General features: G+C 42.0%; 2 protein-coding genes and 1 long non-coding RNA gene across 5 annotated transcripts; 1 reads left to right on the top strand and 2 right to left on the bottom strand.

Moving 5' to 3' along the window:
- Positions 1–9,422: 9,422 nt before the first annotated feature.
- LOC139185825 (uncharacterized) lies at positions 9,423–17,792 on the bottom strand. Its single transcript, XR_011569374.1, has 3 exons — positions 17,674–17,792; positions 16,411–16,808; positions 9,423–14,332 (listed from the first exon to the last, which is right to left on the bottom strand). It is a non-coding gene; the product is annotated as an uncharacterized lncRNA (long non-coding RNA).
- Positions 17,793–55,806: 38,014 nt separating this feature from the next.
- Positions 55,807–96,053, bottom strand: DDX1 (DEAD-box helicase 1). 2 transcript variants are annotated; one of them, XM_070799113.1, is made up of 26 exons: positions 95,765–96,053; positions 84,960–85,011; positions 84,586–84,649; positions 83,443–83,472; positions 82,563–82,659; positions 80,610–80,657; positions 78,893–78,976; positions 78,450–78,533; positions 78,000–78,076; positions 77,075–77,147; positions 76,522–76,598; positions 76,291–76,409; positions 75,226–75,360; positions 69,865–69,925; positions 66,965–67,063; positions 66,090–66,179; positions 65,163–65,351; positions 64,197–64,248; positions 62,228–62,374; positions 59,780–59,871; positions 58,432–58,504; positions 58,207–58,279; positions 58,081–58,123; positions 57,189–57,284; positions 56,805–56,925; positions 55,807–56,146 (listed from the first exon to the last, which is right to left on the bottom strand). In XM_070799113.1, the coding sequence occupies exons 1-26, from the start codon at positions 95,805–95,807 to the stop codon at positions 56,016–56,018; spliced, it is 2,250 nt and encodes a 749-aa protein (XP_070655214.1). In that variant the 5' UTR covers positions 95,808–96,053; the 3' UTR covers positions 55,807–56,015. The 2 variants fall into 2 exon arrangements, with proteins under 2 accessions (XP_070655214.1, XP_070655215.1); XM_070799114.1 differs by lacking the exon at positions 95,765–96,053 and adding an exon at positions 87,852–87,977.
- A 22,388-nt stretch (positions 96,054–118,441) lies between these two features.
- Positions 118,442–451,914, top strand: NBAS (NBAS subunit of NRZ tethering complex). 2 transcript variants are annotated; one of them, XM_019970679.2, is made up of 52 exons: positions 118,442–118,616; positions 120,676–120,730; positions 122,651–122,687; positions 125,212–125,289; positions 125,640–125,687; positions 130,381–130,424; positions 152,737–152,870; positions 155,372–155,505; positions 157,323–157,421; positions 179,684–179,822; positions 186,778–186,846; positions 193,118–193,246; positions 203,566–203,629; positions 207,599–207,792; positions 209,058–209,312; positions 210,034–210,159; positions 213,033–213,184; positions 214,131–214,271; positions 214,528–214,606; positions 217,939–218,043; positions 218,417–218,553; positions 242,534–242,617; positions 248,284–248,437; positions 255,629–255,814; positions 256,441–256,614; positions 261,183–261,316; positions 269,520–269,582; positions 271,609–271,731; positions 276,363–276,465; positions 280,301–280,530; positions 284,263–284,375; positions 285,460–285,573; positions 291,332–291,445; positions 294,429–294,586; positions 295,328–295,417; positions 318,378–318,545; positions 321,752–321,865; positions 322,190–322,313; positions 331,324–331,400; positions 331,788–331,925; positions 342,745–342,974; positions 347,984–348,094; positions 359,581–359,831; positions 360,963–361,297; positions 388,275–388,493; positions 392,050–392,252; positions 394,503–394,592; positions 409,449–409,644; positions 428,437–428,576; positions 432,690–432,828; positions 439,133–439,261; positions 451,498–451,914. In XM_019970679.2, exons 1-52 carry the CDS (start codon positions 118,500–118,502, stop codon positions 451,771–451,773), a joined length of 7,116 nt encoding a protein of 2,371 aa, XP_019826238.2. In that variant the 5' UTR covers positions 118,442–118,499; the 3' UTR covers positions 451,774–451,914. The 2 variants fall into 2 exon arrangements, with proteins under 2 accessions (XP_019826238.2, XP_070655216.1); XM_070799115.1 differs by lacking the exons at positions 118,442–118,616; positions 120,676–120,730; positions 122,651–122,687; ... (1 more) ...; positions 125,640–125,687; positions 130,381–130,424 and adding an exon at positions 147,763–147,781.
- Positions 451,915–576,716: the final 124,802 nt, after the last annotated feature.

Here is a 576,716-nt window from a genome sequence, read left to right on the forward strand (position 1 = left end):
GCTCCCTGACTAGGAATGGAACACACACACCTCTGCATTGGAAGGTGAACTCTTAACCACTGGACAACCAGCAAAGTCCTTTGGTTGCGTGTGTGTGTGTGTGTGTGAGTGCATGTGTGTGTGTTAGTCACTCAGTCGTGTCCAACTCTGTGACCCTATGGATTGTAGCCCACCAGGCTCCTCTGCCCATGGGATTCTGCAGGCAAGAATACTGGAGTGAGTTGCCATGCCCTTCTCCAGGGCCTTTGGTTTTAAATAGAGTAAAAAAGGAAAGGGATCTTGCAGGTATTCACCCCCCTGGCCCAGCACCAAAGATCAACTCTGCCAAGCACTCAGCTTTCCAAGCTTTGCTCTCACCATCCCCTCCAGCAGCTGCATCTCCTACATGCAGGGGAGGCTCACGCCAACCCCCATCCCTTCCGACTCTCTTGCCTCTTCCTCTCACTCGACAGAACTCCTCTGAGCCTTCCCTGCTCAAGGGACTGAGATGCCCAGATGAGTCAAACAGAGCTCCTATCACAAAGGAGGTCAATGTCAGGGCTTCTCAGGCTATAATGCAACCTAACGATGAAACCAACTATCCGCCCAGCTTCTCTCCTGACCCTGCTGCCTTCCTGGCATGAACGGTAGAGAGACTGTGCCAGATGACAATGAGAAATGAAAGGAGAGGGAAACCCAACTCAGGTTAGACATCTGCAATTCAGGAAACTGAGGGGGAAGAGGGCATCACAAGAAAATGTACATCTGGAACTAGAATTGCTCTCTAAGAACGAGGAGGGGGACCACCTGGAGAAGCTGCAGGCTCCATGAGGACTTAGGAGGAGTATCAGCTGGGCCCCTTGAAGGCCACCGCCCTGGAGCTGTCCATCTCTAGAAACCATGCTGGCCCATAGTGTCATCAGAGTGAGGCTCTCAGAAGGGAGCCCTCCCACACCATGGATGGGAATGTAAATTGGTGCAACCAGTATGGAGAACAGTATGGAAGCTCCTTAAAGGACTAAAAATAGACTTGCCATGTGAGTCAGTAATCCCATTCCTGGGCATATATCCAGAGAAAGTTCTAATTCAAAAAGATACATGCGCCAGTGTTCAGTGAAGCATTGTTTACAATAGCCAAGACATGGAAGCAATGAAAATGACCATCCACAGATGAATATGGAGTGTGTGTGTATGCCTGGTGTTGTTCAGTTGCTAAGTCACCAAGTCATGTCTGACTCTTGAGACCCCATGGACTGTAGCCCACCAGGCTCCTCTGTCCATGGGATTCCCCAGGCAAGAATACTGGAGTGAGTTGCCACTGCCTTCTCCAGGGGATCTTCCTGACCCAGGGATAGAACCTGAGTCTCCTGCATTGGCAGGCAGAGTCTTCACTGCTGAGCCCCTGAGGGAGCTTATATATACAGTAATGTATAGGAATATTACTCAGCCATAATAAAGAATGAAATAATGTGGTTTGCAGCATCACGGATGGACCTAGAGATTATCATACTAAATGAAGCAAGTCAGAGAAAGACAAATACCATATGGTATCATTTATATGTGGAATCTAAAATATGATACAGATGAACTTATTTACAAAATAGAAAACAGACTCACAGTCATAGAAAACAAACTTCTGGTTACCGAAGGAAAAGGAGGGGGAAAGGATAAATTAGGAGATCAGGATTAGCAGATCAAACTGCTATATGTGAAATAGGTAAACAGTAAGGACCTACTGGATAGCACAGGGAACTTTATTCAGTATCTTGTAATACCTATAATGAGAAAGAACATGAAAAAAAATACATATATACGTATAGCTGGATCATTTTGCTGTACACCGGAAAATAACATGACATTGTAAACCAACTATACTCAACTTAAAAATTAATTAATTTTTTAAAAGTGAGGCTCCCAGATTCCAAACATAGCCAGAAGCTACCGCTCAAGGAGGATATGGCAGCCAGATGGCAAAGAGCCCCACCCACAGACCCAGGCTGTAGGAGGTCCCTCCAGGCCCCCACAGCAGCGCCTTCCTCACTGAGTGTGCTGTCCTCTGGGCCAAGGAAGCTTCATTCACCTGAATCTCTGCCCCAACTCACTGTCCAAATACCTGAGGCCCTGGGCTGCCCTGCTGACCACTTAGCTCGGAGCCTGCTCGCAAGTCCATTCTCCCCAGGACTGACCGGGCCCCTGGAGATTCACCCCAGGTCCTCAGGTATTCAAAGGGTCGGGATGAACAGAGCTTAGACTCGATAGGTGGAATGTTCGATGAGATCCCCTCCCATTGAGAGAGCCAGGGTTGTTGGAAGAGAAGGGAGGCAGGCTTCAGGCCTGGAGTGTTCACTGTACTCTGACCTCAAGCCCCTTAAACAGAAAGGAAAAAAGGAAAAATCAGAGGAAAGACAATTTGCACAGCCTTCCCTGTCCCCCCTCCCCGACTCTCACCCCTCGACACCTCGGGCAGGTACACAGCATGACTGCCGCTTGCCAGCACTTGCTAAGCAACCAGGAGCTATTGGGCTGTTTCTCTCAGTTCCCTCTGGTTGCTATGGAAGCTGTTTGAGAAAACCTCTCCTGCCAACCTCCAAGGTTTTTTCATCAGAGCCTGGTGGAGAGCACCTTGTCAGTCAGGCTGGGCAGCAGAGCTCAGAGGACGGGGTGGAGGGTGGGGCCAGAGGCTACAGGACTGCAGGCAGCCCTGTCAGTCCACCCTGGCCCCAGACCGGGTCCCCAGGCCCTATCTAATGAACACATCCCTCCCCAAAGGGATCCTATCTCGTATGCCATCCTCTTTGCCTTCTGGCTTCTGGCCTGACTGTCTGTCCCTGGTCCCAGTGGCTGTGCCCCGAGGGTGTCAGATCCTCTACCCAGAAATGACGGGGAGATGAGGAAGACCCATCCCCTGTCGAGCCTCAAGATGAAATCCCTACAAACCCTTGTTTCTGTGCTGCTAAAATGAGCAACCTCCCAGCGCATCACTGGGTGAAGGTCGCCTCCATCTCCTCTCCTGTGTTATTCATGAGCCCCTTCTGCCAGCTGAGCTGGGCGAGAGCCAAGGTGTTCATCCCACTGCGGGGCTTCAGGGGACCTGGAGTTCTGGAAGGCATCACCCCCTCTCCTCAAGAGGAAAGCAAGTGCCTGCTGCCAAAGGGACCAGGTATTCCACAAAGGATTGGCCTAGGAGGACAGGGAGGCTGAGAAGTGTGAGCTTCTTCCACCCAGGCTGGGAGGGAGGCGTGGGAGCATGGGATTCAGGGAGGGTCCAGGAGTGCCTGCCCCCAGTTTGAGGAGCAGCTCTACCTGCTGGCTCTGTGATCCCAGGTGAGGGCCTCTGTGTCTCGGAGACTCTGTTTGTTTCGCCTCAAAATGGCAATAACAGTTTCCACCTGGTGTTGCCGTGATGGTGAAATGGAGAGATGTCCCACCAGAGAGGGCACCCCATTAGTGCCGATGCCCGCCCCTTCACGAGCTCTGTACCTCAGGGGTGTCTGCAGTTGTGGATGGTGAGAATCAGAGCAGCCAGTGACCCGGAGTGCGAATCAAGCCTGATCTCTTGATCTGTTCAGTTAGAATGTGTGTTCGCACATAAGCCTGCTCTTTATCTGTTCAGTTAGAGTGTGTGCTCACACAGTCTGTGAGACTTGTTCCCTTCCCACCTAATCTCGCTGCACCAGACAGAGCCTGGGCAAAGTGATGTCCAGTGAGTATTTGTGGTGACGCTAGTGGTAAAGAACCCGCCTACCAAAGCAGGTAGACATAAGAGACCCGGGCTCAATCCCTGGGTCGGGAAAATCCCCTGGAGAAGGAAAAGGCAACCCACTCCAGTTTCTTGCCTGGAGAATCCCATGGACAGAGGAGCCTGGTGGGCTACAGTCCACGGGGTCACACAGAGTCGGACACGACTGAAGCGACTTAGCAAGCATGAAAGTATGTGCACAGAGTGAAGGTCATCTCAGAACCCAGGACAGGAGCCCTTCCACTCTGGGTTTTCATGCTCAGATCCCCAAAGGCAAAGATTCTTGTTATAAAGGATGAAATTTTTTAAAAGACAAGAAATAGTCCTGCGGACCCGTTTCTGAACACAGAATTACTCAAGTGAATAAAACAGCAAACAGGAAATCAAGAATAGAGTCAAAAGAGGCAAAGCCAAGTAATATCAGGCTTTGGGCATCAGTTTGGGGCTCCCTGTCAGCACCCCAAGGGTGGTCCCAGCATGAGGAGAGATGACCCCACATTCATCACACCCTGTCCTCTTCTTGGTTCGTTGTGATCTTGGCCAAAGGCACCTGTTGAGGATCCATTTTTTTCCTTCTCAAAAGAAGAATCAGAATCATCATCTGAGAGAAGGAAAGCATGCTCATTAAAAAAAAATAACTCCAATAAGTGCAAAGTGGCTCGATTAAAAGAACAAAAAGGTGATTGCAACTGATTTCTGGAAAGTCAGAGTTTATTGTTAAAATTTTGCTTTGAATTTGAGACTGAAAAGCTTCAAGGGGAAAAACTATAATGAATACAGGCTTTAAAGGGTTTCTTCATTTTTGAAGAAACAACTCAGCCTCCTTTTCTCAGATCCTAAGAAACACAGTTTGGAAAAAAAAAAAGTTAAGACCCAGCCTCACATTCCCAAGAATCTTAGACTTTCAAAGTTGGAAAAACCTCAAAGTCCAAAACGTCAGCCAATCTTTCAGTTCTCCTTGAAGTGATGAGAACAGGGGCTTTGAATTCAGACAGGACTGGGTTCATATACCCAATTTGGGCTTCCCTGATGGCTCAGATAGTAAAGAATCTGCCAGCAATGCAGGAGATCCTGGTTCAATCGTTGGGTCAAGAAGATCCCCTTGAAAAGGGAATGGCAACCCACTCCAGTATTCTTGCCTGGAGAATCCCCATGAACAGAGGAGCTTGCCAGGCTACAGTCCATGGGGTCGCAAGGAGTCGTTCATGACTGAAGTGACTTAGTACGCACACACAAGGAAAGAACTACCTGGTCCAGGCACTCTCCTGGGTGCTTTCGTATTTGAGCAGCTAAAGAATGTGTCGCATGTCAGGTTAGCAGAGCTGGGATTGCATTTCCCAGAATTCTCCTCCCTACAGGCTTCAGATTTCAGACTGGTTACAGAAAATATTTGCAGGAGACCTGGAAGGCGAGTGTGAACCCCCAGCCATTCTGTGATGCTCTGAAGGCAGTGGGGCCAGACACTGATGCTGCTCCCACGCTTTGTCACTGATCTGCGTGTCCACCTTTGTGGCCTGGGGTGGCAGCAACACCTGCCCTTCCGGCCTCTAGCAGTCCCAGGCCAGATGTACATGCTGTCGTGTGGGGAAGGACACCAACTAACCCTTCAGGTCGCCTGTGTGGCTGAGGACGGAGCGGTGACGGTGAGACGAGGACTCCGCTTTCCTGCTGGTTCCAGTTTGGCCTCATCCTCTCTATGCCATGTCCATCCCTCCTTGCCCTGCTGAGGACAAGACCAGCACACAGAATGCTTGACCAGCTCCCACAGTTATATAAAGTCTAACTCTTACTTTTAAAAATTTCTCATTCTATTTTGCTTACCGTGGTTCTGCTTTTTAAAGGAACTCCTAACGTAATTGATACAGTTAGTACAAGGTTATGCTAAGAAGGTAACTTCTGGAACTTACCACTAAGTGCCTCAGTTTCTTCATCTGTGAAATGGGAGTAAGTACTGACTTCATAATTGTGAGGTTTAAATGACTTAGTATGTGTAAGTCGCTTAGTTAGTGTTTATCACCTCAGTGAGCAGTCTTATTACCATCATTTCATATTGTCTTTACAAATCTACAGTGAGATAAGGAATATTGTTCTACACATGATTCAGACAGAGAGACTCAGAAAGTTTCCATGACTTACCCAAGGTCACTCAGATGGAAAGTGAGAGAGCTGGCATTCCATCTCAGGTCAATTTGTTTCCAGACTATTCTCAGCAGGGGCTTTCCTGGTGGCTCAGAGGTTAAAGCGTCTGCCTGGAATGCGGGAGACCCGGGTTCAATTGCTGGGTTGGGAAGATCCCCTGGAGAAGGAAATGGCAACCCACTCTAGTACTCTTGCCTGGAGAATCCCATGGAGGAGCCTGGTGGGTTACAGTCCATGGGGTCGCAAAGACTCGCAGAGTCGGACATGACTGAGCGACTTCACTTTCACTTCCTATTCTCAGCAGAAGTTTCTCCCTCCTCTCTCCTTTTTCTAATCCATATGGAATGGTGTCTCTTTGGAAAGCTTCCAAGCCTCTCCTCTCATAACAACTCTTAGTCATTTTAATCAAGAATGAAAATACTCTCTCTTTAGACAGATTCAAAGATTTTACGGAAGAGAGAAGTTTCTCCTCAATAATGAATCCTTTTCTGAACACTGTAATCCTTTTCTGTTCTCACATGACTGATTTTGATTTTCAATTAATCCACAAATATGTATCAGCACTATTGTCTGTCCAACATTGTGCTGTTGGAGAAACAGGTGTAGTAGTCTAGTGGGGAACCTACAGGACTTGAAATTGGAAGATCTCTACTTGCCCATTCCCTCTGCAGTTTCCACTCTGAAAACACAGTGATAAGGAAGCAAAGTTATGACCAACCTAGATAGCATATTGAAAAGCAGAGACATTTCTTTGCCAACAAAGGTCCGTCTAGTCAAGGCTATGGTTTTTCCAGTGGTCATGTTTGGATGTAAGAGTTGGACTGTGAAGAAAGCTGAGCGCCGAAGAATTGATGCTTTTGAAGTGTGGTGTTGGAGAAGACTCTTGAGAGTCCCTTGGACTGCAAGGAGATCCAACCAGTCCATTGTGAAGGAGACCAGCCCTGGGATTTCTTTGGAACGAATGATGCTAAAGCTGAAACTCCAGTACTTCGGCCACCTCATGCGAAGAGTTGACTCATTGGAAAAGAGTCTGATGCAGGGAGGGATTGGGGGCAGGAGGAGAAGGGGATGACAGAGGATGAGATGGCTGGATGGCATCACTGACTCGATGGACGTGAGTCTGAGTGAACTCCGGGAGCTGGTGATGGACAGGGAGGCCTGGCGTGCTGCGACTCATGGGGTCACAAAGAGTCGGACAGGACCGAGCGACTGAACTGAACTGAACTGATAAGAGGGAAAAACATCACAGGGCATGGAATCTATTCTCTGGAAGAGACATGAGCACATCGATGGAAGAAAAGTCTGGGTGAGGGTCCAAAAGAGACCATGAGGACGCACTGAAATGATCACAAAGTAAACACCAGGGACTGGTCTGAGTATATCAGCTCCATCCTCATGACAACCCTGTATGGTGCTCTTATTATAAACTCATTTTTAAAATATATTTTATAAAGAAGAAAACCAGGTGCAGCGAAGTTATGTGCCCAAAGCAACACACACTTAATAAGCAGTGAAACCAAGAGTTAACTCCCAGGAGTCTAGGCTCAGAGGGTGTAGTCTTAACTTCGCAGTCACACCTGCCTCTCAATGAGTGGAAATAAACAGGTGAGGCTGGGAGTGCTGGGGGGGAGACACACCCAGCAGGCAGACAGGAAACTGGGCGCCCAAGGGACTTAAAAGGACAAAGTCATGAATGGGACCATGGGAGACAGGGAGCACTGTGTTGAGGGGCTCAATCGCATATGGGTGGCACCACATATTTGTAGAGTTGACAGCTGGGTCAGTCTATCTGAATGAGGTTATTACTTTAAAAAAATTTTTATTGGCGTTTAGTTGCTTTACAATATGTTAGTTTCTGCTGTAGTAACAGAAAAGTTAGTGAATCAGCTATGTGTGGTGCTGTGCTTAGTCACTGAGTCGTGTCCGATTCTTCGTGACCCAATGAACTGCAGCCCACCAAGCTCCTCTGTCCATGGGCATTCTCCAGGCAAGAATACTGGAGTAGGTTGCCATGCCCTCCTCCAGGGGATCTTCCCAACCCAAGAACTGAACCCAGACTCCCACACTGCAGGTACATTCTTTACCGTCTGAGCCACCAGGGAAGCCCATGAATACTGGAGTGAGTAGCCTATCCCTTCTCCAGGGAATCTTTCCAACCCAGGAATCGAACCAGGGTCTCCTGAACTGCAGGTGGATTCTTTACCAGCTGAGATACCAGGGAAGCCCATGAATCAGCTATCAGTTCAGTTCAGTCACTCAGTCATGTCCGACTCTTTGCGACCCCATGGACTGCAGCTTGCCAGGCTTCCCTGTCCATCATCAACTCCCGGAGCTTACTCAAACATCTGATTTCCGTATTGACCATCTGGTGATGTCCATGTGTGGCGTCTTCTCTTGTGTTGTTGGAAGAGGGTGTTTGCTATGAGCAGTGTGTTCTCTTGGCAAAACTCTGGTAGTCTGTGCCCTGCTTCATTCTGTACCCTGAGGCCAATTTTGCCTGTTACTCCAGGTATCTCTTGACTTCCTACTTTTGCATTCTAGTCCCCTATAATGAAAAGGACATCTTTTTTGGGTGTTAGTTCTAGAAGGTCTTGTAGGTCTTCACGGAACTGTTCAACTTCAGCTTCTTTAGCATTACTAGTTGGGGCATAGACTTGGATTATCATGATATTGAATGGCTTGCCTTGGAAATGAACAGAGAATAGGATCAGCTATACGTATACATATATGTCCTCTTTGTTACCACAGAGTATTGAGTAAAGTTACCTGTGCTACACAGTAGGTTCTCGTTAGTTACCTATTTTATACATAGTAGTGTATACATTTCAGTCCCGATCTCCCATTTCACCCCACCCCTCCTTCCCCTTTGGGGTCCATACATTTGTTCTCTACATCTGTGTCTCTATTTCTGCTTCACAATAGATTCATCTGTTGGAATAAAATCATTTTTGAAGCATTGTCAATCAGCTCCATGGTGGTGTGCCAGAGGCCTACAGATCTGCCCCAACCTCCCAACTGTGGAATAATTGCAGTGCTGATGGGTGGAGCACGTGGTCATAGTGGCCGTCAGACTGGAATGTATCTCAGGGCGGAGACTCCTGGTCTAAGAGCTTGGAGTTCTCATATTGGCCCCAGCTGCTTGTGACTGGGGGTGAATGACCTCCTTGCTCTGGGCTATAGCTTCTCCATGAGTAAAACGCATTTGGTCAATAGTGTCCTGCTTTCTTCCCTAGGCTATTCGGAGGCTCAAGGTGACCTGGGTGACAAGTGTTAGATGCATATCGGTAAGGGGTGGTGATGATGATGTTTCCATAGTTGTACAAAAAACCAAAACACTAACATCTTTTGCCAGATAGAATGAAAATGATTGAAAAATTAAACTAGTATTTTTGACAAGCCATACTCCATTGAAAAGAAATTTTAAGAGAAAAGCCTTGAACAACAAAGCCTCCCAGACAAGTCCCAGCTTGGCAGTATGCCAACTCTGAGATCCTAAGACCAGCCTTGGAAGCCGTTAGCAATACTATGTCTGTGCTTATAGTCACAATTGCCCTGCACTGGAGAGTCATTTTTTCCTAAATAATCAAATTGGTGTTTTTATACCACTACCAGATAAAACTGGTATGTGTCTCTTTTCTTTCCTTTCCCCTCACCCTCCATCATCACCATTGCTGAACTGTAGAGACTGAGGTGTCTCACTATAGCCAGAAGAATGACAAAAAGGCAAGGCAAATGGTCCAAAGTTGCACCCAGGGCCAGAGAAAGCCACTAAGGACATAAGGGCCACCATGGATTGAGTTTGACATGTATTAAATTCAACTGAACAAAATTTATGCAGGTCACAACGAAAATGCTGAAGTATCTGATGAGGGCTCTTCCCAAGGCTCACCATCTAGTTGAAAACACAAGATAAACTATTGTTCAGTGGCTAAGTCATGTCTCACTCTGCGACTCCATGGACTGCAGCACGCTAGGCTTCCCTGTCCTTCACTGTCTCCTGGAGGTTACTCAAAGTCATATCCATTGAGTCGGTGATGCCATCTAACCATCTCATCCTCTGTTGCTCCCTTCTCCTCCTGCCCTCAATCTTTCCAAGCATCAGGGTCTTTTTCAATGAGTCAGTTCTTCACATCAGGCAGTCAAAGTATTGGGGATTCAGCTTCAGCATTAGTCCTTACAATGAATAAATGAATAAGATAAACTATGATAACACTATATTTACATTATACTTGCAAAGAATCCTAGGGAAACTGCAGGTGATTCCTACTACACGGAGGTGATTTGGAGGGCTCTTGGAAAAACAACCAAAAGACAGTAACATTGGAGCTGAACTTTAAACATGGACTTCACTGGTGGCTCAGATGGTAAAGAATCTACCTGCAATGCAGGAGACTTGGGTTCAATCCCTGGGTGGGGAAGATCTCCTGGAAAGGGGAATAGCAACCCACTGCAGTATTCTTGCCCAGAGAATTCCATGGACAGAGAAACCAGGGGGGTTACAGTCCCTGCGGCTGCAAAGAGTCAGACATGACTGAGTGACTAACACTTTCACTTTCACACTTAAACATGGAGGCCACATGTATCACTGAAGTAAGGGACAGTTGAGGGGATCCCAGGCTGAGTAAAGAGTATGAGTCAAGGCCTGGAGGCCTGGATGTGCATGAAATGCTTCCGTGAAAGCAAGTGAAATACGTAGATTTGTACAGGGGTGAGAGTGAATGGTATATAAGTTAGGAATGATTATGTTATGCTGCAGTGACAAACATTCCCCAGATCTCAGTTGTTTATAAGATCAAGAATTGGAGAGGCTACATGTCCATCCCTATCTGCTGTAGTTCTCCATGTCATCCTCACTCCAGGACCTTCACAGGAAGCAGAGAAACTGCCTAGAACTGCCTGTCCACTCTAGTAGGAGTAGTCACTTGAGGCTATGTAATTTTCAGTGGACTCAAGGGGCTAGTGGCTACCGTACTGGACAGCATAGATATTACAGAACATTTCCATCATTGCAGAAACTTCTCCTGGATGCCTGGTCTAGAAAAGGGGTTTACAAACTACAGTCCATGAGCCAAACCCAACCTGTTGCTTGTTTTTATAAATAAAGTTTTATTGCAACACAGTCACGCTCATTCACTTGTGGATTACCTATGATTGCCTTCACATGGCAATGGCAGAGCTGAGAAGCACCACAGAGATCGTAGAGCCCGCAAAGCTGAAGGCATTTATAGAAAAAGTTTGTTGACACCTGGTTTAGATCACGCTCCCAGTTGTCATAGCAGAAGGAAAAAGCACTCCAGCCCATATGTACCTCTATTCACAATTTATCCGGAAAAACTAGTCGTTTGCCTCCAGCCAACCACAAGGGAACCGGGAAGTGCAATATTTACCATTTGCCCAGAAGTGAGGAAAAACTAGAAACACTTGGCACATTGTGACAGCCACAGGGGGACAGGGCTGCACATAAGGCAGAAAACAAACTCAGAGTAAAGGGCCCCAAGGTTTGAATGTTACGCTGCGGGCGACGGAGCACTGGCAGGGGAAAGGTCTGGCTCCATGAAGCGAATCAGTGCTGGGGACAGCTGGAAATTGATGGGAGTGATCAATATTGGCACAGAGGACAGCAGGACAGAAACGAGAGGAAGAGCTCAATAGAGACGCGATGACGCCAGCTTTAGACACTCTCACAGGTGACTGGGTCGTAGCCCATTCCCAAGGCAGCAGAATAATGAGAGCAAACATTTATATAATCACTTCCTGTGTGCCAGGCACTATTTTGACCATTTAGTATATTTTGCCACCTTTAAGGGCTTCCCTGGTGGCTCAGACAGTAAAGAATCATCCGCCTGCAATGCAGGAGACCCAGGTTGCATCCTTGGGTTGGGTAGATCCCCTAGAAGAGGAAATGGCAACCCACTCCAGTATCCTTGCCTGAAGAATCCCATGGACAGAGGACCCTGGTGGGCTACAGTCCATGGAGTCGCAAGATTTGGACGCGACTGAGCGACTAACACACTCACCACCTTTAAACCTCTCAACAAGCCTGTGAGGTGGGTAGCGTTCTAGCCCCACTTTCCATACAAGGGAACTGAGGTCCAGAGGCGTAAGTGACCTGGCCAAGGTCACACAGCAAAGGAGCAGCATCTGGCTGCTCAGGGGTCCAGTGCTCAGAACAAAGTCCACCTGCAGCCGTCACAGAACGCTGATCACTAGCCCAGGCATCCTTCGGGTCCCCTGTTCCAGCTCTGTTGACTCTGTAGAAAACTGCCCAAATTTACGGATTATGTGGACTGTTACTTTTTACTCTCCAAAACACATTAAGTGATTTTGTCTGGAAATGTTTTACAAGCCCCAATTATGCCTCCTACATCCCCTCCCCAGCACAGCCCAGGTCCCCAGCCAGGACTGTAAAAGAGCCTTTTCTTCTTTCTAAAGCCTCTTAACTCTCTGCCCCCAGAGAGGGCTGGTTCTCCCCGAGTCTGGGAAAAGCCAAGCTCCCGTTCTGGCCCACGGGGAGGTTTTAGACGGACCGTCATGTCTCAGCTCTGCTCTCCCTCTTTTCACAAGACTCTTTAATTAGGTTCAGAAACATGTTTATGATCCTGAGAACCAGCCCGTGTTATATTAGGCAAGTTCAAAGCTCCATTTCCCCCAACAACTCTCAGAACATTTCAGTAAACTCAGAGGCCTGGCTCTGAGCCAGGCCTGAGCAACATCAGACTGCGGGCGAACAGCGCCTCCAGCACCTCTGCTCTGGGCGGCTTCGGAAAGATTCATGCTTAGATAGAGTTTTTCACCCCGGCCACTCTCTACTGGCCCAGTGACCTCGGATATATCACTTAACATCTCTGAGCCTTGGCAGTCCATCTGCGGCACTATGGACTGTAGCCTGCCAGGCTCCTCTGTCTGTGAGATTTCCCAGTCCAGAATACTCGAGTGGGTAGCCATTTCCTTCTCCAGGGGATCTTCCCGACCCAGGGATCAAACTCGGGTCTTCTGCATTGCAGGCAGATTCTTTACTATCTGAGCCACCAGGGAAGCCCCTAATTTGGGGAAGGTAAGTTTATTTAGAAGTTAGAAAGGTAGTCATCATGGCTATGGAGAGTATGAGAATTAAATGATGGATAAGATTAGTCAATTTCCCTCTACACTCCTGTGCAGGTTCCTGACCTCTCCCCCATCCCCCGCACCCTGGGGACCTGATGGGGCCAGCCTCTCAGGGAGGTGGGCTATCAGTGTGAGTAGAGGCTCATACCCCGCCCCCAGGAGGCTGCACTTATATTCTTTCTTTAGAAAGAAGCTCTTCCCTCCCCCATGAGGAATTTGCTTCAAATACAGGGACCTGGCATGAAAACCTCCAGGGTGCCAGACAGTGGTTTTTGCAGTCACAGAGTAATAACCTACATGCAGCAAAACCCCTGTCACAAAGTCACCATGGACAACATACCGACTTCACAGACAGGTGCCCATGCTATGTCGCTTCAGTTGTGTCCGACTCTGTGCGACCCTATGGATCGTAGCTTGCCAGGCTCTTCTGTCCATGGGATTCTCCAGGCAAGAATTCTGGAGTGGGTTGCCATGCCCTCCCTCCAGGGGATCATCCCAACCCAGGACTGAACCCGCATCTCTTACATCTCCTGCATTGGCAGGCGGGTTCTTTACCACTAGCACCACCTAGGAAGCCCCCACAGACATGGTCTCAGCTAATTGTCACTGCTCAGAGAAATGGGTGCGCGTCTGATGCCTTTTACACCTCATGAGACGCAGATTCAGTGAAGACAGCGAACTGGCCTAAGAGATCACAGTGGGTCAGAGGCAGAACGAAGATAAAGGCCCAGATCAGAGCCAGTCTAACTCCAAGCCACCTCTGGTTGTGGGACTGCACCTCCTCTTCTCTGAGGTGGGAAAGTTAAGCAGAACCACGCAGAACCACTGGCAGGCACCTCCCAAGCAGGCCTAAGGTGACATGCTTCTTGGGCTTTTATCAGCAGCCTCCCTTCCCTGGTCCTGAGGTCTGGAGCATCCTTTAGGAACCGGAGGGCTCACAGAGACCCAGTCTCTTAGACTCCATCTGACCCCTCCATCTGTCCCTTCACCCCGCGAGCTCTCCCTCCGGTCTCCCATGAGCATGGGCCCCCTAGTTCCTTGGCCTGGAGTGTTTGGAGCCCCTCCACCTACCCAGCACAGCCAATCTCCCCTGCCCTCCTTTCCCAGCCCCGTGGTGGCTAAAGGTGGCCATAGAGTGCCATGGACAGAGCACCGAACCGAGAGTCCAGAGGCCTGGTTCTTCACTCCATCACTGCCGCTTTACTGTGTGACCTGGGGCGAAAATCGCCTCCCTTCTCTGGGCTTCACGCGCCACATATTTCAAAGTAGATTCAGCTGAGACATCTCTGAAGAGTCATTAAGCTCACTTGGTAAAGAATCTGCCTGCAATGCCGGAGGCCCGGGTTTGATTCCTGGGTCAGGAAGATCCCCCTGGAGAAGGAAATGGAAACCCCAAGAGTCAGACTCGGCTTAGCGACTAAACAAACCACCACCACCACCACCCCTGCAAACGACACAACAAGGCTTCTTCACCTCCCCCCAGTCTCCATCACCACTGGACCTCGGCCCTAACACCCATCTGTTCTAGAGAATTTAGTGGAAGAAGCTTAGGACCAGCTTTAGGGGTTTTACCGCACTATAGCCAAAAGTCCCTCGGGAGATATGGAGCTTTAAACTAACAGAGTCCACCTGAATTTGGAAGTCATTTCTCCCAGTTTCCCATTGTATGACCCCAGTGCGGTGAACCCGGTGCTGGATGGCGTGGACTGAACTACCAAAAGCTCCAGCACAGGTGGGCCCGCGCCGCGGGGGCGGGGCTAGCATGTGGCCCCGCCCTTTCTTCTGCGATGGGGCCACCAGCAAGTCACCCGGGGCGTCTGGGGCTTGGCCATCTGCTCGGGAAAGTGGGCTTGAGAATTTCCTGGAGTTTTTCCCTTGAACGTGCTGTGTCTGTAAGACATATACATTAAGTGGTGTGTGTTTTTCACTTGAGTCTCTTTCCTTTTTTTTTTTAAATAACAGTTTTATTGAGATGTGATGTACATACCATACCATCTACCCACTTAAAGTACACGATTCAGTGGTTTTCAGTATAGTCGCAGTGCTCTGTGAGCATCCTTGCAATCAATTTTTGAACATTTTCATCACCCCCCAAAGAACCCCACATCTGTTAGCAGTCACTCCCCATCTCGCTCCAAACCCCCTCACCTAGGCTACCACTAGCCTGCTTCCTATCTCTGTGGATTGGCCTCTCTGGACCATTCTGTTTCCTATCAATGAAGTCCGGCCCTATGTGTTCTTTGCCGTCTGGCCTCTTTCATTGAGAATCGTGTGTGTAAGCTTCCTCCAGGCTGTGTCACGTCTCTCACCTCCTCTGCCCCCACCAGTTCCCTGGCTCACCCAGTAGGGCTGCAGCCTTGGCCACGGGCTCACCTCTTTGTCAGGGCTTCCCAAACACCAGGCTCCCCTCCCTCTGGAATGTTCCCTCCACTGTCTGTGCAGGCAATCAGCGCTAGGCCCCCTCAGCCCCCTGCCTCCTGCCCCAGGAAATACATTTCTCAGTTCTTTCCACAATTTGAAAGGTTTTAAGACAAACTGACTTGCTGTTGACAGCACTAATTCCTTTCTTCCTCTCCATTGCTCCTGTCTCTTCTCTCTCTCTTTTTTTTCCCTAAAGGAATTTTTTTTGATGTTGTGTGTATGGGTTTTCTCCCAGCCTCCAGCTGTCACTTTGGTATGGGGATTGATGTCAAGTAGCTCTTATTGGCTCCTGCTCTATTCCAATTGCTTCATATACAGTATCTCGTGTTCTCTCTGTGGGGCAGGCATCGTCATCCCCGTCTTATACATGCAGACGCTGAGGCTCAGGGAGACGGCGGGATTGCCCGAGGTCACCACCAGCAGATAGCAGAGTCAGAATCGGGCCTTTGTCTGTTTTGCTCTTCTGCCTCCCCAGGGACCAGTGCTGGGGACCAGTTGGTGGTGGTTTTGACAATCTTTCCCTTAGATGGGATCGAACCCACTGCAGAATCCTGGAACATCACCACAGGGCACGTTCGTGCACATTGCTCAGAGAAGGTCATCCAAAGTCCTCCTTCCACGAAAGAGCCCACAAAAGCAGCTTTATTGGTGTCAGTTCAGAGGGGGGTGTTTAAAGATCTGTTTCCTAGCACTCTGTTATAATCATCAATGAAATAAACCATTGATCCACTCTTCACTTATCTCTCTGCACTTTCTTCCTAGTTACGAAGGCTGTAATGGCTCTTCATTGCCTACAGAAGCATTTCCAACTTCCTCCGTGTGGCACAAAAGGCCCTTCATGGTCAGGGGAACTGCCTTCTGTGACACAGGGTCCCTAAGATGCCCTCCTGCATTCTCATTTTCCACTTCTCAAAAACTTTCAAAAGAATAACATTAAGCGAAAACATTTATCAACTAAGATTACCTATGTGGGATGCATTGGACTATAAGATGGGGTCTTGGAGGAGCCAGGCCAGGTGACTCCTTACCTGGGAGCCAAGGTCGTATCCTGGAGCAGCAGCCACAGAGGGATTCCACGTTGATCAGTGTGTGGTCAGATCCATGTGCTAGATCTGAAAGTATGAAGTTGTAGCAAAACAGGCAACAAGGTCAATAAAGGCCGTGTAGTCAAAGCTGTTGCTTTTCCAGTAGTCACGTACCAATATGAGAGTTGGACCATAAAGACTGAGCGCCGAAGAACTGATGCTTTCCAACTGTGGTGGTGGAGATGACTCTTGAGAGTCCCTTGGACAGCAGGAGATCAAAGCAGCCCATCCTAAAGGAAGTCAATCCTGAATATTCATTGGAAGGACTGATGCTGAAGCTGAAGCTCCAATACTTTGGCCACCTGATGCAAAGAGCTGACTCATTGGAAAAGACCGTGATGCTGGGAAAGATTGAAGGCAAAATGAGAAGAGGGTGGAAGAGGATAATATGGTTAGATAGCATCACAGACTCAATGGACAGGAATTTGAGCAAACTCCAGGAGATAGTGGAGGACAGAGGAGCCCAGCATGCTGCACTCCATGGAATCACAAAAAGTCAGACACAACTTAGTGACTGAATAACAGCAATGATAAAGTTGACAAGATGCAGAGGAGGTTCACTAGTCAGGCCCTGCTGTAGGTAGGGCTCCATGTTACCTAACATGGTAGGTAACATGTAGGCTCCATGTTACCTGTGAAACAGCTGGTGACATCTTCAAGGAGGATGGAGAATGTAGGTGTGGGTCAGTGACAGGCAGCCCTAGTGACCATGGCTCCAATTCCAGGGAACCCAGATATGGGGGTGTGGGAACCCCAAAACCAGGTCTCCGGCAGGAGGGGCAACATCTCAGTGGCTCCTCTCCAGGGCTGGGGCTCCCACCAAGCAGCCAGGTCAGTCAGCCAGCCCCGAGGAGACCAGGGAAAGCATGAAGTCATCTGTTTACACCATTTCTACTCCTACTTCTGTTTTTCTCCCTCTGTATACAACTCTCTGCAGATGATTCTTGACTGTCATCCCTCAGAAACTTCCGGTTTCAGATCCAGAGTCTCTGGCCAGGCCAGGGAGGAAGGACAGGGAGCCTCAGGGGACTCGGGACCGCAGAACCCACACTTGGGCTAAGATCTTCCTTTCCAGGCGGGGGCCTGGAAATTCCCCGTCCCCCGGAAAAGTCTTCTGCCGGACTTCCAGGCCAGACTTCCGGCCGCCCTGGGTGCCCCTAGCTTTATACACACCCCACCCCACCCCACCCCCGCCTCTAAGCTCACCTCCTGGTTCAGTCCAGGCAGCCCCTTCCTTGAAGAACAGTGGAGAAAAACACAGGCCAGAGTCAGACCAGAGGGTTCAAGTCTCAACCCTACCATTTAGTAGCTATGACTTAGGAAATTAATCTCCCTGAGCCTCAATTTTCTTCTATTTAAAAACAACTGACCTTTTAGAAGTAATAAATAACCCTGACATTCACCAAGCAGCCTCCACAAGTGGAGTGAGATCCGACACCTTGGCCCACCACCTCCGTAGAGTAGCGATCACCTTATTCAGTCGTTCAGTCGTGTCCGACTCTTTGCAATCCTATGGACTGCAGCACGCCAGGCTTCCCTGTTCTTCACTATCTCCTGGAGTTTTCTCAGATTCATGTCCATCAGGTCGGTGATACCATCCAACCATCTCATCCTCTGTCATCCCCTTCTCCTCCTGCCTTCAATCTTTCCCAGCATCAAGGTCTTTTCCGATGAGTCGGCTCTTCGCATCAGGTGGTCAAAGTATTGAAGCTTCAGCATCAGCCTTTCCCAGTGAGTATTCAGCGATCACCTGGGTTAGTTTAAAGACTAAAAACAATGCATGCGCAGGTCAACTCAGGACAAGCAGGGCATGGTTGTCTTCCTATCCTGGCCTCCATTCTTCCACATTTGCCTGCCTTGGGTTGTCACTCCCGGTTGCTCCCAGAACACCAGCTGATTCAATCCCCTCAGTGCCCTGGGGCTTTTCCAGGACAGAGACAGGCTGTAAGTCAGCAACATAGCTCCTTCCCTCACCCCCACTTGTATTTCTTTCTCTTTCCTTCTCTCTGTCTCTCTCTCTCTCTCTCTCTCTCTCTATATATATATATATTCCGCCCCCCCCATAGAAAATAGTGTCTTTAACAGACTTTGCAGGTTTCAGAGCTAGCATTTAGTGAAAAGGTTTGTATCATTCGATTCTCCTACTAGTGTTGTGGGAAGTTTGGGACATCAAGTGTTTGTTGAGTGAATAAATGAGTGAATATAGGTGCCTTCAAAGTCCCTAGAAGAGGATCAGATGGGCTGGCCTGGCACGAGGAGCAGGACACCTGCCAGCTGGGGCCTGTTGGTGGTCTCCCGCGTTGAGTGAAAAGAGCCAGCGAGCCTGTCCTCTGCTCTCCCTCTCTCCCTACCCTACTCCCCACCTCCCCTCCCCACCCCATCTCTGTCTCCCCCACCTCCACACTGGAGCCCCCAGCCATTTCCTACGGGGCCTGAGATCAGTTGACCCCAGGAACAACACAGATGACAGCCCACTCCTCACTTCACAGATAGGTCTCCACCCAGGTCCCCAGCCATACTCAGAAGGTGCTCACGGCTGCTATTACATTTTTAAACGATGCCTTGTCCCCACACGTTAGTTCTAATGATGCTGCTTTGACTAGGTGAAGAATTCTTTTCTTTCTTCCCAGACTGGAATTCGCAACATGTGTTCTCTACCCGCCCCCATCAGACTCGAGGGAAATGAATTCTGGGCATGCCTGCTTCTTCCAGCAAACCTCGCCTGATCCAAGGACGACAGTCATTAACTTATTTTTCTAAGTAATCCTCTGCTGAAAGCTGTGAGCCGCCTGGGGTGGACAAGAGCAGGGTTTGCAAGGAAAGTACTGGACGGGCAGCTCATGCCAGGACAGACAGCTTCCCGGGAGGAAGGGGGCGGGGCACACAGAGACGTGGGCTCGCTCCCAGAATAGGACACAAATAGCCATTTCAAATCAGGCTGCCTTCGCATCCTGGGCTTTTGTCGCTGTCTGGGGAGTATTCCATCAGCCTGCTAATCACTCACATTCAGATCTTTGTTGTCAGCAGAGGCTTCTGCACTTATCAAATCAGATTAATGGTGGAAGCAGCCTCTAACCTATGTTCTAAAACACAACACCCTGCAGAAAATCCTGAAACCTGGTCCAACACCGAGAGTTATTTGATCAAATCCTTTGAGGTCTTCCTCCCCTGGCTCTTCCCTGCCTGTTCTTACTCCAACCACATCCTCCCGCGGATCAGCCCCTAATCCGGTTAGGCTCCTGATAAGCCAAAATACACTTGTACCAAGGGTTTCCCAGGTGATGGAGTTGGTAAAGAACCCGCCTGCCAACGCAGGAGACGGAAGAGACAAGGGTTCGATCCCTGGGTCAGGAAGAGCCCCTGGAGGAGGAAATGGCAACCCACTCCAGTATTCTTGTCTGGAAATGACAGTTTTCTTGAATGGAAATCTCCATGGACAGAGGAGCCTGGCAGGCTACAGTCCATAGGGTTGCAAAGACTCAGACATGACTGAGCACTCACACACACACACACACACAGGCACACACACACACACACACACACACACACACACACACACACACACCTTGCACCAGGTGTTTCTAATCCTCAAGCAGCCTTCCCCAGTTTTCTGACAACAAGTCCTCACCACCTCTCACACATCCTGGCCAGAATTTGCCACTCCTGAACACCTACCTCTGCACCCCCATCTTTGAAGGCTGAAATTATTTATGTTATAGCGGACTCTCCTCTCCTGCAGCCCTTCCTCCCCATGAGACCAGCTCCCTCATCTCTGTTCCCCTAGAGCCTGCACATGGTAGGTCTGGAGCACCTGCTTGTTTGGTCAACAGGAGATGGTGATTAAGTATGTGTCTCCTTGAGCTGGGCACTGGGATAAGACGATGTCACTGACAACAAGCAGAATAAAGGGTGAGTTTCAGGTTTCCCAGGCCTCAAGGAGTATGTGGAGATGTTGAACTTATCAAAATTAAATAAGCATTACCCATAGTGAAAAAGCTGGCTTACAACTCAACATTTACAAAACTAAGATCATGGCATCTGGTCCCATCATTTCACAGCAAATAGATGGGGGAAAGTGGAAAACAGTGACAGATTTTATTTTCTTGGGCTCCAAAATCACTGGGGATGGGGCCTGCAGCCATGAAAGTAAAAGATGCTTGCTCCTTGAAAGGAAAGCTATGACAACTTAGAGTATTAAAAAGCAGAGACATCACTTTGCCAACAAAGGTCCTTCTAGTCAAAGTTGTGGTTTTTCCAGTGGTCATGTACGGATGTGAGAGTTGGACCATCAAGAAGGCTGAGCACTGAAGAATTTTGAATGCTTTTGAAATCATGGTGCTGGAGAAGAGTCTTAGTCCCTTGGACAGCAAGGAGATCAAATCAGTCCATCCTAAAGGAAATCAGTCCTGAATATTCATTGGAAGGACTGATGCTGAAGCTGAAACCCCAGTACTTTGACCTGATGCAAAGAACTGACTCAGTGGAAAAGATCCTGATGCTGGGAGAGATTGAGAGCAGAAGGAGAAGGGAGTGACAGAGGATGAGATGGTTGGATGGCATCACCAACTCAGTGGACATGGGTTTGAGCAAACTCTGTGAGATAGTGAAGGACAGGCAAGCCTGGAGTGCTGCCGTCCATGGAGTCACAGAGTCAAATATGACTTAGCGGCTGAACATCAACAACATAGCCAAAATACCATACAATAAAAAACACAAAGGGATATGGGTCAGGGCTCCAGTCCTGGGTACGGTTTCCAGGAAAGGACTTAGGCATGCATGCAAAGGAGTTCCAATTCACATGGAGTGCGTGCTCCTGGCCAAATGAGCACCCAGATACATGGGAGGAGGCCATCCCTGTGGACCAGGTAGTCAGGGAAGGCTTCCTGGAGGTTGTGGGGCTTGAGCTAGATTTTGAGCAATGGACTTAGAATTAGAAGCACTGCAGGCATAGGGCACAGAATGAGCAGAGCAAACAGTAGGAAAGGGAGTTCAGAAAACTGCCCTCTGAAAAGAAAAATACAGAAAGATTTTACCTAGTAGAGGGTTCTGTGAACTGAGAAGGTGTTGTAAGACTTCACAGAGGTTATATTTTCTTTCTTTTTTAAAAAATTTCAAATGAAGTATGCAGAGCCTCAGGTCCTGATCACAGGTCTCTCCCACCAATCCTCCGCCTGATGGGCTGATGGGGCACCTGTGAAATGCAAGTGGTAAAGCAAATAGTTTTTTAACACTCTTACTTCAATTTAGTTTGAGCTATTTCTACTTCATATTCTTCAGTGTGTGTGTTCGATGCTCAGTTGTGTCTGACTCTTTGCTACCCCAAGGACTACATAGTCCTCTAGGCTCCTCTGTCCATGGGATTTTCCTGGCAAGAATACTGGAGTGGGTTGCCATTTCCTCCTCCAGGATATCTTCCCAACCCAGGGGTCAAACCTGTGTCTCCTGTGTCTCCTGCTTTGGCAGGCAGATTCTCTATCACTAAGTCACCTGGGAAGCCCATAGTCTTCAGTACCCCTTGCTAAAGTGTAGGGCAGTGAAGGGGGGAATGGAAACAACACAAGCCTGGCAGATACAAGTTCAAAACCTGACTCTGCTTTCTTCCAGCCATGAGGCCCTGAGCATCACCATCATCACGGTCATTCTCACCATCATCATTAGGAACATCTACTGACTACTAACTCTGTACCAAACACTGTTCTAAGCCTCTCCAACAATCCTGCAACTGACTATCCCCATTTTACAGATGAGGAAACTGATGCTCAGAGAACAAATAACTTTCCCAAAGTCACCTGTAGTTAACAGTGGCAGAGCTGGGATTTGAACCACGGTCCTCACACTGAAACTTCAGTCACCTCAACTGTAAAATGAGGACAACAGTGGCTAAACACTAGTTGTCGTTATGACGTGACAGGAAGTTATCATCATTCCCTGCATTCCCTGCGTGTTCTTGAGAGTGAAAACAAAAGCCCCTTTAATGTTTTCAGAAGCATCGCCTTCTCCTGCTTCTAAAGGGATGTAGGTCAAGTCTCAGCTGAGCAGATTTTCTGGAGGGAGAAGTCATCCTTTGCACTCATCTTTAACATTTTTCTTTGTTTCTAAGGAGCCGTCGTTCGCATTTACCGACTCCCTGCCACCCACAAATTCTTTTCATCTCCCAACCCTCAATTGTCCTGACTTGCAACCTTTGATAGGCAAACGTGCAAACAGCTGCTTTCTCAGAGAATTCCAGTCCAGAAACCTCAGCGTGCCTTTTCTGATTTCTCCTTTTCCAATGTTAGAAAAGCCTCCTGGAGGAGACAGTGACTGTTTCAGAATAATGAGGCCTGGAGTTTTGCCGTGAGTTTGCCTCACAGAGGAGGTAGTAAGTTCATATTAAGACCACCAAGCCTTTCTCTAGTCTAGATCTTACCTGCCAAGTCCCCCTCCAAAAATATGATAGAGCGGAGTGCGGCAGGCATGGAATCTTTTGCAAGCAAAGACACGTTCCCTCCATGCATGGAATTCGCTGCCTCCAATAGTAACAAGCATGCAGATTGGTAGCATTTTTTCCCCTATTGCCTCCTATGCACCGAGCACTGTTTGAGGTCCTTCCCAGACATTTTAACAGCATGATTATAATCTCTCCATGGATGAAGCGCTCTTCGGAAGCCCGCCCCATCCCCATTTCACAGATGAGGAGATTGGCATCTCCCTTCCCTCAGTGACCCTATAAATAAACAACGCTCAGTGCCTGGTACAGGAAATGCTCTGTGTGTCAGGGAACATCATTCACCAAGGCAAGCGCTGAGGTTACGGGCACCTTGGAGTGGGATATATTATCACCAGCTCAAGCGTGACGACGCTCAGCCACCCCAGGCCACGAAGAGTAAGCACGGGGATGAACAAGTAGTTTTCCCACGCCTCCCTTGCCTGCTCCCAAGAGCTGAGGCTGCTCAGAGGGAAAATTTGACCTCCTCCTCTGCTCCCTAGGGAGAGGTCATGGTATGTCTGCACCTACAAAGCACAAGGAGAATGGGCAGAGGGAGGGCAAGCCTGGAGGCCCAGCAGTGGAGCACGGACTGCAGAGGTTGGTGGGCATGTGGTTTACTGTGGTGGGCTTCCCAGGTGACCCAAGTGGTAAAGAATCCATTTGCCAATGCAGATTAGACATAACAGATGCGGGTTCGGTCCCTGGGTCAGGAAGATCCCCTGCAAGAGGGCACGGCAACCCACTCCAGTATTCTTGCCTGGAGAAGCCCCACGGCACAGAGTTGGACATGACTAAAGTGACTTAACACTCATGCACCGTTTATTGTGGTACTCTCAACCTAGATTCATGCCTGACACACAGCAGCACCCAATAGGTACTTACAGGATGAATGAATGAATGAGTTAAGTAACTTGCTCGTGAGCAGTCAGCGAGCAGAGTTGGCATTTGAACCTCGAGTTACCTCTTGAGGTTTATCAAAGCAGCAGCTTCCCAGAGAGATACAGATGATGCTTAGATGCCTGAAGGCCCTTCACCTGCAAAGGAGAGACGAGCAGATTGGCCTCATAGGAAGCCCAAGGTCTTGTGACCAGAGACCCAGGCCCTGGTTCTGCCACAGCCACCCCTAGCTGTGTGCCACTGGGGAAGTCTCTTCCCCCATCTGGTCTTCACTTTACCTGTAAGTGGGATTCTTAATGCTCGCCTGCCCCCACAGAGAGTCAAAAAATATAAGGTACATAAAGTGCTTTATTAATTGCAAGGGTGATTTAAATATCCATCGAGCGAAGCCCCCATGGGGCTCAGTGTCCCCCATGCTTCACAACTCTAGAGTGATTCCATCACATGGATATAATCTATGTGAATCTCTGCACCCCGCTGGGAATTGGTCAGTGCCCAACCTGTGCAACTGAACCCAGAAGTTCTAGCTTAGGGTCTATTTTTGGTGGGAACATGAACTCAGTACTGTGACCAGCAAGAAGATAGAAAAGCTGCCCCCTGCCCCCAGGAGCTCTCAGAGAGGAGATGCAGATTTCCAGAGATTAGGCCTGGAGAAGTCTCCCTGGACTTAACCTTGCAAGCTGCTTGCAGAATGGTCCACCAGATCAAAGGATGGGAGGGAGATTCTGCCCCAGGAGACAAATTCCAGGATCTACATAACTTCTCCAAAGGCTCAGCAGTAAAGAATCTATCTCCAAGGCAGGAGATCCAGGTTTGATCCCTGGGTCCAGAAGAGCCCCTGCAAGAGGGCACAGCAACCCACTCCAGTATTCTTGCTGGAGAATCCGATGGCAGAGGAGCCTGGTAGGCTACAGTCCAGGGGGTTGCAAAGTCTGACATGACTGAAACGAATGAGCATGCCAACAACTTTTCTCCATCCTCCAAACCCAGAGCTTTGTCTGCTCTTCTTTTCACCAAGGATGGCTGGGTCCTTATCTCAGTGGGAGGGTGTGGGAGAGACTGGGAAGGAGAGAGTCTCACCCTGGCTGCTAATTCCTGCCCACCCCCCACTCGTTCATCCTCTGCCCACAGCCTCACGGTGTGGACAGGGGAGCTCAGAGCAAACAGACCCCGAGAGCATGAGACCTGAGGGGCCCACCCAGGGTTACGGGACTTGCAAGACCAATACTCAGTACCCATCCTGGCTGTCAGCGCTCCCAGTGATGTCTTTCTGCTGCCCCGTAACAGATTCCGGTGACCACTTGACTCCACTGGAACGCCCAGGGAGGAAATGCCACCCCCTGGAATGCCATCAAAATAGTTAAAAATCCTTTCATTGGCCCATGGGGTGAGATGGCTGGAATCTGGGGAAAACACTGCAGAAGGACTTGTTCAGCAACACCGCGATTCACCCTGGAGGTCCCGGCCCCCACATCGTGGCTCCCTGGGGGGGCCTTGGCCCCGACCCAGTATGTCACACCTTCGGCCTCAGTGCTCAGGGCTTTCCACACCTGTTCTGACACCCCTCACTGTGATCGCACCAGCCTGTTGCCACCTCCCGCGTGGCATAGTGCTCTAAGGTCCTGGAGGGAAGGAACCACACTTGTTCAGAACTGACCAGGCAGAGAGGTGAAGGCTCAGCTCTGCCCACCCTGGGTGGCACCCTGCCCATCTGGGCCCGAGTCAGGTGCAAACCTCATATCAACCCATACCCCCCACCTCTTGCCTGGGCCCCCCCGCCCCCCCGGCTGGCACAACATCAAGGTTCCATTCCAAGCAGCCTCGGAGCCCTCGCATGTGGCCCAGGGTCCCAGCCCCTCATTAGGTGGTGGCAGCTCTCACATAAGCCCTTTAATGTGGTGCGATGGCATTTTTCAGGCCTCTTTTCAGAAGGAAAAAAGTTAATAACGTGAAAGCTTTATTACCTCTCCCGTCCCCCCCTGTGAGACATGCCCTTCGGTCGTGCAACGTGGGGCTAGTTAAGGCCACAGCCCGGGATTTCCTCCTCTCTGGGAGTAAGTGTAATTACACACGCGGCCGGGCCAGGCTGTAAAGCGGCAGCACACCCGGCCTCCACCTCGGAGGCTGGAGGAGGCCGGCTAGGTGTCGGCCGCCCGGCCCCAGGTCTGCAAAGCAGAAACATATGGGGAATCCATTACCTGCTCTACAAAGGAGGCGGCCTTGCTAATAAACGTATTTACTGGGTTAAATAAATACGGCGAGGGTTGTTAAAAGCCTGGCCTGTGACTTAAAGTCACCAACATTTTTCACTTGTCAGAAAGGGGCTTTTGGAAGCTTTCAGGCGGCCTGCCTTCCTGCCCATGTTTATGCATCCACCATGCCCCCTCAGCTCCTCCTGATCAGGGGAAAAGAAAGGGTCTTTGTCTAGAGGCGTGGAGACCCTACGGGTGGGCAGGCGGATACACTCAGGCTATGTGTGCCGGGGGGGGGCCTCAGGAGTGGGGCTCCTGCCCCGAGCTGGTACCCGGCAGAGCCCTGCAGCAAGACATCTTCCCAGAGCCATGCATCATCTGAGAAGGCTCAAGCCAGATTTAAAAAACAGCAACGGGACAGAGAAAGACAGATATCATATGACATCACTTACATGTGGAATCTGAAAAAAATGAGACAAATGAACTTATTTACAGACCAGAAAGAGACTCACAGACATAGAAAACAAACGTATGGTTACCAAAGGGGAAAGTGGGGGGAGGGAGGGATAAACTAGGAGGTTGGAAATAACAGATGCAAACCACTATATACATATATAAAAGAGATAAGCAACAAGGTCCTACTGCATAGCACAAGGAGCTATATTCAATGTCTTGTAATTATCTAAAATGGAACAGAATCTGGGAAAGAATAGATATACATACATGTATAGCTGAATCACTTGGCTACACCCCTAGTAGCTCAGATGGTAAAGAATCTGCCTACAATGCAGGAGACCTCGGTTCAATCCCTGGGTTGGGTAGATCCCCGGAGAAGGGAATGGCTACCCACTCCAGTATTCTTGCATGGAGAATTCGATGGACAGAGAATCCTGGTGGGCTACGGTCCATGGCGTCACAAGAGCATCGGACATGACTGAGCAATTAACACATAAATCAACTGTACTTCAATTTTTTTACAGAACAGCATTTGTCAACATGACACGAGGTTATTATATAGGTTTGTTGCTATCTCCTTTTTAAAAAAAAATAATATGGTAAAAGTCACATGACATATAATTTACTTATTTTAGCCATTTTAAGGTGTACAATTCAGTGGCATTTAGTACATTCATAATGTACAACCATCACTACTACTGGTCCAGAACATTCTCATCACCCCGAAAGGAAGTCTTGTACCCATTAAGTAGCTACTCCCCACTTTCCTCTGGGGCTTCCCTCATAGCTCAGTTGGTAAAGAATCCGCCTGCAATGCAGGAGACCCCAATTTGATTCCTGGGTCAGGAAGATCTGCTGGAGAAGGTATAAGCTACCCACTCCAGTATAGTTGGTCTTCCCTTGTGGGTTTTCCTCTCCCTCTCCCAATTCTGACTTTCCACCTTTCCAGTATGGATTTGGCTATTCTGGGGCAATTCACATCAATGGAATCATGTAACATGTGACTTTTCATGCCTTGCGTTTCCACCTAGTGTAATACTGTCGAGGCTCACCCGTCGTAGAGCATGTATTTCATTCTGTTTCATGGCTGAGTAATATTCTATTATATGGCTAGGCCATATTTTGTGTATCCGTTCATCAGTTGGCAAACATATGGGTTGTTTCTATCTTTTGGCCTTCGTGAATAATGCTGCTGTAAACTCGTGCAAGTGTTTGTTGGAATACCTGTTTTCAGTTCTTTTGGTGAGAGACCCAGGAGTGGAGTTGGTGAGTCATATGGTAATTCTATGTTTAACTGACTGAGGAGCTGCCAAAACTGCTTGCACTGTCCTTGGTACCTGGTTAGAAGCGGACAACAAGGAGATAACTTTCCATTCTAAATTTCCAGGTCTGAGAAGACATTGATGACATTTACAAAGGTTACAAAGAAGGCTAATAGCTGATAAGATTGCACTCTGCCCCAGGCACCTAATTCCCACAGGCACCCCCTGCTCAACATAGAGACCCTTATCCTCATCGGACAGACCAGGAGGCCAGGGGATTTATGGTCACCCCAAATATATGCTTCAGGGATTTAACACCTGAATCTTCAGACTGTGGAATAATCTGTACTCTTGTCATCCCCCTCGACATGAGGATGTAGAAGAAATGGCACAGTCCCTAGGGCCCCAAGAAGGCCTGGTGGCTTTTATTAAATGACAACTTGTTAAATGACATCCTAAACAGTGTCACACAGCAGGGCAGCTGAGGGCCTGGTCAGCAGCTGTCTGCTTTGCCTCCCGGGAGCCCATAGGAGAGGATACACCAGGAGACTTCACCGGGCTCCAGGCAGGAAAACACATGGCTTCAGATGTCACGTACCCATGGACACGGGTGAGAGTGTGGATGACGTTGTACTGGCCTACTCACTCTTAGCCAAGAGAGCTTATTTTCCTCCAAAACAGATGTTATAATATTAAGGTCATATTTGTTGGTTCCAGAAAGATGGCAAGTGACACACATCAGCCCTCTTCAGAGCTACTTGTATATCTTTGACCACACGTCTAGACCCTGTCAGTGGGAAAAGGGTCCCAAGGAAGACTGGCATTAGAATCCAGCATTGGGTGGCAGTTCCCATTTCCTATCTGGCCATAGTATTTATTGTACCTTCTCCTCTAGATTTTATTGTCATACCGCCCAGTTACTTCTCTGGGCATATTTTGCTTTTATTTTTGTTTCTCTTTAATCCTTTAGCTTCTTGTATGTCAGCCACGTCCCTCCTGCCCTCATTCCCCTGTTGCTTGTATCTGCCTCTGGTGACCAGCCTTCACCTCTCTGACCACTAACCAGTCCCCACCATCTGGCAGATTCGACAGCAGCAAAAGAAGGCATCTGGATTTTGGTATCATAAGACCTAGACTTGAAGCCCAACAGCAGGACTAGCCATGTCAGCATAGCTGAACAAGCTAAAAGACATAGCCCCTCTGAACCTCTGTTTCCTCACCTGGAATGATAAGCAAATCATGCAGGGCTGTCATGATGATAATTTAATTAAATAGCATCATCCCTAAAAGCCCAATGCCTAGTGCAGCACTTGGCCTGGTGTAAGAAATCAACATCCCATTTACTCCTTTATTCGGAGAGGAGAGGGGGGATTGGGGGGAGAGCAGTGAAGAGAAGAAGGAAACACTTTAAACTGAAATTATGCCATGAAACTCAGAATGTGTTACTCATAGAGATCAACCATTATTTAGATATTCGAACTTCATTCCAACTTCATCCTACTGCATTCCAAATTGTGGATAATCAAAGGCATTGTTACACTTTAAGGGGTGTTGGCAAACTGATAAGCTCTAAAGGGACACAAAATTCGGGGCGCTGCCTCCTGCCCTTTAGGTCCCTGTAGGTGAGAAAGAAAGCCTTCAGCAAGTCCCCAGGCCATTGGAACTGGATACCACTTTCGGGCTCAGATTCACGTTAATTCTACTGCCCTGATTGGAGGGAAAATGAGTGAGTTTTCAAAGGAAAATGCCTTCCTCTGGGAACAGAGAAAGGCCTTTTGAGATAACGAGCAGGAGTTCGCCATCAACTTGATGCATGTCAGAGTCTCCAAAGATGAGCTGTGTGCAGCAAATGCCCGTCTTTCAAGTCCTGTTTATGGTTGGTTAAGTAAGCAATGGAGTGATCTGTCACCTCCGCTCTCCAGCCCGAAAGCCGAGAGAGCAACAAGCCAATCTGATGTGAAATGATTTGGACAGTAAGTAAATAAATCCCACCTTGATAAGCTGGCCCCTGCCGCAGCTCTCCCACGGGCCCTAAACATTTTGATTTAGGACCGATGAGGGCTTCCCAGGGGGAGGCCAAATACTCTTCTCCCCTGGAGGTCCCTGAAAAGAGAACCTCACCTCATCTGTTGGTGATAGTTTAGGTGGAAAAAGGTAAGTAGGGAAAGGGGTGAACCAGGTGGCCTTTCTAGGTCTTCTCCACTAAGGAGTCTTAGTGACAATATCCAATTCCCATCAAAGGCAACTAACTCAGCTTGGGAGTATGGGTCCAGCATAGGACTCGCGCCAAATTTCTGCTCGATTGATTCATGGAGGATTCAAGGCTGCTTTGCCCACGCAATTTTCAAAAATTTTCAAAATGTCTGAATGGCAGATTACTGAAGTAGGGCATATAAACACCAAATCACCACTTTATTGAGTAAGGAGTCTCTCTTCCCGTTTGGGGAATCTCCTGTGCTCTCGGTGGAAACTTTTTTCTTTCCTCAATGAGAGGTGGAAATGTTTTATTTATGTACAGCCTTTCCTAGGTTTACACCTATTTCCTAATCACTAACCATTCTAAAACCCTGCCCCAAACCAAGAAGCCATTTCCTTTAAAATGTCCCCAAACTAACAGCTTGCTTTTTTTCTTTTAGTGTTTTGAACTATTCCATGTTATATCTCATTCAAAGCCTGCCATAGTGGTTATGACTGCATGCAATACCCTAGACAGATTGCCTGGGTTTGAAGCCTGGCTCCATGTTTATCAATGCTGTGACCCTGGGTGGGTTCTTTCACTGCTCTGTGCCACGTTTTCCTCATCTGGACCATGGGAATAAGGACAACTAACGTTCAGGGTTGTCCTGAAGCTTAAATGAGTTCACCTACGTGAAGCACTTACAATAGTCACTTTGCTGTCTTTCTTGCAACTCACAGCAGATCAAAGGTGATAAAGCTGATTCAGCCACTCCCATTTGGCAGACGAAAGAGGCAAGTGATTTTCCAGGTCACGTGGTGAGGGGTCAGCCAGGCTCAGGCTAGAGTCCAGATGTCCCTGGCATCCCAGCGAGCATTCTTCCCAGGCACCAAATTCATGCTCAGCTACTACCTAAATATTACTCCATGTTGAGTGAGCTAATTGTGGTCCAAGGTTATGTGTACCTGAAAATTCCACGAGAGCTTTGCCTGAAAAATGAGAATTTCAGCTGTTGCGCAGGTCCACAAAGATGAGACTCATCCAGCAAAGCTTTGGGGAGCATAGTCATGTCATACTCCCTTCTCTTCCTTTTCTGTTTGGATTTTGAATACAGTGGTACTTTTTGATATCTTTCTTTCTTTTTCTTACTACTAAGAAATTCACTTACTTTTCTTTTTAGCAATATTTCTATCTCTTTAGATTATAATGGAATATAACATTGTGTAGTGTGTGTGTGCTCAGTTGTATCTGACTGTTTGTGACCCCATGGACTGTAACCCACCAGGCTCTTCTGTCCATGGAATTCTCCAGGCAACAGTCCTGGAGACGGCTGCCATTTCCTACTCCAGGGGATCTTCCTGACCCAGGGATCGAACCTGAATCCCTTGCATCTCCTGCATTGGCAGGTGTGTTACTTACCGCTGAGCCACTTGGGAGCATTTATATTTCTTTAGATTATAATGGTAATACATTGTATAGTGTTGCAAATGTGGGAAACTGGTAAAAACCAAAAGAAGAAAAAAATTTAACTGTGCTCAAACCTATTACTCAGAGAAAACCAGTCCTTTAGTATATCCCTTTGTTATCTTTGTTCTATGTACGTGATAAGTATATATAAGTTTTTTTTTCTTTTACATAATTTGGATCTTGGTGGTATGTGGCAGTGAGGGGGTGGTTTATGTAACATATTGCAAGCTTTTTGTTCATTTACCTTTTCATTGCTTTGGGGTTAGAAAGTGAAAGTGAAGTCGCTCAGGCGTGTCCGACTCTCTCCTCCGACCCTGGGATTCTCCAGGCAAGAGTACTGGAGTGGGTTGCCATTTCCTTCTCCAGGGGATCTTCCCAACCCAGGGATCGAACCCAGGGATCGAACCCGGGTCTCCTGTATTGGAGGCAGATGCTTTAACCTCTGAGACACCAGGGAACACTCCATGGGGTTAGCTTTGGGGTTAGTTCTCCAAAATATAGACAAAGTAGCAGAGCACAGGATTAAGAGCAGGGCAGCTTGGGTTTGAGTCCTGTCTCAGGCACCTCTTAGCTGTGTGACCTCAGACAAGTTACTTGAATTTGCTGTGTCTCAGTTTTCTCTGGGTAAGATAGGGATAATAATAATACATGCCTGGGAGTGTTTACCTGCCCATAGAATCGAATGAGTTAGTGTTTGTACTAAAAAAATATTAGAAAGAAGCAACAGAGGTATAAAATTGGAGGTTGATGCTTTTGTTTGTCTGGACTATAGCTATACTCCATATAGAATTTTTGGTTGCAAACAGCAGACATACAACCCAACTGAAACCAAAAAAGAAGCCTTAAAGCATATTAAGTAGGATACCCAGTCTTCCAATGGGAAGGACGTTTGAATAATGACCATAATCATTGCTCAGTTACCTACTGTGTGCCAAACACAGTGGCTGTTTTAGGTATGCTGTCACCATCATTTCATCAAGTTCCTTGTAGGAAATATGAGGATCTTCTTCTACATATTAAGAAAGTGAATCTCAGAGGGATTAAATGACTTGCCCAGGTTCACATAACTGAGGAAGTAGTGGAACCAAGATTCAAACCCAGGTATGATCTACTCCACAGTGGAGCCCATTCATTCATTCATTCAACATTACACCCTGTGCTGGACCGGGCATCTATGTGAGCATACAGGGGTGATCCTCGTTAGCATGGAGCTTACAGTTTAGTAGGGGAGAAAGGTGTTTGTCCAATTATCAGGCAAATAAATGTGACATTGTAGCTGCAATGCAAGCTCCGAAGGAGAGGTCGATGTGCTTTGAGAACCTATATTTGGGGTTTGACCTTGACAAGGAGGCCATGGAAGGTGCCCTTGAGGAAGTAATGCTTGAGGCGAGAATGATTCAGGAAAAGGAAACTGCAAAGTCTCTGCAGAAGAAAAAAGCATGGGGTTGAGAGAGACTGACAGACGCCAAAGGGCATGTCTGAAATGAAGAGTAAGAGGGGAAGGGTGGAGAAAGGGGAGACCAGAGAAAGGAAGGGGCAGCCATGTAAGGGTTCCTAGTGAGTCAAGGACCTTAGACCTTCTCTTAAGGTCAAACAGAAGTCATTAAAGAATTGCAAACAGGGCAGTGACACAGTTAGATTTCATTTCAAAGAGGTTGCTCTGGCTTCCATGAGAAGAAAACATTGTGTGTGGAGGGGGAGCAAAAGTAGATACAGGTTCACTAACCAATACCCCAGGTCAGCAATGCCATTATTCAGGACCAAGGATATGGAAAGAAGTGAACAGACTCTGGAGAGCTTTAGGAGTTAAGATTTCAGAGCTTGGTGATGAATTGGCTCTGGAAATAGAGGGAGGGGGAAGGGTCAAGGGTGATGCCAGGACCTCTGGCTTGTTTAACTGAGATGATGATGGTCTATTCACTGACCTGGTGAGTACTGAGGAAGACCAGATTTGAGAAGGATGATTATTAGCTTAGTTTTAAGGTAAGTCTGAGGTGCCATTAAAATACTCCCCCTAAAGTGCTAAACAGGAAGTAAGAGATAAAGTTCTAGTTATAAGAGATGTTAAGGATGCAATTTTTTAAGTGGGCACCATCTTCTATGGATGAAGGTTAGTGGGCACTTGGTATTCTTCTGGGCTGTCTCCTATCTGAACGCCCTTTGGGAAAGCCCTTGCTTTAGGAGGAAAAGTCCACCTCCCACTGTAGAAGCTAAAAAAGCCTGCTTTGGGGATGACCTGCAGTTTAGATCTAGGACTGTATCTCCCAGAACCTCTGTGGCTCCACAACAGAGTTTGACTTGGCATTGACTGGGCATTGACTTGGCACTCAAGTAACTCCTTCTGCCACACAAAGGCAGGTCTTTGCCTACTTTATAGCTAGCTAAACCAAGGTGTAAATATCAAAAGAGAGGTGGTATATGATTGGCTAAGGAGAATGAGCTGAGTGAGGAGTCAGAAAGACTGGCTCGGCCACAGCTGGCCATGTGACCTTGGATAAGCTCTCCCACTCCTGCCTCAAACACTGCCCCCCACCTTCATGAGCTCATGGACCTTGGGGATCGCCAAGGCCCTTACCACCCCCAGTAGCTGTGTACTTGCCCCTAGCAGCTTAAGGACAACCAACCAAAGCAATCACCTGGTTAATTCAGAGAGAGGGATTATCTTCCTGAAATGAGAAGGCAGATTTTTATTTTTCTGGCCCTGAAGAATCAAGATTATTCATCCCCAAAGCTGTAAATAAGCCACCCAGAATAGCAAAGAGTTGAAAGAAAATGAGCTCATCAGCAGATTTAAAACAAAGTTCTTTTTTTCCTCTTTGACAATAAGATTTTTTTCTTTTATTCTACGCTTTCTTTCAGTATGAACTTCCTCTCATTTTGCTTACTTAAACGAAGGTAATAAAACAGTCCCAGGGGACATATGGTTACCGATAATTGAGACAAAGCAGAAGCAATTTGGGCCCTGAGAGGTTTCGCCTGCGCTGTCCAACAGATTTCTGTGATGATGGACATTCTATCCTGTGCAGCAGTTTAGTAGCTCCTAACAACATGTGGGCAGTGCAATTAAACAACAGGATTTTAAATTTTAATTAATATAAATGTAAACTGAAATAGCCACATGTGGCCACTGGCTCAGGTGCTAGGCACCTATATGTTGACAGCCAAGTGGACCTTACCATGGACCTGTCTTCTGTCTCAATAAGAAGCCTGGGGGAAATGTACATTTCCCGAAGTTAATCATTTGGAATTTGCTTTGGGATGGGGATTGCAGGACAGGGCGGAATTCACTCCAGTGTCATGTGTGGGTTTATTAATTATCTCGTCCTCACGCGTGCTCAGTCATGTCCAACTCTTTGTGATCCCATGGACTGTGTGGCCCACCAGGCTCCTCTGACCATGGGATTTCCCAGGCAAGAATACTGGAATGGGTTGCCATTTCCTCCTCCAGGGATCTTTCCCACCCAGGGATTGAACCCAGGTCTCCTGAGTCTCTGCACCACCTGGGAAGCCCATTGTCTCATGATTGCTTTTGTAAAGGGACTACCTCTCTGAACCCAGAATTAGGAGCTCTGAATTCGAAGGCATTTATTAGGCTTAAATTTATGTGGTGTGAAATCTGTTAGATCATTTGCTCATCAGTGGGTTGTCTAGAAAAAAGGCCCATCTACAAAGGGTTTTCAGGGTGAGGGTCACCGGTGTAATAAGAAACATACCAAGCCTGGCCTCCAGCGAAAGACTGTGGGCTTTCAAGTCAATTTGGAGTTTGCGAAGTGGCCTTTTGAAGACCTTGCCATTGGTAACATTTCCTCTCTTATTAAGAAAAAGAGAGAGAGGCTGAGAGCGCAATTATTTTTCACTCTTGTTCAACTTAACCCAAAGGTAGGAGCCCCTTGTGGTTCACACTTGAAAGCGTGGAGTAGTTACATGGGACAGCCAGGCTGGGAGTAAGCCTTCAAAGCTCATAGGTAGATGCTGAGGTGTGCCTATGAGAAGGTTTGGTTAAAATGTGGACAAATCAGACAGGAGGACTGGTTTTCAACTAACCCCAGCAGTCAAAGGCATGGCTGATACTCACTGCAGTTTATCAGAAGAAATAATCCAGCTTGGTTTAGAAAGCAGCTCGTTCGTTCGACATACACTGGCCATGGGCTACGTGCAGGCTGTGAGCAAGGTTCTAGGGGTGTAAAGCTGCTGGCCCCAGGGTGGGGGTTGGGGTATCCCAGTGCAGAGACCTGGGGATAAATTCGGATGGGAGGAGCGTCACCCCCAGGAGGGAGCACAGACAGCCCAGTGCAGGGGAGGGTGATTTTCGCTTTTTTTTTTTAACTTCATATTTCTGAAAATGTCCACAACATTTCCAGGGAAAGAAAATAGAATAATGAAACTTTGTAGGTGCTCGGGGATGAATTGAATCTGAGAGATTCTGTTATATTCGGGAGGAGGGGACAAGGGAACCTCAGATAGATATATTCTAATACTAATTCCCCTCAGGCCTGGCTCCCTTGACTCTCACCTTCTTCCAGGGCTTCTGCCTGGTTTAGGAAATTGCCACCCCAGGAAAGGGGTGTCCCCCTATCGCTAGCATGAGCCATGGTGTGCGGGGTTGAGGGGGGTGCTCCCCGGCCAGGCAGGAGACATTTGTCTTCCACCGATTGTGTGAGGCGCGGGGAGCACAGATAGTGAACATTTCCGGGGGGCTGGAGGATGACATATGCCAGGGAGAGGGGAGGCTGAATCATCCAGTCATTGGTGACAAGCTGGGGGGTTTGGAGGTCAAGGGCTATCAGGCAGCACCCCCACGGGGAGAGGGACCCCTATGGGAGAGGGACCCCCAACAGGAGAAGGACTCCATGGGAGAAGGACTCCCACGGGAGGGGGACCCCCACAAGAGAGGGACCCCCACGGGAGAGGGATGCGCTCACATTGGGTTGAGGAAGACCACGGTGCCCAACTGGAGGCCACAGGCCCGGTCATGGAGCCTCTAGGACTGTGCACATGAGAACCTTGTCACTTAAGCCAGTGTCTGGCGGACAGCAGGCGGTCAAGACAGGAAGGGTGAAGATCCGCAGGCCGAGGGGCCGTTACAGTTCACACTGGCCCCCTCGCAGCCATCCCCCAGCCCAGCCCCCTCAGCACTGCCTTAATGCTAACCACCTGGCACCTGCCATCGGGGGCCTGACGCTGGCCAGGCCCCCTCGGGCACCTTTCATGTGACACTTCTCCTTCTTCGGCTTTCACAGGACAAGGGGTTACTGCCCATGGCGCTGGGAGACAAGAAGCAGGCCCTGGGGGTGAGGAGGGGTACACTGGGGACCCTGGCTTCCCTGGGGCAGGGGCCACAGCTCCCATCCCCACAGGATCCAGATTGGCAGGGGGGGAGTGAAGGCCAAGGGGGGATTATCTGTGCTGACACCCCTCCACGCCCAACCTGCAGCCACAGAGCATCACCAAAAGGCCCAGAGAAGGTGACAGCCCCCAGGCTTTTCCAAGAGACCCCAACAAGCACTGAAGGTCGTTAGGCCTGGGAGCAATGTCAGATCCCTTCCAAGGACGAGGTTCACTTCCGCAGAACGTGTCTGCAAAACTGCTGGGTCTCCAACCTCAGAACACGGAGAGAATTCAAAGTATTAGGCACCCCAACTGACGCTGTTACTGTAGGGGAATAAAATTGGTCCACCTTTATAGTAATTTTAGGCATAAATCTTTTCCAGCCAAGGCAACCCAGGAAGCAAGGAGGAGAAGAAGGGACTAGGATTCGGCAGTGCCAGGTTCAAGTCCTAAGGCTGACACCTCTAGCCACGGGTGTGAGTGTGTTCAGTAGCTCAGTCATGTCTGACTCTTTGCGACCCCACAGACTACAGCCTGCCAGACTCCTCTGTCCATGGGATTCTCCAGGCAAGAATACTGGAGTGGGTTGTCATTTCCTCCTCCAGAGGATCTTCCTGATCCAGAATCGAACCAGCATCTCCTGCATCTCTTGCATTATCAGGCAGATTCTTTTTACCACTGAGCCACCTGGGAAGCCCCTCTGGTCAAGAGTGGGCGGTGATGTGCTTAGTCACTTAGTCGTGTCCAGCTCTTTGTATCCCTGTGGACTGCAGCCCACCAGGCACTTCTGTCCATGGGGATTCTCTAGGCAAGAATAATGGAATGGGTTTGCTAGGCCCTCCTCCAGGGGATCTTCCCCACCCAGAGATCGAACTCAGGTCTCCTGCATTGCAGGAAGATCCTTTACCATCTGGGCCACCAGGGAAACCCAGACCTCGGCTTAATTATGGAACTTAATTCCTCAAGGGGCAGAGACCACCCTGCCTGTTGCCTGAGGGTTGTGATGTTTCAGTGAGACAATGGCTAGGAAAACCTTCTGCAGAGAGCAGGCATGGGGAAGGGCGCTGGCTTTTCCTAGGTGCCAACTATCCATCAGGGGGTTCCCAGCTCACCCCTACCACAGGTCAATGACCTTCCTCTCCTCCCTGTGTTACAAAGGGTGGTTACTTAACTGGTATTGTGTGGTCTCACTGCACACAGCCAGGAAGTGGCCACAAGTTTTTGAATGTGAGATTGGTCACTCTACACCCTTTCACAGGCCGTGCATGAGTGTTCATCACTGCAGAGCCAGACCCAAAGCGGGGGCCACAGAAGATTCTACACAGGGAGAGGAGGCCTGGGAGGTCTTGATGTCTGGGTTCCCAGGCTGTGCGAGGTGCCCCCACCCTGAGGGGCTGCAGGGAGGACCCGAAGATGGTGTTGGATGTCCATGGGAATCTCCAGGTTCTCCAGTCACTTGGAACTGCCCCGGTGAGCAGTGATTTACGCGTGGCAGTTCTGAGGCCGCCCTGTTTGATCTCTGGCCTTAGCCCTGAGTGGCCATCCCACCCCCGTCCCCTCCTGGAGGGCTCCCATGACCAGCCGGCAGACAAAGAGATGGGGTCTGACTTCGGGCCCAGTGGGCAGGTGGCAGGGCAGAGGTGGGAAGGGAGGGATGTCCTTCAGTGTTATTTCCCAGGAGGCAGAGCAGCGGGGCAGAAAACACACAACAAGCTCTGACTCAGATACCAAGGTTCTAAGCCCAGGCCCATTAACAGAAGGCTCTGGGGCATTTTTTGTACCTTCCCTGAACCTCTGTGGGCTTTCCTGGTGGCTTAGACAGTAAAGAATCCACCTGCAATGTGGGAGACCCAGTGTGCAATCCCTGGGTCGGGAAGATGCCCTGGAGAAGGGCATGGCAACCCACTCCAGCATCCTTGCCTGGAGATTTCCATGGACAGAGAAGCCTGGTGGGCTACAGTCCATGGGGTTGCTGTCTCCTTGTAAAGTGGAGGTGGTCTGGCCTGCTTTGAAGAGACATGGGGTCAATACAAATAGTCTGTCTCTGCTTTAGAGAAGGCCCTCACTCTAAGCTACCCAGCATTGCTGTTATTATTTAGTCAGGAAGCCTACCCCTGAGGCAATAGCCTGATTTCCCTAATCATTGGCCCAGCTTCCCAATTCAGTTCAGTTCAGTCACTCAGTCGGGTCCAACTCTTTGCAACCCCATGGACTGCAGTATGCCAGGCCTCCCTGTCCATCACCAGAGGTGCATGGGGCTTCTTTCCAGTGGCAAATCCCTGAGTCCTTCCTCGGCATCGAGGGCCTACACAGCCCAAGCTGCTTCTGGGCGAACTGACCTCGGGTTCTGATGGCCTCGAACCTGAGCCCTCTGACTCGACCCCCGAGCAGAAGGGTGGGGAGGACGTGGATGAGGCTCCCCCGGCTCAGGTGCAGAGACTCCGCACGTCGGGAGCGTGGCCGCCATCCCTTCACCCGAGAGCCGGCAAGTGGTCAGGGATGCCGTCTGGGGAGGTGGTCGTTTTCTAAAGGGAGCAGGAGCAAAGGCCAAAGACCACCACACCCTCAAATCAGGGCCCCCTGGGGTGGGCTGGGAGACCCATGGGGGCATACTCAGCCTAGGGGGTGAAGGTGGAAAGAAGGGCCCCCCTCGCTGCCACCTCTTGGGCTTGGCACACGTGTCCAGGACACAGCAGCACGCCTGGGCGCACAGTGGTCCCGAGTACCCAGGCGCCGTGGCTTCATTCACAGCCCAGTTTGGTGTCAGTACCCAGGTCTGTCCTTAACTCCCTGCAGAGTGGAGGTGGTGGGGCCGGATGACCCCCTCCAGCCCTTCCCGGTCGGCTATTCCAGCTTCCCCTGCTCCTTCAGGAGCTGCCACTGTGTCCCCTCTCCATGGCAGGTCCTTGGAGATGAAACAGGGAGAGAGAGAAGTCCAGCCCTCCCCTGGAGCACAGATAGGCAGGCTGCCAGGGCTGAAGGGATGCCTGGTGAGTAGATGGGAGCAGGAGAAACATGGGCTGAGCTGGGAGAGACAGAAATGTGTGAGACCTGAATTCACATCCTCCATGGGAGGTCAGGCTCCAGGGGGTGGGCAGGAAGGAAAGAGGAGGTGCCCCAGGCAACTCGGGCAGCCCTGACCTCCCCTCTTTCCTGCTGGAGGCAACCAGGACAGCTCTGCAGCTCAGCAAGGCCACAGTCCACAGGCAACAAGCTGCAGCCTCTCCCAGGAAAGATGAGCTTGAGATCTGATGGTCAGAACAGTTGTCCTTGGGAGTTCCCTGGTGGTCCAGTCGTTAGGACTGTGGGCTTCCACTGCCTTGGCCCAGATTCAATACCTGGTGAGGGAACTGAGATCCTGCGAGCTGTGCAGCCAAAAAATCCTGCAAATCTGTGTGCAGTAACAGATTTGGGCTCGAGATGCTAATTCCTGTTGGAGAAGAGGATGACCCATGGCTGAAATGGTGGAGGATGGGGTTAAAAGGCAGCTGAGCTGCAACTCAGGTTTGACAGCTGCCCACGCTTTAGGCCACCTGAAGCTACATTAATAAAGGCCCAACGTCCAGTTCCGAGGAGGTAAGGACCCTGCTTTGTGCCGCAGCCGTCAGACCCTACTTGGAGCATTGCCTTGGTCCTGGGTTCCATCTCTCATCACGTGAGCATATTCAGAGCAAAGTGATCAGGACGAGGACCTTGAAGTCTCACTAAAGGGACAGAACAGAAGGGGTTCTAGCTCTCTGGTCTGGAGAAAAGCCCAGTGGGATGTATTTTTGAAGGACTTCATGGAGTAAAGAGAGACGTATCCGGTTTGGAGGAGGGGCGATGGTATGAAGAGCAGTGGAGGGAAAGAAAGGAATCCACATTTCAACAGAGTTAGAATTGGCCCAGCAGTGACACCATGGCCTCACACAGAGCGAGCCTCCCATCCCCAGAAGCATGCAACAGAGATGTGCGAAGGTCACGTGGAAGGCTGGAGAGAAAGAGCCTGTGTGATGGAGGGGTGACTCCCTCTTGCGTTTCCTGCATCTTTGAGCTGAGAGTCTCTGGGTCTAGGAACTCTCCCAGTGGTGAACCCATGATGCAAGATGCACCTGTTTGCATGCAGAAAAGCATCGTCTGCCAGGGTCTCCCTGCCGACCACGTGGACCGTGCAAGTTTGCTGAGCGCAAGGAGCTGAGCCTCAGGTCCACACCAGGGGTGATGTCACCGTGGAAGCATAAGCACTCGGGCCCACACCTTTCCAGGTCACTGAGCTGTCCCTGCAGCAGGAAGAAGCATTTCCTGGCCCTGGTCTCCCCTCAGGGGTCCCCGGCCGGGCATCCTGTTTCTGGTGGGGCAGAGCATCCTGTGAGGGGTCCCTGGGGCCTCTGGAGCCTCTTGGGGGGCAGGCAAGCCTGACAAAGCCCTCGGTGCTGGCCACAGACATCACTGCTTGCATCAGCTGGGGAATCAGGCTTCCCAAGGGCAACCCCTGAGGGGAAGGAAACACTATCTTCAGGGAAGACCCTTCTACCATCCTGTCACTGCCCTTGCTCCTCCTCAGCTACTTTTTTTTTTTTTTTGGCTTCTTATGGGATCTTGGTTCCCAGGTCAGGGATTGAACTCATGCCCTTGGCAGTGAGAGCTTCGAGTCCTATCCACTGGACCTCCAGAGAATTCCCTCAGCAAATTCTTTAAAAAAACAAAAAACAAAAACAAACCTATTCTGCAATATGTTCAACGCTGCCCCTAAAAGTCTCACCCAGTGCCTGCCATCTGCCAGCCCATGCAGTCACCAGGAATGCCACTGCAAGGCAGCCTGGGTCTGTCCCTGGGGGTGCTCTGGGTGGAGGGGGCTCTGTGTCCGGTGGGGCCAGGAGTGTTTGTCCCCCAGGAGTCTGAGCACAGCAGCATGAAGCCCAGAGGACTGTGCTGACTGAGCCCTGTCCACACTGGAGCCCCTTCTCGGGGTGGGGAGGGGAGTAGGAAAGCAGAGGGGAGGGTGGTCCATCACCTCTGAGCTTACAGAATTTAGGGAGATCTGAGTATGTGGAGTGTGGCTCGTTTGGCTACAGGTCTTGAACGGACCGAAATCCTAAAAGACAAAAAGCACCCCAGGGAAGTAGCACATACCATCTAGATGATTTTTTTCCAGTGTGCAAATAGGGAAACTGAGGCACTGGGCAGGCTTCCTTTTTCTTCCTCTAGGTTCTAAAGCCCATTCAGTCACTTCCCGGTGGCTGTAGGTCATTCCTGTCCCACAGGACATGTGGGCACACAACCCTGAGGCGTCACCCACCTCCCCATGACAGTAAGCTCATCCTTGACCTCCAATGACAATAAGTTTGTTCTTGACCAGCAAATAACTCAGCTGACTGCAGGCAGGTCAGACCCAAACACGAAGCCGTGGGATTGAATGGGGTCGAAGCTATGGGACTGAACAGGGTCCCGTTGTGGGAGCAGCGACCAACAAAACCCTCGGCTTTCCCATCAGAGAAACCAGGGCTCCAATCACCACTTGCTTCTCACCAGCCGATGGGGCATACGTTATCTAACCTTTTTGAACCTCGTCAATTTCATCTGTGAATGTTCACCCCAGTACCTTCTATACCTACCAGTACCTATCTGTAGTGGATATTTGGTGTTATCATCCAGTCTTCGGGGCTTCCCTGGTGGCTCAGATGGTAAAGAATCTGCCTGTGATGCAGGAGACCTGGGTTTGATCCCTGGGTTGGGAAGATCCCAGGGCATGAAAACTCACTCCAGAATTCTTGCCTGGAGAATCCCATGGACAGAGGAGCCTGGCAGTGAGAGCTCCGAGGCTATGGGGTCACAAAGAAATGGACACGCCTGAATGACTAAGCACAGCATAGCATAGCACCCAGCCTTCACACCCCTTCCTTCTAACCAGCTTCCCTTGAGGAACCATCTTCCCTCACTTCTGGTCGAGCTCTGAGCTCTACAGATATAGTGACCATATCACCTGAACCCAGCCAATCATGCACCAAATACGCCAGCCACAGTGACTAGTCATGAGTTGGGTATATGATCTATATTGTGCAAATCATCACAGTACATCTGGGTCTTACACAAAAGCAGCTCTCTGCTTTGGCTGGACCCAGAGTTTCTGGGCCTGGGATTGTCGGGGTCACCATTCGCAGCCTGAGAATGAAGCCAACCTATAAAACAAGAGAGCCAAGGAGCACAGAGAAATCAAGGCTCTTTGCCATCAGATGCACACCTGGATCAAGTCCGGTCTGCGGCCTCTCTGAGTCTGGGCTTCTTGATTATGTGGACTGGTATATTCCCTTTTAGACGTAAGCCAGTTTGAGTCGCATTTGTTACCACTTGCAACCTGATGCATATGTAAGTCACTCACTTTCTCTTCATGGTGGAGCAGGAATTGCTTAGAGAATATTCCCAAAGACTTTTTGCTGTTGTTGCTGTGGTGCATGCTGGTATAGAGGACTAGTTGGCACACACCTGCTTAAATAAGTCAACATTCCTACCCTGAAGTAGTAACTCCTAATCATTCTTCAAATTTACCACTGTCACCTCTACCTAGAAAGCTTCCCTGAACTCTCCAACTGGGGCCTGGTGCTCTGGGCCCTCCGTGTTCTGCCATCATACTTGCAGATCCTACTTGTATTCTGTCTACTTGTCTATCTCCCACACAGGAGGAAGAAAATATCTAGGTATTAATCATTTATATATAAGCAGATAGACGAAAAGTAAATGGCTGATGAATGACAAAATTGATGGGAAAAATTCACATGCTTGGACACGAGTCACACAGTTTCACTACCAAAAGTATAAAGTGCATGCTGCAGAGGGTGTTAGCTGTCTGCTCAACATTAACTTTTCCATTATCCCAAAATGCCCAGAGAAAGGAAGGAAGGAAGGAAAGAAAGATAAATAAAAAGAAATCTGCATGATCACACACACCATCTCCCTTGCAGAGATGTGACCTCAAGTTCTGGCTGACTAGATTTAAATAGAAGTCATTAGGTCAGATATCTAGGAAAAGTCTTTAAAATCAAGTAGGGAGCTCCTTTTGCCCCTCCGTTTCTTCCCCCTTTTTGCTGTTCTAAGTGCACATGTGATGGCTGGAGCTCCAGCAGCAAGTTCACATCATGAAGAATCTTTGAGGATGGAAGCTATGAATGAAGTATGGCAGAGCAGAAGGAACTTGGATCTCTGATGATGGAGGACCAACTATATCAGCTCCAGACTGCCTGCCTCCACATCTTTTTTATATTTAAAATAAATAAGTAAATAAATATTTTGCATTTTGTTGTTCAGTCGCTAAGTTGTGTCCGACTCCTTGCAACCCCATGCACTACAGCACACCAGGCTTCCTTGTCCTTCACCATCTCTCAGAGTTTGCTCAAACTCACACGCACTGAGTGAATGATGCTACCCAACTATCTCATCTGCTGACACCCTCTTTTCCTCTTGCCCTTAAATTTTGCATTTAGGCCACCATTATTTTGAATATGCTATTGTACATATTTGAGCCTAATCCTAACACAACATAACAAGTTATTTTATTAATACTCATTGATAATAAGTATTTATTTTATTCTAATCATAAAATTAAATTTTAAATCTATGTCCAACATTTGGAATAGTGCCTGTGTGCCAGGTAGTCTGAAGACACAGATATACAGAAGAGGAGAAGGAGACATTTTATAACTGATTAAAATGCAAGTACCAGTTCATCACTTTATCTGGGAAAAAAGAAAAAGGAACTATTTTACTGATTTTACGGTATCGCAATGAGAGATTGTTAATTTTAAAGTTAAAGCTTATATTTCCTTATGTTAATTCCAGTTACCCTTCTTCCCCAGCAACAGCAGGTGGGAGGGCTTTGGGTGGTCAGAGTAATTCCTCCCCGACTTCCTGCCAGGGAGCCTGAGTGGATCAAAAGGCCAAGAGAATGAAGAGACTTTTCTCCTTCAAAATAGCTCCTTGGCCCCTTGAAATGAATGAGCAGCTTCTTTAACAGACTTTCTCCCTTCCTCCGCTCCCCCCGGCCCCCCGGCTCACATTCCCCATGGTTGGTGAGGCAGAAAATTCACAAGAACAAAGCTCTTACCCTAAAAAGATCCTCTTTTCACTCTAGGGTCAGTTCCACACTGGGGGCTTCCAGAGGAGTCACCTTGAAATTAAGAAAAGTAAAAAAGTTGCAGAGATGTCAGGGAGATCACACACACCAAGGTGCCTGGCTTCAGCCCTCCCACCCCGCACCACACACGTGTGCTCCATGGGAACCCATAGATAGAACTCCTCAGGCAGGCTCCCATGACGCAGGGTGTGCAAGGAATCTCCGAACCTGGGAGACCAAGGAATGGATCATCTCCCTGCCTGGTGTGAGTCCTGGGCAACTTCTAGGGACTCCATCTTACCCTTCTAAAAAAAATGGGCCAAGAGCCCGCACCCTGCCTCTCTCACACAGCAGGATGTCTGGCCAAGAGGATGTGCATTTGTGATAGAGTTCTGCCTTCTCCCCGCCCCCCAGGACAGGTGGCCTGTCACTCCAGCCTGATTGCATGGGAGCCTCCTGGCATAGTATCTACCCGGAATCCCCTTCCCCATCCCCAGCCTTTTGGGACACACCAACATGTATTTGGGTTAATTAAAGTCAACATTCTTTACACTTCACCCCTTATAAAATGTCCAAAAGCTAGATTCCACGTGGAGCCCGCTCTGACTCCGCTGGGGTGCCAGTGTGGCACCCTCATTCCTCATCAGTCAGTCTGGGGACAAGATTCAGCATCTGGGGCTTCCTGGGATCAGCCGCCCCCTTGGAGCTGGGCCAGCCCCCACCCGGAGTGGTAACCAGGATGGGCCGAAGGGCGGCCATGCACACACTCCTACTCTGGGCCCTGGGGCCAGGTCAAGGTGATCGAGTTTCCTTCTCCACTCAGAAACCCCATCACCTCTGGCTCCAAAGTAATAAACTCAATCTTGGGGCTTGAACTGTTAACACGGTTCATTTCTGGGCCAAATCCCTGAAGCTGAAGGGTTTATTTTTAAGGACAAGCAGTTTGCTGTTTTCAGCGTTTCTCATCAGAAATAGTGCAATTCAGCCCGATCTGCATTGGAAGCATAATTTATCATCTCACACAGATGGTTGACTAAGGGTGGGGAGGAGGCTTACTTTCCATTTTAGTTCAGCAAACGTTTCCTGAGCTCCTGCGTGTGCCAGGCAGAGAGCAAGGCACTGGGGATGCACTGACCATCAGGCAGGCTCCTGGCTTTGAGATGTTCACAGTCTAGGTGGGAGACAGACCTCTAATCCCAGCTTTGGCAACAGAGGGTCTCAGGGTCTATTGGACAACAGCCATTTACTACTGGGGTCTTGTTGGGAAAATTACCTTACCTCCTTCTAGCTTTTGATGTTGTTCAGTTCTAAGTCATGTTTGACTCTTTTCAACCCCATAAACTGCAGCACAGCAGGCTCCCCTGTCCTTCACTATCTCCTGGAGTTTGCTCAGATTCATGTCTGTTGAGTTGGTGATGCTGTCTAACCATCTCATCCTCTGCTGCCCTCTTCTTTTGCCTTCAATCTTTCCTTGCATCAGGGTCTTTTCTATGAGTTGACTCTTCATATAAGGGTTGTCAACTTTGTTGATCTTTTCAAAAAACCAAACTTATGTTCTGTTAATTTCCCCTGTTGGTTTTCTATTTTGTTTCACTAATTTCTACTCTAATCTTTATTATTATTTCCTTCCTTCTGCTTGCTTTGGGTCTAGTTTACTCTTCTATTTTTTTTCTTCTTCTCAGTGAAGTGGATGATCAGAGTATCTATGTGAAATCTCTCTTCCCTTTGAACACAGTCACTCACAGCTATAAATTTCCCTCCAAGCACTGTTTTACCAATATCCCATACAATTTCCTACAGTATGTTTCCATTTTCATTCATCTCAAAGTATTTTTCTAATTTCTTCTTTGATTTCTTCTCTGACTCATTGGTTGTTTAGTATTGTGCAGTTTAATTTCCACATATTTGTTATTTATTTTGTTGATTTCTAACTTCCTCCCATTGTGACTGAAGAACACATCTTATATAATTTCAGTCTTTTTAAATGTACTGAGGCTTGTTTTATAGCCTAGTATGTGGTCTATCTTGGAGAATATTCCATACACACCTGAGAAGAACATGTGTTCTGTTGTTGCTGGGTGGAGTGTTCTAGCGACATTTGTTATTCCTAGTCAGTTATTTATAGTCTTGTTAAAGTCTTCTATTTCCTTGTTCATCTTCTGTTTGTTTGTTCTACCCATTGTTAAAGGTGAGGGTATTTAAGTTTCCAATTACTGTCGCTGAATTGTTACCTCCCCTCTTGGAGCCTTGTTTCCTTAGAGGAAAATAATTATTCTTGCCTTGAAGAGATGTAGAGACGTCCATTCTGCTACCCGATGGACGTTACTGATGTGTCTCAGAATGACTTAACAGAATAGAGGACAGTGGTGGAAAGGATTTCCTTCTAGAGTAACTGGGAGGTTCTGGGTTAAGCCAGCACAGCTTCAGTATGAAAACCAAAACCCTTCTTAAAGAGAAAGGTGTCAAAAAAAAAAAAGAGAAAGGTGTCTACTTCCATGGCCTTATATTCAGGATATGCACATCCCTTGTACAAAAAAATAAAAACCAAGTAGCTAACAAATCCTAACTTCTCATCTTTCATTTGCTAGCTGAGGTAGAAATTCATAGAAATTTCTTGTGATAGCCTATTTATCCATCCATACATAAATCTTCTCATCATCCATATACCTCTTCCTTCCTTTCTTCCACCTCTACAAATGTTTCTTCCACCTCTACTAAGCCATCTTCTCTGGGTCAGATTCTGATCCAGGGACAGAAGACACTGAAATAGGACCTGCTATAAAGGATCTGTCCCATCTAGGAATCGACCCTGACATGGAAGCAGGTAAATAAAATACATAAATATAAATGTTACACTAAAGGAAGGAACGAAAGGTTTGGAGAGCACCGAAGAGAAAGTGAGCTGCCTGACGGGAGAACGAGGAGAGGAGATCGAGATGACTTCCCAACAAATGTTAACAGAACTGAAGAGAAGTTGTCAACAGAGGCTTGAGTTTCATAACCCTCCCTGCCCCTGCCAATCCTCCCAGGTAAGAGGGGGCCCATGGGAGGAAAAAGGAGGAAAACAAGAGGATGTTACACAAAGTGAGTCATCCAGCCTCAAATAACCGAGAACTGCAAAGGCAGAAAGTTCTTGATTTGGAAGTTTGCCAGCTTCAATGCTATTACAAAAATAACCGTGATGAACTCACATATTTCTCTGCAAGGATGGGTCCACCGTAACACTGAAACCTCAGCCATAGGAAATCAGAGCTTTGGGCCCCATATGTTCAAAATCATGCTCTTATTTTAGTCAAGTTCTCTTGAAGAAGTTAAAAGCTGTATTTTCCTATTGAAAGTGGTCCTGCTCTTCCATTCCTGTCAGGGCCATTCCTGTTCAGGGTTCAGAGTTGCTACATGCCTTTTATTTGGCTCTCCGTCTCCACAGAACTGTTGTTGCTGTCAGGTAAGTGGATAGACTCTCCTCCTTAAAACACGAAAAATAAGCTAATCAATATTTGTCGTATGTCCACTATGTATGCTGTAGGAAGAGGAAAAACCCTTCACTAGAACTACTGGATCCACCTGAAGACACAGAAAGAGGGAAAAGTCATGAAACAGTTTTTTTTTTTTTTTTTTTTAATTAAGAGCTATCTATGCATAAGGGCAAGACCAAGAGTCATGTACTGGAAGGCTTCCTAAAGGCAGAGCACAGAACCAAAAATCATAGATTCCGGAGCCTGACTCAGCCTGCTGGACTTGGAGTTAAACTTTCTGAACCTCGGATTTCTTATCTACAAAAAAAAAAAAAAAAAAAGAGAGGAAAAAACTGGCTCTTACATGAGGCTGAAAATAAAATATCTGGTTTATGGTTAATATTCATAAGTGTGATGTTCTCTTATCTCCACAAAGGAGGTAACAGTGACTCAGATCCCTGAAGCTGGGCGGAATCTGACGGGTGAGTAGAAGGCGGGAAGGCCTCCCAGGAGGCAACAGCAGCCGCACATCCTGGCAGAAAGAACAACAGGGTACCATGGATAAGCACCTGCATCCTAATTCTAGCTCCGCTGTTCACTGGTCAGGTGATCTTGAGTAAACCACTCACCTCTTGATGTCTCAGTTTTCTCATCTGTAAAATGGGAACACTAATAGACCCTATCTTCTGGATTATGAGGGTTCATTGAGTTAAGATGAGTAAGCACTTAGAACAAGACCTGGTACTTAGGGATGGGTCAATTAATGTTATCTGTTGTTATACATGCAAGGGAGTGAGAAGACCAAGTTCAATGTGAATTGGGGAATAAAAGAACTAATAGGAAAACTAGAACCAAATTTTAGAGGACCTTAATTGTCCGATTTTTCTGGATACTTGATTAAGGCAATAAAGGTCCACTTCAGATTCTTGAGTGGGGGCTGATATGAATTAATTATAAATTGAAATACAGCCATGGAAATAAATGGACTCCTATTGCTCTTTTAATTATACCAAAAAAGGCTATTTCTTGAATAATGACTCAAGGCTCCTTCTTCCACCACCTAAGATGGCATTCTTTGGAGAAAAGTAGAAAGCAAAGGATATAGCACATAACTAGGCATTTCTCCACTCAGATCTCTTTTCATCTTCAATTCCATGAAATCACTGGAGAGAATCACTTGGGGTGTCCGCTCATTGTTTTGGCTTTTCCAATAAGGGGGCGCAGACACTTTCTGAAGTCACTAGGCTCATTGGGCTGCCTGGCTAAGCCCACCCATCCTGCCCTCGCTCCCACCCACACCCACCCACAGCCAGGCCAAGTCAATCCGGGGATCATCCCACAAATCTCCACTGTCCTCTCAAAGAGTGATGCCATAATTCCTAGGATCACCGGATAAGTGGCAGGAAGGTGAGTGGCGTGAACGTGATACCCCACCCCACTGCATTCAGATCTGAGCTTTTAGAGACTGTCAGAGTCAAGGAAATGACTGGGGGAAAGCAGCCTGCCTTCTGGAAATGGTGATGAGAACGGCAATTAGCATAAATGCGATTTTGACACACGTGTGGAAGTTCTTTTGTACAGAGAAATCCCAAATGCTGTGTCTAAGAGAAAGGCCGTGCGGTGGTCCTTTAGGTGCTTTGTGGCAGAAGAAACCACTGTAGCACAAACCATATAGAGCCAACTCATGGGGATAAAACCCCTAATTCATGTTATTTTTGGCCTTCATGATCCAGAAAACAAAAAAGACTATGGACTCTGACAAATGTAATGGGAAAAAAATTCCTTTGAATCTGGGATTTGCTTAGCAGGGGAAAAAAAAAAAAGGAAGTCAGGTAATCCTTAAGTGACCCCAAGTGGTAAAAATACCCCAGCAGAAGTGTTTAGGTGTTGGTGGGTATTCTCGGCGTGACACTAGCGCCACCTGCTGCACCTGGCTGGGAACGACAAGCCACAGACCCCAGGGAGCTGATGTAGGGAAAGGTGAGCTTTTGCGTCTTTTCTCAGGGTGCCGGGGGTTGTGAGCCAACAGTGGGGAAATGAATTTAAAAATTTATGGACGGAAGCGTATGAGGACAGAATTTGTTATTACAACCAACACAACTAACACCAAAATTTCAAGTGAACGGTATTTAATGATGTGGATATAATCCAATATAGCTTTTCAGAGCCAAACAAAATACCTCAAGTTTCCAGTCTGGATGGCTACCAGTGAGACAGTTCTCGCCCCAGTATGTCTTCAAAGTCATGGGAGTGCCCGCTAAACCTGACTGCCCTGAGCCTGACCATCACCTTGCTGACCGAGCTTCCACTAGTTACGACTGCCCCAGAGGTTTCCTTGTCCCCTCCCATCATTATGTAACAGTTTCCTACAGGGCAGGGTCCTGACTGGTTCCCTCACCCTTCAGCATCTCTCTGTCCAAACACAGAGCCCTTCTTTCCCTGCACAAGTCATATGAACATTGTTGTTGTCACTCAGTCGCATCCGACTCTTAGTGGCCCCAAGGACTGTACCCTGCCAGGCTCCTCTGTCCATGGGATTTCCCAGGCAAGAATACTGGAGTGGGTTGCCATTTCCTTCTCTAGGGGAATCTTCCTGACACAGGGATCAAACCTGCATCTCCTGAATTGGCAGGCAAGTTCTTTACCACTGAGCCAACGTACCTAATTGCTAACACTTGAGCAACATTGGAGGGTTTCAAGGGAACCGCAATGAAACAAGGAAAGTTTGTTAGCAGACAGACACCTTTGCTCCCAGGAGACTCTATTGATGCCACTCCTATTGGCCGTATCTCCCCACCTCCGAAATGGCAACCCACTGCAGTATTCTTGCCTAGAGAATTCCACGGACAGAGGAGCCTAGAGGGCTGCAGTCCATGGGGTGACAGAGAGTCAGACACGACTGAGTGACTAACACACACACACACCCCACCTCCAAACTCCATGCTGGCAACTCCTGTTCGGATCAGGATTTTCATGCGAGATTCTCTTCCCTGAGACCCTGACCCACCCCCAAAGCAGAACACCCCTGCCATCCAATCATTGCCCTACAAGAGAGCCAACCCCTCACTGTCTCTTCAAATCCTACTTGGCAGTGGCAAGTATTTATCCTTTGGGATTTAAGTTAAGGCAACATACAGCCCAGCAGCCAACCGGAGCCTTCTCTGGTGGACAGGATGCGTTAGCAAGCTGGGAACAAGATTGAAGGTAAAATAATGAGGTGAGCCAAAGACTTCCAGAGGCTCATACTGTGGTTCTGGGTCAGGCAAAGGAAATGTTTCAAATACAAACAAAGTGGCAAAAAGAAAAAAAAAAAGTTAAAAGCCAAATGGGTTTTGAAAAACTGAAGCATTTTCTTAAAAGATTTGTCTGGATCTGCAAAGCAACTATTTCAAAAGGAACCAAATTCATCTGGCTACAAATTTTATTTTTTTAAAATAACCCTATTAGTTTCTCCAAATGGTACCACTTTTATCAAAATTTTTTCTCGACAAAAACCTCTGCTGCATAGTGTAAAGAAGGGTTCCAGCCTGAGTCTAAACTGTATTGAACTTCAAGACACGTACCTGCTGGAGCATGTGCGGAGGTCACACAATGATTTGCAGCAGGACCAAGAAACATCTAGTCAGGTCGTTTAAAGCAGCAGCTCTCAACCTTGGCAGCACATAAGCATCACCTGGGGTACCCGGCTCCACTCCAGAACAAGAAAATCCGAATTTCTGGAGGTGAAGGACAGATACTCGTATTTTTTTTTTTTTTTTGAAAGTTTCCGTAAGGTGGTCCCAATGCACATCCAGGACTGAAAACCACTTAACTACAGAAAGGATCTGCATTAAAGGCAGTAGACTGCCCCGGCAGACAAGCAACTCTGGTACTGCAAGCATCTCTCCCTCAAGTGTCCCTTTCAGTCGTCTCGCTTGAGTCTTGGAGTAAAAGATTGCAGTGAGGGTACTTCCCTGGTGGTCCAGTGATTAAGACTTCACCTTTCAATGCAAGGGGTGCAGGTTCAATTCCTGGTCAGGAAATAGGATCGATCTCACATGCCTCACGGCCAAAAAGTTGAAATATAAAACAGAAGCGATATTGCAACAAATTTTATAAAGACTTGAAAACTGGTCCAAATTTCTAAGAGCCATTTCTCCATAACTGTGTTTCTTGATGTGTGGTTGAAGACTCGTCTGCATCACAATCTTAGGAATTTGTTATAGATTCTGTCCAACTCTTTGTGACCCCATGAACTGTAGCCCACCAGGCTCCTCCATCCACAGGATTTTCCAGGTAAGAATATTGGAATGAGTGGCCATTTCCTTCTCCAGAGGATCTTCAAGACCCAAGGAAAACCAGCATCTCCTGCATTGGCAGGTGGACTCTTTACCACTGTGCCACCTGGGAAGCCCATTTCAGGCCCCACTTTAATCCCAAAGATCTCTTCCTGTGACTTATAACTAGGAATTGGTAGCAGGAATCCTTGCTGGGATCAGGTCCAGGCCTACCTGACACCAGGTTCTTTCCAACTCCCCAACACTTCTGACCAGTAAAAGTAGAATCTCCACGAGAAAAACTAGCATTTTAGATGGTTTTAATGAAAGAAAATTCTTTAAATCCAAAAAATGGAAAACAACAGTAAAAATTCCCCTCCTACTCCTCCCACCAAAGGAATCCTCCATCAATTACTCTGCAGCAGCAAAATATTATCCCTCCCTTTCCTTCCTGTTCCACTACATTTTTTCCCCTCTAACAAATATTCCTTTTCCCCCCAAATAAGGTCACTTGGAAAAAAAAATTCCTGACAGATGTCAACATCATAGGGAAATAATAAAATTATTATATAAGGAAAACTACCCCAGATCTCATTTTATATTCACCTACACATTTTTCAGATTTCAGTCAAGATACAATAAAGTGCATAAGTTGGAAGAATAAGGTGAAAAGTTTGACTACATAGTTTTGCCCATTTAGAATTGACTGGGAACTTTTTTTTTTAATCTGGACCATTTTCGGTCACTGCCACATATTTCTACCTTAAAAAGAAAAGTGAAGCCCTGCACCTTATTTACAGCAAGTCTGGATCTCTGTCGTTTAATGCTGGCAGTGGGCCAGGAGTTGGGGAGCGTGGGGGGTACAGAGTCACGTGCAAAGAGGCTGCAGGTCAGACATAAGAGGACTTCTACTCACCGGCCCCAATTCATACAGCACATGAAGAGAAAGGGTGAAAACAGACTTTCAATGCAACAAGTACTATTTCAGTGTAAAACAAGTTGCCCAGAATTCTTCCCATATTGTTAGTGTGAATGCCAACTGGAACAACCCTTTCAGAAAGCCACCTGAAGATGACCCTGAAAAGTGTACATAAAATTTCTTTGCTTCAATAATCCAGCTTCTAGGAATCCAAGAGAAGGAAAACAGTCCAGAAGACAGAACAAAGATGTTCACGGTTAACACAGGACAACTGTGAACAGTGTGTGCACATGCTGAGCCGCTTCAGTTGTGTGCGACCTTATGGACCACAGCCCGCCAGGCTCCTCCGTCCATGGGGTTCTCCAGGCAAGAATACTGGAGGGGGTTGCCATGCCCTCCTCCAGGGGATCTTTCCAACCCAGGGATCAGACCCAGGTCTTTTCCGTCTCCTGCACTGGCAGGCGAGTTCTTTACCACTCACACCACCAGGGAAGCCCATCAAATGTGGTCCAAGTGCCTCTCATCTGCTGACGTTTTTTTTTTGTTAACATAATCCTGAGTGATGAGAATTACTTTCACCGTTTTTATGAACAAAGAAACAGAAGCATAGAGAGCCTATTCACATCTAGGTCTGACACCTGAGGTTCATAGCCTCCTCAGTTTCCCTCAAAGCTCAGTTACACAGACCACAGCACTTCTAATGGATCATGCAGCCATTAAAGTCTTTATAACAAGAAAATTACTTACACCCAATGAAGATATAAAATTTTAATACTGTAAGAATTAAACTGTATACCAAAACATTTACAAGAAAAAAAATAAATGAACACAAATGTTATCTACGGACTTTCTCTGCAAGTGGGAATATAAGTAAAAAATAGGGAAATATGGGGATTACTCTAACCTCAAGTTCCCGTTTCTGTTTACAATAGGAAAATGTTTATTAAAAACGAGGTACAGAAACAAGTCTTCACATCTGTAGCATTAATCAGAGGCCTGAGCGACGGGCACGTAGAAGCAGGGACCCGGCATAAAAGGAAGGACGGATGGAGATGCGAGTGGGAAATCAGGTCTCCAGGAAACCCCTCCAAAAGTCTGGCTGTATGTTGCTTCCTCTTTTAAAAACTTTTGCCTGAGTAACTGCAGTTGAACAGTAATTTGAAGAGGAAAAACCAAATAGTTCCTTCCACAGTCTACCAGCTCTATCCTACATTCCTCTCTGATCTCCCCATTTGGACCTGCGAATCATCTTCTGAAGGGAGACCCAAGATTAAGAGCTGAAACTAACAAACCCAGGTTCTGGTTCCGGTTCTACACACTGGACCGTGTGAACATGTATTCCTAGAAACAGCTTCTGGCCCTACAAGACAAGAACATGAGCAAGACCAGGAAGCTCCCTTCCAGCTCCAGTGTTAGATGGTCTAGGTCTCAAGTGTCTTCTTCGCCATTTGTCAACTAAAAACTCATCTCTAAAGCATGATTTCTAAGCATGTACACAGCAAGCAGCTGCCACTGCACAGTTCAAGACTGGCTACGGTGGTTGGAGGAAATCCCATGGCAGTGGTCTAGGTACAACTGGAAGAATGGAATCCTCATACTCAACACACATCAAGCGTAACTCAGTATGCTACGTAATGGTTTCCCACTGTTTACATAATGAATTTCACTCAAGAGTTTCTTTGAAGAAAATATTTTGGGGCTAAAATATTTGAAAACCATCATATAAGAAATGACAGTAGTGTGTGCTCCTACGGAATCTCTAGGGCAAGAACAATCCTCCCAAAGAAACTACTTTGGGAGCTAAGAGCGAAAAGGCACAGAAGAACAATTCAATTATGTCTATGTGAATGTTCTCTTTTTCTTCTGGTATTTTAAAAGGTAAGACGGTTTGAGGAAATTTCAAAGAATTGCATTTAAGACCTTGAGGGACATCAGAATAGTTTCATCTTTACAGAAAGTATCATCTGGAAAGAAAGACTCTTAAAAAGAAGATGGGCCTTCAGGGATACCATCATCAGATCAGTCGTCAGTCCTTAAAACGCATAACCTCTTCTAACTCGTGATAAAAACTTCAGGCTTCCAAACTAACCCAGCTGTCCTTCCACCTTGGGATACTCCACTTCTCTTTCATGACTCTTTCCAAGCTTCCCCATACACCGAGGCAACCAGAAGCATCTCGAGGCTGTCTCCATTTAGGACCACTTCTTGCAAAAATCCTCAAGACAATCACTAATGGTTCCACACAGTCCTCTACCAAACACACAAACACACACACACACACACACACACACACACACACACACACTTGATTTCGTAAACCCAGAGCTTTCTTGAAAAAGAAACATTATAAAATAACTGTAAAATAAGACACAAATGTTCATGAAAATACAGTCATCAAATTTATTCTTTTCATTGGGTTTGGCATTCTATGAAGATTTTCTAAGACTGTTGCTTCTTGACATGCAAGAGTTAGCACTCATAGCTTAAGTTACTATAAATACTGCTGCCTGGAAGCAGTACAACTATTTTAGAGTTTTAAGACCACAGACTTTTATTACTCAAATCTTATTCTGTGTATGTTAAAATCAGAAGGTTCTGAACAGCTGGTTAGGAAGGTAGCCAAGATGCAGGAAAGATGTCTGGGCCTCCTTTTCAAGGGCAGCCAACTCTTGGACCGTAGGAGCCAAAACATCCACGTGGCCTTTATAGTTTCCACCTGGATCACACACACGAATCACAAAGAAATGCAAATGACACGCTTGAAATAACTTGTCAGCAATACTTTGAACCAATTATATCAATTTAAACATTGCTCCCAGCAATAAAGATGTACTTACTACTGGGCAAGTTACCTCCCAAACTGTGAGTTTTAAAAATGTTAAATTAAATCGATTAAAATCAATGGTTAGGCCTTACTAACAGCTGTCCCAATATCCAATACCCCTCCCAACCTCTCCCCCATCATCTTCTTGAGTTAGAAACCATCAGTTTAGTTTGAATCTTTAAAAAATTTCAGGAATCAGCTAAGGGCATCATAGGCAAAGGGAATTAAATGGTATCCTGGTTATTACTTGTTCAAAATTATTGTTATTCTCTTGCTTCCTAGTAATTCCATACATTTTTAACTACTCTGATGATATTAACACCTCAACAGAAACAGCTAAGCTTCTGTCCTTCACTCACATACAGATCACAAAATAAAAATGCTGCAAGACAAGTATGAACAAAGTGCTATGAGAGGAACACGAGGGAATGATTAATATGCTAAAAATATACAATTAACAGAAGGAAATGAAACACTTTCTTCTTAAACTAGCACTCAAAAAAGGACACATTCACATGTAAAATAGAATTAAAAGTAATTCACAGCTTACCACCAAGAGTTCTTTTCTGGCCGTAAGTAACTTTCCCATCAAATTCATCTACTGGTACTTTTATATCTGGCTCAACCTGAGAAATGGTACAGTTCAGGTGTTCCTCTATCTCGGACAGCAACTGAGAAAAGGAGAGGAAATTCAAGTATTTTCAGATAAAAATTTCATTTTGACAAACCCAAGCTGCATTTTAATAGCATTAAAACCAGGAAGGCTAAAGGGAAATAAGATTTCTAAAGAGATGAACTCACAAGTCACAATTTATAAACTACAATAACCACCACCCATTATGTCTTGTAACTCACAGACAAGAGCTGATATATAACCTTCATAGATAAATGCAGTCTATTCTTACCAATTTTAGTGACACTTTGTGAGCCTTACCTGCATCTCATTGTACCATATGGTACAGCCACCATCTTCCTTGAGTCTTGTGTTATAACACCCTTTTCCACGGCTGCTACATACATGATACCAAACCTATATTAAAGAAGGAAAAACAGATTAACATGTATGGTGACTGACATACTAGATATCTTTGTTCTCAACTAGTTTTTTTTTTTTTTTTTTTTTAATTTTCTGTCCTCAAAGCGTAAGAAAAATAAGACTGCAGCTATGGTATGTCATCAATCACTACCACCATCAGTAGCTCACTAACTAGGGCTTCTGATAGAGTTCTTTTTGAGAGGAATCCAAAAGATTTTCTAAAACAGACTTCAATTAGATGTCAATAGAAAGGAATTCTCAGATTAAAAAAAATAACAAAAAATGTAAAGTATTAGAGAATGCTATCTCCAGATCAGTATCAAAAATAAAGTTCAAAGGTTTTCCATAAGAATAAAATATAGCAAAAAGCAAAATGCACAATATCTAGTTTGGGCAATGAGTTTGTAGGCGTTTCTGATGCCTGCAAACTATTCTGTCAATCTGAATCAATTTATATCAAAATAATAAGCTAACTCTCTCTCCCATAAAAAGTCTACCATGGCAAAAAAAAAGTCTACCATGGCATGATGCTAAACAGGGTTTAAATACCTTTCAGTGAAAACAATTACATGAAAGCTTTTAGGGAAAATTACATTTTGTATTGTTCCTTTCTGAACTTGATCCTACCAGTTGTCTATTCAATGAATAAACAGAAAAAGATGCCATAAAAAGTTCATTTATATTCCATATGCACCTGAATTCAACATAAATGAAAACTCAAACTGCTTTTATTTCCAGTATCTAAAATGACAATGCAAACAATGAATACAACACAGCACTAAAAGATCACCTTCTCTTTTTCTGTTGCCACCAGGGAAATGGCCAGACCCATCCTGAAAGATTTGAAAAGTCTTCGTTAGACTTTATTCCAGAAGCAAAGAAGCTTAAAAAGGAAAAAACAAAATTACAGCCGTACCTTTCAGCTCTTCCTACTCTGCCAATGCGATGGACATAGTTTTGTTTTTCATCAGGCAAGGTGACATTTATGACTGTAAATAAAAAGTTATTACCAATTGACATAAAGTCCTAAAATTTTCAAACATATCTGATGTTTTTTGTTCTAAATATTTGAATCATATTAAAACAGTTTCCTTTGCATGCCTTAAAATTCAAAATGCAAGCATAAAACATTTCTTCTTACCATAAGGAACACCGTGGATATCAATTCCTCTGGCAGCTACATCTGTGCAAATCAAGAATCTGACATCTCCTTTCTAAAAAGAGCAGACAAGAGAGAGGGGGATTTATTAGTACGTACACTAAAAACCATAAGTGCCATCTTTCCACTGAGCCCTCTAATCACGAATATATTACTATCAGATTAGAAGTCCAGTTGTTCATTATTCACTAGAACAAGTTTTTCATTTTTAAGTTTACAATTTGCCAAAATATGACATTCAAGGTGAATAAATCAATGACTGGATTCATTTCTGCTTTTTTTCACATAAAGGTTATTAAACCACTGCTAAAAACTTGGCTTTATTTTTAGAAATCCTAACTAATAATTTGCAAGATAAGACAGAATAAAATATAAGCATTACCTTTACTCTTGTACTAAAATAATTCAGAATCCTAGGTATTTTACCTTGAGGTTACATTTCTGAGGACAACAGATGAAAATCCCAAAGAGAGTGGGCCCCTGGTACTCTCACCAAGAATATACAAACTGGCCTTCAGATGTTATCTGTGCCACAAGGCACAGCAACTAAGAGACTGGAGTGGGTGAAGAGCACACTGCCTTCCGGCCCAGGACAAGGCCAGGATAGAGCGGTGGCACAGATGCTGAAATAAGGCCAGGTGACCAGTTGTAACATCCACGGCAACCACACTCAGCGTAGAATCATGATCCAAACTCCTAGGCCCAGTACCTTGCCGCTTTTTTCATATTAGGGGTCCGAGAGAAATGAGATCTGTACTATATGCTGGGACAAACACACTGTGATAAATGATGAGAGAGCCTGTGGGTGGAGGTTACTGACCTTGAATTCCAAATGGCTCAAGTCCCACTATCGATACCAAGAGCTATACAACCTGTCATGGGATGCAATCAAATAACTGGGACACTCTTCCGCAAATCATTAAAAATATGTGTAATTCTACAAAACCATATTCTGATACTCGTCTTAAATTAATCTACAAATTAAGTTCCCTCTGGGTATTAGTACAATTAAAAAAAAAAAAAGATCACAGACATGATTTATCTAGTGATGCTTCTCCTAAAAATACCTGTGGAAAAATTTAGCTAAAATTTTCTAAAGTTGAAAATTCTTACCATAGAAGTTCTGTGCCAATAGAGAACATGTAATTTACCATCTGACTGTTAAAAGATGATGAGGCCCTGCCGTGATGAGGATATACCAACAGGGCAGAAGTATTTTGAAATTTCTAGGACAAGAATTGCTTTAAGAATATTAACTGGAATTGATTTAAAACTAGGTACAACTCCCCTCTTAAGTATTAAGGAAATGCAGTCAACTAAATATCAGTACCTTGAATCTTTCCAAGTTTTGCTTCCTCTCATGAGGCTTTCTGTCACCATGAAGACAAACACACGAGAACTGATGTCCCTTTTTATCAGGTCCTAGTGAAAAGCACATTAAAGAGTCAATGCTGGGAAACATTATGCCTAGGAGTATATCAAAAAACCAGTAACATTTAGACTACAATGGTGCCATATAATTCCATGGAAATCTAAACTCCAACTTGTCATAAACCATGGTTGACCAATTTCTGTCCTAGGTGAAATGCCATTAAAATGAACTCCATGAGCATTAAAACTGATTCGCTTTGCTTTGAAAGATATTTTAAGTAACCTCTTCCAATCTGCAGCAGTGGTTCCTGTGTATCCCAGGACCTCACCTCACCTATGTAAAGAACCAAAAAGTAAACAAAAGAGATCCTTCTTGAAAGAAGCAAAACAGTCATTATGAAGGTCATGTCCTTACTAAATGGCCATGCCCACATGCCTGCCTTCCTCAAGGTATTCTAAGCAATTTAGTTATCTGCTTTCCTGACCAAAGCAGATTAGAAGTACCAAAACAGGAGGAAGCAATGGTATTTTAGAGCCAGGTACAGTGGCAGCAAGTCCTTAAAGAGAAACTCTTCAAGTAGACACAGTAACAAAAAGCAGTGCAGTCCAGACCAGACTTTCAATTTCGCAATATGTTTGAAAACATAGTAAGTGTTGGGAAAAGATATAAAATAAAAATTACCATTAACATTTACTATATTTGCTTCACCACATACTTATCCCTCTATCCTTCTATCAACTCACTTTTACATTTTTGATGCATTTCAATGTAAACTGCAGTTATCGGTACACAGTTCAGCACGCATATCATTAACCAGAGCACAATATTCGTTTAGGTTTCTTTGTTTTCTCTTGGAGATTAAAGTTACATGCAAGGAAATGTACAAATCTTAAGTGTACACCTGCTGAGTTCTTGACAAACGTGTAACTTACACGGCCCAAAGCCCTATCAAGGTACAGAACATGAATATCATCCACTAAGAACCTTCTTGCCCTTTCCCACCTATCCACACTCCCACCTTCCTGGGAACAACCACTGTTCTGGACTTTTCCCCACCAGACATTAGTTTTGACTCTTCTAGAAAGTCATACAAATGGAATCACACAGCACAAACTCGTGTTTAGGAACTCTTTTATTCAGCATAATGCTTCTGAGATGCCACCCACAGTTGTCTCTATCCGCAGCCTATGCCACTTCAGCACCGAGTATCAGCTATTTCAGTGAATAAATATTTTGCATTTTGTTTAGCCATTCTCCTATTAATGGCCATTTGGTGTACAGTCTGAGGCCATCATGAATAAAGCTGCTGTGGCCATCTTGCACACATCTTTCGTCAATACATGTTTTCACTTATCTTGGGTCAATATTTAGGAGCTGAACTGAGAGGCCATAAGAAAGCAATGTAAAATTTTATAAAAAACTGTACGACCCTTTACATAGGTGCCTGTACATCAACAGTGTATGAGAATTCCCGTTTCTCCATATCCTCACCCAAATTCGGTGTTTTAAAGTATTTTTAATCTAGTCATTCTAGTAAGTGTACTTATCTAGGCATCCTAATGAGTGTACGGTGGTATTACAGTGTGATTTTATTTTGCATTTCTCTAACGACTGATTATACTGAACATTTTTTCAGGTTGGTTTATATATTTAACATTAATTGTAAGGAGCATAAACTTAGAATCATTATATCTTCATCGTAGAGCAAGTATTTTATTACATAGTGACCTTTTTTATTTCAGTAATTTTTGTCTTAAAGTCTATGGCATCTCTATTAATATTTAAATTCCTGTTTTAGCTGACAGATATATGTTTTTTCATTCCCCTTCCTTCCAATCTTCCTATGTCCTCAGGTTTTAGGTTTGTTTCCTGTAAACAGCATACAGCTATATATTATGCAGTCTAACAATCTATGCTCTTCATCAAAAGACTTCGATCCACTGACAAATACTACAGTTTACTCATATGCTCAGATTTTTTTCACCAATTCTATTACTCTGTAATTTCTAATTGCTCTGCTTTTTCTCATTTCTCCCCCTTCCTTTCTTACCTTTTTTTTAGATTAAGGTTTTTCCTCATTTATTGGTTTAGGAGATATATATCCTATTATATAATGATTACACTTGAAATTTTAACATTAATCAAAACTTCACCATTCCTCTAAATAATATAAGGACCTTAGAATGCTGTGATTCATCTTCACTGCAATGAAACTACCTATGTGGAAAACCATCTCATCGTTTTTCCTGGGGCTGATCATATGGGAAAGTACTGGATAAGCACAGATACTTTCAGTGCAGTCACTGCTTTAGTCCTGGGCATGAGCGCTACACTGCATCAGCGTGGGACTAACAGTCTATTAAGTGAGGAAATGAACACAGTTTATTTCAAGGGAGGAACTACTACCTCCTCCTTGCTGCATAAAATACTGCTCCAAGTTGTCACAGTCGATCTTGGTTCTACAGAAAATAATTGCTTGATCCATCTTGTGTTCCTTGATGGCTCGGACAGCATACTCCCCCTTCAGGATTTTAATAGCTTCAGACCACATCTCTTGAATAACACAACAACAATAACAAAAAAAACACAGAATTTCAATCTGAAATTGTCAGGAACACACATAATCACACAGACTTACAGCTTAACTCACCTAAAAATCTCTATTTTAATGCAACTATTATAGCCAAAAGCAAGCAATAAAAAGATAGGATAAAATGGTGGGAGAATCCACTTGCTCATTTATTTTTCTCTTTTTTATGCCAGTTTATGGGATACCAAAACACCTATAACCATTCATCATATAAAAATGTACATGTACACACACATACACAAATAAACAGAAATACCCACAACAAAGCTTTGTTCTTACAAAGACCAAAGAACTAGTATTCTGCCTTGCATTAGTTTCCCTAAATGCTCAGTAAATGTTTACTCAATTACTTCAACCCCCTTTAAAAACTAATAAATGGTACTTCCTAAATCAATCTAAACAACAGAAAGTTCATTTTTCACTCTATGGAATAAAAATTTTACATCAAATCTAGTTAGTGACTTCTCAGTTGCCACCCTGCAAGTATCTATTTTTCAGTGTGAAGCTGGGCTATAGTTACTCCACAACTGTAACCCAGTGTATTTCTAAGGTGGCTCTGATCATCTCTAATTGTAGTAAAAACTAAGTAAAACTTGTACAAGGAAAAATATATGAAGCAGTAAAAAATTTTATTTTATAAAATGCATTCTCCAACTGTGGGATGTTACATTATTTTGACTATCCGTGTGCTCCTCTCCAACTGTACTAGCTGAGCATACACCTTATAAACTTGGAGCTGCACATAAAAATGAGTTCAAAGGAACCCTCTTTAATCAAAATTTCAGGTAACTGACCGTTTAGATACCTGCCAAAAATCTACCATTGAATCCAATATGAACAAAATGCAATCTAAGCCTTCCTTGCCAATGAGCCACCTGAGACATGGGACACCAGACATGTGGCCTAATGGGTTTCAGATCTCTTCTAGGTTCCGTTCTTGAAGCACTAGCCTTCTATCATCGACTCAGTGGACATGAATTTGAGCAAACTTCAGGAGACAGTGGAGGACAGAAGAGCCTGGTGTGCTGCAGCCCATGGGGCCACAAAGAGTTGGACACAAGTTAGCAACTGAACAACAACAACCATCCTTAGTTTCATGCTGTTATCTTCATGTATCCTTGAATATTATACACCTCTTACAAACTATCTCAATTCTGCATGGAAGTATCTTTATTAAATCAGAATTTAATTTTAGCCTTTTTAAAAATTGATAAATGTTTAATGATATGGAGTTTCAGTATGGGAAGATGAAGTACTGGAGATGGATGGTGGCGATGGTTGCACAGTAGGAATGGACTCAATGCTATTGAACTGTATACTTTAAAATGATGAAAATGGTAAATTTTATGCTATGCCTATTTTACCACACACAGAAAAGAATCAAAAACCCATTTGAGGATCATTTCTGTGTCTTTCACAGGGTCATACCTAACGACGTCACTTTGTTACTCAATTGCCAGACAGGAAGAATCTACGTATAATTCCTCTGGGAATTCAGGACTAAACTACAACCTGTAGCCAGAGAAGTTCACTGGTTTCCTAGAAACATTAGACTTCTATAATCCAAAATATTTGTATTTTATATGCCAGGAGACTAATATCTTAAATTCAGTGATTAATACTTCTACAAATTGACTGGTATGAGCTCTCCCCCATTTTTAAGTTATTTCTGTTTTTTATTTTCGTATCTCCTGTTCCTTCATAAGAGCAGACAGAGCAGAAATTCAGCAAAGCAGATCAATTCAAACCTTTCCCCACACATTTTTATTGATTCTTCTAACTTACCTGGACTGTTAGCACCAGGTCTTGTGTTATCTTTTGCATGAACTTCATCAGTCTATCAAAAGAAAAGGATGAAGGGTTAAGTGATGATTCAGAACAGGCGGCTTTTTTTAAAGGGAGAACTGGATCTAACTTTAGATTCCATCTAAGACATCCATCTTTATCATCTATAGGCAAAACCATTCTTCAGATTCAGAAAAACTCTTATTAATTATAGGTCTGCTACTGCTAAGTCACTTCAGTCATGTCCGACTCTGTGTGACCCCATAGACGGCAGCCCACCAGGCTCCCCCGTCCCTGGGATTCTCCAGGCAAGAACACGGGAGTGGGCTGCCATTTCCTTCTCCAATGCATGAAAGTGAAAAGTGAAAGTGAAGTTGCTCAGTCGTATCTGACTCTTCGCAACCCCATGGACTGCAGCCCACCAGGCTCCTATGTCCATGGGATTTTCCAGGCAAGAGTACTGGAGTGGGGTGCCATCGCCTTCTCCGAATTATAGGTCTAAGGCTAATCAATTTTAAATATAATAATAAAAACACAAAGGTGGTTTTTAGAACACTGTGTATTTACAGTAAGCATACCCATATTATATTAATATAAATCTAACAAGAGTGAAATAAGTGGGAAGATGGACTCAGGAAATTGGTATTTAGGGAAATAAGGCATATCAAGAAGAATAAAAATACTACTAAAAAAGGAAACTATAGTGTAAGAAGTTACACAGGCAACCCTATGTATTTATGAAAATTATAACAAGGAAGATGGCTCACAGAAGTAACTTTATATGTAGAAAAAAGTAAAGCATGAGCCCATCCTTTATTCCATACCTGACAGACCTAAACTTTTCTAGCAATATGCAAACCTCTCAAAGGTCCAATGTCTGGTCGCTTTGAGCATCACAGAGGCTCAGGGTAAACTCGTTCATGAATGCTTTACGCTATACACAGGTGCACCCTGCAGAGCACTTACCCTAATGTGGCTTTTCCCAAGCCTTTCCCAGAGCCTGTCCGTTTTGGGGTTCACTGGGACAACAACGTGGTGGACAGTATCTGGGACGGAATCCTCTCCTTTCAAATCGACCCACGTGGGAAAGTGCATGATCTTCTCAGACAGTTTCTTCACATCAAAAGAATGCAAAGTGGCTGAGCACACAATCACCTAAGAACAGAAAAAACAGTGTTTAGATAAACTTTTACTTTAGAGTGACAATAATGAATCCAGCATATGAATACAGACACGGGGCATGGGGCTGACTAGGCCTGGAACCTAACACGAGTTCAAAACCTGACTCTGCAGCAACAACTAGCGATGTGACTTTGGGCGGGTTAGTCCTGAGCTCCAGCCCCTCACTGCCACGGAAATCACACCACCTAGTCCCCAAGGCCCTACAAAACTCAGATGAGTGAAAAGGTTTTTAAAAACCTAAAATCATAAGGTACTATGTATCTCCTCCCAAAAGTTTTTACCTCTAGAATTCTTCCTAAGAAAACAGAATGAGAAAGAATAATATTTTAAGAAATAATTACTAAGGAAGCAACTGTTTTGCAACAGCTCAAGACATTTTTCCTTCAAAAAGGAAGGAGTGCTCAGAATCTTGAATATAAACCCTACACTCTGTAGAAAAGGGGGAAAAAAAAACAAAAAAGCTAAGAATTTTTTACTTCTAGTCTTCTGTTATACTTAAGTCATGTCCTCAAATTCCATCCACCTTATTTCTAAAAGCAGCTCCTAAGACTGTTCCTTTGTGCGCACTATTTAATCAGGTAAGAAAGAAAACGTTTTATGCAGTAGTTAACTTAACCAGAAGACACTAAAATGTGAATGTAACAAACAAGTTAAGCATTAGTACGTAACAAATGCCTACATGTATTCGAAAATGCGTTAGTTATTGTATACCTGAAGTCTTTTTCCATCAGAGGTAATCTGAGGAATCTGATTGTGAATCCTATTGATAAAGTCAGAGTAACCTTGAGAAAGAAGCCCATCCTATAGCAGAAGCAAAAAAAAAGCATTAGGTTTTAAACCAGTATCTAAATCTCTTCTAAATCAATCGCAAAACAAAAGACATGGAAACTAATTCATACATATCTCCATACTTTCAAAATTATTTTCTATTGGATACTGAAAGAGTTATTAATTCAACTTTAAAGCCCATGTGACTACAATATGAAAAAAACCTCATATTTATAACTTAAAAATCATACTCTGGTATTCTAAAATGAACATGAGAGTTAATAGCTCCCACCACATCTCCTTAAGAATATGACTTTAACATGAAAAAACAAAAAGCTTCAATGTTGAAAAGCTACTTCATCTTGAAAATATATCTCAAGAGCCCAAAACACATAAATGCAATTGGAAATGTTAAAAAAAAAAGTACGTACAAACAAGATAATTATTTGGCGTAGAAAACAAACTTACATATTTAATAACGAGGGTGGTTAAATAAACCATGAAGTATGCATGTAAGAGATCACTAGGCAGCCTTTAAGAACTGTTCATAAATGATGACATGAAATAGTTCTGTACCATATTAAAAAAAAAAAAAAAAGATTTCCCAGATTCCACATAGCCTGACTACAACTGCATAAAATAGTCTTTACTATAAATATAAGGAGTGAATGGAAATACACCAAACTGGTAACAATATTTCTAAATATTAGGATCATGATTGAATTGTATTTTTTCTTTAAGTCACACATTTTATCTCCAAAAACATAAGCAGAAAAAAAAATTTTTTTCTCTGAAAGCATGAGTAGATTTTAACATACAGCTTCATCCAGGACCAGGAATCTAACTTGGGATAAGTTCAGCTTTCCGGTAGACACCAGATCATCCAGTCTTCCTGGAGTGCCAACGACAATATCCACCTAAAAAATACACCAAAACAGCACCTTATGAAACTTAAAGGACCACTGCAATCCCCTTAGAACAGCAACCAACAACGGCCCACTTACAATAAAAACATGATACTGACGTAGTCACAGTCAACTATACATCCGCAAAAATGGGAGTTCTAGATACTGCTGAAATGTTCAATTTGTATCTGGTTTGAAATTAGTGTTGACCACTTTAGCAACTGATTTTAACATTTTTAACTGTTATATACAGTCTAATTATAGCAACTCTGAAATTAAACCAGGATCCAAACCCCAATTCTACTATGATCCACTGCGTAACCTTAACTAACTTCATCTCGTCTAGTTTCCATCTTCTCATTCCCAGGGTGGCTAAGAAATCCACCTGTCAATTCAACTAAGGACAAGTTTCATTTATATTTTTATTAAAAAAATTTTCAAGCATCCACAAAGAGAACAGTATAATGAGCCCCTACACCAGCACACCTGACTAACATTTTAAAATTGCACACACACATACGCACAAACACACCTTTTAATCAAGTCCATGGTACAGTGAACAGAAACATGGGCTTTGAAGTAAGCTCTACCTATAAGTTGTAAGATCTGGGGCAAATTACTTAATATTTGGTGTAAGTTCTTTTCCTAATCTGTAAAAACGGAGAAAAGGACCATCACAAGGTCTGTTGTTGGAACTGCATAAGAAAATGTGTAGAATGCATTTAACAGAGCCTGGCCCATTTCTAGAAAGTACTCAAAAGGGGATAAGTATTTTTTTTTTATGCTTCTATATTCTTTTTTTTAATTTTTTTTTTATTTTTTAAATTTTATTTTATTTTTAAACTTTACATAATTGTATTAGTTTTGCCAAATATGGGGATAAGTATTTTTAAAGTGTGTACAGAATGTATGTGTGTGAACACAATAAGGTATTATATAGAATCATTCAATAAATTAAGACAATTCTAAACTTCTCCTCTTTACCAACAGGGATAAAAAATCACTTCTCTTGTTTTTCACTTGTTTTCTCCACTCCAGATTAAAAACGTAACCATCTCCAAACAAATTTATCACTGTAGTCTCATTACTTCAATATTTCACTCCCTGAAAAACTGAGAGTACTGTCCTGAAAAGACTTTTAATTTGATCCAGTGGAAGGCATTTATAGCCCCATAAAAAATGAAAGATATTGCTGAAGCTACTGTTTCAACTGTGTTGATAACTATAATCAAGTCTCAGTTCAATCTAGAAAATAGTCTGAAAATATGGAGATAAAACCCTTCAACGTATTAAAACAATGTACTATGTGCCAAGTACTGCACTATATACACAGCAGTGAATACAACACCACTCTGCTTCTTTGTGTAATGTCTCTTTACAAAGGATGCTAACCCACCATGCAAGTTTCCTCCCTCCTCATTTCAGTAGGTAGTCGGCATGAAAACAGACACCAGGTTTCTCAGGTTCAAAAAAAAAAAGTCAAATTGGAAAAGCCTGCAAGAAATATTTATATAAATTGGATAACAGCACCAAGCACTTCTTCAAGTCTAACTGCATATGTTGCATAATTCTGCAACTTTAAGAAATTTTATAAACTAAGTAGTTCTATTCTCTGACTCCAGAGCTGACTTCTGGCCCCAGCGTAAGACAGAACACAGGGCTGAGGGAGAGCCAGAGGGCAGTGGGAGATAATAGAGGCCAAGAAGGTAAGATGGAAAGAAGAGCAGACGGAGAATATACTACAAATTCTCTAAGTAGAAAGGACCTGAGTCCTAACAAGAAAGCTGTGGAGTAACATTGCCTTTACTTTGCCATCAGCTGCAGTCAGTACCAAATTTTAGATCTAACTGGCAAAAGCAGATATAATTCTCTAAAAGCTCTGTAGCTGGAAAATATAAGAAAATCACTTATGGGGAAAATAAATTTGGATGTGAGGAACCAAGATAGGGAATGAACATATTAAATCTTTCTTATAACCACTAAAACATGACCCGTCAAGTAAGAACATATCAAAGCAATATTACTATCTTAGAACAATATTAAGTACAGTAATATGATTCCTTGCCTCTAATATGCCATACCAGGTCAAATCAAAACCATTCAGCATAAAATTTCATTTGACAGCAGCACCAAGGAATTAGAGGGAGAGCGTATTTGCTCACCATGACTCAGTATCAGGCTGTTTAAATTAAATGATAAAATATTTAGGAAAGGAATGGAAGAGAACTTTGTAAGGAAAAAGTTACCTCATACATACAGAATATTTTATGAAGTTCTACCTGTATTTGAATGGACGAACAATTCAGTTTCCCAAACATCCTCCCCAGTAAGGAGACTCACGGTCCTGGCTTCGTTCTTGGTAACTGCACAGCCTTTAAGACAGACCTGAATTCGTCTCCCTCCCACTGGAACCACCACCTCACCACCCCTCAGCCTCCAAGGATCACTGCTAATACTTCTACCTTCTCTGCAATCCACCTTATCTCCATTTCTATTTTTCACTCCAGTTTCCTCTTTCTCAGCTACTCCCAGAGGAAATGACTGTTTAATGCATGAAAATGGGAAGGAATTTTCAGGTGCTCAAAAGATAAACCAAAAGAATTCATGTATGCTGGAATTTTGCATGAGGTGTTTGGAAGAGACTGCTGCACTGTATACTTTTGGGGAAAGAAAAGGAATACCTGTAAGATGTTTTTGAACATACATACACTCTTGTGATCTTGTTTTCATTTCAGCCTCATTTTTCTTGAAACACAACAGAACTATATTGTCAAAATGACAACACAAAATGTTACTTTAAAAGTACAACTTACCCCATTATCCAAAACAGAGAGCTGATCCCGTGCTGCGACACCTCCAATTATCAGAAGCTCCCTGAAATGAATGAATACCAGAATAATAATGTAGAGAAAGATGAAAGCCTGCTTTTTTTCCCCCCAATTTTGAGGAGGTACATATTCAAATTGAATAACTGAGAAAGAATCTGTAATAAAAGTCTAGAGAAGGAAAAAAACAAGGCCTTTCATTTTCAGAAGCTAATAAAATGTTAATGAATGGTAAAGTTAGGAGAATGTAAAACCTTAGAAGCCAGAAAACAGCAGTCCTCATCTATGCATCTTCCTATATTAGGATAACTCCAGGTGCCCTGAAATCAGATTTCAATGAACCTTTATAGACACATGTGGTTTTACATGTATAAAATATACACTCATATAGATTCTTAAAAGTTGCCTCCAGGTCAGTAACTAAAAACTGGGGGATGGGGTGAAAAGAGATTTTTCATAGAATATCCTTTTGTATTTGAATTCTTCTCATTCCAGATAATAATACTTCCAAAAATATGTTTAAATTAAAAGACTGTCTTATGCTAAGATTATTAATTCAATGCAGGGAAAGAATAGTCTTTTCAACAAATGGAGCTAGAACGGATATGCAAGAGCAAAAAAATGAAGTTAAATCTCATTCTCAGGCCACACACAAAAATTAATGCAGAATGAATTACAGAGCTAAACACAGATATAAGATCTAAAACTATAAAACTCTTGGGGAAAAAATGCAAATTTTCATGATCTTAGGTTAGGCACAGTCCCTTACAACACCAAAAAAATAAGCAAACAAGCAACAAATGAAAAAATAAACTTGACTTCATCAATATTAAACACTTCTACACTTCAAAGGACACTACCGAGAAAGTGAAAAGGCCCACAGAATGAGAGAAAATACATGCAAATCATATATATCTAACCATACTACTACATATATCTTACAACTCAATAATAAAAAGACAAATAACCCAACTGAAAAATGGGCAAAGGATCTGAACGGACATTACAGATGGCTGGTAAGCCCAAGAAAAGATATTCAACAAGATTAGCTATTAGGGAAATACAAATCAAAACCACGGTTAGGTACCACTGCACACCCATTTGGAGAAGGCAATGGCACTCCCCTCCAGTACTCTTGCCTAGAAAATCCCATGGACATAGGAGCCTGGAAAGCTGCAGTCCATGGGGTCGCTGAGGGTCGTACACGACTGAGCAACTTCACTTTCTCTTTTCACTTTCATGCATTGGAGAAGGAAATGGCAACCCACTCCAGTCTTCTTGCTTGGAGAATCCCAGGGACGGGGAAGCCTGGTGGGCTGCCGTTCATGGGGTCACACAGAGTCGGACACGACTGAAGTGACTTAGCAATAGCAATAGCAATAGCAATAGCACACCCATTAGGAAGGCTATAACTGTAAAGACAGATAATAAGGAGAGGATGTGGAGAAACTGGGACGCTCACACGTTACTAGCAGGAATGCAGAATAGTGCTGTACCTTCGGAAAACAGCCAGGAGCACCTGAAGGTGTTAAACAAGAAGCTACTACATGAGCCAGCAGTTCCACTGCTGGGCATATTCCCAGGAGAAACGGAAATGTGCGTCCACACAAGACTGTACACTAATGCTTACAGCACAGTAAACAATAAGTGGAAACAACACAAACATCCATGAAGCCATGAATGGATTAATTAAAAATGTGGTATATGCATACAATGGAATACATCTTGAAAATAAAAAGGAATTAAGTACTAATACACACTGCAACGCCGATGAACCTTACAGACATTATGATTACGTTAGAGAAGCCAGTCCAAAAAAAGCACATATTATTTGATTCCATTTATATATAATAAGCTGTCCAAAACAGGCAATCGATAGATGGAAATCAGTGGTTGCCCAAGGACAGGAAGGTTAGAGGGAAATGGGAGTGACTGTTAATAGGCAGCATTTCTTTTGAGAGTGATGAAAATGTCCTAAAATTGGCTTTGGTGGTTGCACAACTGTGTGAATATAAGAGAAGTTAAGATAATCTGTACATTTTAAAAAGTGAATTATATGATATGTTAATTTTATCTCATTATGTGCATGCTCAGTAGCTCTGTTGTGTCCAACCCCATAGACTGTAGCCTGCCAGGCTCCTCTGTCCTTGGGATTTCCCAGGGAAGAAAACTCGAGTGTGTTGCTGTTTCCTCCTCCAGGGGATCTTCCCAACCAGGGATGGAACCTGCGTCTCCTGCATTAGCAGGCGATTCTTTACCACTGAGCCACCTGGGAAGCCCATATCTCACCACAGCTATTCCCAAAAAGATTGTCTCTTTTTTATAAATAGCCTACAAAATTACTTCCTAAGGTGGCCAGACAACTTTTAATCATTCATTTTAAAAACAGCAGAAAATACAGAGAAGGTGTCAACACTTAGTCTCATAAATTCTATGACAGATAAAAAAATGGCTTTATGGTTGCCTTCTGCCACCTTAAGCGATTCAGATAGTAAAAATGAAAAACCAAAAAGCCTTCTATTCTGTGCAAGTCTATTACCTTGCCACGTCCCTAACCACCTACCACTCTAGAGCCACTATGTTTCCTAAATCTGGTAACGCCAGATGCGAAACTGGCTACTTAAGAATCACCTGGAAGACAGGCCATTCTTCCTTAAAAAACAAACAAACAAAAGAGCTCTAATTCTTATTTCCAGGAAATCTGATTCTGTATACCCAGAGGAGAGATCAATAAATGTGCAGTTTCAAATAAGGTCCTTAACTTCTGGGTTCAGTAACTACAGTCCTAAATCTATCATTTCTTTTATAAAACTTTACTCTTATCTACCTTTGTAATCAGATATATTTACGTCTACAAATTTAGCAGAACGAAAAACTACACAAACACGTAACAATCTACGCTTGTGAGCAGAGCACTGCAGGGCTGAGGAATGTGAAAGACCAGCCCCTGCCTTAATGAGTGTAAAACTGAGCTGGGACGAGTAAAATTATGCACATTTAAGACCAGGAACGCTAACGTGACGGTGTGTACGGATTACAGGGAGGCAAATGCAGTCAGTCAATCTCTGAGGAGGGAGAAAGGACTGGGCCAGTACCGATACATTAGCTTCCCAGAAAGAACCAGGACTTGAGCTGGGTCTTCAAACAAGGGAAAGGTTCAACAGTACTAAATACTGAAATGAGAACCACTCCACTTGATCATCTTAACAAATAAACTGATCTTATCGTCCATCTTCCCTTCCAGGCTTTGTCCAGATGCACGTTAATCTTTACCCATAATTAGAGCGCAAAAATCAATCTATATGAGCATGTTATGTTCTTCCAAAAACACTCCCCTGTGAAGAGCTCCAAGCCCCTGATACTAGGCAGGCGCTCTGGAAATGTACTCTGTGTGACACCCTCTGTCGTGGCCTCAGGGCGTTTCGTCACATTACTGCTGTGTTGTTTCTCTCCCCACCACTCTTGTCTCCACTTTTGCACACAATTTTATAAAAGCAAAGATGAATTCTCAGTTATACCCTAATCCCTAACCTAAGTCTTCACACCTTAGGTAGGTATTCAGACAGTTACTGAAAGAATGAAGTGCATCAATCCTTAAGACAAAATTACAAATTATTTTACCGAAAAAGTTTTACTAAGTATAAATTTATCCCTGAATTAAGTTTAACTTGTAAGACAGATTAATATTTAAAAGATGCGCCTGCTGCTGCTGCTAAGTTGCTTCAGTCATGTCCGACTTTGTGCAACCCCAAAGACGGCAGCCCACCAGGCTCCCCCATCCCTGGGATTCTCCAAGCAAGAACACTGGAGTGGGTTGCCATTTCCTTCTCCAATGCATGAAAGTGAAAAGTGAAAGTGAAGTCACTCAGTCGTGTCCGACTCTTAGCGACCCCATGGACTGCAGCCCACCAGGCCCCTCTATCCATGCGATTCTCCAGGCAAGAGTACTGGAGTGGGTTGCCATTGCCTTCTCCAAAAGATGCGCCTATGGGACATCAATAATTCAAAGTTTCTGAAGTTAGATCGTGTGGATGGTTGCACAATCTCATAACCATATACTAAAAACCACTGAATTGTATACTTTAAACAGTGAATTTTAACAGTGAATGTGAATTATATTTCAGTAAGAAAAGGTCATTAAAAGCGAAATTAATAAAAATCAACTGACAGATGTTATGTATGGTATGGCTTTCCTGGTATTGAGAAGGTAGAAAAGGCTTTTCTGTAATTGAAAGGGATTGTTACTGAGCCAGAAGCTCCCCAAGCTCACTAGACTTGTGGTCTCCCCACAGTGGCAGAAAGAACCCCCCAACTAGAGCGACCAGCCTGATGCCCACAGGCAAGGTGGTCACCACTGTGAGACAGGCGAGAGTTAACCACCAAGTCAGGTTTACCAACACACGAGACAGAGTGATACATTATCTATGCAAATGAAGTGATGAAGCTAAAATTAATGAAAGGGATCCTTTAATGAATTTTTACTCTGATTCTATTTTGCAAATTATGACTCTTTATGTAAGAGACACAGGAAAATCTCAATTTACTTTTTGGACTCTAAAATCACTGTGGAAGGTGACTGTAGACATGAAATTAAAAGACACCTGCTCCATGGAAGAAAAGCAATGATAAACCTAGACAGCATATTAAAAAGCAGAGACATTACTTTGCCTGCAAAGGCCAGTATGGTCAAAACTATGGTTTTTCCAGTAGTCATGTACAGATGTGAAAGCTGGACAATAAAAAAGGCTAAGCACCGAAGAACTGATGCCTTCGAACTGTGGTGTTGCAGAAGACTCTTGAGAGTCCCTTGGACTGCAAGGAGAACCAACCAGTCAGATCCTAAAGGAAATCAACCCTGAATATTCACTGGAAGGACTGATGCTGAAGCTGAAGCTCCAGTACTCTGGCCACCTGATGTGAAGAACTGACTCACTGGAATAGACCCTGACGCTGAGAAAGACTGAAGGTGGGAGAAGAAGGGGACGACAGAGGATGAGATGGTTGGATGGCATCACCAATTCAACAGACATGAGTTTGAGTAAACTCCGGGAGATGGTGAAGGACAGGGAAGCCTGGCGTGCTGCAGTCCACGGGGTTGCAAAGAGTTGGACATGAATGAGAGACTAACGACACCACCACTTTTTTTTAATTGAACTTTTCTCACTTAAACAGGACTTTTATATGGAAACTAACTGCTACTATATAGCAAAATCAAATATATTTACACACACATCCATGTGCATATGTACACGCCCTGCATTTCTCCCTTGATTTTTCCTACTTTACTCTTCTTCTGAAACGTCTCAGGTCTAAACACAACAGGCGTTTGAATACAAGAGGACTCCTTACCTTAACTTAGGATTATCGATGTATTTCTTAAACTGCTTGACGTTATTCAGAGTTTGTTCAGCCAACTCCCGGGAAGGCTCGACGATGAGAGCTTTTGGAGCATTGGGGAGAAACTTTGTTTGCGCCACCTGTGCACTACCTGAACAGAATGAAGAAGACTGGGGTACACCTCAGGATACTTCTGTTTTTAAGACGACAAGCGCAAATATTCCACCAAAAATCTCAGGAACAATTGTCAAGCAATACAGATGGTAGTCGAACAAAACAAAGATTGCTAAAATGAATACAGCTTCTTTAAAACTAGCTGCAGTCATTTTAATTGATCATACGCTTTGTGATAAATAGGCTTCCCTGGTGGCTCAGACAGTAAAGCATCTGCCTGCAATGTGGGAGACCTGGGTTCGATCCCTGGGTTGGGAAGATCCTCTGGAGAGAGAAATGGCACCCCACTCCAGTACCCTTGCCTGGAAAACCCCATGGACGGAGGAGCCTGGTAGGCTACAGTCCGTGGGGTCGCAAAGAGTCAGACACAACTGAGCGACTTCACTTTCCTTTCCTTTCACTTTCCTTTGTGATAAATGAGCTTTGAGATGTACTGAGCTTAAATAACTGAAGCAAACTAGGCAGCACAATGGTTAGAGTGTGCGCTCTAGAGTCAAACGGCTTGTATTTGAATATAGTTCCACCGCTTACTTATCCTGTGACCTCGGTCAAGTCCCTATTCCTCAAGTTCTTTGTCTGTAAAACCACCTTGCAGGGTTGTTGCGAAGACTAAATAACGCACGTGACACCTAGCACAGCGCCATGGCATTTAATAAGCACACACCCTGTAAACCTGAGACACCATCATCGTCATTATGATCAGTTTCCCCCAAATGCCCGGCCTGAAACTAATACTTGGGAGTTTATGAATTGGGTTCTGACCCTGAATTTTACTGACGTGTTCAATAAACGAGAGAGACTAAACCAGCCGAAGAGAACCTGGACCTCACTGCGAGAAGCCTCGGTCACTGGAGTTCTCACAACACCCGCTTCTTGAAACCCTTACCCCATCGGGTGCAGTACCTACCTGTGTGCTGCGACTTGACAACGAAACTCTCCGGCGCCTTGGAAAGGGCAACGAAACCATCTTTCGGTGGAAACTTGAATTCTTCTTCCCCGAAGTTAAATTTGAGTTCCGCGTTCTAGCATTGAATAAAGGAGAAAATGGTAACTCTGAACCTAAGAGCAAACTAACCAGGATGAAATGATGAAGATCAAATTAGCTTATAGTCACAGCAAGATATCTCTAATTACCTTCAAAACACAGGCAGGGAACAGGGCTTGGTTCTTCATATGTGGTGGTATTTCAAATGCCAGACCAAGATCTTTGCCTTTAAAAAAAAAAGAGAGAGAGATACAGAAAATGAATTGAAACAACCAGAAAAGGACCGCCACATGCTCACACTGTCAAATCTACTGGTTCTGGCATTAACTGTGCTGCCTAATACCACCTTCTCAGAGAAGCCTCCTCTGACCAACCCCAGACCATCACCTTCCATTCCCTCACCCAGACTTACATACCCTTTCAGTGCCCACTGCTCCCTCCTAACATATCACAGATTTGTCTGCTTCCCCCACCAGTAGGTAAATCCCACAGAACTATACATAAATGTGTCTCCTTCCTTTTCTGCTGCATCTCCAGAACCTACCAGCCTGCCTGACACATGGCAAATGTTCAGTAAGCATTTGTCTAAAAGAAAGGTAAGGAGGAAGGGAAAGAGGACTGAAGACAGTGAGGGGATTTTAAAAATCACGAATACTGAATATCATATATATTCTCCAACAAAACAACCCACAGAAAGCTCACCGTTTTTGGAGAATTTGACATGCCCTTTATCTATATCTAGGTAACATCCAATGGTATCATGCATAGTGAATTCCTAGAAAACCAAAAAGTCAGGTACTGTTAATAAAAAGCAAAATTGAAAATAAGGTTAAAAGTTCAAATATAGTTGCATCCAAAGTAAGTGCTGCTGCTAGTATTGAATAATAATTACTTAAAATTCTAATGCAGATGTTAAAAATGGCTACTCCAGCACATCACATATAATACTAGAAGCATCGGACACACTTCTTAGAATTCACATGATATTAAGGCTCATCCACATTACTACAGACACAAGTTACCAGAACAAGTGTATTTAGATGTAACATAATTCAGAAGAAGAAATGAACACCCCAAGTATTAAAGTCAAAGCGAAAATCAAAATGGGGTGAACACAAAGAAACTATGGAGGGGCTAATGAATGGTATAAATGAAAAGTAGTTTTTTTTCATTTTGTATCATTTCTTCACCCCAGTCCAAAATGAACTTTCTGTGGAAAATGTTCAGAAAATTCACTTGAACTTGACAATCGTTTCTATACTCTCAGTCATGTCACGAGTGATCAAGTATGCAGGAAAACATACTAAGCTATGATTGAGTCATTAAAGACAACTTGCTGCTGCTGCTGCTGCTAAGTCGCTTCAGTCGTGTCCGACTCCGTGCGACCCCATAGATGGCAGCCCACCAGGCTCTGCCGTCCCTGGAATTCTCCAGGCAAGAACACCGGAGCGGGTTGCCACTGCCTTCTCCATTGTGTGAAAGTGAAAAGTGAAAGTGAAGTCGCCTAGCTGCATCCGACTCTTAGCAACCCCATGGACTGCAGCCCACCAGGCTCCTCCATCCATGGGATTTTCCAGGCAAGAGTACTGGAGTGGCTTGCCATTGCCTTCTCTGAAAGACAACTTACCTCTCCATAATTGTCAAACTGCTTGTTGTGGGATTTCTTCCCTGTTCCACCAAAGCCAAATCCAAACTTGTCAGTACCTAGATTTTAAAAGTATTTTATAAGTGTAGGAAGAAAAAGTATAAAGTGAAAAGCACCATAAAAGCAGCTTAAAAGCTGAAGATTTGAAACATCTACAAGTATTATGTGGTATGTATTAATGCAAATTAACTTTACTGACTTTACTCTTACCCTCAACATTATTCCTCCTGATTTTATGATATTACCGTATCTATTTTTGGTGGACTTCAAATCTCTCTTGGAATGAGGTAGGGAATAGGTAAATAATATTATTTCTATGTCTCTAAATATAAACTCTGTATGGTTAAGTTTATTATTCACTCCCCACTAAAACAAAACATTAAAAATTCACAAATGGAAATCAATAAACTCAGTTTATTTAGTAACACTTACCAAGATCTAGGGATGCTTGCATGGAAGACCACCCAACTCTGCACAACCCTTGGTCATGACAGGATACCTCATAGTAGTGCTTCCCTACAGGGACAAAATACTTTTGAGATTTACATAAATCGTACACATGATTCATTTACCATGCAGCCACTTTTCCATTTAGACGTGAATCTGAGCAAACTCCGGGAGAGAGTGAAGGGCAGGGGAGACTGGCATACTGCAGTCCATGGGGTCACAGAGACTCAGATGATACTTAGCAGCTGAACAACAACACTTTTCTACTCTTTCTGAATTACATTTTATATGTTCCAGATGAAGACTTGTAGATCTTTCTGCAACATTAAAAATCTTTTCCGATCCTCACTTTAAAGCTACTTTAAAGTAAGTTCATGTACCAATACATCTCCCCAAAAGTTTGTAGGAGCACAAATGTTGTTTAATACCTTTCGTTAGGCCTTTGGTGGCTCTGCATCCATGCCATTCCTTTACTTCTCTGCTCTGACAACAAAGACCATCTGACCCAATTGCTGGATTTGAGAAAAACACAGAAAACCATGTCAATACAGATGATGTAAATCACGCACTCTGAAATAAGCATCATTCAGTCTCACTAATAAGATAAATCTTCACTTGTTGCAATGTTCCAAGGACTAAGAGCTGCTGATTGCTGAAGGACAGCAGCATCCTCTGTGTGAGTAACCGCCCCCATTCAGGCCCTCGAGGGCCATGCCAAAGGTCGGGGACTAGTTTCTTTACTGTGACCTGTTGACCTGGACAGCATTTTACCACAACAAAAAGGAATCAACACAGTACCTAACCTGACTTGCACCGACGCCAGCTGCACCACCAACACTTAGACAACTGTTCTCTAGAGTCCCTTAAAGAATGGATACTAAGGATGACACTGGTTGCTCCGATTTTATGCTGAAATTAGAGTCTGAATGAATGCTACCCTAAAAGGAAAAGAGAAAGTCTCCCTGGCTTGTTCCCTAATCTGCAGATCCAGCAATCACAAAGGGAAAGCAGGAAAAGTCTGAATAAATAACCCTGTGGCTATTATTGCTAACATAGGACTCTCAAACATGAAGTTCTATATTATATATCACAGTCAGTCATAGCGCTAATGGGTGCTTTTCGGCTTTAAGTAAAGCATTTGGCCTTTATCTTTACTAGAAACTGCAACTTTTGTCCTGGCTTGGGCTTGCAAATCATATCTGGCACCTGACTATAGAAGAAACCTTTTGAAAAAGCACCTCATCACACATTTTCCTTTCCTTATCAGAAACTACATTATTTACTCAAAGTATAAATTCTCATGAGTATAATGATATACTCATGTCACGAGTATAAACCTCTGAATTTTTAAAAAGTTCTGTGATAATGGTAAATCCTAAACATTTTTGTATTTAAAATTCTTTATGCATATGTACATAATTACTCTAGATACCACATGGTGAAGAGCAGCATTGGGGTTGCTTGTTTTTGTCATGATTCCTCAGGCCCCCTCTACCTTTCTCTGTATCCTGATTTTCTTCCTCACTGACACCTGGGGAAAATTCCTCCAAGTCAACTCTACAGTTCTGACTTGTTCTTCCTAATGGCTACACAAGAGTCCATGGATACACCCTAATCTTTGTTTACTATTCTGGCAGCAGCATTTACTTTGCTGGTAGTTTTTATCATTAGAAACAACGTTGCATCCAACAGCTCTGAATGTATATCCTTGCAAACGGGAAATTTTTCCCCAATGAGCTTGATCATCCAGGAATATACATTCTTTAAAAACTAAAAGATAATGCGGAACTGCTTCTTAGAGAGGCAGCCAATTTGTACGTTTGTATCACTCTTCTGGATTCTTGCTAATCAGATGGTGTAACACAATCACTGTAACTTTTACATTCCACTTCCCTACTACCTGTAAACTTGACCTTGCATGTTTATTGCCATTTGGATCTGCTCTTCTGTGAACTGCCTATTCACATACTTCGCCCATTTTCCTTATTGGCTGTTTACCTCTTTCTTACTAAAATAAATAACCCTTTATCATCCATCAACACAAGAACCCCTTATAAGTTTATAAGGATTCTTTATCTTTCCTCAGCATTGCATTAAAAACAAGCTTTTGAATTATAAATATGCTGCTAAAGTCTCTCCACTTACCAAAAGCAGATCCTCTGTCATACGGGTTCATTTGCCATTTGTTCAGCACTAAGCAAATTAAAAGAAGAAAAGTTAACCCTAAATAAACATAATTTAAAACATTCTACAGAAAATAAAGCAAATACTTTATATTTTATATCATACCATAACTCCTCTAGATTCAATATAGTTTTACACACTATCTGGAATGTACAATTAAAAGTGTTGCTGTTTTGATTAAAGGCAAAACTGAAACTGAAAACTGAAACATGTCAAAAATAATAGTCACTGACCCACCAAGGGCTAAAACCTTTTCTGCTCTCTTGTTTCAGTGCCTTTTTACAGGATGGCACTGATCTGTGTCCTAACTATGAGAGTATTAATAAAATGAAGTTCTGGCGACTTCAGTCATAGTGAAAACAACCTACCAATGTATCAGAGTCCAATTATCACTTTATCATAACTAAAAGAAAAGCCAGTCCTTTATCTTAAATAATTCAAAAGTCACAAAGTATTTTCCTCCTTACGTCTAGGGAATCAGTATTTTCCTTTTCTAAAGCATCTTAAGAGTCTGGATAACCAAAGAATCGCAATAGCTAAAGAGAACTCGATGTGTTTTCAAGCCCAATTTCAGCCCAAGATAGAAATCTTTTCTGGACTATTTCTGGTCAAAATTTATCTACCATCTGCTTAAACATTCTGAATGTTCTCTGAGCGTCTCCATTCACTGTGGGCTCAAGTGAGCTACTAGGAATTAAGTTAAACAGTACTTTCAAGAACAATATTCTCTCTCCAGATCCCTTCAATGATTTAACAATTACACCATCTCTCTTCTTTGTTTCTCCATGTTTCAGTACCTAGCTTCTTTATCTGTAACAGGACATGGTTTTTAGAACCACAACCATTCAGGTTATCTTCTGTGGAGTGTTCCCTTTCATCATCATCTCTCATAAATGATGGCTGATAGCCGTTACAAGTTCTGAGACTATTTCTAAATAGACTAATAGTCTAGTGTTCACATCCATTATCTCACAATTCATTTACAAATAAGTTCATTCTACAAACTCTCTAACACTGTTACTTTCAAACTCCTGAGAAGAAAACAGTTGATATGCCAGCTCATGCCACTTAAGCTTGCAATTGTGTCACAACCGAGTTTTGTTTCATGAAACAAAAGTGACTTAATAAAATCACAGATTACTCAAGATAGAATGGAATTCAGAAACCATTTAATAAAAGTGACAAAATTTAAAGATGAGAAAATTGATGTAAGATTGTCAATGGCACCAACAGAACCAATCTTCATGGAGACAGGACTGATGAGTTTAAAATGTACACTTTACATTTTAACTTCTTGGGCTCCTTCCTTAAAGGACAACGCATGCCTCTTTCCCTGTAGAAGGCAGTATTTTCTACCACTGTGGGGTTTTACTCTACCAATTATTTGTAAAATCCTTCCTCAATGCCTTTGTAAAACATCGTACCAATTTATCTTCAATGAAAGTGAAAGTCGCTCAGTCGTGTCTCTTTGCAACCCCAAGGACAATCCAGTCCATGGAATTCTCCAGTGGGTAGCCTTTCCCTTCTCCAGGGGATCTTCCCAAGCCAGGGATCAAACCCAGGTCTCCTGAACTGCAGGCAAATTCTTTACCAGCTGAGACACAAGGAAGCCCTTTATCTTCAATATTATGCATAAAAGCTATCAAGTTAAGAAAAACATTAAAATAACTATAATTTCCAAAATGCCAGTATTTTCTCAAAGGAATTAATACTAATGTTAGTATTTTAAAAGGGATCGTCTTTCAATGTTTATGCTCTCACTTTTAGCACTGATGGTTTCCACAACACCAAGTGACAATACCATCCCCCGTGTATCAACAATAAAAGTGCACACTCAAATCTCATGTCTTTAAATATCTAGCATGAGAATTACTAATTTATACAAAAAGAAATTAATAATATGCAAAAAATCACCTGAAGCACCAGTTTTAATTGTCGCTTTTCCTTTTTTGCCTTCTTGTTGGTCTTTCAGAGTTTCATACACTATCTGAATAACCGGAATACTGAAAGCCTAGCGAAGAAACAAGAGTGCTCTATATTAGTAATGAGATATCAGTGACAGTTTAATAATCAATGTAAATTGTGAGAATTATGCATGCACCTTAAATAATACACATATTCCTGATTGCTGCTCTAATTTGCCCAAAGCCAAAATACCAGTAAGATAGTAAGAGTTGACTGAATGAAAGAAATAGGAGCCAGCCAACAGCCCAAAATAATAAGCAATAGGGACCTACAGAATGAACTGAACTGAAAAGGATAAATATTATTCTCTAGTCTAGACCAATAGGAGATCAACCTAATTGCAACCTCTTTATTACTGGAGCCACTACATTAGAATTCAGAAGTGAGTATAAATATTAAAGATATTGTAACTATTTCCAAGACCAGTTTAAAACTATATTCTTAAAGCCATACTCTTGTAAATCTTTTTCAGAATTAGCTGGCATGGCAACAAAAATATCGCTCTCAGTGGCAAGCAACAAATTTTTTACATTTTGGAAGGAGATTATTTGATTAAATATTTCAAAGCAAAAACCAATGTTTAAAGACCCTGATGCTGGGAAAGACTGAAGGCAGGAGAAGGACGACAGAGGATGAGACGGTTGGATGGCATCACCAGCTCAATGGACAAGAGTTTGAGCAGACTTCAGGAGATGGTGAAGGACAGGGAAGCCTGGTGTGCTACAGTCCACAGGGTCACAAAGAGTTGGACACAACTTAGGTGACTGAACAACAAAAGTTGCTTTAAAATCAACTCTTACAAAGTAAGTCAACTTAGAAGTTTACTTACCCCAGTTTTTCCACTTCCTGTTTCTGCAGCCTAAATGAAAAAAATAAATAAAGCTTAAATTGCCAGCTAAAGAAATCAAATTAACGTGATAGCATGTAGAAATCTCTAACGATACACAAGCTAGCCAGATTATTCTGATTTCCTCATTCAATTCTTTTGACTACTGCCAATCTTGCCATTTCTTTTCCATTCCCTCTGCAATCTGTTCGCTTTTCCCATTGCTAACAGTCAAATCTAAATCCTCACTGTTCTAACACCCTAACTGCAGCTCTGGAGAAGGCAATGGCAACCCACTCCAGTACTCTTGCCTGGAAAATCCCACAGACAGAGGAGCCTGGTAGGCTGCAGTCCATGGGGTCGCGAAGAGTAGGACACAACTGAAGTGACTTAGCAGCAGCAGCAACTGCATCTCACCTCTCAGAGCTATACTACAAGCTGCTACCAAATCAGTCTTCATAAAAAAACACACTTCTAACCATGCAAGGCATCTCTAGTTAAACATGTCCAATGATCCCCACTGCCAACAAACACCCAAATTCTTTACCATGACCCTTAAGAAAGGGCTCAGATAATCTGACCCACCATATACTCCCATCTTATCTCAAGTTACGCCTCTCCACCCCCGCACCGCAGACACACGTACGGCATGCTACCACCTGAGTGAACTACTCTGGGATCGTACCCTGCATTCTCCTATTCCCTGTTTTTGCCGATGTGCTCTCTACCTGGAGGGCATTTCTCCTTTATCATCCCTTGTCCAAAATCTAGTTCCTCCAAGCCGAGTCCCTTACAATTCCTCAAGCAGAAGAGTAACTGCATCCCCACTTGAATCTTGTCACACACTGCGTTTCTTGGGCAAATCCTCCCTTGTATGACATTTATCTGTGTACCTGTCTTACTGAGCTACTGGGTTTAAGCTTCTGAAGGGCAAGGACTGCATCGTATCCACCTCTGTGTTCCCCGCAACTCCTACCTACTTATTTTGAATGGAGCATATGGATCTTCAATGTTGGTGAATAAACAAAATTAATCTGGTGAAAATATCATTTTTAAGCCTATGGGGCCTCTTTAAGAGTGCGGTTACAAACAGCCCCAGAATTGTGTTTCCCTGGCTTCCGACTACCCCACCATGTTTAAACATACCATAAGGACATCACCTCCTCCTAGGATGAGGGGGATCGATTCAGCCTGGATATCAGTTGGGAGACTAGAAGAATCATTTTGAAGAATTTTAGTTAGTGAAAAGAAAGAAAAAAAAATCACCTAAGCTCATTAAGTCATGTTAAACAATAAACCTAGATGAGAATTTTATTTGGTAAATACTAACAATCTTTTTTCAGCTAAAAATATATCAACGTTTAAAAAGGAAATTCTACAATTTAAAGAATCACAAGAAAAAAACTGAATTTCACTTACCCAACTGGGCCCAACAATCTTTGATAAAATCACTGTTATTTTAAATTGTAAAACTCTGCTGTCACAGGAACATACAAGTTTTTAAAGACAGAGGTACTTACAGCCAATCCATCTCTTCCACGGCTTGTGCAATCTCAGGCATAACACCCATCTCTGAAAATAAAAATTAATTTTAAAGATTACACATAGTACTAAACAAATTATACTGCTCTTAAAATTACTATTCAGTGGTAAAACAGGTTTGAAGCAACATTCAAATGTCTACTGAGTATAAATTTTGGACAAAGACCTTGAAAGTCAAATTCAAGCTCTCACTACCAATGTGACCTTAAGCAAGCTCCATACCTATTTCCCCACAGAAAATGGAGCTAAAATACTGCCTGCATTGTAGGGATATGGGAAGATTACAGATACTCATATGTAATGCACCTGGAACACAGCTGCCACTTAGGGATGATATACAGCAGCCACCGGTGACAGTTTCCTTCCTACCACTAGTGAGAAATCTGCCAGAACTGGAGAGGTTCCAGACCAGTACCTTGGTGTTTCATCTAGAGATGATGTGGAAATCACGTGTCTTGCCTCTGTGAGGACCATGTGAATACCCTCAGCGATCTGAGACAAATGAACAGGTAAGAAGAGGGAGCCCACATGTACAGGTAGCCATAATCAAAACTATGATGAACTGAAAGGGAGGGGCTGGTGGTGAGAACTTGGGTTAACCAGAAATGTCAGCTGAAGAACTTCTCTGTTCTTACCTGTTCACATGTTTTAAGTAATTTACATCAAAGCGAATCCTAAATAAATAGGCCGGGTTATTTCTCATTGGATTTTGAAATTTCATCACTTCTCAAATGAACTGTAGGGTTGTATGGAATAGTCAGTTGTATTTCTTAAATTTCCTTTCCAAATAAGAAGTGATCTTTCAAGTCTGCATTTTAAAACTGTAGCTTTTATTAGTTATCTATACAACAGTATATATTTCTATTAAAAAACAAACAATACTCAAATACATCTAACCCCAAAGATAAACTATTTGGATATTTTGTATTTCTTATAATCGTTTGTAAAAAGACAAAATAAATCTATAATCCACTGCAAAAGTAGCTCCCACACGCCCCCCTCTACCACATCAAGTGAGAAGACTCATATTAGCAGTCAACAGTAGATACAATACTAACATTTTATATGTGTGCTCAGTAGCGCCCAACTCTTTGTGGCCCAATGGACTGCAGCCAGCCAGGCTCCCTTGCCATGGAATTTTCCAGGCAAGCATACTGGAGTGGGTTGCCATTTCCTTCTCCAGGGATCTTCCTGACCCAGGGATGGAACCTGCACTGGTGGGCAGATTCTTTACCACTAGTACTAGCTGGGAAGCCCCAACATTTTATATAGTGACCTAGTTAATATAAACATTGATGACATAAGAAAGTATAAAAATCTCTTCCAAAAAGGCAGGCTCTTCTACCCCTCAATCTCTTTGACGAAATCCACAGATTGAAAAACTAATCCAGGTCAAAAGTACAGCCAAGCTGACCTTTTTAAAAAGTGACCCCCTGAGAGTCTAGGTGTATTCTCTCTCCTAAAATGCAAACTGCTTGGAAAAAAGGGGGAAGGTCTTCAATAGGCTGCATCTATATTAACTATTACATTGCAAGCACCAACTAAAGACGGCTTTCAGCAAATTCCAGGCAATTTCTTGTTCCACACTGGTCATGCTCTTTGCAGATTTGCTTTGAAACCATGTTTTCTTTAAACAGAACATTTTTAATACTCAAAAGAAAAATAGCAATATTCATGCTCTTTAATTCCACTATTGTCTTTCACATCACAGACTCTTCCAGCCCATTACCCTAATATTGCTGAAATCTGTGCATAACTCTCAAAGTGACCCTACAAAACGACAACCTGGAGCTAGCTGCTCTGCACACCTGAGCTCTGAAATCTTGTTTTAGGAGAGCTGGTCAAAGAAAAGCAGCTCCCAGTTTACGCAGATTTCCTCTCGTCTCCTATGAAACCCAACTAAAACCTCCAGAAATCTTCCTCCCAACTAAAAATCTGGAATTTCTAATGTTCTAATAGTAGAAAAATGAAGAAAGTAACAATACTGGGTTATATGTGAAGTCACCTTAATAGGATAACAAACATTAAAGATGGTTGGCCTAACTGCATACATTTATTGCTAGGTAAATGTACAACTTTCAGTATGGAAGGCTGACTGCAACTTGTGGACGTATAAAGGAAGAATGATAAAGAAAAAGGAAAAAAACAACTGTCCAGTTACGTAAGCCATCTCAAATTCCTTTTCGGAACGAAAGAGGGTATCGCCAGAAAAGAACGATTTTTAAAAGTGTGCGCTGACCTCGTGTTTACGCGGCTGAAAAGGTTTTCCCTATAGCTTATATAGGTATATATATATAGGTATATATAACGTTAGGGTTGATTTAACGGCGCTTAACAACAAAGAAGGATCAGGTTTGTGCCTAGGACTTTTCGTTCTGGAAGGGCCTGGGGAAAACTCTAGATGCAGGATGGTCACTTCCAAGGAAGCCCTCTCCGCGCGCCCCGCTGCCTCCCTGCCCGGCCCGCCCCTCCCCGGGCGCGGGCAGAAGACGGTTCCCTGCACCACCCGCCACGTCAAAGCCCAGGAGGCCTGGGGCTCCGAGCGCAGCTGCAGCATCGCCGCCGCATCGGGCAGGACAGCAGGGTGAAGGGCGGCTGGAAGGAGAGACAGACGGGAGCGAGCACCGGGGAGGCCCGGCCAGCCAGCCGGCATCCAGACAGCAAAAGGCTGTCTCCCTGCAACAGCGAGACGCACCGATCGGGCCTCCCGCGCTGCCACTGGTCCTCCCCGAACCCGCCCCGGGCGCGGGCAAGGAAGAGATTGCCCTAGACAGCTCCCTCCTGAACTGCGCGGCCCCTCTCCGCCCCTCGGCCCAAGCCGAGGCGCCGATCGGGCCGCCCGCTCCGGCCCCCCTGCTCCGCGGACGCACCGGAGAAAGCCGCCATCTTCGCCCCGTCCTCCGCCGCTCAGCTCGCGCTCCCTCCCTCCGCCCGGACACGCTGCGCGCTGGCCGCTGGCGCTTCCGCTCCCTGCCCGGCCCCCGCCCGGGTCTGCTGCTTTCCAAGTCCGGGCAGGCACACAGCCTCGACAGAACGGTTCCGGGCACAGAAAGACCCGCCCCTGGACCTCACAGCGGAGATCCAGTTCAGCTGCGCCTTGGTTTTCCTGAGTGGCCAGTACCCGTCATCATTAGACGAACTCAGAGTTACCTTTTACGTCAAGTATGCTGTGTATCATCAGGACCACTTTCACACGGATAAGGAAGCAGGCCTTTCGTAATGAGGCTCACACAAGGGCCCAGGATGATCCGACAACAAAACTGTGTTATCTCGGCTGCCTCCTTCAGACCCCTCAACTTCTCAAAGATAATAAGCAGGGCTTTCTGGTATGCGAATGACCTGGAGAGAATGTACTGAACTCAATGTCCACCCCGTCCCCCCCCTCCCCCACCAATACTAGGGAGAGAAGAGCCTGGCACCCAATAGCCATTTATTAAATATTTTTGACTGATTCCAGCCTCCCAGCCTCAGTGTTTGATGTAGTATTGAAAATTTCAAATCTGTTTGATGTTCATACAGTTTTGACTCTTCTTTTTGCAGAAAGATAGGAAAAGTAAACGAATATTTAATCCTCCCGTCAGCTCTGCCAAGGAGTATTAACATCTTTAGATGAAGACACTAAGTGTCAAGAAATTAACCCATCTAAAGCCACGTAGAAGAACTATACAAAAAAGATATTCATGACCCAGAGAACCACGGTGGTGTGATCACTCACCTAGACCCAGACATCCTGAATGTGAAGTCAAATGGCCCTTATGAAGCATCACTACAAACAAAGCTAGTGGAAGTGATGGAATTCCACCTGAACTATTTCAAATCCTAAAAGATGATGCTGTGAAAGTGCTGCACTCAATATGCCAGCAAATTTGGAAAACTCAGCAGTGGTCACAGGACTGGAAAAGGTCAGTTTTCATTCCAATCCCAAAGAAAGTCAATGCCAAAGAATGCTCAAACTACCACACAACAGCACTCATCTCACACACTAGCAAAGTAATGCTCAAAATTCTCCAAGCCAGGCTTCAACAATACATGAACTGTGAACTTCCAGATGTTCAAGCTGGTTTTAGGCAGAGGAACCAGAGATCAAATTGGCAACATCTGTTGGATCACTGAAAAAGCAAGAGAGTTCCAAAAAATATCTATTTCTGCTTTATTGACTATGCCAAAGCCTTTGACTGTGTGGATCACAATAAACTGTGGAAAATTCTGAAAGAGATGGGAATACCAGATCACCTGACCTGCCTCCTGAGAAATCTGTATGCAGCTCAGGAAGCAACAGTTAGAACTGGACGTGGAACAACAGACTGGTTCCAAATAGGAAAAGGAGTACATCAAGACTGTATATTGTCACCGTGCTTATTTAACTCATATGCAGAGTACATCATGAGAAACGCTGGGATGGATGAAAGCACAAGCTGAAATCAAGATTGCCAGGAGAAATATCAATAACATCAGATATACAGATGACACCACCCTTATGGTAGAAAATGAAGAACTAAAGAGCCTCTTGATGAAAGTGGAAGAGGAGAGTGAAGAAGTTGGCTTAAAACTCAACATTCAGAAAACTAAGATCATAGCATCTGGTCCCATCACTTCATGGCAAATAGATGGAGAAACAGTGACAGACCTTATTTTATTGGGCTCCAAAATCACTGCAGATGGTGAGTGCAGCCATGAAATTAAAAGACACTTACTCCTTGGAAGAAAAATTATGACCAACCTAGATAGCATATTAAAAAGCAGAGACATATTTTGCCAACAAAGGTCTGTCTAGTCAAGGCTGTGGTTTTTCCAGTAGTTATGTATGGATGTGGGAGTTGGACTATAAACAAAGCTGAGCACCAAAGCACTGATGCTTTTGAACTGTGGTCGTTGGAGAAGACTCTTGAAAGTCCCTTGGACTGCAAGGAGATCCAACCAGTCCATCCTAAAGGAAATCAGTCCTGAGCATTCATTGGAAGGACTGATGCTGAAGCTGAAACTCCAATACTTTGTCCACCTGATGGAAAGAACTGACTCACCGAAAAGACCCTGATGCTGGAAAAGATTGAAGTCAAGAGGAGAAGGGGATGACAGAAGATGAGATGGTGGATGGCATCACTGACTCGATGGTCTTGAGTTTGAGCAAGCTCCCAGAGTTAGTGTTGGACAGGGAGGCCTGGCGTGCTGCAGTCTATGAGGTCGCAAAGAGTCAGACACGACTGAGCGACTGAACTGAACTGAACCGAAAGCCACGTGGCTACTGGACAGCAGTGGTAGCTGAGCCACATCTGCGTAACCTCAGGGTGCTTGCTGTACCATGAGTAGCTAGCCACAGAAGGACAGGAGAAAAGAAAACCTCAGGCAAAATGTTTCAGATGGACTTAGAATGACAGCTTCGGGAGCCATACTCTCTAGGTTTGAATTCTAGCCCTGCCTCTTGCTAGGTGTGCATTAGTGTTAGTCATCAGTCATGTCTGACTCTTTGTGACCCCATAGACTATAGCCTTCCAGGCTCCTCTGTCCATGGAATTATCCAGGAAAGAATACTGGAGTGGGTTGCCATGCCCTTTTCCAGGGGATCTTTCTAACCCAAGGATCAAACCTGAGTCTACCACATTGGCAGGCAAATTTTTTACAGTCTCAGCCACCAGGGAAGCCAACTTTACATAGGGTAGTAATATCAAATCTTGTTTTAATCAACATAAATGTCTATTTTACTTATCCCATTTTGAATAACCATCCAAAGAACTTTTTTAAAATTCATTTGTGGTAATTCCTTTTTTTAAAAGAAAAAGATTTTTACCTCATTAAAACAATAGCTAGATATTTTTTGTGTTTTTTCAAGTTTTTTGCTGATGTTCTTAATTGCTGTTATTAGCATCTGTGACGGAGAAGGCGATGGCACCCCACTCCAGTACTCTTGCCTGGAAAATCCCATGGATGGAGAAGGCTGGTGGGCTGCAGTCCATGGGGTTGCGAAGAGTCCGACACGACTGAGCGACTTCACTTTCACTTCTCACTTTCATGCATTGGAGAATGAAATGGCAGCCCACTCCAGTGTTCTTACCTGGAGAATCCCAGGGACGGGGGAGCCTGGTGGGCTGCTGTCTATGGGGTCCCAGCAGCAGCATCTGTGAAACCATTGAGAAGACCTCAAGGAAGCTTTCTAAACTGGTTTTTCTTGTTTTAAAAAGTTTTTAAGTTAATTTGACTTTTGTTGTATAGATATCAACAAAACAGTTGTTTACAATGATAGCACTCAGCTGTGTAACCTTGAACAAATCTGGGCTTCAGTTCACTCTTTTGTGAAATAACCATGAATAATGTCGACCTTGAAGGATTGGTATGAGGATTGAATAAAATAGGTAAAGCATCTACAACAGTGCACAGCACTGTCTATGTGTGTTCAGTTCAGTTCAGTCGCTCAGTCATGTCTGACTCTTTGTGACCCCATGAATTGCAGCACGCCAGGCCTCCCTGTCCATCACCAACTCCCGGAGTTCACTCAGACTCACGTCCATCGAGTCAGTGATGCCATCCAGCCATCTCATCCTCTGTCGTCCCCTTCTCCTATGTGTGTTACCTCTCTTATTACACTAGGACCTGTAAGAGGATCCACCACCTGAAGTTCCAAAGGTAATAAAATCAGGCCGAGCTGCAGCCTCCCACCTCCAGGGGGCACCATTCACAGTATATTCTATATTCTCATTCTATTTTGTACCAATTTATATAAGTGGTACACCTGAGAGTTATGCAGTGTAGCAGTTCTGAATAGATACCATATACCCCATATTTTTCCTAGCTCAAGGGATGAAGCATTTTCCGGGGGACTACTCAGAACTTTTGATCTCAGGAGTCGGGGAAGCAGAAGGCATACTCTGAGAAGCTGTGACTAGAAGGCACCAAGGCAGCAGGGCAGAAAAAGAGCCGGAGGGAAGAGAAGGCAGCTGTGTAAGCAGACTACAGTTCCAGCAACTGCAGGGGAATATGTGTGACCTTCCCCCTCAGAGCTAACTGCACCTGTGGCCTTGAAGCTCTCTTCAAAGGGAATGTGCCCAAGAGAGCTGCCTAGAGAAGCTAAGGGATGCAGCAGACAGATCCCCAAAGGACCCCATTTTATTCATACTTTTAAACAGATGGGGGCCTCCCTGGTGGCTCTGATGGTAAAGAATCTGCCTGCAATGCAGGAGACGCAGGTTCAATCCCTGGGTCAGGAAGGTCCCATAGAGAAAGCAATGGCTACCCACTCCAGTATTCTTACCTGGAAAATTCCATGGACAGAAGAGCCTGGCAGGCTACAGTCCATGCGGTCGCAAAGAATTGGACCCAGCTGAGGGACTAACACTTTAACCAGAGGACAGACATCACCTGCATCATTTGAGTTGCGTTTGGAGAATACCAGCACAAGAATCTCCCAAGAAACCAACAAAAAGTACCTCTGAGCTAAAAAAAATCAACCTTGGGCATGGTTGAACCCAAGAGCACCAGATTCAGATCACAAAGGGACCCGCCAACCAAAGGTGAGTCTCCTTTCTGCCAGATGTTATCTCTCCCCAAGGGTCAGAAACAATAGCTAATGGGAGACAGGAGAGCAGAAATGAGAGTGACTGCACCCTTCACAGCATTGCTAAGCTGGGGAGAAGGAAGCTGTCCTTTTGGTTCAAGTTGTGAATTTTGATCATAACACTGGCTGCTAAGTCACTTTAGTCGTGTCCGACTCTGTGCGACCCCAGAGAGGGCAGCCCACCAGGCTCCTCCGTCCATGGGGTTTTCCAGGCAAGAGTACTGGAGTGGGGTGCCATTGCCTTCTCCACATAACACTGGACCCAATAATTTAATAACAGAAATGAGACTATAGTTGTGATGAAAATAGCCAGGCAGCTTTTCTTTATCTGTGTGTGCTTAGTCGCTCAGTCGTGTCCAACTCTTTGCAACCCCATGCACTGTAGCCCACCAGGAGCCTCTGTCCGTGCGATTTTACAGACAAGAATACTGGATTGGATTGCCGTTCCCTTCTCCACCTGGTCCCGGAAACTCTACATAAATCATTAGGTGGGAAGACAGCCACCACTAGGTGGCGCCAAATTGTAGCTGAGCTGACGGCACCAAACTGGTAACTGCAGCCATGCTGGATAAACCTGCAAAGGTAATTAAAACTCCCAGCTGGGACTTTTCCACCAACGTTTATTTCCATAACTTCACAATAACCCAGCATTTTATGTAATTGAACGTTTTGGACCCATAGCCAAGAGTGTTTGGTGGAATTTTCCTGCAATATCCGTGCACCCAAAAGAGACTGGGATACGTATTTTCAGGTAAGGTGTAGTATAGGTCACTGCAGACCAGATGGATTTTAACTGCAAAGGCAGCCCTAAAAAATACATCCTTGAGTTACCCAGGCCCTTGAGAGTGTAGAGAGGATGGGCCCCATGAAGGAGTCCATGGACTGGCCACACACATTCCCGCTTCCCCTTGAAAGAGAAGTGAAAGTGTGAGATGCTGAGTCATTTCCGATTCTTTGTGACCCCATGAACAGGAGCCCTCGAGGCTCCTCTGTCCATGCAACGCTCCAGGCAAGAATACTAGAGTGGGTAACCATTCTCTTCTCCAGGAGATCTTCCTGACCCAGGAATTGAACCAGGGTCTCCTGTATTGCAGGTGGATTCTTTACCGTCTGAGCCACCAGCAAAGCCCTCACCCTTTCCCCTTGCCCTTCTCTGTTATGAAAGTGAAAGTGAAGTCACTCAGTCAAGTCCAACTCTTTGCGACCCTGTGGACTGTAGCCCACCAGGCTCCTCTGTCCATGGGATTCTCCAGGCAAGAACACTGGAGTGGGTTGCCATTTCCTTCTCCAGGGGATCTTCCCAACCCAGGGATCCAACCCAGGTCTCCCGCATTGCAGGCGGACACTTTAACCTCTGAGCCACCAGGGAAGCACTATTATACAGCCTGGGAAAAGAAAAAAAGAAAAGGTTGCCTTTCCAGACTCCCTTGTAGAGAGACAGCATGAGATCCACTTCTGCCGAGATGAAAATGAAAGTTCCTTTTTAAAAAGGAAAGATCTGACTGGCAGATACTCTTTGTCTTCTGGACATGCTCCCTGGAAAGGCAGAGATGAGCCACTAAGATGGCTTCATGCTAAGGTTTTTGAAGCAGAAATCAGGAGACTGGATCCTTGATGAATGGTGGTGAGCTACGTTACCAGCCCAGGTCTGTCTGCCGCTAGATGTCTTGTAGCTGGAAAATGTCTTATATATTTGAGCTACTGTTCATACCCTCCGGCTTGCCACCTAACACATTCCTAACAGATATGAAGGAAGGAGATGAAACATTCATCCATAGAGATATTGTGTAATGATCACTCAGATCATTTCTTGAAATGTTCTAGAGTAGAGCAGTAAGAAACTTACTGTGGCTCTAAAGTCATGGCCCCAGTCATGAAGGCACTATCAAAAACAATGCTTGAATATATGTTCATTTCCTCACAACCAAAAATGAAGATGAAATGAATGTGCCATATGCAATGGAGGAAATGACTCTAAATTTCCTGAGCCCTCCTTCCCAGCTTTTAAGGATCTAGCCATCACCAAGAAGGAAACAGCAAGAGAGAATTGTTTTAATGTGAAGGAAGTCAATTAGAAAATGCAATACTTTCATTATATAACCCATCCCCCAAGTCCTTCCTCCCAATACATAACACAAACCCATTCATCATTCCCACCCAGGTAGTGTCTCACTCCTCAAAGCTTCCCCAGGAAGTTTGCCCACAGATCTATGTCTTAGGAGAATAGAGAACTTAGCAGCAATGCTCTGGATCCTGAATCCTGCTGTGAGTTGTTGCTATTGTTGTTTTTCAGTTGCGAAGTTGTGTCCAACTCTGCAACCTCATGACTACAGCAGGCCAGGCTTCCCTGTCCTTTGCTATATCCCGGAATTTGGTCAAACTCCTGTCCATTGAGTTGGTGATGCCAGTCAACTATCTCATCCTCTGTTGCCCACTTTTCCTTCTGCCTTCAATTTTTCCCAGCATCAGGATCTTTTCCAGTGCATCAGCTCTTCATATCAGGTGGCCAAAGTATTGGATCTTCAGCATCGTTCTTTCCAGTGAATATTCAGGATTATTTCCTTTAGGATTGACTAGTTTGATCTCCTTGCAGTCCAAGGGACTCTCAGGAGGCTTCTCCAGCACCACAGTTGTAAAGTAAAGGAAATGTCCCTCAGTCGTGTCCGACTCTTTGCGACCCCATGGACTGTAGCCTACCAGGTTCCTCCGTCCATGGGATTTTCCAGGCAAGAATACTGGAATGGGTTGCCATTTCCTTCTCCAGGAGATCCTCCCAACCCAGGGATCAAACCCAGGTCTCCCGCATTGTAGGCAGACACTTTACCATCTGAGCTACAGGGGAGTTCTTCGGTGTTCAACCTTCTTTATGGTCCCACTCTCACATCCGTATGCTGTGAGTGGATGTGGTCAACCTTCCACCAGGACACCCTCTCCACTTTGAAATCTCTTGGTAGTAGACTCCTGATTCCACCCTCCAGAGGATGGCACACACCAGACCTTCCTATCAGCAGGTACCCTAAGGCCACTGTACCCTTCAACACATCAGACCATGTAGAATTCCTTGCATAGAGCAGATTGCCTCTCTCCACTAAATGTTTGCTTATGCTGTTTCCTCTCCCTACAATAGCCTTCCTCTTTCAGTTTCAGTTATCTATTGCTAAGTAATACCTCCAAACAAGTACAATAGCTGATTTATTGGTCATGATTCTGTGAGCCTGGAATTTAGGCAGGGCTTACCTGACTGGTTCTTCTGTTCGACGCAGTATGAGCTGGGGGTCATTCCCTTGGGTGCATTCAGCTGGTGGGCTGGACTGGACCGTCTGAGAAGGCTTCACTCTCATGCCTGGTACTGCAGGGCTCCCATCCATGGGCTTGCTGTCTCCAGATGTCCATCTTAGGCTTTCCCACAGCAGGATTAATCCAGGGAAGACAGACTTCCTACACGGTAGCTGGGTTTCAAGGGGAGAGGGCCCCAAAATAGAAAGCCAAGGCTGCGTACCTTTTAAGTCAGCTATGGAAGTAGCTCAGTGTCACTTCTGCCAAGTTCCGTTTGTCATTACAGGTCACATGACCAGCACAGCCCAGATTCATGAGGAAGAGAAATAGGCTCCACCTCTAGATGCAAGAAGGCTTCCCAGGTGGCTTTTCTCAGATTCTTTAGTGGTAAAGAATCTGCCTGCCAATGCAGGAGACTCAGGTTCCATCCCTGGGTTGGGACGATCCCTTAGAGAAAGAAATGGTAACCCACTCCAGTACTGTTGCCTGGGAAATCCTATGGACAGAGGAGCCTGGTGGGCTACAGTCCATGGGGTTGCAAAGAGTCGGACACGACTTATCCACTTAACAGCAACAACTTAATGCAAAGAATGGTAGATAGTCTGCAATCATCTGTAGAACACCATGCCTCTCTCCTTGACAAACTCCTAATTATTATTCAGATTTAGCTAAGCTAGCAACTAGCAGCAAATCCTGCTGAATGACAATCCCCAGCTCACAGATATCACTAGTTTACCCCAGCGTTTATTTGTTTTTCCTTAAATTTCTGACAATAAGCCAGATATATGGCTTCCCAGAATAGTGAGTCTCTTCTTAACCCTCCACGGTAGCTGGGTCATATGCTTGTGTTCTGGCCATTGGCATGTAAACAGAAGTGTCATTAATGGAGTTGGTGCATCCTTCTTACTCTTGTTCCTTCCTCTTGCTGGAATAGGGATGCAATGGCTAGGGCTTGAGCAGCTATTTTGGGCCTTGGAATGAGAGCCATATACTGAGGATGGCAGAACAAGAGAGAACTAGCTTGAGTTTCTGGCTCCAAGGAGCACCATACCAGCCAGAACTGACTCTAGATTTCTTACAAGAGAGAGAAATAAACACTTATCTTCTTTGTTTTGGATTTTCTCTTCCAAATGACCAAACCTAATCCTAATGTATATACCCCCATTAGTTATCTAATGGGCTTCCCTGGTAACTCAGACGGTAAAGCGTCTGCCTGCAGCGCAGGAGACCTGGGTTTGATCCCTAGGTCAGGAATATCCCCTGGAGAAGGAAATGGCAGCTCATCCAGTATTTTTGCTTGGAGAATCCTATGGACAGAGGAACCTGGTGGGCTACAGTCCACGGGGTCGCAAAGAGTCAGACACGACAGAGCATCTTCACTTTCTTTTTTTCTTTCTTATTAGTTATCTATTGCTACAAAACAAGTGAACCCAAAATCTAGTGACTTAAAACAAGAACATTTATTATTGCTCACAGCTTCTGGGGAGTAGGAATTCGGGAGCAGCTAGACTGGGGACATCCACACAAAGCCGTTCTTTCTGTTGTGGTAAAGCTGCGGGCCTGGTCTGCAGTCATCTGAAGTCTGGGTGGGGGGGTGGGGGGAGGGCAGGCAGGGATCAGCTTGTAGAGGTCGCCAGCTCTTGGGACTCTAGAGCAGTTGGCAGGAGGCCTCTGTTCTCCACTTGGACCTCTTCCCGGGGGAGCTTGAGGCTCTCATGAGATGGCTGCTGATGTCCCCTAAACTCGTCCCTGCTTGCCACTGAAGCCAGGGATCCTAGAAAGCAAAGCAGAGGGAGTGATAGCTTCTATAGCCTAGCCATCAAAGTCACACTATTACTATTGCCATATCTCATGGCCACAGAGGTCTAGTCAGCTGGAAACATGGGGACCAGTGGACAAGGAAGGATCATTTTGGGACCCAGTTCAGAAGCTGCCTTCCACATCCCCCTGCTTCCCTAACAGACCCCTCGTCTGTTCAAGTAGCAGGTGGCCATCCCTTAACATCAGGGAAAATCCTGTTTGCACAGCATCCTGTGGGATAAATCGTCTTCCTTCTAGACCAGCCTTTGTTGTCATTTGTTGGCTTAGCTTACCCTGTTATTCACAGTTTACCTGACTCAGAAAGCAGTTTGGAGACAGGGAAGGCTCATGTTTAAACATTCTCTTTTTCTCCCTCTGAATTTCCTACGGCTTCTGAGCTAAGCAACAATCATTGAATTTTATGCTTTTGTCAAAATAAGCTGTCAGAAATGGGTCCAGATCTATTAGAAGGCAACATCATTCTTGCTGCCCCAGCATTCACCTTATGATGCCAGGACCAGAGGGGGCCCAGCAAACAGACATAAATCCAGAGATCTATAATTCTGTATCCCCCGAAGAAGTGGCCATAAAGTCCATCACTCCAGATATATGGAAAGGAGAAGACAAAGGGCAACCCGGATGAGTTTCAGAGGGACTGTAAAATAGAAAAACAGATCACGCTAACTGGGTCGGTCTCATTATAAGCAAGGCAGGCAGGGACACGATTTACGCCTGGGTGCTGACTGGCCAGCAGGCATGAGCATCCGCCTCCCTCCCACCCTACCCCAAACCCCTCCTGCACACCTCTACCCCCAGAACCATCACCTGTATTCATCATCTCCTGTCAGGGATGCTGATGGCTCTTGGGGAAATGGTGCCCCACTTAGAGTCTGAGCAAGAGAACACAGCCTGGAAGGTTGTGGGTGTTTAAGAACAGACTGTGCAGCTGACAAATGCTCTGAATCCAGTTGCCCAGGATCTGCCAGGACCTGAGTTTCATTCCCTGCAAAAAACGCCCATGTTGCATCTGCAGCCAGGGGGCAGGCTTGCCTTCTCAGCCCCCCTCCCAGGGTCCTCGCTTTATCTCACATTCTTCCCATCTGTGAAACTGATCACTTGTTAACAAGGTCTGTGATTTTTATTTGAAGCAGACTGAATTAAGACCACTTGCTATTTTTAAAGAGAGAGGGGTTGATAATATGGATGGTCAAGAATTCTTCAAAACGCCTGGAGAAAATAATTTTGAATATGGAAATGTATCCTGCCTGGTCAAAGGTTCCCAAGATGCTGCAATAGTAAGACTGGGAATTCGTGAGGGCTGCTTCAGGTGTCGTTCTGAGTAGTGATGTTCCAGTTACTGTGACTGCATAACAAATTACCCCCAAATGTAGTGGCATAAGAGCTCCATTTATTATGCTTGTAGATTCTATGAGTGAGGAGCCTGCATGGGCACAGAAAGGATGGCTTTTCTCTGTTCCTCAGTAACTAGCACCTCAGGTGAACAACTCCAAGGCTGGGGGTTGGAATCATTTGAAGGTTCGTCCACTCACATGACATACCTGATGCTGGTAGCTTATGATGTTGGATTCGTGATCTCCGAAGAAGATTTAGCTTCAGGACCAGGCACCAGTCTTGCTCACTCAAGAGCTTTTATGTAGCAGAGTTATATTAAAGTAAGAGAAAGGACAAAGAAAGCTTCTGACATAGACATCAGAAGGGGGTCGGAGAGTGCCCCCCTCGCTAGTGTTAGCAAGGGAGTTCTATACTTTAATTAGTTATTACAGTAAGTCAAAAGGATGTCTCAAGGTTGTCTGACCTTGACCAGTCTGACTAGACTCACTCCCATAATTTATATTTCAAGATAACAGGATTAGCCAGAAGGTTTTTCAGGAAGGAGAAACTGTCCTCAAGCAGCATACATTATTTTTATTTAATCCCTAGTATGCAGAGTACATCATGAGAAACGCTGGACTGGAAGAAACACAAGCTGGAATCAAGATTGCCAGGAGAAATATCAATAACCTCAGATATGCAGATGACAGCACCCTTATGGCAGAAAGTGAAGAGGAACTCAAAAGCCTCTTGATGAAACTGAAAGTGGAGAGTGAAAAAGTTGGCTTAAAGCTCAACATTCAGAAAATGAAGATCATGGCATCTTGTCCCATCACTTCATGGAAAATAGATGGGGAAACAGTGGAAACAGTGTCAGACTTTATTTTTCTGGGCTCCAAAATCACTGCAGATGGTGACTGCAGCCATAAAATTAAAAGATGCTTACTCCTTGGAAGGAAAGTTATGACCAACCTAGATAGCATATTCAAAAGCAGAGACATTACTTTGCCAACAAAGGTCTGGCTAGTCAAGGCTATGGTTTTTCCTGTGGTCATGTATGGATGTGAGAGTTGGACTGTGAAGAAGGCTGAGCACTGAAGAATTGATGCTTTTGAACTGTGGTGTTGGAGAAGACTCTGGAGAGTCCCTTGGACTGCAAGGAGATCCAACCAGTCCATTCTGAAGGAGATCAGCCCTGGGATTTCTTTGGAAGGAATGATGCTAAAGCTGAAACTCCAGTACTGTGGCCACCTCATGCAAAGAGTTGACTCATTGGAAAAGACTCTGATGCTGGGAGGGATTGGGGGCAGGAGGAGAAGGGGACGACAGAGGATGAGATGGCTGGATGGCATCACTGACTCGATGGACATGAGTCTGAGTGAACTCCGGGAGTTGGTGATGGACAGGGAGGCCTGGTGTGCTGCGATTCATGGGGTCACAAAGAGTCGGACACGACTGAGCGACTGATATGATCTGACAGAGTTTAAACTGAGTTAGACCTTTCCTGGTGGCTCAGATGGTAAAGTGTCTGCCTACAATGCGGGAGATCCGGGTTCAATCCCTGGGTCGGGAAGATCTCATGCAGAAGGAAATGGCAATGCACTCCAGTATTCTTGCCTGGAAAATCCCATGGATGGAAGAACCTGGTAGGCTATAGTCCACGGGATCACAAAGAGTTGGACGTGACTGAGTGACTTTCTTTCACTTTCTTTCTTTCACAGAGTTTAAATTGAGTTGTGTAATCATCCGTTCCAGGCTTAAAGAAAAAAAAAAACAACACATTTTATGTTAATAAGACCAAGGAATGTAGAGAAAAAAAAAAAATTGTCCTTTCCTCCTCCTTGAGAATTCCACACCCCTATCTCCTCCTCGAGAACCCCAACCCCTCTCTCCTTGGGGACTCCTGGGCTTCTTATCAACCTGCCTAGGAAGCAATGATTATGTCACAATAGCCCCAGCTGGGGCCGTTGGCCAGTGGTGGCCCCTCCACGTGGCCTGGGCTTTCTCACAACATAGTGGTTGTATTCCAAAGGCAGCATCCCATGGACCACGTGGTCTTTATTGACCAAGCTTCAGAGGCTAAGCAGCATCACTTCCTCCTCATTGCACTAACTGAGTCAGTTACAAAGGCCTGCCACGTTCAAGGAAATCATAGACCCCACCCCTTAAAGGGGGAAGGTCAGCATCTCCTTGTAAGCCCAGCACGTGGACAGGCCACGCATTTGTGTGGCCATGTATTAGAGTTCTTCAGAGAAACAGAACCAATAGGAGGTATGTATGTGGGAAAAGAGATTTATTTTAAGACACTCCTCACGCCATTATGCGGGTTGGCAAGGTCAGAATCTACAGGGTGGGCTTTCAGACAGGAGAGTCAGGAGTTGCCAGTAATGCAGTTGAAGTCCAAAGGCTGTCTGCCAGCAGAGTTTCCTCTTGTTTGAGGGAGGTCTGCCTTTTGTTCTATTGAGGCCTTCAACTGCTTGGATGAGTCTCAACTTTATCCAGATGTATTGACACATAGAATTAACCATCACAATTCCATCCTTTGTCAATCTGGCACCCACCCATGTGCGTGCTAAGTCTCTTCAGTTGTGTCCAACTCACCCACAGGCATCTCCCTAAATCACACTTAATCACAAAATAAAGACGACAACAAGGTCACACATCTATGTCACATGATACAACTGTCCTGTGTACAGCTGAAATACTTTCCTCAGGGGATGGTGCAAGGGCCTTGCATGAAGTTTACTCTTCTGGATATCTTGTTACTTGAATACCATGATGTAAAGTTATCAATACTTAAATACTATGACATAAAATAAAAACATCTTACATGATAAAGGGATAAGAAAGGGGATGAAATATAGCGATTTGCTTTGTGTGTGTGTGTGTGTGTGTGTGTAAATATATACATATATATGTATCTTTATGAACCACATATTCATAACAGAATAGGAAAGGAATACTCATGACAATTGTAGTCCACATTTCTGAAAGTGGACACATAACCAAGCAGGACCTGTGAGACCTTCCCTGGAACAAGCTCTTTCCCCAAATTCTGTCTGGTAGCTCCTCTCTGAAATAGCCAGATAATAGTATCTCATGCATGTTTCCTGGGGTTTCCCTGGTGGCTCAGCTGGTAAAGAATCTGCCTGCAGTGCATCATCTTTGACATCATCAATCCTTAGGTGCCAGTAGGTCTGGGGGCAGCATGATCATGACCATCAACTTATTACTTTCTTCCATTTGGTGGGAGCTTTTAGCAGCTGAAAAACTCAGGAAAGTGAAAGTGTTAGTCACTCAGTTCTGTCCCAGCTCTTTGAGACCCCATGAACCACAGCCCACCAGGCTCCTCTGTCCATGGGATTCTCCAGGCAAGCATACTGGAGTGGGTTGCCATTTCCTCCTCCAGGGGATCTTCCTGACCTAGGGATCAAACCCAGGTCTCCTGCGCTGGGAGGGGGATTCTTTACCACTGGGCCAGCTGGGAAGCCCACCCTCACCTGGAGGGCTTGTTAAAATGCAGACATGGGGCGATCCTCCCCACAGTTTCTGATTACTTAGGTCTGGGGTTAAACCTATCTGTTGCATTTCTGATAAGTTCCCAGGCAGATGCTGCTGCTGCTGACTGGGGACCATGGTCTAAGAACCACTGCTGTGGATAAAACAGAGTGATGTGACCAGATTTTTGTGTATCTCTTTCAGTGATTTTGTGAAGTCTAGGTTTGTGTAGGCTCCATTAACAGGCTTTCAGTCATATACATAAAATGTAACTGAAAGTTGAATGAGGACAAAGAAAGTATGTCTGACTAGAAATGACAGGTAAGAGAAGTGTCTTTAAACTCTCCAAGCTTGATGGGGCACTGGATTTGACTGGGGTTTGGGAGGAGGGGAGAGTGGAAGAGGAGTAAATGAGAGAGAGAATTTCTGTGCTTTTTTTTTTTTTTTTAATTTCTGTTTTCCCTGATAGAGAGGAGAAGGGGGCTCTTTTGCAAATGTTTGTCCTGCTGTTGGGGAAATAGAAGGAGGCAGGGAACTTCTTTTGTATTTCCTTCTTCTCAGTTGCTTTTAGCTCAAAATAATCCTTATGCCAAAGTGGCATATTTTGGGGTGGTATATTCTGGTCTCTTGTAAATGCTTGGACAGCTTAGAAGAGGGTGGAATTAGAATCCAGTTTGCAGTAGGTTAAGGGCTAAATGCGGAGAAGGCAATGGCACCCCACTCCTGTACTCTTGCCTGGAAAATCCCATGGAAGAAGGAGCCTGGTAGGCTGCAGTCCATGGGGTCGCTAAGAGTCAGACATGACTGAGAGACTTCACTTTCACTCTTCACTTTCATGCATTGGAGAAGGAAATGGCAACCCACTCCAGTGTTCTTGCCTTGAGAATCCCAGGGATGGGGGAGCCTGGCGGGCTGCTGTCTCTGGGGTTGCACAGATTCGGACACGACTGAAGCGACTTAGCAGCAGCAGCAAGGGCTAAATGGGAAGTGAGAGTTTGCTGTGGGCATAGTGAGAGGCTGCAATGAAGTGAAGTTGAGCAAAAATTAGGTGTGGATGTGGCGTGAAAGAATGACTTAATGTTTTAACCCTAATCATAAAAGAAACCTAAGAACGGTTATAGGCTAAAGAGAAGTAGCCATTAATGAAGGTGTTAGGTAGTTAGAATAGGGAAAAGGAGTCCAAAATGCCAGTGGCTAAAAGACAAGGTAGGGAAAAGCCCGCGAAAATGAAACAGAAGAAGGTTGGAGGACTGGAATGAAGACCTCTGGTAGAACAAACAGCATTCCTGGCTAAGCCCAATTTACATAGGGCAGGCCCAGGGGGAGGAAAAGACATATAAAAGAAGGAGCCAAAGCACTTACTCTCTCTCTCCCGCATGCTGGGGCGCTCTTCTCTTCGCATCTTTGGGTCGACATGCCCTCATGCCTCGAAGATGGATTTTCCTGCTATTATCTAAATAAAATAGAGCTGTAACACGGAGCCATAACATTGATTTGTCTAAGAGCTATAACACGGTCTGTTCGAGACCTGAGAGCTGTGACGTGCCAAGGGCTTTAATGTCCATCACTCCAAATCTTTGCTGTGACGAGACAAAACCGAGGAGCATACACTCGCCTGACAAAGGGAACGAGGAAAGATGAGGGCTTCCCTGAGGATAAAGCGTCTGCCGGCAATGCAGGAGACCTGGGTTCGATCCGTGGGTTGTGAAGATCCCCTGGAGAAGGAAATGGCAATCCACTCTGGTATTCTTGCCTGGAGAATCCCATGGACAGAGGAGCCTGGCAGGCTACAGTACATGGGGTCACAAAGAGTCGGACAGGACTGAGCTACTTCACTTTCACTTTCAGAGAACAAAGAAGGAATTACATTGGATAAAGAGATTTGATCAGGAGAAAGACAAACTTCATCTCTTTGCCATGGAGATTTTCCCCACACACCTTGCAGTCTGCTGTGACAGTGGTGTCCAGATGTAGCCCTTGATCAATTTCACGCTCTGACATCCAGTCCTAGACTGACAGAGACTCGACCTCAGATGAGAGTTCAGGGTGAACAAGCCATTGGCCCAGGCTGACTCAACTTCTTATCTTCAGTAAAGGTTGAAATTTCCTGGTTTTAAAATACAGCATAAATGTGCTGCTGGAAAGTTTCCTCTAAAAGCATGGTGATTTGGGCATAGCTTGTGTGCTCTTTTGACTGAAAAAAATGCACAAGCTAATATTTGAGAATTATGTTTTATTTGGCGGACTAGCTGGAGACTTAAGCCTGGGAGATAGCCTCTCACGTAGCTCTGAGGGACTGCTCTGAAGCATAAAGAAGCCAGGATATACAGGAGTTTTTGCAACAAAATCCTAGAGGTTGGAATACCAAAAGATTAAGGTTAACTAAAGAAAAAGCAAACATTCTCAAGTTAGAGCTTTCTACATATGAGAAAATATTGGAGTCTAGGCTCATTGAAACCACTCCTTTGATATGCACCTTAACTATTTAGGGCCAGTATCCTGTTACTTTTCATCCTGAATCCCCTAAGGGTGCACATTCTGGGACACCTACAGTAGCTGATGACTCAATGGCCACAACATCCTTTGTATACTGATATGGCATCTGACATACTTTGTTCATATTCTCCAAGCCAGGCTTCAACAGTAAGTGAACCATGAACTTCCAGATGTTCAAGCTGGATTTGGAAAAGGCAGAGGAATCAGAGATCAAATCGCCAACATCTACTGGCTCATCGAAAAAGCAAGAGTTCCAAAAAAAATCTACTTCTGCTTTATTGACTATGCCAAAGCCTTTGACTGTGTGGACCACAACAAACTGTGGAAAATTCTTCAAGAGATGGGAATACCAGACCACCTGATCTGCCTCCTGAGAAATCTGTATGCAGGTTAGGAAACAATAGTTAGAACTGGACATGGAACAACAGACTGGTTCCAAATAGGGAAAGGAGTATGTCAAGGCTGTATATTGTCATCCTGCTTGTTTAGCTTATATGCAGAGTACATCATGAGAAACACTGGGCTGGATGAACACAAACTGGAATCAAGATAGCTGGGAGAAATATCAATAATGTCAGATACGCAGATGACACAACCCTTATGGCAGAAAGTGAAGAAGAACTAAAGAGCCTCTTGATGAAAGTGAAAGAGGAGAGTGAAAAAGTTGGCTTAAAGCTCAACATTCAGGAAACTAAGATCATGGCATCTGGTCCCATCACTTCATAGCAAATAGATGGAGAAACAGTGACAGACTTTTGTTTTTTTGGGCTCCCAAATCACTGCAGATGGTGACTGCAGCCATGAAATTAAAAGACGCTTGCTCCTTGGAAGAAAAGTTATGACCAACCTAGACAGCATATTAAAAAGCAGAGATATGACTTTGCCAACAAAGATCTGTCTAATCAAGGCTATGGTTTTTCCAGTAGTCATGTATGGATGTGAGAGTTGGACTATAAACAAAGCTGAGCACCAAAGAATTGATGCTTTTGAACTGTGGTGTTGGAGAAGACTCTTGAGAGTCCCTTGGACTGCAAGGAGATCAAACCAGTCCATCCTAAAGGAAATCAGTCCTGAGCATTCATTGGAAGGACTGATGGTGAAGCTAAAACTCCAATACTTTTGCCACCTCATGCGAAGAACTGACTCACTGGAAAAGACCCTGATGGGAAAGATTGAAGGCAGGAGGAGAAGGGGATGACAGAGGATGAGATGGTTGGATGGCATCACTGACTCGATGGACATGAGTTTGAGTAAACTCTGGGAGTTGGGGATGGACAGGGAGGCCTGGCGTGCTGCAGTCCATGGGGTGGCAAAGAGTTGGACATGACTGAGCAACTGAACCGAACTGATTCTTTGTTCATAACTGTTTCAGCAGCTTGGCATTTTTTTTTTATCATAACTGTGATATTGACATCCAAAGGAAATCAATGTCAAGAGAGGATGATTTAGGTTTTGAACACAATTTCCCAGGTTTGTGCTCTCAGAGGGCCTTCTGGAGGCTGGGCTGCTTCCAGAGGGGGATGTGGAAAGCTTCTGCGTTCCTATGTGATTCCCCTCTCTCATTTCTTGTGTTCTCTGGGGCTTCTCCACTGGACCTCTATCTCTAGCAGGGTCGCTTGGCCTTCATAGCAGCTCAGAAATTCAACAGGGATGAGAGGGAAGCTGCTTGTCCTCATATACAAAGGGAACCACTCACGGGCTTAGCACAGATTGAGAAGGAGGGGGCTTGCTCTATCAAAGCACGTGATTAATTCCTCATCAGATTCATTGAGTCCTTGTTCTCTAGGTTACTGTTTCCACTGTAGATTTTCATCACAGGCAACTCAGGGACAGACTGAAGGACTTGACCATAGTTTCATTACGACTGTAGTAAGGAAAACAATCATAGCTCACAAGTGATCTGTTCATTGAGAGAAATTTTCCCTGAGTCTATATTATTTTGTTGGAGCAAAAGAAATGATTTCTTAAAGTTACAATCTCTCTTTTAAGCAAAAAGGGTTAATCTGTAACAGTTTCAACCTAACCATGAATAATTCATGCAGTCAATAAAAATGTATTCAGAGCTTTCCTTCAAGCTGGGTTCACAGAGATTAAAAAGCCATTGTCCCTGTCCACAAAGAAATACAGCATTTTGGTTTTGAGTTGCCTTTTGAATTTTTGAATTATTGGTGTTATTTGAGATTCCCTAGGCGTCCACAGTCTGTGGGCATGAATGGTAGTCATCGTTGGAACACGGAATGCTGTAATTTCACTGGTTTTGTTCCCAGCTGGTGACATGGGACCCTCCGTCATTTGTAAGCTCCTTACCATACCACTTCTGGGGAGCCCCAGAGGCATCTTCTACATGTTGGCACATGAGTCCTTTACTTTTGGATTCTGCCAGTCACCTCCCCTTGGGGCCATTGTTGATCTGCTGTCTGTGGTCTATGCGCCTGTGAGCTGCACAGGCTGAGTTGTTTTTGGCAAAGCTGGGGAGAATGTCTTCCCCTTTGTGTTTCCCTCTATGGGGTTCAGAGTCTCTCATTTCAGGCAGATTTTTTCAGAGAAGACATCCTGAAAGAATCCCACAAACACCAAGAGCCCTTGCTAAAATATAAAAGCAAATACATAAGGTTTAAAATGGATGGATGAGTTTGTCAGAAAGTACAGGAAAGCCAGAGTCCTGGCAATAGGCAGGAGAATCCACGGAAGAAGCAAGCAGTAAAGTCACCAGCTGCTTTAGGGGTGGAGCTCTGATTTCGAGGCTGACACAGAGATGGTTGGGATGGAGTGGTGGAGCTGGGGTCAAAGCCTTGGGCCTGTGAAAGGAGGGGAGTTGGATCACTGATTCCCTTGCATAAAGGTGGGATCCATGAAGAGCTACACAATTAAAAATACATCTCATAAAACAGAAAAGTGAAAGTTGCTCAGTCATGTCTGTCTCTTTGCGATCCCATGGACTATACAGTCCATTGAATTCTCCAGGCCAGATAACTGGAGTGGGTAGCCTTTCCCTTCTCCAGGGAATCTTCCCAACCTGGGGACTGAACCCAGGTCTTCCACATTGCAGATGGATTCTTTACCAGCTGAGTCACAAGGGAAGAGGCAGACAGCAAATAAACTTGCTTGCCCAACCTGGAATATGAGTAGACATGAAGGTGTCTTTTGAGAAATTGTGACTACAGCCTGACCTTCTTGTAAATTTGGGTCACATTAGTTGTAACATCTGAAACAGAGATTCTTAAACCGAACCCAAATCTCACAGGTGCCTTGTAAAAGTGAGGGCAAGACTTCCCAGAAGGAAGGCACCCTGTAACCCAGGCCTCAAAAAATGCTCATAGGTTATATTCCAAAGCACATGAGTGAACAATCACACTCACATACATACACACACTACATAAAGAAACAAGCCACCATAAGCAAGACTCAGCAGAAAGAAAACATGTTTAAAGACTTCAGGTATTAGAAATACCAGGTATCAGGTAGAGAATTTGAATTATGCTTGATGTATTTCTAAAAGTAGGAATTGAAATATAAATAAGAAATAACCAGCTAACAAAATGACCACCATACTTGGACTCTCCCTCCTATATCCCTTGACTGTGCCATCAAAAATTGTAGATTTACATTTTTCCCCAAAATTTTATTATGAAAGTTTTCACATATAGTCAAGTTGAAAGAATTTTACAGTGAGCACTCATGTAACCACCACCAAGATCCTATCATCAGTATTTCCTTGCTTGTTTTATGACATATCTTTCTACTTATTCATCTAGTGTATCCATTAATTCATCTTACTTTCTGAGGCTTCCAAGCATATTACAGATCATTTACCTTTGTTTTTAAGCCAAATAAAACAAAAGAGCTAGTCTTAGTAATATGTCAATAGTTGATTAATTTACCAATGTATTTTTTTAATCAAATTTTTGCTCATCTCTTGCTGACTGCTCATTTTTGCATTTCTCACTGCGTGTGCCTCTGGTAAGGCTTATTCCCCAGCTTGTTCCCTATGATTTGTGAGTGAGGAAAACTGGGGGAAAGGGCCTGTGTGAATTGTGCAGTGAATTAGAGTAAATGAGCTTTAAGTGAGGGGCTGGCGATTTCTTCTTAGCTAATACCATACTTGAACTTTATGACGTCTATTTGCCTGACAAGAGCCATTATGGCAATCTTAGAATATTTATAGAAGGATTGACTGAGATTCTTCAGGCTTTCTGGAGGAAATAGAATGTCTTGGTTTGCTCTGCATAGTATTTTATCATTATGATTATAATTTACTCTCTTCATAAAAAGCTACTATTTAATACATAAAGAGTTTACTGTTCAATCAAGTACAGATGTATGACATCTATAAGAGGTGGCATTTAAATGTCCAAATTCAATTTTACTGTGCAGTTTCAAAGTTAAATGGAAGCAGTTTCATCTGGTGAACTAACCTCTGAGGTCTCTAATAGGCAGAAGTGTAAAGGGTTAAATGAAGATCATTAATGACTTCTGGCTTCATAGGCTTTTTAGCTGATGGGAGTTAACCTGCTGAGCTCCTACAAAATGAACCTATCACTTAATAATAGCTCTACCTGGAAGAATTAAGAGGAGAAAAATGATTCCTTCATGTGAGATGTTGCTAAGTAATTTTCGTCTGATTCTAAGACAGAAATGTCTCTGGCCATCACAAAAGAAGAGGAGAATATTTTAGTTCAGTTGAGGTGCAGTCAATACACTGTGAGGATGGGATGAAGTGGGGAAAATTTTGTCATTTTTTCCCCTTCTCATCAGAACCTTATAAAAACATCAGTTATTTCTTTTTAAAATGGATATATCACAATACCTTCTCCATTCATAATTTGAATATTAGACAAAAACTGTGTTTCAGTTCTGGCTCCATTACTATCTGTGTGTAACCTTGTTTTGGTGACAATGATTCAGAGCCTGAGTTTCTTCATTCATAGGGATAGTAACCCCTTCCTTGCAGTGCTGTAAAGAGGAACAGTGATAAGGTTTAACAAAGTACCTGTCTCTACAGATTTTTTAAAGGTCTAGATTCACCAAAGATCCATTACTTTCCTAAGTTCTAAATTTACCTCCTTACTCTATTCCTGCTTAAAAGCAAAAGCTGACAGTTTCTGATTCGTAGAAAGATCTAAAGGAAACTCTTTAAGTATTTTTGAAAGAGTTTAAAGATTGCTGTTTGTCTTTATAAGATAATCCAGTAATTATATTGGTGCAGGTAGCGGGGCATCTGTAAAAACTATCATCTCTGCAGATGGCTCTGCCCCCAAATGGAGGGCCATTCAGAAGCATGACCATGGCCACTGACTGGAGGCCTCTGTCATGTCCCATTGCAAGCTGGATTGATTTTGTTTCTTACCTTCAAAATCATCAAAGCCAAGGTCTTAAAACCTCTGAGCATTGAAGCCCCTTCTAGAGTGTTCCTTGTTTGGTAAATATCACATATTGGGAAGTACTACAAAAGTCCTCTTCCAAAGTGTGTTACTATAGACTGCTCTTATGTCTATACTGGACCCAGGGGACCATATTTTTTTTCATATGGGCCCTAAACATGTAAATAATTTTGTAGATGAGAACTTTGTTTTGGAAATTTCCTCATATATTACTTTTATCTGTTTGTATTGCCTGTTTTTTTTTTAAATAAAACTTACATTTTCATGTTTAGCTTAAAAACAAAAAAACAAAAAACAAAGTATCTGTCTCAAGGCTTGGAGCAGAGTAAAAACACACAATATATCCACCATTATTATTATTATGCCATTTTGGAACTGTCTCGATTTTTTTCATTGTTATCTTAAGTAGTTCACAGAATTATCATTTGTGTTGGTTATTTGGAAAACATGATTTTTCCTTCTAGAATAACTTTTTTATGGGCTAAAACATCTTTAAACCAGCTGGAAATTTTGGCTAAATTAAGTTGTTAGATGGCCATGGTAATACATGGCAACCAAACTCTTATGTATGATATAGTTAACACCTTGCCTTGTGGCTCAGATGGTAAAGAATCTGTGTGCAATGTGGGAGACCTGGGTTCGATCCCTGGATTGGGAAGATCCCCTGGAGGAGGGCATGGCAACCCACTCCAGTGTTCTTGCCTGGAGAATGCCATGGACAGAGGAGCCTGGAGGACTATACAGCCCATGGGTTGCAGAGTCCGATATGAATGAACGACTAACACTTCACTTTAAAACACACACACACACACACACACACACACACACACACACACAAGACATTTTAACACGTCACCCCTGATAGAACAGGCTGATAATACTCCTGTCCCACTTGTTGGTACTTCTGGTCATCCAGGACAGTTCATATCCACTTTCCACCACCTAAATGCTTCCTGTGATGTTCTGTGGTGTGAAGAAAAGAATGCATAACCAAGACCTAAACAACTGTGTTTGAATTTTGGCTCTGTTGTGACCTTGAAGTTCTCTGAGTTTTCATCTCAGATGAAATGGGATCTGATTATCTCCCCAGAATTTCTGTTTATCCACATCAGCAGTGGCTGTGAGGATGAAAGGGCTCTGTAAGCCATGAATACTATCAATGTATTCATTGATAACACTATCAATGTACTACTAATTAATAACTCAACTTGGAAGCAACGTTGCAGAGATCTATACATTACAGATTCTAAATTAAGGAAATCTGCAAAATCCACTGCTAGAAATATCAAGAGAGGAGTCGTTTCAAGGCATTTGGAATTCAACTCAAATTAGCGTAAGGGGACTCCACTAGCTTAACTGGGAAGATGGAAGCACACAGATGTCACTTATTTCAGCTATGTTAATATCAAGTGAGGGGCTTCCCAGGTGGCTCAGCGATAAAGAACCCACGTGCCAATGCAGAATATGCAGGAGACCTGGGTTCAACCCCTGGGTCGGGAGGATCCCCTGGAGAAGGAAATGGCAACCCTCTCCAGTATTCTTGCCTGCGATAGAGCATGCATGCAATATCAAGTGAAGTCTTCCTCTCTCCTCTGTTTTGCCTCAACATGTTGGTTTCATTCTCTTATGAACCTTGCAGACAGGCTTCTCCAGCCCCCATTGTGAATACGATGGCTGCCCAGTCTGTTGTTTGAACTTTGTGATCCAAAAAGGAAAGGTGATTTTTTCCTCCACTTAAATCTCTTAAAAAAAAAAAAAAAAATGGAAGGGAAGAATTCTCTGCCCAATGCTTGCAGTCAGGGGATTGGGACTCTTTTGAGTGAGCATACTTGAATTAAAGAGGCAGAGTTTGGGGACTGACAGCCCCATGAGAATTATCTGGCTGAGTGAAGAATAGGCAACGAAGCCGTTCTACTGGCCAGACACAATGACAGCTGTCACCAAGAGCACAAGGGAGGGAGGGAGAAGAGAGTCACAACCAAGTCTCGCTGTCCTTATGAACTGCCCAAGGTCTCTTCATTTAATCAGCCACCCTCCTGTTTACGATCAGTCTGACCATCTACTGTTTGTTCCATCATCTCGGTTTGTTCAGGATAGTCCTGTTTCCTACCTGTTTTCACAGCACAGTTGTTAAAATCATTCCTTTTCATTGTTTAAAGTATCTCAGTTTGGAAACTAATTGTTTGTTGTGTGTGCTAAGTTGCTTCAGTCCTGTCTGACTCTGAGTAGCCCGCCAGGCTTCTCTGTCCAGGGGATTCTCCAGGCAAGAATACTGGAGTGGGTTGCCATGCCCTCCTCCAGGGGATCTTCCCGACCCAGGGACTGAACCCTTGTCTCTTATGTCTCTTGTGTTGGCAGGTGGGTTCTTTACCACTAGTGCCACCTGAGAAGCCCCAAATAGTTGCTGTAAACAAGACCAATCAGTCATTTGGCTTCAGCCACCCAACCCATCTTAAATCATCTTACTCCTTTGACTCAGCTGAACTCTGATTTGGGATTTGACTTCTCTGCCTTTTCTTTCCAACGTCAGGACCCGATGGTCTCTGTCTGGAGCTCTCCTCAGGACCTACATGTTTTTACCACCTTCTTCCTTTCTCTGGTCACCTCACATTCTTCCCTGCCCTGGAATATTCTGGATTTTAAATTGTGGTGACAAAGACTTTATAACTTTCTGCTCCCAGCACCTCTATTAGTAGAATTTTCCTTCCCAGCATTGCTCCAAGTTAAATGTCTAGTTGCTTTCCAAATAATCCTGTTTCTGCTTGTGCTTTTGTTTCTTCAAAATATAAGACCCCCAGAGGTCAGCCAGCTATGGCTCTGTTTCCTGTTCTGGTGTACAAACTATGATAAATGGGTGACCGTGAGGATGGATAAAGCAACAAACACAGTGTGATGATGGTAAAAGAAAATAAATTCTTGGCGATGTATATGTGGCTCTCTCCTTTGAATATCACCTAAGAAGGAGCATCCTTTGCCAGCTTGGTTACCTCTGGGCTGTGGTTGTACTGATCATGTGAAGGTAGTGAAGAACATGAATGAAGTAGAATGCAATCTCATTTTCCACCCGATAAAGGACGAGATAGGGAGGAGTAAGGAGCCAAGGAGACGCAGGGGTGCGGAAGTGGAAGAGGGTGGTACCAGGTCCCAGATGTTCTGGGTCCACCCCCTCACACCGTGTTCCCTCCATGTGGATTGTGTTTCCACCCCTTCACCTTTGGCAGAATGCGAGGTGAGAAGTGCTTGCTGAGGCTCTGCAATTCGCCAGCCTGAGTGAGATGAGGAGAGATGGCTGGTATTTACAGATGACAATCTGATAAAAGACACGGCTGCTGAGAAGAGAAGTACCATGGGAGGAGAGGATTTTGGGGGGGAGTTTCTCATTTCTTCAACAAATAATATGTATTTGTCCTCTGCTCTGTGCCAGGCACTGTTATCCACTCTGGGGATTTGGCAAGGATGTGTGTGTGTGTGTGTGTGTGTGTGTGTGTGTGTGTGTGTGTATATATGTGTGTATATATATATATATAATGTATATATGTATGTATGTATGTATAGCATCTGGGAGATAAAAGGATGGTCTCTGTCCTTGGTTCCTGCCTCAGAGCTTCTAAACCCCTTGTAATTTCTTAAGTAATAAGGATACTAGAAGCATCTCTTGTTCTAATACTGTCTTTGACTACAACCCTCACGCAGGACTCCTAAAACCTGTATAATTTCTTAACTGAGAAGTACAAGGTGCATCGTTTGTTCTAATGAGTTGACTCTGAGTGGGCTCCTGGATGGCAGCTGGTCACCAGAAAGATCAAGTCATGATTCAGTTCAGTTTGGTTCAGTCACTCAGTCACTTTGTAACCCCATGTACTGCAATATGCCAAGCCTCCCTGTCCATGACAAACTCCTGGAGCTTACTCAAACTCATGTCCATTGAGTTGGTGATGCCATCCAACCATCTCATCCTCTGTCATCTCCTTCTCCTCCTGCCCTCAATCTTTCCCAGTGAGTCAGTTCTTCGCATCAGGTGGCCAAAGTATTGGAACCTCAGCTTCAGTATCAGTCCTTCCAATGAATATTCAGGACCGATTTCCTTTAGGATGGACTGGTTGGCTCTCCTTGCTGTCCAAGGAACTATCAAGAGTCTTCTCCAGCAGTACAGTTCAAAAGCATCAATTCTTCAGCACTCAGCTTTCTTTATAGTCCAACTCTCGCATCCATACATGATAACTGGAAAAACCATAGCTTTGACTAGCCTGACCTTTGTTGTCAAAGTAATGTCTCTGCTTTTTAATATGCTGTCTAGGTTGGTCATAACTTTTCTTCCAAGGAGCAAGTGTCTTTTAATTTCTTGGCTGCAGTCACCATCTGTAGTGATTTGGAGCTCAAGAAAATAGTCCCACTGTTTCCCATTTATTTGCCATGAAGTGATGGGACCAGATGCCATGATCTTAGTTTTCTGAATGTTGAGTTTTAAGCCAATGTTTTCACTCCCTTCTTTCACTTTCAGCAAGAGACTCTTTAGTTCTTCTTTGCTTTCTGCCATAAATGTGGTATCATCTTCCTATCTAAGGTTATTGCTTTTCTCCTTGCAATCTTGATTCCAGCTTGTGCTTCATCCAGCCCAGCATTTCTCATGATGTACTCTCAATATAAGTTAAATAGGCAGGGTGACACTATGCAGCCTTGACATACATACCCCTTTCCTGATTTTGAACCAGTTCAGTTCTAACTGTTGCTTCTTGACCTGCATACAGATTCCTCAGGAGGCGGGTCAGGTGGTCTGGTATTCTCATCTCTTGAAGAAAAAGCAAGAGAGTTCCAGAAAAACGTTTACTTCTACTTTATTGACTATGCCAAAGCCTTTGACTGTGTGGAGAACAACCGTGGAAAGTTCTACAAGAAATTCGTCAAGTCATGATTAGAACCTTTAAATTTTAGTTGTCTGCTCCTTGCCATCTTTCAGAGAGAGGAGAGGGGCTGGAAATGGAATTAATCATTGATCACACATATGCGAGGAAGTTTCCATAAAAAATCCCAACAGTAGGGGCTTCTGAGAGCACCAGACTGGTAAAGTCATCCACACTGGGAGACTGACGCACCCCAGCTCCACGGGGACAGAAGATCTGGTGTTAAGGACCCTCCCAGACCTCACCCTATGTATCTCTTCATCAGGCTGTTCACCTGTATCTTTTGTCATAACCTTGAACAGAAAATGTAAGTAACTTTCCCCAAGTTTTGTGAGCCTCCACACCTTTGGTGATGGGAAGTGTCAGAAACAAAGAGCTTTGTGTAAGAAGTGAAGGAAGACGCCTGTGATAAGAAACACATCGTAGCAAAGAACTGAGTTTTCCCTTACACAGGGGAAAGCTGACTTTCTTCCATTTTAGCGTCTACAGGTATACAGTAGAGCGCTGTGTTCTGGCAGAGTCTACATTTTAGTGAAAGGGGGCAGAGAATAAACAAATGTAATAAAATATAAATTATATAGCATTTTGGGTAATGACAAGTGTTATAGAAAAATGTGTAGAGTGGGTAAGGGAGATGTGGAGTGCTGGAGTTCAGGAAAGGTGGTTACAAATTTAAAATGAGCAGTTCGGGTAGGCTTCAGAGAGAAAACGTTTTGAGCAGAAACTTGGGGATGAGGGAGAGAGAGTCAAATATCTTTTAGAAAGACTTCTAGGAAAAGGGAACATCCCTTGCCAAGCCTTTAAAGACAATGTGCATCTGGCGGACTCAGAAGGTGGTGGGGGAGCAGGAGATGAGATGAGAGAGGAAGCGAGACCAGGCAGGTGATACAGGACTTACTTTGAGGTCATCTAACTTTGGGAGAAAAGGAGCCTTAGACTTCCCAGCTGGGCTTTTAATTGCATCTCTGCCTAATATGCATCTTGATGCATATTAGGCAATATAATTCCTATAACAAATCTTCAGTATTTATGTTTGTTTTGAATGTGATACAGTACAAATTCCCTGGTATAGGGAGAGAGCAATTGGCCAGGTGGCAGTCATCAGACTCTCTTGCCCCACTCTACTCATTTCCTACAGCTGGGATTACTTGTGATACCGCGCACGCGCATCCTGGTGGTCCTATATAAGAACCACCTGAAAAAGTTCTTGTAGGAGAGAGTCAAGTAGAGTCGAGTCGTATTGAGTTGCCCAGTCGTTGTTGCTGCCGTGTCAGCCCTTAGAGAGTAAAGCTTGTCTGCCTTGCTGTTGTGGATAAAGAATGTCTGCAGTCCCTATTCGGAGAAGGCAATGGCACCCCACTCCAGTACTCTTGCCTGGAAAATCCCATGGATGGAGGGGCCTGGAAGGCTGCAGTCCATGGGGTCGCTGAGGGTCAGACAAGACTGAGCGACCACATTTTCCCTTTTCACTTTCATACATTGGAGAAGGAAATGGCAACCCACTCCAGTGTTCTTGCGTGGAGAATCCCAGGGACGGGGGAACCTGGTGGGCTGCCGTCTTTGGGGTCGCACAGAGTCGGACACGACTGAAGTGACTTAGCAGCAGCAGCAGCAGCAGCATCCCTATTGTTGTAGCCACGAGTTCCAGAAAACAAACTCATTCAGGGAACAATGCAGATAGTGGAGTGCAGTTTATTACACCAGCGGGCCCAAGGCAGAGTCTCCTCTTAGCCAAGGACCCCGACCAGTTTTTGTGAAAACCTTATATACCCTACTTGTAGGTGCCCAAACCCACCTCCCCAAATTTCCTGAAACTAGTCTGAACAAAGGAAAAAGAAAGATACAATCAAAGTTAACCCATGATTCATTTGCCTTAAGCCTAGGTAGTTAACAGTGGACAATGATCAATAGGCCTGAGGTCATACCGCAATAAGCATAATAGAATGTATGATTCTATTTGGTTACACAGATAATTAGGGTGTTCTTTTAGGTAACAGAGAGTCTAAGTACGAGCCCTGGGGCTCTTCCTTCCAGGGACCTGGCTTTCCAGTTGGTATGTCGTTTCCATAGATACTGGGCAAATAGCTTGAAGTCCAAAGTCCAGCCCAAGATGGAGTCTTGCTTTCAAGATGGACCCTGTTCTATTTCTTCCTTCACTAAGGCTCTTTGCATCTTCTTCCAGTTTCCCTGCTCATGCTCTGCACACTCTGGGCTCAGCGAACAGTGAGATACAGTGAGACACCTGGACACTGTATATTTACACAGGTTGTAGGTCTCTGCTTACAGTGCAGGACTTTTCTCAGAGAGGTACTTGTTGAATGAAGGAATGAATAAATGAATGAACAAATAACCTAGACCTGCAAGTGGGTCCTCAACCTATTATTTCAACTTTTTTGCCCCTACATCCTTTCTTGACTTGGTTTCTACTCAGCTGCTTGCTCTTCCAACTAGATATTTCTGCCTCTGTCCTTACCCAATTTCCCCCTACTTGAAATGCTCTCCCCAAACCCTCTGCTCTTGATTCCAGTTTTATCTGTTAAAGACACCATTTCCTCCAGAAAGCCCCTCTAGACCCTCTGTTTTTTTCTGAACTCTGATAGCATCATTCTCTGATACCTTTCTTTCTTAAAATTTTTAAAATTTTTGGCCACACTGTGCAGCTTGCGGGAACCTAGTTCCACCACCAGGGATTGAACCCTGGGAACCCACAGCAGTGAAAGCCTGAGTCTTAACCACTGGATCACCAAGGAATTCCGGTGACACCTCTCATTCGTTTAATCTGTTGCATAGGATAGCTTTCTAGTGTTTACTAAAAAAAAAAAAACAAAACAGGCAACAAATACATAAATGGCAGAACGCAGGGTGTTAGTCCTCGAAGGTCTTTGTTGGTCTTCACAGACCGTTTCAACTTCAGCTTTTTCCACGTTAGAGGTTGGGGCATAGACTTGGATTCCTGTGATGATGAATGGCTTGCCTTGGGAAGGATCTCAGGGAGATAGTTCTCACCTTTTCGTTTTATAGAAGCTGACGGGGTAAGAGAGGTTGGGATGTGGCTGATCTGATGCAATTAATAAACAGGGAGCGTACCAAGACCAGAATGTAAATTGTACCGCAAGACAAGCGAGAGGTTGTCCCACCTACTGAAAGGAGGGTTTCAACTCAGCATTTCCTTTTCACCTCGGGTTAACTCCACCCCTTTCCCCGGGAATCAGAGGCGGCGTGGCCGCGGAAGCTTGTCCGCCGCAGCTTGCCGTAGTAGCCCTGCCCCAGCACTTGGTGGGGCCAAATATGGCGTCCTCCGAGCCATTGCCGACCGTGAATCCAGGCGCTGCGGAGGGCGAGGAGGAGACGATACTCTATGACTTGTTGGTCAACACCGAGTGGCCCCCGGAGACGGAAGTACAGGTGAACCAGGCCCCTCCGGGGCTGCGGCCAGCTTGGTGCCGGCGCTGCCCCGGCAGAGACACGTAGCCGGAGCCACGTAGGGTGATGGAGCCGGGCTCCACCGCTTGTGCGGTCGTCCTGGCAACGGCACCGCGAGCTAACGGGGGTCCGGGTCCCCCAGGTGGGGTTTTCTGGCATGCCTCCTGGACTCCTAATTCGGTGCTCTGGGTGGGGTGGGGGGCGAAACCTCGGGCCCTGAGGCACGTACTTTACCACCCCGGTCTGTTTCATCGTCCCTACTTGGAGGGCTTAAGGCACAGCGCTGGACTCGGGGGTCCTTCCCTCACCTAGACCCTCGGTGGTCCCTTCCCCTGGCCGGCCCCGGCAGGGCTGCTCCTCACCTGCTGTGGGAGTGTTTTCCAGGACCCTGCAGTTATCTCAGCATCTGCTGGGCTGTCGTGGAGCGCGGCATTTTAAACCTTTGTTCCTAATTGGGCCCGAGTTGTGTCAGTTCTTGTGTTATTTCAGTAATTAATGAGTGTATGTGTATGTCTGTCCGTGTCCCAGATACTGTCAGGCGCTGCGCTTCCGAAGTGACTAAGTTTGGTGGTACTTGCGGTCTTAGAGGGAAGACAGTGTAGTAAACTTTTTCATCACTTGCTGTAATATGCACTTTAATGGCGATGTGAGCAAAATGCCCTGAGGAGTGAAGATTTATGAGGACCCGGGGTTGGGTTTTGTGTTAGAAGAGGGGTCGTAGGTGTTGGTAATCTGGACCTTGGGGTCACTGGTTTCATAGAAAGGACCTCTCAGGCACAAGGTGGAGATAAGAACCAGAAATCCGCATTTATTAAACGTATTTATTGAGTGCCTAACGTGTGCCGGTTGCTGTTTTAAGATCAGAATATGCAGCAAGATGGGAAAGGAGTTTCGTTAAGATCATGGGCTCTAGCCCATACGAATTCTTATTTACAATCTCTTTTCTCAGTTTCTTTCTTTTTGGCTGCTGAGTTTCTTTACTGGAGAAAGTACTGCTTCTCCTGTAAAGTTTACAAGCTTTTCTTTAACCTCCTTCCCACTGCAGTTTCTGCCTTTTGGAATATTTTGTAGGCTAGCAGAGATCCTCATGCATAATTTTTAAAAAGTCTTTATATAGTTTCTGTTTGTGTTGAACAATTGATATTTTGTATCTTAATGCAGCTGGAAAGTTGCTGCTGCCACTAATTGAATGAGATACCTTTCCACACCTTAGCACTCACTGGTTAATTACAATAATGTTATAGAAATGCTTAAGATTATAAATTGGTTAAAGAAATATGCACTGCATCAACTTATATTGAAACCTCATAACACTTTTTTTGTTTGGTTCTATTGATTTTAACTGAACTACAAGCCCTTGAAAGGCAGCTACATTTGACTCATTTTTATATTCCTTCCCCAAACCAAATTTTGTCTTCTGCAAAGTAAATGATCGATTCATGTTTGTTGAATGAAATAACATTTTTGTGCTTTTAAGCCACATCTGTCTGCACTCTGTGACCATTAGGACATCTTCCAGGTTATAGTGCCTAGTATTGTTTAACCTATGTTTGGTCTGTATTTAAGGGACTATTTAATATAGCAGTTATATATCAGTGTGGCTGTTTGTAGTATTTTCTCTATGAATATGCAGCTAATATTCAATATATTTGCTTTGGGGCATGAGTTTATTGATCCATATGATCGCTTTTTCTACAAGCAAAACCCCTTTTAGGCCTCTGTAGCCCACCAAAATAGACTGTGCCAACTGGCAACCAGTGTGGGTCTTAGACCTTGACTTTTTTTGTCTTTGCACTGGTGTTTTGATTTAGAAACATTTTCCAGCCTCAATCCCCTTCCTGTCTTGCAGAATTCATCCTGACAAATGCCTGTATCTCTGCCATGCTCACTTTCCTAGTGCTGCTTCTCCTTGTTTTGTTTCTATCTATAAGTAGTTTTAAAGACACTGATAACTTGTGCCCAGTACTGAGTATTAGCAAAGAAATATAACTGACTATATAAGTATCAGTGGAAAATTCTCAATTTTTTTTTTCATTTGTAGCCTAGAGGCAACCGGAAACATGGTGCATCCTTTATCATCACAAAAGCAATTAGGGGTGAGTATAGCTTATTTTGGCTTCCCTTATAGCTTGGTTGGTAAAGAGTCTGCCTGTGGCACAGGAGTCTATCTGCAGTGCTGGAGAACCAGGTTCGATTCCTGGGTTGGGAAGATCCCCTGGAGAAGGAAATGGCAGCCCACTCCAGTGTTCTTGCCTGGGGCATCCCATGGACAGAGGAGCCTGGTGGGTTACATTCTGTGGGATCACAAGAGTTGGACACAACTTAGTGACTAAACCACCACCATAGCTTATTTATTTATGATATAGTTAGCAGATAATTTTTTCTTTATTTTTTCCTATTCTGTAACTGTGCTCTTTTAAGAAGTTTCAGTTGCGACCCCATGAATCGCAGGGTGCCAGGCCTCCCTGTCCATCACCAACTCCCGGAGTTTACTCAGTCTCACGTCCATCGAGTCAGTGATGCCATCCAGCCATCTCATCCTCTGTCATTCCCTTCTTCTCCTGCCCCCAATCCCTCCCAGCATCAGAGTCTTTTCCAATGAGTCAGCTCTTTGCATGAGGTGGCCAAAGTACTGGAGTTTCAGCTTTAGCATCATTCCCTCCAAAGAAATGCCAGAGCTGATCTCCTTCAGAATGGACTGTAGGATCTCCTTGTAGTCGGGATTTGAAAATGTGTCCTTTTGAGTTTTAATGTAAACTCAGTTGCTAAACTAATCACTATTAATTTTCCTGATTAAAATGAGTATTAATAGCATAAATGTTACCTATTTTATAAAAAATGCATGTGTTTTAACTATATGTCTGTGAGCATGTGTGTATGTATACATATACACATATATGGATGTATTCATATGTTTATACAGATACATTTTTTTACAGTTTATTTTTAATTAAAGGATTATTGCATTATGGTATTGTGTTAGTGTCTGCCATACGTCAATAGGAATCAGCCATAGTTATACATATGTCCCCTGCCTCTTGAACTTCCCTCCCACCTGTCACCCCCTTCTACCTCTCTAGGTTGTCACAGAGCACCAGTTTGAGCTCCCTGAGCCATACAGCAAATTCCTCCTGGCTGTTTTGCATATGGCAGTGAATGTGCTTCCATGCTACTCTCTCCATTCACCCTCCTCTCCTTACCCACTGTGTCCACAGTTCTGTTCTCTGTGTCTTTATTGCTGCCCTGCCATAGGTTCATCAGTACAATATTTCTATATGCATTAATATACCTGTTTGAAAATATAATAATAATTTTATCTTCTGTTACAAGACACACTAGCATATTCAGTTTTCATTATCAAATGTGAAATTTTGAAAATTTAGAAAATATATACAAGTAATGTACTAAGTTTAGGAATATAGAAGACCACAAATTGGGAATAAATAATTCCTCATTTTACCACCTGGAGATAATTTCTTATCCTTCAGACCTTTTGCTTTTGTCACATACATAACCATGTACACAGGTTCACACATATGTGTACATTTTAAATGGAATCATAAAACATTGCTTTTCAATAGTGTGTGAAAGATTTTGTTTCCCATGGACTTCTCCATTTTAGGCATTATTATTTTTAAGTCTTTGCTGTAAAGTGTGAAATGGTATCATAATCTTTATCCAAATACTTTGGTTTTCATGGGTGATTACTATGACTTCTATTCTATGGTTTCATTAAAGCCTTTTAGGCGAAATTTTGCATCTCAAACCACTTTTACTTGTTATACAAAGTTTTGAATAATACAGACTTGAGACATATAAACAAATATATGATCTTGTGAAAGTTATTGTGTATATTAGATTATATTTATCCTCGACAAGAGTTGTATTCTCCATGTTTTGTAATGACTCACTCTGCAGTGTATTTTAGACTTATTGTCAGTAAATCTAAAATAGAAAATGATTCCCAAAGAATAGCTCATTCATATTTGGCTTTTTGCTGTTTCTTTTTATTACAGATCGTTTATTATTTTTAAGCCAATATATCTGGTACAGGTGAGTTGTCAGCGCTTCAGAGAAATGGTATGAACAGCAAGTACAAACAATATTATCCTATTTATTATTGAAGCTTTCAGAACTGAATCCCAGATTGTGATATGGATGCTGACATTCAGGTGAACCCAGTTTATAAAACAGCCCTGTCAAACATTTGGTATACCTTGACAAGATCTTTCGATAAATGTAGGCTGATTTTCGATCCCTTAGTCGTTATTGAGAATATCTCATGACCATCTCTGCATTCTCTGATTGTTTCCTCAGCCTTATCTCGAATGTGTATTCAAGAACAGATGGACCTATTCTTGCATTATCTTTTTAAAAACCTTTTTGTTCTTACGGTTGTATCAACTCTTAGAGTCAGTGTTCAGTTGCTGTGCATCAGAGAAGGTTCTCTTAGGTTTCAGTTCTTGGAAACTTCTTAGTTCTTTTGAGTGTTAAGTATGTTTTTAGGCCTGGTGCTAATTTTAGAAACAAGGAGATGATTAATCTGACCAAAGATACAGTTTTGCTTTTAGGTGCATGTGTAGGAATTGATTTATAGAATTATTTCCCAGAGATTGCTTTTTGCTCGAGGACAGCTAATCTTAAGAGCTCTAGAGATAACAGGGTTCTGTATATAATAAAACAAACCTTTGGCTCTTCCCTGGGGTTACCTCCAGTGCTTTTCTGCTTTTACTGTGTGTGTGTGTGTGTGTGTGTGTATGCAGGCATTGAATTTCTTTCTGAATTTTATCTTATTTTGGGGGATGTGGAATGTGATAGAGAACTGAGTGAGAGAGAGGGTGGTCGTGGGGAGGGGAGTGTAAGAGGTAGGCTGTTTTTCCTGGGCTCACCGGGCTACACTTGGTAGTGTTGAGGACTGTTGGTTAGGGATGGCAGAAAAGATGTCTGTTTAGGGTGCTCCTGAACAGTAAGTTCTTTTGTTGTTTATGGAGGAGGAGGACTTGCAAGAGCTCCCTCTGTTGAAAGCCTTGTCCTGCGTGTAAACGCCTTATGCTCAGGCGTCAGGAGGTGTCTTTCTCATGAGAAGTCCCTTTCCTTGCACTGGCCACATCGATCAGTGTATAGACTGAGTGGACCGTGAGGTGATTATCTAGTTTTCTCCATGATATGTTTCTTTCAAAATGCTTGTAGTTGAGTTGTTTTGCTCTTGAGTTTATGATAATTATACCTAAAAGGTCTTAGAGCCAATATTTGTTTTGAGTGGCCTTTTCAAGTTTTTTTTTTTTTCTGTCAATCATGCAATATTACAAACAGACTGAAAATTGTAGACAGTAATATAATCTGTTACGATTGTATCCACATCTGAATTAAAGCAGTTGTTGCTCTTCTGCCATATGTGCTTCAGATGGCCCTGTTTTTATTTTTATGCAACATGTTAGAGCTCAGGTCCACTCCTCCCCACCCCCACCTTTGCCTGTCTTCTTCCCCTCCGGAGGAAATTTATCATTCTCATGTTGATTGTATCACAGGCATGTTTCATATCTTTTTAATAATATTAAGTACCTCATGGCATTAATTGTTTTGTCTTAAAAAATGAACATAAATATACTGGATGTAAATTAACTAATCTTTTTAAGCCTATGTTGTGTTTTCTAATTTCGTAGTGTTTTTTCTTTTTTCCTGTTTCTCTTCCCCATCGAATTATTTTTTCTTTCCCACCTATTTTCTTGATTTTCTTCACGTGTTACTCCTCTAATTTGTCTGAATACTGATTCACGTGTGGCGGGTCGTGTCCTTGTATCTTTTGTGAGTGATGCTAGTGTGACCTTATGCTTGGGAACCTTGGAGCATGTGAGTAAAGTCAAATCACCGTCCAGTCTTGCATGTCGTAAAGACTTGGGGTTTTGTTTTTTCATTAGGAGGTTTCATTCCCATCCCCCCACAGACCAGAATTCCTTGCAGAGATGAGATTCTTGAAGGTCTCCCTGGGTTCCTGTGACGTTTGGCTTGTTCCCCTTGCTCTGATGGCACAGTCTTTTGAGGGTCCTGGTCTCTGCGGGGGTCTTCACCTCCCACTCCTGTCCTTCCTGTGGCCCCTCGCAGGTGTTTACTCTCCATTTTGAGTTCTGTTCCTCTCTTTGTCCTGTGCCCATTTCTGACTTTGTTCTCTTTGCATTTGTAGTTCTTAGGAGATTTCTGTTCCTCTCTTTGAGTTTAGCTGTGTACTAGAGTTTGTTTTTGTTAGAGTTGGAGCCTGTATTTCTGGATGTGCATTGCAGGAAGAGTTCTTATAAGCTGACTCTGCTGTTACTGGCACCCTCAAATATCTTTTCCTTAGAAAAAACATATCATTGACCACATAACCAGGGTTTTTTTTTGGTAATAGAGAAATGTATGTGGTCAAGTTTCAGATATCGAATTAGTAACTTTCAGTTTTGAGTTTGCCAATATTCTGTTTTTATATTCTAATGGAAAAATCCGTCTTGTTCACTATAGATCTGCTGTTTATAATATTTACCTACTATATGTGGTTTTCATGATTAGATTTTTAAAATTAGCTAATGTGTTGTGGTTTCAGCCCTGCTCCTTTCTTGCTCCCTGATGGACTGGTTCGCTTGGTTAATAAACAGATAAACTGGCATTTGGTACTTGCAAGGTAAGGATGCATAAAATTCACCTAATGTTTCTCTACCTGGATTAGCATTTAAATTCCATTATGGTTATTAATTTTAGGATCCTTATGGCTTGCTCTCTTGGTTTTTTATTGTATGTAAATTCCCTGTGTCGCACATGATTAATATTGTTTAAATATATTAATGCAACTCTACTGAATTATTTTGTATGCCTTTGTACCTATATATGCATCTAATTATAAGGTCAGAAATGGATAATTAAAGATGTGAAAAAATTTGAAAATAATTTTAACGTCTTAAAATGGTTCCATCTATGATAATGAGAGCTATAGATACTCATACAGGGATTTGTTTCTCTTTCTCCCCATGAAAGCAATGGGAAACTCTTGGCTGCAGTTCAAGACCAGTGTGTGGAGATCAGGTAAGTGTCAGTTGTATTCATTCAGCAGTTCCCTACAGAAAAGATTTACTTGATTTATGAGAACTCAGGTTTTTAAAGGGGGTATATTTAAAGGAATTTTGTTATTAACTCATGTAATTTTGTAAGGTATCAAATGCCAACTTATGCTAATTAAAGGATGAAGGCTGTTTTCAGAGTATGCCTTCTACTTCCCTGGATCACTCTGTCTCCTGAGAAATTTTACTTTCTCAGTAGACAAAAGCATATATTCCAGAGCTCTGAAAATCACTCTTCTGTTATTGCTAAGTCAGGTAAGCATATGCTCAGGAAGGTGAAAAAGCAATAGAGACAGCTTTACTCTGTTGGCATAAAGCTGTAGATGGAATATGGGCTTGCAGAACACTAAGGCTTAGTGTTACTAGGGACCACTGATTCTCTGTCCTCCTGAGACAGCAGTGGTATTACATACACATTTAGAAGACTTCTCAGAGCTGGGCTTCTCATGCACTTTATTTTTAAGTAGTATATCAGTTGTGAAAGAAATAGCAACATTGGCAACTAATTTAGGAAAACTAGTTTACGCTCTCAGGAAATTGTCAACAGCAGACTAAACATATTGTACCTCTAAATCTGGGGGCCACTCCTGTCTCCAGGAAAGCCCCAAGTCTTGAGTCTCAAAAAATAAGCAAATGAGGTGGAAATTTCAGGCTGCCTGGATACCAGTCAGAAGTTTTTTCCGATACTTTGTTGTTGACTGAAACTAGTTTTAATAAGCATTCAGTTTTTAGCACACTGTTTCTGTTCACAAAATTTCTTTTTTCATTTATCCAAACAGAACTGGAGTTAGCTTTGGATAACTTTTAGGGGAGTAGATGGAGGGTTAGCTCCCACTGGGGCTCTGACTTTAGGGGAGTAGATGGAGGGTCAGCTCCCGTTGGGGCTCTGACTTCAGATTGAGAGCCTCTGTGATCATTCTTAAAACCATCAGGACAGAGATGATTGGCAATAATGACTGCTTTTCAGAACTTCACTCTTCATTCCACATGGCTTTGATAGGCAGGGCCCTCTTCTCTAACAGCAAGAGTGAGCCTGGGGGCATGGTATTTTAGCTGATAATTGTTAATAGAGATGGGCTGGTACTTCCAACTCCATTTGCTGCAGTGATGTGAAGTGTTTCTCTTGGAGAAATGTGTTCATCGTGTGACTTCTTTATGAACAGCAGATGGTAGTCAAAGTTGCCATCTTCCCTCCCGCCCCTCCCTCACCACCCCCCCCCCCCCCAAATGGGGACCTTAATGGAATGATTTTAGTTGTTAGGACTGGAATACACATGTGGCAAAGGATTGATACTTAGGCTTGTTAAGGAGATTTTTACTAAGGGTTTCTGGAACTTGTTACTAAAAATTGTGATGAAAAGAAAAAAAAGTAATTATTTGCTTTTGTAAGAGGATTTGCTACTGGATTGCTAGCATGTACAATAATATTTATAAAACGTATACATAGGCCAGCTCTGTAGGAGTCCGCTCATGCATTTGAGACTAAGTAGTGAGGGAACATTTCTGGGCAACAGACATGATGGTCATCAAGATCTTCTTCGTCTGGTCTGTAATTTGCAAGAGTTTTGTAACTTGGTCCATTTAAAGCCTTTTGGGGCCAAGAGGCAGCTGTATGAGAAAGCCTTTCAGGGACTTGTTCCCATTGGATCCCCTTCGCCTCATTGGTTAGGTATCGATCCTTGGTGCTCCTATAATAATCAACATATTAATGGTAAGAAGGTAATGCTAACAGTATTGGGCACTGTTGTAGGTGTTTTACAAGTGTTAGCTTAATCCTTGCAGAAGTCCTCTTTCTCTATTTTAGAAATGAGGACTCTGGCACAGTATGGTGAAATAACTTGCCTAGGGATTTGAAATCAGCTCTTCTAGCTTCAGTGTTCATGCTCTTGTCTACACATTTGTACTACCTCTTGATCATGCCTTTTAGCCATCTATGCCAATATGTTTACATGTGGGTTTCCCCCAGTATATTTATGACCTCTGCTTTGCACTACTCCAGGGGGGTGCCATTTGTTTAAAACTCCAGTGCATGGGATCTGAAGTCTGCGGCTCGTTTATACTGTGTGTTCCTTGGAGGCATGGAAACTTTTCTTTTTTTTTTTTCCCTTGCACTTGTATATTTCCTTGGATGTAATAGGTGCTTAGTTTATGTTTTATTGGTCTGGCCTGTCAGCAAGTGGGATGGGGAAGCAGATTCTGGAGAGGATACTATGGGGCAGAGCCCACTCTCTTGTTCACGTTGGCATTCAGTTGCTTTTGTTGCAGATAGACACCCACACTTACTTTGCAGTAACCTGAAAGGAAGTGTCTTTGAGCAAAGTGGGGTGGTCAGCAAAGAAAAAGGGCGAGGTAGATCCCTGAAGTCAACACTGTGACTAGTGGCTGTGCCTGAATTTTTAAGATGTTTATTCTCACTGCTCCATCTGTGTCTTCTCTACCACAGTGAGGAGCACATACAATCCAAGATTGACTCCAGTAGTAATAGTAGTCGGCACTCAGTATTCAGTAAATATTTGTGGATTGAATTAGAATATGAAAGATAATTATAGTGTCTGGGGTTGTTATTTGGTATTAGGAAGCAGTTATTAACAGGAGATAGTTTTAGTGGAAAACAGGCAAAGCTGAAACACTATAGTTGAGGAGACAGCTCTGCTATTTGCAGTGCAGGGTTAGGCTGCTGTCCCTCATCTTCAGTTTTGAAGTGAGTGGCAAAGGCCTCAATCGCATGCTCTACTATGACACCTAACCTGCTTATGTGTGGAGTTCACATGGGTGAAAAACAGTTTGTGAATTGCTACTTGTCATTTGGTGGTTATGGATTATAAGTGGTTAATACATACTTCCTTTTTTCCTAAGTATTGAAGTGATAGTTTCTTATGATTATGGGCTGTTATAAATATGGAAACTGATTAGAAACTTTCATGAAACACAATAAAAAGCATTAGAATAAGGGACTCATAAAAAAGGCAGCCTTGCCTCCCCTCTTCCCAATTTGCTCAAGTATCTTAAGTGAATATATTCTGTGAAGTTCTGACAAAACAAATTTGTCTCCCCTCCCTTCCTCCCCTTTACCAGCAAAAAGAGCAAACTGTGATTTGTGATTATATTACTTCAGTCTGTGTGCTGAGTCACTTCAGTTGTGTCCAGCTCTCTGTGACCCTATAGACTGTATCCCATCAGGCTCCTCTGTCCATGGGATTTCCCAGGCCAGAATACTGGAGTGGGTTGCCATTTCCTTCTCCAGGGGATCTTCCCTATCCGGGGATTAAACCCCTGTTCCTTGTATCTCCTGTACTGGCAGGCAGGTTCTTTACCATTAGCGCCGCCTGGTCTGCTTCATGGTAATTTATATGTGATGTCTCATTTAATCATATCTGAACTCTAAAGTTGTGGTTACTTATCCTGTTAGTGAAAGCGAAAAGGAAATCATGTTGAATATTTTATCCAGGTTACAAGAACTGACATCAAGTCAACTTCACTTGCGAGGTCATGTCTTTTTTGTTCTAGTCCACATGGAGGCTGTATAGTCTTAATTTCTTGAGGAAATTTATTTCCATAATTGTAGCTGGATTTTGTTAATATAATTTAATAAATGACTAAAAATCTTAGTCTTTAAAATTTGTTTTAAAGGTAATGCTTACTTATTTTACAAATGTTAGAAAATAGTTAAATATTTATGAAAGAACAGCAAATTTTACGGTTCAAAAGTTGTCTACTATTAACATTTTGATATATGTTCTTTGAAATTTGTGTGTGTGTATAAACTATGTGTATATTTAGTAGAATGATACTCTATATTCTATTTGATACCTTTTTCTTTAACTTCTGTAAATTAATACATTGTTAGCATCTTTTCATGTTACAATAATTGTATAATATTTCATAGAGTGTAGTAAAATTTAATAATTAATCTCTTTATACTGGCTGTATTTTTCTTTTTCATAAATTAGACTGCATTAATTGCCTTTATCTGTGTATATCTGTAATTATTTCCCAGGGATAGCTTTATAGAAATTAAATTGCTAGATCAAATACAATGGACCTTAAAGTTTTGGATAATTGTTTATAAATTCTTTTCGAGAAGGTTTAACATTTTTCATTTTTGAAGATATAATAATTAGACTACTTTGGTATGTATTTCAAGAACACAGATATTGAGTAGGTCATTTATATATATAAAATATATATGTATATGGTCACTTGTTAAAGCTGTTCAACTTATGAAAACAAGACTTTTTTCCCTGATTAAAATCTGTGATATGATACTCATCAGTGGTTCTTAACCAGGATCCATCTGTGGAACTTTAAAAAAAAAAAATACTTTTGCTTGGGCCCCGTCCCAGATTTACTAAACCAGAGCCTTTGGGGCTAGGGTTCAGGCATCTCTATAGTATTAAAAGGCTGTGCTTAAAATCACTTAATGCTTGTATTGCTGTATTCTTACTGTAGCTATGTACCTAGTGAAATAAGGTTGAAAGAAAACATTGTCACCAATGAAAGGGTCTTATTTGTGGCACAGAACCTATCTGTGTGAGGGAAGGAATGTCATTAAACATTAATGTCTAGAGAAGTTGTCTGGTCTGTGGTGTCTTATAGTAGTACTACACAGTATTGTTATGGCAAAACTGTTGTCTTAATTTTACATATGTCTTTTGCAGGTCTGCAAAAGATGATTTTACATCTATTATTGGAAAATGTCAAGGTAAGAGTTTCCAGAATATTTAAAAAATGAGAAATTCAAATTTACAACAACTAATATTTCTTAAAAATCAGAATAGATGCTATTTATTGGCAAGGATGATTATGAATTTATTAAAATAATTTTAACACGTCTTAACTGATTTCTGTTTTAAGATGTGAATTTTGGAGAGATATGAAATTGACATGTTGTACAAAATTCTTAGCCAGTTTTAATAATGTTCTTGTAAGTGTCTGTACTCTTTTATTTTGAATTGAATGCAGAAAATCATTTGTAGATATGTCAAGAGTTGGTCAGATATAAACTAATAAATAGTCTTGGATTTGATCATTCTTTGATACACGATTCAGCAGAAGTTTACTGAGTATCATTCATGGATATATATGACATTTTGCTGGGTTTGAGGGGTTTGATTATGAGCAAAAATGCATGATCCTTTACCTCACGAGGCATGTGTGTGTGTGCGTTCAATTGTGTCTGACTCTTTTGCGACCCCAGGGACTGTAGCCCTCCAGGCTTCTCTGCCCACGGGATTTTCCAGGCAAGAATACTGTAGCGGGTTGCCATTTCCTTCTCCAGGGGATCTTCCTGACCCAGGGATTGAACCCGTGTCTCTTGCAGCTCCTGTACTGGCAGGTGGATTCTTTACTGCTAGTTCCACTTGGGAAGCCCTTCGCAAGGCATGTAGACACTCAGATATATTCTTACAGATTTTGATAAATCTGAAGGAAAAATACAGAGCAGGGTGAGAGTTTAACCAAGAGTGTGAGAGGAGATTGTTCAGGAAAAGTGACTTTTGGAGAGGAAGCTTAAGAATGACTAGAAGGTAGGAGAAGGCAGGGGGAGTGTTTTGATCTACGAGAGCCATGTATGAAAGGCTGAGGTATGGAGGAAAACAATTAAGGGCATGTGCTGTTACATAAATGCATCTGTTATGTTCTATTTACAGTACCTCCACTTATGTTTGTTTGACCTGTGTTACTTTAACAGTGGAGAGGTTGTCGGAATCGTGATGATGATAATCATGGTCACTGGTGATGACAACCACTTGTGTCCTTATTGTGTGCCAGACACTGTATTTAGTGCTTCACATGCCCTTTTCCCCATGTGCTTGGAAGAACATGGTGTACATATTTTACCTTAAAGCAGCTTTCAGTTCAGTTCAGTCACTCAGTTGTGTCTGACTCTTTGCGACTCCATGGACTGCAGCACGCCAGGCCTCCCTGGCCATCACCAACTCTCGGAGCTTACTCAAACTTATGTCCATTGAGTCGGTGATGCCATCCAACCATCTCATCTTCTGTCGTCCACTTCTCCTTCTGCCTTCAATCTTTCCCAGTATCAGGGTTTTTTCCAGTGAGTCAGCTCTTCACATCAGGTGGCCAGAGTATTGGAGTTTCAGCTTCACCATCAGTCCTTCCAATGAACATTCAGGACTGATTTCCTTTAGGATGGACTGGTTGGATCTCCTTGCATTTCAAGGGACTCTCAAGAGTCTTCTCCAACACCGCAGTTCAAAAGCATAAATTCTTTAGTGCGCTCAGCTTTCTTTAGAGTCCAACTCTCACGTCCATACATGACTACTGGAAAAACCATAGCTTTGACTAGACAGACCTTTGTTGGCAAAGTAATGTCTGCTTTTTAATAATGTTTTTTTAATTTAAAAGCAGCATTAGGTTAAAATAATCAACAGTGAAAGAGCCAGGAGAAGGGAGGCATTGATAGTTTTGAAACCTACGGAATGGTGGGAAGACAGAGGATTCCCCCCGGCTGGTCTTCAGCTCCTGGTCAAATACACCATTGGTGGCCTAGGGCCAGTTTCCTTCTCATTCTCAGATGTTCAGATGTAAAAATCAAATGTTTTAAAAATGTTTGGAGTCCCATGTTAATGGTGATATTAATTATATTAGTATGTTAGAATTATTATTCTTGTACAATTCCGTGTGTGCGTGTGTGTGAGTTGCTTAGTTGTGTTGGACTCTTTGCGACCTGATGGACTGTAGCCCGCCAGGCTCTGTCCGTGGAATCCTGCAGACAAGTAACACCAGAGTGGATTGCCATTCCCTTCTCCAGGTAACCCTCACAACCCAAGGATCGAACCTGGGTTTCCTGCATTGCAGGTGGATTGTTTACCATCTGAACCACCAGGGAAGCCCCAGTTCCATGTCTGTGCTTTGTGTTCAGTCATGTCCAACTCTTTGGACCCCATGGACTGTCTACTAGTGGATCCACTAATAAATAGAGTTCTTATGGAGTTAGTTCACACAGTGTACATTGTCACTTAAGAGCAAATGTGAAACTTCCTGCATATTTATATAAATTCACCTCTGCTTCCTGAAATCTGTTCCTTCCATTCTGTTACTTGGAGTACCCCGTTCCCTCAGTATTCTGGTCAGTGGTACTCTCGTCTGTACCAAGGCAAAAATCCAGGCATTTTCTCTTCTTTTACCTTCCCTCCCTTCTTTCTTTCCTTGACAAATTTTATTTTGTTGCCACCATACCAGGCACTATTATCCTAGGCACTGTGTATACAACAAGGAATAAGATATAGGTTACCTAGATTTAAGGATTTATAGCCCATTGGGGAGGGGGGGAGAGAGAAATAATTCATTGCGCTTATACTGAGTGATGCAATGGAGAAGACTCACCTTAATTTCACCACGTCCCTGGAATCTTGAAATGACGCTTGCTTGCTGCTTGTGCACGTCATCTGTCTCAGCTCTAGTTCAGGCTCATAACGTTTTTTTTTTACTTGGTTTCTTGCAACAGTCTCCTAACAAGGTTTCCTTTTATATGCCCTTCAGTAATCCATACTTTACACTGCTTGTCAAATTGATCATTCTTCAATGAGAATTCTATCAAGGTTCCCTTTAAGTCTGGCTCTGCTGCTTTCTAGATACTAACCTTGGACATGTTATTGATACTTTATGTCTCTGAGCCTCAGTGATCTGTAATACAGGCTTAAACCTGTACAAAGGGTTGTGGGGAAATGATGTGAGCTTATATATATACACACATATATATAAACCTCTTAGAATAATGTCTGACGTACTGAGTACTTAGGAGACATTAAGCTATTATTGTTACTAGTACTGTAAGACGTGCTTAAGATCTCTCACTTGTGCTCCGTTGACTGTGGAATGCAGCTCTTATTTTCTAGTTCAGGAGATAAGACTAGCTCTAGTCTGCCTGTGTCTCCTGTGAGATGCCCCTGCCATGTGTCCCGTGGTCTGGCGTCAAGTAGCTTGCAGTTTCGAGCCCCATCGTGCTTTTTATACCATGGTGCCGATTGTTCCGTTGGTCTAGGTGCATCCACCGTTCTATTTAATTAATTAGCTCTCATGTTTTAGTTCAAACATCAGCTTTTTTGGGCAACCTTTTTTTCCTTGGCCTCTTCCTCATGTTTTGTGCATTTTTTCTTAATGTTTCTGTAGGACTTTTTGTACCTGAATCATTGCACTTAGCCTAATTTCCTTTCCTTTTTCAATTGTTGTTTTGCTTCTGTGATTCCTAATTAGATGGAAATCAGGGCTTCTCTGTTACTGAAAAATTTTTTTTTCATTCTTAGTGCCTAGCATGCTGTCTGACACATAGTAGGCACACAGGTTTTGGCCATATCAAATGGATAATGGTGTTTGGTAACTACTAAAATGATTTTGTAAATGAATCTATGAACATAGTGTATTTCCTTGTTTCTTGTGAGTTAATTTTGTAAGTTCATGTGTGTGTATGTGTGTGTATGTACATACACACATATGTATGTATTTCGTGTATATCATACACATATATAAGTTTGTGGGTAATTGTCATGATACTCGTGTTTTTTATTTCTGTTGTACACAGTGTGTATACATACCACAGTTAGATCTATAAGGCTAGATAAGAAGCCATGTTTGCTTAGTATCTTTTTGAGAATAATAGAAGGCGAATAGTTTTTGTGACTTTCTAAAACTTTGGGGTTCCAGGTTTTTCTCAATTTGCTTTCTATAGGTTTTTCACCAGCACTTACTGAAGTGGACCACGTTTGGAGTAAATAGAGTATAAGGATCAAGAAGTTCCCAGAATAGTTGGGGATATTCAGTTACCTTTTCCCCAGTGATTCCCTCTTGTTGGGTTGGGGCTTGGGGACCATGTGGTGGGCTTCTGAGAAGTGTGCTCAGAATCTAGGAGTGATCCAGACACTCAGGGCCCCTTTGAGCTTTGACATTAGACCCTGCTCTGAGTCCATAAGTAAACCAAGAAATCTGTGAATTAACATGAACATGGGAAGATTAACCCTTCTGTATTTCAGACAATTTGTAACATTTGTTAGAGCTTTTACTGTGTACGGGCGGTTCCTGGTGGCTTAGCTGGTAAAGAATCTGCCTGCAGTGAGGGAGACCTGGGTTCAATCCCTGGGTTGGGAAGATCCCCTGAAGAAGGGAAAGGATATCCACTCCAGTATTCTGGCCTGGAGAATTCCATATAGTCCATGGGATCGCAAAGAGTCGGACATGACTAAGCGACTTTCACTTTTCACTTTACTGCGTACAGTTAATGTGGCAGCATGAATGAGATAATAATGCTTTGAGAACTAATGTTTTATTTTGTTGGCTTCTGAATGTGTGAATTTATGACTTTAATGCTGCATTAATGGCTTCTTTCCATTTCATATAATGTGAGGTAATGATCGTTTGCTTATCATCTAACTCATCTTTATGGGCATAACTCTCATCTGCCAAATGATGTTTCCTGTGTATGCCCGGAGAGAAGGAGCCAGATTGTTGTTACTGCATTTCTGAAACTCATTGTAGAGTCTGCAGACTGAAATAGGAGCTATTTGGTTCCACTTCAATATTTTTCAGTTATTGTTTGATAAAATATATGCAGTTTGAGGATGTTTTAAATGTGGATTGCAACTTGTTTTGGCTATGTTTGCCAGGCCATAAATAGTAATTTCGTCTTCTCTGTCTTGAATAAAGACTTAAAAATAGCACATGGAATTAGACATTTTTAGAGCTTTCCTATGTTAATCAGGAGATTTTTCTCATGTTTCTGAGTTTGAGATACCATAACCCAGAGCTTCCTAATGCTGAGTAGCAGCTTGCCTAGATGTATGTGGGCTGAGGCCCCCAATTGTCCATCAGTTGTCCACCAGGCCATCAATTGTCCAGTGGCCTGGTGGCCCTCTGACAGCGCAAACCCAGGCTGGTTGCCTCCAGTTTTCAGCAGCCTCATCTACTTACCCACAGGTGCCATGCTGTTGTTTAGCTGCTAAGTTGTGTCTGACTCTCTGTGACCCCCATGAACTGTAGCCCTCCAGCTTCTCTGTCCATGGGATTTCCCAGGCAAGAATACTGAAGTGGGTTTGCCATTCCTTCCTCCAGGGGATCTTCCCAACCCAGGGAGCGAATCTGTGCCTCCTGCGTTGCAGGCGGATTCTTTTTACCACTGAGCCACCAGTGCTGTACAGACACGGTAGTGTGTGTGTCTTGATAGGAAAAATTTTGGGAAGCATAGACTGTTTGAAGCGCCCTGGTTTTGAAATGAAACATTTCTCTCTTGAACTGTGTGATTCAGGAGCCTCAGCTTATATAGCTTTTTAAATTTCTTTTCATGAATGTTAATAAATTTTTTCTTGTTGACAAAACAATACACGTTCTCAGTAAAAGTTTCAGAAACTAAGAATGAGCAAAAAGTAAAAAATAAAGATAAGCACATCATCCAGAGATGAGTAAGACTAACATTTCATGATCTGTTCTTTCAGATGTTTTTTTCTCTAAGTATTTTTACTGTAGATATGTTCTATGGAAGTAAAATGTTTTATAATCTACTTTCTTCATTTAAAGATTGTTTAAGTCGTCTAGGTTGAAGTTCAAGAAGAATTTCCTGAAGTATCTTTTTAAATTATTATTTTTTTTTAACTGGATAACTTCCTGTGTTAGGACATAGTTCTCCCAGCTACCCACATTATGCAGAAGTGCCCATGTATTGGGTCTCTGAGCAGTAAGTACCTCAGTGTTGTACTTGATTTCACCAGCAGGGTAGAACATTCAGTAGGCCTCTGTGCAGATAATTGTGTGTAACAGATAGCATATTATTGTTACCTGTCTTTGCCAATGGAGTTATTGGTTTATAGATTTTTATTTTGGTAATGTTTTTCTGGTTTTGCACTGGAGTAGTGCTGGTCTCAAAATATGAGTTGTCAAGTGTTCCCTTTTTTCTGTAAGACTTTGCGTTCAGTTCTGTTCAGTCACTCAGTCGTGTCCGACTCTGCGTCCCCATGGATGGCAGCACACCGGGTTCCCTGTCCATCACCAGCTCCCGGAGTTTACCCAAACTCATGTCCATTGAGTCGGTGATGCCATCCAACCATCTCATCCTCTGTCGTCCCCTTCTCCTCCTGCCTTCAATCTTTACCAGCATCAGGGTCTTTTCCAATGAGTCAGCTCTTCGCATCAGGTAGCCAAAGTATTGGAGCTTCAGCTTCAGCATCAGTCCTTCCAATGAACACCCAGGACTGATCCATCTCCTTTAGGATGGACTGGTTGGATCTCCTCGCAGTCCAAGGGACTCCCAAGAGTCTAGCATTAATTCTTAGGTGCTCAGCTTTCCTTATAGTCCAACTCTCAAATCCATATGTGACTACTGGAAAAAACCATAGCCTTGACGGACCTTTGTTGACAAAATAATGTCTCTGCTTTTTAACATGCTGTTTAGGTTGGTCATAACTTTTCTTCTAAGGAGTAAGCGTCTTTTAATTTCATGGCAGCAATTACCATCTGCAGTGATTTTGGAGCCCCCCAAAATAAAGTCTGACACTGTTTCCACTCTTTCCCCATCTATTTGCCATGAAGTGATGGGACCGGATGCCATGATCTTCGTTTTCTGAATGTTGAGCTTTAAGCCAACTTTTTCACTCTCCTCTTTCACTTTCATCAAAAGGCTCTTCAGTTCTTCTTCACTTGCTGCCATATGGGTGTTGTCATCTGCATATATAAGGTTATTGATATTTCTCCCGGCAGTTCCAGTTTGTGCTTCGTTCAGCCCAGCATTTCTCATGATGTACTCTGCATATAAGTAAAATAAGCAGGGTGACAATAATAGAGCCTTGACGTACTCCTTTTCCTATTTGGAACCAGTCTGTTGTTCCATGTCCAGTTCTAACTGTTTGTTGCTTCTTAACCTGCCTAAAGATTTCTTAGGAGGCAGGTAAGGTGGTCTGGTATTCCTATCTTTTTAACAATTTTCCACAGCTTGTTGTGATCCACACAAAGGATTTGGCATAGTCAATAAAGCAGAAATAGATGTTTTTCTGGAACTGTCTTGCTTTTTCGATGATCCAGTGGATGTTGACAGTTTGATCTCTGGTTCTGCGTTTTCCAAAACCAGCTTGAACATCTGGAAGTTCACAGTTCATGTATTGCTGAAGCTTGGCTTGGAGAATTTTGAGCATTACTTTACTAGCGTGTAGAATTGGAATTAATTTCTTAATGTTTGGTAGAATTCACTAGTGAAACTAGAGTTTTGTGGGTAGGTTTTTATTGATAATTCTTAATTAGAATTTGAAAATAGATATAAGGCTTTTAAAAATTTAAATTTCCTCTTTTTTTTATTCCCATCTTTTATGGAATTTCCCTCTATATTTTACCATATATTGGCATAAAGTTTTAATGTTTCTTTATTACCTTTTATTTTATGTCAGATCTGTAGTGATGTTCCTCTTTTATTCTTGATACTGGTAATTTGTGTTTTCTTTTTTCTTGGTCAGTGAAGCCAGATTTTTATCAGTTTACTAATATTCAATAAAAATAGGTTTATGGTTTAGTTTTCTATTCTCCTGATTTTTGCTCTATTTCCTTTCTTCTGACTGTGAGATTTAATTTGCTCATATTTGTCTAGATGGAAGATGGAAGTTTAGATCATTGACTTCAAATCTTTTTTCTTCTGTAAGCGTTTAAGCTTGTTCTAATATAAACATTTTTATTATTTAATTCTCTTGGGATTGAAGAACATATTTGATATGATTTTAACCTTTTAAATTTATTAAGGTTTGATTTATGCATAGCATATTGTCTGTCTTCAAAATAATTCTGTCTTCAGGATTTGATTATTGCATATGGGGTGCAGATATTGAATATAGTGGTGTATAAGTGTTAATTACATTGAATTGAGTGTCAGAGCTGTTCACACTTTTATATATACTAATTTTCTGTCTAGTTGTTCTATCAGTTCCTGAGAGAAGGTTGACATTTCCAAATATGATTGCATATTTGTTTGTCTTACCTTTAGTTTTATCCATCTTTATGTATTGATATTTAGGGGTTCTAGTTTTTAGGTATCTGCAGGTATTATTTTGTTGTCTTGAGGAAATGGCTCCTTTATTGTGATGGAATGTCCCTTTCTATTTGCAGGAATACTCTTTGTCTAATATTATTCTATTTTGTCTAATATTATTACAGTTGAGTTCTGTTTTGTCTGATATTATAGTTGCTCTTGCTTTTTTATGATCAGCATTTGTATGACATATCTTTATCTCCTCTTTTCCTCATTTATGATTAGCATTTGCATGACATAGCTCTATTACCTCTTTTGCATTTATCTGTGTATTTATTAAATGTACATCTCTTGGTCTTGTAGAAATCATATAACTTGAGTCATGCTTATTTTTTCAGTCTGACAATTTCTGTCATTTAATTGTGATGTTTAGGACATTTACATTTAATGTAGTTACTGAGCTGGTTGGGGTTTACTGTCTTATTTTTCTTTTTTTAATTAATTTTTAAAATATAAATTTATTTATTTTAATTGGAGGCTAATTACTTTACAATATTGTATTGGTTTTGCCACACATCAAGATGAATCCTCCACGGGTGTACACATGTTCCCCATCCTGAACCCCTCTCCCACCTCCCTCCCCATACCATCCCTCTGGGTCATCCCAGTGCATCAGCGCCAAGCATCCTGTATCATGCATCGAACCTGGTCTGGCGATTTGTTTCATATATGATATTATACATGTTTCAATGCCATTCTCCCAAATCATCCCACCCTTGTCCTCTCCCACAGAGTCCAAAAGACTGTTCTGTACATCTGTGTCTCTTTTGCTGTCTCGCATACAGGGTTATCGTTACCATCTTTCTAAATTCTATATACATGCGTTAGTATACTGTATTGGTGTTTTTTTTTCTGGCTTACTTCACTCTGTATAATGGGCTCCAGTTTCATCCACCTCATTAGAACTGATTCAAATGTATTCTTTTCAATGGCTGAGTAATACTCCATTGTGTATATGTATCACAGCTCTCTTATCCTTTCGTCTGCTGATGGACATCTAGGTTGCTTCCATGTCCTGGCTATTATAAACCATGCTGCGATGAACATTGGGGTACACATGTCTCTTTCACTTCTGGTTTCCTTGGTGTGTATGCCCAACAGTGGGATTGCTGGGTCATATGGCAGTTCTATTTACAGTTTTTTAAGGAATCTCCACACTGTTCTCCATAGTGGCTGTACTAGTTTGCATTCCCACCAACAGTGTAAGAGGGTTCCCTTTTCTCAGCACCCTCTCCAGCATTTATTATTTGTAGACTTTTGGATCGCAGCCATTCTGGCTGGCATGAGATGGTACCTCATTGTGGTTTTGATTTGCATTTCTCTGATAATGAGTCATGGTGAGCATCTTTTCATGTGTTAGCCATCTGTATGTCTTCTTTGGAGAAATGTCTGTTTAGTTCTTTGGCCCATTTTTTTGACTGGGTCATTTATTTTTCTGGAATTGAGCTGCAGGAGTTGCTTGTATATTTTTGAGATTAATTCTTTGTTAGTTTCTTCATTTGCTATTATTTTCTCCCATTCTGAAGGCTGTCTTTTCACCTTGCTTATAGTTTCCTTTGTTGTGCAGAAGCTTTTAAGTTTAATTAGGTCCCATTTGTTTAATTTTGCTTTTATTTCCAATATTCTGGGAGGTGGGTCATAGAGGATCCTGCTGTGATGTATGTCGGAGAGTGTTTTGCCTATGTTCTACTCCAGGAGTTGTAGAGTTTCTGGTCTTATGTTTAGATCTTTAATCCATTTTGAGTTTATTTTTGTGTATGGTGTTAGAAAGTGTTCTAGTTTCATTCTTTTACAAGTGGTTGACCAGTTTTCCCAGCACCACTTGTTAAAGAGATTGTCTTTTCTCCATTGTATATTCTTGCCTCCTTTGTCAAAGATAAGGTGGCCATAGGTGCATGCATTTATCTATGGGCTTTGTATTTTGTTCCATTGATCTATATTTCTGTCTTTGTGCCAGTACCACACTGTCTTGATGACTGTGGCTTTGTAGTAGAGCCTGAAGTCAGGCAGGTTGATTCCTCCAGTTCCATTCTTCTTTCTCAAGATTGCTTTGACTATTCAAGGTTTTTTGTATTTCCATACAAATTGTGAAATTTGTTCTAGCTCTGTGAAAAATACCGTTGGTAGCTTGATAGGGATTGCATTGAACCTATAGATTGCTTTGGGTAGTATACTCATTTTCACTATATTGATTCTTCCAATTCATGAACACGGTATATTTCTCCATCTGTTAGTGTCCTCTTTGATTTCTTTCACCAGTGTTTTATAGTTTTCTGTATATAGGTCTTTAGTTTCTTTAGGTAGATATATTCCTAAATATTTTATTCTTTTAATTGCAATGGCGAATGGAATTGTTTCCTTAATTTCTCTTTCTATTTTCTCATTATTAGTGTATAGGAATGCAAGGGATTTCTGTGTGTTGATTTCATATCCTGCCACTTTACTGTATTCATTGATTAGTTCTAATAATTTTCTAGTGGAGTCTTTAGGGTTTTCTATGTAGATGATCATGTCATCTGCAAACAGTGAGAGTTTTACTTCTTGTTTTCCAATTTGGATTCCTTTTATTTCTTTTTCTGCTCTGATTGCTGTGGCCAAAACTTCCACTTTCACTTCCAAAAGTGAATAGTAGTGGTGAGAGTGGGCACCCTTGTCTTGTTCCTGACTTTAGAGGAAATGCTTTCAATTTTTCACCATTGAGGATAATGTTTGCTGTGGGTTTGTCATGTATAGCTTTTATTATGTTGAGGTATGTTCCTTCTATTCCTGCTTTCTGGAGAGTTTTTATCATAAATGTATGTTGAATTTTGTCAAAGGCTTTCTCTGAATCTATTGAGATAATCATATGGCTTTTTTCAATTTGTTAATGTGGTGTATTACATTGATTTATTTGTGGATATTGAAGAATCCTTGCATCCCTGGGATAAACCCCACTTGGTCATGATATATGATCTTTTTAATGTGTTGTTGGATTCTGATTGCTAGTATTTTGTTAAGGATTTTTGCATCTATGTTCATCAGTGATATTGGCCTGTAGTTTTCTTTTTTTGTGGCATCTTTGTCAGGTTTTGTTATTAAGGTAATGGTGGACTCATAGAATGAGTTTGGAAGTTTACCTTCCTCTGCAATTTTCTGGAAGAGTTTGAGTAGGAAAGGTGTTAGCTCTCCCCTAAATTTTTGGTAAAATTCAACTGTGAAGCCGTCTGGACCTGGGCTTTTGTTTGCTGGAAGATTTCTGATTATAGTTTCAATTTCCATGCTTGTGATGGGTCTGTTAAGATTTTCTATTTCTTCCTGGTTCAGTTTTGGAAAGTTGTACTTTTCTAAGAATTTGTCCATTTCTTCCATGTTGTCCATTTTATTGGCATATACTTGCTGATAGTAGTCTCTTATGATCCTTTATATTTCTGTGTTGTCTGTTGTGATCTCTCCATTTTCATTTCGAATTTAATTGATTTGATTTTTCTCCCTTTGTTTCTTGATGAGTCTGGCTAATGGTTTGTCAATTTTATTTATCCTCTCAAAGAACCAGCTTTTGTCTTTGTTGATTTTTGCTATGGTCTCTTTTGTTTCTTTTGCATTTATTTCTGCCCTAATTTTTAAGATTTCTTTCCTTCTACTAACCCTGGGGTTCTTCATTTCTTCCTTTTCTAGTTGCTTTAGGTGTAGCGTTAGGTTATTTATTTGACTTTTTTCTTGTTTCTTGAGGTATGCCTCTATTGCTATGAACCTTCCCCTTAGCACTGCTTTTACAGTGTCCCACAGGTTTTGGGTTGTGTTTTCATTTTCATTCATTTCTATGCATGTTTTGATTTCTTTTTTGATTTCTTCTGTGATTTGTTGGTTATTCAGCAGCGTGTTGTTCAGCCTCCATATGTTGGAATTTTTAATAGTTTTTCTCCTGTAATTGAGATCTAATCTTACTGCATTGTGGTCAGAAAAGATGCTTGGAATGATTTCAATTTTTTTGAATTTACCAAGGCTAGATTTGTGGCCCAGGACGTGATCTGTCCTGGAGAAGGTTCCATGTGCACTTGAGAAAAAGGTGAAATTCATTGTTTGGGATGAAATGTCCTATAGATATCAATTAGGTCTAACTGGTCTATTGTATCATTTAATGTTTATGTTTCCTTGTTAATTTTCTGTTTAGTTGATCTATCCATAGGTGTGAGTCGGGTATTAAAGTCTCCCACTATTATTGTGTTATTGTTAATTTCCCCTTTCATACTTGTTAGCATTTGTCTTACATATTGTGGTGTTCCTATGTTGGGTGCATGTATATTTATAATTGTTATATCTTCTTCTTGGATTGATCCTTTGATCATTATGTAGTGTTTTTCTTTGTCTCTTTTCACAGCCTTTGTTTTAAAGTCTATTTTATCTGATATGAGTATTGCTACTCCTGCTTTCTTTTGGTCCCTATTTGCATGGAATATCTTTTTCCAGCCCTTCACTTTCAGTCTGTATGTGTCCCTTGTTTTGAGGTGGGTCTCTTGTAGACAACATATATAGGGGTCTTGTTTTTGTATTCATTCAGCCAATCTTTGTCTTTTGGTTGGGGCATTCAACCCATTTACGTTTAAGGTAATTATTGATAAGTATGGTCCCTTTGCCATTTACTTTATTGTTTTGGGTTCAAGTTTATACACCCTTTTTGTGTTTCCTGTCTAGAGAAGATCCTTTAGCATTTGTTGGAGAGCTGGTTTGGTGGTGCTGAATTCTCTCAGCTTTTGCTTGTCTATAAAGCTTTTGATTTCTCCTTCATATTTGAATGAGATCCTTGCTGGGTACTGTAATCTGGGCTATAGGTTATTTTCTTTCATCACTTTAAGTATATCCTGCCTTTCCCTCCTGGCCTGAAGAGTTTCTGTTGAAAGATCAGCTGTTATCCTTATGGGAATACCCTTGTGTGTTATTTGTTGTTTTTCCCTTGCTGCTTTTAATATTTGTTCTTTGTGTTTGATCTTTGTTAATTTGATTAATATGTGTCTTGGGGTGTTTCACCTTGGGTTTATCCTGTTTGGGACTCTCTGGGTTTCTTGGACTTGGGTGATTATTTCCTTCCCCGTTTCAGGGAAGTTTTCAACTATTATCTCCTCAAGTATTTTCTTATGGTCTTTCTTTTTGTCTTCTTCTTCTGGGACCCCTATGATTTGAATGTTGGGGCATTTAACATTGTCCCAGAGGTCTCTGAGATTGTCCTCATTCCTTTTAACTTGTTTTTCTTTTTCCTCACTGATTCATTTATTTCTACCATTGTGTCTTCTAATTCACTAATCCTATCTTCTGTCTCCATTATTCTACTATTTGTTCCCTCCAGAGTGTTTTTGATCTCATTTATTGCATTATTCATTATATATTGTGTCTTATTTTTCTATTTGTCCTATCTCTTCTCTGTTCCTTTTAGCATTTGTTCTGGGATTTACAATGTACATTTAAAAATTAATTATACAGTGTGTATCTCTTCCCTCCTACTCCTTTGTACTGTTTTCTAACTTTTTAAATAAATGTTAAACCTACAGTATATTATTAATTTTTTGTCATGTAACTAAGGAATTAAACAAGGATGGATCTCTCATTTTTTCTTCTATTTTCCACCTCTATTATTTTTAACTTTTTCTTTTTGTGAAAGTTTCCATTTGGTAGTGTTTCTCTTCAACTTGAAGACCTTATTTAATATTTCTTGTAATGCAGGTCTGTTGATCTGAGACCATTTTTGATTTTTGCCTTCATTTTTGTAAAATATCTTCTCTGGATATAGAATTCCAGGTTGATTGTTTTTTTTCTTTCAGCTCTTTAAAGAGGTCATTGTATTGTTTTGATGAGACGTTAACAGCCGTTTCTATTACTGTTTTCCTGTAGGTAATGTCTCTCTTTTCCAGCTGCTTCTGAGATTTTCTCTTTATCACTGATTTTAGAAATTTGACTATCATTGTTCCAGGAAGGGGGACCTCTTCCAGGGCCCAAAACTGGGCTCTTGTCGAACACTCGGAAATGAATCGTCCGAGGAGACACATGTGCTGACAAAGCGAGAGATTTTATTGGGAAAGGGCGCCCAGGTGGAGAGCAGGAGGGTAAGGGAACCCAGGAGAACAGCTCTGTCACATGGCTTGCAGTCTCGGGTGTTTTGGTGATGGAATTAGTTTCCGGGTGGTTTTTAGCCAGTCATTCTGACTCAGACTCCTTCCTGGTGGTGCATGCCTTGTTCAGCCAAGATGGATGCCAGAGAGAAGGATTCTGGGACGTGGTTGGACATGTGGTGTCTCATTTTGACCTTTACCAAACTCTTTGGTTGGTGGAGGCTTATTAGTTCCATGTTCCTTACCAGGACCTCCTGTGGTAAAACAACTCCATGCAAATAGTTACTATGGTGTCTGGCCAGGGTGGGTGGTTTCAGTCAGTGTGCTTCCTCTAACAATATGACTTGACTTCATTTTTCTACTTTATCTTCCTGTAGGTCCATTAAGCCTCTAAGATCAGTGGATTTGTAGATTTCATCACATTTACAATTTTATGGATGTTATTTAAAATTCAAATAAAGTTTTCTAACTCAGTCTCTTTCCCCTCTTCTGGCACTTATAGATTGGTTGTGATTATTCCACTGGTTACTGATATTCTATTAATTTTTTCAGTTTTCCCCTCTCTTTTTTAATTTGTGTAGTTTATTTTGTGAAGTTTTCAAGGTATCAGTTTAAACTTTTTTTTTTTCCTCTACAGTGCTTAATGTGCTTTTAAGTCCATCCAATGAATTTTTCATTTCAGGTATTACCTTTTTCATTTCAGTAATTGGGCATTTTATAGTTTCCATCAGATTCTTTTTGATTCCCTATTTATTCGCTTTGTTTATACTTTTTTTTTGTATCCCAAAATATGTTTTAATAGCTATTTTGAAGTCCTTGTCTGCTTATTCCTCGATAAGTTTTATTTCTGGGTATATTTCTATTGACAGGTTTCTTTTTTTTTTCATGATATGCGTTATGCTTTCCTGCTTCACATACTTTGCAACTTTAGATTATATGCTCAACATTATGGGTGCTGTGTTATAGAGTGTCTGGTATTTGTTATCTTTTCTTAAGGGTATTGCATTTTGTTTTGGGAAGTTAATTTCTTTGTGGATTGGCTTAATTTTTTAAGACTTATCAGTGTTGTAGGATATGCTTTACAATAGCTTTTATTTTAGGGTTAGATCAGTTATCAGTTCTACTTTAAGATGAGGCCTGTCCAGGATCTCTTAGAAATGCTCAAAGTGTTCAGTGAAGTCTCTCCACTGTGGCTGCTGCTGCTGCTGATGCTAAGTCGCTTCAGTTGTGTCCGACTCTGCGAGACCCCATAGACGGCAGTGCACCAGGCTCTGCCGTTCCTGGGGTTCTCCAGGCAAGAACACTGGAGTGGGTTGCCATTTCCTTCTCCATCCACTGTGGCTAGCTGGAACTTATTACCATTTCAGATCCTCCCTAAGATCTGCTAGTTGTTCTCCCTCTAATAACTCATCCTCTCCAAGTGTGTACAAAGTTGTGTTTGCCCAGAAACCCAGGGATTCCTCTCTGCATACTTTGAGCGTTCCTTTTCTGCCTTACCCACTTTCGTCTGGAAGGTTGCCTTGCAGATTCTAGTCAGCTTGGTAGCTCCAAACTCTAACCTTCATCGCAGTTCAGTTAGACTTCCATGTCCTGTCTGAGGTCTGTCTTCATACACCTAGTGGAGAAAGTGCTTCCTGGCAGAGAGCGAGGGCGAGCCTGGGGCTCACCTCATCCGTTTCCCTTTCTCCCTGTCATCACATCTTGTTCTGCTTGTAATAAACCATCTGAAAATAGTTCTTTGCCATATTTTATTTTTATACTGGGAGGCCTAATCTGAAACTAGTTACTCTGGTTTTTTTTTTTCCGTTTTAATTACAAAAGCAGTACATAATTGTAGCAAATTCAAATAATGAAATCGAAAAGTAACAAGATTGTATTATCTTAATTTGCATTCTTCATAGAATGTGAACCCCATTTTATTTATCTATTTCCCTATTTGTGGAAATTTACATGGTGTACTGTGGCTTATTTTTTTCTTTCTCTTCTTATCTTTGTCCCCTTCCCCTTGTAACAATGCTGGAAAAGACATCCTGTTTGTCCCTGGGTATAGTATTCAAAGTGTAGCTACTGCCATGTTTCCTTCCTGAAAGTTATACTTTATACAACCAGGTCAAAGGTATGAATGAAGCCATTCTTTTTCCATTATCAGCACCATGAGTGAAAATGAAGTCGCTCAGTCGTCTCTGACTCTTTGCGACCCCATAGACTGTAGCCTACCAGACTTCTCAGTCCATGGGATTTTCCAGACAAGAGTACTGGAGTGGGTTGTCATTTCCTTCTCCAGGGGATCTTCCTGACCAAGGGATCTAACACAGGTCTCCCGCATTGTAGGCAGACGCTTTACCCTCTGAGCCACCAGGGAAGCCTGAGCTTGTTAAGAGTACCTGATAAAAAAGTCCTATCCAGGTTGGAGACAGTCCCTTAAATTATGTCTTTTTCCAGTCCTGGTTGCAGGTCATGAGACATCTGATCTTCATCCAAAGATAGATTACTGAGATAAGCTTCAGAAACAAACTTAGGGTGTTCTTTAAGAATTCAATTAAATTTTACATTAATATCACATAACAGCAAAGAACTATCCACGAAATGAGTCTTACTACCTCCATTGGTAGACCTCCATTAACAAACTGGGATTTAACATTTATTAAAGCATCTTTTTCTCCCTAAAATTACCCTCATTTTAATCAAATATAACCAAATTAAGTGCTTACAAATCAAATAATTATAAATTAAACAATAAATTCCAGGTTCATGTGAACTAGGAAATATTCAGTAATAAATACCTGATATTAATGTTTGTTTGTTGACCTATCTAATATAGAGATGTCTTAGAGTAATTAACAGTAAGTATAATATTTTTACTGTACCTAGGTTTAATATAAGTTAAATATTATACCTGTTACGAGTTTGTCAACAAGGACATTACCTCGAGTGAAGAAACTTCTAAAAAAAAATGTAAATGAGGTGAGCTTTTATATAAACTCGATTAAGAATAATTATTCTTTAGAAATATCTATCTAAAATAGTCTCTCCAGATTGGTGTAACTTAAATTTCTAAGGGTTGTGCCAAGTGTGCTAAGTGTTGGAAGTCTATTGAGGAGTTAGGTCATTTCCAAATAAAATAAGACTTTGAAACATTTACTACTAAACACTAATTTCCTTTTACAGAGAAACTAAAGAAATTTGGGACTATAAATGAAAAATGTTTGGTGCCATCCTAAAACGTTCTAAGAAAGCAAGGGTTTTAGAAATTATCACTGGTATTTATGCTCACCAATCTATAAAATGCTAATATAAAAGTTCTTGGTTGCTAAAGGAAAGTAGGAAGTGTGTTTTCAGTAAAAAAAAAAAAAAAGTATGAAAAAATACTAAAAAGAGTTATGCATGATCAGGATTTTCTAAAATTGGATTACAAACAGACAAAAAAAAAAAAAAAAAAAGGAAAGATCAGTTCTCCCAGCAGAAAAAAGAAAAACAGACAAAAAAACAAAAAAAAGGAAAGATCAGTTCTCCCAGCAGAAAAAAATAAAATTGGATTACAATTAGTTAGATAAATGGATTTTGTTAGAAATGACACAGCCATTAGAAAACTGGTTAGTCGACTAGGTCCAAGATGACAGAGCTGACTTTCACTAGACCTTGAGCCTTGGTATTTACACCTGTTGTGACATATCAGCAAGCAATGATACACGCATCAACATTGACTAAATCTGACCAAATGTTCTAAACCCTTTTAATTGATCTTTTCGATAAAACTTCCTAAATAGAATTCTTTTCAAGTTCTTTTGACCTCTAGCTAACTTTGGGGTGCTTCAGAAGACCCCTGAAACATCCCAAAGGGAGATATTAAACTGTGTTTATTTGGTTGGTTAAATTACATGAAAAAGATTATCAAATGAGTAATAAATCCACTCATGTTATAATGTATGGTAAAATTACTAATACAGATATCCTAGAAATTATATGAAGTTCTTAATATTTTGATATGTCCTGGTATTCTAATGAAAAACCTGATGACTTCACAAAAGTTAACAAAGGACTGAATGAACCAGCAAATATGTTTATAACTTTTATGGTTTCTATCTGAAAAATTACAGGTTTGAATCTTGTGTTTTCTGGGAGTAGGGGAAATCCTTCCTCTCAAACTAATTATGAAAATAATTTGGTAAAATTATATGTTATAAACAAAACAATTATATTTTCTCTCTGACTCCTCCAGAAATTTGAAACTCTTAGGTTTCCAGTAAGTTTATCACATGAGCTAGGAAGGTTATCTCACTAACCGGTTCAAATCAGTACTATAAGGTACCCATTTTCTAAAATATCATCAGGTTAGCAGGGGGGAAAAAAGCATCTCATTTCTAATTTGCATATCTTTATTTATTAAGTAAAACATGTTAAGTGGCTATTTTGTGTGTGTGTGTGTATATGTGAATAGTTAGATCATATCCTTTTGTCTATATTCCTCTTGGATTACTTGACTTTTCTTTATTGACTGTGTCCTTATTTGACTATTCTCTTATTATTTCTATATTATAGTATGAATGTTATCCTTTGTCATTTGTTGCAGATATTTTTCCAAATCCATTTGCCTTTTACATTTGTTATGTCTTATTTTCACAGAGTTTTTTTTTTTTTTTTTGTGGGGAGTGGTAGCCACTCTTGTCATTCTTTTTTTCCTTTATAGCTTCAAACTTTCTTATGCTTTAGAACTTCCTTTTTCTAGGACTGTAGTTTTTCTCATATGTGCGAACATTTAGATAATTAACTCCTCTGCGTGTCTTCTAGTCCTGCTAGTTTGTTCTTGCTCACTGGTTCTTGATGTCAGAGTCAGAGAATGTTTGGGAGACTGTGTTCATTGAACCCTTGGTGATCGCCCCATGGTCACACGCAGCCGTTGGACAGCATCACTGAGAATAAAGCCCAGGGTTCCTTATTTTCAGTTCTTCCCCTTTTCCATTTCTAATTTGGGTACATGAGCACTGGACTGCAGTGTGCTTCTTCAGCCCCGGGGTGCTGTTGTGTACCAGCAGAGTATGAGGCGCTGGTGATAAAGTTATGAACAGAATGGACACAGCATCTAACGTTGTGGAATTAATAGTTTAATGCACAAGGCAGACGGTGAGAAGTAGACATATATACTGATTTGGGATAAGGGCTGTGAAAGACATGAAATCATTGGAATGGAGGAGAACAGTGGAGCCTTGAGGCTGCTGAGACAGGGCAGTTGGAGAACGCTGCCTGAGCAAGTGAGATTTACATGGCGATGTGAAAGATGGAAAGGAGCCCAGGACGGGTTCAGGGGAAGAGAGTTCCAGGCCAAGTGGATGGAAGCTCTGAGGTCGAGGCAAGCTCAGCAGCTGGTTCTGGATGAGAGCAGGTATAAACGGCTTCTCCAGGAATGGGGTAATTGTCAGATTTTTGAATACTTTCAGAAAACTCCATTGACACTGGCTTTGTAAAAATCTGTGCTGTTCATTCATCTCTAAAACCATACAGAATGCTGGCAAAATCTGGTGATACCATCTTCATTTTCATATTGTTAGGTGAAATTTTATCTTGTAGTGAAAACCTATCTTTATTTGGGTGAGAACACATGCTGAGTTTTCTGGAGCGGCTGGTTATAACTGGAAGTGATAGTAAAAACAAATTCCCTTCAGATGGGGCTTATTTCAGACAGATACAGAATATTGTACGTAAATCTGTTTATCTTCCTATAAAAATGAAATAAGAGGAAAGATCTGTTATCACAGGTAAAACAGAAATAATGGAAAATGTTGCGGTGTTTGTTTAGCACATTAATATTTTTCAGACATTAAATTGTCCTCTTGCTCGTGTTCCTATAACATCTGCGAGTATATGGGTCTCGGAGTCTTGTGTTGTTATCATTCTGTGTGTAAATTCACTTACAGGTTTCATAATTTTTTTTTAAAGCTATGTGAGGACAGAGAAGTGACTTTTTTTTTCAGTTTATTGTCATCTTAAAAATTGCTTTTCCAAAGTGTATGCAGTTCTTTGTTAGGCTTAAAATTCACTAGACCCTCCTGTATTCAAGGGCCTCTCTTGGATTTTTTAGTATGCTTTTCACCTTTTGAAAAATAGAATGAAGAAACTCAAGGAAGTCGTGTATATTTTTCCCATGAACAGAACATATTTTACGTATATTGTAGAGATAAGAGGGAGGTTTGAATTCTATAATATTCCTCTTTTAGGTGGAAGAAAGACTTCAGTTATATAATTCATGTTTAATTGTTAGTCCCTAAGGACTGGTAAACCCTTACCATTATTATAGATTTTTCTTGGGCTTTGCTCATTAGTGAAACATCTTGTTCCAGGTCCTGGGATGGCACTGTCGAGTAAGACCTTGTCTCAGAGACTTGTGGGGAAAACACTCATGTAAACACATTGTCTGATGCGATAAACGCTGAGGGACTTTTGTGGAGCATATTTGGGGGCACAGTTTTGATAAGTGTCAAAGAAGGAAGAGGTGACAGTTTGTTACCACAGATGGTTGTCACCAACAAGAAGCCTTTGAATAGCATTGGAGATGAACCTTCTAGGGAGAAACAGCAGTGTGTGTGAAGGTTACAGACTGGAGCCGCATGGTTTGTGCGCCGGTGGTTGTGCTGCTGGTGAGCTCCAAGGTGGATGATGGAGGAAGGGGTGGGAGGTGAATGGGAAAACCCTGAGGGGACCTTTGGTGAAGGGCCATTCACATCTGTGAGGGAGTTTGGACTTGATTTTGTTGGAAATGGACAAGCACCAGGGATTTTAAAGGAGCAGAAGGATGGGCTCTGTTCACCTTTCTTTTTGACAAAGATAACTTGGGATACAGTTGAGGAAAGGTTAGAAGGGAAGAGCCTGAAGTTGGGGAGACCTGTAGGAGGCTGTTACGAGAGTCTAAGCCAGAGATGATGAGCCTGAATTGGGATATTAGCAGAGGAAGAGAGAAAAGGTGAAACATTTCAGAAGCACTTCCGAGGCAGTAATCCTCAGGCTAAATCCAGGCTCTGGCTGAGGGATTGTGAGCTCTAATGAAGCCAACACTGTTGGGGGAGCGGCAAGCTGAGATTCTGGCCTTTGTTTGTATCCTGACTCCTGGCGTCACCTGGAGTCTCCTAATTATTTGGAGTTTTTGTTGGTCAAGGCAAGGCACTGGTCCTTCCTGCTTCTTCAGTTCTGGGATTCTATGGGGAAATGGAAGCAAAGGAAACAGCAGAAACCTCAAACCAACCTAATGCAGTTCAGAGCTGCACTGCCCCTTTTTCTTTTGCAGCTGGTAGCCTTTCTATTATTGTACTGAAAAATTTGAAACAGAAGAAAAAATCAGGTGTTGGATTAGTAAGGTGTTGATTCTCCAAGTTTTATAATTGTGTGATGGAGAACAAACAGTTCTTGATTCCCTTGCCTAATATGTATTTTTTCTCTTTCTAATACTGTGTTGATATAATTTCCCTTTGTTTTTCTTCAGCATCTGTATTTGAAATAACATATTTAAAAGATAAAATACGTATCTAAAAGATTGGCAGTTGAAATTTTCTTTTATTTTTGCTTTTGGAGGAACTTAGCTCCCTGGATTGGAATCATTTTCTGCCCATATTCTATGCTCTTGATCTCTCTTAATTTCATAAGTATTTTGAGGGATATCATTCGTGGGCCTTTACCTGATGAGGACACGCTCAGCATTCAGTAGACCACTGGGTCAGTAGACTTCATTCTCAAGTAAGTGGGGCAAAGCTTGTCATGGTTTACTTTTGCCCCTCTTCCTTGAAGTGGCTTTTTGGGAGCTGTTCTTTTCTCCTGAATGGTTGTGTTAGAGACCTTTAGGAAATGATGTCATACTTGAATATTCTTCTTGCTGCAGAAACTGTATGTTAACTATCTTTATAATGTTAAAAGCACTTCCTTTTTCATTCTAGTTCCAAAAGACCCAAAACCACAGTGGAGGCGTGTGGCTTGGAGTTACGACTGCACCCTGCTGGCCTATGCTGAAAGCATGGGAACTGTGAGGGTGTTTGATCTCATGGGAAGTGAGCTCTTTGTTATTACTCCGGTATGTACATACCCATACCCAAAAAACTGCCTTTTATGTATAGGTACTTGAATGAATGAGTGAATGTGATGAAAGAGGAAATATACATCAGGATAATAAGCTGTGGAGTTAAGATCTTAGATCTAGTTAGAGAGCTGTTCATGAAATATGTCTTCTTTGTATTTTGAAATGCACTATGCAGACATCAGTTCAGTTCAGTCGCTCAGTTGTGTGTGATTCTTTGTAACCCCATGGATTGCAGTATGCCAGGCTTCCCTGTCCATCACCAACTCCCAGAGCTTACTCAAACTAATCTACCATTATTACAAGATGGTAGTAAGTAAGTACTAAATTAGAGGTGTTCAGTTCAGTTGCTCAGTCGTGTCCGACTCTTTGAGACCCCATGAATCGCAGCATGCCAGGCCTCCTTGTCCATCACCAGCTCCCGGAGTTCACTCAAACTCATGTCCATCGAGTCAGTGATGCCATCCAACCGTCTCATCCTCTGTTGTCCCCTTCTCCTGCTGCCCCCAATCCCTCCCAGCATCAGAGTCTTTTCCAATGCGAAGAGTCAACTCTTCGCATGAGGTGGCCAAAGTATTGGAGTTTCAGCTTTAGCATCAGTCCTTCCAATGAACACCCAGGACTGATCTCCTTTAGAATGGATTGGTTGTAGAAAGTGGTAATAAAGTTCCAGTGAAGGAAAGAAGTCAATGGGCCATTGGAACAGAACAGAACCAGCCTGAGAGGAGTTAGAATTTGTTACCATAAAAAGGTAGAAATTGAGATGGAGGGTGAAGAAAAAAAAATTAATGGTGGTAGTAACTTACATTTGTGTAGTGCTTTGTGTTTCATTAAGGACTGATGTATATTCATGTGTAATTTTCACAACACCCTTTGAGTAGACTGGGTGCATAGTATCCTCATTTTACGGTTTAGAGAGCTTAAACTGTGAGGAAGTAAAATGACTTTTCCCCTGGTAATCCAGTTAATTAGTGTCTCTTAGGAATTCAGTGCTTTCTTTTTTTTTTTTTTTAACTTTGTATCCTCCTTCCTCAAGTGAACAGGATACAGGGGCAGGAAGAACGGTGGTCCTAATTCTGGCTGCATTTTAGAATCACCTGTGAAGCTTTATAAAGAACGGAAAATGAAACAAAACAAATTATTGGATTTCCCAGGCTACACCTAGAGAAAGTCTGACTTAATTGATCTGAATGGGACCCTAAAGATAATGTTTCAGGTCTTTCAACTGATTCTAGTGAGCAGCTGGGAGTGAGAACCAAGGATATAGAAAATGGTTTTTGTTAAAAAATGAGTGGAAACACTTGAAAAAGTACACTGTACTCATGTTATAGAAGTTCTGGGGAACCAAGCAAAGAAGGTTGAATTATTATTTTCCAGAGTAGCACTGTTTGTGCTAAGTCACTTCAGTTGTGTCTGACTCTTTGTGACCCTATGGACTGTAGCCTGTCAGACTCTTCTGTCCATATGATTCTCTAGGCAAGAATACTGGAATGGTTTGCCATGCCCTCCTCCAGGGGATCTTCCCGACCCAGAGATTGAACCCACGTCTCTTACATCTCCTGCATTGACATCGGGTTCTTTACCACGAGTGCCACCTGGGAAGCCCTAACACTGTTCAATAGAAATTTAATCTGAGCTGTAAATGTGATCACATGTAATGTAAAATTTTTTAGTAACATTAAGTTCAACAGGTGAAATTAATTTTATTTAACATATCCAAAATGATTGCATGTTGAAATGACTGTAAAAATTATCAGTGGAATATTTCACATTATTTCTTTGGTACTAAGTCTTTGAAATTTGGTGTGTCTTTTTATGTTTTTAGCTTGTCTCTCTTTGTATCTATCAGATGTTCCATAGCCACATGTGGCTACACTGTTGATATTTTATTGAGTGGTTTTAGACAGTGAGGGTCCACTCAGGGTGGTGAATGTGATTCCTGAGGTGCACAAGCCTCCAGATCTTTAGCAAATATAGCCTGATATTTAGCTGATGGAAAAAGGCTGGCATTGAGTGACTGTTTTAAGAGTCCTTCCCTTTAAATTGCTGATTAGACAAATGGAAATAACTGGAGACTGCTTTCCTCTTCTGTCTTTCTTTTTAATGTAACACTGGTTACGACTGGCAGTGGAAATTAACATTTGAGAGCTTATATCTGAATTCCGTATCTTAAAATTCTTTGAGGCTGAATGATAGGATTAGTTTTGTTTTTTTTTTTAATTTGTCTCCCCTTATTTTTCAATGGAAATATAGTCAAAACAGAAATTCAGTTACTAAGTGAACATCTCACCCAAAGAGGATGCTGTGGTTGGGAGGGCTGGTCTAGAGTTGGATGTGTAGTTCTGGGCACTTTGGCTTAGGTGATTCTTCATATACAATCAGTTCTGGGGCTATCTTAAGGTATGCCTTGCAAGGCCAGTGTCTTGAATAGCCTTCCATTATACATGTGGTAACCTATATCTAGTATTTTTTAGTGACTTAATTTCTCTCTTCCATAGGCATCTAGTTTAGCAGGCGATTTGAGCTATGCCATTGCTGGGCTGATATTTTTAGAATATAAAGCAAGTGCACAATGGTCTGCAGAACTCTTGGTCATCAATTACCGAGGAGAACTTAGAAGCTACCTTGTAAGGTAAAAATACACTTTATTTGAGATGCCCTGTTTGAAATAATGTTTACTTCCTTGCTTTAGTGTTAGATTTTGGTGCTTTTTTTTTTTTTCTTTCAGCATTTTATTATGAAAAATTGCAAATAGAAAGGTTGATTTACTATATAGCACAGGGAGCCTTTAGTCAGTGTCTTGTAACACCCTGTGATGGAAAATAATCTGAAAAATAATATATGTGTATTACTGAACTACTTCACTGTGTACCTGAAACATTGTAAGTCAACTATACTTCAGTAAAATATGTATGTTAAGGAAAAAAGGGGAGATAAATTCATTCACACTTAAGAGAAATGCTTTGTTAAATAAACCTGTATATAATTTTAAAAAGGTTGAAAGAATTTTGTAGTAAGCTCTCATATACCTCCACTTAAATTCTGCTTAGCATTTTGCTGTATCTACTGTGTCATATTTCTATCTAGTTCTCTGGCCATTAATCAGTCCTATTTTTTATGTATTTCAGAGTCAGTACTTATTATTTTAGTATAGTGATAGTGAAGTTGCTCAGTCGTGTCTGACTCTTTGTGAACGCGTAGACAGTAGCCTACCAGGCTTCTCCGTCCGTGGGATTTTCCAGGCAAGAATACTGGAGTGGGTTGCCATGCATATTTTAGTATGCATATGATTAATTAAAGTTCAGAATGTACTTAACGGTTTTCTTTCGATCGAGAAAATTTGCATGCAGTGAAATGCGCAGATCTGAACTGTACCAGCCAGTGAATTACGACAAATGCATACACTTGTGCAATTCAAAGCCCTGTCCAGATACAGACACTACCATCAAGCAAGAAAGTTCCCTCATGCCTCTTCTTTTTGTCCATACCCACCCTCAGAGGAACTGCTATTTATAATTTTTCTTCATCATAGATTAGTTTTGCCTGTCCTAGTGATTTACATTAACAGACTCATAGAGTATGTACTCTTTTTGTTAAGGTCTCTTTCATTCAGCGTATCTTGAGACTCGTCCTTATTTGTATACGCATCAGTAGTTTATTCTTTTTATGGCTGCTTAGTACTTCATTGTATGACTATCTAGTCTTAGTTAGGGTTGTTATAACAAAATACCATAACTGGGTGGCTTAGCAATAACAGAAATCTATTTCTGACAGTTCTGGAGGCTGGATGTCTGAGATCAGGGTTCCAGCCTGGTCAGGTTCTGGTGAGAGCTCTTTGTTGGGTGCAGACTGCCCACTTCTCCTTATATCCACACATGATAGAGAGACAGCTAGTTAGCTCTCTAACCTCTTCTTACAAAGACACTAAACCCATTTTGACCTAATAGTTCCCAAAGATCCCATCTCCAGATATCATCACATTGATATTAGGGTCTTAAATGAATTTGAGGGGATACAAGCTTTCAATCTGTGGGGATCACAAATCCTCAGTCCATAGCACTCTTGATCTGTTTATCCCTTCTTCTATTGATGGAGCTCTCAGTTTCCAGTTTTATAAATAAAACAGCTGTGACCACTCTTGTGTAAGTCTTTATGGATAAATGCTTTCATTTCTCTTGGGTTAGTATCTTTGAGTGGAATTCCTGAGTCATAGGGTGGATATAGTTTGTTTTTTGTACGAAATTGCCAGACTTTTTTCAGAGTGGGTATAGCATTCATAGTCCTACTAATAATTTTTCAAAGTTCTGGTGGTTTTACATCCTCAGCAATATTTAAGGATATAAATTTGGTGGTGTCTGTCTTTATAATTATAGACATTTTAATGGGTATTTAGTGGCATTTCATTGTGGTTTAATGGTATTTATTTCTTACTTACCTTCTTGAATTTAGTGTTGGAACACATCAGAGCTATCAGGAGAGCCACTGTTTCAGCTTCAGCAGTCATTATCCTCATGGAATCAACACAGCTATTTACCATCCCAGGCATAGGTAAGCAGCCGTTTGCTCTCATATTTAGTGGAGTATTAAAGTGGATGTAGAAGCCTTGGCGCAGTTTCAGAGGGAAGAAATTGTCCGTTCTGATTTTTATTTTGGCTTCATTTCCTCCTCTTGTGTATAGTTGCCTTAATGTCTGTGGTATTGTTGTAGTCCCCTTCTGAACATTCATGCTCATCTGTCTGGCACGCTGAGCTTCTTGGAGCCAGACTGGGCATTGGGAATATTCACTGAGGAATGTCTTTTCTCTTTGTTCTCTGAGTCTGTTCATATTTGTAAAATGAAGATAATACAGAACATGTTGCATTGTTGAGGCAGTTCAAAAGCAGTGCACATGAAATGCCTTGGCATAGAAGGACCTCAGTAGCTGTTCTTCCCTTCTTCTGTCCTTCTTTGCAAGTTGGGGCTGCACTGATTATTGCATAGTCAATTTCTGCCACTCCAGGCACAACTCCGAGATACTGTGGACTCAGTTCCAGACCTCTGCAATAAAAGGGATATTGTTGCAATAAAGGGAGTCACACACATTTTTGATTTCTTAGTGCCTATAAAAGTACATTTACATTATATTGTAATTTTAAGTGTGCAATAGCATTATGTTTAAAAAATGTGCATACCTTAATAGAAAAGTGCAAAACAGTTAACAGTAGTAACATCAAAGATCACTGATCTCAGATCATCATAATAAATGTATTAATAATGAAAAAGTTTGAAATATTGAGAGAATCACCAAAATGTGACACAGAGACATGCAGTAATTGCTGTTGGAAAACTGACACTTTAGACTTGCTCTTTGTGAGGCCGCCACAGAATTTCAGTTTGTAAAACAAAAAAGCAGTATATGTGAAGTGCAGTAAAGCAAAACAGAGTGAAACAAAGTTGACCTGTGTGTTTGATTCTTCTTGTGTGCCACTTATCCATGTATTTGCCAGCTACGCAGAGGGTCACCTAAAACTTTTGACATTTTCTGCTTCCCATGATTTCTCCCTTTGACTTTGTTATTTGTGAATGAAATTTACATATATTTTATAAATTAGTCAAGCTAACTTTTTGGTTCTCTAAAATGGAGGAATAAATATCAAATTGAGCCAGGCAAACCTTGCTTGAGTTCTGAATTTTGAGACTTACCCTCTTGGCAAGTACTTAAACTCTGATCCTCAAGTGTACTTAAGTATTTTAATTGAAAATGTATGAAAGTTTTCTTTCTGTTCAATCATAGGTCTGTCCTTCTGTTGGTTCAGAATGTTATGATTATGAAGTTTTTATACTAAAGTTTTTATACACACACACACCTGTACAGCTCCAATGATTTCCTGATTATACTTTCTTGATCCTGTCCCCTCCAGTCTCCTGTTGATAACCACTGTCCTAAGTTTTACTTACATCTCTTGCTTTCTTTATAGTTTTACCACTTATTCATATTTAGTTATGAGTGTATTTGTTGCTGTTGTTCACTTGCTAAGTAGCGTCTGACTCTTTACAATCCCCTCGACTGCAGCGTGCCAGGCTTCTCTGTCCTTCAGTATCTCCCGGAGTTTGCTCAGATTTGTTTCCATTGAGTTGATGATGCCATTCAACCATCTCATCCTCTGTCACCGCCTTTTCCTCTTGCCCCCCCTCAATCTTTCCCAGCATCAGGGTCTTTTCCAGTGGGTTGGCTCTTGGCATTAGGTGGCCAAAGTTATTGGAGCTTCAGCATCAGTCATTCCAATGAATATTCAGGGTTGATTTCTTTTAGGATTGACTGGTTTGATCTCCTTAGTGTCCAAGGGACTCTCAAGAGTCTTCTCCATCACCACAGATTGAAAGCATCAATTCTTGGACACTTAGTCTCCTTTATGGTCCAACTCTCACATCATACGTGACTACTGGAAAAAGCATAGCTTTGACTATATGGACCTTTGTCAGCAAAGTGATGTCTCTGCTTTTTACTATGATGTCTAGGTTTGTCATATGAATATGTAAGTGGAGTCACATAGAACAGGGGTCCCCTACCCCAGGGGTGCAGATGGATCACACATCAGGAGGTCAGCAGCAGTCCTGCGAGCTGAACTTCATCTGTCACTCTGCCATAGCTCTCATTACCCCCTCAATCATCCCCCCAACTCTGGCTTTTGCTTTGTTTATTTCATGATGACTCCTGATTGTCTCTCTGTTGTTTTTTTTTTTTCAGGAAGGTAAGTGAGGTTCTCTTGGGATCATAGGTTTGAAATGATCATACACTCAATAGTTATCGCATGATAATAACTTGTCATAAGTGAGACTATATTCATTATTTCTTAAGGCTTTCACTTTGTGGCATAGGATGTAAGTAAGTAAAGGTATTTCTGGAGGAGTGGTCTCGAAATGAAAGTTTTGGAAAGGTGAATTATGAAACCACTGAAGGAGACCCTCTTCTTGGTTTTGCAGTCATATACAATTTGTGACAGCAGTCAACTTGGAGATGGATGGCTGCATTAAAGTTTCTGAATGAGAATTGTTATAAAGCAAGGAATATGTGTAAATGTCTTGTTGTGCATGACAAAAATATTGCTAGTTGTTTATATTTTCCATTATGTGATATTTTTTTAAATGAAAGAACCTGAAATATTCATCACATTTTTTATTTATTTTTGGTTATTTTAGTAATGTGAGCCTGTGGTATTTTTCATCCACAAGGATTCTGTAAATGTGAAATAAATCAGCCAGACTGGAGTTAGGATAAATTGGTAATATACAAACTCAAGGTTTTATGCTGAGAGCACTATTGAAGGAGAGAAATTGAGGTGTAAGTTGGGTAATATGAAAGAAAAATTAGTTGAGAAGCTTTGGGATAAGCTTTGAGGATTTGCTGATTTTGACTGTTTTCTTTCTTGTCTTCTAACTCACAGCCTAAGAATGCATTTTATCCTGTCCAGACTATCTCGTATTCCACTTTTGCTCCCCTCCTACACTTACCCTGACTCTTCCTCTGTTTTCTGTTCTCAGTGTTGCCTTTGTGTGTTAGATTTGGCTTCTATTGTACCCGGATTCCAGCTAGGAGGAATTTCGTACCTCTGCATTTTTAGAAGGGACTACATTAAACTTTAGTACAAGTGGGTTGTGCGCTTGGTGGTGATTAGGTGGTGGTGCCTGCCCTGTAGGAGTGTACAGTCTATTTTAGGAGTCACACATTCACAAATAAGGGCACCCACATAATATGAATAAGTTACAGTACAGTAGTCTGCCCTATCCACAGGGTGTATGTCCCAAGACCATCAGGGCATGCCTGAAACTTCAAATAGTACTGAACCCTGCATATAGTGTTGTTGTTTTTTTTCTCCCACATACATATATACCTGTGGTAAAGTTTAACTTATAAATAAGGCACAGTAAGAGAATATTTGAACTGCCAGCATCATTACTCTTGTGTTTTGGGGCCATTATTAAGTAAAATGAGGCTTACATGAATACAAGCATTGCAGTACCTCACCATCCATCTCTGATAACCTGGATGGCTACTGAGTGCCTGAAGGGTGGGGTGCACTGGCCAATGGCATGTCATCTCTTGGGGCAGGATGGGGCAGGATGGGGCAGGATGGAGCAGGATGGCACGGGAAGGCCCAGGATATCGTTATACTACTCAGAGTGGCGTGCAGTTTAAAACTTGTGAACTGTTTATTTCTGGAATGTTCCATTTCATGTTTTTGGACTGCAGTTGACTCTGGGTAACTGAAGTTGCAAAAGGTGAAACTGTGGGTAGGTGGGACTCCTGTTTATATTTTTAAATGATAGCTTCTGCTTTCAACAGCTTTTTTTGTTGTTGTTGTTTTGAGGTTTTGATCCTAATTTTATTGTAAATTTCTACAAGCAAAACCTGACTTATTCAACTTTGAGCCTCCAACAGTTCTTTGATAACTGCTCAAAGATAATTAGTGTTGGAAGCTAACTTTTTCTAGGTCCTGAATTATATCTCAACAAACACAAAAGGTAGAAAACAAGCCTCTTTTCTTGGTCCTTTGTGAGAAGCCACTCATTCTCGGAATCCTTGATGATGCTTTGGTATTTTAAGTGTATAGTTCAGTGATTTTTAATAAATACGTAGGGTTGTGCAAGCTCTACACCAGTCAGTTCTAGAATATTTCCAGTGCTCCTAAAGATCTCTCATGCCCGTGAGTTTCATGGAATGTAAATCACAACCTCAATAAAACTGTAATAAAGAGTGAATTAGAAAGAAAAAAGATCCTTTAAGCAGGTTTTCATTTGAACACTTTCTTTTTAAGTTTTAAAATTACTTTTAATTCACATATAGTAAAAAGGGTGTATGTTTTTTTAAAAAATTATTGAAGTATAGTTGATTGACAGTATTTTATTTCTTCTTTACTATAAAGTGATTCAGTTGCACACATATATATTCCTTTGCATATTCTTTTCCGTTCTGATTGCTCACAGGATATGGAATATAGTTTCCTGTGCTGTACAGGGGGACCTTGTTGTTTATCAGTCTCCTATATAATAGTTAAGCTCTACTGATCCCAAACTCCCATTCCTTCCGTCCCTTCCCATCCTCCTCCCCCTTGGCAACCGCAAGTCTGTTCTCTTATGTCTGTGAGTCTGTTTTTATAGATACATTGATTTGTATTGTATTGTAGATTCCACATGTAAGTTATATCATGTGATATTTGTCTTTTTCTTTCTGACTTTAATCTCTGGGTCCATCCATGTTGCTGCAGATGGCATGCATATGTTTTGATGACTGAGTAATACATCAGTTGTGTGTGTATGTGTGTGTGTGTGTGTATACACACCGCATCTTCTTATCCATTCATCTGTTGATGGACATTTAGGTTGTTCCCATATCTAGCCAAGTGAATCTAGCCAAGTGATACTCTTGGCTATTATAAACAGCGCTACTATGAATACAATGATGCATGTATCTTTTTGAAGTATAGTTTCGTCTGGGTATATGCCCAGGAGTCGGACTGTGGGATCATAGGGCTACTCGAGTTTTCTGAGGAATCTCTATACTGTTTTCCCTAGTGGTTGAGCCAATTTACATTGCCACCAACTGAACACTTTTGTCTTTATGTTCAGAAAGATACCCAGGTTTATGTTAAGAAAGATACCTATGTTTCATATAGTCTATAGGGAAAAACCATGATTGATTAATAATGTTTCATGGTTGTGTTAAGGATTAATTCAAGCATTTGAGTGATTTTTTTTTTTCCCTTTTAGTCACCTGTGTTAAGCCAGATACAGATTCTACAAAAAAAGTGTGAGACAACATTTACAAGGAGTAATAAGCTAGGTTTTCAGCTTGCCTATGTATAGAGTACAGTTAGGTAGGAGTGAATTGGCTAAAGAGTAGTTGGGTGATTGCATTCTCCTAAATGTGCACTCATAGTATTTGCTACTATTCTGTGCAAGTCTCAGAAGATGGACGAGGAGATAGTCTTTAGAAATCTGTTAATTTTAGGGGATACTGAGGAACACCTTTAAGTAATGGCATACTGCAGTACTAAAGGGCTGTGTCTCCTGATTTGGTCATCTCTTGGTGGGCTTCTGATTTCCCCTAAACAGCACTCAGCATTTTATTTTTTATTATTATTATGTATTTATTTATTATTTATAAGCATTATTTATTTTACTTTTTATAAAATTTATGTTTAATGGAAGGATAATTGCTTTGCAGTATTGCATTGGTTTCTACCAAACATCACCATGAATCAGCCATAGGTTCACCCACGTCCCCTCCCACTTGAATATTCCTCCCTCAGCGTTTTAAATGCAGGCGTCCTTCACACTCATTTACTTGAGATACCCCCTTTATCCCATACGTTGTACTTAGTGGGGGGATCAAAAATGTCTTGTGTGAACGAGCTCTCAGGAGACATAACAACCCAACTGGCACGGGAAAGAAAACAGGCCTGGGCACAGACTGGGAAGGGGTGTGGGTAGAGTACACAGAGGGGCCACCATCTCAGTACATCACCCTCGTCTAGGGAAAGGTCCCACAAATGTTTTAATTTTATCTTGTGGAAGAGATAGTGTTGAGAATACCCTACCTTAAAGGTTTACCCAAGAGCACTAGCACATTTTTCTTCTTTTATAAGCTGTAAGATCCATATAGACCTATGAGATGCTTTGGGGAGGTAATCAGTGAGCCTTTATATCCATTACATTGCTGTAAAATTGCCCGCCTTTCTTTCTGGTTCCTAAGGTCATATATATTCTGTGAGAATCAGGTCAGTGGTGTGTAAAAGATATACTATATTGACAGCTGGAGGAGCAGTTACGTATAAATTGCATTAGGAAATTTCTCATAAGCCCTAGCTAGATAAGATTTAATAATTTTATGAAGGATTGCTTCTAGAAAATGAATGAGTGCCGTAGTCCTGATCCTTGTTGATTATCTTCTACTGCAGCGAGAGAGTGTGTTTGGCCTTTGGTAATGTAGGGGCTATTGACATTTGAGAGATTAATGTGCAGCTTTGTAGCTGGCAAGTGTGAATGTCAGAAATTGAGTATCTTAACTTACATTAAGGAGTTTTTCATGTTGCCTTTCGAATGCTCATTCTTCCAGTGTGAGCAAATTCTTTTTTCCGTGAGTTCAGGTTGGTTTTTAGAAGAGAAACGAAGAGGTCCTGTTGTTAGTAGAGAAAGCTGCGTCGTTGTGGCAGAGAGGAAAGTCCTTAGATGTGAATTAAGGGACTTGCTGAGCTTCATGGACTAACTTTCCTTTTTTTCTTAAACGGATATATGTTTCTGGTGAGGCAGGGGAGTCTTGGCCACATCCTGTGATCTGTTTTTATCTAGAATATATTACAGATAGGGAGACATGCGTGACTCAGAAGCATCTTGGTTCTTAGCAGCCTTTAGCTGTCTTTTAAGTCAGTGACAGTGCTTTATTACTTTTACTTTTCTTTGGCCTACAATTGAAAAAAATTTATTTGGAAATCATTGTTAACTCATCCATCAGTCCTCTACATGGAGAGTCTTTGAGAGAAGAGGCTAGTTCTCATTATGTTATAGTTTTTTGCACTTAAGTGGGCCCTTGTAGGCCTTGATAAAGCTTTGAATTCCTACAGGTGATAAATAACAAGTCTGTGTCTCTCCTCTTTGAGTGTTTTGGTTGTAGTTTAACCTGATATATGATAACTTTGTATGTCAGTGAATTTCAGTAATCTTAAGCAGGGTATTTTGTACTGGGGTTATACTCCCTCCCACCCTGCCCCCGCACCTCCCCCCTCTGCCCCCCGACCCCTAACTTTAAGGACTACTTCCACAATCCTTCTGCAGAATTTATGGAAATAAAATTTTAAGAAGTGACTTGGGCCAGATTGAATTTCTTCTTATACTTGGAGTCATGCTGGCTATTGTGGATCTCTCTTGAAAGTAGAGAGATGAAAGAAGACGATTATCTTTGGTTCTTTTATAGGAATTAAGGAATGATGCTTAATTATGGTTTATATACAAAAAGAAAATTAAAAAAATACATTTGTGATGTGATAGAATGTGTACTGGATTCAGTTTAGTTGCTCACTTGTGTCTGACTCTTTGCGACCCCATGGACTGCAGCATGCCAGGCTTCCCTGTCCATCACCAACTCCCGGAGTTTACTCCTGAGGGTGAAGCTAACACCACAGACCACAGAGAAAAGAGACAGAAACTGGCTCGTTGATGACCACTCATTGTTGAATCACCCAACCCCGAAGTCAGCCCCACCTCTGAGCTTTTGAGTTATATAAGCCAGGAAATTTTCTGCTCACTTAAGCTAATTTAATTGGATTTTCACTTGTGTCTAAAAACATTCTAAAATTAACCTATATTTATATAGGAGTAATTATTATTCCCCATTATGTAGAGGAGAAAACTCAAATCATTTCCCCAAGGTTGAGCTTGATGGGAGCTCAGGAAGGTCTATCCATAAACCTGTCTCTCTATTCATCACCATGCTGCCACTCAAAGAACTTCACAATGTGTCTAAGATTCACCTGGATTTAATTCGATACGATGAGAGGCCGCAGTATTCAGTTCAGTTCAGTTCAGTCACTCAGTCATGTCCGACTCTTTGTGATCCCATGAACTGCAGCACGCCAGGCCTCCCTGTCCATCACCAACTCCTGGAGTCCACCCAAACCCATGTCTGTTGTGTCAGTGATGCCATCCAACCATCTCATCCTCTGTCCTGCCCTCCTCCTCCTCCTGCCCTCAATATTTCCCAGCATCAGGGTCTTTTCAAATGAGTCAGCTCTCCACATCAGGCGGCTAAGTATTGGAGTTTCAGCTTCAACATCAGTCCCTCCAACGAACACCCAGGACTGATCTCCTTTAGGATGGACTGGTTGGATCTCCTTGCAGTCCAAGGAACTCTCAAGAGTCTTCTCCAGCACCACAGTTCAAAAGCATCAATTCTTTGGTGCTCAGCTTGCTTTATAGTCCAACTCTCACATCCATATATGAATACTGGAAAAACCATAACTTTGACTAGATGGACCTTTGTTGGCAAAGTAATATCTCTGCTTTTTAATATGCTGTTTAGGTTGGTCACAGCTTTTCTTCCAAGGAGCAAGCGTCTTTTAATTTCATGGCTGCAGTCACCATCTGCAGTGATTTTGGAGCCCAAGAAAATAAAGTCTGTCACTGTTTGCCATTGTTTTCCCCATCTATTTGCCATGAAGTGATGGGACCAGATGCCATGATCTTAGTTTTCTGAATGTTGAGTTTTTAAGCCAACTTTTTCATTCTCCTCTTTCATTTTCATCAAGAGACTCTTCAATTACTCTTCACTTTCTGCCGTAAGTGTGATGTCATCTGCATATCTGAGGTTACTGATATTTCTTCTGGCAATCTTGATTCCAGCTTGTGCTTCATTCAGCCCAGCATTTCTCATGATGTACTCTGCATATAAGTTAAATAAGCAGGGTGACGATATACAGCCTCGATGTACTCCTTTCCCAACTTAGAACCAGTCCGTTGTTCCATGTCTGATTCTAACTGTTGCTTCTTGACCTGCATATAGGTTTCTGCATATAGGTTTCTCAGGAGGCAGGTAAGGTGGTCTGATATTCCCATGTCTTAAAGAATTTTCCACAGTTTCTTGTGATCCACACAGTCAAAGGCTTTGGCATAATCAATAAGCCAGCAGAAGTAGATGTTTTTCTGGAGCTCTCTTGCTTTTTCGATGATCCAATGGATGTTGGCAATTTGATCTCTGGTTCTTCTGCCTTTTCTAAATCCAGCTTGAACATCTGGAAGTTCATGGTTCATTTACTGTTGAAGCCTGGCTTGGAGAATTTTGAGCATTACTTAGCTGGCGTGTTAGATGAGTACAATTGTGTGGTAGTTTGAGCATTCTTTGGCTTTGCCCTTCTTTGGGATTGGAATGAAAAGTGACCTTTTCCAGTCCTATGGCCACTGCTGAGTTTTCCAAATTTGCTGGCATATTGAGTGCAGCACTTACACAGCATCATCTTTGAGGATTTGAAATAGCTCAACTGGATTCCACCACCTCCACTAGCTTTGTTGGTAGTGATGCTGCCTAAGGCCCACTTGACTTTGCATTCCAGAATGTCGGGCTTTATGTGAGTGATCACACCATCTTGGTTATCTGGGTCATGAAGATCTTTTTTGTATAGTTCTTCTGTGTATTCTTGCCACGTCTTCTTAATACCGTCTGCTTCTGTTAGGTCCATACCATTACTGTCCTTTATTGTACCCATCTTTGCATGAAATTTCTGTCCTTTATTGTACCCATCTTTGCATGAAATGTTCCCTTGGTATCTCTAATTTTCTTGAGATCTCTAGTTTTTCCCATTCTGTTGTTCTCTATTTGCATTGATCACTGAGGAAGGCTTTCTTATCTCTCCTTGCTATTCTTTGGAACTCTGCATTCAATTGGGTATATCTTTCCTTTTTCCTTTGCCTTTAGCTTCTCTTTTCTCAGCTATTTTGTAAGGCCTCCTCAAACAACCATTTTGCCTTTTTGCATTTCTTTTTCTTGGGGATGGTTTTGAATACTGCCTCCTGTAGAATGTCACGAACCTCTGTCCATAGTTCTTTAGGTATTCTGTCTGTCAGATCTAATCCCTTGAATCTATTTGTCACTTCCACTGTATAATCGTAAGAGATTTGATTTGGGTCATACCTGAATGGTCTAGTGGTTTCCCCTAGTTTCTTCAATTTAAGTCTGAATTTGGTAATAAGGAGTTCATGATCTGAGCCACAGGCAGCTCCCTGTCTTGTTTTTGCTAACTGTTTAGACTTCTCCATCTTTGGCTGCAAAGAATATAATTAATCTGATTTTGGAATTGACTATCTGGTGATGTCCATGTGTAGAGTCGTCTCTTGTGTTGTTGGAAGAGGGTGTTTGCTATGACCAGTGCGTTCTCTTGGCAAAACTGTTAGCATTTGCACTGATTCGTTTTGTACTCCAAGGCCAAATTTGCCTGTTACTCCAAGTATCTCTTGACTTCCTACTTTTGCATTCCAGTTCCCTCTGATGAAAAGGGTATCTTTTCATCATTCTGTACTGTACATGTACTGGATTAGGAGACAGGAAATACGTGCTACCTATTTGCTCTGTAACCTCAAGACAAGTCATTCTTTTTGGATGACATTTTCCCGGCACTGCACTGCACACAGACAGTAGATGGTGGTTTTTGCAAGCTGCTTAAGCACAGAGATGTTTAGTGTAGACTACTAAGATGGTGTTTAGCAGAGCAGATGTGTGACAGTGATTTTGATAGCAGACATTATGGAAAGACCCATAGTGAGGGATAGCGGGCAGGCAACAGTTAGTAGGGTTCAGTGGGGGTGGGGTAGTGTTTGAAGACAAGACTTATTTTCCTGAGAGAATTAAGTTTGAGCAATTAAAATAGGTGAGAATTTGATTTCAGGACCCGGACAGTTCTGAAATCAGGATTCAAAGTAGTCATGGAATAGATCTGATAGAGGGATGCTGAACATGTTATATTGTGCCTTGGCAGTGAAGTTGCCTAAATGCATCCTGATGCTTAGGAGGGGGTTAGGTTTTTAGATTATTGACATCAACTGTGGATTGAGTGAAGGCATCTGGGGCAGGGACATCCAAGAATTCTAAGATGAACAGAATTGTCAATAATGAACTGGTAAGATTTTTGTAGTAAGGAATGAAAGTGAAGTGAAAGTGTTAGTTGCTCAGTTGTGTCTGACTCTCTGCGACCCCATGGACTGTAGCCTGCCAGGCTCCTCTGTCCATTTGGTTCTCCAGGCAAGAATACTGGAGCCGGTAGCCATTTCCTTCTCCAGGGGATCTCCCCGACCCAGGAATTGAACCCAAGTCTCCGGCATCGCAGTTGGAATCTTTACCATCTAAGCCACCAGGGAAGCTTGGTAAAGAATAATCAAGATCAAATTAAAATGAATTAAATTGGCAACATTTCTGTGTCCTGAGAGAGGATTGTCTCATGTCTGTGAAGTAGCAGGTAACAGTTTTTGAGCCTTTATTTTGCCAGACATGCTCTTAAGAACTTTCAATATGGTGACATGTAATTATTCTCTCCCACCCGCCCCTTCCTTGCTGGTCTATGCCACAAGCCTGTTGCTGATTGGACAGGGTACATACAAGAATTTCTCACTCTATTATTTCAAAATCATGTACTTGACTTTAAGGAGTTTTAAGCCACTAGATGGCAGATTGTTTCAACAATTACTAGACAGAAGCCCCTTCTTAATAAACCATTTATAATTCTTCTTGGAGTCAATTGTTAGGCTCACATTTAGCTCTCCCAGTGCATTAGAATCCCACCTGGTGTGGTACACGGGGGCACACGGTCCATTCCTCCCTCCCTCCCTTTCCTCGGAGGGGGCTATCTGCCCTCTCCTCACTGCCTCTTGCTCTGCCCTGGCCTCTGCTCATTTAATTCACTCCATGTGTTTTTTGGCTCCATCACTTATAGCTTATTTTTCTTGTCTGATACTGACATCCCTGCTGTGAGTTTTAGTTTCTTAGAATGTCAGAGCTGGCCAAGAGTTTCATCCATCATCTGGCTCAGACCGTTCATTTCTCAGGTGGGAGAACTGAAGCCGCGAGAGGTTAAGCCAAGGACGAGGACCCTGTGTCAGGTTTATCCTCCCGCCCCAGCAGTTCTGTGCGCAGAGAGCCATTTCCTGAACGAAACTGACATGGAAATGCTTTGAAGGATACAGACACAGTCTCTGTGTCTGAGTGGGTTAAGTTCGGTGATGGAGGTGTGATTTCAATAACGGTTACAGTTTAGAAAGTAGACGGTGATACGTGCTCAGGAAAACGAGCAGCATAAACCATCTCATATTGTTAAGGACCGCTTCTAAGTTTCTGCCCTGCTACCCCTGCTTGCCTTCTACAGGCTGGGAGCACTCACTCCCTTTGTGAGCATCCTCCCAGCACACTGTTTACAGACGCAGCTCCGTGCTCCTGTACCTCGTGTTCTCTTGGCTGAGGAGGCTCTTTATCTGATCTCTTTATCTGTCAGGAAATTGTTGAAGGGATAAACCTTTCTCTGGTGTTAACCCTGTGAAGCTTTCCTGGACCTCGTCTCCCATGCAGTTAATTGGTCCTTCAGGCTTGTTTTTGTGTCTAACTCAGGGGTCCCCACAGGCGTGGTTCAGGTGGGCTCGTTCTTTCCCCTGGAGTGGACTGTGCTTGTCGTCATTCTTGTGAATGAGTATATGTCCCCAGCCATCTGAGAAAGGAAGGTGCCCGAGCCTCACCCCACGGTTGGTACTGATGCTTTGGGAGAGCTAAGCTCGCCACTGCAAATTAATCTGAGAATTAGAAGTGGTTTGTTAAAGTGAGCTCTTCATTTGTCTCACACATTCCTGATTGCTTAGCACATGGTTTGCGTTTATAATTTTGATGGCATGAAGGAAACTAATATTACAGTTACTTTGGTGCAAAGATATTTGAACCTAATACATCTGATTCCTTGACCCAAGATTTTCCTATTTTCCACAAAATTTTGAGGTAAAAGATTATTGGGAAAGTTAATTCCTGTCTCCTACTCTCTCGTTTTACTTAATGAGAAGGAGTTTTAACTCTTACACATTGTGTGCTTTAGTCTTCAGATTTAATATGTACTGTAGAAATTCTGTATTGCTTTTCATCTTTATAGAATAATTAAAAAATAAGGGCTTGCTTCAAAATGTGATTCTTAAGGTAAGTACTTCCACTGTATAATCATAAGGGATTTGATTTAGGTCATACCTGAATGGTCTAGTGGCTTTCCCTACTTTCTTAAATTTAAGTCTGAATTTGGCAATAAGGAGTTCATGATCTGGGCCACAGTCAGCTCCTGGTCTTGTTTTTGCTGACTATATAGAGCTTCTCCATCTTTGGCTGCAAAGAATATAATTAATCTGATTTCAGTGTTGACCATCTGGTGATGTCCATGTGTAGAGTCTTCTCTTGTGTTGTTGGAAGAGGGTGTTTGCTATGACCAGTGCATTCTCTTGGAAAAACTCTATTAGCCTTTGCCGTGCTTCATTCTGTACTCCAAGGCCAAATTTGCCTGTTACTCCAGGTGTTTCTTGACTTCCTACTTTTGCATTCCAGTCCCCTATAATGAAAAGGACATCTTTTTTGGGTGTCAGTTCTAAAAGGTCTTGTAGGTCTTCATAGAACCATTCAATTCAGCTTCTTCAGTGTTACTGGTTGGGGCATAGGCTTGGATCACCGTGATATTGAATGGTTTGCTTTGGAAATGAACAGAAATCATTCTCTCGTTTTTGAGATCGCATCCAAGTACTGCATTTTAGACTCTTTCTGTTGACCATGATGGCTACTCCATTTCTTCTAAGGGATTCCTGCCCGCAGTAGTAGATATAATGGTCATCGGAGTTAAATTCACGCATTCCAGTCCATTTTCGTTTGCTGATTCCTAGAATGTCGACGTTCACTCTTGCCATCTCCTGTTTGACCACTTCCAATTTGCCTTGACTCAGGGACCTAACATTCCAGGTTCCTATGCAATATTGCTCTTTACAGCATCAGACCTTGCTTCTATCACTAGTCGTGTCCACAACTGGGTATTGTTTTTGCTTTGGCTCCATCCCTTCATTCTTTCTGGAGTTATTTCTCCATTGATCTCCTGTAGCATATTGGGCACCTACTGACCTGGGGAGTTCCTCTTTCAGTATCCTATCATTTTGCCTTTTCATACTGTTCATGGGGTTCTCAAGGCAAGAATACTGAAGTGGTTTGCCATTCCCTTCTCCAGTGGACCACATTCTGTCAGACCTCTCCACCATGATCCAGCCATCTTGGGTGGCCCCACATGGAATGGCTTAGTTTCATTGAGTTAGACAAGGCTGTGGTCCATGTGATCAGATTGGCTAGTTTTCTGTATTATGGTTTCAGTGTCTCTGCCCTCTGAGCCAGGCTTCAGCAATACATGAATCGTGAACTTCCAGATGTTCAAGCTGGTTTTAGAAAAGGCAGAGGAACCAGAGATCAAATTGCCAACATCCACTGGATCATCGAAAAAGCAAGAGAGTTCCAGAAAAACATCTTTTTTTGCTTTATTGACTATGCCAAAGCCTTTGACTGTGTGGATCACAATAAACTGTGGAAAATTCTGAAAGAGATGGGAATACCAGACCACCTGACCTGCCTCTTGAGAAATCTGTATGCAGGTCAGGAAGCAACAGTTAGAACTGGACATGGACCAACAGACTGGTTCCAAATAGGAAAAGGAGTACATCATGGCTGTATATAGTCACCCTGCTTATTTAACTTATATGCAGAGTACATCATGAGAAACACAGGGCTGGAAGAAGCACAAGCTGGAATCAAGATTGCCGGGAGAAATATCAATCACCTCAGATATGCAGATGACACCACCCTTATAGCAGAAAGTGAGGAGGAACTAAAAAGCCTCTTGATGAAAGTGAAAGAGGAGAGTGAAAAAGTTGGCTTACAGCTCAGTATTCAGAAAACTAAGATTGTGGCATCTGGTCCCATCACTTCATGGGAAATAGATGGGAAACAGTGTCAGACTTTATTTTTTTGGGCTCCAAAATCACTGTAGATGATGATTGCAGCCATGAAATTAAGACTGTTACTCCTTGGAAGGAAAGTTATGACCAACCTAGATAGCATATTAAAAAGCAGAGATATTACTTTGTGAACAAAAGTCTATCTAGTCAAGGCTATGGTTTTTCCAGTGGTCATGTGTGGATGTGAGAGTTGGACTGTGAAGAAATCTGAGTGCCAAAGAATTGATGCTTTTGAACTGTGGTGTTGGAGAAGACTCTTGCGAGTCCCTTGGACTAGAAGCAAATCCAACCAGTCCATCCTAAAGAAGACCAGTCCTGGGTGTTCATTGGAAGGACTGATGATGAGGCTGAAACTCCAGTACTGTGGCCACTTCATGTGAAGAGTTGACTCATTGGAAAAGACCCTGATACTGGGAGGGATTGGGGTAGCAGGAGGAGAAAGGGACGATAGAGGGTGAGATGGCTGGATGTCATCACTGACTCGATGCACGTGAATTTGGGTGAACTCCAGGAGTTGGTGATGGACAGGGAGGCCTGGCATGCTGGGATTCATGGGGTCGCAAAGAGACATGACTTAGTGACTGAATTGAACTGAACTGATTGTAAGTACTTAAGAACCTGATAATGTATATTTAAGGAGGTTGTGGTTGTCACTGCAGGTAAATATTCTGGGTGGAGGAAATTATTGTAACAAAAAATAATATTACTGATATAAATTATTTTCTACAGTGTTGTCTGTGGTCTTAATTTTTGCAAAAATCTAATGACTGTTTCAATAGTAAATCACAGGATGCTTAAGGTATAACTATTAATGTATAAATAGCTTCAGAATGCCACAAAGCAAATGATATGCTAATTTCATTTTCAGTATTTGACAAGACTTGTGGGTTGATGCTAAGTGTGAAAGCCAATTTACTGATTTTTTTTTTCTCTCCGGACTTCATTAATTGGAAGAAAGTTATGTACATAATTTGGAATCCTGTATCTTGACTTTTCTTTTAAGTTAGAAGCAGAGGAAAATACAGGGAATGTTTTAATGCACACCTGAGACCTACTATCCAGAGAAAATAATAGCAAATGAAGCAACTGACAAACAACTAATCTCAAAAATATACAAGCAACTCCTACAGCTCAACTCCAGAAAAATAAATGACCCAATCAAAAAATGGCCCAAAGAACTAAATAGACATTTCTCCAAAGAAGACATACAGATGGCTAACAAACACATGAAAAGATGCTCAACATCACTCATTATCAGAGAAATGCAAATCAAAACCACTATGAGGTACCATTTCACGCCAGTCAGAATGGCTGCGATCCAAAAGTCTACAAGCAGTAAATGCTGGAGAGGGTGTGGAGAAAAGGGAAATCTCTTACACTGTTGGTGGGAATGCAAACTAGTACAGCCACTATGGAGAACAGTGTGGAGATTCCTTAAAAAACTGGAAGTAGAACTGCCTTATGATCCAGCAATCCCACTGCTGGGCATACACACTGAGGAAACCAGAAGGGAAAGAGACACGTGTACCCCAATGTTCATCACAGCACTGTTTATAATAGCCAGGACATGGCAGCAACCTAGATGTCTATCAGCAGATGAATGGATAAGAAAGCTGTGATACATATACACAATGGAGTATTACTCAGCCATTAAAAAGAATACATTTGAATCAGTTCTAATGAGATGGATGAAACTGGAACCTATTATACAGAGTGAAGTAAGCCAGAAAGAAAAACACCAATACAGTATACTAACGCATATATATGGAATTTAGAAAGATGGTAACAATAACCCTGTGTACGAGACAGCAAAAGAGACACTGATGTATAGATCAGTCTTATGGACTCTGTGGGAGAGGGAGAGGGTGGGGAGATTTGGGAGAATGACATTGAAACATGTATAATATCATGTATGAAACGAGTCACCAGTCCAGGTTCGATGCACGATACTGGATGCTTGGGACTGGTGCACTGGGATGACCCAGAGGAAGGGTATAGGGAGGGAGGAGGGAAGAGGGTTCAGGATGGGGAACACAGGTATACCTGTGGCGGATTCATTTCGATATTTGGCAAAACTAATACAATATTGTAAAGTTTAAAAATAAAATAAAATAAAAAATCATAAAAAAAAACAGAATTAACAAATACTAAGATTGTGTTTTTTCCTAAAGGTGTGTGTGTGTGTATGTGTATAGAAAGTGAAAGTGAAGGTCGCTCCGTTGTGTCCGATTCTTTGTGACCTCGTGGACTATGTATATAGTCCATGGAATTCTCAAGGCCAGAATACTGGAGTGGGTAGCCTTTCCGTTCTCCAGGGGATCTTCCCAACCCAGGGATCAAACCCAGGTCTCCCGCATTGCAGGTGAATTCTTCACCAGCTGAGCCACAAGGGAAGCCCATGTATGTGTATCAGTTCAGTTCATTTTAGTTCAGTCGCTCAGCCGTGTCCGACTCTTTGCGACCCCATGAATTGCAGCACGCCGGGCCTCCTTGTCCATCACCAACTCCCTGAGTTCACCCGAACTCACGTCCAATGTGTGTGTATAGATACAGCCAAATACATAAATGAGAGACAGTAGTGCAAACAGATTCCTACTTGTAGAGGCAACCTGCTCTCGTGGTTTTGGTGTGCAACCTTCCTTTATATATATATATATATATATATATATATATATATATATATATATATATATATTTAACATGTTTGGCTGTATCTGTGTTAGTCATGGCATGTAGGATCTTCACTACGTCATGTGGGATCTTTCTTTCTTTGTGGCACATGGACTCTCTAGTTGTGGCATGTGGCTCAGTATTTATGGTGCATGGGTTTAGTTGCTCGGCAGCATATGAGATCTTAGTTCCCTGACCAAGAATCGAACCTGTGTTCCTTGCATTGCAAGGCGGATTCTTTACCCACCGAACCACCAGGGAAATGTCTAGTATATAATTTTATGTTTGTTCTTTTTATACTGTATATGTTTCCCTGAACAATTGACTGAATTTGCATTTATTCATCCCTTTTAAACATTTTAAATATTTCTGATTTTCTGCATTATTAACAGTGCTGTATGAGGTATTCTTTTACCAAGAGATAAATATGCCTGTGTGAGAATTTCTCCAGAGTTATCTTAGAACACAATTTGGAGAATTGTTGGGGGGGGCACACATTTTTTAGATATTGTCATATCCTCCAAAGACTCTGATGCTGGAAGGGATTGGGGGCAGGAGGATAAGGGGACAACGGAGGATGAGATGGCTGGATGGCATCACTGAATCGATGGACGTGAGTCTGAGTGAACTCTGGAAGTTGGTAATAGACAGGGAGGCCTAGCATGCTGTGATTCATGGGGTTGCAAAGAGTCAGACACAACTGAGCGACTGAACTGAACTGATACCCTCCAAAATGATTGCTACAGTCTTACTAGTAGTTTTATAAGAGTTACTGTGTCTCTATAAACATAGAGAGTGGCTGGTATAAATCTTTGTTGCTTTAATATGCATTCTTGGCTTTTGTATTTCTCTTTTTGTGACTTATTCTCTGTGCATTTTTCTTTGTGACTGGTTGTGGGAGATCTTTATGGATTCTGTCTGGTAAAACATATACTCTGTTAGTTTTATGTCTTATAAATAACTTTTCCTGGTGTGTGACTTGTCTGTGCACTTTCGGGAGGGAAATTTTAGGTTTTAATATGGTCAGATTTGAAGGAGAACATTTTAATGACAGCAGGGTGGGAAAGTGTTTGGTGGGTCAGGATGCACCGTGCACAGGCCACGCAGAGAAAGGTTATCAGTGTGAGTGGAGTTGATTCTTTTTACTTTATTTATTTTAGTTAAATTTTTTTTTATGGCCATGCTGCTCAGCGTGTGGGATTTTAGTTCCCCAGGCAAGATTGAGCCCATGCCCCTTGCAGGGAAGCGGAGTCCTAACCTCTGGGCCACCAGGGAAGTCCATAGTTGGCTCTTTTTAGAACTCTACTCTCCCATGTGAATTTTGTTGAATATATTGTTTAGTTCCATTACATGTTTGTTCAGTTCCATAAGAAATTGTTTTTTTTTTAAATTTATTTCTTTCAATTTATAGACTAAGAAGAATTGGCATTTTTAAGGTAGGGGGAGTTTGTCAAAGAACATGGTCAAAGTGCAAGTGTTAGTTGCTCAGTCGAATCTCTGATCCCGTGGACTGTAGCCGGCCAGGTTCCTCTGTCCATGGGATTTCCCAGGCAAAAATACTGGAGTGGGTTGTCATTCCTTTCTCCAGGGGATCTTCCTGACCCAGGAATTGAACTCAGGTTTCCCTCATTGTAGGCAGATTCTTTACCATCTGAGCTACCAGGGAAGCCCAGAGAACATGGCATCACTCTCTTTAATTGTAACTTTGTATCTTTCAGGGAAGATTTTGAAATTTTCTTTCTGTTGTTGTCCTTTACCACATTCTGGCCTTAGTGTTGTCTGCTGCCCTCTCTATCAGTTTATGACTCCTCACCCCTGTTGCCAGGACCCCCATCCCCCACCTCACCTTCCCATATCTTACTGCTGAAATCTAGGAAGAATGAGGAAGGGTGTGGAGAGGAAAGGACTCTCTAGCATCATTTTCTCTGTGCTACTTCAGGAGAAAGTTGGAGCTTTAAATTTACTCACTCCGGCTACATTTATTGCATTTATGGTGCTGGGCCTCAGACTTCTCTCATTTCCATTGACTGTTTTCAGTTAAGTTACATGGTTTCACTTCATTTTGGTTAGTGCTGCCCAGGACACCTCTTCTAAAACTGTAATCATGATGAAGAAGGTTTATTTGCTACCTTAGGCATCAGTACCAATCTACCTCCCCACCCCGTCCCCCGCTGCCCTTAATCACTAAAAGCTGAGCCCTCATCAGCACTGAGTCCTGTAAAACAGTGAAGTGATGGACCAAGTTAACATCTTGACTTGGGGTTGATACCCCTTGGCACATAGAACTGAAGATAAGTCTTCAGTAGATGTCACCTGGGTTATCATCTCCAGATATGGGTGTTACCTTTTGCAGCATTTAATTCTGTGCTCTTAGCTGTTCCTTATTTTCATGTGCCTTTAATTGGAGAGTGAGCTTTTTGAATGCAGGGAGCATACCTTGTTCATCCCTGTATGAACTGTGTATCAGGTAGCTGCTGATTACCCGCTTTGTGACTATGCTGATGAAATCGTCTCAGTCCCCCCTTCCTTTAAACACAAGCAAGCACACTTGTCTGCCTGCATGGGTGAACACACGCACGGTCTTAGAGCTGCAGCATCAGTGTCCCAAAGTTGCCATCCCATCTGGTGGGAACAATACACGATTAGTTCCATCATTCTGTCTCCTTTCCACTTACTCTTCAGTCTGGCATGAATGGCAGAAAGGCTGTTTGGAAGCAGTTATTGAATCTCTTTCATTTTTAATCAAGCTTATCTTATTGTAGCCAATTTGATTATGCGTGACTGTGTTTATCAGAATTCATAGGGAGGAAATGTCTTCTAGAATTAAGATCAGGAGATGCAGAATGAAACTGAAATCTCAGTTAGCTGTCCTTCTGTAGTCAGGTAACGTAAAGTTTTATACATATATTTTAAAATGTAAAAATGAGGTATGATATCTGTTACTTCCATGGCATAGTAGTGCAAACAGAATAATAATGCTTAACCTCTTGAAAAAAGTATTATATGGTGTGTGTATGTGCATATATATATATATGGTCACTATTGCACACTGAGTAGAGAGAAATTATTATCATTATCAGGATCTGTTTTGCCCTGTCCTTTTAGAGGTTTGTTGAATTCTCAGATTGTGTTTTATTTTTGTTATAACAATAGGCTACTAATTTTTAAAGATATGTCTTTGTGAGAATTGCATGTTTCCTGTGTGAAAAAGTGCTGTGACTAGATTCAGAAATGTAAACATTCAGAGCTACCTGTTTTGCTTCTATTTTTTCAGAGAAATTTTTCCTAACAAATTGACTTAAAAATAGAAGTTCCGTATGGAAAATTTGTAGCATGATCATAGAAGACTATATGACTCCCTCGTGCTTGCTATTCAGGTTAACAATGGACTCGTGGCCAGCATCACATCATCTGTGGCCTCAGCCGAGCCTCCACCCCCCGAGCCTAGAGTATCATGAAGTCAATCCTGGACAGTGTAGTGTTTCGTCTGAATGTGCCAGTGTGTATTTCTCAATAATAAGGACTCTTAAAGACGTGAACATGAAACCGTTATCATTTATGAAGACATGGAAAAGGATGTGGCTTCTGTCTTCTTTTACTCCATCGCCTTATTGTTATTGGGGACAACAGTGTTTACCTTAAGACACCAGAAGTTTTATTTGCAAACCTTTTTCTTGTTTTTTGATGCATGATTACAATGTCTTATATAGTGCCCTGCCAGATTTACTGCACATGACTTAACTTTAAAAATCATGACTGTTGGGTTCCATTATTAATTGGCTTAGTTTGTGTGTGGTGGTCTTTTAACTTGTACTGCTTGTTAGACTGCTTTGCCTTGTTGGTGACTGGCCTTTAATTGCAATGAAGTATAGCAAACAGTAAAGTGAACAGGTGATAATGTGGGGCTAAGCTACTGAGCTGTCTTACTTCAGTATAGTTACTAGTGTATAGTTGTGTCCCATCCACAGCATTCCTGGCTGTCATTTTTTTTTTTTTTTCTAGCATCTGTAACTGTGCCCTCATGACCTCCAGTGCACTGCTGTAGTTAATATATACATGTCTGTGAGGTGACATATCCATTTATGTTTATTAATTTATTGAGGTATAGTTGCTTTATAATGTTGTGTTGGTTTCTGCCGACTTTGAAGTGAATCAGATCTATGTATACATCTGTCCCTCCCTCGTGGGCCTCCCTCCCACCACCACCGTCCCGCCAGTCTAGGTCACCATAGAGCACAAGCTGACTGCCTGTGCCACACGCAGGTTCCTGTTGGCTATCTGTTGTACACTTGGTAGGGTAGTTATGTCAGGGATGTATCGGTTTATTTAAGTTTATTGGTGTTGATACAGCTTCTTAGATACTCAGTGACCAACCTGAAAACATTTCTTTTTACATTTCCAAGTTCTCATCTGGGTTTCAGATGTTCCAGTGTGTCAGTGAAGGTGAAATTACTAGTTGAGAATCCGTCTGGTCTATTGGTTGTTCCCCCTAAAATATTTACCTTCTAATTTTATTTCAGTTTTCCTTGTGGAAGTGAGCATTTCCGCTCGCTTTGTTTTGATGTTGTCCTGTTCATATTTGTAATTTATCACTTTATCTTTCTCTGTTTTAGACTTCTGCTGGTTGGCGGATGTGAAACTGCTGAAGTGGGCATATCCAAAGCTGCTAGCTGTGGACTGTCTGCCTGGAGAGTTCTTTCAGGATCACCGTATTATAAGCCCGTTACTCATGGTGGCGACAGGGTCACTGCAGTAAGTCTCATTTATGGTATTTCATTTTGTTCATTTGGACGTTATCTAAAGGTCTTAGATAAGCCCTTTGTAAGATATATGGAGAAAGAAGCAATCTGCCTTAAATGAGGAAAGTGACTTAATACAAGTGAAATTTTAGGATTTCTGTCAAATATCAAATTTATCTAAAGCGTGCTTTATTTAACTTGGTCTCATTTTTAATAAAAATGTTTGCAGATATGAAGAAAAAGGATTTAGCAGTATTGTTACTTGCATTTGCGTTTTTAGACCTTGACATTTATTAAGTCCTTTGATGCTCTGGCAGCAGTTCTGAGCACTCTCACAGATTGTAGCTCATTTAACTCTCAGTAACCCTTTGAGATAGGTATTGTTAGTAGCCCAAGTCTGTTGATGAGGAAGGTGAAATTTAGCTGGGTCAGCCAGCTAGCAAGTGGCAGAATGAGAGTGCAAAATCTGGCAGGAGTTCCCTGTTCAGGTTCTTAACTGCCTTGGTTCTTCCATTTTGTTACATATTGATCGGGACTGTTTATCCACCTGTTCATTTATTCACTCTATTATTGAGCTTCTGTTTTCTATCAGTCACTCCTTTCTGCTGTAGTTAATATAGGCTAGGCTCTGCTGTGATAATAAAAATTAGCCACATAAACAGACAAATGAAAAATCCTTACATTTTTGTCGCTTACCTCGTGAAAGCATATCCCTTATATGTGGCAAAGTCTGCTGTTGATACCAAGACCTCCTGGAAAGCTTGTTCCAAGTGATGATTAAAGGATCCATGGAGGCTGGCACTCTTGAGGGCCCACTGTCTCAGTTTAGGGCATTAGGTGGGGAAGCAGAGGAGTAAAAGGAGGGACTTCTTACTGTCTCACACCAGAGCTGACATCGCTTCCGCTCACAGTTCACTTCCTGTAACTCATCATGTAGCTCCTCATCATGTACCCTCAAAGGGTCTGGGAAGTAGTTTTCTGTGTCCAGAAAGGAGAGAAAAACTAGACGTTAGTGAATATTAATTGTTTCTACCATATTGACCCCTGGTGGCTCAGCTGGTAAAGAATCTGCCAGCAATGCGGGAGACCTGGATTCGACCCCTGGGTTGGGACGATCCCCTGGAGGAGGGAACAGCTACCCACTCCAGTATTCTGGCCTGGAGAATCTCATGGACTGCATAGTCCTTGGGGTTGCAGAGTCAGACACGACTGAGCGACTTTGACTTTCACCATATTGGTCACTCTGATTTGTATTTGTTTTTTTGTATAAACTGTATGATCATAATTATGGACCCTGTGCATAGCATGTTGCCTGATACGTGGTGGGCATTCATATTTTTCTAGTGAGGGAAGAAACCAAGAGACTGAAGTGAAACATGACGTAAGTGATGCTTATTCCTATGAATGTACTCATTCCACTGTTTTTGTCTCAGAATGAGTGTATTTGTTCCATTATTTCTGTCTCAAAATAATGATTTAAAATCTAAAACAATGGTTAAATGTTTCAAGGTTGAAGAGGAGCCGATGAAGAAGTACTTTTGAAGAGAAATCTTTAGCAATCATAGTAGGCCTCCGTTTTTTTGTTTGCTTGTTTAGTTTTTAGCATATGCTGACACATGTGATGGTGAATTTAGCCCAACAAGGTAGTAATTTTTTTTTTTTTTATTATGTCAACTACTGGCTCAGAATGGCACCAGACTCGAAAGCTGTTTGTGTTTGTCGATCAGTTCATATAGAAGTGTGCCTTGTGCTTTTCCTTCCATTCACGATCATTCTGCTTACTCTAGCACCCATTTGTTCTCTCTGCAAGATCCAGTAAGGAGTTCAGTTTGGGTGTTTATTAGCCACATTTCATAGATCAGGAGCCCAAGGCCTGGGAGATGTAGGGCAGCAGGGATGGCACCAGGTCTCGTAGTTCCTGTTCAGCACTTTCCTCACACCCCGTGCGAAATTGCATACCTCTCATTGGCATCATCAAATTTATGCTGTGATGATTCTCCGATAATTTATTTAAAAAAAGAATGAGATAGCAGTTGGATGTCGTATTCCATATTTGTAATAATTTAGTCGTGTTCCTCCCTCTGATTTCACACTCGGCTTGTCGTTTTATATGTGAGATGTTTCATAGCAGATCCGGAAAAGAGTTTTAACAGTTTTATCTCTTGACTGTAAGTCTGCAGCGTATTTTTTTAAAATCTGTATTGAATTTGTTACAGTATTGCTTCTGTTGTACAATTTGGTTTTTGGCTGCAAGGCATGTGGGATCTTAGCCCCCTCAACCAGGGGATTAAACCCCATGCCTTGAAAGGTGAAATCCTAACCACTGGACTGCCAGGGAAGTCCCTGCAGCTTAGTTTTTTTTTTTTTTTTTAACTGACTGTGCCATGAGGCTTCCCGAATTTTAATTTCTAACCAGGGATTGAACCCAGACCACGGCAATGAAAGCACTGAGTTCTAACCACTGGACCACCAGGGGTGTCCCCGAAGCTTATTTTAAAATGGCTCAATCAAAAAATAATTTTTTAAAAAGTGTACATATGCATACAGAAAATGCAATCATGGTGAAATGTTAATTGGTGAACTCAGGTAAAAGGTATATTTGGTATTTCATTGTGTAGTCATTTCAGCTTTTCAGTAACTATAAAATTTGTCAAAATGTTAAAGGTTGAGGTGAAAAAAAGAAAGAATAGGTAAGTGTGGAGGATATAAGATGAGAAAAGTTGGCTGACTTTGAAGGGCTGTTTCAGTGGGGTGTCATCAAGTGTGTTTATGACAGAGTCTGGGACAGGGGAGACATGAAGAACTGTCTGGTACCACGAAGCCTTTTTTCACTGTAGCTTCTTTGAATTCTCTGTGCTTTCACTTTGCTCCTCCCTGAAGTATTGGAATCTGCTCTGCTATGTATGATCCTTCCTTCTCTGGCCTGAAGCTTCAATATTGGAGTCTCTTAAAAGAAAATTGCTTGTGCACTGACAGAAGAAGTGGGGGGAAATATTGAATTGCAAATTGAGGGCTCCGCTGTATGATAAACTTCTTGAAATGCTGCAAGTGTATTTTAATTACGTTAGTGCCTTTTAAATGTGTCCTGCAGCTAAACTCGCAATCATTCTACGTAGCCTTCCCCTCCCTCAAAGTAATTTCAAGCTATAGGATTAGTTCCTCTTGTCAGGTGGCAGATATTGTTCGCATATAACCGCTTATTGTTTATTTAAGGCTGCTATTGTGTTGGAGTGGCTATTGACAGAAAAAGTGCTGCTGACACGTATATTCTCGTCTCTCAAGGCTGTTAGGTTGTAAAAGAGGCTATGCAAAATTCAATAGATGCCTTGACCAACTTTTCCAAATTAATGTCAGTGTCATCTGTGTGAGAGTTTAATTTATTCATTTGTTCAACATCGATTCACTGCTGCAGGTATCAGAACATCAAGGTAGCAGCCCTCAAGGGGTTTGTTTGCTGGACTGGATGATGCAGCTGTGTGCCCAGACGTGGGCAAGAAGCTGTAGCAGATACTGGGGGAGTCCAGTCACTGGGGAGGGGAGGGGGAGCCTGGGCTCAGGAGTCTGAAGGCTGGAGTTGGAATCCTAGCTCAGCACTACTGCTCGTGTCTTATGGCTCTTGTCTGGTTCAAATGAGATGATAAACAATAAAATGTTCTACAGTGTTCATTATTGTCTACTTGTATTTTTAAGGTGGAAATTTTGGAAAAGTGTATAAAAAAGGAACCAAATTATTTTTTTGTAGCTGATGCTGCTGCCTCTTTAGTATGGGATGTTGCTGTGGAAAGAATACAGGCTTTTTGACATCCTGTTTCTCTGAGAAAATAGAAGTAAAAAGAATATTTTCATAAAGAGCCTCCATCAACACTTGAGCTTTGTATTTTTTCTCTTGTTATTACAGATGAGCTGTGCTTGGACCAGCCAAGGCTAGCTGCTCTGTCTGTCCACTGGATCTCACACTCTTTCTTACTGAAGGATATTTTTCCAAATCATGAATCTTGCTGCCAGTTAGGTTTATCAGCAAGCAGTGTGCATTTACTTTTCCCATTGTAAAACTTTTTTAGTTTAGGGCACTTAGACCCTACTAAATCCTGCTGCCAGCCCATTTCTTTTTTTCATGAGTTTTCTATACTTGATCAGTTTCCTCTTTTTCTGTTCTCTCTTGAATTTACCTGGATGGGGCTTTACCTCCATGATGTCACTGAAATTGTGTTACTGGTATCAATACCCTCCAATATTTCACTGCTGCTGCTAAGTCGCTTCAGTCGTGTCTGACTCTGTGCGACCCCATAGACGGCAGCCCACCGGGCTCCCCCGTCCCTGGGATTCTCCAGGCAAGAACACTGGAGTGGGTTGCCATTTCCTTCTCCAATGAATGAAAGTGAAAAGTGGAAGTGAAGTCGCTCAGTCGTGTCTGACTCTTGGTGACCCCATGGACTGCAGCCTACCAGGCTCCTCCATCCATGGGATTTTCTAGGCAAGAGTACTGGAGTGGGCTGCCATTGCCTTTTGATTGGTATTCTTTAGTTCTAATTACTTAATACAAAAATTAGTTATTTGATTTTATTTTCCCCTTCCCCTCTCCTTTCTTCTCCTTTTCCTATTTATTTCTATTTTGTCAAAATACACAGTATTTATACGTTAGCTTCAGCCCTTGTCCTCATTTTTCTTTAGTCATAGGTGTTCATTTATATATTTTAAAATGCTCATTTCCACTTTGGAGTTTTCCTGGTTACCTCTTGGTTGGATGAAATTATCCTTTGCAGATGTTTTGAGAGGGGCTCATAGATGAAGAATTTCTTAGGTTCTTGTGTGTTTGGAATTGTTTTTCATAGCGTGGATATTTGAAGGCAAACTTCCGTGGATATAAGACCTTTGGTTTACTCGTTCTTTCACTGAACTTAATGAAATACTGCTCTATTGTTGGCTTTGCTTTGGGTGCGAAATTTGAAAAGTTGACGTGAGTCAGATTATCTTCCCTTTGTGTATTATTTGGCCATTTTGTTGGGAGGCTTTGAGGATTTCTGTATCTTTGCTTGGTAAAGAATCCACCTGCAATGTAGGAGACCCTGGTTTGATTCCTGGGTTGGGAAGATCCGCTGGAGGAGGGATAGGCTACCCACTCCAATATTCTTGGGCTTCCCTTGTAGCTCAACTGGTAAAGAATCTGCCTGCAGTGCAGGAGACCTGGGTTTGATCCCTGGGTTTGGAAGATCCCTGGAGAAGGGAAAGGCTTCCCACTCCAGTATTCTGGCCTGAATAAATATATTCCATGGACTGTGTAGTCCATGGGGTCACAAAGAATCAGACACGACTGAGCGACTTTCACTTTGAAATCTAATAGACTTCCTGGACTATTTCTTGGAGTTGATTTTTCTGGGTTAATTTTTCAGGTACCTGTTCATGCTTTCAATGTATAGATTAGATGTTTTCATTTCTGGAAGGTTTTCTTGGACCGTGACTTTAGGTGGTGGTTTTAGATAGACCTTAGACCCCTATGCTGGCTTGTCTCATCTGTCCTTCTGCACCCTGCAGTTATTTTTTTCAGTCTGGTTTTGCTTATCACCAAGCTTGATGGTGGGCTTGGGTTGGGGTGGATGGAATGTGGGGGTTGGCAAGAGCAGTGCAGATGACACATTGGGAGTTTTCTCCTTCTGCCTACAATGATTTTTGAAGTTTGGGTTATCTTTTATCTTCTTCAAGTTTAGCTGAAATAAACTTCATCGGGATTTATTTTTCCCTTCTTGCATTTTATTGCTTTTGGAGGAAATGTGGAGCTAGACCACTAGTAATGTCTTTAGTTACTCAAAGGTTCTGGTAGGAACATTTTAACCTCATCTCAAGCATGCTCCCCTGTTTGCCTTTTTCTTTTAAAGTGAAGTTCATGTAACATAAAATTGACCATGAAGTATTTTAAAGTGTACAGTTTAGTGGCATTTAGTGCCTTCAGTGTTGTGTAACCACCACTACTGTCTAGGTCCAGGGCATTTTCATCACCCCAAAGGGCAACGCCAGTTCCATTAAACAATCCCCTCTCCCCAGCTCCTGGCAATCACTGATCTGCTTTCTGTTTCCATGAATTTACCTATTCTGAAAATTTCATACAGAGTTATATAGTAGGAGATTTTATATATGACGTCTTTCATTTAGCAACATAGTTTTGATGTTCATCCAAATTGTGGAATGCATCAATACTTCATTGCTTTTTATGACTGAGTAACACTCTGTTGTATAGATATCCTCCTTTCTTTAGTTCGTGGACATTTGAGTTGTTTGTACATTTTGGCTATTATTAATAGTGTCACTATGAACATTTGTGGCAAGTATTTGAACACCTGTTTTCAGTTTTGGGGGGTATAAACGTAGGATGCAATTGCTGGGTCATATGACAGTTCTGCTTAACCTTTTGAACAACTGCCAGACTCTTCCACAGTGGCTGTGCTGTTTTATGTTCCCACCAGCAGTGTACTGGTGTTTCAAGTTCTCTGTACAACTTCAGTTATACTTATTTTCCATTTCTAAAATATTCTAGCTTTATCTCTTGCTTTTAAATCTAGAGACAAAAATAGTCTGTGTTATATTATTTCAAATACTTGTTTCTAAATGATTTTATTCTGGTATTTTCCAAGAATAGGATCAATTTCTTCATGAATGAAGTTTCTATTGGCAACCTGGGACAGTCTCATTTGAGAAGAGCTGCTCATTAGATTCTAATATGCATAGATTGTATTAGACTTATGTATATATTAAAAAAATTTGATTATGGCTTTATTTTGTAAGATTTGTCACTTGGTCAATTTTTTCCCAAACAAAAACAAAATCTCACCAAGATTTCTGATACTTACTGATTTTCTTAACCATTTCGTAAAATACTAGATATGCTGTAGTTTTCATTGCATAATGAAAGCACTTTATACAATGAGGAAGTGTTCCATTGATCTTTAATTGTATGATGTGTGTTTATTTTTTAGGTACCAAAGACACTGGGATTATTAAGGATGTTAAGTGGCAAGTTTTACAGTCGCCAGGGACAAGAACAGGTAATGCAGATTGGCTTAACTTAGAAAACATTTTCACCAAACTCTACTTAAGGACAAAGTTGAATGAACCTTGAACATGATAGATTTTCACCTGAATTTGCTCTTAATTATACACTATGTGGGTGTATGCATTAATAAGGATTCATGAAGCTGTTCACTGAAGATTTGTGTATTTTACTATGTATGTCATTCTTATCTCAATAAGGAAAATTAAAAGAAAATTTCAAGAATGAACCTAGTCCTCTTGGGTCTGGGAATATAGCCCAAAGAAGTCTCCTGGAAGCATTATATATCTTTGAATCTTCTTATTTTATCTTACTTGGGAGTTTTGTATCCTTGTCCATAACATATACTTTTTATTTGTTGATTTTAAAATATTCCTTCCCTTGCATTACAGTTTTCCAGTTAGCATTCTCTTTGGCCGTTTCATGGAGTTTGTCTTTATCTTGCAGATGAAGAACTATATGAAAGACTAAATGCCTTGGCCTCTGCCATGTGCTTGATTCTTTCTAATGTACTGTGTTGCCTCTGTTGTTCTTTCTGTGACCATATTAGTTCATGAGAGCATTACTTTTTTGAGTCAGACTTCTAAACTACAGTGGGTTCAACTATCTACTGAACTCCTTGAGGGCAGGGATTTATGTTTGTTTTGTTCACTGCAGGTTCCCCAGAGTATAAAACAGTACCTGGCGTGTATTATGTATTACTAAATATGTAATATGCAATAAATGTTGAGTGTTGGAAGAACAGTGCTTACAAATTCACCTTTTATTGAGCTGAGTTTTTTTTTTCTTTAAGCGTATGTAATAATTTAAAACATTTTGAATGCATGTGATAGAATTCAGTCCTTTGCTTTGAATACAGCTTGTCCGTGTGAAAGGTATAATAAAATTGGAAATCACTTGTTTTTGATTGCTCTGTATAGATGATAAACAACTGAAGAAAGTGAGACAATTTAGTCTACATACAAAGATCTGATATTTAACATTGAAAAAAGTCTCTTAGAATGGACAGTTGAAAAGTTTTATTGCAGTGTTTGAGAGAAGACAGTTCCTACTCCAAATATTGCTGGAAGTTGTAGAAGACTTTAATTAGTGTTTTTAATTAACACAAGATCAAATGGACATTTGAGCTAAGGATTTATTGTAAGTGAGAAGTAGAAGTTAAAATAATGTTCACATTATTTCAGTGGCATTTTGTTAGTATCACATTGCTACACAAGAGAATGAGTGAAGTAAGAGGAAAATACCTTTTAAAGAATTTTAGGGAGCAGTTTAAGATGGGAAGGGGTAAATAGGAAAATTGACAGTGAAGTTAATTAAAAGGGCCATAAATGAATTATTAATGTACGAAGACAGTTTACTGTGCAAAAATGTCCTTGTAAATCCTCTTGCGATGCTTCTACCCCTTGATAATCACTTACCGAGTAATTAGTTTGCTAGACCACCTTTGAAGTTAAAGCCTCATGGAGCAAACTGAAGCAGGTGGTAAGTGATAGTCACTGTTTTTCTTTTCCTCACCTTTATTGAGAGGTAATTGACACATGAAATTGTAAGATAGTTAAATTGATGATTTGATACAGGTACATATACATTGTGAGAAGATTTTCTGCCACTGACTTAATACATGTATCACCTCACATATTTACTTTTTGTGTCTCTGTTACACTTAAATCCTACCCTCAACAAATTTCAATTATACAATACAGTGTTATGACCTGTAGCTATCAGTGTTCTACATTAGGTCCTCAGACTTTATTCATCTTATAACTGAAAGATTATACAACTTTATCAACCTCTGCCTTTCCTCCAGTCCCCAGCCCCTGGTAGGCAAACACTATTCTGTTCACTGTATTTACGATTTTGACTTATGATTGTCTTTATAGATTCTGTGTATAAGTGATACAACAAGTATTTGCCTTTTTTTAATCTTGCTTATTTCACTTAGCAAAATGCAGTCCAGTCTCATTCATGTTCTTTTGCAAATGACAGGATTTCCTTCCTTTAAAGAAGATGAATAATATTCCATGTTGAAGAATAAAGATTAATATAATTAATTCTTTATATATTAATTTATATATAAAATAGGGATCTGCTTTCATTCTTTTGCATGTGGCTGTCCAGTTTTTCCAGTATCATATATTGATGAGACTATTTTCCCCATTGTGTATTCTCGGCTACTTTGTTGTAAATTAATGGACCATGTATGCTTGAGTTTAATTCTAGCCTCTCTGTTCTATTCCATTGCCCTGTGTATCTGTTTTTATTCCAGCTTCATATGTGTTTAATTACTATTTTCAGTGTAATTTAAACCTGGATGTATGATGCCTCTGGTTCTTCTTTGTCAGGATTATTTTGACTCCTTGGGTATTTTGTGGTACCATACAAATTTCAGGATTATTTTTTTTATCTCTGTAAATAATGCCTTTGTAATTTTGACAGAGATTGCATTGAATCTATAGATCACTTTGGGTGGTATGGACATTTTAACAATAGTAATTTTTCCAGTCCATGAACATGGAATTTCTTTAATTTGTGCCTTCTTCAGGTTCTTTCATTAATGTTTTATGGCTTTCAGTGTATATGTCTCTCACTTTCTTGTTTAAATTTATTCCTAAATATTTTACTGTTTTTGATATTAATGCAATTGTTTTCTTAATTTCTCTTACTGATAGTTTGCTCTTACTGTCTCTTGCAATTTTATAAATTTATTTATTCTAACAGGTTTTTGGTAGAGTCTTTTCTATATATAATATCATGTGATCTGCAAACCGAGCCAGTTTTATTTCTTCCTTTATGAATTGTATGCCTTTTAATTATTTTTCTTGCCTAATTGCTCTGGCTAGGGCTTTTTTTTTGTACCATGTTGGATAAAAGTGCCAAGTTACATATTAGTGACCAACATTCCAGCTGTTGATGATTAAAATGAAAATGACATTCATAGTTGAGGACTGTGAAAGAATTTCAAAGATATATTTTAACCAGAGTGAAAATTAGTTACATCTAAATTTTGTTACCTTTACAACAACTTAAATTTGATGGAGAAGAGAACAAGATTGTCATTCACATAAGCTGACAAATCTTAATACAATAGGCAGGGTTTGAATGTTTGAGGTTTACTTTTTTTGTGGTGTACAGTGGTGGAAAAGCCATTTCCTCCTATTTCCAGAGCACACACTCCTGAATTCTCTTCTTTGCCAACCAACAGACTTTCCAGTTTCTGAATACTGCAGACTCTGCTCAGGTTTCTGAGTACTGCATACTCTGCTCACAGAATTCAGCATGGATTTTCTGCTTTACATCTTGTGTTGCAGTTACTGACAGGATAATAAATTATTTTCTGGTCCAGAAGTACCCTGCATGCTGTAGACCCTCAGAAAACTTTCTACAAATAAAAAGCAGAGTTTATGCTTTAAAAGGAAATCACCGTGTTTTTAAAGTAATATAGGTGACTTATCTGTCTTTGGCAGGCTACAATTCAGTTCCTACTAATAAACATGTCTTCTTACTGTGCATGTTTATGGAAGTTAAACAGATAACTTGAGACTTGAAAGAAACAAACATTTAATGTGTATTTTATATGTATGGGTGTAATGCCTGAGATTTGCTTTAAAGTCCTCCAGGGGACAGAAGTCCCCAGTGGCATTGTGGTAATTGGGGAATGACACATGAGACAAACTTGAAATGTTGATGTTTGTTTAAGATGGTTGTTGGGCCCATGGGTATTTATTATACTGCAGTTTCAGCTTTTGTGTGTGTGAGTGCAAATTTCTGCAACAAAATGCTTATGAAAGGGAGTGGTACTTTTGCAGTGTGGGTGTCGTGGCATCAAAGGAAACTAAGGGCATCCAGAAAAAAAAGCCAGTGGGGACATTTCAGTGAATATATTTATTGCTTAAGTGTGCAGGAAGGATGGAAGGGCGGGAGGGACGAAAACAAAAGGATGTTTAACGTATTGGTTCATTATTTCCCTGCTTATAATGCTGCTGTTATTCACATTGTTTAGTGTACATTTTTTGGCTTAGTTTTTTTTTTGTGTGTGTGTGTGTGTATGTGTATTTTTATAAACTTTCTACCTGTTTTCAAAGCACTTTTTAAAAATTAATTAATTTATTTTAATTGGAGGTTAATTACTTTACAGTATTGTAGTGGTTTTTGTCATACCTTGACATGAATCAGCCATGGGGGTACATGTGTTCCCCATCCTGAACCCCCCTCCCATCTCTCTCCCTCAAAGCACTTTTAGTGGAGTTGTTTAATGGAGTTCCTGCATGTTCAGCACCTGAGTAATTGTTCAGGTGCTGAAGCAATAAAGTATACTTGATCGTAATTTCTACTGAGGAGCATGCCTTCACTATTAGAAAGGCTGTGGCCTAGGTGAGGGCAGTGATCGTGGTCCCCTCAGGGCACGTGGAGCTGGAGGGGAGTCTTTGCATGTGGTTCAGGTCCTGCTGTTTATATAGAATGATGATCTTGGGCAAGTGTTGTCACACTTCAGGTCTTCAGTTTCTTCATCTGTAGACTCTGAAGAATGGGTAGAAAGTTCTTTTTATTAACACAGATCAGTGCTTCAGAGGCCCGTCTTGTGCAGAACCATGGAGCTAGTTGACATAGAGTTGTGAGAGGAAGATGCCAGGTCCTTCATCTACTTCTTGGGGCTTCCCTGGTGGCTCAGATGGTGAAGAGTCTGCATCCAGTTTGGGAGACCCAAGTTTGATCCCTGGATCGGGAGGAATCCCCTAGACAAGGAAATGGCAACCCATTCCAGTATTCTTGGCTGGAAAATCCCATCTGGCCTCAAAGAGTTGGACACGACTGAGCAACTTCACTTTCACTTTCATCTTCTACTCATTGTTCCATCTCCATCACAGAGGAAGAGATGTGGTATATGCAGGTTTTTGCTTGATGTGCTTTTGCTTGCGTTGCTTCTCCTTCTCAAGCATTTGTATTTTAATCTCTTACATTTCATTATGACAATCTGGAATAGATTTATATCCCATTAAAGTGATCTTGTCTGTTCACTCATCCAGCAGTATCCCTCACTTCCAGAAATTGTTCTCCTTGTTTTTGATGGCCAGTATGCCTAGTTGTTTTATACCCGAGCACTTAAATTCTGTCTGCAGAGGCCAGGTAGATAATAATGGTGAATCAAGTCTGTTGTAAATTCTGTTCTTTTTTGGTATAGTCATTGTTACTTTTCACTTCTGCAGCTTTCAGCCTTAATCTTGGGGCCATAATAGAAAATAATGGGGGTTTTGGCTGGCTGGAAAGCTCATGACCCTTCTAAAAGGATAACTACTACCTAATTCCAGCCGATTATGTCCTTTGGGCCCTGTGTTGCCAGCTTTTCTAAATGTGCAGGAGAAATATCGTTATGGGCTGCCGTTTTCTGGTCTGTTTTATTTTTTGTGGGGAGACTACCTTAGAGCCTGTTCTTAATAAATGGTTGAATGGGAAATAGGTCTTCAGTTAGTATTTCTTCAGTTCTTCCAGCTCTGTTGTAGTTGTTCGGTAGGTAACATCTCTGCTGAGGATGGTTTCTTTGTGGTACCTGAGCAAACCTGGTGTCCTCGTGGGAAAGGACTGAGAGTATGTGGCAGGTAGAACTGGGAAGGCTAGTCTTCCTCTGTGTAGCCCAGGTTTGGCCATGTAAGGTCAGTATATTACGAAGTGTCTCTGTTTTGTGGCAACACTTAGATTCCTTAAATCGAATAATTTGCCAGCAGATATGAAAAATCTTACCCATCTAATGTATTTCTTAAATTAAGGCATGCATTTTCCTCTAGTCGATCTTTTATTCCCTTTGAACCCTTCTCCCCTCCATCTCTTCCTCTGCTTCTCATTCACAGCATGAATTTGTGGCTTGTCCATGGTGTAAAATATTCCAGGCATTGTGTTCATATAGAATCTTGTAAAAATTATGAAATTCAAGAAATGCATAATTTTGTCAACATCAACCCATAAGATACTGAGAACTCATAGTAATATATGTATGATATAAAGGAATGTTTTTATAATGCTCACTTATTTGGATTTTACGTTATATGTAAATCATAACACTATAAAGGAGATTGAAAAAACACCTTTGGGCAGAATTCTTGTTTTTTGTTTTCTGGAGCACCTTTATAATGTTATGAAGCTGTTCTAGTCCTTAATTATGCGAGATTGCTTACGACAAGGCAACCCTGAAGAACGATATTAATTTCTGGAAGTTATTTCTATTGGCTACAAGTCCCTTGCTCTGACATTATTGTAATATAATTGTTGTCTAGGACGGGATCTTCAAAATGAGCCTCTCTCCAGATGGGACCCTCCTTGCAGCCATTCATTTCTCAGGAAAGCTAAGCATCTGGGCCATCCCGTCTCTGAAGCAGCAGGGGGAGTGGACTCAACACGAGCAGGTGTGTCTCTCGATTGTCATTATTCCTAGAATGATTCTCGCGTGAGGGTGAGTACTGACCATACGGATTTCATTTTTGTGATATTTTACGTTTATTTAAAATGTGGCTCACAGCTATTATTTATTCTGATCATTCCTAAGCTGTCCTTTGTTTAAAATATTATCACAGTAGCAGGACAAATGAGGAACAGAGCAGCACTCCTTGCTGATACTGATCTGTAGAACGGGACACTGTATCCTGAGTGTCCTCTGTCCACTGAACTCTGCATGTCCCCTGCCTCCTCATTCCCCACATACAGAATGGAGATGTTAATTTTTCAGCAAAAGTTAGCTAATATCAAAGATTCAAAAGGTCATTTTCTTCAAAAGAGTTCCTCTTCTTTCCAGATCTTGTAGTTCCAGTAATCCTGGGCCTCCTTCAGGTTGAAGGGAGTTCTCTTTACTCCTAAGGTAGTTAGAGAAGATACAGAGAAAGATAGAACTGTTCAGCTTTTTAGTGTCTGGAAATGACAGGGATTGAGAGGTAAACAATTGAGTTGTTTAGGAACAGATAGAATCAACATCTATTGTAATCTAAATCAGCATGGGCAGGTGAGGTCTGCTCGTCTAATGCCATGTGTTGTGATAGAATGAAGATTTAAGAAAGATGCTTTCAGGTGCCTGCAGCTTATGTTATAAACGGTTTAATCCTCTGAGGATCATTTTGTATGTCAGCCCTGTGAGTGTTGATTCTCTTCCCTCGTATCTGCATGCCCCTTTCCTGGAGGAATATCCGGCCATCAGCTTTGGTGATAGTTTTGTGATTCTGGATAGAAATCTATTCCCTGAAAGATATGAATAGATCCATGTCTTTCTGTTAGCATTCTTTTGAATTTTATTTCATCAGAATGCACCATTGAAAGAATTCTTAATGAGCAAACAGCATTTTGTATTTCTCAGACTAGAGGAAAAGAGAAAGGGCCTCTACATTTTTGTACTCTTTCACAGACTTTGTTTTTGCTGTTTTTTTCTCTTAGAAACAATTTTAGGAAGATTTTTTTCCCTCCCTAATTCCTCATTGTGTTGAATTTAATTTGATCTCCACATCTCAGCCACTCTCACTTACTGGATCTAAATTTGCTCTAAAATAGAAGAGATCTTCCTCAGTTTTCAACCTCAATAACCAAATACAGGGACATTCTTTCTGTCTCTTGTGAAATGAGAGCTAAGTTGACTTATATCTTCTCTCTAGAAGTGAAGTGAATCAGCTCCTAAAACTTTGTTTAATATGTTCAGCTGGGCTCATCAGATAATTGATCCAGAAGGTACCATGTATTTTTCATGGTTATCAATGTACAGTGATGAAATATTTACCTTTCATTATTGGAATAGACCCTGATGTTCTATTTTATGTGGGAAATTTTACATTTGGGCAAACTTTTTCTTTAAAGGTGAACACTGATTATTAAAGTCATTTATAAAAGAAACATTGATCGAGTTCTGAAGCACACTTCATATTTCATCTTTTGAGTATCCTGGAATGTCATACATATTGAATAAGCACTATCTTAAAGAAATCCATTAGTATGCTCTTTTTTTTTTTTTTTTTGATTCTGGATACTTTTTATGCTTGCAAAGATCAGTTGCATCTGTTGCAGTCTTTATTGGCACACATTTGAATTTTTAACTGGTTAGACATTTTAATCCTTATTTGCCAATCAATTTCATTATAATTTGTTACACTTTAGCTCATGAATGTTATTCATTAACTTTTTATAATGATTCTCTTAAAAACACAAAAATTGTTTAAGAATCTTAACTCAGGAGTGAATAACTTTGAATATCTCAGTGGTTTGGAATAGGTCATCAGAAAAGTAATGTGAAAAAAACGAAGGGACTTCAGAAATGGCCACAGGGATCCACGGGAGGGGTGAGTTCAGGTCAGGAATTCGCCTGTGGTGTTGTCTTAGGGAGAGTCTTTTGAACAGAAATACCCCGAGAGTTTAGAAGGCAGTTCGTCAGGAATTGCTGAAGCCCGGTGTTTGTGTCGTACCTCTGAGTTTCCGCCTCACCCCTGTAGCTCTGATTAGTGCCCCTCATACAGCCTGTGGACAAGACGGTACGATGATACAGCGCCTCAAGCTAGTTGTACCTTTTATTATAATTTACACATTTTGGGGGCTTATGTATCAGTTTCTTTTTATTTGCTTGGTATAAATTACCTCCTTTGGATGCCTGAGTAAACTGGAAGAAAGAGGATTTAAGACTCACAAAACTGAAAACCACGGACCTTAGTTGCCATCACCAGGGACATTTTCAAGTAGTGGGGTCCTTTGCTGAGGGGTCCGTGGTTTAGTGATGTCCCTGGACCTGATCCTACCTTTGGAGCCTTTCTCACTGCTGCTCAGCACGTCCTCATTCCAGAGTGCAGCCCCTCACAGGCTCGGGGCTGCCAGCGCCCCCCTTGACGGCTGCTGCTCAGCACCTGGAAAGACTCTAGCTGAACAGGACTGAATCTGCCCTCTGAGACCCCTGCCAGTGCTAGCTTCACAATAAATTCTTGTCCAAAGTTGAGAACAGGGAGGGCATTTAACCGTATCCATTCTGAGGTTATGGTTGGAATACTGTAGAGGCTCCTCGTCTGGTCATTATGCTGTTTACACCTGCTCCTTGAACCCTCCTCTCCTGCTCCCTATTTTTGTCTAACCCTTTTCTGTTTTACTTTCTGAAACTTCATTCTATCAATAAACAAGTTGCTAGGAGGCTTCAGCATTTTTACAGAGCATTCTGAAATAAATGTATCAAGTTTACAGAACTCAGTAGGATTGAGGTGCAGGTATGTAATAGTCTTGTAGCTTTTATAAAATTAACTCTAATTATATATATTAAATAATAGCCTCTATTCACTGAGCACTTACTTTGCCTTAGGATTTTCAGCAAGTAGGCAGCAGACCTGAGGTTTGGTTTCATGCCCCTTTGGCTCTGATGTCCATGCTCTTTCCATGACCATGCGAGAAAATAAATATATTTTTAAAAGGTGAGAAAAACCCTATTGGTTAAGCTTTTTATCAGGCTTTATTTATTTGATCTTTAAAAGAAGAGAGACAAATTCTTTTTCTCAGTGCACTTAATACAGCTTTCTTCAGCCTTCTCAGATACATTGAACTCCAGAGCCGTTAATAGTTAGTGTGTACCAGATACCAGAATAAGTAACTGAGAAAGCCTCTCGCTGATAAACCCTTGACTTTACGATGGATATCTACAGTACTTCTGACGTGGTGACATGAGGTGAGGGTGTTAGCTGTTCAACAAAAGGAGTTTGAACAATCATACCGTGTTTGAGTCTTTGACCTGTATCCAGGGGATTAATCGCATTGGGTATTGGACATTTTAGATTTGGACTTGAATGTCTGGGGACAGTGACTAAAATCTAGTGTACCAGTCAGATAACAGAGAACAAGCTAGTGGTTACCAGTAGAGAGAGGGAAGAGGGGAGCAGAAAGACATGGGTAGGGGATTAAGGGGTACAAACTGTTATGTATAAAATAAGCTGCAAGAATATATTGTACAGTATAGGAAATACAGCCAATATTTTATAATAACTATAAATGGAGTCTAACCCATAAAATTTTTGAATCACTGTGTTGTACACCTGTAACTTAATTTAATACTGTACATAAGCAATACTTAAGCAAAAAAAGTCAAATAGTGCAGTCGAGTAAATGTAATAAAACTTTAATGTAACCATGCTGTATAGAGTAGGTTGTCACTTATAATATTGTCATAAAATAATAAAGTTCAAGTATTTGAATCTGTACTGAGTCCTAGAGTAGAAAATGTAATAAAGCACAGTCCCTTGCCCTTAAGACATTCATTGTCTTGCAAGGGAAATTATTAACAAATTAAGAAAATAATGTGTTAGTATTTTGCTTCTGTTGGTGGTGTTGGCGGGGGGGATTGTTGGGAGTAAATGGTGTTTGTATAGTAAAGCTTGGCTGTCAACAGCAGTTTTATTTCTTTTGTTTACTTCACAATCTTATTAATCAGAACATGCTTTTAGCTCATTTTAAGAGATGGGAATAGTGCTGAAGAAAGTTAATTTAGATTGCTAAATGTTAGAATCAATGTTCCACTTTGACTCAGGTCCTCTGACTTAATAGGTCAAGCCTGCCCCCCTGCCACCCCCCAGAGACTCTTCTTACAGCACTTACATGTAGAAATCCTGACTTTAAGTGGGAAAGTTGGGTGCTAGCTAAGATGTTAATGGGAAACAAGGAGAGACAACCCATGTGATTTCTATGAATGGCACCTGGAGTTGTGTGCTTCATCATGTAGAGATAACTGGGAACGTGAAAATACTAATGTACAAGAGGTATAGTGGAACTTCCCTGGTGGCTCAGACAGTAAAGCATCTGCCTGCAATGTAGAAGACCCAGGTTCAGTCCCTGGGTTGGGAAGATCCCTCAGAGAAAGGAATGGCTACCCATTCCAGTATTCTTGCCTGGGGAGTTCTATGGACCGAAGAGCCTGGCAGGCTACAGTCCATGGGGTCGCAAAGAGTTGGCCATGACTGAGCGACTAATACTTTCACTCTTTGACTTTTTCATATTGTCACTTACCAAATATGTGGTGTTATTTTGTATATTCATCCCTGACTGAAAATATTGAAAAATGCTTAAACAACTGAAAAACACTTCCAACAGCTGCTCTTTTTTCATTGTCCAGCAATAGTTGAGTGACCTTGGGCCAGGTTAGGGCAGGCTTTGGATTTCTTTGCGGCTTCTCTGGGAAAGAAATGGACAGCCAATTAGTTTAAACTGGTGCATGTAAGGTATGGAGACTTAGTGTATATAGTATATGGGGACTTATACTAAAGCATAAGACTAGTATACTGTTCACCTACAGTGTACTAAAGTATATATACTTATAAGTACTATATACTTATATATGTACTATATATACACTTATATATGTATTAGTTCAGTTCAGGCACTCAGTCGTGTCCGACTCTTTGCGACCCCATGGACTGCAGCACGCCAGGCTTCCCTGTCCATTACCAACTCCTGGAGCTTGCTCAAACTCATGTCCGACAAGTCGGTGATGCCTTCCAACCATCTCATCCTCTGTCGTCCCCTTCTCCTGCCTTCACTCTTTCCCAGCATCAGGGTCTTTTGCAGTGAGTCATTTCTTTGTATCAGGTGGCCAACGTATACTGTAGTATATAAGACCTTATATACTAAATGGTGTATACGGTATATAGGGACTTAAGGCTTCACCTTCCAATACAGGGAGTGTGGATTCAGTTCTCTGGCTGGGGAGCTAAGATCCCATATGCCTCACAGCCAAAAAACCAGAACGTAAAATAGAAGCAGTATTGTAACAAGTTCAATGAAGACTTTAAAAATGGTCCACATCAAACAATCTTAAATATATAGAGAAAGTATGTGTGTGCTAAGTTGCTTCAGTCGTGTTTGACTCTCACTCTTTGAGACTCCATGGACTGTAGTCCATCAGGCTCCTCTGTCCATGGGAGATTCTCCAGGCAAGAATACTAGAGGGGGTTACCATGCCCTCCTTCAGGGGATCTTCCTGACTCAGGGATTGAACCCGTGTCTCCTGTGTCTCTTGCATTGGCAGGCAGGTCCTTTACCTCTAGCGTCGCCTGGGAATCCCATGTAGTCAGCTTACAGCTTTACCTTGAATGTTGCCTGAGAAAAAAATTAATGTTTCTCTTGCCTGATACGGACTTAAAGTCTTTTACCAAATTGTGAATTCAGCTTGTCTGGGCCTTTATTCAAGCAATACTTTATTAGTTTTCATAATACTATGCTTTATTTGAATGAGTGTTTTCTCTGTAAAATCTAATGATTAAAGATAGTTTGGAAATGTCTATTCTGATTTACTTCTATCCAGTTTTCAGTTGATTAAATACTTTGGCTTTCATTGTCAATATGAAAATCCATCTGGCTAGAAATCTGTATTAAGTTTTGTTCATGTTTGGAATATATAGTAAAATTGCCAAAGTGATTTTCATTTCCAACATTTCCCATATGTTATGTTTATATATTGACATCTCATTTTTGGCCTTAATTTTTCTCTGAAGTTTTATTACTTGTTTGTGCTTCCTTAGATGTAGTAGATATAAGACTTACCATTTCCATTTGATTTTATTTTCTCTTTGACACGTAGTAGGTGCTGGAGTAATTTTGTGAAGGGGATGAATCAGTGAAGGATAAGTGGGAAGATGATAGTTCTTGTGATTAATCGGGATCTTACCCACAGCTGTTTTCACAGCTTCACTAGACTGTCAGTTCTTTGAGAAGAGACACTGAACACACATTTCTTTCCTGAGATCTAACAGAGGGCTTGGCGTGTTAAATACTGATAAATGTTTGTGGAATGAATAAACATTTAAAGGTTACTTTCACGCTATGATGACAGGGTCTTTGTTATGTTTAGCTTCAAGCCATTAAAAAAGAAGTCAACAAATAAAATCCTTAAATCTGAGAAGACAGATTTAAGCCTAATGCATTAGCCACAATAGCCTTTCTGTACGAAATCTATAACTGTGTTCTTGGGGCATCCTCCTAGGCTGTTTTCAGGCATATGGTAGCATGTCATACAGGGAAGAGTGATATGGAGGTTGCTTCTCAGAACATATCAACACAGTACTGGGAGTGAGTGCCAACTCTGTACTTTCGTAGAGGTCTTGGGAGCTTGGTGATCCTGTCCTCAAAACAACAGCCTCCGGAGTTTGTGTCAGATGCTGTAAAGCAGAGCCAGACCATGGTTCTCACAGATAAAGTCCTTGGGGTTCTAGGGTGGTAAGTTTGGGCCAGTTTGAATAGTACGAGGGGAGCAGTGGGAATGTCACCTTAGAAAGTGGTGAGGGACAAGCCATCAGGATAATGGTCTGGCAGGTCACCTCTGCCTGAGGCAGAGTTTAAGTTTGGGATTTTGTTTGCTCTTCTTTCTTAAATATACTGTACAGATAATTCTATCAAACTCCCACATATTGTAAAGTTGAATGCTTAGTTCAGACATGTAGACTGAATTGCTATGTACTCCTAAGATAAAGATACAATTAGATATATACCTCAAATAATTTAAAACAGGTACTCAGACACAGTACATTTTCATACATGTTCACAGCAGCCACAAGCTGGAAATAAGCCAAATGTCTATTAATAGAAGGATGAACAAACAAATTGTGGTATATACATGTGATAGAATATTATGCAACCATATAAAAGGAAAGAATGTGAATTCTTAGGTCAATCTTGGGAACATTATTATAATCAAAAGAAGCCAGACACACAAGGTTACCTATTGTTTGAACCCATTTATACAAAATATCCAGAATAGGTAAATCCGCACAATCAGAGGGTAAAATTGTTGATGGCTGGGGAGAAGGGAAAAGCGAAGCAAAGGTGCAATGACTAAGCGGTTTTATTTTGAAATGATAAAAAGGTTTTGGAACTAGATGGAGGTGGCAGAACACTGTGAATGTACTAAATAGCACTAAATTATTTGTTTAAAAGTGGTTAATTTTATGTTATGTTCGTATCAGCTCAATGAAAAAATGATCTCATTAATCCTCTTCTCCCCACAAACCCCCCAAACAAAAAGAATGCGTAGAATTAGAATAGGATGCCTGTTGTCTTGTACTTTGACCTTTTTTTTTTTTTTTCCTGAATAAGGCTAGTATTTCCCTACCTGTGTCCTCTGCATGCTGTGTTCTGTGACTGGAATGTGTTCCTCCGTCCATTTTCCACATCCAAGTCTTATCCAGCTAGAAATGTATACAGCAGCATCAGGCTTTCTTTGTTCCTCTTCACCTCCCTTTATCTTTCTCAATGTACGTGTGCGTGCTCAGTGGTGTCTGACTCTCTGCGAACTCCTGCCACCCGCCCTCCCCCCATGGACTGTAGTCCACCAGGCTCCTTTGTCCACGGAATTTTACAGGCAAGAATACCGAAGTGGGTTGTCATTTGCTTCTCCAGGGGATCTTCTCAACCCAGGGACTGAATGCGGGTCTTGCCTCTCCCACAGTGGCAGGTGGGTTCTTTACCCTTGCACCGCCTGGGAAGCCCTCATCTTCCTGAAGCCTGTATCCAAAATCGTCTCTTCATCCTTTGAGGACCCCTGGCACTCTTATCTGTAGGTCTTTTTTGGGGCAGTTACCAAATTTGACCTTGGGTTATAGTTATTTATACCCATTTATTAGTTATATCCTTGAGTATGGGGCCTGTAATGTCTGATTTTTTTCTTTTCACAGTGTAAGCACACAGTGTTCATTGGCTAAATATCAGAAGAAACCACACGTTTGAGGAGCCGTGGGAATATTTGTACTATGCCAACTTAATTTTTCTATAACTTAGCCATCCTAGTTAGAACTCAGTGATCCAAAAGATTGATGAGTTCATTCCCTCATTCAGCATTTAGCTGCTGTGACAGGTGGGCCCTGACAGAGGGTGGGAGTACAGGCACCACAGACACAGACCTGGAGGCAGGGGAAGAGATCTTCACCTTGTTTTTAGCGTGGGTTTCACAAGAGGAGACACCTGTTGTTTAAACAGTCTCCATGGAACAGCCTGGTCCCAGAGTGTGGAGCTTGGCTCTTTTGACTCTGTACTACTCGTTCATGGTCCTCTGGCTCATCTCTGAATTCTGAAAGAATTGAAAAATGCTTTGAGTTCTGAAAATATTTCTGCCAACGAGATGGCTTCTTTTCTCACAAGAGTTCTTGTTAAATTTCTCTGTAATCTGTACATCTTTTAATTTACCCAAAGCTGAATCATAATTATTGTTATTTGTGGGGCTTAAAGTTTGGAAGTGTTGCTCCATACTGCCCTTGTGTCCTCTAGAATGTAAGTGGGAGGCTTCCGTGGCATCACATAAACAGATGCTGGCGGGCACCTGTGCTGTCATGGAGGTGCAGCTGCTGATTCGGAGGCATTGAAAGCTTCTAAGGTGCCTTATAAATGGTCAGATAATGATCTTAATTTAGTTGATTATTTTCTGTAGTACATACCTTATTTTAATTTTTTGAAACTTAATCTTTTTTTTTTTTGATTAAGTAATCTAGGACAATCCATTTCTTTCCCTAGTATCAGATCAGATCAGATCAGTCGCTCAGTCATGTCCGACTCTTTGTGACCCCATGAATCGCAGCACGCCAGGCCTCCCTGTCCATCACCAACTCCCGGAGTTCACTCAGACTCACGTCCATCGAGTCGGTGATACCATCCAGCCATCTCATCCTCTGTCGTCCCCTTCTCCTCCTGCCCCCAACCCCTCCCAGCATCAGAGTCTTTTCCAATGAGTCAACTCTTCGCCTTATATGACAACTTTTTTTTTTTCTGATAAGAAGTATATCTTCTGTTCTCAGGGACCACTCATAGTGACTTGTCACAGTAGAGGAGAGCAGAAGGTACTCAGGCTGTGGAAAAGAATGCCGGTCTCAATACTGTAACGTATTAGCCACTGATAATTTGGTAATGAAGCATACAGGCTTATTCTCTTGCATTAGATGAAAAAGCACATATTGACATAAGGAGAGCCTCACTTTTTTTTAGGCTTAAGATTTCAGATAACCCCCAGCTGATATTTTGTTGTCCGCCCCCTCCCCCCATACTATTGTGATTCTGGAGGTTATGGAATTAACAGCGGGCCTGGGAAATGTCAGACAGTGGCTTAATCTCGGTTGTTTTGTTATGTTTGAGAGATAGTGATGTGTCCTGACGTTCACAAAAACGGGCATGACATTGTCTTGCCATGAGATTAGACAATGCATATATTGAATTTGAGGATTGCCTGGTTATATATATATATATATATTTTGATTTAGTAGATATTCAGTCATAGAAAGTTGGAAGTGGGATTAACACGAAAGTTGTGGGGTCCAACCTCAGAGCTATAGGAGCTGAGGCCTGAAGGGTTGCTCAGCTTATGAGCAGGGTAGCATTTCCATCCAGGCCAGTGTTTTATTCACAACAGCATGGCTGTTCTCCTCCCAGTATGCGTGTGTGTGTGTGTCTGCGCGCATGCACAGAATTGTTAGTGTAGTCTCCTTTCATTTGTATGAATTACATTCCTGCTGTCATTGTTCTTGCTATTTTCTTCATTAAATTGAGTCACAGTACTTGCACGTGTGCATCTTCAGTGTACGAACAATTGCTCTTCAAGATCTTGGAAAGATATTTCAACTAGGTGTCACTAAGATCAAAGGAAAGCATCATTTCTCTTTTCTGTTGAAACAGTCCAAAGTTCTTGATGATGTTCTTATAATTTTCTTACCTTGTTGAACAAAGAATTTATGTGCCTGTGTTTCAAATTCAGCCAGGCTATGATGATCTTAATCCTGATTGGAGACTCTCTACTGAGAAGAGAAAAAAAATCAAAGGTGAGTTGTATGATGTATAGTAATTAAAACCTTAAGAGACTCTTCATCTTTAGTAAAGGTACATATGATAAAGAATATGTAGGGGGAAGAAAATTCTTTTTCTTTCTACTACTCTAGGTTCTCTGGCTGGGACCTTATAAAATGGGGTTGACAAAAGATAGATTAATAAGATAAATAAGCAGAAGTTTGTTAGTGTGTACTGTGAGTTGATACATGGAGTAACTCAGAGGGTTGATTGGAAATTGGGCTTATATAGCATCAAAGAAACAGTTTCTAGAGAAGTGTGAAGACAAAGGAAAAGTAGTTGGGATTTCTCAGTTCAGTTCAGTTGCTCAGTCGTGTCCGACTCTTTGTGACCCCATGGATTACAGCACTTCCCTGTCCATCACTAACTCCTGGAGCTTGTTCAAACTCATGTCCATTAAGTCGGTGATGTCATCCAGCCATCTCATCCTCTGTCGTCCCCTTCTCCTCCTGCCTTCAATTTTTCCCAGCATCAGGGTCTTTTCAGATGAGTCTGTTCTTCGCATCAGGTGGCCGAAGTATTGGAGTTTCAACTTCAACATCAGTGCTTCCAATGTACTAACCAGGCCGGACCCTGTTTAGCTTCCAAGAACAGACAAGATCGGGAGTGTTGAGGGTGGTGTGGCTGTAGGCTGGAGTTTCTAGGAGTGGCAAATACGTGGGGAAAGTAATGGGATATAAGCACTAGTTTGTGATGTAGATTCCTTTGGTGCTGTCTCTGGCCTCATAAGAGTTGAAATTTGTCTCCAGTCATGAACTCTTGTTCCTCCTGGCAGAGGGTGAAGAGAACAACTTTGTACATTTATGTCCTTTGTTGCTGGTGTTTAGTTGTGAAGTCGTGTCCAACTGTCACCCCATGGACTGTATCCAGCCAGACTCCTCCATCCATGGGATTTTCCAGGCAAGAATACTGGAGTGGGTTGCCATTTCCTCCTCCAGCGGATCTTCCAGACCCAGGAACTGAACCCACGTCTCCTGCATTGGCAGGCGGATTCTTTTCCACTGAACCATCAGGAAAACCAAAATTTATGTCCTACTTTTAGGCAAATAGAGGACAGAGAACTTTTCTTGTATCTGCTGCTTCTTCCTTGCCTCCAGCCCGAAATAATCCTTACGCCAAAGTGGCATATTTTGGGGTGGCATATTCTGTCACCCTGCATATAAAAGTCTCTAGATAATTCTGCTTCACTTTGGAAGGAACACTTAAGATTTTGTAGAATGGGGACAAGGCAACAGATCCAACTTCCTGCTGCCCAGGTGTTACTATTTCATGTTTTCCCAAGGCCAAGTCAGCTGTGTCAGGCAGCATGGCTCTCCTACCTCAAGCCAGCATAGAGACGGCAAGTTCACAGGTCATACGTGTGGTCCTTTGTAAATAAGTGTGCAGGAGATCGCAGAAAGGGATTTCTCAAAGGGGAAACTGAGCAGTTATTGCTGAGGCCGGGCTGAGCATGTGGTAGGTAGTAAGTAATGAGAGATTGGAGGGATTTTTTTTTTCATATATTTCCCATGTCTAAATTATTATTTTTTAGTAATGAGCAATGTTTTATAAATAAATAAAGCCTGCATTATTTACAGTTAATTAGATGGCAGTGGCACCCTACTCCAGTACTCTTACCTGGAAAATCTCATGGACGGAGGAGCCTGGTGGGCTGCAGTCCATGGGGTCGCCAAGAGTCGGACACGACTGGGTGACTTCATTTTCACTTTTCACTTTCTTGCATTGGAGAAGGAAATGGCAACCCACTCCAGTGTTCTTGCCTGGAGAATCCCAGGGACGGGGGAGCCTGGTGGCTGCCGTCTATGGGGTCACACAGAATCGGACACGACTGAAGTGACTTAGCAGCAGCAGCAGCAGTGATTATTTAATTGGTAGATGAAAACTGAAAACAGAAATTTAAAAATAAAGAGTTTGACTAATCAGTTCTTTTTTTTTTCTGGTGAAACTCCCCTAGTTCAATACTTCTGAATTTTTAAGTGTCTCCTATAAAATGAATCATAGTTACCAGGCTTCAAAATCTTTATTAAATTATGCTTCTAATTATGTTTAAATAGCTTAAAAGTATTGATTCATTTATATCATCTGTCTTGTTCATATATTCACTTTTGTTAAATAATCATCCAAAATACTCATTTAGAAAAACATTTTTGAGAAAACAATTTGTCAAAGCAGAAGATTGACAGTATATTTAAATGATTTGCTCTTTTTCATCCCCCTTTATGTTAAGCTGTAAGCTGAGGAACATTGATTTTCATGTTTTCTTGGAATTCCTTATTTATATAGATTGCTTTAGGCTTAAATAGGAAGAAGATGTTGAGTTATTATAGTCATTATTTTTTAATTAAAATAATGGATTATTCTAATAGAGTTCATTTCCTATTTTATTTTTTACTTGGCCATGCTTCATGACTTCTGGGATCTTTGTTCCCCAGCCAGAGATCAAACCCAGGTCAGGGCAGTGAAGGCACTGGGTTCTAACCACTGGGCCACCAGGGAATTCCACTAACCCATTTTGCTCCAATGTTTACATATATTTTAAAGTTTATGGTTTACTGTTTTATGTATTACCTTTAAACCTCATCAGATTGTCAGTGGAACAAGTAAGGTATGTGAAGGGCAATAAAATCAGAATAAATATCACACTATTTCCTTTTGAATGCCTCAGTTTGGTGAACCACAATTCATTTTTATCTCCCCCCACCCCACCCATTTCTTTACTGGTCTTGAATGTGTTTTCCTCTTTCTGGATAGCTGTGGGTGTGTGTGCTCAGTCGCTCAGTCGTGTCCGACTCTTTGCAGGCCCCATGGACTATAGCCCACCAGGCTCCTTTGCCCGTGGAATTTTCCAGGCATGAATACTGGAGTGGGTTGCTGTGCACTTCTTCAGGGGATCTTCCCGACCCAGGGGTCGAACACTCGTCTCTTATGTCTTTTGCATTGGTAGGCAGATTCTTTACCACTGGTGTCACCTGGGAAGCTCCAGTTGCAAATGTAGGGAGAAAAATTCTTTTTCCTTCTACCCTACTAGATTCTGAAATCAACTAAGACCCAGTAAATTGGAGTAACAAAGAACCGATTAATAAGGAAAAAAGCATGCACTTTTACTTACTATGTTTTAGGGACATGGGCGCCTTCACAAGGAAATGAAGATCTGAGGAAGTTAAACCTGATCAGTGTTATACTAGGTTGGATGAAGAGTGGGAAGGTGTGGAAAACCTTGACAGGACATAGGGTCTGAGCTCAGGATAAGACTTAGCAGCTTGTCTGTCTGTTTTTCCCTGCCTTCCTCTGTCTTTGGAGATAAGGATGCACCTTTTCTCCAGGTGTAGAGAGGGCACCTCCCACATGAAGATCTTAAGACCTGCTCCAGAGGAAGGTCGGCGTCCTTCCTTAAACCTGCCATTTATCAGTTTATCTTTTATTTATCTTTTGTATGTTGAAAATGGTGATATGTCTGTGAATGTTTTTCATTTTTTGAGCAGAAAGGCCTTAATATAAAACTTTGGACTTTGGCAAATCGGTGGCATTCAGATTTTTGTTAAATAAATTACCACTTTGTATCTTATATTGAACTTCCCTGGTGGCTCAGTGGTAAAGATCTGCTGCAGTGCAGGAGACATGGGTTTGATCCCTGGCTTGGGAAGATTCCCCTGCAGGAGGAAATGGTAACCACACCAGTATTCTTGCCTAGAAAATCCCATGGACAGAGGAGCCTGGTGGGCTACAGTTCATGGGGGTCACAAAAGGGTTGGACATGACTAAGAGACTGAACAGCAGTCTTAAATTTGAGTCAAAATCTGAGTGACGACTTACATTTTATTCTTAGTATTTGTCATACCTTTAGGGCTCAAATAGGTTTTTAAAATTGATTATTGGACTAAGTGTGTTGTATGTAACCTGCATTGATTGATGAATTTCTGTTCATTTACTTTTCCCCCCATTAGATAAGGAGTCCTTTTACCCACTGATAGATGTGAATTGGTGGGTGGACAGCGCAGTGATTTTGGCTCGCTGCTCTGGTGCTTTGACTGTTTCATCAGTGAAAACTTTGAAAAATTTACTGGGAAAATCATGTGAATGGTTTGAACCGTCGCCTCAAGTCACCGCTACCCATGATGGGGGGTTTTTAAGTTTGGAGGTAATTCTTTCCTTTTTAAAGCAACAAGTGTGTTTGAGAGTAGTTGGGAAGATCCTCTGGAAAAGGGCGTGGCAACCCACTCTAGTATTCTTGCCTGGAGAATCCCATGGACAGAGAAGCCTGGCGGGCTACAGTCTATGGGATTGCAAAGAGTCAGACGTGACTGAGTGACTAAGCCTACTCACTACTAATGTGTATTACAAAAGAAATTTAAATGTCTGATTTTTAATTTTGAGTATCCCGTTATTTAATCTTATCTTTTAAAACTAAAAGTTCGTTATTGGAATCAGCTTGAGTGCAGTATAAAAAAATCTATTGTTTAGTCAGTTTAAAAAATTACATTTGTATAAGAAAGAAAAACATTTTTAGTCATTTTGTTTTCTACAAAGCACTTTTCCCTAATGGACATGATAGACTCCCCCCCCCCCGCCCACCCAGATTAGTTATTTAAAAACATAAATAATATTACTACCAAAGAAATACAGTCTTTAGCCTATTTCTGTGAAATATGACAACTTAAAACTTTTGGTTCTTCTGTTAAAAAATACTTGTTTATCATGTCAAAAAAATTTGAGATGAGTGTAGTATTTTAAAGTTATGTTTTGGTCATTTAAAACTCTTATTTTATTTCCAAGTTAATGACCTTCAATAGTTTTCACTTCAATGCAATTTGACAATTTTTTTTTTTTACCTGTAAGTTTGGTACTGATTCTCAAGATGTTCTTTAAAGAAAATCATGTTTTAAAATCCAAGTCAACTCTGTTAAGTTTGGAATGAAGGTTATCTTTAGCAGGCAGCCTTCAGACTCAAAACTTTGTGCAGCTTCAGATATTGTTTAAAAGTTGGGCAGAAGGGTAGCTATTCTTGGTAGAGCAAATAAATACCTTCATGTTCATTTGCTAAATGGATTGAAACACATCATCTTTTCACAGCAGGTACAAAAATATCAAAAGAAAGAAATTAACATTCTCCTTTATTTCCCTAAAATAATTACCAAGCATACATTGTACCAGACCATATTAATAACCTGTTAATAAAGCAAGCTTTAGTTTTAGAGATTTGGAACCAGTGACTTGCGCACGTATTTCTGGAGTTGTTGATGTATATAGAGTTTGTTGTTGGGTTCCTTTGAATTCCATGCTTAGTCTTAATCACACCACTGATGTAATGCATCAAACCAGAGTAGAATTAAAATGCTTTTTCTATTAGTTCTAAAATCTTGTCTTTAGTTCCTCACTGTTCATTTAACATCTTTTTCAATTCAGTGCGAGATTAAACTTGCCCCCAAACGATCTCGTTTGGAGACGAGGGCGGGAGAAGATGACGAAGAAGAGGATTCGGATTCTGATCAGGAAATCTCTGCCAAGACTCACTACTTTGGCTATATAAAACAGGGCCTGTACTTAGTGACTGAGATGGAACGGTTTGCACCGCCCCGGAAACGCCCACGAACCATTACTAAAAACTACCGCCTGGTGAGCCTGCGGTCCACGACCCCGGAGGAGCTCTACCAGAGGAAGGTGAGGGTGTCCTGTTACTGTGCATGGTCACAGATTCAGTTACAATTCTGTTGAGAAAAACACTCTTTTTTTAATAAAGGAAGAAATTGAAAGAGGGATTGTTGTATCAGTATGTTGCAAACATCAGTATGATAAAGCTTCTGAAAATGCTGCTGCTCTTTGTGATTGCTCTGTGCCTGAGCGGTCACACAAAAGCGGTGGATGGGAGGTGAGCTCATCTGGACCATTGTCCCCTTGGTGGCTCTGCCCAGGTTTTCACTCCACTTCTTGTGGCCTTTGGCTCTCACCTCCTCTGTGCCGAGGACAGCTGTCTGCTCAGACTGCAGCTGGGGAGGGAAGAACTTGCAGGCTGGATTTCTAGTCGGGGGTTTGCCTGGGAAGCAGATTCGATCAGCACTGAGTACTGCATGTGTCTGTGCTGCAGTGTCAGGAGAGGAGTCCTGGCAAAGGACTCTGGCTGTCGCCCTGTTTGTGCTGGCTTTGCTGTTTTACTCTGTAAGCACGGGCACTTTACCTCTGTTTCTCATTTTTCTGGTAAAGTGCTTAAATAGATGTTGATCTCTCTGGCCCTCATCATGTTTGTGAGCTTCTGGTGCCACAACAGGGCACGTGGGGGTGGTTAAGAGTACGTGACCTCCACTCTTGCCATTCATTCTGCCATCATCGTGACACTGCGACAGCTCAGTAACATCACATTCCTGTTCCATTTCCTTGTCCAAAGATCGAAAGTGAAGAGTATGAGGAAGCCTTGTCCCTGGCTCAGACCTACGGCCTGGACACTGACCTGGTGTACCAGAGGCAGTGGAGGAAGTCAGCGGTCAACATTGCTTCAATTCAGAATTACTTGGTATGTTTACATAGTTTGATAACATGTAGTGAGAGTCATAGTTCTTCCCCTGGTGGCTTAGATGGTAAGGAATCTGCCTGCAATGCAGGAGAACTGGGTTCAATCTCTGGGTTGGGAAGATCCCCTGAAGAAGGTAAGGTTCATACTTAAAGGACTATCTCATGGCTGTAGGGATTCATATTGGAGTACTTTTCACTGATGACTTTTCTTTGTGAAGCGTTTTATTCAACCTGGAAAAATTATCTTGTTTCCAGGTTCTGTTGGCTCTGCAGCTGGATTGTTGGTACCAAAGACCTGTGTATGAATATTCCGTGATAAACCAGCCAAGTACCTGGTCTTGGCCTAACTCTTTCCCTTCATCTACCTCAGTCACCTCAGTTCACTGCCATGAGTCAGGGTCCTGTCAAGAGTCAGGAACCACACAGGAATTTGAAGAGAGACAGTTTTAATACAGAGAATTATTTTCTGGTAACGAGACATTAAGTATATGAGGGCAAAGATAACTCTAAGGAATAACCTGGGGCTGAAGGGAATGTTTCCAAGGAGGTAGAAAACTCAGAGGGGAGGTGGTGATCAGCTGGAGGCTGGTAAGTAGGAAACGCCCCCACTAGCAAGAAGACTGGTAGATAAGGAACCATGGCCAGGATGGAACAGAAAAAAAATTCCCCCTGGAGTACAGGCAAGCCTAGTTTAGGAAGCTTCCCATTCAGGTGTCTGGGAGGTTCACTGGGGAGGAGTCTGTCCATGGGAGTGCAGTCGATGCTAAGTGGGAAGTTGTCCTCTGAAAGACGAAGCTGGCAGAAAGCATCGCAAGATGGTCCCTGCTGGCAGTGCTGGCTACCCAGACACAGGAGAGGTTCTTCCTCTGCAGGGCCCGCCCCCTGCAGCACCCTCTGTTGACAAAGCTTAGTATCATGTCGGCCCCAAATGGGAGATGCTGTTTCTGTCTCTTAGCTAGCTTTGAAGAATGCTTTTGAAGCTGAGAGGCAGCTTTTTGCTTAAATTCTTTTTGCTTAAATTCTACAACTGTATCCTCCTTACTACCACATTACCACAGTTACAGTTGCTATGCAGCTTGTTAATTTGGATCCTTGGTCCGTTTGTAAGAAGTAGTTGAACGCATTCCTATTTTTAGGACTTCTCATTTAGGAAGGAAAATATGTTTACATTTAGAAATATTCTAAGAAATGTTGGGAAATTTTCGTGGTAATTGTTTTCCCTAAATTTATGTACATGAGTAATTAAAAAAAACAATCTGAAAAAGTTGTATGTAAGACATTGATGCTTTAAACCAAACAGAAAGATAAACTGTTAATACAAATATGATATTAGAGATAAGAGAGCATGAAGAATATTGAAATAAAGGGAGAAGACAAAGTTGCTTGTGTTTTCTTTAGAATATCAGAACACCTAACCTATTTTATCTTTCTTCCTTCTTTTGTGACTCAGGACAGTGAGCTCATGAGTTCATGTATATTCACTTAATGGCCTTTCCTGTAACACAATAAAAGGCAGTTTTGGTCTCTGATGGAGTTGACAGATGTTGAAGAGACAAATCATGTACTTTTTTTTTTTTTTTTTTTTTTAATTGGGGGAAATGCTTAATTCAGCAAAATAGATAGGAAGTACAGAGTAGAAGCTCTATGCCAGAGATGGTGAAGGGGTACTGGAGTGGCATAAATATGGCCTTGCTTTTAGGGAGCTTTTAATCTTACTGAGAAGACAAGCTTCATGCCTTATGTACTTTGACCATACAAGTGATTGCAGACAAATGCTATGGGAACCCAGTGAAGGTAGCAATAATGTTAGACTCTGCTATGGAAGTCTTTATATAGGAAGATGTTTGGGGCAGGGATTGGAAAGGATTCAAAGTAGAGTTAGAAGAGATGAAGGCATTGTTAATGGGACCAGTGGTATGAGCAAATTAAGGGAAAATGAGCTTGACTCAGAAGGCTGGTGACTAATCTGTCTTATGCATTGCTGTATTTTCATGGCACGCACAAGGTACTCAGCAAATATTTCTTGGATGAATAAATGGGGTCTGTAAGTAAACCAGTCTGTTGGATGTGATATTCCATGATAGTGGACACTGGGGCCTATGATTAGGTAGATACTGATTTGGGCTCAAGTGGGAAACCTTTCCAGGGTGTTATGTGTTGATGACATGGACTGGTATGGAGGCCACAGACGTGGAGAAGGAGATGTGAATTCAGAGACTCCTGAGGAAAGAATTGATATGAGAGAATGTGTAAAGGAACATAAAGGGTATGAGCCAGATTTTACTCTAAATTTGTATCCACAAAGACTCAAGGAAGAGAGCAAGTCAGGGATTTCAAATGGAGTCAGAGAAAGCTGTTGGGAGGGAAGAATGGCCCTTGGTCTTCCCAGAGAACAGCATGGCATGATTTTTTATGATTGAATCATCGTCTGTGCTTTGGGGTACAGCTCATGGCCAAGTAAATACAGAACTTTGAGGTACTAAACAAAACGTTAGTTTTGTTTCAAGGTTAAACATGTTTGTCACAGTAGGATAAATCTTGTCTTACTTTTTTATTTTCTGTTCTTTCATACAGCCCAAATGCAAACTAAAGAACAACTGAAAAATTTGGAAGATCTATGTTTCCAAAAAAAAGTCATCTGAGTTTTGTGTTTCAGTGTGTTTCATTAGAAGAAGGAAAGCAGGTGGAATCATATTCCCTATATTCAGTTTTAATCACCATTAGGAAAAAAGCTTTTTAATGGTGAGGTGCTCCAGCAGCTGCCTGTGGCCAAGTTCTTAGGTAGCTAGCTGTGATTCTGGAAGGCAGTTCTCAGGTGCTGTCAGATGTCATGGGTTTTTTAATGCCTCTGCTTTTTATTTTCTCTGTGTCCAGAGTAAAATAAAGAAACGATCCTGGGTTCTTCACGAGTGTTTGGAAAGAGTTCCTGAAAATGTGGATGCCGCCAAGGAACTGCTTCAATATGGATTAAAAGGCACAGACCTGGAGGCCCTTTTAGCCATAGGGAAAGGAGCAGATGATGGCAGGTTGGTTACAGAAAGATTTGGATTCAAAAGTGAAGGTGACTTTGTAAAAACTTTTAAAACTGAGACATTAGAAAGGGTCAACTTTTCTTTATTTAGGTTACTGTGCAATGGAGCAGTTGATTTGACTAATGCTTTTTTTAATCTGAGGTCATAGTTTTCTTTCTCCTGAGTGAAATATGTTTACATATGATAGCTTGATGCTGAGAAAAGAGCAAATTCTACATACATTTATTGAATGCTGGCAGCGTCTAAGCTGTGGATTTAAGGTATATCCTGCATACCTGGGCTTGCTTACTGGTCAAATGAACCACCGTAGGCAATCCTGAGTTTCATTCACTTTCTTTATCTGTATCGTTGTATCCTTCCTCAGAGCATTATCTTAATTAAATTATTTATCTTGTGAAACCACCTCATAAACTTTTAAGCACCATACAAATGTCAGTTAATAACAATAATCAAGTTATTTGACAGGGGCTGCTGTTCATCAGGCATTTGGAAGATTATATCCATGGTATATAAATGTGATGGTGTGTTTGATAAGTAATTTAAATGAAACCAGCCTTCATTACCATTTTAAGACCTTAAATAGAAGTGATTCACATTATAAATTCTGGGCAACATTTTCTTCATAGGCTGTTTCACATTGCAATAATGTAACCTCCCATGTTTTCCTAAGCAGCTTTCATTTCCTTGGTATTCAGAGTTTCTACATGTGATGATTACGGATGACTTCTTGCCCACCTCATGGATATAAATGAGAGAATCGCTTTGGTTATAATGTATAGCCAAATCTTTCTTTTAAACGGTTGGTTATTTCTGTTTCTGCAGAAGCCAACTTAATAAAATCAAAGTAGGGAAAAGTACTTCTTCACTATATGAAATATATATATATATATAAAGAAAACACACTCCAAAGAAATTTGAGTTTTCTTTTTTTTCCTCACAGATTTACACTCCCTGGTGAGATGGACATTGACAATATCTCCTATGAGGAGCTTTCCCCACCTGAAGAAGAACCTGCCGAGAAGAAAAAGGAGAAGGAGCTCAAAAAGAGACGAGAACTACTTAAATTAGTGAACTTTTCAAAGTAAATGATATATTACTGTTCATTTGGTAATTTCTTTAAAACAGTGATCTGAGTGTGTTCCTTACTAGTGATAACTGCTCTGCATTATTTCTGCAGCTCAAGTCAAATGCATTTAGTATTGTGCCCTTGTGCTTTTGTGTGTTGTCCCATGAGTTTGGGGCTTAATGGAATATTGATCATTTTTATTCTATTTTAGATCATAGAGAAATGTGCTTCCAGGTAAATATAAGTGACCTAATATAGTTTTTCAAAACAGGTTAACGCTGGAACAAAAGGAACTTTGCCGTTGTAGACTGAAATTATTAACCTACTTAGATCGGCTTGCAACATATGAGGTAAAGGAGTGGTTTTAATCAAAGCAATTATGTTCATTTGATCTGTCATTACACATGCTGTGGCTGCCTATCCTGTGGGATATTCCTGGTCTTTAGAACTATTTATGTGGGAAAAATTTGCACAGAAGCACATTCTCTTGTATATCATTTTTGCTAAAAATTAGGGATTTGTGAGAGGCCAGAAGTTGCTTTGTTAGTCTAGGGAGTAGAAATGTGTGTGTTATTTCAGCATTTGTGTTTCCTAGATTTACAATCCTTTTCATTTATTTTTATTTTACATTTAAACTTTTGGTTATGGTAGATAGCTGTCTATAGTAGCAAATTCAGTATCCACTGGGGTTTAATAATCCTAATATGAATATTCTGACCTGCTTTATTTTAATGATTTATTAATGTCTTGAATTTAGTTGGCTAAACTTCGATCCTAATGACGGCCAAAAATTAGACACTTGAACTTAGAGCAAACTTCAAAATTGTTTCTTCAGGGCAGCAAACACAAATGTCCCATGTTGGACATTTCAGTAGTGCCCTGTCCTGTCAGATTTGTTAGAGGTGTGAGAAGCATTTCACAAAATATACATAGTTTAGATTGCTTTTCATGTGACCCTCATAGTTCACGTTACCCAGGATTTAGTATAAATTTCTCACCTTTTGAAGGGCTTCCCTGGTGACTCAGATGGTAAAGAGTTGACCTTCAGTGCAGGAGACCCAAGTTCGATCCCTGGGTTAGAAAGATCTCCTGGAGAGGGAGTGGCTGCTTGCTCCAGTATTCTTACTTGGAGAATTCCATGGACAGAGGGGCTTGGCAGGTTATAGTCCACACAGGTCGAAAGAGAGTCGACAGGGTTTCACAGTTAATACTTTCACTTACACTTTCTCACCTTTGAAGTTTGACTGCATTTGCAGGTTGCTTCCTCCATCTGTCTGAACCTCCCTTTTAGGGGCATATCTTGACTCTTGGTACAGGCACATAATAGGATCGCAGTACATGCCATGTGTAGTAATGTGATACATGGCCCCAGAACAGTGGAGATACTTAGTACTCCTGATGCCTGTAGGCAAAGAAAAGCACTTGATTCTCCATCAGTAAATAGAATAAATATTTTCAAACAAAATACTAGTGACAAGAGAACTATTTCTATGTCTTTTTGAAAGCATGGTAATTTTATATCATTTATATATCATTTCATACAAACAAGTTACAAAACATTTCTAATAGTTTTATCTTTAGTACAACTAGCTTGACTGTTGGCTGGTCATATTATTTTAAAGCATATTCCTTTATTATTCTGAGTTCTATGATATTTAGAGGTAATATATAAAATTGCTGATGCTGGTACAGCTATAGTTTATTATTTTTTATACTTAGTTTTAGTTTCACTGATGAGATCTTAAAAAAGTTCCATAAAATGTTCAGAGTTTCATTATCCAGTTAATTTTCTGTTATTATTCTTTAGTTATTGAATCACTATTTCCTATTTGACAGTAGTAAGTACATTTATTATTACATGGTAATAGTGACATTTAAAGTATTTGTTGAGCCCACAAAAAGAGAATTAAGCTGAGCTTTTTAAAAGTAGGTGAAGTTGATGAATTTGGCCATTAAAACTTAGAAATGAAGATATTCTAATGTAACAGCTAACCAGCTAGATCATGGTAGAGATAGGTGTTGCATTTTAATCGCAAGGCGTGGCTTATTTTATTACTGTGATAAATGAGATTAAAATGGATTCATTTAAATTTTACAAGAGTGCCTATTTTACACCAGATGTCATGCCAGTGCTGGACATAGAGAGATGAACAAGGGATAATCCTTGTGGAGTCCTCATTATATGGGCAGTAAGTGATGATAATGAAGCTATGAAGAATTGATGGAGCATAATGGAGAAAAACATTAAATTTTCCCTGGGGATGTCTGAGAATATTCTTATGTAGAAAGTGGTATTCAACTAGTCCTTAAAAAAAGGAAGGGTGGCTTAGGGGGCTATAGGACTACCAGGTAGGAGACGCAAGCATGGATGCTCCATAAGGGTAGTGGCCTTGTCTTACTTGCTGCAGTATCCCGCAGTACTCCGTACAAGACCTGGCTTGTTGAGGAGATTAGGAAGAAAGATTTGTTGAGGAAACCAGTAGGTATGAGAATACCTTAAAAATATGAACAGATTTGTTGAGGACTTCTGTTTGTTAGCCAGTGTCTTATGTACTTAATTCAGGTTATTTCTTGACAACCCTTTGAGGAAGGTGATGTATCCTCTCAATTTTATGGATGTGAGGCTTTAAGAAGGTAAGTATTTTGTCTAAATCAGTAGGAAGCAAGAGCCTCCTGTGAACATCCTTTTTCTTCCTTCTTTTCCTATCTCACTAGGTTAATGCAGTTAACAAATATTATTGGTTATTTACTCTGTGAAAGGCAGCATGCTAGGTATCTGGAAAAGTGAAAATGAAAGAAAGTGTTAGTCGCTCAGTTGTGTCCCGACTCTTTTTGACCCCGTGGACTGTAGTCCACCAGGCTCCTCTGTCCATGGAATTCTCCAGGCAAGAATACTGGAGTGGATTGCCATTGCCTTCTCCAGGGGATCTTCCCGACCCAGGGACTTAACCTGGGTCTCCTGCACTGAAGGCAGTCATCTGGGGTTTAGCATTAACACGAGAGACATGAGCCTGAAGTCGTCTGCTGCGGTGGGGAGACCTACGTTGCCGCCGCCGTGGCTGGCTCCTCTCTGTCCTCAGTGTTTCAGCTTCGCTGCCCACAGGGAGGCCTTCCTGTGTGTTGACACCCTTCCTATGTGTTGGGCATTACCTGTTCCTATTGCCGTTTGTCTTCCCGACTCGATTTTAGAGCTCCTAGGAGAGCAGGGAGGGTGTATGGTTCATGGTATCAGCACTGTCTGTCACAGTGCCCCTAGCACATAATTGACACCTAATAACTATCTGATTAAAGAATGAGTCGTTTCATCTGCAATTCACATGGATCACTCCAGCAGTAGTAGAATTAGTCCAGAGTTGCACACAGATGTGGCAGGTGCTCATGGTACACATCCGTGTGTAACTCTTGCTTCCTTGTTTTTACCAGGTGGTGAATTTGGGTTGTCCTCCTATAATTAATTTCATAGCCTGTTTCATTTACTTCTGGATTAAAAAAAAATGAACAGCATTTATAAATACAGCCATTTTCCAAATAAAGGCAGGAGTGCAGATGTAGTACTTGAGTTAACAGTTGAGAGTTTAATTTAGACCGTATTGATTTAGGTAAGCAGAGCTGTAACGGTTTTTAGCATAGTCTTGTCACCCACGTTTAAAAGCCTTTTCATAAAAGCATGGCTTCCCCTCAGGAAATCCTTGGAGTACCTCATGCATCTGGACAGAGATACGATGCTGAATTCTTTAAGAAGTTCAGAAGTCAGAATATTGTTCTCTCAGCAAGAACTTATGCTCGGGTAATTTCTTGTTTGTGAATGAAACAATTATAGTTATTAACACTTTCAAGTCTTTGAGCCATGCTGTTAATGTTACTATGTGTGCGTATATCATTACATTTCCTTTTTAAAAAATTGTAATAGTAATAAATGTAGAGAAAATAGAGTCATGTTAAAAATATTTTTTTCATCATTCAAGACTTTAAAAAATAATTTTTAGAGCACTAGATTGAGAAATGTGATACAGACCTGAAAAATATCAGGAATATTTCAAACCACTTCATATCAGAACTGCATTAAAAAAAGCTAATTGTAAGGTTTTGATGTTGTCATACAAGGTCACTTCTTTATTTCTAAGGTTCAATTTAGAAGTGTACCCTTGCCTTCTGTACAGGAGAGTAATGTGCAGGCCCTGGAAATTCTGTTCACTTACCATGGGTCTGACCTGCTTCCTCACCGCCTGGCGATTCTTTCCAACTTCCCAGAGACCACATCACCACACCAGTATTCTGCTTTGCTGCCTGAAGCTTGGTATGCACTCTGTTCACTTTATTTTTTAAATGAGAATTTTTGTTTTATGCTAAATATTAAAAAACAATTCTAATCTACTTAAACTTTTTTCTAATTATAAAATTATTTCTAAATTATTTTAAAGTGATTCAAATGTGTCAGCGTAACAAGACCACTTTAACTTAAGGAACATGAACTTTACTTTCTTTTTTTCTCCTTGAAAGTCTCCTGCTACTGAAAAAAAAGAGAGGAAGACTCATAGTTTTATTGCTGTATACTCAGTATGTACTGTTTTATGGTTGAGAGTAGTTTTTAGCATAACAGTATCTGTTTAAATTAGTTGTATCTTTTAGAAGTTGAAATGTAGTTCTGACAACATTTAGTAGGTCCAGGGGACCCAGGAATGTTCTGGTGGTCCTGCTTAAGTGCAGCCAGGATTTGAATCTATGTTAGAGTTAGGTCAGTAAGCTCTAAAAAATAGAAGTTATAAACTCCCTATTTTGTGTTTCTATTAGTACTAAAAATGTAATTCTGTATTATGATAAAAGTGAACAGAAAGGAAAACCTTGGGATGTACTATTTATTTTCAAACAATTTCTTTTAGATCTGAATGGTGATAAATAAATGCATTTTATAAATATGTATTTATAAATATTTCAGAATATAATTATTTTTTGCCTATTTGCAAAATAGATCTAATCTGAATGGTAATGACATTTTTCTACTGTAAATTGTTAGTGTAGAGAATGGGTTATTATCTTAAAGTTTTTTCAAAAGGTAATTTCTTCTTAGATTTGAATGCATTTTTTGGCATTGTCTTCTGATGAGTGTTTAGATAAACATTTGATTTTAAACTAAAATTTCAGAATTGGCTTGCAGAATAGTTTTACAATGCCCAGTGTTGCTGCTGCTGCTGCTAAGTCGCTTCAGTTGTCCGACTCTGTGCAACCCCATAGATGGCAGCCCACCAGGCTCCCCCGTCCCTGGGATTCTCCAGGCAAGAACACTGGAGTGGGTTGCCATTTCCTTCTCCAATGCATGAAAGTGAAAAGTGAAAGTGAAGTCGCTCAGTCGTGTCCAATTCAGTAGCGACCCCATGGACTGCAGCCCACCAGGCTCCTCCATCCATGGGATTTTCCAGGCAAGAGTACTGGAGTGGGGTGCCATTGCCTTCTCTGTGCCCAGTGTTATGTATTGTTTTTGAATGCCTATAGTTCCTGCCATAACTGATTTAAATTGTAATAATAGCTTAGGTATATCATTGCAGCAGAGAATAATTAGATATTATTTTGAATCTTTCTTGTGGGATGTGTTGCTTAGACAAACTTTGAAAAGACTGATTTCTTGAGTCCTTAAATTATATTCATTTTAAACATAATGAGAAAATAAAGATTTTGTTGTTGTTGTTAATCTGTTTGTCAAGTCTTTTCACCTTGAGTATATTTTTGCTATAGTTAGAAGGAGGAAGAACAATAGGTTTTAATAGTAATGTTTCTGTCTCCTTATAATTTTATATAACTGCAAAGCAAAATTACAGTTATGTTTGAGGCATAGCTTCTTCTGTGAGGTTTTATTAATTAGTCCTTTCTGTATATTCTCATAATGCTTTTGTCCATTCTTATAGCACTTTTTATGTTGTATTATAACCAGTCATCATTATTACTGCTTTTCTGCCCCCTGTTCTCTTCTTTAATAAACATCCGGCCTTAAACTCACTCTAAGGCAGAGGCCGTGTTTTCCCGAGTTTTCAATTTCCAGGGTCTAGGTGTTTTTCTAGTGGGTTCTCTAAAGTTGTTTGCTCCATTTACAGAAAAGATTAAAGGATGTCCTGAAGGGGTTGCAAGTTTCACCAAGACTCCCAATGCCTTAAAGATTCAATTGCTATTTTAGCCCATAGCTGAAGCTTGCACTCTTTAATCCTAGTTCAAGTTTTACTCTAATGGACATGTGGTGGTGGTGGTTTAGTCGCTAAGTTGTGCCTGACTCTTGCAACCCCATGGACTGTAGCCTGCTAGGCTCCTCTGTCCTTGGGATTCTCCAGGCAAGAATACTGGAATGGGTTGCCATTTCCTTCTCCAGGGAATCTTCCTAACCCAGGGATCGAACTCTGGTCTCCTGCATTGCAGGCAGATTCTTTACCAACTGAGCTAATGGACATGTAGATTCATAAAATGCAAGTTGAGACTTATTTCCCTTTTAGGAAATACATTCTTTGAGGACTTGGTATTCAATACCTTTTCAAATCACTTGGAAGCATTGGGTCAGGTGGACACTAAGTGTCTGTTTGTTGGAATGTTGACTGAGCCCCTTCCACATGCCTGGGGCTGTAGTTGGGGTTTTGAAATGACTGAACACAGTTCGTCTTCAGCAGGAATCATCACATATGCTTTACATCCCATATGCTTTATGCACAAACAGAAGTTCTTGCTAACAGCATCATGCTTTCAAACTGAGGAGGAGATGAGTGGAAAAGACTCTAAATCTGCAGCCTTTTTTCCTTTCTCCTCAGTTAACAATGTTTGCCAGCTTGTGAAATGATCTTGCTACTTTGTTGTTTACTGCCCTGAACAGCTGTAGAACTTTTCTTTGTGCATGCCTTCTTTGTCTTTTAGCGTACGCATTGCTTAGTGGCAGAGCCTGCATTTCATCCTGCTTTATCTTCCCTTGAGCCCCCCAACTTGTATTTTGCAAGTGGTAATGACTCTTTAATTATCCATTGAATTGATTGGAAACCAGTCACTGAGCTCAATATGTATGGCTCCCAAACACAGAGTGGCGGTTCACTCTGGTGCACTGACTGTCTCCTGAACTTGTGAGGCCTGCTCCCTCCTCAGGGTTTTTCAAGGTCATTGTTCCCCTGTGTGGGGTGCCCTTCTCCTGGGTCTCCATATGACTCAGCCTCTTACTTCCTTCTGTCTTTTGTACTCAAAGACTCCCTCTTTAAAACACCTTTCTCAACCCCTCTTTCCCTTTGCCTCCACCTCCTCCTCAGTCTTTGCCCTTAACCGAGTTTTCTTTTCTTCATAGCATTTACACCTAACATCATATTTTATCATTTATTTGTATAGTGAAGTTAGTCAGTCGTGTCCGATTCTTTGTGACCCCATGGACTGTAGCCTACCAGGCTCTTCCATCCATGGGATTTTCCAGGCAAGAATACCAGAGTGGGTTGCCATTTCCTTCTCCAGGGGATCTTCCTGACCCAGGGATCGAACCCTGGTCTTCTGCATTGCAGGCAGATGCTTTATCCTCTGAGCCACCAGGGAAGCCCATAAATATGATAAAATCATATTTTATCATTTATTTGTATAACATATAATTTATTTGTCTTATCTACTTTTATCTCGTCTCCCTTCACTCTTCTATTTACAATTTTACTCTCAATTTAAGTCCTTTTTTCCTGCTTTATTTTCTTCCTAGCATTGATCAGTAACTTAGTTTGTGTTTTACTTATTCACTTGTTGATTATGTTTATCCTTCAAAAATGTCACCTCCTGTAGCACAAGGTTTTTTGTATGTTTCTTCCCTTCCTTAGCCCGTGAACTTAGAATCGTTCATGGCATGTTGTAGGCCCTCAGTAAATACTTATTGAATGAATGGACAAATGAATTAATTAATTAATATAAAATCTGTAAGGAAAGGATTTTGTGTCTTGTTCACTAATGTAATCTCAGTGTTAGAACACCTTGGGATCAAAAGCAGTAACTCAGGAAGTTGTTTTGATGGATGGATGTGAATGGAAGGGCAGGTGGGTTTTACATTTTAGGGTTCAAGCTATTTAGAATATAGATTAATAGTAGTGCACGCGTGCATGCTAAGTTGCTTCAGTCGTTTCCAACACTATGGACTGTAACCCACCAGGCTCCTCTGTCCATGGGGATTCTCCAGGCAAGAATACTAGAGTGGGTTGCCATGCCCTCCTCCAGGGGATCTTCCCAACCCAGGGATCAACCCAAGTCTCTTGTATCTTGTGCATTGACAGGCAGATTCCTTACCACTAGCACCACCTGGGGAAGCCCAAAAAGTAGTAGTAAATTATGCCAAATAGTTGACCTTTTACCTAATCTATTTTGAAATCCATTGACAAAATGTTTGCCTTGGCATTTAACCAAAGTTTGATTAACTAATTTTGATTGAAGCAAATTTTTTAGTTATGACTGCCGTGAAACTTCTTTGGTTTGTGTTACTTTAGTGTTTTATATTGTCACTCTTGCATCATCATGTGTATTTGACATTGGTGAAGAGTCACCAAGTAGTAGAAGACTTTGAAATTACATTTTCTGTCATAGGTGATAAATCCATTTGTTACCTACTGATCCTTGGTTTGTCAGTGCTGTAAGACATTTACATTTTATATTCTATTGGACTGTTTTAGTTTTAAAGACAAAGGCGACATTTCTTACCATCTTTGTTAGCTTTCACAATTTATGGTAATAGGTTTTATTTATTTATTTTTTTTGGTGGAAGAGAACTACATTTTGACTTTGAGTATTTTTGATGCTTATAGCCTGTTTTAGAAAGTCTATTTAGGTTTTTTATTTATGCCTCTTGTTTTATTGTAGAATCTTTCCAGAATGATGAGAGCAGTCTAGTTTAAAAGGTTGTGTTTAAAACAGTTACCTGTTGAAATAGTAAGGCAGACGGATAAGAGTATTGAGTCTAGCTGGAGCCAAGTTGCTTAGATTTCTGATCTTGGACACATTTCCTAACTGCACCTCAGCCTTCATACCTGTAAAATGGGGATGACTATAGCACTTCATAGCATTGTAAGAATGTCTGAGTTAATGTAAGAATGTCTGAGTTAATGTATATAAAACAGTGGGAACAGTGCTTGGCACCAAGTAATTGCTATTTAAAGCTTAAGAATTTAAGCAGACTTAAGTCTGCTTAATGCAGTCTCCCATGCTAAGGCCTTGGCCTTATATATGCCATAAATAATTATTTTAAACTTTTTATTGGAATATTTTTATAGTTACAGAAAAGTTGCAAAAATAATACAGTAAGTTCCCATATACCCTTTACCTGCTTCCTCTTCCTTTTTACATAATCATAGCACATTTTTCAAAACTATGAGATTATTGCTGGAATAATCCTGCATATAACGTAACATACGCATTCCTAAAAATCACTGCACCATGCAAAAAGTGCCATGAGAACCACAGAGCTTAAGGGGAGAGTGGGGTTCATGGAATAAAATTAGGAATGTAATAAAAATTGTGCTATAGTTTTACGTGTATTAAATGATTATGAAACACATAAATACTAAAATATGGCACTGGACAAAGACCTGAAAAAGGCAGCTGTGGAAGTGGGTGTTGGAGCAGTTGCAGTGTTATTGGAAAGTGGTTTGTGTTTTGAAAACATAATGAAACAGACCATATGATAATAATAGTTAAGAAACTAAACTACATATTTATTTGGATTTAACGAGATTTTCTCAAAATATCATTTTTCTGTTGCAGTATCTGATCTAGGATACCACATAGCATTTAAGACTTCATTTACTTTCTCGGAATATATGGAAATAAACTGTCATTTAGTACCTGTCACTCATGATGTTCTTTGACACATATATTTATTAGACAGTGAATATTGATACCAATATTTATATTCCTGGATTGTCTCCAGAATCAGTAAGGAAAGATTGAATTATATTTAGCATATATTGGGATATTGCAATATTCAAAGTATTTTATAATATAAGTGGCAAACCTCTGTTGATGGAAATAGAGTATCCTAAATACCTCATTCTTTTCATCATCCTTGAAAAGCTGTTTCTATAGTAACTTGGCAGTTTGTTTGCTTGTGAATATCTACGTTTAGTCAGATTATTTGATTGAAATTTTGACTGAAAAATCTGCTATAATATGCAGATGGGCTGTGCTGTTCAAACTACGAAAATGTGTTTTAGACATTTCCATTTTCTTTTCAGGGTTTGAGATTACTTGTATTATTTACTGACTTAATTCTGACCGTTCTCTACCTTTCAGTTCCACAGCAATTTATGTGATATATTTCTAAGGCTGAAAGTAAGAAGTGGCTGAGTGAAGAATTTTGTCACCAATTGTTTAGATAGAATAGAATGTTAACCTAATCTTAGGTCTGTATAGACCTAGTCCCATATTTAGAACTGCTCCTTCATTTAGAACAGCCTTGCAAAGCCGTCTTATAAATAGTGTGGCAAACCAGTGCATGGAAGTCTCTTCCTGTGACTTGCAGATCCAGGCCTTTTTATGCTGTGTGTACGTCGGTTTAACTTGTGTATTTGTCCCGGCATTTCATTCACTTGCTAACCCTCAGTCATTTCCTGCTTTTTCTCAGGCCTTAGTCCCCTTGTTGATCTCTACCCTACTTGATAATGCACCAGGAAATCCAAGTCCTCAGAAATTTTCTCATTTTCATTGGGAAATGTTATCTGGTAAATTAAGTTTTGCACCCTTTTCTCATCACTCCCCGCAAACTAGAAAACCTTTGGATGACCAATTTGGAATATATTTTTGTCCTCGGAGGTCGCTAGTATCCTATGGCAAGTTTATTTATTTATTTATTTATTTATTTTTTATGACCAGATTAACAAATATTTCACAATCAAGTGCTTTGAATATAGTGATGGATGCAGTGACTGTCAGATGAATGAATGATGGTTATGTGAAGAAATCTGGAAAACACAAGGGATTGGTGTAGCAAAGTAAATAAAATGTACACAGAAGCGTTCTTTTTTGAACCAATCTGGAAAGGAAACCTGTCTTTGAGTTTGCATACTGCAAGAAAGGTAATCAACTGGTTGGAATTCTATCGTTGTCTTTAGGGTGATTATATGTATATCATTAGTGTATTTGTGGGTCATACTTTTGACGTGTGTATTTTTGACTCTGTGTTAAGCATAGGGGCCATTAGGGCCATTTGACCTTCATATGACTTTTTATTTAATCTTTTCTTTTAAATTGTAAAATATGTACAAAATTTACCATCTTGACCATGTTTCAGGGTATGGTTCAGTAGTGTTAAGTACCTTCACGTTGCTGTGCACCCAGCTTCCAGAATGCTTAATGTCTCGGGAAACAAACTTATTAAATGGCAACTCCCCATTTTTCTCTGAGCCAAGCCACTGACAACCACCATTTTACTGTCTCTTTTATGAATTTGACTATACAGTATTTGTCTTTTTGTGACTGGCATAATGTCCTCAAGGCATAATACACTTTTAGTAAAATTAATATCACAATTAAATAAGATTTAGAGTGACTGGCCACCTGTGGGCCATGTTTCTATTTATGCTGCAAAAGTATTTCTTAAATGAAGGATGAATGTGAGTTCTATTTCAGGGTGGGACGTTAGAGCACCATTATTATCTGACTCCCTGTGGAGAGCCTCTTCTTCATCCTTTGGTGATAAAGAGGGCATCCAAATGAAGAGAACTTCTAATAACTCTCTTCTAATACTCTGTCTTCTAAATCTTGGATTTGAATAGCCAAATATGAAGACTTTCCTGTTCCTCCAACAACATAAAATTTATGTTATAAAAGCAAAAGATCAATATGCATTTCATTAGAATTTTTAGGACAGACTTGATTTAAGTAAAAATAATTTACCTTTTAAATTAAATCATATAAATCAAATAAAGAATTTACCTTTAAAAAATCAGACGACATTATTCCTGTTTTTCACTACTGAAAGGTAGATAAGAGTTTACCTTTTTCCTACACTTGGAGTTTCAAATTAGTAATATTTTATGTTAGCTTGTGATTTCTTCAGAGATGAAATAATTTGAACTGTCTTTTTCATCAAAGTTGCCTCTAAGCAGTTTTTGATTCAGAGGATAAACTAGTGCCTAATGTTTTTTTCTCTCTTTTTTTTCCCCTTGAAAGGCAACAGGAAACAGTACCATAGTCAATTACTATTGCCTTAGTTTCATAGTTTTAAGCATATTCTGGAACTTTTTCTCCTGTAAGAAATATATTACTATAATATTTTTTGTGAAACATATGTTGATTTTTGAATTTTAACTTTTTTTCAGTGAGATTTATAATTAATCATGAGTACATAATGAAACTGATTTTAAAACTGAAGCAGTTCTAAATTTCCTTATATTGTTTTATTTTCATTGAAAGAACAGTTTAAAGAAGGTGAATGAGTCAAATACAATTTTATGTTATTTCAATAAAAATTTAGGGAATACTTACGTACCAAGCAAAGTCATTATATTAGACTAAATAGGTAAACAGATATATGAGTCACATGTGATCACTGTCCGCAAATAAATTAGAATCTAGTAGGGAAGATCAGACAGGTTGAGTATAGAAATAATTACCATAAAGTTAAAATACATGTCATAGGCGTATAGATAGCTGTATAGACGGGAGAGATTACTTTCTGTTACAAAGAAGATAAATCAAGAAAGCCTTGGCAGGGTGAAGTTTGATCTAGGCCTTGAAGGTTGAGTGTGGTTTTTTTTCATGCAGAGAAGTTTGAATAGGAAAGAGTCATTTGAATAAATAGTTTCCCTGAAGTCTTTTCACCTACTTAGTCCTCACATATTCTTGAGTCACAGAGTACAGAAGATGTTCCCAACTAACTTGTTAATTGAAAATCTGTTCAGAGGTTTTCCAGTAAACGATTATGGAACTCTTTTTATTTACATTTTTATGTTGCCCAGTCCTGATCATAATGATTTCTTTTTTCTTCTCTGAAAAGTTTAAAAAGCAGTTTTTATTGGGCATTCTCTTTCCACTATTGTTTTTGGTTTTTTTGGTTGCTGTTGTTGTAAGAGGAAAACAGAGGATGAGCTAGTTGGATAACATTACTGACTCAGTGGACATGAATTTGAGCAAAGTCTAGGAGATAGTGAAGGACAGGGAAGCCTGGCGTGCTGCAGTCCGTGGGGTCACAAAGAGTTGAACACAGCTTAGCAACTGAACAGCAACAAATGAAATGTCATCTAAACTATATCCTGGATGATGAAATAACAGTGGAAAGATTCAGTTCAGTTGCTCAGTCGTGTCCAACTCTTTGCGACCCCATGGACTGCAGCACACCAGGCCTCCCTGTCCGTCACCAACTCCCAGAGCTTGCTCAAACTCATGTCCATCGAGTCGGTGATGGCATCCAACCATCTCATCCTCTGTCGTCCCCTTCTCCTGCCTTCAGTCTTTCGCAGCATCAGTGTCTTTTCCAGTGAGTCAGTTCTTTGCATCTGGTGACCAAAGTATTAGAACTTCAGCTTCAGTATCAGTCCTTTCAAAGAATATTCAGGATTGATTTCCTTGGGGATTGATTGGTTTGATCTCCTTGCAGTCCAAGGGACTCTCAAGAGTCTTCTTCAACACCATGGTTTAAAACATCAATTCTTCGGTGCTTAGTTTTCTTGATGGAAAGATTGAAGCATTGCTATCACTCTTTTGATTATAGAGAGAAACATAAAAGTGTTTCTTTTCCCTTTAAAATTGAGAAATTGATTAGTTACCTAATCAAAATTCGGTTCCCCTATGTGCAGTTTATTTCTGAACTGCTATGAGCAAAGAACAACCAGTTGGTTTATATTCTAGGCTTGAAGTAAGTATGTGGCCGCCTGCAGTGACTGTCAATATAGAGGCATACAGGCAGCATGCTACAGAATGCTGGCAGTTTCTGAATCCCAGAGTAACCTGGTAGTTGGACCAGAAGGAGAGGCCCCAGAGCCTCTCTTGTCTGGGAACTCAGGGTCTGGGGTTGGAGGTGGGAGAATTGGTTTGCATGTTTCCTGGCACTGTGGGCATCTTAGATCTTGACTTGATTAGTTCTTGTCTTTCCATTAATTTAAAGCAACAAAATAGATGTAAGGCAATTTTATTGATTATGAAGGGATAAGCAGACATTTAAAAAAATTTTTTTATGAATCTTGGAAAGTATGTTGATGTTTGTTATATCTTGTTCTTCTGAGAAGTGCTAAAGAAATGAAGGTGTAATGATTTATTAATTTATTTCTTTTTGTATTTGATGAACAGTTCATGATTATGAAATATAAAAAAACTTGCAAGTGAATTTTATAACTTCTATACAATTCTCATAGCTTATCTGTGAGATAAGCAGAAAAGGAATTATTATCCTACTCCCAGGGAAAAATTTTGAGAAGCATTAGGGAAGAAATCAACCCTGAATATACATTGAAAGGACTGATGCTGGAGCTCCAATACTTGGGCCACCTGATTCGAAGAGCCTCATTGCAAGAGACCCTGATGCTGGGAAAGATTGAAGGCAAAATAAGAAGAGAGTGGCATAGGATGAGATAACTAGATAGCATCACTGACTCAATGGATATGAATCTGAGCAAACTCCAGGAAGTAGTGAAGGACAGGGAGGCCTGGCATGCTGCAGTGCATGGGGTTGGATAGCACTTAGTGACTGGACAACAGCAACAAATGAAGAAACATGTCCTGAAGTTGTTTTTAAAAATAATTGTTAAATGCATTATCACTTTAGTGTATATATAACTATTGTCAAGTGTTTTTATTATGGCTTAATACAGCTTAAATATGATTTCCCCAATTTTATTGTGGTATAATTGACGTATAGCACTGTATAATTTAAGGCATATAGCATGATGTAAAGTTTGACTTTATTTGAAATTAAAAATATGTTTGAGAGGGTACTTTTTTTTTTTATTAAAAAAACTACTGCATTCTCCTTACTAGATCCAGCAGTACTTAGAGATACCAAATGATAGTCTTTTCATTGAGTGGGATCTTTCTTTCATTATTCATTTTCTTCCACACTTTAAATACCTTGACCAATCATTTCAGAACATGGGACCTTTAAGTAGATAACATCTTCTGAATGGTGAAATTACCATTCTGGAAATAGTCCCTATAATTCTTTTTGATCACACAATGTCTTTTCTTGTCAAGATTTCATTAATATGTAAATACTTGCCTGTAACAGCAGTGAATCTCTTTATCACATATATTTAATTAACATATAAATAACTCTGGGATGCACTTTTTCTAATTTCTAATATAGGCCATCCTGTTTAAATATTGTATTTATAATAAGTAAAAGTCTGTTAGAGTCACATTGAACGGGACATGTGTATTCCTGTTTGATTCATGTTGATTTTGATAGAAACCAACACAATTCTGTACAGCAGTTATCCTTCAAATAAAAAATAAATTTAAGAGTCACATTGATATTTTGTAGACAAAAGCAAATACATTATTTTAAAAATGTTTTGATCTCAGTATGTTCCACTGTTTAATCTTAAAAGTTTAGGTACTGTATGTAATAGCTATGGAAAAAATCCATGATCTGTATAAATGTTGGGATCACATGCATGGTATTGACACATACTTGTCGTGGAGGAGTGATGGTATGATACACTGGAAGGAGCAAAGGCTTTTAGTCAGAATATGGGTGTTTGTCCTGGTTCTGAACTTCTGAGCTGTGTTACTGTTGGGAAGTCTCTTAACTTCTTTGAACTTGAGTTTTGTCAAGTGTGAAATGGGGAAATTGTAAAGGTATTGTAATGATTCAGTAGCCTAAGAGATGTATTACCTAGCAGAGTTCTTGGCAAATAGCATTCCATGTACGGCAATGGTTGTGTTAATACAAATATGGCTGTAGCAGTAGCAACAGCAGTTTTTGGTACAGGTTGATGAGAAGAATATCATAATATATTTTATTTTCAAGTGCGTTAAGTAGGTTTGCAAAGGACTGATGAATAAGCAAAATATAAAACTGTAATAAGGACTATTCCTCTTTGATGATGCCAATGCTTTGGTTTTTCATCTGGGACAGCACCCCTTAACTGGTTTCGGGTACCTGAGATTTTGGACTATTAATCAAAAAATTGACCATTGTTTCAAACAAAGTTTTTAATTTCACTTTTTATTCACTTTTTATTGACTTTATAGTTTTGATATACATCAAAAACTATATTATTGATATAGGAAAATGAACAAATCATAAATGGGCAATTTGAATTGTTATAAAATGAACACAATCAGGAAACAGACCTAACAAAGCACTCTTGATGCTGTCTCCTTTTACCCTCTCCTGTTCACCTTACCCGTGAGAACCACCCTGACTTCTAACGGGATAGCTCAGTTTTGTCAATTAAACATGTGCAGTGGTTTATGAGGACTATTGTACCTAAACTCTGGAAAAGCATACTATTCTTCTCAACAGAGATCAGATTTCTGATGTTCTTTGAATTAAGTGCCTATCTTATTTTTTCTAATGCTGACTGTACAATGACATTTTGGATTTTTATATTTAAAATGTTTGTTACAGACAGAATATAACTTTGCCCTTTATCTGTCAGTCTCTGCTTTTTAATTGGCATGCTTAGACTATTTGCAGGCAGACCTCATTTTATTGCACTTTGCTTTATTGTGCTTCGCAGATACTGTGTCTTTTACAAATTGAAGATTTGGGCAACCCTGAATCAGGCAGGTTTATTGGTGCCATTTTTTCCAATAGAATTTGCTCACTTTGGTGTTCACAATTTGGTAATTTCTGCAATACTTCACTGCTGCTGCTGCTAAGTCACTTCAGTCATGTCTGACTCTGGGTGACCCCGTAGACAGCAGCCCACCAGGCTCCCCCCGTTCCTGGGATTCTCCAGGCAAGAACACTGGAGTGGGTTGCCATTTCCTTCTCCAATGCATGAAAGTGAAAAGTGAAAGTGAAGTCGCTCAGTCGTGTCCGACCCTCAGCGACCCCATGAACTGCAGCCTACTGGGCTCCTCTGTCCATGGGATTTTCCAGGCAAGAGTACTGGAGTGGGGTGCCATTGCCTTCTCTGCAATACTTCACACTCTTTCATTATTATATTTGTTATATGATCTGTGATCTTTGTTACTATTAAACATGACTTGCTGAAGGTTCTGATGATGGTTAGCATTTTTTTTTAGCTAGAAAGTATTTTAAGACTAAGGTATGTACATTATTTTTTAGATATTTCTATTGATAAGTTGATAGACTACACCATAGTGTAAACATTTATGTTTGTTGTTCAATCTCTCAGTCCTGTCTGACTCTTTGTGACCCCATGGACTGGAGCCTGCTCGGCTCCTCTGTCTATGAGATTTCCCAGGTAAGGATACTGGAGTGGGTTGCCATTTCCTTCTCCAGGGTATCTTTCTGACCCAGGGATTGAACCTACATCTCCTGCTTGGCAGGTGGATTCTTTACCATTTAGCCACCTGGGAAGTCCCAACTTTTATGTTTATGGGAAACCAAAACACTCACGTGGCTTGTTTTTTTTTTTGTGATACTGCTTTATTGCCATGATCTAGAACCAAACCCATGACATCTCCAAGGTCTACATCTCCTTGGGTCTACTGTACTAAACTTAGGAAAGTCAGGTCTGTTATTTTTTCAAGTATTTTTCTTCTTCCTGCTCCTCCCATCCCCAGTATGCATCATCTTTTTTGGGACTCTACTTCCATTTAGGTTAACCACTTGATTTGTCTCACAGTTTTTTGTTTTTGGTTTTTATTTTCCAGTCTTTTTCTCCCCCATGTTTTGTTTTGGATAGTTCCTATTTACTAATTTTTTTAGTAAAAACGTTCACTAATTTTTTTAGTAAAAAAGTTTACAAATTTTTTTTTCATTGTCTCTTATTGATGATATTAGTGTGTTTTTCATCTTAGCTACTGAAGTTTTTATTCCTAGGTATTAGATTTGGGTCTTTTTAAATTTTCTCCCCTCTTACCATGTTATTGATATTTCTTAGAAATTGGTTATTCTCCTGATTATGGGCCATAATTTCTTGCTTTTTTTGCATACCTGCTATTTTTTTTACTGGATGCCAGAGATTTAGGTTTGTTCATCTTGCTGGTAGTGTTCTTATCTCAGTTGTTTTGGAACATGCTTTTTCTTCCCAAATTCTGTTGGTTTATTCAGTCACACTTCTGTGTTTCGCCATGTGCCTTACCATGTGTACTTTGAGGTTAGTTTCTCTGTGCAGTTGATCTAAATAGGTTTCTGAATTTGTAATGGAATAAATTCATCTGTAGGGGTTTTTAAATCTGAACATTATAGAATATGATCTAGCATTGCAGGTACAGAGGTATTTATTTGATATTGTTTTCTTCTTTGTGGATAATTTGGAGTCTTTTTATTCCAGGGTCAGGTCCCTGATCACATTCTATACTTCCTGTCTTTTTGTGAATGAGTATTTATTATGGACTTAAGAATCTATATAAAGCATGACTCATTTCATTCAAATGCTCCAATGTTTTGCTTTCTTTGTCTTCCTGCTGTCTCCAGTTTAACTTTGAACCTCATCAGCAATAGCGATGTGTTAGAATAACTTGCACAGCAGACACCTGTACCACCGTCTTCCCAGTCACAGCCTGTTAGGTTGACACCAGAGCCTGGCTGTCTTCATTTCCGGTATTTTCACTTCTTCAGTTATGATTATTGTCAGTCTGCAGTGTAATTTGGCCTCTACTTAGAAGATTCATGGTGAAAAGGCTGTAAATAGACTTGCACAGCAGCATCTCAGAGCAAACAGTCTTATGCGTCTTTGTTTATGGAAAGTTTAGGACAGCCCACATCTCTGCTTATTTATGCTCCTGCTTTCAGGCCAAGAGCCACCTGCAGTGTACGGTATTGTGATGTTGCTCGTGGCATGGGTATAAGATAGGGAGTGGTATGGTCCATTTTAGAAACCAGAAATGTGTGAATAAACCTCAGGTACATTACCAAAGTTTTCAGCTACAGTCAAAGCTTATTAATTGTGAGATTTAAATACCCCTGTGGTTTTAGGGTAGGATTGTTTTTTCATTTATTTATTCAGATTTATCCATCCATCCGTCAGTCTGTCCATCATCCATCCATCCATTAAATATTTAGTGAGGTTTAAGTGCATGCCAAGTGTTGAACAAAGGATATGAAAATCACCAAAGCTTTGAAGGAGCTTACAATTTAGTAAAGGAGCAGAACATAAATAAAAAGTTGTAATTGAGTGCATTGACAGTGGGAACAGAAGTACATGCAGTGTTTAGTAATATGGAGGAGAGTCTGGTAAGCTGCTTGGTATGGGAACATCAGAGAAGGTTTTAGTTTTTTTTTTTTTTTTCTTTTAATGAATAGTATGTTGACTGACACAGTTAAAGAGAACATTATAAATAGGCATGCCACGAATCATACTACTTTTCTATCCATTTAGATGAGCTTTAAATGCTGTATTATTTTTACATAACTTATATCCACATTTTTTCTTCCTACTTCCATTATACAGCTTGGTTCTGAAATATACATTTTTCTTTCTTAGAAGAGTTTTTCAAGATTTAGAATCACACAATGCTTCCTTTCTTAAAGAAGTTTTCTAATTACCTGATGGAATCATTTTGCTGTGATCCTTCTGTAAGTTTGGGACTGAGGGTGGAAAGTGCTCCTACTCTGAAAGACATGTATGCAGATAATTATAGGAGCAGTGAGGTCAGTGCTCAAAGAGTTAGGTATGCATTCTTAGTTATAGAGCCTTCCTCTTCAATTGACTTTTATATTTTTCATTAATTATTTATTTATATCTTGACTAAATCTTACATTTCTAATTCTTAAACTTTTTTTGGTATTTGTTTGTGAGAGCTCTGCTTTTAGAATTAAAGAGTATCAGTGACTCTGTTTCTGCTGATCATTGAATCATTTATTTGTTCATTCAATCAGTGATGAATATTAAGCTTATAGAGTTTACTTTTCTGCAAATTTATGATCACAGTACACATTGTATATTTGAAGATTAAATGAAATAATGCATTTATATAAATTTAGTTAAAATGATTATATATACTTGCTATGCATGTAATATTGCTGGGAGTTGTGGTAGATGCAAAGGAGTATTTACAAGAAAAGAATATTTACTTCTAGTGGGGATACAAAATTTTTTTATTTTGTTATGACCAACCTAGACAGCATATTAAAAAGCAGAGACATTACTTTGCCAACAAAGGTCTGTCTAGTCAAGGCTATGGTTTTTCCAGTAGTCATATATGGATGTGAGAGTTGGACTATAAAGAAAGCTGAGTGTAGAAGAATTGATGCTTTTGAACTGTGGTGTTGGAGAAGACTCTTGAGAGTCCCTTGGACTGCAAGGAGGTCCAACCAGTACATCCTAAAGGTGAACAGTCATGGATGTTCATTGGAAGGACTAATGTTGAAGCTGAAACTCCAATACTTTGGCCATCTGATGCGAAGAGCTGACTCATTTGAAAAGACCCTCATGCTGGGAAAGATTGAGGGCAGGAAGAGAAGGGGACGACAGAGGATGAGATAGTTGGATGGCATCACTGACTCAATGGACATGGGTTTGGGTAAACTCCGGGAGTTGGTGATGGACAGGGAGGCCTGGCGTGCTATGGTTCACGGAGTCGCAGAGAGTCATACACGACTGAGCGACTGAACTGAAAATATGTATTAAGGAAATTAAAGAACTCTATGGAAACATAAGACAAATGTACCATCTTATGTATATTATCATAAGTTTAAATAGGAGTAAATGCCAGGGGAATTGTTCAGTTATTAGTAGTGAGAATCGAGAACAGGAAGAAAGCAACCTAGAGTGGAATGGTCATAGAAACATCTGAGAAAAGCTGGAATTTAAGCTCGAAGAGGTGGGGTTCAGGTAGGTAGGACATCATAGTAGAGCAGAGACTCTGGAACCAGACTTGCCTGGATTCAAATCCCAGCTGCAGCGTTTTAGTTTTGTGATTTTATGAGTTAGGATGCTGTCTGTCTTTCAAGACTGCTGACTTTGTGTGTTTGTATGATAATATATAATTTTATAGTTGTTCTTACAAACTGTAAGCATTTTCTAAGTGTCAGCTATAGGCCAGATAAGGTTGGATAACTTTATAGATAGTGTGTGAAATGTCCGTTCAGTGCGTGTCTGTAAGCAGGAATATGCAGATATTTTTTTGAAGGGCAGCGACAAGGAAATCAGTCTTGCTATGGCTTAGGATCTGCATGAGCATAATTTGTGCTGTTTTATTTAGTGATACGGATAAAAAGCAGATAAAAATTTCTTTTCCTAATTTTTTGTTCAATCTCTGTTACCACCACAACCTGATAAAGGATCAGGGTTTATAATGTATATTGATACAATTCATGAATATTTTGGTATTTCATTAGTTTTTTAGTTGCTAAGTCCAGATGTCATACACTTTATCTTTGTTGTGCATTTTATTGTCTTGCTATCTGGAAGTAATGTGAGATAAAGGCCTTACACTTATTCTCTGTACTGGTTCTGGTCGGTCTAAGTAACGCAGAACACAGAATGAAATCGATTGGGTTTCTCTCCTATTACCTCCCTTTTGATAGTCGAGGGCATGTAGTTTTGGGCCTCTCCCGTGTGAAAATAGTCCTCATCAATTCTTACTTGACATACACTTTCGATCTTTCAGTGTCATCGCCCTTTCTTCCCTAGTGACTTTCCGGGTAGCAAGGAAAGGTAGTCTTCCTTTTTGTGAGTACCTTCAGTTGTCTTTTCTTCAAAATCAGTCATTTGTTCAAGGGGCAGGTGGGAGTGTTGGTGGTGTAGAGGGGAATTTTCATATCATTAATGTCTCTATTCATCCTTCACCCCTTGTTTGGTTGGCATTAAGTACCTATGTGAGTATCATCCTTTCTCAGTTACTTATAATTAGCTTTTCTGGGAATTTCTTCAGTGATTCTCCATTGGAGTTTGTGGCTTTCCATTAAACTTTAACTATTTAATGACTAGTTCTCCTTAGAAATAATCAAATCATCCTCTGTTCATGGTTAAATATTTATTTTCAAACGATTGCAGTCTTTTGGGAGAGAAATAAGCCTTGTGGCACCTGTTGTTTAGTCGCTAAGTCGTGTCTGACTCTTTGTGACCCTATGAACTGTATCCCACCAGGCTCCTCTGTCCATGGGATTTTCCAGGCAAGAATACTGGAGTGGGTTGCCATTGCCTTCTCCAGTGGATCTTTTAACGCAGGCACTGAACCTGTGTCTCCTGCTTGGCATATGGATTCTTTACCACCAAGCCCCTGGGAAGCCTGTGGTGTTTACTACTACCTTTTAAATCAGCTCCTCAGATTTTTTTGTCACTATTTATTGCAGTGGCCAGGTGCCCACCCAGTGTGATGTCAGCAGAGTTTATTGCCATTGTTAGGCATTTGTAAATACAATCATTCATATGATCATTAATGTGGTGTTTCTATTTATCATATAGTAGATCCTGAAATGGTAACAAGTCACATATATCCTGTATTTCACTACCCATGAAAAACCTTGGTGGTGTTGATAATACTGCTGCTTTTTATGGTGAATGAGTGCTTATTATATATGAAGTACTGTTCAAAAGGCTTTCTGTGTTCTAATTTGATCCTTCGCAAATTCAGATTCTTATTGTCCCTATTTGACTAATGAGGAATCTTGAAGTACATGCAGATTGAGTAACTTGATCAAGATGACATGGCTCTGCAGGGTGGTATCACAGTTCTAACGGAGATTAGACTTCTCAGAGCATGCTCTACCTTTTAGATTAGAATTCAAGAAAACATGGCTCTAGTCTCATCTTTGTTTTGGGCATTAATGAATGCTACAATATTTACTAAATAGATGAGGCGTCTGGGTCCCAGGGATTTAGTGGTGAAGGAGAATTCAAGTCCTAGTGTGGTGGGTTTTTTTTTTTTCCCTCTTGTTTATCTTTGACACATTGCTATCACCTGAGAATACTGTTAAGTTTCGGGATATCTTATTAGCCTAGTCTCTGTTTCATAAGCCAGTTACTAATGAATAAATATAACTTAACATCTTTAAATCAGTGCCTGAAAGGTGGCAATTAGTTGCAATATACTGTTTAGCTTTTTGTTTCCAAAGCATAGAACGTGAATAAAAAAACTTTTTGAAAGTTTATTCATGATAAAATTTCTTTGAAATAAAACATTTATATTTAGTGTGAGAAATAATTGGTGAGAGAATAGTTGACCATAATAGAACTTGTTACAGTCATTCCTTTCCTGCTGACAGATACATGTTACCTTCAGATGAAACCAGCAAAGTTTATTGTTTGAAAGAAAAAAATGAGCAGGGCTCTAACATAAAGAATCCTGAAATTAAGCAGAAGCAGTCATTATTTTGTAAAGGGGTAATTAAAGTGGCAACAAAGGTCCATCTAGTCAAGGCTATGGTTTTTCCAGTAGTCATATATGGATATGACAGTTGGACTATAAAGAAAGCTGAGCATCAAAGAATTGATGCTTTTGAATTGTGGTGTTGGAGAAGGCTCTTGAGAGTCCCTTGGACTACAAGGAGATCCAACCAGTCCATCCTAAAGGAGATCAGTTCTGGGTGTTCATTGGAAGGGCTGATGTTGAAGCTGGAACTCCAGTACTTTGGCCACTTGATGCGAAGAGCTGACTCATTTGAAAAGACCCTGATGCTGGGAAAGACTGAGGGCAGGAGGAGAAGGGGACGACAGGATGAGATGGTTGGATGGCATCACCGACTCAATGGACTTGAGTTTGGGTAAACTCCAGGAGTTGGTGATGGACAGGGAGGCCTGGCATGCTGCAGTCCATGGGGTCACAAAGAGTAGGACATGACTGAGCGACTGAACTGAACTGAATTTAAGTTTATCATGTACTTCATTTTTTTTTTAATTGGGGATGATGCATTTATATTTACAGTCTTCCCTAGCAAAGTGGAAACAATAGAAGAAAAAGATGAAATAAAATGTATGTAAATGTTGTTTTGTGGTTATAGAACTGAGATTCAAATCAGTTTTGCACCTAACAAAGCTTTGTACAGCTTTCTGGAAGGAATAGCTCTGTTTTCTAGTTTTTTTTTTTTTTTTTTTAAACCATGTTTTCACCTAATCCACTTAGTGATCAGTTTACAGGGCTAATATTTTTGTTTTAAACAGAATTAATAAAAAGTTTTTCTCTAAATTTTATTAAGCATTCTGTTTTCTTTGTGAAAGAATAAGCTAAAAGTTGGGCATTTTAAAGATACTAATGATAGAACTGATCAATCATTTAGAACTGTAAAGAATGGTCAGGTTTAGGGAAATACATATTCTGAAATCTTCCCCCCCCCATAAGTATAACATGACATGTTAAATTCTCTGATTGTAGATGTATACAATCACCAGTATAGATTTTGCCCTTTCATGAGGATAATAATCTGTATCAAGAAAGTATTCTTGCTCTCAGATCACAGAACCCATGTAAATATACCTCCTCGATGTATGTGTAATCTTTTTTATTGCTCTATTCCAATTTTGAATTTTTGTGATGCTCATGAGATCACTCTAAAAAACAGTCTTTGTGGTGTCAGTTAATTCATTTGCCATATTATTTTATAGTCTGCTAAATGTCAGGCATCATTTTAGGCTTGAGGATGTGGCAATAGACAAAACAAGGAAAAATGCTGCCCTTTAGGAATTTATATTCTGACTGGGGAAAAACCCTATGTCTTTCTTAAATGTTATTTGATTTACGATAAAGAACTTAACAGTGTTTTTACAGCAAGCATCTTAAACTCCTAAAATTAGTCCAAAAATAATTTGCTTTGTATAAGCATCCTGGAACAAAATCAAAGCACAGAAAGGTTTCTGTTTTTATATAACTGTTGAGGATCAAGCCTAAGATGAAGCCATATTTGGTAGGAGTTAGTTTCTGAAGATGAAGCCATATTTGGTAGGAGTTAGTTTCTGATCCTACTGGTAATGAGATTGGTTTTGTATCTCAGTTTAAATGTGTCCTTTAAATATGCATATAGAAGGTCCTACTGGGGTGTCTGAACTAAAATATGAGAAGGTTCATGTTGCCCTCTGCTCGCGCACAGTCTGACTGGTGCCTCTGTCTAACTTGGTGGCCATCTACTAGCTGGGAGGGTAAGCTTTGGATTCTGTCAGGTTGTGTTTAAATCTGTGGCTTTGTCATTTATTGAATTTATGAGGAGAAACAAGTAGCTTGGGCCTCAGGTTTCTCATTATAGTATCAGGAGGATAATACCACTGCAGTGCTGCTGCTGCTGCTGCTGCTGCTGCTGCTAAGTCACTTCAGTCTTACTCTGTGCAACCCCATAGACGGCAGCCCACCAGGCTCCCCTGTCCCTGGGATTCTCCAGGCAAGAACACTGGAGTGGGTTGCCATTTCCTTCTCCAATGCATGCAAGTGAAAAGTGAAAGTGAAGTCACTCAGTCGTCTCCGACTCTTAGCGACCCCACGGACTGCAGCCCACCAGGCTCCTCCATCCATGGGATTTTCCAGGCAGGAGTACTGGAGTGGGGTGCCATTGCCTAGGTAGGACCAACTTAGGTATTGCATATTAAAAGCAATTTATCGTGTCTGGTCCATAGTGAGAAATCAATAAATATTAAAGGTTATGCTATTGCTGGCCATTCCTAATATATTATTGTTAGTATTCTTACCATTATATCAGTGGTGATCACATTTAGAAACACGTAGAAACATGTAGTTGTGCTGTGCCCTGAAAATGGAGCAAAAATGCTTCATCAATCTAAGGCTCTTTAGGCCTGCTTTTTGGAGTGAGTCTCAGAGCAGAACCTGTCTTTAATGTGTGATTTGATAAAAATAGGCATGTTTTCTTACCCATTTCAGTTTATTGAAGGTTGACAAAGTCTTAAAATTTTCTAGTCTTTTTACCAAATTTTGTAGTCTTTTTACCAAACATTTGCCAAATAAATGTTACTTTGCTCAGAGCCCCACACCATTACTGATCATTTTAGTAGTAATCCTTATATGTAGTATGTATTTTATAGAGAAAATGCAAATCTCAACTTATGATAAATTTTTCTCAGTCTTTTGAAAAACATTTTGTGTAGCTTATGGAACCATGTCTGCTGTAATTAGAAAAGGCGGTAATAGTTTGCTGAATTAATTTTTTCCTTGTTCCTCAATTCATTGCTACAATTTATTCTTATCTTGGAAGAGTGAGCATTATTATCATTGTTGTATCCAAATGTTTTCTTTTCTACCTATTCAGTGATCTGTGATAAAGTATTAGTTACTGATGTGGAAGGAAATAAAATAGTTTTTTACTTGGTGACAAATGAAATACTGTGATTTTGGTATCTATTGTAATTAATCGTCTATATGACTGAAATTTAAAACCATGAAGTCTCATGCCTTCAGAAATGTATTTTTGGTTTGCTAAGACATTGCATGCTAGCTAAAAAGTGGGTAAAATTCTGTTTTAAAAATAATATAATAAATTTCTTATGTATATCTAACAGGGAACTTTAACTTCAGAAAATTTGCAACAATAATAATAACTTCAGCAGTCGTGTCTGACTCTTTGTGACCCATGGAGTGTACAGTTTACGGAATTTTCCAGGCCAGAATACTAGAGTGGGTAGCGTATCCCTTCCCCAGGGGATCTTCCCAACCCAGCGATTGAACCTGGGTCTTCTGCACTGCAGGCAGACTCTTTACCATTTGAGCCACCAGGGAAGCCCATAGATGCTGCTGCTGCTGCTACTGCTAAGTCGCTTTAGTCGTGTCTGACTCTGTGCGACCCCATAGACGGCAGCCCACCAGGCTCCCCTGTCCCTGGGATTCTCCAGGCAAGAACAGTGGAGTGGGTGCTATAGACAGATAAATCAACGCTGCTGATTTCCAGGGCTTCACAGCTTCTCTGTTCCTTGTAACCCCCCAGCAGTTTCCTGCTGCTATCTACATAAAGACTACCTACCTTTTCCCCAAATGCTTATGAAGTATTTTTTGTGTAAGACCTGTTCCATAGCTTAGGAAGATAAGAAACTGCAAAACATAACCTCATACTATACAAAAGTGCAGTCCTTTCTCTGAGGCTATGATAAATTTTAGGAAAGTACTACCATTGATACTCAAATATGAGATAAGATGTTTTATTGAACTATAAAAGCAAGGTGATTGAAATTTGTTTTTAGAATTTTTGTCTTCATTCTTAGTTCAGGATGTTTGTGTTGTTTTCATAGATTTACGGACTATTAGAGCTAAAAGTTACTTTAGTGGTTGGAAGTGCTTCACTTTAGAAAGTCATGTGCCAAGTACTATACAGCTGGTTAAAAGACCGGTGGGTTTATGCTTTCCTTGTCTCTTCCTTCATAGTTTGCTCTGCTGTCTTACATTGCTTCATTCTTCCTTTTTAATTTATTCTTAACGCCGTGCAATCAGGACTTATCTTTGCCTCTTACATTTTCCTTCTATCATTTATTGGTGATATTTTTAACTTGCAGAATTATTTCTTCACTCTGATTATTAGCTGTGTCCTCTCAGCCTGGTCCCTGGTTGCTCAGCTGGTAAAGAATCTGCCCGCAATGGGGGAGACCTGGGTTCAATCCCTGGGTTGGGAAGATCCCCTGGAGAAGGGAAAGGCTACTCACTCAGTATTCTGGCCTGGAGAATTTCATGGACTGTATAGTCCACGGGGTTGCAAAGAGTCAGACATGACTGAGTGACTTTCACTTCACTTCTGGCTGTTAGGCTGTCCAGTATAGGCACCACCAGCCACATGTAGCTATTTAAATTTTAAATAAAATTAATTAAAAAGTATTAAAAGTTTCTTGGTATCAGTGTCACATTTCAAATGATTGATATGAATATATGTAGCTTAGCAGTTACTGTATTGGATAACCCAGTTAGAGAACAGTTCTGTGATCACAGGAAGTCAGGCTGTACAGTTTTTGAGAGCAGGGGACCATTTATGTTAGCATTAAAAATATAAAATATGGAGTTTTGATAAATATTTTAGAATGTTTGAGTGAACTCAGCCATACCACCTTTAGTTTCTCGTTAACTTTTTTGTTTTGAATTTTCCTTTTCTTTTTGAACCATTTTACTATCAAAGAGAAATCAGCAGTTTGGATTTTTTATTTGCCTATTGTATATGATATGTGTCATATACTACTTAAGATACCATAAAAAGAAATCTTGGAGTTTAAGGTTACAGGATTGATTACTTTTGTATTATGTTCCTTATGTTTCCAGTCATTGAGGTAATGTGTCTTTTAAATGTATGTGCTTTTTTTTGAAATGTTAAGTTATGACGGTGATTCCTTGGTGATCGTTCCTTGGCACGAACATAAGCACCGAGATGAAGACTGGTGTGAGGAGCTGGAGTGCAGGTAAGAACGAGCCAGGGGGAGAGCGCTTCATGTCCTTGTAGGATGGATGAATAGCAGGCCCAGTGCAGGTGGTGTGCGGTGGGTGGTTTACTGGATGGTGGTCCCTGCTTGAGAGTTTGAGGGACATTTTTTAACAGCTTGACTGTACTCAAGGTATGTTAAAAAATTTAATGAAAAAATATTGAATGGCTACCAAGGAGTTATTCTACAAGTGGTCCTTATGTAACAGCTCTTCTCATTCTGAGGTATTCCTTTTCGGTCTTTGACATATACAGGTATGATTTTCATAGCTGTTATTGTGGTATGTGTGCAGTTTTGTTCTTGATTCAGTTTTGATTTTCACTTTTATAAGACTTTACCGTGGAAAGCCTCAGAACATTGAGGCATCAAGTTCTGTAGAAGTGGGTGGGTGATGAGGTGTGGGGCTGAAAGCCCGTACAAGGGGCATTTGAATCCCTTTATTGCCTTACTCTTCAAAGTCAGATAAATGCTCATTGCTCATTTTTACATTTGATATGAGTCATCTTATATTTTTACATTTTTTTAAGCTATGTGTATGAACTGTCTGATAAATGATAAATAAAAGCCCTAAGCAGTAGTGTGATCATTGCAAGTGAAATTTGGGACTTTCTTCATGTTGGCACTCCCCCTTCATTCTGTATCTTTCGCTGTTGATATCTAAGTGCATAGCATATCTAACTCCTAGTTAACCTTTTTCACTCTGATGAGTTTGGTTATAATAGCAATCGAATGCCCTGTGTTTTTGCTGTTACATGCTTTAAATTTTTTTTTTTTTATTAAAGTTCTGTGTAGTTGCAAATAGATTAAAAGTTTAAGATTTTCTGCAAATTTTGTTAAAAAAACAACAACCATACTCCTTTGTTCCCCTTTTTTTGTATCCTGCTCTCCTGAAGCAACTACTTTGAATTCTTTTAAAGGAATGTTCTATTATTTACTCCAGTCTCTGAATAACAGAATTGTATAGCTACTTGGAAAACTCAGCAGTGGCCACAGGACTGGAAAAGGTCAGTTTTCATTCCAATCCCAAAGAAAGGCAATGCCAAAGAATGCTCAAACTACCACACAATTGCACTCGTCTCACACGCTAGTAAAGTAATGCTTAAAATTCTCCAAGCCAGGCTTCAGCAATATGTGAACCGTGAACTTCCTGATGTTCAAGCTGGTTTTAGAAAAGGCAGAGGAACCAGAGACCAAATTGCCAATATCCGCTGGATCATGGAAAAAGCAAGAGAGTTCCAGAAAAACATCTATTTCTGCTTTATTGACTATGCCAAAGCCTTTGACTGTGTGGATCACAGTAAACTGTGGAAAATTCTGAAAGAGATGGGAATCCCAAACCACCTGATCTGCCTCTTGAGAAATTTGTATGCAGGTCAGGAAGCAACAGTTAGAACTGGCCATGGAACAACAGACTGCTTCCAAATAGGAAAAGGAGTATGTCAAGGCTGTATATTGTCACCCTGCTTATTTAACTTATATGCACAGTACATCATGAGAAATGCTAGACTGGAAGAAACACAAGCTGGAATCAAGATTACTGGGAGAAATATCAATCACCTCAGATACGCAGATGACACCACCCTTATGGCAGAGAGTGAAGAGGAACTAAAAAAAGCCTCTTGATGAAGGTGAAAGTGGAGAGTGAAAAAGTTGGCTTAAAGCTCAACATTCAGAAAACGAAGATCATGGCATCCGGTCCCATCACTTCATGGGAAATAGATGGGGTAACAGTGGAAACAGGTCAGACTTTATTTTTCTGGGCTCCAAAATCACTGCAGATGGTGACTGCAGCCATGAAATTAAAAGACGCTTACTCCTTGGAAGGAAAGTTATGACCAACCTAGATAGCATATTCAAAAGCAGAGACATTACTTTGCCAACAAAGGTCCGTCTGGTCAAGGCTATGGTTTTTCCTGTGGTCATGTATGGATGTGAGAGTTGGACTGTGAAGAAGGCTGAGAGCCAAAGAATTGATGCTTTTGAAGTGTGGTGTTGGAGAAGACTCTTGAGAGTCCCTTGGACTGCAAGGAGATCCAACCAGTCCATTGTGAAGAAGATCAGCCCTGGGATTGCTTTGGAAGGAATGATGCTAAAGCTGAAACTCCAGTACTTTGGCCACCTCATGCGAAGAGTTGACTCATTGGAAAAGACTCTGATGCTGGGAGGGATTGGGGGCAGGAGGAGAAGGGGACGCCAGAGGATGAGATGGCTGGATGGCATCACTGACTCGACGGACGTGAGTCTGGGTGAACTACGGGAGTTGGTGAAGGACAGGGAGGCCTGGCGTGCTGCGATTCATGGGGTCGCAAAGAGTCAGACACGACTGAGCGACTGAACTGAACTGATAGCTACTTTTTGATGTTTTTAGTCATGGCCATTATCTGTGGACTTGCTTCAGTGGAAGATAGTGGTTTCGTTTCTTTTGCTCCATATACTCCTTTCCTTTTTGAGCATTTACGTGACCCCCCACTCCCCTTTAGTCTTTTACCATCATTTCAGTGTAATTTAAGCTTAATGCATGGTATAGGTCAGCCATATTTAACTAGAAATCCACAGTTGGCATGGGTAATGAGAGATTGAAGACAGAGATAAGTTGAAAAAGGTGGGAGATTGATGGTAGATACAGTAGAAGGAAAGGTGTGTGGTCTTCACTTTAAGACGGTGCTTTTTGAGGAGAGCCCTGTTCCAGTCACGTGATGCTTCCCAATTCTCCTTAGCCTGTGCCTTTTTATGATTCTGAGAAAGAGATAAGAAGGAATAAGGGCATTTCTTCTCAGACAACAGTAAGCTAAATTGTAAGCTAAACTTGCTGTGCTGGGAGTCTTAACAACTGTAAAAATGAAAAGCTAGGAAAAGGCTGACAAAAGAGAAGATGTTTTTGAAGCTGATACAGATTTGCAGGACATTTCTTGTTTAATTCATCTATTTTATTGCCTTTCCCCTACCTCCTAACCATTTCTCCCACCTTGCATCTTCCACCTCTGGTGATTACGTCTGGTGATTCTCTGTATCTGCAAGTGAGGTTATGGGATACCTTGTGGCTTTTTCATTTACAGTTGCTCCTTGAACAACAAAGGGGTTAGTGGGGCCTGACACTCTGTGAAGTCAGAGGTTTGCCTATGACTTATAATCCATCTTCCCTCCATACCCGAGGTTCCCATCTATGGATTTGGCCACCCATGGGTGGCGTAGTACTGTAGTATTTACTGTTGGAAAAAAAACCTGAATGTAAGTGGACCCACACCGTTCAAACTCATGTCGCTCAAGGATCTACTGTAATTCTGTCCTCTGCTTGATTTAAGAATACTGAAGGAAGAAAAACATGCCGTTTCTGTATTCATGAAGTGTATCATCTAGCAGGAAAGATGCTGCTGCAATAAATTACTAATGTGATGAGTGTTATGAAAGTGAAGTACAAGGGCCACTGGGAGACCTAAACTTGGTGGAGGTCAAGGAGAGTTTTCCATAGGAAGTGATGTGAAATCTGAGATTCAAAGGATCGATAAGATTTAGCTCAGTGGACCGGTGAGTTTGGCTTATGAGTGAAGGGAGTGTTTTAAGAGAGGGAAGAACATTTGGGAGGCTCAAGGCAAGGGCCCCTTTAAGGACTGAAAATAAGACCTGTATTGTTGAAGTGTACAGGACAGAAGTGACACTGGCACCAAGATGAGGCTAGAATATTTTAAGGCAGGTGACAGGCTACAAATAGTCATGAGGACGATAGAATCATGTTTCTGTTTTAACAAAGATAACTATTTCCTCGAGATAGCGTGAATTCAGTTTTGACCTTGTTGCATTTGAAATGCCTAAGAGCAAATAGAAGGGCAGTTTTGGTGCTTTCAAGTGAAGTCTGGGTTAGGGGTGAAAATATGTTGGTGAATTTATATTGTAGAGTCTACCAGGAGACCTAGAGACAATATAGTGAGAAGACAGGAGAGCCGGAGAATTTGGAAGAGGTAGTATTTAACAGTCGGCTCTGGGAGGAGAGTCTAGCAAAGATGACTGTGAAAAGGAGCAGCCAGAAAGATGGGACGTGCATGACTTGACAGTATGGCGTAACGGCATGGCATGCTGGAATGGAAGACAAGCATGTTTCTAGGAGGAGAAAATGTTCAAATTCACAGTGCTGAGAGGGCAGTAAGTTAAGGACCGAAAACAAAATATCAAAGGAACTCTTAAGTTGCTTGTGGATATTTTTCCTCTGAAATGGGAAGATTTCAGGAGATTGGGTGTGACTTTTATGCTTCAGAGATGAGGAGAAATCACAGGTCAGATGTTAACGCAAGTTGCGAAACTAGTTAAACGACTACCCAGTTTTAACTACAGTAGGTTGTCTGAGGCATGTGGATAAAACACCCAAATATTTGTGAGCTTTGGGTATGGTGAGATACTAGAACAGCTAATAATTCCAATGAAAAGAATACCTAAGTAAATAAAAGTTAAACACCTGCTCTGTGCCAGACAATATTCTCTGCATATTTTATTTATATTAATTTGAAAATTCTTGCATAGTGTTATTCCCCATTTTTGATATGAATAAAATGAATCTTAGACTAGTTTTAACTAATTTTTGCAAGATTTCACAGCTTTCAGTAATAGAATTGCATTTGAGTGCTGACTCCAATTATATTATATTATATTATATATATATATAATATTATATATTAGTAATATATTAGTAATAATTATACCACTTGTGATTTACTGACTTACTTTAGGGACTTCCCTGGTGGCTCAGTGGTAAAGAATCTGCCTGCAATGTGGGAGACCTTGGTTTGATCCCTGGGTCAGAGAGATCCCCTGGAGAAGGGAATGGCAACTCACCCCAGACTTACTTTAGATGAATGAATATCCCTAATGGAACATGGTCTTTCCCTCTATTTATATCTGAAATATCTTAGTTTAAGTTGTTATTTTTTTCTTTTTTAGTTCTTAACCATTGAAGGGAATTGGCCAGCATCATCCTCGTAAAAATGCCTCATAATTCACGATCCCTGTGATGTTCTCCCTGTGTACCTTCCTTTAATGTTGTTTCTTTTCCCCTCCTGTTGGCAGGTAGTATAGAGTAGTTCCTAATTTTGCAAATATCAGTGCATTACTATGTTGCTGATACCTACTAAAGTTATATTAGCATCATAAATAAGGCATATTTCTTCTTATTTTTATGAAGTTGGGAAACAAGACTTCTTAATTTACATTTGGCTCAGAGTCACCTTGGGGTGTCTTTACTGAACTGGGTCTGGCTGGCCACCACAGTCATTGCGATTTAGTTGGCCTGTGGCAGGTACGCCGCCATGTGCATTTTAAAGCTACCCAGGGTGAGTCTGATTTTATTTAATACTTGATTGATTGGGGGCATAATTTTTTTTTTTATTTACTGTCTATTCTGATTTTTTTTTTAATTGGGAGAGCTAATAGGAAACTAAAGCATTCTGCAAATTTCCCATTTATCTTGTGTATCCGTGCATATAGGAAAACACACACAAACACACCCTCCCCCAAGTGTGTCCATCCATCCATCCATCCATCCTGCCAGTCTCAGTAACTGCTCTCTCCCTATCTCTGTCTTCCTCTCTTTCTCTCTCATAAACTCATTTTCCCCAGCATTTCAGCCAGTTATTAGTTGTTTTTTCTGTGCTCTGCAGAATGGTGGTTGAGCCGAGTCTTCCGGATGAGAGTGAGTTCCTATACACCGCACAGCCCGAGCTGCTGCGGTACCGGAGCTCCCGGCTGGCAGTGGAGGAGGTGATGGACTGGTACGGGAGCAGAGCAGAGGAAATAGAACATTACGCCCGGCAGGTGAGGCTGCAGTGCTGTGGCAGATGCTCCGCATTCAGTGTGTGTTCTGGCTGCAAATAGCAGAAAAGTTGTTCAAAAATCTTTCTTTATAAAGTATAAGCTGCAAAGTATGTACACACTGTTACAGATTTTCCATGTATGCTTGAATAGGCTTCATAACATTTTAATTTAAAAGATTTTTTTATCAACGTTGAAATGCTTGATTTGCCCCCCTGTCATGTTGCAGAAATGTAGTTGATGATTACTTTGCTTTTCAGGAACCCTGTTTGAACTTTGGTTTCTAATGCTTCTCTGAAATCCAAGACATGATTTCTCTCAGTTTCCCATGAAGCTGAGATGTGTCCCAGCTTCATCAGAGAGGGGTGTGGAAGAGACAGATGAGGGTTGTACCAAAGCTTGTGAGTGTGTGAAGATTGTTCAGTCGTGTCTGACTCGTCGCGACCCCGTGGACTGTGGCCTACCAAGCTCCTCTGTTCATGGAATTCTCCAGGCCAGAATACTGGAGTGGGTAGCCGTTCCCTTCTCCAGGGCAATCTTCCCAGCCCAGGGATTAAACCCAGGTCTCCTTCATTGCTGGCGGATTCTTTAACTACTGAGCCACTAGGGAAGTACCGAAGCTTAGGAGATCTAAAAGAGAATCTCTTCCACTCATAGACTGGGTGACTCTGGATCTGCTTGCTGCCTACCTTTCCAGTACCTTGGTTTTTTTTAGGGGCTTAGATCTTACTAGACTCAGTGATAACAAATAAAATCATCCAGGAGAGACCATTAAAAATTCCACTAATTGAATTCTCTGCAAATGGAAGCAAAAGTTGTCTTCATCCTGGTGGATAGAAGTTGATAGTTCGGAGCCTCTTGAAATCTCATCCAGGGTCTGGCTAGTGGGTGTCTTTTTCATTCTACTTATAGTCTTGGCTTTGGACCTCCTGTCCTAACATCAGGTTTTCATTTGAAGGACCATTCCAGAAGGTCTCAAGAGCAGTTGCACTGTAGGAAGGAAGAAACCCCTTCGTTTAAACTTCTAGTTAGTGTATCTGTCGTGGCCCTGTGTCTCCATTTGATAGAGTTCTTGAATTTCTGCTTAGTCTAATTCCTGTTTTTTAGTATTCATAGAATTGAAGATGAATTATTTTGGAGCTGATGGGATTATTACAGATCCAGCTTTTTCGAGGGTGGCCAAAAATATATATGATGGACTTTTTCAGGTTTTTGGAAGACTACTGAGGACATTTGAAAATGTTTAGAATTCTAAGATACCAGAATGAAAAGAATCTCTGGAGGGGTTCTGGTCTGATTTTCTATGTTATAGGTAGACAAACAGATTCACAGAGGAGAAAGTGAACTACTTGCTCAGGGACACACAGTAGCAGAACCAGACGGAATCTAGGTCTCTGCACAATCTTTCTTATGAAGTCCATATAAAAATGGACAGTTGCACAGCTCTCAGTGACTGAAAGCAAGATAAATTAACCTAAAAAAGTGGTTCTCAATTCTCAGATCCATAGTATTTTTTTTCTGTAGCAACTATTTTGTAATACTTCCTTATTATCCTGATGTGAGAATCATGGACATATCTCATTTACATAAACAGTCTCCAAAAAATTAACACAGTGACTTAACGGTGATAAAATCTATAAATGCTTCATCATGAATACACTAAAAAAGAGACTAAAGTCCGTGAGAAATCACTTTGAACAAGACAGCTGACATTTGCCAATAGATTGAGGGGTATTGCTGAATTAAACATCACGAATGGAATGTGATCAACTCATGGTAAATTTTTTTTTTTTTTTCAGGATATTTGAGAAGGTAGGCAGGAATTAGGGCGAGGTGGTTGTGTAGGACTTCCCTGTACACGGTGGGATGTCTGGCATCCTGGCTTCTACCCATTTAATGGTATGAGTTCCACTAATCCTTAGGAAAGGCAGAATTGCCTCTCACTTGATAACTTAGTACTGTCCCCCTGGTGGACAGTACTGCTCCCGTTAAAAACTGTAGTCTTAGACCAATATCCTGCGTCTGTAAATGACCAGATGCAGGATATTGGTAGGGGTCAGGATATTCATAGGGGTCAGGGTAAGCAAAGGCCTTATTACTTTGCTGATTCATGAGAAACTCAACCTGGTAATAATTGATGAAAGTTATCAAGTGAGTTGAAAAGGTGCAATTTTTGTAGTTTGTATAGGCAAATGTAGGTTGTATACCATGTAGATAGATCCCTTTTAAGAACAAAGTCATCATTTGATTTACACTTACAGGAATTTACAAATACCTATAGTTGACTGTTGTCTCTGGCTTACGAGAAAAGGGATCTTGTTTGAACCAGTTTTGTTGGAGCACTTTGTGGTTTTTAGCTGAACTTCTAGATGTAACACTTATTTTTTGCCTTTTTGAAAATGGGCATTGTTTTGAGCATGAGGTGATATCTCACTGTGGTTTTGATTCGCTTTTGCCTAATTTTAATTATTTTCAACATCTTTTCACATGCCTGTTGAGCATCTGTATGTCTTCTTTGGAAAATGTCTGTTCAGCTCCTATACCTGTTTTTTAATTGTGTTTTTGTTTTTTGTGTTGATTTGTATGAGTTCTTTATATATTTTGGATATTAACCCTTTATCAGAAATATGATTTGCAAATATCTTCTCCCATTTGGTAGGTTGTCTTTTCATTTTGCTGATGGTTCTCTTTGCTTGCAGAGCTCTTTAGTTTTGATATAGTTCCACTAATTTGTTTTTTTCTCTTGTTTCCCTTGCCTGAGGATAGATCCAGAAAGATGTTGCTAGACTGATATCAAAGAATGTTCTGCCTCTGTTTTCTTCTAAAGGTCTTAGAGTTTCAGGTCTTACATTCAAGTCTTTAATCCATTTTGAGTTGATTTTTTTGTATGAAGTAATAGTCTTACTTTCATTCTTTCTCATGTGGTTGTCCAGTTTTCCCAACACCATTTATTAAAGAGACTGTCCTCTCTCCATTGTATGTTCTTTGCTCCTTTGCCATAAATTAATTGTTCATGTATATGTGGGTTTATTTCTAGACTCTCAATTCTGTTTTATTGATTTGTATGTCTGTTTTTCTGCCAATACCAATTTTAGTGTTTAATGACTGAAATTAGTGTTGCAAAATATTTATTCAGGGGTTTAAAAAATAGCACTAACAGAGGAAAAGACCTATACTGGAATGCAAAATGAATTATTTTTTACACTTATCTTCTTTATTTGGTTGTTTTATTAATAATTTATTTTTTAGAGATGTTTTTGATTTCTAGAAAAATTGAGTAGAAAGTACAGAGTTGCCATATACTCCCCTCATCCCCCCACTTATTCACTAGTTATCTCTGTTACTAATATCTTTTATTTGAGTGATATGTTACAATTGATGAACCAAGATGTCTTAGTGGGCAGGTGGATAAATACAGTGGTACATCCACACAGTGAAATATTACTCAGCTCTAAAAGAGAGGTGAGCAATCAAGTCATGAAAAGCAGTGGAGAAACCTAAAATGCCTATTCTGAGTTAAAGAAGCCAGTCTGAAAAGGCTGCATACTGCTTGATACCGGTTGTGTGACATTCTGGAAAAGGCAAAATGATGGAGGCAGTAAAAAGTTCAGTGCTTGCCAGAGGTTGGTGGTGGAGGGATGAATAGACAAAACACAGAAGATTTTCAAGGCAGTGAAAATACTCTCTATGTTACTGTAATGATGGGTACCTGTCATACATTTGTCCGAATCCACAGAAAGGAAACACCAAGGGTGAACCCTCATGTAAATGGTGAACACTGAGCGATAACGGTGTGTGAGTATAGGTTCATCGACTGTTACAAAGGCGCTTCCCTGGGGCGGATATTGGTGATGCAGGAGGCTGCGTATGTGTGAGGGCAGGGTTAATGTGGGCTGTCTCTGTACCTCCTGTTCATTTTTGCTGTCAACCTACAACTGCTCTAAAACATGAAGTCTGTTAAAAACAAAAGCGGAAAAAAAAAATAGCAGTTTCTGAAATACAAAATTTTGAAGTCTATAATTTCTAGACCTCTTGATTTCTGTTTTAGTGATTAAGAATAATTGTAAAGAGAAGAAAGTGATTTGGTGATGCTTTATTTAGTTGGCTGTATAGTTTCTTTCATCCTTTTAGTGATTTAGAAATGCTTATAATTGAGATACTGTTCTTTAGCTTTGTTTTATGTATCGATGTTTCACGTGGTTTGTGCTATAATTGAAGTGGTATCTGACACACTTTTATCTTTTTCATTTTTAGAGATTTAATTGATGTAGGACTACTTCTTCCTTTGTGCCTATTTGGCTTTTGAAAACTTGTTTGTTGGTTTACGAAAATGTGTACATTTAGTGGTGACATTTATCTAGTAAGGGCTTGGGGTATGTGGTATAATTAGGTAAGTTGTAGTAGATCCTGCTTTAAGGTGTCAGTAGTTTGATTTTCAGACATTTTTACTTTGGTAAGTATTTTGGAAAGCAACCAATACAGAGTTGATGTTAGAAACCCAGATCTGGATCACAAAATGGGTAGTTTCAGATTGCTGATGTGCTGCATGTTCAAGCACGTCAAAGTTCTGCTTAAACAAAGTTGTATTGTGTGCATCAGGTTTCTTCATACGTTCTGAGATTTTCTGAGTTTTTTGTTTTTTTTTAATTGGTATACAGGTGGATGCGGCCTTTCTCACATTAAATGTACTTTGTTGGGGTATTGCCAGATCCCTTCTCTTTTGCCTCATGCCTTCTCTACTGGTTGTTTTCCCCCTTATGTTTGTTTGCACCACTCTTTTCAATTGAACATGCAGTTCTTCTCTGTTTTTAACTTCCTTATCTGTCAATTCCTGAGTCTTAGAAGGGCTTTGGGTGGATCTGTAATACTGCTTGGAGTTTTTTTCTCTGTACTGTGATTGTTTCCTCTCCCCCGTTTTCACTCTTTTCTCTCCCCAATGCATCCCTCATTATTTTCAGTAATGACTGTGCTTTGTATTTCATGGAGAAAGTTGAGAAATCATTTCCATTTGCCCTACTCTTTCCAGCTTTCTCAGAGGAAGAGGTCCCTCTTCTTTGATTCACTGGAACGTATTTCCTCCCCTGTCCTCTAGGTTCCACACTCCCCACTCGCTGCTCAGGATTGTACCGGCATTCATCTCTCTCTCTGTCCTCTTATCTTCAACCTCTGGTCTATTACCTACTTTCTCCCCCCAACCTTTTTTGAACATAAAGTTCAAGTCATTACTATTTTGTGTGTATATATTCTTCCTGGCTTCTGTTTTAGCTATCTTCTTTCTATCACAGCTCGACTCAGACACAGCCACTCTGCTCCTGGTAATCACTTTCTCAGTGTTTGCTCATTTCCCTGGTGTTGGCTGCTCCTGCCACTCCATGGAAATACCATCAGTAAGGCCCCCTGTTAGCCTTTTAATGGCAGATCCCCCTCATTTGTTGTTCAACAGCATTGTCCTTTGACACCACTGCCCCTTCATCCCTGCATTGTCTTCCCCTTAGGCTTCTGTGATATCATTTCACTCTCTTCTGTGTCTTTGTATGAGCCATTCACAATCCTCTCCTCCATGTGGCCCAGGGTCTTTGACTTGTCCCTTAAATATTGCTGTCCCCTGGGGGCTATTCTTGTCACTAGTGAAGAGTCTTCTGATGCTAGTAATCACTGTTCTCCTAACTAGTTTTCTTATTTCGGTCCAGCCCATTTCTAGTTCATTCATATTTGATTTGTCATTAATTCAATAAACACTTACTGAATATTATTTCCAAAGTATAGGCCTGTTTATGACATGCCTCAGTCAAAAATCCTTCGGATTTGCGTTTCAAGGTAAACTGCAAACTCCTTAACTTAACAAATGATGTTCTTTTTTATCCGACTCTTCCCAGCTACTCTAGCCTTGTTTTTCACCCCTTCACTTCATACCTTTTCTTTTTTGTTTTCAGTTTATGAAAATGACTGTACTTTCACAACACTCACGCATCTCTCCCTTTCATGCTGTTCTCCTGCCCTTCTTCTTTGTTCACTTACTAATATCCACTGATTCTTTAAAACTCATTTTAAGTGGTCTCTCCTCTGGATGGCTTTATGACTCTCAGGTTGGGCTGCATGCCCTCTTCTTTGAGATCCCAGACACCCTTACTCCACTTGAGTCATTAATTTACCAGATTGTGTTTCCCTATGAGATGGAGATATCTTTGAAAGAAGAGATCTCATCTTACTCAGTTTTATGTTCCTAACATTTAGAATGGTACTCAGTTCCTAGTAGGCCCTCAGTAAATAATCATTATCCTAGGAGTCAAGGAGTAAGTAAGGAGCAGTATAAGGCACTGTGGGTTAAGGCAGCATTAGATGACTTTGCTGTCAATGAGCATATGTCATTTTATAAATCGGATTAGGTGATAGGAGTGGAATTGCTGTATGTTGAGCATCTATAGGAAAATTGTTCTTTGTTTTGCTCTAAGAAGGTCTAAATAGTTGTATAGAGTTAGTCATTCATCAAGTATTTATTGAATGTCATATATGGGTGGCATTGTGAAAGAAGAGGTACTGAACAGGAATATGGAAGCAAAACGTTCTTTTGGGGGCAGAATGGTCTAATGAATACAGATTAATTTCACATTATCACGAACTGGTGGTGGTTTAATCACTAAGTTATGTCTGACTCTTGTGACTCTATGGACTGTAGCCTGCCAGGCTCCTCTGTACATGGGATTTCCCAGGCAAGAATACTGGAGTGCATTGTCATTTCCTTCTCCAGGGAGACTTCTCCACCCAGTGGTCAAACTTGCATCTCCTGCAGGCAGATTCTTTACCACTGACCCACCAGGGGAAGCCCATTATCACTTATTGTTAATATCTATGGTCCCCACACCCCATCCCAAGCTTGTTAATGTTTTGAGAACTAAGTAGGCAAATACATGTAAAACAGCTCTGAAAACTGTAATGCTCTATGAATTGAAGATGATTGTCTTTTATTTTTATTTCAGTATTTCTTGCAGATTATTTAATTCTTTTGAGGCAGTTTGGTGCTGGTATATTTTGTAAAGAAGTCTAATGTTTTTGTACTAAATAAGAACATTATTGATAATGTGATTTTATATAAAATGACTGTAAGAGTTAGATTCTATACTGGAGCTTTTACTTTAGAAAATATGCGAAAGAAGACATAAAACTCAGAGACTTACTGTCTCCTTTCCCTTTTAGGTTGACTGTGCATTGTCGCTTATTCGACTTGGAATGGAGAGGAATATTCCTGGCTTGCTGGTTCTCTGTGATAATTTGGTTACTCTGGAAGCATTGGTTTATGAAGCTGGGTGTGATTTAACCCTAACCTTGAAAGAACTGCAGCAGATGAAAGACATTGAAAAACTAAGATTATTGATGAATAGTGTAGGTTTAATTTTAAAAGCTTCTTTTTTAAGTGTTCCCTATGTACTTTGATGAATGTGTATCTCAAAGCCAAAAGATGAAGTAGCCTTCAAACCAGAAAACTTAGTCAATAAAGGAAGGCTTCTTGACTTAAAAAAAAATTAAATTTTATGAATAAATTCCTGAAGGCATCCGAAACCTTTCTGGCTGGTTTTGTACCTTCTTTGCCCTTCATTCATGCTTATCTATGAATGACTGCCCCCACCCCCCCCCCCCCCCCCCCCCCCCCCCCCCCCCCCCGCCGCCTCCCAGCTAGGCATATTTAAATTAGCTGTCATTGTAGTAACCATGTTTCTAAATCTGTCATTATGCTGGGCTGGGGCTGTGAGGGCCCTCTAGTGTGTTCATGGCACTAAGGAGATGAGCTACAGTGTTCTTGCTGTTGGGTCTGCCAGCCCCAGACAGCAGGTGATTCTCCTGCTGCCTCTTGGGTCCTTAGGAGGCATGAACTGGAGTGTCTGTTAGAGAAAGTGTTGACTTTCATTGTTTGTGAGTCTGGTTATCTTTGATCTTTATGACTTGTCTGTTAATACCAGGTGTTAATATTTAACTTAATGTGTGTGTGTTTTGGTGAAATGCATTTTCAGTGTTCTGAGGACAAGTACGTGACAAGTGCCTACCAGTGGATGGTTCCCTTTCTTCATCGCTGTGAAAAGCAGTCTCCTGGAGTGGCTAATGAGCTGCTAAAGGAATATTTAGTAACTCTAGCAAAAGGGGACTTAAAGTTACCCCTGAAGATATTTCAGCATTCCAAGCCTGATGTAAGTAGAAACGTCTTCAAAATCTCTGTACATTTTCCCCTTAAGAATTATGTTTTATTTACAAAATTTGTAATACTCGGCTTTGCAAGTAATTTCTCTTCAAACCAGAAGAAGTGGTTGTCATTTTATTCTTTAAAAATGTTTTATAAATTGAGTCCAAAAATATTTTGAAAGTTCATCAAATGATGTTTATCTTGATTGATATACTCGAAGTGTATTGACTTTCTACTACATTGTGGAAAAGGCAGTACCAAAAAGTCTTAATATTAATAAGTTGAAAGATAATGAATTCTTACCATAGGCAGGCACTTTTCAAGTATTAACTTATTTAATCTTTATAACAATCCTAGGAGGTAGATATGTTTATTATATTAATATTACAGGAAAAGAAAATCATGATATAGACTGGTTAGGCAGTTGCCCAAGGTCAGGGTAAGGAGAGGACCTTAGGTTTGAACATAAATTTTCTAATTTCCCAGCTATGTTCTTAACTATTGTGCTTTACTGTAATACCAATAGAAGAAGAAAAGATTTCTGCCCTTGAAGACCTTCAAAATACTTATTAAGTTCTTTAGGATCTCATAAGGAGATCTTTTGATTATTCTAAATAACTCTTATATTTGCTTAAGATGGATCCACCTGTCTGTCTGTCTGTCTATGTATCTGTCTTTCTATAGGGTTCAGATACTTGTTCAGATTCACTGGTGGTAAGTTGTTTTCTTAAACGAGGCATATTTTTGCAATATAAATAACCTCTTAATTTAGCCATGAATAAAATATGCTGTTTCAGGGGATTAGTGGCTCCCTTTCCATTGGAATGGAAGCAGAATGGCATAGTCCTTTGAGACACTAACTTTGTAGTGAGAGTTAAAGCCTCAGGTTGTGGTTTGAGCAGAAGCCTTTGAAGGCCTCCTCCAGTCCTTAATTCTAATTGGATGTTCTTGTACTGCCTTTGTTAGCAATCTGAAGTCCTCTAAGGTGTATGGTCATAGACCAGTGTAATAAAGACAGAAAGGAAAGCATTGCTTACTTAAGCTCACACAGTTTTAGGTTTCTGGAAGGCCTGTTTGTCAGAAATGTCTCTGTTTATTGATCAAAGTTTTCCGTCTTCTCATAAGCACCTTCCACTTAGTATTCTGATTTTAAGTTTGGGGTGGTGTACTGTGAGCCAAGGGTGGGTTGCTTATGACAGCAGAATGCTATGTGAGAAGCAGGATGGATTGAATATGAATGTTTTATGAGGAAGAAAGAAGTGACTTTAAATTCTTTCCAGTAATCTTGTTTGTGATCCTTCTTCTTTACAGAGTCTTGTAAATCCTTTGTATATAGTCAGCTTTTTGTTGTTTTTACTTGGCAGTTTAGCATGTGCCTTTTGAATAAAACATATAACCATTTGTTTTTGTTGGAATTTGTCAACATCAAAGCAGAGAACAATGGTATTTGCTGGGCTCTTCCTTTCCAATCTGCTGTCTCTGTTTCTATCAGTGTTATCTTTCTACAGTGCAAATTTGATCATATCATGATCTATGCACAATCTCTGGTGACCTACCATTGTCTGCAGGGTAAATGTTGGGCTGTGGTAAGTGGTGTAGAAAGTTCTTTGGGGTCTACTTTTAGTCTGCCTCTTCAGCCTCATTTCCCTCCAGGAAGGCACTCGTTCACTCACACTACTCACCTTTTCACTGTCAGGTTCTTTCATGCCTTTTTATGTTCTTTGAGGATGTTTCCTCTGCTTGGCATAATCAAGCCCCTTTCCATCACTTAGAGCTTCCCCAGTGACTCAGACAGTAAAGAATCCGCCTGCAGTGCAGGAGACCTGGGTACAATCCCTGGGACAGGAAGATCACCTGGAGGAGAGCATGGCAACCCTCTCCAGTATTCTTGCCTGGAGAATCCCATGGACAGGGGAGCCTGGCAGCGGGCTGTAGTCCATGGGGTCACAAAGAGTCAAGCACAACTAAGTGACTAACACTTTCGCTTCTTTTAATTATAAATCCCTACCTATCAGTCAAGATCTGACTGTCATTTATGCAGTGATTCTGATGGAAAATAAGTGTTATGTACAAGTAATTTCCACTCTTGTTTTGCTGTGCCCACCATTCTCACATGGGGATTGCACTATTTCAGGTTTCAAAAAGACTACCGTATTTCCAGTTCTCCAATACTCATAGGGCGTGATCCTTCGGGGTCCAGAGTAGAAGCACTGGATACTTCCTTGGCCCTTCTCCTTGAACATCCGAGACTGTATCCCAGCAATGGGGATATAGGAGATTGTCTGCTTAACGTTGTAAACTCTCAGCTGCAGTTTCCTGCTGGGCTTGGACTCACACTCCTTAGGAAGTTGAAAAGTGCCTCTGGGACTGTGCTGTTCAGTATGGTAGCCACTAGCCATGTGTGGTTATGTAAATTAAAATGGAAAACTCAGTTACTCAGTCCCACTAGTTTTTTATGCTATTCGCAGTATTTTATAATTACAAACTAAGCTACAATGTCCATATTTATTTTGTGTTGTTGGCATATATATATCTTCAGGGTATATTCCTACAAGGGGATCCTGGGCTCTAAGGATTGGGTTGTGTTGGTATTACTGCATTTCTTTACAGATAAGTTGTTCCGATTTACATTTCCACCAGCAGTGTATGAGCATGGCTCTTTCTCTACAACTTTGCAGACGGAATATGTTGTCATATATAAAAATTTTTGCCACCACGATGGGTGAAAAATGGCATTTCAGTGTTGTTTTAATTTGTGCTTCTCTGAATATGTGTGAATTAAACATTTTTTCTTGTGCTTGACAGGCATTGTCATTTTTGTGAATTGTCCATTCCTACTTTTTTTCTGTTGCTCAGTCTTTTTTGCAATTTTCACTTGGATTTTAGTCTCTTTGTGCCTTAACTTTTAGAAATTCATGCGTATTGGTGTAATTAGTTATTTTTCTGTTGTTTCTAGTGTGAATATTTCACCTAGTTGGTAGGTTATCTTTTGACTTTGTTTATGGTATATTATGTCATGCAATTTTTTTACAGTTCCCTTTATGTAAAATAGGAATAACACCAGTATTATTTACAGGATGTTTTGAGGATTTGTGAATTAATGCACATAAGGCACTTAGAAACGTTACCTGGCACACAATAGTGCTTCCCTGGTGGTTCAGATGGTAAAGAATCTGCCCACAACGCAGGAGACCTGGGTTCAATCCCTGGGTTGGGGAGATTCCCTGGAAGAGGGCATGGCAACTCACTCCTGTATTCTGGCCTAGAGAATTCCATGGACAGAGGAGCCTGGTGGGCTACCCCCGACTGAACGACTAAGCATAGCACAGGCACACAATAAGAAAATGAGAAAAGTTAGCTACTTTGGTTAATTTTTACTGACGCTTTTATTGTGCCTGTTTCACCAGTTTGTCACTTTGCAACCTTAGGTAACTTACTCTTTGTCAAATGTTGATGTCAAATTAATGATCTATTTTGTAATACCTTGAATAAGTATATAATATAAATCCTGTAGCCCAACTACTTTAGAAAACTTTACTTCCCTGGTAACCTCATTGTTTCTTCTTTCCATCCTTTTCTTCTATTCATCTGTTGATATGATTTTTCTGCTGAGAAAATACCCTTTTTTGGCAGCTTCTCTTCATCACTTTGCTGGTTTTTTTTTTTTTTTTTTTTGTGAGTTTCTACTAAAATGTTGAAAAGCAGTAGATCTTTATTATGGAAATCATCTTAATCTTATTTTGTTGTTGTAAAGGGTGCTAAGAAAGTACTTTCAGTCTTCTGTTTTGGAGACAATAATATAAGCATTTTACTTTTATTAATTTATTTAATTCTCACACAGTGCTATTAGGAAGATGTTAATATCCCAGTTTTATAGATGAGAAGGGGCTTCCCTGGTAGCTCAGATGGTAAAGAATCTGCCTGCAATACAAAATAAGGCACAAATCTGTTAACTTCTATATCCCAGAAAATACTCTAAGAATGGCTCTTACCCTTTGTGTCTTGCAATGGAAAAGTGACCCTAAATAGCCATCTTTCTGCATCAGAAATATGGAGTATGTTTCAGGATATGAATATTACCACATTCCAATGTGACTTCTTTTGAAAAAAATGTCAGTACTGTTGAATTAAATGACTAATACTTAATGTGTACTGAAAAATAGCAGGTTTGAACATCTCTGAATATTAGTTAAGGAATTTTATATATTTTTTTTAATTGAAACATAAAATTTGGCTTTAGGGTTAGAAATGTTGTTTTTAATGAATTGCCTTTTTAATTCACTATGTTTCTTCTGTCTACTTTATCTTGAATGGGTCATAAATTGAAGAATCTGTTTTCAGCAGATGCAAGGCTTATGGGTACAAATTGTCTTTTCTCGCTGATTCTGTAATTAAAATGCAATTTCATTTAGAATTATTAAAGACCCCAAAAGTCTGTAAGCTAAAAAAAGCCAAGATTTGTTTCTGCAGCTGATTAATTGCACTATTTAATATTCTATTGACAGTGGTACTGGTATATGGCAAAACTGAATGTAAATCTATTGACATGTCACACAGCATGCTTTATTTCTCTAGTTGCAGCAAAAAATCATTCCTGATCAGGACCAACTAATGGCAGTAGCTCTAGAATGCATCTATAGCTGTGAACGAAATGACCAGCTCGCGCTTTGCTATGACATATTAGAATGTCTGCCACAAAGAGGATACGGGTAAGAATCCACAGTGTGCCATTTTTGTGGTTGTGTCTTTTTACACTAACAGTTACAGTGAAAACGTTGCTTCTCTGAATGTTCATTATAGAGAATTTGGGGAATATAAAATAAATAAAGAAGAAAATGAAATCATATGCAAACCTATTGCCTCAAGATAAACACTTTTCTAGTAGTGTTATGAGAAGTCACTATAATTTTGTCAGCCTTGATAATTATCCTTTAAAAAATAAGCAATATCACTATCACCATGACAAGAAGCCCTTTAAGTAGATAGACAATAATGTGTCTTTGTTTTAAATTGTATTTCTAATTAACCTTTTCCCATATTTTTGGGCTAGCTGTATTTCTTCTATGAATTGTTTGTTGTTGGCCCTTGCCTTGAATAAAACTTTTAAGTAATAATGTGTGGATATACATACCTCATTTTCTTTACATCTTATATCTTTATCGAGATATAATTAGCATTCAGCACCATGTAAGTTTGAGGTTTAAGCATAATGACTTACATATGTTGTGAAATGATTACCACGTTTAAAATAAAACTTTTTTCCTTATGGTGAGAACTTTTAGGATTTACTCTGTTAGCACCTTTCCCATACAACATACTTCAGTGTTAACTATAGTCATCATGTTATATGTTACATGCCCAGTGTTTATTTATCTTACAACTGAGAGTTTGTACCTTTTGACCACCTTTATTCACTTCCCCTCTTGTAACCACAAATCTGACCTCTTTTTTGGTTGTGTTTTTTTGGTATGATACCTCCTGTAAGTGGGATCATACAGTATTTGTTTTTCTCTGTCCGACATATTTCACTTTGCATAAAGCCCTCAAGGTCCTTCCATGTAGGCATAAATGGGTGACTTCCTTTTTTTTATGGCTGAATAGTATTCTATCATGTGTGTATATCACATTTTCTTTATTCTTTCCCTTTATCCTTTGATGGGTACTTAGATTGTTTCTGTATCTTGGGAATTGGAAAACATGCCGCAGTGAACATGGGGTACAACTATGTCTTAGATATAGTGATTTGGTTTTACTCAGATACATAACCAGAAGTGGAATTGCTAGATCATATGGTAGTGTTATTTTTAATTTTTTGAGGAATGAATATACATAATTTTTAACTGGGCTTATGTTTAAGTAGGAATTTACATAACATTCTTTTGGATCATTTAGGTGTATGCAAATCCGATTTGTATTTTCTCTTTGAAAGTCACACAACAATCATTCCTTTAACTAAACTTTAAAAATGTAGTATATATTATAAATTTCATATCTGGAGAAGTTAAAAAAGCACATGGAAGAGCACTGAATGAAAAATCAGTGGGCCTGTCTCTATGCCTTTGTGATGACAGCTGAGTCACTGCTGTGGTCATCAGTTTCCTCGTTTGCAGAATCAGCTAATTAGACAAGAAGTCCTCCTCATGCTCTATTTCTTTTTCTTCCTTCTATTTCTTTTTTGCTGTCTTTTCTTTCCAAGGAAATATTTGTGTGTGTGTGTGTGTGTGTGTGTGTGTGTGTGTAATGAATGATAAAAGTCACTGATTTTGCAACCCATTGTGAAATAATTGTTTCATGTAATCTTTCAGTTCAGTTCAGTCACTCAGTCGTGTCTGACTCTTTGCGACCCCATGGATTGCCACATGTCAGGCTTCCCTGTCCATCACCAACTCCTGGAGCCTTCTCAAACTCATGTCCATTGAGTCGGTGATGCCATCCAGCCATCTGATCCTCTATCGTCCCCTTCTCCTGCCCCCAATCCCGCCCAGCATCAGGGTCTTTTCCAATGAGTCGACTCTTCGCATGAGGTGGCCAAAGTATTAGAGTTTCAGCTTCGCATCAGTCCTTCCAATGAATATTCAGGACTGATCTCCTATAGGATTGACTGGTTGGATCTCCTTGCAGTCCAAGGGACTCTCAAGAGTCTTCTCCAACACCACAGTTCAAAAGCATCAATTCTTCGGTGCTCAGCTTTCTTTTTGGTCGAACTCGCACATCCATACATGACTACTGCTGGAAAAACCAGTCTTGACTAGATGGACCTTTGTTAGCAAAGTAACGTCTCTGCTTTTTAATATGCTGTCTAGGTTGATCATAGCTTTTCTTCCAAGGAGTAAGAGTCTTTTAATTTCATGGCTGCAATCACCATCTGCAGTGATTTTGGAGCCCAAAATAAGTTTCTCACTGTTTCCATTGTTTCCCCATCTATTTGCCATGAAGTGATGGGATCTGATGCCATGATCTTTGTTTTCTGAATGTTGAGTTTTAAGCCAACTTTTTCACTCTCCTCTTTCACTTTCATCAAGAGGCTCTTTAGTTCTTCTTCACTTTCTGCCATAAAGCAGAAAGTCTGGTCTCATCTTTAATAGTACTGAAATCACATGAAAAATTGATGGGGAAGGAATACTCACATGGTAACAAAGTATTACCTTTAGCAGATATTTTAAACTTTTTTTTTGTAATTTCATAAGGGAAACATACATTTATAAAGTTCAAGTCTGACTATTGTCACATTTGATCAAGTTATCAGAAATGGCATTACTTAGAGTCAGATAGCCTAGCAGTATGTGCCTCCTCGTGAGAAGCAGTATGAAGTAAAATTATTTACTCTGAATCTAATCAGTACTTTAAGCTGGACTTCTAGTTTATAGTAAATGTAGGGAATAGCAGAACAAGTTAAATAACACCTTGAAGAAAAAACCAGATAAATACAGACAGATATTCTAGAGGTCAGGTTGTCTTCAGTTTGAAAAGTCCGTGTCATGAATAAAAACAGATTGGTGGGGGTGAGGGGGAGCTATTCTGAAATTAAAGTGTCCAAGGGAACATAATCCCCTTCTAATCTTTAACCATAAAATAATGTTATGTACTAGTTAAAATGAGGGTACTGGGAGACTTGTAATAGACAAGCAAGTGTAGGCTTCTCTCCTGCCCCATCCTTGGATACCTGTCTTCATTATAGATCATGTTTTTTTCTCTTCTCAACTTTGTCTGTGTCCTTTAAAATATTATACTCATACTGTTTACTGATTTTTCCAACTTCAGATGATTATTGACTTTGTTTTATGGAAGCCTACCCTGCCCCCATACCTACTTCTCCTAACAATTTTCTCAGTGTAGTTAAAGAGATATTTTTTGTTTTGTTTTGTTTTGCTTTGTTTTTAAAGTGGTATTTTTATCATTGTGATTCTGTATATACTGTTTACACAGAGCTAGTTATGATTGTATTTCCTTTTTATGCATTTTTTTTCTTGTATTGAATAATTTCCTTGTCATTGTTTCCATTTATTTCCCTCACTCTTCTGACAGAAGTGGAAAAATCCTTTTCAAGGTCAAAAATACCTAGTAATCTTTCCTTTCTTTTTTCACACTCTCTCTTACTTCAGAGAAACGTCTTAGAATTGTCTTTTCTCTTCCTCTGATATGGATTAATTCTTTACTCTGCTGTACATTGGTCATCTCTCCTCTGTTGTTATGTTGCATTTCTGGGGTTATTATCTTCTCCTTTCTTTACTCATTCCCTCACTTTGATAGAACGCAGTCTTGAATAGCTTCTTGTCAAATATCACATAGAGGCATTCTTATTTTAAGACTGTTCCATGTCAGAAAAATATCATAGTTGTATCCTTACATTTGGAAGGCTTGTCTTGCATGGAAATCTGGGTTAATGATCCTTTTGCTTATGAGTGTTGGAGGCATCAGTGTTGGTGAGAAGTTCAAGGCCATTATACGGCTTTTTTCTCCTGTTTTTGGAATCCTTCAGTACCTACCCTTCATCGCTAATGTTCTGAAGTATAAGGATGTATTTTATTGTGAATCTAGGTTTATCATTACATAGTGTGTTCCAACCTGGAGACTGATGTCCTTCAGCCTATTCTTTCTTATATTTTCTTCCTGTTATGTTTCTTTGATTAGTTTATTTGCATGCCCTTCTATTTTTCTTTTTTGCACATTTTAAATTTACTGCCTTTTTTGTTATTTTTTCCCTACATTTTGATCTTTCATTATATGGTCTGGGAAATTTCTGCAGTTTTATCTTCTAATCCTTATTTTGAATTTTAAAATTTGTTTTGGCTTTCTTAAATTCAAAGAATTTTTCCTTATTCACTTTAAAACAAAATCGTATCCTACTCTTTTTTTCACAGATGCATAAACCCCCTTCTATACACCCTGCATTACCCTCACCCGACCATGATCTTTGATTTTTCATATTTTGTTTGTTTGCATCTCTGCTTCTACTGTGAGATCCTTTCCTCCATATCTAATGATTCTTGACCATTACTGCTACTGCTAAGTCGCTTCAGTCGTGTCCAACTCAGTGCGACCCCATAGACGGCAGCCCACCAGGCTCCCCATTCCTGGGATTCTCCAAGCAAGGACACTGGAGTGGGTTGCCATTTCCTTTTCCAATGAATGAAAGTGAAAAGTGAAAGTGAAGTTGTGTCTGATTCTTAGCGACCCCATGGATTGTAGCCCGCCAGGCTCCTCCGTCCATGGGATTTTCCAGGCCAAGAGTACTGGGGTGGGGTGCCATTACCTTCTCTTCTTGACCATTAATTTATATCTAATAAGTAATAATTGCTATTTTATTAGATAATATCTGATTGCATGCCTTGTGACAAGCTGAAGGCTTTTCATTATAGGGATCCTTAGAAAATTGCCTTATTTATGAGCAGCTAGATTGTCAGTCTTGTTTTAGTTTTGTTTTCTGGAGGGTAGGGTAATCTTGCATTCTGTCTATTGTGTAACAGAAATGTTGGGTGGTTTGTAGATCCTGATTGTTGATCTCTTTTCATTAAAAGTTGAAGTGCTGACCCCAAGAAGGAATCAAGGCAAATAGCCTTGTTCCTGGTAAAGCTAAATGGTACTAGTGGTTAATACTTCCCTTCCTCAGTCCAGGTTTAGAGAATCTTCATATGGAAAGAATTGGAGAAGAAAATGGCAACCCACTCCAGTGTTCTTGCCTGGAGAATCCCAGGGACGGGGGAGCCTGGTGGGCTGCCGTCTGTGGGGTTGCACAGAGTCAGACACGACTGAAGCGACTTAGCAGCAGCAGCAGCATGTAGAAAGAAAAGGTGTAATTACAGGGGGGACTCAGAATCTGTTTATTACTGAAAACTGTACCGATGGGACCACAGGCTCCTTTACATCTTTGGTGAAGAGAAGCAGGTCTACCTCTGGGAACCAAGGGGGTTCAGTAGGCAGCACAGGGCTGGTAACGTGAATTGTTTTAACAGTTTTTTTAGCAAAATATCATTACCCATCGTTTAAAAACCTCATCCCAGTGGATGTCAGAGTGTCTCAAGTCAAAGTGCTCTTCTCAAAGGGTGTCGAACCCTTTCCTTAACAAGCACCCGGTAGGGCAGAAGTGTTGGGGAGGTTCTTTTTACATGATCTTCAGGAATGACATGATGGTCCCTCCGCCTGCTTGATGCCCCCTTGGTTGTCCTTGAATCATCTAGGTAAAATCATTGACTTCCAACTGACATGTGCAATTTTTAAAAGTAAACATATTAGACTTTGTTCTTCAGTAAGGTCAAAAAGGCATTATCAATTAGAGCTTATCTATCAACTTATAACCAGTAATTTGCCTATTCTGAGGATCGGATTTAGTCATGATATCAATTGAATGATGATATTCAGAGAACATGTTTTTTTTAATGTAGACATTATAATGAGGGGGCTTCCCCTGTGGCTCAGCTAGCTGGAACATGGAAGCAACCTAGATGCCCACTGACACATGAATGGATAAAGAAGTTTTGGTACATATACATAATGGAATATTACTCAGACATAAAAGGGAACACACTTGAGTCAGTTCTGATGAGGTGGATGAACCTAAAACCTGTTATACAGAGTGGAGTGAGTCAAAAAGAGAAAGATAAATGTCGTATTCTATCTAACATATTCGGAATCTAGAAAAATGGTTCTGAAGAATTTATTTACAGGGCAGCAGTGGAGAAACACAGAGAATAGACTTATGGACATGGGGAGAGGGGAGGGGAGGGTGAGATGTATGGAAAGAGTAACATGGAAACTTACATTACTGTATGTAAAATAGATAGCCAACGGGAATTTGCTGTATGGCTCAGGAAACTCAAACAGGGGCTCTGTATCATCCTAGAAGGGTGGGATGGGGACGGAGATGGGAGGGAGGTTCCAAAGGGAGGAGATACATGTATACCTGTGGCTGATTCATGTTGAGGTTTGACAGAAAACAACAAAATTCTATAAAGCAATTATCTTTCAATTAAAAAAAAAAGAATCCACCCACAATGTGCGAGATCTGGGTTTGATCCCTGGGTTGGGAAGATCCCCTGGAGAAGGGAAAGGCTACCCACTCCAGTATTCTGGCCTGGAAAATTCCAGGGACTGTGTGATCCATGGGGTCACAAAGAGTTGAATGCGACTGAGCAACTTTCAGTTTCACTATAATGAGGGGATGAGTATATTTGTTTTCAGAGAGTGTGTAGGCTAAGAAATGCCTTTTGTGTGTGTGTGTGTGTGGCCAAAAGCTTTTTTCCAGCTTCAGATTAATGGTTTCTGATCTAACAGACTTTTAAAATTTTTTTTTGGTAAACAGAAAAAGCACGATACTCTTCTGTTGTTCCATTAATTTCTTAATGATTGTATTTCATTATTATAATTTTCTAAATCATTTCAATTATAAATTAGTCTAGTATTAAAGTATAGGCCTTCAGAATATTTACTCTGGTTCTTTTTGCTCCTCGTGCCAAGTTTGTCAGTTTACATTCTCTTAGTGATTAGTTGTTTATTTTCAGTGATTAAATGGTTTTACATACCAAATGGTTAACCATATATTTATTCACTATTTAGGATATTAGATTCTTGTGTGTCTTACCTAGACTGCACATTCTACCTGGCTGAAAAAATTCTTTAGTCATTATGTTCATGAATGTCATTCACAAAGGAAGAACATTGTATTCTGAAAATCAATGACAAACGTTTATTGTAGAGCTACAAAATGATAATTTAAGAATATTGTTTCCGAATGAGTGTGGTAATTGAAGACAAGTGATCTTTTGTTTTTGGAGGGCTTTAAGTGGAATATACCCTAATTTATCACTCCAGTCCAAGGCTGAAAACTTGGTTTAAAAAGATAGTATAATCTTTGTAAATTGCATGAAGTAATTGCCACATAGATTTATACCAGGAAAAATTGATAGTTTTAAAAATAGTGAGGCTTTGGTGTTCAAGGTAGGTCACTTTTAATTTTCCAAGGCCAGATGAGATTTTTATTTGGTTTTCTTATCAGATCATAAGATCTTGCTGGAATTCAGCCAGATCATTGGTTGGAAGGCATCAGAGTGTGTCGGGTACAGTTGTTCTCAGTTGAGAGCTGTCCCTCCGAGGTTGGGACACAGAGCTGCAGAGGGTGGCTGGTGGCTTTACAGCAGTTGCTTAACTTTTCTGTCGTATTCCTTTCACTTGCACGTGTGTTGTTCTGTACTGAGTCTATCCTACCAGCCATGTTCTTATTAGTTTATGATCTTTTTCATGGTACTGTTTCTCCTAGTCTCCCCTAATTTTTTCCTGAGAGAGAGTTTGCTTGTTATCTCAACTCCCTGGTAGGAATTATCTATATGATGACTATGTACTTCTCCTTCACTTTAAAATACTACAGTGGAGTCAGTGTGAATGATGAGATGTAAAAGACCCTTGAGGATATAGAATCCTAATGGACAAGCCCTACGAGTCACAGGTGGTGTAGACAGACCAGGACAAAGCCACTGTGCAGGGCCTTGGCTCCTAATCTATTTTATTGTTAAAAAAAAAAAAAAAAAAACAGAAATAAATGAGGGCTTTATTCTTTATCACTTCTTTAAAGAAAGACTACAGTTGATTTATAATTTTTTTTGCTTTTCATCAGAACTGAACTAAAAGTCTTTAGGAAAATAGTTGCCCATGTCTCACTAATCTTTAATAAAAAATATCGTTCTGTTCTAGTATTTTTTATCTTAATCTCTTTTGAGTTATGAAAGATGCTGAATGAGTGTAGGAGATGAGACTGACATTTTACTTGGACGGTATGATACCACTTTTATGTATTAATGTCCAAGGGAAACATCAGTTTTTTTTGTTTTGTTTTGTTTTGTTTTTAAACTTGAGTTTGGTATTTTAGTTAAAAAGCTACTACTAAAACCTAATTTTAATTCTTTTTTCTTTATCCTTCAGTCAGAAAACAGAGGTCACCACAGCGCTTCATGACATGGTAGACCAACTGGAGCACATTCTCAGGTGAGAAAACGGAGTCTGGTTCTGTGCTGATTAAAGACATCTTTCCAAGAAATGTTACATTAAATATGCCCAGTGGTCATTTCTACTTTGATCTCATATTTGTTTGATTCTCTTAGGAGTGAATGAATCTAATACTAGCTTATCTCAGCAGAATGCTACAGTAGTGGAAACATGAACTTTGAAGACTGGTAGAAGTGTGTTCAAATCTAGGTGTCGTCACTTACTAGCTGTGTGATCTTTGAGCCTATGGTTTTCTTAGCTGTAATACCTATTATATCTAACTCATAAGATGTGATTTTAATATTATATTAAAGGCTTCCCTTGTGGCTAGGGTGGTAAAGAATCCGCCTGCAATGCGGGAGACCTGGGTCCAATCCCTGGGTTGGGAAGATCTCCTGGAGAAGGGAAAGGCTACCCACTCCAGTATTCTGGCCTGGAGAGTTCCAGTCCATGGGGTTGAAGAGAGTCGGACACAACTCAGTGACTTTCACTTTCACTTTAAGCTTTTAAAGTACCTCACACTTAGTAGGTAAATAAGAAATATTAGTTCCTTCAGTAATTGCTACTTCTACCAGCAAACAGTGTTTATTTTGCCCCTTAGTTTCCTTTTTTTTGGGTATACTACATTTGATTGAATATTTGGATTATAGTTGTAACTAGCAATATTCTTTACTGTGAAAATGAAATATTAAGCTCTTTTGGAGACTGAAAATTTCCAAGTTGCTATTCAGAAAGTGTAATATTGTTTACTAGTGTTCATTTTTATGTTTATATATAATGTGCTTATATGTAAATTTAAAATATTTACATTAAAATTAAACTTTAGGAATAATAAACTTTGCTCTTCCAATATACAATTGTAGAAATTATAAATAATAACATCACTTGATAATGTTAGTATGTAAAGTATAAGTATTTGGAATCTACTAATTTGATGTCTCTCTCCTCCCCACAGCCTCTCTAAAAAATTGAGCATAGTTTGAACAAGACTTAATTTGTTAATATAGATTCATTCCTTACAAATCTACATGGTTTCCTTTATTTCCCTAATGAAGTGGGAAGGAGCTTTCCCAAAGAGATACAGTATAATAAACACAATGTATTTCATAAAAAGTTATTACTGCATGATAAACATTATTTATTTCACCACATGTTCCTGGATGTAACCATGAATTGTGTTCATAGTCAAATTATGCTCTCAGTATCTCAGGCAAACAGTAGGACCCTGTAGGTTTCTGGATGATTCACAAGTCTTTCACTGTTCACCTTAATTTACTAACCTTTTAAAAGGAAAGCTTTTCATTCCTGTTCCTGGTTTACCTCACAGCCATTAATGGTTGATAAATGTTTAGTGTATATAATGTCAGGCAACATGACCCATTAAACTTACCTTTATGCAGAATTACTGAATTTTATCTGACCTTTAATTCATAAATGTGAGATTTGGTGAGAACAACAAGGTGTGTATACAGTGCTGATAATTATGGAATAAGATATCCTAGGAAGATCCATATAAGAACAGGAATCTTATTTGTTTGTTTATAGAATGGATTCCTGAGGAAGATTGAGCCTTATGGTATTTCTGTGGTTTTCCAACTCTAAAATCCTTTGCTTATTGCTTTTCTAGCAGCCTTGCCTATAACAAAATACTCACTAGGGTTGTTAAGAGTTAAAGCTGGGTATTGCAGTGATAGATTTGGCTTATTTTGCTGACTTGATGCTTTTAGAGTACAGCAAAATTGTGAAAAAGATTTTGAGATAAGGATATGCCAGGGTTTTAAAAAAATGTTAACTTATCCCAAGAATATTGTAATAAAAGTCAGTAGGGGAAATAAAATTTGGTATATAGTTATTAGCTTTTCTTTGGCTAAGAATTAATGTAATGTGTAAAATTGGGTCATTCCCTGTGCTACTTTTTTATTTTTGTTTTAAGTACTTAAACCTAAGTGCTACTTGTATGTTTAACGTTCTTAGAGCTGTGTTGTTTGGTATCAAAGCATATTTAAAAGTTCTTTTTTACTTACAGTGTGTCAGAGATTTTGGAGAAACACGGACTTGAGAAACCAATTTCCTATGTTAAAAATACTCAGTCTAGCTCAGAAGAGGCACGCAAGCTGATGGTTAGATTGACTAGGCACACCGGTCGAAAGTGAGTAATAAACACAATTAATTGATAATTGTGCATGATTAGAAACAAGTACTGCGTTTTGTTTTTTTATTCTTTTTCTGAGTTCATTGGGTTATAATTGACCAATAATAAATTGCACATATAAAGTATAGAAACTGATACTTTTGATCCACGTGTGAAGAAAGCTGAGCGCCGAAGAATTGATGCTTTTGAACTGTGGTGTTGGAGAAGACTCTTGCGAGTCCCTTGGACTGCAAGGAGATCCAACCAGTCAATCCTATAGGAGATCAGTCCTGAATATTCATTGGAAGGACTGATGCTGAAGCTGAAACTCTAATACTTTGGCCACCTCATGCGAAGAGTCGACTCATTGGAAAAGACCCTGGTGCTGGGAGGGATTGGGGGCAGGAGGAGAAGGGGACGACAGAGGATCAGATGGCTGGATGGCATCACCGACTCGATGCACATGAGTTTGGGTGAACTCTGGGAGTTGGTGATGGATAGAGAGGCCTGGTGTCCTGCGATTGATGGGGTCGCAAAGAGTCAGACATGATGGAGTGACTGAACTGAAATGAGCTGATGTACCCGTTGAAACCTTCACCTCATCAAAATAACGTACCTAACCATCACCCCTGAAGGCTTTCTTTTGCTCATTTATAATCCCATTCCTCCTCCTGCTTCTCCCCATCATACCCCCATCCCTGGCCCAGGCTATCACTGATATATTTTCTGTCTCTGTATCTTATTTTGCATTTCCTAGAATTTGATGTAAATGGAGTCATAGCAGTATGCTTTTTGTCTGGCTTCTTTCAGTCAGCATAATTATTTTGTGATTCATCCATGTTGTATCATGGATCCATAGTTTATTCCATTTTATTGGCTGACTACTATTCCATTGATGGATTACCTGCACTTTGTGGATCTTTTCTACTTGTTGATGGATATTTGATTTATTTTGAGTTTTAGCTTGTACAAATATAGCTGCTGTGAATACTCATGCACAAGTCTCTGTATGCACATGTGCTTTCATTTCCTTTGGATAAATCCATGAGAGTTGAATGGCAGGATCATATCAGTAGATGGATGATTAACTTTTGGAAAAACTGTCTTCCGAAGTATTTGTAATGTTTTTTTCATTTTGTTATTTAAATCAGTCTTTTAGGTGAAGTCCATCCTTGTCAGTACTTGGTTTGGTCAGTCTTTTTAAGTTTATTTTAATAGGTATTAATATGTTATGGTATCTAATTTTTACTTTAATTGCTTTCTCCAAAGAGTAATAACATTGAGCATCTATTTATGTGATTATTTGCCATCAGTGTATCTTCTTAGATCATTTTAAAACTGAGCTTTTGTTTCTTTACTGATTTTGAGTTTTATTATATACTAGGGATATGAGTTCTTTTTTAGATATATGCTTTTGCAGAGATTTTCTCCTATCTGTCTTATCTTTTCATTCTCATACCTGTATTTTGAAGTGCATATTGTATACATTTTGATAAGTTCCAGTTTATCAGCTTGTTCTTTGTTGATTGTGTTTTTGATGTCATATTATGGAACTTTTGCCACAAAGATTTCCTCCTGCCATTTGTAGTAAAATTTTTAGTTTTTCCTTTTGCAGTCAGATTCATGGCCCATTTGAGAGTTCATTATTGTTTATCATTCACGATTTTTTTTTAATACCTAAATATTCCAGCATCATGTGTTGAAAAGACTATCTATACTGAATTGCTTTTGCATCTTTGTTGACTATCAGTCATCCATGTAATGGGGGCCTATTTTGGAATTCTTTATTTTGATCCATTGATCTATTTGTCTGTCTTCTAATAACCATACTATGTTAATTGTTATAGATCTGTAGTAAGTCTGAAAATTATTGTAAATTTATAGGAAGTCTTAAAACTTTTTCCTCATCTCTTTTTGGACAGTTTATTATAGTTACTGATTTATGTGCCTTATATTTCCCTTGAAATCATCAGCCTATCCAGGGGAAGTGTTATAGTTACCGTACATGTAATTTGGAATCTTACGTATCATTGGCCATCTCTCAGTTTTTAAATGAGTAATTTAGAAGATTCCGATAATTTAAGTCTTAAGATTTCTTTACAGCTGTAAACAGTTGGTCAGTATTTCCCACCATGTTGGCTCTACTCTAGAATCCACTCTTCAATAAGAAAGCGTTGGTGCTGCTGCTAGATTACCTGCTGTCTTTCCATTGAATCTCTCAAATGCTTTTGAAGTCTTTGAAGTTAATTTCTACTTATGGCATTCTACTTACTGAGAATGTGAAAGAGAGCATGGCCTCTTTCTTCAAGGTAGTCAACTTGAAATGAATCTTAATTATTTCACATATGCTACCACAGCTTGACCTTCAGCAACTATAGAATTTTCTTATGCATATTCTGAATGGTGGCAGGTTTCACTGACTGTGTCACCAATGAGGTTTTACCATCTTGAATGCTGTACTGTTTTCTCTCTGGAAAATAACACATGCCATCATTCCAAAGTGGTAACTAATACGTTGTGTTTGTATTCAGGTATCTCTGTCAGTTTTCAAATCTCTTGTTATGGTGCCCCCAAGTTCTACTCTTGGTTCTTATTTACTGCATGTATTCTGAAAAGACCATTGGAAATAATGTCTTATAATTTGTTTTAATTAAAACCTGTACTTACAGCTAGCCATGTGTGAGCAAGCATTAATACCATCTGTCCCGTGTTGCTGGTTTCCAGAAGAACAGCTGGGCATGAGAACTTGAATTCAACTAGACAGTGCCCAGGTCTGGTTTTATGAAGCTTGTGCAAGAGAGACACTTAATTTTTCAAACATTTTGCTACTTTTTTGCCTGTAAGCCAAATTTGAAAGAGCCCTTTAATTTTTTGAAGTCCACCCAAAGAGTTCACATACCAACGTCTAACTAAGGGAAGCACTTCAGGGATTATCCTTAAAGACTTGCAAATATGTCAGCTTGTTTTATGTGTTTGTATGCTGGAAAAGAATGTGTTCTCTTAAGCTTTATTGCATATTGGATAGAAATAATTGTTCATTTTGTGTAACAAATATAAAATGCTGGAAGCAAATTTTGTTTTTAATGCATAAGAAAGAAAACAATGCATGGAAAAGAAACATCCAGTTGGTATTTGACAAACACAAAACAAAACCTGCCCTTTTCAAGCAATGAGATTCATGATTATATAGAACTTCAACACTAGAAAATAAACATAAATGGTGATTACAAACTCATAGATATTCAACAAAGATGAACTTTGAAGAGAGGTGGAGAGAATTATATAGCACATTCGCCCTCCTACCAGGCAATATTCGTGATGGTGTATGTGACGACAGAAAAACAATGTATTTGTAACTTTCACATTCATTCATTCATTCACATCTGTTGAATGCTCTGTTGTGCCAGAAAAATGTGAGGCGTGTCTTTTCATACATTCTACTTTAAAATATTCCTCATAATATTCAAAAAAGGGAACTGAAGTTCAAAGAAATTAGTAAGTTTATTCAGTTCTATACAGGCAGTTGAGCCTGTTTTTACACTTAGGAAAAACCTTGCTTCAATTGTCTGTTTTATCCACATTAATCTCTTCCATTCCTTATCATTGTCTGAGATGGACTTTAAGTTAGAAAACTGAAATTTAGGAGTATTAAATACTCTCAGTCACAGAGCTAGTATGTGAGTCCCTGGGGCATTGTTAACAAAACCTTTTCTGTTGCTGCAGAAGAATCTGAGCCATCAGATATCTAACTCTGTGACTCTGGAAGCTGACATGACACGGTATTTGAACAGCTAGATTGTGTAGGCCTCACTGCTCGAGCCCTGATTGGTAAATTGCTTCTGAGCAGAGAAAACTGTCGATACACTGGGGAACCTGCTAGGGACTTGCTATTTTGAACTTTCCCATGTTTGGTCACTGGCTTATATTTGAGGGGACCCTGAACACTGTGGTTATGGAATTGTTGAAATAGATACCAACTTGTGTGGGGAATGAAGCGTCTTCATAAGCCAGATAGGAACTGCAGCTGCCTTACAGGGCTCTGTCTTGTCCTACGTGGGCTGGCACCTGGGTGGAAGGAAGCCCTGCAACACTGTCCCAGACTCCCTGGACTCTGCCGAGACTCCCACTGAGAGGAAACCCTGAGGCTGCCCTGCTGACCAGCTGCGCTTCCCACCTCAAGGCTCCAGCCGTGTGTGGCCTCTGTGGCCTTCTCCGTCTGCACGTGTGGTTGAAGTTAAGGACGTCCCCTGCTGGCAATTGCAAAGTGATGAAGATGGAATTTTGAAATGCATTCTCCTGTCTCCAAGTGCTTTTTCTGCTGTATTGCAGCTGCATTATCTTAGGCCATGTGTTTTATTTCACCGTAGAAACTCACAGCTTGTATACCTTTGCCGTAGTCAGAGAATGCTATTCCAGTTTTGTGTCTAGGCTACCTGTGGCTGAGATCGCTCTGCCAGCGTCTCTGATGTTGTGTCACTGCCCACCTTTTCCCTCTGTCTTTAATCCAAGCTTTTTTCCCTGGAAATTCAAATGAAATATACTTCTGTTGCTCATCCAGGAGCTGTGTGGCATATAGAATGGTGGTACCGATTTTTTTACTTTCGGTCAATTGACAGCAGCAATTTTCTTTTTTCTTTTTCTCCTCCCAGGCAGCCTCCTGTCAGTGAGTCTCACTGGAGAGTGTTGCTGCAGGACATGTTAACTATGCAGCAGAATGTTTACACGTGTCTAGATTCTGACGCTTGCTATGAGGTAATTTGACAGATTTTAGTGTTTCCTTTTAATTTTTAAATTTTGGTTGTTAGATTTTGTTCATTGAACACAAAGATGATGACCAGAAGCTTCACCGTAAGTAATAGGACTGAATTATTGACAAATAGCTGGTAATTGAGTTTGAGCACTTTCATATCTACGTTTCTGAACTTTCATATCTACGTTTCATTGCCACACATTTATTTAGTGGGTTAATTCTCATCTGGAAAACTCGGAATTGTACATCAAGTACAAGCCTCTCTTCCATAGTTTCGGTGGTCACCAAAAATGACTTCATCATAGTCGGACTTCCCTTTTAGCTCAGATGGTAAAGAATCTGCCTGTAGTGCAGGAGACCCAGGTTCGATCCCTGGGTCGGGAAGATCCCTTGGAGAAGGAAATGGCAACCCACTCCAGTATCCCTGTCTGGAAAAACCCATGGACAGAGGAGCCTGGTGGGCTGCAGTCCATGGGGTCACAAAGAGTTGGGCATGACTGGAGATCAGTCCTGGGTGTTCATTGGAAGGACTCATGCTGAAGCTGAAACTCCAATATTTTGGCCACCTCATGTGAAGGGCTGACTCATTGGAAAAGACCCTGATGCTGGGAGAGATTGGGGGCAGGGGGAGAAGGGGATGACAGAGGATGAGATAGCTGGATGGCATCACCGACTCGATGCACATGAGTTTGGGTAAACTCCGGGAGTTGGTGATGGCCTGGCGTGCTGCGATTCATGGGGTCGCAAAGAGTTGGACACGACTGAGCGACTGAACTGAACTGAACTGAGCGACTAACACAGGTGACTTGTGAAAAATGACTTCATGTACCTGAGAAAAGTCTGTCAAATCTGTCTGTTTTCATCTCTGCTAAGTTGCAATAATCCTGCAAACTTGTTCCACTCCTTCCATGTCTCCTTCTAACTTAACACGGATTGAGAATATTCTTCTAGAACAGACCTTTTCATTACACTCTTTTTCTTAAAATGAGCTGCTTGTTCCCTATCTACAGTCAGAAAGTACCCATATTTCTTACCCTGTCATAGAAAGCCACTGGGGATTCCAGCCACCCTGTGCATTTCTCGCCTCTGACACACTCCACTGTGTCCTCTGGGCTCCAGTGGTGTCTGATCTGTCCTGAGTCCCTCCGCTCACCATGCTGTTCCCTGCTTCTGTGACTCTGCACGTTATTCCTTTTGCCTACCTGGAATATGTTCCTCTTTTTTAAATTTGAAAATTGATGATAACTTGTAGGATTCAGTTCACTAATCATGTCCTCTAGGATGCCTTCCTTTGTCCTTTGATATAGCTCATCTCTTTTGTAGCCTTTCTTTCAAATGTAGTGACTTGCGTGTTTCTATAAGTTTCTTCCTCTTGGTCATTAGCCTATAGGCAGGCATTATTAGATCATGTTCATCTTCAGATCCCCTAGTGCATATTCTAGTATTTGGCGTACAAAGGGTACTTAAAGATGGCTAGTTGTCTCAGATTGTAACCCGGGAGGATTTAATCCTTATTTTGGAAGGTATGTGAATTACCACCAAATTCCTCAGGCTTTGCATGGAAAAATGATCCAGCTAACCCATTTTTAATGAGATACAGTTCAAAAGAGTGTTCCCATTTGAACTTTCCTATCAAATAAGCCAGATCCAAATTGTGTAGGATATTTCTCGTGTTGCTGTGCTCTGACAATCGTGAAGCATAACCTGTTGATAAAATGAGAGTTATAAAATAGGTCTGTGTTTTATGAAATTGGCTGTATTTTAATTCAAGGTGGTTTTAACAAAAGAGCACTGTTGAGAAATGAACATAGGCTGTTGAAAAAGGAATAGTTTTTTGTATTTGAACTTCAGATTTTTATGTGCTTGATGGGTGTAAAGTTTATATTGATGATTACAGTCTCCGACCATGCACAACTGCCAGTAACTTCCCCCTTGTATCTAAAGCAAAACTGGAAATTCAGTTTCAGGAGAAAATAATCTATATGCATATGGGTCCCCAAATCTTAACTGTCCTTAGTATGCTTAAAGTAGTTTTTAAGTGTATGTAGCATTATTTCCTGGTATTTTCTGATTTTGACTGAAAAATTGGTGTTAAATATATTACACTTGAACTCACTTTTGTGTAATCTATCATAACAGCTTGACATATTAAATCGTTTTTGTTATATTTTAACACATTTGTATTAGGCTTTGATATTTTAACAACTTTGTGCTGTTAGTCTTTCTTCTTTGAGAAAACATTTTAAAGCATATTATAACTGTCTTAAACTGATTCTAGAGGATAACCCAGATTTGGCATTTTAAAATATTTTAGTGCTGTTTAAATTATGCTATATTGTCTTACTGACTTGTGGCCATTGTATTCAGTTTACCTGTTCTTGGAAATTAATTTGAAATGTCATTGGCTCAATTTTGATAAAGTGCAAGATTTCTATATAGCCTGTAGAGCAGAAATATGTACTGTTATTTCAGCAAAACCTTTAAAATAATAGGAGTGAATTGTTATTTTCAGTATTGGGCATTGACTCTCTATGGCTTACCTGAATAAATCAAAGGAAAAGAGAAATTGTTACACCTAAGTCCTTTTGGTCACCTGGAGAGAGCCATTTTCACCTGTTGTATAAGTGCTTAGGGTTACTGCCTGATAATTTGCTTTCTGCCACAATATGTATTTTATAGCAGATCCCTTTTTGGAGATTAGTAATTTTATCCTTGCCAGTCATTTTGGTAAAAGCCTGAATAAAACTACCTTTTCCGGAAGCTTAGAATGATTGAGAGTAAGGAGATCCTATCAAAATTGGGTAGCCTTCCTTTTTATAAGGAAACTCTTGCCTGTCCATTAAATCTTCTTTTCAGTTCTTGCTTCTATTTCTGTCCTCTGGCGTGATAGGAAAGAGCAGTCCCTGGGACCTTCTTCCGGGGACGTTCTCCCAGGGAAGTTCTTGTGCTGATTATATATTGATATGATTAGTGTGGACTTAAATGTATCTCTTTAATGAGACTCTTTTGGAATAAGTAAATAACCTCAATTATAGAATAAATTTTATGTTAATTGGTGCTATTAGTTGCCATGTAAAATGCTGTGGTATTTGCACAACTACCTTCCATCAAGTAGCTTCTGTTGTATTTAAATAGTTTTTAATTTGCAGATTGGCAAAAAAAAGGTCACGTGGTGTATTGTCATTCTAGTGGTGAAATGTAAGGAGAACATTTGTAGCTTAGGTATTTAGTGAGACTGAAGGTCCCCTGGAGAAGGAAATGGCAACCCACTCCAGTATTCTTGCCTGGGAAATCCCATGGACAGAGGAGCCTGATGGGCTACAGTCCTTGGGGCTGCAAAGAGTCAGACGTGACTGATAGACTGAGCATTCACGTACACTTCTGAGACTGACTTTATGTGCTTTAAGCAGTCATTAATTATGTGTACCATATTCAAAGATTTTCTTTTAAAAAATGAAAATGTTATAGTTCAACCAGAGTGTGGGACAGTATGTCTAATGGACCTGATTTTAGTGAGTATGAACTTTAGGTATTTTACTTAAGTGTTCATTGTAACACATGAAAGTATGCTTACCATTAGTTTGTTCAGTTAAATTATTTCTTATTGCTAAAAGAGGGAGTTTTTTTTTAATTGAGGTGAAATTCACATAACATAAAATTAAGCATTTTAAAGTATGCTTCATTGTCATTGAGGTACATTCATGGTATTGTGCAACCTCTACTTGTAGAATGGATGTATTTTTAAAATTTATTATACTTGGATATCAGAGCTTCCATTGTGTTGAGAATTGAGCCCTCCCTTTCTAAGCACTAATTCTAGTTTATTCTTTTCCCCAGATATTTACAGAAAGTCTTCTGTGTTCCAGTCGCCTTGAGAACATCCACCTGGCTGGGCAGATGATGCACTGCAGTGCTTGCTCAATAAATCCACCAACTAGTATAGCCCATAAAGGAAAAACCCAATTCAGGGTCAGTTACGAAAAAAGTATTGACTTGGTTCTGGCAGCCAGCAGAGAGTACTTCAATTCTTCTACCAACCTCACTGACACCTGCATGGATCTGGCCAGGTAGAGGAACTCTGTGTTCTCCATAAGAGAGAGTGGGGTCAGAATACACACACTGCATTGTTGGTGTTATTCTCTGACTTACAAAATACGTTATCACAAGTGCAGAGTACTCTTCCATTTGGGGTACAGTTGCTTAGTGCTTGAATATAGAAAGAAAACTTAATTATATCATGAGTGTTCATTAGTTTATGAGCCTTTTTCTCTAGCACACTTTCCCACAGTCATTCTAGCTGATTTTCTGTAAGGTTATACTTTTCTTCTATTGGAAGAAATTCATGTGGTAGCCTGAAAATCCAGGTTCTGGAAAATTTTAGCACATTAGGTCATGTCTGTATCCTTTACATGGCTTCCAGTCTGCTTAGGGACAGGAGACCTGATTAGATAATAAAACCCAAAAGTCCCTTCCAAGTGGAAATTTATGGACTAGGGATTCTATTCTTCTCTTGGCCTGTTGTATAGGAAAGTTAGCATTCCTTTTTCTTGGTATTGATTCTTCAGATCAGATCAGATCAGTCGCCCAGTTGTGTCCGACTCTTTGCGACCCCATGAATCGCAGCACGCCAGGCCTCCTGTCCATCACCAACTCCCGGAGTTCACCCAGACTCACGTCCATCGAGTCAGTGATGCCATCCAGACATCTCATCCTCTGTCGTCCCCTTCTCCTCCTGCCCCCAATCCCTCCCAGCATCAGAGTCTTTTCCAATGAGTCAACTCTTCACATGAGGTGGCCAAAGTACTGGAGTTTCAGCTTTAGCATCATTCCTTCCAAAGAAATCCCAGGGCTGATCTCCTTCACAATGGACTGGTTGGATCTCTTTGCAGTCCAAGGGACTCTCAAGAGTCTTCTCCAACACCACACTTCAAAAGCATCAATTCTTCGGCGCTCAGCCTTCTTCACAGTCCAACTCTCACATCCATACATGACCACAGGAAAAACCATAGCCTTGATTAGATGGACCTTTGTTGGCAAAGTAATGTCTCTGCTTTTGAATATGCTATCTAGGTTGGTCATAACTTTCCTTCCAAGGAGTAAGCATCTTTTAATTTTATGGCTGCAGTCACCATCTGCAGTGATTTTGGAGCCCAGAAAAATAAAGTCTGACACTGTTTCCACTGTTTCCCCATCTATTTCCCATGAAGTGGTGGGACCGGATGCCATCATCTTCGTTCTTAAGAGCTTTTTTTTTTTTTTTTTTGCATGTAGAACTTTAGGCCTTTGCCTCTCTTAATGGCTTAACTATGTTGCCAGCTTTTTATTGTATATAATTTATCTTTCAAATGGCTATTTAGAATTTCTAAAAATTGTAATTGTTATTCTTTTCTCTTACATAAGGTTTCTGTCTTTTGTCTCAGACTTTGAAAGACCTTTAATTCCAAAGATCATTAAAGTCATTTTTCGTATTGTTTTCTTACTACTTCAGTTGTTTTATTTTTGCATTGAAATTTTAGGCTTATTAGGATTATTTTGGTGTAAAGATTGTGGTAGTTATTAAGTTACTTTTCCCCTCAAATGACTAGTAGTTGCTTCAACTCTAGCAAGACTTTTAAAGGTAACTTCCCTGCCCCACCCTCTGCCCTCCCTCCCCACCTCCGCCAGTGAAATCTTATCCAGAGTCATGTTTTCTCAAGGCATGTTATTAAACTTGACAAAGTTGTTTAAAATAGTTAGTAAATTTTTTCTCCTTTCCCAAGGGAAAGTATTTCTATTTCAGATGATGAAAATATCAAATAGAACAGGCTTTGAAACTGGGAGTTGTGTTTGACCTAAATCTTCTTGACAGATGCTCCTGGAGATCATTTTAAAACTATACTTGCAGTATTTTCCTTTCATCCATCTCCTCTCTCCTATGAAAGTGAAGTGAAAGTGTTAGTTGCTCAGCCATGTCCAACTCTTTGCAACCCCTTGGACCATAGCCCGCCAGGCTCTGTTGTCCATGGAATTTCTCCTATAAGGACACACTTTAATTTTAAAAATGTCGTATGTGTATAACGTTGCACCAACTGATTGTGACTTGTGAGCTCAGATATATTTAATTGTTCACAGTTTTATTGAAATAGAAAAAAGCCATCCATTTTTATTGATTAAATTATTATTTATTTACTAATTTTTTTAATTGAAGAAGCAATGCAGCCACGAGATAAAATATTCAAAAATACAGAAAGATAGCTATGGACAATGTCTGTCTCCTCATTATAGTTCCCCTATCTGTAATGCCCTCTATATTTTTAATTTATTTCCTGTGTATCCTTCTGGAATATCTTATTGAATATTACATTCTTCTTTCTTAGGTCACAGGTGCTTACTACTTGTACATACCTTTCTCTGTTTTGTTTTATTCACTCGGTATCTATATATAGGGTTTTTCTGTGTAAGTGCGTATTGGTTTGTTGCATTCTTTTTTGGTGGTTGTAGAATATTCCATTGTTTGACGTTTATATAGTTTATTTAATTAGTTCCTGATTTAGTGTCTTTTATTTCAAAAAAAGCCTATCTGTAGTATAAATTCCTAGAACTGGAATTCCTGTGTTCAAAGGTAAATTCAGTTGGAATTTTGGTAGATACCATAAATAGGTTATATACTGTTTACCCTTGAACCAGTAGTATGTGTTAGTGCTTATCTGATTTAAATGCCTTAATTTTTTCAAGAAGATAGGCCCATATCTGTCAGTTGGTCATGTAGGTAGACACTGGCCTAGACATCTTCCTGTGATGGTCCAGGATCTTAGAATCATTAACTCTCATGGCCTGATCTCTGCCTGTCCTTTCTAGTCTCATGCCCCACTGTTCCTCTGCTGCTGCTGCTGCTAAGTCACTTGAGTCATGTCCAACTCTGTGCGACCCACAGACGGCCTCCCACCAGGCTCTGTCGTCCCTGGGATTCTCCAGGCAAGAACACTGGAGTGGGTTGCCATTTCCTTCTCCAATGCATGAAAGGGAAAAGTGAAAGTGAAGTCGCTTAGTCGTGTCCGACTCTTAGCGACCCCATGGACTGCAGCCTACCAGGCTCCTCCATCCATGGGAGTTTCCAGGCAAGAGTACTAGAGTGGGGTGCCATTGCCTTCTCCGCACTGTTCCTCTATGTGCATCTTTCAGAAAATAGGTTTGTTGTTAACTAAAATTTATCAAGTATGCTTTCTCTGAGTTTGACAAAATTTGCTTAAAATCCTCCATAGGTATCACAAATTCTTAGATTATCAAATCACTGTCACTTACATTTATCTCAGTACTGCGTCAACAACTGATTGTTTCTGATCAGCAAAATGTCTCTTGTGCACTTTGTTAGGTTATTCTTTTTTCCTTTGAGAGACAAAGTTGTGACCGAAATCAAGACATTTCTGCTTTCCTTAGAAGAATAACTGGAAATTATACAAATTCCTTCTTTTTGCTTAATCCTTTTTATATCATCATTATCTCTGGAGTCAACAGTAAACAGAGCACTAAGCCCGGAGCTAACGTACCTTGCTTTATCCTCTGATACCTTACGTGCTGTAACCGGCACAAATCACTCCTCTGAGCTTCAGTTTTGGCTTCCTTGCAAAGCAGGTGGTGATATTTCTCTGTCTCGCAGCCTTGCTGTGAGGATTAAGAAAGAGATCAGAAAGCCTCTAGCAGAATACCTGGAAGGGAGTTGGTGTCTGATAAATGTGTTGGATCTCTGTGTTGTCGATCATAGAAGGGCAGCTTAGCTGAACGTATGCTGCTTTTCCACTTTAAAAATGGTTTTGTCCTAGGTGCTGTTTACAGCTGATAACAGATCGACCTGCCGCCATTCAAGAGGAGCTCGATCTTATCCAGGCCCTGGGGTACCTTGAAGAATTTGGGGTGAAGATCTTGCCTTTGCAAGGTGAGTTTTCTACTTAAGTGTTGCACTTTTATGAACTTATTTTGCATAAATTCACTAGTATTCCTGTTTAGGTGTCTAAATAAAGAGTACTTTTGGTCATTTAATCTGTTAGCAATAGGTTCTGCCCTCTGTCCCATTTTTCAGTGCCGTTATTACAGCAGTGAGGCTGTTGGATAAAAACAAAAAGAGAAATTGGGGATTACAGGTGAGAGTTTCACGTTTACATCAGTTTTCGACTGAAATTTATTCATTTCAGTTGCATAATTTAGAAGTAGCTCTAAATGATAATAGTTTATTTCTTCTTATGCTTACTGTAGAATATTCTTTCATTGAATCCGTATTTTTTTTTAACAGAGGGAATGACAGGAAATTGTTGTTTAGAGTTAAATTACTAACAGTATGTTAGCATTGCTCAAGTTCTTTTACCTAAAGGTGGAAGTCAGATTAGTACCAGCCCAAACAAGTCATCTGTCCTTTTGGGACAGTGGGCGTCTCCCAGTGTCCTGAGCCTCACCTGATAAGCAGGAAGGAGATTTTCTGTTCCTTCAAATCCTGCAACTCAGTGCCCTAAATGAAGTGTGTTTGGTGATTCATGGTATGCTTGGCTAGTTTCCATGTCATCTCTGATCTTTATTCTTGAAAAGATTTTTATGTTTTTTATTGAAGTATAATTGACTGACAGTGTTGTGTTAGTTTCAGGTGTACAGCAGAGGGCTCTTATCTTTATTCTAACTCTGGAAATGTTCAGAATTGGAAGTGGGAGAGGTTTAGCTAAGTTCTTTTCATCTCTGGTTTTTGATAAGTTTTCACTGGAATTGTGTGTCTGGTGTTTTTTTTTTTTTTTTAACTTCTAATATCATTGATCAGTGATAGTCTGTTACAGGTTCCTTGGTGTGTTTTATTGTATATTATCTATTCAGAGTCAACAATAACTTCATTATTTTTTTAAATTGTCTTTTACTTAATTCTTATTGATCTGGGGGTAAACACAGTTTTCACTTGGTTCATTTGCCTTAAATTAGGGAGGTCAGTGTACCTCCGTCGTGTCCCTGGTCACGAATCATTAGTGTGTCTTCCTTTGTAGTGCGATTGTGCTCTGATCGGATCGGCCTCGTCAAGGAGTGTATTTGCCAGTCCCCCACGTGCTACAAGCAGTCCACCAAGCTGCTGGGCCTTGCTGAGCTGCTGAGGGTAGCAGGTAAGTTTTGAAAGCTTAACTGCTGTGCACCATCCTAGGAAAACACTGGAATATGTGCTACTAGGTGTGAGAGGAGCTGCTTTTCAGCAAGGTTTTGTCTTTTCCAGCAAGATTGGCATGTTATTAAGATGTGTTCCATGTTGAGCTGCTTGGACCTCTGTTTTCTAAATGAAGGCAGACTTTTTTGGGGTTCCATGGTCATACAGGGTCAGAAAGAGAAGTCAGAGTTACCATTTATAACCAGAAAACTTAAAAAGTAGGACAAGGCAGCTCAACTAGTTCACCTTCAGTTTCCACATTTGGTGTAATATTTTCTTTTTAATATAAATTTATTTATTTTAATTGGAAGTTAATTACTTTACAATATTATATTGGTTTTGCCATACATCAACATGAATCCGCCACGGATATACACGTGTTCCCCATCCTGAACCCCCCTCCCACCTCCCTCCCCATACCATCCCTCTGGGTCATCCCAATGTACCAGCCCCAAGCATTCTGTATCCTGCATCGAACCTGGACTGGCAATTCATTTCATATATGATATTATACATGTTTCAATGCCATTCTCCCAAATCAACATTTTTGAACCTGAATAATTACTTAGAACAATTTGTGCATTTACTGTTTGGCCAGGTTTTCTCACGCATTGTCTCATTTCATTTTCTGTTAAATGATGTTGATGTTTTCTTCCTGTTTTATGAGGGGAATTGAAGGTCAGAGAAGTTAAGGATCTTGCTCAGCAGGGTTAAGTAACAGAGCATTTCTGAGTCCATACTCCATGTGTCACGCTATTGTGCTTACCAGTCTTTTAACGTTTTTCTTTTGTATTTTTGACTCATCCAATGTGTATCCCACCTGATGGACATCTTCAAGTGAGTCCTCAATCTTCTTAAACAGATTTTAAAGTGTGCAGCTTAAAATTTTCAAATCCAGCACAATTTTGTGACAAATACCTTCCCATTTCAACTAAAAGAATGAAAATGAGCCTGCCCGCTGACTCGAAACACCAGCTGTCTATACTGGACATGTCTGTTGGTTTGCTAAGTGGTCTTTCTTTGGGACCCCGTCCCTCTCCCAGTGGAGACTTGCCAGTCAAGATGCTTTGCCACAGTTGTTGGCACTGTCGTCCTGCCAGTACCTCCTGTCCACCTGCCAGTGCAGAGATGACCGTGCGACTCAAGAAAAACCAATCAAAATCTTTCCTGACGTTTGATATATAAACACAGGAAGACAGAAGCACATTCTTCTTTTCTAAATTAAATTCATAAGGATACAACCTTAGGGATGCTGGCAGTCATTTGTCTGATCAGTTTTCTGAAAATGAATCCATTTGAGAGAAGGAAAACCCCCCAGTGGCAGTCTACATGCCTCAAGATCTAGTCCTGCCTGAAGATGGCTTTTAACCCCAGAAATTGTTTTTAATAAAAATGGGGTTAAATTCCATGTTTAGCTTTAAAAAAGTAAAGAGGATTTTGTTTATATTTTGAGCTTTAAGTAAATATATATATATGTATATGTATATTTGGTAGACACATTTATGTTTTAAAATCTAAATAGGACTCTTCTTCTTAAGGCTTTATAGTTTTAGTATATTTTATTGTGTCAGATGTCCTTTTCTAGCCTATCTGAAAGCGTAACGCTAGCATTTTTACCTCTGGCCTTGGAGATGTGTTCAGATATCCCTTGGGGGCCAGGCAGCCATCGGGAGGTATCCTGGAAGGCGGCAAAGAAGTTGAGCATGGGGTCTGAAGACTGGTCCTGTCCTTACTCTCCTATTCATTTGCTAAATGACTTAAGCTTCAGCTTCTGGAAAATAGGAATGCACCCCCTGCTTTAAGTCTAGGTTATGAGACTCACACGAGTTGATACATACGAAAGCATTTTGTAAACTTGAAAGCACTCTGATCATCAGGGAAGAATTTCTTAAGGATCCAGTCATAGACACTAATGAAGCAGTCAGGGATGCTGTCTACATTTTCCATGTACCTGCCTACTACTGTTAATTTCCATTTTCATCCCTGTGACACTGACCTAAAAATAGGAATATCAGTGATCAAGATAGGCCTGCATTTTTAATGGTATGAACATTACTCTTCAGTCCTGCCGAGTACATTTGTGTGGAACACCTGGTGTTCAAATGGCTTTTCTTTGCTGCAGCTATTTTAGTTCTCCTATTTGGAACCATCTCAACTTGACCACCTCTGTTTCACAAAGTTGAATGTGGAATCTGTGTTATAACTTCAGTCCAGTATCATTAAAGGAGAAGACTAGTATCCATATTTCATTCAACATGGTGCTTTTATTGTGAGCCCCCTGAGTGCACATAATAGCTACTGTGTATCCGTGACTGCTGTGTGCCAGCTCCCTTCTGTGCCCTTTTAACACACTGGCTCTTCTGCTGTTCACTGCAGGCTCTCCTTACCGGCATTTTACAGATGGGGAAATAGAGGCCCCAGAGAGGAAAGTAATACCACTTTGTCAGGTACTTTGGATACAGAGTTCTATTACACACCTGCTGCCCTCTGGGAATTTAGCATCTTGGAGGGCTGCAGAAGCAGAGAACTGTGTTGCATAATGGAGTATGAGGGTAGTCCACGGCTTCTGTAAACAGATGTTAGAGAATCCAAAAGACAATTGTAATATTTAGCTGGGGGCGGAGTGGTGTTAAGAAAGGAATCACAGGCAGGTAACATGTATCTGAAGCTTACAGAATGCTGCGGTTATTTATTGCTGCTTTACAAACCACCCTGAAACCTAGCAGCTTAAAATAACAACAGTCATGTCTTCTTATCTCTCCCGGTTCTGAAGGTTGACTGGGCAGTTCAGGGTCTTTTATGAAACTGCAGTCAGATATAGCAGTTAGGGCTGTGCTTATCTCAAAGACTGCTTTGTTCACATGTCTGGCACCTGGGCTGAGAAGATTGAAAAAGCTGGGGGCTGGAGTAGCTCGGGCTTTCTCTTCTCTATGTGGTTTCTCACTTACCATCTTTCCTTATGTTGTTGTCAGACTACCTGGATTTCTTATGTGGTGGCCTAGGGCTCCCAGAGCCAGTATCCCAAGTTCAGTTCAGTGCAGTTCAGTCACACAGTCGTGTCTGACTCTTTGTGACCCCATGCATTGCAGCACACCAGGCCTCCCTGTCCATCACCAACTCCCAGAGTCTACCCAAACTCATCTCCATTGATTCGGTTATACCATCCAGCTGTCTAATCCACTGTCGTCCCCTTCTTCTCCTGCCCTCAATCCCTCCCAGCATCAGGGTCTTTTCCAATGAGCCAACTCTTCGCATGAGGTGGCCAAAGTATTGGAGTTTCAGCTTCAGCATCAGTCCTTCCAATGAACACCCAGGACTGATCTCCTTTAGGATGGACTGGTTGTATCTCCTTGCAGTCCAAGGGACTCTCAAGAGTCTTCTCCAACACCACACTTCAAAAGCATCAATTCTTCGGCGCTCAGCCTTCTTCACAGTCCAGCTTTCACATCCATACATGACCACAGGAAAAACCATAGCCTTGACTAGACGGACCTTTGTTGGCAAAGTAATGTCTCTGCTTTTGAATATGCTATCTAGGATTGTCATAGTTTTCCTTCCAAGGAGTAAGAGTCTTTTAATTTCATGGCTGCAATCACCATCTACAGTGATTTTGGGGCCCAAAAAAATAAAGTCTGACACTGTTTCCACTGTTTCCCCATCTATTTGCCATGAAGTGGTGGGACTGGATGCCATGATCTTTGTTTTCTGAATGTTGAGCTTTAAGCCAACTTTTTCACTTTCCTCTTTCACTTTCATCAAGAGGCTTTTTAGTTCTTCTTCACTTTCTGCCATAAGGGTGGTATCATCTGCATATCTGAGGTTATTGATATTTCTCCTGGCAGTCTTGATTCCACCTTGTGCTTCTTCCAGCCCAGCGTTTCTCATGATGTACTCTGCATAGATGAGAAACCAACAAAAGTTTCATGTCATTTTGCTGTAATTTAGCTTTGGAATTTGGGCCGCTTCATCTCTAATGTGTCTTATTCACAGAAGCAGTCACACAGGCCCTCCCAAGTTTAAGGGAAATATTTATAGGCTCCACTTGAAGTTGACTGGGCTTGGGTGAGCCTGAGATGGCTTCCACAGCTGTTGGAACAGGCCTGCATTACTCTCTGGCTGGTGGGCAGAAGCCTCAGCCCCTTGCCCTGGGGAGCTCTCCGTGGGGTTTCTCAAGCATCTTCTCAACAAGGCGACTCCTGGCTTTCTCCTGGAGCAATTGATCCAGAGAGCAGGGCAGAGCCTTTAGTGCTTTTTTACAACCTTCTCTTGGAGGTCAGTCACCATCGTTTATAGCTGACTCTGTTAGAAATAAATCACTAGCCATCCCCATTCAAGGGGAGAAGCAGTAAGCTCCATCTTTAGAAGGGAGTACCAAAGAATTTGTGGACATAGTTTAAATTATATTTCATATATTCAAAGTTTTGTCCTGCTACCATTAGTATTTTCTTCAAACTAAACATTTAGACCATTTTCTTTAGTAGATTCCTAGTCTGGTTCTAGTGCTGGCTCTTCTCCCTGTGAACTTGGTTTTCTTTGTAGGACTTTTCTAGAATCATTGTTTTCAAGCTTGTTTTTGGTTATGCTTTTTCTTTTAACCACTTGCTCAGATCACCTGATACACAAACTAACTTTCTCACAATGAAACTATAAAATTTAAATCCATTTTACTTTGTATTTATGGTTTTTATCTTTTTATTTGTCATTATTGATTAGAATTAGGACATTCAAATATGAGAATAAATAGGAAACATGTTTAAATTCCCTGTTTGGAGGAAAACTTTTCCTCTACCTACCTACGTAGGAATGGCTGGTCTGGGGCTGGTATATCTGTATTTTACTGAAGTATCACAGATTTACAGTGTTGTATTAGTGTACAGTGGAGTGATCCAGTTATAAATGTACACATATTCATTCTTTTTTAGATTCTTTTCTCATATAGATTATCACGGAATGTTGAGTAGAGTTTCATTTGCCATAAAGTAGGTCCTAGTTGGTTATGTATCTTATGTATAATAGTGTGTGTGTGTTCATCTCAGGTTTCTCATTTATCCCTCCCTACAGAATTGGTTTTTGTTATCTGTTAGTCTGTTTTTGTTCTGTAATAATTTCATTGCTTTTCTTTTTTAAAAAAAATTGGATTGCATGTCTGCGTGGTATCATAAGATGTTTGTCCTTGTCCTACTTCACTCAGTGTGACGATTTCTAGGTCCATCTGTGTTGCTGCAAATGGCATTATTTCATTCTCTTTTATGGCTGAATAATATTCCCTTGTGTCTGTGTACCTCGTCTTCTTTATCCATTCCTCTGTTGATAGACATTTAGGTTGCTTCCATGGCTTGGCTACAGTGAACATGGGGGTGCAGGCAGCCTTTTGGTTTATGGTTTTCTGTGGATACATGTCCAGCAGTGGGATTGATGGATCATATGATAGTTTTATTTTTACTTTTTTAAGGAACCTCCGTACTGTTCTCCACAACGGTTGTACCAATTTATATTTTGTATGGGGCCGATATTAATCATTGATCACTTTGGAGAGAGAATTTCATGATTAATAACCAGACTGAAAGGTCTAAGTGGCCTTGACCTTTTGTCCTGTTGTCTTATAAAAATCTTTCTAATCTCTGTTTTTCATTTGAGAATTAATTAGAAAGATAGACTTAAGGAACTCCTCTATCCATTGATACTGCCCCAAACAGTAAGTTGTTTGCATGTGTTTTTAGGTGAAGACCCAGAAGAAAGGCGTGGACAGGTTCTCATCCTTCTAGTGGAGCAGGCACTGCGTTTCCATGACTACAAAGCTGCCAATGTGCATTGTCAGGAGCTGATGGCCACAGGTGAAGTAGACACCACTTAACACTTTGCTCATGTTTTTTTTTTTTTTTTTTTGCTCATGTTCTGACTCATGGACGAGATCTCTTTTGAAATCACTTGGTCTAATTGGTAAGCCAGCCACACTGTGTTCATAGGCCTTGGGAGATGTTTTGTGAGCACTGATAAGTAGGTATTCCATGTGCTTGTATATTAATGTAAATACTTTAATGGGCTCAAGGGGTTACGTTTTATCTGGGATATGGTTGCTTTCCATTCCATATTAAAAGTAGGCTCATAATTTTAATAGCAATTTTATGTAAAATATTTTAATTTTAAAATATTACAAAATATGTAAATTTTTTAATGTATTTGACATATAATAGAAAAAATTTCAAATTTGAAATATCTGTAATTTGTGACTACATTGTCTGTATTTCTATTCTTTAATTTCTTTAAAAGATCACAAAATGCTTTTCGAATTTGAGCAGTTGGGAAGTAGCTTGCCACTGATACTGAAATTATAACTCAAGTCTCTGGAGGATAAGCAGGTTGTATTGTGGAATAATTTCTCTATGAAAGAGCACATTCCCCAGAGGAGTAGCCAGGAATGTTGTCTTGTCATAGGCTCTGGGCTAAATGATCTGCTTTTTGCAGTTGTGCCTGAGTATGTGGAAACTCAGGCACACTTAGCTGTTTACCCACTGCCTGTGCATGGCTAATGATGCAATGCTTCACTTTGTGATACCTCCTGGTGTTGCACACTGATGATTTGTATATTTGCTGTATACTGGTAAAATAAATGATTATTCTGACACTTGTTAAAAGGAGTAAGGAAGACTTTATTCAGGACTTTTGTAATGGAAGAGAAATCAGGCTCAACTCCAAATACAGAAAAGACAGCTGGGAATTTATCACCGAGGATCAGGTTAAGGGGATCAACAATGGTTGAAAAATTACAGTGATGAGACATCCGGGATAGGGGCATTTGTACTAAACTGACTTACTGGTGGCACGCCAGGGTGATCAGATACAAAGGGTGGGAGATTCTCTTTAAACTGACTTGGCAGGATTCTTGACTGAAACTGGATTATAACAGGTTCAACAAAGGCTGGGCCAAGGTAGAGGTCTCGTTTAAAAGAGGACTCAGAGAAGCCTGAGTGAAGTTTGGTCAAGGAGAGAGTTTGGTGATACATCTGTGAAAATGTTGAAAACTGGATAAAAGCTTAACACTTTACAACCTCAGCATTGGAAAACTGGTTTCATGGAAAAACTGTCAGATATTAACCTAGTGATTGTGCACCACTAAATCACTGCAGATGGTGACTGCAGCCATGATATTAAAAGACGCTTACTCCTTGGAAGGAAAGTTATGACCAACCTAGATAGCATATTCAAAAGCAGAGACATTACTTTGCCAACAAAGGTCCATCTAGTCAAGGCTATGGTTTTTCCTGTGGTCATGTATGGATGTGAGAGTTGGACTGTGAAGAAGGCTGAGCGCCGAAGAATTGATGCTTTTGAAGTGTGGTGTTGGAGAAGACTCTTGAGAGTCCCTTGGACTGCAAGGAGATCCAACCAGTCCATTGTGAAGGAGATCAGCCCTGGGATTTCTTTGGAAGGAATGATGCTAAAGCTGAAACTCCAGTACTTTGGCTACCTAATGCAAAGAGTTGACTCATTGGAAAAGACTGATGCTGGGAGGGATTGGGGGCAGGAAGAGAAGGGGATGACAGAGGATGAGATGGCTAGATGGTATCACCAACTTGATAGACATGAGTTTGAGTGAACTCCAGGAGTTGGTGATGGACAGGGAGGCCTGGCATGCTGCGATTCATGGGGTCACAAAGAGTCGGACACGACTGAGCGACTGAACTGAACTGAACTGAAGTTCAGAATAGTTATGGTATTCTGGAAAATCATTGTCTTAGTTCACTATCATTTCCTTAGAGAGCTTTGTATTAAGTTTATTCCTATAAGGATAGTACTTGGATTAATTCTGACTTTGTATATTTAGAGAAATTATCCTGGGCCAAGGCCTTTGTACTTAGAAACAAGACCTACTTTCTAACTGGATGTCCTTCAAATAAGAATGAAAATGCGTTTTAAGAGTTTAGAGCATAAACTTGCATAGGGCAAAGCCCTCTGCCGAGAGTCAGACTCTGAGTGTATTTTTGGCACTGTCCCTGGACCTCTGTCTTCATGTGTGACGTGGATGATTCTTTGTAGCTTTCCACAATAATTTATCTTTTTCTAGAACTTTGCAGTGTATAAACTGCTTTTAAGTACAGTTTTTAAAAAAATAAAGATTGTTTAATCTTTACAGTCTTCCCTTAACAACCTTCCTTAGTGGCTCAGATGGTAAAGAATCTGCCTGCAATGAGGGAGACCTGGGTTCAATCCCTGGGTTGGGAAGATCACCTGGAGAAGGGAACAGCTATCCATTCCAGTATTCTGGCTTGGAGAATTACATGGACTGTACAGTCTGTGGGGTTGCGTAGAGTCGGATACAACTGAGCGACTTTGAATTTCACTTTACAACCAAGGGAAAGAGGAATTACTATTATTTCTGTTTTTTTGCGGTGGTGAGGGATGATGATGTTTGGACCTTTCTCAAGCTCACACAGTGCTTGGTCCACACTCAGTTCTTTCTGAATTCAGATACTCAGTCGTTTTTACTCAACATCAAATCTTAGTAAATTATCTGTAGTCATTGTCAGGTTGAAGATAATTTACTATTTGTAGTCATTTTCATCTGAAATTTAACATAGTTTATCAGAAAAACTTGTCTGGAGCGCTGCTGAACTTTCTGGATAATACACTCACCTAATATTTCTTTTCTGTTTTAGATCATTGTGTTTTTCTGCTTATATAATGATACATATCACTATGACTGACTTTGCTTTGGTAACATAAGACCTCAGTAAAAAGCCATTACGTTTTTCAAGTTGGATTGAAAATTTCTTTCTTCTAGTGAAAATCAGTTTGTTTTTCTTGCCCATTTTTCAGGTTACTCTAAAAGCTGGGATGTTTGTAGCCAGTTAGCACAATCAGAAGGTTACCAGGACTTGGCCACTCGGCAAGAGCTCATGGCTTTTGCTCTGACACATTGCCCTCCCAGCAGCATTGAACTTCTTTTAGCTGCCAGCAGCTCTCTGAAGACAGAAGTAAGTCTCCCAATAAAGTAAATCCTGAACTGTATCAAGTGTATTTTGTTGGGTCTGTGGATCTTGGGTTTGTGCTTTTTTTGTTTTACCAATAATATGAAAATTTTAATTTATGGAAAAAATAGTTTGTTACTTACAAATTTGAAGATATTAAGCTATAAAATAGTGTTGTTGGCTTTATTCCAGTAAAGAAAGGCTACAGGTATGAGAAATAAGAGAATAGTATTAGGAAACAATTTATTGAATATAATGGGGAACATTAGTATTGTCAAGAACAAAATATTTAAGAGGAGGTCCTGTGTAGTATACTGGAAACCATGTGAGTTAAAACTGGTGGTGACACCATCCCCTTAGAAGCTCTTTGGAAATAGCAGGGTGTGGGCTTTGGTTGGAGAGAAGCTCAGTTTCCTAAAATTCACAGGCTAGATCTGCATCAGGGGGATGTTAGGCCAGTTGTAAAACGCATGTGAAGAATTCTGGAATTCATATTTTTATCTCCTGGCCATTCATTACATTGTACATCAGGTTTCCCACAGTTAATTCCGCTCCTGAAACGGTGGTTGCATCCTTGGGAAGGTGTTCATGGAGCCCTGAAGTCAGCCTGTTACCACTAGGAGATTGCACTTTTTTGTTTGTTTGTTTTTCCCCCTCGAAAGAATGCTTTTTAAGTTTCAAGTCTACATTGTAAAATGAGGCAAATTTAAAAACAATTCTGTTATAATATACAGTGTTCTTTTTCAGATTCTTTATCAAAGAGTGAATTTTCAAATCCATCCAGAAGGAGGGGAGAGTATCAACATGTCACCATTGATGAGTAAAGCACTGCAAGAGGTGAGTCTGGGTGAGAGGGAGGAGTTTGAAAGGTGCTTGTGAGAGGAATGAAACAGTTATCTCACACTGTATGTGTGGTATGTGTAGACTGTTCTTTTTACCTGTGTGTGTCTGTGTGAAATGTAGCATTCATATCAGTTCAGTTCAGTCGCTCAGTCGTGTCCGACTCTTTACGGCCCCATGGACTGCAGCACGCCAGGCCTCCCTGTCCCTCACCAACTCCTGGATTCGTATAGAAAAATGTATAAAACAAAGATGTCCATCTTAATAAAGTATCATAAAGAAAACATGCACAAACTCATCACACAGATAAATAGCTCATGACAAGCCTTCCCCTGCACACCCTTCTAACTTTTAGCTTTGCTGTCCTTCCAGAGATCCTGACTCATCGTGATAACCAGATCCACGTATGTTCTGTTCTTCTTTTAAAGTAATTTAGAAACCTATAACACCCATCCCAGAGTGGTAGTTTAATTTTAGCTGTTTTTGCACTGTATAGAAATAATTACATTCAGTATTACATTTGTGAGGTTTATCCATGCTATTGTAAGTACTGCAGTTGATCTTATTGTTACTGCGGTATAGAGATTAATTGCTATATGCATACATTCCAGTTTATCCTTTCTAATACTGACTGACACTGGTTTATTTTCCATTTTGGTACTGACATAATGCTGTATCATCACTGTGTAGTGTTCCTGGTGCACATGTACAGACTTGGAGGTGTGTGTTGTCAGATAAGTGTGTTTGTTCAACCCCAGTTGATAGTCCCAATGCCAAAGAATGCTCAAACTACTGCACAATTGCACTCATCTCACATGCTAGTAAAGTAATGCTCAAAATTCTCCAAGCCAGGCTTCAGCAATATGTGAACCGTGAACTTCCTCATGTTCAAGCTGGTTTTAGAAAAGGCAGAGGAATGAGAGATCAAATTGCCAACATCCTCTGGATCATCGAAAAAGCAAGAGAGTTCCAGAAAAACATCTATTTCTGCTTTATTGACTATGCCAAAGCCTTTGACTGTGTGGACCACAATAAACTGTGGAAAATTCTGAAAGAGATGGGAATTCCAGACCATCTGACCTGCCTCTTGAGAAATTTGTATGCAGGTCAGGAAGCAACAGTTAGAACTGGACGTGGAACAACAGACTGGTTCCAAATAGGAAAAGGAGTTCGTCAAGGCTATATATTGTCACCCTGTTTATTTAACTTATATGCAGAGTACATCATGAGAAACGCTGGACTGGGAGAAACACAAGTTGGAATCAAGATTGCCAGGAGAAATATCAATAACCTCAGATATGCAGATGACACCACCCTTATGGCAGAAAGTAAAGAGGAACTCAAAAGCCTCTTGATGAAAGTGAAAGTGGAGAGTGAAAAAGTTGGCTTAAAGCTCAACATTCAGAAAATGAAGATCATGGCATCCGGTCCCATCACTTCATGGGAAGTAGATGGGGAAACAGTGGAAACAGTGTCAGACTTTATTTTCTGGGCTCCAAAATCACTACAGATGGTGACTGCAGCCATGAAATTAAAAGACGCTGACTCCTTGGAAGGAAAATTATGACCAACCTAGATAGCATATTCAAAAGCAGAGACATTACTTTGCTAACAAAGGTTCGTCTAGTCAAGGCTATGGTTTTTCCTGTGGTCATGTATGGATGTGAGAGTTGGACTGTGAAGAAAGCTGAGCACCGAAGAATTGATGCTTTTGAAGTGTGGTGTTGGAGAAGACTGCAAGGAGATCCAGCCAGTCCATTCTGAAGGAGATCAGCCCTGGGATTTCTTTGGAAGGAATGATGCTAAAGCTGAAACTCCAGTACTTTGGCCACCTCATGTGAAGAGTTGATTCATTGGAAAAGACTCTGATGCTGGGAGGGATTGGGGGCAGGAGGAGAAGGGGACGACAGAGGATGAGATGGCTGGATGGCATCACTGACTCGATGGATGTGAGTCTGAATGAACTCCGGGAGTTGGTGATGGACAGGGAGGCCTGGCGTGCTGTGATTCATAGGGTCGCAAAGAGTCGGATACGACTGAGCGACTGATATGATCTGATCTGATGATTCTCTTGAATGGTTTTACCCATTGCACACTCAGCAGCTGAGTTTGGGATTGCCATTTGCTCCCATCCAGGTAGTGCCAACTACTTTGGCATGGGTAGTTGTCAAAACTTTACCTCTTAAGTGTTTTGAGATACCTGTTTATGCTTTTGATTTGCATTTTTTGGTTGCTGGTGAGATGAACTTAACTCAGGGGGGAGCCTCTTTTGTGAGGTTCCTTGTTCAATTCCCTTGTCCATTTTCTGTTGAATTTTAGTCCTTTTTCTCTTTCCTCATTGAAATTCTTAGGAATAAAATTTGTCTGGAGTCATTAAGTATTAATACGTATGAATCTCAGGAGAGCTGGTCCTGGGAAAGGAAGGAGGAGGTGTGTACTCACCAATACCTCTTTAGCTGTTTAACCTTTGCTCCCTGGAGTTTAACTTCTTATGACTATTTCCGGCAATACAGAAGTGGCGTTTTTTTTGTTCGTTTTTTTTTTAGGTCAAAAACAGTAGGTAGTCTAACTAGATAAATTAAGAGATGATAATCGTCTTTTTAGGTTGGTTTCCACAGGATTCCTTTAAATGGTAAGCTTTACTTTTAAAGTGTAAAATGTCATTCATTTTCCTAGCAACTATTTTAGAAGACATCTGTTGTGATAAGTGAGCTATATCTTAGCTCCTTTTTTTGTTTTTATCTATTTTTTTTTGTTTTGTTTGCTTTATGTTTCCATACGTTGATTCTCAATTTTTAAAGATCATACTCTGTTTATAGTTATTGTAATGTTGACTACATTCCTGGTTCTATACAGTCTGTCTTTGTAGCTTATTTATTTTATACCTAATAGTTTTTAATCTCTTAATCCATTACCTCTATTTTGCCCCTCCCACCTTCCCTTTCCTCACTCATAACCCTAATTTGTTCTGTATACTTGTAACTCTGTTTCCTTTTGTTATATTCACTAGTATGTTGTATTTTTTATATTCCGCATATAAGTGATTGCATACAGTATTTGTCTTCCTCTGTGTGACATTTCATTTAACACAGCACCTTCCAAGTTCATCCATGTTATTGCAGATGGCAAAATTTCATTCTTTTTTATGGCTGAATACTCTCCATTGTGTGTGCTTGTGTGTATACACAACATCTTTATAAATGGACTGTAACCATCTTGTCAGATTCATTTGTAGTTGTATACCTTGTAGTTCTTTTAGAAGTCTGGTTCAAAGCTTCATCTGTGGAGTCTGTTGATAAGAGTTAGGGCAAGATTATTTAGATTTTGCCTACAGTTGAATATACACAATTACCTCATCTCCAAAGTTCTTTCTTTTATATTAAACTTCTGCTTGGCAGCCATTTATTGATTACACATGTGTATCCCCAGTTCAGTACCAAGCGATCTCAGGATCTCAAAAAAGTTTATAAAGTGACTTTTGGCCCTTAAGGATGTTTATCCTCTTCCTCCTATAAATGGTTAACTCCAAGACAGCAGTGATCGATAGAATTTTCTACAGTGAGGGGAATATTCTGTATATCTACATTGTCCAGTATAGCAGCAACTAGTCACATAGAGCTGCTGAGTATGTGACATATAGGTAGTGCAACTAAGGAATCAACATTTAAATTTTGCTTAATTTTATTTAAGTTAATTTTACTTAATTAAGGCTGCTGGATACCTGAGTGGACATCACAGTTCTAGAAGGTGAGATACTCAGAAGAGGATGGTGTTCCTCCATCAGTGCTGCAGACAAAGGACTTTGTTTCTATGGTTGGACTCCCTTCGAATTGAAGTCACAGCATTTTCCAGGGGCCTGGAGTGAGGGGGATGCTTTCTTCCTTTGGCATGTTTTGACTTGTATTGATTAGAAACTATTCAGTTTTCCCTTCCTGGATCTGAGAGCACATTAAATTCTATGGTGTTTTCTCTAGGGGATTCAGAACAGATCTTATATTGGAGATTTGGCAGGTTTTACTATTTCTCAAGGTCCAGTAGAAGACTTGCTTTTCACAAGATCTTTATCCCAGTTTTTGTACCTTTTGATCCTCTGATCTCCTCCCATTTGTTCAGCTACATCTCTCACTGTTGCTCCAGCCTCCTCTCTTTTCATGCCTTCCAAACATGTGCTGTGTTCCATTCATGGTGAACTTACCCCATTCTCTGAGTAGGCTCTCTCACAGCTTTGGTGTTATTTAGGGTTCTCTCTCAAGCTCCAGAACTTTGGCCACCTGATGCGAAGAGCCGACTCCTTGGAAAAGACCCTGATGCTGGGAAAGATTGAAGGCGGGAGGAGAATGGGATTACAGAGGATGAAATGGTTGGATGGCGTTACTGAATCAATGGACATGAGTTTGGGCAAAGTTCAGGAGATAGTGAAGGACAGGGAAGCCTGGCGTGGTCCATGAGGTCGCAGGGGGTAGGACACGACTGAGCGACTGAACAACAGCAGCTGTCTGTACTGCCCTTCTTGTATTGTTTCTGATCATCTTGCTGCCCTCTTGATCTCACCTAAGCTGTCGTTGTCTTTATCAAGTTTTCCTTGAGTCCTCGTCGTTCCCTCTTCTGCATCCCCCAAATATCTCATAGCATTGGATCAGCTCATGTGTGGTACGGTTTGGCGTGTATGGCGACTGGAAGTGTGTCACTTACCTTTGGTGCTCTCTCCAGAGAGTGCTTGCCACAGAGTGAGTGCCTGCTGCTGCTGCTAAGTCGCTTCAGTTGTGTCCAACTCTGTGCGATCCCATAGACGGCAGCCCACCAGGCTCCCCCGTCCCTGGGATTCTCCAGGCAAGAACACTGGAGTGGGTTGCCATTTCCTTCTCCAATGCATGAAAGTGAAAAGTGAAAGTGAAGTCGCTCAGTCGTGTCCGACTCTTAGCGACCCCAGGGGCTGCGGCCCACCAGGCTCCTTTGTCCATGGGATTTTCCAGGCAAGAGTACTGGAGTGGGGTGCCATTGCCTTCTCCAGAGTGAGTGCCTAGTGAATGCTTAATACAGATGCATTGGAAGCTCCCACTGCAGAAGGATCAGTGTGTGGTAAAAATGGATTAGAAAGTAAAACTAGAAGGAATTTCCAACTAGACGCATGTGTGTGATCTGGGTGCTGTTGAGGACCTGTTGTGTTCTGGCCGTATAAGGGGAGTATCATTTCTCTATTCAGTACAGAACTGCACCGTGTTTCTGCTGAGTTCAGCTCCATAAGCTTATTCTGAAATGCCCACATCCTTCTTTATAAAATCCACAAGAAGCCTTTTGCGACCTTTGGGTTTTCCATTTCCTGCTCTCTGATGAATTAGAAAGTGTCAGCCGGGCTCCGTGGTGGCCTCTGTGGAGTAGGGCATGCTGTGTCTCCACAGGGCACGTCCTGATCCATTCAGCGTCCTCAGTACCTGTGGGAGACTGCCAGCAGTGCTTCACAGGATCCACTTAGCGAGGAAGAGGAATTCTTCCAGAATGATTCTTGTATTTTTTTTATTTTTTAGCACTCTAAAAGCTTTCCTGTCTTCCTTTCTCCTCTTTCAGCACACTGTAATATTAATAGATCTAGATCTGACAAAGTGCTAATCCAAACCCTCAAACACATCATGTCTTTGATTCATGAGGCACATTTCAGAATATTATAGCTACTATTATTAGATTAAAATACAGTGCTTAGCTATAAGATGCTGTGTGTTACACATTAACAGTAAACGTAATAACCACATTAAATTATAACTTATAAATGAGAGCTGACTGTATATGTAATGTGCTTAATGCCCAAGACTTTCATTACTCAGTTGTGAAAATGATGATTTTACTTATATATCCAAACAAAGTAAAGATGTAACTGCTGTGCAGTTGCATTTGTGTTACTACAAGTGGAGCCTTCAAGTTTGAAGATATTGGCTGTTGTTCTCAGGAACAAGATATTTGTTTTTAAGTAAAATGAATAATTTATGAGTAACTACCAAAATTAGAGTTTCCAGCTTCTTATTAATGTTGGTTATTATGTTTTTTTAGATGTAATAGTATTCCACCACTTAGAGCGTATTAACATTTTGTTTAGCTAGTGTTAGCTATATCAGATAGGCAATAATGTTTTCCCCAGATAAATCTAATTAGAGTTGAAAATGGATTATATACAAGGTTCCCATTAAAAAATCATCTTCACTATGGGAAATCTTGTTATGAACATTTTAAGTGGCTACAAATTTATAAGACTGGACTAATTATTGTTTCGAACTGGGGGCAGGGCTTGGCATAGAGCTGTTTTGAATGTATAAAAGGATTATTTAGAAATATTAAAATAAATTTCTGACAGTTGTATTTCAGTACCACGACAACTCTTTCTTTTCCCCTTCACCAGTTAATGGGCATTTGGGTGGTTTGTACTTTTTAGCTATAATGAATAATGTTGCTATGCTATGAACATTTGTATACAAGTCTTTGTATGAAAAAATGTTTTGATTTGTTGTGGAGGTATCTGGGAGTGGAACTGAAGCATTGTATGATGTATATGCTCTAAATATTGGAAAACATGGCCAAATTGTTTTCCAAAGTGGCTGCACCAGGAGTTTTTAAGTTTCCCCTCTCTTCATATCCTTGCTGATACTTAACTCTTGAATGGCTTTTTGTGAAAGCCATTCTTATGAGTATATGTGGTGTCTCCTTATCGTTTTGGTGTGTGTTTCTAAATAAGTAACGATAATGAGCATCTTTTCATGTGCTTTCTTGCACTTTCTGTACCTTCTTTGATGAAATGGCTACAAATATTTTCCCAGTTTCTTTTTAGCTGTTACGTCAACTCCTTATTAAGTCATAAGAGTTTTTGTTGTTTTTAAACTCTTGAATACAAGTTGTTGTTGGATGTGCGACTTTAAAAGATTTTTCTGTCAGTGTGTGATTTGACTTTTTACTTTCTTAATAGTGCCTTTTGAAGTGCAGAACCTTTTAACGTTGCTCAAGTCCGTTTTATTAACCTTTTCCTTTATTGCTTGCATTTTTGGTGTTGTATCAGAGAAATCTGTGCCTAGCTCAAACCTGTGAAGATTTACTCCTGTGCTTTTTCCTAAGAGTTTTACAGTTTTAGCTTTTATATGTATTGAGAGGTAGTAATGAGCCACTTTTTGTATGAGATAAGTATAAGATTGAGGAAAATCCACATGCAGAAAGATCAGTTTAGAATTTTATCTCCTGTTATATACAGAAATGAACTCTATACGATCAGGTTTGTTTTTTCTTTTATGTGATCTCGTTCTTTCTTAAAGGATTTTAAATCTTACGCTGCACAAAGGCACAAATTAATATTTTAAAGTTTAAAACGATTTCACCTGAAATGGATTTGTGTCATAATTATTGCCTTAGTAATTTTCTTTTTTCGAGATGTTTTGGAATTTTGGTGTTCAAGCTCGTGTTGTGTTTCCTGAACCATCTGCCTTTGTCGTTACATGCAGATCACGTATGGCACAGCATGATACTGGTTGCTGGATGCATGTGCCATGAGTGTTTATCTTTTCCTTTGCTTTGGGTCATTTGGATTGTGCCCAGTCTTCCTGTGTTTTAGACTGAACTTCACTGAGCATTTTATGTACATATCTTTGCATATTCATGCTTGTATTGCCCTGGGATATAATGGAAAATATGGGCCCCTAAGACAGATAATTTCCTGTTTCTTGTGGTCCGTCTTCCATAACGTTAAGTGCTGATTAAAAAATGAAAAAGAAAATAAAAATACACTAAATATACCTCTATTTTTCCTAAATACAGTTCTCTTAATTTGGATTCAAGAATGCTAGAAGATTCAAGAAGAGTTCAGTCCCTAAAGCCCCTGAAATAGTGTGTCAAATCTGGTGTGTCTTGTTTGTGACTTAGTGTGTTCATGTATGTTCACACACATGAGTACATTCAGTTTTCTGGGGAAGGCACTTAGAGCTTGCCTTAGAAATGTGTAGGGGGCCGGGTCTTCTGAAGATAAGAAATTGTAGCCTGGCATTTTAATTACCAGATGAACTGAAGCAGAGTCAGACGTCAGAGTGGTTAGTCCTCATGGGGTTTTCTTCTGAAAAATCATTCCAGAAGCAGCATCACCAGTAATAAGCGTTCCATTCTTAATATTTTGAGTTCAGGATGCAATTTGCTCTAAGTGTGGGGCTTCCCCAGTGGCTCAAGTAGTAAAGAATCTACGTGCAGTGCAGGAGACACAGGAGACATGAGTTCGATCCCTGGGTTAAAAGATACTCTGGAGGAGGAAATGGCAACCCACTCGAGTATTCTTGCCTGGATAATCGCGTGGACAGAGGATACAGTCCATGGGGTTGTAGTGTCAAACACGACTGAGCACATGCATGCCCATGACAGGATGAAGTGTTAGGTGAAGGGAAGTACTTTTGATCATTTAAAGATATGTTGGAAGAGAAAGGGTAGTGGCTTAGCTCAGTTTGAGCTGTTTGTGATCCTTAGTCTCTGTTATGGGTACCACCAGCTCAGTTTGAACTTGACAAAGCAGTTTCTTAGAAATCAGCCCTCAGATTACCAGACACCAGAGGGATAGGGAGTCCTGGCACGCTGTGGTCCATGAGGTCAGAAAGACGTGGACAAGACTTGGCAACTGACTGAACAACAATACCAGACACCAGAGAAAGCAGCTCCTGCATGGGTTTACTATAGTGATTGATGAACAAGAATTGTTTCTGTAAGCCAGACTTGACATGTGGAACTGTTCTTGTTCTTGTGAACCTGTTTGGTAATGTTGTCTATTGTAGGACTTGAAAAATATTACTAGTGCCTATGAAGTTAACCTTTGAGCTATGTAACACTTGATGCTAATGAGATTTCATGTTAAATTTTATGCTGGGAGTTGTTGACTTGGTTTGGGAGATTAATCTATTTCTGCTGTTATACACTCTAAATTAATTAGCAATATGTGACTATGAATATAAAAACTGCCAGTAGTAATCATTTCAGGAGTAAATTTTCCTAACCTCTTTTTTCTTTCCCTATTACATGGAGTTGAAATAAAAGTCTTTTCCTTATTAATGACTCTGGTTACACTCTAATCTGGTAGACTGCTCCCCAGTTAAATGTTTCTTCTCTAGTCTAAACGAGCCTTTTGTTTTGCTTTCTCTATAAGGGAGGAATCTTACAGAAAAGCCTTTTGTCATGTACATTTCTGTGCATTGACATTTCATTTACTTTTCAGTTTCAGATGTTTAAATTTTTTATATTGAGTCAGCCAGTCCATATGAACAGAGTAAAGTTTAGGTTTATTTTATGAAATGGTGTAATTGTCTTATAGCCTATATTTTTTGATATTTTTCAATGAATTTGATTTTCCCCTGAATGAAGTTATTTCATGCTTAAGTGCCATATTTCTTATCATGTTTATATTTTTTAGTTTCTATACTTGGATTAGTTGATAACACTCAGATCACTCCATAACCCTCTTGAGTAGGGAGATTCTAAAGATGAGCCAGAATTGAAAATGTGACATGAAACCTTACCTGAATAACAGTTAGTTGCTGTAAGCATAACATATTAGATTTAGAAAATGTTTCTTCAAGCATAGGTACAGTACAATCAGACTTCCTGTTCATATCTACAGTACAAGCTATCCTTCAGTAACTTTCATACACCCTGAGCATGTAGCAATCAACAGACATCATCTCTGCCCTTGAAAAACTGCTGTCTAGTTGAGAAGACAGACAGAAAAATCATAATTATGGCAAATATATTAAAAGTAGGCATGTAATGTAATGAGTGGGAAGGAGAAGAGTATCTTCTTGACAGGATTTTACTGACAGCAAAAATACCACATTTCAAGGAAGATACAGAATTTCTTTGTGACCTTGGAGCAGGAGAAGACTTCATACAAAAAAAAAAAAAATACTAATTATAAAGTTTAAAAGCTGATAAATTGAACTAATTTAGAAGTTTGAAAACTTCTTTTAATCAAGACATCATTAAGGTAATAAAATATAATCTGCAGAATAATAGAAAATGTCCATAATTCATATATCTAATAAGGGCTATGAATCCAAAATATACAAAGAAAAACCAAAAAACTGCAAATGAATAAGAAAGACAGACAACCAACAGAAGAGTGGGCAGAAAATTTGAACAGGAACTTGAAGATTGTCCACTTTCTTTTTTCTATGGTTGGATCCAGAATCCTTGAATTTCTCTTATCTGACTTATCTCAGTCCCTTTTCGTCTTTAGAAGAAACAAATAAAAGCATTTAAACTTAAAAATGCATTTCAGATTCAAATATACCTTATGGAAACCTCTTCTATTCCCAGTATCACTGCCTTAATTCAGTTCCTGATTATTTTATCTTTTTTTTAATTGTACTTTTTTTTTTTTTTGGCCATGCAAGGCAGCTTGCAGGATCTTAGTTCCCTAACTGATCTTGGGTGGCCTCCGGCTGCAACCACTTGGAACAGGGCTTGGGTTCCCAGCCACAGATGGGCTGGGTCACAGTGGTAAAAGCACCAGGTCCTAGCCACTAGGCCAGTGGTCAGTGTCAAGGGCCCTGACCCTTTGGCTTTGCAGAAAAGAATTGCCACAAAGACAGAAAATAGTGAAGCAAGTAAAGTATTAGGAGTAAAAAGAGTACATTACCTGTGGATAGACACAGGCAGACTCAGAGGGAGAGTCCCTGAGTTGCTGAGTCATGCCTTTGTGGTAATTTGAATTACTTTCATGGGGCATTTCTTCTGGGTTTCCTTTGGCCAGTCATTGTGATTTGCCTGCTTCACAGTCCTTACGTGGTTTATCTCAGGATCCTCCCATGTGGGCACATGCATCTCTTTGCCAAGATGGATTCTACCGCAAAGGCATATGGGTGGAACATCCCATGACATGACTCTCCCTTGGCCTCCAAGGAGCCTTTTCTGCCCATGTGTGGTTAGGGAGGTCTCTGACTTCGGGAACAAGAAATGTGTGGTCTGTGCAGTGTCTAGCCTCCTCCCTTTATTCCCCTGCTATTTTTGTCTTGGAATTTCCATCAACAGAGAATGAATCTCCAATTACTTTACCCTGGGTTTGGGGGCATGGCGGGGGTAGTCCCATCTGCCTCATGACCAAGAATTAAACCCAGGCCCTTGGCAGTGAAAGCACAGAGTCCTAACCTCTGGGCCACTAGGGAATTCCCCGAGTCCCTGATTATTTTAAATTTGGACTAATTCACCTATCTCCTAATGGATTCCTGCTCCTGGAATAAGATTTCTAAAACATAAATCTCGTTATGTTAACTCCTTTTGTTTAAAGCCTCTCGGGGGTGTTGTGTTGTCCAGGTGATGATGGAGGTGCTTTGGTGTCATGTCGGTAGGTCTCTTGCTGGTCTTGCCTCTGCCTGCCTTTGATCTTCATGTGCCCTGACCTTCATCTTTGTGTATTCTTTTCTATACCGTCATTGAATCAACTCAAGTTTCCTCCAATATTCCATGTTGGTTCATGTCTCTTATTTGTATAAGTCTACCAAGAACATCCCCTGGAGGAGGGAAAGGCTACCCATTCCAATATTGTGGCCTGGAGGAGGCCATGGACTGTATAGTCCATGGGGTCGCAAAGAGTAGGACACGACTGAGCGAATTTTACTTTCACTTTTCACCTGAAATGATGGGCGCTTCTCTGGTGGCTCAGTGGTAAATAATCCATATGCCAATGCAGGAGACACAGGTTTGATCCTTGGATTGGGAAGATCCCCCTGCAGAAGAAAATGGCAGCCCACTCCAGTATTCTTGCTTGGGAAATCCCCTGGACAGAGGAGCCTGGCAGGGTACAATCCATGGGGTCCCACAAAGAGTGGGACACGACTTAGTAACTAAACAACCTGAAATCATCACCATTTCTTCTTTGGAAGCCTGAAATTATTTCCTGCTGAAATATTACTTCTTCTGTGAAGCTTTCTATGATGGTGCCTCTAGACAGAGGACATAGTGATTTGTCTGTATCTCTGCCTCCCTTTGTAGTTTCTGGAGCTCAGTGGCTCCCAAGGGCAGAGGCTGTGTCCTTCTTGTTTTTATCACCTAATTGACTAGTACAATATAGTATGACATCAAATAGGAGTCACTCAGTGAGGATTTGCTGAGTAGGGGAATGAATTCTGATTGGTTTCTGTTTTTTTTTCAGGTATAAAATCTAACATAAATTGAGATGCTTACTATACTGTATACTTACATATGTACACACATATTTATATATATATCTGTGTGTGTGTATATATATGCATGCACACATATAGAGAGAGGGAGGGAGAAAGAGAATGTCTAGTTACTGCAAATTCCTTCTGAGATTTATTTCTGACAAAGAGCTTTTTCTGGCAGTGTTATTCAGAGAGGGATTTATATATGTGTGTGTGTGTGTGTGTGCATATATAGTACTAGTTCTGTTCAGTGCAGAGTTACTGGGGGCAAAAGCTTAGAAGCAGAATGAAGCAGAATGTACCTGAATCCAAAGCTTTCAGTAGCCCAATAGATGAACACACTCAATGACGAGCTGTCCAGGTAAGCAGGCCCTGCCCCCACGATGCAGGGAGGGAGTTAGCAGTACCGTCTACACTGCTGCCTAATGGTAGAAGCTTCTTGGCCGGGGTCCTGACCCTGTTAGAAAAGAGGGGCCTCTGGAGTGCAGGAGCCCGATGTGATGAGCTGACTGTGCTACTAAAGTGGAGAAGAAATAAACCTCCTGCCGTCTTCTCAAATAGTGAAGAAATTAAGGAAAGACTTCTCGTAATGCTGCCATTAAAGCAACTGTGTGTGTGTGTCTGTTCCCTCGCAGTGTTTATGCCCAGTATACACATAACGGGCCTTGTAAAGCCCTGACACATACCAAGCTTTCACGACGTGGCAGCTATCGTTATGATTACTCTTGGAGGGAGATTTGTGTTTTTTCCTATGTTGGTCTTTCTACTTGTCTTTTCAGACGTGTTGATAATGAGCTTCGGTCTTCCGTTTTGTCTCCTTAACCCTTCCCTCCGACCCCCACAGGCATGCAGAGGAGAGGGCACATAACCTTCCTAATTGCTGAAATTGAGAGGAAAAACTGAGAATGTAAGGTTTAGCCTCCTTGGATTTCCTCTTGATTTTGCCTGTCAACAGAAAGGGTACAATGCGTGCATGTATGCTAGGTCGCTTCAGTGGCTCAGTCGTGCCTGACTCTTTGGGATCCCATGGCCTGTAGCCCACCAGGCTCCTCTGTTTATGGGATTCTCCAGGCAAGAATACTGGAGTGGGTTGCCACGCCCTTCTCCAGGGAATCTTTCTGACCCAGGGATCGAACCCACATCTCTTACGTCTCCTGCATTGGCAGGTGGGTTCTTTACCACTAGTGTTACCTAGGAAGCCCAGAAAGGGTACATTCAGTTCTAATTTTTGTTCCTTGAGGTTATACACATGTGGGCTAGTTTATTTACTTGTTCATTTAGGCACTTAAGTCTTACAATCCAGTGTATTTTACACTGACAGCACTTCCCTATTTGGAGCAGCTGCATTTCCAGAGTGCAGTTGCCTCGTGTATCTGCTGGCTGCCAAGTTGGACAGCACAGGTTTTGGCAGTTCTGGAAGTTTGTTCTGCTCCATTTTCCACTACTGGGCTGCTATGATTATTTTGCTCAGATGTCTGTTCTGTAGAGTCAACTCCTCCTTGGAAAAGTGACTCCCAAGATGTAGACTTGCAGAAAGATTTTAGCCTTATTATGGCTGGAGATTTAAGCCAAAGTCTTCATCTACTGCAGAATAAAAATGATGTTGTTGTTCTTTCAGATCAAAAATATATTTTCTTGTTTTTTTTTTTTTTTTTAATCAGTGTTCAGCTGTAAGCAATAGAAAACATTCTAGCTTTTATAAGCAGAAGGGGACTTTTTTATTTTAATGAGAATTGGAATCTTACACAATCATTCAAAGGTCTGGAGAAGCAGGCTTTGGTGTATTTTTAGAGTAACTATAAGAAAAATACTGAGGAGGTTATTACCACTGGAGCGGAAATCTGCCACAAGAAGTTGGGGAATTCGAAAGCCCCTCCTCGTCAGCTGCCTGCGGTGCTGCTTTGACCCTGCCAGGATAACAAGCCAGCAGAATGGGTCCACACTGTCCTTTACCCCATGAAGCTAGGGACTGGTCACTGGTACTTGCATCACCAATACTGCAGAAGAGCAACTAGGATGACTAGGAAAAATAGAAAAAGGGAAAAAAAAAAAAGTTTATTTTCTACAGGGAAAGCACAGTAATAGCAAAAGTACAGTCTCTACTGTAGTTTCACTGTGCAAATCTACACAGTGGGTGCATCTGTTTGAGGAAAACTAGGTCATGTGAAGAATGTCAGCCCTAGGGAATCTGGGAAATGTAGTATTTAGCTTTTCAGCTTCTAGCCACGCAGCCTGGGAGCGGTCTAGAACTGAGTTGAGTGAACCAAGCTGCAGTATCTGCTGCAAAATCTGAAACCCAGGAGAAGTGCTGGTCTTTTTTGGGCACCTAAACCCCTAGCAGTTGTTTTTGACATGGTTGCCCTTATATACAATCAGTTTAACATGAGTATTTTCTTCCTTAGCATATCATCTGTGTTGTTTTCATAATTATAATTTATGGTGCATCGAGTTGATAGTTTATACCTTTCCCAAAGTCCAGAAAGCTTACAGGAAACACAGGTTTAAAATTTTTTTTAAGAAATGAAGATATATTTGACATATTACACTGTATAAGTTTAAGGTATATAATATATTGATACATTGATATTATAATATAGTTGCCATTGTAGCGTTAACTGACACCTCTGTTGCATCACATAATTATAATTTCTTCTAGTATTGGGACACAACTGTTTTTTTTTTTTTTTTTTCCCCATTAAAAGAATAGAAAATCTTTTGAGAAAAGTTAACCAACTGCCCAGTGAAGAAATTGTAAGTATCAGTTAATGCAGCTTAAATACATTTCATTTTAGTACTAAGAATAAAATTAAAATGGTTTTCTAGAAATTATAAGTGTACCAACATAATGTAATCATTTTCTTTTACTGCTCTGACATTTAGGAGCTTTGAAACAATGCAGTTCAGTTCAGTTCAGTCACTCAGTCATGTCAAACTCTTTGCAACCCCATGAATGGCAGCACGCCAGGCCTCTCTGTCCATCACCAACTCCCGGAGTTCACCCAGACTCACGTCCATCGAGTCAGTGATGCCATCCAGCCATCTCATCCTCTGTCGTCCCCTTCTCCTCCTGCCCCCAATCCCTCCCAGCATCAGAGTCTTTTCCAATGAGTCAACTCTTCGCATGAGGTGGCCAAAGTACTGGAGTTTCAGCTTTAGCATCATTCCTTCCAAAGAAATCCCAGGGCTGATCTCCTTCACAATGGACTGGTTGGATCTCCTTGCAGTCCAAGGGACTCTCCAGAGTCTTCTCCAACACCACACTTCAAAAGCATCAATTCTTCGGCGCTCAGCCTTCTTCACAGTCCAGCTTTCACATCCATACATGACCACAGGAAAAACCATAGCCTTGACTAGACGAACCTTTGTTGGCAAAGTAATGTCTCTGCTTTTGAATATGCTATCTAGGTTGGTCATAACTTTCCTTCCAAGGAGTAAGCATCTTTTAGTTTCATGGCTGCAGTCACCATCTGCAGTGATTTTGGAGCCCAAAAAAATAAAGTCTGACACTGTTTCCACTGTTTCCCCATCTATTTCCCATGAAGTGTTGGGACTGGATGCCATGATCTTCGTTTTCTGAATGTTGAGCTTTAAGCCAACTTTTTCACTCTCCACTTTCACTTTCATCAAGAGGCTTTTGAGTTCCTCTTCACTTTCTGCCATAAGGGTAGTGTCATCTGCATATCTGAGGTGATTGATATTTCTCCCAGCAATCTTGATTCCAGCTTGTGCTTCTTCCAGTCCAGTGTTTCTCATGATGTACTCTGCATATAAGTTAAGTAAGCAGGGTGACAATATACAGCCTTGACGAACTCCTTTTCCTACTTGGAACCAGTCTGTTGTTCCATGTCCAGTTCTTTTTTTTTTTTTTTTTTTACAGCTTTAATTTTTCAGCACTTTATTTATTTATTTTTTTTATTTGATAAATTTAACGCCTTTTATTGCCATACCTCATTTTACTGTGCTTTGCTTTAGTGAGCTTTATAGATACATGTTTTTTTTTTTTTTTCCTTGTTAATTTTCTGTTTAGTTGATCTATCCATAAGTGTGAGTGGGGTATTAAAGTCTCCCACTATTATTGTGTTATTGTTAATTTCTCCTTTCATACTTGTTAGGATTTGTCTTACATACTGCGGTGCTCCCATGTTGGGTGGATATATATTTATAATTGTTATATCTTCTTCTTGGATTGATCCTTTGATCATTATGTTGTGACCTTCTTTGTCTCTTTTCACAGCCTTTGTTTTAAAGTCTAATTTATCTGATACGAGTATTGTGACTCCTGCTTTCTTTTGGTCCCAATTTGCATGGAAAATCTTTTTCCAGCCCTTCACTTTCAGTCTGTATGTGTCCCCTGTTTTGAGGTGGGTCTCTTGTAGACAACATATGTAGGGGTCTTGTTTTTGTATCCATTCAGCCAGTCTTTGTCTTTTGGTTGGGGCATTCAACCCATTTACGTTTAAGGTAATTACTAATAAGTATGATCCCGTTGCCATTTACATTATTGTTTTGGGTTCGAGTTTATACACCATTTTTGTGTTTCCTGTCTAGAGAATATCCTTTAGTATTTGTTGGAGAGCTGGTTTGGTGGTGCAGAATTCTCTCAGCTTTTGCTTGTCTAAAAAGCTTTTGATTTCTCCTTCATACTTGAATGAGATCCTTGCTGGGTACAATAATCTGGGCTGTAGGTTATTTTCTTTCATCATTTTAAGTATGTCTTGCCATTCCCTCCTGGCTTGAAGAGTTTCTATTGAAAGATCAGCTGTTATCCTTATGGGAATTCCCTTGTGTGTTATTTGTTGTTTTTCCCTTGCTGCTTTTAATATTTGTTCTTTGTGTTTGATCTTTGTTAATTTGATTAATATGTGTCTTGGGGTGTTTCTCCTTGGGTTTATCCTGTTTGGGACTCTCTGGGTTTCTTGGACTTGGGTGATTATTTCCTTCCCCATTTTAGGGAAGTTTTCAACTATTATCTCCTCAAGTATTTTCTCATGGTCTTTCTTTTTGTCTTCTTCTTCTGGAACCCCTATGATTCGAATGTTGTAGCGTTTAATATTATCCTGGAGGTCTCTGAGATTGTCCTCATTTCTTTTAATTCGTTTTTCTTTTATCCTCTCTGATTCATTTATTTCTACCATTCTATCTTCTAATTCACTAATCCTATCTTCTGCCTCTGTTATTCTACTATTTGTTGGCTCCAGAGTGTTTTTAATTTCATTTATTGCATTATTCATTATATATTGACTCTTTTTTATTTCTTCTAGGTCCTTGTTAAACCTTTCTTGCATCTTCTCAATCCTTGTCTCCAGGCTATTTATCTGTGATTCCATTTTAATTTCAAGATTTTGGATCAATTTCACTATCATTATTTGGAATTCTTTATCAGGTAGATTCCCTATCTCTTCCTCTTTTGTTTGGTTTGGTGGGCATTTATCCTGTTCCTTTATCTGCTGGGTATTCCTCTGTCTCTTCATCTTGTTTAAATTGCTGAATTTGGGAGTCCTGTCTGTATTCTGGCAGTTTGTGGAGTTCTCTTTATTGTGGCGTTTCTTCGCTGTGTGTGGGTATGTAGAGGTGGCTTGTCAAGGTTTCCTGGTTAGGGAAGCTTGTGTCGGTGTTCTGGTGGGTGGAGCTGTATTTCTTCTCTTTGTTCAGTCGCGCTATGGGGAGGGAGGGAGGGATGCTGCAAACAAATGACACTGGCGTGCGCTCGCAGTGCCTCAGCCACACTGGGTCTGCCCCCGCTCACGGCGCGTGTAGCCTCCCTGCCCACACTGCTCAGGCTCTAGGTTGTTCCGCCGGGAACAATCCGAGGCTGGCCCTGGGTTGCATGCACCTCCCAGGTCCAAGCCGCTCCGGTTCAGGCACTCAGGTAGTCCTCAGAGGCGCAGACTCAGTTGGGGCTGCGTTTTGTGCTCTTCCCAGGTCCGAGCAGCTCAGGTGATGAGGTGTTTGGCGAGCGCCAGTGCTGCGACTTATCGCCTCCCCGCCACTTGGTTATCTGGGTGTAAAACTGGCGCACCTTCTCAGGCAGATGTTGACCATCCAGACCCCCAATAAGTTTTAGTTAGCAAAGAAGCCAGTTTTATAGATAATGTCTCTCTGGGGCTGTGATTGCCCCCTTCCGGCTCTGGCTGCCTGTCACCGGAGGGGGAAGGTTTGCAGCCGGCTACCTCTGTTTAGTCCTTTGTTCCGTGCGCGGGCTGGCGGTGTCTTAGGTTAGGGCTGGCTTTTCGCATGGTAGATATCCCACAGTCTGGTTTGCTAGCCCAAATTATTTTGCTCAGATAGTGCTCAGGGTATTCAGGCCAAATTCTTACTCTCAGCGATGCAGCCTGCGCCGCGCCTCCCTGCCCAGCCCCCGCTTGCTAATGGCAGATGCAGGCGTCTGCGCTGCTTCTCCGCTGGAGGAGTTACCGTAGGGCTCGCAATCTGCAAGTTTTAATTGTTTATTTATTTTTTCTCCCTGTTATGTTGTCCTCTGTGCTTCCAAAGCTCGGCACGGATTCGGCAGTGAGAAGGTTTCCTGGTGTTTGGAAACCTCTCTCTTTTTAAGACTCCCTTCCTGGGACGGAACTCCGTCCCTCCCTCTTTTGTCTCTTTTATTGTCTTTAATATTTTTTCCTACCTCCTTTCGAGGAGTTGGGTTGCTTTTCTGGGTGCCTGATGTCCTCTGCCGGCATTCAGAAGTTGTTTTGTGGAATCTACTCGACGTTTAAATGCTCTTTTGATGAATTTGTGGGGGAGAAAGTGTTTTCCCCGTCCTACTCCTCCGCCATCTTGGCGCCTTCCCTTTCCATGTCCAGTTCTAACTGTTGCTTCCTGACCTGCATACAGATTTCTCAAGAGGCGGATCAGGTGGTCTGGTATTCCCATCTCTTTCAGAATTTTCCACAGTTTCTTGTGATCCACACAGTCAAAGGCTTTGGCATAGTCAATAAAGCAGAAATAGATGTTTTTCTGGAACTCTCTTGCTTTTTCCATGATCCAGCGGATGTTGGCAATTTGATCTCTGGTTCCTCTGCCTTTTCTAAAACCAGCTTGAACATCTGGAAGTTCATGGTTCACATATTGCTGAAGCCTGGCTTGGAGAATTTTGACCCTTACTTTACTAGAGTGTGAGATGAGTGCAATTGTGCAGTAGTTTGAGTAGTTTGGGATTGGAATGAAAACTGACCTTTTCCAGTCCTGTGGCCACTGCTGAGTTTTCCAAATTTGCTGACATATTGAGTGCAGCACTTTCACAGCATCATCTTTCAGGATTTGGAATAGCTCAACTGGAATTCTATCACCTCCACTAGCTTTGTTTGTAGTGATGCTATCTAAGGCCTACTTGACTTCACATTCCAGGATGTCTGGCTCTAGGTCAGTGATCACACCATCATGATTATCTGGGTCTTGAAGATCTTTTTTGTACAGTTCTTCTGTGTATTCTTGCCATCTCTTCTTAATATCTTCTGCTTCTGTTAGGTCCATACCATTTCTGTCCTTTATCGAGCCCATCTTTGCATGAAATGTTCCCTTGGTATCCTGATTTTCTTGAAGAGATCTCTAGTCCTTCCAGAAGAAAGACTGTTGTTTTCCTCTATTTCTTTGCATTGATTGCTGAGGAAGGCTTTCTTATCTCTTCTTGCTATTCTTTGGAACTCTGCATTCAGATGTTTATATCTTTCCTTTTCTCCTTTGCTTTTCACTTCTCTTCTTTTCACAGCTATTTGTAAGGCCTCCCCAGACAGCCATTTTGCTTTTTTGCATTTCTTTTCCATGGGGATGGTCTTGATCCCTGTCTCCTGTAGAACGTAACGAACCTCATTCCATAGTTCATCAGGCACTCTATCTATCAGATCTAGGCCCTTAAATCTATTTCTCACTTCCACTGTATAATCATAAGGGATTTGATTTAGGTCATACCTGAATGGTCTAGTGGTTTTCCCTACTTTATTCAATTTAAGTCTGAATTTGGCAATAAGGAGTTCCTGGTCTGAGTCACAGTCAGCTCCTGATCTTGTTTTTGTTGACTGTATAGAGTCTCCATCTTTGGCTGCAAAGAATATAATCAATCTGATTTCGGTGTTGACCATCTGGTGATGTCCATGTGTAGAGTCTTCTCTTGTGTTGTTGGAAGAGGGTGTTTGTTATGACCAGTGCATTTTCTTGGCAAAACTCTATCAGTCTTTGCCCTGCTTCATTCCATATTCCAAGGCCAAATTTGCCTGTTACTCCAGGTGTTTCTTGACTTCCTACTTTTGCATTCCAGTCCCCTATACTGAAAAGGACATCTTTTTTGGGTGTTAGTTTTAAAAGGTCTTGTAGGTCTTCATAGAATTGTTCAACTTCAGCTTCTTCAGCATTACTAGTTGGGGCGTAGACTTGGATTACTGTGATATTGAATGGTTTGCCTTGGAAACGAACAGAGATCATTCTGTCGTTTTTGAGATTGCGTCCAAGTACTGCATTTCGGACTCTGTAGTTGACCATGATGGTCACTCCATTTCTTCTGAGGGAGTCCTTTCCGCAGTAGTAGATAATAATGGTCATCTGAGTTAAATTCATCCATTCCAGTCCATTTTAGTTTGCTTATTCCTAGAATGCCGACATTCACTCTTGCCATCTCTTGTTTGACCACTTCCAATTTGCCTTGATTCATGGACCTGACATTCCAGGTTCCTATGCAATATTGCTCTTTACAGCATTGAACCTTGCTTCTATCATCAGTCACATCCACAGCCGGGTATTGTTTTTGCTTTGGCTCCATCCCTTCATTCTTTCTGGAGTTATTTCTCCACTGATCTCCAGCAGCATATTGGGCACCTACTGAACTGGGGAGTTCCTGTTTCAGCATCCTATCATTTTGCCTTTTCATACTGTTCATGGGGTTCTCAAGGCAAGAATACTGAAGTGGTTTGCCATTCCCTTCTCCAGTGGACCACATTCTGTCAGAATGAAACAGTGCAAGTTCTTATAATTCCCATAGGACAGAAATGTGGCAAGCTTGGGTGGGTTTTTGCTTAGGATCTCAGCCAAAGTCAGGGTGCCCACAGGACTGTGTTTTCTGGAGGCTCTGGGGGAGAATTCATTTCCATGCTCATTCATGTTGTTAGTAGTGTTAGTTGCTCAGTTGTGTCTGATTCTTTGTGACCCTATGGCTGTAGCCTGCCGGGCTCCTATGTCTGTGGAATTTTCTAGGCACTGGTGTGGGTTGCCATTCCCTTCTCTAATTCATGTTGTTGACAGAATTTAATTTCTTGTGTTTGCAGGACTGAGGTCCTCATTGCCTTGCTGGGTGTTACCTCCAGTTTCTTTTCACCTTCTCACATTCTTTAACTCTTGGCCACCTCTCTCCATCTCCAAAGCCAGCAATGATGTGCTTCATGTCTCCCCTGCCTCTTCTCCCTGGGTGTGTCTGTGTGACCCTAGCTGGGAAGGGTTCTCTGCTTAAAAGGCTCATGTGATTAGGTTAGTTCCACTCATAATTCAAGATTTATCTCCTCACCTCAAGGTTTGTGTCCTTAATCATATCTGCCAAGGTCTTTTGCCATCTAATGTACTATATTTGCAGGTTCTAGGGATTAGGATGCAGGTATTTTCAGTTCAGTTTATTCAGTTGCTCAGTCATGTCTCACTCTTTGTGACCCCATGAATCGCAGCACGCCAGGTATCCCTGTCCATCACCATCTCCCAGAGTTCACTGAAACTCACGTCCATCGAGTCGGTGATGCCATCCAGCCATCTCACCCTCTATCATCCCCTTTTCCTCCTGCCCGCAATCCCTCCCAGCATCAGAGTCTTTTTGGGGGCCAAAATTCTACCCACCCTATATAGAGGCTTTCAAGTTGGTCTAAAATGGTGAATTTCTCCTACGTGTGTGTTGTGATGATATCTAGGTAATTATTGAGTGATTCCACGATTTATCTTTTTTTATTATTCAAATAATGCATTAATGAATGATGTGATGTAGACCCAAATAGCCGAACTAAACTCTCCTATTAGTGGCAAGAAAGTTGTTCATATTGGAAGACTAGATCTTAATTTTTCTTTCCTTTGACTAGAATACTACAGAAAAAGTAAGTTGAAGTAGACAAATACTAAACCAAAGGCTGGGTTTTCATAGAACAATTTCCCTTTCTTTGATCAAAAAGCAGCTGTGGTCACTGTCATTTCTGTTTAAACAAATGTTGATATATTGGCATTTTTCTCCTCATGAAACCTCTTTGGTTAGTACATGGGGAGTTGGAATTGTAGCTGATTGCTTTGAGATTGGCAGGAGGTTCCACATTAGAAACCTTTTAAATGCTATTAATCATCCACTTGTTTAGATGAAAAACAAAATGCCTTTCAGTATGTAAAGGTGGATCATCAGAATCTTGTACCTTTGTCTAGGTCACAGTAGCATTGTTGAAGTGAATAATTTATTTCTTAATCTAAACCATAAATAGTTTAAAATGTCTTGTTAAAGAAACAAACATGAGTACCTCATTGGAGGATATTAGATTAGTAAAAAAAAAAAAATTAAGAACCCACTCTTTGCTTTATAAATACTTCTGAAAGAGATTCTTTGACTAATGCATTAAGATGTATTTTCCTTTACTGAATGTTCTTTTGTAAATGATTCAAGGAGGTACAGTATGCTAATATCACGTTCACATTTTTTTGGGTTGTTATTGGTAAAGATGAATTTTTAAATCTGTTTAATTTCATGTCTGATAACTCCAAGTTGTCGCATTTCACTCTCTACCCTGTTCTCTTCTTTTTACTCTTGCCATTTTCTCTCTCTCTTTTTTTTTTTTTAAACATAGGATGAAGTAAGTGTCCCAGGCAGCAACTCAGCCGACCTGTTACACTGGACCACTGCTACCACCATGAAAGTCCTCTCCAACACCACCACCACCACCAAGGCGGTGCTGCAGGCCGTCAGCGATGGGCAGTGGTGGAAGAAGTCTTTGACTTACCTACGGCCCCTTCAAGTGAGCGAGGCATTCTGTTTTCTTAAAGCAGTTGGGGTGGTTTATGTCAATTCATTAGCATGCTCTTCAGTTGGTTTCACTATTTAAGTTTATCTTCTTTAGATTATTAATCTCCTAAGAAATCTAGGCCTCCCATCGGATAGGGAATGAGTGATTTTACAGACTGTAATTTGCTACCATACTAGAAGAATACATCGATATAGATTTAAGTAAGGTTGGTTTCTATGTCAGAATTGAAGTTTACTGAGATGAAAAGGAAAATGATGTTTATTAAGGCTTTCTCTCTTTTGCTCTGTTTCTGTAGGGCAGTAGAAAGAAGAGAAGCACTAGGCGCCATCCCGGCGGCTGTCTTAGTTCTCTCCAGCTTCTGTGACAAAAATATTTTAGCCTAGGTGACTTAAACAATGGACAGTTTATTTCTCACAGTGCTGGAAACTGGGAAGTCCAAGGTCAAGGCCCTGGAGAATTTAGTGTTTGATGCAGGCCTGCTTCCTGGTTCATAGAATGCCTTCAGTTTGCTGTGTCCTCACATGGTAGAAGGGGGGTGAGGGACTTTTCTGGAATCTCTTTTCTTATAAAGGCGCTAATCTCATTTTCCAGCTCTGCCATCATGACTTAATCACTTATCAAAGGCCCCACCTCTTAACACTATTACACAGGGGTGAGGATTTCAACATGAGTTTGGGGTGGCGGTGGGGCACAAACATTCAGTCTTCAGTGGGGCCTCTAGGTAAAGGGAATGTTTTAACCGATTCTTTCGTGTTTCTGCAAGTAGAGGTCAGGACAAGCATTGAGGTTGTTTTCTGTGACTTCTTAGCCCACTGTGTCCCTCCTGTCTTCCCTGCATCGTCATGCTGCTTTCCGTCCTTTAGCCACATACTAGGAAACTAACAGGAAAAAGAAGCAGGGGCCTTTTTATAAAGGTACCCCAAACACTTGAGTATCTCATTCATTCATTCTGCAGATACTTACCAGGCATTTTCCATGTGTCAGATGTTGTGCTCATCGTGGGAAATAGAGTGGGGAAACCCTTCAGTCTGATTTCCTTCCTTTGAGTCCCCTGTGTCTCAGTGGGAGCAAAAAAGAAACCAACAGATAAAATATTTGTATGATAATGAGATGGCAGGTGGTGATGAGTACTGTGCAGAGAACTTAAGCAAGGTAGTGGAATAGTGAGTGATACCGGAGGAGCGAGGTTCTGATTGCAGCAGGGGGGTTAGTTTCTCAGAAAAGGAATCACTCTGAGCAGAAAGCTGAGTGAGCCAAGCAGACAAGTACATTTTGAAGAAATAGCCTGATGTTTTTGTAGAAGGGGGCCAAGGTAAGGGAGTGCAGCATGATGAGTGGGAAGATGGTTGGAAATGAATGGTTGGAGAGATGGTGAGGAGACCCACCATGTAAAGCCTTCCATAGATGGTGAAGAGAACTACAGATCTGCTTCTCAGCAACACAGCGTTGTTTGAAAATTCAGACAATGCAGTCATGTGATCCAAGGTTACTTTTAATACATCTGTTTAACTTCTGTGCAGAGAGTCATCAGTAGTGAAGCAAAAAGATGCTTCTCTCTTCCAGGAGTCCAGCTGAGAGATGTTGATGGCTTAGATTAGGGTAGCCATGAGGGACATGAGAAGTCTTTGGTTTGAGGGTGTACTTTGTGGACCTGCTGATGGTCTGAACGTGGGATATGCAGGAGAGAGAATGGAGGATAATCACCCAGAAGAAACCACTTACTGATGGGCTGTGGGCTTGACTTTGGGTGAAGTCTGTGCATCTCATCGCTGCATGCATCACACTGGATTTTGATTAGGGTTATTTTCTGTCTTACCTGTTGGGGCTTTTTGAAAGTCTTAGAGTTGGACCATTAAGTAAAGCAGGCTGAGTGCTGAAGAAGTAATGCTTTTGAACTGTGGTGTTGGAGAAAACTCTTGCGAGTCCCTTGGACTGCAAGGAGACCATACCAGTCAAACCTAAAGGAAATCAGTCCTGAATATTCTTTGGAAGGACTGATGCTGAAGCTCCAATACGTCGGCCACCTGATGTGAAGAGCCGGCTCATTAGAAAAGATCATGATGCTGGAAAAGATTGAAGACAGGAGGAGAAGGAGTCTACAGAGGATGAGATGGTTGAATGGCATCACTGACTTGATGGATATGAGTTTAAGCATGCTCCGGGAGATAGTAAAGGACAGGGAAGCTTGGCATTTTACAGTCCATGGGGTTGCAAAGAGTCGGACATGACTGAGCTAATGAACAACAACAACGTCTTAGATAAAGTGGTTACCACTGTGCCTAGTATATAGTTTTCTCTGAAGAAACTATTTTAACATCATTCGCAGCAGCAGCTTGATTGTTTCCTAGGCTGTGCTTGCCCTAAGTAAGTGCTCCATGAATTGGAGGATTGGGTGAATGTCTTCTTGTTGGCTCTTCCAATAAGGGGCTTTACAGTCTGTTTGAGGAGAGCAAAGCATAAAGATAATTAACCATAGTAGGGATACTAAAATATTGCTAATGAATACTGAAGACCAGTCTAATAAAGATGTTCGTGTGGGTTGTAGTTGTGGGGGCGGTGGGGCTGGTGAAGGGAGCCCAGTCTTACCTTGCCTCCAGCTGCTGTGATTTCAGCAGGTGTGGTCTGTGGCGGGCCTGGGGGCAGAGGTGGGCAGTCAGCATGGACCATTACCCTTGTAACGGGAGGAGGGCACAGAGGCCAGTAGAACAGACAAAGTAGTTGCATGGAGTGTTAGCCTTTAATGGTAATTAGCATTTAGTGAATTTGAATGTTATTTTGTGTAGTTTAGATTTGATACTGCTGACTGCATTATTCAGAGCTACTAAAGGTTTTTTGGAGCAAGGGAACAGCATATATAGAATGATGTTTTAGAAAGGTTATCCGGACTGTTGTATAGAAAACTGGCCATGTGTGTGACACCGATTGCTTCAGTGTTTCTGATTCAGTGATGTCAAAGTGACCAGAAGAATCAAAAAGCACCTCAGGGTGAGGCTGAAGCGCTGCTCAGAACGTGGTGATGATTCTTAATATTCTCCGCTGGGTTTCAGTGTCGCTCTGACACTCTCTCTTCGGCTCGCACAGTACACGTGATCCATTTCTCCTGAAATCTATTTGTTCTTTCTTCCTTCCTTTCCTCCTCCACCTCCTCTCCCAGCTCTCTTTCCTTTATCCACTGATCATCACTTTGTTCTGTTTAGGGTCAAGAATTTGGTGGTGTTTATCAAATTGGAACCAGAGCCAATGAAGGCCTAGAAAAACAAGGCTGTCATCCTTTTTATGAATCTGTCATCTCCAATCCCTTTGTTGTAGAGGTAAGGGCAGTGTGCCTAAGAACATAGATTTAACTATCATGGTGGCTGCGAGCATTTTACTACAAACAAAATATGCGGTTTTTTTGAAGATGTACTTCTTTTGTTCATACTCATGTTTTGCATTGGTTTTATGTGATTTGTTACGTGTTATGAGACTAAAATAAAATCTGTTTTACAATTTTACATCGAATAATATGCTTTAGTAAGTGAGAAGCTATAATTCAAGTTATGAGAAGATAAAAATCCTATCATTATCTTTTCTAAGAATATCTTCATAGAGAAAAAGCCATCCCATCAAATGATGTCACTCCTTCTCTTGTCTAGTCTGAAGTGACCTATGACACCTATCAGCATATCCCGGTAGAAAGCTTTGCAGAAGTGTTACTGAGAACTGGGAAACTGGCAGAAACTAAAACCGAAGGAGAAGAAGTATTTCCAACAACAGAAGGTATGAAAGGTTCTAGTTCCCCAACAATGTGTAACTCAGAATAATAGGTGAGACTGTATGAATGAATGAGAGTTAGGAAAACCAGTAACATTTTCAGTAATTTTGAGTATCTTAACTTGACATCATCATTCATACGTTTATTTATTCATTGATTTAAATCATTTATTGAGTACCTACTATTTTCTGGATACTTGTAATATTGAAGATTTAAAAGGATAAATGAGATAAAATTCCTATTTAGGGTGCTAATCATGTAAAGTGATTCTTACAGGGAATGATACAGAATAATGAGCTCAATAGATACTACTTTCTTTCCTGGTTTTATGGGTTAATCAAGAACTCTTATGTACCTGTTTCATGGACTATAGATGTGAATTTCGTCTTAAGAATTTTCTACATGGTGCCATATCGTTCCATGTGAAATTTTTTGAAAAGAATGAAAATGTATGCAGTTGACCAAAGACCACTTGCCATTTGTACTTTTTTCTTCTTTAACCTCCTTACTTCTTTTCAAGGTTCCAGGGTAATTGCCTTGACTATTTTTATTTTTCAATTTTCCCTCTCTGCTTTGCCAGCCTTAGTAGGTACTTCAGGACTCAAAGACAACTGGAGCTCCAGCTATCTTGTCTATATTCTAGGTATCTGTAAGGAATAAAGAAGGGAAAGACAGTTTTCTTGGCAGTCTTGTCCAGGACTTGCACTTCCATATAGCCTATAACTGCTAATGAGCCTGAATGATGCTGTGTTTTAATGGAACACATTGCAGTGTGAAGTAAAACTTGGAAAAAATGTATGTGGGGAATAGAACTGCCATGTTCCTGGAAACCTGATACTATAACTTATTTTTAGATCATCCTTCTTTCAATCATTATTTATATGCAGTTGTAAAGAGAAGAAGCAAATACTCTGCAGAGCCTGGGATGCTGGAGGTTTTTACCAAGTTACCGTTTTTCTTCAGTTCTGAGATGCATATCATGATCTATAGTTTCTCTGAACTCTTTGCGACCCCTGAACTGCAGCATGCCAGGCTTCCCTGTCCTTCACTATCTCCTGGAGTCTGCTCAAACCCATGTCCATTGAGATGGTGAGGCCATCCAACCATCTCATCCTTTCTTGGCTTCTTTTCCTCCTGCCCTCAATCTTTTCCAGCATTAGGGTCTTTTACAATGAGTCAGCTCTTTGCATCAGGTAGCCTAAGTATTGGAGCTTCAGCATCAGTTCTTCCAGTGAATATTCACAGTTGATTTCCTTTAGGATTGGCTGGTTTGATCTCCTTGCTATTCAGGGGCTCTCAAGAATCTTCTCCAGTGCCACAGTTTGAAAGCATCAGTTCTTCAGCACTCAGCCTTCTTTATGGTCCAACTCTTACATCCGTACATCACTACTGGAAAAACCATAGCTTTGACTAGACAGACCTTTGTCAGCAAAGTGCTATCTCTGCTTTTTAATATGCTGTCTAGGTTTGCCATAGTTTTCCTTCCAAAGAGCAAGCATCTTTTAATTTCATGGCTGCAGTTACCAGCCGCAGAGACTTTGGAGCCCAAGAAAATAAAGTCTGTCACTGTTTCTACTTTTTCCCCTTCTATTTGCCATGAAGTGATGGGACCAGATGCCATGAGCTTAATTTTTTGAATGCTGAGTTTTCAGCCAGCTTTTTTACTTTCCTCTTTCACCTTTATCAAGAGACTCTTTAAGTTCTTCCTTGCTTTTCTGAAATTAGTGTTCAAGTCACAGTTGAACACTAATTCACAGGTACGTTCATGTTTCTTTTTTGCCTCCAAGAAGCTATTGCTAAATCATGACACATCTTATAAGTGATATTGAATTATAAGAGTATAGTTGCATTGCTATTTCCCCTTTTAATTATTTCTTCTTTCTTTTCTTTACAAATATTGTAATACATTACTCATGGATTAAATTATGATTGATTGTTGGAATAGCTTATACAGATAAAATCTAAGACCCTAAGAAAATACTGGTTAGACATGGAAATATCATCTGTTAATTGGTATAGTAAAGGACTGAATTAATAACCAGGATTTGGAAACATTGACTTATGTAATATCTTAACACATTATCGATTAGAGGATTTTTGCAGAACCTAAGGCCTATGACCAGCAATTTGCTGTGTAAGTGAATATGGAAACACTCTGGTCAATAACATTGGGGTAAAGTGAAAGTGAAGTCGCTCAGTCGTGACTGACCCTCAGCAACCCCATGGACCGCAGCTTTCCAGGCTCCTCCGTCCATGGGATTTTCCAGGCAAGAGTACTGGGGTTGGGTGCCATTGCCTTCTCCAACTCTGAAAGTGAAGTGAAAGTGGCTCAATTGTGTCCTACTCTTTACGACCCCATGGACTGTCCGTGGAATTCTCTAGGCCAGAATACTGGAGTGGGTAGCCTTTCCCTTCTCCAAACATTGGGGTTACAAAAGATATATTAATACATCTCCAGTCAAGAATATGTTAATTTATGATTTAGCTTATGACATAGATATGTGTGTGTGTGTATTTGCATACCTCTCTTACAAAAAAAGGCAAGAAAATGGAACCACGTGCTAAAGGTTTGAAAGATGGCTGTGTCCTTGGAGAGACTCTGTCGCACTGATTTCTCAGTTTATTAAAGCTTCTGCTGTTTTCCAGAGCTGTTTTTGGAGGAAGGTGGAGAGTTCTTGAGAATAAGGTCCTGGTGGGGCACAACTTTCTAGATTAAATTTGGCCTCCCCCTTTCATGGTGTTCTTAAAATACCTGACCATCTTTGTGGTAGCTGGTAACTAAATGATGAGGCCTCAGAAAACTGGAAGCATGAAGCAAATAGAGATTTTTGTGGAGGAGCTGTATGGATTGGGGGGTAGCACAGTGATAAGTCGGGGGTTCCCTCCTGTTCCCTTTCTCACCATGTGTACATCATTCACTGAAGCATTGGTCCTTGAGCCACCTACTGTCCTTGTACCTGGAGTATAACATTCAATTATAACTCAAAGTTGGTGATACCTTTTGACTACTTTCATCTAATTCTACCTTCCCCTACCCGCTGCCTCTGGAAACCACAAATCTAATCTCTTTTTCTGTGAGTTTGTTTCTGGAGTGTAATTGACCTACAAAATTGTTAGTTCCTGGTATATAGCATCATGATTTGATATTTCCGTATGTTACAAAATGATCACGTTTGGTTTCTCTTGAGTATGCTAATATATTTGAGACAGATATCATTAGCTATTTTATAGTGTCAAATATTTGTTAGAAACTCAACAGATTTGATGAATGATATACGTTAAATGACCTAAATTAAAAATTACAGAAATGTGACTCCCGACTTTGGTTCAGAAGTAGGTCATGATACAAATTATACTTCCCAACGCGATCTGACTTTTCAGAATTTTTTAATAAAGTTGATGAAAAGGTTTTTTATGGAGACTAGCTGAAGAAAATTGATCATTATTTATTTAGCTAAATGAATGATTTAATGGCTAATGATTTCTAAATCAATAATATGGGCAGCTTTCCTCTGTGAATTCTGTTCTGGAATTAAATTTATCATAGAGTGCTTTCCAGAGGCACTTATTTTGCAGAGAATTAGTGCTTGGAGGCTTAGGCATAGATTTCATCTGATTTCTAGAGAAGTATTACTTGTCTAGAAAATGCAGTGTATTTTCTGCAAGGTTAGAAAATAAGCATTGCAAATTAAATTCATACACAGTGCTAAATGTAGGACAGATCTTTATTATTATATTTTTTAAAATAAATACATGTATTTTAAATGGTAATGAAAAATCACTGCAATATAGTCTACAGCCAGCAAGATATCTGGTGGATCCCATCCGATTGAAACCCTATGGTTTCTGGACTACTTCAGATCCTCCTTGATAATTTTGTCATATGTAGCTTTACATGGCTCACAGATTGAAGGTCTGAGAAGCTTCCTATATGTGGGGGTTTGAACTGCACCTCAGTGAGGGCTGCTGAGAAAGTTGGGATGGGGGCAAGTGTGGGCAGTTATGACGTGTCTCCCCTTTCCCATCCTCCCGTCTCTCCCCTCTCATCTTCCCCCAAGCCCCCCACCAAGTTGGTTTCCTTCAATAATTCAGTTAGTGAGGAGGGGTTCTGGGTCAGCACTTGGGTTGTAGGGATTAATGAGCCGTGATCTGGCTGTGGGAGAAAAAAGATGTCACAGAGTGACTTTGACAGTTGTGTTAAGGTTCAGGGAAGAGACACGATCCCTTTCCTTTCAACCTGGGGACGTAGGAGATGCTGGTGTGCCCGACACCGGTGATGGTGGCCTTCCCCATCTTGGAGCAGCAGGGAGGCCACAGGCTTTGTGTGGCTGGAAACTCAGCTGCCTGAGTGCTAGAGAGGAGGTACATGTATACTTGTCCACACAGAACCCCGTTTGGGAAATAACTGTTGGGGAGCTTGAGCATTTGACCCTGTTTTCAGAAGGATTTTTTCCCCTTTTCTTCTGTAAATATTTTATTAAGGAAATTTTCAAATGCACAGAAAAGTCAAGAAACTTCTACAGTGAACCTCCCATATACTCTCCACCTGGATTTCAACAATTAATATTTTACTACACTTGCTCTAGTCCTCCCACCAAATACAGCTTCTTTCTCTGACACATTTCAGAGTTGTAGGCATCGTTACTCGTTGCCTCTTGACATGCACTGTGCGTATCTTTAACTACAGTCAATATTTCTTACTTTTTTATTTTACAACATTTTATTATTTATTTTTTTTCATGTACAAACAATGAAATGCAAAAACGCTAAGTGTAGACATAAGACTGTGAGTTTTGACAAGCACAGCGCCTGTGTAACCCTGGCTCCTTTCAAGATGCAGAACATTACTGTCACCCCAGAAAGTCGATGCCTCTTTCCTGAAAACACCCACCCCACGCTCCCAATCGGAACTGACAGATGTTCGGTTTTTTCCCTGCTGTAGATGAGTTTTGACTGTTCTAGAATTCATTCAGTGGGATATATTCTTTTATGTGAAATGAGATTTATCTGCTTCTATCAGTAGGTTTTTCTCTATTCTTTCTTTCTTATTTTTTTAATAACTGAAAGGTATTCCACTGTATGAATATACCACAGTTTACCCCTTCTCCTGGTGAGGGACATGGGAGCTTTTTCCAACTGAGGCTTGTTATGAAAAAGCTGCTGTGAACTCAGCAGTTTTTGTGAACCTGTGTTTTTACGGACCTTTGTTTTTATTTCTCTGGGGTAACTATCTAAGGGTGGAGTTGATGAGCCACAGTTTTTTAAGGAACTATCAGACCTCTCTTGTTGGCTGTTGTGGTTTTTCTGGGCTGTGGTTCTTTAAGACTTCAAGTTCTCCATCTGAATTTTACCTGCCTGGCAAGGAGCAGACAGAAGCTTGCCCTCAGGATAGAAGCTGTAAAGATGGGAAACTCACTGGTGTCATTTCATTTTCCAAGTGGCATCTGCCCTCTAGTTTCTGTCTGCTCTGAGTGCCTCACCAGTGCCTTAAGATACCTGTTTTTCATGCTTTATCCAGAGTACATAGTTTTCATCTGCAGGAGGGCTGTACAAGTAAGAGAACCCAATCCCAGAAGATTTTAAATCGGATGTAGTATTCTGGATTTCACTGGAGTTCGTCTGATGAGAGTGGGGCAAAAGTCTGAGTCATCAATTCACTCAGAAACAGATGAAAGAAACAGAAAGATGAAACAGAAAGCCAGGGTACCTTTCTCTTAGGATTAATTCTGAGGAGTCAACTCATATCAATGAAGCTTACCCTGTGGAGAGGACTTTGGACTCACCCTCAACTTAAGCGATCTTCATCTTCTGTGGTTGAAGTAGATGTCAGGAGGCCTCTTGAGAAATGGGCCAAATGGGCATTCAGGTGGGTGAGATATGCCAGCTAAAGGGCAGTCCTGGTGGAGATGCTACAACAAGGACTTGGCTTAAAATGAGATTTGAAAAACACATGGCAATTTGGCGATAGCTATAAAAATTATAGTTGTGGGATTATTTGACCTAGTGATTCCTCTTCTGGGAATTTATTCCATGAATTCTCACACATGGAAAATACGGCACATGTTCATTGCTTGTAATAGCATACGATTGTCGATAGCCTGATACATACCGATGGAGAGAGATATCTTATTTTATATGTCTTGTTTTCTGTCTGCGTTAGTCAGCTTGGGCTGACAGGACAGAATACTATAGACCAGGTGGCTTAAACAGCAAAAATTCCCAGTCTCACAGTTTGGAGACTGGAAATCAGATGCCAGCGTGGTTGGGTTCTGGTGAGCTATCTCTTCCTGGCTAGCACACAGCTGCCTTCTCACTGTGTCTTTACCTCAGGGCAGAGAGAGAGGGAGAGGGAGGCAGAAGGTATGAAGGGGGCAGAGTATGGGTTTTCATGGGAAATAACAGGCGAGGTCTGGTAGGCATGCTTGAGCAAGCTTGAGAGGAAGAGTTTGGGTAACTTTGGTGGACTCTGGGCTGTGGGGTGATCTCTGGCTATCTAGCACTTGGCCCTGGGGTGATCAGGGCAGAGGTGATATTACGCCTGGAATGCAGAAGCCAGAGAAAGGGGCTGGTTCAGAGAATTGGCTCCAAGCTGGTTGGTTTGCACATCAGTGGTGTGCCCGCAGGGAAGCTCTTTGCTTTACTTGGCAACTGACTAGTTTGCCAATAGCCCAGATTGACAAGACTCTTCCCCCTCAAATGTCAGTGCATCATAAATTGCAGGAAAGTTTTAAAATTGATGAATACTGTTGTGAATATGGGGCTTCCCTGGTGGCTCATTCAGTAAAGAATCTGCCTGTGATGCACGAGACCTGCGTTTGATCCCTGGGTTGGGAACATCTCCTGGAGAAGGAAATGGCAACCCACTGCAGCACTCTTTGCTGGAGAATTCCATGGACAGAGGAGCCTGGCAGGCTACAGTCCATGGGGTCACAAGAGTCAGACATAAGAGTTGTTTATATGAAATGAAGCCTTTGTGGTTATTATTCACTTGGAGCAAATATTTGTATTTTAAAATGATTATTTTCACTATATGTAAAAATAACAATGATTCTTTGGACTCCTCTGAGGGTGATTTTTGTCATTACTTTTAGCTCATGGAAATTAATTATTTCTTTTCTCTTTTGCCTGCTAAAAGCTTTGTATTCAATGATATATGTTCAAGAAACACTGGTGACCATCTTTTGAGTTGTATCTGTGAAATAATATTAAATATTTGAAAAATAAACCTATTGAAATTTATATTTTCAGATCTAGTTTTTCCCTCACAAAGGTCTCTCAAGGGAACTCTGCTTTATTCCAGCCACGTCGTCATGACTGTTCTTTGTTGTTTTTGTTTTTTGTTGGGTTGTTTTCCTTTTGGAATTTCCTTCAGGATCTGGAGCATATGCTTAGGAATATCTTCAGAGGTAGCGTATTTTTTCATCCCTTGAAGGTGCTTTGATTTTTGGAAATCTCCAAATGCACATTAAATGGAGTGTAAGATTGAGTTGATGATAGGATTAAAAACAAAAACAAAAAACAAGGAAAGAAAGAAAGGAAAAAAGATCTGACTGGAAGTCAGTAATGGGACTGGATGATTTTCCCAGGCAGGGCTCAGACTAGCCCCAAACACAACTCTGAGAGGGACGGTCCTCCATTAGCTGGGGTATCGGCCATTCACCTGGAATAAGGGCTCCTGAGCCATTCGAGACAGGGCTGGTTTTGATGAATAGGTTTAGATTCTAAAAGCCAGAAAAGGGGTGGTTTGAAAACTGTCCTCTTTTGTACATAAGGAAGGGAAATATCTGAAGGAAGTAAAAATGGAGTGGAGAAAAGCTAGATGAGATTGGAGGTTGCAGTTGTAGAGGAAATGAGTGTCTAGAGAACTCAGATTCTTTTACTAGAGGTGCTGTGCAAGAAGCCTAGTTCCCTTTTAGATGAGTCAGCACAAGACATGAAGTTTTAGGTCACGTCTGACACTCCACTCACTTAGAGCTGGCTCATCTAGGCTCAGCTAGTAAAGAATCCACCTGCAATGCAGGAGACCAGGGTTCTATCCCTGAGTTGGGAAGATCCCCTGGAGAAGGGAAAGGCTACCCACTCCAGTATTCTGGCCTGGAGAACTGTATACTCCATGGGGTTGCAAAGAGTCAGACATGGCTGAGTGACTTGCAGTTTCCTCTAATACACCATAAAATTATATGGTGTATTTACAGAGTGAAATATTACTTACTTTGAATTATTTAGATGCTGTTTACCATCATTAGTGAAGATCAGGAGAGTCTGTTCTCTATAAAAAAAGTTTACACTGTGATGACAGTGACTGTCTGGTATTGGTCACTTAAGGTCCTAAATGAGTGCCTCCTTGTTAATACAAAATGGATATAAACACAGGTGTTATTCTCAGTGTTCTCTCTTTTATTAAATCCATGACATTGATAGGTTGTTGCTTATATACAGAAGTTTTATAAAAGTTGTAACGGTTGGGATATTTTAAGATGTTATATAATCAAAGCATGAAACTTGTTTTCTTTTCATGGAATGTGGTGCAGAGAAAGAACCCAGCCATATTGTCATGACTCTAGTAATCAAGAGAGTTATCCTAAGTCTGCTCTCGAAGATCTGTGTTGTTCTGACCATGAGTGCTCATGTGGTCATCTTCCACAGTAGCTGTCATTGATATCCAGAATTGTATAGCATGGCCTGGGTCTCTAAAACTCGAAGATTAGCTGGAAGTGACATCCTCACTGATCTGTTTGCACTTAGACTTTGTAGCTGCACTAACAGTATTCACATATGTAAGTAGCAAATGGCATAGTGTGTCTGAGTTAAGGCAAGACTACCATTTAACGTAGTTTCATATAATCTGTACTTCAATGGTGCTGAATAGACTTTCTCATAAAGCATCTTAAAAAGTTCTCTGAAGATAATTACAGTTGAAATCGTGAAGGACTAAAATCGTGACACTTAGTAACCATGACTGTCACATGGATCCTCAAAGAAAATAATGAATTTTTTTTTTTCCCCTGCATCCAGTTCTCTTACAGCTAGCAAGTGACGCTTTACCAAATGATATGACCTTGGCTCTTGCTTATCTCCTGGCCTTACCACAGGTAAGTTTGCCCTTAACCAAGAAAAAAAGGACTTAAAAAACGAATAAACTGAAAGTCTCTACTGGGGATTTTCACCAGTGAATTGTTTATTGCATGTTTCATTTCCTTCTGGTTGTGCCTCTGCATAATGGAAGGGCTGTGGTCAGTATCTCAAGAGTAAGTCTACAATGTTAGCTGAAATCTTGATTTTAAAATCTGCTTTCACATGCATAGGATCTGCCTTTATAATATGTCTGAATTTTAATGTAGTCATGTTAAGATGAGCTTGAGTCGATTTGATAGAAACTTTGAACCAAAATTCTACAGTAAGGACTAGAAATGTAATGGTTTATGATGGTTGTGCCAGTTTCCTTTCAGCTGAGCTCTTTCTCTTGTTCTCCCTTGTAGGTGTTAGATGCTAACAAGTGCTTTGAAAAGCAGTCCCACTCTGCTCTCTCTCTCCAATTGGCAGCCTATTATTATAGCCTCCAGATCTATGCCCAGTTGGCTCCATGTTTCAGGGACAAATGCCATCCTCTTTACAGGGTGAGTCCTCACAGTTTCCACTTTATTAATAAGAAATGGTAAAGCTTTTCTAAAATAGTTAAAACACGTATTTACCTCTTCGGAGGGACTGAAGCACTTTGCATTCAGAATGCATTCACAGTGGCTGTGTTAGATGGAGTTGCTTTTCCATGCATTAATAAGAGGCAGAGGTTCTAGTATGTAAGGTGAATGTTGCTGCTGCTGCTGCTAAGTCGCTTCAGTCGTGTCTGACTCTGTGCGACCCCATAGACGGCAGCCCACCAGGCTCCGCTGTCCCTGGGATTCTCCAGGCAAGAACACTGGAGTGGTTGCCATTGCCTTCTCCAATGCAGGAAAGTGAAAAGTGAAAGTGAAGTCGTTCAGTCGTGTCCGACTCTTAGTGACCCCACGGACTGCAGCCTGCCAGGCTTCTCCGTCCATGGGATTTTCCGCAAGAGTACTGGAGTGGGGTGCCATCGCCTTCTCCGAAGATGAATGTTGATTCACCCCTAACTTCTCTGTCATTTATTTCATTTTCTAGCATTCTTAGGAAAGGCTGAAGTAGTAGAGGAGAAACGGATAACTGGCTTTGTAACTACTTTCTCAAGAGGAAGATGGCTCTGATTTAGGACAGTATGCAGTGTTGTTCTTTGAACAGCACTGCACTTTTATGTATTTTTAAGCCAGAGAGGTATGAGAGTAGTAATGGTGCAGGTGAGATGTTGAGACATACTATGCCTACTTACTCGCATGGTTCTGACACCTTATTAAATTCATTGTTAATTTCTGAGTGAGCGCACCTGAGCTTGGCCTCAACTTACATTGCCTTCTTTTCTGGACCCAAAAGTGTTTCAGGTGCTGCTGGAAAATGGAAGGCCTCTAGGTTTACTTGTCTGCACCAGCTTTAAGCATCAGCATTCAGAAATTGTCTCCTTTTTACACTGGGTATTTTAAGAGAATTACCACTTTAAGAATAGATAAGCAAATAGATTAGACTTTCAAATCCACTCTGTGTACAAATTCAAGGCTCAGTGTCTATTGAGGCAGGATTCTTCCCCCTCTGACCCAGAGCAGACTGCAGAGAAAGAATTTGGATGCCTTGGCCATCCAAAACAAACATATCTAAGAGCCTGTAAGTATATGAAAACATTCTGTTCATGGCAAAATCTTTGGCTTTGATTCATCAGTTTTTATTTAGAAAGAGAAAGGGGAATGAGCGAACTCTCTGCCACACAGGTTACTCTCCCAAGGGCATCATCATTACGAGTGGGTATTGTTTTCAGAAATGGGTATATTAGGATGAAGTTTGGGCCAAGGAAAGGACTGTCTTTTTTAGGCTAGTTCATGTATTACTTTATTTGGGAAATTTTGAATTTCTTTTTTTGATTGCTACTGCTGCTTTGTACTACTTTTTCCCCCTATACTCTAGTAATTTTCCTTTGTTTTGCTTTTATATCCCAGGTATGTTTTTGTTTGAGATAAGGAATTGACCTACTATGTTATAAATTGAGGGAAAGAAGTGATTATATATAGGTGCAAGTGAGGCAGGTTAATTTCTGGAACAGTGTACTTACTTAATGGAACAAGCATCGTCTCTTCCTTTCTGTCGCCTCTGCATCTTTTTCCAGGCATCTAGCAGAGCAGCCTTTCCGGAATGGAGGTCTGGGCTTCCTCTCCTTCACTTCAGTGCTTCAGTGGTTTCCCATGGCCCTAGCGAGGTCGTCTGGCCTCTGTTTCCTCACCTTCATTTTCCTTTTGTTCAGCCATACCAAGCTGCTTAAAGTTCTCACACAGCCCGTGTATTCTCTGTTCCTTGTCTTCAGCATGTTGTAATCTTTTGCCCATAATGTTTCACCAGCATGCCTTTGCTTAGTGCTCGGGTCCTGCCGCCTGCCACCATCCTGTCGTGCCCCCAAGCTGTGCTGGACGCTCCTCTGTGTGCCTGTACTGCCCTTTCCTTACCTCGTGACTTCTGTACTGTGTTACTTTGAATTTGCCTATTTTCATCTCACTGGATAACGAGCTGTTTCAGGCCGGTGTCTGTGTTGTATTCATTGGTTTCCTCGTTGCAGGATCTGGAATGTCAAGGGGAGTAAATGGGTGTTCCCTGGGGTAGAATACTGAAAATTAATGAGTCATCCTTCAGTACATAGGAGGCAGTTGGATAATGTGTGTGTGTTTATCAAAAATATTTGTCAGATGACTGCTTGTGCCAGGCAGTGTTCTAGATCCTGGGAAGACAGTAGTGGACAGTGTGTATAAAAACCCTTCCCCTTTTCAGATTTACATTATGTTTGGGGAGGGGCACCATCAACAACAAAAAAAGTAAATATATCTTTTGTTTGATTATGATAAGAGCTTTGCAAACAAAAAGCAAAGAAGAAAGTTAAGCAGTGGAGTTCAGTTTAAAACAGGCTCAGGAAAGGCCTGAGTTAAGAGGGTGACCTTTGACTAAAAAAAAGGATGAGCATAGCACGAGGAAGACTGAGGGGAGGAGAGCATTCTAGATAAAAGGATGGAACCTGTAACAGAGAAGTTGATATGTCCCTGTGCCATCCTATGTACTCTAGTGTTTTTTCACAAGTATTTAAGGAAGTATTGAAAGTATTACTTTATAAAATGTGAGGCACAGAAGTGTTGCCCAACTCCAGAGGGAAAGTATAGCAGTGGAGTCGGTGACTAGACTTCACTGTGACCCATTCGGGTCTCCTCTAGGCCGGGAAGGTGTCAGGAGGGGTCACAGCAGGGGTGTATGTGGGGCTTGTTTAGGGAAGCTCTCTGGGAACGGTAGAAGGATGAGACTCACCTTGGGAAGGCATAGGCTGTCTTAGTACCTTTCACATTCAATCTGCCATTTGATCCATTGAGCAGCCTCATTTTGCAGAAGTGGCAGCCTCTGCAGAAGGTAAGACTCAGAGAAATTGGGTTACTTGTTCAGGGTCGCTCCAGTAGAAAGTGACCTCAGTCACCGGAGCTCCTGATTCCAGTCTTTACCTGCCCATTGTCTGGTCGTGCGGCCACTCCAGCTTTGTTTCAGAAGCAGCGTGTCCCTGTGTTTTGGACCCGAGTGATCTCTGGCTCGCACTCCAGCATGATGTTTCTACCCGCTTTGCAGTGGCTGTTGGCTGAAATCTCTACTCCCGTGTTTGACAGGGAAGCCACTCAGTGAACACTGGTGGCTCTTCCTCACCCCACCAGTCATGATCCTGACACTGGCTCATTTGAAGTTTATGTTCTGACTGTTCAGACTGTATATTTCTCTGATTTTGACATCCTTTCCCATGCCTTGGTGTCTGTGCAGATGTAATTCTCCTGCCTGAAATACCTCTTGCTTCTTCCCACTAGTAGCAGATAAGTCTGAGCTTATAAAAGCCTCCTGTGTGAAACTTTCTCTGCTGCCTGAAATGATTTTTTTTAATTCTCTTTCTTACCTTTCTAATTATTGTAAATACATCTTTTTTTTTTTTTTTTTTTAAGTTGAAAAGTAAAGTTAAAGTCAATCAGTCATATCTGACTCTTTGTGACCCCATGGACTGTAGCCTGCCAGGCTCCTCTGTCCATGGAATTCTCCAGGCCAGAATACTGGAGTGGGTAGCCTTTCCCTTCTCCAGGGAATCTTCCCAACCAGGGATCGAACCCAGGTCTCCCGCATTGCGGGCAGATTCTTTACCAGCTGAGCCACAAATTAATTTCTGTCTCTCCCGGCTCTCTTCCAGACTTCCCCCAGAGTGGATCTTGTAGGCTGTGGTAGCCGGTGCACCTCGTCTTCTTTCCACATATGATCCTGTTGAGGGCAGGAATCCCCGTCTATTCTGAGTCCCCAGGACATCACCTCCTTCTAGTTACTCAGTGATTGTTTGTTGGCATGTGACTCATTTGAGGAATCATTTCAGCTGCTATGGTGAACAGCCATCAGTATTACATTTTGGGAGTCCCGACTTTTCATGGACGGGCCTGTTAGCTGGATGTTTTAAGTATGTTTGCATTGTCCATTGACTACCTAATGGCTCATTATTTGAATCTTTTCAGAATCTCTCCCTGCAAAAAACCACACTGCTGAGTTTGAATTAGACATGACAAACTTCTGATGAATCATCTTGGAAATGGAGATCCAAGTGGTTTCAATTTGTTGCCCACACATAATAACTCTCCATGAAGCTTTGCTTCTCCTCAGTTGTCAGTTCAGCTTGTTTCTATTTGCACAGTCTTTTCACATTTTCTCTTTCCACTCCCTGCAGTTCTGAGCTGTGGGAATGATAACTTAGGTAGATTACTAGGTTTGAATGAAAGTGTTGATATGATTTGTGGTGTCATTTCTGATAAGAACCCTGTGCATCTTGGTGCAAAGCACATCCTGTGTCAGCCGCACAGACCCCCAGGACCTGGCAGCAAACCTGGGTGATCATTGAAGCAGCCCAGCAGGCCTTTTTTCTTTTTAATATTTATTGGTTGACTGATTGATGGATTGATTTAGCTAGGTGCACCAGATCTTAGTTGCAGCATATGGAATCTAGTGTCCCAACCAGGGATTGAACCCAGGCCCCTTGCCCTGGGAGTGTGGAGTCTTAGCCACCTGACCACTGGGGAAGTCCCTCATGTTTCTTTTTAGAGATCTATAATGATGATTGGCAAATGGTCACTTGCAGAGAATTTCCTCTTCTAGTATTTATCCTAATCAACTTTTTATGTTGAAAAAACAATGCACAAACATGGCAAAAAACAGATGAAGAAAATAGGATAAAACAAAAGGTCAGTTTCCTTTTTGTATTCCTCCAGAAATAGTTATGGATGTACATATTTATATAACAACTTTGTAATACAGATATGAGTAAGCTATCGGAGAAGGCAATGGCACCCCACTCCAGTACTCTTGCCTGGAATGGACGGAGAAGCCTGGTAGGCTGCAGTCCATGGGGTCGCTAAGAGATGGGCAGGACTGAGCGACTTCATTTTCACTTTTCGCTTTCATGCATTGGAGAAGGAAATGGCAACCCACTCCAGTGTTCTTGCCTGGAGAATCCCAGGGACGGGGGAGCCTAGTGGGCTTCCGTATACGGGGTTGCACAGAGTCGGACATGACTGAAGCGACTTAGCAGCAGCAGCATGAGTAAGCTATACACATTTCTGTACCTTGTGTATTCGTATCTTTTGTAATTATTGTAACTGCATCTTTTTTACAAATTGAAGTATTTAATTGTAGTTTTTTTTTTTACAAATTGAAGTATTGAAATTTACAAAGTGTTAATTTCTGGTATACAAACAAAGTGCTTCAGTTATACATATAAGCATGCAAGTACACACGTGCAGATATTCTTTTCCATTGTAGGTTATTACAAGATACTGAATATAGTTCCCTGTGCTATACAGTATGACCTCGTTGTTTATTTATTTTATACAGCATACTGTGTATCTGCTAATCTCAAACTCCTAATTTATCTCTCTTCACGTATATGCATCTTGAAGTGTAATTTCTCTAGGTTAAAAAAAAAGTTTAAGAAGATAAAATCATTTAAAAATGGAAATGTGTCTTTTAGTTTTATATGCTAGAGAATCAAACCTAGCAGGGGATGAAATTCAAAACTTTATGGTAGACTATTTCTAAGATGCATTTTTTTAAGCTACTAATTGAAAATACTAAGTAGAAAATTATCTCAAGCAAATAACAACCCTAGAGGGAAAACATACCACCTGTTTAAAACTTTCCAAACAATATTACCAAGAAATGGAGACTATTAAGCCTGAATGGATTTATTACCTCTACTAGTTAGTAGTACTAGATGAAGTCATTCAACATTCTAGTCTCATAAATATTTATGTACATTAAATTTTTTTTTTTTTTTTTAACAGGGACCTGGCCATAGTCTTTAAAGAAAGCATATATTTTTTTCTACACCTTAAAGAAACTGCATTGCCAGATTTGGGGGGAAAATTAGAATAATTTATTCTCTACACTTCTTAAATTTTTTACGCCTTTTTATGTTTTCAGTTTTTGTAGTATCATTTCAATACTGAATATGGGAGATTTCAAAGCTACCCGTAAAGTCCTTCAAAAGTTTCTTAAAGGCTAAAAACTTTTGTACTCATGGATCATGTCATTGAACTTAGGTGGAAAAAGAGGGAGAAAGATTTGAATATACTCTGCTCAAAAATTAGTGACTTGACGTGTAAAACTGGATATAGGACATTCAAGGAGCTCTGCTGGCAGGGTAGGGAGCAGGGCCTGGTACAGTGGAGAGCCCACAAGACAAGAGATCAGGAGGCTTGAGTCTCTTCCTTGCTGTGAGACTCCAGCTCAGGATGCCTAATTGGAGATTGGCATCTATAAAGCAGTTACCAACAGTCTCCTGTGCCCATCACTGGGTTGGTATGAAGGTCAGATCAAAATCATGTGAAAGTGCTTTAGAAACTTTAATGCTGTGCACTTGTGAAGTGAATGAATGAATGTATGAAATGAAGTGTTGGGCTGAGTAGAGGATGCTTTTGGAATATATTGAGAGAAATTGTGATGAGCCCGGGGGAAGAATTGTTACTAGAATTTAAAACTTACATTGGAAGTAATCATGACAGGTAAAGTTTCTGGAGGAAGGGATAGAAAGTAGTAGTGATAATGATTAGAAAATAATTTGCATGGAAAGCTAGAACTTAAAACATGCTCATCCATCTACTCTCTATGAAGCGTCTGTCAAGAACAAAGTATTGGTTGGCCAAAAGATTCGTTCGAATTTTTGCCCCAAATTGCATCTCTAGTAAGCAAAGGATATGGTATATAAACTAGTACTGCTGACGTAAAAGCTGCTGCTGCTCTTTGGTGTGTCCCCCTCTTACTCCACAGCTCTAATGTGCTGTGGGAAAGACACATCCACTAAGTACAGCTGGTTTCTGCCCTCTAGAAACTAATTTAATACTTAAAAGAGAGGCAGTGTAGAGTATGCAATAAAAGTACAATTAAAGTGTAACAGATATATCAGTAATGTGCATGCGTAGTCACTGAGTCATGTCCTACTCTTTGCAACCCTATGTTCTGCAGCCTGCCAGGCTCCTCTGTCCATGGGATTCTCCAGGCAAGAATACTGTAGTGGGTTGCCATTTCCCTCTCCAGCATCTCTTCCTGGTCCAGGGATCAAACCCGTATCTTTTGAGTCTCCTGGATTGGCAGCAGCTTCTTTACCACTGTGCTACCTGGGAGTACCTTTGAGTAAATTCCATAATTGCTTTCATTTTTGGAGCCCCTCCTATGGACCAGGTCTTGGTTTGTGTATTTTATATGTGTGTGTGTGTATATAGTTTCTTAGGCTTTGTGCAACCACGCAAGCTATAGTATATTGCCATTTTATAGATAAGACTATTAAGTTTGTAGTTGTTAAATAGCTTGCACAAGGACATTCAGCTAGTAACTTATGTGTATCCATGTTTATTACACTCTGTCATGCCATTTTCTTCATTGGAAAAAAAGAATAGGTGTTTTTTTGCCACATATGAAAATGAAGGTTGTATGTGGAGACTTGAAACTCTCTGTAAGATAAAGAAAAGCCAATGTAATGTTAGTAGTAGCAATTATGTGCATTATTGCTTTGTGCTATTCAATACTCTTGGAGCTGAACTCTTTAACCTGGTTTGGGAATTTGTTTCATAAATGGTGTTAGAAAGAGAATAGAAATGAGATCAGGTATTTGGTGTACTCTCCCAATACAGGTACCAAATCCGTGAGATGCCAGAAAACAAAGAGTGAGAAAATGAGTGTGGTACAATAACCATAAGAAGTCCTTGGGAGAGAGAAGGTGGTTGGTTCCATGAATAGGGAGTAGGAACCAACAGCCTGGTAGAGCAGGGCATGGAGTCATACAGAGATGGGCTGCCTGGTTGTCGCATCGCCTTCAGAGCACATTGGGCAATTTGAGGCTGGAAGACTTGAGTCTGAAATCAGAGGGTCAGAGTATACATGGAAAAAAGCCTTCACTGTTTTGATCAATGTGAGTTTGCTAGTGGAGTGCAAAACCAGTACAAAGAGCTCCCTGAAAGAACACCTACAGAAGAGCTGTCCTGCTGCCCTAAGACTCCAATTGCTGGATATTTGCTCCTGCTCTCTCTCTTTCTAGACAGAAAAGTGCTTACTGGATGAGGTGCGAGACGAACAGGCAACAACAGGGCACACCAGGATGCAGAGCAGGTGTAGATGGGCTGCTGGCTCCCTGGCAACAACCATATGCCAGACAGCTTCAGAGGGGGCTGTGCCTCTAGGGGTGGTTCAGGGAGGGACCTCATGAGCTTCAGTCTGTAAGCAGAAGGGAGCTGGGTTAAATGACAGATGAAGAGGCACTAAGAGCCTAGGAATGGGATCCGATTTGCCTAAATCCGTTGCCAGATATACCAGTCTTATACAGCTTATTCCCAAATCACTTCTAAATGCAGTTGGATCAGCTTCGTTCACTCCATCTCCCCATCAGGGCTTAGCCATATAGGTTTAGCACATATTCTCGCCTTTACTGGAATTTGTTTCCCTCGTTTTTTTTTTTTTTTAATATATAATAATTTTATTTATTTTTAGCCATGCAGGGTCTTCCTTGCTGCACAGGTGTTTTTCTAACTGCAGCAAGCAGAGACTAGTTGCGGTGCGAGGGATTCTCATCGTGGTGGCTTCTCTTGTTGCAGAGCACAGGCTCTAGGGTGTGGGCTCAGCAGTTGTGGCTCCTGGGCTCTAGAGCACAGGTTTAGTAGTTGTGGCCCATGGGCTTAGTTGCTCCAAAGCATGTGGGATCTTCCCGGACCAGGGATTGAACCCATGTCTCCTGCATTGGCAGGTGAATTCTTTACCAGTGAGCCACCAGGGGAACCCCTGTTTCTTGATGGCCTTTTTACTACTTAATACCTGAATAGTTAGACTAGAAATTAACTCTTCCACAAAGCCCTGCTTGACACATGCCCGAAGCCAACCCCTCTGTATTCATTCCCATAGCACCCTGTGCTTAGTGGTATCAAACCATTTACAGTCGTTGGCTTGATTGTCTTTCCTTATAGACTACATTCCTGGAGGAAAGGGTCACATCTTCTTAGGACATCACCTGGCACATAATAGGTGCACAGAAAGTATTTGTTTAGTGAATGACAGATAATCTTGCAGCTACTTGGGAGCATTGGTTTTCAAAGCCGGGTCTTTTGACTTGAGATAGATATCTGTAGTTTTTGAGGACAGGACTCAGTGTATGCATAGAGATAGGGGAAGCATTCAGTAAGGTTGACCTTTTCTTAAATCTACCTGTTGGAATCCAAGAAGATTTCTTTAATTGGTTTTTATCATCACTCCCAGACTGTTCCTTAATAGGATCAAGAGAGAGAATGTCAGGCTAGGTTTGGCAATATGGACCCAACAATGATAAATCACCTGTGCAGATCAGAATAATGACTTATACATGAGAAATGCTGACAGCTCATTATAATTAGATGTGTTTTAGAGAGCCACAGGTAGATTCGGGAGTGTTTTTTTTTTTTTCTCTAATTTGCTTATATTAAAATATGTACCATGTCTTCCCAGAAGCTGAGAGGGATTGAGTTAATGTTGTTCACATGTTAGGTAACTCTGGAATCATGGTGGAGTTGCTATGGCTTCATTGACACCCAGACCAACTTTAAATAAATGTGGTTATATTATATTTATTTAATATAAATAAATAACCACCTTTCCTGTCAGCCGATCAATTCTGGGCTTTGTTCTATTTGAATAATTGTTTTGTAACATAAGTATCAGTTTAGTTGCTTAGTCGTGTCTGACTTTTTGTGACTCCATGCACACTGCAGCATGCCAGGCCTCCCTGCCCATCACCAATTCCTAGAGTTTACTCAAACTCATGTCCATTGAGTCAGTGATGCCATCCATCTCATCCTCTGTCGTCCCCTTCTCCTCCCACCTTCAGTCTTTCCCAGCATCAGGGTTTTTTCAAATGAGTCAAAGAATTACAGGACAGTATCCCATTGAGCCCCAAATTGAGAAAAGTAAAAATTGGTTGCATACTTTTTTATGAAACTAGAAAAAAATGATGATTGTAGGAACAAGGATGGGTTTTTTTTTCCCCTTACTTATCCCTGGAGAAAATACTCTTCTACTTAACTGTCTAGGCATTTCTAATGGGATTATTGAACTACAGCTTTGTTATTGAGAATACTTAGATGGTCCAAACAATATTTTCCAGGGGCAATGATGACAAAAATTGCTTCCAGGGTGAATTATTATAAATGATCAGATAATTAGGGAAGAGATCTGGAATAGGCTCAGGTATCTAATGCTAGTTGAAAAAGCAAGCATACGTATTTTTTAAGTGGATGGAGAGATTTTTGAGTTGGAAGAACAGAGCAGGCGTCCAGAAATCCATTCCTAGACTCAGTTTCTGTGTCCTGTTCTTATGATCTGCAAAATGGACCACCTCTGCATCAGACCGGAGAAGGCAATGGCAGCCCACTGCAGTACTCTTGCCTGGAAAATCCCATGGATAGAGGAGCCTGGTAGGCTGCAGTCCATGGGGTCGCTAAGAGTCGGACTGACTGAGCGACTTCACTTTCACTTTTCACTTTCATGCATTGGAGAAGGAAATGGCAACCCACTCCAGTATTGTTGCCTGGAGAATCCCAGGAACCCGGGAGCCCGTTGGGCTGCCGTCTATGGGGTCGCACAGAGTCGGACACGACTGAAGCGACTTAGCAGCAGCAGCAGCTGCATCAGACTCCCCAGGGTGGTTGTAAACCTTGATTAAATAGCGGCCGTGTGAAGGGCCAGACAGACGTGCAGTTGACGTGACCTTCTTCCCATTGTTACTTTTTTTTTTCTAATTAGTCCTTTTGTTGTTCACAGGCTGATCCCAAAGAACTGATCAAGATGGTCAGCAGGCACGTGACTCTGTACGGACACGAGGCCTGGCCCGAGGAGCTCGCAGCACTGACCAAGCAGTTGCACTACTACAACGAACGCCTGCTGGACTTCACTCAGGCTCAGATCCTCCAGGGCCTGCGGAAGGGTGTGGACGTGCAGCGGTTCACGGCCGACGACCAGTACAAAAGGGAAACCATCCTTGGCCTGGCCGAGTAAGAGATACCTTTGTCTCATAAAGGGATGGGATAAAACACACAAGGACAAGCTGAGTTATCAGGACTATGAGTCACAGTCCCTTGAAGATGTACATTCATGGTTACCGTGAGCAGGGTTTCCCCTACTTCTTCCGATCCCGTGAGGGACGTGTGAGTCTTCACAAATGGATTGTTGGTGGGATCATGGTTAACATAGCTGCCTTCTAAATGATCAGTAAATGCAGACTGTATTTTAGGCTTGCAGATTTAAAATAGTAAGGATGATAATTATAAGAAAATTTCCCTATGATTTTGGTATCCTGACCCCAGTACCATGTTAGAGGTGATGCAGTATGATTGGGGTTAAAAGTATGAAGCTTACCGTGTGCATGCTAAGCCACTTCAGTTGTGTCCTATTCTTGGCAACCCATGGACTGTAACCTGCCAGGCTCCTCTGTCCATGGCGTTCTCCTGGCAGAAATACTGGAGTGGGTTGCCTTGCCTCCTCCAGGGGATCGTCCTAACCCAGTGATTGAACCTAGGTGTCTTATGTCTCCTGCATTGGCAGACAGGTTCTTTACTACGAATGCCACCTGGGAAGCCCATGAGGCTTACTTTAGAAATTTAAAAACAAGATTCCCTTTGATTCCTGGCTGGAATCTCGCTTTTCTGCTACATGGCTGTTTAATTTCCTCACTGTGTTAAAAATAGATACAGTCGACTTAATCCAAGAGGAAGGACCACGTGTTGTGGGTCCAGGGCACTTTCATCTGTCCTGGGTTCCTAGAGAAAGCAGATCTTTCACTCTGGCAGTTTCTCTTGTTCGAAGCCTATAGCAGCTTCCTTTTTTTCCTTTGTCCCTTAGCTCGTTCCAGAAAAAAGTTAGCCCTTGTGTGAGATGGCAGTACACTTCAAGGCCTATGGGAATATGTTCTCGTTTAGGTATGGAGTTCCCCTTGGTTTTAATACTGGTCCTCATTTTTTGTTTTCAATCAAATGAGTTCTGATCAAATGAGAATTACATGTCAGGTGTTAGGGAAGTTAAACAAGATATTTTTATAAAGTGGGCTCACTCACAATGGTTATTAAGTTAGAGGTATGTTTTGTTTTTAACACCCCGATTTGTGGAGTGCTTCTTATGGGCCTAGAATGGTGTTAGATGCTCTATAAACTTTATTTTGAAAACATCTTTTAATCCTTAAAGGTAACCCTCTGGTATAAAATGTTATCCCCATGTTATAGCTGAATAACTTAAAAGTGTTTGTCACTCAGTTGTGTCTGACTCTGTGCAACCCCATGGACTGTAGCCCACCAGCCTCCTCTGTCCATGGGATTCTCCAGGCAAGAAGGCTGGAGTGGGTTGCCATTTCCTTTTCCAAAGAACTTAAAGCTTATTAAGTAATTGGCCCAAGTTTCCATAGATGGTAATGCTCACAGCTGTGATTTCCTGCTACCTACCAAAGGCATCACATCTTCAGCACCACGCACCCTGCCCACACTGCCTGATTGAATTTTCCCAGAAGCATTGGTATGCAGTTCTGTCTAGGTTTCCAGCCTTTGAAACAAGGGTAGATTGTGCCTACATTTTACAGTTATTAATCTCTCCTGATAAGTACCTTAAAATCAGTGGTAAAGAATCTGCCTGCAATGCAGGAGCCGTAGGAAATGCGGGTTTGATCCCTGGGTCAGGAAGATCCCCTGGAGGAGGGCATGGCAACCCACTCTAGTATTCTTGCCTGGAGAATCACATGGACAGAGAAGCCTGATGGGCTATAGTCCATGGGGTCACAAAGAGTCAGACATGACTGAAGTGACTTAGCATGCACTCATGAGAAGTACCTTAAAATAGCAAAGACGGTCTTGATTATGGCAGTGGCCGTTGCTATTTTTCATCATTATTCTTAAATCTTAAAGCAGCAAAATAACTTCAGTACTCTAATAGTACTTTATATTATCCTGGGCTTTTTTCCTATGAGAAGACACTCAAATTCTTTTTAGAGTGAGGCAGGGAAAATGGAGATCAAAGAAAGATAGTAGGGACAGCCTATGGGAGAATTCAGTTAAGAGAAATGTACAAATTTTTTTTTTCTCTTCCCCTCTCTTCTCCTGGAGGTTCATAATTTCTTAGGTTCGTTTAATGTCCAATTTGAAAGTGACTAAAGAGATAATATCATCCAATCTCCTTACTTTTGGAAGAGGAATGTGAGAAGCACAGAGCCTTAAAGCATTGTTCAAGGTCGCAGAGCCAGGAGTTGAGCCTGGGCTTCCTATTGCCGAGTCCAGTGGGCTTTTCTTTGGGCATTTGGTAATCCTGAGTGAGATTGTTTATGGTTTCTTAGAAGAGGGTTATTATGCAGATACAAGTTGACAAGATAAGGCATGCCTTACATCATCAATTACATTTTGCTAGGGCTTTGTCTTGTCTTTTTTTTTAAGCATCCAGCTAGCACATGCTATTTGAAGCGTATCCTAGAGGACAAATATATGCTTTTGATAAATAAATAATAGAATCTTCTCCACAATCTATTGTTTATAAATATACACAGCAGTCTTTAGATGGCTCGTTCAAAATATCTCAAACTATCTATGAGTTTTCTGAGTTAGCACTTCTGGTTTGGAGACAGCATTTTCGCATCTCACACAAAAGAATCCTTGAAGAACCTGCTTCCTTCTGTTTTGCAGCTCCACCTTCAAACATGTCCATTCTTTATTTTCTTACTAATTGTATGTCCATTTTAATGGCCGTTGTTTTCTGTGCATACGTTATAGTTGTCCTTTTTTGTCTGTATTAGTTATTACTATCTCAGTGGCTAGGGTGACTTTGAGGAAAACAGAATATAGTTTGGTTTCTTCCCACTTTTATCATATAATAAAGATGTGAATACTTAGTACACACCTCGTGTCAGATGCTGTGGCAGACTCTCATAATAGGAAGGGTGAACTGCTAATGGTCCCTGTTCTCCACAAACTCTCATTTTATCCTGTGGATGTCAGGATAAAATGAGAGTTTTATCAATAAATCCTTTAAGAAATAATTTTTAATGACAGTTACCTAATAATCCAGGTATTGACAGACTTAATTCAGTCCTTGGTCTCTTTCTATAGTCTATGAGCATTGAATGGCTTTACATTTTTAAAAATGGCTTACATTTTAAAAAATAGCTTACATGTTTAAAGGTTTGTGGAAAGGCAGGAGTAAAAAGCAATAGAAGAATATGCTACTGAGACCGTATGGTGGTAAAGCCTGAAAGATTTACTATTTGGAAAAAAAAAAAAAAGATTTACTATTTGGCTTTGAACGGAAATCATTTGCCAGCTCCTGGGTGATCCAGCTTACAAATATTGGTTTCCTTAGTGAGGCTAAGTGTAGTCTTAGCAGTATTACTTGATGGTAATAGGTATTTCATTCCTGTTTCTGTGGTTTTTGTCCACCATCCTTCCTTTTTTTTTTAATTTATTCATTTTAATTGGAGGCTAATTACTTTACAGTATTGTAGTGGTTTTGCCATGCATTGACATGAATCAGCCACAGGTGTACATGTGTTCCCCATCCTGAACCCCCCTCCCACCTCCCTCCCCATACCATTCCTCTGGGTCATCCCAGTGCACCAGCCCCGAGCACCCTGTCCTATGCATCAAACCTGGACTGGCGATCCATTTCACATATGATAATATACACGTTTCAATGCCATTCTCCCAAATCATCCCACCCTTGCCCTCTCCCACAGAGTCCAAAAGACTGTTCTATTAATCTGTGTCTCTTTTGCTGTCTCGCATACAGAGTTATCGTTACCATCTTTCTAAATTCCATATATATGCATTAGTATACTGTATTGATGTTTTCTTTCTGGCTTACTTCACTCTGTATAATAGGCTCCAGTTTCATCCACCTCATTAGAACTGATTCAAATGTATTCTTTTAATGGCTAATATTCCATTGTGTATATGTACCACAGCTTTCTTATCCATTCGTCTGCTGATAGACAACCATCCTCCCAATGAAGAATTCCATCCTTATGTTTCCTTTGCTTCAGGAAAGTTGGGGTTTTATGACAGTTTCTCCAATATAGACTTTATGTGAGTGCTCTGGACCAGAATTGTTTACATACCTAGAGATTCTCAAGTCTGATGACACCATTCCCTGATTTGAACTTTCCATTGAGTCTCCATTGCCTGTAGGATAAGGTATAGATCCTTCAGTAGACCTGAGGACCCAGCGCATTCATGGTTGTGAAACCCCGTCTATCAAAAGCCCGTTTGTCTCTTCTCCCTCTTTATCGCCTCTGCTTAGTTAATCCCTGTTCACTCTCTCATCTGTATCCTCACAGTGTTTTGTAGTCTTTTGACATTACCCCTTTCTGTTTGATGCCTGGTTCACACTTCATACACTCCATTAGGCTGTGAGTTCCTCAAGAAGTATCTTGTTGTTTTTATATCTTAAGCAGCTGGCATAATAGCTGGCCCAGTGTAGAAAATGAGAACGTATTGAGTGACTGACTGTGTTTTTCTCGGAGATTTACCTGTGGGGCAGGGATCCATTTCTTTGTATTTCTTTTTCACTGTAGGCTCTGGTACCTAGACCATCGTTTTTTTATCTCAGTACATTTTGGACTGGGTCATTCTTTGTTGCAGGAAGGCTGTTCTGTGCATTGTAGGTTGGTCCGCAGCCTCCCTGACTTCTGCCCACTAGATGCCAACTGCTTTCTCCTTTTCCTCGCCCACCATGACAATCAAAAATGTCTCCAGACAAAATTGTCAAATGTTCCCTGAGTAGGGCTAAATCACCCTCGTTTGAGGTCCATTGATCTAGACGATTCCTTGGTCATTTGCAGCGCACCACAGTGAAGAAGGAGCATTAAAATCCCTTGGGTGTACTTTACCTGAATTACTGTGACACGTCTTATGAGGGACTGTGCTGGCTGCGCCCCCTTTAGCATGAGAGCAGTCGTAATGCACGCTTTCTCTGCTGATTAAGGTCATGTGTTTCTCTTCTTTCCTTGCCCTGTGGTTGATGCACGTTTGTGAAGGACGCTGGAGGAAAACGTCTACAGCATCGCTCTTTCTCTGGCCCAGCGCTACAGCGTCTCCCGTTGGGAGGTTTTTATGACCCATTTGGAGTTCCTGTTCACCGACAGTGGGTAAGCACACGACTCGTGTAAGTTCATGTCCGAGTCTTTTTTCAGAGGCTGTTTTAGAGGAATCTTGAAGTTGTGTTGTTCAGTTTCACTTTTCCTTTTGAGCGGTTGTCGACTGGTCTCTTTGTACAATCTCTCTTCATGCATCTCTTTAGGCACCAATACGCTAACGATTGTCTTAGTTTTTGTTTTCAGTAATAATCCTGAATTTGAGACTTTTTATTCATTGATTCAAAGACATTTACTGAGAATCTCTTGTGTACTAGGAATAGTGTTAGGTCCTAGGGTTACGGTCGTGAACAAAAGCAGACATTTGAATTGTCCTGGAACTTTTAGTCTAGGGTAGAAGACAGATAATAATTGAATAATGACATAGGCAAATGTGAAATTAAAACTCTGACAGGCCCTGTATAAGAGAGCCCAACTAGGGGATTTGGCATAGTTAGGGAGGACTTTCCTGAAGAAATAACTCTTGAGCTGAGACATAACTATTGACTCAAAATTAAGTATTGAATATACTAGAAACGTTTTCTAGGAAGGCAGGACAGTTTACTACAAAAAGCCCCTGGACAGGATGGAACATGATTTCTGCAGGCCTAATAGATGGTGATATGGTGAGGCCCCCAGAGTCAGTGGAGCATGATGGGAGATGGGGGGAAACCAGACCTTGTAACAAGACCATGTGGGCCCTATCTAGGGCTGTGGGCTCTTTCCTGAGAGTGCTTGGAAGGTGCCTAAGGATTCTGATAAGAGAGAGAGGTAATATGATCAGGTTTTCATTTTGATGAGATCATTGCGGCCACCATGTTGAGGAGGGATTTTAGGGAGGCCACTGCAGACATACATGGACTGTTTAGCAAACTATGAGAGTGATAGACTATAGGACGGATGACCATAGCCTGGAGTAGGGTTTTGACAGTATAGCAGTAATGAGAATGGGCTTCAGAGATACCTGCAAAGTGAAATGGATGGCACTAAATAAGTCAAATGATAAGGATAAACTAGCTATGGAGGTGAGTGAAAGCAGGAGGGTTACAAATTACGTCCAGGACTTTACTTGGTCCATTGGATGATGCCATCATTTGAGACAGAAAATACTAGTTAGGGGCACAAGGTTAGGGAAGGGTGAGGAAAAGGCAAAGGAATAGAAGTGTTATACTTGTGGCAGTTCCCAAGAGGAAAGATCAAGTGGACAGTGTGTCTTACAGATTTGGGATTCATAAGGAAAGGTGGAGTTTGGAGATAGTAATTTGGGAGTCATAGGCACATAGATAATAAATAAGTCATGTTGCTGGTGTTCTTTGGGAGTGAATGTAGAATGAGAGAAGAGAAATACTTAGCACAAACTTTGAGGACCTTCCACAATTAGTGGGAGAGGAAGAGCTGCCAGCAAAAGGGACAAAATCAGCAATTGAGAGGGAGCAATATTGTTCTAGGGAAGCTATGGGACAAAAGGGTTTAAAGAAGAGGGGTAGTGTTGAATGGTCAGTTCAGTTCAGCTGCTCAGTCGTGTCCAACTCTTTGTGACCCTACGGACTGCAGCATGCCAGGCTTCCCTGTCCATCACCAACTCCCGGAACTTACTCAAACTCATGTCCGTGGAGTCGGTGATTTCATCCAACCATCTCATTCTCTGTTGTCCCCTTCTCCTCCTGCTTTCAGTCTTTACCAGCATCCCGGTTGAATGGTCAAGACCTGTTATAACTTATCGACTTTAATTTTATTAATATTTCTGGAATTCTACCATCTACATCTTAAATATTTATGAAATTGTTACATGGGTGACAGTATTAATCTGTGATAAATATTGTAGTAACTTCACCATTTTGGAGACATAGACATGTTCAAATAAATGTTTATTATAAAATGCATATTGGCTTAAAAAATTTTGGCATTTTATTAAATGTCTCTCTTCATTGACTGTTACATAAAAGGTTGTCATATCTGTCCAAACAGGATGCTCCATTGGTCTCTGAATATATTATAAATTATCAGGCAATCTAGTAACGTGCATGACTGTTCGCAGCATATCATTACAGCAGATCGCAGTGTGATTATGCAGATGCACAGCAGTTACAAAAAGGAAATCATTATCTGCTGATGCCATTACTTACGAGCAACAAAACACCTAATGTTGATTTAGCAAGTTCTGTTTGGTGCTCCCTGTTCTTTACTTAAGACTGTTATTTGCCATACTGTTCAGTCCAGCTTAGTCACATGAGTATTAAAGATCAGCTGTTAATACAGTAGAAATTGCCCAGTATTTACTTGCTGAATCAATGCCAATAAGATGTCAATAGATCGCAGTTACAAGAAAAAGACATTCTTTATTTTAGGGTTTTTGTGTTACTCTTTCTTTAAAAAAGTCATCTTCGCCTCTGAAGTTGATTTTTCTATAATTTTGCCTTCTCCTTCCTCTTGGTTGAATTTGGAGGTATTTCCTCATTTCAGCCAATGTACAGAGAAGCAGGCACACGGGCTGGATGAGGGAGCCTTGTGCACTAACGCAGACGCTTCCGATCAAGAAACCGTGAGTACATCCTGATAGTCTCTCCAGCCGTGTGTCCCTGCATGGGAGAAATCAGTTCTCAGAAACTCATTCTCCTATATTCTTAAGTCATAAATGATTTCATGGTGAAATGTCAAACCTACAGAACCTGACACATGATCGGTCCTTAATGAATGGTAGTGATTACTGGAATTTCACTCCTGTAAGAAAGAGAGAATTGTCATAAACACCCAAACTTGAGTTCCTGGTCTCCTTTCCCCCTTATTTTTTCTCATTTTCTTTCTTTTTCTTGGTAGTTTTCAACATCAGAGATGGCTTTGTGGGTCCGTGTGCCTGTAGTCAGCTCCAGCTGGCGGACCCTGGCTCTTCTGAGTGTGTTCAGCTCCCTGAGCTCAGAGTTGATTCTTGCTCACCGCAGCCTCCACAGCCCTCTTCACCTCTGGGCTGTTCTAGGCACTTTGGTGCATCTTAGAGATGACATCTGGTGTGAGGGCATGGGTTTTGGAGTCAGGCCACATTTCAAGATCCAGCTCTGCTCCCCATAACCCCAACTGTGTAGCCTTGAGCAAGTCTCCTGATCCTCTTGCATTGCTGTTTTCTCAGTTATGAGGACCATGATCCCCACCTGGTTATGGTTATAAAGATTAGAGAAAATCTGTGGTGTGTGTGTAGCCAGGTGGCTCTTCAATCTGTCAAGATTATTCCTGTTACTGCCCTTGTCAGTTCTGCTGATTCCATCAACGTCTTTAAGTTTTGAATATGGGATCATTTTGAAATGGCAGAGGATGCTTCTAGCTGGTGGAATAGTGCATTTGTTTATTCATGAAGTATTATTATCATCTTTTTTACTAGAACCTTTGTGTTTTGAGCACAGTTTTAAATGTTAAACAAAATGGGCTCCTCCTTACCCTTATGGAGTGTATATTCTAACTGGGGAGACCCGCACCACACACACACACAGTTAAGAACAACTAAAAATAAATTGCTAGTCATAATAAGTACCATAAAGGAAACCCACAAGGAGCAGATAGGAAAGACCTCTCTTAGGACATACAAAAAGATCACTCTTGGAAAAAGGAAGAAAAGGCATTTGCAGAGGGACCCCATTCTGGGACAGTGGATTCTTGGCATTTTTGAGTAAAGGAACAGCCTTGGTGGCTGGAGCGAGTGGAGCCCACTGAGCAAAGGAGGACTACACAGGGGCCAGAGATACTTTTAACTGTCAGTTTTGAGAACAGCCTCAGTCTGTTCCTTCTTATTTAAGCTGCAGACCCGAAGGCCACACATCCTACACTTTTATTTCATTCTGATATGTGCTTTTCCATCACGCAGGGGATTGATTATCTGCATGATCTTGCTTGGGTGGTGGAGATCAAGTGAGATACCTCTTCATCTCAGCTGGTCAGTTTAGTGCCACCTCTTTAGACGTTGGGAAGGGACTCTGCCTGTGCTGTGCTGCTTTGCACAATCAGTTGTATATTGTCTAGTAGGACTCTGTGGTCTCACATATAAGGATGGGCAAGAGCATGTTACAGCTATGAGGAAGTCAATGAACTATAATGTATCTACCTTCTCCTGTGTTGAAACAGAAGCTGAGGGTTGCTGTTGTTCATAGGCTGATGTCCAGAGTGCCATGTTATAGAGAATTCTCAGTTCTGGCTTTCTCCTCTTGGCTTAGTTGAAGAGTTAGTGTGAGAATAATTAGTGTGTAGAAAGGGGGATTTAAGGCAGCTTAGCTTTTTGAAAGTATATTATAACATTGAAAAATAAGGTAAATAAAAATTCAAGTCCAGGAAGAATCCATATTGGAGTCGAAGGCTTGACTATAGAAATTCAGGTCATAGGTCTTACCCATTTTTTAAAATTGAGCTATGCATTAACTTTTGATCTTTCTTTGGCCCAAAGGGTCATGATGCTGATCACGACTGTGATTTGCATTGTACATAAGAAAAAATCTACCAATCCTAAAAATGGAAAAACTAAATGCTACCATTACCCAAATGGAGGTAGTTCTTTTCATACATCAGCTACCTCCCTTTCTGTGTTATGATACTTAGGGCTACTTTTCCCCCAAATAGTAAAGAAAAAAATTCCTTATACTGGCACAAAATGTAGTAAGAAAAAGATGCATTTGGGGCCTGTTCTCATCTTGTGAAAAGTGCTCAGTACTTGAATCCTACAGGTCTGGATTCACACCACAGCTCCATGACTTCCCTTCGATGTGGCCTTGGTGAGCAAGTTGTTTCATCCTTCTACTCCTAGAGTTTCCTCCTCTGCAAAATGAGTATTCTCACTCCATCTTGCAAAACTACTGCAAGCTTTGAGACATTTATATAAACACCTGGCATGTACTGTAGTAGATGCTCAGGGGTGAAAAAAAGTAGCTATTTTTAAGTCTGGGCTTCCTTGGTGGCTCAGTGGAGAAGAATCTGCCTGCCAAGCAGGAGATGCAGATTCAGTCCCTGGGTTGGGAAGATCCTCCAGAGAAGGAAATGGCAACCCTCTCCAGTATTCTTGCCTGGGACTTGGGAAATCCCATGGACAGAGGAGCCTGGTGGGCTGACCCCACGGAGTCACAAAAGAGTCAGACATGACTTAACAACTAAACAACAACAGCTATTAATTCTGGAAACAGACCAGATTTACTGAACTCGCCCTCTGACAACTGTCAACCTAAGATTGCAGATCTGATTTTTGAACAGTTATTTTTCAGGTCAATGTGAATATCAATCATAAGATACCTGCTTTGTAAGAATTAAATGAGATAGCATAATACTTGATATCTAAGAAGTGCTTAATCAGATCAGATCAGTCGCTCAGTCGTGTCTGACTGTTTGCCACCCCATGAATTGCAGCACGCCAGGCCTCCCTGTCCATCACCAACTCCTGGAGTTCACTCAGACTCACGTCCATCCAGTCAGTGATGCCATCCAGCCATCTCATCCCCCAATCCCTCCCAGCATCAGAGTCTTTTCCAATGAGTCAACTCTTCACATGAGGTGGCCAAAATACTGGAGTTTCAGCTTTAGCATCATTCCTTCCAAAGAAATCCCAGGGCTGATCTCCTTCACAATGGACTGGTTGGATCTCCTTGCAGTCCAAGGGACTCTCAAGAGTCTTCTCCAACACCGCAGTTCAAAAGCATCAATTCTTTGGCGCTCAGTCTTCTTCACAGTCCAACTCTCACATCCATACATGACCACAGGAAAAACCATAGCCTTGACTAGATGAACCTTTGTTGGCAAAGTAATGTCTCTACTTTTGAATATGCTATCTAGGTTGGTCATAACTTTCCTTCCAAGGAGTAAGCGTCTTTTAATTTCATGGCTGCAGTCACCATATGCAGTGATTTTGGAGCCCCCAAAAATAAAGTCTGACACTGTTTCCACTGTTTCCCCATCTATTTCCCATGAAGTGATGGGACCAGATGCCATGATCTTTATTTTCTAAATGTTGAGCTTTAAGCCAACTTTTTCACTCTCCACTTTCACTTTCATCAAGAGGCTTTTTAGTTCTCCTTCACTTTCTGCCATAAGGGTGGTGTCATCTGCATATCTGAGGTTATTGATATTTCTCCTGGCAATCTTGATTCCAGCTTGTGTTTCTTCCAGTCCAGTGTTTCTCATGATGTACTCTGCATATAAGTTAAATAAACAGGGTGACAATATACAGCCTTGACGAACTCCTTTTCCTATTTGGAACCAGTCTGTTGTTCCATGTCCAGTTCTAACTGTTGCTTCCTGACCTGCATACAGATTTCTCAAGAGGCAGATCAGGTGGTCTGGTATTCCCATCTCTTTCAGAATTTGAAGGATGCCTATTGCTATGCCTGTGCTGTGATATCTTTTAAAATATTTTTGGTAGAGAGATAATAGGAGACTCCATAAACCAGTTGGAGTTGACAGTTTATGAGAAATGAGAAGGCTTAAGGGGTCAGGCTTGTCCTGGAGGAGACGAAGCCTGTTCACATGGCCTTCCTCCCACATAAGCACTCTGTCCATGGAAACCGTTCCGAAGAGGAGCTCGGCAAGTGCTAGTGTGTCAAGAAGTTGACTCCGAGGTCCTCATTACTGAGCTTCTCATGAAGTTCGTAGGTGACCTTGCAGAGTGAAAGTTCATTTTTTGGTTTGCGAAGGCACCTGGCTAACATGCTGGAGAAGCCGAAAAAGGCCACCATTTTTTCACCACATTGCCCCCACTTAATCACATATGCAGCTGTCAGGCAGCACTACAGATCAGGTCTGTGCCATCAGGTTCCTTCGGAGGCATTTGTGTGGTAAATATCTTGAACTGTTTGCCTCACATCGAGGAGGAGTTTCCCTCCTCACATTGGAGGAGTTGCGATTTAAAGGGTAGAATCGTCTCTTTTCCACAGTGGGGAAGGAGTCAGTGGTGGGGGCCTGTTCACCTGTGGTCATGGTCATTCATGTGGGTTTACACATCTTCATACTACTGGGGTTAGTCTTTGGGGGACCCCTAGGCCCGTCCCTTTGCTCCTTCCAGCTTCTCCCAGGAGCCCTCACCTCTCTCCTTCCAACCCCCTTCTGTGTACTCCTTACAGTCAACTCATGAAATGGTGTATTACTCAGTCTCAAATTAAGTAAAGTATAATACATTTGAGTAAATTTTTTTCCCTATACGAACAGAAGTCCTTTCAATTCATGCTGTTCTTGAATCACATTTTTGGGTGATTGACAGCTAGAAGCCATTACAGAACCCCTTAATCATGGGATTAGTACCAAGAATTTATTCCTTGTGCCTTTAGTACAACTAATGCTGGCTTCTTCCCGTAGTTAATCTCTGAAAGTTAATGAGCTGCCTTACAGCTAAAACTTAGAAAAAGCACTTAAACAGTTTTTAAGGGCAACCACTGATTTGATTAGTGAAAAGTCCACATGGTATTTCTTCCTACTCTTCAATGTGGGTTCTTTGGAATTGTTTTCTAAGTAGAGATTTCATTTCTTGTTCCAAAGGGAAGATAACAGCTTCTTTCGATGGAACTATTAAAATGGATTATCAATTACTGGCATCTATAAAAGATCTTAGTACCTTGTCATTTACTGAAGAGGGAATTTTTCGTATTTATCGTGTGTCAGTAAAGATATTCCAGTATCTCTCTTGACAAGATAATTAGGGAAAATTGCACATTGAGCAAACTGAATTGTAGGCACAGAAGAGTAGGTGGGTGGGAAGGGGGAAGGTAATGTTGACTGAAAGAGACTGTTTTCAGAATCAAGTCAAACATAGAGGAGCTAAAGCTATTATGATTTAGTCATTGTCCATTTTGTAAATGAGTCTGTCTTAGATACTCTGTTTATCAGGTGATAGGAATGAAGTATGACAGGAGAACTCTTAGATTTTTGCCACTGGGAGAGAGAACTAATGTCTGTGTTAGAGAAGGAATCCTGTTTTTGAAATGGTTATCAGTACAGGTGCTGGAGCCCATGGATTGGTGGCTGCTTTGTGACAAGGTGAGCAGACCCATCCACACAGAGTCCCGACAGATCTGGATACTTGGTCTTAGGCAGGTCACTTGTCTCTAATGACAGTTCTCATCTGGAAGTTGGTAATTGGGCTTGCTTGGTGGCTCAGATGGTAAAGAATCTGCCTGCAGCGCAGGAGATCTGGGTTCAATCCCTGGGTCGGGAAGATCTCCTAGAGAAGGAAATGGCAACCCACTCCAGTAGTCTTGCCTGGAGAATCCCACAGACAAAGGAACCTGACAGGCTACAGTCCATGGGGTCACAAAGAGTTGGACACGACAGAGTACACGACAGAGTGACTAATACTTTCACTCTCAAGTTGGTAATTACCCAGATTCCACTTGTCTGGCACAGTTATCAGTGTAACAGGTACAAGGTTTTTTTTTCTTTTTTCCTTCCATCGAGTGTGTTCTGCTTGCAAATCTTTGTGAGTATGAATCATCTTAACAGGATGACACAGCTTCTTATTTACTTCTTCACTGCATTGTTTTCAGACTTCACTTAGCAAATTACAAAGGAACATCAGAAATTCTTTGACTTTCATACACCACTGGGTGTATAGTACAGGCGTACCTTGGAGATATTGCAGTTGTGTTTACAGATCACTGCAATAAAGCCAATATCACAATACAGCTAGTCCATGAATTTTTGTTTCGCAGTGCATATAAAAGTTACTTTTACACTGTATTGTAGTCTGTAAGTGTGCAAAAATAATTACATCTAAAAAACGTGCAGACCTTAATTAAAAGATATTTCATTGCTTAAAAATTCCAAAATAATTGCAATAGTCAACATCAAAGATCACTGATCACAGATCACCATAACAAATATAATAATAATGACAAAGTTTGAAATATTGCGAGAATTACCAAAATGTGACACAGAGACACGAAATTAGCAAATGCTCTTGGGAAAATGACACCAGTCGTCTTGTATGATGCAGGGCTGCCACCAAGCTTTGATTTGTCTTAAAAAAAAAAAAAAAAAAAAAAACCAAGTATCTGTGAAGTATAGTAAAGCAAAGCACAGTAAAACGAGGCCTGCCTGTGTATTTCAGAGATGGCCTTGCACACTTTGAATAGTTGTAGGATCCAGAAGAGTTTCGGACTAGCCATCCATTTATACTCTTTCCTATACAGACCTTGTGCTCTCTTGTCTTGATAACTTTCGTTCATATTATTTCTGCTTCATTCCTTTCTACAATACCAACTTCAAGCACTTCTTTGAATAAACCTGTTGTCATTGATATCTACCTCCTCTGAAATTATAGCTTTAGTGGCCTTACCCTTTTATTTATTTTTTTTAATTGAAGGATAATTGCTTTTCAGTGTTGTGTTGGTTTCTGCCATACATCACTGTGAATTAATCGTAAGTATACATATGTCGCCTCCCAACCACCCCCTCGGTTGTCACAGAGCACCAGGTTCAGCTCCTTGTGTTATATGGCAGTTTCCCACTAGCTATCTATTTTACAAGTGGTATATATATATTTCAGTGCTACTCTTTCAATTCATCCCACCCTTTCCTTCCCCTGCTCTGTCTACCATTCTGTTCTCTATGTCTACAAGTGGTTCTCATCTTGATTGGGATATAATTGCATGTCCTTTGTTAGCCCACACCATTATTGTGCATTGTTGTTTAATTATTTAGAATGCAACTGGATTTTCACACTGCTAGCTGAGAGCTCTGTGTTGTAAATCTTGATACCCTCCCTGGTGCTGAGCACAGGTCTCTTATCTGTAGAGGACACCTAAGTTTTTGTTCATCCTCCCATCTATTTGGCATTCAAGGCACATGTCGAGTGTTTCCTTCGTACCACACGCTGGTGCTTGGTACTGAGAAACTAAAGCTAAAGAAGATGTGGTGTCATTTTTGCCATCAAGTGGTACATAGTCTATGTGGGACAGGCAGACTAGTAAATAGTTAAAGCATGTTATGAATAGAAGGAAACTGTGGGGCATTTTTATAGAGAGGGATATTTTTGCAAATGTTTGAATTGTATCTTAATAGAAAAATAGGATTTCTCTTGAACTGAAAGTTAAAAACGCGTTTTGGAATTGCTTGATATTTTGACTTTATAGATCGCTGCCATTATCCCAAGTATTATCACACCCTCGTACAGATGTTAAAGTATATTGTGTGTTAACTTTATTTACATAAAACAAAAACATGTCTTGGCACTTGCTAAAAGAGGGAATTCCAATGAATAGAATGTTGTATTTCAGAGGAGTTGCTTTTAAACTATATAAAGCCTAACTTTTATCCTGCTTGAGGTCTCGCTTCATGCTCCAGGTCTCATTCTCTGCTCCCAGGTTCTTTTTCTGCTGCTACTATGAACTCTGGAAGCTGGGTGTTTCCATTAGAGCCCAGGGCTGCCTGGAGACCTCTTACAGTTAGCAAGCTTGAAGCTCTTCCTTTGTGAGGTGTCAGGATTAAACTGGGCAGGAGGCACTGTGTTCTGTCCAGAGGAAAGTGTGATACCAAATTCAGCCCTCTCCATCACCCACTTAACACAAACTGATTAACCAAACAAAACCCCTTAAAATTGTTTTCAACAGTTTAACATTAAATGACTTTTAATAAATTACATTACAAAAACATTTAAGTCAAGATTGAAACATTAAGATATGTGCTTTATTCAAGTGGCTTCTTTACTACAGACAATTCAAGTGCAAGTATCTCTTCTTTCCTATTTTTATTCTGTTTGAACACAGTATCAAGGTTATGTCTTCTGAATATCAGTTCTAGCCCTCTTGAATATAAAATTTATGCCAGAAAGTTGGGCGTTTTTCTTCACCTCGCTTTTTCCTAAATTCCTGAAATAATAAGTTTGTTTACATTTCTATAATGAAGCTCAAGTTTTACCTTTTTTCTTATGACATGAATAAATAATGCATAGTGGAAGGTGACAGATCTGGGTTCATTTCCTAGCTAGTAAACACTGGGCTGCTCTCTGCTGCAGAATGTGAAATAATATCTCTTTCTAGGGTTACTTTAGACCCACATGAGATAATGTGAAAATCCTGTAGTACCATTTGAAGTGGAAGTGACCTGCACCTGTACCAGAAACAAGTGCTACTACTGTATTTGATTAGGCAGCAAGAAGGAATTCGTGAGAAGTAGTCTTTCTTCCTGGAGAAGGCAATGGCGCCCCACTCCAGTACTCTTGCCTGGAAAATCCCGTGGACAGAGGAGCCTGGTGGGCTGCAGTCCATGGGGTCGCTAAGAGTTGGACACGACTGAGTGACTTCACTTTCACTTTTCACTTTCATGCATTGGAGAAGGACATGGCAACCCACTCCAGTGTTCTTGCCTGGAGTATCCCAGGGACGGGGGAGCCTGGTGGGCTGCCGTGTATGGGGTCGCACAGAGTCAGACACAAATGAAGTAACTTAGCAGCAGCAGCCTTTCTTCCTAGGTTTCCAAAAAAAGGGCACTTAAAAAAAAAATGTAACCAAATCTTACCAATCTTAACACAATTTGTCTCTTAATATCAGTTTGTCCACAGGAGAAATTGAAAACCGCGCCCAGTCCCTTCATCTCTTTGAGACATTGAAGACCGACCCTGAAGGCTTTCACAAACACATGGTCAAGTATATTTACCCTACGATCGGTGGTTTTGATCATGAAAGGCTGCTGTACTATTTCACTCTGCTGGAGAGCTGTGGCTCTGCGGATTTCGGGAAGTACGCCATTAAACCGGAAACCCATGTTCGGCTACTGAAGAAATTTAAGGTAGTGGCATCAGGTAAGATGATCATCTTCCTGCCTGAATTCATTCTTTAAATTCAGTCTCGGACTTCGTGTTTGATACATGATCGTGTTCTTGCACTGTGGCTGGCATGACTGTGAAACCTCAGTATTTTGATGCTAATTGACTTTAGTTATCTCCCTAGCTCCTTTACTTACTGTTGAGAGACTTAAATATTAGAGAAAGTTAGGTCACACAGTGACTTACAGAAGGCCTGGTATTCAAATCCAAAGTTCTTGAGGTCTTTTTTCCCCTACTCCCATTGTTTATATTTTATCTATATAAATGACAAGGTTGAGACACTTTAAAATAGGCCGTTTAGCAGAATTTTACTTCAGTGGAACCTATGTGTTTAAGGAATGTATGAAGCCTTTAAAATAAGAGCTTTAGAATCTTTAATGAATTGTGGAAATCTGTAGAATGGTGTCTATTTGTCTTTATGCTCATAACTAAGAGGTTAACCAGAAGGTATGCAATTAAAGATAGGGAGAGAAAAAGAGGAAAAAAAGAAAAGAAATTAACTACATTAAAATCTCTCAAATCCGTATGAAATTTTATAATTTACTGAACCCAGGTCTCCTGCATTGCAGGCAGATTCTTTACCATCTGAGCCACCTGGGGAGCCTTTATAATTTATAAGGTACTTTCATCTGCTATTCATAACGATTGTGAGAATTTACTTCAGTTTATCAGTGGTTTACTGAGTAACTGAATTCGACCCTGGACCAGACACAGAGGAAAAGGAGTGAGGTTCAATCCCTGCCTTTAGGTAGTTGATGAGATGTCCGCTGGATGACAGATGAACCTGGTGCAGTTTGGTGAGAGAGCTGTTGGAAGAGCATGTAGGTGCTGTGGGGCACTGAGGAAGAGAGGAGATGTTGCCAGGTCCAGGGTACGCGTGAGGATGCTGGGACTCACAGAGTGACCTGCTGAGGGCTGCACAGTTGGCCAAGCTGCAGGCAGGGATTGGAACTCAGATTTTCAGTTTTATCTCAGTGACAAACGAAGCTGTCTGATGGAACTGAATCTTTTCATTCAACCATGCAGAGAGGCCCTGTGTGGGTTTGAAAGTTCCTGTATGTTTATGTTGGAATGAACTACTCTCTCTTTTTCTTGCCTTTCCAATAGGTCTTGATTACAAAAAGCTGACTGATGAAAACATGAATCCCCTTGAGGCATTGGAGCCAATCCTTTCAAGTCAGAATATCTTATCCATTTCCAAACTTGTTCCCAAAATCCCTGGAAAGGATGGCCGCATGCTTTCCCCAAGCTCTCTGTACACCATTTGGTTACAGAAGCTGTTCTGGACTGGAGACCCTCACCTCGTTAAACAAGTCCCGGCGTCCCCCCAAGAGTGGCTGCACGCCTATGATGTCTGCATGAAGTACTTCGATCGCCTCCTCCCAGGCGACCTCATCACTGTGGTGGACGCAGTGACCTTTTCTCCAAAAGCTGTGACCAAGGTAACCAAAGATAGCTTCACGTAGACTGGCCATTTTAGAAGAAATGGAAATTGCCCTTCCAGTCTGTCAATTTGTTTTTGTTTCCTTTCTTGAAAAGAGGAATACTTATGTGGTTGGTGGTTTCGTTTTCTGCTGAGCATGACGTATGTTCATTGGGAGGTCATTTTCCTCTATCATAATTGTACAGGTAGTCTAAATCAGGATTGACGGTTGTAATTTGCACATCCATTTTGTTCATATTATAGTTGTTCTCATAATATGTCATTTTATACTAAATGCTCCATCCTCTTCTTTCCAACTGACAAGTGGAAAGAACCTCCAGGGCCAAGCCCATGTTTCCTGCATTCAGAGCCAGGCTAATAACTTGCTGCATTGAAAATCAAGATCTTAAAAAATTTTCGCATTAATAACACTTAGGACGTGACCGGCTGGTAGAATTGCCTGGAGTCTGTGTGGCATTTTCCAATGTCTGTTCTGTGTCTACGTGAGCAATTTTAACTGGATTCTAAGTCCTGCTGTCGCTCCTTCAACAATGTAGACTTTCACAGAAATAGACAGTGTAGGTCCTTCCCCTCCCCTCTTGCCCCTCTCACCCAGACTCCCCTGCTTACCACAAATGTGAATTTCTCATTGCTTGGACATGGGGCATTGTCTCTCCTAGAAAATCTGACTGTTGGTCTCAGATCTAAACAGCATCATCTTTGGGACTTCCTTTCACTTTCTCTCCCGTCTTTGCTGCTACCTTCTCTTTTTACCAAGTTGCCCAGTCTGCCCAGGACCCTACCTCGTGTATTTTTACTGTAGTTCATGTTATCCTGAAAACTGAGCGTAGAGTCTAAGAATCCAAGTCATTCATTTGGAGATTGGCACAGGTGGAGGTTCAAACATCTACTAGAAATGCTAGTTTTAGCTGCTTTGCTAGATTAATAGTTGTGGGTAACCAAGGACTCCATTTCCTTATTATAACTCAATTAATTCAGTTAATAACTTGGTTTGAAATTTTATAACCAATACGGTGAAAAGGAGATAATCATTTTTGTTGTTGTTAAGAAAAAAGCAAGGATGGTTATAAAAGGATTTAACATGATATATCTGAAAAGAGCACACGTGTAGAGTTACAAGGCTTTGAACTTTGGACCTGCCACTTCTCAGCTCCTTGGTTTAGCCTCAGGAATCTCTGTTAGACTTTTGCCTCCTTAGGGCAAAGGCTGTAATTGGAATTTATGAAATAGATAATAGCATTACCCTGATTTGAATAGGTGAGGAAATGAAATTGAGGTTTAACAAGGTTAATATGGTAATAGAGGAGCTATGATTTGAACTCAGGGAGGCTTGTTGCAGGCTCTTTGCTCTTAAGTACTGAAGTAGACTATTTCTAAGAAGTAGAACAAATAGCTAGAGTCAAGGGACCCGGGGCCTTTGTAGCAACTGTGGGGGAAAAGTAGGGCCAGAGAGCCCCAGGCATTTTCAGTCGAAGCGGAGCAGCCTGTCATGGAATGGATTTTTCCAGAGCAGGGCTAAGTAAATGAGGAAGGCCGGGCCGGAGCCTCGCAATGTCTGGGAAAAGACGAGAGTCCAGCAAATAGTGGATAAATCTCCAAGGGTGAGAAGAAGTTGGAGTCTAATTACGTACTAGCAATGCTGGAAGTGTGTTTTGGAGGGAAAGGGCTGAGAAAGGAAAATGGCTCCAGAGCTGGGTGGGACCTGTGAACCAGCTGAAGGAGCTCTACAAGTGAACAGACTGGCCAGGAAGATGGAGTGGCCCAGGCTGAAGAAGGTTTTATGTATTTTGTCTAAGGGCAGAGACAAAGCCTAGCATAGCCAGCCAAGGCCATGTTCTAATTGTGAGCACGGGTGTAGGGGTGGATAAACAGCCTAGACTTTCCAACAGCGGTTATTTGCTCATGGTTAAGCAAACCTACCCACTCCAGTGTTCTTGCCTGGAGAATCCCAGGGACAGGGGAGCCTCATGGGCTGCTGTCTATGGGGTCACATAGAGTCGGACACGATTGAAGCGACTTAGCAACAGCAAGCAAACCTAGGATTTAGATGCAGAGTCTACTCAGATTGTTATTTATGTTTAAGTCAGACGATTTTAAGTTACAGCACATTCTCATCGCCTTAGTTTCTTAAAGATACCCTCCAACCACGAGAAAATATATGACCCAGTTGTCTGTGGGCATATGTGCACTTTTTCCGAGGAAAAGATGCATAGCTAACCCAGTTGGGATCGAGTCAGTTAATTGTGGTGTTGTTTTCTCTTAGCCCAGATGGTGTTAATTCTCAGCAAGATATTTTGCTGTAGAATGTGTCAAGAGGTGGTTTCCTACTAAGTCAAGCTATAGAAAAGTAAGACAGCCACATTAATTTGCTGTCTTTAGCTTTATGTCTATTCTTGGTTTATTAATTGGCAAGCTCTAAGTTTTCCATTCAGAGAGGGCAAATACAAAGTTTAGGTGCAGTGCATCTTTGATATCACACAATGCTGTCCTAGAGAGAGAGGGTATAAAATTCATGTTGAAATACAACCCTCACACGTCAGAGGACACATTTGGAAAAGGAAATGTGGCTGGATGTGGCCAAGTTTGCAAAACACCAGATGTTGCCACAGCTTGTACATGATGTAAAAAATGTAAAATAAGTGTATGTTACTCATATATAGTGTGCAGTTTTCAAATGTGCACCCACGTTTAATTCAGAGCCAAACTTTTGGAAAGAACTGGTGAACTCCTGCTAGAGGGCCTAACATGTATTCAGATACTGGAATTCACTGAGGAATATCCCCAAAGCCTGAATTTCATACCCATTCTGTGATGAAATAAGCCTGCTAAGGCACTTTGCCTTCATAATAATAGTCGCTTGCGCTAGCAGAATTCATAGACATTCTGGGGAAAATATTCACAGAACAACATTATGTCATGTAGGCTAAGATTGAATTTGCATGACATTCGAGGTGATGAATATGCAGAAGGGAAAAGAATACAAATATTTCAAGTGCATTGGCTCTAGTTCTCAATTGCCGCTTTCCAGTTGAGTCAGGTTAGGGTTGCTCTCATATTGCTTTTCCAAATCAGTAATTAGAAACATTTTTATAGAAGGGCCAGAGAACGAGTTAGTGGGTTAGAAATCCAGGAAAATGGTCAGCAAAGCTGAAAAGCAGGTCAGAACACCATTTGCTTGGTTCAGACATGATGTGATTATAGAAGGGGGCTGCTGCTGCTGCTAAGTCGCTTCAGTCGTGTCCGACTCTGTGCGACCCCATAGATGGCAGCCCACCAGGCTCCTCTGTCCCTGGGATTCTCCAGGCAAGAACACTGGAGTGGTTTGCCATTTCCTTCTCCAATGCGTGAAAGTGAAAAGTGACAGTGAAGTCACTCAGTCATGTCTGACTCTTCACGACCCTATGGACTGCAGCCCACCAGGCTCCTGCGTCCATGGGATTTTCCAGGCAAGAGTACTGGAGTGGGGTGCCATTGCCTCCTCTAATAAAAGGGAGCACTTGCATGTAATTCCAGCCTTTGTGTTCTGTGCTCAGTGCTCACTCTCGTTTGCTGGTAGAGCTACATCCAAAAATAAGGATGTGGAAAATACTCCTCCTATTTAGGAAGTGCTCCTCTGGAGTTTGCCTGAATCCTTCTTTTAAAGCTCGGTAATCACAGAATTAAAAGTGCCTTCTAGTGTCCTGCCCACTGCTTCTCAGACTGGATTGGGTAGGCGTTTACCACCCGCTCCCCACCCGTGTGCTCCCGAGGTTTCAGCTTCTACCAGTTTGTTCATTTGGGAAATGTATCTCCTTTGGGTTAGAGCAGAAAAATTCTTGAGAACCTCTTTAGTCTGACCTCTTACCTTGAGCATCGTTTCTATTGTTAATTAAGCCACTACCTCTGCTTCTATATTTATTTACACACACACACACACACACACACACACTCACATACACATAAGGAATCTTTCTTTCTCTTCTTACATTGCCCACTTTCTGGTTCTGCCTTCTGAAGCTGTGGAAACGGCATGAGGCCATCTCTTGTTCGTAAGACTATTTAGATTCTTGAACTAAGCTACTATTTCCTCCCATTGTCTAGACTAATTGCTGTAAAAATCTAGAAAAATAGATTTATCTTAAAAACCATGATATGATCTAAAAATAAATTTTACTTCAGAAGTTTAAGTCACAAGCAAAAGGCTGCATTGTAGCTATCACTTCAGGATCTTTCCAGGGCGAATGCCGTCTGTTAACTAAGAATGGGAGTGCATTTTTCACCATAATGAAAATTGGTGTCAGAAATCTGTGTAAAAATGTTTAGGTAATGCATATTTCCTGATTGCATGGCATGATAGATGACTTTCTGATGCATCAGTCAAATGCATGCTATACAGATTTATTAAGTATTTAGGCATTATTGTGTGCCGTATACTCTATTAGTTGCCATTGGAGACATCAAGACATAAAAGACATGCCTATAAGAAACTTAAAATTAAGAGTTTTTTTCTTTACAGTAAAATTATAGCAATTGAGAATTACTCTCCCTATGAAATTAGAAATTCGTTGACGGGAACGATGTTGCCTTTTATCTCCAAAGCTCCAGGTATCTAGCACAGTATAAAAACAGATACTCCTTAAAGTGGTTGTTAAAATAGTTATAATCATAGATGGACAGTTTTTACATCTTTTAATTTGTGAACGCCTTATTATTCTTAGCAGTTATTGAAGATCCTAAACAACCTTTGTTTATGTAATATCTGTTGATATTTATCATATTAGAAATTAAAACCAACATATTTTAAAAATATATGTTTAATTCACTTAAGACTACCAATAATAGATCCATTTATAGGTTGATGGTAATAGCATCTCTTAATGGAAAATAGAAAGAGAGTATTTCACACACACACAAAATGAAAGCGTGACATCATTTTACAGTTGCATGTCTGGCTTAATGTTAACAGAACACAGCTAGGTTCTCATGTTTGCTTCTGTGTTCAGCTTTTGTTGTTTGGGTTGAAGAAGATGAAGTTTTCAGCCTTACACAGATACAAGGTTAGAAAAGGGAGGTGTGCTTTAATGGCCTGTGGTCTAATTTTGAGTGTTCTTGCCACAATAAACTCATGATAGATTCTTACAGGCTAGTTGTAGTGTAGAATCAGAACCCCTATCCTTGATATCTCTGTGCTCCGTTATACTAAGACTGTTGTTCTAGATCGCACTTTGAATGGCTCTTTTACCCGTGTATGATTTGGAATATAATGCATTAAGCATTTGGAAAATTGGCTCACTGAGTTATGCAAATCATCCAAATGTTGATACAGAGCCTTATATATCATCAACAAAATCACATGGATTATTCTGAACACTCATCTCATCCAGTGAGTCTTTAAGCATTGGGAAGCTGTCACGCTCACAGTTGTGGGTACATGTTTTCCAAAATTCCGATTTTTGCTTGAAAGCTTAAGTTGTGTCATTGGCAACAAATACTGTGAGTTATTTTTCTTGAAGTGACAGGCTCACTTTGTTCACGTTGGAGAAAATGTTTGCCAAATATTCAAGTCTGAATAGCCATAATTTGTCTATTCGTTCTTTCAAGCACAAATGGTAATGTATGCCAAAGCAGCTACTTCACCTCTTCATGACTGAGAGAGTCATTCAAACACTTTTTCTTTATTATATTTCAGTACACAGTGAGGCATTTTATGTGTATCTCTCAGTCCTTCAAAGATAATGCATTCAGTGGTTGAGATTTAATGAATTATTTTTACTCCTTCATCAAGAACATTCTCAAATGAAAATACCAGTAGAGAGCCCAGTGACTCTTAGGACAGCTTGGTGCCACTCCCTTGATTGTGCTAAGTCCCCACAGTTTTATCCACCATTGCTTTTTTACCATCATCTAAGTGTCAACATGGCGAAAAAGGTAAATAATGTTTTCATGTCATTATCAAAATAATTTTGACCTTGTTCACAAGGTCACTCTTGAAAGAGTCATAGACCTTTGTGGTTTGTGGCCCACACTTTGAGAACCAGTTATAAGTTATTCTTTTCAAAACCACAGCCATCCGGTGCCCATATGAAAGAGCATTTCAACTTCCTAAATATGTGTAATACAAAAAATAATGAAGATATGTCTGGTCAGTGCCTAAAGGATTGTCTTATAGTTCAGTTCCTCAAAATAGTGTAATTCCTAATCAGCTTTCCAAATGTAGAGGTGTCAGAAAGAACTTGAAAATGTAAAGGGAACGTGTGCGTGGTAATGTCATGATAACACTCTATGAATTTTTGAGCTTGCAATATATCTTTTCCTTCTACAAAGTTTAGCTTTTATAATTTTTTTAGCAAACATATACATTTTTTAATATTAATCAAGCTTAGCAGAGAGTTCTCTGGGAGAGGCATACATTCACCTCTTTCTCAGTTTCATTCCCAGGCCAGGATTTCGCTTTAGAGAAGAGGTGATTGATTTTTCCAGGACTTGAATGCAGTAGTTTGAGGGTCATGATTAAAAATGGCTCCACTCTTTCTTTACTCACACCCCCTTTTAGAATTCAGGAGAATGAAAATGACTATCAACAATAAATAAATACTGTTGGAAGAGCTGGAATTGGGGAACATGGCCTGGATCTGCAGCCCAGTAGACTGTCTTTCATGAAAGTTCACACTTGTTTGAACCTTGGCTTGTTAAGAACGGCTGCAGAAAGTCATTCTAGAAGGAAGCTAAGGATGGGTGTGCCCTGACAGGCAGGGCAGACTGGGGTTGGGACATTAACCTGTGGCTCTGAAGTCTGCTCTCATCCAGTGGGGAGGAGTCAGGAGAGGGGGAGAGGGATGCGCATGGTGCGCTTGCTATAGTTTTGGTTAGAGTGGAAATTTTCTCCTCATAATGGAAAGATGAGGAGAGGACAGGGGACTTTTGGCTTGCTTAATTAATTCGGCTTGATAATGAAACCTCTTGCCAGTGAGGGGAGAAAGGAGTCCAGAGTCTGTGGGGACCTGGTGCTGTTACCCGCCCTGCCACGCCCACTCCCTGAGGCCACTCCTCCCGTCCCTGTGAGTCCTGTGGTGCATCCTCCTGGGACCAGTCGTGGCAGTGCAACCTGTTGTAGAAAACTCCAGCCTAGGTCAGAAGAGACCCTCCTCCACCTTCCTGTGGACGAGGCTAAAAATTCACTCTCTGTTCTGTTTCCCATCTCAGATTTTTGCCTAACTGAACTGAAGATTAAAACTCATCACAAGTTTTAAGTTAAGCCACGAGCTTAAATGAGAGTAGAAATAGGCCAAGTGTTACAGGTCAGCAACTTTAAAATGACCCAAATTTAAATTCCCGTGATTAAATTCCCAGGGAGAAATTGACATCCTTAAAATCAAATCCACTTGCCCTTTTAGTTCAAGTTCAATTCCATCGAAATCCAAAATTCGTAAATTCAACAAAAGTAAAGTTCAGAGATGGTTTTCCTGGTTTCTGCTTAGTCTTACAGAGAGGGCTACGTCAAGTGTCTGGGTGATAAATCAGGTTCTTTCAGCAGAATATACCTTCTTTCACTCTAGGAGTAGCTTCTTCAGCAAATCTGAAGTTAAATTAATCCTGCCCCAAGTTTTCCATGCATTGCATTTTAAAAACTCTAAAAGAAAAAGAGAAAAAAATTAAAACAGTATCAACCTCAACTCCATGACCTTGTAATTTAGAAAACTCAAGCAAATCACCAGCTCTGAAAGAGCCAAGCAAAATCTTGTTCCGAGTTCAATCCAGACACACATTCCTAGAAGGCTGGAGAGCATGGAAGAGGCCTGGTGGGGTGAGAGCAAAGGGGAGTCGACAGAAAAACCCCCACTGGGTTTAACTTTGCCAGCATATCAGGCTTATCCAGAGATTGGTTGGGTAGGTCTCCCATCAAGAGGTTAACTGTGGTGTGTGTTCTCCATGGAGGAAAGAAAAAGCATCCACCTTATCTCCTCTCTGAGGCTGATGTATTTCACACGGCCCCGTCTGCGGTCACTCTGCCTACCTAATTTCCATTTCCCCACTTAAGCTCTGCGCTCCTCTCACTTGCGTCCCAGTGGCTGCTGTTGCTGTCTTTTATTCTATGAAATCCCACTTGTCTCAGAGGCCTTTCTCTAGGGGGCTTTGCCACTCATGCCGTGTTCGTTTCTGCTGAAAATCACCCTCAGTAGATCTCTCAACTGAAATCAGCATAAATGGTTTTGAATTCTGTGCCCCTGAGGACCACGAGAAGACTGTTACCTTTGCTTTGTGCTTGTCTGAATTGAAGTATTTCCATCATATATTTGGGGCTTGATGGGGAAAGAGCAGTAAATAGTGTCTCGTCTTCCAAAGTTACGGTCAGTTAAGAGTCAGAGGGATCAGCCAGATGAAGATCAGGTACTTTATTGTTGGGAGGGTTGGAGTAGCAAGCATGGTTGATTTTATACATTCAGCCTTCCTCGTACTTGCTCCCTGCCCAGATCTTTAGACATCCCTGCCAAACACGAGGATATTTTATTTGGAGAGCATGAGTGCGTCCTCAAGAGTGCTGCCTCCCACCTTGATTCCCACCCATGGGACCCCAAGTGGTGGCCTCTGGGTTAGTGCTGCCCAGTAGAATGGTGATGTGAACCACCTGTGGAATGTGAGAAGTTCTAGTAGTCACATTTAAAAGAGGTGACACAAAATAGGTGAAATTGTCCTAAATGTTACCATTTCAACCCAGGTCTCCTGCATTGCAATCAGATTCTTTACCATCCGAGCTACCAGGGAAGCCCATAAAAATATGAGCGAGATATTTCCACATTTTTGTTTTTGCTGTTTTGTTTTTATTTTTGCATGCTCTTTACCATCTGTTGCGGACTTGTTAATAAAGATGAGTCGCATTTCAAATGTTCAGTAGTCACATGAATGTATTGGACACATAATGCCTCACTTGAACCAAAGTCCACACTTATCCCACAGATGTCGGCCACCGGGAGGACAAGAGCAGGAGAAAAGTCACAGGCACATCTCAGAAAGAAAGGGAAAGGACTAGCCACCCAGCGTCAGTGTCTCCCCCTTGTGTCATCAGCTGTCCCTCCTCCTCCCCCGAAAGTGAAAGGCGAAGAGAGCAGCAGTACTTTCCTTCTCAGGACCAATCGGGGAACGTCCTCCTCTGCAGGTCTGGGTAGTAACTGTGCAAAGGACAGGAAAATGGTTCCTGCCACACATACTAAATGAAGGTCAAGCTAACAATAAATTATAAGACCTCAGGCGTTACCTGTCATCTACAGAGATCACTGCACGTGCTGTGTAATAACAGTGGTAATAGCTCCCATTTATTGTTCACTTATTATGTACCAGAAGCTGGCTCTCCACTTGACCTTCTCTCTAGTTATCATCACAGTGACCCTGCAAGGTTGATATTACATCTCGGTTTGAAATGAGCACACTGAAGGTTAGAGGTTAAGTAATTTGTTCAAGGTCAGAAGCAGCTTAGTAGCTGAGTCAGAATTCCAATCCTAGTCTTATCTATTTAGTGTTAGAGGTCTTCAGCCAATGATAATCTTTTTTCCTCAGGGAGGCACCCACTATTTTCTGAAGCAGATTGGATCCATTGATGTTATTTCTTATATGGAGTCCACATCTGCCCCTTATCTGGTCTCTTTTTTGTAACAAGAAATAGAACCACTTCCTTCCTTGCTCTTTGAGAAATGGAATAAAAATACCATATATCCCCCAAGACTTTCATGCCCCATTTCTTCTTTATTCCTCAAATAGCCTGGATTTCATGTGTTTCAGTTATAATCACTTTTTCCTTGACACAATTTATATGTGTTTCTCCTTTTTTTTTTTTTAAAAAAAGGAGAAGAAACGAAAAAGTAATAAAAAAAATCGCCTCCATGTATTACTTTTCCTAGTGCTACTGTAACTGATTACCACACCCCTCAGTGCTGAAATAATATCATTAATTGTCTTTAATTTTGTAGGTGAGAGGTTGGGCAGGGGTCTCTGGGCTGAAATGCAGGTTTAGGAAGGGCTCCACTGTTGCTGGAGGTTCCAGGGGAGAATCCAGTGGTGAGTGAAGGAAGTGAAACTCCCTTCTTTGGCTCGTGGCCCCTCTCCTCCATCTTCAAAGCCGACAACACTGCCTCCCTCCGATTCTCTGTCTTCACATACTTCTCTCCAACCAAAGCCAGTAAAGGGTCTCACTTTCAAGGACTGATGTGAAAAGATGGGAGCCTGCGTGGAAAGCCTTGGATAATCTCCCCATTGCAGGGACTGGACCATTAATCACATCAGCAAAGTCCCTTTGCCGTTACCATAGCATGTTCGCAGATCCAAGGATTAGGATATACCTCTTTGGGGACTGTGATTCTGCCACCCTTTACTTTTATATGTAATAAGGTTTTAGATACTTCAGTTCAGTCGCTCATTTGTGTCCCACTCTTTGTGACTCCCTGGACTGCAGCATGCCAGTCCTCCCTGTCAATCACCAACTCCCAGAGTTTACTCAAACTCATGTCCATTGAGTCGGTGATGCCATCCAACCATCTCATCCTCTGTCGTCCCCTTCTCCTCCTGCCTTCAATCTTTCCCAGCATCAGGGTCTTTTCTAATGAGTCAGCTCTTTGCACCAGGTGGACAAAGTATTGGAGTATCAGTTTCAACATCACTCCCTCCAATAAAAACTCAGGACTGATTTCCTTTAGGATGGACTGCTTGAATTTCGTTACAGTCCAAGGGACTCTGAAGAGTCTTCTCCAACACTCCAGTTCAGAAGCATCAATTCTTTGGTGCTCAGCTTTCTTTATGGTCCAATTCTCACATCCATACATGACTACTGGAAAAACCATAGCTTTGACTAGACGACCTTTGTTGGTAAAGTAATGTCTCTGCTTTTTAATATGCTATCTAGGTTGGTCATAATTTTGCTTCCAGGGAGCAAGCATCTTTTAATTTCATGGCTGCAGTCACCATCTGCAGTGATTTTGGAGCCCCTAAAATAAAGTCTGATACTGTTTCCACTGTTTCCCCATCTATTTGCCATGAAGTGATGGAACCAGATGCCATGATCTTAGTTTTCTGAATGTTGAGCTTTAAGCCAACTTTTTCACTCTCCACTTTCACTTTCATCAAGAAGCTCTTTAGTTCTTCTTCACTTTCTGACACAAGGGTGCTGTCATTTGCATATCTAAGGTTATTGATATTTCTCCTGGCAGTCTTGATTCCAGCTTGTGCTTCATCAGGCCCAGCGTTTCTCATAATGTACTCTGCCTATAAGTTAAATAAGCAGGGTGACAGTATCCAGCCTTGATGTACTCCTTTTCCTATTTGGAATCAGTCCGTTGTTCCATGTCCAGTTCTAACTGTTGCTTCCTGACCTGCATACAGGTTTCTCAAGAGGCAGCTCAGGTGGTCTGGGATTCCCATCTCTTGAAGAATTTTCCACAGTTTATTGTGATCCACACAGTCGAAGGCTTTGGCATAGTCAATAAAGCAGAAATAGATGTTTTTCTGGAACTCTCTTGCTTTTTCGATGATCCAGCAGATGTTGGCAATTTGATCTCTGGTTCCTCTGCCTTTTCTAAAACCAGCTTGAACATCTGGAAGTTCACCGTTCACGTATTGCTGAAGCCTGGCTTGGAGAATTTTAAGCATTACTAGTATGTGAGATGAGTGCAATTGTGCAGTAGTTTGAGCATTCTTTGGCATTACTTTTCTTTGGGATTGGAATGAAAACTGACCTTTTCCAGTCCTGTGGGCACTGCTGAATTTTCCAAATTTGCTGACATATTGAGTGCAGCACATTCACAGCATCATTTTTCAGGATTTGAAATAGCTCAACTGGAATTCATCGCCTCCACTAGTTTTGTTCGTAGAGATGCTTCCTAAGGCCCACTTGACTTCACATTCCAGGATGTCTGGCTCTAGGTGTCTGGCTCTAGGTGAGTGATGACACCATCGTGATTATCTGGGTCGTGAAGATCTTTTTTTGTACAGTTCTTCTGTGTATTCTTGCCACCTCTTCTTAATATCTTCTGCTTCTGTTAGGTCCATGCCATTTAGTTTCTTTGACTTTAAAGTTAGTATGTTTGATCTTAAATCAACTAAGATCCACTGTCTTACGTATAAGAAAGTATGTATTCATTATGGCACTACATCAGCTTTTTTTTTTTTTTAATACCAAAATGGAAAAATGGTAAAAAGTATTGGAAAAAAAACCAAACCCTTAAAGCTGATGTAGTTCCATAATGCATACATACTTTCTTACATGTAAGTCAGTGGATCTTAGTTTATTTAAGATCAAACATACTAACTTTAAAGTCAAAGAAACTACATGCATGTCTTTCTAATTACTGGTGTGTGTGTGTGTGTATATGGAGAAGGCAATGGCACCCCACTCCAGTACTCTTGCCTGGAAACTCCCATGGATGGAGGAGCCTGGTGGGCTGCAGTCCATGGGGTCGCTAGGAGTCAGACACGACTGAGCAACTTCACTCTCACTTTTCACTTTCAAGCATTGGAGAAGGAAATGGCAACCCACTCCAGTATTCTTGCCTGGAGAATCCCAGGGACGGGGGAGCCTGTTGAGCTGCCGTCTATGGGGTCTCACAGAGTCGGACACGACTGAAGCGACTTAGCAGCAGCAGTGTGTGTGTATGTCCACATTGATCTTTGTGTATACATTACAACAGTGAATGAAGATCTTTTGATCTTCATAATTTTTTTAAATTGAAAGGATGCATGTCAAATGCATGTTTGTCTCAGAAGACACTGTTTCTGACCATCCTTTTCTGAATGAAAAGTTCCTTTCTCATATTTTTTAGGACTATTTTTTAGAGCAGTTTTGGTTCACAACAAAATTAAGAGGAAGGTACAGAGGTTTCCTAGTTGTTCCTGCCCCTATATATGTATAATCTCCCCCACTTTCAAGATCCCTCATTAGGAGATACTTTTTTTTTAATTGATAAACCTACATTGACACATCATCGTCACCCAAAGCCCATAGTTCACCTTACTGTTCACCTTAGTGTTGTTCTTTCTGTAGGTGCGGACAGATGCATAGTGACATTATTATCTAACCACATTGAATATCAGAGTATTTTCACTGCCCTAAAAATCCTCTGTGTTCTCCCTATTCATGACCCCCGCCCAAACCCCTGGCAACCATTGATCTTTTTACCGTGTCCATATTTTTGCTATGCTTTTATATAGACTATAGCTACATATAGTCATAAGCTCCATAGCCTTTTCAGAATGGCTTCTTTCACTTAGTAATACGCATTTGAGATTCTCTGTTTCTTTTCATGGCATGATAGTTTATTTCTTTTTAATGCTGAATAATATCCCATTGTGTGGATATACTGGTTTATTTATCCGATCACCTACCACAGGACATGTGGTCATTTCTTAAGTTTTGGCAATTATGATTAGAGCTCTTGTAAACATTAATGTGTAGGTTTTTATGTGGATGTAAGTTTTCTGCTCCTTTGGATAAATACCAAGGAGTACAATTATATGGTAAGAGTGTGTTTAATTTTGTAAGAAACTTCCAAACTGTCTTCCAAAGTGACTGTACCATTTTGCATTCCCACCAGCAATGAATGAGAGTTCTTGTTTCTCCACATCCTAGCCAGCATTTGATGGTGTCAGAGTTCTAGATTTTGGCCATTCTGATCTGTGTGTAGTGGTATCTCACTGGTGTTTTAATTTACATTTCCCTGAGGATATATGATATCCAGTATCTTCTTACATGTTTATTTGCCATCTGTATATATTCTTTGGTGAGATGTGTTTTAAAGTCCTTGGCCCATTTTTTAACTGGCTTGTTTTCTTATTGTTGTTTTAAGAGTTCTTTGTATATTTTATCTAACAGTAGTTTATCAGATGTGTCTTTTGCACATATTTTCTTCCCATCTGTAGCATGTCTCTCACTTTCTCAACATTGTTATTTCTCAGAGCAAAAGTTTTTAATTTTAGTAAAGTCTAGTTATCAACTATTTCTATGGATTATGTCTTTGGTATTATATCTGAAAACTCATATCCCTACTCAGGTCATCTAGATTTTCTCCTATGTGATCTCTTAAAAGTTTTTAGTTGTGTGTTTTACGCTTAAGTATAAGGTCCATTTGTAGTTAATTTTTGTGAAAGATGTAGGTCCGGGTTTAGATTGATTTTTTTCCTTCCTTTTTTTGGCATGTGCATGTCCAGTGGTTCCAGCACCATTTGTTGAAAAAACTGTCTTTGCTCCATTGTATTGCCTTTGTTTCTTTGTCGAAGATCAGTCAGCTGTACGCATCAGGCATACGCATATGCTGTCCATTTCCCCCCTAAATTTTAATGGTGTTTGTTGTTGCTATTTTATAATCATACTGAACTTGACTATTGGAGAACAAAATGGCAGCCCACTCCAGTGTTCCTGTCTGGAGAATCCCATGGATTGAGAAGCCTTGTGGGCCACAGTCCATGGGGTCGCAGAGTTGGACACGAGTGAAGTGACTTAGCAAACTTGACTGTAAAGCATTACGTTTACTCACTTTTACAGGGTGACTGAATGTTAACTCATACTTTTTCCTCCTATAATCTCATCAGTATTTTGCCTATTTATCTTTGGTTTTGATGTAGTCAGCATTTGACTTATTTGATTTCAAACTGAGTGACTTTATCCATTCCAGATACATTCAGAAACTGTTTATGTGAGCACATTTTCAGTACCGTTGTTCTAGGTGCTGTAAACAGGTTTAAATAAAGACTGCCAAGCTCCTTGCCCTTTTGAAGCTCACAGTTGATTGGGATAAATGTATGAATACATATCAAATGAATTTATAATTTAATATAAGAAGTATCATTAAGGATATTAATAAGTGCCATGTGTTCAAAGGAAGAGATAATCAGTAAATGTTTATTGAATGCCTTCTATATTCCAGGCATGTATTTGTTACTAATGCTACATAGTAGTGATTATCTCAGGGTTTTTAAATGTGCAATATATATTGCTCTCATCTGACCTTCAGCTAGATTGTATGTATTATTACAGTTGTAAACATTATCCTTCCATTCCTGTTCTTAAATGCCTTTTCATTTAAGGCACCATTTTCTTCTATTTTCCAAGGTGAGAGTTTTGTTTGATAAGCATATCCTATCTTGACGAAAATGCAGAAAGCCAGGAGCTTAGGAGATAAGCAAAAAGGAGCAAATCTTAAAAAAAATTGTTTCCCATGTGATTGTCAAAGGCACAGAATAAAGGGAGCAGGTAGAATACTCAAAGGATAGACAATAGTTTTTGAAGCATAATATGATGTAATATAACTTATTCATAAATAAAACATAGACAGTCCTATGAAAAATGACCTGTTACAAGACTCTAAGGAAAAGAAAGGCTGGCCTGGTAAAAGTCTTATGTCGTCTTTACGCTTCCAAAGTTGATTAGTTGCCCACTTGCGCTTTTTCCATTTATGAAAAGTGAAAAATCCACAAAGTTCCCTAGAAGTCGGTCTGGTTTTCCTATTTGGCACAGGATCTCTTCAAGTAGGCATCATTGGCTACTTTGTTCATTCATTGACCAGATGTTTTTTGAGTCAGTGAATAGGCTGGGAAAGACAGCCTGTGCGATGACCCTTCATGAGCTTGACCTTCCAGTGTTGAATCCCCTGTGTGATCTCCTCCCTTTGAGTGTGGACTGGACTGACTTAATTCACTTTTAACAAGCAGAATATGTACAGCAAAAGTGACAGGATGCCCTTTACAAAGTGAGTTCTGAGAAGACCGTGGCTTCCTTCTTGGGTGCCGTCCCCCCTCCTTGGGTCATGCGCTCTTGGGGAATCGACGCACCTTGTTGTGAAGAGCCCCAGATGGCGAGGCCAAGCATGCCAGTCACCATGGAGTAACTGTGGTTATGCATCTCCTGCCACCCAACCAAGCGACCTGATGAAACCGCAGGACTGACCAGTGGTTCATTTCTAGCCTCGTGAAAGATCTTAATCCAGAGAGGCACCTAGCTAAACCATACCAGATTCATGAATCACAGGAACTGTGAGATAATCAATGTTTTAAGCTTCTAAATTTGGGTTATTTGTTATCCAAGACTGAAAAAACACCATCAGTGCCTCCTGTGTATCAGAAATTGTTCTCAGTGCTAGGAATATAGCTGTGGTCAGATTCAGAAGAGTTTTGTTGCCAAGCAGACAGCCTATGTTTAACAGGCCCGTTTGGCTGCTTCCTCAAGGAGGGATTGTGGGTATGGCATCCACTCTGTGTATTGTGACCTGTAGAAGAAGCAGCCTGAGAATTGGCCCTTAGAGTGTCTGTCAATATCACCCTGTAACAATAAGAGGGACTAATGTTTTCTTCCAAAAGTCTTTCATAGTCATCTAGGCTAACAACGGATGTGGATTAACCGTTTTCCTCTTCACCTCCAGCCCTCAAATAAGATACTATAAGAAGGGGAAGGTGGTATTTATTGTAATGTTACTCTGTGAATTGTCCTGCCACCTCTGTGAAATAAATACTTTTATCATCATTTTAAGAGATAAGAAAATTAAAGCTAAAGGATGTTAAATGACTGCTCCATGAGACTGCTCATGAGACTATGTCTCATGAGCTAGATGTGACCAAGTCAGGATTCGTCGATAGGCCTGCTCCCCAAATCTTGCTTCCCACGGCCTCCCTCGACTGAGAAATTTGGCTGCAAAAGCCCATCTTGGGTACTCGTGATTATTGGCTTGACTGGCAAGCTGAAAACTCATTCTCTGTTTGTGCTTGGAAATTATTTCAAATTGGCTATGGTAATAATTTAGTAAGATTGAAAATTGGCTGAAAGACCATGTTCGCCATCCAATCATAAATGATGATGCCTCTGTTGCTGAGGAGGAGTCTGGCAGGCACTCAGCTGCTGTGTTTCCGCAGCCCTTGCAGGCTTCTCCATGAATAAAGCACAAGAAAGAGTACACACTCCTTCCTGGGAGGCTTGTGGGCTCTAAATTCACAGGGGGTGGACGTCTTGGGGAAGACAGAAGAATAAATCAGCAATCTTAGAATAATGTACAGCAAATACCAAAGTGTATTTTAACATTTAGGAAAAAAAAGAAAGGCAAAAAATCCAAAAATTACCTCCCTGCTGAAATGTTATTCTCTGCCTGGCTGACTTCAGGGTTCTGAATTTTTCGTTGTTCAACCATAAATCTTCAGTGATGTGGGTCCCCCTCTCCTCCTCCATTCTTTGTTCATCCTATGATCCCTTCTCTCATTTATTAAGTACCTTTTAAACTTATAAGCAGATTTATCTTCTAATTGCCATTTTATGAATACTTTCTCTTGCCTGGGCAGTAAAGGGATTTATAATGGAAAGTCATGCCCTCTCCACTTGGCTGGTGCCAAAAGCTTTTCAAGTAATGGTACCCAAAGGAAGATCCCTGTCTAATTGCATCCATCTCAGGATGCTGGTTCTTTCTGCCTACCATCAGGGGGAACTTTTCACAGATGGAGATGGTAAACAAATATAGTAGTGAAGGATTCAGAATTGATATGATTGATGACTTGTAATGTGGTAGCAGTGAGTTCAAAATGGTTAACAGTTAGTTGATGGGACCACCCAGGAAAGGCCTCATAGTAGATGAGGTATTTGAGTCCAGTCTTAATAAATGAGGGTGTTGGTCATGCAGGGAAAAATTAAAAGAGGAGGGGCATTCCAGGTAGATGTGGCAGTTTGGTACAGGCATGGGATAATCTAGTGCCTTCAGTTGACTACAAGACATATGATATAGATAGAAGTATCTTGATGAGGCTACAGAGAGAAGAAAGAGCCTGGTAATGAATGAATGCTTACCTGGCTAAAGGTTTTAGACTATCCTGAGAATGGACCTATTAGACGTAAATTTTAGGCTGGATAGTGACATCCTCAGATTCTTGCTTTAGAAAGATCACCTTGGTGATGATCAGAGAAAGAAACAGAGGGCACCAGCTTGGACACAGGGAAACTCCAGTGTGAAGGCCAGTGTGGTATTTTATGGGAGAGATGAAGATGGACACGAGAGTGACTCAGTTTGTGCTAATTACTGTAATGCAGGCATGTGTGCTATATCTCTGCTTTCATAATGCATTTCTGTAAACATCCTTTGAGGATGCTATTTAACCTTTTGGTCACTGAATCACATAGCGAGTTCCTTAATCATAGTATAACCAGCTTTCTGCCTAGCGTATGTCATCTGATGAGCGAGTTTTTCATTCCACCCATATGTGGGGAAGACTATGATGAATTGATGCCACTTATCAAATGACAAAATTTCCATGAGGAGAACAGAGTAAAACACTTTTAAATTAACACTGACCCTGGAAAATCTGGAAAATTCCCTCCATTAATATTGTGGCCATCCCTTCATTCTTTCTGGAATTATTTCTCCACTGATCTCCAGTAGCATATTGGGCACCTACTGACCTGGGGAGTTCATCTCTCAATGTCGTATCTTTTTGCCTTTTCATACTGTTCATGGGGTTCTCAAGGCAAGAATACTGAAGTGGTTTGCCATTCCCTGGCCTAACAGAAGCAGAAGATGTTAAGAGGTGGCAAGAATACACAGAAAATCTGTACAAAAAAAGATCTTCATGAGCCAGATAATCATGAAGGTGTAATCACTCCCACTCACCTAGAGCCGGACATCCTGGAATGTGAAGTCAGGTGGGCCTTAGGAAGCATCACTACGAACAAGGCTAGTGGAGGCGATGGAATTCCATTTGAGCTATTTCAGATTCTAAAAGATGATGCTGTGAATGTGCTGCACCCAATATGTCAACAAATTTGGAAATCTCATCAGTGGCCACAGGACTGGAAAATGTCAGTTTTCATTCCAATGCCAAAGAAAGGTAATGCCAAAGAGTGCTCAAACTACCACACAATTGCACTCATCTCACATGCTAGTAAAGTAATGCTCAAAATTCTCCAAGCCAGGCTTCAGCAATACGTGAACTGTGAACTTCCAGATGCTCAAGCTGGTTTTAGAAAAGGCAGAGGAACCAGGGATCAAATTGCCAACATCCTCTGGATCATGGAAAAAGCAAGAGAGTTCCAGAAAAACATCTATTTCTGCTTTATTGACTATGCCAAAGCCTTTGACTGTGTGGATACAATAAACTGTGGAAAATTCTGAAAGAGATGGGAATACCAGAGCACCTGATCTGCCTCTTGAGAAATCTGTATGCAGGTCAGGAAGCAACAGTTAGAACTGGACATGGAACAACAGACTGGATATTGTCACCCTGCTTATTTAACTTATATGCAGAGTACATCATGAGAAACGCTGGACTGGAGGAAGCACAAGCTGGAATCAAGATTGCCAGGAGAAAGATCAATAACCTCAGATATTCAGATGACATCACCCTTATGGCAGAAAGTGAAGAAGAACTAAAGAGCCTCTTGATGAAAGTGAAAGAGGAGAGTGAAAAAGTTGGCTTAAAGCTCAACATACAGAAAACTAAGATCATGGCATCCGGTCCCATCACTTCATGGCAAATAGATGGGGAAACAGTGGAAACAGTGTCAGACTTTATTTTGGGGGCTCCAAAATCACTGTGGATGGTGATTTCAGCCATGAAATTAAAAGATGCTTACTCCTTGGAAGGAAAGATATGACCAACCTAGGCAGCATATTAAAAAGCAGAGACATTACTTTGCCAACAAAGGTCTGTCTAGTCAAGGCTATGGTTTTTCCAGTGTTCATGTATGGATGTGAGAGTTGGACTATAAAGAAAGCTGAGCACTGAAGAATTGATGCTTTTGAAGTGTGGTGTTAGAGAAGACTCTTGAGAGTCCCTTGGACTGCAAGGAAATCCAACCAGTCCATCCTAAAGGAGATCATTCCTGGGTGTTCATTGGAAGGACTGTTGTTGAAGCTGAAACTCCAATACTTTGGCCACCTGATGCAGAGAGCTGACTCATTTGAAAAGACCCTGAAGCTGGGAAAGATTGAGGGCAGGAGGAGAAGGGGACGACAGAGGATGAGATGGTTGGATGGCATCACCGACACAATGGACATGGGTTTGAGTGGATTCCGGGAGTTGGTGATGGCCAGGGAGGTCTGGCGTGCTGCGGTTCATGGGGTTGCAAAGAGTCCGACACGACTGAGCGACTGAAGTGAATTGAACCAAATATTGTGGCCTTTCATCATATCAAATTAAATCCTGGTGAATCTTAGACACGTTGTGAAGTTCTTTGAGTGGCAGCATGGTGATGAATAGAGAGGTTTATAGTTAGACCTTCCTGATTTCTCATCAAGCTCGACCTTGGGGAAATGACTCTTGAGTTTTCTCCTCTACATAATGGGGAATAATAATTGCTCCTATATAAATATAGATTAATTTTAGAATGTTTTTAGACACAAGTGAAAATCCAATTAAATTAGCTTAACTGAGCAGAAAGTTTCCTGGCTTATGTAACTCAAAAGCTCAGAGGTGGGGCTGACTTTGGGGTTGGGTGATTCAACAATGAGTGGTCATCAACAAGCCAGTTTCTCTTTTCTGTGTTGTCTGTGGTGTTAGTTTCACCCTCAGGCTCTTTGCTTCAGTGCACTGAATGATGGAAACAGGCTACATCACTTCCTAATCGATACACAGCAGGTAGAGTAAGAAAGCTCCACGTGTGCATAGAAAAGAAAACCTGAGCCTCTCATTCAGGGGTTACATCACCCCTGAACAGATTCCTGTGGCTTTTGGTCGTCAGTCGGCCCGACCACCTGAACTAACCACTGTGGTGAGAGGTGTGGGATTACCGTGAATGGTCTGACTCCATCAGCACTAACCCTAGGCAGCCCTGAGTCAGTCCCATGGCCATGGCATGGTCAGCATTTACTAGACAAGGTATGAAGTGGACGTAAGGGAGACAAGCACAGTATCTGTAACGGACACCTTGAATAAACACCCTGAAGATTAAATAAAATAGCAAGAATAAAGATCTTGGTGTCAGTAGGTGCTCAGCACAGTCAGTTCCCCTTCTGCTTTTCTTTATCCCTCTTTCTGTTTACTGTCACCTAGAACATCTAAAAATGACATTTGAATTCCTTTCAGCCCAGTTTCAAACATCTAGCAACAGTTCAGTTTGGTTTTGAATGATCCAACATAGTTGTAAGAGTTAGAATAAGATCTAGATTTTCATACTTATTCTTGATTTTGACATAAACTCATTAGATCTACTTAAAATGCTCTTAATAATAACAGTTTGTGTTATGTATCCCATGCATGCATTTGATAGGAAAAGATTTTTAAATGGAAAATGTGAATGAATGCTTTCACAGCCCCAGTGGACAGGAACCTTCACTACTGATTGCAGGAACATCTCGTTTCTAACATTCTTCATGGCCCTCTTCATTAGGATAAAGGTGACCTTCAAGTTGTTGAAGAACTTAGGGATGTATTAGCTATGTCAGTGCTGAAAGTAAACAGTACAAAAGATAGGGCCATTTACACTTTGCTGAAGAATGATAGTATTACTGTGATTATTCCATAAGGGAAAAGGCAAAGAAAAAGTGGCCTCTGTATCCTCCAAGATTCATTTTTATTATATAAGCAATTGACAGTTAAAGCAGAGGAGCAAAATTCTACTGTTGATTTTTTAAAGTATATGATTCATTATGACAAAACCTGCATCCTTATTTTTATGTTTGAATAGCTTGTAAACTCGGAGAAGGCAATGGCACCCCACTGCATACTCTTGCCTGGAAAATCCCATGGACGGAGGAGCCTGGAAGGCTGCAGTCCATGGAGTCACTGAGGGTCGGACACGACTGAGCGACTTCACTTTCACTTTTCACTTTCATGCATTGGAGAAGGAAATGGCAGCCCACTCCAGTGTTCTTGCCTGGAGAATCCCAGGGATGGGGGAGCCTGGAGGGCTGCCATCTGTGGGGTCACACAGAGTCGGACACGACTGAAGCGACTTAGCAGCAGCACAGTAGGGGGTAAATTGTTTCATGAAACTTGGGCTTTTAATACATGCATACATGCCCACGCATATATTCTGACATTGAGATTTGATGCACACAGTGTGCAGGTCTTGGGCAGAAATGTTTGGAAGCTTTGGCCACCTGATGCCAAGAGCTGACTCACCAGAAAAGACTCTGGTGCTGGGAAAGATTGAGGGCAGGAGAATGGGGAACAGAGGATGAGATGGTTGGATGGCCTCATAGAGTCAATGGACATGAGTTTGAGCAAACTCCAGGAGACAGCAAAGGACAGGGAAGCCTGGCGTGCTGCAGTCCATGGGGTCGCAAAGAGTCGAATACGACTTAGTGACTGGACAACAACAAATTCCCCATGTTGCAAGTTCACCTCACCCTCTTCTTCACAGGAATCCTCGCTCATCCTTCGAGTCCTGGCTTAGGTGCCACCTCCTTTGTAAAGACTTTCTTGCCTTTCTAAGACAGATACTTTTTCTTGCACCTGCATAGTTAGTTTATATTTCTGTCACGTTTTATGAATACTTATTTTTGTGTTTGGTTTTTCCATTAGGATGGATGTTCTTTTAAGGTAGAGATTGTGTTTTAATTTCCTTTTGTATCTCCTGTGCCAAAACTAGGCCCAGCACATGGTAAGCCCTGGAGTGTCTGTGCTTGAAAAGGAGATGAAAGAAAAGTGGAGCGAGATTTTACATAGAACCCAGAAAGAACGGATAGCTCTCTATCCTGTATTAGTCAAAGAAAGTTTTTTCAGTCTCTCAAATTAACTGTGATGTTAAAACCAAAGTGTGAGTGAAATAATTCGCTTGTGACTTTTCGATTAGTTAATACAGTTGATGTTAGCAATGTGAATGGTAGATAAAGCCTGGCTTTCCCACCCTGACTCTGTAGGTAGCATCTGGCTTTTCCTAAGGCACCTGTCATTTTATAAATATCCACCTTATCTGAAAGTCACACTATATTCATTTTTAAAAGAGAAAAATAGTATCTGCTTGGTGAGATTTCATCAGCCTTAAGGTCCCTGCACACAAGGGAAGTTGTCTTGGTGAATTTTGAATCAAGCCATTCATGACGCGGCAGCACTGATTGTGTCCTTCTTCTGTGTCAGCTCCTTCCTTGCACGCCTTCCCAGGCACGAGTGTGACAGAGAGCTGCCCTCTTGCCCAGCATACGTGCCCTTTGTGCTGGCCCATTCCTTCTCCCTCTCTCAGGCTCTGATGGGCCTTTATTTGCACTCGGCATCCAGGCCATGTGGCATCCATTTACCCCAGCATCCCCCCAACCCCCTTTAACCTGGAGACCTCTTGAAGTTCTTCCTTTCCCATCTTAATGCCTCCTCACCCCTGAGGACTCCCTTTAGAGATAGCATCCCTCAGCAAACCTTCCTGCCCACTCCCCCGCCCCCCAGCCCTCCCCTTCCTGTCCAGACAGACTGCCCCTCGGAGGTCCTCATCAGCAGGTCGTGTTTACCCTGCTGCACTTGAAGAAGGATCCTGCCTCCTTGCAATGCCATTTCTCTCTCTGTCTTTCCAGCTAGAATGTAGCATCCCCCGGGACAGGGACCTGATCTCATTTTGTCTGTGTCACCAGCACCCAGCCCGGGGCCAGCCTCGCTGCCTAATGTCCAGTGTCTAACGTACTGCTGCCTTTTCCTGCGTGACTTCTGATTGCCACTGACTGGCTTTGTCCCGACAACATACGTCTAGTCCTGAGGTTTTGTTTCAAGTTCTTGAAAATGTCCTTATAAAGTTTAGTCTTTTGAGGCCATCTTATAGGAATAAGACACTAGGGAGCCTTTGGGCGCATTCTGGACCACAAATTTCTTGAGACATGAGACATGTTGAGAACATGCTATTTCATTGGACTTTTAAAGGTTCTTCCCCCACACCCTTATGTTGAGCAGAGTTGTTGAGTAATTTAGCAGCTATTTTCGGTTTGTCTACAATGTGCTAGACATTGTATTAAGGGCTAGGGGTACAGAGATTTTAAAAAGCACATTTTCTTCCCTGAAGGGTCACATTGTTTAGTCAGGGGAAATGTACGAGTAACCAGACAATTTTAACAGTGAGATGGGTTCTTTGATACAGGTGAGCTTTAAAAGGAACACATAAGGGAGGAGATGATGTTAATGACAGCATCTCAAAGGAGTGAACCCTGAACTGATTTGGAAAGGACAGGCAAAGGCAGGCTTGAGAAATGATGACAGTTTTTCTCAGATACTTGTAGTTTCACATTAAAAAATCTACAACGTGTTTTTAAACTAAAAAACCGACTAAAATGTTCCCATGCAATTATCTTCAGAATACCAATTGCCTTTAGTGGCTCCTGAACTCCTGCAGGTCAGATTCTGTAGCTAGCCTGGCAGTCAAGACATTCTCAGTTCATCTTTCCAGCTAAAGTTTTTTAATATTCTAGATTGGGGAGTCAGTCAATCGTAGCCTATAGGTCAAATTCAGCCCACAGCCGGTTTTGTACTGCCCTTAGCTAAGCTAGTTTTTACAGCCCTTAAAGGATTCTGAGAACTAGCCAGCCAACCAAAAGTGTGCACGTCAGAGACCGTAAGTGACCTCCAAAGCCCAGCATTTTCTATCCGGCCCTTTCCACTCCTGCTGTGTCTGAGTGCTCACTAGTGGTTATACACGTGTCATAAGCTTTCCTGCTTCCACAAGTCTGCTTTCACGCTTCTATCATTTTGAAATGTTGTCATTCATCCGTTCATTCCTTTATATGTTCAGTACACTTCTTGTGTGTGCGGCACCGTTCTGAGCTCTGGGGAGACAGCAGTGAAGACCACAGCAAGTAGGAGCACAGCATGCCAGTGGTGAGGAGAAAGCCAGGCAGGATGAGGAGAGGGTGGCCCCGTGAGGACGGAGGGTGTGCCCGCTCTTCCTTGGTGCTCAGGGAGACCGCATGTATAATGTGACCTTTCCACCACGTCCTGAGGAATGAGCGTGAGGATCCCTGGGAGAACATTCCAGACAGAGGGCCCGACAAGCAGAAAGGCTGTGTGGGCCTGCAGGGAGGTCAGTGTCTCAGGAGTAGGCTGAGAGTGGGAGAAAGGAGGACACTGGGTTAGAGAGGTGGGGTGAGCTGGAGGGCAAGTCATACAGGGTCCAGTGGGGCTGTGAAGTCTTGATTTTATTCGCTCACCCAGTCAGATCCTGTGATGAGGCCGACATGACCGAGTGACTGTGGTGGACACTGACGGGGAGCACTGGCTTGGTCACCATGGACCTGAAATCCGACTTTCACTCTCTCACTCGACACGAACCCAAATGTATCAGCTACCTTCCCTGGGGCTCAGTCTTTCCATCCACATCACTGGGGGCGTAGGGAGGTCTGTTGAACTAAACACGGGTTCTAGGATATCTTGTATTTCTCAGTCACAGAAAGGCATTCTCAGATTATTTAGGGGAAGAGACAATACTGTAGCCGATCCTTGCTGGTCACTGGTGGCTTCTGATTTTATGTCATAGGTGCTGGGGTTGCAGAACTTGTTCTGAAGCTGTATTTGCAGACAGTTACAGTGCAGTGAAAACAGTGCCTTCCTAAAGATACCTTTCATCCATATATATAAGAGGCTAAGAAAACGCCAGCCATCTATTATAAAACATTAATTTTATGTGCAGTGACTTGGAGGCAGCTGTTGGGGATTGAGGGTAGGGGAGGTTTGCCTCCTGGTGGGGTTGTTAGTGCTGTGTATTTGACGCCTGTGCCTACCTTTCAGAATAACCAGACACAACATGACTGATTTTAAGAAGTAATAGGAAGGTGAGGTTTGGTCCTAGGATGCTTTGTCTGTTGTTGTTGCTGTTGTTAAATCAACACAGAATCCTCTTACAGCTCTAGTAAAAATGTGCTTGAGCAGTTGACAGGCGACTAAAATCTGGCTCCGGAGCGGCACAAACCAGCAGGGCCTGAAAGGCCCCAGAGTGGCTCCAAAGAATGTGGTGCGCCTATCAAAACGGGTTAAGTTGAGACTTAATTTGTATTCTTGAGGCCAAGTGAACTTAATATTTTAAATATTAAAAAAAATATAAGCATTGCATGCCTATCATAGTGACTGTCACGTATCCGAATTCAGTAAGCAACTGGTGAGTAAATGAGTAAATATAACGTTATTATAGAAAATGTGGAAAGTCAAGAACAGAATTGCTCGTAGCCTCAACACTTCAACAGTGGTCACGACTAGTGTGTGTGTTGTCTTCAGGCACAGGTACATTCACTTTCACTTTCACGTTTGGGCTTCTCTGGTGGCTCAGATGGTAAATAATCTGCCTGCAATGCAGGAGACCTGGGTTCAGTCCCTGGGCTGGGAAGATCCCCTGGAGAAGGGAAAGGCTACCCACTCCAGTATTCTTACCTGGAGAATTCCATGGACTGTATAGTCCATGGGGTGGCAAAGAGTCGGACACGACTGAGCGACTTTCACTTTTCACATGCACAGGTATAGTTCAGATTTTAATGTAAGCATGATACAGTTTTATGATTTCTGATTCCTAAAATTGAGCATTTTATGATAATGATACAATCAAACAGTGATAATGGCTGTACTCTTACTGTAACTCTTACTGACTGCATATACTCTATCGAGTGATTTGTCATACGCTAGTTACCATTTCTCCTACTATCAATTGGATTGCTTTTAAAGTCGTATTTTTATATTCTTATTCCAGTTAAAATCTTCATGCCTATACTATTTTCTTCTTTTGAATTATTTCCTTATAATAAATTATCAGAATTGGTTATAGAAATGACTCCTCATTTTTTCACTGTAACCAGTAATCTATTTGAATATGTTTCACCATGACACCACCTGCTTTGGGTATTAGCATTTTTAAAAAAGCTATATTTATGCATTTAATAGTGCAAATGATACCACCCTATTTTTGTTTTCTTCATGGAAGAAAATCTAGTATAGCAAAAGTCCTATTCATTAAAGTTTATGTATTAAAATTTCACTTTTGTTCTCTCTACCACACAAATACTTTACTAAATCCATCACATGTAATACATAGGGTGATTCTTACCTTTGTTCAGTTCCTCTCTCTCACTGTCTTTTTGTTATTGTTGGTAAAGCTGTCTCTGGAAGCACGTAAAGAAATGACTGGAAAGGCTATTAAGGCAGTCAGACATTTTATTGAAAAGCCAAGAAAAAGAAACTTAGAAGAAGACACTGAGGAGGCTGGTGGGTCTCAGGTGACCTATGCAGATGCCTTGAATCATCTGGAGCAATCACTGGCACACCTGGAAACCCTCAACCACAGCTTCATCATTTCTCTGAAGAACAGTGAGCAGGTAATGAAATGCAGACTTCTTCTGTATGCTCACACACTCGGATAATATCAGTGTGTTCTTTCATTTGTCTTTTAAAGCTATATTCATAGTTGTGATAGGCTTTTCAATCTTGCAGACTTTTTTTTCAGTAACTGTTTTTTAAATTGAAGTATATAGTTAATTTACAGGATTGTGTTTCAGGTGTACAGCAAAGTGATTCAGTCACATGGGCTTCCCTGGTGGCTCAGCTGGTAAAGAGTCCACCTGCAGTATGCGAGACCGGGGTTCAATCCATGGGTTGGGAAGATCCCCTGAAGAAGATCCTCTGAAGGCAATCCACTCCAGTATTCTGGCCTCAAGAATTCCTTGGACAAAGGAGCCTGGAGGGCAACAGTCCATGGGGTCACAAAGAGTCAGACGAGACTGAGCAATCAACACACACACAACATGCTCTATTTCTAGCTGGGAGATGTTTTGCTTTCCAATTGAATGATGATAAATTTTTCTCCTGACTTTCAGAAAAATTCAGAAATAGCCATCCATACCTGCCTCAGAAATTTTTTTTTTTTTTAAAGAATGTGTATTCCCATCCTGTTTTTCTGGTGTATTTTCCAATATAATTTATTCTTGACATGACTTTTTTGGCTGATGAGGTTGTTCCTAGTTCATTCTAGTTGGGACCCTCTGGTCTAGTGGAGTCTCAAAAGGCCCCCTCATGGGAGTCATGAGCCCCTATGAGGTTTGGGGACCAGAGGGTTCGGATTGCATAAGGAAACCCTCTGTAGCCTTGGGAGCTTTTCTTCTGTATTCACCATCATGGGAATTTTAATATTCTTTTCCATAGCTCAGTTGGTAAAGAATCCACCTGCAATGCAGGAAACTCCAGTTCGATTCCTGGGTCTGGAAGATCCACTGGAGAAGGGATAGGCTACCCACTCCAGTATTCTTGGGCTTCCCTGGTGGCTCAGCTGGTAAAGAATCTGCCTGCATTGTGGAAGACCTGGGTTTGATCCCTGGGTTGGGAACATCCCCTGGAGAAGGGAAAGGCTACCCGCTCCAGTATTCTGGCTTGGAGAATTCCCATAGTCCATGGTGTTGCAAAGAGTTGGACACGACTGAGTGACTCACTTTCACTTTCTATAGCTAAAAAATTGACAAATCACTACATAAATGGTTTTCACCCAGGTAAAAACAGTGTTTAGGTATGTAAAAAATAGTCCATTCGCTTTGTAATGCTGTAGTGAATGAACCTATAAGTGGCCACTGATCTGCTTTATTTTTTTTTTAACCTTATGTGTTTAATGAATTGTATTCTTGGCTTGTAAAACAATATATATATTCCTGACTAGAAAAATCAGTCAGTGGAGAGGAGTCCAAATACTAAACAAATGGAATACTTCAAAATACGTATGAGACTCAAAAATGCAAGCCCCTCATCCAGGAGATAATGGGAGGAATCCAAAAGCCTGATTTCAGTTTTATTTCATTTTTGTATTTTTTTTAGTGCCTATTATCCTATCTAATAAATAATATTAAATAATGGTATGAGCAATATAGAAGCCTTCATAGGAAGCAAATTGGCCTTACCAATCTTGATTTTATTCTGCTGATGGTTACAGTTGTATAATCAATAATTACAATTATTGACAATATTAAAAATATTGACAATTAAGGGGCTTCCCTTGTAGCTCAGTTGGTAAAGACTCTGTCTGCAACGCAGGAGACCCGGGTTCAATTCCTGGGTCGGGAAGATCCCTAGAGAAGGAAATGGCAACCCATTCCAGTACTCTTGCCTGGAAAATTTTGTAGACAGAGGAGCCTTATGAGCTGCAGTCCATGGGGTTGAAAAGAGTTGAACACAACTGAGGGACTGAGCACACTTGGAATAGCTGATTGCGAATGTTGTTAGGCCATGGATGGTCCTTAACAGGAGCCTCTTCTGGTCCCTAAATTGACATTATATGATTTTGTTAAGGCACCTTTTAGATCAAATGCTGAAAATAACCTTCAATCTTATATATATTAACCCTTTTAAGTGCAGGCTTTGATTTTAACCTCTTTAATTATATACTCAGTGAAAGACCATATTGTAAACTCAAGAAGGTTAGTGCAACTTCAATCACAGACCATTGGAACCTCAGTTTTCTCTTGTCTCACTGTGGATACTAGTAATTTTGTTGCCTAACTCAAAGGTAGTTTGTTTTTAAATACAGAAAGTATCATAGTGAGAAGAATAGTAAACTGAAAGCTCATATGCTCAACTCCCAGCTTTCACCATTATCAAGACATGACCAATGTATTTCCTTTCTACCCTTACTGCTCTGAGTCATTTTAAAGAAAAACCCAGTCATCTTTTCATTTTATGCACAAATCCTTCCATATCTATTTCTAAAAGATATATTTAAATGTAACTACCACTACCACTACATTACCAATAAAAATGTTAATAGTAAGTCTTTGATATCATCAAATGTCCAGTTAAGGTTTGAAAGACAAAGCAGTTACATTCAGAAGCACTTGTGAAAGTTAGAAAGTGTTGTTACCATCAAGTGATCGCATTTGGTGTGCTGGACGATGGTAGGCCCGTTCTATTTCTGAAATTATTTGTTGTCATGTTAGTTTTTACAATATTTTCAAAAAGGGACTGGCAGTGTGGAGTGGGGGAATGTGGTGGGGAAAGCATAACTTTGGATTCTAATCCCAAGCTCCATTAATGGGGACTGTATGACTTGTGGACATGTTGCATAACACCTTTGGTTTTCAGCTTCCTTTCTGATACAGTGGAGCTCATTAGAGCTCCTTGTGGGATAGTTGAAAGAAAAATGAAAGTGAAAGTTGCTTAGTCACATCTGACTCTTTGCGACCGGACTATACAGTCCATGGAATTCTCCAGGTAAGAATACTGGAGTGGGTAGCCTTTCCCTCCTCCAGGGGATCTTTCCAACTCAGGGATCAAACCCAGGTCTCCTGCATCACAGGTGGATTCTTAACCAGCTGAGCCACAAGGGAAACCTAAGAATACTGGAGTGGGTAGCCTATCCCTTTTCCCTGGATCTTCCTGACCCAGGAATCAAACCGGGGTCTCTTGCGTTGCCGGCAGATTCTTTAGCAACTGAGGTATCAGGATAATTATAAACATTAAATTATATAACATATACAATACCTGGGTTTACATAGTTGATACTTAATAGATTTTAACTTATGTGTTTATAGCACAATAATAATAATAGAGAAATTTAATGAGAATTACTTTGTGCCTGACATTGTGCTAAAGGTCTGATTTTTGTATTATTAAATGTTTACAATACCCTCTGTTCACAAGAACTGATTGTCCTCATTCTCATTTTATAGACACTGGAAATTGAGATCACAGTGGCTTACTACTTAGTACACAGTAAAGCAAGGTTTACAGTCAGGTCTTGGTAGCTCTGGAAACCAAGCTCTTAACTTCCCCTACGTGTTCCTCCGTGTGGTGTTTGTGGTTGTAGTATATTTGGTTTGAGAGTCTTCTGAGTATAGTTCACTCTGTTCATGTAATTTCTAGTTCATAGTTACATGTTGAATTCCATGTTTTTAGGAAATGCTGCAGAAATATGGTTACCTCTATGATCTGTCTCGGTCAGAAAAAGAGAAAGTTTACAATCAAGCCGTGGCCATGTGTTTAGATGGTCAGCCTCTAAGAATGATTCAGCAGCTGCTGGAGGTGGCTGTGGGCCCTCTTGACATCTCGCCCAAGGACATTGTGCAGAGTGCAGTAACAGAAATCGTCTCTGCATTGAGGTAAGCCATAAAATAGTCATCAAGGAAAACCTGAGCTGATATTTTGCCAGTAAAGTGCTTGTTTCACAGTTGTTATGAAGATAAAATATCATGTACATAGGAGCATTGTATAACTATGAAGTACTTTATAAAAGTAAATGATTATGATTAGACTTCTCAGTCTCTTGTCTTCAAATATCTTGAGAGTGGAGAACCATGAAATGCTCCATCATTGGTCCTGAGTGTAACACGTTTCTAATTTCTCGGTTGACCCTCTCCCTCACTCAGATAATTCTTGAAATAAGGGACAAAGGCCAACGTGGCCAGTGAAGCATGTCCCTTCGTGTCAGACCTGTCGTGTAATTTTAGTGTGGATTTTCAGAGCTTGTGTTTTCAGCAGTGGAAAACCAATTCCCAGAAGTTTCTTTTGAAGTATACAAGGCAAGGTTAATCACATACTGAAGAAGTTAGACATCTGTTAAGTATATTAGGATGTTATTTACCTGCAATTAATGGCATAAAGCCGACAATTGAGAAATTCTAGCTTCCTGTCAATAGGCTGGTATCTTTGTAGGAAAGCTTCCAGTGGATTAGGAAAGAGGGGAAAGTTAAGCTAAGAAAATAATGAGGCATCAAGTGCTTTTTGTGAATAATGCAATTAGCCTAAAAGATTTAGTTGTGTTTAATTTATTCTTCTTTTAAGCATTCTTTGTGATTCCGTGTTGCTCTTGAGGAACTTTTTGATTAAAAGCGTGTCAGTTTTCAGCAGCTGCACTGAAATCAAATGAGTCTTTATCAGTTTAATTACCCAGCTTCATCCAGTTTTCACCTTAATGCTCTGAGGTATCTGGTAATTTTCTGTATAAGGAGAGAAATAACGTAGTGTAACATTTTTTAGAAATCACAAATGTGAAATGAATAAACCTTTATTACATAATGAACTTACTATGTTTTGGTGGTGCTGGTGGTTATTAGAGCCACTTTCCACTTTCAAGTGATAACAGATAATTGTTTGCCATCTTTATCTTTTCGATTCTCCTCTGTCCATGGGTTCTGCAGGCAAGAGTCCTGGAATGGGTAGCCATTCCCTTCTCCAAGAGTTCTTCCCAACCCAGGAATCAAATTCAGGTCTCCTGCGTTGCAGGCAGATTTTTACCGTCTGAGCTACCAGGGGAGCTTTTTGATTTTTGTTATCTTGTTATTATTACTTCGAGTTCATATGACTCTCACAAAAACAAAAGTTTGAAAAATTAGTGCTTTGAAGAGAATTTAGTTTCATTTAAAAAATTGTATGTTTTCACATAATTAAAATTTGACATGATATTTTTACATTTATAAAATTCTGACATAAATTATACTCCTCTTTTCTTCCGTGTGCCCAGTTCTAATGAAATCTGAAGATTTCATTCTGGTCTAATAAATGTTATAGTTGGTACACAGAAGACTTTCAATAAAAATGGATTAAATCTTTCAGTAGTGGGAGAAAGGGAACTTTAGTTCATCTGCCTTTTTTCTAAGGAAAGTAAATTGCTATTGACTAGGTCTATGACATTTACCTTGTAGAAGGTTAGTGAATTTAGTAAGCTTAATATGACAAAGGTATGAACATACTGAATCCAGCAGTTGGTTTAAATCATATAACTTAAATTATTCAGAAGACTCATCTAAAACTTCTCTTCCCTCTGCTGCATTTTCAAAATTCCGCAGAATTCCATGCACACACATCTGTAGTGTGGACATCATAGTAGGGCCCGTCTCATGGGTGTTGGATTATTAAATGGCAGGATGTATGTGAATCACTTAGCACTGCCTGGTACCTTGTAAGGGCCATGTGAATATTAATATTGTGGGGAAAAGGCCAACTGGAGGATTTAGAGTATATATATTTAACGCTTAAAATAGCTCATATTTTTAATGCCCATTGGGTATTTCTTTGAATTTTTGAATAACAGAATGCAAATAGATTTTCTTTCTCTTTTTCCTTTTTATTTTTTAAACTTCATTTGTTTTGCTACTCTCTTGGTAGGAAACAAGCCTCTGTTAGATTGTGAGCTCCTCAGGGCAGAGAAGGCTTCCTCTCCACATCCTTAGGACGCACGCAGCACAGGACCTGGTACTTGGCGGGCTGCATATGCCATGAGCGGCTGTGAGCTCGTGGTGTATGCTCTGCTGAGATCCAGCTGGGTTCATCTGAGTGTCAGTGCCCTGCTGGTTCCTGAGCTTGAGCCATCTGTCCTGAATCCCTTCCTCTCTCTTTCTCTCCCTTCACAGTGGAGGCAGTGCTGACCTTGGGGGGCCGGCGGACCCGCTCCACATCCTGGAAGGAGTTGTTGCCGCGGTCCATGCCAGTGTGGACGAAGGGTAAGGCTGGAGCGGTTTGCAGGTCTCACTTAATGGCATTCCTTAGAGTCTTAGAATTACTCTCAATATCTGTGGTTATGAGGCTTCCACCTCTAAGCATCTTTTCTAGGTGGCTCTGAAGGAAGAGCTGAGAACTTTCTGGAGATTTGTTTTCTTAGTCCATCAGCTCCAACAGAACCATCTGCTTCTCAGGCCTTAGAGAGCATGGTCTCTTCTCACTCCTTTCAAAGGCGGCCAAGGAGATGACACCGCGCTGAGCACCTTAGGAGAGGAGGGGTTCATATCTCCAGGGGGTTTACTCTACTGATTAAGTATGGGGATTCCTAGAATGTATATGTTATATTTTGAAAAGCTTTGTATATGTGAGATCTGTCTTGTCTGAGGATTAAGAGTGTACCGGCTTTATAAGCCTAAGAGGTGTGTGTCTCCAATCCACTTTTAGAAAGAATTTTTCACCCAGGTGTGTGTGTGTGCTGTCGCTTCAGTCCTATCTGACTCTTTGCAACCCTACTGACTTTAGCCCACTGGGCTCCTCTATCCATGGGATTTTCCAAGCAAGAATACTGGAGTGGGTTGCCATACCCTCCTCCAGGCGATCTTCCCAATCCAGGATCGAACCCACGTCTCGTATGTTTCCTGCATTGGCAGGTGAGTTCTTTACCACTAGTGCCACCTGGGAAGCCTGTTCAGATGTTAGTAGTAGGAATAACAGCAGCAGCAGCTGAACGACAAGAATATATTTCCTGGAGTTTATGGAGATCTTTCCTGTGTCTTATATCCATGGCAACGCTGTAAGGCTTTACCCCAATTTCCTTTTTTAATGGAAAATATGATATAATAATGATGAAGCATATTTGAGAAACCGCCTCATAGTTCATTCAATGATATTGTTGTTTTTATTTGCGTATTACCTCCCAGTTATTGTTCAGGTACGGATATATTTTTACATAATTTCAATCAAAATGTATGAACACTTCTATATTCTGTTTTAGTTACTTGCTGTTAGAACTCTTTCCATTTATCTTTGTGGATTTAGTGGTTATGATTTTTGACACCTGTGTGTATTGTTGGCGTTTGCAGATAAGGAGAGAAAGGCTGGGAGAGAGGAATTGACTTGTCCAGAGTCAGGGGCCTGGGAAACACAGCCAGGACTCCTGTCTGCCCCTGCAGCATAATTGACTGCTCCATGGCCTTCAGAACATGTCTGCATGTGTAGCTTTGTGCCCACGGTTTGAGTGAAGGGACACAGGGTAAACCATGTGGGTGGGCTGGACCACAGGGCAAGCGGGGCCCTCCACCCACTCTGCCATTTGCTCGGCACAGTTTTTCTAAACTCCTTTGCTTGTGGGTCTTTAAATGGTAAGGAAGCCACAGCCGTGGCACACACGGGCCTCTTATTTTAGAGACAAATGCCATCGCTCTGCATGTTCACTGTGTGTTACACTCTGTTCTCAGTTCCGGTTCTGGGTAAGAGTAACCTCCAGTCTGGAGGAGCTCAGAGTCTTGCAGGGAGACCAGGTTGCTCAGGGCCCTGGTTACCATGCAGTAGCGTAGTCAGTGCTGTGCAGAAAGTGAGGTGAAGGGAGTGGCTTCTTCTGTCCCAGGGAAGTCAGAGCAGGACCCACAAGGGACAGCACTGGACTGGTCTGTGACATCTGAGTCTGTGATAAGGATGGTGGAGGTGGATGACGGTGGTCCAGGCTGAGGACACAGCCTAAACAAGGCAGATGCGGCAGAGAGCAGCGCGGACAGAAATGCTGTGTGTCACTTTCTAGACAGGCCATCGAGCTATCACCATTCCAGTCGCAGTCCATCAGTCAGTTCTCAGCTTGCTACTCCCCTGTGCGTTGCTCTCAAGTACCCAACCCGGACCCTGGCCTCACATGATGGAAGGGATCTTAACAGGTACTACCCGAAGCCCCTTCCAAGGGGAATCCCTCAGTCTGGTCCCACAGGGTTCATCTCGAAAAGATTAGGAGGCAGTGTTTTTCTTAGTGAATTTCCAGCTGGATAAACATATATATGTATACAGGATATACAGAAGAACCCAACTCGAGTCTCTTAAATACAAGACAGTTTTCTTTTTAAGCTTTGATTTCCAAAGAGGAAGAGATTGGGGAATGGAGAGTCACAACAAGATCTTACTTTGCATCCCAGAGACACAAAATAACAGAGGGTCCTTAACAACAACAAAAACAAATTTCAGTGGAAAAAATTTTTTTTCACTTAGGAAAGAAAAAGAAGAAAGACAAGTCCTAACTTTTAAGCCTGGCAAGTGCTTTGTGAATGTGGACAGTTAAACATGATACTCTTGGCTTCAGTTCCCCTCCCTAAGAGCTTTCGGGCAAGAGTCACAGAGGGGAGTCACAGAAGGGAGTCACTCTCTTTTCTAGGTTGTTCCCAGGCGGGTCTTCAGAGCAACCTGGGGATTCAAGCTGTTTTCATGTTAAGGCTCTGGAAATAGCAGATACAAGCTACTATATATAAAATAGGTAAATAACAAGGACCTCCTGAAGCACAGGAAAGTATATTCAATATCTTATAATAAATCACAATGGAAAAGAATATGTGTGTGATATTTATACATACATATATTTGTGTGTGCATGTATTTATAGGGCTTCCCTGATGGCTCAGTGGTAAAGAATCTGCTTGCAGTGCAGGATATGTGGGTACAATCCCTGGGTCAGGAAGATCTCCAGAGAAGGAAATGGCAACACACTCCAGTGTTCTTGCCAGTCAAAAAGGTGGCTTGAAACTCAATATTCAAAAAACTGAGATGCATGACATCTCAGTTTATAAGGGCAAATAGATGGGGAAACAATGGAAACAGTGACAGACTTTGTTTTCTTGTGCTCCAAAATCACTGCAGATGGAGAAAGCAGTCTTGGAATTAAAAAATGCTTGCTCCTTGGAAAAAAAGCTATGACAAATCTAGACAGTGTATTAAAAAGCAAAGACATCACTTTGTTGACAAAAGTCCATATAGTCAAAGCTAAGGTTTTTTCAGTAGTCATGTGTGGATGTGAGAGTTGGACCATAAAGAAGGCTGAGCATTGAAAAATTGATGCTTACGAATTGTGGTGTTGGGGAAGACTGTTGAGAGTCCCCTGGAAGGCAGGGAGATCAAACGAGTCAATTCTGAAGGAAATCACCCTTGAATATTCATTGGAAGGACTGATGATGAAGCTGAAACTCCAATGTCTTGGCCACCTGATGCAAAGAGCCAACTCATTGGAAAAGACTCTGATGCTGGGAAAGATTGAAGGCAAAAGGGAAAAAAGGACAGCAGAGGATGAGATAGTTAGATAGCATCACCAGCTCAGTGGACATGAATTTGAGCAAACTCTAGGAGATAGTGAAGGATAGCAAAGACTGGCATGCTTCATTCCAAGGGCTCGTAGAGTGGGACATGACTCAGTGACTGAAACAAATAATAATTTAGAAGAGTCAGATATAACTTAGCCACTGAACACAACACACATATGAAGGCAAGGCGCATAAAAAGAAATAAGGCCAAGGCACAGAGAAGGAGGTGGAAGAGGTGAGAAAAACAGATAAAAATAATGACATAAGACCTCACAAAGGTCAGTCCACGGACTCAGGGACATTTGGGAGCTGGTTGGAAATGCAGAATTTGGGGCCCTACCCACACCAACCAAGTAACATCTATATTTTAATAAGATCCCTGGGCAATTCCTAAGCACAGTGGTGTTTGAGAAGCACTCCCTTAACTGTCCATTGCAGGCTGTTTAATATCAGAAGAAAACGAGATACTGTGAAAGAAATTCACAACCTGTCCTTACCTGGGCAGCCCCAGACAAACTACAGAGCCTGTCTGACTGTGATTTCCTAATCTGAAAAATGGATATGGTGATACTAATGACAGACCAAGTGATGAGAAATGCAAAAGTGTCTTTATTTTTTTTTTAATTGAAATATAGTTGATTTATAGTGCTGTGTTAGTTTCAGGTGTACAGCAAAGTGATTCAGACACACACACACACACACACACACACACACACACACACACACACAGTTGTTGTTGTTCAGTTGCTAACTTGTGTCGAACTCTTGACGACCCCATGGCCTGCAGCACACCAGGCTCCTCTGTCCTCTGCTATCTCCCAGAATTTGCTCAAATTCATGTCTGTTGAGTCAGTGACACTATCTAATTATCTAATCCTCTACTTCCCCCTTCCTCTTTTGCCTTCAGTCTTTCCCAGCATCAGGGTCTTTTCCAGTGAGTCTGTTCTTCCCATCAAGTAACCAAAATATTGGAGCTTCAGCATCAGTCCTTCCAGTGAATATTCAGGGTTGATTTCCTTTAGGATTGACTATTTTGATCTACTTGCCATGCAAGGGACTGTCTACAGTCTTTTTCTGCACCATAATTCCAAAGTATCAATTCTCCAGCACTCAGCCATTATTGTGATCCAGCTCTCACATCTGAACATGACTACTGGAAAAACCATAGCTTTGACTATATGGACCTTTGTTGGCAAAGTGATGTCTCTGCTTTTAATATGCTGTCTGATTTGTCATAGCTTTTCTTTCAAGGAGCAAGTGTCTTTTAATTTCATGGCTACAGTCAACATCTTCAGTGATTTTGGAGTCCAAGGAAAGAAAATCTGTCACTGCTACCACTTTTTCCTCTTCTCTTTGCCATAAAGTGATGGGACTAGATGCCATGATCTTAGTTTTTTGAATGTTGAGTTTTAAGCCAGCTTTTTCACTCTTCTCTTTGACCTTCATCAAGAGGCTCTTTAGTTCCTCTTTACTTTCTGCCATAGGGGTGGTGTCATCTGCATATCTGAGGTTATTGATGTTTCTTCTGGCAATCAATGTTTCTTTATTCCAGCTTGAGCTTCATCCAGCCCAGCATTTTGCATGATGTACTCTGAATATAAGTTAAATAAGCAGGGTGATAATATACAGCCTTGACGTACTCCTTTCCTGATTTGGAACCAGTCTGTTGTTTCATGTCTGGTTCTAACTGTTGCTTCTTGACCTGCATGCAGGTTTCTCAGGAGGCAGGTCAGGTGGTCTGGTATTCTCATCTCTTTCAGAATTTTCCACAGTTTGTTGTGATCCACATAGTCAAAGGCTTTAGTGTAGTCAGTGAAGCAGAAGTAGATGTTTTTCTGGAATTCTCTTGCTTTTTGGGCAATCCAGCGGATGTTGGCAATTTGATCTCTGGTTCCTCTGACTTTTCTAAATCCAGCTTGTACATCTGGAAGTTCTCGGTTCACATACTGTTGAAGCCTAGCTTGAAGGATTTTGAGTATTACCTTGCTAGCATGTGAAATGAGTGCAGGTGTTTGGTAGTTTGAACATTCTTTGGCAAAGCCCTTCTTTGGGGCTGAAATGAAAATTCCAGTTCTGTGGCTACTGCTGAGTTTTCCAAATTTGCTGTCATATTGAGTACAGCAGTTTATCAGCATCATTTTTGGATTTGAAGTAGCTCAACTGGAATTTCATTACCTCCATTAACTTTGTAGTAATGCTTCATAAGGCCCCCTTGACTTCACACTCCAGGGTGTTTGGCTCTAGGTGAGTGACTACACCATCATGTTTATCTGGGTCTTCATATTATTAAAAAATTTCCTGACAAATAACTCACAGGCATAAACCAGTATATTGTGTGTGTGCTCAGTCGCTCATTTATGTCCAACTCTGCAACCCCATGGACTGTGAGATTATCCTGGCAAGAACACTAGTGGGTTGCCCTTTCCTCCTCCAGAGGATCTTCCCAACCCAGGGATCAAACCCACATCTCTGGTGGCTCCTGCATTGGCAGGAAGATTCTTTACCACCTAGCCACCTGGGAAGCCTGAACCAGTATATTGCTGCTGCTGCTAAGTCACTTCAGTCGTGTCCGACTCTGTGCGACCCCATAGACGGCAGCCCACTAGGCTCCCCCTGTCCCTGGGATTCTCCAGGCAAGAACACTGGAGTGGGTTGCCATTTCCTTCTCCAATGCATGAAAGTGAAAAGTGAAAGGGAAGTCGCTCAGTCGTGTCTGACCCTCAGCGACTCCATGGACTGCAGCCTTCCAGGCTCCTCCATCCATGGGATTTTCCAGGCAAGAGTACTGGAGGGGGTGCCATTGCCTTCTCCAACCAGTATATTAGTGACTCTCAAATGGATATACAGAAATAAATCCACTCAGAAAACAGATAATTAATGAGGAATTCCTCTGTGCACCATTCAAAAAGGAAGAAAGATTTCCTTTAAAGCTAGTGAGTATTTTACTAGTCTTTGTTTGCTTAAATTGCTGCTTAATCACAGTACCCGCTTTAGATGTCTTAAAGTTTGATGTATATCGAGCAATGTCAGATCATTCAGACATCACTAAGCTCTTCCGTGTTGCTTAGGGACTTCACATTGTTTTTCAAGCACACAAAAGACCATAAAAAGCAAAAGAAAAAGAAAGAAACCCACTAGCACGAATTGAATCTGATTTCTTCTCACTCTTCATGCTCCAGGAGGCAAAGTGAATCACCAGACGCTCTCCAAGCACCCACAGTTACGAGGCCTCCAATCTGTAATATGAACCATGGTCACCAACAAGGAGGGTGGATCCACTCTACCACTACAGTGGTTCTCCGGGCCACCTAAGGCCATATTTATGACTTCACAGCTACCATTTCTACCTCGTTCCAGGGGGATGTGCCCATGCTGCTATTGATGAATGAACCTCAAGAAGATACTGTGATTGGCATACATTTGAGAGCAGCCCCAAAGATGCTATTAGTATATTTGTTTATCAAAAGGCAAGGTTTGATACAGAGCCCTGGTTTGAATTCTCTTGAGTCATACATGAAATTAAAAGACTCTTGCTCCTGTAAGAAGAGCTATGACCAACCTAGATAGCATATTAAAAAGCAGAGACATTACTTTGCCAACAAAGGTCCGGCTAGTCAAAGCTATGGTTTTTCCAGTGGTCATGTTTGGATGTGAGAGTTGGACTATAAAGAAAGCTGAGCACCGAAGAATTGATGCTTTTGAACTGTGTGTTGGAGAAGAGTCTTGGGAGTCCCTTGGACTGCAAGGAGATCCAACCAGTCCATCCTAAAGGAAATCAGTCCTGAATATTCATTGGAGGAACTAATGCTGAAGCTCCAATTCCTTGGCCACCTGATGCAAAGAACTGACTCATTTGAAAAGACCCTGATGCTAGAAAGATTGAAGGCGGCAGGAGAAAGGGACAACAGAGGATGAGATAGTTGGATGGCATTACCGACTCGACGGACATGAGTTTGAGTCAAATCTGGGAGTTGGTGATGGACAGGGAAGGTTGGAGTTCTGCCATCCATGGGGTCGCAGAATAGGACACGACTGAGTGACTGAACTGAACTGAGTTGATTATACAGCAAATTCCCATTAGCTTTCTATTGTACATATGGTAGTGTAAAGGTTTCCATGTTACTCTCTCCATTCATCCCACCCTCTCCTTCCTCCCCCACTCCCGTGTCCATCAGTCTGTTCTGTATGTCTGTGTCTGTGTTAGAAAGAAAGTGGAGTCGCTCAGTCGTGTCTGATTCTTTGCAACTCCGTGGACTGTAGCCTACCAGGCTCCTCTGTCCATGGGATTTTCCAGGCAAGAGTACTGGAGTGGGTTGCCATTCCCTTCTCCAGGGGATCTTCCCAACCCAGGGATCGAACCCAGGTCTCCCGCGTTGTAGATGGATGCTTTACCATCTGAGCCATGTCTCTGTTGCTGCCCTGCAAATAGGTTCATGAGTACCATCTTTCTAGAGGTTCAGGAGGGAGGGGACATATGTTTACCTATGACTGATTCATGATGAGGTATGGCAAAAACCAACACAATATTGTAAAGGAATTATCCTTCAATTAAAAATGAATTTATAAAACATTGAGATTTGAGATTGGAATTGTGTGCACACCACAGTTACTGCCTTTGCAGCAATTTTTCCTTCACTGTAACTTGATTATGATAATCATTTGAAAAAAAGCCACACTTTTTACACTACCACAATGGCATTAGCACACGATGCATTCAGTTGGGTTCCGCCCTATTCTTTGCCAGGAGCCCCAGTTGTTTCCGGGGAGCTGATGCATAGAGGACATTGTCCTGGGACAGGTCCAGCTCTGTGCGTAGTGAGGAAAGTGTACACAGTGTGTGGATCAATCCCTTAACTGAGTTGAGACCTTCCTAGTAGGAATATGAGTGTTTATGTCTCTCACTGTTCACTCACTCACATTTACTTGCTGCCCCACCCGACCCTCCTGTCCTGTCTCTCCTTCTCTCTCAGTTTACATATCAGTTCTCAAACTCATTTCCTACTGACACCGGGCAGGGAATGAAAATGAACAAGGTGGAGTGGGCTTCAGGGCAGGGAGGAGGTGGTGGAGTCGGAGAGGAACTTGAGAGCTCAAGAGGCCTTATCTAAGGCAGGCAGCTTCCACTTCGCCCTCATCTTCCAGCGTTTAAAGAAGCGCTAGGTTGTTCAGAGTAGATCATAAGAGATCTCATCACAAGGAAAAAAATCTTCGTTTTTTTTCTTTTTCTTTTTTTTTTTGGTATCTATATGAGATGATAGATTATCAGTAAACTTACTAAGGTAGTCTTCACAATATATGTAAGTCAAACCACTATGCTGTAATCCTTATACTTAGTACTGCATATCAATTATCATCTCAGGAAAATGAGAGAAAAGAAGACCTTCATTGTGTAAAATTTAAAAATTTTGACACATTGGTATCTATACATATCAATACAAAAATTTGGCTGCTGGCTTATGCCTTCAGTATAGAAGATTAGGCAAAGTGACCTTGTGCTCCCTTCAGGCATTCCAAATCTATGACATTTATGTCTACAGGAAATCATAAAGGTTTATGTTTGTCTTGTTTGAATGCAGTCTTGGCTTCCCCCATTCTTAAATATAAGAATAATTTGTGTAGTACATCATGACATATAAAGTGCTTTTCATATTTACTGTCTGTTTTAATGTACCATCACTGTTTAAGTTCAAGGTTGGGTTATCTTCATATGTTTATGCCACGCAAAATCTTCAAGCTCTTTTACAAAAGGTCATCTTATTAATATTCTCAAAATCTGTCTTTTCTCTTTGATTAAATAATTGCCTTTGTTTCGTTGGCATTTCTCTTCCATTCCTTTGTAGTTTTGTGAATATCCTCTCATGCTACTTTACACAATAGAACATCACGTTCGCAAATTAATCATTCACTGAACCTATTTTGGTTGCCATTGTTGCTGCTGCTGTTCTTTTCTGTTAATAGAACATCTTGTATATTTCAGTACACTCCTTATCTTTTGGGCCAGAAGGGATTGTATGAATGTGTGTGTGTTTCCTTTAGTAGTTATTTTTTTAAAAAATAGCATACTAAATTACCCTGTGTAGTATAACTTCTCTCCTGTCCCCAAAATCCTCATGTCAGGGAAAGAGGTAGAAGCAAATGTCTATGTATTTGCAATGAAACTAGGAGAGATTTTTCTCTGTTACTTATTTTATATCTTCTTAAAATCATTTGTATAACTTTTATAATAAAAGTGTTTTGAAATCATGTTCTCTTTTTATTCCTAAGCTCATTAAACCCTCCCCTTGCTTTCATAAACGACTATAAAACTGGAATCATTTTCCTTCCCATTCTCTTTCTTTTTACATTATAAAAGTTATAATTGGTTATTTTCTCACCACCTGCTTATCTTGAAAAATTTCAAACCCACAGAAAAGTTGCAAAGGTTGAAAAATAATGACTATATTCTCTTCCCCTTGATTCACCAATTGTTAACATTTTATCACAATTCTTACATTCTGTTTTTCTGTCTCTGCCTCTGTATATGTGTGTGTGTATTTGTACCATTTCAAGGGTGACTACAAATTTTAAAAACTCACATTTTATTTAAAATTTAGACTATTTTGCAGCTAAAATCTTTAGGAGATAGTATCTAGTTGATGTCCTGGACAGCTTTTCTTACAGAGCTGCCCTTTGGTTCTGTGTAGTCTCATTGAGCACAAATATTTGCAGTATGTGGGCTTCCCAGCTGACACAGTGGTAAAGAATCCATCTGCAGTGCAGGAGATGCAAGAGACATGGGTTTAATCCTTGACTTGGGAAGACCCCCTGAAGTAGAAATGGCAACCCACTCCAGTATTCTTGCCTGGAAAATTCCATGGATAGAGGAACCTGGAGTGCTAAAGTCCACAGGATCACAAGTTGGACATGACTGAGCTACTGATTGCATGCACATGCGTGCACACACCCACACACACACACACATTCACAGTATATAGCCAAGGTCATCTAGAACATGGTACTTCAAGAACATAATATTTCTGTTTTAGGAATGAGTTCTCATAATTTCATTATATATTTGAACTATCAACCAAAATTTAGAGCAGTTTTCTCCAGAATGTCCAATGCTATCAACTGAACTGAACTTACCAAACAGTAAGTTCTTAGGTAAAAGGAATCTAACTCAATTTAATGACTTGGAAAATGCTATGATAATAATCTCTGTGTCACATATTGCCCCCGTGTTCTGGAATTTACCTCCATTTGGTTCCGTAGTATTGCATAGTCATTGATAAGGCGGTAAGATACTCCAGGTTCAAATACTGACTGTACTACTTACTATGTGGGGGCTTCTCTGGCAGCTCAGTGGTAAAAGAATCCACCTACCAATGCAGGAGCTTCAGGTTCAGTCCTTGGGTCTGGAAGATCCCCTGGAGAAGGAATGGCAACCATTTCAGTATTCTTACCTGGGAAATCCCATGATCAGAGGAGTGTGACCAGCTGCAGTCCATAGTGTCAAAAAAGAGTCGGATATGAATTAATGGCTAAAAAACAACTTACTATGTGACCATGAACAAGTTATGAAACCTCTGTGCTTGTCCCTTCATCTGCCAATTGGAGATGATAACAGAATACATGAAAAAAAAAGTAGTGACGATAAAGTGATGTAACTCATGGCACACAATAAGCTTTCATATTATCATTAACAGTTTTCATTCCTGTTCACCACATGCAGATCTTGTATGATTTTTGTAACTTCCATCTGGTCTTCATGACTCCAGCTTCTTCCCATTCTAGCCCATCCTACCTGCCCCTCCACTTGGCCCTTGGGTGACAGGGTCAAAATACCAGCTTCTTACTTATGTGAAATTGGCTTGGATTCAAGGCCAAAAATGTGTTTTAGTCTTCTTTTCTCCCAAGTTAAACTTAATTTGACCCCTGCAGGCTTCACCAAAAAGGCTTGAGCATGCCCCAGTCTGCGCACCTCTGTAAGCCCTAACATGATCACGGTACTTAACTGCTCAGAGACCCTCTGTCATTCCCATTCCACACCAAGACCAGAGTCCTCAGTAACCATCGCTGCCACTAACTGAACTTCTTAGTTACATGCCAGATAATATATTTTCTGCTTTATTATTTCATTTTGTATATTTAATTCTCAAACCACTCCGCTGAGTAAAGGGTTATTATCCATCTGCAATTTACAAATAAGAAACTGAAGAAACCATGAAGCAACTTCTTGGTCAGCATAGCACTGTTGGGAAGCAGTCATTTTGGGCACTGAGTCTGGGCTGACGCCTGCAAAGCCTATCCTTTCGAAGTATGAAGCTGCACCACCTTTTCAGCCTGTGTGTGAGCTCTGGTTATCCAGGTCAGGAGACCTGTCTTCCCTCTGTGCTCTCTTCTGATTTACCCCCAGACAATCTGTGCTTTTATCGGTCCCTGAACATGCTGTGTCCTTTGAAATCTTTGTCTGTTTTTTTTCCCTTGCTGTTCTCTTTACCTGGATTATGTTTCCCCCCTTTTCCATTCATGTACCTTCCATTTGTCCTTTATGATCCTGTTCAGAGGCCATGTCCTCTGCGAAGCCTTCCCTGATTCTACCCACTTTTCTTCCCAAAAAGTTGTTCCAATTTATATTATATTAGTAATTTGTAGAAGAGTCATTTGTGACATCTTTCTGGTTCCTTGTATTATTAGTTCTTTTAAGGACCAGATCATACAGTTTTTCATCCCTGAACATCAGGTACTTTGATGATGCTGATAATAAAATGATGATGATTATTTGGACAATGGTTATTTGTTCATTAAATCTCTCCTTTGGGTCACATACAGTGCTGGGTGCTTCGTATGCATTGTCTTGGTTTCACAGACTCCAAGAGACACACTTTCAGGATCTTTGTCTACTTAGCTATAAAGTGGGAATGAGGACATTCATAATTTTTATTGAGAGTTGTTAGGAAAGGATGGAGCCAGGATTCACAGGTCTGTCAAATTCCAAAAGATACTCTTTTCCACTACACAGTGCTGTCTGCTTTGCACATAGTAGATAGTCAGGAAATACTGGGGGCGTTCTTTTGCACCCCCAGCTTTGCCATTTCTGGTACGTGTTAAGAAGGACAGTCAAAGGCAAAACTAACAAATATCTTTGTACGTGTAGGAAATGCTTAAGCCAGTTTGTCCATGGCATTTTGTAACATATTTTAGTCCAATATACAAATAACCAACTTTGTTTTTTAGCTTAAATTGCCATAAAATTGTATTGGCAAGTATATTATAGAATGCACACTGAGAGAAATATTCAGTGGTATTATAGAATTTTATTCTCAGAAGTTTTTTAAAAATTTCCTGTGGTCTTGTTAGTTCATGGAATTTGGAGCTTGCTGTAGATGATTTATTGCTGGAAGCCTCATAAGGATTTGGTTATTATAAAATCTATATAATTCAGTGCTTTTCCATGGATCTCTAGGGTCTTGTGGGAGTGAGACTTCTATGTGAGCAACTTCTCAAGAGTCATTGGTAGTAATTCATCGACATCATCATCAAATAAGTTGTTTTCCTGAGATGGTCCATTTGGGGATTATAAGCAAAGAGCTTCTAGTACTGGATAGAAAGTTGTTCACATGTCCCCACCTTCTCTGAATCCTTTTAAACTTACTAGTTTTTAATAACCATAGATTTATATTTTATCTTTAGGGTAGTATAAAATTTGATGGCTCTAACCCCTTACTGGGGCTTCCCTCATAGCTCAGTCGGCCCAGAATCTGCCTGCAGTGCAGGAGACCTGGGTTTTATTCCTGGGTCAGGAAGATCTCCTGGAGAAGGCAATGGCACCCCACTCTAGTACTCTTGCCTGGAAAATCCCATGGACAGAGGAGCCTGGTAGGCTGCAGTCCATGAGGTCGCTAAGAGTCGGACACGACTGAGCAACTTCACTTTGACTTTTCACTTTCATGCATTGGAGAAGGAAATGACAACCCACTCAAGTGTTCTTGCCTGGAGAATCCCAGGGATGGGGGAGCCTGGTGGGCTGCCGTCTATGGTCGCACAGAGTTGGACACAACTGAAGCGACTTAACAGCAACAGCAGGAAGATCTCCTGGAGAAGGAAATGGCAATCCACTCCAGTATTCTTGCCTAGAGAATCCTATAGACAGAGGAACCTAGCAGACTACAGACTACAGTCCAGGGGTCACAAGAGTTGGACATGACTTAGTGACTAAACCACCACTAACCCCTTATTGAAACACAGAAAAATAGTAGAAAAGAACATAGACTTTGGAGTCAAATTGTACCAGTATAGATGTTTGTGGGCATATGCTGTCACTTCCATGAAGCCTACTTCCTTATCTATAAAAATGGAATTTCCATGTTTAGCATGAGGGCTATAGTTAACAATATAATGTATATTTGAAAGTTACTAAGAGAGTCAATCTTAAAAGTTACCATCTTAAGAAAAAAAATTATATCTATATCAAGTTATGGATGTTAACTGAGCTTATTGTAATTATTTTGCAGTATATACACATATGAAATCATTCTGTACTACACCTGAAACTAATACAGTGTTTTATACACACACACACACACACACACACACATCAGTTATGTCAATAAAACTGGAAAATTTTTAAATAAAATGGTATTTATAATATTTACTTTGCACAGTTACTGTCAACTAGTAATGTTTTAATATAAAATTACTGAATGATGCCCAGCACTATCAGTATCATTAGTAGAAATAGGTCATACTTCTTTTTTTTCCTTTGAATTAAAGGTTTTAACTAGTTGGTGGGATAAGCCATCCGTGAAAATTGTATTACAAGAGTTATTTTGTTTGCCAAGACTAAAATAATGATATTTCCATCAAAAAAAATTTTTTTTCCAAATGCTGTAAGTGGTTATCCAAGACTCTGGCTGGCACCCTTCCATGTGAACTATTATCAGTTAAGACAGTTACCACTCTAAAGCAGTGCTCTAATGAAAACTGGGGAATCCTTAATTTCCCTTATTGAATTAGTTGTCAATTTACTTCAATAAAAAGAAAGTCTTTTAAGCCTTGGGTACTGGATGGGCACTGGGCATACTTCTACACAGAATTTTACAATAAGCTGTACTTCTTAATGGCTTCCCTGATAACTCAGTTGGTAAAGATCCACCTGCAACGCAGGAGACCCTGGTTCAATTCCTGGGTTGGGAAGATCCGCTGGAGAAGGGATAGGCCACCCACTCCAGCATTCTGACCTGGAGAATTCCGTGGAGTGTATAGGCCATGAGATCGCAGAGTCGGACACAGTTAAGCTTTGCTTAAGAAATGAAGCATCTAAGAACGTATTGATTATTTTTTCTCTGCTCTGTGTAACTCATTTTAATATGATGCTGTTTACAAATCGCATGCATTTTACATCGTTTTTAAATACTTAATATGGTTTGCCTTAAGCCATGTCAAATCTACATTTTTCCTCTCAGTAGGAAAAAAAATAAACCCAACAAAGTGTCTAGATCCAGCACCACGTTTGATTACTGGAATTAGAAACCACTGAGTCTTTTTCAATGTAACCCTTGTTTTGCAGAGAAGAGCTGGTGTCCTCCGAGGACCTGCTGGAGTGGCTGCGGCCTTTCTGCGCCAACGATGCCTGGCCGGTGCGGCCCCGCATCCACGTGCTGCAGATTCTGGGACAGTCGTTTCACCTGACTGAGGAGGATGGCAAGCTCCTCGTGTTCTTTAGAACAGAGGCCATCCTGAAAGCCACCTGGCCCCAGAGACAGGTGAGGGTGCATCTGATGGTCATGTCCTGATTCCCTTAAACCCCCTTCAAGTGAATAATCAGCTTGTTAATGCAGTCTTCCCATTGTGTTCATCAGTACAGCTATGTAGCAGTTAAATGTGTGCAACACAGTTTGTTTTACTTTTCCATGTTTGAATATGCAGAGTAGATGATGCCTCAGTCACCTGACATGTATATATAATTTTTCTCTTCACAGGATACAGTCAGGGTTTTTCATAGTATCAGTTAATTAGGGCAGCTCGCCCTTGCCCTGGAGAGATACAGATCTAAGTGGTAATGCAGTGTGCAGTTTAGCTCATTCATTTTGTCCTGCTCTGCCCAGGCACTCAAATGCCCTCTCTCCTATATGTAGACAGACACAATGCAACAGAGACGTAAGATCTTGGTTTCTTCATTTTAACCTGCAAGGCTCACTCAGTCCATCACCTCTCTGGATCCTTCCCTGACGGTTTCAAATTTAATTGAACTTTGAACTCCACACATTTCATCTATTATTATTATTATTATTACTTCTGCTACTTAAAGTTTTGTCTTCCCGCTACCTGAAAACTCAGAAACCCTGGAGAATATACTTAACATTTTTCAAAGCCCTCTAAGAATGCTGTGCGTACATTCAGAGCTTAAATGCTTGTTGACTAAGTGAAAATGCTAATTCCTAAATCAAAGAAATACGGTGGCTGTTGAATTTTGGCTTAGATTCTAAACTGATGCATCCTGAAGATACTGGATCTAAGAGTCAGCACTTAATCAAGTGCTATAGCTTGCAGACTATAGGCCAATAAAAGTTAGAAAGTAAGACTTGCTTTCTAATCTGCAAAAGAGCTTCCTGGAAGTCTGACTCCAACCCAGTTTACCTTCTCATTTTAAAACTTTGCCTTATAATTTCTGTTAGTATCCTTATTTCACTTAAAGAACAATGAACCTCCTTTTTTAAAAAAAAGAACCAAATATTAAAAATATCTCAAGACTCATCTCAGGACATCTCCTGAATTACCTTCTACATTCTTATTTCCCTCTGTGAGAGAAATAGGTAAATACTATCTATTCTTCAAAGTTAGAGAATTTGAGCTTCAAAAAAGATGGATTTATCGAATATTCTCTAATCCTGCCACATTGCTGAAACAGTATATTAAAGCCACTAATATCTGAATGATACTCTGAAGCATCATGACCATATCAAATTATTTAGTCTTAACATTTTGCTTTGAATTGCATTAAGAGACCACTGACAGGCTTTCTCAAGAGCAGTCTGTGAGCAGAAGTGCACTGGGCTGCGACAGACCCTCCAGGCCCCTGGCACAGTGGGCTTTAGGAGTGTGTGTGTTTTCAGCAGACCCGAAGGTTCTCTTGGCATTCCTGAGGTTAAGCAACAAACTAGGTCACGTTATTTTCACCAAGTGGAACCTTAGGTTCCGTCTCATCCTGAAACAAATGAATGCTCTTACTTTTATGCGTTTTTCTGACAGACCCTCCATTTTTCAAGTTCTCACCCTTTTTTCAGTTTTCTCTTCCTTAATGGCTGGAGCCTGGCAGGTCAATGAAGCCTATTTCTCTCGAGCCTCACTTCATGTCACATCAGATCCATGCGCCAGAAATATTATGAAACAGCGTGGAAACCAGGAAAGGGAGAAAATGCCCATTTCATCTATCATGTTGAAACATTAGAACATGCACTCTAATTTGGCTCTAAACACTTCAGAAGTCATATAAGTATACCCACTGCTTTTATGCTTTCCTCAATGTTCCAGTTATATTCATAGAACAAGTTGTAACTTTTATATGACTTGGTCTCCACCCTCCCTCTACCATTGTTTCCAGTCTTGGAGAAGATTCTTACACTGTGAGCCTTGGCTGCTTGTGTGTGAAATGGAGCCTTGAACCAGAGGAGACAGAGGATGCCTTGCTCACCTCTGTCATGTCTTTGACATGTGTTAAACTGTTGTTTTTGTCCCCATGTCCCAAACACCTAGAAGACCCCAAACTGTTGTTTGCACGGGCTCTCGTTTTCTTAATTTCTCCCTATCTCCGTCTCCATTCTCAAAGGCAATATTAAGGAGAGAGATGGATTCTTACAGAGCAAAGATAAGAACAGATAATGACACTGCAACGTTCAATTACCAGAAACTGTGGGACTGCTACCTTCACCGTGGCTGGTAATCCTCTTAGGCAGACTTTGCGTACATCAAAGAGGGGCTTAATATTTAATTATCCTCGAGGTGCCCAAAGTAGTAGCCCCACAAATCAGCGTGTTGCCAGGAAACCAGCCAGCTCCTGCAAAATTCAGTACACAGTCTGTGTAGCCTGCTATCTCATGGTTCTCAGAGAGACAGCGATTTCTACTTTTCTAATGATTAGTTAACAGAATTAAAAATTCAGAGGCCCTCAATTTTCAACAGCATGAGAGGCCTTCCTTTCCACCCCAGAAATGTGTCCCAGCGTGGAGGGCAACAGGGAGGCAGGAGGAGGGTAGGGAGAAGCTTAACAGGGGGAGGGGGAGAATGGACTGTGTTAATTCTCTTGGTACAAATTGTCTTGAGTTTTTCAGGTTTTGTAATTTTCTAGTTAACTGGTGCATGAAAAATATGGGTCAAAATACTGATGTTTCCTTAAAAAATTCCATATCCCATCACCTCAAATTTTTTTCTGGTTTTATGTAAAAAAAAAAAAAAAAAAATTCACCTAAAAAAAGAACATTGTAAAATTTCAGTCTGAATTTGTGGTTATAAGTAATCAACAGAAAAATGAGTTTAAGACAATTTTCAACCTCATTACAAATTCATGTATACATAGAAGGACATATTAGTCCTTCTGGTCAGAGGCCAACTTGGTGACATTTGCTGAAACATAAACAAAATACTCATTTTTTTGTCAGAACTCAGACAAAGATCAATAGGAAGGAAGAGTTATGTGTGCAAAGGTTTATTTAGTTCCATACAAAAGATTTACTGTAACCTTAAGTGTGTTCAAAGCTAGGACTCATTGTCATAAATAATTCTCTTAATCAAACATAGGCTATTATTTGATGTTAAAAATATGTATTCACATAAGTGTATCTCTAAGAGGTGTGAAATCACAATCCTAGAACTAGAAGACATGTTTGAAACCACCCTTGTTCAAGAGTCATATTTTATAGAGAAGGATGTCCAGAAATGAAGAAGTCACGTCCTCAGATTTTAGCATAAATGTCATCATTTCCAAAATGACTACATCCGGTCACAACCTATTTTGTGAGATTTTTTTTTTTTTCTCTTCTAATCACTTACCACTATCTGCTAACTTCCTCCTGCTTATCTGCCTGTCTATTATGTGATGTCTTTTTTCTTCCATTAGAATACAAATTCCATGTTAACAGGGAACCTACAGACAGTAAACATTTGTTGAATTAATGAATATTAAATCTTGAAAGCCCTGTCCAAGGTCACCTTTAAAGTGGCAAGGCCGGGAATCCTGATATTCAGTCCAGTGTTCTTGCCATGAATGATTAGACCATGCTGCTGCACCCTTATATGCAAATAAAATGATCTGCTTGGAATAATGGAAGTGTTTCCTTGCAGAGTGGCCTGGTGCTTTTAGATGGAAACTATTTTGTATTAATTTGCCATATTTTGCTGACAGTGATTTCTGATCAGCCAGTTGCTTCTCATGTGGAAGCAAACAAATCCTAAGTGTGTCTGTCCAGATATGAGTGAGAGATCGATGTGCCCTTTTCCCTAAAATGACTAAAGTTGAGCAAGCATCCGTGTTACTGGGTTCTGCAGATGTTTGGAGACCTTGAGAAGGTCCCTCCTTACGAATAATGGGTTCTTCCTCTTAATTTTACCCTCTGGTCACTGGCATCCTTGGGGAAGAAGAAGGGACTGTGGAATGTCTCCTAAAGTGCACGTCCCTGCAGCTCAGCTTTAAAACGACCTTGGAAAGTAGTTACCATTTGCTCTGGTTTAGATAAAATCACGTGACTTAGAAGATGAGGTCACATGACCTACCCAGCTTGTGAGCAATAGATCCTTGTGATCCAGAGGCCCTTGTACTGCTCTTCTTCCTATTTGCCAGGGGGATACATTGAGCAGTAACATTCGTGTTGTCTTTGGTTGTTACTGTGTTGTCCCTTTCTCTTCCCACAGTCACTCTGTGTGGATAGAATGTGATTAGGTGTGAAGAACCAGGAGTTTGATTCGGAGCACAGAAAGCATCGCTTCATCTTTTTAGCGTTTTTCGCTCTCTCAGTACACCGCATTGTGTATGTTAACTGCTGCTAGCTAAAATTCTGAAAAATGCCATGACTACTATTGTTTGAACCAGACATCATGTGAAATATTCATTGGAGAGTCTCCAAACATAGATTGTGCACCATTCACTGTGCTATGCTCTGGAGATAGATAAAGCAAGTAGTATGAAAAACATTTAGGCCTTTCACTGTGTAGACCTGCTTTCCAGTCCCAGCTTCATCACTCAGTAGCTCTGTGAAACAGTTACTGACCCTTTTACAACCTCAGTTTCCTCGTGTGTAAAATGGGAATAATAGATAAATGCTGTGAGAGTTAAATGAATCATTCATGCAGAGCTCCTACTCCAGTCCAGGTAGATAGATCCTGTTGGTGTGAGGGCTCCAATCTGGTGGAGAACGTAGATTTGTAAACAAAGCTAATACCCTGAGTGCATGGGTGCTGTGATTGAAGTCTGCACAGTGCGTGGGGCTCGGGAGGGCAGGTCGCCGTCCTGTCTTGGGGCAGGAAGACTGCTCTAAGGAGAGGATTCTTGACCTGAACTCAGCACAGTTGGGTGTATGGTCTGGAGGCAAGAGGTGTGTACTCAGTGACTGCTTGGGTACAGAAGTGAGACACGAGCCCAGTGCCCCTTCAATTTCTGCTGAAGTTACCAGGGAGGAAATGATGCTCTGTAATTAGCTGGGAAACACAGGAGAAATCCTGTGGATTATGGAGCAAGAAAATTATGGAGAACTTATGGAGAAAGACCCCAAGTTCAGGGCTATGTCGGTAGTATGTTTTAATTCTCAACAGCACTTTCTTTTCTGGGGTGGGGTGAGATAGGGCATCCTGTCTATCCTGTCACACAGGCAGACTGTCCTCATAGCCTCGTGTGAGTCTGAGTTCACCAGCAACCACCTCTTGGGAAGTGGACTTGAGTTTAGTAATCACCACTGGATGGGATGGCTTTGATTCCGTCTCAGGGCCTTCTCCTGGGGTCAGCTCAGGTCCCAGTTGGCCTAATTTGTAGTGGGACAGTTTACAGCCAAGTGTCCTTTGCTTAGAGGTGTGATGGCCTGAGTGGTTGTGCTCCTAATGGGTTTTGCCTCTGTTGTCTCTTCATCCTTCCAGTGGGTTAGAAGGAAAAGTGGAGGGAAAAGGCAGGAAAATACAAGTGTTTGAATACTGGAGGGTGGTAGGGATATGAGGTCGCCGAACATAACTTTTGTTATTTTGTTTGACTTTTCATTGACTTACTGAAAAAATTATGTAAATTTTACAAAAAATTTTACATACTTTTCATGCAGCTTCGCCAAATATTACCATCTCAGATGACCACAGCTAACACTGATGCAATACCTTGTTGAATTTACACGTCATTCAGATTTTGTCAGCTGTCCCACTTGGTCCACATCCCGTGCAGGTCACACATTGCACCTAATGCCGTGTCTCCTTACTGTCCTGTAATCTAAAACAGTTTCTCATTCTTTTCTTCCCCCTTTTATGACCTTGAAATTTTTAAAAACACTGGACAATTATTTTGTGAAAGGTCACTAAATTTGACTTTGTCTGAGTTTTGTTCGTGTATGCAAGTTGCGCATTTTTGGTGGGAGTACCGCAGAAGTGACGTTGGCTCCTTCCCAGTACATTATCTTGGGAGACCCACGGTACTTACGTGTTCTTGTACCAGTAGTGTTCATTTGCATCACTTGATTGAGGTGGTGTCAGCCATGTTTCTTCTCTGTGAAATTATCTTTTTCCCTTTGGGGTTAATAAATGTCTTGTGGTGAGGTACTTTGAGATTGTGTAAACACTTTCTCATCACATTTTCACCAGTTAATTTTAGCACACATTGATGATTATTGCCTGAGTTAATGATCACTGTGGTATTCCCCAAATGGTATTTTATTTTTATCATTTGTTCTCTCCTTATATTATTTATTCATTTATTTATTTATATCACTACTCAAGGATTCTCATTTTGTCCTATGGTTGTAATCTATTACTATCACTGTTTTCATTTTTTGCTCCAGTTATCTCAGATTTAGCCACTGGGAACCTTTCGAGTTTTCTCCTGGATCATTTTCACTTGTGCCCATTCCATCACTTTTTGTACACAAATGTTTGAAACCCTCTTACACTTTGCCTACTCACATCCAGGTTAAATCACTGACTTTTTTTTTTTTTTAATAAAGAATGGTATTTCGAAGCCAAGACTGGAGTACTAGGTATAGTGATTGATTTGGTGGTGTGGCTTTTAGATGCTCTAAGGGGACAGAGCACATGTAAGTCTACGTCTCTTTTTATATCTATTTGTATTCACTTTTAAGACCGTGAATTCGTGTTGATACTTCTAGTGCCAATCCAGTTAATTCTAGTCTTTTCTTTTTCCCTGTTTATAAACTCCTTTCTCTGTCAGTGAGAAACTTGACTCTCCTTATCCATAGTGCATTTATTTGTTTAATCCCAGGAACAGATAAAGTAGTAATGGAAATTCCAACCAACTTACTAGATAGAATATTTGTGTAGAGCTCCGTTTGTGTTTAGCCTTAGAGTTAAAAGTACTTACTCTTTTTTCAAGATTATGTCTCTCTCTTTCTCTTTTTCACATACACACACCACCTCCAGAGTGATTAGCTTATTCACTTATAGTACTGATAGATTAATTTTATTTCTGTTTGTATGGTTGTCCCCGTTCTTATTTATTTCAAATATGGATGTACTTTTTGAATATGTGAAACATTTACATGGAATGTGAGAGATCATTCTTCGGAATTTGGTGTTTTTTTTCGTTTTCACTTGTGATATTTTGAAGTTTAGACATTCCCGACCTATAATTATACTGAATATACCGGTTTTATTCTTGTTCTTTTCGTTTTGGAGGATATGCGGGCATTCTACGTATAGAATATCTAGGAGCCCACATAACTCAGTGGCCACCATTTTCTTCTTTGCATAACTCTCTGCATAGTTTCTAGCTGTAATAAAAAATAGATTCAAGATGAAAGCTCTGAATGTTCTAGCAGAAATCTGTTTTTACTTAAGTTGAGAAGATGCTTATGTGCTGTCAGTTTTCATGTTTTATAGGGATGTTTGTGAATTGACCATTAGGCTCTGTATGTGTATTTTATCACTGAAACCTCATAATAACCCTTTGATGGAGGTTTTATTATAATTCCATTCAATGCATGAGCAAATAAGCACAGAGTAGTTAAGGAGTCTTTATAGTATCTTTGCTAAAACATAGCAGAATGATGTATTACTATTTATTTTTATGTATTAGGTATTCATTATTATGAACTACCAATACTGTTGCCACCATAATAGCTCTGTGTTAACTCAGTGTTAGATACCTATTCAGGTGTGTGTGTCTCTATATGTATTGTCCTGTATTACGTTATATATTATGTTATATTATTCTCAAAATACCCTGATAGGTTAGGTATTATTACTTTATTTTTACAAATGAAAACACCAAGGCTTGGTGGGATATTTTCACCTGATCACAGAGCTATTAAGACACAGGGCCAGTATTCCATCTGAGTCTAGTGACAGACTACAGCGAAAGCATATCTGGCTCCATGAATTAGTCTATTACTACTTTATCAGCTTTCACTAAAAAACAAAGTCTGGCCTTAAAAATTTCGCTTGTATAGCAGTTCTTTAAAGTAAGCGTGTACTTCTAGAGGCTCATATTGGAGTGATTGATTATTTGTCCTAAAGAAAAAGTTTATAAGGCAAAATCTTTCTTATTATTTTAAAACAAAGTATTTCCCCTTTCATATATCTCATTTGAAAGATGTTGTTATTAAGTATTATATTTAGCCACCCAAAAATGTGTATTATGTATTGAAGTTACAGCAGCACTCACTTATGGAGAGGGATCATGGAATGCTTTATTGTGTCATTTCTAGTTTTAGAGATACAGTAAAATAAGTAGCTGGAGAACATGGCTCATAAGTGCAGTCGCCAGCTTCTTCTGTATATTTCTGTGTTTGTGCACCCCACATACAACTCCAAGCATCTGGAAAACCCTTGGGAACTTAATTCTGTCATTGGGTTCCCTCTCCATCCTAAGGATGTGTTTGCCACACACTAGCAGGGACTTTTTAATGGCGATTGAGGACCCTTTATTCTTGAGCAGTTCACAAAAAGACACTCATTTCCCTAATATACCTTCGGAGAGAAGCAGAGGCTAAATGTGTGTGCTCAAGAGCAGAGGCAAAGGTAGGAAGTAAATCAGGGTCTCACTTGTTTATTGCTGATTAGGACACCCTTCCTGTGGTAGACACTCTTCCCTCCATGTGGGTTTGGGAACATTGTTTGAACCCTCAGGCTGTCTCAGCAACACATTTTGCCTTTATTACAAACAGTGCAAGATATAGTAGTTACGAAATTCTCTCTATAGCTGCATCTATTCTACAGTTCTCTGCCATAGAAATGAGAGAATTGACTAGAAGATAGCTATCCTACTTTCAGTATTTCAACTTTAGTCTTATTTCCACAATTTCATATTTTCTATTAATAAAACTTCAATACTCAGAAATAGGCATAATCATGATTAATGTGGTTTATATTCTTTTATCTAATAATAAATATCAATTACAGTAATTAATCAGCTTCCCTGGTAGCTCAGATGGTAAAGAATCTGCCCATAGTGCAGGAAACCTGGGTTGGGAAGATCCCCTGGTAGAGTGAACAGCTACCCACTGCAGTATTCTTGCCTGAAGAATCCCATGGACAGAGGAGCCTGGTAGGCTGCAGTCCATGGGGTCGCAAAGAGTCGGACATGACTGAGCGACTTCACTTTCTTTCTTTCTTCATTGAGTACTTACTGTGTACCAGACACTGGCCTAAGTACTGCTTAGATTAGTGTGGGGTAGTCTGACAGTTTATGACTAGTTTCAACAGCTCGTTCAACAGCCTGGGACCTTTTGGTCTTCTGAATATTTGACTTCCCTTCCGCAGAGATGCACATTTGATCCAATGGACACAACAGGTAGTGTTGGCCACCTGGAATCTTACAAAAGGAGTAGTTGTTAATCCCACACTCCTAATTTGGGATTAACATATACACATTACTGTATATAAAGTAGGTAACCAACAAGGACCCATCATATATATAGCACAGGGAACTCTGCTCAGTATTCTGTAATACCCTATGTGGGAACAGAATCTGAAGGAGAATAGATACATGTACATGTACAACTGAATCACTTTGCGGTACACTTGAAACTAACATAGCATTGTAAGTCAACTGTACTTCAATATTGATGAAAAAAAATGGAATAAACTTAAAAACAAGTAGTAGGTGTAACAGACAGGAATCTAGTCTTCTAGAAGTCATTTCTGTCACCTTTTCATATTTCTACATATCTGTTGAAGTAGGGATTTTTTTGTTTATTTGTTTTGTGTTTTGAAGCCCTGTGTACACACCCGGTTCGGTCTGACTTTTCTGTGTTCCTGAGAGGACTTGCACAGAGCCTTGGATGTCATCATATGAGCCTTTTAGAACCAGTCTAGTAGCTCATAAACTCACATGGAAAATAGTATACAGTGATGAATAAGCCTACTATCAATAATAATCCTCTACATGTTGCTGATATTTTCTGTTGATAAAGTACTTTCATAAGCATTAATACCTATTTCGTATTCACAAATATCTGAAGATTAAGCTGCTACCGTTGCCTATAGGAGGGTGCAGATTTCAGGAAAGGTGTCTCAGTTTAAGATAGTCACGTTCATCTTCAAGTAGCCACAGAGAAATTTAAAGTTAAAGCTGTTCTCATCTGAGAATTCGTGGCTCAGTCCACTTTTTCAAGGACAGTGACTCCATGTCTGATAAGGAGCTGCAGCTACTTGACAAATGACTTACCGCAAGGGCTCAAGTCACCCAATTCAATGAAGAGAAAAACATCACTTTCAGAGACAATAGGGAAAGAGGTATTCTTATGTTTGAGTCACACTTGAATTTTACCCTTTAAAATCCTGTGATGTTTGGTTAGTGGTGTCAGTGTGGAGTTGTTACCAGCTCTACAATGCCTGTAAAATTGGGGACATTTTCACCCCCTGCCCAAAAGGGAAGGGACAGAAGTGTTAAAAGAAATATATATCACTTTGGTTTTCACTGGAGAAAAAAGGACAGGATGAAACTAAGTGTAGGAAAAAAATAGCAATTCTCTCAATTTTATTTTTACTTTTCTATGCAAAGCACGCTTAAGAGTCATTCCAAATACATTAACTATTGCACAAATAAGCAAAATTTTAAAAAGAGATAAAAGTTAACCCAAGATTCCATTATCCTAAAATAGCCGTATTTCTTCATGTACTTTTTCTGTCCTGCCTAATCTGTAGGCGTAATTCTTGTTAGAAGAAATCATAGCACACACTTCTGCCTTTTTATATACAGCGTATTATGGAGGTGATAATATGAATAATGCCTGCCGTCTATTGTGTGCCCACCATGTGCCAGCCTCTTGCTGGCTATCTTATCCATACCTTTTATTTAATATTCACAACCGTCATAGACATACATATCTCCATTTTATGGAAGAGGACCTTAAGCCTCAGAAAGGTCCAGGAATGCCTCCAAAATAAACATTTTTCTGTGTTACTTTGACTTTTCCAGCACTATTTTAAAGCTGGTCATTTAGTTGAATTTCCCTTTATTGTTTGTTTTAGAGTCTCCTTATATAGTATGTTATGAAGTCTGTTACGAAGGTCTTATGGAGCATTTGATACCCACCTACAGTTTTTCCTCGCTATTAACATAGGTTCTATAGTCATATCATATTGCAGCTATTTGGTCACTGAAGTCAGTTCTCTGTACTTAGACTTTTATGGAATATATTTAGATACTAGGAATATATATTTCAATACAGACTGAAGTACTTCCCAGAAAAGAGAAAATCTGATTATTTCATAGGTCCACATTCATACTCAGCCAGGAGCCTTGTTTTTAGGGAGTTTTAATCCCCATGATACTGATATAAATTATGTGCTCTCATAGCCACTGCAAGCCTCTGAGATGTGTTTGCTTTAACTTTTGTTGTCTTGGAGCAGTACTTCCTCTCCTGATTTTTACATATTTCTTAAAATACTCTTTCAGCTGTACTTTCTCCCTTTCTTCTGGAATTCTGATGAGAAATGACCTTCCCCGGGATGTCTTCCACTTCTAGGTCAGGACTCAAGAAACATTGGGTCTGAGTGGCTTGCTTCTGTTGTGTCGTTCCTCCAGTCCTGGGGTTCCAAACTAGTTTGCTTTCTTTTTATCATGTATATGAGTTCTCTTTTGGTGTCTCTTTAAGTATTTTCATGGTTATTAGTTGTGCTTAGCAGCGAGGATTAGGGAAAAATGGGTCAAAGCCATTTTGTCCAGGCTGGAAGTTTCTTGCACATTTCTCTTTTATATTTCTTTGTACAAAAATTTATTTTGCATTTTAGTTATAAGAATTTATTTTTAAAGCCTTATTAGGGCATTATGAACAAGATAAACATATTATTTTGGTAAGTTTTGATAAACTTAGGTAGTTTAATATGTGGATACAAATCCTAGATTAATGTATATATCAAAGTATGCCGGGCTGGTTGAATCACAAGCTGGAATAAAGATTGCTGGAAGAAATATCAACAACCTCAGACATGCAGATGATACCACTCTAATGGCCAAAAGCGAAGAGGAACTAAAGACCCTTCTGATGAGGGTGGAAAAGGAGAGTGAAAAAGCTGGCATAAACCCAAGATTCAAAAAATGAAGATCATGGGCATCCGGTCACTTCAGTTCAGTCACTCAGTTGTGTCTGACTCTTTGCGACCCCATGGACTGCAGCATGTCAGGCTTCCCTGTCCGTCACCAACTCTGGAGCTTACTCAAACTCATGTCCATTGAGTCGGTGATGCCATCCAACCATCTCATCCTCTGTCGTCCCCTTCTCCTCCCTCCCTCAGTCTTTCCCAGCATCAGGGCCTTTTCCAGTGAGTCAGCTTTTCACATCAGGTGGTCAAAGTCTTGGAGTTTCAGCTTCAGCATCAGTCCTTCCAATGAATATTCAGGACTGATTTCCTTTAGGATTGTCTGGTTTGATCTCCTTGCAGTCCAAGGGACTCTCAAGAGTCTTCTCCAACACCACAGTTCAGAAGCATCAATTCTTCGGCACTCAGCTTTCTTTAGAAATCTTCCATCCATACATGACTACTGGAAAAACCATAGCTTTGACTAGACAGACCTTTGTTGGCAAAGTAATGTCTCTGCTTTTTTAATATGCTGTCTAGGTTGGTCAGAGCTTTTCTTCAAAGGAGCAAGCATCTTTTAATTTCATGGCTGCAGTTACCAACTGCAGTAATTTTGGAGCCCAAAAAGATAAAGTCTGTCACTGTTTCTACTGTTTTCCCATCTATTGGCCATGAAGTGATGGGACCAGATGCCATGATCTTAGTTTTCTGAATGTTGAATTTTAAGCCAGCTTTTTCACTCTCCTCTTTCACTTTCATCAAGGGGCTTTTTAGTTCTTCTTTACTTTCTGCCGTAAGGGTGGTGTCATCTGCATATCTGAGGTTATTGATATTTCTCCTGGCAATCTTGATTCCAGCTTGTGCTTCTTCCAGTCCAGCGTTTCTCATGATGTACTGTCCATATAAGTTAAATAAGCAGGGTGACAATATACAGCCTTGACGTTTCCCGATTTGGAGCCAGTCTGTTGTTCCATGTCTAGTTCTAACTGTTGCTTCTTGACCTGCATATAGATTTCTCAGGAGGCAGGTCAGGTGGTCTGGTATTCCCATCTCTTTAAGAATTTTCCACAGTTTGTGTAAGATCATGGATTCTGGTCACATCACTTCATGGCTAATTGAAGGGGAAAAAATGAAAACAGTCACAGATTTTATTTTCTTGGGCTCCAAAATCACTGTGGATGGTGACTGCAGCCATGAAATTAAAAGACACTTGCTCCTTGGATGGAAAGCTATGAGAAAGCTAGACAGCGTATTAAAAATCAAAGACATCAATTTGCCAACAGCTATGTTTTTTCCAGTAGTCATGTATGGATGTGAGAGTTGGACCATAAAGAAGGCTGAGCACCAGAGAATTGATGCTTTTGAACTGTAGTGCTGAAGAAGGCTCTTGAGAGTCCCTTGGACTGTACGGAGATAAAACCAGTCAGTCCTAAAGGAAATAAACTGAATATTCATTGGAAGGACTAATGCTGAAGCTCCAATACTTTGGCCACCTGATACAAAGAGCCAACTCATTAGAAAAGACCCTCATCCTGGTTAAGACTGAGGGCAGGAGAAGGGGGTGACAGAGGGATGTGATGGCTGGAGGGCATCAATGGATGTGAGTTTGAGCAAACACCAGAAGATAGTGAAAGACAAGGAAGCCTGGTGTGCTGCCGTCCGTGGGGTTGCTAAGAGTCAGACACAATGTAGCAACTAAACAGTGATTATCCAACAAAGTATGTTATTTATCATATCTTAAGAAAACATGTGTTCCAGTCCAGTTTTAGTCCCATATTATTCTCATATAAGGTAAAGCTTTTGTAGCTACAGTGATTGAATTTAAAACTGCTTTTTAGAGCTAAATAACAATTTGGCATCCTTTATGATAATCAGGGAGTGTGCAAGTGTGTGTACACAAAATGGATTATTTGTTACTGTATTTTTCACATTTATATTTTAGACATGGGTTTCAATGCTCCAAGAAACAAGTTACTAATTGAAATTATTTTACCCTTAAAATGTCTTTACTAATTGAAATTATGTTACCCTTAAAATGTCTGTGTACATGTGAGGAAGGCATTATACAAAGAAACTTATTACCACACACATTTTTAAAAATGGAAACTAATATTTGCACACTAGTATAAAAGCAAACATAGAAAGGTCTAATTTATAGTTTCTTTTCTCTTTCCTTCCTTTATGATACAGTTCATGCTCCAGATATTTATAAGCTATTACAATTTCTAAAAAGAAATCAATCTAAATGATATTGAAAACATGAATCATTTTTTCCTAATCTCTTCATTTTCTTGGTATGACTCTGCATTTATTGTAAAGAACTGTCTTATTATTAATTATACTGCACTTAATTTTAGGAACTGGAATATTGGCACTGTTGGGAGATTTATAATTCAATTGTTTTAAATTTTTTTTAAGCACAAAAGCTTCTCTACAAATAAACCCAGATAATAAATCAGAAGGAAGAGGGCAGCATTTACCGACCCTTTTCCCTGCTGCAGACCTCCAGACATCTACTTAGAACTTCTCAATGGGGATTTTTGGACCCTAGAAACAAAACAAGGGACCTTACAGAAATTACGCGGCTAACCACAAGGCATCATCGGTTGAAACATAATGTCAATAAACATGCCACCTCTGGTATTTTTAATCTTTCCTGGTGGCTCAGATGGTACAGCATCTGCCTGCAATGCAGGAGACCCAGGTTCGATCCGTGGGTTGGGAAGATCCCCTGGAGAAGTCAATGGCAACCCACTCCAGTACTCTTGCCTGGAAAATTTCATGGACTGAGGAGCCTGGTAGGCTACAGTCCATGGGGTCACAAAGAGTCAGACACGACTGAGCAACTTCACTTCACTTCTGGTATTTTTTAGTGATTTCCTTTTTGGTGGGATCTTTTTATTTAAAAAAAAAAAAAAAAAAGAACAGCCGAAAATTTATGATAACTCCATGAATATTTAATATCATTCTATGTTGCAATATTTTATAAATTATAATCATTTATTTGTATGTCTGCTCATTCATTCATTCTCTTAATCAGTTGTTGTTCTTCATTTGGTCACTCAGTCATGTCAGACTCTTTGCAACCCCATTGACTGCAGCATGCCAGCCCCCCTGTCCATCACGATCTCCCTGAGCTTGCTCATACTTATGTCTATCAAGTCAGTGATGCCATCCAACCATCTCATCCTCTGTCGACTCCTTCTCCTCCTGCTTTCAATAATCCCCAGCATCAGGGTCTTTTCTAATAAGTCAGCTCTTTGCATCAGGTGGCCAAAGTATTGGAGCTTTAGCATCAGTCCTTCCAGTGAATAGTCAGGGTTGATTTCCTTTAGGATTGTCTGGTTTGATCTCCTTGCAGTCTAAGGGATTCTCAGAGTCTTATCCAACACCACAGTTCAAAAGCATCAATTCTTCATCTCTCAGCCTCCTTTATGGTCAAACTCTCACATCCATACATGACTACTGGAAAAACCTTAGCTTTGACTAGATGCACCTGTGTTGGCAAAGTAATGTCTCTGGCTTTTAATATGCTGTCTAGGTTGGTCAGAGCTTTTCTGTGAAGGAGCAAGCATCTTTTAATTTCACGGCTGCAGTCACCATCTACAGTGATTTTGGAGCCCAAGAAAATAATCTCTCACTGTTTCCATTGTTTCCCTATCTATTGGCCATGAAGCGATGGGATGGGATACCATGATCTTAGTTTTTTGAATGTTGTTGAGTTTTAAGCCAGCTTTTTACTCTCCTCTTTCTCTTTCATCAAGAGGCTCTTTAGTTCCTCTTTGCTTTCTACCATAAGGGTGGTGTCATCTGCATATCTGAGGTTATTGATATTTCTCCTGGTAATCTTGATTCCAGCTTGGGCTTCATCCAGCCCAGCATTTCACATGATGTACTCTGCATGTAAGTTAAATAAGCAGGGTGACAATATACAACCTTGATGTAGTCCTTTCCTAATTTTTATCCAGTCCATTGTTCCATGTCTGGTTCTAACTGTTGCTACTTGATCTGCATAAAGGTTTCTCAGGAGCCAGATAAGGTGGTCTGGTATTCCCAACTCTTGAAGAATTTTCCACAGTTTGTTGTGATCCACACAATCAAAGGCCTTAGCATAGTCAGTGAAGCAGAAATAGATGTTTTTCTGGAATTCTCTTGCTTTCTCTATGATCCAATGGATGTTGGCAATTTGATCTCTTGTTCTTCTGCCTTTTCTAAATCCAGCTTGAACATCTGGAAGTTCTTGGTTCACATACCATTGAGCTCATTTGGAGAATTTTGAGCATTACTTTGCTAGCATGTGACATGAGTGCAATTGTGCGGTAGTTTGAACATTTACACTGCCTTTCTTTGGGATTGGAATGAAAACTGACCTTTTTCAGTCCTCTGGCCATTGCTGAGTTTTACAAATTTGCTGGCATATTGAGTGCAACACTTTAATAGCATCATTTTTTTAGGATTTTAAATAGCTTAGCTGGAATTCCATCACCTCCACTAGCTTTGTTCGTAGTGATGCTAAGGCCCACTTGACTTCACACTCCAAAATGTCTGGCTCTAGGTGAGTGATCACACTGTATGGTTATCTGGGTCACTTTTTTGTATTGTTCCTTGAATTCTTGCCACCTCTTCTTAGTATCTGCTGCTTCTGTTAGGTCCATACCGTTTCTGTCCTTTATTGTGCCCATCTTTGCATGAAATGTTCCCTTGGTATCTCTGGTTTTCTTGAAGAGATCTGTAGACTTTCCCTTTCTTTTATTTTCCTCTGTTTCTTTGCTTTGATCGCTGAGGAAGGCTTTCTTATCTCCCCTTGTTATTCTTTGGAACTCTGCATTCAAATGGGTATATCTTTCCTTTTCCCCTTTCTTTGCCTTTCACTTAATCACTACTGTTCATTTATTCTCTGTCAGGCATTAAAATTTTAAGTAGTGGGGATAAACCAGCAAACAAATGTTTCTGTTTTCTCAAACAATTACGTTATATGTCACAAACTTATAAGTGCTAAGAAGGAATCTAAAGCGAGGGAGAGAAATGGGGTGGGCGTACTCTAGTTTATCAGGGACAGTTATGCAGTGCATTCCCTGATAAGATGACATTTGAGAGATTTGAAGAAAAGAAATGAGCCATGCAGGTGTTGAAGCAAGAATGTGCCAGGCAGTAGAAGGAGATCAAAGTTCCTGAGGTGGGAGAAGGCACGATGAATACACAGAGCACCCTCGAGGCCCCGAGGCTGGAGAGGAGTTGCAGGTGGCGAGGTCAGGTAATGACAAATGGATGCTTTGACTTTGAGAGGATTTTTTTTTTTAACATTTCTTTATAAATGGGCAAGAAAATGTTGCCAAATTCCCAATTAGACCACTAATTTAAATAATTCAAAGCTTCCTTAGCTTACCGAGTCCTCTAGTTTCAGAACATCTTTATCTGAGCATAATTATATATTGGCTCTGCCACTCGCTAGCCATGTTACCAGGACAGACAAGCCTGCTTCTTCATCTGTAAATCGAGGTTAGTAATACCTGTGTTGTTCTCTATACAAGACTGTTATAAGGATCAACTGACTGACTGTATTTTAAAATTATTTCAAAAACTAGAGGAAGTTTTGGGGTTATTAGTTGTTAACTCCATGCAAGAATGACATGGGGCTTTAAGTTGGGTTTTGAAGGATCTGACTGGTTACTGTGTCAAGGATCTGACTGGTTACTATGTTACTCTCCATAGTAATTAGCAGTAATTACATGGTACATATCAACTTTTGTGAAAACTTAGAATTCATAGTATTAACTTTTTCAGGTAGCTGCTTAGGATCAGAGCTGGGAAGACCATCAAATCAAATATTTTGGGAACATGCGTTAGTACAGACAGTTTAGCAAATACATAGGTAACATCCATTCTCATTATCCTTGCAAGGTATCATCTTGAGTCTAACATACCCAAATACAGAGGATGTGTTTTAAGAGAGGCTAGGAAACAGTAGAACCAGCTTTTGGCTTTCTTTATATTTAAAACTGCTTTCTAGCTTAAAAGAGCAAGTATTTTCTTCTCAGAGGTGTTGGAATACATTACTGCCTTAATGTAAAAGAAGTACTATTAGGTTATTCAGTGGGAGGAAAAAATAGTTTTTAATTGACAGACTTCTTTAGAAATGGAGCTGTGAATAAAAGATACTTTATCAATACTTTGATTTATAGCAAAAAATTTCCTTGTCATATATGCTTTGTGTGTGCTCAGTTGCTCAGTCACGTCACAAGACTTCTCTGTCCATGGGATTTTTTAGGCAAGAATACTGAAGTAGATTGCCATGCCCTCCTGCAGGGGATCTTCCCAACCCAGGGATTGACCCCTGTCTCCTGCGCTTCCCACGTTGCCAGGCGGAGTCTTTACAACTGAACCACCTGGAAAGCCCCAAATGTACTTTAATAAAATCTTGAATTTTCAATTACAGAAATATTCTACACAGTATGAAGCAATGGCAGGATAATTTATTGGCTGACGTTGAGTATGATGAACTGCTGTAATTTCACATGAAACTGAAGTGTATTTTTAAATGAGATACATTGAATGCAAATAAGTCAGTTTTACGAAAACCTACTTTTTTGAATTTAATTTGGTAAAGAATGTGGAGAACCTTCCTATGACTTCATTCTAAGCAACGTTTAACATAAATGTTTGAAATTGGGTAAAACATAGAGCTTTTGAAGGTTTTGGGGGAGTAAAGTTAGGCGTTGTTGACAGTTTGTAAAAATTTCTGAAAGAGCATTTAATCCAATAATCCAATTTGAGTTTTTCTGGAAAGCAATCCAGGAGCCTTCGCCATGGGTTTCAGGTGTGTGTTCCCTTCCCAGGTGGACGTATCTGACGTCGAGGATGAAGAGAAGCGCTGTGAGCTCTTCACGGAGCTGCTGGAGGCCAGTCACCGGGAGGTGGAATTCCAGCACCTGGTTTTGCTCCTGCAGGCTTGGCCGCCTATGAAACGGGAGTACACGTGAGTACTAACATACAGGTAGACTTTGGACACGACTGAGCAACTTCACTTTCACTTTTCCCTTTCATGCATTGGAGAAGGAAATGGCAACGCACTCCAGTGTTCTTGCCTGGAGAATACCAGGGACGGGGGAGCCTGGTGGGCTGCCGTCTGTGGGGTCGCACAGAGTCGGACACGACTGAAGTGACTTAGCAGCAGTAGCAGCAGACTTCTTTTTAAAAATTTTTTATTTGTTTTTCAATTGGTTTCCACCAATTGCAATTTTATGTTGGTTTCTACTGTACAACAACTTGAATCAGTCATAAATATATATATATGTATGTATGTATATCCCTTCCCACCTGCGCCTCCGTCCCCTTCCCCCATCCCACCCTTCTGGGTTATCACAGAGAACCAGGCTGGGCTCCCTGTGTTATTTAGCAAGTTCCCATATAACAATTTTACACATGATAGTGTATATAAGTCAGTGTTGCTTTCTCAATTCATCCCACCCTCACCTTCCCCCGCTGTGTCCACAAATTCATACGCTACTAGATTCATCAATACCATTTTTCTAGATTCCATATATATGTATTAATATATGATATTTGTTTTTCTCTTCATGACTTACTTCACTCTGTATAAGAGACTCTAGGTTCATCTACCTCACCGCAACTGGCTCAGGTTCATTAAAGGTAGACTTCTTTTGTTTAGATTCTAGGTGTAAAAAATCAGTACCTGCAGGAGAGCCAATGAAAGAAGGATATAAAATCAGTATTAGCCTCTAGATGAAATTAGAATTATTTTTCTTGAAATATCACGGTTTCTTTCCATTTCTCCTTAGCCCTAAACACAAATATTTTGTTTAGAAATAGAGACAATGCTTGATAATAACATCTGGTTAAGGATATCAACAAAGGTTCCCGGGTGGCTCAGACAGTAAAGAATCTGCCTGCAATGTGGGAGACCCCAGTTCAATCCCTGGGTTGACAAGATCCCCTGGAGAAGGGAATGGCAACCCATTCCAGTATTCTTGCCTGGAGAATCCTATGGACAGAGTAGCCTGGCAGGCTACAGTCCATAGTATTGAAAAGAGTCACACATGACTGAGTGACTAACACACACACACATTTTTGCCAAAAAATGTTTTGATGTTCTTTTAACACGGCTTACAATGCTAACTTGAAAATCCATGGGGAATAAATCGCTAATTCCCGTTTTTTGACAGCACACAGTGTTATGTGCAGTTGACATATATTATCACTTTACACAGCAAAGCTACTGCAGGAAGGTGATGTTATCTAATTTTACAATGAGAAAATGGAAGCTCAGAAGTTAAATAACGTCAGGCGTCACCTGGCCCCAAGGTGGAGGAGGCTGAGTTCCAACAGCTGCTGGAAGCTTCAGCCCATGCTGTCTCCTTGTGTCACGCTGACATTGGAGCCACATGGAGTAGTCACATAGTCCTTGCGCTACCAGCCACGGGTTTCTGTGGAAGACGTGGCCAGATCTCCTCTGAGCACATATGCTGCCTGTCATGAACCGCTGCTCCTTGCTGGCAGAAATCGAGAGTTTCCGCATCTGATCCAAATGCCTGTGGCAGGCCTCGTCTTTGCGTTCTTCCTGTGTCAGTGAGCACTCTGTACACCCAGGCCAGCACAAGTCGTCCCACTTCAGACATCGCAGAAGGATTCTTTCCTGAAAATAAATTATTCCGTGAGCAGTTTAGGACTGCTAAGGAACATCTAGGCAGGCCTCTCCCCCTCGAATGAGACCGTTAGGAATTTATGAAGCAAACGGAGGAGAGGGTGTTGTGGTTTGCATTTTTAACCAAGTGTTTTCATAAGGGCAGGCAGCAGCTGTTAGATCTCCATCTTCTGTGGCCGCGGTCGCAGGCTGACATGCCGATTTTGAGAGTAGGTTCTTCCCTTCACTCTTTGAAACTCTGCAGTACAAATTCTCATGTCAAAGAAACTTTAGTCTTTTCTTGTGACAGTCCCTTGAAACAGTATTTCCATTCGGTCCCCAATTATCTGGGCAGAGCAGCCTCAGGACCTGAGGGTGCTTGTTAAAAGCAGAGTCCCATGCTTGACTTGCTGAGTCCAACTCACAGGACCTGGGCATAAACTTCTTAGCAGCTCCTAGGAGACGGTAATGGAAAACAGAGGTGGGCCCCACTGGTTTAGACTGTCAGTACAGCTTCACTTTTTCAGAAAATCATTAGGGTTGAATTACTTCATTTCAACATATACTCAAAATGAATCTCTTAGTCCAGAGAGAATTTTTTAAATTCAAAATATGATACTTCTGGTAGATTAGTTAACTTTGGTTCTGCAGTTTCTGTAACTTGGAACACTGACCATCTCAAGTTACTCACCCTCAAGAAGCAAGCTCAGCTTCTCTTAAAACATTTACTGCATTTAAAACATTTAATGAATGCATTTATAAGCAAAAATAGGTTCATTTTCAAGATACAGTCTTACTTTGGTAGTCCTGTGTGAAACTTGTAAATTGCTATCCCGTGTTTGCTAACCTCCTTTATGAAATCATTAGCATTAGAACCAGTCATGAGTATCGTAACCAAGCATTAGTGATCCACCTAATCCTCGTACCACCTGTGTCTCTACCTAGAGATAACAAAGTGATAAATCAAGTCCGTTTCTGCTTCTTTCCTGGCTCATCATACAGTAAGAATGTATGATGGAATACCTGAAACGGGCGCTTTAAAGTACTTTTGAGTACTTTTTTCCCCTAGACAACCCAACGTATGACTCTAGGCTGTAGCACTTTCAAAGCAACCAAATCAGGGGAGTGGAGCGGGAGGGAAGGATTGCGTGGCAGCGGCTGAATGTCGCCAGTCAACACAGTCAAGTTCACAACTGAAGACAGCTTGATCCACGTGACTGCTGATTTATCAGTCCCCACTTTGGGTTTTTAGTTTCAGTCCCTTGTAGACCCTCGATCCATACAAGGAAAGCCTAATAGATTTGCATTCAGGAAGATCCATAGTGTTCCTCCAGAGTGTCACAGCTGGCTGGTGGAAATTCCATTCTGATAGTTGTTGTCAAAACCACTGGATGCGTTGTGTTGAGGAACCAGCATTTTTGCTGCACGGAGGCGGCCTGTTAGGGAAAACCCCTGGGGAGCTGGGTCCAGACTTGAAAGAGGAGAGCAGAGGGCTAGTCCCGAGTGTGTCTGAAGACGACTCCTCTGTCAACCAGACACTCTCCCGGGCTTTGTTTGCACCTGGAAATAAGCGGCATCCTTTGTCCTCACAGGTTGTTAGTTTGGGCTGAGACACGAAGGCTTTGCCAGAGGCTAGTTCTGTGGTATCCCCTCGTTGATGCACTTGCTGTTTTTCTCAGGCACAAGCAATGGAATTCTTTCAAGGGAGGGACCATCCTTGGGTACTCATTGTTTTCGAAGCTATAGCTGTGCTTTAATGAGGCAACAAACTCTTGATAAATAGTAAAATTATTGTACAATGTTGTAAGTAAATCAGTACCCCAGAATGAATGTGCCCTTCAGTTGTTTCTTGAAATATAAATCGTGATGTTTTTTATGAATTCAGAGTAGTGGTAGCCAGAGAAGGGAAACAAAAGACAAACTTTTGTGCTTTTACATCTCAGAAATAAGAATAATAAGATGTGCCTGCTATCGAGAGTGACACTTCACATGACAAGCACCATTCATTAAGTGACGCAAGAAAAACATTAAATCGCTTTTTCACAGTGAAAAGAACCGAGGCCCAGAAAAGTTGGGTGCCCCCCCCATAAGCATATAACCAGGCTGAGAGTGTTTTAGTCATCTCCGTTGAGTCACCCAAGTAGCCAGGGAGCCAGAATGTCAGCCCGAATGGCTGGGCTTCGAACCTCCTGTGCCGGTCAGCGTCTACCCACTGCCCCCATGCTTCTGGGCGCTTGTCTACGCTACAGCAAGCTCTTTTCCCTCTGTTTGATGGGGTCTTTTCTCCAAGAGAGACAGAAAGAAATACATCATCCTGATTATGATTGCAGTTTACCAAAAGCATTTTACTTGAACAAGTGGGATTTCTTTTCTGTTTTTAAATTTCTTACCGCAATCATCCTAAGTCTCATTGTTTCGAATGCCTGCATTTTTCTCCCTTCAAACCAGCGTGACCAATAATCCATGGGTGAGACTGGCCACAGTGATGCTCACCAGATGTACAACGGAGAACAAGGAAGGGCTGGGGAATGAAGTTTTGAAACTCTGCCGCTCTCTGTATAACACCGAGCAGATGCTGCCTGCCGAGGTGAGTGGATGCTTCAAGTGGCTTTGCTGGGGGTCATCCCTTTCCTTCCCCACCTCTTTATTAGAAGCAGTATCAGCGACTGTGCTTGGGTAACGTTTCGCCTAAGTTATTGGTAGGTAAAGCGCGTAATCTGTAACAGATCAAGTGAAGAAGAGCGGTGCTGAAAGGATGCTTTGAGGTCTTTTTCTCTTTGTTGGAGCTCTGAAGCGGTTTTCTTTTCACAAGTCCCTCAGTAGAACCCAGTTTTCTGGGTTTTTTTTTTGGATGCCCTTTTATGTCTAACTCAAGTTTCTGTTGCAAGAGGTCGCGGTAGTTCAAGTGTCGTGTCTGCCTGACCCAGGACAGCTAGTAATGTAGTAGTTACGTTAGTGTTCCTTGGCAGGTAACCAGCCACTCTTGATTTTCATGTACTTTTTGACATCGTTGTAATAACATTGTATAACCACAATATTTATTCTCTGTAAACATGGTAAAAACACATGTTGACCTGTGTTCTCTATTTGGTCCCATAACACAACTGTCCCAGAGATATTTATGTTATGTATCCACATGCGCTGCTGCTGCTCAGTCACGCCAGTTGTGTCCGACTGTGTGACTTTATGGACTGCAGCCTGCCAGGCTCCTCTGTTCATGGAATTCTCCAGGCCAGAATACCAGAGTGGATTGCCATGCCCTTCTCCAGGGAACCTTTCCAACCCAGGGACCAAACCCGGGTCTCCTGTATTGCAGGCAGATTCTTTACCTCTGAGCCACCAGGGAAGCCCTATGCCATTATCCAGATGCTTAAATTTAATTTGTAGATTGCTCAAATAATATATTGCTGAGGCCAGATCCACGGCAGGGGCTGTAGCTAATATGTGCTTATTTTAGAATGTAAAATATATATATATTGGATCTGGCCTTAGCAATATATTATTTGAGCAATCTACAAATTAAATTTAAGCATCTGGATAATAGCATTAAGTTGATTAATTGATTAATTGATATATATAGATATTATTATATATTATAATATTATAATATATATTTTACATTCTAAAATAAGCACATAGCCACAGCCCCTGCCATGGATCTGGCCTCAGCAATATATTATTTCAGCAATCTACAAATTAAATTTAAGCATCTGGATAATGGCATTAAGTTGATTAATTGATTAATTGATATATATATTATAATATTATAATATATATTATAATGTATTATTATATATATAATAATATTATATATTTTACATTCTAAAATAAGCACGTATTAGCTACAGCCCCTGCTGTGGATCTGGCCTCAGCAATATATTATTTGAGCAATCTACAAGTTAAATTTAAGCATCTGGATAATGGCATTAAGTTGATTAATTGATTTTTGAGTTTTTACCACATAGGAGATAAACTTGAAAATGGAATTGTAAATATGATTTTTTGAGTCTTCATTGTAATCACGCAAGGAAAATGTTCTCATTATGAATGCACACTTAATGAATTGTTTTCTGAATGAAGGACTGGCTAAGTGTTTTTTGATTGAATTTAAAATATTGAGTCCGTTTGAAGATGTCTTCACCCACCAGAATGACAAAATTATTCTTTTAAATAATTAAAGTACCAACACCAAAAAGCAGCCCCCCTTACTCCGATAGCCTGTGGTTTCCTTGTGTCCACGCCCTCTTGACTGGTGGTCGGCTCTGCTGTGTTGTGAGCACCTGGAGAGTGGGAACCGTGGCTGCAGCGTCTCTGTTTCCGTCAACGCAGGATTCAGCAGACTGCAGAGTGGGGACTGAACACAGCTGGTTACCCCCACCAGGCTGAGTAAATAACGTGCTTTTCATCTTTGCCTTCACATGAGCTAAGATCGAACTCTGTTAGGTCGACTCCAGACGCCAGAAGTGTCCTGCTGTCAGTGCTACTGAATCTAGGTTAGGGAAGCATTACTTCAGATCACTGGACCTCCATTTTCCCATCTCTGAAACAAGGGGCAGACCCCGTGACGTCAGAGGGGGCTCTTACTCCGCTGCTCTGCCAGGTCTCATCCTGGGCGGAGTGTGAGCCGAGGCTGTCTGTTCTCTTCATCCTCAGCATGCAGTCCCCTGCCTCCCACAGGCCCATCGTTCTTTTGGGGTGAGGAGTGAAGTGCTGTACTGAGCCCCACTTTGAAGCACATCATTATCCCTCCTCTGATGTAATTTGATGAGATGAAACATCATTATCAAGAGTTCTTTTGCCACAGTGCCTTTTTTTTCTTTCATTTTTCTTGTGCTGCTCTATCTTTTAATTGGGTACGTATATAGATTTTTTTCCCCCCTAAGTATGCCATGATTGAAGGAACTTTGCAAATCCTCTGTTTGTATTAATCACTAAATGTGCTGAAATGTGAATTAGAATTGTTACAAAGGAAGGAACAGTCTGATGACAAAATGGAGATGTGTTGTTTATTTTCCCACCTTTGGAAATCACTTAGTCTCATTTCAGACTTCCGTAAGATTTAATGTCACTGTGACAGTAAAAGTATCCATGACTCTTCTTTTACTCCAGTACCTTTGGCTGCTCTGGTGCAGGGTGTGTGAAACGCGATGGCCTAATTATCTCCGACAGGACTTAAAGGGGCTTACTTTTTCCATCATCCCTGTTTCCCATCCCTCCCACCAAGTTCCCATATGTAGAGTTTGTTTTTTTTTTCCTTTATGACTTTCCATGACCGCCTGCTGCTGCTCATGGTACTTGTTTACTTATGGCCCTGGTGGTTGTGCCGATGGCAAATATGACCAGAAAGATAAAAGTCATTGTCTTGCACAGGTCATGAGTCTCCCAGTCTTGAAAGTTAGGCATCCTCCTTCCCGGCTTGTATTCATGGCAATACATGAACCATCCTCAGGAGTGGGGGATCTGTAGAACAGGAAATTGGCAATTTGGCATAAAACAAGCTCTTGGCATTTAGATTTAAAATTCCCCATCACAGCTATTTGTGGCAGCTCCCGAGGGTCCATGTGGAGGCACAGAGAGAAGTAGTGTTGCAGACGCCTTGGCTGGGTGCATGGGCGTCCGCCGCCTGGACGACCCCCCTTCTGCTTCTTAGTGTGATTGTTCACTCTCACGGTTGAGGCACTTCTGATGACGTCAAGAGCTTGATTTTTAGAATCAATGACCCCTATTCCGGCACACTTTGTGTTCCAGGCCCTTGCTGCGGGCCCTGGCACACCTTTAGGTGCTAGATCCACCCCCCGGGCCAGCAGGAGGCAAGGACCTCGGTGGACCAGTCTCGCTCCTCTGACAACCATCAGCCACAGGGCCCAGGGCATCCCCCCGAGTCCCAGTCCACAGTGGGGACTGGCTTGCAGGACTCTGGCCGGGCTTGGGGCCCTGCCCAGCTACTCCTCTTCGTTCAAGGCTTCTCGCTGTTGTTCTGTGTCCTGATGGCCAGACAGCTTGAGCTGTGAAAGTGCCTTGCAAAGGGTTCCGTGGTTCTCTTTGCTCCTTTCACCTTTCCTGTAGCGCTCTAAATCCCTTTGTAAACATCCTAATAAACTGTCCTCTTGTAACACAGGGGAAAATGCCTGATGAGTATAGTATAGTACTTAATTACAAAGTATTTAGCCAGTAACTGTTCACTAAGATTAAAAAAACACTCAGTAGCTCTCATAAAATGAATTCTTCCATTCCTGGGTGTCCTTATCTGACTGTGGGGTACTAGCCATTATGCCTGCACAACAGGATTTAAAGGTGATTGCCATAAAGTTTCCATTGAAGCTTAGATCAGCTTAGTGATATGCTTATTCCGAATATTGCAAGTTCCTGAAAAATAACCTGTTTACCAATTTCTGATAACTTATAAGCAAATATGAGTGTTAAGAGAGGGATGTTATACAGATAATTTGAGGCTTCCCTGGTGGCTCAGATGGTAAAGAATCTGCCTGCAATGCAGGAGACCCAGGTTTGGTCCCTGGGTTGGGAAGATGCCCTGAAGAAGCGACTGGCTACCCACTCCACTAGTCTTGCCTGGAGAATCCATAGACAGAGGAGCCCGGTGGGCTACAGTCAGTGAGGTTGCAAAGAATTGAACACGACTGAGCAACTAACATTTCTTTCAAATAGCAAGCAAGTTTGGAATACAGAGAAGGAAAAACTTTCTTGCCCTCAAATGAGGCAGATAGATGAATGACCACAGTAATACAAGGTGGCAGATAATGTAGGAAATATCTGACGAAGTAGAGCCAGCATGTAGGAATGGCAAACCTGGGCCATCAGAGGTGCTGCCATGGGAAATAGGGTTTTCCTGTGCCTGTGTAAACTGAGACCCAAGGATGAGTTGAGAGTTGATCACACAGAGAGACAGCAGAGGTTGTATCCATCGTGTGCGAACACCCAGAGGTCTGTGAGAGCCCACTGCTCCCTGCTGGTAGCCACAGGCCACATGTGGGTACTAAAATTAAGTTTAAATTTAAAAAATGAAATGAAATTAAAGGTGTAGTTTCTCAGTGGCACTAGCCACATCTCGGATGCTCACAAGCCCCGACATGGTCCTCAGCTGCCCTGTGGGACAGCGCGAATGCAGAGCGTCCCAGGATGGGAGGAAGCCTTCCTGGGCGCTGCCTTTCATGAACTGTGCAGGATGGGGGAAGGGAGCCGTGGTTCCAGGGAGGCGGGCAGAGGAAACAGGTCAGTGCTGTTTGGGCTGGACTGCCACACACCCGAGTTTATGTTTCATCTTCCCGAATGGTTTTTGCAGGTTTTGGCATCCCAGGTTAAACGTCCACGTTTCTCTCTGGCCCAGATGCTGGGTGAGACCCCTGCGTGTGTTGCGTGTGCCATAAGGCACACAGAGCTCTTTTCTGAATTGGAGTCCTTGTTTGAAGCCCGCGTTTGGCAGAACTGTTTCCCTGCCAGTATTAATCTTGTGTGGCACAGTCTTCTAGTCTGGTTTCCAGCAGTGGCCTGCGGGGTGCACACTGAAGAAAGATCGTGAATGGAATTCCAAAGAGACCTTTACCCCAGACTTTAAATAGGAGCTTCGTTATGTCAGCCTTATTTTATCCACTCTTTATAATAACCTAAAATACTTAGGACAATACCATGAATGTAAGTTTTTCTTCTCTGATATGCTACTGTTGGCGCGTAGCACAAGAGTAGCAGGATCATCAGTCCTGCACAGGGCAGTGATTCTGTGTTCTTTCAAAAACAACCCTTGCTTTATGTAACGAGGTCGCACTCATTGTCTGGTCTTGATCCAAGTGTTCCGTTCTTCACAGCTAAAATCAGGACACCAAGGGAACGTGTAACTGGGCAGGGAGGAATAGCTTGAAAATTTATTTTCTATACTTTTATACTTTTGTTGTGAAGCATTATTATATTTATCTTATAGAAAAGGCTGCTCTCTGATGACAGATTCAGCCAGCATGAAAAAGAGCAGTAAACTAAAATTAAATTTCAGCTGTAAAGCTGAAATTAAAGTACATCTGTGGCGATCTGAATACATTTTCATTTTTCTGGACCACAGATAGTTTTCATGAAGAAGGAACATCTTGAGTATGTCAAGCATTCAGTTCACCTTGACATTAACTCTCAGTTCAGTTGCTCAGTCGTTTCTGACTCTTTGCAGGCCCATGGACTGTAGCCCGCCAGGCTCCTCCGTCCATGGGATTTCCCAGCAAGAATACTGGAGTGGTTGCCAGTTTCTACTCCAGGGGGTTTTCCTGACCCAGGGGTTTAACCCGAGTCTCTTGTGTCTCCTGCATTGGCAGGCAGATGTTTTACGACTCATGTCACCTGAGAAGTCTTGACGTTGACCATGAACAGGTTTTAAAATGTTTAAATTGCCGATTTCCTTTGTTATACTAAATTATAACTAGATCTTTGGGATAATATTAACAATCAATAATAGTTTTTGTTGTTAAGCATCTAGTATATGCTGAGCATTGAGCATCATTATTCACTAACACTTATTCTCACACACACGCAAAACACAAAATAGTAGATACAGTTACCTCCATTTTACTTGGGAGGAAACTAGGTCTCTGAGAGTTCAGAAAAATAAATTCCAGCCCTCTAACCATCCAGTGGGATCCTATGCAGCCATTAAAATAGCAGTATTGTAGATGAATATGTGATACCAGAAAGATTTTATCAATTAAGATTGTGAATCGAGTGAAGCAGGTACCAAACCCTACATCAGAGTGGTCCTCTGTGTGTCTTTTGCATAGTCACCCCCCCCCACACTCCCCCCCTCCCCCCCCCCCCCCCCCCCCCGCCTCCAGAATCGTGCCAGGGTTGTGATGCATTCCCTTTCCTTCTCACTCACAAAGTCGCCCTTGTGGTTCCAGGGGGTGAAGGAGCTGTGCTCGCTCCTGCTTGGTCAGGCCCTGCTGCTCCCGTCCCTGAAGCTTCTCCTGGAAAGCCCGGACGAACGTCTGCACACCATGGCCTTGGACCACATCACCGCCATCGCTAAGGTACTCCCCACCGAATTCACTCGTTCTTGCTTTGCAGAGACATGCATTGGTATTGCGGTTCTCATCAGTAACAATGGTGATTTACTCGGGACGGTTTTACTTACACTCTGACCACAATAGCTGTTTGTTTGTCTACAGTAGGTATTTGTGGTTTGCAGTAGATATTTGTTGACAAAACATTTTCTAAGCTCCTCCTGTGCACCACAGAGTGTATCTAGTGCCAAGAATGCAAATTCGGATCAGGATGCATTTTCTCTAGAGAAGCAGAGTATCGAGTCTCTTTAAGAAAATTTCAGAGCTGCCTAGCGCTAGAGGACTAGTCTTGCCACTTGAAATCTGGGACGAGGAGCTCCTGACATCAGGCAGATTCTCTGTGCCTGCATGTGTTTGGTTATGTACTAATTAAAGGGGAGAAGGAGTCCTGTTAATGGCACCAGCGGAAATCTCAAGCTTGAGTTTCCTCCGGCAGCCGACACCGCCACTGAAGCCCATCCTGGCTTGTAGAAATGGGAGCCAGTGCTGAGGCAAGAGAGTTCTCCCTGCAGGCTGGCTGCCTTATTATCGTGAAGATAATGTTTTTCAGGAAGAAACTTGCACTTCCCTTTTTAAATTTTACACATCAGGTGCTCAGAGTTGTGTTTCATTTCATACAATGAATTTGCATTGTATGATCCTTCTATGGGACGCTCACTCTTTCATCTGAAGTGTGTATGTGTGTGCTTTAACGACAGTTTAAGAGGATATCTTCTAGGGACCAGAGAAGGTAGGTGAATCCTAGGGCAAAGGTGCAGTGACGAGATAGATGAAAAGATGTCTTGGATTTATAGCTTTGTTAATGACAGGGGTTGCAGAAAGCAGGACGTAATTGCCTTTGGAAATAGTCATAATGAACAAGATAAGAAAACTGTCGTGCCTTTATTCATATTTTCAAAATAATGTAAAGTTTCTGTATAGATTTTATTTTTTAAAAATGCCTTTCATTATCATTGATAATTGAGCATAATAGGGGCCTTTCTGGAAACTAGGCTGAAGTATGAAATTGAGGGGACTTGTCTAGCAGTGCCTCTCGGTGCTAAAATAAAAGTTGCGTAATACTGGGATTTGCAAGAAACTGAGAGCTGCAGTAAGATTTTTTTTCTTAGCTGATTTTTTATTGGAGATCCAAGACATCAGGAAGAAGGGAGAGCTAGAGAAAATCAACTGCGTGCTGTCAGTGTTTTTCTTCCATCACCACCTTGTACACAGTATTCATATCTCTACTCAAGTATTTCCAATGGAACTTGCCATGGGCACCTTTGAGAATAAAACAGTAATATATTAAACATTGCTGTTCCCTGTTCATGCTGTGTAGAGCGTTCCTGATGCCCTCATGAATTCCCTAGGAGTACAGATCGGTTTTCATTGTAAAGATTCTTGATCACAAATGCATCAGTCAGAACTGCAACTAGAAGGGGAGCTTCCTAACTGAACCAGCCCTGCTGACTGCCTCACCGCCCCCCGACACACACATACTATCAAAATAAGAAACTGACGGGGATGTTGCCAACACCCAAGTCATTTATAAATGGTACTAGTTTGCCTTTGTAACACTTTATCTGCACATTTGATATGCAGTCTTGTGCTAAAACTCTGGATCTTGAATCATTTTGACTGTGGCTGGTTCAGCCAAGGTTGTGATGAAAACATCCGAAACCCCTGTGGCCTTCAGGTACAGAAATCAAAGCCAGAGGTGTAAACTGCTGAGGCGAGTCTGTTTCCTACCACTGAGACCCTTCTGGGAATTCAGTAATGACACTGACTTGTAACTTCTCTGCACTAAGATGAGCACTCATGTTAGGCTGGCCCATCTGTGACCTTCACATGTGTTCACGGAATATTTCGCATCCCCGAGGAACTAAAGTGATTTTTCCAATTTTTAAACGTTTTTTAACTTTTGTTTTGAGATAATTTTAAGCTCACATTCAGTCAGTCAGTTCAGTTGCTCAGTCGTGTCCAACTCTTTGTGACCCCATGAATTGTAGCATGCCAGGCTGTCCATCACCAACTCCCGGAGTTCACTGAGACGCACGTCCATCAAGTCGGTGATGCCATCCAGCCATCTCATCCTCTGTCGTCCCCTTCTCCTCCTGCCCCCAATCCCTCCCAGCATCAGAGTCTTTTCCAATGAGTCAACTCTTCGCATGAGGTGGCCAAAGTACTGGAGCTTCAGCTTTAGCATCATTTCTTCCAAAGAAATCCCAGGGCTGATCTTACATGACTTTAGTATCCTTATAACCAGGACATTAGCAGAGGTACGATCTCTGGACCTTATGCAGATTCCACAGTTTTAAGTGCCCTTGTGTGTGTCTGTGTGTGTCCATGTGTAAAGTTCTGTGCAGTATTGTCACATGGACATTCATGTGACCACAGTGAAGGCTGCTCATCTTTTCTCCATCTCTGTAATTTTGCTGTTTCAAGAATATGATATACATGAAGAGAAATTACTGTGATTTATCATTGCTCTCCCAGCACCATTGAAAAGTCATGTTACCCTTTTCTAAGGGAAGAGTTTCATTGGGCCTTTTTGCAGGGCTCCTGTCAAGCTATTTTACATCATACTTGGTTTTGTAGTGAAAAATACAACGTGAAAGATACTGGTTTTCTTCTTTTGTGTTTATTTTGCTATTCACTCTGCCCATTAGTGGGCGACTCTGAGTTCATCAGTAACTTGTTTCTCCCTTAATGGTTGTTGGCAATAGTTTCTGTTGATACTAAAAGGAAAAAAAAAAAAAAAAAATTGTTTTCAGAGAAACTCCTCTGATGGGTGTCAGTCATTCTTGCACAGTGCATGGATCCAGGAGAAAAAATGTACCCCTCCCCCCACTTGCTGATAGTGTGTATTGGTCATAATATACTGACAGCTTCATAGGGGTTTATGTTTCAAAGGATGATGCTTAAATGCTGATGCCAGAAACGGGGGGGTTTCTCCTCCAATAGCGGTGTTCACTTCCCTAAGCTTTTCTGAAATTGCAAACCTCTGGTGTTTGGCATGTCCTTACCAATGGCCAACAGCCTCTTACCCTGGGCCAGAAATAGAAAGACCTTCTTAGGATTATATCATTGGTGAATAATTAAAACCCTGGTGTGGTCCATACTGTCAAATCACCCACTCCATCAGCCTCAGTGAGATTTAGAGCTTACCTTCAAAACCTTTTTTCTCCAAGAAGGATATGCCGTGATGACGTGTTTAAATCTCCTCTCGGGGATATTTTCTACTGGGTGGAAGTCTCTTGACTCATTTCATCAAAGTAAGCAGGTCTGTGTTTATAATAGCTCCGTGGACTACAACATCTTCCAATTCATAATTCCACACTTACGGTGGCCTTACTGCTTCCTCCTCTTCAGGGCTGCTCGTACCTCTGTCCCCACCTCACATCGCAGGGACTGGCCTGGACCACGTACCTATTAAAAGAATCATTCATGGAAGTGTGTAGGACCTTTGGCACCTAATTAAGTGTTTCTCCCTGATGCTAGTAATAGCTGTCTTCCAGTACCAACTGTGCTGGATGTTATTAAAGGCCCTTCCTCACTTCCCCTTTTTAATAATCCTCTGGGAAGATACCATTCTGGTTTCACAGATGAAAACACTGAAACTCAGGGGTCATACAGCCAGCAAGCAGCCAGAGCTGAAACTGAAGCCTTAAATCCAGCATTCAGCACCTGTGTTTAATCATACTGCTGCTTTTGACCTAACTGGTAGACTCTTGTATTGGAAAAAGGTTATCTCTGTAGAGAAGTGGACTCTCTGAAGCATCTTGAACCATATAATATCAGCACTGAAAACAGTAGTACAGAGCTGGTCTGACAGCTTGCCTGGTACAGCGCTTCCTCTTTCAAATTCCCCAAGTCACTAGGCCCTGATGGAGCCCGACTAGGGTGGGAGCCGACTAGTCCTGGGTGCCCTGTGTCATGTTTAAAACCCTCACAAAAGAGCACCTCCAGAATGAAGGATCCTTTGAGTGCATGGCCCTCAGTCCTGCCCAGTGGAGTTGTTTCCATATCGCAGTCCTTCATGTTTTTAATAAATGTGATTCTTATCCCTGTGATTTTGCTGCGAAGGCACCAGACATCACCCACAGTGACCAGTGTCTCGGTTGGAGGGAGAGCTTTAAAGGTTCTCAGGAAAGCAGGCGTGGGTTAACATATTTACAGTCAGCCCTTGGACAGCACAAGGGTTAATCTAGGTATTAGTTAGACTTGGCCCTCCATCTCCAAGATGCCTCTGCATCCGTGGTTTCCACCATCCAGGGACTGATGTAACATCCAGGCAGTGATGTAATGTTTCCTACTGAAAAAAAAAAAAAATCCCACGTAAGTGGCCCAGGGCCGTTCAAACTCACGTTGTTTAAGGGCCAACTGTGTATAAAACCATGAAGCCTTGCTTTCTTTGTTCCCCCTTTAATTCAATCCAGATTTCCACCAAGGCCCTCCCTGGTGAGCATCCGTGCTACCATCACGCTCCCACGATGTTTCCTTCTCTGCTGAAGTCAGGGGCACACACGGCCCTCCCGACCTCGGCATGCAGTGAGAACAAGGACCTTGGGCTGGGCTCTGGACTACTCTGTTTGGACTTTGGTCCACAAAATCCTTCTTGGGCTTTGGCCCTAACGTCAATGGTCTTCTTCTAAGCATATCCAAACCAAGTTAGGCTGAAGCGATCCAGTCATGTGGAGAAGAATCAAGCAACTGATTTCCTGTATATCTTACAGATGCCAGTTGATGTTAAACCAGTCTCTTTTTACAATCACTGTTCTTTCGCCTCTTTTAGTCTCAGAATTTCGGGCATATATCTACTTATTTCTTACCCGAACATAATCCAAACATGTTACTTTCACCCGTCATCCTTCATTCTCAGCTGGTGGTTAGTCTTCTTGATGAAGGAAGCTCTGCTACTGCGTATCTCCCAGTATTCTCAGCTGGTTGCCTCTAGCGACAGGCAGCTCACTCCCTATGGGTTAACCTGTGAGGTTTCTAGACAGCCCTGAGGGGTGGCTGACCGACTTGGTGCAACCAGACATATAAAGTTCCCATTGTGCACCGCCTGATACAGTGTGCGGGAGTGAGGAATGGGTAGGACATTTGTAAAGATGAAATATCATCCCTCTGTGTAGAGGAATTGTGTCAAGGGGACACTGACATATGAAACAATAACACAAGGAACTAAGGAGGATGAAAAGGGGGCAAGTGTAAAAGTGTCGAACGGGCCAAACTCAGGGCCGCAGAATGGGTCACTGAAGTGTCCAAGCTTGGATCATCCTCAAAGGTTCTCTCCCGCTGTCAGATCCTAAGTCAGAGGACTGTCTGGATTTTGGCTTCAGAAGAGGCACACTGCTCATCCCAGGCCAGGAGTGGGCTGAGGGTATTCCAAGAAACGAAGTCTGAATGGCCTGCAAGTCAATACAGAAAACAAAAATTTATTTGCGGGCATTTTTCTTATTCTAGGAATATACTCGTGTTGCCCTTTTATTTTTCTGTACTTTCAGTTGGTATATTTAATAACTCTTGCTAGTAATAGTGTTCTTTCCTGAAGTAAACAGGGAAATTATATCAAATAATCTTCTTTAAAGTAATTGAAATGAGGTCCTGCATGCATTATGCTACTGGGATTTCAGCTTCCCTCATTACTGTAATTACTCTTAGCTTCGTATAGATCCATAAAATCAAAGATTTAATTCAGAGAAGGTTCATTACCTATTGTTGAAACAGGAATTAAGCAGATAACATTTTAATGGCTTGGAAGACAGTAGTGTTTTATGCTTTAATAGATTTTTTTCCCCCCAAGATCAGCAAAGTTTCTTTTAGTCTCAAAAATTAATCACCAACCAAAAAAAAAAAAAAATTCACTGATAGAGAAGACAAGCCTTTTACTTATTTCGTGAAGTATGTAAGCCCTTCTCCTGTGCTTTATTCCTGACTTGTGTGACTGTAATAACTCCAGCCATTTTCTGAACTTAAACTCTACACCAGGCATTGTGCTAGGCACTTAAACACATAGATTATCTCTACCCCTGTCTGTTGTCTGTATTTCACATGTGGAAACTGGGGCTCTGAGAGATTGTCCTCAACAAGGTCACACATCTACTTAGCTAAAAATCCAGGATTGGAAATTGGTCTCTAACCCAGAAGCCTCTCTGCCTTCTTTTCACAAGACAGCTCCTTCTCACTCCCATTCAAAGCTATTTGATCAGAGGAATTAAATCAGCTAATCCTCCTGGGCTTCTCTCATATTTATTTCAAACATCCAACTGACTCCAGAACTGACAAAATATATTTTCTTCCCCAAGCCCTAAAAGCATCAATCAAGCCAATGTCAGGGATGTGTGATTCTCCCCAGACCATATACCAAAGTGATTCCTGATCAATTAAAAAATTAGATATTTTTTAAATCAGAAAATTTTATATATATATATATATATATAAACACAGACATACACATACACACATACCATATCCTTCCAGGAAGTATAACTTCCAAGCTTTAAACCAATAGGAAAAGAGTCATAAAGGAACACATCCTTTCCTGATAATATACAAGTGTAAAACTCCTACAAGACTACAAATAACCAAATAGAATTGCAAACAGTAGATTAGAATGTCTGTTAAAACTCAAATCAAGGTTAATGTTTAAGTTACAAAAGAATTCTTCACATGTGTACAGTGATGTTGAAATTCCAATAAATGAGTAAAAGATTTGACCTTTCCCATAGGAAAAAATAAAAATGACAGGAAATGTATGGGGAAAATTCATTCTTGCTAATAAACAAATTCAAATGAAAGCATCTTTGAGATACCAATACATATCTCCTAAATTAGCAAAGTAATTTTCTTTTCAAAGTAATAACATCCAGAGCTGGGAAGTTTACAGTGAAGCTGGCACCTCCTCCCCTGATGGCAGCACTGTGTGCTGGACGGTCCACATCACCATGTCACTGCTTTCCTCTTGTACCCGCAGCCAGGAGATGTTGTGGGTGCTTTGCCCCGTGTCATGGTCTGCTTGGGCTGCCATAACAAAGTGCCACAGGGCAGACAACCTTTAAATATTAGAAATGTGTTTTCTCACAATGCTGGAGGCGCAGCGTCCGAGATCTCAGGAGCTGGCGGGATTGATTTATTCTGAGGCCTCTCTCTGTGGCTTGCAGATGCTGCCTTCTCCCTGCGTCCTCACGTGCCTTCCTCTCGGCTTGCGTGTCTGTCCTCTTCTCTTCTTATAAAGATACCAATCAGATTGGACTAGGATTCATCCCCATGATGCAGATGGCTCGTTGACCTTATTTACCTCTGTAAAGGCCTCGTCTCCAAATGCAGTCATGTCCTGATGTCTTGGAGGTTAGGACCGCAACACATGAGTTTGAGGGGATATAGAGATGATTGGATGGCATCACCAACTCAATGGACATGAGTTTGAGCAAACTCCAGGAGACAGTGGAGGACAGGGAAGCCTGGCGTGCTGCAGTTCATGGAGTCACAAAGTTGGGCACAACTTAGTGACTGAACAGCAACAACATGTTCATCCCATAAGACCCCAGCCATACCGCTCCTAATAAAGTATCCTAAGGGGCTTCCTTGACTGCTCAGTCGGTAAAGAATCTTCCTGCAGTCCAGGAGACCCGGTTTCAATCCCTGGATTGGAAAGATCCCCTGAAGACGGAAATGGCAACCCACTCCAGTATTCTTGCCTGGAAGATCCTATGGACAGAGGAGCCTGGTAGGCTACAGTCCAAGGGGTGGCAAAGAGTTGAACATGACTTAGTGACTAAACCACCAAGGAGATAATTCAAATAAAGAGAGTATATGTGCAAAAATCATTCATTTTTAGTGTTTCATAATGTCAGGCAACTAAAGGAAATCAGTCCTGAATACTCATTGGAAGGACTGATGGTGAAGCTGAAGCTCCAATACTTTGGCCACCTGATGCGAAGAACTGACTCCTTGGAAAAGACCCTGATGCTGGGAAAGATTGAAGGTGGGAGGAGAAGGGAACGATAGAGGATGAGATTGTTGGATGGCATCACCGACTCAATGGACATGAGTTTGAGTAAGTTCTGGAAGTTGGTGATGGACAGGGAGGCCTGGCGTGCTGAAGTCCGTGGGGTCTCAAAGAGTCAGACACGACTGGGTGATTGAACTGAACTGATGTATAGTAGGAGAAGCTAAATAACTTGTTCAATAGACTATATTGTAGCCATTAAATTTTTTTAGAATGAAAACTATGAAATATTTTTTAATAATTCTCAACATATGAGAAAAGTAGGATACAAATATCACATGACCTGATTGGACAAATAGATCAGCATGTGGATAATCAGTGGAGAGAAAAGGTAGATAAAGTCGTGTTCTTGAGGTGATCCTGATATAGAAGACTTCTTTTTGTGTTTTAAGACAGTTTCCAGCTTTTTCTTTTCATTTCAAAAAGAAAAATAGGTTAGAAGAGCAGTTCTAACTGGTAAGACAGTACCAGGCTTCTGTGGGTAGGTACCACCAGATTTTTAGTGCCATAAGTTGGAATTTGGTCACAAACAAGGAAAATGAAGACAAGTTAAGGCCTGACAAATTAATGTAGCAGCTCTGACATGTGGCAGTGATGCCGGGAACTCTACAGTACTGAGAGGAAGGAGCCAGGCTGGCCTCGGTGCCCCCAAGGCAGGAGGCTTGGTGTGTGGAGAGGAGCCCGTCTTGACTGCCGGTGACCTTGGGTAACGCTTTCCTTCTCTGCCCCTCAGGCTCCTCTTGTTTAAAATGTGGGTGTTGGAATGGGTCCTTCGAAAAGCCGTCTCTTTCTTTATTCTTTTGTTCTCTGTTTTGGCCCACGTATGTAAATAAACATCTGCGCGGTCTTTTCCTTGCACATGACAATTATCAAGGATACTCTGGCCATGCATACATCCTACAAAGAGCCAGAATCGGGGAGAAAGTCAAAGAAAGGAAATAGCATCAGCCACTTTGTTTCTCCAGCATTTGTTTATGAGAAGCCAAATCAGAATCTCCCCCTCACCTTCCCCTGGCCACCACTCCGGCTCACAGGAGGTCAGTAGTCTCTGCCTCTCTTTAGGGAACCTCTGAGCACGCAAGGGCCAAAGGCGGAACATCCGAGTTCACGGCCATGACTTCAGCCATACGTTTTCTCATCCAGGATTGTAGATAGAGAGCTTTTGGGGTTGGGGAGTGGACACCCACTGTGCCCCAGCTCCCACCCTGCCCTGGGACGGGGCAGCTATCCCCAAGGCACATCAAGTGGGACAGTCTAGTTTTCAGGATGTCCTCATGCTGGAGAGAAGCAGACAGAAGAGAGGGGGTCAGAGGGGCAGCAGCCGCCGGCGTTGACAAAACCCCTGTCTCTCCTTCGAGCTGGAAAAATCCATCATTCCCTTTATAGGAGCCTGAATTTCAGGCCCACAAAGGGAGGGTTCGTGAGTCAACAGAAAGAATAATAAAGGTGTCCTAGCCTTGAAGACTTACTCAGGGCAGCACAGAAAGTATCAGCCTGCACTGTTTGGACTTGAGCCTTTTATCCATGTGTTTTTATCAAAAACATTTGCCTGTAGCATCCTGGCACACGCTGTGCTTCCTCCTGGACGGTTAGGTGGGAGGCTTCTTTATTTTTAAGGGTGAATCAAAATAACAGCACGCACAGTGAGTCAGCTGCCCGCTCACATGTGTGTGTGCGAGTGTGTGCTTGCACGAGTGTGTTTGGAGGCAGCGGAGTGCAATGAAAGCATGTGAGCTTTGGGGTTACTCACCCATTCACACATTCGTTCCACAAATCCTGCTGAGTTCCTGCCACAAGGCCCATGCTGTTCTAGGCGGGGTAGGCGGGGGCTGCGGGGTCCACAGAGGAGACAGCATCCCTGCTCTGGGGGAGCTCGTGGCCTGGGAGGGGGAGGGGGACACACAGTAACCCGTGAACCCATCAGAGAGGAGGGCTTCTGGTCCAGCTCACCACAGACCCACCACATGACACGTGATGCCTGACTGTGACCTCGCTGAGCCCCAGTGTGTGCATCTGTCGGGTGAGATCGGAGCCGTCTTAAAGAGATGTGTGAGGCTTAGACAGAAGGTGCCTCACTCAGCAGCATGTGGAGGGGTCTCAGGATGCAGCTGGCATGGTGATGGGATTCGAGTCCCGATTTCCCACTTATGAAGCAAGAGAGAGAGGGAAAGGAAACACACAGAGCTCATAAACAGCCCTCAGGTGGTGGGTGGAAGCCTCTTGTGCTCCCTTCAGCAGATACACTAGTCTTGTCCCAGCTGCTTTTGCTACCACCTCTGAAAAGACAAACAAACAAAAGATGCAAAATTGAGTTCCCCTTCTGTCTTTCGGAGTCCGAGGTGAGCGAGTGGAGTGTAAGTGTTGATGGAAAGGAGAGGCTGAAGAAGGGAAGCCCAGGCTTTGCCAGACTCTCAGTGCTGAGGCCAGAGTCTCCTCCTGCCGTGTACACGTGCACTTCACAAAAATGTGACAGGCTTCAGTGGCAGGGGCTCGGCCAGCCGTTCAGCACAGGTTGATTACACTGGATGCTGAACTGAAAGACGGGTAAAAGCCTCTGTGCCCTGTAGAAGCTCCCAGTGCAGCAGGGGAGACGGACGGACCGGTCACTATAGCCCAGCCCCAAGAGGGAAGAGGGGTGTGTGCAGCGTCTGGAGTGTGGAGGGAGCGGGGAGCGGCTTGGATCGGATGTAGGGGAGACGTAACCCAGAAGGCGACACTGGAACTGACATTTATATGGGGCTTGGAGAACTCCATGGACTGTATAGTTCATGGGGTCACAAAGAGTCGGACACGACTGAGTGACTTTCACCTTCACTAGAAGGATCACAGGGACTAAGATGGGCGCCATCTGCTAGTGGGCAAACTCTTACTCTCAGGATTTCTGTTACTCTCATCCTTCAGCCAGTAGACACCTCTGACCTCATCTTCAGCAGCCTTGCCTCATTGTCAGGGAGCACGCAGCACAAGTCCATGGTGTTGAGCTACATAAGAGAGTTGGTCTAAACAGGAGAAAACTGGCTTTGAAATGCCACATTATCTCCACAGTTCCTACAACCAAAACTATTAAGAGTACACAGTGACATGAATTTGAAGCTGTCTTTGAAGCTGTTTTTTAAAAATGTTTATTTTGTACTGGAGTATAGCCAGTTAACACTGTTGGTAATAGTTTCAGGTGGGCAGCAGAGGAACTCAGCCACACACACACATGTATCCAGCCGCCCCCAACTCCTCTCCCATCCAAGCTGCCACTTAACACTGAACAGAGTTCCCTGTGTGAAGCTGGTTTTTTTTAGTGTAAATGAGAAGCCCTGAATTTTGATCTTTGATTAGTGTTGACTTGATTCCTTACGAAAACATGGCGGTAATATAAAAGAAAAATATAAGCTAAGTATGAAAGTCATGGAGAGCCATACATAGACCAAGAAGACCAGGGAAAAAAATACAGAGACTATGCTACGAAAAGAGCGCAGAAAATTTGTTTAAAGAAAAAAGAAAGAAAAAGGTGAGTTTGGTTTTAAGCGTCCGAGAGGCTTAAGCAAGAGTAGCTTTTAAATACCTCCTGTCGGTTATCCTATTTAAACCATTGGGGCTGACGGATATACCTTCTCAATGGAGCAGAAAAAGAGGTTTTCCTGGTCTGAAAAGAATTGTTTTCACAGGGATCTACATAAAGGAGAGGGTTGAGGTTAAAGAACATGGACTGTGGTGAGGCACAAATGAAATGGTAAATGTGCTTATTAAAAACTTCAGGCTTTGAAGTCCAGACTGACCTAAATTCAGATTCTCGCTCCGCAGTTTACTGACCACGACATTAAGCAAAATTCTTGTCCATCAATATCCTAATCTGTAAAAAGTGCGCCCTTTACAGGGTTGAGCTCGGGGTGACTCAATGCAGGACGATGTGTCTGGTGTGTGGTACAGTTTCTGACACGCGGCATGGTAGCCGTCAGTGATTCCAGGGGGAGCCGCTCTTGGTTCATGGCCGTGTCTTATGTGAAAAGGAAACCAGGCCTGTCATCTCATGGGTGCGATCTCAGAGATGCTTGTGGCCTGGGTTTCTTTTCAAAGTAGGCCCTTCTCACCAGGGTAGAGCAGACTCTGCTGGCAGAAGCAGAAAGGCAACACATCGCAAACCAGCGGGGAGGGCTTTGTCTGCTGGTGAGGGGGTCAGCCACGCCACTCTGACGTCCACCCGTCTTTTTTCTCGAAGGTGAATGATTCAAACTGTGACCAGGAACTTCTTTCCCTGCTCCTGGACGCCAAGCTCTTGGTGAAGTGCCTCTCCACTCCCTTCTACCCACGTCTCATCAAGCACCTGCTGGCCAGCCCCCAGCACGGGCGCTGGGACCCTGAGGAGCTGGCCCGGCAACTGTGGGAGGCCGGCCATGAGGCTGAAGCCGGCTCACTCCTCCTGGCTGCACGGGGCACCCATCGGGCCCTGAGGACCTTCAGCACGGCCCTGGGTGCAGCTCAGCACTGGGTGTGAGCACGCCTGCCCACGCCCACCTCTGTCACCTCCCTGAGGAGCCTCCGGAGCCCAGTGCTGTCCCCAGAGGCGACACGTGTACTTGTTGATGGTTCTCGGTGGTTCCAAAGAATTGCAAATAAAGCTGTATATAAATGATGAGCAAGTTGCCATTTCTTGAACTGTCTTTTTTCTTTCTTCTTTCTTCTGTTAGTTACCCTGCTTTCTTACTAGGAGAGACTTGACTCTTGACCCTTCTTGTTTTGTTTTTTTTTAACCATCTCTTCTGGTGGTGGTGGTTTAGTCGCTAAGTCATGTCTGACTCTTGCAACCCCATGGACTGTAGCCTGCCAGACTCCTCTGTCCATGGGATTCTCCAGGCGAGACTACTGGAGTGGGGTGCCATTTCCTTCTCCATCTCTTCTGGTAGAGGACAGTGAATGCAATGTCTAAAACTGCAGTCCAGGCAGTTGGCTGTGGTGGTGGTGGAAGCGGAGAGCGTGGGGAGTAGCCAGTGGTTGGAACACGTCCTGGACGGAGGAAGCTTGGACCTAACCTCTCAAGTTAGTTACTCGACTTTGGGCAAAGTCCTCCCTCTCGGAGCTTTAGTCAGTCCTGTGGACAGTGGGGGTCTTGCTGTGTATCTCTCGGGGTTGTTGAGTGTCACGTGGGGCTCTGTCAGATACTTGTCAGGAGCCCAGGAAGCCTTACATCCCCTCTCCCCACTTAGTTGTGTAGATGAGCTGTGACTTGAAGAGCCCAGGCAGATGATCAATACCAGCACCCGAGACCTCCAAACCTATCAATATCACCATAGAAGCTGACAGATCTGCAGGTCTATACAACTTCTGTGACTGGTGGGTGGGCTGATGAAGCCAGTTGTACACTTCCTCCCAGGACTGGCTGTCCACAAGTCACTACCACACAGCCAGCCATAGCAAAGGCGTGGATAGCAACACCCCTGGGAAGACCCATCACAGAAACGGGGTTCCCTGCACAGAACGGTAAGGACCCCAATGCATAACTCACTGGTACTCGCTTCCCTGCAGAAGTGTGTGCCTGAAGGTGAAGGTTCTGGCTGGAAGTCCTGAGCTGAGCTCTTGGGAAAGTCATACCAGATTCCAGCCACAGCGACAACCCAGGCAGCAGTTGGTGAGGAGCAAACTCTGTGACTGAAGGACCATCAGAGCATCTGTCGGATGCACACTGGTCTTTACCTCGACCCCCAGGAAATATTCAGAGGGAGAGAAGGGTGGCTGTGCATTCATGGAATGTTTAGAGAGAGAGAGAATGTCATCTAGGACAATCCTTTATTACAATGAACTTTTTAATTAGTTTAAGGAATGTGGAAAGGCTCCCTCTGGTCAGTTTCCACATTGCCCTGTCAGAGCCAGCAGGTTCTGTGGTTGTGTTATGTGGGTGTGTGTTTCATTGTGCATCATTGACGTGTGGCATATTGGGGCAGCCCACTCTCCACCTTTTTCCCCACACTCTCACCAGTGCCACACACACACCTGGTTGAGTCTACCTTCTGTATAAGAGTAACTTCACTTCACCTTACTTCACATATTGTCCTCATCACCACCACGATCATCATCATTACCATCACCATGATCATCACTACCATCATCATCATTGCCGTCATATCATCATCACCATCACCACCACCACCGTCACCATCCTCATTGGCTTCACCTCATTTCTGCTCCTATGGGTGTAGCTCCAGTCCTCTGATAGGAAAAAGCTCTTGTCATCTTTGAAGACATATTGACATAATAGCTCACTCTGCTGACTTCTGACCAGTTGTCTGTTCCAGGATTGAGTTCCTCGCCTGAACCTTCAGCAGCACCTGGAATTTGGGAGTGGCTTGCACAAGTCTGTTCTTAGAAAAAGGCTGAGCAGAATTCTCCCAGATTAGATAACATCTGTCCAGACTGAACACACAAGGTCACAGAGGTCTTCCTAGAACTGTGATGGCCCTAACTATACAGTTGATGTTAATCAAGCCACTGCTAGGAAGCATACCTACTGGCAGTTTGGGTTTCTTCTAACCTTACAGCTGACTTCCATCATTTCAGGTGATTAAAAATAAAGTGAGCAGTATTCTGAGATAGCATATTAGTCCCTTTTAGTGGAATCCATCCAGAGATGTTTTCCTTCTAATTGCAGGATTAGAGGGAGAAGGCAATGGCAACCCACTCCAGTGCTCTTGCCTGGCAAATCCCATGGATGGAGGAGCCTAGTGGGCTGCAGTCCATGCTAAGGTTTGGACACAACTGAGCGACTTCACTTTCATTTTTCACTTTCATGCATTGGAGAAGGAAATGGCAGCCCACCCCAATGTTCTTGCCTGGAGAATCCCAGGGACGGGAGAGCGTGGTGGGCTGCTGTCTCTGGGGTTGCACAGAGTCGGGCACGACTGAAGCGACTTAGCAGCAGGATTAGAGGGCTTAGATATCAGTATAGCATCCTGACATCATAAATTAATAAGCTGAGGCCCAGCAGGCCCTGGGACAATGGTGAGTGTGGGTCTCAACGTCCCAGCCACCACCCTGAAATACTAATGAGGAAGGGATTCCCTCGAATAAGCTAGGTTGCTCCAATTGACTTATGTCCTCACTTATCAGAAACCAAATTTCCAAGATTTTAGCACTTTCTGTGGGGGAAAAAAAAGCACATCATTCCAGTTTCATGTTAATTGCATAAATACTCTAGAAGACTGAGTTGGCCTCTAGAATGTTCTGTTGGTATTTAGACATTTGCCATAAAGGTTAGATAAAGAAATAAGATAATATGTTGTCTTATTGTAAAGCAGATGCCCCAGACCTTTCTTTTTTAAAACAGCAAGAAAGGGCTTCCCTGGCCCTCCCTCACTCACGCTCAGACTCCAAGGCCTTGCTTCCATGGAAAATGGACGCAAGAGGGAGACGAGTCGGGAAGGAGCCTTTGGTGTCCATGGCCTAGGCGTGGATGCTGTGGTTCTTCAGACAAGCTGCGCACTCTCAGCCTCATTTCCTCGTGCATGAGGAGGGCCGATCATGCCTTTCCCAGTATTTGCAGTTCAGCAAGGCAGTGCCGCTGCAGCACAGCCGCCCAGTGTGCCCATGCCCTGCTGGAGCCCCGCCCACCAAGGGCCTCCTCCTCGATCATGAGAATTTCAGCTGGAGAAATTCTCACACCGACACACACTGCAAGCTTTATGAAGTTCACTCACTCCTTTCATCCTCATGACAGCTGTATAAGGAAACGAGGTCCAGAGAGGGTAAGCGATTTGCCCAAGGACACAAAGCTAATAAGGAATGGAACCACGATGTGATCTTAGGTCATCTGACTCTGAACCCAGCCCTTGGCCACGATGCTGTATTAAGTGTATTAGCACCCGTCCTCACAGCTCTTTGGACTTCCCTGGTGGCTCAGACGGTAAAGCATCTGCCTACAATGTGGGAGACCTGGGTTTGATCCCTGGATCAGGAAGATCCCTTGGAGAAGGAAATAGCACCCCACTCCAGTACTCTTGCCTGGAAAATCCCATGGGCGGAGGATCCTGGTAGGCTGCAGTCCATGGGGTCACAGAGAGTCAGACACGACTGAGCGACTTCACTTCACTTTCTTTCACAGCTGTTTTGGTTCTTGACAGGCGAACCTGGGTGCGTTTCCTGCAGGACGTGATGCTAGGCTGCCTTCTCCACCCTCCCTTCTAATCCTGCACTGCTGATATGGCGGCCCAGGGCTCTGTGAACTATCAAGCCTTCATACACCCAGCCCTCTGAAAGGTGGGACATACTTCTTCCCTCTTCTCGAGAGCCTGAGTCCTAAAATGGAGACTCCCCGCACTTCTCCCAGAAGACCACGGAGGCTTCATTCAAGCCTTCCCTGGTAGTCCAGATTTCCCAGAAGGTGCAGGAGGTTTGACCACCATGAACATTCTCTGTAGACAGCCTGGCATCACCCAACTTAACTGCAGGGAGGACACAGGACACGTCAAGGACTTGTAGTGTTAACACCCAGTGGTTACCAATCAGGACTGCACATTGGAATCACCCGGGGAGAATAAATCAGGCACTGAGTCCCCACCCCTAACCGTGACCAATTATGCTAGAACATCTAAGGGTGAGACCCACATGATGTTAACCACAGCCCATAGAGGGGGCAGGATTTATGTCTTTGGCTTCTCATCTCATTGGCCGTGTCTCTGGCCCCTTTCTCCAGGCCAGCCCCATTCTGGAAGGCTTGGCTGGACGAGAGGAGGAGGAGGCTGGAGTTCTTGGGTTGGGAGTGACCAGTCAAGACTGGTTCTTTTCCACCCGCTCACCTGGTCCTCACCTGCAGGTGAACAGGAGAAATTTAAGAGAGAAGTGAAAAGGCCCATCACTTACTTAACCAGCAGCTAAATTAAGAGCTGGAGTTGAGGTGGTTCCTTGTGTCTGTTCATGACAAGCTCTGCGAGGAGAGACATGCTAGGTTCTAGATGGCAGAGGCACCAGTGAAGCCAGGATTAAACCAAGAAAGAGGCTGAGCTGGTGCACTTGCTGGGCTTAACCCGGGAGTCCCCGCCATGAATGGAATCTGGAAGTCCAACTTACAGGGCAGCAGCTGCCCCAGTTCAAGCATCCTTGGCATACGTGTGGACCATGCCCTCTCCTGGTTTGATTCCTGGTGGAGGACCGCTGCTTTGTAATTCCCGGTTTATTAAATGCCTGGGGTGGGGTGGGACTTAGGCCCTCCTGCTCTTCCTGCCCAAATTCCATCTTCCCTGGACAGCACATCATCTCCTTTCATTCTGAGAACAACTCTGGGGTGGATGGTATTAGCCCCCAAGTGGCAGTTGAGGAAACTGAGGCACAGAGAGGTTAAGACCCCAGCTTGTGAGTGGGAGAGCTCCCCGGAGCCGTGATGTCGCTGGTGAACTTGGCCCTCCAGGGGTGTCAGGGATGTGGACAGGCAACCCCCTGCACCCACCCCAAACCCAACATTCCCCCACCCTGATCCCGGTACCCCTTCTGAACCTCTTCTCAGGGGTGGAGGCATCCAGGCCCCAGGAGCAGTGATGGAAAACCCTGGAGAAAAGGGTGCTGTGGTTGCTGCCACACCAGACCGAGGCCTCCAGTTTCTGACGGCGTGGGACGTGGGGGACACATGCATGCTATTGACAGAGGACAGCTCAGAGCGAGGGGAGGGGCTGTAACCAACCTCAGAAAGGACGGGGTCTGAGGGCCTCTGGGAACTCCGGGGGTCTAGGGACTCAGACACTCCTCGAGTCCCTCCGTCATTTCTTACCAACTGTCCCCTGGGCCCCTGTCTGCTGTTTCACTCCCTGCTCTTACAGATGGGCCTTCTTCACACGGCAGAACTCCTGGGCTTTGTGTCTGGGCCCCCCAAGAGGGAACCTCCCTGCCCCCCACCTCAGGTGGATGGGGACAGGCTCTGGCTGGGTCAGTGCCACGGAGGGGAGGCTCTGATACCAGCAGGAGAGGCGATGGGGACCTCCGGCCTGGAGGCCACCCTCAGATCTTCAGTCAGCCACAGAGAACAGGTCGCTGGAAGCGCCAAGAAGGGGACAGGGAGGTCTGTGCAGCAGAGACCACCTCCTCCAGTTAGGGGTCTGCCACGGGGCAGCCTGTGCAGAGGGAAGGACAGATGGGGGCGCAGCCCCAGCTCCACTGTCTTCTAGCTGGGTCACCTGCTGGGGTCTGGAACTGTGTCTGTTGCTGGCATTAGGTGGCTTCTCTCACCCCGACCCCTTCCTCACTTTTAGACTTGCAGAAAAAGAAGGAAAAACAGCCCCACCCCACCCTCACCCCCCTTGGCCTTGCCATTCCTTTCAGGAGCACCTGCAGGAGTTGCCATGGTGATGAGATCCCACAGCCCTGGTCCTCAGCCCCCCCGGGTGCCGGGGACCAGCCCCGGCTGATCCAGGGTATTCGAAGGAGAGACGGCGTAGGCGAAGATCAGGAAACAATTGCTTAATTAAATGTTAATTAAGGATATAAAGAGTAATAGAATGAGGATAGCTCAGTAAAATTCAGTGAAGAAAAGAGGCTGAAATAAGGATAGCTCAATGAGGAAATTCAGTGGAGAAAAGAGGCTGAATAATTCAGCCAGAAGGTAAGAGAAAGAACGACATGGTGAGACCAAGTTTCGGTGAACAAGGCCCGCACTTTATTTTTCAAAGTAGTTTTTATACCTTAAGTTATGCACAGAGGATAATGGGGGAAGGGGTAGAGTCTTGCAGCAAACCAGGCTTTCTTCCTGCAAACTTATCATATGCAAAAGCTTAGGTGATTTGCATCATCTTCTGGCCCGGAGGCCTGTTAACATTTTAAGACCTTTTCTTCAGAAAACTTATTTTTCTCTAAAGGTGATTGGTCAGGAGCCACCCTCCAAAAGCATTAGATAAAGTTGCATTCCTACAGAGCAAAGGTGTGGTGGGCTACAACAAGAAAAAGAATTAACTCAAGGGTCCCAGGTTACAAACATTAAAGCTACTGTTTACACCAATTATATTAACCAATACACTGCCAGGGACACAGCAGGTAAGGGATATGGAAACTTAGCAGCAAACATTGGCCCAACAAGTGAAAATCCCTTCACCAATACAATTTCTAATCAATCTTTTAACTACTCAAAAGAATCTGTGTTTAGACAGTTTAGAACATCTCCTGCCTCTCACAGTTGGGAGGCTCTGAACAATCACATGAGGCCGGAAAAACCTATTCAGGCAGGCTAGAGGATTTCCAAAGGAGTTTGTAGGTTAAACACTGTCACACCCAGGAATTATTAACTGGAGCTGTAAGCTAACTTTTTTCAGAGAGGTAGTGGGGGACAGCCCCCCGTAAAGTCAGAGGTATAGGTGAAAGCACAAAGCAGAAAGTAGGCAGACTCTGGTTTTGGGGGTAGATTGCTCGAGAATTTCCAGGGAGACTCCTGAGGCTTGATCCCGCCTTTGCGTATGCCGAGCCTCCTTCCTCATGACCTTTGTCATGGGCGGAGTTCCTCACGCTGGCTACCGGCAGTGATAGAATTCCAGTTGAGCTATTCCAGATCCTGAAAAGTGCTGCACTCAATATGCAATATGCACTCAATATGCAATATGCCGGCTCCCGGCACCCGGGGTTATTAGCTCCTGTCCTTCTGTTAACCACAGCACTCTGAGTTGTAGGGGCCAGAGTTTGCCAGAAAAGGGTAATTGCTATAGAAGTTCAGGATTCCCAGTCCCAGAGGCGACTGGAGCTGGTCTGTCCCAGGGGATGGAGGTTACTGGGATCAGCGCTGTTGCTCAGGCCCTCGGCTCACGGGGGATGACCTTGCAGGGTGGATGCAGGAAGGTCCTGACAGACTCCTGGCTTTTCCCCAGGCTCTATTCCGGCCACCTGGGTGTGTAGAGTGACGGGGACTGTGCACCAGGAGGGGGACCATTTCTATTCTTTTTCCTCACAGTTTGCATGGCATATCCTCAGCCTTAGGTTCTCAAAACAACAGTGCAAGGTACGTACTGTTAAGCTCATCTTACAGATGAAGAAACAGGTGAAGACAGGCTAAGTGACATACCCAGGGTCGCCCAGCCTGTGAGCAGCAGAGGCAGGAATGGGACCTGGGTATTTTCCTTCAAGATCCAACCCGCTTTCTACTATGGTCCTCTGCCCTCCCCCTCCCCTAGTCCTTATGATTGCACTTGTGCTTATTTAACGGACACTAGGAGACCAGCTCTTATCTCAAGGGTCAAAAATGGGCTTGATGCAGCTTTCTAGGTGATATTTAGATATTTTGCTTCTAGTGGAAAGAAAGGACACCTGTGTTTCATGGTGCCTGATTAGTATCATCAGACTGGTGGAAGGGGAATCCTGGGTGGTGATGAGGTGGTCCAGGAAGCAGAGGCAGGTGAGAGGTCAGGACATAAGGATGCTCAGAACAGGCACTGTGGGGCTGAGGAGGGCTCGGAGCTTGGGAGCACCTGGATTGGTATGGAGGTGTTCGTCCTGGTTTAGAGGGTTGAGAAGGAGGCTTCTGCTTTAGGAGTGTTATAACTTTACACTCTATGTGGTGGGTAGCATCTTTTTTCAGTTAATAGAATAAGCAAAGTCACCTGTTGGGTCCTGGAGCCAAGGTGATTTGGACTTGGCATTGATCTCTCATTGTCTCTTGGTCCTGGGTTGATGACAGCAAGCCGTGGGACATAACAGAGCTGAACATGGGGTGACCACACCCTCGGATAGCTTTCACTCAAGGAGGAGAGATGCCTTAGGAAGTTTTTTCCTGGGATGGCACACATTGGAGCCAAGCTCTTAAACCCCCCTGCCCTGTTGGAGAGGCCCTACCCCCCAACTGCTATAGGAAGAGACTTGGGAAGGGGGGTTCAGCTGTGCCCGACAGCTACTGTTCTGGATCCAGTGCAAACAATGAGATCTATCCCAGCATCGCTGCCCTCCTCCGGAGAACAGCTTTCTCTTACCTCTTATTGGCTCAGCTCAAGGAAACAAAAAGAACTCAGAAGGCAACATATTTGGGGCTGGAAATGGTTGCTTTTTATGCTTGTCAAGCGTCTAGTGAGATTTAGAATAAAACCTACCACTGTGAAAGAGAGTATGAAATAACAGGAGCTTTTATTACCCCGGGTTCTGCCTTGTTCGAGACACTTACCTTTCCATTGTGAGACATAAACCTTCTGTGTGCCTTGGCACCAAGAAATGCCTGGTGATGAGTAGTTGTTGATTTCTTCTTATAGACCATCTGGGCAACCAGACTGGGATCTGTAGGAACGTTACCTGGTGGAAAGGGAACAGGGAGAAACTTTTTTCAGCCGTCATTTTTATGCATGTATGGCAATTACTTCTGCAGGAAGAAGGAAGATTTACTATGTCTAGGAATGCAGAGCCTTACAAATATCATGCCTGTAAAATGCAGCGAACAGAACACAGCCCAGCTTAGAGGTGGGTAGCCCTGCTTTCTGAAGTCCTGGCAGGACACTGTCAGCTCAAAGGTTCAGAAAAGTCAGTGTGGAGAGGAAGGCGTGCTCAGTACCAGCGTGGTCTTGGGAACCTCCCACCGAGGATTAGGTGAGAACCAGCCTCTCTCACTTCAGTCCTGGACCGTCCTCCTTCCCAGTATGTTACCTGTCAGGCCTTCCAACAGATGAGCCCTTAAACTGTCTTGAAGGAAAATAGAAGCTCTTATCAGAAACGTAGGGGAAAGAAACTAACGAACATTTATTGAGTCCCCAGTATGTGCCAGTCAAGCTTTTGGGGCACTTGACATGCAGATTTTTCTCTAGAACTTAAATTCCTTCTGGGAGATAGAGCATTTCATTCTTATTTATGGATGCAGAATGGAGTAACAGAAACAGTGCTTTTCCAAGGATGCTCAGGTCGTTAAGTGGCAGCGCCCAAACACTAACGCTGTTTGCTATGTAGTATTCCGATATTTTAGAAATTTAACTACTCTGCAAACTTGTAATTCCTTAGGACACTGGAAATGGTCTTAGGAGTCACCCGATTCAACCATCCTTTTATTGTGGGGATCCCTTAATGAAGCAACTTCTCCTGATACATTTCCTGGGCTCCATTCACCAGGTCTGCTACCCTCCCAGGGCCCACAGCTGCAGGGCTGGAACCCGAGGGGACTGGCAGTAATAAATGCAGGGTCAGCTCAGTGCCTCGGCTCTGGGGGCTCTCAGGTCCAGGGGATCCTGTCTGGGGACAAGGCTGGGCCCAGGTCTCATTCCCAGGAGATACGAAACTTTGCTGAGTAGAGTTAGCTGCTCAAAGAATCCTCCCTGGTGGAAACCATACGAGGAAGTGGAGGACACAGCAAATGAGAATGAGATGCAGTCATGCCCTCCAGGCTCCAGGAACGAGCTCCTCCAGCTGGATCTATCTGCAGGACTCTTCAGCCGGCTCCTGGAAGTCCCAGCTGAGAAGCAGCCTCCAAAACACGGCGTCTCTGCAGCCCCTCTGAGGGACAGAGGACAGTGCCCTGTAGAGCTGCAGACATCCTTCTCCCCACAGAGGCCCTGTGAACAGCCCACGACCTCGCTCCAACCCCATCAGTGAGCTGGGGCTCTAAGGCCATGAAACTCATTTCCATCTGTCAATTTCTTTAATTAGGTGGGGAATTTCATTGACCGTCTGTGGACCTAGAGTACCCAATCCATCATTTTCCCAACTCAGAGTAAACCAAAATAAAAATATGCCAACTTGCAAGCTGATACACTAACCCGGCCTCGATGCTTTAAAATAATCATTGCAACTGAATGAAGAGTTTGAGTAATAATCTGTGCGCTATGTGCCAGAGCTGGCACGATATGCTTCACGGCTCTTTATTTCTATCCAGGCTTCAGACTGCCAGCCTCAAATCCTGCAGTCTGCACGAAACGCTACCAGCCTCAAGAGTCCTTTATTTCCAAGCTCCTAAAATCTTAATGATAACACACATTAGTACGGCATCTTTTAGTTTATAAAATGCTTTTATGAACATCATCTCGTGTAATTTATGACTTACAGCCCCTCTGTAACTCATAACCTCTCTATAAAGGTTTATCCTCACTTTATATAGAAGGCCGACAAGAGCCAGAGAGGTAAAGTAAACTTCCCGAGGTCACACAGGTAGCAATTGGCAAGTGAATCCTTGAGTTTGGGTCTTCTCACTCTAGACCCCAACACTATGCTTACCTCTAGAGCAGTGCCGGCAGATCTTAATGTGAATGTTAGTTGATTACCTCTAGTGATAGAGAGCTCACTCTCAGAGTATCTCATTGAGCTGCTGAACAACTCTGATTATTTGAAAGCAGAGACAAAAACCTGCCTCCAAACAACACCCACTCACGGGACCTTGCAAAAAAAGGATTTTATCAAGTGTTTTGCTCATACAAGCTAAACTCTGTCCCTAGCACATTTCTAAGCACCAATTACACATACCATCTGGCTGATCCCCCATTGATAGATTTCTGCCAGCAGCTGACATCAAACTAACTGGGCTGCAGTTTCTAAATTTTTGTCTGCCCTCACTTTTGGAAATTATTTTCTACTTTTTCGAATGGCTTTGAAAGCTCTGGCCATTTCCTTCAGCGTCTTAGAGCGTCACCTTTGTGAGCCTAGAAACCACCTTGAACCATCTGGGGCTCATGGATTCTCGCCTGCCTTACCATGGATCACAAATTTGCCTTCTGTCCATCTACCTTTGCTTCTGTAGAGACAGCTCTCATTGGAGGAGCTGTAAACTGGAGAAATTATTCCTTGAGCCCAGACCTCTCCGACTTGGCTTCCATTGTTCTCACCCTGTAACACCTGCATACCCTCTGAGCTTCTACTTAACAGCTAGCCACTTGCCCCTGGGTGAAGAAAACCTTCACTTTAGAGACAATTGATAAGTCCTGCCCTGGGCCATGAGCTATGAACTTGATGGGCTTTGCTCCCAGGCCCCCTCCAGCAATGCCTGAATAAATAGGCTTGCAAATACAGGGTTAAAGTTTGTGACTCTAACCTTACCATGGGCCCTAAGGGAACAGTGGGGCCCTGCAACTTAGAAAGTTAGGAAGGCTTCCTGGAACAGGTAAGGTTTGGGGCAAGCTGTGTCTTGCTGATGAGGATCCATTCAGGCTAATGACAACCTAGCTATAAACCAAAACACTTGATGCCAGGTATATTATCTGTGCTCAGAAAAACTGAGTTTATGATGGGCAGCAAAGATTTGAGTCTAAGATAGTTTTCTCTTTCTTAAAATGGGAGAATAAGCAATGGAATCTCCCTTAGTCATTGGGTCTGATTTCTAAGAACTTAGGTAAAGAAGTAATGGCAACCCACTCCAGTATTCCTGCCTGGAAAATTCCATGGACAGAGGAGCCTGGTGGGCTACAGTCCATGGGGTCATAAAGAGTCAGACACAACTGAAGCGACTACACACACAAAGAAATCTTTAAGCTGTGAATTTAGATGAAGAAATCTCAAATCCAGTCAACATTGGAGTTAGGGCTGAGCTGAGACCTCAGCCACTCTCCTTTGCAGAACTGCAGGGGCTGGGCTTAGCTTTCAAGTAGGCGACTTGTTGGAGAGGAATTCCTTCTATTTATGTTTCCAGGCTTCCCAGGTGGCCCTCGTGGTAAAGAACCTGCCTGCCAATGCAAGAGGCATAAGAGACTGAAGGTTCGATCCCTGGGTCAGGGTCAGGAAGATCCCCTGGAGAAGGAAATGGCAACCCACTCCAATTTTCTTGCCTGGAGGATCCCCGTGGACAGAGGAGCCTAGCGGGCCATAGTCCATGGGGTCACAGGAGTTGGACACGACTGAGCAACTGAGCACAGCACAGCATGCTGCCAGGCTCAGGGCCCTGGGCTAATCCTGTCTCATTTTCAAGGCTCAGGTTGGGTCCCCTCGCCCAGGAGACCCCAGCTCATGGAAGCCATCCTCATCTGAGCATGCCCCCAGTCCTTTGCCCGAACAGGGGCTGCCCTCGGCCTGGCATGGCCTGCCCTTGCATCCTTGGCTTGTTCTCCAGAACTGAGGTCATGCTTCATCTCCTGGGAGCTTTCCAGACACCCCACCCCTCAGACTGGGTATAGGACCCTGCCCGTCACCTTCCTCCAACCTGCTTCTGTTGCAGGGACCCTGGTGATCACAGACAACCATCTGTCCCCCGACTAGCTGGTGCCTCTTCCGCAGCAGAGCCTGACTGTCCCTGGGTCCCCGGCACACAGAATCACGTGGGGATGGATACCACCCAGTGAGGTCTCAGGCCAGTGATTAACTGCTTTCTGGGCTGTTCCATGTGCCCATCTCCTCCCCAGCTGGATCCCGGAGGCTCAGAGGGCAGTCTGAGCATTCTCAGCCTCCCCCCTGCCCTTGGCCCAGAGCTGGATACCAGGAGGAGCTCAGTTCTCAGGCTAACATTTGGAGCCTGGAAACATGTACCTTCAACTCTGCCTTTTTTAAATTATTATTATTCTGTTTCAAAATCAGTATTAGCCTAGTTCCCTGGGTCCCAGAAAAAAAACCTGCCAGGTTTCTCCTGATTGGAGCCTGCTGTCTTATGTTTAAACTCAACAGGAGACTCGGGAAGTGAATTGTTTACTCCTCATTCACTCATGAAGTGATGCAACCATTACACCTCTCAAGATGCCCAGCCATCTGGGCATATTTGGGGGCTGCAGGAGCCGGGGGCAGTGAGCACAGGTGAGCTCAGAGCTGCCTCTGTTGAATGGGAAAGGGGCAGATATTTTAAATAGGTTCAGTCTGAGGATTTGATCAGTTACAGGGTGGGAGGGGGCCTTGTGATCCAGCCTTCTCTCTCCAAGCAGATTTCCTAGAAAACAGCACAGTCAGCCCCAGGGGGACATCTGTGCAGAGGCTGGCTGCAAAGCCTTCATCTGAGCAATGCCCCCCCCTTTCTGGAGTTCACACCTGCCTCCCAGGGACATCTCCCCATCTGCCGCCTCTGCCCTCCAGGGTGACAGGGAGCAGGTGGTTTCCTTATGCTTGGAGGTCTGGTCATTAGGTCCTCAGACACATTTCCCTGGGAGCCTTCTCAGTTCTAATGCGTTAAACCAGGATGGGACAGACAGACCCTCCCTGGCCTAGAGGAGCCGCAGGGGCAGACACCCAGCTAAGCTGCACACCATGGGGGGAAGCTGGCTCTTGGTTTTTAAGCGATTATCTTTGTAAATGATTCATATCAGGAGTCTGTCTACCTTCTGCCGTATGTCATCACAAAGGTTTCTTACAGAAGATGTGCATCACATTTTCTTCTGAAATCGGACTTACCATGACCTCTATTATTATACTTGATCAGATATTCCATTTAACTCATATTTCAAGTGCTTCCTGTCTTTTAGGTAGGGTTTTAAATAGCCATCTAACCCTCATCACAACTCTGTGAAACAGGCATCATTATTATCCCATTGTACTGATGGGAAAACTGAGGCATGGGGCATTTAAGTAACATAACTCATGTCAGACAGCCTGAGAGCAGTGAGGCTGAGACCCAGACCAGGCAGGCTGTTTCCTGAGTCAGATAGCTTAACTATTACTTTCTATAGGTCCAAAACAACAGGGATGTTTGTCTGTATTAGCCATTCCAGCACCTAAAACTGTATCTAGTTCATCACAGATACTCAATGTGTATTTGTTGAAGGAGCAAATGGATGACTGAATAAATGAAGGAGTTGGAGTGGTGTCTCCAACTTGGGGATTTTCAAAGGAAGTGTTCAGTTTCTCTTTAGATCATTGATTTTTGAACTTCAAGTGCATCAGAATCCCCTGGAGGGCCTGGTGAAAGCCAGGTGGGGGCCTCACCCCTCCCCCAGAACCTCCATCCAGCAGGTCAGCCCTGAGATTTGCCTTTCTAAAAGTTGTCAGGTGCTGCTGATGATACAGGTGGGGATGAGGGGGCAACCACGTTTGGAGAAGCACCGGCCTACAGCAAAATGCCATCACATTTTCGCAGCAGGAATTCTGACTGACAGGAGTCAGAGCTTCAGTAAGAAGGTCGTAGCCAGTTAGCCAGTGCCCTCTGGTCCCCCACAGTCAGGGCTAAGGCTCACCCCAGACTCAGACTTTCCTGTTTGTGTAGCACAAGCCTGGCCGCAGACACGCCTCTTTCCAGCAATCTCAGCTTTTCTGAGTTCTTTCAGCGCCAAGTCTCAACGGGAACACCAGATGCAGAGTAGAGATGAATTCAAAGCAAAAGTCTCCATTTACAAATCACCTACTACATGCTAGTTGTGGACACATACACATACACTCATTTACATACTTGTACACACATACACACATATATTTATGCATTTTTGCTGTGAGAGCATATTTTGATTTTGTTTAGTTGCTAAGTCACATCTGACTCTTTTTAGACCCCATAGACTGTAGCCCTTCAAGCTCCTCTGTTCACGGGATTTCCCAGGCAAGAATATTGGAGTGGGTTGCCATTTCCTTCTCCAGGGGAAATGCACTATCATAGATAGCCCTAAAAGCCCTTGCCGTGCTAAGTCGTTTCAGTCGTGTCTGACTCTGTGCGGTCCTATGAACTGTAGCCTACCAGGCTCCTCTATCCATGGGATTCTCCAGGCAAGAATACTGGAGTGGATTGCCATTCCCTGGGGGATCTTCCTGACCCAGGGATTGGACTGGCATGTCTTGGGTCTAACCTGCATTGGCAGGTGGGTTCTTTACCCCTAGTGCCTCCTGGGAAGCCCCCAAAACCCTTGGGTTCTTCAAAATTGTCTAATAAAAATTATCAGCCTTTTAGGAAAATAAGCTTAAAAGCAGACTACTCAAAATCTACAGTGACTGAAAAGCTGAAGAAACCATAAAAATTAGTAATAAGAGTACCAGCAGAGTATCTCATTTTAAATTCATCGATATTTGTACCAGGAGTGCAGGCGACTCGTTCTTTGCTGCCTTAAACTTGGGGCATGTACGTCTTCCATTGAGATTAGGTTCTGGAGACCATTTTTTATCCAAATTAAAAACCTACTTAAGGTGTAGCCTTCTTTGTTCATCCACTGTTTTAATACAGGGGATCAGCTCCACTTACAGCTTCAACAGGTAGCTTAACCTCTTGGGAAGTGTAGCAATTCTAGTAGCTTCTAAGCCAGCCACTTTGCAGTAAAGAAAGGCACTTCTGCGAACAGTCGGCTTTTATCCGCAGGCTTGCATGTATGCCTGCGGCCTTCTCTTGAATTGTGAGAAAGCTTGCCGCCGCCATTTCAACACCGTGATGCTTGAAAAACATATCTCACAAAGCGATGGGACCTTCTGTCTTGTAAGAGATGGGACCGGTTCCCGGCAAAATCTGATTTGAACCCAGAGCCAGCAAAGTCTGCCCTTTTCCCTTGATTCCACTGCTTTTGTTAGGTGATGAAAACGTAAACGCTGGCCCAGCACTTGTGCTGCTGTGGCCCCAGGGGCACTCCTGCCTTGGAGGGCCCAGCCTGTGTCCTGCCCTGCGGTCCCCCGAGGGCCTCACCCAGCCCGGTGCCCAGTCCAGGTTCTATGAATGGAACCGGTAGTAGCCATACAAGTCAGGCGCAGAGGAGACTCCTTTAGTAACAAATGCCATGTTTTCATCACCCAGGTTAGGGGGTTCTGGGGATTTAGGGGAGAGACATTTTTGACACTGTGTCTGTGACAGGCTTTCTTGGGTCAGCCCGGTCTGGAAATGGCCTCGGATGGCCTCAGGCCCAGGATGGTTTGCCAAGGTGGCTGATTCCCGGGCGATGAGGATTTGGGGTAGAGGGTGCTCCCTAGGCTGCGGCCGTGCTGCAGGGCTCACGGGACATGTGTCATTGTGTGAGGTCGCAGGTGCGTGTGTACAGCGGGGTGGCCGTGAGAGCCCTGGGTCCAGGTCATGGGAGAAATGATAGTCTGACCAAGGGCGTCTGGAGGCAGGTCACACCATGGTCACACTTCTGAGATCCCAGAGGGAGCAACCATGGCCCCAGTGGCCCCAAGGGCAGGATGCCAGCCCTGCCTGGGGTAGAAGGAGTGTCCACGCAATGACCATAACACCCAGTCCTGCCCTTGTTCTGAAGCTTTTTAGGACTTTTCACTCCATTAATCAATGTTGCATTTTCTTTGCCTTGGGATTTGAGACAGTCAGTGATCTGGGCTGAGAGGGAAACCAAGTCCAGCCTCCCAGCTCCCAGTCCCAAATTTGCAGCGTGACCCCAAGTTCCCTGGGCCTCAGAGCTCTTGTTGGTAAAATGAGTGTGATTATTGAGAGTCCCTTTGACTGCAAGGAGATCAAACCAATCCATCCTAAAGGAAATCAGTGCTGAATATTCATTGGAAGGACTGATGCTGAAGCTGAAGCTCTAATACTTTGGCCACCTGATGCAAAGAGCTAACTCATTGGAAAAGACCCTGATGCTGGGAAGGATTGAAGGCAGGAGGAGAAGGGGATGACAGAGGATGAGATGGTTGGATGGCATCACCAAGTCGATGGACAGGAGTTTGAGTAAGCTCTGGGAATTGGTGATGGACAGGGAAGCCTGGCGTAGTGTAGTCCATGGGATTGCAAAGAGTCAGACATGACTGAGTGACTGAACTGAACTGATTGACTTCACAGGGTCTTTGGAGCCTTAGATAAGGAATTCTAGAAGGGTGTTGGGCATGTGGTCCAATCTCATGGGACAACAGAGTTTGATCACAACATCAGGCTCCTGGAAGCTTCTAAGCTATCTGGGTGACAAGAGCCCTTCTGAGAGCAGAAAACCAGCCTGCACACATTTCACAGTTCTGGGGGAACTAGTATCATCTGTGGGTCAGTCGTCTCTTTCCCCGAACTCAGACTCAAAAACTGCTTGATTTTTGGTGCGATGGCAGGGCAGGATGAATACCTGGGTACCCTCCTCTCCACCTCTAGGCATGAAACCTATTAGAAAAATGGAGAAATAATTCTTCTCAAGTTTCAACCTTTTCTTTGTTCTCATCCAGGTGCCAGAAGTAAGTTCAAAAAGTAAAACCAAGATGCTCTTCTGGTCTCTGTAGGGCGGGTGTTTATTTCAGCCCACAGAGCTGTCTCCACGTTCCCCCTTCCTCATCTTCTTTGGACCCTGGCGGATGGAGTTGGAGAGAAAAAAACACAGGGAGCTTTTCCAGCCAGCAGGCTGCGACAAACTCCCCCACCCCCCACCCCCAGAGGATGGGAGATATTTAGCGTTTTTAGACAGGCTGGGCAGGGTGACTGATGGGAAGGGCCCCCACCCCCACCCACAGGACTGGCAGGTGTGTCTTCAGCGTGGAAGGTGGCCAGAGACTCGGCTGTCACATGCTTACCTGTCAGCCCTGCCAAGACGAGCGTATTTAGCTCCTGGATAAAGGGCCCCACTGTGGCAGTACAGCCAAGCACCCCTGACATCATGGGCGGGAGCCTTATTTTGTCTTAATGAGGATGCATTTCTGGCTGAGAAAGGCACACGCCTGTCCCAGAATGCGACATTCACTTTGCTGCCCACACACCGGTGCCTGCAGGCAAAGCCCAGCACGCAGGTGGGGGTTGACAAGCAAGGAGGCTGGGTCCCCCCGGGGGTTCTATTCTCTCTTCTCTGCTGCTGGGTCTCTGTTCCCCCCTGATTTTTAAGCACACCTGCAGGGGTCTAAAGGCTGGGTTGCTGAGGGTGGTCACCCCCAGCCTGCACCTCCCAGCATTTTCTGAATATTATCATTGCTGGAGCCCGACCCCCCACAGGGCTGGAGACGCCTGGCTGCTTCTTATTCAGTGATTGAAGGTGATTTCGGATTTATTCTCTGACATGAATTTAGGGATTGTAAATGTCACAGCCTCACACCGTTTTTAAATATGCTCATGACTTCAGAGTCGATGGGAATTTGAATTTCAAGAGCTCGTTATTTCTCTTTCCAGGAAGAGGAGGAAAAACACTGTACAGATGTGATAACATCTGGGTTTCCATGGTGCCCGACTCGGTCATGTCAGGCGAGGACTCTTCTCTAGCACCCACTCCCCTCTCCTGTTGGAGGAGTGGGTATTACCCGGGGAAACACTAGTGTTGAGGTCTCACTTCTCCACTTGGCCTCAGGATACACATTGTCCCTGTTATAAAAAAAAAAAAAAAAGCTTTGCTGATAATCGACTCTGTTAACATCATACACAAAGTATCTTGGTTCTTTATCCAAATAAGGCCAAGCCTTCATGAAACGAACTTCCAAACACCTTCCCCCACTGCCCTTGGAGGCGTTGATTGAAATTATTTAAAACAGAATGACATCGTACCAAGCCTCTAGAGTACAGAGCAGGAAGCCAATCAAGGGATATGTGCCCTCCACCCCACTATGAATGGAGCAGAAAGAACAGTGAGGTTGGAGGCCTGGGTTTCGGTCGGCTCTATTACTGACGGTAATCCTGGGTGAGACTTTGAATCTCCCTGAACCTCACTCTTCTCATCTGCAAAATGGGAGCAGTGGTCACTACCTCATGAGTCATCAGGATGCAATGAACCAATATGAGGTGTCAAAGTGCTGAGCTCAGGGAAAACACTCCATACGTAGGTGCTGAGTTTGAAGAGGGAAAAGGCCACATAGTAGAGGGTTGTGCCAGTCCAAACTCAGGTACAGAGCGGGGGATGGGAAGGAGAGAGGGAGGAGGGGGAGAGGACAGGAGAGGGGCTGAGAAAAGAGAGAGGGAAAGACAGGGAGAGACAGAGAGAGAGACAGAGACAGGGAAAGACAGAGACAGGGAGAGACAGAGAGACAGAGATAGGGAGAGACAGAGACAGGGAGAGACAGGGAGAGAAAGAGACAGAGAGAGACAGAGACAGGGAGAGACAGAGACAGGGAGAGACAGAGGGGGAGAGACAGAGACGGGGAGAGACAGAGGGGGAGAGGACAGGGAGAGGGGCTAAGAAAAGAGAGAGAGGGAGAGACAGGGAGAGACAGAGAGAGAGAGACAGAGACAGGGAGGGAAAGAGACAGAGACAGGGAGAGACAGAGGGGGAGAGGACAGGGAGAGGGGCTGAGAAAAGAGAGAGGGAGAGACAGAGAGCGAGAGACAGAGATAGGGAAAGACAGAGACAGGGAGAGAGAGAGACAGGGAGAGATCGAGAGAGGGAAAGACAAAGACAGGGAGAGAGAGGGAGAGACAGAGACAGGGAGAGACAGAGGGGGAGAGGACAGGGAGAGGGGCTGAGAAAAGAGACAGGGAGAGACAGAGAGCGAGAGACAGAGATAGGGAGAGACAGAGAGAGGGAGAGACAGAGAGAGACAGAAAAAGAGAGAGCTGATTCATCAGGAAAAAAAAAAAAAAAATCCCGAGAGACATTTGCTCCAAAAGAAATATTCTGCACAGAAACAGACCATTTCAAACTGCACCAGAAGTAAGAGTTTACATTTATTGAGTACTTCCTAAATCCCAGATACTGTGCATTTTTCCTAGGGAAGAATCCCCCTGGTCTCCTACCTGGAAGGTTATAAACCTGACTGTGAGTTAAAATTCCAGAAATGTTTTATTTTCAACTTTAACATGAACATATTATATAGTTGAATGCCCTGAATAATGCTATTTCATAGGACTATAAAATGAAATGCATTTCATATACATTTTCACTTTACTTCTGGATTCTCATGGCTACCTTTTAGGTCACAGTTAACATTAAGGGACAGAGCCATCTGGCCCGAGAACCCCCCATGGCATCACCAGCTAGGATTGTGCAGGATTCCTGCGAATGTGTCACTGGGCCACAGAAGACATTCCTGAAATGGAAAAACAATCATCCTTCCTATTTGAATAGTGTTTATCAGATGTTTTCTGCACAATATTTTATATAACCCTAAACAAGGTCCTGTAAGAGACATGTTCTTGTCATTTACAAATGAGGAGCTGAGTCCCACAGAGGTTACATGACTTGTTTAATGGTAACACCCCATTTGTTGTTGTTAGTCGATAGGTCATGTTCGACCCTTGAGACCCCATGGACTGTAGGCCAGCAGGCTCCTCTGGTCCATGGGGTTTCGCAGGCAAGAATACTGGAGTGAGTTGCCATTCCCTTCTTCAGGGGATCTTCCTGACCAGGGATTGAACCTGAGTCTCTTACCTGTCCTCCACTGGCAGGCAGATTCTTCACCATTAGTGCCATCAGTAGATCCAAAACCAGAAAGATCAGAAAGTAAAAAACTGACCGACATCAAAATCACACTTACTGTCTTATAATCATGCTTAAACAGTGACTAGGCTTCCCTTGTGGCTCATCTGGTAAAGAATCTGCCTGTAATGCAAGAGACCTGGGTTCGATCCTTGGGTTGGGAAGATCCCCTGGAGAAGGGAAAGGCTGCCCACTCCAGTATTGTAGCCTAGAGAATTCCATGGACAGTCCATGGGGTCTCAAGGAGTCAGACATGACTGAGCAACTTTCACTTTCAGCGGTGACTGAACTTGGGTCAAGCTCTGAGCTTCCTGGAAGTCAAAGCAGAGGACCAGGAATGTTTGTGAAATTAGAGATTCTTAGCACTTCTCATCCTTTACCACTCCACATTATTTTTCCAAGCATTGCAGGCAGCCATCTACCCCTGGGCTGTCTGGCAGTTTTAAAAATCTTCTTACTTTTAAAGAAGATGATAATGGCCTATGTTCTTGACATTTCAGAGGAAAAAGTCAGTTGGAGAGGCGCAGCTGGGGTCACTGTCAGGCTGTGGTTGAAGCCTCCTGCGAGCGGCAGAGCATCCCTCCTTTTCTAGCAGCGCACACTGGCCTGTTCTCTGAAGTCCACGCCAGGGCACTTGAGCAGAACCCGTACCCCACCTCCTACCCTCCACGAACTAACAAAATCTCAGTGGAGAATTAAGATGTGAAAAATAAGTTTGACATCTCAAAGGCAAACAGGAGAAAACAAAGCGCTGCCTTCTCTCTCCCTTTTTCCTTCAAGGAAAAGGTAAATTCTTTTGGGTGATTTCTTTGTTTCACGCTGAGTGAAGTCGTCTGGCTTAATTATCCCCCTCTTTCTTCCTCATAGCTTCTAAATGCTCTTTATTATTTGACTGAGTCCATTTCAGCGACTGCACAAAAGTGATACATTCTGAGTCTGGAGAAATTAGCCATGAAATGAGCATCTCCTGAATATCGGTTATTGTCTTTTCCAGCTTTTGGTCTGTGTAGTTCATATCGTGTTGAAGATACAAAAGGTCTGCGGGCTCAGTTCTGATATCTGATCCCAGAGGAGAATCAGGAGCCCGGGTTTCCCTGTCGGGTGTGTGGCCTGGGGGGATCTGCTTCAAGGTCCCTCTCTCTTTGCTATTACACCAGGCTGTTCCCAAGGATGAATGGGGTGGAAAGTGCAGAGCCCAGGTCCTGGTGCAGAGATAAATGCTCTATGGGTTCTAATCTTGACTCTTTTTTCTTTTTCTTTTTTAATGTTGACCATTTTTCAAGTCTTTATTCAATTTGTTACAATATTGTTTTGTTCCACATTTTGATTGTTTGGCCTTGAGGCATGTGGAATCTTAGCTCCCTGACCCTTAGCTCCAGGGGTGTGGATTGAACCCACACCCCTGCCTTGGAAGGCAAAGTCCTAACCACTGGACCACCAGGGAAGTCCCAGCTTAATCACTACTCTTGACAAAGGCAAAACAGATTACATCCCACTTCTGCCTAAAATGCTTCACAGACTCCCTTCCAAACGTCCTAAGTCGACCTTCCCCATCTTTCATCATCTGGACCCTCATTACCTCTCTGGAACCATCCTTGGGCTCCTCCCTCAAATCTCACTGAACCTCTTTCAAATTCTAGAAAGCTCTGGGCTCTTTTTTATCTAAGGGGGAGCAGCAGCAGTTGCTGTTTCCTCTGCCTGAACTTTTCTTTCCTTCTCTCTCCCTTCACCTGACTGCCACCCACCCTCCAATCTCTGCCCGGATGTGACCTCCTCCAGTTCCAAATCTGAGTCAGAGCTCCAGCCTGTGCTCTGCCCCAGGGTCCTGCCCTTCCCTTGCTTGCACTTGTCAAGCTGTGATGCTGGGTTATCATGTGTTGGGGACAGCGTTTTTGGTGGTTGCAGACTTATTCTGGGCCCTAAGAGTTATTCTGGAATCTTGGTGAAAGCTGTGAGCATGTTTCTCCTCTCAGGGGAGAAAAGTTTATTTCCTTGGACAAAGATGATGCTTTTGTTCCTAAAAGAAATCCCCTGAGGCTTGTTAGTTACATAAAGACCCTCCTCCCATTGCTCTCAGAGAAAACTAAAGGAGCCCTGAAACTGGATGTAGATATTTTCTTCAAAGAAGTTTTTCTGCTTGGAATTGTAAATTGCAGGGTATCACTGAGCCAGAGCTATGTTCTAAGAAGTTGTGCATTTGTCTCACACATCTTGGTTCTGCTCAGTATGCAATAGATTTTTTTGCGCAAGAGTTGTTTGGGGAGGTGCAAGTTCTAGTTCACAGGAGTTATTAGCAGGTAATTAGGAGTAAGGTCTTGAGAGGCACAGAAAGACAAGCAGGTGTATCTTATCCCATAAGCAACTTTCTGGATCATGGATGTACTCCACGTAGGTTATTTACGCTTGGGATGTGCAGGGTGGGTCTGCCACAGTCCAGGGGTGGCAGATTGCGGGCCAAATCCAGCCCACCACCTCTTTTTTTTTTTTTTACCACCGCTTTTTATAAACAAAGTTTTCTTGGCATGCAGTCACACTGATGACTTATCATCTGTGGCTGCGTTCATGGTACAAACAGTTAATTGAGCAGCTGCAGCAGAGACCAAATGGCCCAGAAGTCCAAAGCATTGAACGTGTGGCCCTTCCAGTCAGTTTGCCACCCTCAGTCTGTCTGTGTTCTGATGTGACTGTCTTGGGGTTCACGTCTATGGGTGCCTAGGAGGTCCCTCTCAGGGGACAGGACACTCCACCGGCAGCTGCACTCACAGAGGACTGGCTGGCCGGACAGGAGGCCGAGTAAGGCGGCTGCAGGGCAGAGGGAGGTGGGATCTTCCTCACCGTGGACCTAACCCACTGCTCTTAGCCTGTCCGCTTCCCACTTCAGGCTCTTGCTATGGGTCCCAGAAGGGATGGAATTGTTGCTATTTCACCCTGAGAATGGCTGTTTGATTCTGGTGCTTTCTCCCTTGGACCCACACAGTCTATGTGTATGGCCTCTTTACAGAGTCAGTGTTTATCTACCGCCTATCGCAATGGGAGGGGGGTTTTAAAGTCTAAAAGAAGAGTTTCTCCCCACTTGGAGTGAGAGCAGAAATCAGGGAATCCATTACCCAGGATCACAGTGCTTTGATACTTTCTGGATAATTACAGATTTCCTGTTGCTGAAATTCAGCCTCTGTGCATTGGTGCCGGGTTAAATCTCAGAGACAGAATTTTGGGTGATGTAATAGAAAGAAATAGATTTATTACTTTTCCAGGCAAAGGAGGCCATGGCAGGTTAATGCCCTCAAAACTGTGTGTCCCGCCCTAGAGGGGGTAGTGAGGAGTCAGTGTTCACGGAGCAGGGCGTGATCAACTTGTGGACAGTCTTCTGATTGGTTGGTGGTGAGGTAATCAAGAGTCAGCATCATCAACCTTCTGGTTCCAACTGGCCTACGGTCCACGTGCTCGTGGACAGCATACAGTAAACTTATTCCACCTGGTGGGGTTTTCATCTCTGCAAAACAGCTCACAGGACATGGCTCAGAATATTATCTACAGTCCTTGAGGAAGAACTAAAGGTCCTTGATTTTGTTTAATAACTGAACTATGAGTATTTTGTCCTGCTTGACTGTTTTCTTTTCTTTCTGCATTGCCTCATTTCTCTGATTACATTTATTCTTTGACTAAAGTTTTTGCTACAGACAGAAGGCAGGCAGAGGACATGAGTGGGGGTCTACTCTGGAAAGGCCTCGTAGGGTCCTGCTTGGTTATATTTCCTCTACCACCACCCTCCACCCTGGGAAGACTCACATCTCATCACACTCTCCCCCCAAACTGTTCCCTTACTTCTTGCCCCTCTGTATACCCATAAAGAAGGACGGGAAGGACCACTACCACTCAGGCTCCCTGGGGACCCCTAGGACAGCTGCTTCATCACTGCTGAAGGACCAGGTGCCACCAAGGAGCCACCTCAAGCCCAAGGCTGAGTCACAAAAGCAGCTGGCTCACTTGCCTGGAGTACTGTCAGGATCAAGGAGGAGGAGCAATTATTATTAATGTCAAGTGCTCTGCCTCCTGAGGAACAGATAAGCAAAATACAGACAAAATTTAAATCACCCTTAGGGAAACGCAAATCTCACACCAGACTTTCTGAGGCCACTGGAGGAGCAAGCCTCCCTGTCCTTCCTGAACTTGAGAATGTCACCTTAAGGTCTTGATTGCGTAAGAGGTCTTGATGGGGAAATCTTTTATGATGCTACTTTACGCTGACAACAGCTCTAAATTAGAGGGTGCAGCTGACTGAAATGAGCTTAATTTTCCATACAAATGTGGGCTCTTGGAAAGAAATAACTTTTTTTCAGGTCAAAAATCTATTTTATCTCCCCTAATTAGGAGAATATGTAAAGCAAGAAAGGGGAATGGTGTTCAATTTGCCATAAAAAGCAAACCTAGTAGTTTATAAGATCACACTTTCCAAACAAGCTCCGGCCTATTAGAGGGGATCATACATAATTCAGTACCCACTTGCTACCTCATGGATCATGCAAATTCTCTCCAATTACACTTTGAAAAAAATGAGGTTCATCTTCCAGCTTTAAATAGACTATTAGAAAAGGGGTAGATAGAAAAGCCAATGATTTAAAGTGGTGTCACTGTGAATTTGAGATGGAGAGGCTTAAACGGAAGAGAGAAAATGCCTCAGTTCTGAGCCCCATTTTAAGATTGGAACCAGCAGTTCATAGACTGTTCACACCTCCATCTATCTACTTCGCAAAGGTGCCTCTCCATCCAAAGTGAGAACCTTTCCATTAGGGGTGCTTCTTGTTTCTGAAAAAGGGAAAGTGAAAGTCGCTCAGTTGTGTCAGACTCATTGCGACCCCTTGGACTGTACTCCATGGAATTCTCCAGGCCAGAATACTGGAGTGGATCACTTCAAATTGATCCTTCATGAGATTCTCTTCTTGGACCTTAGAGGTGTGTGTGTGCTTGTATGTTTGTGTGATGGGTGAGAGAGGAGGAGAGAGACAGACTTAGGCAGTTGAAGCTGCAATAACAAAGTGTGATACTGGGTGGCTTATACACAACAGACATTTATTTCTGACTTTTCTGGAGGCTGGAAGTCCGTGATCAGGGTAGCAGCATGGCCAGGTTCCGGTGAGGCCCTCTGCCAGGTTGCAGGCTCACATCTCATATCTTTACATGGCAGACAGAGGAGTAATGAGCTGAGGTCCCTTTTATGAAGGCACCGATTTCATGCATAAAGGCTGCACCTCCATGACCTAAATTACCTCCCAAAGTCCCTACCTCCAAATACCATTAGACTGGTGATTTGAGGGTGGGGAGTGGACACATAAACATTTAGTCTATAACTAGAGCTCAGAGGAGGCAGGGTCAGTTTTGCCGGCTGAGATTGGTCCAACCAATTGAGCATAGCCCTGGGGTCATCACGATGAGAAGAAGGAATCTGGGCAGGAAAGGTGCTGTAGAGAAAGTAGGGCTTGAACGAGGCCCTGGAAGACAGGAGATTGGGATGGACACAGGGTAGGCAGCGTGCTGGGGAGGGGGCAACTGCTTGAGACAGACAGACGCAGAGAGAACCGTGTGTCTGGCTAGTGGGAGGGGATGAAATTGCCCTCCGGCGGGGTTGGCACCTGGTTATGGGCGGTGGGGGCCTGGGATGCTGTCCTAACAGAGGACTGTCCTGAGCCCTGTTCTCCACCATGAGGCCACCTGGGCATGAGAAGGAGGAGCATGCTGACCCTTGGCATTTGCTCCTGACCAGTTCTCCGGAGCCGCTCCAGCCGTGGGCTCTGAGGGGGAAACGGCGGGGCTGGGTGATCAATAAGCAGACCAGGCTGTGTGCCACCGGGGAGTTTAAGGGAGGTAATTAAACAGATTTCTCAGGCAAGCGCCCGCACATGGGGATTAGTTGCGGTTTAAATAATGAAGCCTCCACAGATAAGTGAACTACACAAGAAGAGCTTTGCTGAGGGCCTGGCTGAGCAGGGGAGTCACAGCATAAGCACCAGTGGTGATGGCGAATGGCAGGAGATGAGGCCCCACCTTGGGCTCTTTGGGGGGCTCCCGGCTCCTCCAGCTCACGTGGAAGGCTCCTGAGAATGGGGTTCTCCATGTTTCCTGGGCCCCTTTGCCTTCCACCTTCAAGGTCTCACTGCAGCCTTGGCTCCTCCTGACTAAACTCCACCAGCCTCCTCCTTCATCATCTTGTATTTTGGGTCCCTGGAGGGAAGAGGGGGCGCCTGGTCAGTCACCCTATCTGGGCTCTTTCCAGCTTGGCCAGGACTTCTTGAAAAACACTCCCCAGAGGCGTCACCAAGCTTCGCATCAGTGAGGACTCAAGGCATTTCCCTAAGTGACTTTTCTAGCCTATTTCCTGTTCCCCTCAAGGCCTTTGGCTCCCTGATTCCACCTGTCCGCTACAGCTTGGAGCCTCTGTGCCTTTGCACCTCCAGGATGGCTTTGCCTCCCCAGGTTGCCTTCTAGGCCAGTTATATCTCCTCCATGAAAAAGCACCCACCCGGCCTCCCCCAACCAATGAGAATCCCCCCTGCATTGCAGGCTGGTTCTCTGTTGGAGGTCCTGGAGAGGGTTGATGGTTGGTTGACCTCTGAGCTGGACCCGGGCTCCTCACCCCGTCCCAGTCCTTGGAATGTAGTCCTGCCCGTCAGTTGGTCCCAGAGCCATTTTGAAGGACACAAGCTTGAGAGAGCCCTGTGTGGTTGAGACCATCTGGGCTGAAGGTGTGACTGAGCCCAGGGAAGGCCGCTATGTGCACTCAAGATGCTGGCGTCAGCTGCAGAGATCTACTCATCTTGAGGTGCCCAAGACCAGCCTGGTATGTATGTTCTCTTGCTTACTAAACCTGCCACCCACCAGTCCAGGGTGGGTTGCCTGTTTCTTCGGCCTCTCCTTGCCGAGGGGCCAGTTTGGGATTTCAGCCCTGACTCCCCCGGTTTTAAACCAGCAGTGTGTCTCACCCCTTCTTCAGCTTCTTGGATGAGAGGCTGACAGGCTCCACGTCCTACACTGCGAGCATCCTGTGACTGCGATGTTAGGGATGGGACCCTCAGCCAAAACCCCAGGGAAGAAATGTGCTGTGGAATTTAGCATTTTTCAGATTTTGGAAAGATTATGGTGCGTCTATTCTATATCATGTAACAGCTCCAGTAGGTTTGGAATAGTTTCCTGTGGTCAAACGTGTTTATGTTTCTGCTGCGAAAGGGGTAATGTTCGTCTTAAAAGGGATAAAGACAATATTTAGCTTCAGTTAAGTTCGGGTCAGGTTTTGACCGAGTACAGTCGAGAAAAAGTTTTCTGAGCTGAGGTTAAGGACTTGCCGACGTGGAATTCCCTTAGGTGCTCTCCAGGGATGCTGCCAGAGAGGAAGAGTTTGTTTAAACACTTTCCCAGGCAGCCTGGAGAGTGATTCAACCTGTTTGTGTCACATGGAACCGTCCAAGTGGAGAAGATTTAGTTGAATGGGGAGTTGCTTCTTCCATGGTGGCTCAGATGGTAAAGAATCTGCCTGCAAGGCAGGAAACCTGGGTTCAATCCCTGGGTCAGGAAGAGCCCCTGGAGAATTCTGTGGATAGAGGAGCCTAGTGGGCTACGGTCCATAGGGTCACAAAGAGTCGGACATGACTGAGGGACTGAACAACAACAACAGCAAAAGGTGTGTATGGAGCATTGGTGGGCTCATGAAATCCTTCTGGGACCACGTGCATGTAGGTGTGTGGGTGGGGGAGGGGCTTCCAGGTGCCACAGGACAATGGCTGCAGCCCCAGCACGTGACTTGGGGAACCTCAGCATGTGACTTGTCTGGTTTTGGCGTGGTTCCCCTCTGAAACCACAGCTAGGATCACCTGTGTCTGATAACCCAGCCATTGCACTTTAAAGAGCAAAGCCGTCTGGAAAGGTCAGACATAAAAATAGGTGCTTAATCGTTAGTCGTGTCCCAGGGATCGAACCTGGGTCTCCTACATTGCAGATGGATTTTTTTTACTGTCTGAACCACCAGGGAAGCCCATGAGGATAAGTACAGGTGATTAAAAGAAAAAATATAAGTCTCTGGGTGAAACAGTAGAGATATTGAGGTGGGTCTTAAAAGAGGAACAGCATTAATATCTAGGAATCTAGGAATCCTGGCTGGGCCCAGGTAACCTAGATACCACCTCTCAAAGAAAATATAGATCTGCCTCCTTGCTGGGCCTCCATGGCTTTCAAGTCGCAGTTTCTAGGATTTATTGCAGGTCATTAACTGCTGTGCTCTGACACGGGGAAGAAGTGAGAAGATTAAAGTAACAGCCGGGGCTGTTGAGAATAATTTGGCCTGTCTTTGTTGCTGGGAGTGTGCTGTTAAACCATTATCACCTGCTAATTCTCATGTAATTTTGGGGAGGAAAATTATTATCCATGTGGCAGGAATTTTTCAGTTAATTCTGTAGAGTCAGTCAGATTTTAAGTGATTGAGAGTTTGAGAGGCATTTCTTAGGTAAATTAGAATTAGCTAGGCAAGGCCCTGAGTCAGCACCCACTATATAATCTGCCATCTAACGCAGAATGGAAATACAAGACACTTCCTTCAAAAGTTCGTAGGTTTCAAGACGGTGAAATTGCAAAGCTTTGAAACAAGCATTTTGAACCTGGTATCCTGTGTCAACATGTGGGTTACATGTCCATGAAGCCAGCCCTATACCAGGGCCTCTTAGATCTTAGAAAAAGTACAGTTTCATAGAAAAATAAAGGAGCTGTATTCAAATCAGATAAGCCTTGATCAGTTCCTAGTTTTGCATTCTATTGGTTTGATCGCTGAGAGAGACAGAGGCTCCATTTCTTCCTCTGTAAAAAAGAGTTACCAAAATGAGGAGATGTGGGTTTGACCCCTGGCTTGGGAAGATCCCCTAGAGAAGGATACTGCAGCCCATTCCAGTATTCTTGCCTGGAGAATTCCATGGACAGAGGAGCCTGGCGGGCTACAGCCCAGGGGGTTGCAAGAGTCAGACACGGCTTAGTGAGTAAAGTACCACCACTACCACTGTAATGCTGAAAACAAAGCTTGTAGAGCATTTAGCAGAGCACGGGGTATCTAGTAAGAATTCAAGAAACCTTAGCTCTAAGCAGTGGTGCTCATGCCCCAGGGTATCCTCTTGCCCATCTCTCTTTGGCACCTTGCAGCTGCCTTCTAAATGCCAACACTCGCATTCCTAGGCTGGTGTGTCTTTCACCAGCTCCCAGAGCTCCCCAGTGGGATTAAGCCCTGCTCGCTCCAGAGGTAACTGGGTTGATTACACAGTCCTGTTTGGCCACCTTCCCTTCCCTGTCGTCCTCCCCACTCCTCTAGCCTGCACCTGGTCTTAGGGTCGGCTTCTGGGGGAGCCCTGTCCCTGATGAGATCCCCCTTCTTCTCCTCCCCTTAGTGAGGGGTGAAGAAGATGCTAGACAGTGGGGAATAGGGGTGCTGGAGCCCTCAGCTGAGTCAGCGTTGAAAGGCTGTATCTGATCTGATGTAAAAACCAAAGGGGAAACTGGGCAGGCGTGGGCTGACCCAACAGCCACTGTGACTCAGAGTCCGCCGTGTGCTCTCCTCTAGGCTGCCTCAGTGGGGTGCCAGCTCCCGGGGGAAGGTCACTGGGCGACTCCACCTCTGCCATGAACGTCCTGGGCAGGAGCCCAAGAGTGATCCAGAGTCTCAGCACCTGATTCCTTTCTCCATTGCTTCAGGGCATTTGGGTGCTGTCGTTCCACGTAGGATCCAGTGAAGCCCAGACCTCATCCTGGCCTCGGCCTTCGCAGGTTCTGACTGAGGCTGCTGTCCTGTAGCATCCCTGGGTTGGAAGTAGGGCCACTGGGATCCTTGGTGGGGGCCATTCTTCAAGCTTGTCAGTGTTTATCTTGCAGCAGATATTTGAGTGTGGAGGGTTTCAAGATTTGTTGTCAGATTCTTTACTTTAAATCTCTGCTTCACTCAGTCTTATGTGCCATATTCGCGGAACGGTTTTGGAAAGCTCTGTTTCATCTGTCTTGGTCCGCTGGGTTCTTTTGGTGTCATTTCCAGTCCTCACACACTCTTCCTTCTCCTTTCTTTCCTCCTTTTTTCCCTCCTCCTGTTGGGAAGAGGGTATAAGAAACCCCAGTCTTCTCTTACAGCAGCAGATATTAACCATTGTTATGCCATGGATCCTTTAGTGGTCTGATGAAGCCTGAGGATCCCCTCTCAGAGCAAAGATTCTTAATGCACAAAACAAAGCACTAAGGTTACAAAAAGTAAAACATAATTAATGTTTTATTATGCTTAAATATTATATCTATGCACCTATATATTGGACAGAAGAGCCTGGTGTGTTCACAGTCTGTGGGGTCGCAAGAGTCAGACATGACTCGGCGACTGAACCACCACCACCTATACATCTGTGGATATATATATATATATATAATTTTTAAACCCTCAATTTGAGATCTAATACAATATGTGCATTGTTTTCATGAATTTAATAACCCAACATTATATCTGGAATAGATATGATATCTTCCCTAAGTCTGAAGCAGCGGTGGGTGTGCATGATATTTTGATATGTCTGCAACAACTGTAGAATATAAAGATATCTGCATGTCTATGGGAGCCAAAGCTGCACTACTATTTATACCACTCTGGCTTGTTGCTTGCTTTCATAATCGAAAGAAATGCTCAATTTCAACGAGAGATGACTGAAAATGAAGGCATAATTTTTTCCCCATTCATATTCTTAGAACGCCCAAATTCCATCATTGGGCCTTGTTAAATGTTTGTCCCAGGGTCCGAAGTGTACCCCGGCCCTTTCCTTGCTTGTCTGCCCTTGCTCACCGTGATGAGGGGAACCATCTCGGCTTCCCTCCTCACAGAAGAACTGAGGCTGATTTCAGTGCATTGCAGGGCTGTTCTACCTCTGTTAACTGAGGACAAACCAGTACCACTCTTGGTCATGGCAGCTGTGGCAGCTCAGACGTTAGCTACAGAAGGGGTTTAAGGATTTTGGCTAAAATGCATCGAGAGAGAAAAGATGTATTAAACTTGTTCTTTAGGATGTTAAACCAGGTCACGATCCCAGGATGCAATTCCGCTAAAAACAAAGATGGCCCACAAGGAGAACCAAACTCTCACAGTGGGAGACATATGGGCTGGCTGAAAATCGACAAATAATTGTATCTCATCCCCATTTGGCTTTCTTGCAAGACAGAAGATGAATTAGATAGTGAGCAAAATTTTTGGCTGAGAGACACATAGATGTTCTCAAAGCCAGAAAAGAACAAAGAGGTTGAGAGATGCTGTGAATCGGCCATTGGAGAGTGACAAAAGGCATCCTGTTGGGGGAAAGGTCATGTGCAGAAAGAAATACCGTGTGTGGAAGTAAACAAAGCTCCAGGGGTTGGTGGTAGAGAAGAGGGAAGCTTTGCACTGCTAGGATCACTAGCTCACGTTTTCTTAAAAACTGAAGTGATTTACAATATTACATTAGTTTCAAGTGTACAACATGGTAATTTAATATTTTTATAGATTACTCTCCACGTAAACTTATTACAACATATTGGCCGTATTCCTGTGCTGTACAGTATATCCTGATGTCCTGTTTACTTTACACAGAGTAGTTTATACCTCCTAATCCAGAACCCCCAGCCTGTCCCTCCAACTCCCCTCTCCCCACTAGTATCAACTAGTTTGTCTTGATACCTGAAAGTCTGTTTTTGTCTTGTGTATATTTTCGTATGTTTCATTTTTTAGATTTCACATATAAGTGATAATTGCCTTTGACTTGTTTCACTAAGCATAATTCCTTCATAATTCCATTCACAGTGTTGCAAATGGCAGAACTTCATTCATTTCTATGACTAATATTCCATCAGGTAAATATGCCACATTATCTTTATCCATTCATCTGTTGATGAGCGCTTAAGTTGCTTCCGTATCTTGATGACTGTAAATAATGCTACTGTGAAGCTTGGGGTCCATGAATATTTTTGAATTTGCGTTTTTGTTTTCTTTGGGTATGACTGCAAGGAGATCCAACCAGTCCATCCTAAAGGAGATCAGTCCTGAGTGTTCATTGGAAGGACTGATGTTGAAGCTGAAACGCCAATACTTTGGTCACCTGGTCCAGAGAGCTGACTCATTTGAAAAGACTCTGATGCTGGGAAAGACTGAAGGTGGGAGGAGAAGGGGAAGACAGAGGATGAGATGGTTGGATGGCATCACAAACTCAGTGGACATGAGTTTGAGTAAACTCCAGGAGTTGGTGATGGACAGGGAGGCCTGGTGTGCTGCAGTCCATGGGGTCACAAAGAACAAGACATGACTGAGCAACTGAACTGAACTGATACCTAGTAGAGGAATCGCTGGATATGCAGCTCTGCTCTCCTATGTAGGCCACACTGAAGCATAGAAAGTTGAAGTATAGTACCCTAGGGTTCCTGCTCTTGATGGGGATAATGCAAAGGAAACGTTTCGGGTTCAAATCCTAAAACCTTCATGTCACATCCAGGAACTTTCGGGGAGCCATAAACCTCCCTGAGCCTCACTTTCATTACCTGAAAAATAATAATAAGACAATTTTATAATGCAGAGAGTTATGAGGAATTAACCCATCTCTTCTTATCCCTAACACACCCGGAGTGGAAAGAACACAAGTGTGGAGTGGGACAGATGTGGTCATGTTATCTCTCTGAGCATCAGTCTCTTTAGCTGTAAAATGGGGATAAACAAATATTCACGTTGTAGGTGTGCTATGGGTATTAATCATGATAAAGATGGTTACTAACCAACACCCTGGCATGGAACAGGCACTGGATAATAAAGAAGGAATGTGTTCATTGTTAGTGTCTGCTAAGCTGCCTTGATTTCTCTAGTGTAACTGGTACATACAGACTAAAAGAGACCAGTTGGCTGATCCCTTGCCCTCTCACACTTCACCCCCTTGAAGCCGCCACACTTTAAATATTTTGGGTCATCCAAACCTCTAGGAATAGTTGCGTCCCCTCCACCCCTCCCCATGGGTAACCAAGGTAGGCTTGGGAGTCAGGCATCCTGCATTCCTGTCCCAGCTCCCCCTTCCTGGCTGGTGAACTTTTGTTAGTTTTCTCATCTGTAAAAGGGGCAGCGATTTCTATTTGCAGAGGTGTGGGGATGGACAGTGTAAGTGGGACCCAGCAGGGGCTCAATTCCGCAGAGAGCCTGGGGGGGACAGCCTGCATTTGTGACCAAGGACCCTTTGTTTCCTTCACCCTAGTCCTGACCACAGCCAAATGCGCCAACATTGAGTGACTGGCAGCACTTCCAAGCCATATGGAAACGGATTCCTAAAAACACAGTCATTTTAAAGTACTGATTTAGTATTATTTTTATCACCAATAATCATGTCACAGTGGGTAAGAGTACCAACCTCAAAGTGGATTTGAGTACTAGCCCCGAGGGAGGTTAGCTTCAAGACCTTGAGCCAGTTACTTATCCTAAGTTTTAGGTTCCTCATTTGTAAAATATGGATAGTAACAGTCTCTACCTGGGAGGATTATTGTGGAGAAGAAAGGTGAGAAAGCATATGAAATACTTCAACAGACTTGCTCGTGTTCAGTGCTTAATACACTTTGCTGTCTCATGCCTGTCATGTTCTTGTGGATTTGAGACTTCGCAGAGAAGCCAACCATGGTATGTAGCATTATTTTTGAGATGAAAATGACATCGGTGAAAATGCCTTCTAGCTCCCCCACCTTCCATCGAAGTGGGGCTGGAGGTTTGTCCTGGGCTCTCAAACCTCATTTACAGCAAAGACCACCAGGGCCCAACTGTACACTAGCTTCCAGGGGCTGGTGGCATCGTCCACTTTACATTAACAAGCAGGACTGGGATGAGCTTTGTGGAGCAGGGTTCCCCCTGCTTTCGGGCCCCACCCCTCCTTTTTACTGTGAGCCTTTCCCCGGCCTCGGGGCACCCCACACACTGTGCAGGACCCAAGAGGACCCCTGAGGGCAGGAGGATTTGGGGGAAACCTCACCACACCCTCTTCATACTCCCTGGAGGGGTCCCTGTCTCACCCTGATAAAGAGCAAATGCCCCATGGAGGGCTTGGTTCCTGTAGAAAGATGCCACACCTGGAGGCATGTGGACTACAGCAGCTGCCTAGGAATCTCGGCTGTTACCTGCTTAACAAATACAAAACCTTGACTATGCCCAGGCAGTGCTCTGAGTATTTTACAAAAGGTAACTGAACTCATCGTTGAAGCCACAGAGTTCAGAGGTAAGTACTATGATCATCTGCATTGACTGTTGTTCAGTCACTAAGTTGTACGTGTCTGACTCCAACCCCGTGAAATGCAGCATGCCAGGCTTCCCTGTCCTTGACCATCTCCCAGAGCTCAAACTCATGTGCACTGAGTCAGTGATGCCATCCAACCTCTGTCATCCCCTTCTCCTCCTGCCTTCAATCTTTACCAGCCAGCATCAGGGTCTTTTCCCGATCGCATCAGTTCTTCGCATCAGGTGGCCAAAGTATTGGAGTTTCAGTTTCAGCATCAGTCTGTCCAATGAATATTCAGGGTTGAATTCCTTTATGATTGACTAATTGGATCTCCTTGCTGTCCAAGGGACTCTTAAGAGTCTCCTCCAGCACCACAGTTTGAAAGCATCCATCCTTTGGCACTCAGCCTTCTTTATGGTCCAATTCTCACATTGATACATGATTACTGGAAAAACCATAGCTCTGACTATACAAACCTTTGTTGGCAAAGTGTTGTCTGTGCTTTTTAATATGCTGTCTAGGTTTGCCATAGCTTTTCTTCCATTGACTGAGGAGGAAACAAAAGCCCATGGAGGTCAGATAACTGGTGCAGGATTCAGCTGAAGTCAGGGGTGAGTCACATCCACGCCTTGGGAGCTCCTTTAAAGAAAGGGAGGCTGAGTTTCCCATGGGACCTTTGTGGACGTGGAAGCACCTCCCACCCACATCCAGGGGGAAAAGCAGTGAAAAGTGGACTCAGTTCCATCTCCTGGGGATGAGGGGCCAGGTCACATGCCCCCACAGAATCCAGCTGAGGCTCTTGACCAGACCTCTGCCCTGTCAGTATCTGAGCCTCCACGTCTTAAGACAGAAAGGGGCAGTCATATTGCCCACCACGCAGGACTGGTGTGTGGATCAGTGGTGCTGCATGTATGTGGAAGACCTTGGTCCCTGAGACCCTGTGACTGTGCTCGTAGATGATAGGGGTTCCCTGTCAGGCAATCCCAGCTCCACCATAACTCCCCACTCTCAGACCACCTGTGGCTGAATCGGAGCGCCTGCCTCCCTTCTCTTCCTGCTAGGGACCCCAGGTGTGGCCAGAGCAAGAGGACCCCACTTTGCTGAGTCTGAATCCTCTTTGTGATGAGTGACCCTCCAGGTCTGTCACTGGTTCTTCATCCCTCCTTCCGTCTCTAACTGTGCTTCCGTTTTTCTGGAACCCTGACTCCAAACCAGGGTCCCCCACTTCCTCTCTGTTTTAGTTATTCATTGCTGCTTAACAACTTAACAACCCTGGCTCCCCAGGTGGTGCAGTTGGTGAAGAATCTGCCTGCCAGTGTAGGAGATGCAGGTGACCAGGTTCAATCCCTGAGTCAGAAGATCCCCTGGAAGAGGAAATAGTAATTCAATCCAGTATTCTTGCCTGGAAAATTCCATGGACAGAGCAGACTTGTGGGCTACAGTCCACAGGGTCACAAAGAGTTGGACATGACTGAAGCGACTTAGCATGCACACACGCTTAACAAGCTACCCCAGAACATCATGGCTGAAATCAACCATGTTTATGATTTCTGAGGATTCTGAAGTTCAGGAACTTGGACAGAGCATGGTGGGGATAGCACAGTCTGTCCCCTGTGATGTCTGCCAGGAACAGAACAAAGCAAACATCTTCTTTGCTTATCTGGCCCCTTGGTTGGGAAGGCTTGGCTTGGCTGGGGTCATCTCTGCATCCACTCCACGTAGCCTTTCCTGGGCATCCCTCCAATAGGGCAGCAGATATTGTACATGGACCTGGAGGCCCAGGGTCCCCACGTCACAGATCAGAGTCTTCAGGGCTTACTGACACACTGGTCTGGAGCTAGCAGAGTGCCTGACCCACTGTCTTCCATTGGTTAAACCACGTTCCATGCAACTCAGATACGAGGAGGCAGGGAGGGAGGTCTAAGCAAGGTGGTGAGTGGGCACCTGTGGCTCGGGGGTGACTTTGGAGCCCGGCCACCCCTTCTCTGTCTCTTTTAATGATGACGATGATTGAGAACACACCTGCATGCTTGTTTCTACCCTACATGGAAACGTTCCCAAGACTTTCCACAGTGAATTTCACTGATAAACTGGTACTCACCCCAGCTGCTCCTGAAATTCCTGATTTGTGATTATCATTGGTAAGGAGAGTCTTGGTGATCAGTAGCCTTAGCCTCAGCTCAGGCCCTGGAGGTCGCCTCTGCTTTGGTGACAAGGTCAGATAAGCTTCCTGAGAGGCAGCGCCAGGGCAGCAAAGGATTTGGTCAAGTTCATAACAAATTGTTTCTTTTTTTCCCATTAATAAGACCTGTCCTTATAAACTCCGGGGACCGTCTGCTGGCAGAACTCTGTGATCTTGCTTGTTCTCCTGCACAGTCCAGTCCCACCTGCTTGAAAGGCTTCCTGGGTGCCGAGCAGAATATCAAGGCCCACAGGTGCAAGGCCAGTGCACCTGAGCACCTTCTGCCATTTTGAAAGAATAGAGGACTGGGGCAAACCTGGACACAGGTCGAGGGCTGGACCCTCGGGGAAGGGGTGAGGAGTACAAAGCACAGATCATGTTGGCCAGGACAGCATTTCCCAGACTGTGTTCCCAGTGACACCAGCCCTGAGGATGCGAAGTGGTGCTACGCTCCAGAGAGGGTCCCTGACAATGAGTCTGGGAGAAGCACACACGCTACAGGTTTTCTTATGGCAAATCAGCACATCAGTATACCAAAAGCTCTGAGAAGGCCTGCAGTTAGGGAACAGGTCCGATCCTGTCTGAAAAATGTCCCCCCTGACTATGTCAGAGATCCTCTCTCTCAGGGTAAGTTTCAAGACCAGCTTCTGGAAAGCTCACTTTGCAAGGACTTCCTCCAGAAAACCGGGAGGTCCTGATCAGCCCTTAGGTGCAGAGCAAAGAGCTGGGCTGGAGGTGAGAAAAGCTGAGAGTCTGTGCAAGGTAGGGCCTGGAGCCCATGAGTCTGGGCAGGAGGCAGGGCAGATTCCAGAGGCTGACCTCGAATGCCCACGGCTTCATCTCTTGTCTGCCACGGAGAGCAGCCTGGGTTGCAGTGCAGCACTTTTTCGAGTGAGCTCTGTTGCCCCCGTGAGTGTGGTCTCGGGGACCAGACAGATTTCACCCAGACCTCCAAGCCCAAGTAACTGCGTGTGACCCCACCCTACACAGCCCCAGATGACCATGTGTGCCCTGTGAGGGCGGATGAACTAGCAGGGGGCATGACTCCCTGGACTGCATCTAATGATGGAGCATGACATTGAAAATTGGATGCTAGTGTTGGCTAGGCAAGAGAGAAAAAAGAAAGCAGGACAGAGGAAGAGAAAATAATCATTGGACTTTTTCAAATGTCCTTTGCTAGAATGATAGAATGTGTTTCACATTCATATTTAATGTGATTTTTTCTTTTTTTAATAAAAACCCCAACTTATATATATATATTAAAAGTACCTGAAAGATGGCTGGTTTAATTGCATTCTTAAAAAAAAAATATCCTGAGTTTTCATCAGCCAATGTGATGTAGTAATCCTTTTCCTCCATACCTTCTGTTGAGAGGTTAAAAAATAACTGGATGTGACAGTATTTTGTGAACCATAAAATGTTGTATATGTGTTGGTTATCGATATCCTACTGCTACTAATGATGCCCTTTGTCAAGGGCTAAATGTTGATGTCACCCCCAAATTCATATTAGAAGCCCTAATCAATTACCTAATGTGAATATATTTGAAGATGGGACCTCTGAGGAGGTGATAAAAGCTAAATGATGCCATAAGGATGGGGCCCTAGTCTGATAGGGCTGGAAACTTTAGAAGAAGAGGAAGAAACACAGATATCTCTTTCTTTCCATGAACCCTTAGAGGAAAAGCCATATAAGGATGTAGTGGGAAGGCATCTGCACACCTGAAAGAGAGTTCTCCCAGGAACCAAATTGGCCAGCACCTTTATCTTGGACTTCCCAGCTTCCAAAACTGTGAAAAATAAATTTCTGTTGTTTCAGCCATCCTGTCTATGGTATTTTGTTATGACAGCCTGAGCTGACTGATAACCTGTCAAAGAAAATTTCCTTTTGAATCCTTGCTGGTCTCCATACTCTGTCAATTAAGAGCTGAACCATCATCCCAGTGGACTCAAAAAAAAAAAAAAAAAAAAAAGGGCCCAAAGATAGCTGACCACACTTAAGTATCCAGGAGAATTGATCTGATAACTTACCAGCCCATCTTGGCAACTCTCTGTGATGATGACCCTACAGCCTCTGATCATAAAAACTTGGTGTATTTTCTAGATGTGTGATGTTGCATGTGAGAAAATGTTATTTAATCTGCATTTCAACATCACACAGGAGCAAAAATTAGACCCTGGAGTATCTACATGTGGATGGGGACTAAATTAAAAAGCAGCTTTGGCCAAGGTCCTCAACTACTGTTTTACTTAGTGACTCAATGGACATGAGTTTGAACAAACTCCGGGAGATGGTGAAGGACAGGGAAGCCTGGTGTGCTGCAGCCCATGGGGTGGCAGAGTTGGACATGACTTAGCGACTGAACAATGATAACTGAGGCCCTAGGTCGGTAGCTCTATTAATAATTGTTATACAAAAGTTTGTACATCTGTGAGCCTGAAAAAATGTTGGCACACTTTTATATATCCTATCTTAAGTAGTGTAACCAAGTCTTCCCCAACAATACCGTGTGTGTGCTTAATCACTCAGTTGTGTCCGGCTCTTTGCAACCCCATTGACTGTAGCCTTCCAGGCTCCTTTGTCCATGGAGGTTCTCCAGGCGAGAATACTGGAGTGGGTTGCCATGCCCTCCTCCAGGGGATCTTCCCAAGCCAGGGATTGAACCCAGGTCTCCCACATTGCAGGCTGATTCTTTCCCATCTGAGCCACCAGGGAAGCCCATATATGAATACCATATATGAAGTAAATTTGCCTAAGTATGCAAACCTAGGTGTAGATCCAACTATGGTATATTTTAGCATCAAATTTCCCAGGTAAATGTTCCTATGTTGTGTGCATTTTTTTTCCTAGAGATCAAAACCATTTCCCCCAAATCTACAGTGGGAGAACTGGTTTTAGACACTGGCTGTCTCTGATTCTGAAATGAAATCAACTGTTTATTCATTAGAAGTCTATTTTTCATGTATATGTACTAAGTTTTTGGAGGTGGGACAAGCACTGGAGTATATAGTCCACTAAGACAGACCCTAATGGGAATATACACTTTTTAATTAAAAAAATTTAATTTTCATAGTAGTAGACTATGGATAAATATAAAGCCATTAGTACTGTTTGCATTGCATATATATATATATATATATATATATATATATATGTATGTAGTTCCTGCCTCCAATTCTCCCAAAGGCAAATATTTCTAACTCTTTCAGCTACTTCTGGTATTTACTATCGTGTTTCTAAAATACAACATATATATTCCTCAATTTGGTTTTTTTGAGTTTTTTGTTTTGATTTGTTTTCTTCTGACTTTATTGAGACATAGTTGACGTATAGCACTGTCCAGTTTAAGTTGTATAGCATATGACTGGACTTACAAACATCATGAAACAATGACCACTATAATTTTAGTGAACATCCATCATCTCTCATAAGATACAAAATTAAGGAAACAGAAAATAAACTTTTTCTTTGTGATCAGAATTCTTAGGATTTACTCTCAAATTTATATATAGGATACAGCAGTGTTAATTTATATTTATTATTTTGTACATTATATCTCTAATAATTTCTCTATAACTGAAAGTTTGTACTTTTTGATTACCTTCATCCAATTCCCCACCCCCACCTCTGGTAATCACAAATCTAATCTCTTCTTCTATGAATTATTTTTTTTATCTGTTTTTGAAATATGAGTGACAAGAATACACAGAAGAACTGTACAAAAAAGATCTTCACAACCCAGATAATCACGATGGTGTGATCACTGACCTAGAGCCAGACATCCTGGAATGTGAAGTCAAGTGGGCCTTAGAAAGCATCACTACAAACAAAGCTAGTGGAGGTGATGGAATTCCAGTTGAGCTATTTCAAATCCTGAAAGATGATGCTGTGAAAGTGCTGCACTCAATATGCCAGCAAATTTGGAAAACTCAGCAGTGGCCACAGGACTGGAAAAGGTCAGTTTTCATTCCAATCCCAAAGAAAGGCAATGCCAAAGAATGCTCAAACTACCGCACAATTGCACTCATCTCACACGCTAGTAAAGTAATGCTCAAAATTCTCCAAGCCAGGCTTCAGCAATATGTGAACTGTGAACTTCCAGATGTTCAAGCTGGTTTCAGAAAAGGCAGAGGAACCAGAAATCGCCAACATCCGCTGGATCACTGAAAAAGCAAGAGAGTTCCAGAAAAACATCTATTTCTGCTTTATTGACTATGCCAAAGCCTTTGACTGTGTGGATCACAATAAACTGTGGAAAATTCAAGAGATGGGAATACCAGACCACCTGATCTGTCTCTTGAGAAATTTGTATGCAGGTCAGGAAGCAACAGTTAGAACTGGATATGGAACAACAGACTGGTTCCAAATAGGAAAAGGAGTTCGTCAAGGCTGTATATTGTCACCCTGTTTATTTAACTTATATGCAGAGTACATCATGAGAAAGGCTGGACTGGGAGAAACACAAACTGGAATCAAGATTGCCGGGAGATATATCAATAACCTCAGATATGCAGATGACACCACCCTTATGGCAGAAAGTGAAGAGGAACTCAAAAGCCTCTTGATGAAAGTGAAAGAGGAGAGTGAAAAAGTTGGCTTAAAGCTCAACATTCAGAAAACGAAGATCATGACATCCGGTCCCACCACTTCATGGGAAATAGATGGGGAAACAGTGGAAACAGCGTCAGACTTTATTTTTCTGGGCTCCAAAATCACTACAGATGGTGACTGCAGCCATGAAATTAAAAGACGCTTACTCCTTGGAAGGAAAGTTATGACCAACCTAGATAGCATATTCAAAAGCAGAGACATTGCTTTGCCAACAAAGGTTCGTCTAGTCAAGGCTATGGTTTTTCCTGTGGTCATGTATGGATGTGAGAGTTGGACTGTGAAGAAGGCTGAGTGCCGAAGAACTGATGCTTTTGAACTGTGGTGTTGGAGAAGACTCTTGAGAGTCCCTTGGACTGCAAGGAGATCCAACCAGTCCATTCTGAAGGAGATCAGCCCTGGGATTCCTTTGGAAGGAATGATGCTGCAGCTGAAACTCCAGTACTTTGGCCAACTCATGCGAAGAGTTGACTCATTGGAAAAGACTCTGATGCTGGGAGGGATTGGGGGCAGGAGGAGAAGGGGACGACAGAGGATGAGATGGCTGGATGGCATCACTGACTCGATGGACGTGAGTCTGGGTGAACTCTGGGAGTTGGTGATGGACAGGGAGGCCTGGCGTGCTGCGATTCATGGGGTTGCAAAGAGTCAGACACAACTGAGCAACTGATCTGATCTGATGACACTATGCTAATTCTTGGTAGATGAGGATGATTTGATATGTCTGAACATTTCAAAATGATCACCATAGTAAGTCTAGTTACTACCACCTGTCACCATACAGAGATACTACATCACTGTTGACTATATTCCCTACATGTACATTTCATAGCTGTGTCTTATTTATTTTGTAACTGAAAGTTTGTACCTCTTAGTTTCCCTTACCTCCCCATCTTCCTCTCCTCTGGCAACCACCTGTTTATTCTCTGTTTTTATGACTCTGCTTTCATTTAGTTACCTTTGTTAATTTCTGTTTTCGGTTTCACATATATGTGAAATCATACAGCCTTTATCTTTTTCTATCTGATACACCCTCTAGGTCCATCCATGTTGTTGCAGATGGCAAAGTTTCATTCTTTTTATAGCTAATATTCCACTATGCATATATACCAAATCATCTTTATCCATTCATCTATTTCTTCCAAGTCTTAGCTACTATAAATAATGCTGCAATGAACTTAAGGGTACATATATCTTTTCGCAGTAGTGTTTTTATTTTCTTTGGTTAAATACTCAGGAGTGGAATTACTGGATTGTATAATAGTTCTGTTTTTAATTTGTTGAGGAATCTCCATAGTGTATTCCACAGTAGCTGTACCAATTTACATTAGCACTAATAGTGCATATATATTCTACAGAATGTAGTGCAGTTATAATTTTGCATTCCACATTGCCTCATTTTTTATGTGAAACTAGCGTTCTTGAACTCTCAGAAGGAAGGCCAGTTCTGGGAAGTTTTTCTAAGTTTATGGCTAAAGGGTTCCTACTGTTCTTGTGAAAGTACACTTAATACTTTTAAGTGTTAAACATGGCTCACTCTGTTCTCCTTATTCAGTTTTATCTAGACCTCATTTTTTCCTTTCCCTTATTGTCCTTCTCAAGGAGGGCTCTGTTCCCAGCACTTTTCTTCAATGTGGCCTTTTTTTCCCCCCCCGGAATGGATCCTTGACTCTTTAATTCTAAGAATTCACAGGGCACAAATTACTTTATCCCCCTCACAGCATAGAGACGGCACCATGCACTCACTTGCTATTAAACTGTGTGAATCCCTCTCAGTTCTAACTGTCACAACAAATTGGTACCCAAGCTCTCTAGTGACTATTTGTTGGTTATTTTGTATTCCTCAGGTCCACCAACTACTCCACTTCTTCCTTCTGCACAGATGCTGGTAGCAGTCACGTCTTATAAATTGTCTGTGGATTGTCCTCACCCGTAATCCTGAATATTCATTGGAAGCACTGATGCTGAAGCTGAAACTCTAATACTTTGGCCACCTGATGCGAAGAGCTGACTTATTTGAAAAGACCCTGATGCTGGGAAAGATTGACGGCAGGAAGAGAAGGGGATGACAGAGGATGAGATGGTTGGATGGCATAACTGACTCAATGGACATGAGTTTGAGTAAACTCTGGGAGTTGGTGATGAACAGGGAGGCCTGGAGTGCTGCAGTCCTTGGGGTTGCAAAGAGTCAGACACGACTGAGCAACTGAACTGACTGACTGACTGACCCGTAATCTGGAATTCTCAGGGGACCTCATCACCTAGTTTTGTTGTCGAAGTTTTAGTTTTTGCTACCTTAGTTTCTCTATGTGTTTTTAGAGGGATGCTTTGGGAGGGAAAATAACCACACTGATCTCACTGCCATCTTCCCAGAATTCTATACTATATCTCAAGAGTATTTCATGCCACTTTAAGACATTATCCAGGAAAAGGCAAGGGCACCCCACTCCAGTACTCTTGCCTGGAAAATCCCATGGACAGAGGAGCCTGGTGGGCTGTAGTCCATGGGGTTGGACTTCACTTTCACTTTTCCCTTTCATGCATTGGAGAAGGAAATGGCAACCCACTCCAGTGTTCTTGCCTGGAGAATCCCAGGGACGGGGGAGCCTGGTGGGCTGCCGTCTATGGGGTCACACAGAGATGGACACGACTGAAGCGACTTAGCAGCAGCAGCAGCAAGACATTATCCACTGACTTTCCTTTGGCTTTCTTACAGTTCAGGGCCCGCCCATTGACTTTTACTCCCTCCATTCTGCCAATAAATTAGTCCCAATAAAGTCAGTATGTATTACCATATATTATTCAAATAACATAGTATGTTCATGTTTACTTTCTTATACATATTTTTTAGGGATTTCTTTTTCCCTGAAAATTGTTCTGGGATTATTAATTATATGGATATGTATATACTTTGTTTTTCTTTTTTCCTTTCCTGCTGTTAACATTATCTGTGCCCTGTAAGTTCTTTAATTTGGCCCTCATCCCTTATGCTAGAAGCTTTCCTCAAACTTCTACTTACCTCTAGTTGTCTTCTCATATTTAAGAGGGGATTTGAAAGTGAAATGAGTTTTCTCTGTGGATTTGTGTTGAGGAGAGAGCTTGTCAACAAATGGAACTGCTGCAAACTCACCCTTTCACCTTTCACTGGGATACCCCGGCTGTTTTATGATCAGATCTTTCCTTTCCAGTGATTCCATTCCCCAGAGAAGTGTCCTCTAATCTCCTGGGTGGGCAGAGAAAGGGGTCAGTGGATGCCTATATTTGGTCTCAGTATTTGTACTGAGTCTACATAGACTCAGTAATGCCCCTGCTTATAGCCTCTGATCCTTACTCTGGCAAACAGGCTGAAACTTCTCTGGTTCCATTTCTACTGAACTTTGTCTTGGTTCCTGTCCATCTTTGTGCATTTAGGCATGAGGACTTTACATGTACTACTCTCCATCAGCATATGTATTAAATCTTGGTAGAGCTTGTTTTTATTTTGTTAAGAAAAATTATAAACATAATTCTTATATTTCCTTCCCATACCAAAATAAATCTTGTATACCACTGCCCCCAAGGTCTGTGCATCTGATCTGGAGAATGAATGCCTGGAATGAAGGAAAACCTTCTTAGAGTAAGGCAGTAGCAACTTCCAATCCTGTGTAGACTTTTCCCTTTCTTCCCTGTCTTGAGCCTTATCAGAGGACTTTGTCCCTCCACCTCCTGGGTTCCCATAAACATTTGTCTCTACAGTCCTTGGGCGCAGCTGCCTTTAGCCTCTCCTCCAGCTTCAGAAATTGACTCCTCTTATTTCCAGTGATATCCTTTACTTGTCTTTTTGTCTCTGTGGATTCATGTTTTAAAAACTGTTTTACTGTCATTTTAATGAATTTTTGAGGGGAAAAGGGATGAACACCTGTGTTCCATCTGCCAGAAATACATTTTAACAATTAGCAATTAATGTAAACAGGAAAGCATATATGTTTAAACAACTGAAGTACTTTAAAAACCTCATATTCCTGAAATATCTCTTATTTCCTAAGCACCTTAGGATGTATTTGTTCATGAGAGCATCTCATGGGATAAGTAGCAGAGATTATTATCCTCCTGGTGTGGGGCAAGGTTGAGACCTAGAGTAGTGATGTGATATAGCAGTGGACCAGGGTCAGACAGAAACATACAATATCTAGTTGTTACGGTTGTCAATTTAACCCCACATACTGGCCATGAACTCAAGGAATATTCTGCACTTTTCCAAGAATGGCAGTTCTGTGGAATTCAAGCACATTATTGCTTATTGGCGGACACTAAAGTCTATAATACACAGAAGGGACCTCGTTTTGTATGAGCAGAGGTTTTTTGTTGGCAGTAGAAATGTAAACACGACCCTTCTAATGCATTTTTAATAGTCTCTATTTCTGGACATTAGCCAAAGTTTGCATCTTTAGCAGTAACAGATTTGCCATGTGGGCCAATTCCTCCCTTAAGAATTCTTCTAAAGATCTGAATTTAACCCCAACCGTTTCCTTTATTTCCTTGTTCCAGTGAATTGATTCTCTGGCCTGTGGGTTCTGAGGTCTGTGTAGAGGGGTATTTACTTGGCTGTAATTGATTGAGTTGCCTTGGTCAGCGTATAGGTTGATGTTATTCTCTACCTTAACCTCACTTGGCTGGATGTTGAGTTAAAAACTCTCCGACACAGACTGAAAACATGACTGCCTCCTTCATGTTCCTTATTCACAGGTAGTATTTTCAGCCTGACAGGTTATAGACAATCAATTATAAATTTCAAAACCATGAACTCCACATGGGTAGGTATATTACTTCTTGTGTGCACGCGTGCTAAGTCACTTTAGTTGTGTCTGACTCTGTCACCCTATGGACTATAGCCCACCAGGCTCCTTTGTCCATGGAATTTTCCAGGCAAGAATACTGGAGTGGGTCACCATGCCCTCCTCCAGGGGATCTTTGTAGGTAGTAATATCTTTGTCCTTGTCCCAGGTCAGGTCTAGGCAAGCTTTCTTCCTCTGTCACTATCTTTCCCCCCATCTCCCTGGAGTTCCCTTACTCTAATACGGTCACTTTATCTTTCCTGAACCAGGTGCATTTAGACATTAGAAGGATATAAGTAACTCATCATCTATTTTTTGCAGGGATGGAGTGGTGGTTCAGCACCCAGTCTTCCTTGCTGAATTGATAAATAAAAGCAAGATGGTCATGGAAAAACAAAGATTTTGTGCAAGACAAACCTAGGTGTGTATTCCATATCTGTCCTTACAAGCTATAGGACCTTAGGTGAGTCATTCACCTTCTGTGAGCCTCAGGGTACTTAAGGAGAGAAAATGATTATACCCTCAGTTTTGAGTGGTCCAAAAATTAAATGAGGTAAATTAAAAATACCTAGCATACACTTACTTATAAAGTTAAGCATATGCTTACCAAATGACCCAACAATTTGACTCCTTGGAAGCTACCCAAGAGAAAAGGAACAAGTGTATACACAAACTTAAACACAAATATTGGTAAATTTTACTAATAATGACTTCAAGTGGAAATGACCCAAAGGTCCGTCAATGGGCCAATGAATAAGCAAATTATGATATATTCCTACAATGAAATTCTACTCAGCAGTGAAAAGAATGAACTGTTGATACATGCTGCTGCTGCTGCTGCTGCTAAGTTGCTTCAGTCGTGTCCGACTCTGTGCGACCCCATAGATGGCAGCCCACCAGGCTCCCCCGTCCCTGGGATTCTCCAGGCAAGAACACTGGAGTGGGTTGCCATTTCCTTCTCCAATGCAAGAAAGTGAAGTCGCTCAGTCGTGTCCGACTCTTAACGACCCCATGGACTGCAGCCTACCAGGCTCCTCCGTCCATGGGATTTTCCAGGCAAGAGTACTGGAGTGGGGTGCCATTGATACATGCTACATGATTCTTAAAATAATGATGATTATCAAAAACATTATGCTCAGAAAAAGGAACCAGACACAAGACTACATACTGTGTGATTTCTGTTTGAAACTCTTTTAGAGAAATATCTAATCAGTAAGTGATTGAAATTGAATCAGTGGTAACCTGGGGCTGGGGTGGGGTTAGGGATTGACTGCAGAGGGACACCTGGGACTTTTTGGGTGATGGAAATTCTCTGTATCTTTATTGTGAGGGATAGTTGTGTGGGCGTACACATTTGTCAACATTTACCAAACTGTATGCTTAAAATGTGTGCATTTTATTGTATGTAAGTGACACCTTATATAAAGTAGATTTTTACAATGTCTGGCATGGTGCCTGACATGTGGTGAGTGCCCAGTAAGTGCTGCTTCTCTTCTGTCTTTGGTTCAGGGAAGACAGCATTGTGTGGTCCCTGCCTTGGGCTCAGCCTTGTAAGAGGCCCAGAAATAGATGTGTTCAGTGCCCCTCCCAGGTTTCTCTGACCTTTCAGTGAACTCCTGTCTTAGTCCATTTACTCTCTTGTAACAGAGTGCCTTACACTGGGCAGCTGCAACAATAGAAATTTATTTTTTTCACAGTTCTGGGTGGTAAAAAGTCCAAGATCAAGGTTCCTGCCCATTTATTTTCTGGTGACCATTCTCTTCCTTGCAGATGGCTGTCTCTCTCTGTATTCTCACCTGACCTTTCCTTGTTGTGTGCCCATGGAGACAGAGATCTCTCTGTTCTACTTCTTTTAAGGCCACTAATCCTATTGGGCTAGGACCCCACCCTTACAACTTGTTTGATTGTAATTGCCTCTTAAAAGCTCTATCTCAAAATACAGTCAAATGAGAGGTTAGAGTTTCAACAAATGAATTTGGGGAGGACACATGACTGATTTTTTTCCCTTGGGTTTACAGAAGGATGCTCTCTTCTTGTTAGTGACAATTTGGACATGCTAGGGAGCAGCCTTTGGGAGCAACCCTCAAATATATATTTCTGGAAGTTGGTGTATAAATATCCCAGCTGCCATGCCCCTCAGGAGGGCTCATAGGGGTGTGTTTTATACCGTTTTCCAGAATTTTCTCTTGAGATGAAGAACCAGTCACCTCCTGGTAACTGGCTTAATATAATATTTTTTATTGACTGCCACACCTTCCTATAACACTAGCCCACTTCCATTCCAATATTCTCTCTACCTGCCAAATAAACCATTTGGACTTGTGACTTCTGACCCTTATCTCAGAGTCAGAATCTTGGAGAACCTAAAAAACTTCAGTGACACTTGTTTGTACAGGTAACTGTAATTCATGGCCAGCTGGAAAAACAGTCCAGTGAATGTCCATACCTCAAGCCATGGGCAAAGGGATCAACTGCAGAGGAGAGAGTGGTTCTGACATAGGGACCAGAGATGATTCTCGGAAGAGCCAGGATGAAGCAAGCAGGCCATGAAAGATGCATACAACTTTAATAGGGAACTCTTGTGGAACCCAGAGAGAGAAAGGAGGAAGGGAGGGAGAGAAAAAGAAAGAGATGTTGAGACAGAGAGAGAAAGAGAGGGAGGCAGGGGGAGAGAGAGAGTGAGAGAGAGAGAGAATATTGTGGAAAAGGAGATTGAACATAACATGTGGTAAGCGCCTATGCTGTGACAGATGCTGGCTCAGAGCTGGGTATACAGAGCTGGGTGAGACCCATTTCCTGTCCTTAAGGACATCACAGTCTAGTGATAAAGCACAGTCTACCAGATAAAGCACTTGCCCTGTGACTTGATGCATCATTTCCTAAGTGCTATGAGTTCCCAGGGGTTTTCCCACAATTAACGTCCTGAGAGAGCCCTCAACATGTAGCTCCCTCACACCAAGGCTCTTACAAGAGGGAAAACTCAGCTTTTGAAAAAAACTCCTCAGGCACAGCTCCAAATTTCAGTCTAGAGTCCAGAGTCTTGTTTTAATGGCTTTGGCTAAATTCATGTTCAGTATTTGATTTCAAGCTTGTGGTATTAATATTTTGTGCATAGGGTCTATTCTCTGGTGATTTTAATATTTCATTTATCGACTGATTTAACTTTTAATGGTATCCAAAGCCATCTCATTAGATTACAGTGCTGAAGGAGTGCCTCTTTAATAGCTATCCCGTTGTTGGAGTAAATTCAATCTGGACAGATGTAGCCCAAGGCAAAAGGCAATCATGATCTAGGAAATATTTTGCCATCCTAGGTTCCAAACAAGTCTTAGCCTTCTCTGTGTGTGCAACTTGGACATGGAGATACTTCTCTGAAGATCTTGGGGACCAAGGCAGAAATATGATCTAGACATGGCCAATGGTCATTGACATGTTAAACTATGCGTGTGTGCTGTGCCCCTGTCACAGCCATATTTGGGGAGTTCTTAGAGCATTGTGGCTGTACCTGATTAATCTCTGAATCCCACTGCCTTGCAAAGTTTTTAATACAAGGTTGGGCTTCCCAGATGACTCAGCAGTAAAGAATCTACCTGCCAATGTAGGAGACATAGGAAATGTGGGTTTGCTCCCTAGGTCAGGAAGATCCCCTGGAGGAGGAAATTGCAACCCATTTCAGTATTCTTGCCTGGAAATCCCATGGACAGAGGAGCCTGGTGGGTAGGGTCTATGGGGTCACAAAGGGTTAGACGGGACAGCACTGAGCACACACAAGAGATTTATTAAAAGTTTGAGCTAAATGGGACCTGAATTTTTGTTTCCAGGCACCAGAGAGTTTTGTCCTTAGTCCTGAACTGTTTGCTAGTTTTTAAGCAATGTTTTTGATGAAACCATAAAGGACATTTTCTGATTCTTTAATGGTAGTAAGCTGGGAGAGACCATAAAAACACTGGGTGAAAGAATGAATACAACAGCAAAAAGGTGTTACTATGCTGACATCGTCATTCTAATAAAAAAAGTAGCAGACAAATGATCTTGTAATGCTGTTTGCGCCTAGAAAACAAAGACTGTCTTATTTATGTAAAAGATACAGAAGAATGCTGAATACAGGTTAGATGGACAATTAATGATTCCTGAAAGAATGCCTAATTCCAAGTCCTACATTCCATCTGAAAGTCAGTTTCCCACAAGTACACTGTGAGGGAGATAAGAAAGGCATGACTTCACTGTTGCATGAAAGGAAAATGTTTAAACTCTAGTTGCTAATCATTTTCATAACCGAGTCCCTTGGAAAGCAAGGAGATCAAACCAGTCAATCTTTAGGGAAATCAACCCTGAATATTCTTTGGAACGACTGATGCTGAAGCTGAAACTCCTATACTTTGGCCACTGATGCGAACAGCTGACTCATTGGAAAAGACCCTGATGCTTGGAAAAATTGAGGGCAGAAGAAGAGGGGGGGCAACAGAGGATGAGAAGGCAGGATGGCATCACTGATTCACTGGACATGAACTTGGGCAAACTCCGGGAGATGAGGAGGGACAGAGAGGCTTTGTGTACTGTAATCCATAGGGTCGTGAAGAGTTGCAACCCGCTTGTTGACTGAACAACAACAGCAACAATATTGATGTGGGTTGTAATAACCATGGGCTATATTGGTTCCCAAAACAGCTAACTCAAGTCTTCTATTGTGATGCTGGGCTTGGATCGAGTGTCTTACCTTGAGTGATAAGATAGCTCGCTTGACACCTAAGACTCTCCTCCCTTAGAGCGGCAGTGACATGTGATGCTGGGCTTGGATTGAGTGTCTTACCTTGAGTGATAAGATAGCTCGCTTGACACCTAAGACTCTCCTCCCTTAGAGCGGCAGTGACATGTGCTGTGGACTAGGTAGTTGAAGGGAAGCGGAACCCACCTGCAAGCCAGGGCTTCGAGACAGCGTTGTGGAAGGGATCTTTGGACTGGGTCTTGAAGGGCAGGTCACTATACCTCGAAAGAGGATAAGAAGAGGCCCATAAAGTCATGCAGAGGCATCTCTGCCCTAATGAGTCCCTTGCTCAGGAATGGCTTGTACACTCAGAAGCCCTCAGATGAGTCACTGAAGAGTGAGGTTCACTCCCCTGGAACCCACATCTGCTTCCACCCACTCTCGTCTTGCAGGAAAATGAGTTTCTATAGGATCCTGCTATATAGAAAGGGCAACACCCTCTGATTTGCTTTAGGCTCATCCCTATCTAATTCTGAAGGAATCCTAAGATTGAATAAAGAAATTTGTGTTTATCCATCCATGATTTAGTTGCAGGCATGATTTAGGTGCCAGTTTTGCTTAAAGGCTCACCCCTTCAATAGACCCACACTTGGCCCTGCCCTACTGCACATTCAAATGGGATGAAAATCCTAACTTTTTTTCCATGTGTATATTTAAAAATATACATATATGTATTACTATATACTATATATGTGTTATTAAACTTATATATACTTATGTACTACTATACTGTATCTTAAATGTGTGTGTGTGCTCAGTTGCATTTGACTCTTTGTGACCCCATGGACTGTAGCCTACCAGACTCCTCTGTCTATGGGATTCTCTAGGCAAGAATACTGGAGTGGGTTGCCATTTCCTATTCCAGGGGATCTTCCCAACCCAGGGATCAAATCTGTGTCTCCTGTATTTCGTACATTGCAGGTAGATTCTTTACTGCTGAGCTGGTGGCTCAGATGGTAAAGAATCTGTCTTCAAGGCAGGAGACACAGGAGACCTGGGTTCCATCTTAGGGTCAGGAGAATCTCTTGGAAAAAGGAATGGCTACCCACTCCAGTATTCTTGTCTGAAGAACTCCATGAACAGAAGAGCCTGGTAGGCTACAGTCCACAGGGGTTACAAAGAGTCAGACACAACTGAGCAACTAATATTATCATTATTATTATATGTAATATAAACATAAAAGCTATTTGTATATGTATTATTTCATGTAATAGGCACAAAAATATAAAATTTAAAGGTTTGAGAGCAATATGACATTTTCTATTCCAGGAAATCTTCCCAACCCAGGGATCGGACCCAGGTCTCCCTCGTTGCAGGTGCATATTTTACCAGCTGAGCCACCAGGGAATCCCAAGAATACTGGAGTGGGTAGCCTTTCCCTTCTCCAGTGGGTCGTCCCAACCCAGGAATCGAACTGGGGTCTCTTGCATTGCAGGAGAATTCTTTACCAGCTGAGTTACCAGAGAAGCCATAGAAAATTGAAAGGTTAGTGGGCAATATGACATAGATAATAGTACTATAAATTATATTGCAAAAGTCCTTTTTTGCTACCACTTTTTTTTGCTGCCACTGTAATTAGTGATAATATTTTAAAGTACATATTAAGATAGGATATACTTCATTATTTTTGAAATTGTAACACTAGATGATAAAGCAAGGTACTGAAGTTAGAAGTTCATTGTGAAAAAATACTTAATTTTAATGGCTGTCAGGGTTAAAAAAAGAATTCTCACAAAGAAGTGTCAATCCAAATGGAAGAGCGCATTGGTGGCTTTGTTTATTAAATTATGATTCTCGTTTTTCAACGTCATCCACCAATTATACAGAGGTTTTTGTTGAAATTGGGCTAGTAAATTTCCATCTTCCTGATGTCAGGCAGTTCATCTCACAAACTAATTGGAAGGTATTTCATTTTTACATTTTTAAACAAGTGGGTCCCAAACCTATTGAAACTTCATTTGAAAGATTTTAAGCAGGCTAGAGACTTCTGTTTTATGTGTGCATACATAAATGTTATTATAGTTGATAACCAAGGGTGTTGGGAGGAAACACGTAGTGATGAAAATGCTTTCAGAAAGGCTCTTCTGCACCTGAATTTCTTTGGAAAAGCATTACTTCTTCACTCACTCTTGACCTTAAAGGGTCAAATGAAGTGTGTTTATTTTTCACAAACTATCTACCTGTGGCACACTCCTGAGAGCCACTTATCATCACAGGAAAGGTCACCAAATTTGAAGCCCTGTCTCTTTGTAAAGGAAAGCTGCATAGCCCATCTTCTAGTTCGTTCAGTTACTATTTCAAAAGGAAGATCGTGGTCGTACCTTATATTATTAGTATGAAGTTCTGTGAAAATCCTACTCTTCAAATATCCTTGTCCTTGTATATTTAATGGTATCAGTGGTATTCTGTGACACTGTATGCACTCTAGCTTGTATTTCTTTGCTGGGATAACCTGAGTGATGCTGTGAAGGCATTTCATGTGCGACCCTATCTCTGTCACCCCACTCTGGAGTCTCTTCCAGTTTTAGTGACTGTGTTTCTGCAGTATTCCTATAAAACACAGTTTCTGTTACAGATTTAATTGTTGAGACTGTATCTTCTTTAATAACTTCCATGTATCCTACAAAGTGAGCTTCCCAGATGGCACTAGTGGTAGAGAATCTGCCTGCCAATGCCAGAGACGTAACAGATGTGGGTTCAATCCCTGGGTGGGGAAGATCCACTGGAGGAGGTCATAGCAACCCACTCCGGTATTCTTGTCTGGACAATACCATGGACAGACGGGCCTTGTGGGCTACAGTCCATGGGGTGCAAAAGAGCTGGACATGACTTAGTGACTAAGCACACACACATGGCTGAATCTAGCCTGTCTTCTGTTTTTGTCAATAAAGCTTTATTGAAACGCAGCTTTACTCATTCTTTTATGTATTGTATATGGCTGCTTTTGCTCTATAAAAACAGAGTTAGGTGGTTGTGACAGAGACACTGTAGTCCACAGAGTCTGAAATAGTTACTATTTTATACACTTTACAGAAAAAGTTTTCTGACCCCTGTTATATAGTATCACTGTTTGCTCTTGTTCAGTTCAGTTGCTCACTGTGTCAGACACTTTGTGATCCCATGGACTGCAGCACACCAGGCCTCCCTGTCCATCACCAACTCCTGGGGTTTACTCAAACTTATGTCCATTGAGTTTGGTGATGCCATCCAGCCATCTCATCCTCTGTAGTTCCCTTCTCCTCCCACCTTGATCTTTCCCAGCATCATGGTCTTTTCAAATGATTCAGCTCTTCACATCAAGTGGCCAAAGTATTGAAGTTTCAGCTTCAGTATCAGTCCTTCCAGTGAATATTCAGGACTGATTTCCTTTAGGAGTTTACTCTTCATTATGCTATAAACTTGAACAGAACTCCCTCTCAGCCTCCACTGTGGCCTGAAGGCTCTGTGTGCTGACCCATCCCTCAGGGCCCTGGCCAGTGTTATGCATGCAGTGTCCTCTTTCACTTCTCTGCCCATCAGCCATCCTCTGATGAGAGCATTTTTCAGGGTAGGCAGGAAGTGCCAGAGAATTCACAAGCCCCTCCCAGCGGCCCTCAATCAGTGATGCACAGGAGGTGCTATATAAATACCCCAACTGCAACACCCCTAGGGTCAGCTAACTCTGTCCTGGCCCCCAGAACTGTCCAGGGGATTAAACTTTAATGACTCAGTTTAGCAATGTATTGATACTACTGTCTCTTCCCCTGTGTCCCCTGTAGCATTTCCTGGGCTCACCTCTCAGTCCATTCCTTGCTCCAAAAGGAATCCTCTCCTTTGAGATGCTTCTTCCTGATTTCTTCCCTTCACAGTCCTTCTCTCGTGTTTCTCTCTCAAAATATAACTTTGTTGATTTCTGCCATGTTGGGAGGGTAGTAAACAGATAAGAAGCAGGTCATAAGCAAACTTTTATCGTGGATGAAGCGGCTGATCACCTACAAGAACCAGGGTGGATTATTCAGGGTACAGACCCTCAGATTGATCCCCTGCCTCTTCTCAGCACCTTCCCCATTCTGTTGACTGCCTTGAGTGTCCCGGGTGAATGGTGGCATGGCATCTTCCTGTCTAGGGTGGTGACAGTCCTTAGAACCAGACACTGGGAATTGCATGAGGAGAGGTAAAGGATGCTCATGAAACCCTTGAGGATGTTAGGAGGAAGGGCTGGTGTAATGAAGGACTGTTTCTGAGCAAGCAGCAACACCAAAGATCATGCTGTATTTTCTCATTTTTTATTTATTTTGCAGAGTGCTTTTCTGCAGCCCACAGAATGGCTTCAGTGGACCAGTAAGGATGGCATTGTGAGCCCACGACACTGGGTCTGAGTGTCAGCTGTGGCTTTGACTCACAGCGAGAAAGGCTGTTAATTACCTTATCCATCTTTGTCTCTATTAGAGCAGCTGGTAAATGGGGGAGCAACCGTGCATCTTGTTTTAAAGGACCAGTGGCCTTGAAAAAGCAAAATCATGAATGCGGGACTTGGAAAACTTTGGGTTAAAGGCAACTGTTCAGCCTTGTGTGTCTGAGCTGTTGTTTCTTTCTTTTTTAAAAAATTAGTTTATTTATTTTAATTGGAAGCTCATTACTTTACAATAATATAGTGGTTTTTGCCATACATTGACATGAATCAGCCATGAGTGTACATGTGTTCCCCATCCCAAACCCCACTCCCACCTCCCTCCCCATCCCATCCCCATCCCATCCCTCTGGCTTTGAGTGCCCTGTTTCATGCATCAAACTTGAACTGGTGATCTATTTCATATATGGTAATATACATGTTTCAATGCTATTCTCTCAAATCATCCCACCCTTGTCTTCTCCCACAGAGTCCAAAAGTCTGTTCTTTATATCTGTATATCTTTTGCTGTCTTGCACATAGGGTCATCATTACCATCTTTCTAAATTCCATATATATGTCTTTATTTTATAAATACACTGTATATTAAATATACAGTATGTTAATATGCTGTATTGGTGTTTTTCTTTCTGACCTACTTCACTCTGTATAATAGGCTCCAGTTTCATCCACCTCATTAGAACTGATTCAAATGCGTTCTTTTTAACAGCTGAGTAATATTTCATTGTGTATATGTACCACAACTTTCTTATCTATTTGTCTGCCGACGGACATCTAGGTTGCTTCCATGTCCTAGCTATTGTAAACAGTGCTGCGATGAACATTGGAGGACACATGTCTCTTTCAGTTCTGGTTTCCTTGGTGTGTATGCCCAGCAGTGGGATTGCTGGGTCATATGAGCTACTGTTTCTTTTAATCCAAGGCCCTCAGGAAAGGTAGGGTTGACGGAATGCATACATTGAAAGAATAGGCCACACACTTGCTTTGGGGCCTGATAGAACATTGAACGCCTATGTGCTTCAGGCCAGAGCTGAGATGCCTCCAGGGGGAGGTACACAGGGCTTCTCCAGTGAGCCTCACAGAGACTGTGCCTACAAGGGGCCAGGGGGCTCTGGAGCCTGGGAAGCCTGGGCACACATTACCTGCTCTTCCTCCGGGTCAGGTACGAGCAGCTGCCTGCAGCATCTCTGAGACACAGTCTGATGCTGCGATCTCCCTGCCCTCTGATGGGACGAGGGTGGAGAGCAGCAGTCACGTGGCAAGACCCCACCAAGTGGTGATGTCAGCTTTCAGGTGGAGATTATGTTCCCCTGCCACAGCCTGGCCATTGTCTGGACAAACGGCCATGATCATCAGGGGAGTAAGAGGGGTTTAAATGCTCAGAGGGAAGTTTCTCCTCACTGTGTGGCAGAAACCAGTAATCGAGAAACCAAGCACCATGCTCGGAGAGTTGGAGAACTCGGGTTTATTACGCCGGTGGGCCCAAAGGAGTTAACACTCCAAGCTCTGAGCCTCCAACAAAGGGGTTACAGAGTTTTTATATATGGGCAGGCATGATTAAGCAGGTTTGCCGGGGCTGGGCAATTGCAAAGAGCAGGACAAGGATGAGTGAGATAAGCTCCAGTTCCTAGTATTGTGAGTCTCCACTTTCTGAGACTACGTGACCTACGTGATCCAGACTTTGTAAGGAGCCAGCTGAGATATAGAGGCAGAAGAAGCAGGAGGTTATGTAAAATTTTAGCTTTTTCTCTTTAACTTTTCCCTCTACCGGGTGCCAGGTAGAGATCAGGGCTCAGGCTTCTTGTGGACAGCTGGGGAAGCAGGTGGACAGAGGCTGTGTGCCCGATTCCCAGTCAGACTTGGGCCAGGAGATGACACCTTTAAAAAGTAAACTTTGAAATACATTCATAGTTGAAAATTATGAACATATGGAAAATTAAAAGAAGAAACAAATTCAGTCTATTCCCAAGCCAAAGACAACTATTAACATTTTAACATTGTCTCAGTGGTCTTACAAAAAAAAACTCATTCTGAAAACATGGTTGAAATAATAGCGTAGACAGATCTGCATTTGCAATTTTTTTTTCATATTATAGCACAGACGTTTCTTCCCTACACTAAAACATTTGTAAAACAATCTGAACGGCCTTATAATATCCTGATAAAATGGAAGTATTGTGTATCAGCCAGGGTCCAGTGGAAAATAGAAACACTCTTAAGTATTTTAGTAGAAAGAATTTCTAGGAAGAAATCGGTTACATGGTTAAAGAAGAACCAGGAAAGCAAAGCCAAGCAGAAGATCAAGAGGGCGACCTAGAGATGAGCAGCAGTGGGATTTACTTCCTGCCTGAGAGGCAGGTGGACAAGGGGAGGGGACACTGTTACCGGTAACTAGACGTGGGTCCAGCAGGGAAGGAGCTAGAGCAGCTCCAGAGACTGCAGAGAAGGGCTTCCTGATGGTCCAGGGGTTCAGAATCTACCTTGCAATACAGGGGACACTGGTTCGATCCCTGGTCGGGGAAGATCCACATGCCATGGGGCCGCTAAACCACAAGCTCCTCTTGGCAACTTAACCCTGTGTGCCTGGTACAGAGTGAGTGCTCAGGGAAGCAGAGCTGAATGTTTTAAAATGCTATTTTTCTAGATCTATACCTACTGACCTGGAGGGCTATTAAGTGAGCAAACAAACTGTGAGTATTGAGCATGTGAAACACCCTGATTTTAATAAAAACAAGCAATGACACTGCCTATATGTTCTGTGAGCATGAAGAAAGTGTAGAAAGATCCACGCTAGGCTGCTACCTATAAAGGCTGCAAGGAAGATTATTTTTGACTACCTTTTAGTAATTTTTTAAAAATTATGGGGTGCTTATGCCTTTTTAATTTTTGAGAAGGAATTAAAAGATATATGAAGGGAAAATTATGATTTCCTCCTTAGAATTCAGCTGAGTCCTTATTGCCTCCTTCCTCTCTTTGTGGAAAATTTCTGGAGCCTGGAGCCTGTGATGGGAATGCATCAGCTCTCAGTTCCATCTCTCTGCTTAGATTGGGGTCCACTCTGGAGAGGGGAACTCTGCAGAGGGGGCCGAGGGGGCAAACTTGGCATGGTCTGTGGGCTCTATCCATCCCCGAGTTCTAAGCACAAAAAATTCAGTCCTTGACCGTCAGGCCGAACTTGAAGCAGGGGGCTTGGCTTAGCTCCCATTACAAACATCCTGAGCCGTGCAGGCTCTTAATAAGAAAATTGATTCAGCCTCAGGCTTAATCCCTGAGGTGCATTTTTTTTCCAAGACAGCGAGTTCATGGCTCTGCAATATCTGATTTAGATGTTTGGAAAATGTATTCTTTGACAAGGCTTAATTAAAGTGGATTGCACCTATATGGGGACATTTTATAATTTCCATAACAAACACTATTATTACCATGAGCAATGTATTTTTTTGTTATATTGATGTCTTTTATGGTGATGCCATAAAAAGAAGATTATGACTTCTCATTATGAGGCAGATGGAGGAGAAGACGCAGGTTGATTACCAGAGAGGGGAGTATGTTCTTTCCAACCAGTTACCTTAATAGTCAGCGAGGGCCGTGCTGGACGTGAATGGGAGGTCCAGGCAAATGACTTTTTTATGGGCCTTGCTTTATAGCAGCTTCCTTTTGTACATTTTCAAATGAGATCCATCAAATGGTAAGCTGATTTTTCAGTTTGGCTGGAAAATGAAGGTTCCACAGATTGTATATCTTTCTGAAACTCTTATTAAAAATTAACAGAATTCCCTTTCTGCCTCTCTTAATTTAGTAGCAAGAAACTGGCTTACTTAAAAAATCCATGATAATTGAATAACACTTTACATATATAAAGTATTGTGAGAATCATCCATCTTTTTTTCCTTTTAAAAATATTTTGTATTATAAGAATAATGCATTTTCATTGTAATAAATTGAAAAAAATAGTCTTTATATGAAAAGAAAATAACCAGGTTTGACTACTCATATGATGAACATGTTCACCATATCTCTAATTATTGTTTAAAACACCATTTTTATTTATTTATTTATGAATGCATGCATGCTGCACTGTGTGGCCGGCTTGCAGGATCTTAGTTCCCTGACCAGGGACTGAACTTGCACCCTCGGCAGTGAAAGCAGAGTCCTAATCACTGGACTGCCAGGGAATTCTCTGTGTTCGTTTTTATTTTTTTCAGCTTTATGGAGGTGAAAGTGAAAGTGTTAGGTTCTCAGTCATGTCCGACTCTTTGTGACCCCATGGACTGTAGCCCGCCAGACTCCTCTGTCCATGGGATTCTCCAGGCAAGAATACTAGAGTGGTTAGCCATTCCCTTCTCCAGAGTATCTTCCCAACCCAGGGATTGAACCTGGATCTCCTGTGTTGCAGGCAGATTCTCTACTGTGTCACCAAGGAAGCCCCTGATTGACAAATAAAAGATACGTATATGTGAGGTATACAAGGTGATACTTTGATATATGTAACATTGTGAGATGACTACCACAATCAAGTTATTAACACTTCTGTGACCTTACATTGTTATCATTTGTGTGTGTGTGTGTGTGTGTGCGCACACCTGTGCACCTGTGCCCTCAGAAGATCTGACTTAAGATCTATCCTTTCGCAAATTTCCAGTCTGATACAGTATTGTCCATGGTCATCATCTTGTGCTGTAGGTTAGATCTCCAGGATTTATTCATCCTGCATGACTGACACTTTGTGTCTTTGATCATCATCTCTTAGTTCCCAACCTCCCTCTGGGCCCCAGTAAACACCATTTTTCAAGGTGGATATTTTACCTTCGATTGTAACATAATTTATTTAACCAGTTCTCTCATGGTGGACATGAATTCTTTTCAAGTTCTTCTTCTGTGCAAATAACACGATGATAAACTTCCTTATAGAAAATCCTTCTCCATCTTGTTGATGAATCTAGGGTCAACTCTGAAAGTGAAATGACTGTGTCCAAGTGTTGAATCACACTGCCAACTAGCTTTCCATAAAGGTTGCACCAATTTATATCATATAAGAACACGCAATGTGTGTCTTGAATATGTTTCTTAACCTTGGCCAGGAAGAAATGCAATTGTACCTTGTTTTAGTCTCTCTTCCTTGATTACAGCAGTAATTAAAGAGGTGGTGGTGTCCGGGTCAGCCTGTGGGGAGGCTTGGATGTTCTTGCTACCAGGGATAAACACCTTGCTCTATTTGAGGGACATTTTAGAGTAATTCCATTTAAATTCTGTGCTTTGGGTCAAAATCCAGGGATGTGTTTATGGAGTTTGTCTTGCTTCTTCCTTGCCAGCAGAATGACCAGTGATGATGCACATGTCTAAAAGGGGATTAGACCTCCTGTGATTTCCATTTGACTTAAGAAATAATTGTCATATGCAAATCCATGGAGCCCAAAGTAGACTTTTTTTTTTTTTAAAGCTGACTTCATATAGAGTAAGTTACCCTGAGCAGATTATGTTCTTAGTTCAGACTAATTGTTTGTGAGTTGGGTATCCTGGAGGATGTTTTGTCCACATCTGTAGTCAGGCAGCATTAAACCAGGCATGGGAAACACATCACTGCAGAAACAGGGAACCACAGAGACATGGCTGAAAGGCCAGAAGGAAAATGCAGGCTTGTAACCTACTTGCAGAACTAAATGAGGGGACAAAAGCAGAAGCAGTGAATTCATTTCTCTGGGAGCTCATTGATGAATCTTCACCCTGAACTTTCCCAGTCTCTTCCTTTGTTTCAAGTCCAATGTTCATTGTGTTTTGCATACCTAATTAATTACAGCATGCATTTCCTTACTTTGCCAAGGGTGCGTAATTGATCATGCTGGGCTCCGGAAACCATCTTTGGTAAGTTTTTTGAGATCATGCAAATTGACTTGCCACCAGCGATGCAATTCAACGATAGAATCCAGGAGGCCTATGAGAAGCTTTGGAAGTGTACTTTCCTTTACTTGGAGATTGATGAAATCGCCAAGGGATTAGGTAGGCATTTTGCTAATAGTTGAAATAATGAAGCAGTATGTGGTGTATTTGAAATTTCTGAGAGTAAGTTCACACCTTGCTACAGATGTGGGTCACTGAACTAGATGGCTTCTGTGGGAGTGCGCACACATCCCTGTCACAAGGCAGCCCAGACAGCTCCCTTTCCTTCTTGAGACCCCATCTCTGCAAGGCTGCTCCCAATGGAGAGCTTGGACCCAGGCTTGGGACATACAAGCAGGGCACCAAAAAATGAAGAAAGTTTGATTTCATGGACTTTTTCAAAATTGTTAAATCTTAGAAATCTAGGAAAGGCTATTTTGACTTTCTTGTTGTATGTTTTGTGTTCAGATTTAGAGTGTGTTTTGAATGATGGATGTGGGTAAGGACAGGGAACAGGATACCATGATCTTTTCAGAGCTTAGGGTCACCAAGGACTCAGCTGGACTCAGTGTCAGCTAGAGGATTCTGTGCAGGATGAGATGACCAGTAAGGCTGTCTTTCCAGAACCTCACAGTGTAGGCTGTACAAGGCTGGAGTGTGAAAACTGTTTGAAATGCCTGTTACCGAATGCTGTGTGAGTTCATGCTCAGGTGTGTCTGATACTTTGCGACTCCATGGACTGTAGCCCACCAGGCTCCTCTGTCTATGGGATTTTCCAGGCAAGAATATTAGAGTGGGTTGTCACTTCCTATTCCAGGAAGTCTTCCTGACCCAGGGATTGAACCCAGGTCTCTTTCATCTCTTGCACTGGCAGGCAGATTCTTTATCACTGCACCAGCTGGGACAGCCCATCCAATGCTACAGAGCTCCCAAATGAAGCCTTCTTACTTTCCGTGGCTTTTCCAAATAAGGAGTCAGATTTTGTCAGTATAAATGTCAATGTCAATATGCATCTGGTTGTCAGGCCTATTAGTGACTTACCCAGAGGGACTTTACCACCTCAGATGGGTTCTTTCCAATGCTGGAAACAGAATGAGATCAGGCCATGCTTTCCTCTTGTAATTGCTTTTCCATTTGGAGCATAATTTCAAAGATGTCTTGCTAGTTTTCAACAGTCTGGTTTGGAGGTGTCAATGTAAAGGGATGTTCTTTGCATCTCTCTTTGGGTTTTCTGACTTGCTCGGGCCAGATGACTGTTCCATGGAAAATATCAGGCCTGTACAGGGCTACCAGATTATTAATGCTAGGATTAGCTGGTCCTGGTCACATTCTGTTTTGGTCCATGTCTTATGTCAAGGTTATTTAATACTTTACATCAGTTGAAACCAAGGCTGAGCTGGGGAAATCTTTATGGAGCCCAAGCGATTCACCCACAAAAGTCAGAATTACCTGTATTTAGCTGATTAGACCTCAAGGAAGAGCGCTGAAATTAAGGGCTCACAACCAGTAAGCTCCCAGATGACTGAAAACGATGGGTTATCACACCTCAGACAGGCAGCAAGAGACAGGCACACGGGGAGAAAAGACTAGGAGTGGGAGGATCCCATGCTGGGCTTGAGTGCTAAGCCTCTATCCTCTGGGCTGGAGGTCACAGGTCTGAGGCTCACCTGCCGCCTTCTGCCACAGACACATATTTTGGGCAGAATGTTTAAAAATCTTGGTTCAGTTGTCAACCTTATTTTAAAAGGTAGTGATTTCATATAAAATTCTGACTCTCAGTTATTTTTGAAAAATAATTCCTGGTAACAAAGCCTACATGTCCCCATAGCAACCACTTCTGAAGCTGCCTGGGGACCACTCACTCTCAGTGTACCCCCAGAGCCCTTCTCACCCTGTACTGTGCCCCTTCCAGTTCCTGCACCCAGACTTGCTCCTCCACTACCTGCTCGTCCTCTAAGTATCTGAGCTGTGACCTTCACTCTAAAGCAATGCCGTAAGTACCCATCTGGGCATATCTCAAGTCTTTTGTTTGGCTCAGGCCTCAGTTTTCCTACATGTACAATGAAGAATTGGATGAGAAAGGGTCCAGAATCTCTCCCAACTCTCCCATTTTTTGATGCTGGAATGATCTGAAATTTTAAAATGATTAGTTTGGTCTATATGAAAAGCCAATTCCATCTCTTTGACCTGGCAGAATTCAGAAATTCATGAAACACTTACAAAGCCATTTGTCATTTGACCTAGTGAGACCAAGCCTTCCAGTAGCTTGAAAGATTCTGGGGAGAATGGAGGCGGGAGTTTTGCTGTGAGATTAGTGTCCACATTTTAAACTAGCCAGGCTGCTGCAGGGATGGGCTGTGGGCAGGTAGGCACCCTTGCTCTGTGCTGGTCTGCTGCATTCGTGTGAATCCAGCATGGGTCTAGTCAGCCTTGTAAGTTTTATAGGCCTGTTTCTTGGCCCAAATCCGGGTATCTTCTCTTCTAATTAGTTTCTGGGATGAAGGAACATTGGACCAGGAGTTCACTGGTCTGGATTACTGTCTTGAATCTGGTGTGGACTCACTGCTTCACCCTGCTCACATCCCTTTCTGTTTCCACCTCTAAGACTGGAAGAAATTTCTCTCAGCTCCAGGATCCGATGATCCCAAAGTTTATCCTGTGTTTCTATGGGGGACATCAAGGGAAGCCCCCGGAAGCTGCCGGGCCCCCCTGCAGACAGTCTGTCGGGGGCAGACCACAGGGCAGCAGGGGATCCTGAGTGAGGCATCATCGCTGTGTCTAGAAACTTTTTATCTAGTGGGAAAGATAAAGAATATACTTAGGACTCTACCACGGGAGAGGAAATGAATGGCTTTCATCTCTTTCCACTATTTAAGGTCTTTCGTGTTCAACCTCTGGATTTTTTCAGTGAAGCAGAAAGAATTTAAAAAGAAATCCAGGAAAATAGGAAATTGAGTTAAATTTATCCTATCAGATTGATTTTTCTAAAATGTAGGTCTTATGGCATACTTAGAGATTCTCTGCCCCTGTGGGGTCCTGTATCAAGTTCAAGTTCTTTGCCTGGCCCTGTCTCCTTTGGCATTGGAGAAGGCAGTGGCACCCCAGTCCAGTACTCTTGCCTGGAAAATCCCATGGACGGAGGAGCCTGGATGGGGTCACTAGGAGTCGGACACGACTGAGCGACTTCACTTTCCCTTTTCACTTTCATGCATTGGAGAAGGAAATGGCAACCCACTCCAGTGTTCTTGCCTGGAGAATCCCAGGGACGGGGGGGAGCTTGGTGGGCTGCCGTCTCTGGGGTTGCACAGAGTCGGACATGACTGAAGTGACTTAGCAGCAGCAGCAGCAGCAGCAGCAGTCCCCTTTGGCATGACAACCTTCTGTATCCTCACCAGGGAGAGGAGACCAGACTCTTGGCTACACCCTCCCCTCCACCTTGCTCTTCCGGCTGGACCTGCCCCACCCCTCTTTCTGCACAGACCTAGGAAGGTCTCCAGGGCCCCCTCCCATGGGGAGGCTCCCCTGCTGACCACCCGCCTGGGCATATCCGTTCTCCCCTCTGCTCCCTTGTAAGAGACCCATTCTCTTCTTGGCACATGCTGCCTGTGCTCAAGGCCCGCTTGTTCTGTGTGTTCTGTTCTTCAGTCTCGAGTCCAGACAGTTTAACCCCAGAGCTAGTATTTTGAGCTCCTGCCACTGGAATGTGAGCCTCAGGCACTTGGTGAATACTGTTGTGTGAATGAATGGAGTGAACGGATGAAACACAAGCTCAAGGAAATAGCGCTCCCCAGGCCAGGGCCCACCAGCTCTCATATGGCATGCCTTCTCTCCTGCTTTCACCAACTTCTCCCTGGCCGGCTGGCATCCCCTCTGTCCTCTGGCAGGGTGATTGGCAAGCAGTACCTCAACCAAGTCCTGTGGGACTGGTGTCCTTCCCAGGCTGAAAGGGACCTGATGTTTAAGGCTGTCTTTTTCAGATGCCTTAGCGTGTGACCAACTGATGAATTCTCTGAGGACATTTACTGTTTTCTCTCCTCTAGGTGCTTATTGTAGGGGAGAGCCAGACTGGTCACTTTGTCTTCCTTATCTGTAATAACCACAGCTGAACATCATTGGTCTGACCAGTTAGGGATGAAGGGCAGACTGGAGGAGAAAGACTGGCCATGTACATCACATTTGAGACAACTGCAGTTTATCTGCTCTAACTACTAGGGTTAGAGGTTACTGGTGTGTGGGTTTTTTTTTTTTTTTTTTTCTTTTTAAAAATTTTATGTATTTATTTGTCTGAGTCGGTCTTTGTTGTAGCACACAGGATCTTTAGGCTCCATCTCAGCATGTGAGATCTAGTTCCCTAACCAGGGGTTGAACCCAGGCCCCCTGCTTTGGGAGCGTGGAGTCTTAGCCACAGGAGCACCAGGGAAGTCCCTAACTACTTCTTACTGTGTGGCCAATATTGCCCAGAAGTCACTCAAGTACCTGTTTTAATGAATAGACAAGAACAATCTCTAGTAACTGTGTCAGTCAGAATTCTCCATAGAAATAAAACCCAGAGGAAAGCTGGTGGTTTAGATCGAGTGTAAGACCTGCAGACTCAAGACCCATGAAGAGCCAAGCTTTTCGTTTGGTTTGAGTCCAAAGGCAAGAAAAACAAATGAAACCCTAGTCAAAGGCCCCCAGGTAGGAGTTTCCTTCTACTCAGCCCTTTTTGTTCCATTCAAGCCTTCAACTGATTAGATGAGGCCCACCCAGGGTAGGGAGGGCAATCTGCTTTATTCATCTTCTGGTTTAAATGTTAATCTCATCCCAAAACACCACCACAGAAACTAATGTCAGACTCAATATTGGGGCACTCTGTAGCCCAGTCAGGTTGACACATGAAAGTCACCTTCACAGGAAAAAAATCAATAGTTTTTTGCATAGCAAATAATTTTCACATGGATTATAGCACTTGAGCCTAATTTGTCCAGTTTTTCATTGTCTGAATGTTCTGAAATTTTATCTTCACCATGAGTGAAACAACTTCTTAGACCATTGAAAAGGGAGAGGGAAAAGGAGGGAGGGGTAAATGGTTAGGGGGACACATGCCTCTGTAAGGGATCCCTCCTTGTTTGCATGAGAGTGTGAATCAGCTTTTCCTGGGATTAGCATTGGAAGATGGAGGGTACTCTGCTTTAACGAGCTTTAAGAGTCTTGTTTCACTTCAGGAACCAGAAATGAAGAAGCCTGGGGGACTTCCAGGAGATAATTGAGAGGAAGCAAGATAGATTTTATCTCTGACACTTTGTGCTACTTCTAATACTGGTTTTGCTGAGAATAAGTCACTTAAATAATGGATTGATTAATTAATGATAGGCATAATTGAACATTGCTTCTGTGATCAAAATAAAGTACTGACCATGTATTATTTCCTATGCTAGATATTTTATATGTTTTCTTTTTAAAAATTTTTTTACTTTGTTTTTTAATTGGAGGAATATTGCTTTACAATGTTGTGTTGGTTTCTGCCATACAACAATACAAATCAGCTATAATTATACAAATATGTTTTCTTATTCTAGCCAACCAGTCAACCTCCTGTCTTCAATTTTGTCTCCATTTTACAGATGTTAAGACATTAAGACATTAAGTCACTTGTGCCAGATTGCAGGGCTGGTACATGTGGAGCTGAAACTGACATGTTGGTCATTCTAACCCCAGTGCCCATGCTCTCTGACCTTTGTGGTTCTCACCTTTGTGACATGCTGAGCAGTCATTCCTGGAGGGCCTCTTCATGGAGTCCCTCCCCTCCCCTGATATATCCACACCAATTTGGAAGGACTATTCTTTTGTTGTGATGGATGAAAATGGTTTGATGATTCTGTGTGTTATGTTGGGAAAAACATCTCTACCTGTAGCAAACATCCATTCTTTCCTCATCACAGTATTATTCTGAGACTGAGTAAAAAATGCAGGAGAGGGCAGACAATTCTAGCCCACGACAATTTTCAATTTTAGAACACTTTTGCAAATAGTGTGAAGGAGGTACATATTCCAAGTGGAAGAGACGAGAACATTTTGTTTATTCCAAACACACCTGGAAAAAAGAAAAAACCTCAGTTCTTATTTAAAGAGTTTACAAGGCTGCTGCTGTGGACCTAACCATCAAATCTGGGTGCCCACATTGTGCCACTCGCAGGACCACACAACAAGGAGTTAGGGAGAGAAGGAAGGCTCTACCTTGGTGGGCAATTAACTTGGAGGAGCTGGATGCCAGAAGCAGAAACCTGTTCAGATGATCTGGGATAATGGGGTTTTGGGAAGAAAGCAAAGTTCGGCCAAGTCCCGTGGGTGGATCGGGAACATCGGGACAGTGCTGGAGCCCCCACCTCGAGTGGTTTCTACCATCTCCCTCTGCTCTACCCCACAGGTCCTCTCCATTCTTTTTTTAAAAGACTTCATTGAATTTGTTACAATATTGCTTCTGTTTTATGATATGGTTTTTCAGCCACAAGCCATATGGAATCTTAGCTCCCTGACCAGGAATCGAACCCACGCCCCGCTGCATTGGAAGGTGAAGTCTTAACCACTGGACTGCCAGGAAAGTCCCCATCCATTCCATTCTTCACAAAGATCCTTTCCTACTAACTAGTTGCCATGGCCACCACAGGGAGAAGCATGGAAATGGAAATGTTCCAAAGGATGAAAATCTCCTTGGAAGTAGGGGGGAAGGAACATTCATTCATTTTCTGTGTAGCTTTTATAATCTCTCCGTTTCAATTCTTACACAGGCCTGGGCTTGAATCCCACCTGCTACTGGGTATGAGCTCACTTGGGCAAGTTCTTGTCACCCTTCTAAGTCTCAATCCCCTCGGTTGTAAAATGCAGATGAAGGCTTCCAGCATACGTATCTGCTGGGAGGAGTCAATGAAAGTGCCCTTGAAAAGAACTTAGGAGATACCTAATCAATAGTAGCTGCTATGCTTTTTATAGCTCTTTCTGTTTGCAGAAATGAACTGTGGGGTCCAGGGTGCTGGCTGGGTGGGCTGATGCAGACCGTGGTCTCCAGGGGCCTGGACTAGTTTGGGTGCGGTCTCCAATTGGGGAAACCAGGAGAGGAGGGGCCAAGGGAGAGAATGTGAGAGTGTATCGAGGAGGGGGTGCCAGGAGCCAAACTGGGTCAGGAGCTGGGGATCTGAAAGCAGAGCTGACCTAAATTAAATGCCCAGAGAGAACCGAAGTGACCGTCCGGCTGTGAGCTTTGTGATCGAGGTCGTCAGTTAGCACCCGACTCAGAACAGGAAACGAACCAGTGATGTTGTGAGATCTATTAGGGTTGTAACCAGATGTCTGCTGATCTCAGGCCCCAGCCCAGTGCTCAGCTCATACAAGTGACTCCACAAACATGTGTTAAATGAATGAATGAATGGGTGGAAGGCAGAGAGGGTAAAGACTGGCATGTAGGTCACTGTGAGGGCAAGTAGAACAGATGAGGGCCTGAGGAACTGGGTGATGCAGTGGGTGGTTCTTGTAACATCACAGAAAGTAAATAAATAAATATGGTCTGTGGCATCTCTCTCTCTCTACCTCTCCCTACCTGTCATCTATCAATTATCATTTCTCTTTCTATCATCTATCTGTCTATTTGTCTAGACTGAAAATCTCAATGAAGAGTGAGGACTGTGAACAACTTGAGAGGGTTTAATTCTGAGTGTCCTATCTTTAAGACACCTTCCTTGGAGATACCCCCTGAGAACCCACAGAGGTAACTTGGGGAGACTTAGAGTGAAAGGTGAGGATTCAGCCATGGTACAGGTAGGGCTGGCAGGCTAGTCGAAATCCTAAATTAAACTTGCCATGATGCCATTGCTAGTCACAGGCCAGGGAGTCCACGGGATGTCTGGGCTCACAAGGAAAGTGGTTTTGGCTTTGCTTGGTTAAGCTAGGGACTATATGTATCGACGTGGAAACATCACTAAGAAACAGAGATAATTCAGGGGGAAAAAAGTCGGCCACTTTGCCTGACAGTCCTTTTCTATCTGAAGGGTTAGAGGTGTCTGAATTCTTTGGCAGCCCTCCCACCAACAGGTGGGGTTTATATCTGAACCCTTTGCATCTGAATAGGCTTTGTGACCAACAGAATAGGGTAGAAGTGATGCTACTGAGAAACCAGAGGCTTACGCTTCCTGGCTCTGTGAACCCTCTGAGAATTCTGAGCCTTCACAGAAAGTCTGACAACCCTGAGACCATTGTGCTGGAAGGGTCACGTGAAACCTCTTCAGGCCAGCTGTGCCCAGCCTTCCAGCCATGCCCCCTGGGCGCCAGACCTGGGAATGAAGCCATCTGGTCCCCCTGACCAGCCCTTCCGCCCACTGAATTCCACTGAATGATTTCAGTCGATGCCATATGGAGCAGAAGATGAACCCAGCTGAGCCTGGCCCAGGTTCTTGACCCAGAAAATCGTGAGCCTATAATAAAATGGTTGCCTTTTTTTCTTTAAGCAACCGAGTTTGGGAATAATTGGAATGACTTGTTACACGGTCATAGATAACCAGAGCAATCATCCTGGTAGGTCTCTTTTTTTTTTTTTTTTTTTGCCCCAGTTGGCTGGGGCTTGAAATGTGAATCATGAGAGTAATGTTTCTGGAAAAGAGACATCCTTGGCACATGAGAGCATTTAGGGATAGTGTTGGTCTGAAGTTGAATCTCTGTGGATGAGACCTCACTTTCATCAGCTCGGGTCTAGTAAGTCATCTTGAAGTATGTGTGAGCCTTTTAGGCTTAAAAAGACTGGATTGATTATGATGGTCCAGGACTTCTGGAGCAGAAAGGGCCATCCTCTTCCAACTAAGAGCCTGCCAGGCCCACTAGGGCTGAAAGAGAAGGCCAGTGTGCCTGGGTGGCTGGGGCATTTTCTGGGGTATCCTGGTTGGATGGGACTGGCTTCTGGAGCAGAAGCTCTGGCTCATGGGGTGAGGGTCTGGCTTACTCTCTTTGGTCCCCTTAGGGTGGCATTGAGGTCTTCTGTTCTTTATTCTTTATCAGAGTCAGACAATGGAAAGAAAATAACTGCTGCTTTGCCAATATCATAGCTGAAAACCGTGCCATGTAATTTGAATTATTGTAGCATCGCTCTTTCCTTAAGTGTTTGCTGGCTTTGTTCTCTCTGCCTGCCCCTTGGAGCTAAGGATTAGCTCTTCAGAGATGACCTAGACACAGTTCTGCCTTCAAAGCTCTCTTAGAGGGTTAAGCCAAGCAAGAGAATTGCATTTCAGGGCATGAGTGCCCCCTGGAGGACTGGGTCAAGGGTGACAGAAGCCCAGGGATGATGGCAACAGCTACAGAGAACCTGGGAACGGATTGGGCACATCAGATACAGCAGGAACCAGAGCTCTTTCAAAATGACCGGAGCTTCGGAAATTGAGTGACACTTCAGAGGTCACGGCAGGGGTGATGGTGAGAGGTTCAAGTTAGTACCAGAGAAGGAGAAGGTCCTGTGTCCTTGGGAATCTGTGTGGAGAGGAGTGAAGGTGGTGGATCCCGACAGTTCCCTCCAGGAGCAGCAGAAATGAGTGGTGACTTCTGCTTGGTTTCTTAGGGACCTGAAAGTGACAGAGATGATGGTTGAAGTATCTTTATTGCGTGCTGACTGCATACTTCAACCCCTTTTAAATTCCCAAACATTTATGAAGGTGGACATCTCATTCCCATTTTACAGATGAGGAAACTGAGGTTTAGAGACATTGACTGTTTTGATTAAGGCTACTGCTAAGTTGCTTCCGTTGTGTCCGACTCTGCGCGACCCCATAGACAGCAGCCCACCAGGCTCCCCTGTCCCGGGGATTCTCCAGGCAATAACACTGGAGTGGGTTGCCATTTCCTTCTCCAATGCATGAAAAGGAAAAGTGAAAGTGAAGTTGCTCAGTCATGTCAGACTTGTAGCGGCCCCATGGACTGCAGCCTACCAGGCTCCTCCATCCATGAGATTTTCCAGGCAAGAGTACTGGAGTGGGGTGCCATTGCTTTCTCAGTGATTAAGGCTACCCAAGTCGTTAGTGGCTGGACTGGGTTTCCACTCGACTCTAGTTCAAAATTTTACATTCCCTCTTTTCAGAAGAATCCAACTTATAGCTAAAGCCTCTGAAATTAATCTGGTCCTTTGTCATTTTACAGCTTCAGAGTCAGATTAACCAGGCTTTGGAGGGGATTCTGAGGTCACCCTACTCAGTCCAACTATAAGTTAAAACTTCATCACACTTTTCCTACTTGAGAGGAGATTAGAACAGAGGCTGTAGAAATGACCTCCGCTTCTATGCCGTTTTCTGTCTCACGGAGCTTGAGCACTATAACAAATTGCAGTACATTTTCATTTTTTTACTCCTTATATGATGCCCATTTTCTCAAATCTCCCTCCACCTTCAGTAGGATTGAAATTTATTGGGACACAAAATGGTATATTCTCTCTCAATCCTGATTTTATTATGTGTCCAAAAGACCAGAAGGAAATAAACCCAAATGTTAAAAGTCATCCTCTCTGGGTTATGGAGTAACTACTGATGTCTATGCCTGTATTCTTTCTTTCTGTACCGTCCAAGTTTTTTCTAATGAAAAGCCCATTATTTGGAAAAGTTTCAGTACAGCCTGGCAGTCGGCAACTCAGATAAAGGGCCCTCACTCAAATCCAGGCTTCACCCCAGAGATCCAGGGACAGGGTCCTCTTCCCCGGGGGAGGGGGGACGTGGGCAAAATTGACAAAGATCAAAGCCCTCCTTGTGCAAGTTCACACACACATCGTTGAGTGCTGAATGCAGGTGTTAGCACTTTACCCTAGAATCCTCAGAGATGTTGGAAAAGATTAAAGAGGCCAAGTCAACAGTTTCTTTGAACTTTCCAGAAAGAAGAACTGATATTGGACAAAATGTTATTTTTCCAGTGATAAAGGAGGGTGCTCTTAAAGAGTGCATCATGTCAGCTTTATCGGTATTCCATTACTGTTCATACTGACAATAATACTCTGATACCCTCACTGGGCTTCCCTGGTAGCTCAGAGGTCAAGAATCCGCCTGCAAGGGAGGATATACGGGTTCGATCCTTGGGTCAGGAAGATACCCTGGAGAAGGGAATGGCAACCCACTCCAGTATTCTTGCCTGGGAAATCCCATGGACAAAGGAGCCTGGCGGACTACACTCTAGGGGGTCGTAAAGAGTCAAACGACTGACATCGCTTAGCACAGACATACATCCCCTCACTAGGCTAACTCCCATTCCAGCCCCCACAGCGAAGCTGCACATCTGACCCGTTACTGCCCTGTTTGAAACCCTTTCAGGGCTTCATTGTGCCTGCAGAATATAATTCAGTTCTGTGTTAAAGGAATTATGGCTCATATGGTAACGAATCTGCCTGCAATGCAGGAGACCTGGGTTCGATCCCTGGGTTAAAAAGATCCCCTGGAGAAGGAAATGGCAACCCACTCCAGGATTCTTGCCTGGAGAATTCCATGGATAAAGGAGCCTGATGGGCTATCTAATCCATGGGGTCGCAGGGAGCCACTAACGACTGAGCCACTAACCAGTCACACAAAGGAATACAAATTGTCTCCTAACACTCTCTGTCCTCAGCATTCAGCCTCACCAAGTCCAGCTTTATCTTGGGGCCTTTGTGTATGCTTGACCTTATGTCCAAAATTCCTTCTCTTCTTGTATGCTTTGAAAACTCCTATGCAACCTTCAGAACCAGGATTCAGAAACCTCCCCTTTGAAGCTTTCCCAGCTCTCTCTTCCCCTTCTGAATGCATCACACACTTGAGTGCTACATTAGTACCTGTTCCTTACATTACATCTTTTCTGTGTTCCCAGAACCTAAACTTTAGCAATGGGTTGAAAGACCCGGGGACCTAAACTTAGGTTCCACCATCAGCCTTTTGTTACACCCTCATCAACGCTGGGCATCGTTCACCCTTTACATCTTTACCATCCTCATGGAAAAACAGATTATATGGGATTTCTTTCATTGTAAGTTCAATTGACCATTTTAATATGTTTTCTCACAACTTAAGTGTGTTTGTGTATGCCCATTGCTTGAAATGTGTTACTTGTCTTTTTGTTGTGGGCTTAAGATTTTCCACATGAGTTTGTAAGGGCTTTTTGTTTATTAAGGAAATTCACCCTGTATATGTCACATGAATTGCAAACATTTCCCCACACAGATCTTTAACTTTTGACTTTATGCCCCGCCATGGCTATCTTAAACTAATTTATTTTTACCAAATCTAACTTGTTGATATTTTTCTTTGTGACTTCTTATTTTCACAGCTTGCTTAAAAAGATTTCCTTCATTCTGAGACTATAAACATATTTTTCTTCTATGTTTTCTTTCTTTCCTCTCCTTCCTTCTTTTCCTCCTTCTTCCCTTCCTTCCTTTCTTTCTTCAATGCACTTGGAATTAATTTTTATGTAGGAACAAGATAGGAATCCAGCTTAGTTTTATCAAATAACTGGCCAGTTGTTCTCACACTGTTGATTAAATCATTCTTTTTTAAAAACAAACAAAAAACTCATTGGTTTGAAATACTTCCTTAAACTTTGCACAAGTTTTCTTAAAGACTTAGGTTTATTTTTTGAGTTCTTTGAGGTGTTCTGTCCTCTCTATTCCTGAACCAATACTAAATTGTTTTGATTACTGTAGCTTTATAAAATATTTTAATATCTGGTGTTATTTTCCTTACTCTTCAGCAGAGATTTTTCTGATTTTTTCAAGTGTTTTTTCCCCCCCAAAGGACTATAAAATCACTGTCTAGTTCTAAAAATTGTGACTAACACTAGCAAGTTATTTTAATGATATAGGTACAGAAATATTAACAGCAGCATCGTGTATAAAAGGAAAAAGAATTGCAAAGCTGAATGCCTATTAACAAGATGATACATTAAAACACATAAAATGCATTAGTAAAAAATGTGTATTGATGTTAACTGCATCCATATGAATGACTCTTTGAAGCATAGTTAGTTGAGTAGCTCAGTCGTGTCCGACTCTTTGCGACCCCGTGGACTGTAGTTCACCAGGCTCCTCTGTCCATGGGATTCTTCAGGCAAGAATACTGGAGTGGGTTGCCATTTCCTTCTCCAGGGGATCTTCCTGACCTAGGGATCGAACCCAGGTCTCCCGCATTTCAGGCAGACGCTTTAACCTCTGAGCCACCAGGGAAGCCCCTAATATTAATATGCTTCTTTGAAGCATAATATTAAGTAAAAAGGAGCCAAAGAGGAAAATGAAGATAATATTATACAATACGTGTCTGTATCTATGTGCACACGCATGCATATGTGTATGTAACACACTGGGATTTCTTTGGAAGGAATGATGCTAAAGCTGAAACTCCAGTACTTTGGCCACCTCATGCGAAGAGTTGGCTCATTGGAAAAGACTCTGATGCTGGGAGGTATTGGGGGCAGGAGGAGAAGGGGACGACAGAGGATGAGATGGCTGGATGGCATCACTGACTTGATAGACGTGAGTCTGGGTGAACTCCGGGAGTTGGTGATGGACAGGGAGGCCTGGCGTGCTGCGATTCATGGGGTTGCAAAGAGTCGGACACGACTGAGGGACTGATCTGATCTGAATAATGCATATTTAAACAGTACAAAATGAAAAGAAATGTATGGAATTTATAAATACAAATTCAGAGTTGTGAGTACTTATAGTGGGGCAGGGAGGGGATATAGGTGTCTTGTCCCCTAACACCTTATTCTAGGTGTCTTAACCAATGTTGATTTTGTTTCATCTTCTACTAAAATGAAGATACAGGAGAGTTTGTTATATTATTCATTATACCTTTTTGTATGTCTTAGATGTTGGTAATTCTTTTTAATTAAAGAGGTCTACTGAGTACATAAAATAATTCATAAACAAAATGGGAGATTATACTCATTCTTAGATGAGAGATGTCAACACTGGCATCTTTTCCTTTCCCTAGGACTCTCAGGTGGTATATCTATCATTTCCCTTTCTGCTTTGTACTGAGACTACTTAAATATTTATGTGGTTATATGTTTATAAGACAATAAATATAAAACCAAGGTTGAAATAGGAAAATATTTGCCTGTTTATTTAAAGAGGAACTCCCACTGTTTAAAAGAAATCCTAGAGAATCAAATGGGCTTGATTAGATAAAAATTTTTTAAAGAATCTTCCATATAACCAAAGCATTATAAAAATTCAAAATACAAATGAAAAATTAGAAAAATATTTACACTAACATGGGAAAGGATTCATACACTTGATACATAAAAATGTTCATAAAATGTACATAAAAATAATCAATAAGATCACAGTGAAAAATTCACTAAAGAATAAATACAAATGGATAATGAACAAAACAAGCTAGCCTTACTAAAGTTAATTAAAACAGCAAGGTGAATATTTGTTAAACCTGTTAAATAAGCAAAAATTAAAGATAAAAATTTTAGCCAGAACTCTGAGGTAGGTATTCTCATACACAGCTAGTGGGAGTTTTATTGAGTAAAACTTTTGGAAACTAATGCGAAAATATATCCAGAGCCTTAAAACAAATAACTCTGAAATGGTAATGCCTTCTAGAGATCCATTCTGAGAAAGAAGGCATAAAAATTCAAATATTCATTTGTATGGACATCCGCCCTCACCTGCATATTTATTTATTCCACACACTCTTTGAGGGCAGAGATTTAATCAATACACTTCACTTTTTCTTTGATAAAACTTTCCTTACATTTTTGTGGCTCTCACCCCTAGCTGAGGAAGACTCTGCAGAAGAAGAGGATTGTTCTTACCTTCAGAAGCGAAGATGTAATAGATACTTATTTATTTTTGTTTGTTTGTTTTTGCCTTTTTTTTTTTTTGCATTTTTTAAGATGCTTATTTCTTGTTCGGAAAGAAATGAGTTCTTTCAAACTCTTGAAGCATGGATTTTTCCTTAAAATCTGGAGAAATCCGTGTCCGTTCTCTAGTGTAACTTGAAGGCACGTGGCATCCTGTTCCTGCCAGGCAGTTTTCTGAGCAGCTTACCTGTAATCTGCTATGGTTTGAAGCTGGGTTTCTCCACCTTAGCACTCTCGACGTTTGGGGCTGGATGGTGCTTTGTTGTTGGGGCTATCTTGTCCATTGCATCCTTGGGCTTTATCCATTAGATGCCAATGGACAACACACAGTCATGGCAAACAGCAATCCCTCTGAACAGTTCTGCCTCCCTGGAGGTTGAGAATCCCTGGTTTAAAAAGTTCTTTCTGAGAGCATAGATTTCTTTTTCCTCTGGGCTGGGGACATAAACTCTTCTTTTGGTGGAAGAGTGTTGATATGACATCATAAGAAGAGCATGTTATGCTGTGCTCAGAGGCTTAGTCATATCTGAGTCCTTGAGACCCCATGGACTGTAGCCCACCAGGCACCTCTGCCCATGGACTCCTCCAGGCAAGAATACTGAAGTGGGTTGCCATTTCCTTTCCCAGGGGATCTTCCCAATCCAGGCAACAAACCTGTGTCTCTTATGTCTCCTGCATTGACAGGCAGATTCTTTACCAATAGCGCCACCTGAGAAGCCTCAAAAGAGCATATAGGATGGAATTCCACTGAGACCAACTTGGGGAAATGCTACCTGCCATGCCCACTTTGCTACTAACCTGCTGTGTGTTCCTGCATTGGCCATTTTCCACCCTTGACCTTAATTTTCCCATCTGCCAAAATTAAGAATTTTAGCTAGAATCCATGGCTTTTAAAATTGAAGGGCTTCTCTGATTGCTCAGTTGGCAAAGAATCCGCCTGCAATGCAGGAGACCCCAGTTCAATTCCTGGGTTGGGAAGACCTGCTGCAGAAGGGACAGGCTACCCACTCCAAGATTCTGGCCTGGAGAATTCCATGGACTGTATAGTCGATGGGGTTGCAAAGACTTAGACACGACTGAGTGATTATCACATTCATTTTCACTTAAAATCGAAGGCTCTGTAGGGGTTGCTCCAAGATAAGGGGGACTGGCCAGGCAATACCCCTCTATCTTCTCCCAAATAAGCTTCACTTTGATCTGTTTTACATTTTGGTGTTTCAAAGAAGAATTGGAACAATGTAATCGGACGTAGGTGTGATGACCTGGTGCCCTGAGAAATGTTCTGGTGATAATGCCTGTTCTGGGATGTCTGTGTGGGTCCTTAGGACCAGTGTGAAGGGGGCTGAGGTTTTCCCTGGAAGGGAATTTTTGCTCCTAGTGAAGAGCCATTAGCTTGAGGGCAGGAGACTTGACAGGCCTATGGCCTGGTCCACGCTGATGGGCCTAGACTGGGAGGCCCGTGGGAGCCATTGAATGTGTCTGCTCTTGTTAGTGGGCTGCTCTGATACCTGAAGCTGGCATGGAGCCCACAGTGCCCAGGTGACTTGGTGTACACCGACAACAGCAGGGACAGCAGCTGTGGAGTCTTCTAGCTTAAATGTGGATGTGTTTGAGTTTTATTCTTACTGGAAGATGGGCCAGGATGGATCCTAGGTCACAAAAAGAGTTGATCAAGCCCTGTTAGGCGCCTCTAGGACATCATCTATCTGAGGAAGGAGCTATGCCCATTGGGGGCTAGAGGTGAGGGGCTACAGGGACTTAGAGTCATCCTTCCTTCCCAGCATCTTGTTTTCCCCAGGTTAGGAATTTACAGACATAACTAGGACACAGCCTTACAAGTAGGTCCATGAGGGAGATCAAATCAGGAGGCAGTTGGACTCCATTTTTAAAATTGAATTAATTTTTAGAATAAAGGATATTCCCAGGGGAAACTGCAGTTCTGGCCTCCTCATGGTGAAGGTCTTCACAAACGGTGGGACACCTGAGTTGGGTGTCTGTTCCTCAAGGACTTTGCAAAAGGGGTCCCAGGTATGGCTGGATCAAGAACCAGGTACCGCCAACCCCTCCATGCATGACCCTGGCTTCCCTATTATGATAGTGCTTATCTCCTGTTCATTTTTACAGATGATCACAAACAAGGCTGAACAATGGTCTGTCTCTGCTTTTTCATCCATGTTGTATGTAGATGTTGTCAGAAAAACATCCTTAAAAAGTGATTCTTTTTCCTCCTTCAGCATGACTAAAGGTCTTACAGAGAGGAGGTGAGAAAAATCTCCTGGCTTTTAATCCATTTGAAATTTGAAAAGTTGTTTTCATAGTGTCGTTTGACATTTTGCTATCTTTTCCAGATCTGTTTTATTTTTTCTCTCTTTTTGAGCCTACCTGAAATCATGAGATCTGCCATTCCCACAGTGGGTATGACTTCAGACATCAGGGGTCTGAGATGGAGATCGTTCAGTGAAAGAGCTCATTAGCATGATCAAAAGGCTCCGACAGTGATCATCTCAGGATGGAGTGTTGAGAGCCACTCTGGGTTCGGTCATGGCCTAGGGAATCTCTGCTCTGGGCAACTGGACAATTCCCAAAACAGCTTCCCTGCTGGGCATGGTGATCAGGAGCTATTTTAGGAAGCCTGAGCATCCTGAAGTGAGAGTTTTGACAAACTGGACAAAAGGATCCTAAATGGGTGTGTCTCCAAGTTCTTTTGTCAGCAGTAGATGAGGAGATGTGTCCAGAATTGACAAGACCCAGGAAGAGGCCCTCTTTCTCGGGTGTGGTCTCTGGGTGGGGCTGCTGCGAATTCAGCTTGCTGTTTAGGAGAGCAAGTCAAATCAGCTCTGCCGTTGTTGTTTAGTCAACCCGTCAAGTCTGAGTCTTTTGTGACCCTATGGGCGGCAGCCCACCAGGCTCCTCTATCCATGGGATTTCCCAGGCATACTTCAATTAAAAATAAATAAGATAAAAATTAAAAATGTCTTCACAGCAAAAAGAAAGAAAGAAAAGAAAAGCAAGTCAGAGTAGGAATTACTACTCTTTCTCCTACTCCCACCACCTACTGCTATTACCTGAACACAATTTATCAGAAGTGCCATGTAATAGATTTTCGGGTTCAAGAGATGAATATATTATGTCTGTCCAGGAAAAAGAGACTGGATTCAAGCCCATATGGAGAGATTTGGATTGTTAAAAAAAAATTTTTTTTTTTTTTATTCTCACCCTTGTTAAAGTTGGTCAGAAAGACTTCATTCAAGGGACAAGTGCAATGGTGTTTTGCAATAGGGGAGAGAGACTGAGTTCAACTCTAAACAAAACAAAGAAAAGTAGGGATTTATAGCCAAGAAGCAGGTTGGGTGGACAGTGGATGGACAGTTACCAAGAGCGTAGGGAGATTCTTGCTGCGGGCAGGCCAGGAAGTTCAGATATCACTTAAGAGGATACAGATGGATAAGAATTAGATCAAATATTGAGGGTGATCAGATACTACAGGGGAGGAGACTCTCACTAAAGTACATGTCAAGTTTCTTTATCTCGAGCACCAGACCCAAGGCTGTGTCCCAGTGGAGAAAGGGCTGAGGGGAGCCTGCCTGAAGTTGGGTTGAGGAGAGTCTGTATGAGGACTCACCACTTCAGCTGCTCATCCAGGTGTGGGTGAAAACCCTCCTAGAGATGTAGGCCCAGAACCTTCCAAGGAAGCAGGTACTGAGCCCTTTACCTTCCTCCATTTCTCTAGAGGTGTCTTCTTTCCTGCTTTGAACACCTCCTTTATTGTGGCCGCCCTGTAATCCAGCATTGTGGCAGTCACAATATTTTGCCTGCATTAACGCATTAGTGTTTACTGCACTCTGTGCTAAGACTGGGCAGAACTAAATGTCTCAAATACTAAAAAAAAAAAAAGAAAATAAAACTAAGGTCCAGCAAGCTTAAGTGACAAACAGCTGGTAAATGGCAGATCTACTCTTCCAATCCAGGGCTCACTTACTTCCAAAGTCCATAACTTTAGATCATTCTTCCTCAGTCTCAATCTGTGATCACAGATTATGTATGCTTATCCTTGATTCTTGCCTGGAAAATCCCCACAGACAGAGAAGTCTGGCGGGCTGCAGTCCATGGGGTCTCAAAGAGTCAGACACAACTGAGCAACTAAGCACATACACATCCTTGATTCTAGGAATGAGTCCAGTGATTATCAATATGCTCGTCAATATTCAGGAGCTTGGACGCTGAATTCACCCCCTTTCCTTCTCTACTTCCCTGTTCCTTCCTCTACTGCTCAGAGGAGAAAGAACAAGTAAAAGATAGTTTCATGTTTTATATCTTATACTTTAGTCTGCTCAAGCATTCATAATGAAATACTACAGACTGGGAGTCTTAAACAACTGAAATGGATTTTCTCATAGTTCTGGAGGCTGGAAGTTCAAGATCAAGGTGTCAGCAGGGTTGATTTCGTTTAAGACCTCGCTCCTTGGCTTATAGAGGGCTGTGTCTTCACTATGTCTCACATGGCCCTTTCTCTGTGCATGCTCACTCCTGGTATCCCTCCCTCTTAAAAGGGCACCATACCTTTTGGATTAGGGGCCCACCCATAGGACCTCATTTAACCTTAGTTACCTCTTTAAAGACTAGACCATATCTTCAAATATGTATTTTGAGATGTGCAGGGGGTTAGTACCTCAACATTTGAATTTTGCAGGGGCACAGTTCAGTCTATAACACCTTATCTATTTCAAAAATCAGCTATAAAAGATGCAAAGATGAAAAAGACCTTCTCTGCATCCCCCAGGGGCTTACAGATTAGATGCACATACCTAAAGAAGTATAGGGATTAATGAGTGATTTTGGAACTCTGTACTGGGTCAGGCTGCTGTGGACTACAGTGGTTAAGAAAGGCTTCTGGGTTAGGAGGCAACATACAGAGGGCCTTGAAAGATGCATATGCATTTCTAGAAACTCAGAGAAGACATCCTGCCTAAAAACTGAATAGATGTGAAAAGTCAGCCCTCAGTTGAATGGAATTCAGGGAGAATTTCCAGGGCATCTACCTTTCTGCAGGCATTGAACTGAAATTGGGGAATAGAAAAAATAAAACCTAGGACTTCCCCCTAAATGGCCCACACTCCAGAAAAAGGGTGGTTTTAGAGCAGTTCAGGGATTGATATTAATAATATGCTATATAGGGGAGTTTGCAGCTTAGCCCAGCTGTTTGAATTGTTTTGTGGGAACAGCTGTGGAGATGCGTTACTAGTGGACCCAGTGCTGGGTACAGGGCGGGGGTGCGGCGGGTCTATGTTTGTGCTCATAACCTTGGCTCCACTCTGCTCTTCCTGAAATGTCCCCCTTACCTGAGCCTACTGCCCCTTCCAGTCCACATTGTTTTGATCGAACATTTCCATCTGCTATTTAGTTTACATATTGTTTAGATTTTGAGTTCTCAGGGGCAGGAGAACTTGTCTTATTATGTTTTTCTGTTTGCATAGTTCACTCTGCGTGTGTGATGCACCTTTGAAGACACAGATGTTGATCAGAGTTTGGGTTCCAGTCACAACAGATTTTGACCTGGCTGTCTAAATCCTCAAAACATTTGAAACCAGAGTGTAAACCCATTGTCCTCACAACTCTCATTTCCATTAATTGCTCTAATATGCTGGTTCCTCTTTTTGATTGCATGCCCTTTAGAAGAAAATCAGTGATACATTAATTACAGCTTTTATCTGGAGAGTAAAGCATTTCTAAACATATATTTGAATTTCGGGCCGAACTGCACATAAAAGGATGGCACTGGGTGAGATACTGATATGCGTGCTCAGTCACTCAGTTGTGTCCGACTCTTTGTGACCCTTTGGACAGTAGCTTGCCAGGCTCCTCTGTCCATTGGATTTTTCAGGCAAGAATACTGGAGTGGGTTGCCATTTTCTCCTCCAGAGGATCTTCCCAACCTAGGAACTGAACTGATGTCTCCTGAATTAGCAGGTAGATTCTTTACTGATGAGAGAGAAATACTGAGATGAGGTTTTCAAAGATCCTTCCTCCAGTATAAAGAGCCCAGTGGCCACCCAGGGATCTTCTCACTCTGTACAGCTTAATCAAGTCCATTTTCCATGTTGTGATAACACAGGAAAATAGATGATACTGTAAGAGGTAACCTTCAAGCTCAATGACTCAGACATCCTTTTTGGTCCAAAGTTGTGGCAGATGAGATTGCAAGGCCTGGGTCATGAAGAAATGCTTGAGGAGGCCAGCAAGTGGTACAGCAGGAACTCAGCTTTATTCTCCAGTGAATCCCAGAAGGACCTATTCTGGCGATACGGGGTGACAGCAGCATTAACCAAGACTGTGGGTGCCCAACTTAATTCCAGCTGATGGAGCCTGGCTGGGGCTGCCCTCCTTTTAAAGGTCTAGCGAGTGCTTTCTGGGGTCTCAGCTCTCCATCTTAGTGGGGCTGATGGTCACTATCTCACTTCATGTGGGGCCCCTGGCTTTCTCCTTCTTCTCTGCCAGCCCTTCCGGACCTGTGTATCTTTTTGCAGGTTTCATCACAAAGCACTTTTCTTGGAAATTTCTCTAAGGTTTACTATTTTCCCCTGTGAAACCACAGATGGGGAATTATAAGCTGAAGGTTTTAGCGATGCACACAAAAAGGAAAATTTGCAAACAAATAGTTTCCGTAAACAAACACTGAGATCGCTTCCTCTTGGATTGTCACCACCCACATAATGGGAAGGGAACTGAAAGCCTTTGGGAGCACTCTGATTGAGCTCCAGTCTGGAGCTGGACCTTCCCACTTGGTGAATTTGTCTTAGGGCCAAACTCCCCACTGAACAGGTGAATGGACAACAGGACTGGGAGCAGGAACTGTGGGTTCTCACCCCATCCACTATGTTCCACGTGACCTTAGGATGTCAGCCCACGTGGGCCTCGTCTCTACCAATACACAGTCCACTATAATGCGATTACATGCATTCATACCGATGATGGTGGTGGTGGTGGTTTAGTTGCTAAGTCGTGTCTGACTCTTGCAAACTCATGGACTGTAGCCCGCCAGGCTTCTCTTGCCCAGGGGATTTTTCTAGAAAAGAACATTGGAGTAGGTGGCCATTTCTTTCTCTAACGGATCTTCCTGACCCAGGGATCGAAGCTGGGTCTCCTGCACTGCAGGTGGATTCTTATCTACTGAGCCACCAGGGAGGCCCATATAGATAATGGCAACTGCTTAAAGCTACTGGATATCAGACATTTGAAAGTGAAAGTGTTAGTCACTCAATCGTGTCTGATTCTTTGCAGCTCCATTGGACTGCAGCGTAAAAGGCTCCTCTGTCTAGGGAATCCTCCAGGCAAGAATACTGAAGTAGGTAGCCATGCCCTTCTCCAGGGGATCTTTCTGACCTAGGGATCAAACCCAGGTCTCCTGCATTGCAGGAATTCTTTACAGTCTGAGCCACCTTGTGCTAAATGATAGGTTAGGTAATTTATGTATATGATTTAATCTTCACAACAACTTTGAAAATTAGTCATTATGCTGATTGGAGGAGTAGCTTGCTCAAAGTAATAAATCTGGTAAGAAGAACCACAGACCCAGAATGTCTTTGGGACTCCAAAGCTTTTTGTTCTTTGCCTCAAGCTAAGCTGTCTCTCAGTGATCATCTTAGACCAGTTGGGTTCAAACACGTGCCCACATGTACATGAGTGTGTCAAACATGTATGTATATGTAATGTTTATCAGTTTTGTGTCTGTGGTTCCAAATTCCCCAGGACACAGTTGTATCATCTCATCCCAAGCCCTGGATTACCTTTTTCGGCCCATCTCCGAAACGATATTCATGGTTTTACTGTTTTAATTTTCTGTGTGGATGATGAGAGCAATGTGATTTTTTACACTGTTTTATATGGAATTGAGCCCAGTTTACAGACCATAAATGATACAGCTGACTTCTTATGCTTTTGAGAGTCCTGTACCATGTGTGAAAGTTAAACTGTTTTTGTTTTCTGGGCAGTCAAGGCAGCAGGCAGGAGGCTCCCTTATCTGTTGCTAAGGCTCTGTCCAGCCTCATCTCCGGTAATCCTCCCAACAGGCTCTGAGATCAGAATTAAGATAACCCCTCCAATTTTACAGCTGAAAACTCTGGCTCAGAGAGGTTATGGTGTTGGACTCAGATTACCCATCAGGAAAGGTGCAGACCTAGAATTGCCCCGACTCAAAGTCCTGCTGCCCCAGCGGACTGGCTATACCCCCTCCTCCCAGACTGGGGGGACTGCAGGCTCCCTCAAGAGGGAGAGATGTGGTCAGCCCAAGAGTGCCAGGATCAGAGGAGAAGCACACAGGGGCTCATCAGACCCTGTGCTGTGTTCTCTCGTTTCAATAAAATATGATCTTCATACTGATAGGATGAAGGGAGCTTCCCTGGTGGCTCACATGGTAAAGAATCTGCATGCAATGCAGGAGACCTGGGCTTGATCCCTAGGTTGGAAAGATGCCCTGGAGTAAGGGAATGGCTTATGTGGTTATGTGCAAGTTGCTCAGTTGCGTCCAACTCTTTGCAACTTCATGAAATAGTCCATGGAATTCTCCAGGCCAGAGTAGTAGAGTGGGTAGCCGTTCCATTCTCCAGGGGGATCTTCCCAACCCAGAGACTGAACTAGGGTCTGCTGCATTGCAGGTGGATTCTTTACCAGCTGAGCCACCAGGGAAGCCTGAGGGAATGGCTACCCACTTCAGTATTCTTGCCTGGAGAATTCCACGGATAGAGGAGCCTGGCAGGCTACAGTCCATGGGATCACAAAGAGTCGGACACGACTGAGCTACTGACTGTAACTATGCAGCCTGCTTGACATAGTCCACCGAGTTCATTACACCATTTTTTTTATTGGAATACAATTGCTTTACAGTGTTGTGTTAGTTTCTGCTGTACAACAATGTGAATCGGCCACATGTACACACACATCTCCTCCCTCTTGAGCCTCCCTCCCACCCTCCGTCCCACCCCTCTGGGGCATCACAGAGCACCAAGCTGAGCTCCCTGCACTTCATGGCAGGTTCCCACTGGCTGTCTATTTTACACATGGTAGTGTAAATATGTCAGTGCTACCCTCTGTGTTGCTCTCACTGAAAGAAAATGTCACCGATGCTCAGATGGTGGCCCTGAGATGAGCAGTATGGGGACCCTGGGGAAGAAGACCTGCCAGGAGATGGGGGACAACCCGAGTACATCACAGGGGTGGGGGCAGAGTGCAACCCCAATCCACATCCTTTATATCACGCTTTAGGCTTTTCAAAGTGAGCTCACTGCTCTTCCTTCGTTGTGCTGCTTTATGAGAATGGGATATGGTTTTCCTCCTTTGACAGAGGATGGAACAGAGGCCCAGTGAGATCTGGTGACTCATTCAGCCTCGCTCAGCAAGTGTGGGATCCTGGGGCTTACTCTTGATTAGGCAATTGTGTGAGGTGGGAAATGACGAGCCTTCTCCATGGAGTTGTTGTTTTGTAGCCACACTGCCACCCTTCTCATCAGAGTTCATGATTCAGACATCCTACTTTGGGATGAAAAATATACATTTTCCTGTGGCTCAGCCTTTTTGCCCTGAACTGAATCTAATGACTGGGGTGGTCTTCTAATTTTTTTTTTCCTTTGGCTTAAACAGCAGAAATTTATTTCTCATAATTGTAGAAGCTGAGCCGTCCAAGACCAGGGTGCTTTCAGATTCAATGGTTGGTGAGGATCTTCTTCTTGATTTGTGGAAGGCTATCTTTTTACCATGGACTTCCCTGGTGGCTCAGATGGTAACAAACCTGCCTGCAAAGCAGGAGGCGGGGGTTCGATCCCTGGGTTGGGACGAGTCCCTGGAAAAGGGAATGGCTACCCACTCCAGTATTCTTGCCTGGAGAATCCCTCAGTCCACAGGGTCAGAAAGAATCAGACACAACTGAGTGACTAACACATTCACTTTTCATCTCTTTACTGTCTTCTCACATGGGAGAGAGAGAAATCATCTCTTTCTTGTCAGTTAGGGTCTTCTTTACGTTGAGCTGAAATCCCCCCTTTAATCCTAATTCAGGCACCCAGACCTTCACAGAATAAGTCTTCAGCTAAAATCCTCTCTGCTCTGGGGCCAGCATCTCTGGTTTCTTCAGTCTATTCTTACAAGAAGAATCTCAACCCTGCTTGCTTCTCTAGATGACTTCTGGATTCATATATCATGACAAATGAACACTCCGTTCCCCGGGTCAGATCTAATCAGGTCAGCATGCAGGGAGGACTCTGCGGCTGTGTTAACCCCTGGCGTTCGCAGTGAGACAGTCTCTGAGGAGGACATGCCCCTCCAGCCCGCATGGCCTGTTTCCTGCCAGGGCTCTCTGCTGGTTCTGGAGGTGTCTGTCTTCCTCACTACGGTGGCTCTGTGAGGATAATGAGCATGGTGATTCCTGCTATCCCTGCCCCCCAACACGTACACACCTGTGAGCTCCATCAACAACATGGAGCATTTACAGAACATGGGTTATGCACAGGTGTGGTCCAGGCTCTAAGGTGATGAGAGACAGGGGGATGTTGTCTATGGAGTGCATCGGTTTACAGGTTGTTTCCACCTCTGTCATCAGTGACCCGCGTCCCGCAGCCCAATGTAGTAGTGAAATCAATGTCGACCCCAGTGGTGACAGATTTTGCCAAAATCAGGGATCAGAAAAATCGGGGGACGCTCAAAACAGGGACCAAAGAGAAAGCGTTTGAGATGTGGCAGTTGAGAGGCCAGCAGGGACAGCACCACTGCTGAGACACAGGCTGGGAGCAGACACCTGAGCTGGTGCTGGGAACAAGAGCGTTGGGAATGAGTCAGAAAGAGAGAGAGTGAGGGGGTCCGAGGAATCCTGAGGGATCCGGGTGCTGCTTAAAGCAGAGGCTGGCTTCCAGGTCTGCTTTTGTGTGTTCCCTGCATGTGGCATGTGGGTCAACATGTCACCAAATGCAAGTCCATGTGCCTGACGCACAGGTGGTGCCAAACAAACGGAAATGTTGGACTCTGAAGCAGAGGAAAGATTTTTGCAGGGCCATGCAAAGAGAACTCACCTGCTCAAAAAACCCTAAATTCCCCCAAGGGGTTTCAGCAAAGCATTTTAAAAAGCTGGGTGAAGGAGGGGCACCCCAGGCTTTGTGATCAGCTCCTGTGCAATTCTCTGCAGTCCTCTGATTGGGTCAAGTTGAGATGTGGGGGCAGGGATTAACATTAATAATCCTTAGGCACCAGTAGGTCTGGGGGCTGTGTGCTTTTGATGTTAAGTAGTTAATTTCTTCTACTTAGTGGTGGTTTTTAGCATCTGAAAAACTCAGGAAATATGCATGAAATTACCTGGCTACTTCAGGAAGGAGTTTTCAGCAGAGGATATGGGGGAAGGGTCTGTCCCAGGAATGCCGCCTAGGGTCCTGCTTGGTGACCAAGTCAAGGGTGCAATGGATGGCAACATGAGGATGTGTGCATGCTAAATCGCTTCATTCGTGTCTGACTCTGTGCGACTCTATGGCCTGTAGACCCCCAGGCTCGCCTGTCCATGGGATTCTCCAGGCTAGAATACTGGAGTGGATTGTCATGCTGTCTTCCAGAGGATCTTCCTGAACCAGGGATAGAACCCATGGCTCCTGCATCTCCTGAATTGCCATTGTTTTTTTACCCCCAAGCCACCGGGAAGCCCAATGTGAGAATATCAACCACCTTTCACAGATGAGGAAAGGCGGAGATTCCTGGCCAGTTGTGAAAATAGTCGTTCAGCCATTGACAGAATCAAAATTAAATTCTGAGACCTGACCCTGTAATTTCCACCACTTTCTATTACCCTGGGGCCATTTCTCCATCTTTCCTCCCAGCCACAGTGACCTCTATTACAATAGACTGCCTGTGCATTAAATGCTCTATACTGTCATGCTGGGCTTTAGAATTACAGATTTAAACCCTACATCCTGTAAACGATTTAGCCTGGTAAAACATCAACAGCTGTCTGCTTAATGATCTGTAGGTTTGTTTTTTTTTTTTTTTTTAAAGCAGAAGCCATATATATATTTTTTTATTTGCATGTATTTCTTGTTAGATAATAAATTCTAGGGCTTCTCAGCCTTTACACTATTGACACTTTGGACTGGATAATTATCTGCTGTGGAGGGTGTCCTAGTTATTGTGGGATGTTTAGCCATACCTCTGGCCTCTCCCCACTGGATACCAGTAATGATCACACCTTCTCTCCCCTACCCCCAAGACCCCCAGCTGTGATAATCAAAATGAAATCAGACATCACCAAATATGGGGAACAAAATTGCCTCTTAACCCTCTTCATTGAAAATCACTGATCTAGTTACATGGTTGCCGATGTATCAAAGAAAAACACCAATACAGTATACAAAAGCATATATATGGAATTTAGAAAGATGGTAACAATAACCCTGTATACGAGACAGCAAAAGAGACACTGATGTATAGAACAGTCTTTTGGACTCTGTGGGAGAGGGAGAGGGTGGGATGATTTGGGAGAATGGCATTGAAATACGTATAATATCATATATGGAACGAGTTGCCAGTCCAGGTTTAATGCATGATAATGCTTGGGGCTGGTGCACTGGGACGACCCAGAGGGATGGTATGGGGAGGGAGGAGGGAGGAGGGTTCAGGATGGGGAACACATGTATACCTGTGGTGGATCCATTTCGATATTTGGCAAAACCAATACAATATTGTAAAGTTTAAAAATAAAATAAAATTTTTAAAAAATTAAAAAAATAAATAAAAGAAGAGAGAAATTAAAAAAAAAAAAAGATACTGAAGGGTTAGTCTTTCTCCCTCATTTTCCCAACTGCTCAGCTCTTTACCCATGATTTCTGTTTTATACTTGGTGTTCTGGGTCATTTCTAAGTGCACACAGCCTTGCTCTAGGAAAGCTGAAGAGAAATGTCAACTTAAAAAAATGCACAATGTGAGAGTTGCGAATTGTTTTATTGGGGGCAAAATAAGGACTGCAGCCCGGGAGACAGCACCTCAGGTAGCTCTGAGAAACTGTTCCAAAGAGGCAGCAGGGAAGGACAGAATATATCTTGATTTTGGTTATGAAAGAGTGCATGCAATCAAGCTTGTATTTTTCCAGAAGGTTTCTGCCAGTAGGATGAAATTTTCCACTAGTCATGAGGAACATTTTTCACCATGAAGAATTTTAGTGGTTTTCTAGATATGAGGAGATACAAGTATTGGGCTCATAAAATCAGCCCCTGAAAATATCTATCTGAAGACCTGCCCTGCCAGTTTTTCGCCCAGCAGAGTGCCTCCTTTCTGTTCTCCTCCCTGAACTCCTTGCAAGGGGTGTTGAAAGTCAGCAGCTGCAGTAGCACATGAATTAATCCTTGTAGAGGTAGAGAGCAAGTGCCCATGGTGAGTGCCAATTTGTAGCTGATGGAAGGATGGACACAGAGAATGGAAGGGTTTCTGTGTGGCTGCCAGGGCTGAGGTCAGTTACTTTCAACTGGGTTTGCAATCTTTGGCAAATGGCGACCAAGAAGGGAAAATGAGAGCCTGGTCCCATTCTGTGCAATTTACTCTGTCCTCGAAAACAAAAGGAAACAAACAAGCCTGGACAGGTTGGCTGTTTCTCAGATGCCAGTTGTTCCTTCTCGCCCTTGGCTCACCCAGCTCCCCTGGGGCTTCACCAACCAGCTCTGTTTCTCCACGTGCTCCATAGTTAGCATCTTCGGTCTGCTAAGTGTCTTCCAGGCTACATGCATGCACATTATTCTCTCAGTAAGCCTCCCCAAGACCAACACTTCATTGTGCAGATGAGGAAATGGAGTCTCCTAAGAACCCATAGTTCCTTTTTATTTTAATGAAAAAAATCTTCAACTCTGTCTTGAATGTACAGAAAAGTTATGAGTACAGTGCAAAACACTTCTGTTTCCCTGGACCATCTGAGAGTAGGTTGCGTGCCTGATGGCCCATCACACTGGATTGCTTTGCTGTGTGTTTCCTGCAGACAGGGAAAACCTTCCACAGAAACACAATCTATGAACAGAATCATGAAATTAGCATTGATGCTTTGTTCTCTTGTCAACCCTTGAACACATTTGAGTTTTGCCAGTTGCCCCAGTGATATCTTTTAGGGCAAATGCATTTAGAGTTGCTTGATGTATCTATTTGTCTGTCTCCTTGGTGTCCTTGGGTCTGGAATGATTCCTCCATTTTTATTGATTCTAATCACCTTGAAACTTTTGAAGATTTCAGGCCAGTTATTTTATTGACTGTCCCAGGATTTGGTTTTGTCTAATGTTTCCTCCATTACTCCATTACAAACTCCAATACTTTGGCCACCTGATGCGAAAAACTGACTCATTTGAAAAGACCCTGATGCTGGGAAAGAATGAAGGCAGGAGGAGAAGGGGATGACAGAGGAGATGGTTGGATGGCATCACCAACTCGATGGACATGAGTTTGAGCAAGCTCCAGGAGTTGGTGATGGACAGGGAAGCCTGGCATGCTGCAGTCCCTGGGATTGCAAAGAGTCAGACACGACTGAGTGACTGAACTGAACTGAATGTTTCCTCATGATTAAATCATGTATCTTTAGGAATATGATGGAGAAGGCAATGGCACCCCACTCCGGTACTCTTGCCTGGAGAATCCCATGGATGGAGGAGCCTTGTAGGCTACAGTCCATGAGGTCGCAAAGAGTCGGACACGACTGAGTGACTTCACTTTCACTTTTCACTTTCATGCATTGGAGAAGGAAATGGCAACCCACTCCAGTGTTCTTGCCTGGAGAATCCCAGGGACAGGGGAGCCTGGTGGGCTGCCGTCTATGGGGTCGCACAGAGTCGGACACGACTGAAGCAACTTAGCAGCAGCAGCAGATGGAGATGATACTGTGTTCTGAGGCCAATTTCTTCAAGCATCTTATGCTTGCAGTGTGTTTCTTTTAATAGGGAACAGTATTTGCAAAACAAGTTTTGGTGCTAGTGGTGCTCACTGCTGCTATGTAGAACATTTATGTTACTGTTTTAGTCACTAAGTTATGTCTGACTCTTTTGTGATCCCATGGACTGAAGCCCAACAGGCTGCTCTCTCCATGGGCTTCTCCAGGCAAGAATACTGGAGTGGGTAGCCATTTCCTTTTCCAGGGGATCTTCCCAATCCAGGGATTGAACCCACATATACTGCCTATGAGTAGGCAGATTCTCTACCACTGAGCCACCAGGGAAGCCCACGTAGGATGTTTATGTTGTTCGGTCACTAAATCGTGTCAGATTCTTAGCAACAGGCCTCCCTGTCTTTCACTCTCTTTAGGAGTTTGCTCAAATTCATGTTCATTGAGAACATTTGTAGCTACAGATAAAAATAAAGTAGTTACACCTGTGTGTAGTATATGTGTTTGTATATGCACACATGCACATATACATCTACACACAGGTACACACATTCCCTAGCAATATCTATTGAGAGGCTCTGGAAGAGGGTCACCCCTAGCAGCATAATTTTAGCAATGTTTTAAGCTTTAATAATGTCAGAAGCAAGGATACTGTAAACTTATAAGATCATTATTTGAAATGTTGACTATTTAAATCTCTTTTACATTTTTTCATTTAGAAAATTTTGAATATAAGTTTTTAATTTTTTGGTCAATGTTTTCCATCTACAGTAAGACTAAGAAAATGAAAACTTTATAGTTCAAAATTCACAAACTCAACACATATGAAAGAAATGTAAAAAATTAATCTTTAAAATGGGGATTAGGTTTCAACATATGAATTTTGGGAAGGACACATTCAGTTCTGTAGCAGTTAGTATTTTTCTTATTTCACCTTTGCTTTCTCAAATTTCAACAGGTCATTTGTTTATTAAAATGTATAAGTTTAGGTAAGATGAACATGGCATACTCCTAAAGTAATTTTAAAATCAATATAGATTTCTAAACATTTTAATCATACATATAAAGAGCTGCAAATGACATAATTTCTGGCTTCCTGTAAAATATTGACATTTTATAATAAAAGCATTGCATCCCTTCTTATAATGTATTTAATGGAATGTAAAAACCATAGTGATTTTATACTTACCATTATTCACTTTAAAAAAATACATGAATAAACTGTTTCATAACAGTTGCAAGTTTACATGTTCCTTCTTTTCCTTGATGTTATATTTCCATTTCTCTTCCCTTTCAAATTGTTAAACTAACCTAATATAGTTTTATACTTAAAAGTCTTCTATTAATCATTCTTTCATACATCCCTGCAACAAAAATATGTACATAATTTGCAATATAGTTTGTACTTTCCCTTAGTTATTATAGCTTTTAAGTGTTAACATTTTTTTTTCTGTATTGGATTCCTATTACAGGTATTTTTAATATGCAATTTATCAGTATGTATACATTTTTATATGTGTATATATATAGCAAATTTGTCTACTTATTAACTCAAAAAATAAGATTTATGGGAAGTTATGGGTTTGTGAGGTGGATCAGTGGTTCACACTGTGAGTGGATCACAGCGCCAGGATTCAAGGAGGCTCCTGAGAGTTGGAGCATCTCTTTGCTTTGTGCTCCAGAGGCAGCTCAGCATAGAGAGACTTCAGATGGGCAAGAGGCACCTCGCTTTTATGTATGATGGCAGAAGGAACGCTGGGAGAGGGAAAGAGGGGGATGAGAGGTACCATGATGCCAGCCTCTACTGTGGTGTGTCTAGTACCTCCTGAGGCATTGTGCTTCAACCCGAAAACCATTGTCATCAAGACAAACATACAGGTATGGTCTTGGTACATAAACGTCCCATTGGAAAGAGAGGTGCTGTATTTATTGCTTGCTTTTGCTGCTCATTACCTGGCAGGCTTCTTTTCCCTCATCACTTTATCGATGGGATCGCTCAGTGGTTAGGCATATTTTAAGTACTTGTCTCTGTGCTGAACACTAGAGGGATAAAGGTGAGTCAGACCTGGCCCCTGCTGACTAGATGTTCACAATCAAGAAGGGAGACATAAGTCCACTGTCCCTGTGGATGGGACCTTACAGGGGACAAGAGAGCATTTATGGCTGGGGAACAAGAAAGAAAGTGTTCATGGGAAAGACCTCATTTTAACTGGCCCTTGGGAAAGTATGTAGGGTTTGAATATTCCGAGAGGGTAGGAAAACAACACTTTAGAAAGAGGTGAGGAGGATAAAAAAAAATCTGGATCACTCCTTAATTTGTGTCTGCCATCCATCAATCACTGTCTTGATCAAAGTCCCATGGTGACATTCAGGATGATATCAAGTGATAGGTGATAAAATGCCCAAGACAAATATAGGTGCTTTAATTGCAATATACATTAACGCAATTAACCTAATCATGGTGATGGTAGATTGCATCTTGCTCTCAAGTGCAGTAATCTGCAGTGTAAAACCGTAACAGCTGCTTCTGGCTTCTTGTTTTGTGCTTTTGACATGATCATCAACTCTTAGAGACAGGTTTTCTTATTATTTGCATTAAAAAGGAAACCAAGGGCCTTGGAAGGTGAGGTCTCTTGCCTCAGGACTACAGATGGGAAGCAACAAAGTTGGAAATCAAAAGCAGGCATGTCCAACTCAGAACCCTGTGCTCCCGACAGCTCGCTGGCCTCCTTCTCTTGCACCTCCGTGAAACCCCAGAGTGACTGTAAATTCTGTGCACAGTTCACCTGCCCAGGCTCCCTTCACGTAATTCTGTTTGAGTCGCTGATTGATGAGTGAGTGCTTCTGCAGCTGTTGTCACAGTGGTTGTGACTGGCCAAGGGTGGCTGCTTGGAGAACAGAGAGCTGAAGAAGAGGCCACTGTCATAGGGACACAGGACGATGGAGGATGTGTTTATTGTTCAGGCACCAACTGACTGCTGAGTGCATCCTCAGTAATTCATTCTCTCATTCATTCAACAAACATTCATTGAGACCTATTATTTGCAAGGCTCTCTGCTAGGTACTGGAAATATAAAAAGAAAATGCTCAATACAGGGGTTTAGTGGGGAGAGGGTAATTCAGACAAGGAGACTCTGACCATTAGACTCAGAGGACCCTGCTCCCACTTCCTTAGATTTCCATCACCCCCTACCTCCTTTGGTCGCCTGATGCAATGAGCTGACTCATTAGAAAAGACCCTGATTCTGGGAAAGATTGAAGGCAGGAGGAGCAGGGGATGGACGAGGATGAGATTGTTGGATGGCATCAATGACTCCTCCGGGAGATGGTGAAGGACAGGGAAGCCTGGCGTGCTGCAGTCCATGGGGTTGCAAAGTCAGACATGACTAAACGACTGAACAACAACAACTACCTCCTTTGTTCATCCTTTTTCTCATTACATCTTTAAGAGCCTGTGTTCACATCATGATCTCTGTTTATGGACTCAGGAACTGAAGCTCAGGTTAGAGAACTTATCTGGGTACAAACACTCGAGGTGGCAACTATAATGGAACCCAGATTCCAGACATCTGTCTGGGCTGGGGTCTGACCAGCAGCTATGTACCAGCAGCTGCGTTTGCACAAACCCTTCTCATCTTGATTTGTTTTTTCTGAGCTGAGCAGAGTTATCTTTATCCCATTTCCTGTGCATCTCCATATTTGCATGCTCTGCTGTAGAACTGCCACAGATTGATGGTGGGGTGCTTGAGTGCTGCTGGAGACCAAGTGGGTGTCACATGCCCTCTGTCCATTTCTAAAATAGGAATTTTGCAGCCCCAATAGGTCAAAGATTGTGGACCTACTGCAGAGATTCTAGTTTTAAAAAAGCTTTCTTTGTTTTTTACTTAAAGAAGTATGTATAAAATGGCTTCTCTGGTGGCTCAGTGATAAAAAATCCGCCTGCAGTGCAGGAGACTGCCCACAATGCGGGAGACTCCGGTTGGATTCCTGGGTCAGGAAGATCCCCTGGAAAAGGACATGGCAACCCACTACAGTATTCTTGCCTGGAGAATCCCATGGAGCCTGGTGGGCAGTGGGCGACAATCCATGGGATCACAAAGAGTCAGACACAACTGAACAATTGAGCATGCACATGTATAAAATATAATGGGAATTAGAAGGACACTGCTCTCTGTTTTGAAGGGGGCTCTTGGGGATGGTGTCTGGGTTTGCACTATTGAACTGCAGTGACTTGAATGAGATGGGAAGCAAGTCACAAAAACCAAATGTGTGGAAGACAGCTGGAGTTTTGAATAGTTCAGACAACTGTTGTTCAGTTGCTAGTCGTGTCTGACACTTTGTGAGCTCCTGGATTGTAGCACGCCAGGCTTCCCTGTCCTTCACCATCTCCTGGAGTTTGCTCAAACTCATGTTCATTGACTCAGTGATGCTACCCAACCATCTCATCCTCTGTCATCCCCTTTTCCTCCTGCCCTCAGTCTTTCCCAGCATCAGGGTCTTTTCCAGTGAGTTGGCTCTTCTCATCAGGTGGCCAATTGCGACCAGAACTGGCCTGAGGCCAAGTGTGGATGAAAATTGCAGCTGGGGCTAAAATCCAGGTCTCAGAGCTTCAGGCCAGGATGCCTAAGGCCTCCAGCTCCATGGTTCCAGGCTGGGCGGGGCCAGCTGCCAAAAACAGATAGCCTGCAACCCCAGCTCCTCAGACTTGACAGGCACACATGGACAAAAGCTTTGGGCAGCTCTTGTCTGCCTCTCTCTGTCAACTCCCTAGGCGTCTGCTGGTGACCCTGGCCTTGGCTTGTTTACAAGTGCCACGCCCCACCTGGCTCAGAGTGTGGCCAGACTTGTGGTCCCTGTCACGGGCGGAGGACGCTTATCTCCATCTCCTGACTGCGGTTCTCGAGGGGCACCCAGGGCTCTCTTCAAGCTCTCCACCAGCCGCTGGCCCCCTTGGTTGGAAATTCAGCACCATTTCAGAGAGAAAATTGCCTCAGGGTTCTTGTTTTAGATTCACACGCCTGCAGAGCAGCTGACAAGCAGGGAGAAAGCTGTTTCCAGACCCCCCAGGAAGTCCCCTTTGCTCCCGCAAACCCCTCCTCCCCTGGGCGGAGTTCAGAGGGGCCACGCCCATGGGGTTTGATTGGCTGAGCATTGCCTCAGCTGCAAACCCCCTCCTCCCCTGGGTGGGGCTCAGAGGGGCCACGCCCACAGGGTTTGATTGGCTGAGCATCGGCTCAGTCACAGGGCTGCTCCTGCCTCAGGAGCTGCCAGCGGGTCCCAAGGCTAGGCCCACAGAGGACCATGATGAACGAGGGGGAAATGGGGCAGCTCGAGCAAGTGGGGATCTGGAGGAGGGTCTGGCAGGAGGAGAGATGTGGTGCTGCAGGGGGCTGTACCATGGCTCTGGGGAGGCTGAGCGCACGTGACATCTGAGCTCTGGGTGGGCAGGTGACTGGCATCTGGGAAGGGCGATGCAGGTGACAAGGCTGCAGCTGCAGGCGTGGAGCCCTGGATGGAACTGGCACATGAGGCAGTGGACCGGGTTTGAAGAAAGTTTCAGCCATTCTGAACAGTTTGTTATCGCTGTTTAGTTGCCGGGGTCCAGCCCCGGTGGATCCAGGGAATTCCAAGCGGGGACGGCGTCGGCGACCTATTTATTTAAATATTTTATCAAAGATATAAAGAGTAATAGGATGAGGATAGCTCAGTAGGAAAATTCAGTGGAGAAAAGAGGCTGAAATAAGGATAGCTCAGTGAGGAAATTTAGTGGAGAAAAGAGGCTGAATAATTCAGCCAGAAGGTGAGAGAAAGAACGACATGGGGAGACCAAGTTTCGGTGAACAAGGCCCGCACTTTATTTTCCAAAGTAGTTTTTATACCTTAAGTTATGCATAGAGGATAATGGGGGAAGGGGTAGAGTCATGCAGCAAGCCAGGCTTTCTTCCTGCAAACTTATCATATGCAAAAGCTTAGGTGATTTGCATCATCTTCTGGCCCGGAGGCCTGTTAACATTTTAAGACCCTTTCTTCAGAAAACTTATTTTTCTCTAAAGGTAATTGGTCAGGAGCCACCCTCCAAAAGCATTAGATAAAGTTGTATTCCTACAGAGCAAAGGTGTGGTGGGCTATAACAAGAAAAAGAATTAACTCAAGGGTCCCAGGTTACAAACATTAAAGCTACTACTTACACCAATTATATTAATCAATACACTGCCAGGGACACAGCAGATAAGGGATATGGAAACTTAGCAGCAAACATTGGCCCAACAAGTGAAAATCCCTTCACCAATACAATTTCTAATCAATCTTTTAACTACTCAAAAGAATCTGTGTTTAGACAGTTTAGAACATCTCCTGCCTCTCACAGTTGGGAGGCTCTGAACAACCACATGTGGCCAGAAAAACCTATTCAGGCAGGCTAGAGGATTTCCAAAGGAGTTTGTAGGTTGAAACACTGTCACACCCAGGAATTATTAACTGGAGCTGTAAGCTAACTCTTTTTTCAGAGAGAGGTAGTGGGGGACAGCCCCCCGTAAAGTCAGAGGTGTAGGTGAAAGCACAAAGCAGAAAGTAGGAAGACTCTGGTTTTGGGGGTAGATGCTCAAGAATTTCCAGGGAGACCCCTGAGGCTCGATCCCGCCTTTGCGTATGCCGAGCCTCCTTCCTCATGACCTTTGTCATGGGCGGAGTTCCTCACGCTGGCTCCCAGCAGTGATAGAATTCCAGTTGAGCTATTCCAGATCCTGAAAGATGATGCTGTGGAAAGTGCTGCACTCAATATGCAATATGCACTCAATATGCAATATGCTGGCTCCCGGCATTTAGTGGCTAAGTCATGTCTGACTCTGCAACCCCATCGACTGCAGCCCTCCAGGTCCTCTATCCATGGGATTTTTCAAGCAAGAAATACTGGACTGGGTTGCCATTTCCTCAGCCAGGGCATCTTCCTGACCCAGGGATTGAACCTGGGTCTTCTGCATTAGCAGTTGGATTCTTTACTGCTGAGCCACCAGGGAAGCCCTTCTGAACAGTTTGCATGTGTGTGTGCTCAGTAGTTTCAGTCGTGTCCAACTCTTCGTGACCCCATGGACCATAATCCACCAGGCTCCTCTGTCCGTGGGTTTCTCCAGTCATGAATACTGGAGTGGGTTGCCATGCCCTCCTCCAAGTCTGAACAGTTTACAATTCCTTAAACATCACATCCACTCTTTGCTTCTGGCTTCTTTCCCTCCCACACAGTCCTTCACCTGACTGAATCCTACCTTTCCTCAGGGATTTAGCTAAGACATCACCTCTGGTGATGTGATCAGCTAAGCCAGCTCCTCTCCCTGCTCCTGGCTGCATTGGGAGCCTCTCCTTGGTGTCCCCTCAGCACTCCCTTCTCTCTGTCACACACTCGTCTCGGGGTCTTATAATTGCCCATAATTGCCCAGGCAGAGTTCTCTGAGGAGGGGAACAGTGTCTTGTTTGATCAACCCCTAACCTGTGGACCTCACCTTAGCCGTGCACAACTCAGGATGTCTATTGATCAAAGTGGGCAGGGACCCGCTGTGGTCTCAGGAAGGAGGAGGGAGCTGGATTGTTGAGGTCAGTCCCAGGTCAGGGGACCTGGAGCCTGGTGACTTGGTGATGGTTTCTCCTCTTTGAGCTGGGTTGCCTGCAGTCTGACCTGGGACTGGCCAGGAGTCAGCGCTTGATGTAGGACAGAGGTGGTCATTGAGGGGGAAGAGGAGGGAGCCAGAGGGACTCAGCACCTGGCAGAGTCTGAAGCCATCTGTTTCCTCCCGCTAGAATTCCACTGCCCTTTAGCACTTCTAGGCTTGAGAGAAGGCGGAGGCTGGGCTGATGGAGAAGATGGGTGCTGTGATGAGGATGGAGAGAAAGGCTCACGTGTTCTGTGCTTTGAGGGCAGGGAGAGAGCCTCAGGCTCGGATGGACCCAACACAGAAATGCCCAGATGGCCTGCTTTGTCCTCTCCCCTCCTCAGCCATCCTCTCCCCGCTGCAGGGAGTACTTCACTCTGGGTACCAGCTTGATCCTTTCCTGACTCTAGGGCCCATTACCCACACCTAGTTCTTGGTGCTTTCGAGCTCCAAAAGGACAGAGACAATGTCTGTTTTTCTGCCTGCTGTGTCCTCACTGCTGGACAGAGTCCTGGCACAGAGAAGTTTCTGGTAGCCATATGCTGGATACAAGATTAAAAAAATGATGCACAGCTATTGACTGCCTCCTACAAGCCAGGTACCATGCTAGTGTCTTACGTAAGTTTTCTAAGTTAGACGGTACAAACGCTTTGAGATCAGTATCCCAGTGTTACCACTTGGAATCCAGGCCAGAAAGGTTAGGTAACTTACCTGAAGTCACACAGCCAGGAAGTCACAGAGCTAGGATGGCAGCCAGGTCTGTGTCACATGCACCCACTGCCTGGTCTGCTGCACCTGCCTTTGCTATGATGAGGCTGAGACTCAGAACCTGGGCCATCCTTTCTCCTTGTTCACTGTGTTCAGGCAGTAAAACAATCGTTTCTATTCTACCTTCGGCATATAGCTCAACTCTTTCTCTCTTACTTCTACTGTAGCACCCTGGGGAGTTCCTGAGTGCTTTCCCTTGGACTCCACCACCCCCATGTGAGCCCCTACTTCAGTCCATCTTGCTTGAGAAATTTACTGCTTTAGAGCATCTCCCCTGCTCAGAAACTAGGAGGTGGGGGGAACTCCCTGTAGTCCTAGCAAGCGGTCAGAACTTCATCTATAGACCCCCAGCTTTCTCTTCCTGCCCCCAGCCCATCCCCCTACCTGTGACCAGTCCATAGCTCTTTCTGGAACCTCTTTACTGAAGTCTCCTTCCTTCCTTCACGTAATGTCTCACAATCCAGTCCTTCAAAGCCGAGTAACCTCCTTGGCTTCCTTTCCTAACACCCCTAGTGTAGAGTTAGTTAAATCCATCTCCTTGCAGTACTTTCTAGGTTATCGTTAGTATTGAGTTGCCTAGAATAACTCCTTTTTCCTGCCTTGGAATGACTCCGACTCTTCTTCTGCACCACTAATTAAAACTGAACTAAAAATAAAACCACTGTCAGTATTAAAGTGGCAAAAAATAAAATAAATAAAATGAAAATAGAATGCTTTCTCCATTTCCACACAGCAGCAGCCACTTTCTGTTATCCCAAAAAGGAAGCTTTCTCCAATTTCAAATTATTCTCATTTTAATTGCCTCTGGAGTCTTAAAAAAAAACCAAACAGAAAAACAGGACTGTTCGAGTTTACATTTGTTGGGTCTAAGTGATAATCCTTTCAAATTCTATAGTTAGGTGCATATTGTGGTTAAAAGAGATTTCTCTGAGTTAGATTTGTAATGATAGTTTTTCAAGTTTTTAGAAGAGTTTTAAGATTTATGTGAACTGGAATAAGACATTCCTATTAAGATAGGTCTTTAGCTCATTCAAATGAAGCCTTAAGAACTAAAATAAAAATTACCCATAAAAAGATAAGAATTCAGCCTCTACACCAGGATGTAGAGGGCTGGAAGGAGTGTTAGTAACCACCCCTGTGATGAAAAATAGTGGGCCTATTTCAAGTTCATGACTGTTTTTGAGACCACCAGGGAGCTGAGGTCACAGAGGGAACAACTTGCAGGGAATCGAATGTGAGACGGTGCCTACAGAGAGAGAAGAGGTGACGCTGTGCTCACCTGGGCCACAGGTGGCTCACCATGAGGAAAAACTGACAGGTGGGTGAAGGCTGGGAGTGGACTGCTGGGACGGAGAGAGGTCTCTGCAGCTGCTGAAAAGAGAGGTCTGTGTCCTCTTGCAGACCTTTTCCATAAGCCCTATGAACCTCATCTATCCCATAGAAGATCTGAGTCAGGGAAAAAGGAGCCACGTGGGAGGGATGAGATGAGAAAGCCTGCCCCAGCCTCCCTCCACTTCCTCTACAGAACAATAATTCTAACCTGGGGCCCTGGAGAAGGGCTGCTCTCCTGTCCATGGTCATTGGGGATTAAATACTCAGGGCATCAACTGAAGGAAGGGAGAGGGGAAGACCACTCCTCCTCCTGGGGGAAGGGAGGGATCAGATCCTAGGCCCACAGTGGCAGAAGGGAGGAGGCAGGAACACCTGGAGGACCACACTGCAGGAAGCCAGGGATGAGGTACAAGGTTCAGTTCTGATTAGGAATCTGAGGTCAATTCCTAATCGGGATTCCAGAGAAGGCACCTTCCCCCTCCCATCCTCACCACCCGCCTTAAGGAGATTTCAGTGACAAATAGAGGAGAGAGAGAGGGACAGGAGAGCCCAAGAGTATGGAAGGAGACCCTTTCTGAGTCACAAAGGGAAGACCAAACTTGGAATCAAACAGACGCTGCCCTGGTAAACCCTAGACACAAGCTGTCTCTACAGGAATGTTGAAGACTATGGTATGCTGAGGGTAACTACAGCAACAAGTCTCAGCCCAGCCCAACCCCTGACACTGGAGACCCAGCCAAAGGAAAGGCATGTCCACAAAAACTATTTACCTCAGCCTCTCCTGTCCTACACATTCATGCTGTGCTCAACAAAAAATCACGAGGTGTTTGAAAAGGCAAGGAAAAGCAACACTTCCCCTCCCTCTGAGAAAAAAAAAACAAAACCCAAGACAGCAATCATCAGAACCCGACACAGATATGACATATCTGACAGGGAATTTTAAATAACTATGATTAATATTCTGAAGGCCCAGATGGTTTCACTGGTGAATGACATCAAACATTTAAGGAAGAAGTAATATCAATTCTACACAAATTCTTCCAGTAAATAGAAACAGGAACATTTATAAACTCACTTTATTTATTTTTTAATTTTGTAATTTTGTATTGGGGTATAGTCAGTTAACAATGTTGTGATAGATTCAGGTGAATAGCAAAGGGACTCAGTACATATACACGTGTCCTTTCTCCCCCAAACTCCTCTCCTATCCAGGCTGCCACATACCACTGAGCAGAGTTCCATGTACTCTACGGCAGATCCTTGTTGTTTATTCCATTTCAAATAGAGCAGTGTGCACACGTCCATCCCGAACTCCCTAATTGTCCCACCCCACCGGCAGCCATAATTTTGTTCTCTAAGTCTGTGAGTCTCTTTCCGTTTTGTAAGTAAGTTCATTAGTATCATTTCTTTTTTAATTGCATGTAGAAGGGATGTCATACAGTATTTCTCCTTCTCTGTCTGACTTACTTCACTCAGTAGGACAATCTCTAGGTCCATCCATGTTGATGCAAATGGTATTGTTTCATTCTTTCTAATGGTTGAGTAATATTGCTTTGTATATATGGACCAATTTTCTTTATCCACTCCTCTGTCAATGGACATTTAGGTTGCTTCCATGTCTGGTTATTGTAAACAGTGCTGCAGTGAATATTGGAGTGCATGTATCCTTTTGGATCATGTTTTTCTTTGGATGTATGCCCAGGAGTGGGATTGCAGGGTCATACGGTAGCTCTATTGCTAGGTTTTTAAGGAACCTCCATAGTGTTCGCCATAGTAGCTGTGCCAATTCACATTCCCACCAACAATGTAGGAGGGTTCCCTTTTCGCCACATCCTCTCCAGTGAGTTTATTGTCTAAACTCACTTTAGAAGGTTAACATCACCCTAAGTCTCATGAATATAAGGCAACAATCCTTAGGAAAATACTGGTAAATCAAAGTCTTCAGTACATAAAAGGTGATACATCATGCCCAAGTGGGACTCATCTCAAGAGTTCAACACTGGTTTCACATTTGGAGTTTTGAAGAATGTAATTCACTTATTAAGAGGCTAAAGAAGATGAACTTTATATGACCATCTCAATCAGTTCAGTTCAGTTCAGTTCAGTCACTTAGTCGTGTCCGATTCTTTGTGACCCCATGGACTGCAGCACGCCAGGCCTCCCTGTCCATCACCAACTCCTGGAGTTTACTCAAACTCATGCCCATTGAGTTGGTGATGCCATCCAGCCACCTTATCCTCTGAGCTGCTAAAGAAGACGAACTCTATATGGTCATCTCAGTAGAGGCATAAAAAAGCATTTAGCAAAATTTAGCACATATTCATGATATAAACTTAAGCAATTTAGGAATAGTAGAGAACTTCCTTCACCAATAAAGAGTGGCAGGGGATCCGAGGATCAAATACAACCTGTGATGAATGTGAATCTAACTGCATACAATCATGTGACACAACCTTGGTGGAGGTGGTGGGGAATAAGGACCTAAGAAACTTTGGATGGATGTTTTAAGGATAAAGATGGAAAAGAACTACTGATCAACATTGTACTCTGATTGGTAAGTTTGTTTCTCACTGAATATAGGCTAGCAATTCTGAAATGATATGACTGCTAGGGTTTAACAGATATGGTTTCCCTGGTGGCTCAGTGGTAAAAATTTGCCTGCCAATGCAGGAGATGTGGGTTCAATCCTTGGGTCAGGAAAATCCCCCAGAGAAGGAAATGGGAACCCACTGCAGTATTCTTGCCTGGAGAATGCCATGGATGAAGGAGCCTGGTGGTCTATGGTCCATGGGGTCACAAAAGAGTTGGAAGTGACTGAGTTTCTAAAACAATGACAACATAAACTGTAGCTAATAAGAGTGAAGTTTCTCACTGTTAGAGAAAGAAAATACTGATAAGCAAGAGGGATGAAGGTTAGAATGAACCCTGAGTTGCTGGATTAGATTTAGAGATATCAATAAGAACTCATATTTGTTTTGATATGTTAGTATGTATACCACTAGTAATGGAAATAATTATAGGTGTGTGTATGCAGTTACAGAATAAAAATTATTCTAAAGCTAGTTAAAAAATGGTAGGGAGAACTTTATCAGGACTATTGCAATAGGGGTAGTTCAATAGAGGAGATGGATTGGGCTCAACTCTTAACACAGCAAATACAGCTGGGGACATATAGCCAATAGAGTAAGGGGGTCAGTGGATGGGAAATTACTAAAAGGATATATCAAGAATAGAGGATTCCTGCTAGACTGACTCAATAGGATTCTTGCTAAAGGCTGGTCAAGAACTTAGGAATCAAAATGGGGAGGGGATGAGGAACTTGACCAGATATCAAAGGTGATTAGATATCAAGAAACCTTGCAAGCTTTCATTGCTAAGACTGTTCTGGGTAGACCAAAGTTCAGGTTGGGTATAAAGTCAAGATCTAGTCAAGAAGAGGGCTCACAGGAACCCAACAAGAGTTTGGTCAAGGAGAGTTTTGTCAGCATACATAAACTATTATACATATATCTATTTCCTAGCTCTGTCTGCTGAGAAATTCTATAATCAGGGACACCCCATTAGCAATGAACACACCCAGCTCCCAGATGTTGGTTGCTAAATTCCAGTCTCCAGTGAAAGGAACCAGGACTCCTTAGAGAAACAGCTGAATCTGTTTCTGGGGCAGGGAGAAAAAAAGAAGCTAATACACTGATTTGACTGACTAAATAGGGGAGAAGGGGCAAATCTTCCTCATAGAATTGTTCTAATTAATAAATGTGTAAGGAATAAAGGAAATTAAAAAATCACTATTAGAGCAAAGCAGTTATAATAGCTATAGTCAGGATCAGTTGTTACATTCTAAAATTTGTCAGTGAAACTTTAAGGAGAAACAGGTCATTTGCATAGGCACAAAATATCTCCCCACATACTTATTAATTACTATAGGGCTGTTTACATATGACAACAAACTCTGTGATGCTTCTCTCTCCAGAAAGCAGAGCTTGATACCTTTTCCCTTGAATGTGGGCTGGACTTAGTGACTTGCTTTTAGCAAATAGAGAATAGAAAGGGGAAAACCAGACAGTACCTTCATTAAGTGATTAAAGTTACAGTCAGTAGTCAGAAGTCATGTTGACATTGTATCCCTACTATGATGATGTGATGACATCATATCTTGTGGTCCCCTCCCCCTAACTCTGGAACTTCAGTCTAGTTAACAACATCTGGCAGATGCAACATCATATCCCAGACTGGATTCTAGAAAATAAAAAAAGGGCATTCCTGGAAAAAATGAGAAAATTCTAATAAAATCTGTAGTTTAATACTAATTTCTTAGTTTTGATAAATGGACTAAGGTTTTGTAACATTAGAGGAAGCTCATAGAAAGGCAAAAGGAAAACTCTGGACTACATTTCATATCTTCTGTAAACAAAATTATTTCTAAACTAAAAGTTTTTAAAAACTTTTTTTTTTGAGTTTTTAGAGAAAATAGGTTGGATATTATCTATAAGAATATGGCCAACAGGCCAGAGATGTTTCTGGAGTAGTGCACACATTTTGGAACCAGAAGACAGATTCAAGCCCTTCCTTCCCATTCATTATTGTTTTCTTTTCCTGGGAAGGCCACTTAATATCTCTGAACCTCAATTTGCTCATTTATAAAATGTGACTAATGAAATCTCACTCACAGGGCAATCAAGGGGATTAGATCCAAGTGCTGGATTAGATTCAAGGATTGGTTTCAAATGTGAGAGGCCAAAATGGTAGTAAGTGTAACTGTCATGCAGTTATCTACTCATGTTCAAGTTTTAAATCTTTCCAAAGAACCCTTCTGCTACAGCATCAGGTGGGCCAGGCGGTCTCATTACCCTTTGCACAATGATTGTTGAGACCCAGTAAGTTAGCATCAACTTGTTGTAATGAATGGATATACTTTCATCCCTGTAGTAATGATATTAATTTATTATTTTCTGCCTCGTGTTGAAAGTAATTTAATGGGGATAATCCCCATTTCATAGGTAAGGCTAAAGATATGTGCAAAGTCCTTTAGGAAGGTGGAGGTAAAGCTGAAACCCAAATTGTTGAGAATTCTCTGGAATTAGCATTTTTGGTTTTAGTAACCAAGACCATTCCTCTGACCTGTGGTTCCTTATTGTGAGATGGGGACTCGGCAGACACAGCTCTGGTGTGGGTAATAATAATCACAACAGGGAGATCTAGGTTTCCCTGAAGACTCTGATGAGTGAGCACATTTTCAGGGCAGTGATAATAAAGCACCACTGCCCAGTGAAGTCCACTACATGCTGGGAATGTCACGCTCTGAGGCTGTGGTGAGTCCTGGCGGAACTCTGCAGTAGTCCATGCCTGTTCTCTGACTCTACACTAACTCTCTCTCAGGGTGTTGTCATCTCAGACCCAAGAACTCCTTTCTCTTCCTCTTCATCAGAACCTCCATTTCCTCCGGACCTCAGACTCAGTTGCCCAAGTTGCAGAGGCTGGGATCCTAGAAACCACTCTAGACGGCTTATACAATGCTGAAAAGGGCTGGATTCTTGAGCTAACATAGCATTTGAGAAGACTCAGTTTTGGAGTGGAGGATCTAGGGTTTGCTGGCTGTGCCACGCTGGAAAAGTCACTTAACTTTTCTGAGCTTCTGTGCCCTCCTTTGTAAATGGATTAATAGAACCCAAACCATTATCATGCGATGAGGATTAACTACGAGAATTTGTGTGAAATGATTTTGAAACTTTTCTTCTCTCTTTCCTAGCCCAGAGTAGCAGAGATTTGGAAGAAAAAACTAGAAACAGGAATATCTTTATCTGAAACCCACTACATGTGGGTTTCTGGCTGTTGTCAGATGCTGGGAAAGGCATTTTTGAGTCGGGGCGTGAGAAGCACTTTTCCATGCTCTCAGATGACAAAGTGAATTGCAGTGCAGGACGCTTCCCACTCACATCACAGAAGAGTGGGGAAATGCCCGCAAATACGCAGAGAATGGGTCCCTTCTCTATGCCTCCTCAGCATGTTGTTCCCCCTTCACCATTCCTTCCTCCTGCACTATTCTAGAATCCTTTCTTTTCCCCTCTGCTTCCCCTTAGACTGTGAACTCATCATCTGGTCCTATTGTAGTTTCAGCTCCCAGCACAGGGCCCGATCCAGTGCTGGTGTCAATTAGTGTCCCCTGGATTGATTCAGCTAATTGGAATGCCCCCAGGCAAGTTGGAGAATACCTGATTGAAATTTTGATATTTATTTGGGGAGAAGATCATGTTTAGAAATTGATCCGTCTTTGCTAATTGGGCAGAATGGGCTCTTTCCTTTGAAATCTGATCTCGATACATCATCTCTAGGGGAGCTCCTATTAGCATGTGACATTTCATTGTTGTGTGATAGCTTTTCCCCACTTACGTTTAGGTGGTAGCCAGTGCATTTTTGTTTTCTTTACAACAGAAGGGTAAATGTTGAAAGCAAAACATGGGTCACATTTATCTCTTACGGGAAGCATCCTGCTGTCCTTTGGTGAGAATAATTGCTGGATTAAATAGAAGCCTGGATGATAGAGTAACCTTGTACTTCTTTATAGTTATTTACAGTTTTGAAAAATGAGGTCATCTCATTAAAATCTCACAACAACCCTGTAAGGGAGGCAGGCCTGTATCATCAACCTCATTGTTCGGATGAGGAAATTGAATTTTAGGTAAGTAATGTGAATTTCTGAACATCTAAGTCAGTACATAAGATCTGGGGTTCCAAGTCATCCATGCTAAGTCACTTCAGTTGTCTCTGACTCTTTGTGAGCCTATGGATTATAGCCCTCTAGGCTCCTCTGTCCATGGGATTCTCCAAGCAAGAATACTGGAGTGGGTGGCCATGTCCTCCTCCAGGGGATCTTCCCAACCCAGGGATGGAACCCAAGTCTTTTGTGTCTCCTGCATTGGCAAGGGGAGTTCTTTACCACTAGCAGCACTTGAGAAGCCCATTCAACTCAGAGGGTAACCTTTTCCTCCATAGTCTCCCTGGCTACCCTAAGTATAAACTCTGTCTTTTTAGTTATTTGGTGAACTCTTAATTCCATACTCCACTGAGCCCCTTGTTAGTATGTTTTGCTGCAGATTGCATTTATTTCTCTGTTTTGTAGAAAACCTCATTAATACAGTTTTGCTGTTCATTCTTCTGCATGTGTAACATCAATTGGCTTGAAGATAGCTGAAATAATTGGACTGTGGGGGTTCTGAGCTTGGAGTTTATTGTCAAGTTAGCTGTCACTGATGCTTCAGTGATGTGGGGAACTCAACCGTGCAAAGACCTTTTCTCCCCCCTCTTACCTGAGAATCCGGCCGTATCAGCATATTACAGGTAGCCTTACAGAATGCTAATTTTGTCATCCAGAGTCTAAATAACGAGAAACACAACTAGGGAGATGTCTTAATTTTGTGTAGTAGCAAAGGAAAGTTAAAATTTTTTCCTTTCTGTTCATCCTAACACTTTATGAGAAAGTCTGAGCGAGAGTTTCTCAGTTTCCTCATCCATGAACTTTGTTTACTGACTCTCTCATTTATCCACCTGGCCAGTCACTGTTTACTGTTCATCTGCTCAATACCAGGCACTCAGACGTGTGTGGGGATAGCAGGATTAACAAGAGGATCTCTGCCCAGGCGCATCATGTTCTCAGGCTGTGGGCAGAGGGAGCCTTTACACTGGGGGTACTTTTTATCATCACAGAGGTATGAACAGAGCCCTGGCAGCCCAGCATGGGATGGACTCAAGGAAATCCTCTTGGCGGGGAGAACCTGAGCTGAGTGCCAAAGGGCTGGCTGGCCAGTAGAGGACCACCAGTCTACCCAGCAGAACTGGACTCAAAACCTAGGTTTTCTAACTCTTGGGGAATTTTTAGGTCCTGTATACCACCATGGTCTCCTTAACAAAGACATCCCAGGATAAGGGGTAGAAGGAGGAGGGTGGGCTTTTATGCTTCGGAATCGGTTATGTACAAAACAGAGACCTACCACAGGGTGATGACTTGAGGTCACATCATGCGGTTTGCGGAGAAGGCAGTGGCAACCCACTCCAGTACTCTTGCCTGGAAAATCCCATGGACGGAGGAGCCTGGTAGGCTGCAGTCTGTGGGGTCGCTGGGAGTCGGACACGACTGAGCTACTTCACTTTCAATTTTTACTTTCAGGCATTGGAGAAAGAAATGGCAACCCACTCCAGTGTTCTTGCCTGGAGAATCCCAGGGACGGGGGAGCCTGGTGGGCTGCCGTCGATGGGGTCGCACAGAGTCGGACACGACTGAAGTGACTTAGCAGCAGCAGCAGCACACTGTTTGAAATTGCTGAGGTTTAGGAGATCTCAGCAAGGTGTGAGAGCTTCCCAGGTGGTGATAGAGATAAAAAATCTGCCTGCCAATGCAGGAGACTCAAGAGAAGTGGGTTTAATCCCTGAATTGGGAAGATCCCCTGGGAGGAAGAAATGGCAACCCACTCCAGTATTCTTGCCTGGAAAATTTCATGGACAGAGAAGCCTGGTAGGCTAACAGTCCATGGGGTTGCAAAGAGCCAGACACAACTGAGTGACACAGCAAGGAGTGAAGATGGAGAGCTGGGCAGAGGCCAGGGCCAGGAGGGCCCTGTGGCCTGAGCCATGGAGGTCTTTCTTAGCCTGTGGTCATGGGGAGATATGGAAGGGCTTTTAGCAGGAATGTGTCCTGCTGACATCTGATGCTGTGAGAGCTCACTGGGGCAGTGAAGGACGGAGAGAGATAAGGTTTCATGAGAAAGACAGAGCAGGCCAGGATAGACAGCACTTGTGCAGATGCGCTGCTCAGCCAGAGGTGCTCGGAAGGCAGAAGCTGGTTTGGAGCTGGACCAGATTTCAGGGGCCCAAGGCACACAGGGAGGTAACATCCCAGGTTTGCTGCCTATCAACTATGTGACCTTGTATGCTGTGCCTGTTTTCTGTGAACCCCCAACCCCTTGTCTGTCGAATGAGTCTAGCCATCCCTCCTCTGCCTCCTCCATCTAAATGGCCAGTGCTGTCAAACAGGATTTGTTATGGTCACTGAATTCAGGGTGGTGGTAAACGATAGCCTGTGGACCAAATATGGCTTGCTGCCTGTTTTTGTAAATAAAGTTTTATTGGAACACAGCTGCACAAATTCACTGATGTATTGTCTTGGCTACTTTCACAGTAGGATGGCAGAGCTTAGCAGTGGAGACAAAAATTGCATGGCCCTAAAATATTTATTATCTGGCCCTTTACTGAAAATGTTTGTTGGCTTCTGGTTTAAGTCATGGGTTATTGGTTCTGACAAATTTAATTATTAATTGACTTGGGGAAAATTCCAGAATCTCTTCCATTTATGGATTTGACAGTGATTGGGCAGGAGACTGTGGCTTTTGTGGGTGTCTGGCTTTATGGACTTGTCTTGGAATGATTTCTTGTACGGTAGGGGGGTATAGTCAACTTTGCAGCCCTGCCAAGCTCCTCTCTTGTAGGAAACACAAGGCATTTGCTAGCGTCATTTAGTTGGTCTCATTCTGGGCCAAACCCTTAGAAGAAATGCAAAGGAGAAGGTTCCAGTAGGCTTCCTGTGAATCCCTGCCTAAAGTATTTGCATTTCTTTTCCTTTCTTTCCTGGTAGTAATTTTAGCTTGACTATTGTTCATTTCACTTTTTCCCCCATTTCCTAGAGTAATCACGTCTCTCTACTTCCCTCTCCCAGCAATTTTCTTTCTTTGATTCCAATTAACAACCTGTGTAGTAATAAGCAGAAACCTAACTGAACTATGGTCATTATTGCTGCACGATTCGGCTCCAGTCAGCATGTAACACTGTCACTTCTTTGGTTCAAACTATTCTTGACACCCCTTTGCCTTTTCTGGCACGCAGGATGGCAATTATACATTTATAGATGGATCAGAACTGGGGAGAAGGGCCACTGGCCTTCAGGTGTGCCCCCCCAGCCTGCTTTTTATTGCCTGTCTCACACGAGAAACCAATTTGGACTAAGTTTCTATGTTAGGCCGCCAGCGATTCTCAGCTCCAGAAATATCAGGAGGATATAGAAGCTGCACGTGCTACTAAATATTGTCTGTGTTTAAAGCAAATAGAGCAACATGTGATGCACAAACACCGATCACCTTTATTTCTCGCTTTGCTAAAAGACTCACTAAAAGAGAGTCTCTTGTGAAGCTGACTTTGGAATCTGTGCTCTCAACTGTGAAAAGGGCCCACCTTCTCAGGCCTTATTTCCATTTCATATCTAAGAGGGGAAAAAAAAAATAAAGGGAAAAAATAGAACATTGGTGCTGGCAGAGCCCTTGGAAGGAGCACAGCCAAGACTTCTCACTGTGCAGATGGTGTCAGGCCCAGATGTGCTGTGCTCGTTTGTTTATTTATATGAACAACTGTGGGGCGGCTGCTGGGTGCCAGACATTTCTTCATTTGTTCAGGGTTCATTTGTTTCTTTGTCTGATGTACAGTTGAAGATGACTTCCTGCTGCTGTCCTGAGGTGGTGACCCGACCTGGATGTCCAAGCCACCAGGCACACTTTCCACCCCAATCTCGCCTCTCCTCTGTCCACCCCAGAGGGCTTTATTCCCCTTTCAACAGCTCCTGTCTTACCAGTGGGATTCTGCCACATCAGCCCACTGGGCCTCACGCCCTAGAGCTGAGCTGCTTTCGTTGTCAGGGTTTGTATGGAAGAAGACACAGATGTAGGGAACAGAGGTCGGAGAGCAAAAATGCTCCTGGACTCAGAATATGCACAGTTGTTTGCCCTGACCAGTGTTTCCTGATTGCCCAGAGGTGAACCTGGGTTTCTGCATGGATAGCTGCCTAGTTCTTTGATTCCTGAGATGGTCCTTGAACCTGCCATCATGGGACTCATAGTGGAAACTTTCCTCCAGAAAAGCCTGTCTATTCTCATCCAGGGCTGAGACCATGAGGGTGAGGTGTGGACCGATGTTCCCAATAGCACCGAGACATGCTTTCTGCTCAGAAAGCACGAGGTGGCTCCGTTTGGCTTGAGGAGAGAGTGATGTGTGTGTGCATGTGCTTGCTCAGTCATGTCTGACTCTTTGCAACCCTATGAACTGTAGCCCGCCAGGCTCCTCTGTCCATGGGATCTCCCAGGCAAGAATACTGGGGTGGGTTGCCATTTCCTTCTCCAGGGGAGCTTCCAGGCCCAAGGATTTGATCCATGTCTCCCACATCTCCTACACTGCAGGTGGATTTTTTACCACTGAGCCACCAGGGAAGCCCCAGAGAGTGATGGAAATATTGGAATAAGAGATTTGACTTTATTCAAAGGGGAACCCCTATGGCAGGATTCAGGATAGGGACTGACATGATCAAAGATAAACTTTGATGAATTTCATCTGTCAGTGATGTGTAGGTTAGATTGAAGGGGATTAAGCCTGGAGAGGAAAGATTAATTAGACAGTGGTGGTGGTTGATGGTTTAGTCACTAAGTTGTGTCCGACTCTTGTGATCCCGTGGACTGTAGCCTGCCAGGCTCCTCTGTCCATGGGATTCTCCAGGCAAGAATACTGGAGTGGGTTGACATTTCTTTCTCCAGGGAATATTCCTGACCCAGGGATTGAATCCAGGTCTCCTGCATTGCAGGCAGATTCTTTACCAACTGAGCTATGAGGGAAGCAGTAGTTCAAGGAAAACAAACTAAAAAAAACAAAAACAAAAAAAAAAAACTTTGAAACCTGTGAGAATTAAACTGAATTTACCTCCAGGCAGGGCAGGGAGAGACTAGTCAGCCAGGGATAGAGGCCATTGGAGAATGCTGCAGTAAGCTTGGGGTTTCTTAGAGAAAGGGGTGTCTCTGGGGAGCAGCCCTTATGAAGAGGCTCCCAGACCAAAGGCTGGGGCTCATAAAGGCAAAAACTCAAGGTTGACAAGGAATCTTGGTGGTGGGTTTAGTTTTGTTTTTTAAGTATTTATTCATTTGGCTGCACCAAGGCTTAGCTGTGGCATGCAGGATCTTCGTTGTCCCAAGCCATGTGGGATCTTAGTTCCCTGACCAGGGATTGAACCTGTATCTCCTGCATTGGTGGAGGTGGATTCTTTACCACTGGGCCACCAAGGAAGTGCCCTGGGTGGTGGTCTTAAAGAAACTCTCAGTGAGTCAGTCCAGGATTGGCTGTTGCTCTGAACTCCACATCTGTTGTTGTGAACTCCACAGCCTGTTGCTGAGCTCCATATTTGTTTGCTGATTCTGGACAGCACAAGTTTATCATCAGCCTGCTAGCCCTGATCAGTTTTCCTGAAAGTCCTTACTTTGATTCCTTCTCCAGAGCCCTGACTGCTGGCTGTTTTACCCTCTGAGGGTTCAAGGTCATCCTGAGCAAGTCTATATGCATATGCTCAGGACTCAGAAAGATTAGCTTTATCACAGATTTTTACCCAGCTGTGATTTGGGCTCCGTGTGACCCTGGGCAAATGACCATAACCTCTTTGAGCCTCAGTTTCTTCCCTGTAATAACACTTATTTTGTTGGGGGGTGCAGTGGGTGTTAAATGAGGTAAAGAATGTATCTGACACATAGCAAGCATATGGTTGTTGTTTGTTCAGTTGCCAAGTCATGTCTGACTCTTTTGTAACCCCATGGACTGTAGCCCACCAAACTCCTCTGTCCATGGGATTTCCCAGGCAAGAATATTGGAGTGGGTTGCCATTTCCTTCTCCAGGGGATCTTCCCAACCCAGGGATTGAACCTGCATCTCCTGCAATGGCAGGAGGATTCTTTACCGCTGAGCCATAAGGGAAGCTCAAGCATGCAGTAGGCACATGGTAAGTGCTGCAAGGAGTAAAGATTGTCCAATGGGAGAAACACTCCCAGATGATCCATACTTCTTTGTTGGAATCCTGCTTCTTGCAGAGACTTCAAGCTCTAGGAAAGCACCTTTCAAAGCCATGTGCTTGGTCAGCCAGCAGGGCAGCACTAAGTGATGTGCGTCTGGCTGGTTCCTTCTCTCCTAACTCCACGCTCACCATCTCTCTCTGCCAATCTGCCCTTCTCCCCAGGGACAGAGGAGATGGATCACCTTCTTGATGAGGCAGCACTCACCTCACCCCCTTGCCTGACCTGTTACAAGATTTAAGCTGTTACTTAATTTATTCCCCATTAAGTACAGACACCCCCTGGTCTCCTCACCTTTAGCAGAGCTTGGAGGAGGGGCTGGGAAGGGAAGTTAAGACATCCAGAGGGGATCAGCTTCCTGGACAACCCTTTCTGAGTTCCCCCAGCCCTCGGAGGCTACAGAGGGTAATTGTTTTCCAGCAGTGAAGGGGGCTCCCGGAACCAGGGCTAGGGCCTGGCCACAGGCTCAGAAAGGGGGCTGATGGGTGCGAAGGCTGTGAGCCGAGCTCAGCTCTCTGCAGCAGCGGATTTGTTTTAAAGTCACAACTTTCCGAAAACCTTTAACCTTGTTAGCTTCCTCTGAAATGCTTATCTGAAAAGTTCTGGCTTGTGCACAAAATATTGAGCTGTGCTGCATCCTGTTTGACTCCTGGGATGGGTTTTGAAGTAATCAGCCTTTGAATTTCAAGGAGCCCTTAATCTTCTTTGACCCACATGGAGCCACAGATTAGCCTGTGAAAAATCATATGTAGCTATTTCTTTAAATCCTTCCCTGGTTTACTTTTATGGGGATTTTGAATCATAGAATGTTTCCAAATTGAAGACCCCTAAAGAGACTGTTCACATAGGAAGCGGAGACACACCTTCCAGTTGTCTCCATCCTCAACCAGTTTTTTCAGTGTGCAACTGCTGCAACAGTGCTGGTATGCCAACTGTGTGCTTGGCACTTACCTTATGCTTTATCTTCCATGTGGCCTCCTGAGATTGACATTAATGTTTCCATTTTACAGATTGGTAGTCACTCAGTCAGGTCAGACTGTTTGTGACCTGGTAGACTTTAGCCCACTAGGCTCCTCTGTCCATGGGATTCTCCAGCCAAGAACAGTGGAGTGGGTTGCCATGTCCTCCTCTAGAGGATCTTCCCGACCCAGGTATTGGACCTGTGTCTCTTGCATCTCCTGCATTGGCAGGTAGCTTCTTTACCAGTAGTGCCACCTGAGAAGCTATGCATATATAATTACAAATTCACCATAGTTTTGTTATTTGATGGGAATCATGTGAAATGGAATTTCTCAGAATACCTGTATTTGTAAAGTTGGGCTCTGCAACAATATTACCATCAGAAACTCTGTGCATAAATCACATGTTTCGTGCATTCCAACTGCTACTAATAAAAAAGAAATTTTAATCAATCAGGCTGGAGAAAAAATCAAATTAATTTTTCATTGTCTTTATATAATTAGGGGCATGGCCAATCACTGTCACATGAAAAGATGATCAAAGCCACAAAATGTAGAACAAAAGATTGTAGAGGTGTATCAGGCAGATGCTTAGAGATAAGAAAACTATGTTATTTTCTAGGTTTTCTGATATATATATTTGTCTACTTTCTAAAATTTGCAGCTTGGAATCATTTCATATTAACTTCATTTCATATAACTTTCATTATTCATTTTAGCTTCATTTTGATTCAATATTTTGTATTATTTTTTGAATAGAGGACCCCTCTCACATTCTAAAACATCTAGGTTTCAGATAAAGAACACCAACTCCTGGCTACAGAGTGATTTTGTAAACTGTGAAGTGCTGTAACTGTGTTGGTAGCAGTTGTGTGAGGCCTTGTAGGTGGAGACAGGGCAGGATGGGACAGGGAGACAAGGAGAAGAGTAAGATTTGATTTCTACTCCCAAAAAAGTTGGGCTTCTCTGGTGGCTCAGACGTTAATGAGTCTGCCTGCAATGCAGGAGACCCAGGTTCGATCCCTGGGTCAGGAAGATCCTTTGCAAAAGGGAATGGCTACCCACCCCAGTACTTTTGCCTGGAGAATTCCATGGACCAAGGAGCCTGGTGGGCTACAGTCTATGGGGTTGCAAAGAGTCAGACACGACTGAGCGACTAACACATACTACACAAGCAGCAAGCCCAAAGAAGTTAGACATGGAGGGGCTGGCCAGTGTGGGGCAGACCGTTAGACTCTACCTGGTCCCATCACAGAAGGAAACACAAAGTTGTGTGGGACCAGAGCCTGTGCAGTCCACTTCAGGTCTCCTGTTCTCTCTTGGAGCCCAAATGCCAGCCTTTTTATTTTTTTAATTAATTTTTATTGGAGGATAGTTGGCTTTACAGTGTTGTGTTTCTACTGTAAAGCAAAGTGAATCAACTTTACATATAACTCATTTTTGGATTTCCTTCCCATTTAGGTCACCACAGAGCATAGAGTAGAGTTCCCTGAGCTATTAGAGTAGGTTCTCATTAGTTATCTATTTCATACATAGTATTAACAGTGTATATGTGTCAATCCCAACGTCCCAATTCATCTTACCCCTCTTTTTCTCCCTCCTTGGTGTCCATACGTTTGTTCTCCATGTCTGTGTCTCTATTTCTGCTTTGCAGATACGTTTATTTGTACCATTTTTCTGGATTCCACATATATGCATTAATATATGATACTCGTTGTTCTCTTTCTGACTTACTTCACTCTGGTTTGACACTCTCTAGGTCCATCCAGTGTCTACAAATGGACTTCAAATGAGGGCTCCTGAGAGCAAAATCTTAGTTAGGAGTCCAAAGACTTTAATGATGGAGGAAGGAGAGCAACAGCAACTCTCACCCCAAAGGAGAGCAAAATACACACGTCAGCTTGAACTCCAGAAAAACACTGATACTTCTGTCCCTTTGGAGTTGAAGTTTGGAGGATCAAATCGATCCTTTGTGTTCGCTCTCACCCCAGAAACCTCCCCATGTTCTAGGCCCCTGTGAAGTTCTCCTCTTCCAGGGCCTTCCTCATTTGCTCAGCCTCCAGGAGCCCCCTCTCAGATACTCCAGGTATCTTTGCTACCTTGGGCCCTCCTCTTGTAAGCTGCAGCTCTTAGGGAACTCACAACCTCTCTGACACGCGAGTTCTGTAAGGTATGGATGAACAGTGTTCAAATAGGCCCTGCCCTCTCTTCCTAAACACTTGCAATGAGTACCGAATGTACAGGGGGAGAAAGCCCTTGGCGAGCTATAAGTGGTAAAGCTCACGTGTGCTGCTTCTCTATACTTCTAGCAAAGTGTGTCCAATCCTCCTCTTATGCCTGGACTGGACACAGCATTGGTGACCTTAGACTCTTGCCCAGAGTAGGTGCTCACCCAAGATTTGGGGGGTGACCAGGGTGGCAATTTCTGGAGTCAGGCCTGGTTTAGAATTTGTATTGTCTTATTATCTTTGTACCTTGAGGAATGTACTTAATCTTGCAGGGCTTCCATTTCTTTTTTTGTCAAATGGAAAGGAAAAGTAATTATTTTAGAGAACAGTTGAGGAAATTAATGAAGACATGTGTATAAAGTACCTAGTATACCTCCTGGCACATCGTCTACTAAATTTTGCTATAGTATTTGGAAAATCTTATAAAAATACTTACTAGTATGTATTTCATGTAGTGACTCTGCTAGGCACCAAACATGAGTGTTACTCAAGGTCACTGGTCATGCTGTGTGTGTGTTCTCAGTCGCTCAGTCAGGTCTGTCTCTTTGTCACCCCGTGGACTGTAACCTGCCAGGATCCTTTCGTCTACGGAATTTTCCAGGCAAGAATACTGGAGTGGATTGCTGTTCTCTTTTCCAGGGGATCTTCTCGACCCAGGGATGGAAATTGCATCTCTTGCGTATCCTGCATTGGCAGGTGGATTCTTTACCACTGCACCACCTGGGAAGCCCACTGGTCATTCAGTTCAGTTCAGTTCAGTCGCTCAGTCGTGTCCGACTCTTTGCGACCCCATGGATTGCAGCACGCCAGGCCTCCCTGTCCATCACCAACTCCTGGAGTTCACCCAAACTCATGTCCATTGAGTCAGTAATGCCATCCAGCCATCTCATCCTCTGTCGTCCTCTTCTCCTCCTGCCCCCAATCCCTCCCAACATCAGAGTCTTTTCCAATGATTCAACTCTTCGCATGAGGTGGCCAAAGTACTGGAGTTTCAGCTTTAGCATCATTCCTTCCAAAGAAATCCCAGGGCTGATCTCCTTCAGAATGGACTGGTTGGATCTCCTTGCAATCCAATGGACTCTCAAGAATCTTCTCCAACACCACAGCTCAAAAGCATCAATTCTTCGGCACTCAGCTTTCTTCACAGTCCAACTCTCACATCCGTACATGACTACTGGAAAAACCAGCCTTAACTAGACGGACCTTTGTTGGCAAAGTAATGTCTCTGCTTTTCAATATGCTATCTAGGTTGGTCATAACTTTCCTTCCAAGGAGTAAGCGTCTTTTAAGAACATGCAAATTAAAACAAAAATTGGATAACATTTAAAAAAACATATTGGAAAAATCTAAAATATTGGTATTACTAAGTATTAGAAATGACACAGGAAAGCAATTCCTCTCATTTATTGTTGGTGGGTGTAGAAATTGAATTTTGAAGAGCAATTTCACAGTTTCTACTTACACTGAAAATATGTGGACACTTTTAATTCAGCAATCCAGTCTCTCAGTGTTTACCCTAAGGAAACATTTACATATGTAAATTATGAAAGATTTACAAGAGTTTTCACTGCAGCATTATTTTTAAGAATGAAAAACTGGTTCAGCTTTTCCTCTCATCCATTATTCAACTATAGGGAGAGGCCAGACTTGGGGAGTTAGTCAAGCATCTTCTAATTCACTGTGTATGTTGGGATGACCCTGTCTTGGGGCTTCAGCCAAGGCTCAGACTGAAGGACTTCCATATAGGATCCAGTAAGATTGCAGTGCAGCCTGACTATGACTTGGATCCCAGACTATGGAACATTTGAGGTTATGGTTCTTAAATGTGCTCAGTCGCTCATTTGTGTCTGACTCTTTGTCCCCATACTGTAGTCTGCCAGGTTCCTCTGTTCATGGAACTTTCCAGGTAAGAGTACTGGAGAGGGTTGCCATTTCCTTCTCCAGGGGCTCTTTGAAACCCAGGAATTGAACATGTGTCTCTTTAGTCTGATTTCAGTTGACCATCTGGTGATGTCCATGTGTAGAGTCATCTCTTGTGTTGTTGGAAGAGGATGTTTGCTATGACCAGTGTGTTTTCTTGGCAAAACTCTATTAGCCTTTGCTGTGCTTCATTCTGTACTCTAAGGCCAAACTTGCATGTTACTCCAGGTAATTCTTGACTTCCTACTTTTGCATTCCAGTCCCCAGACAACTCCAGATGATTTCAGTCCATTTCTGATGACTCTACACATGGACATCACCAGATGGTCAATATCAAAATCAGATTGATTATATTCTTTGCAGCCAAAGATGGAGAAGCTCTATACAGTCAGCAAAAACAAGACCAGGAGCTGACTGTGGCTCAGATCATGAATTCCTTATTGCCAAATTCAGACTTAAATAGAAGAAAGTAGGGAAAACCACTAGACCATTCAGGTACGACCTAAATCAAATCCCTTACAATTATACAGTGGAAGTGACAGATAGATTCAAGGGATTAAATCTGATAGACAGTGCCTGAAGAATTATGGATGGAGGTTCATGACATTGTATAAGAGGTAATTATCAAGACCATCCCTAAGAAAAAGAAATGTAAAAAGGCAAAGTGGTTGTCTGAGGAGGCCTTACAAATAGCTGTGAAAAGAAGACAGCAAAAGGCAAAAGAGAAAAGGAAAGATATACTCATTTGAGTGCAGAATTTCAAAGAACAGCAAGGAGAGATAAGAAAGCCTTTCTCAGTGATCAATGCAAAGAAATAGAGGAAAACAATAGAATGGGAAAGACTAGAGCTCTCTTCAAGAAAATTAGAGATACCAAGGGAACATTTCATGCAAAGATGGGCACAATAAATGACAGAAATGGTATGGACCTAACAGAAGCAGAAGATATTAGGAAGAGGTGGCAAGAATACACAGAAGAACTATGCAAAAAAGATATTTAAGACCCAGATAATCATGATGGTGTGATCACTGACCTAGAGCCAGACATCCTATAATGCAAAGTCAAGTGGGCCTTAGGAAGCATCACTATGAACAAAGCTAGTGGAGGTGATGGAATTCCAGTTGAGCTATTTCAAATCCTGAAGATGATGCTGTGAAAGTGTTGCACTCAATATGTCAGCAAATTTGGAAAACTCAGCAGTGGCCACAGGACTGGAAAAGGTCAGTTTTCATTCCAATCCCAAAGAAAGGCAATGCCAAAGAATGCTCAAAGTACTGCACAATCCACTCATCTCACATGCTAGTAAAGTAATGCTCAAAATTCTCTAAGCCAGGCTTCAGCAATACATGAACCGTGAACTTCCAGATGTTCAAGCTGGTTTTAGAAAAGGCAGAGGAACCAGGGATCAAATTGCCAACATTTGCTGGATTATAGAGAAAGCATGGGAACTCCAGAAAGGCATCTACTTCTGCTTCATGGACTAAGCCTTTGACTGTGTGGGTCACAATAAACTTTGGAAAATTCTGAAAGAGATGGGAATCCCAGACCACCTGAGCTGCCTCTTGAGAATCCTGTATGCAGGTCAGGAAGCAACAGTTAGAACTGGACATGGAACAACAGACTGGTTCCAAATCAGGAAAAGAGTACGTCAAGGCTGTATATTGTCACCCTGCTTATTTAACTTATATGCAGCTGGATGAAGCACAGCTGGAATCAAGATTGCTGGGAGAAATATCAATAACCTCAGATATGCAGATGATACCACACATATGGTAGAAAGTGAAGAGGAACTAAAGAGCTTCTTGATGAAAGTGAAAGAGGAGAGTGAAAAAGTTTACTTGAAGCTCAACATTCAGAAAACTAAGATCATGGCATCTGGTCCCATCACTTTATGCAAATAGATGGGGAAACAATGGGAAAAGTGACAGACTTTACTTTTTTGGGCTCCAAAATCACTGCAGATGGTGACTGCAGCCATGAAATTAAAAGACACTTGCTCCTTGGAAGGAAAGTTATGACCAACCTAGACATCATCTCTTTCAGAATTTGTGATCCACACAGTTTATTGTGATCCACACTTGAAACTAACACATTGTAAATTAACTATACTTCAATTAAAAAAATTAAATGTATATATTTAAAGTGATGATGATTTGATATATAGATTCACAGTGAAATGATTAATACACTTGGTAATTAATATATCATCTCCTATCATTGCCTTTTTTGGGGATGAGAGCACTTGAAATCAAATCTCTTGGCCAATCTCCAGTGTTTACTGCAGTTTTATTAATTAGAGTCCTCCTCCTCCTTTCTCCTTGACTCTGCTCCCCCCCTTCCTGCCCTACTCTGCGCTGTATCACCTGTTGAAACCTTCCCAGGACACACTCAAGAACACTAACACACATAGCAGAGTGTTTTGACCAGATACCATCAGTCCTTCTTGTGTATTCCTCACTGCAGAGCACACAGGAGTGTACTTCCAAGGCCTACTATTAGTTTTCAAATTTCTTTTATCTCTCCCAAGAGTTTTCTGAAATTACTCGAGCTAGACTTAATATTTCACTTCATTTCCCCCTTTCTAATTCAAAGGTCCGTTTTTCCTTTTGTTACTAATAGCAAAAAAAAAAAAAAAAATTTTTTTTTTTTTTTACCTGTAGAGTGTGGATAATGGTGAACCAGCCTGACGGCAGAGAGTCTGTACCAGACAATCATTGTTAGCTTATTTTGGTATGAGATTTATAATTCAGTTATGGTTCTAAGGGTAGTCACGCCTTTGGGAAAAGGAGCTGTGATGAACATGTGCAGCTGGACCTTTCTAGACGGACCTTCTTCCTCCTGTTTCTTAGAAAGTCTTTATGTTGTCTATAAGCTTTACAAGCAATATTTTACAATCAACCACCCTTTGTTATGAATCCTTCTGGAGCTGAGCAAAAATCAACAAGCATTCATTTGCTCATTCAGCAAGTGTTTCCTGAGCATCTGTGCTGTAGTAGGCTCTGAGGCTACAGATATGAACCAGAAAGAATTGTATCTTCCTGAAGCCTACAGACAAATAAGGGAATAAATAAACTGACTCACTGTGTCAACTGTTTTTCTAAGGGTTGAAAATTTAGTGGTAAATAAGATGGATGAGCTTCTTGCTGATATATAGGTTACATTTTAGGAGAGAGGGAAAGAGAAGGAGAAAATATAAACAAATGGGCAGATATGATATCAGGTAGTGTAGTGAAAAGATCTATTTTAAGACCCTAGACAGAGAAAGACTTGCATTTGTGTTTCTTTGGGATGGTTTTGTCCCTACCTCCTGTACGATGTTACAAGCATCTATCCATAGTTCTTCAGGCACTCTGTCTACCAGATAGTAAGGAAATCAAACCAGTCAATCTTAAAGGAAATCAACCCTGAATATTCATTGGACGGACTGATGCTGAAGCTGAAGCTCCAATATTTTGGCCACCTGATGCAAAGGGCCAAGTTGTTGGAAAAGATCTTGATGCTGGAAAAGATTGAAGGCAGAAGGAGAAGAAAGAAACAGGGGATGAGATGGATGAGTGGCATCACTGACTCAATGGACATGGGTTTGAGCAAACTCCCAGGGACAATAAAGGACAGGAAAGCCTGGCATGCTGCATGCAGTTCATGGGGTCACAAAGAGTTGGACACAGCTGATCGACTGAACAGCAACAGGGGAAGACTTGCTTGTCCTGAGGCTGCTACTGGACTGTCAAGAAGAGGTGAGCACATCAGCATCCGGAGGAAGAAAGGTTCCAGGTGGAGGGAGCGACAGAGGCCACAAAGTAGACTGAGTTTATTGGGATTGAGGACAGAAAAGCTGTGGCTCAGAGAGCAAGATGTCAAAGGAATGTGGTGGCCCGCAAAATACATCAGGGCATATAAGCCAGAGTATAGAATTTGACTTTTATTCCCATGCAGTGGAAAACAATTCAAAAGTTTTAAGCAGAAGATTGGCACAATCTGATTTCTGTTTTAAAAAGATAAAAAGTTTTCAATTAGCAATAATCACGCCTCAATAAACCTCATTGGCTAATTGAAAAGATAAAAAGACTCTAGGTTTATTGAATTTTGGCATTAATTTTTTTTTTTTTTTTGTCTTTATGAAATGAATTGAGAGCTTTTGGAACAGTTAGGAAAAGTAGTTCTCAGATTTTGGTATATGTCAGAATCCCCTGAAAAGATAACAAGCAGTCCATATAATTAAAGCTATGTTTTTTCCAGTGGTCATGTATGGATGTGAGAGTTGGACCATAAAGAAGGCTGGGTGCCAAAGAACTGATGCTTTTGAACTGTGGTGTTGGAGAAGACTCTTGAGAGTCCCTTGGACTGCAAGGAGATCCAACCAGTCCATCCTAAAGGAAATCAGTCCTGAATATTCATTGGAAGGATGGATGCTGAGGCTAAAGTTCCAATACTTTGGCCACCTGATGTGAAGAGCCGACTCATTAGAAAAGACCCTGATGCTGGGAAGTGTTGAGGCAGGAGGAGAAGGAGGTGACAGAGAATGAGATGGTTAGATGGCATCACCGACTCAATGGACATGAGTATGAGCAAGCTCTGGGAGAGAGTGAAGCACAGGGAAGTCTGGTGTGCTGCAGTTCATCGGGTCCCAAAGAGTCAGACCATGACTTAGTAACTGAACAACAACAGAACCCAAACTTGCTGAAGTCTGTAAGGGTCTGAGCCTCTGTTTGCTTTTTCTTTGGCTTCTGCCAAGTTTCCTAAGTGATTGTATTCATACCAAAGTTTGGAAATCACTAGACCAGAAAATAATGCAATTATCTGTTATTTAAAAGTTAGATAAAAATGCAGGTGTGAGCTCAGAGGTTTCAGATGAGTTTTTCGATGGCAGTCCCTTAATCACATTTCAGGTTTCTTCTGTGCTATTGATCTAGTCAACAGAACTTTAAAGCAATTGCACTCATGAATATAAAAGCAAATGTTCAAAATATCAGTCAACAGTGTCCAGCGATGTATCAAAAGAGTAAGATGGCATGATGAGGCAGAGTTGTTATCCAGTCAACTGAAGTTCAACATCAAGGAAACATGTAAACACCATCCATTCTATCAACAAACTGGAGGAGAAAATCTTTATAGTCATAATAGGCAGTGCTGAGAAGACATTTGATGAAATTCAGCAGTAATTCCTAATAGCAACTCAAAACGTAGAAACCAAGTAAAATTATTGCATATGGTAAAGGATAAGATAATAATACCAAATTCTAAAAACTGGTAGCAAGCATTATTTTAAATGGAAAAAACTGTTTTAGTTAAAATCAGGGACGATTTAGCTTGGATGCTATTCCTTTTATTATTAATGTTTGAGAGGTTTTAGTGAATACAAAAATATAAGAAAATAAAGTAACTGCTGTAAGCATTTGGAAAGAAGAAATAAAGCTGTATCTTTGAGCTTGTGATCTATTTTATGTTTGAAAATCCAAGTGAGTCTTGTAAAATTGTTACAATCATTAAGAGGATATGTTAAGGTGGCTGGATATAGGAGCTATCTACAAAATTATTAATGACTTTTCCCTTCTCATTTGATATGAAAATAACTCATTTACGATAGTGAAAAATGTAGAGTACTTAAGAGTCATAAAACAAGAAACACAGTGAATCTATATAAAGGAAGCTATAATGCAAGCAGACATCAGGAATATTGTGGTTTGGGTTCCACACCACTGTAATACAGTGAATATTGCAATAAAGTGAGTGCATTAATTTTTGGTATTCAAATGCATATAAAAATTATGCTTACACTATGGGATAGTGTATACTGTGCAATAGTACTGTGCATAAAAGTCAGTGAACATACCTTAGTTTAAGAATAGTTCAGTTCAGTCACTCAGTCATGTCCGACTATCTGTGACCCCATGGACTGCAGCATGCCAGGCCTCCCTGTCCATCACCAACTCCTGGAATTTACTCAAACTCTTGTCCATTGAATCAATGATAGCATCTAACCATCTTATCCTCTGTCGTCCCCTTCTCCTCCTGCCCTCAATCTTTCCAAGCATCAGGGTCTTTTCAAATGAGCCAGCTCTTCACATCAGG

This window comes from Bos indicus, chromosome 11 (assembly GCF_029378745.1).
Source record: "Bos indicus isolate NIAB-ARS_2022 breed Sahiwal x Tharparkar chromosome 11, NIAB-ARS_B.indTharparkar_mat_pri_1.0, whole genome shotgun sequence".
Lineage (NCBI taxonomy): Eukaryota > Metazoa > Chordata > Mammalia > Artiodactyla > Bovidae > Bos > Bos indicus.

Excerpts from the sequence above, each read along its gene's own strand:
- DDX1 (XM_070799113.1), bottom strand. The coding sequence starts at position 95,807 with ATGACCCCCAGCTCATACTGCGTCGAACAGAAGAACCAGTCAG. Across the intron at positions 85,012-95,764 it reads CGAACAGAAGAACCAGTCAG|AGATGGGTGTTATGCCTGAG; the intron begins GTAAGCCCTGCC and ends TTTTATTTTCAG. Across the intron at positions 83,473-84,585 it reads GAGGAGGTGATGTCCTTATG|GCTGCAGAAACAGGAAGTGG; the intron begins GTATGTTTAAAC and ends TTTTTCATTTAG.
- NBAS (XM_019970679.2), top strand. The coding sequence starts at position 118,500 with ATGGCGTCCTCCGAGCCATTGCCGACCGTGAATCCAGGCGCTGCGGAG. Across the intron at positions 209,313-210,033 it reads AGGAGCTCTACCAGAGGAAG|ATCGAAAGTGAAGAGTATGA; the intron begins GTGAGGGTGTCC and ends CCTTGTCCAAAG. Across the intron at positions 348,095-359,580 it reads TTCCTGTTCACCGACAGTGG|TTTGTCCACAGGAGAAATTG; the intron begins GTAAGCACACGA and ends TCTTAATATCAG.